General features: G+C 47.3%; 1 protein-coding gene and 1 pseudogene across 1 annotated transcript; both read left to right on the top strand.

Annotated features, from left to right (window-relative positions):
- Positions 1–14179: 14179 nt before the first annotated feature.
- On the top strand, positions 14180–15087 carry LOC138452763 (zinc finger protein 182-like; annotated as a pseudogene).
- Positions 15088–41474: 26387 nt separating this feature from the next.
- LOC138452762 (uncharacterized) lies at positions 41475–371887 on the top strand. Its single transcript, XM_069605110.1, is given in 12 exon segments — positions 41475–42309; positions 42644–42741; positions 156237–159193; positions 186284–186583; positions 187958–188525; positions 206525–206632; positions 243537–244076; positions 261291–261303; positions 262194–262437; positions 262818–262955; positions 353264–353678; positions 366191–371887. Coding segments are annotated over 10 exon segments (6438 nt in total). The 5' UTR covers positions 41475–42309; positions 42644–42741; positions 156237–156376; the 3' UTR covers positions 367486–371887.
- The last annotated feature ends 128074 nt before the right edge of the window (positions 371888–499961 follow it).

The following is a 499961-nucleotide window of genomic DNA, read 5'->3' as shown; positions in this document are numbered from 1 at the left end:
GTTTTTATCCCAGTTTTATCACAGGTGGTTATAGACTTTTATGACTGCCAAAAACAAACCTATCTTTTCCTACCGCTGGAGCGGTTTCCCTGCCTCAACCTAGGAAAACCTGGGTACAAATCAGGATGTCAGTCAACATTAAAGTAGATACATTATGCTAGTGCCTCACTACAGGCAGCATATGTGGCCTCTCCAGGAGCTCCTAGATGTCAGGTGAAAACAGGTGTCAGGTTCCTGGGACGACAAGATCACACTGAGCCCTGCGTTCTGCCAAACTCTGCATTGGTGAAATCATGGTCAACACCTCAGGCAAGGTGTTCCCTTTTGCCCGCCGGCACATCAGGCTACGGTGACAACTGTCGCCTCCCTGGAAAGTTGGGGAGCACACACAGACAATTCCAATGCCAGAGGCCCCTGACAACCGGAAAACAAGCTGCTACACATCGTGTTATAGCTTGGTGCAGTCTTCGGAGACCTCAAGTCCTTCAAGTCCCAGCTACAAGGCAAGGTGGTTCGCGTCTTCACAGACAACAGGTCCACCTTGTTCTATATCAGGAAGCAAAGGGGGAGCCACGCTCCCGTACTATTCAGGGAAGCGCAAGAGCTGTGGCACTGGGTAATGGCTCACACGTTTCTCATCCCTCTTCACCTGTCAGGAATTCACAATACGATAGCGGATTCCCTCCGCAGAGAGCTGCGACCCTGCCATGAATGGGAGCTTCAGCAGGGCCAAGTTCTTTGTCTCTTTGCAAAGTGGGTTCACCGTCAAATCGGCTTACTCACCACAGTGGCCAATGCAAAGTGTCCCCAGTTGCCAACCACTACCAGCAAGCAAGAAGCCTGTGAGACACCTTCTGGGTTCCCTGGGAAGGCCTGTTTCTGTATGCATTTCCCCCAATTCTGCTGCAACTGATAAATGCACTTAAATTGAATCATTGCAGGATGATGTTCGTTGCTCCAGCTTGGCCTTGGCAGATCTGGTACTCAGATCTTCACCACTTGTCAGTGGCCCCTTACATCAAGCTACCTCTTCCAGACCTGCTCTCCAGAGGAGGAGGGTCGGTCCTACAACACGACCCAGTATCCCTGAAGTAGGCTGCTTGGCTCCTGCAGCACTAGAATTTGGACATTTCACTTTCCCTTTAGACTGCAGGGATATTCTGGCAAAGGCTGGAGTCCCCCCTCCACCCTCCCCAGTCTACCTTATTTTGCTACAAACACAAGTAGAAGCGTTCTACTGTGTGGGGTGTAAGAGTGCACACCAGTATGAGTCTGACACCATGGTGGCATGCTGGTTGGCAAAGACTTTTATTTATAGAGAAAGTAAAAGAAAAACCTTTCTGGCCCTATTACTAAGAGGGGGTTCCCTGCCTCAGCTAAAGATTCTACGGAGTCTGTCAGATGTCTTTAAAAAAAAGAATCCACAATCCTGTGTCAGAAAACTGTTCTCTTCCCTTACACTAAATACTAAGCAAAAGTAGTGGTGAGTCTCTAAGAGTTCACAGGAGCGGCTCGATCTTGAGGAGATGCCTCTCTTCCCCAGGTTGCACTCCTCCTTTGAGGAAAACACAAATGTTCCATGGGTTATAGTTCTCACAACAGAGTTCAAAGAAATATCAGCTTTTCTTGTTACCCATAGTTGTTTTGCCTTCCAGTTAGAAAGATCTCCCTTCTGTTGAACCTCCAATGCACCACGTAAAAGGGATGTCTTCCACCCCTAACCTTTCTCGGGTTCAGACAATTCAACAGTTGAAGTGGGAATGTCTTCATTCCCCTGGCCTTTCTTAGGCTTGTGGACAGCCCTGGTTCACTATCCTGCCGGTGTCTGTCTTTCTGCTTCATGGTTCACTTTTCTCGGTATGGGTCCCAGACCCTTCTTTCTTTTACTTCCCTGGTTCTCAATATTTGTAATGTAATGTAATAATGTCACGAGTAAAAAGGCTAGCAGGTTATTTTTATTGGTTTGGAGTGCCAGACCCTTGTTTTGTTAGGCTTCCGTTCTTCGGGATCCCACCAACCGTTCCCGGCTACCTGCAGCTCTATCGGGTGCTTACTGGCATTCTCTGGTTGTCCGTGGGTCTCTCCGACCTCCTACTTGGGCTGTTTTTGGCTTCTCCATGGGCTGTGTCACCTCTGCAGCTTTCCGCTGCTTTATGACTGCACGTCTCGGGTCGTCGGCGCTTACCAACATCATGGATCGGCCGGATGACCCCTGGTTAACTTCCGTCTGCCGGTCCATCCACGGCAGACCTTCCTGAGACGCCTCTGCCTGCGGGTAAGTGTCTCGGTATGTGCTCACTGTGCCTCCCTTGACTTCTCGCATTCGAACCTCTTAGTTCCTCAAGGGCAGGCCTCTCTGTTAGTGTTGTCTGTCGTTCCTTTTTAAGATGGGACTATCGCGGCCCTTCCTTGAACAACTAGACCACTCGGTGTACTTGTGTCCCATAGTGATCTTCCTGGCTCCGCATTTCTCCCTCGTCTCAGTACTTCGCAAGTAGGATGTTGTGCGCTCTACCTGTGCTGCACAGATGGAAGTGTGGGGCATGGAAGGGGGTGGTGTGAGGCGAGAGGTTGAGCTAGGGGCTGATGGAATATGGCAGTACCACTTTCTCCCTATAGTTGTCCCTGGTTCCATAGGGGGATTTCCTCCCCATGAGATCCACCTGCTGAGTACCACCCCAGGGGAATACCGGCTAGCGCCCTCACCTCCCTGGCCTCATTGGAAGCGGCTTCCCCTAGGGAAGCAAGGACGATATCCTGGGATTCGTCACAGGTGCCATTCATAGATGCTCAATCCCCTCACCTCTCCCGTGGAGAGGATGTTGCACTTGCTGGATGTTGCACATGCTTTAAAGGTTTATATTGCATGCACAAAGGAGTTTCGCAAGACTTCACAGCTTTTTGTGACATTTGGACCTGTTGGACAAGGGAAGGCCCTGTCAAAGGCTTCCATTTCCAGGTGGCTCTCTGGCTGGATCTCGCATTGTCATCGGCTTGCGAACAGCCCTCTGCCAGGGAGACCAAGGGCGCATTCCACCCGACCCGTGGCCTCTACTATGGCGTTCCTGACTGGTGTTCCCCTGCTTGACATCTACAGGGATGCTACGTGGTGGTCTACCCACACCTTCACGAGATTCTACTACGTCGACAGGGATTCCAGAGAGGAGTCCCGTTTTGGTCAGGCAGTGCTTCGCAACCTGTTTGCTTAGGGTGAGGGTTCCAGTGGTGAGTTGTCATTGCTTCTGTAGAGCTGTACCACCTCCCATGGTTGTGTATATGTACTGCTGTATAATTATATTCATGAGCATGTGAATCCATGCAAGACCCGATGCTGGAGAAGGAACAAGCTACTTACCTCTAACTCCTGTTCTCCAGCATTGGTATTTTACATGAATTCACATTGGACCCTCTCTCCTACCCCGCTATGGGTCTTCTTGGCTCCTACTGCCACTTTGCCTGCACTGTCAAATCTGAAGATGGCCACCAGGGGTGGAGCTAAGGAGGACGAATGTCATTGGTTGGGGCAGTATGACCCAAAGAGACAGAAATGCGCTGTCAGTGACAAGCAGTTTTAAGCTTTAAAGCAAAACTGCTTTACTATTACCAAGGATTCCCAGCCTCACAATAAGGGAATATTCATGAGCATGTCAATCCATGTAAGATACCAATGCTGGAGAACAGAAGTTACAGGTAAGTAACTTGTTCCTTGTATCTCCAGACTCTGAGTTATTCTGTGTGTCTTGAGTGACTCAGATAAGATCTTTGGTACAACAGGGTCAACAAGCTGATCTTGAAACGGACCCAAGTGTTCTAAAGCTGGAACAGAGGAACAATGGAACAGGTAAGGTGCTGTGTGGGGTGCAAGAAGAAGTGATCGGGACTCGCCACCCCCAACGGTCTTGCCCCACCACCAAGGCCGAAGAAGAGGAAAGGAAAAGAGATGCCAGGTGTTTGGCAATTTACACCTAGGCAGCAGTGTCTGCCTCGGCTGGTGTTAAATCCCAAAAGTCCTAGGGGGTATATGAGACGTAGAAGGGTGCCAGCTATCAGTTAAAATGGTTGGTTTTGGCAATTGAGGATGCAGGAGACGGCCAGGGCAGAAGGCTGTGCTGAGGCACCAGATGGGGCACAGCTCATATGACTGAACTTGCTGCCTGAAGGGAGGGCAGTCTGAGCGCTCGCCCTGGCCCCACGGCATTGTGCATGGGTTGAGGATGGTGCCCATAAGAGGTATCACAGGTGGTCCCTGCAACTAGGCGGTGTGCATGCTGACGATGTGAACAAGGGGTGGATTGGTTGCTCTTCAACCTACCGGAGCACCTGGAGGTGTTGGTGCGACGGAGCCGTTGTGGCCATTGGCTGACAGGAGCTTTGTGGCACTCCATGGTCTCACAGCTACTTCATCGGGTCGGCAATAGAGTATGGTGAGTGCTGGAACACTGGTAAACATTTGGATCCGTGAAGACGAGGAACTGAAGCGGATGAAGATGCCCAGCAAAACATGAAGAATAAAGGACCTGTCAACATGCGGCCAGCCAGATGATTACACACGTGCCCGTGACAGTACATCACAGGGAAGGAGTGCTGTGAGGAGCCGGAGCCTCTCATGCGGTTATGACCCGAGGGACAGCACATCATGAATTGGTGCTGTTTGTGGGAGTTGTCACTGCGCTAACTGGCGGAAGTTCTCTCGTCAGTTATTGGTTTATGTGGATGTAGTGACGTTTAAGTGTGCTAACATGGGCATCTGTTAGACGGAAAAAGCCACTAGTACAGCATCGCCATGCCTCTGTCTGGTCCGCTCTGGTTGTAAGACTGTGGTGTGCGGAATGGCTGGAAGGTAATGGCAACTGAGTATTTATATGCCAGCCTTCGTGGAGCAAGATTTATCTTGTGTTCTCAGTAGGGAAAACATTCATCAGTATGGCAATGTTGAACTAGGTAGCTCAACCGACATGGGTTTCTATAATCCCCCAAGGGCGCACCATAATAGTAAGATCATGGAGAGCATAGCAGGGGGCAGAACAAATAATGTAACATAAGAAAGTACTCAGGCCGGAATTAGGTCAAAGTGAAAGGGGGGCTACAAAATAAGGATCACCCATGCGCTGGGTCAGGATATTCGCTTTGCCTTAATAGATTGTAATTTGTTTTAATCTTTGGAGAAACTCTGAATTTTAGGGGCTGCGGTGTCGGCGGATATAGAGAGAGTTGAATTCTCCGACAAGGGTGACACAAATTGTTGTATAATGCTCTTTATAATTCAAGGATTGTGTATGAACTTGTCTTGGCAGAGAGCCAGAATCTGTACAAACTAGGCTTTAATATTACCCCAATCGCTAAGGTAGCGGAAAGAAGGGTGGTCCGTGTGGGGAGCAAGGGGAACATGTTCTTACAGGGCTCTGGAATCAATTAATTTGCCAAGAAGGTCTTAAAAAAAATATTGGTCTGCTGTTATCTCTGCATTGTGGCAAGAATCGGGTGGCTGATAACAAGGAGGATGGAGTGGTGGCCCATCTGTGTTCTGGGGGCCTACCTAATAATGTAGAAATCTAACAGTGTACTATTGCAACATGGAATAACAGGGGTTTTGCTAAGTTGACAAAGGACGAGGTTATGATATGATATGGCATTTATAACGCGCCTATACACAAGTGTTTCAAGGCGCGGCAAGGAAAGGGGTACAGAGGGAGGACAAAGACAACGATCTTACTAGGCCGAGTGACATTGAGATTGCGCAAGTGCAGGGGAGGGGTGAGGGGAAAAGGGAGGGTGCAGTGCGGTACATGGGATCAAAACAACAAGAAGAAGTGCAGCCAGCAGTTGGCAGATGCAAGGGTATGTACAGACAGCAGGTGTCCAAATGTGCAGGTAGGGGGACTGTAGGGTTACAGATACAGACCCAAGTGCAAGGGTTGCCGGGAGGCAGTGTGGGTGTGCAAATGGGCGGGCAGGGACCTGGCCCCGAAATCAGATGGTAGCCCGGTGACAAGTGCAGTATCAGACAGGAAATTAGCAGGGGAGATGAAGAGAGAAGGCAGAAGCAAAGAGGAAGATCTTGAGGTGCTTCCGGAAATGGAGATGGTTCTCCCCAAGTTTCAGAGAGGCAGGGAGGCTGTTCCAGAGGGAGGCCCCAGCCAAAGAAAGAGATCTATCACCAACGTGCGTTTTGCTTGGAAAAAAGCCACTGACCCTGAGGGAGTTGGAGGTGGAGGAGCAAAGAGCGTGAGTAGGAAGGTATTTACGAAGAGAGAGTTGGAAGTATTGAGCACCCAGTCCCCAGAAGGCCGTGTGGACAATGCAGAGGGTCTTGAACTTAATCCTTGCAGCCACTGGGAGCCAATGCAGATATTTCAGTGCTGGAGAGATACGATCCCTGAGCTTGAGGCCAAGGACAAGTCTTGTAGTCCTGTTCTGGATGAGTTCCAGAGGGCGTAGAGTAGATGCAGGCGGATTTAGAAAGAGGCTGTTGCAGTAGTCCAGCCTGGAGAGAACCAGAGCTCTAGAGACAGTGAGCTTCTGGGGACAGAGAGGAAATGAAGAATACCTCTGATGAGGTGCAGTTGGCAGTCTGACTTCTTAGATACGTCAGAGATGTGAGGAGAAAAGGAGAATGTGGAGTCGAAGATTACCCTGAGGTTCTTGGCCTCATAGGTGGGAGCAGGAAGAGGGCCAAGGGAGGCTGGCCAGAGAGTGACAGGAAAGGAGGGTGCAGGTGTGCCGATGAGAAGAATCTCTGTCCTACTGGCATTAAGGCAGAGATCGTTGATGGCACACCACTCCTGGATAGCAGACAGACAGTCGGAGCTCAGAGAAGGAGAAGAGGTGGCAGAGGGGAGGCTGAAAATGAGCTGAGTGTCATCCGCATAGCACTGAAAGTGGGAGCAGAGAGCGGCAATGCAGTGGGGGAGAGATGCCAAATATTGGTGGAACGGCCAGGGAGAGAGGTTAGAGAGTGAGATAGAGGAAAGGAAGGACCCAAGTTGGACCTGGGAGGGTTGATCAGAGAGGAAGGAGGTCAGCCAGGCAAGGGCCTGATTGGTGATACCCAGGTTATCACAGAGAAGATTGAGCAGGATAGCCTGGTTGACCCTGTCAAAGGCAGAAGAGAGATCGAGTAAGATGAGGACAGAGGGAAGATTAGAATCATTAGAGAGCAGGTCTTCACAGATGTTCAGGAGAGCGGTTTTCATGCTTCTGACTGCTCTGGAGCCAGATTGATGGTCATGGAGACAACCAACAGATTCAGTGTGAAGATTAAGCTGGGAGAAAGCCAGCTTTTCCAGGGGTTTACCCAGGAAAGGAGTGATGGAGATCGGGCAATAGTTAGCTGGGCAGGAGGGGTTTGCTTGAGAAGAAGGGCGCACAAGAGAGTTCTTCAGGGGGGAGGGGAAGGCTCCAGTGGCAAAGGAGTGGTTGCAGAAGTCAGCCAGGGCAGGAGCAAGGGTGTCAATGTGGTCCTTGATGGTTTTGGAAGAACAGGGAAGAACTTATTTTAACAAGACTTTCATAAATCGGCCTTGTCTAGAAACCTTGTCAGGGGAGAACAGAGGAAAGGAAGAGCTAGAGGTCACAGGGGGGCCGGAGATAGAGGAGAGAATAGAGGGAGGAAGAGAGGACGAGAGGGTGAACAGGTTGTCCTGGGTTTTAGTGATGAAATGAGAAGCCAGGGCTGTGCAGAGGGCCTGGGAGGGGACAGGAGAGGTAGAGACTGCAGCAGGATTGGCCAGCTCCTTGCAGATTTTAAAGAGTTCGGCCGAGTTGTCAGATGCAGCAGAGACACAGGCTTGGATGTGGACTCTCTTCTTGGTGCGGACAGAGAACCGGTATTGCCTTTGGAGCAGGCGGCAGGCCAGTTTGTCAGAGGATGTGCAAGAAGCTAACCATTTCTCAGCCACACTTCACTTACGTTTAAGGGTGACAAGGTCAGAGTCATACCAGGAGTTGCACTTGGCTTTGGGCTTCAAGAGGATCTTCATGACAGGGGCAAGAACATCAGGAGTATCAGAGATAGAAGAGTGGAGCATGGAAAGGGGGCTGTGTCAGGATGTGAGTCATCCAGAGAAGGAAGAGGAGGAGGAGATAAAGTGGCGGCGAAAGCCTCGACTGATACACGCTTCATGGGTCGGATGACCGAGAAGCTAGGTGGCAGTGCTGGAGTTGGCTAGGCCTGAGGGGTAGAGAGGGAGAGATGGGAGGAAAGGAGAAAGTGATCACTCCAGGAGAGGAGTGGTGAGGGGGATAGAGAAGGGGAGGTCTGAGGAGATCGGAACATCCAGAGTGTGCCCTGCAGAGTGAGTCGGGCCAGTGGGGAGAATAGAAAGAAAGAGCGAGCGAGTCGCAGAGGTGTGACAGGAAGCATCCAGGTGGATGTTAAACTCTCGAAGAAGGAGTTGAGTAGTCGAGGCCAGGAGGGAGGATGAGAGGCCCGCCCACTCAAAGAGGAAAGAGGTGATCTGACCAGGTGGCCAATAGATAGTAGCCTCGGTAAGAGAGTGGCCAGGAGAGAGCGAGAGCCTGCAGACAAGGCATTCGAAAGAGGAGTATGCCTGCATAGGAACGACAGAGGCAGGAATTCACTCTGGGAAGAACAAGGCTACACCCCCTCCAGAACAGTTGAATCTGGGCGTGGAGATGATCTTGTAGCCATCAGGGAGGAGAGTGTCAAAGCTCGTGACAGAGCTGGGCGTGAAACATGTCTCAGTGAGACCGAGGACATCGAGATCAAGTTCTTCCAGGAGGCGGCAGATGTCAGAGGAGTGTTTGACAGCTGAGCGAGAGTTGAGAGTGGCAATATGGAGAAAGTTGCCAACCTTGAAAGACTTTCAGGGTGTGGTACAAATCAGAGGTATGCCCTGCAGAGGCGTAGAAGGAGCCAGAGGGGGGGCAGACGAGGAAGAAGGCAAGGGCAAGATAGCCAAGGCAAGCAGGAGGCAGAGGGGGGAGGCAAAGAAGCCGAAGAAGGGAGAGAAGGGACAGCAGGAGAAGCAAGGAAATTGATGAGGCACAGGAAGCGTCTATCAAAGGGAAGAAGGTTGGCCTGGGAGCCTTGGATCAAGACAGTGCCATTCAGGTAAACATTAATGATGACCTTAGAGAAGCGGAAGGAGGCCAAGAAGACCTCCCACCGGGTGCCACCATTATTGGGAGAAGAAGAGAAAGGAGAGAGCACAGAGACCATATGAATAGGTCTGGCAAGGGAACGACAAAGAGAATGTCTGTGAGGGTCTGGCTGGAGGTGTCCACTAAAGGGAGACCTGGGTTGGAAACCAGGATATCCTTTTTGAACTTCTTGCTACCAGACTTAGTGAGGAGAGCAGGATAGTTGATAGAGAAGCAATTTGAAAAGGTAGGAGAAACAGAGAGCGCCATAGAGTAGGTGAGGGAAGAGGAGAGAGGAGGAAGGGTGGAGGGGAAAGGTGGTGGGGAGACACTAGGAGAGGACATGAGGGGTGCAAGCAGATGAGACCGAAAGGGACTAGACAATAGTGGACGATTGACTAAGTAGACAAGAGCTCAGATGGAAGAGCAGGCAGACAACAGGGCAGTATGGTAAGGAAATCAGGTTACCAGGGCATCAGGAACAGAGCAGTCATTAAATAACCTAGAGGAGGGTGGAGCGCAGCAGAACACTATACAAAAGAACAAAGCAGTCGACAACTGTAAACCTAGAAGAGGGAAGAATGCAGCAGAACACAAAGCAATACAATGCAAAACAGGGCAGTCAATGAGGAAGAGCAAAGGGGACGTGTTGTGACGGAAACCCTGAAGGACTACTACATAGTGTGCCTTCAAGAAACTGACAACCTCGCCTGCGAGGGTCATGTGATTTTTCAACAGCCCGCACTTAGAGCTAAAGGTGGGCACCCGTCGGGTGAGTTGTGTACTATGATTAAACATGGACAAGGTCTAATTGGGAGTCTGTACTCGAAAGAGCACATAGGAATTTTGGGGATGAACCTAGAACTGCAATTGATGAAGGTACAGACAAATATTCTTCTGTTTATTGTGTGTGTTGGCATCCATCTAATTGTGAACTGGTGTATATGTTGGGGGTACTATCCAAGCTGCTCAAACTATAAAGATGCCTTTCCAGTCTCGGAAATTGTAACGGTAGGGGATTTTAATTCCCACTGTTTGCCTCTTTGCATAGATCTGGGGAAAGATTTAGACGTTACACATCCTCATACTCTACTTTTGTGGAATATGGGGTGCAGTGGCGGGAGTTCTGAGAGGACTGGGGCTTAATAGTGGTAAATGGTCAGCTACCGGGAGATTTTCCGGTTCTATATGAATAGACTTCCTTTTAAAGGTCTCAAGATAAAAATATCAATTTACATTGACAGATTTTCTTTTGATCACAATAAGCAAGTACCTGTGCATGTGTAGTTCCTGATAAAAGTATAACTTTGATATGTTTGTTAAGACAGGCCCTCTACAGTAAGAGACTGTTATTGGGAAAGAGGCTTTGGCAGAAGGCGCTGATACCTTTGTGTTGAACTGTCTCCTCTTGGCCAAAAAGCCAGAGTGTGTGTGAAGCTCCAACGTGCCGCTTTGTCCCGTGCTGAAAACGTGGGGAAGGGACGCCGACTGCTCGACTGTCCTGACATATCATTGCTTGAACACAGTGCTCCAGATAAGATTTAGGGGTGGGAGTATTTTAATCCCTATTTTTAAACTTTGAGAGTAAATGTGATTTTAAGAGAATAAAAATGATTTTTCTCCTTTGCAAGAGAGTAAAATGTATGTGTCATCTAGCCGACGTGTGCAAAAACTGTATGGAAATCATTACTATGCAGATGCTTTCTGCATTGTGATAGAAAATAACCTTTAATTATTTCTCTATGGTATGGCCATTCTATCTCTCAGTATATATTTAAATGTTGAAAACACAAAAGCCTAGCCAATTACATAGTAAAGCAAGCATGAATTGTATTGTGTGTTTGGAGGTTCGATAGCAGAATTGTCTTTTGATGTTTAATGAAAGTCTGCATTTCCTGGAGCTATTACTACCTAGTGGTATGCCAATGTTATGATACAACAGTACAGAGAGGCAAACGCTCTATGCTAAATTCTATATCTAATCTCAAGGCCAAATGGTTATATATATAGCATTTTTGGCAAAGCGCTGTACATAGTACATATTTATCACAATTATCACCAAACCGATGTCGGTACTCCTTTATCGACCTTGAAAGGATGAAAGGCTGAGTTAGCCTTTCCGGGATTCGAACCTGAAACCTACAGATCACGCACAGATCGCAGCAACGAATGCTCAACCGGCTGAGCTATCTAATTGGCTAACATCCTTCAGAGGTCGGTTAACTGAGTATCGACTGAGGTATAATAATCACAGTGCCTAGATTTAGGAGGAAGCATGTATGAAGCGCTACATAAAGTTAAATACCTATCTGAATTATCACAGGGACAGGTTTTGCTGAGTTTCTATTTCAATACAAATGTAACTTTCATTTGTTTTGTTTTTGAACAGCGCTTGCACCTTCGTGGAGAGTCAGGTTTGGGATGTTTTAATTGTAGTCTTGAAGATTTGAGAGGCTAGAACACCTGTGATTGGGGTAATAACAATCACTCGCCCTTGAACAAAGACTCTGCTGCCACTGACCATTTCTAGTAATGTACCCATTTGACTGCAAGGTTGAATGTGTGTAAACTAGACCGTGCATAGTCATCATTTTATACACTGTTTTTATAATAAGAGTGTAAATTAAATTATAAGTGTAAAAATGATTTGCCTCCGAATGATTATGCACATAGTACAGGAACGCTGAAAAATACAATTGTACAATACTGGTTTGATTTCACTGGAAAAGGCATAATTTGTTACAAACTATTAATTCTCAATTGCAACTTAGTTTTCCATCTTATGAATTTTACAATCCTAAAATGCTAGGAAAATAAATATGCATAGTGTTTCTGTTTGCTCCTTGAGCAGCAACACAGCAGAAGCTGAATGGAAATAAACCATTATTTTTATCACAGTGTGCAGTTTCTTTTTTTGAAAGGCTTCAGAGAAATACATTCTGTTTCAGAGGCTTTTATTCATGGCCTGCAATTACATCCATGTAGGTAAAAATCAAAAGAAGCCTTCTGGTTTCTTTCAAGTAACCTGACCTTTGCACTGCCCTATGCTCTAAACTTGTGTGTAAATGTACACAGGAAAATAATAAAGCTGTCATTTTTACAAGATTTTCATGCGTAAAAAGGCCTGGTATGCACCTTATCTGGAGGCCTGCTTGAACACTTTCCTTTGTGCACACACAATTGTCCCACACCCTTTTATAAGTAGAAGTAAGGATTGGCAATAGGTTTATTAGTATAGCTCCTTTTTATTTGACAGAGACACGACTAGGACTACGTTATTATTATTTGATAGTCGTAGCTTGCTCCCATCCTTAGATTTACGTTTAGATAGGCGATCAACCAATCCATTGAAGTTCAATGAACACCCTTGAACTTTGATCCCTTGTGTCTGTCTTCACTGTTTGATACTGTGACTTTCCTTATAGTATGTATGTGTGTGGTTTACTTGTAGTACACCCAGAAAGTGTGTCTTGCTACTAGGCTGTTGGAGCACGACTAATAAAAGCTAAGAAAAGGTGGATGTTCGAGCCAGAGCAAATAACAGAAAAAGGTCAGGAAATTGTTAATGGATTGCAACAAAGGGGGAAGCGAGTTCCACAGACTGTGGGCCAGAAATGAGATGGATCTCTCATCCGTTGATGCAGTAGAAACAGGGTGAACTGAGCACATTGTAGAGAGAGATTGATAAGAGAAGAGAAAGATGGGTCCTATTGCTCGAAACAGTGATGAATCTGCTAAAGGAATTTAAACTGGATATGTTGCCTGATGGGTAGTCACCTAAATGAAATTAGAGCCATGATTTGTCAGTGATGGTTTGATTTGGTAATTAAGCCTGCTGCTGTCCACAGTATGGCAGACCCAGGTAAACTGAGTTGACATAGTCTAGGCACAAATGAACAATGGCAGTAGTTGTGAATACTTGAAGGCATTGGACAACAAAAGGAACACTCTGCCAACCCGGAGACTGTGGTGTTGATGTGTCAGTCTCTACTCTCCATTCCTCTCTATCTTCCACCGCTGATGGCAACATTTCCCTTATAGTGAAGTTCCTCGGGCTCTCCGACTATCGCTCTGTTTCTCACCTTACTCCAACCTTTCCCTGATGCCTATTATCTTCTCTTCCACTCTCCTCCTACCTCACTCAACTTGCTCCCCTCTGTTTAAGTATTTACAAATGTCTACCAAGCTCCCTCGCCATGGGGTGCTCTGAGCCTTCTCTTATACTGAAGGGGAAAATGCAGGGGAATACTAATTCAGGTCAATGATTCCCTGGACTGGTTGTACCCATTTGATGACTAGCGGACCACCCCATAGTTAGGGATTTCAGGTGTGTCTCATTACACCCTATTAGCATGCTCTCATTTGCATAAACTGCTGCAGCTTCACATCCGGGGCCACCTCCATGGAGAAGATGGTGGTTCCCGCACCCCAGAGTGTCATGCACCCTCTCCCCTGCCCACTCACATGTGGCTGTGTCACAGTGGTCTTGCAAACTTCTCACGTTTTGGATGTGGCAGGAGGAGATGTTGGGAACCTCTCCAGAGGACAGGATATTGATGTCTACTAGCGAGAAGCTGAAATTGCCTACAATGAGCAGGTTATTGAATGTTAGGAACACCTGGGACAGGAGCATGAAGGAGGATGGAATTTTACATTGATACTTTTAAGAGCCTTAGGGTGCAGTAACACAATACAATTGTGTAGCGGGTGTACATGTTCATTTTTTTTGTCATTAGGATTTATACCAAACTCCATTACTTATTTGCTTGTTGTTCTGGAGTATCTGAAAGTGAGGTGAGTGGGTTAGGTTGGTGTGGAGAAATGGAAACGTGATGCTGTGTTGATGTATGCAGACTGGATGTACTCTGTGCTCTGTATGCAAGTCACATCCTAGGTGTTCTGTGCCAAGAGCATAGTGACATGTGTATCTGAAGAGGAGCCTTGTGTGGCCATGAAGCAATGATGCATTGGCCTTGGCTTATTTTCATTGTTTTTAAAGGTGCAGTGTTCTTATGTTGTGTATTCAGACAGGTGTCAATTGTGTGGGTGGCTTAGCTGCTATGCATATTTTGGAGAAATGAGCCCCCCCAAAAAAAACCATCAGTTCACTAAATGTAAACAAAGATGCAGTTGCAAAACTCTGCTAGATCTGCATGAGAGAACACACACAGGAGAAAACCCTCATCCGTGCACTGAATGCCAGAAAAGCTTCAGTCAGAAACCCTATCTAACTCAACATGAGTGAACCCACACAGGAGAGAAACCTTACCAGTGCACTGAATGTCAGAAAAGCTTCAGTGATAAAAGCAATCTAAATCTACATGAGAAAATCCACACAGGAGAAAAACCTTATCAATGCACAGTATGTCACAAAAGCTTCAGTGATAAAAGCAATCTAAATCTACATGAGAGAATCCACACAGGAGAAAATCCTTATCAGTGCACAGAATGTCACAAAAGCTTCACTCACAAACTCACTTTATTTCTACATAAGAGAATCCACACAGGAGAAAAACCTTATCAGTGCACTGAATGTCACAAAAGCTTCAGTGATAAAAGCAATCTAAATCGACATGAGAAAATCCACACAGGAGAAAAACCTTATCAGTGCACTGAATGTAAGAAATGTTTCCGTTACAAACACCATCTAGCTCGACACGAGAGAACCCACACAGGAGGAAAAACCATAGCAGTGCACAGAATTTCAGAAAAGCTTCAGTCAGAAATGTAGTCTAACTCAACATGAGAGAACTAAAATGGGAGAAAAGCCTTAATTAAAAAAATGCCAGAACAGCTTCAATGAGAAAAAAAGACATAATTCAGCATTAAAGTGAAAATCCTTATCAATGCATAGACTGTCAGAAAAGCTTCACTCACAAAATCACTTTAATTCAAAACAAGACAACCCATAATGGAGAAGAAACCTTATCAGTGCTAAAAACCCAGACAGGAGAAAAGCCCTACCTGTGCCTCGAATGTCAGTAAAGGTTCAGTTACAAAATGAATCGAGCTCAACATGAAAGAACTCAAAGAGGAGAAAAACCATATGCATGTACAGCATGTCAGAAAAACTCAGTTTACTTCCATATGCAACAACCCACATGGGACAAAAAACGTTATTAATGTGTCCAATGCAGGACACATTCAGTAATATAAGGTTCGTCTGTATATGAGAATCCACTCGGATTAGTGCAATGAATGTCAGACTGCTTTTCTAAATGAATATTTTTCTTGCTCCATTATAGGACCCACAGAGGAGAAATGGCTTCCAAAGACAGACAACTGTAATCATAAAACGGTTATCTCTCCAGGAGAGAATCCACATGGGAGAGTAATCCTGTCAGTATTTCAATGCCTAAAAAACTTAATTCATAGAACAGATTTAATTCTGCACCTGACAACCCGCACAGGCTCTGAATGTCCAATAATCTTCAGCCAGAAATGTCATCTAACTTGACGTGAGCGAGCCCAGACTAGATATTCATGCGAGAACAATGCACGAAGAGACACGCAATCATACATGATCAAGCAATGCATAGCTAGCACAGTCGGAATGCAGAACATGCTTGGGAGGAAATGGCATCTCTGACATCCAGCGCCTCCCCGACCGCTCAACAGCTGGGCAGTAATCAATGGTAATCTGCAACATGTTCAGTTTGCTACCACAGGCGGATTTCTGATGCAGATAATCCATTTTCATGTTAAAAGGTCCAAAGGAAGCTCAGCCTGCAGTTCATCCAGTTGCATTTTTAAACTCAGATGTCTTTGAACAGTAACAGCATACTCTAGATGAGATCTGTGTGGAAACCGCTACCATAAAAGCTTATACAAATAAGAAGCATGTAATTAAAAACATTTGTAACAGTCTAGATGTCAGAAGCATAAGCTGTGACGAAAAGGTCTAAAATGCAGCTAGAAAGCATTTAATGAGGCTAATATGGATATATGGATATGGAATTGGATATGAATATGGATATATTCAAACCTCTGTAAAAAAGACCTGCTTCTGGAATACTTGACTACATCAAACAGCCTGAAGCTGAGAGCAGCGGTAGAAAATAAGGAAAATAATTCACGGATGCTTACAAATGCTTCACTCTTCTTTACTGTTGCAATGCCAAAACAAACTCAAAAACAAGATGGCGATTAAAACATTTACAGTGGGATGCTGAAACTGCACTTGAACTTCCGAAGACGGATTTAAGTTATTTATTTGAGATAATCAGAACTATGAAGTCCTGTTTAAATCTATAAGTTGTGAGGTTGTCCGCTTGCATAGACCTTATGTGAATTTCTATCAGGAATGTCCAGATGAAAAGTAGGTTTGGGTCATTTTGTCAAGTGTCTAAATTGCAGGGCGGCGACCGGCAAAAGGTGAAATATGGTGAACTGCAGCCCACGCCATAAAACCTTTCGTGATTTGAACCTCCAAGTTCAACAAATGTATTGTACAACCTAGTGGGAGGTATTCACAATGGTTTAATATGGAATTCTCCAGGCTTTGTAAAGTGCTAACAGCTATACAGTTTCCATAGGAATCCAATGTTTTAATCCCCTGTATTAAAATCCCATCCTGTTAAAGAATTTGGTCTCAGCAGCCAGAGCAAGATGGTGAGTGAGAAATGACGATCTTGTTCTCTGCACCCATTCTTCCTGCCAAAACTAGGAAAACTCACTGCACTGCAAAAAGAGGTGTTAAACCCGATATAAAATATTTACGCATAGTTTTACCACCTCTTTTAGCACTCTGGGTACTTCAAACAAGAGCCCTTTAGTGATGCAAGATAATGTGCCATTGACAGGCAGTTCTAAACATTTTCCTCCGAAGTCATTTTAAATGGTCTTCTGCAGATGGGAGTAAAGAAAGATCATTCAGTAGAGTAGGCTCTTATTGGGCGTGCTTACATCAAGTCGCTATTTGCTCTACGCTATTGCCTGTTGCTTGTATTAATCACTTACATAGTCATGTTAGAATTGTATCTTACCTGCAAGAGTGCTGTGAGGCTTGGTATTGCTGATGCTGGAAGTGAGGCACTCATGAAGTCGTGGTTGCTTAATAGCTCAAGTCTGCTCTTGTCTCGAGTGGCATTTACAGAGTGTGCGTGTGTATGTCTTTTTTGGTGTGCACGTGTACACACACACAAACTGAAAACACTTAGGGCCTCATCACGAGTTGGGTGGTAATGCCGGCGCTATTACCGCCGGTGCTATTAGCCCTACCGCCAAACCCCCCCGCGTTATTAGCACCGGATCACGGGTTTGGCGGAAAGGTTAGTGCCCATTCCCCATTGGACCCATTCGGGAATTCCTCATTCCCCATTGGGCCCAAAGGGGAAAATTTGTGCCATTGCCGCCGGCGGATTTCCCGCCGGCGGTAATAGCGCCGAAAATCGGCAAATTTGCCGCAGATTTCCCCCATCTCATAGCTGGGGGAAATCCGCCAAGGCCATGATCTGGCGGACCCTTAAATGCGGCGGTAATAGCGCTACTGCCGCATTTAAGGGTTACCGCCAGACTCATGATGAGGCCCTTAATGTGAAGTGACATGGTTATAATGCAAAACATAAAAGCCATTGAAATTCAGTAGTTGGTGTAAGGGAGGCATGGTATCACAACTATGACACTGACCAAAAAGGTATAATTTGTAAAACTTGAATTCAATTCTCGGGATTTGGAAAAACTCCTACTCTGCCCAATAGCTAAAATGGGAGTACTCCCAAATAATAAAGAAAACACAGTCATAGTCGGTCTTTGTCAAATCGAAATGGCCTATTCTAACAAAACCTAATGCCTGCCCCTATCTCTTATACAAAAAGTGTGTAAAGGGGAATATGTATGCAAAGGGAAATCAGTGTTAGAATATAAAGAATCAAAGTGGCTGAGTCAGCTCTCCTCCCCACGTTGGACAGCACGGAGTAAGGCGGTCCCCGTAGACAGGATGACACTCTCTGACTAAGGTTTTCAAAACAAAGCAGTTCAAAATGTGGATCGAGGCCCGCCTGGCCTTCCACGTTAAAGTCACTTTTCCAGTGTTTCACAGTTCAACAAAAAGGTTCACCATTCAACCAAAAGTTCACATAGGTCTCCCTCGATTGGGCTCGGACCTCTCAAAGCAAAAGTTAATGCCGGTCTCCCTCAGTCGGGCTCAGAATCACAGCACTTGCAGGGGTTCCCTTCCCCAAGCTTTATTCACATTTGTTAGGGGTTCCCTTCCTCTAACTTATCACACTTCCGGTCTCCCTCAGTTGGGCTCAGTCCTTTTCCTGATGTCGAAGAATTTCAAATGTGCAAGGCTTTTACTATAGACCTCCGCAGAACCACTTCGACTTTCCTTTCAGCTCGCACTCTTGTTTTATTTGCCCCAGTATTTCTTTGTCTATATAGTTCAATATTCACTTTCCACTTCCCTTCTGCTGGGGCCAATCTTGATCACCAAGCTTTTAAAGTTCATCCGCTTCGTTGCTTTACAACCAAAAACATTTCCCCTTTCGCAGAGACTTTTGAGTGGGCTACTTCCATTCGCCAGACCACTCTGCTACTCGGTATCACTGGCTTCATAGTTATCAGTAATTTAAAATTTCACCCCATGTCTGCCTTTCTTCGCATCTCATCCACACACATGCAGCCTGCAATTGTTAGGTATATAGTTGCCAAAACACACCAGTCTTTCATTTCGCTAGCCAACTCACTGGCTGTGTGCATTCCTTTCTTGTCTTTGTCGTTTCTCGAGTCAAGGTTAATAACACAGGCTTGGCCTCACCTCCCCAACTCTGTCGTTCACCCAGTAGGGTTGCTGGCACCTTTGAAACACAATGCAGTCTTGTCTGGGATTTGGCCTTCTCCATGTATCTCTTGTGATTCTTTGGAGGCAGAAACCTCCTGTTGGGAACTCCTGAATTTCTCTACTCTTTACTCTCATCCCTCTATCTGCCGCTCTGCTGCTTCTCGTTTTCCACCTTGCTCAGCGTGTGTCTCTATGTTCCGCCTTTAATCCGTGTGGGGAGAGCTAATGGGTATCAAATGTATGTGATTAAAGTCAAGTGCCTGACTTTGTCTGGCCCAATTAGCGGGACATCTCCAATGAAATATGTAAGGGTTAGCCTCGTTACTCTCAAGCACCCTCTTCCTCGGTCCAGTGTTTGTGTAAAAAAGGGAGGGCAGGGACATCGGAGAATCCTATAAAATAGGAGGGGTCATGGGTACGAGAAAGGGGGAATACTGCATCTCACCATCGGTCGAATCATCCCCACTCCCTGAAGACCCCCTTACCCAGGTGATCATCCTGCACTGGTCCACCCCCAGGGTCTAGATCCAAAGGTGATGGCCGTGCCCTGGCCACCTGAGAGAGAGATCCCCAGGGACTAGTAGGTGAGACACCCTTTGGTTTCTCACATTAGCTAGCAGTACACCATAATTCACTTCCTGGGCCCACAACATGCACCGCTCATGACCTTGCATATGATGCCAAGAGGACATCACGACTGACTTCAGTGACATTGCCGACGATCTAACAGATGACATTATAAATGACATTACTGACAGAATGTTATTGCGCCCTACGTAGATGATGGATTCTTTGTAGATTACATTCTCACCTTGTGTATCTGTAATGTTATATTCACATCACATTGCCTTTGCTGAAATTTCCTATCACGGATAATCTTTTGATCATTGATTTTACATGCAGTGCCAACTGTGATCTAAACTATGGGCCTCATTACGAGTCTGGCGGTAACCGTGCCTGAAATTCTGGCAGGTTACCACCGGACTCGTATTACCATGCCGCCTCCGTGATTCCCGGAATTACCGGGGCATTACGACCCCGGTGACCCGGGAATTCCGGAGGCGGAATTTGGTAAATCCCCATTGAGTCCTATAGGACTCAATGAGAATGGGGAAGTGGAAACACCGGCACCATCTCGTGGTGATGCCGGTGTTTCCACGTCCGCCTGCAGGCGGGTGGTGTTAAACCCGCCAGGTCAGACCTGGCGGGAAGGACACCTCCGCCTGCAGGACTCGAGATCACCCGGTATGGAAACAACGGTGGTGGCGGATTTATGGCCACCGTTATTTCCATACCGCGTGACTCATAATGAGGCCCTATGTGTGGGTGTTCACCTGCATCGTAGACAAATGGGGAATAATCATAATGAAAACTGCAGGCGTGGTGTCTCACGAATCAAATACTTAAAATAATGTCTTTAGCTGAAAGGGCTTGGACATTGGTTGAGAAATCAGGACAGAGAAATTCTGCAAAAATAGCATATTTTATTGTTATATAAACATCATAATTTAACAATGCCTATGTAGTAAAATACAAAATAGAAAAAATACTAGTGACTGGAAAAGCTTTTTTTCACACTTATTCAGCATAGTGTCATGCCTGCACCATGGGCGCATACATTGGCTATCAATATGGATTTTATTTCCTATTTGCGAGACTTTGGTGCTTTTCTATTTTTTCCAACAAACTACACTTACCACAATGCACTTGGCTATAACCATCTATTCCTGGCTATTCCTATTGGTCATCATCGGAACTACAATTCCCAGAAGCCCTAGGGATCAGCTCTGCTCCCACCAACTCAGGAACAGAGAGGGAGGAGGCAGATTGTATGCAGGTGCACTGATCCAGGTGCGACCAATTAGCCTGCCTCTGTGCTGGGCAGGGCGGTATAAAAGCCGCTGCCTGCAGGGGCTCAGTCTCTTGCATTAAGAGTCCTTCCAGCACCTTTTTGCTTCGAGCTACGGATCTTTGTATGCGGTTCCTCTTTACTCCTGCTTTTGATCCAGTGCCCTGCTGGGCTCTCTGCATAGCAGCCGATCACGCTCCGCTGCTACCTTCCGTCCTTGCCTTCCAGGATCCAGCCTTGCAGCCGATCACGCTTCGCTGCTACCTTCCGTCCTTGCCTTCCAGGCTCCAGCCTTGCAGCCGATCACGCTCCGCTGCTACCTTCCGTCCTTGCCTTCCAGGCTTCAGCCTTGCAGCCGATCACGCTCCGCTGCTACCTTCCGCCATTGCCTTTCAGGCTCCTGCCTTGCAGCCGGTCACGCTCCACTGCTACCTTCCGCCCTTGCCTTCCAGGCTCCTGTCTTGCAGCCGATCACACTCCGCTGCTACCTTCCGCCCTTGCCTTCCAGGCTCCTGCCTTGCAGCCGATCAAGCTCCGCTGCCTTCAACCTACAGTCTTCGTCCGCTGGGCTTCCAGTCTAGCAGCCTTCTACAGTCCTCCTGCAGCCTTCTACAGTCAGCGGCCCTACTCCTCTGGGCTCACTCCTTGCTGCCCGGCCCTTCTGGGCTCCTTGCTGTGCAGCCTGCTTCACTCCGCTGCCCTAAACCCTTTCCCTCTGGGCTTCCTTCCTTTCAGCCCTGCTCCTTTTGGGCTTGCTCATTGCTTCCCTGCTTTTCTGAGCCGTCAACCTTGTACCCTACCGTCCTCTGCTATCCACATCAGTTTACCTACATTATTTACTTTCAGTTATTGCAGTCCCCCTATTTCCTGACTACTGCTCCCTTGCTTTCTATCTTGTTTTCAACCCTCAGTTCTTTCTCCCTATCCAATCATGTTATACAGCTTTCCCTTCATTTCCTTCTGCTAGTTTGCTTATCGACTTCCTTTTCCCTGTATTTGTCTGTTAGTGTCTTCTCTTGTACTGTTTGTAGACCCCTTGTACAGAGCTTGTCTGTTGGTTTCCGTCAGGCAACCTTTGCCCCTTCCCTTGTCTCGTTTCTGCGTTACAGACACCCATAGCTGTTGTTCCAAGCCATGAGCAAACAGCGTGGGCCTCTGTTATAGCAAACTGTGCAGAGGGCTAGAGTTTTCCTAAGGTCCGTGGAATACTCTTTTCCTATATCTTCATACACCCCAAGAGGGAATCCATTCTGTACCTTATTTCTTTGCTACACTTGCCTACTCTTCGTTCTCTTTTCTTTCAGCTGTGTGTGTACTTATCTGTCCACCTTACTTTGGCACAACCACCCAAACCCTTCCTGGGTGTCCTGTGCCACTCTTAATAGAGTGCCATCCTTGACATATAGGGCAAGGGCATGTATCGCAGTATAAAGTGCAATTCAATTAAATAATGGAGTAGATATCCAATGAATGTGACATTAACAGCTTGTGCTGCATATGGATTTTACTGACCAGCAACTACTCACTGTGACACTCACAGCCTTGCGCTGTACTTGTACCCAACCTACTTGCAACGTCCCACTGTGACCCTGGTAGCCTTGTGCCAAACCTATACTTTTCTCATATGACGTTTAACTAACTATGATAAGGTTGCAACCAAGAATCTGCTATTTATCTGAAGCATCATATGTAATGTCTGTAACCTGCACAACCACTGTAACCAAACTCTTAAGTAATCAGCGCCTAGATGCCTCTGGGGTTTGTGCGCTTTATAAATGACAAAATAAAATTAAAATAAATACATTTTAAGCACAAATCTCTATCTATAAATGGCCCATCTTAGAAAATGCCGAAAAGTGTTTGGAAATTCATACACTGCTTAACCATAGAAATACACAACAAAACTTAATTTAGTCTCCAATCATTTGTCACATAGTTCATACAATACAGTCTTATGTCGACTAAAGGTAGTTCACAGATACATTTATCTTCCCTAGTTTTTACAAAGAACTTCCCTTATCCTAGTTTCGACCAGGCAGCATCTGCTCAGTGGGTAATTAACTAACTTCGAGTGGTGTCAGTATATGTATGTTGTCAAGTAGAGGTAAATCAAACACGTCTACCTGCCATCTCGATTTGTCTCTTTGAAAATGGCAGGTTTAGGCATTGTATCATTTAGTGATGCACAACTAGCAGAAGCAATTAATGTCCCATCATTTTTTGACAATCTCCCCAATGGTTTAGAGCCTGGAGGATCAGCCAATATTACTAGTGATTCTATCCTCAAATTGGGTCAAAAGAAATGTAGAACCCAAATGCACGGTCATTTGCTAACGGAATATCTTAAAATAAAATCATACCAGTGGGCCTGCAGGTCCACAATGGACCGTGCCTTTTTGTAGATGATGAAGAGTATAAAAACATACTTTGCAGGAGTAGCTACAAAATGCAGTAGAGACTGGATGCTACTGACCATTAATACTGCACAAAGTACCGATAATTACTGTTTGGTGTTCTTGCTGGAGGAAATCACCCTGAGACTCCCGTTGAGCCTGCTGCTGTTAAGTGCACACGCGGAGCAAATCGTCCAGGAGGACATCATTGTGTGTAGCACCTGGCGTGCCTGTCTTCCTAAAAACAAGGCATTTCCTGGAGGGAGGCTCCGCCCCCATTGACCTCGTGACGCACAGCCTGCCTTTCCTTTTTTTTTTTTTTAATACCATCATCTTGGCGCACCGCGCCGCGCACTAAGTACCGATAAGTACTGTTTGCTGTTCGCGTGGCGGGGGTTGCCAAGCTTCTAGTCCATAGTTGGCTGACTCTGTCTGGTAGAAAAACTGTGCACGTCCTTGGAATAAAAGGGTAGGAAGCCATTATTATTGCTATTTATCTTAGTTATTATGTGTTATTGTTATTTTTACATTGTTTAATGTGCTAAAGTCAACGGCCAGATTACTGATTGACCTGCTGAGCACATATTTGGAATTTATTTAATGTTTGTATACACAAAATTAAACGTATTTGTGAATTGAGCGAGTTGAGTGAAGCAACATACTCTCGCTCTCTAGTGAAAGAGACTAACTGAAGTGGTATCCGTCTGTGATACAAATGGATAAAGTCCCGTACACGCTGAAATCCGGCATGCCGGCAGTAAATGTTGCATTGTTTAAGGAGGGAACTGTTCTGAATCCAAAAAATACGGCTGCAACACCGCTCACACCAAATATCCAACACCCAAAAAAAAAGTTGCACCCTGCTTAGGAGAGAAGAGAGTGGGAATTAAAAACAGGAACCACTTAATGTCACAGGTTCCTGATATTTGCTCATATTATAACTTAAATATGGAGATGGGGGATGATTCTCGCCAAATACAACAGGTCAAAAACAAACATCCGAAAAAAGATAAGCTCCTTGAATTGAATACTCGACTTGAAATCGAAGTGGCTGCTATTAAAACAAATGCTCCAGTGATGCCTAGTGCAGGGGACACTACAATGGAGCATGAAAGCAAACGGTGTGAGAAGGATAGAGCGCATATACCTAATGTACTTGAAAGAATTACTGAGAGTCCTCCAAAACTGCTCAGTTGAGGCCCAACAGAGACTGAGAGAAGCCTACCAAAACATACAAATTACAGGACAAGTAGATGAGGAAGCGCTCAATTTTATGAACTTGAGCTCTGCCTCCACAAATGAAGAGGAAGTCGTATTTGTACATTCAAATACAGGTGACCTAATGCAAGTGGACAACTTGTCCCCAATCCCAAAGCAACGCTCTTGCAACACCAACATGCTGAGGGTTGAGGAGGAAAATTTAATGCGTACTTCAGTAAATCAAAAAACAAAAAACTCGTTAGATATGTCGGAATGTTCGGAAGAAGAAGCTTTTGTGAATTCACTCTCATTTGTTCCTCCAACTCCCAGGCAGCCCATGAGAGGGAAAAAAAACATTTTGGTGAAAAGCCTTATATTTTAAGGCTTGCTGAAACCCATGCAGAAGAGGACCTAGGGCAGGCAGAGAGTAATACAACGCTGTTGGCGATGAATACAGCTTTACTATCATTAGCCAAATTATAGGAAGCCATGGACCAGATGTTAAATTATCAGACTATATTGTTGAACAAATTAACAAATCAGAATAATAACTGCCAGGCAATGGGTGAACTGAGAGAGTGCGTTCAACAATATGAAATATTCAGACACTGTGAAACAAAACATTCTGAAACTCAGACCGAATCCCCTCCTAATGAAAAGACTAAGATAGCCTTGCAACTTAAACGATTTAACTTTGGTGGGGCGACTACTATTGATAGATTTGGGGAAGTGCCAAAGCCACAGTCTCAGAACAGTGCAAAATGTGACACTGGTAAACTGCCTATAAATAGAATGCCCCCAGTAGCAACCGGGGAGGACACTGCCCATGAGAAAACACGACATGAGGATTTTAGTGTCCCACAAAAACTGGATGCAAAATAAACAAAATAAACAAAATAAAGATGGTCAATCTCTGACAAACAAGACAAAAAGGGCAGTGACTGCTGCAAAGACAGGTAAAGGCAGAGCTAAAAACAGACGAATTCTAAAGATAATAAGTGTTGCAAAAGAAACCATTGAAAAACCAAAAGTCAGCAAGGAAAACAGTGATCATACAGGCATCTTGCCTGTAAGTGACACAAACAAAATCACCCCAAGCTTATTTTACAAATCATTAAGCTATCTGGTGGTGGTAGAAGCAGCCATGAGAGAAAATGAAAAAGCCCCATCCCAGATACCCAGCAATATCGAAGTGACAGACTCAAGGTTGAGTGGATTAACTGAGGCTCAAATGAGAGAGGAAATAAGTGGAACGGTTAAAAAATACATGGCCAATAGGGTAAAGGAAACCACGGAAATTGGTCCAAATAGAAAGGAACAAAATAGCATGCCACAAGGTTTGCTGGTGAGAGGCTTTGATGCGAACATGACAGCTACAAACAGAGAGCCAATGGAAACTGCCAGCACGAGGAAAACCGTGCAATGGCAAAAGAACATGAGTACGACTAAAGAACAAACATTCAAGTCGAGAGCAGTGACTCAAAAGAACAGCCATTGCATTGTACTGGAATGCAGAGATCACCCATTCCAGCAATTTGATTTGAATCGGTCAAGCGTCATAAACATCTGCAGGGAGTTATCCCAACTAAAAAACATAACATCTGATATCGATAGAGTTGAATTCCTGGATGACCAAAACCTGTCACGATCTCGAATATCCGTCCATTCAACCATTCTTGCAGACATAATGTGGCAGGCAAGGGACGCACTCTTCCATATGGGCTTCAATTTATATCAAGATGACCCTCAGACAAATGAAGAAAGCATACCAAACTCCAAGAAATGGAGTCCACGTATCTATGGCTCCAATCCTACTGGATTAAACGAGGGAAGACGCAATCCGTTGGTCCACTCGTAACAACCCACAATAAAAGAAACATTCAGACTTATATGTTGGAACACTCGTGGGTTCACGCACTTTACGAACACTATAAATACAGAACTTCATGAATTTGACATAGTGGTCTTGCAGGAAACCTGGATGGTGGAAGCCCCCATCTGGGATGGTTATGAAATATTTTTGCAGCCAGCCATATGTCTCCCCCGAGGTAGACCAATGGCAGGTATTTTGATAGCAGTAAAGAGATCAAGGGGTTTTAAAACATCAATGTATGATTCCAATACCCCGTTCATTCAAACCATCAAGTTGAGTAGTAACTCACACCTGCTTCTAATTGTCAACATCTATTGGGGAAAATCACATTTGACACCTGATTGCTTTTTTGAATCACTCCAGGAGGTCTTTGATAAGATTGCCAAGGAGAAAAATGTGGATTATATAATGGTTATGGGTGATCTTAATCTACATCTGTTGAATAAGGGCAAAAGGGGAGCAGGTGCAAGTGGATATTGGTCACCTGGCCTAAGCCCCGCCCACCTGGTGCCTTCCTGCCTGCCGCTCTTTTTCACCACTTAGCAAGCCCCGCCCAACTGGTGCCTTCCTGCTTGCCGCTCTTTTTCACCACTTAGCAAGCCCCACCCACTTGGTGCCTTCCTACTTCCCGCTCTTTTTCACCACTTACCAAGCCACGGCCACCTGGTGCCTTCCTGCTTGACGCTCTGTTTCCCTACTTAAGGAGCCCTCCAGCTTTTCCTTTACAGATGGGGAGCAGGTGCAATTGGATCTAGGTCTCCTGGCCTAAGCCCCGCCCGCCTGGTACCTTCCTGCCTGCTGTTCTTTTTCACCACTTAGCAAGCCCCGCCCACCTGGTGCCTTCCTTCACCATCACTGTCTTGTGGCCAATGCTGGATTTGACTTTTATGGACTTCATTCATTCACGGTGCGTCACTCTTTCTCAACTCTCATGCTGGACTTCCTTTGCATCTTGTACTCATGGTGGCCCTGAATCATGCTGTTCCCATCTTCATCCTGTATCCTGGCTTGCAACATTATGTATTACTACTGACTTCTGCAATTGTATTCGCTCTCCACTCTTGCTTCTCCACTCTTTTTGACTGCTTACTCTCTTTTCTCTCCTCCTTTCCCTTCTCCCTTTTCCTATCTCCTCCCCTTACTTTCTTCTATGCACTTACTCTATCAGAATTGTCTCTGGACTTAATATGATAGCAACCTCGTCTGTTTCCTCCACCTTCCCATTACTGTTTTTTTCCTCCCCACCACCCCTCCAGCACTATCTGAAATGTCGTCAGGCCTAGTATGATAGTCGCTTGTTTTGTTCCTCCCCTCCCTTTCTGCACCCCTCTCCCTCACCTTTTGTTTTTCTCCGGCTCTACCAGAAATGTCGTCAGGCCAAGTTCGGTAGTCGCCTGTCTGTTTCCATTTCCTTCCCACTCTCCCCCTCCCTTCCTTATCTATGTCTTAGCTCTTGCACTATCTGAAATGTCGTCAGGCCGAGTACGATAGTTAATTTGACATCCTTATTGTTCATGGCCTGTAAGAATGTGGTTGTATTTTCCCTTGTTCCCTCCCTTGCCTTGAAGCGCTTTGAAACACATTGTGTATAGGCGCTATATAAATAAACGATCATATCATATATCATAAAGGGCACCAACAGCCGAAGAGAGAAGATGGTCCACAGTCATGGAAAATATACAGTTGTTCATGCTAAATGGGTCAGTGGAGGGGGACACGCAGGCTGCCAGTAGTTGGCGCAATGGCCCATTTAAAGCAATAATAGACTACATATTTGTAAATACAACAATGCTGAATGCAATTCAATCCATGAACATAAAACCAAAAAGGGAAAGTGATCACAGTCAACTTTGTCTCACTTGGGAACAGGAGGAAAATCAGTGCAAAAGCGACTGTCGCACCTACAAAGGTGCCATAACCGCAAGTAACAGGAGGAATAGAATCAAATGGTCTAATGCCTCTCTACAGGACTTTGACAAACATTTATCTATATGTCCGGGGTCGGATTATGTTACAACAATGCAAAAATATGCATATGTAAAAAACAGCTCTCAAGGACATGGTTACAAACAGACACATGTATTCGATAATGATGTCAAAGTCAAAAAAGCTGACATGAGGAAGCAGATACGATCAATAAACTGCTTAACATTGGAAGAGAAATTGTCACAAATAAAACATATATGGACAGTCTATAAAAATTGGATAAGAGAAAGAAAGGCCCTATGCTATCAAAGGGACAGCGAGGACATGTTAAAAAAAATTGCAGCGAAATCCACTGCTGATATATGGAAGGTCTTGAATAAAGCTACCTATAAAAACCAGACTTCTGTGCAAGTTAATTCCATTTCTGCGGAAACCTGGTGGGCTTATTTTTTGAAAATATACCTGACCCCAATATCGACCAATCATATGCCCCTTATGGGTGCAAATTGGGACCATAATATAGAATTTGATCAAAATGATATCATACATTACATCTCCAAATTGAGCTCCTCAAGGGCGCCGGGCCCGGATGGGCTTGACAATAAAATGATCAAAGAAGAGGCAGAAGTCTGGTCTCTAATCCTAATGAAAATATATGCAGAAGTGATGCATTCCGGGAAATTACCAGCGTCGTGGAAAAAATCTATATTAATCCCGCTGTTTAAAAAGGGAAATAGACTTGACCCTGGTTCTTACAGGCCAATAGCCCTCCTCGATTGTCCGGGGAAAATATTTGCCCGCCTGCTCCTCCGTGAATTTAACAGCTGGCTAGACAGAGAGAACTTGAGGGACCCGTGGCAGACAGGTTTTCTCAAGGGCCTTGGCACAGGCATTAACCTATTAACGATAAATGCCATTATTACAAATCATTCAAGCAAGAATTTACCACTATATGTTGCATTTGTCGATTTTAAAACTGCATTTGATTCCATCCTAAGAGAGCTACTCTTTATGAAGCTGATGAGAAACAATTGCCCCTGGAACATCCTGAAGTGGATCATTGAGCTTCATCAAGATACCTCACTCCAGATAAGGTTAAACAGTGATGGACTGCTGACAGACCCCATTAAAACATTGAGAGGTCTTAAGCAAGGTTGCATACTTGCTTCAGCAATCTTTAACTTCTTCATTCTTGACATGGGCAAAGAATTTCTCAATATTACAACTGACTCCCCGAAGCTAGGCCAATATGAGATCAAATGGCTTTTATATGCAGATGACCTGCTCTTCATATCTAAGACACCGATGGGGTTACGCAATATTCTCCACGCATTGGAGAAATACGCCAGAACCAATGGAATGACCATAAATAATAAAAAAACTAAGGTGATCCAGTTTGGAAATTCCCAACAAAGAAATAAAAAATATAAGTGGATGTTAGACAAACAACTGCTTGAAACAGTGTGTGAATATACTTATTTGGGAGTGAACATCAATAACAACCCAAAAGATGTTCCTTGTGAAACCACTGTATTGTTGAAATGGAATAGTCTAACCTCCCAATCCAGAATCATCAGTGGTAAGTACTGTAAATTCACCATTGCACCTCTGCTAACATACTACAAGCAAAAGGCCCTCCCAATACTGCTATATGGAGCCGAAACAAGAGCAAATAAACCATGCAACTATTGGGATAAGAAAGAGGAGGTCTAATGGAGAAATCTTCTAAAGCTTCCTAGATCTACACCTATAGCCCTCATAAGACAGGAACTAGGGCTCATATCAATACAAGCCACCTATAAATGGAAAATATGCATGTTATACAGGAAATGTGCTCTGGAAAAGCATAACAACGGGCTAGTAAAGCAGTTAGCAAATTATGTGAGAGAGTCAGAGGATAGATTTCCTAAACAATGGACAGCACAAGTGCAGGGATTCATGCGAGTGGCAGACATAAGGGATGAGCTCCTGCTACAAAATCCCGATAAAGCAAAACGAAAAATGTGGGAAACGGATTGGATCAGGACTAGGGAACTTTGTCAAGCATATAAATGCTTCAATCAAAATCCATTTGCCCTGAAACCCTTTGGCTCCCCTGAAGAGTACCTTCTAAAATCTCCCAGTGTCATGCACCGAGCAGGATTCCTGCTCTTGAAGCTACACCAATGGAAAACTAAAGAGGTTACATCTAAATGGTGTGTCACTGTTGAAGGAAGCAACTTATGTCGATTTTGTAATATGCATGAGGAGTCCTTGGAACATATGACCACTGTGTGTGTAGAATTGACATGTCTGAGAACAAAAGATTTTAAAAACCTCTTTAAACACATATTACACGTGAACTCAAAAGACCCGTGGAAATATATATTTCATGTGTATTCAAGATCAGTAGGTTATGCAACCATAAACTTCCTGAATGAACAACCTCGAAGATGAGAATGTCCAAAATGGCAAAAGCAAAAAGTGAAATGTTTAAGCCTTGTGTTGAATTATCTGTCATGTCAAGTTTGGAACATCCCTCTGTTGGACAACTGTTGATTGTTTATTCTAGAGTATGCTGCTCTTCTCTCGGTTCTTCCCTTTTTCTTTTTTTTTCTCCTTTTTTAATTTTATTGGTTGTTTGACTCCAACGTCTACTTCAGTATTTGCTGCACACATTTTTACTTTCTTTGAGGATTTGAATGAATGTATATGTAGATGTGATTGATCTATATTCTGATAATTGAAATTCATGTGTTCTAAATATTTGTAAATATTTTAAGTATGTGAGTAAAAATAGAAATGAAGTGAATGTATTTTGTATTGAAAGGTTCAATTTTTCAGCCAAATCAAATAAATAAAACATTTTTAAAAAAAAGGTAAGTGATGAATTAGAAAAGGCAGAATTGGCCTTCTCGACCAATTATACTATACAAAATGCTAAGGATAAATTAGAAGTGATGGAAAAACAGGTCAAAGAATTCATTGAAAACCCTACCATCAAGAAAATGGATAAACTAAGGAAGGACATTCAGAATTTTTCGAGAGGTACAGTATACCCATACCTCAATGCAGATTACACAGGACCTCTATTTTGGAATGCCTCGAATAATCAGAGAATACAATCAGGGCACAATTTCCAAAGAAAAAGAGTGACTTTTTCTGATACCTCTTCAGATGAAGGGGATAATTGTACCCCAGAGGGGTTATCGCCAGAACAGTAGACCATGGGGTAGGAACAATGTCCGAGGTAGAAGTAGTGACTATTCCCAACAAAACGAACAATATTAAAACTACCCTCCTGCATATCCTCCACAGGTATATCAACCTCAGGACCTCCCTTTTCCTCTCCCAGACCAAGGGGCTCCACCAATACCAAATTTCTTCAAAACGCTGAAGAGGGCCTACAGACGGTAGAAACACAGTGTTTAACATTTCTGAAAAAGTATTGTCTGAGAAAGACTTCAACGTCTTAGAAAAAGGGGTTTCTTTTATTCCTATGAGAAACCCCCAAAATATGGATGCTGAAATTGAATTCTTCAGAAAGATAAGATTGAAGGATTTCTTCGGCATGGAAGAAACTAACAATACATCAGCGACAGGACGCAGCAATCCTTTTAGACCTAAGTCCACATTCATGCCCTCTACCTCTATGATTTCCAAAGAAACAGCTACATTTTGAGAGAGTTGAACATGATCTATGAAAAATGGACAATAAACATAACTCTAGTTTCAACTTTAGCAAGGTAGAACGGGATCACTTGCTAACATTATGCAACGACGCAACCACTCAAATTAAAAAAGCCGACAAAGGTGGAGGAATCGTAGTGTGGGATGTGATTAAATATGATACTGAGGTTTTGAGACAACTGAACAGTAGCAAATGTTATTCCAAATTGAGAGGTGACCCCACGGAAATTATTTGAAAAGAAATTGGCTTAATCTCCAAGAGAGGTTTGGATGCGGTCTGGCTTTATAAAAGAGTCTGAATTTTTTTAATCCTACGGACGCCAAGACTCTGTTATTTCATATACTCCCATAAATTCACAAAGATTCTCTAAATCCCCCTGGGAGACCAATAGTTTCCCTCTATGTCTCTATTTTAGAACCCATCGGATAGTATGTTGACTTTTTCCTGAAACCACAGGCAGCTAGTTCAGATACTTATTTGGCAGATACCACCGATGTTATTAATAAAATAGAGGGTACCCTTATTGACAAAGTGAGGAGGCCCTCATTACTCTAGATGTAGAAACTTTGTACTCTAACATCTCTAAGGGAGAATCGCTGAGTACCATGAAAGGGAAGGACACATACAGTTCCAAGTGAATTTCTGGTTGAGCTTTCAAAACATCATACTATATGCAGATCAAGGGGACCGCTATGGGGGCGGCCTTTGCTCCAAACATTTCCACGCTATTCATGTGGAGGTTCAAGCAACTCTGCATCCTAACAGGCACTAACCCCTTTAGAAACGCATTAGAAAGGTATAAAAGCTATATAGATGATGTTATTATCATCTGGGACACTAAGGAGGGTGACAATAATCTGTTCCTTAAATGGATTAACAAATAGAATGTTAATTTAAAATTTACTATGCACCATTGCACTAATGAAATAGCATTCTTGGACTTACTAATTAGGGAGGAAAATGGTTGCCTCAAAGTGGGCCTGTGCCGGAAAGAGACAGACAGAAACGCCATATTGAGGTACGACAGCTTTCATGCACAGGCACTTAGAGATAACATGCCATACAGCCAATTTTTGAGAGCGAGGAGAAATTGCACGAGATTACAAGATTTCTCGGTTCAATCCAACTTGATATCAGAACGTCTCTCTAAAAGAGGTTATACCTCTAGCTTATTGAGACAATTAAAGAAAAGAGCCAAAAACCAACCAAGAGAAAACCTTTTGAATAAGGATAATAGAGAAAAGAAAAAGATGGATAGGCTTGTATGTGCTATGACATACAATACATTTCATAATGAAATCAGAAAGACAATTGTCAAACATTTGCCTTTCATACAACTCAACAATCCTGGCATATTGCGTTGCATGTTTGCTTTTAAAAAGGGTAGTAGTCTTAAAGACTGGCTATCCAAAGCAGATGGGGTCAGTAAATCAAAACCACACACACACACACTTCCATGTGGGGTATGGCACCTGTGTTGGCCCATTCTCTCTGTGGCGGATGCAACAACTGTGGGTTGACTTCAGCTTGTAGTTCTATCAGAATTAATGGAAGAACTTGGTTATTGAGAAGCCAAACTACATGCAATAGCAATAATGTCATTTATGCTATTACCTGCCCTTGTAACAAGACATATATAGGCAAAACCTCTAGACCAGTGAAAATTAGAATTACAGAGCACAAATCCCGGATTAGGACATCCAGTGTTAATTCACATATAGTGACACATTTTCTGACTGAAAAACATGGCCCAGAAGATCTTAAACGGTGATCATTAGAAAACGTCTATGGCACCGACAGTCGTAACACAGCCATTAAATGATGCCAAAGAGAACAATGGTGGATGTACCAAACACAGAGTTATGTTAATGGACTGAATAACCAGGAGGAATTAATCCATTTTATATAGTGGTTCTCTTCTCACCCTCCCCCCAACTGTACCTAATTTCTAACTAGGATACATTTTTATTTTGAATCGGTTGCACCAGCGGAGATAGCACATAGATACAAAGCATATATCTTGTAATAACACAGTAGCTATTTTAGGACTGAGTAGTCACTAACCAGTTCCCCCTTGCCCCCCATCCCACACCCGTCCCACTCTGCCAATTCATGTATCCCCCTGGCCCAACAGGTCAGGGTCATTTGTTGCTAGTTCGGCGCTGTGTTGTAGGGCCAATCGGGCAGCCTTAGGTTTATAGGTCTGTGCCGGGAACTTCCAGTCGTATTCTATAAGCAGGTCCCAAATGTTTGTAAACCGGTGTATGAGGCATGCTTTGGCTGTCTTGACTTTTTCCGCCACCAAGATGTTCCAGAGTTTGGTCCACGACAGAGCCATTGAGGGGCCCTCGGTGGTTTTCCAGGTGCGGGCAATCGTGATCCTCCCCGCTAATAGCATTTGCGTAAGAAGATTGGCAGTCCTCCCGGTCCTTGGGAAGGACCCTGGGACTGGTGCGCCCATTAAGATAATTTCCAGTTCCCTGGGGATCTTCACTCGAGTGCACTGGTTCAAAAAGGTTTGCATGGCGTGCAGGTCCACCACATATGTTGGTATGACCCGGGCTGTCCGCATTTGCGCCAGCATTGGGGGCTAAGATATCGATTGAATTGGTGAGCGCGTATTGGGGAGTAGTACCAGTGAAGGAGCGGCCCATTCTCGGTTAGTAATGTAGGAAGAGGATAAATGGGCTCTAGTCCATATGTCCACCCAGGTTTGGTCGTCCAGTGAGTGCCCCAGATCTGTTTCCCACTGTGCAATATATGGGGGCCTAAGGGAAAGTAGATCTTCTTGGAATAGTTTGGAGAGACTGGAGTTCCTACCCCTCGCCGGCATCCCCTGCAAGGTAAGTTCGAGAGGGCTGAGATTTCGTGTGGCTTCCTGTCGGACCAACGAGTACACCAGTGCTGAAGCTGTGCATAAGAGAGTATGTCTGTTTCGGCTAAGTGAAAAGACAGTTTACAGTTCTCAAAGGTGCAGGGTGGGCTATTTTCAAAAAGTTGCCCCAGGGATTTTAGCCCCCCTGCAATCCAGTTTCTAAACTTCGAGGGGTGAGACCCAGGAGAGAAGGCCAGGTTGTAGAAGATCGGGGAGTTTAGGCCTAGACCACGTGTGATTCCCTTGGATTTTAGTGCCCAGTCCCATATACTGAGGGTGTTTTTGGTGGAGGCTAGGTTCCCTGCCCAAGTCCTCCGCAGCAGGGTTGAAACATGTGGAAGAACCCGAATGGGAAGCGAGAGTCGGGACTGCTCCAGCTCGACCCATTTTGGGGGCCTATCCATCATGCACCAGGCCTGGAAGCACACCAACTGTGACGCCACTTGGTATTTACGTAAATTAGGGACCCCCAGACTTCCCAGTCGAGAGCTGCTGATCATCACTTTCTGGGATATTCTTGCCTTCTTACCTCCCCAAATAAACCGGAGCATCTTCCTCTGCATACGCAGAAGGGGGCAGGGGGCCAGAGGGACAGTGGGACTGTGGTGGATAGAGAGAAGCAGGCATAAAGGACTCGCGGGAGAAGATTCATCTTGCAGGCCGTAATCTGCCCGATGAGAGATATCGCCTGTGAGGACCATCGTTCAAGGTCGTTTTCCAATTCTTTAAAGAGAGGAGGGAAGTTTAATAGGTATACGTCATTTGGATGTTGCGGGATCTGAACCCCAAGGTAAGGTATAGATTTCCCGTTCCATTGGATAGGGCATAGGTGTTTGAGGGCCTACAATTCCCCAGGTTTCAGGCCCACCCCAGATTTCCCAAAGTTAATGGCAAACCGTGCAACCTCTCCAAACCTGCGAAGCTCTTGGACAGAGGATATCAGAGAGGGACGGATATCTGTTATCGACAGCAGCACGTCATCAGCGTAGAGCGAGATCTTATGCTGGGAGGCGCTGATTGGCAGTCCTTTAATATTAGGGTCCTATCGAATCTGCTGGGTGAAGGGCTCCATTATCAGGGCAAACAGAAGAGGGGTCATGGGACAGTCTGATTCCACAGGTCAGGGGAATAGGCTCTGATAGATTATGGTTAACCCAGAGCAAGGTTTTCGGAGATTGTTAGTTGGCCAGCACCATGGCTGCCAGGCGGTTCACCAACACTTTCCAATAAATGTTGGCGTCAATATTTAATAAAGAGAGCGGTCTATATGAGCTCTTTTCCCTGGGGTCTTGACCGTGTTTAAGCAGGAGGATGGTTACAGACTCTTGCATAGATGAAGTAATGGAGCCTGATGAGCTAAATGAGTTAAAAGGACTGTTATTGGGGCTATCAGTTGAGGGCGGAACACTTTGTAAAACCACTTGTGAACCCATCCGGGCCTCGGGTTCTAGGCTTTAGAGACTTAATGGCCACCTCCACCTCCTCACCCGTAATCGGGGCGTCTAATCCCTCCCTGTCAGGCTCTTCGAGTTGTGGAAGGGTGCCACCCTGCAGGTAGCTCATCTGTTCAGCTTTGTCTCGGGGAGATGCCGACAACGTATCTGAAGGTGGGCTGCTGCCAGCTGTAGCTTAACGTGTTTGGCATAGTGGACATTGCACTGTAGATCACGCAGGCTTATTATGGTATTCCTTCTCTTCGCCTTAGCCAGTTTATCCACCAGGAGTCTATTCGCCTTGTTGTTTTTGGCATAATAGCCTTGTTTGGATTTGGCCAACATATGAGCCGTTTCCTCTGCATAGTGGGCCTCCAATTTCTTCCAGGCTGTTTGTAGAGCATGATGGATCCTAGGCATCCATCCTTTTTTTGTGATGATCCTCGGCTCTTTGGATGTCTTCTTCCAGCTCGATGCGGGTCCGTTGTTTTCGGTATGCCGCCCCGTGGGCGATCAGTTCTCCGTTAACTACAGCGTCCCAGGGATTAGCTGGGGATGTGTCCTCTACTGGGTTCTCCTGAAAATAGTTCTGGATCACTTTGGCTATGGCGTCTCTCAGTGGCATGTCATTCAGGATTGGGTCGTACAGACTCCAGCGGCATCGGGGAGGCGGTTCAGGGTTGTGTGCTCGAAGAGTTAACTTGATTGGAGCATGATTCAAAGGACCTTCGTCCCTATGGTTACTTCATCCACAAAGGTAAGAATCTGTGGGGAGGTCAGCAGGAGATCTATCCGGGAGGATGTCCGGTGTACATGCGAGGAAAAGGAAAAGTCCTTCACGCCTTGATCTAGCACCCTCCAGGAGTCCACCACCCCCAGCGTTCGGAACAATTGGAGGAGTCCAGTGGCGAACTTGAAGTCTCTGGGGGAAGGAGGATGCTATCTGTCCCACAAGGGGTCTGGGACCCCATTGAAGTCCCCTCCAATAATTATTTGGCATTCAACAAAGGGAAGGAGTTTGCTTCCCAGTGCCTCGTAGTATGCCTCCTGTCCTTCGTTGGGGGCATAGACTGAAATGAGAGGGTAAAGCTCCATATATGAAGACTTTTATTGCTGTATATCCTCCATCTGGACAGCATAGTGTCTCAAGTGCCCTAAACTGAACTCCCCCGACTAGGAGTATGGCTGTCCCCCCTTTCTTGGTAGAGCTAGAGGCCATGTATTGGAGAGGTGACTGCCTATTTCGGAGGCGTATGAAGTCTGGCGGCAGCAAGTGTATATCTTGCAGGAAGAGCTCTGAGCCCTCCATATCCTGGAGACGTTGTAATGTCGATTTCTGTTTGGGGGGAGAGTTCAGGCCTTTCACATTCAGCAAGCTAAAGTTCCGTTTCTGATGTGGCGGGGGTTCCTCTAGGACACTTGCATTCTGTGGGTGAGGGGGAGGGGCCGGGTGTAATTCAGTCGCATTCATGTCTTCTGTTTTCATGGTTCTATAGTGCAACCAGGGTTTTAACTTAAGCTTCCAACTTGAAGCTGTAACAGCAAACTTACAGGATACCGACCATTTCCTGTCAGTAATTTCCTTAACAAACTGAAACAAAAATGCCTGCAATTCACTCCAAGGGCTTCCAGGTGACATCCACCTCGGCGTCGGGCATGGGCCGTGTGTAGCCTGCTGTAAGTATCGAGATACCTTGTGTTCCTTATGACTTTAGCACCCATTGGACTGGCTGTCCGGGACCACTAGCCTAGCGTGGCGCAGATTGCCGCACCGTTGGCCGTTTCATGCACCCGGACTGCCGGGCCACGGGGATCGGTCACTTTGCCTTCCCACCCTTCTGAACCTTCAGCAAAGCCGTCCGTCTCGGCTTCGGAGGGAGTTCTTCATCACTGCCACCAGGAGAGTTAGGGGAGGCGTTGTCCCTGTTTTCAGGTGGTGTAGGGTGTAGGATCATCTTTGTGTCTTCCAGATGTCCAATCGTTCGGGAGACCCCTTTGTAGGAGAGTTGAACTGCAGTTGGAAAAAGCCAGCGGTATCTAATGTTTTGATCACAAAGGAATAAAGCCAAAGCTCTCAAGGCCCTCCGCTTCTCTATTGTTGCCACAGCCAGGTCCTGGAAAATTTGCAGGGGGACCCCTGAAACGACAGCTCATCTCGGGAGCGACCTATTGCCATGATTATTATCATTATTATTATTATTGCCTCCTTGGTCGTGTAAAAATGGACCTGGGTGATCACATCTGGGGGGGGAGAATCCGTATCTATTCCTCGGCGAGGGCGCAGTCTGTGGGTGCGATCCAGTATAGGTTTGGACTTTTCAAGATGTGGCAGAAGGGATTGGAATAGGTCACCCACATATTCCACTAGGTTTTGGTCCGGGATCGAGGAGGGCACCCCCCGTATTTGCAGGTTGCTTCATTGGGCCCTGTTTTCCTTCTGTTTATATTCTAGGATCTCATTCCTGTCAGTCAGGGCCTGGATTTTGCATTGCATCTCAAAAAACGTCACTGAGTGTTCTTGGGTTAGGTCCGCCATCTCCCCCACTCTCTGTTCCACCTCCAGCACCCTCTCGTCGGTCTGCTCAAGTTTGGTGGTGAGCTCTGACATGCAGGATCAGAATTCTTATTTGATGTCCAACATAAAAGTCTGGATGTCACCTTTAGTAGCCAGTTGGCCAGCTCCCTCTGGGGAAGCTGCAGGCACAGATTTAGGTGTTTCTGGTTTCTTTCCCTTTTCTGCCGGGAGTAACATAGTGAAAATATGGGTGCTTTTGTGAGTATTAAGATGTTTCGACATATTGGCGGGATCCTGGTATGCCTTTATGGACTCTCCCTGGGATGTAGAGGGTAGCAGCTGCAGGAGGCTTCGCCAGGATGGCAGGGGTGTCTGTCCCAGCCCGCCTCTATCACTCTTGTCTCTTGATTGTGTTGCCATAGTGTGGTAAGTGTTGTTGCGGGCTCCATCCCGAGTTACCTGCATTTGAGGGCTGTCTTGTCTCTCCGGTGGGACCAGGGTCCAAGACACAGGGGGGAAGGGGGAGAGATTCTCCACCCCTCCTTCAGCTCAATACAGAGTAGGGTCCCACTGGACTTTGCATACCACTTCCTCAGGGTAATGAAGGGAGTGGGAGGCTAAGTAGGATGTTCTGTTTTTCTGGTTCCCCGGTTCATTCCATATGGGTTGAGCTGTGACTTCCATTGTTTGGAGCTAGGGCCGCTTCATAGTACTTTCGCGTTTATAATCGCGTTGTGCTGCTTTTAGACCCGCTGCTGCGGGTGCCTTTGAAGTGAGTACATTGGCTCCCGTTGGTTTGTTCCATTCGGGTTGAATCCCATGTCAGGCTGCTCCCCCCTGCCTGGAGGGGTCAGCCGCTTAATGGGGCACCAGGCCTCCGAGCTGCTAGAGAGATGGTTGCCCCTGCTTCGTGTCACATCTGGGAGCAGGGGTTCGTACCACTGTGCAGCGCGGGGTCGTCAGGCGATGCTCTGATAGCGTTACGGCTGCTGAGGGTCACCAGCTCTGGAGTCCTTGCTGCTCGCTGGGACCAGAGAGCACCAGCATCAGGTCACTGGCTGGGACTTCACCAGTACGGATCAGCTGCGTCCTGTTCGGGTGCGCCTCCTCTTCTCCTCACCGCGAGATCCGCCCGCCATCTTTGCTAACAAACACTGACGGGCGCTGTGGTCAATGGCTGCGGTCAAGCAAAGGAATGTCCGTTAGTGACTCATATTCTAGCTAGTGGTGCACGAGCCATTCCGGTCACTCTGGATGGCTTCATGTACCTGTTCCATGTAAGGAAACTGTGTCGTTTTCGTTGCGAAAGCGGACTTCATACGGAAGCCATTAAAGAAGCAGCTTCATCGATGGCGCTCCAGACCACAACCCCCAGGATACATTTCTGAAGCACTAGATGTAATACTAGAGGGGGCTATGCTATGATCGTGATATGTTTCACAAATTGTAGATCTTTCCTTTTATACTGAACTAGTCCCCACTAGTATTTATCAGCTGTATAACACATTTGAACAACTATCTTCAATAATAGATAGATTGTAAATATTATTCGTCTGCTTTTACAGTGTCAATTTTTTGAAAATATATATATTGGGTTGAACAAGTCTATTCGCTCTTACTCTGCCTTTAGGGTGGTGTGGGCGGGTTAACTTGGATATATACGGTGCAGTAAACTTGGAGGGGTAGTCCTTCTTTTATCGCTATGCTGTTTTGGCTTTAAATACAGAGATAGAGATAGGACTACGGAGGGCGGGGCGCACGCAGTTCGTGGCGCTTCGAGGCCTTGAGTTTCGGAGGCGGCAGACGGAGTGCGGGCCCCCGGGGGTTTGGGGTTTGAACGTTGGAGTGCGGTCAGCGTGTTTCGGGTCGGTGGTCGGGCTGTTGAGGGGTGTTGCGCGGGTGGCGGATGCGATTAGTAGTGGTGGGAGTAGCGGAGCTGGGGTCGGGGAGTGAGTTGGTGGGGGGCGTTTGTTTGTGGTGGGGTGGCTGTTGGTGTGGATTGGCTGGGTGTGGTTTGTGGTAGGGTGGCTGGTGGTGCATGTGGTAGTGTGGGTGTCGCTTGGGTTAGTCGCGGTGGGTTGGCGGCAGCGCGCGGTGCCTCGCCTGAAGCGCATGTGTAGGCATACGGGCTGGGGTCTCGCGGGTCTGCGTGCCGGTCTCTGGGCTCCCTGGGTGGTGTGAGTTTGGGGTGTAGTGTCTGTTGGTGTGGATTGGTGGGGTGTGGTTGTTTGCGGTGGGATTGCGGGTGGCTGGTGTTGGATTGGTGGGGTGTGGTAGTTTGCGGTGGGGTTGCAGGTGGCAGGTGTTGTTTTGGGGTAGTAGTTGTTTGTGGCTGGAGGTTCGTGTGTGGGTGTCGCTTGGGTTAGTCGCGGTGGGTTGGCGGCAGCGCGCGGTGCCTCGCCTGAAGCGCATGTGTAGGCGTACGGGCTGGGGTCTCGCGGGTCTGCGCGCCGGTCTCCGGGCTCCCTGGGTGGTGTGAGTTTGGGGTGTAGTGTCTGTTGGTGTGGATTGGTGGGGTGTGGTTGTTTGCGGTGGGATTGCGGGTGGCTGGTGTTGGATTGGTGGGGTGTGGTAGTTTGCGGTAGGGTTGCAGGTGGCAGGTGTTGTTTTGAGGTAGTAGTTGTTTGTGGCTGGAGGTTCGTGTGTGGGTGTCGCTTGGGTTAGTCGCGGTGGGTTGGCGGCAGCGCGCGGTGCCTCGCCTGAAGCGCATGTGTAGGCGTACGGGCTGGGGTCTCGCGGGTCTGCGCGCCGGTCTCCGGGCTCCCTGGGTGGTGTGAGTTTGGGGTGTAGTGTCTGTTGGTGTGGATTGGTGGGGTGTGGTTGTTTGCGGTGGGATTGCGGGTGGCTGGTGTTGGATTGGTGGGGTGTGGTAGTTTGCGGTGGGGTTGCAGGTGGCAGGTGTTGTTTTGGGGTAGTAGTTGTTTGTGGCTGGAGGTTCGTGTGTGGGTGTCGCTTGGGTTAGTCGCGGTGGGTTGGCGGCAGCGCGCGGTGCCTCGCCTGAAGCGCATGTGTAGGCGTACGGGCTGGGGTCTCGCGGGTCTGCGCGCCGGTCTCCGGGCTCCCTGGGTGGTGTGAGTTTGGGGTGTAGTGTCTGTTGGTGTGGATTGGTGGGGTGTGGTTGTTTGCAGTGGGATTGCGGGTGGCTGGTGTTGGATTGGTGGGGTGTGGTAGTTTGCGGTAGGGTTGCAGGTGGCAGGTGTTGTTTTGGGGTAGTAGTTGTTTGTGGCTGGAGGTTCGTGTGTTGGTGTCGCTTAGGTTAGTCACGGTGGGTTGGCGGCAGCGCGCGGTGCCTCGCCTGAAGCGCATGTGTAGGCGTACGGGCTGGGGTCTCGCGGGTCTGCGCGCCGGTCTCCGGGCTCCCTGGGTGGTGTGAGTTTGGGGTTTAGTGTCTGTTGGTGTGGATTGGTGGGGTGTGGTTGTTTGCGGTGGGATTGCGGGTGGCTGGTGTTGGATTGGTGGGGTGTGGTTGTTTGCGGTGGGGTTGCGGGTGGTTTGTGTGGAAGTGTGGCCTGTGTGTTGATTGGTGTAGGTGGTGCACATCATCCTTTAGGATGGGGAAGCGCCTGCGTGGGTCCGCCCACGCGTTCGTTAATTAAGAAGAAGAAGAAGAGATAGGACTTCCGACAAGGCTCCGCTTTTAAAATCAACGAGCGCGGTGCACGGATGCGCCGTGAATATGCTCCATACAGGTAAGGAAACCTGCGCTACCATGTTCACTAAGATTCGTTTTTTACGAATGATGGATAAATAACGGGATATTTTGACTTTGAAACACCAAGATTATGCCTAGCCTGCCTTAGAAAAAAAATAAGTTATTATTTACGCTATGCCTAGGCCTGTTACGGCTACGAGACATGCATATGACGTCTGGCTTCCGGAAACAGAGTTATCCACTCGATGCAACCCACCATATAGGGTCCAAGACTAGAGTTTGCAGGGCAGAGTAGTTAGGGAAATTTTAGTTTGTGTTGTACCCTCCAGGATATCTAAACTCAGAACCTTTGCCTATTTTCTCTATTGTAGATGAAGGCTTTTGAATCACCCCACACACCTGTGAAGACACTGGTATTTGGAGACATGCAGGGACATATTTGAAGTTGCCCACTGATAAGATTTGAGAGGTATGCTCTTTGTCTTGCTGATATTTGACACTACTATATGACACCACATTTGCCAATTTTTAAGGAGGTATACATTGGTTTACCTTCTCAGTATTATTTGGTTTTGTTTGCAGAATTGATGAGCTGCACTGACCCAAAATAAGGGTGGAGGTTGACCCTGATTGGGCTTCCAACAGATGATCTAATGGTATGGTGTTTGTTGTATACATCTTTTTATACATGAGCTATTGACAGAAGCTTATAATTTATGGACAGTTGGGTTTTGCTCATTTTTTTAATTGATTTTATGTATTTTTTTAGATTGTGTGGTCTTTGAAGATTTTAATCCTTTTTTGGTCAATGACAGTCCAGTCCTGAGGAAGACTGGCATCAGTGCTATCACAGCCCTAGATGCAGCCCCCAGATGCTGCCTGGTCGAAACTAAGATAAGGGAAGTTCTTTGTAAAAACTAGGGAAGATAAATGTATCTGTGAACTACCTTTAGTCGACAAAAGACTCTATTGTATGAACTCTTTGACAAATGATTGGAGACTAAATGACGATTTGTTAAGTATTGCTATGGTTAAGCATTGTATGAATTTCCAAACGCTTTTCGGCATTTGCTAAAATGGGATGTGTTTAGATAGGGATCTGTGCATTACAATGGATATCTACTCTATTATTTAATTGAATTGCACTTTATAGTGCAATACATGCCCTTTCGCTATATGCCGAATAAGTATGAAAAAAAGCTTTTCCAGTCACCAGTATCTTTCAATTTTGTATGTACTATATAGGTATTATATGTATTATTAAATTATGTTTATATAACAATAAAATATGCTATTTTCGCAGAATTACTCTGTCCTGATTGCTCAACCAATGTCCAAGCCCTTTCAGCTAACAAAATGATTTTAAGTATTTGATTCGCCTGCAGTTTTCATTATGATTATTCCCCAGGTGTCTACGGAGGTTTGGCTAATAGCGCTGGTGGTAATAGCGCCCAACTCATGATGAGGCTCATAGTTTAGATCACATTTGGCACTGCATGTAAAATCAATGATCACAGATTATTAGTGATAGGAAATTTCAGCAAAGGCAATGTGATGTGAATTTATTTTAACATTGCAGATATACAAGGTGAGAATGTAATGTACAAAGAATCCATTTAACATTACAGATACACAATCTTAGAATGTAATCTACAAAGAATCCATCATCTACATAGGGTGCAATAACTTTCTGTCAGTAATGTCATTTATAATGTTATCAGTTAGATCGTCTGCAATGTCACTGAAGTCACTCGTGAAGTCCTCTTGGCATCATATGCAAGGTCATGAGCGGTGCATGTTGTGAGCACAGGAGGTGAATTATGGTGTATTGCTAGCTAATGTGAGAAACCAAAGGGTGTCTCACCTACTAGTCTCCGGGGATCTCTCTCTAAGGTGGCCAGGGCACAGTCATCGGCGTTGGATCGAGACCCTGGGGGTGGACCAGTGCGGAATATATGATATGATATGATATGGCATTCATAACGCGCCTATACACAAGTGTTTCAGGGATGATCACCTGGGTGAGGAGTCTTCGGGGCGTGGGGGTGAGTCTGCCGATGGTGAGATGCAGTATTCCCCCTTTCCCATACCTGTCATGATTTCTGCCCCTCATGTCCCCAGCCCTCCAAGATGTCAGGCTGGAGCCAGGCCACAATCACCTACATGGCCCTCAAGGGCCTCACCATCCCTCCAAAGACCCACTTGGAGTCAGACTTGGCACTTGTGGCACCAGACTCACTCACGCCCATAGGATAACATTGGGGATTGGACTTATAGTGCATTGATGGGGACAAGATGGATGCCCCCACATATTTCGGTTCCCAGACTGCATCTTTCTTCTGCGCTCAGCTCCTGCAAGAACAAGAACACCGTTAGGAACAGCCTTACCTTGCAGCGCTTCTGCCCATCAGTCATCGCTCGTTCTGTTCTGCGGGCATCTTCGGTGGTGTCATTCCCATCCCGGCACGCCGCTTCCTAAGGAAAAGGGAAAAGAACAGAAAAAAGGCATTAGTAAGCATTCTGCAAATCTTCGCTTATTTTTAAATACTGTACGAGCTTCAAACACTTACTTGAATCCCAGCCACTCTGGGAAATCTGTCTCTGGAACTTCTCATCCATCTGCAAGAGGGAAAAGACACTCCAGGTTAGCGTGGAAACATCTAGAGGCGCTGCATACGGCGCTTACCCACCGCATTTGTTCTTCATAACCGGCATCCACGCTGAAAACGTCGCGGCACCTAAAAGACACCGAATAATAACTCAGTTCAATGCAAATACGAAAGGGGTGCATCGCGCATCGCGCTCTCACTCACCTTCAGCGCTATTCATCTCAGCAGCACGCCGCCATCCCAGGAGGCCGGCCATTATCTAAGGAAGGAAAGGAAAGAAGTTAGAGAACTGTGCAAAAGACTCATTATATTTACCTATTGGACTCTTGCCAGTGAAGTAACTAGGCAGCAACAAGCCCGCATCAATCAACGTGCCCCTGTGCTGAAGGCAGGCGCACACTATCCAAGAAAACAAGATGAGCTGTGGATCAAAGGGAAGGGTTGGACCCCGGGGAAGAAGGGGTTCAAGCACACAGAGACAATAGGGAGTTAAGCTCTACCAATCCTGTGTTTCAGGCCCAGTTTCCAGTCGAATAGCTTCCAGGGAAGGGTTCGAGGTCGTAAGAGGTCAGAACAGGCTGAGTGATGTCCCCGTGGATACCAGGTGAGCGTTACAATACCCGTGACCCCTCCTATTTCGTAGGATTCGCCAATATCCCGCCACCCCCTTTTTTACACAAACACTGGGTCGAGGAAGAGGGCACTTGAGAGTAACAAGGCTAACCCTTACATATTTCATTGGAGATGTCCCGCTAATCGGGCCAGACAAAGTCAGACAAAGTCAGGCACTTGACTTTAATCACATACATCTGATGCCCATTAGTTCTCCCACATGGATTAAAGGCGGAACATAGAGACACACTCTGAGCAAGGTGGAAAACGAGAAGCAGCAGAACCTCCAGCGCGAAGTGAAACCTACTGGAGCAGAGAGACGGACAGAGGGACAAGAGTTAAGAGTAGAGAAATTCAGGAGTTCCCAACAGGAGGTCTTTGCCTCCAAAGTATTGCAAGAGATACGTGGTGAAGGCCAAATCCCATTGTGTTTCAAAGGTGCCAGTGGCCCTTACCGGGTGAACGACAGAATTGGGGAGGCGAGGCCAAGCCTGTGATATTAACCTTGACTCCAGAAACCACGCCTGCAGTTGTCATCATGCCAACTGTGACAACATCACAAATGACAGAATTCATGATCTCAGTGACATCATTGACAATTTCACTGATAAACCCATATGCAAGGTCATCTTTTGCATCTTGTGTGGTCATGATCTCTGCATGCTGGGGGCCATGTGGTAACTCCTCGACCCTTGGACTCATTAGAGTGTTACTGGCAGTGGATTCCACTGCACGCTGACAGACAGTCCGGAGAAGTGGCCACCCGCTTGGATGCAGCCAGCACCGCATCACGCGTTGCCTGGGAGTGTCCAGTTGCTCCTGGGCTATCTGCTGCATTGCCCCCTTGCGCTGCTCGATCTGTGTGAGCCTCTCCCAGATGGCATTTAGGGTGTGTTCCTGCACTGGCATTGTCGCTCACCCACAAATCCCTTAACAATGCTGCCCCTATCTATCTGGCTGAGGGATTCCATGAACAAACCTCTCTGAGACCACCTAGATAAGCTAACAGAGATCGCCTCCCTGTACCCAGCTTCCCTGTGTAAGCAGCCAAACTGTGGAACTCCTTGCCTCCCACTCTGAGAATAGACCAAACCTACCAAAACTCAAGATCTAACATCATTACGTGGCTGAAATCGAATGACCAGCAATGATAACTCATGCTCAGTAAGTAGCCACTCATTCACCTACACAGTACCACACGACTGACTTGCTTCCCTTGATAAGTACTACTGCCTTCACTGCCAGCATATTTGTACGTATCTTAGCCCACCCGGCTATAGCTACTAATATTTCAAACCTGATATATACTACGTCCTTAAGATGCCTGTCTTTTTGTACATAAATATTGCCTTTTTAAAAATGTCTGTATCACTTGCATCTTGTAAATAGATATCATCTGTATATTTGTAATTAATTGACCTGTATGTAGATTATATTCCTTTTCTCTGTACCGAAGCTTTGCATATTCTTGTAACTGCTGCGCTCTGTTACCCCCGGGTATGATGCGCATTATAAATAATAAAACAAACAAACAAACAAACAAACAAAAGAAAAGAAAAATGACCTAGTGTCCAAACGGTATCAGACCCTTACACTAATACACACAATAAAATTATACATGGAATATTTGGCAATGTTTAGTTCCACAAACTAAGATAACAATTCAAACTCAAAGATTTCAAAAAGCACTCCTTGTGACAAGGGTTGGCCTCCTTTCCCCTGGATCAATTCAGGAATATCTGGAGTAAAGTTTGGATTCAACACATTTCTGTGCAATAACAAAGTTCTGTCCAACAAAGCACAACAAGTATTTTCCATTCACTGCATCCTGCCACAAAACATATGTTATTTTCTACAGCCTTCAGCTTCATAAAGTAAACCTTGATTCCTCAAACACAAGTTCATAAATCAAAACACTTCTTTTCAAAAGGCCAAGTAATCATTACCACATCATACTTCTTCTTCAAAGCAAACACTGTTGTCAGGATAGCACAGCAATTACTTTTAGTATTTCAACAGTTCACCAAAGGAATTGAAATCAACAGGTTCTTTCAAACAAGTCTTGTTACCACAACCACAGTGCTTTAAACCATCTTCTTCTTTCCTGGTACACTCACCTGCCAGGACTAACTACTATTGGTCCCTTTCCTGGTATACTCGCCTGCCAGGATAAAAACTACTACTACAATTGTGTTCAGTGGTAATGCTTGTTCAGTATCGTATGTGAGGAGGCTTGAGCAATATCTGCTTCTCTTTATAGTCTCTTGACAAGGTAGGTTACAGATCACCTCAAGTTGGTTTTCCATAAGAGAGAAGTTGCGCCCTTGTGGTCTTTGTATTATTCTTCTATAGTCTTTTGGCTGTTGGCAATGCAGTTTATAGGTTCCTCCCCATAGAGATTTCATATAAGGAGAGTTGTGTTCCTGTGGCCTTTGTATTACTCTTATGCAGCCTCTCGGCTGCTGGCAAAGTCGGTTACAAATATCCTCCAATTGTCATCCCTTATAAGGAGTATTGGCCCCTGGCTGCCTTTACTATTCTGTTGCCTTTTGGCAATATGGGTTTCAAATATCCCTCAATTGGCATCCCTTATAAGGAGTATTGGCCCCTGGCTGCGTTTACTATTCTGTTGCCTTTTGGCAATGTGGGTTACAAATATCCCCCAATTAGTATCCCTTAACAGGAGTATTGTGCCCAGGCTTCCTTCGTATTGTTTCAATTGTTCTCTATTCAAAAGCATTAGTCCAATTTAAAGGTCTGACTTGTAGAGCCCCCGAGTGGCCTGGTGGTTCAGCACAACTCACTGGTATTCTTTTCCATCTCTGGTTCACTCTTGGTTACTACAGAGGTTTGCCTCGGGTCTGCCTGTACTCCTGCCAGTTCCGGTATGGCTGCCGCAGCAAGAGCAGTACTACAAAGAAGCTTTGACAGCTCTTTCGCGAACTCTGGTCCTGCTTCTTTCCTGAAGCTGTTCACGGCACGTTGAGAGCTTTTCTCACACACAGCACTGCTTTCCCCAGCGTCGCTTCCAGCTGCGCCTCTTCTGCACGGCCACGCTGCTTCTCTTGCGTTGGCCTCAGCTGTTGCTGCTTCTGCTTTTCCGGCATCTACTTCTACTGCCGCTTCTACCACTTCATCGGCGTCTCCTCCGTTCACCTGAAACTCAGACCTAAATTTAAATGGCCCGCTCAGGTGCTTCTTGTTAAAACTATTAGACTGTTCATTATGTTTCATGACACTTTTAATCTTCATCATTTCTGAGCCCCTCTTCCTCGTCCCAGTACCACACGCATTATGGGTTCTGTAGTCCATAATGTTTTTGGTCTTTTTATCCTTAGTTAACTCTAACTGATTTGTGAACTGAGAGTTGTCACTTCTATGGGAGGTTGTAAAAGGAATTTGTGATTTGTCCTTGCGTTTGGACCCTTAACATAAGGTGGAATCATAACAATTAGAGGTTGTGACTGTCATACCTCTGCCTAGCAGGGCATACTCACCTTTCAGTACATCCTCCCATGGTGTGACTTTACAATGGAATCAAAATGCTTTTAGAACAGCCGTAAAACCGTTCTACACAAGGTGGAGACTTTTTGATGCTCTCTCGGGAAGGCAGCGTTACTTGCATAAACATTACTAAATGTTACGTGGTGACGTTGAGTTACGTGACTACATTGCAGTATTTAGGTGCATTCGTCTAACAGATCGCTGCTTCTGATTGATGTATTTATCATGTTCCTGAAGCTGCAGTGATTGTGCGATCTGTTCTTTCCACGTTAACGGCATTTCTTGTCTAGCAACCATTTCCTCATCTCCTTAGTGGTTGCTGTTTCTTGTCACGTCTCGAGACCGAGGGTTATCATTATAACTTTCGTGTACTTTTCCGACTCAGCTCGCGAGTCGGAATTCAGCCGATTCGTCGTCCGGCTGTCTCCTACTACTTACTGTGTCACGCCCATCCGAGGAATGCGAGCTTCAGGTCTCCTCAGCGTTCCATTGGACACAAGTGAAACGGAACGTGAGCTTCGGGTCTCCCCAGCGTTCCATGGAAAACAAATGACACGGAGCAGCCGCTGCTACTCTCCATGCACTGGTAGAAGGGAGTTGCTCAATTCCGGACATTCACAGGTATCTAACTCCAGCCAGTAATACACACTTCCTTAATTGTTGTTAAGACTATCCAAGGGCATTTTTGTACTATTTTCAAGGGAGGATTTACTTTTGGTCTACAGTGTGAACTGTTAATTTCCAACTGGTTTTTTGGAATAATTCAAGAGGAGATTCAATTTGGATTCTATTTCTTTTGGTTTTGTGCACTGAACTTGTGGACGCTTTCCTGGGTGCACCAACCCGGCTCTAGTTCGACCCTCGTTCCGTGCGGGATTAGTTTCCTACTAACATTCCTCTCCCTTGTTTCCATTTGTGGATATTCTACACTGGACCTCTTCTATGTTCAAGCCTCTCAAGCCTCCCAATAAGGTTAGTGGAGAGATAGTGAAAGGTATATTCAAGAACCATTAGCATACATATACTGATATTGTTGTTTCTCTCACAACAGCTTGGAGAGTGTTTTCATTTCATGTCCTTTCAATTGATTCCTCGCTCTGACTGTGGTTATCTATCAGGCAGAGGGTATCAATAGAAAGGTTTCTACCACGTTACTTAACCCTGTGTATATGGTGAAGGAATACCTCTGCAAGTTCCAAACTACAGACTACCTGTATCCTTTTATGGTTGAAAACAACTTGTATCCTTTTTTGGTCTAGTTGCATGTTCTGTTGGCATTTGATTTAGTGGGTGTTCCATGACAGTGACATTCACTTTCCAGACCCCCAATATACCATCTGTGTTGTTTAGTAGATTTTGCATATTCTTTGCTTTGGTTAATTCCAGGAGAAGGGTTGGTAAATTGACAGCATGGCATTAGGTATTTGAGTATTAGGGGAATTTCATCCCCAAAAGAAGATGAATACTGCATCTCACCTAGCAAAGTCACCACTTCCTCTTGACAGCTGTCTCCTCCCGTGTGATCTTCGCTCATATTTCCACCCCCAGGGTTAGGATCAAGTAGCGGCTGCCTTGCCCTGGTCACATGGGAGGAGACTTTAGGTTGGAGATCAGTGATGATTCCGCAGGAGACATCACACTCCCTACAATTATGCTGCTGCATCACAGGTTGTTGCTACAGAATGCCATCCAGTATGAAGCACCTTAGCCAATGTTGGCACTCATCCTGCAACATAAACATTACAACATATTTCTGAATATGTAGACGCTTATTTTCGGTATAGCACAGTTTGCCTCACAACACTAGTTTAGCGACAGCAACTTAGTTCTCCTGCTACCGCACTAACCAGCCCACTTCCTTCTCTTATTGGTCCCAAAATGCAATGACATCAATGGTAGACGGCATGCAATTGTAAAGGTGTAGAAGAAGGAGACTGACCAAGACATGTCATGTTTGTTATCAGATAATTTTATTTTCTTTAATATTAACCTGTTTATACCTACTTCTATGAGGGGTTTCCCTGCCTCAAACTAAAACTAAAGGAACAGCCAGAATGTCCGTCAGAATCAACTTACACCATCCTCTATCAAAACCTAATTCTATTCCAACCACAGGAACTAAAGAGTACTAACTATAACGTGCAGTTCTTCCACCAGGAGAATGGTTCCCTTGCCCTGGTGTTTGTATTCAGTTCCAAAAAGGTCTTTAGTCAAAAATAGCCAGGGGGAATGACTGCGTTCCCCAGGCGTGTGTCCTACAACAGTCTTGAATCCTGTATCTTTTCCTGCCAGGAAAATGACTCCCATCTCCTGGTTTGTTCTTCAGTACAGTTCTCCACAAGACCAGGGGGGAATGACTCCTTTCCCCTGGCATCTCAAGAGTTAACTTTAAAAGTTTTTGTTTTCTTACCAGGAGAATGATATTCATGGGTGGTTCCTAACGTTCTTCAAAGTGGTACCAGGGGGAATGACTCCCTTCCCCTGGCTTCTGGTATGAAGATTATAAACAGACTTTCACAAAAGTTTGGTATATCACCTGTTCTATTCCTCCAGTTATTCATAAAGTCCCAGACCCTTCTCTGCTGATCAATGGGTCTATTTTTGTCACTGATGTGAGGAAAACTTTCTTGTGTACTTATTTCTCTTTTGTTGGAGTCCCAGGCCTCTAGTGGTCAGTGGTCCTATTGCCGCCACTGGAGTGAGGACAGCTTCCTTGTGTGCTTATTTCTCTTTAATTGCGGCCCCCGAGCCTTCTCTGGTGATCAGTGGTCTTATTGCCGCCACTGGAGTGAGGACAACTTCCTTGTGCGCTTATTTCTCTTTCATTGCGGCCCCCGAACCTTCTCTGGTGATCAGTGGTCTTATTACCATCACTGGAGTGAGGACAACTTCCTCCTGTGCTTATTTCTCTCTCATTGGGATCCCAGACCCTTCTCTGGTGGGCAGTGGTGTGAAAAACCCAGGGGGTTTTCCCTCACAACTCCCCGGGGATCCTCTATTCAGGTGACCAGGGAAGGGGCATCGCGCTTGGATCCCGACCCTTGGGGCGGACTAGCGAGGGAGGATCACCTGGGTGGAGGGTCCTCTGGTATTGGGGAGGGAATACCCTAAGGTGAGACATGGTATCCCCCTTTACCAACGGCCCCCCTACCCGACACCCCATCTGTCTTGATAGCCTATTCCAACACACCTGACACTCACTTTCCCCATTGCTTTGACATAACCAATGGGAAGAAGAAGATACATGCAGAGGCACGCCATTATGCTCATAGAAAATATCCCGTTAACAAGACCAGGCAAACTCAGGCACTGGGACCTAACTGAAACCACCTGCAGCCTGTTAATGCTCCACAGGTGTATAAAAGGAGTAACCAAACACAGCAAGGGGAACGAGAGTGAGATCGAGTCGGAAAGCAAGCAGGAAGGCGAGCTGAGGAGAGAACAGATGCCAGTTCAACCCGAGACCATCTACTGGGGAACAGAGCGCTGAGACGCTAAGGGCCCGTGGGTCAGAAGACCTAGAGAAAGTATGGCGAGGGAGCCAGAAGGGTGTACCGAAAGGAATTGCGTGGTGTGCTGATCCCTGATGAAAAGTTCTTGAGAGGATGCTCGTTCCCCTGGGCTTGTGAGACAGCCCAGGAGTGTAGGAGGGGCAGTGGAAGAGACTCTGACCTCGACACGAAGAAACTGCAAAAGCTGCGCAGAGATAAAGCACAACCAATGGGTTCAAAGCAGAAACCCCCAGGTTTTTCAACTAGCACTGCTGGGTCAGATACCATCCATGAAGGGAAACTTCTCTTTTATATTTTGTTATAAAAAGAATTATGAATAAAATACTTGGTACAAATGGATATGGAGAAAGGAATATGTCTTTACTTTTGATGATTGAACATTATTCCCAAATAGTGTAGCTTTAATATATCTAAAGTCTTTGAATCAACAGTTACATTGACGCATTCAAAACCTTTTGGCGATTAGCCCAAGACAGTGTGCAGGGAACGGGAGTTTCTTGAGCCATCATTATTAAGTTAGTAAAAGCTTACTTTCTCTAGGGTGTGCTAGGTGCTACAATATAAGCACTGATACCATCCATATCCCAGCAAGTACCTCATTCCCAGTAGAGTCCTCAAACTCCAGAAGACCAGATAAGATGACTGCCGTGGAGGGCAACGCTTAGCTGATGCACCCTCAGTGCCCAGGAGGGACTGCGACCAACCTGCATCCCGATTGGCTGCAGGGTGCTACACAGGAAGGCCCCGCTATAAGGCCCCTCAAACCTGTCTTTTCCGGTCTTTCCAGACTTGCCAGCCCTCACACAGAAAATGCCTTGGTTGTAACGCTACGGAGCTACTGCCACCCGATTCCGCCATGTAAGAACCACCCAGGCATGGGCACATTACAAGCAGGTAGGAGGTGCTGTGTCCCCGCCTGTGCACACCTCTTGATTCCAGTTCTGCCTACCTCCACGTTACTCCTTAAGTTCACAACCCCTCTCTTGCCTACTCCCGACCTAATGGACTCACTAGCATAAGTGGCGCACGCTGAGACCACTCCACATGGTCATCTGCATTAGATGCCCCCCCCCCTCGTGTCCCCCTCAGGATTTCTTCCAGCACTGCACTGGATTTCCACCCAAAAAGGCACCCCATGTCACACATCCAACCTATACCCTCCCTCATCCGACGCACAACCCCTATTGCAGCCACCAACACATGGTCTGTCCCACACATCCACTGAAGTGATGCCCTGGGCCTCCACATCGAGCCAAGTGACCCACACAAATCATCTACAAAGACTATCACTAACTTCGGCTCCCTCGTCTGAAGTTGCTTTTCGCATCATGCAACAACCAGGACTTTGCCCATCTCCGACAATCGCACCCGCCCTCCAAACGAACCACACTCACTAATGTACGACAGTATCCCTCTGTGATGTCTATTGCTCCCCACCTACCTGCATCAGTTACTGCATTACCAAACCACCCATATGTCAAGTGGCACGTTCTAATTATGATTCTGAATCTGCTTTGTTGCCCACTGTATCACAATGGTCCACAGCAACTTCTGACTTGACCAACTGCATGCCTATGTATCTTGTGTGAGAAACCCAAAGGTGTCTCACCCGCTAGTTCCTGTGGATCTGTCATCCAGGTGGCCAGGACATGGTCATCGCTTTTGGATACAGTTCCTGAGGGTGGACCAGTGCGGGAGGATCACCCGAATGAGGGGTCTTCTGGGAGTGAAAGTGGGGCACCGGTATGGTGAGACGTGGTATCCCCTTCCCTGTTACACCTTTTCCCCATCCTACCAGATAGGATACCTAGGAACCCAACCCCGCACTCCTTTCCCGACACAAACACTTTCTCACGGACAGTTCACCGTGAGCGACAACGGACTAACACCAGAGCCATATATCTGACATGTCCCGATACTTCCCCACACGGATAAAAGGCAGAGCACGAAAGTACACTCCGGGCGAGGAAAAGCACACAAGGAAACAGCAGTTCCAAGATGGCAGTTTAATACAAGGAGAAAGACGGCGAGACCAGAGCGGGTTGCAAGGAAGGAAGTGCCCTTGACCTTTAAAGACTGTTACTTTTGCGACCCTTGGAAAGTAAGAAGCCTAAGACCTTGAACTAAAGCTGTACAAACCCACACTGTGCATCGAAGGAGGTACTGTCCTTGGCTTCTACAAAAAATCAGCGCCAGTAAAGACCGCTTGTGTTTGAACCAAGGTTGCAAGTGGGAACATTGTATGAAGAAATTCAAAGAGTCCAGTCTGTGAAAAGCAAGTGATGAGCAACGTGTATATAATTGGAAATCAAAGGAGTAAATGAACTCTGGGAGGCCAAGTGAGATACTGTATACAGAGTGGTCCGGCACCACGTGGGTGCTCATTCGAAGGTCTCTTGTTAGGTATCCAACTGAATGGCAACCGTGCTGTGAAATGGAAGTTTGTATCGAAGGGGTCCTGCAACGGGTCAAGCCAAATTCCATGCACATTCGAAAGCCTTGGATAAACCAAGGTGAAATACAAATTGGTCCGAGCCCGGCTGAGGGAGACTAATTGAAAAGGGGAAGGATCTAAGCCTGGCTGCGGGGCATCCGGGGTGAACCATGAGTCACTGGAGAAAACAAATGTTCTCTGTACTTTTTAATAACAGGGATCTGAGCCCGGAAGAGGGGGATCCACAGTAAAAATCGTGAAATAACAGGGTTCTGAGCCCAGCTCAGGTGGATCCAGTGTGAAGCACCCAGGTTCAATACTTGTGAGAAGAAAAGAACTGTGAATCTTATTTTTTATACATCAGGCCCTCTGAATCAAGAGATTTTGATGAGAAAAGAGACTTGGGCACAGAAGGCCCTGTTTCTGGAAATAGAACTGTATCCTCGTGTTGAAGAAGCCAGAGTGTCTGCTTTGCTCGGGTGAACAGCCTTACCCCATGCTGAAAACATGGGGAAGGTGAGGCCAATGGCCCAAATATCCTGACATATCATTTTGTGAACACTTCTTTGTTTTTCATGAACATTACCCCACACTGTTTGTAAATTAGCGGTAAGGATTGGCAATGGTGTTTTTTTTAGTACAGGCCCTTTTATATTGACAAGACTCCACTAGGACTTCATTATTATTATTTGATGGTCGTAGCTTGCTCCCATCTGTAGATGTAGGTTTATATAGGCGTTTATCACACCCTTGTGGAAGTTCAATAAACACCCATGAACTGTGGTCACTTGGGTCTGTCTTACTGTTGATACCATGCCTTCCTTACACTAGCGCCACAGTTTTATCACAACACTTCATCTGCTCCTCTGCCTATTCTATATATTCCCTATATATCAAGCGGCACACCGCCACAATGATGTCTCACCTGCCTTAGTGTTTATTGAACCCCAACTTCCCACAGCAGCCTCTTCTTCGCCAAATTGTGTGCACATACATCAAGTTGGAATAGCGACTTCTCAACTATTCCACGACCTATCACAGCCCAAACTCCTGCACCTGCTCTCCCTAACTATATGCATGTATGATAAGCAGCACGATATGACAGGGTCTCCACCACCTTCCTGCTCACTGCCTCCCAAAATCCACCAACACCTTCTGCACTTTGTAATCATAATAAGGAACACCCTAAGTTTCCTAACTCCCTCAGTACCCGTAGCCCCCTCCCACTTCCCTTCACACCTTTGCCCATACTTAAATGAATTGGTAACGCACCCCACCATAAATCCCCTCTTGAACTGCCTAGGGGTCCCCCACCTGCCTATACCATGTCCAGCCTGGGTACCTCCCGCCCCCAGTCCCCTATAAGTCTTCAAAATCCACCACATAGTCCTTCCCGCACCCAGGACCATGCAAACACCCCGCCAAGCGTATAGGCCTCCCAACGCCAGCCACCCTCTGCTAGGATCCTTGTCTCGGGCCATGCTGCCCCATGCTTAGGCATCCATCGCCACCATCAACTTCGGTCCAGAACCTATCCCCATAATCCAACTTTGCCTCCATCGCCACTAAGAGCTCCTAAGATCTCCTCTTCCGAGATTGTACTCACCCCTAAGTCACAGTTGATGACACCCCACGCTCACAGGAGCCCCGAGATGACACTATCTTCAGATTGCCTCCACTGCACCCTCATCAATGCTAGATCCCTAGGGGCACACACTGTGGAAATCCATGACCTCATCCTGGATTTGCAGCTAGACTTCCTAGCAATCACAGAGTCCTGGCTCCATGAGGCATCTGGACCACTCCTGTCCATGGCCAAACCGCCGGATTACATCGAGCAGAATGAACTGATGTGCAAGCAGGTGGGGTGGCCCTCATAGTTAAAACCTCTCTTCAATTCAGAACCTGCCCCCACAACAGGCTATGAAATGCTACTTTTGAAACTGACTTCGGATCAACAAACAACCTACAATTTTTATCGACAACCTAATTGACTCAGCGCCCTTGACCTGGATATCCCTCACCTGATCACTCCCCTTCTGAAACCCGCAACCAAATGTATTTTTTATGTGGGGACATCAACTTTGGCTTTAACAATGCCACTGATAGCAAAGCTACAGCACTATCAGTTGCCCTTAGCAACGTGCTTTACCCAGCTATTTCCACACCCACTCATGACAAAGGTCAAATCATCGACTGGATTCTCATGGCCAATGTCCATTTGAATATATTGGCCATTGACTCGGTTCCCTGGTCTGATCACTTACTCTTGCAATTCACCATCTCCCTCGCCAAGCTATACAAAACCCTGCCTGAGCCTCATAACCCCATTTTGGTCTGCAACACATTGAAGCTGACTCATGAAGAGCTTAAACCAACCCTCCTCACAGCACTCGACTCCAATACACCAGATCCCAACTACTACCCATGATCTGGCTACCCTTTATCACAACTGTCTGCTCCAAAACCTAGATAGACACACAATTTCCACATCATAAAAAACGTTGGTCAAAACATGAAATACATAAAAGGATAAATAAAACATACATATCAGCGTTTTTGTCCAATTGAAGCATATTGGCAATCCGTGTTATATTTGCATAAACATCTATTGGATATCAACGATCACAACAGTTCCAGATGTGGTTAGTAACCTTAGTGAGTGCCAAATCCTCTGTGATAGCTTTAAAGGGCCCTTTGCCCTCACACTTTCGTGTCAACCATTACTTTGACCTAATCTATTTTAAAATGCTTGTTCGAGGTCGTCTTCGGGACACTTAGAATGCTTTTGTTGTACGTATATGACTCGTCTTTTCATGTCCACGTGATCATGTATGTAGCAGAATCTAAAAACAAACAGTTAAAGGATAGTTCCGGGACTTTTTTTTTATTGTTCCTATGGTTCGGCCATGTGTTTTTAAGCATAAATCGGTAGATCGTAGAAAACTTTCCTATGGACCTTACCCGACTTTTCGTCCATTAACGCACTCGAAAACATCCGCCATTTTATGATAATCCTATCATTTCCTCCCATCGCCCTGGCTCACCTGCTTTTGCGCCACTAAATCAAATCCCCCGCCCCTGAAACAGACTTGATCAAAACATTCATATTCCCCGCCTCTATCCGTGACGTGACTGAGCTGCGTAGGCAAACGCGCCCAGGCGTCTTCTACGCGACTCCACACAGAACCAGGAAATCAACACAGATGAGCTCACACAACACAGCGCGCCACAATTGGGAATATGAAACTGTACTTTTAAATTAAACCGCAAGATTGTAAATTTGGTAAAGTACATTTATTTGACATCAAATGTTTTGAGAATATTCAGCGATTTGCATTTTTATTTGCTCACGTTCCGAAAAGTTCGTTTCGAGGCACACGATGTTCCTTTGCTGTACACAGGGTCTTAGATCATCTCACAATACAGCGCCACAATTCGGAATATGAAACTGTGGTTTAAAAGCAAACGGCAAGATTGTACATTTGGCAAAGTACATTTATTTGACATCAAATGTTTTGAGAATATTCAGCGATTTGCATTTTTATTTGCTCACGTTCCGAAAAGTTCGTTTCGAGGCACACGATGTTCCTTTGCTGTACACAGGGTCTTAGATCAATGAATTTTTATTTGCTCTCGATCCAAAATATTTCGTCTTGAGGCAAGCGATGTTCGTGTACAGTAGACAGGGTGTTGGTTTACGATAAAATAAGCTCTTCGGTCGCACTGATAATCGCATGGCTGTTCCAACAACGAGGCACTAGGGCACCACAACGGTCTGTATGTTGCATCTAGCCGTTAGTACCGCTTAAGGGCATACTTGTACTTGGCAATCGTCCCACAAAATGGTCAGGGTGCTAACGTTGTTCACGCGGAGAAGCAATTGGCGATTATAGAAGCCATCCGCCGGTGTCTGGTACTCGTGACACAGACAATAATGGACGATGTATCTATTTGAAAAACATAAAAAAAGGAAATTAGTCTCACCATCAGATCTTTATTAAAATTATTCATTTTATATATTAGGTCTGGAAATTATTTCATAGCTAGGACAGTGCAACTGGGTTTTATACGTCAAGGGGGGGCTGTAGGATACTGAGACAGTCCCCCAGTGCAGGGGTTGACAGGGAGTGCAGGTGGAGAGTGGAAGGGCCCAGGACCGAGGTCGCAGACAGTGGACCAGTTGTAGCAGGGGAGAGGAGACGGTTCTCCCCACGATAGTGCGCGGTACAAAACAATATGCCACATAGAATGAACAAGTACAACTTAACCCGTCTTTAAAGCTACTGTATAGTAATTAAATTGCGGTATAAACTCATCTAAAGAGTTACTTACATTATATTTGCATTTTCCATTGTGTCTGTGCGTAGGGCAGCCCCGAAATACCACTCCTTCTATGCCGACGTTTTATTTCTTCTAATGAACGAACATGAAATGGCTTTCGTTTCTGAAATTATATTCATTATCGTTTCTTACGTGGTCCCGGCCTGTCAAGGTCAAATAACAATAGAACCTTATACTGAGTCGTGGGCCATTCTGGCACCCGAGAAAAAAATCAAAGCAGCTGACCTTCACTTTGAACGAACACACATTCCTAGTTAGCTACATTCAGTGTAAGGCCGTCTTACAGGACTTGAAATTTACACTCCATCTTTGCATTTTGTCTGCGTGCTTTGCAGCTCCACAGAACCATAAATACGGAGACATTCTATATTTTTTGAAAAATCATTTATATTACTGTTTGGTTTAATTTAATGCGCAAATGAACAAGGTTGGATAGATAAACATATTCAATGGGCCTGCGACATGAGGAGACTCGAGAGAACAGACAATCAAATTACAATCATTTAAACCGTGATGTGTATTTCTCAATGAGCTCTTCTTTAGGTGGACATGGAACAGAGGCAATGTTGGGTGGCAATGCAGTTGTCACCTGCACAGGTTCGTTCACAACTCCATTTATGTGCCTATCTAGGACGTCAACAATAAGTCTCTCAATAAACTCATATTGCATATCCTCAAACACTGGTTTGATCACCCATTGTTTACTTCTTTTAGTGAAGGCCTTATTGTAGCGAAGCGTCCCTAAAGTTCCGGTCGTCCTACTTTGTTGACGGCCGACATTATGGTTATGTGCCAAGACCGCTAAAAGAGTCCGATTTATCATGCCCTCCATGCCAAAATGCAATCGTTTTGGCCTGTACTTTAGGCACATATTGTGGAACACCTCCAAATCTCCTGTGTGGCAGAATTCCGTGAGTCCCCTCAAAGCTTTTGTTATAGTTTTATCAAATACAATCTTTTCAATGGCTTTGTGAGTGGGTGATGAAGGAATCAACCACTTCTTCTTCCGTGCCTCCTCTGTGGACAAATGGCCATGTTCACAATTGTGGAAATGTTGGTTCGTGTTCCAGCTGTGCACGTTTGTACAGTGTAGCATTACTGACCGCCATTTTTCCAGTAGAATTTCCAACGACCCTCCACATGTTTTTGAGCTCCACCAAAGATGGTTGCTGATTGACTTGGACCACTGTGAAATACCTTGCATATCTTTTTTTTTACCTGCAGCCGACAATTTTTTATTGATTGTTTTTGCAAGATGCCAAACGTCAAATTGGTGATTTATATTTTGATCCGACCCATTTAGCCTTAGAATTGTTACCCGTGGCTCTTTTTTTCTGAATAACCCAAACTTTCTTTTCGCTATGCAAAGCGCCTTAAGTTGTCCTAACTAAAGTGACACTTGATTTACCTACAAGATGATCAATTCACCTTCTCAGGATTTGGAATAGTAATTTATTTTCCCAGCTACCTGATTAGCTCGTAGATGTTGTGACCTGTCATTAACTGCTGTCTACACTTATTCTGTCTTATACCATCTTTTTGATACCACATCTTAATCAGGCAGCATTTCTTTATGATCAGAGTCTGTCATTTGTACCTGTATATGCAGATTTGTTGAATGGCAGGGGCGTTACCGGGGGGGGGTATAGGGGGGAACCACAGGTGAATGATTGATCGCAATCCTTTTTGGATGTATTTTGGACCTTTTCCACTAGAATGACAAAATATGAGCACATATTTTTTTCATGAGGCGTATATCGTTCTATTTACTGAATATTAGTGCACCGATCACGTGTTCTTATTATTGTATTATAGATCTTGTTTGTTGTTTATTGAATATTAGTCAAATAATGTACCTCTTTTTTCTTTCTTTAAATTAGTGCGTTTTTATTCAAGTGGTGTACTTTCTTTTTTCTCTAAAGTTTCCTCGGATGCTTCTTTTTTCAATCTTCTATCCCGGGTTACCCAGATGTTGCTGTTCACTCTGAAAATGTAAGGTGTAAACCCCTTGAAACATTATATCTTGGTAATTCAAATTATGTTCAGGGTTAGCTATCCAATTCAGAATAGCAAACATACTTTCCACCCGTTTATATTATTGTCAAAATCCCTAGCGTTATTAGACGGGAATAAGATTGTTATTATTGTACCTTTATAGTGATTTTGATCAGTACAATGCAGTAAAAGTCAGGTCGGCGGAAAGGGTTTATTTTCTTCAATCGCTCTTCATGTAACGCTTCCGTCTGTTTTACGTCTCAGCCCATGGTGTCGTGGCCCTTTCTGCTGAGTGCGCGGCCTACGGTTATGAGTACAATGCAAATAAATGCTGCCTTCTAGCATGATTTATCCAAAGGACGTAATCTCGTGGTGTACGGGAGTCTCACTTGTTTGAGCGTGTACCAGCAGGTGCAGATCACTGCTGTGTATTATTCTTGTGACACAATCACATGGTCGGCAAACGGGCGTCTAGCCCGCTCTTGTGTATGTTGAGCCTTCAGCAAAGGTGTCTGCCATTTTGAGAGTGGTGAAACTGCTGCTTTTACTTAGATTCTCTATTGATTACATTGTGCCTATTAGGATCATATTTGGTTTTCAAATACATGCTTGTTTTTCTAACCCCAGGCAAGGCACATATATATCTTATGTGTGCAATAACAAAATAGAACGGCACATTGATTAAATATTATCATAGTGTGTTAATGAAGCCGTAATTTTATTCCAGCCTGTGGAATCAGTATTGACCTTTATATCTCTAAATACACAGGTATAATATAGTGTTTTTGTTATGCAAAAATATCGATACCTCTTAATGCAGAATGTCCTGCACAGGTTTTGGGGTTCATTACCGGTGGATGAAGAAATTCCACTCTATACATATGTTCAGCCCATGTTTAACTGAATCAAGGGAGTAGATCAATTTTTGTTCCAATTTTCGTAGAATTCGATATCTGTCGCCACCTCGTGGAACCATCAAATAATAACACAGTCCTCGTGGTGTCTTTGTCAAAATAAAAGGGCCTATACTAATAAACCTATTACCAATCTTTACTTCTAAATACAAATTGTGTGCGACAACAATGTATACAAAAAGAAAAGTGTTCAAGGAATGATATGTCAGGATAGTTGAGCAGTTGGCTTCCTTCCCCACATTTTCAGCATGGGACAAGGCAGAACACTAGAGCTTCGCACACACTCTGTCTTCTCTGCCACAAGGATAGAGTTCAAAGCATAGGTATCAGGACCTTCTGTGCCAAAGTCTCTTTCCCAATAAAAGTCTCTTATTGCAGAGGGCCTGACATAACAAACCAGCACCACAGTTCCTTTCTCATCAGAATTTTCACACGTTTTCGTGTCCACTGTTCACCATGGGTCTCCCTCCTTCGGCTTTATGGTAATTTTCCACAAAACAAAATGCACATTACTGCCAAGTATCAGTATGAAGCCAAAGTGGTCCACATAACAATGGCACCCAACATATTTCCCCCCAATGAATAAACCCCCTCCCCCCAACTCTTGCTGTCACAACCACCTAACTCCAGTAAGTGTCCCCCGAGTACGGTCCACCCGAATCGTTCCCCCTTCCAGTCCAACATTTCATTATTGTCTCGTGTCTTTCAACCATCCCAACTCCTGCACATTTATAAAGGTACAACCTCGCACCGCCTCCGCCCCTCCTACCATCCCCCTCACCAGCCCTTTCACCTCCAGCTCAGGTTTTCGGTTGGCATATATCTGTTCCTGAATTCCCCCATTCCATTTTGGCCCCTACACCCCTGCCATGTATAGCTGTCGTAATTCTCTCCATCACGTATATAATTTTCACGACATTTACGCATTCCTTCTTCTCTGGTAGCAGTAACCTCTTCCAGTACCTTGCTAAACACGCCCTGCCCGCTAATAATAGAAAGTGGGTAACCGTGGGAGGCTGCTGTATTCCCCTTCGCCGTCTTCAAGCCTAAATAATACCAATAGTGGTGTCTTCCTTCGGGGGACTCCCTCCAATTCCTTAATCCATCCCAGCACCTCATCCCAGTATATTTGAACCCTCTCACAGCCCCACTACATGTGCCAGTAGTTGTCAAGTTCCCCACATTCATGCCAACATAGAGGACTTGCCTCCAGGATTATCTTCGAGAGCCGCACTGGGTCATATTGCCATGTATGGAGTAGTTTGATCATGTGAAGTTTATATTGACATGCAATCGAACCCATGTACACTCTTCGACACATCTGGCCCCACAAGTGGTCATCTAATTCCACTGTCAAATCTCCTTGCCGTTTCCTACAAAGCTTCTCCATGCTTCCCCTGCTCACTTTCAGTAGAGCCAGATATAAGGACGAGATTAAGCCTCTCATTTCCCTTTTCGAGTCCAGGACCTTCTCCAGGGGGGTGAGCTCCCTCTGTGTCAGATCCTTCCAGGGCTCTGCCGTGATCACCCACTTCAGATGAAGGTATGAGAGCACTGAGAGTTTCCCTATTCCAAGTGCTCCCTCCAAGTCTACCAGCGAGATGAAACAGCCATTCTTCCACAACTGGCCAATCCCCACTCGCGCTCCTTTTAACACAATGTTCACAATTGGCCTCCCTCATTCAGGCTCGGACCATGTGATCTCACTTTCTAAGCTTTCCTCTCTGTATCAAAAATCTAAGACTTTTCGATTGTGTGATGGCTTTTGCTTAAACTAGACTATTGCAATATTCTACTGCTAGGTACTTGAAAAAAAAACCTAACCAAACTACAACTCCTGCAAAATAAAGCGCTTAGAGCAGCATTAGGTATTAACAGAAGAGAACACATCTCCCAACATAGAAGAGATGCCCATTGGCTACCAGTACAAGCGAGAATCATCCACAAAACACTCACTATCGCCCACAAATGCATCTCCAACACAGCCCCAATCTACCTCAATCACAGCATTTCCCGCAAAAATACAACTAGAATCCTCAGATCCAGCGACAAAAGACACCTCCACATACCACACATCACCACCTCGAGAGCAGGCAATACCAGCTTCCCTATAGCAGCGCCACGCATCTGGAACTCACTCCCCAACCACCTCACCAACAAAAGCTCCTTCCAGAAGTTTAAGAAACAACTAAAAACCTGGCTAATCATAAAATACTAGTCACCCAAGCCAATGCCAACCATTCGATTGTACTATGTAACATAATCACTCAGCCTGTAACTTAAGTTCAAGATTTATGAATAAGATGTAAGATGACCATGCTTATATGTAACCAAATATCGCATGACTAAGCAACCCTAAATGTATGCATAAGATGTTTGTACGCCGTGATACCTAAGGGTTTGGCCGTGTAATTAAATGCAAAAAATAAACTGTTGCAGGACCACTACGATTCACTTAATTTCTCCTTCTCATCTTTTACTTTCACTTCTGCCACATCTTGGCTGGATATGATATGGTATTGAAAACACGCCTGCACACAGGTGTTTCTAGGCGCGACAAGACAAGGAGGGGGAAACAAAGGGAGGACAAAATAACGATCTTGCTATGCCTTGTGTCATTCAGATCATGCAAGTGCGGGGAAGAGGGAAAGGGGGACGTGCCAGGGGGATACCTCACAGAGACCTTTGATTGAGAACACTCACAGTGCCAGTCCACTCAGTCACTGGTATTTTATCTTTCTCTGTTAAAGTTCAAACATCCATCCCCAATTAAGCTTTCCTCACATCTTTCATCGCACGCGTTACCAATCTTTGCTGCTTGCAACCTTGACTTCAACAGAGACCGGTCTTGCATCGGTCTCTCCAACTCACCGGCTGTCTTGATCTCTCTGGCTCTGCTTTGATCCTGGAGCCAAGGATGGTACCACAGCGGCTGCTGCTCCTCCCCGACTCGGTCAGCCATGCAGGAGTGCCCCGGGTATCTCCGATGCACAATTCAGTATTCTTCAGTCTGGTTTGCTGGCCTTACACTTTTTAATCTGAAGGATTCTGGAAAGTAATGGTTTCTCTGCGTGAAGCTAAGGTTATCTACCTCTCTGCTGTCTGGAAAATGCTGTTCCTTTGTGTGCTTTTCTTCGCTCAGAGTGTGCTCTCGTGCCCCGCCTTTTAACCATGTCGGGAAGCTTAATGGAAGCCAGTAATTGCCTGACCATAGTAGTGGGAAATGTCAGGTACAAAGCTCGGGTGTGAGTCTGTTTTCTCCCAAAGGCGGGCTATCTCTGTGAAAGTGTTTGTGAAGGGAGAGGGGTGGGGTAAAGTCCCCAAATATCATACCGGGTAGGATGGGGTAAAGGTGTTATAGGGAGGGGGATACCGTGTCTTGCCATCAGGTGTCCCACTCCCACAAGACCCCCCCATCCAGTTGATCCTCCCAAACTAGTATGCCCCCAGCGTCTGGATCCAAAAGAGATGGATGCGCCCTGGCCACCTGAGAGAGTGACCCCCAAAGACTAGCGGGTGAGATAGCTTCGAGTTTCTCACAAGAGGTAGCCCAAAGAAGAAGAGCTGCAAGAAGAGCAGTGTACGTTTGCCTGCGGCAGGTTGGCAGCATTCTAAACCGGAGAAAAGAGACTCCAGTAGACAGGTGGATGAAGCGCAGAGCGGTCGGGGGAGACGAGGCCCTGTAGAGCCACCCAGGTTCTGGCGGAGAAGGAAGCAAACGCTGACACTGGAACCAAACAAACCACTGTTCAGAAATAGAAGACGCAGCGACAGCACAATATGCCGGTGAGTTAGCCTGAGAGTGAGATGGGCCCGGTACGTGCGAAAACATAAAAGAATATTTGGGGGATATATTTGAATATCGACCGAAGCTAATTAAAAAGAGCCAAACATTGTACAATTTTATAGACATGAGATGTGAGTTGGGGGAAACCTGGAACCAGCTTTGTCATAAGCCAAAATACATTGTGAGAAAGATAAGGAAACAAATGTCGTGCAGTTCTCCTGACATGAGATGTCAGTTGGGGAAAAACAGGAACAAGCATTGCCAAGAGCCAAGAGAGATTGAAAGAAAGGTTGACAGGCAGGGCTTGAACAACCCCTCATATATGAAATGTCTGCATGGGGGAAATTGGTGCAAGTAGCCAGCTATATCAGTTGCATGTGCAACTACAGATCTTGCGTTAATTAGTGCTCCTTTGATGAGCGTAGGATTTGTCTGAGTAAGAGTCTGAGGTGATTTAGGTTGGGATAATAAGGTTGGTTGTTTGTCTCGCTTAGGTTTCATTTTTTAAATAGGGCACTGATATTTTGGCATAATAATCTCTGTGTGGAGCTGAGAGTAGTGTCAAGGGGCTTCTCCTGGTAAATGTTGACTATTGGTGTGCAATGGTGAACCTAGCAGCTAGTCTTTCATTTCTGTGGATACCACAAGGTTAATTTGGAGTCGGCTTGGTCGTGAACCTTTCGATCCATTGCAATGGTGTGAGTGTGGAGCAGCTGTTTAGGCTATTTAGTTTAGTTTGGCTGTTTTCCCCGGTTAGGGTTAATTGAGGTAGGAATGGGGTAGGTTTAATGGAGTCCGATAACAAGGATACTTGTAGGGGAGGGAGGAAAGGTGCCGTTTTGGCCTTGTAATAGTTCATGTTTTTAGTGAGTAGAGGGGTGGGCAACATTATGGGTAAGTGTTGTCCCAGAGTGGGGAAACACAGTATTACATCAATGATTAACTTGAGTAGAATCATAATGGAGTTCCTCGCTACTTTACTTGAATGCAGATTATTAGTTACCAAAGGGTAGCCCCAGGTGGAAGCAAGTTTGGCGTAACATGAATCTGATTTTAGGTCAGCGGCAGTAAAGGTTAAGCATAGGAACAATTGTCTAAGCAAGTATGGTGCGAGTGGTCAGCATATTAGGTAAAGACCCATGTAAACATCTCGCTAAAGTATAATACACATGGTGACCATAGTAAGTAAAGTAGACACGCTCAGATGCATTTGTTAGCGGGACTAGTCACAGCAGATGGGCATACTAATCATTTGCAGTACTAAACTTCTAATGTTAAGATAGGCTAGTCTGGCACTTATTGTTAGCGCTATAGGAATGCTAGTTTTAACAAATAGCGATGGTCAGCTGGTAGGTCGGCACATTACAATAGCAGGTAGGTTATTACAAAATCTTTCATGTATGTGCTAGTTAGAGATGGGCGCTGGTCGGGGGCTCGCCTACCTATTGATGATTTAAGAAGGCAATTTCACAATCTCACCTGCACATTGGAATTACTGATGGATTATTGATGGGCTGTTACGAATGTCAGTATGCAGTGTGTAGGGTACAATATACATTTAAGGGAATCATGACTAGTCACGGTATTTGAATGTACTAATAAGGGTCTAGACATGGCTAGCAATCATTCACAATATGGTAGGTAGGTAAGTCTCAGATAAATGTGTACAACTAGTATGTCGTAGCATGCACACAACATTACAGGTGGTCTGTTAATATCTTGCCAACGTATTACGATAACAAATAGACGCGGTCGGGGACTCACCAACGTGTTAGAGAATTGAGTAGACTGCTTCAGAATCTCACATGCACGTTGGAAATACGAGTGATAACTTTTCAAGTGTCACGGATAGGAAAAAGGTTTGGACAATCATGCACCACTTAGTGTTGCAGACTTATATGCTCAATGGATAAAAAGTATTGTGGAAATCTCACCTTAAGTTTGTTTGTATGACGGGCGAAGAAGCACGTGCTCGATATGGATACAATTGACTTTCTTGGGAGTCAGATAAGAAGAGGAGTTAGAGAAATAAGTCAGACATTTCATGCAGAAAACTGTTAGGTGGGGCCGTTTGTATCGCGCTCACCACACTCGGTCAGCTCAGTCAGTCTTATTTGCAGCCTTTGTCGATGGCCGCCTGTCGGTGGCGCGTGATTGGCTATGAGGCCGAGGGCTGGCCAATCACAGATCTGTAGAAACTTGCGTAGTCGGTTGGCCTGACTATAATGAAGCGGCCATCTTTAAAATGATAGTCTCGTGGTGTGTAAGCGAAAAGCCACAGAAAGCCTTCAACAGTGGCTAAAACTATATTGCTCCAGAAAGGGTAAGCAGGGTGTACCCATATAAGGATAGCAATTTAGAAATATGAACCTGCAGGGTCGATGTTCGTCATGAGGCCGCAGCTGAATATGCCATCTGGTGCCCCATTTGCAGCGGCGGCTGATGCTCGACGTTGGGAGCCGGGACGCTGCTCCTGCAGCTCCAGGATAGGAAGTAGCTCCAGCTCCTGGGCAGCAAGATCTCAACTTCCTAGCAGTATCTGAGACTTTACTCCATGCTGCGGCAGGTCCATCTCTCATGCTAGCTATTCCAGACTCCTACACCGTCACCCGAGTAGACAGAGAAAATGCCAAGGGCGGAGGAGTTGCCTTCATAGCTCGGACTAACCTGGCACTCAGACCCTCGACTACCTTCGCATCCAAATCATGTGAACTGCACACAGTCAAAATAACAACCTCTCACTCAAGTACCCTTACTGTCCATCTCATATACAGGCCCCTTGGCCCCTTAGGGGACTTTAAAGAGGACATTATTACTCTGCTGTCCGACAATACTAAACCAATATCACAAATCTTAATACTTGGCGACTTCAACCTTGGCCTATCAGACCTGAACGACCAGGCTGCTAAATCCTTGGAACAATCTCTGAATGAACTGAACTTCACACAGAGAATCAACCAACCTACCCACTTGAAAGGACGAACATTGGATTGACTGGCAGACCATAACTGCCCTACTGTAATCACTGCCATTGAACCACAATCCTGGACAGACCACTCCTTCATCGCCTTCACTATCAATGCTAACCACCCAGCCCCCAAAACGAAGTAGATTGCCCCGCCTCTACTGGCTAGAAATAAACGTAACATCACAGCCGAAAAGCTAGCCCCTCTATTGATCCCTATACTAAACGCTAATAATTCGGATAACCCTGAGGAACTAATAGATCTCTTCAATAACACTATGACTACAGCCCTTGATACCATTGCCCCTTTAAAATTACGCAAAAGTAAACCAAAAGACCACCTCAATACGTGGTATACACCACAACTGAAAGCCTTGAGGGCCGAAAAAAGAAAATGCGAGACCACATGGAAAAATGTACCCACAAAGGAGAATAAAAACATAGTCACTGAAATCTCTGCACACTACAAAGCAGAGATCATCAAAACGAAACAGGAAACATACAATTACAGAATCCAAAATGCCAGTTCCAGTATTAAAGAACTATTTGGAATCCTTAGGCAATTAGAATCACCTATAGCTCCGTATGACTCTCACCCAAAAGACAAAGTCTGGTGCACTGGAATCCAAAACGCCCTGACCAACAAAATCACTACTCTCCAGAATAGAATAGCTTCTAAGAGACTTAACATCAATGGTATTGACACAGAACAGAACCTAGACACCATTACCTTTCCTATGACCTTACCTGCTTTCAAATTTGCGCAAGTTACTACATTAGAGGTCGCAAAAATCATTAACTCCCTGAAACCTTCACGATGCCAATGCGACATTTGCCCTGCCCAAATTATAACAGACACAGTGAGAGATCTCACTCCTTTTATCACTAGGTTAATAAACGCCTCCTTCAATTCATGGCAAGTTCCTTCTAACCTAAAAGACGCTTGGGTACTACTTCTGCTCAAAAAAAGCTTTGCTTGACCCTACCATCCCAACTAATTATAGGCCAATAACCACCGCCCCCTTCCATCTCAAAATCATCGACAAAGCAGCCTACTTGCAAATCCAGTCCTACCTAGAAATCAACAACCTTCTAGGACTTAGACAATCCGGGTTCAGACCACTTCATGGGACAGAAACGGCCCTTCTAGACCTAAAAACACAAATAGACCTAATAAAAAACAACAGACAATGTGCTCTACTTCTACTCCCAGACCTCTCTGTGGCCTTCGACCTGGTCGACTACAACATACTCTGCGGACATCTATCATTGGCAGCAAACTTCTCTCTGGAGGCCACAACATGGATGAAATCCTTCCTAACTAAAAGAATGATGAGAGTATTCTCTCCTACAGATGCAGCCGACCCTAGACCGATTACCTGCGGTGTGCCACAAGGATCCTGCGTCTCCCCTACATTATATTGGGCCTCATTACGAGAAGCGTGGTAGGTAAAAACCGAGTCATTACAGGCATGGAGGAAATAGCGGGTCCGTGCTCGTATGACGCTGTTATTAGCGGGTGATTACGAGAGCGCGAGCATGCGCAAACCCCCATGCCGGTAATGGCCATACCGCCATGGTGCTAAAGGCCCTCCAACCCTCCGATAGCGCCATCACGGGACCTGCCGATACCGCCTCCGCCTAGGAGGTTCCCCTTAATACCGACCCGGTAATAACATCATGCTAATACCGGGCTTGTAATACCGGACCCGGAAGTAACGTCATCGGGTCGGAATGGAAAATGCACCGGCGGCCATCTTTAAAAACGGTTGCCAGTCATTTGGTCGAAAACAATTGGTCGACTGGACAACTGGTCGAATCAATTTGGTCGAAAACCAAATGGTCGAATTTTTTATTTTTTTTATTTTTACCCCTTTTTTTTTTTGGGGGGTCCCCCCCCCAACCCCCTTTTTTTCTTTCTTTTTTTTTTTAAACACGAAAACCCACAAAACACATATATAAATTAAAAAAAAATATTCGACCAGTTTGTAGTCGACCAAATGACTGGACACCTTTAAAAACACAATCCATTGCAATCCTCACAAACCACCACTGCTTCAGAGGAGAGACCTATCTATTGAAAATGTCCAAGGCTACCAGAAAATCAAACCACCGCCTGCGCAAAAAGCGTTTTTCAGACGACAAACTCAACATGCTGGCGGACTCCCTTGCCTCCCATGCAGAGGAGATCAACCAGCAGAACCTGAAAAGGGAGGTGCAACAGCGAAAAAAGGAGATCTGGGAGGAGGTAGCCCGCAAGGTCTCGGCAGTCGGCACCCCCCCAGGGACAGTCAAAGACTGTAAAAAAAGGTGGGATGACCTCCGCCTCAGAGTACAGAACATCCTGGCCAGCAATAGGAGGGAGGCCATGGTCACAGGCGGGGGTCCCCACTCACCCGCAAAACTTTCACGCTGGGAGGAGACATGCAGAACCTTCATACAGATGAGTCCATCGAGGGCTTCGGGGAGATGGAGACAGGTGCTGCAACATCTGCAGATGGAGGTGAGTGACCCTGCAGTTCCCAGTAGGGGAAACCATGACGTAGCACAAGTGATGTGGAAGAGAGTCTAGGCAAGGCAATGCATGTCCCAACACACACAAACAGATGGAGGCTCAAACCCTGCCACACTGAAATGCATGCTGAGTGCCAATCCCATTACCAACACACAGCCAACACACACGGACCGTGCCCATGTAATACACCACACAAACCCCAATACAATGGCATGCCACCTGCCATGCAGCATCCCTGCATTGAGACGTCACGGCGAATGCCAAAATGCCCCCTTCATACTACCCTGTGTGACACACCTGTAAGATATGAACGCATGATAAATGAAATTCTCCACAGCATCATATAATGCATCTTGCATGTAACACCATCACTGATGCCCTGCATCTTTTCTACCCCCCAGGCACTGATGGAGAGGATGCCAGTGAGGAAACAGCCACAAGGGCTTCCACGTACCGGTACAAGATAGCTGCCACAGGCAAGACCACCTCCGGGGCAGCCTCGCAGGCCACACCGAAACCCAGGGGGAGTGCCCAGGCCATGGGCGCACATGAGAGTCCCACATCAACGCTTGACACCGGGACCACAGAGCTGACAACACCAGTGGAAGGCAAGGCCAGTGGCACACTTTCGGCAGCAACAAGTTCAGTAGGCGAGGCAGCAGCTACTGCCCCACTGAGTGACATAGAAACTGCAGTGGAGGAGTATGTGGACGAGGATGGACTAACCCATGTGGCATGTCCACACTCCCCAAGCCCGGTACCCACCCCCCCAACCCCACACTCAGGACACACCCATCAGCAGCATTGCGGATCCTTTACTCCATGATTCGGACCTCAGCAACCCCCCCCCCCCACGACAGCACTGCCACTGCACGCCCGGTCGCAGCACCCCCAACAACTGCTGGTCGCAGCACCCCAACAACTGCTGCTCCCACCACCAACCTTGAGGCACGCCTAGCAAGGGTGGAGGCTAGACAGGACTCAATGTTGGACCTTGTCCGACAATATGTTGCGGAGGGGGAGGACACGAGGCGTGAGATTGCACATGCAATAGCGGCAAACACAGCCACCGTTAATGCATCTGCGTTGATGATGCGAGAAAGTCTGGGAGCCGTCACGCAGGTCCTCACCTCTATCCTGCTACACATGCAGCAGCCACAACCCGCACCAGCCGTGCAAATCACCACGGCTTCCACCACACCCCCATCCTCCACAACCACTTCCTCTGCACCCTCCAACCCTGTGCGTCCAACAAGAAGGAGTGCGAGGCACTCAGAGATGCTGCCCCCGGACAACAAGAAATCAAGGAAATAGTGTGGGACAACAATGGGAGTGGGTCAGATGGTGTCGGTGGTGTATGGGTGTATTGGGTGGATTTCATTGGGGGGTTTTGGGAGTTCATTTAGGGGTATGGGGAGTTTGGGTGTTGTGGGGGGAGGTAACACATTTCTGTAGTTGATATTAATACACCCATTGTATGAAAAATCATTCAATGCCTGGACATTGTTCATTTCATGTGTATACATTTAATTCATGACCGTGCACAGTGCCCAACTCCCCACATTCCCTGTGTGCATGTCCACATGGACCCAGTGTACAATGTGTTACCAACACATATCTATCGACGTCCCTGTGGGTCAGAAGTATTCGTCAATCAGTGATTGGCATACTGCACAGCCATCTTGTGCATCACGTACTGGCAGGCGTGCTGCTTCTCCTCGGTCTACATTCTCATCCGGCGCATGCATGTCAATGTCAGGTGGCAGTGGTACATTTCTCCGGACGCATATGTTGTGCAGCATGACACAGGCCATGGTGATCTTTGCCACCTTCTCAGGCCTATAAAGGAGTGCTCCACCAGACCTGCTTAGGCAGCGGAACCGCGCCTTCAACAGGCCAAAAGTCTGCTCAATCACAACACAGTGTAACGCTCACCTGGTTCCCACGGAGGCACAGCGTCGAAGGCGCAGAACTCTGAAGATGGACAGGAAGGGCCCCTCTATTCTGGCTTCCCTGGCTCGTTGGATACCCTCCTGTGCGTGAAAAGGGAGTATTACCAACTGTGGAACAATGCTCAAGCCTCCCACTCCCTTCCAACCCTCCACGATACCTCCTCTACGATTCCCCGTGAAGCCTCACCTTAGGGTTTGGAAGGATGAGCTCTCCATCCTGCTTCTGATGCAGGGGCGCGTTGAAACCCAGTTACTTCACTGGATTGAGGATTGATGGGAGTTCAGGTAAGCTTGACTGTTCAGGTAAGGCGCTGTAAAAGTTCTGTTCAAAAGTTCAAGCTTAATAATAATGTTCGTTGTCTAATTGCAGCAAGCGCTAATGCTTATGTCTTTTTCCCCTTAGGGGCCGGGGTTCGGAGTGCCGGAGATATGGCGCCGACCCGAAGTGAAACAGTTCTGGATGAGCGCTCAGGTAATGTCTTTGCATTCGCTCATTCAATGTCTTTGTCTTTTTTCCCCATAGGGGCCGGGGTCCGGAGATGCCAGGAAGCGGCAGGACCCGAAATGCAGTGGGAATAATCCAACAGGTAAGACTTAAAAGGAAACTGAGCTTTCCTTATTCCTTTTCTCCCTCTCACCTTTGTTCTTGTCTTTTTTCCTCTAGGCGCCGGGGCGTAGCTGAATCCGGAAGATCGCTGCTGAAGATGGAAGCGCCTTGCAAAGGTGAGTAAAATGCAGCGCTGCAGCGATCGAAACAAAATGCCTTTAAAATGAAGTCTTCCTTTTTAGGGCCGTTGGAGAAATGACTCCGGGATGCAGATTTAGCAGGTAAGGGCTTTTCTTCTCCTATTCTCTTCCTTTCTCCCCTTGCAGGTGTTCCAGGGTGCTGGCAGGCGTGGCTGAAGTCAGGATGCAGGAGCTGACACGGTGAGCGTCCAGCTGCTAGGTGCAGAACAACGCGAAGCATGTGTGGCTGTTCGGGTGGGGTTTAAATAGCCTTGGAAGAAGTTCCTGGTATGTATCCTTCCACCAATCAGGTATGTATCCTTCCCTGACCACACCCGGGTGGTGAAGCAGTCCTACAGGTTAAGTAGTCCCATTCAGGCCTCAAGAGGGCCTGGATGAAGCAGCAAGGTCTGCATCAGGTAAGTGTGCACCCAAGCACTTAAACACATATCCTCTTCTATGAGCCTGGCGCCTAAGGCGCCAGGACTGGGGTCCGCTATGAGCCTGGCGCCTAAGGCGCCAGGACTGAGTCCAAAGGGCCCCGACTTGGGCCCGCTGAGACTTCCCTGGGGAAAATGATGTCTGCCTCTGGGGTTGCTGGGCCCGGCCTGGCTCCTTAGAGGTAGGCATCATGACACACAGGTACAGGTTTGAACACTAGTGTACTCCTCTTCATGGCTGTTCCGCAGGTTCCACACAGGGATAAGTAGCCACAGCTTCAAGGGATATCCTCTGTCACCTGCAAGCGAATACAAATAGGTCTATGTGAGTCACTCTGAGCTGCCACCTTTAGGATTCACAGCCATGGCTGCAGCTATTTGCTGTTAACATGCACATGTCCCTGTACGTATGCACAAATATTATTTAGATGCATTGTATACTGCAAATGGTGTGGTAGTCTGGATGGCGTTGTACAGATGATGCAGGGTGAATTCTTGCATGCTGATGCGGATGTACTGTGGATGCAGGACAATGTTTTGCCTCCCATTTTTGCTGTGTATACTACACTGAGCATGGTCACACTAGCCACATTGGCACAGTTGCAATCATATTTAGTCATGCATTGCTTGACATACCCATGGTGGCCAGGTTGTGCGTCGTACATGTTGTCATTGATATACGGCATTGGTCCAATGTGTGCCAGTGATGTGTCATGTTCGGGTTGGGAGGTTCAGGTCAGGAGTGTTTAGCTCTGTGTGCATTCTCCACTCACTGCCCATTCCCACCCTGGTGGAGTATGCATCCCCCCACCTCACAACCCCAATGCACTGCCATGGCCCAGTCAGGCAACTCACCAAGCAGCCAGGCACATCGTCCAGCATGTCGCTCCATGTGACAGGGTAGCGTGGAGTTACGCAGCACCATGGCATCATGTGTCGATCCGGGATATCGGGCGCAACAATTTGTGATGATCTTGCTGGAGTCACATACGATCTGCACATTGATAGAGTGGTATTGCTTGCGATTGCGGTGGACCACCTCTACGGCATGGGGGACTACCAATTCTACATGGGTGCAGTCGAGGGCGCCAACACAATTGGGCATGCCTGCTAGTGCATGGAAGCCTACTTTGGTGTCGGCTATCTCCTGGGCAGTCCATGGTAGTGATATGTGAGTGCTAGCATGCTTCAGGAGGGCATCCAGCACTTGGGTCAGTATGCGTGAAAATAGTGGTTGTGAAATGCCATGCAGCTGGCCCACTGTGTGCTGGTAGGTGCCTGTGGCCAGGAAGTGGAGCACAGACACCACCTTTAGTAGCGGGGGGATGGCAGTGCGTATTTCTATGAGGCTGACGATGTCGTTGTGTATCATGTCCACTATGGTGGTGATGGTGTCCTGGCCCAACCGCTACAGGGTGTGGATCTGCTCAGGGGTTAGATTGAATGGACTGGGTCTGATGCGAGGGATTGGTGGCTGCCTACAAGGTACTACTGGCTGCACTGGTGGTAATTGCTGGCCCTGTCTCAACCTCCTTCTCCTCCTGCGTCTCCTCTGTGCTGTCTGTTGCTGTGGCTGTAGTTGTTGTTGTTGCTGTTGCTGTAGTTGTAGGAGCATCGGCATGTCCTCCAGCCCCATGATTGCAACAGCTAGTGGTATCATTTTGGTGTAGGAAGGGGTGTGGTGTGTGGGTGTACTCCTTTTATAATGGGACATGCTCCATTGACTCCACCTGTGGTCATTGTGTGCACCTGTGGCAGTTGTCTTGACTGTAGATTGCTGTTTATGGGTGGTTCGCGATGCCTGTATGGCCGCCATCATGCAGGCCCTAATTACCGCCTTTGGGATGCCGGTAATTGCATACCCGCGTGAGTTGTGATGTCCTCCAAATTACCGGCATCCCGGTATTTACTCTGCAAAGGCGCACATGCCGGTATGAAGGTGCACGGTACGGCCGGATGGTGCTATTGGCGGGTTGTCGGTCGTAATGCCTCGGACCCGTTAACGATGCTGGTATTCACATTCCTCCTTCCTTTTTTCATTACCTCCATTCTCGTAATGAGGCCCATAATCTGTTTAGCAAACCATTAATCGATATCCTTGCCTGGTTGGGTGTCATCTACACCAACTATGCAGATGACAGCCAGATAATGATCCCACTTTCTGGCAACTACGACTTAGACAACGACCGTCTAAATAAAATCTACCTTGTCATTCAAGCATGGATGGCCTCCCACAGCCTATGCTTGAATGACGATAAGACTGAAATTCTTATACTAGGCGCCCCTATTTACCTACAAAAGCCCAACCCAAAATACACTTTGTTTAACATAGACGGTAATTTGATTACTACAGTGAAGGAAACAAAAACCTTAGGCTTTAATCTTGATGCTGCCTTGAACCTTAGGAAACAAGCTAAAGCAACTGCATCAGCTACCGCTTACACATGCAAGTTGATCCATGCTTGTAAAAACAACCTCTCCACTAATAGCTGCATGATCTTGGCACGAGCATTAATCATGTCCAAACTCGATTACTGCAATGTTCTCTATGCAGGAGCTAACAAACGCGTACCAAATAACTCCAAACTTTGCAAAATAATGCATTACAAACTGCCCTGAGTATGCCAAGAAAGGACCACATGTCTGAAACAAGAAGAAGCCACAAATGGCTCTCTATCCAGGATAGAATCTTCTTTAAACATGTCTCGACTACTCACAAATGTCTTCAGAATGCGGCCCCCATGTATCTGATCGACAAAATCATTCCCAAAACCTCAACTAGACTTCTGAGATCAGCCAACTCTCACTGTATTATCTCACCTAGCTACAACCTAAAATGAGCTGGAGGTACCAGTTTCCCAGTCCAAGCAGCTCTGGCGTGGAATGCCCTCCCACTTAACTTACATATTGACCAGAACTTCCATAGTTTCAGGACCAACACCAAAAAATGGCTCCTCACTAAGGACACTGCAGGCACTGTTTAACTCTACTACTCAGCTTCCACTTGACTTACCATTATGTACCGCCTTCTATTCAACAAATGTATATATATGTATACCTAGCATGCGTTAACTACTGTTGCTGCCGACTACTTCGTGCCTGATTCTCTGTCAAATGCACATTTAGACTCTGTTAACTACTGCCGATTGTTGATTGCTACCTATCAGATTTATTGTTATTATGTCTATGTGCATCAAGCAGCCTACTCACATGTATGTATGTATACTAAGCTGTCTTGAAACGTGCCCAGATACCTCAGGGTGTGGCGCGCTGTACAAATAATAAACAAACAAACAAACAAACAAAGTCAACAAGTGTGTTATTGAAGAAATATGATTGTGTAATAATTAAAGTGGAAGGAGTTTATACAAATACCTAATAAGAGTTTAAGGTAAGGACCCTTTTGGAAAAGAGATATTCCTGTCTGGAGAGCATACCTGGAGATCTTTATGAGTCAAAAAGGAGATATTCATGGCAGGAGAGTAAACCAGGATACCAAGGATTAAGTTGAGAAATGTGTTCTATGAAATAGACATTTGGTTTGCCACACTGAGAAAAGTGTTCCATGAGACATTTGGTTTTGGCGTCTTAAGAAAAATGTTCAGTGGAAACAACAGGAGTTTTGCTATTCTGACAACAGTAGTCTATGGATGAGACACGTTTTCTTCACTAATCCAAGGAAGACTTTTTTGTGGAAAAGTTATTTTCACTTATTTGGAATAGAACATTGTTGGAACAGCATATCTCCAATATACTTCCTAAATTGGTTCAGGGGAAGGGAGCCAACTCCTGAATATAAGATTGCTTTGTTGGAATTACTTATTTGGCCTTTCACACTTTTTATTTTGGAACCAAAGATATTTACCCTACACATATTTTGTATATGTTAGTGTGAGGGTCAGATATAATTTGGACACAAGGTCAACTTGCTTTAGTTTTAGTTTCATAGGTAGGGACATTCTCATTAGGATGGGTACATATAGGCCTTTTATCCCACCCCTTTTTGTTTTAATAAACATGGAAAATGTTAAAAATACTACAATTTTGTGTCCGTCTCTCATTTCTGAGCCTCACATGTGTCTTAAATGGGAAATATTAAACCTGATGCTTTGGGTTAAAATCAGCGCGATCAAAATTACTCTGCTCCCCAAATTGTTATATGGCTTTAGCATGCTCCCTCTCCCGCTTTTGGGTAAATTGGTACAGGAAATAAGCAAACTGCTTAATATGATTTTATGGGGGGGGCGCGAAGATTCCAAAAGATGTCCTTAGGAGACCAGTACACTAAGAAGGTTTTAGTTTTCCTAATATAAGGCCGCATCATGCTGCTTTCATGCTGCAAACCCTACAACACTGGTTCATGTTGAACAAGGATGGCTGTCTGAACTGGGTCTCTATTGAAAAGGAATCGGTCTATCCAACCCCACTTGATTGTTTACTTTACATAGAAGAAAGACTTCCGGTTAGCGTGACCCTGCCATGTGTCAAATATGTCATAAAAGAATGGAAAAAGTGTAATGAGGTCCAGGGTGAGATGTTCCTGCTTAGTGTGGACTCCTCTCTATGCAAAAATGTGTCTTAAGAACATGAAATTATTTCTCAGAACTCTGAACCTGTTTAAAATCAGTTAATCAGATTCCACCTAGAGCTTTAAGGGTGAAAGTTCATGACATTTAGACTCCATCTTTTGGAGAAACTGATTGAAGATTCATGGAGTGGATAGGTTATACAAGTAGTATAAAAGGAACACTGTACAGAGACTGTGAGACAGGTATTTATTAGCTTATAATACATGGCATAATACATGGCAGTCTGCTATATCTGCATAAAAGCCTGCATATTATTTTCTTTTTTGCACCTGGGGAAGGCTGCTCAGCCAATCAGGTAGCCTCGCCTGGCTCTGCAGCCACCCGAGGCCTTCCCCAGATGCCGTCATCTTGATTGTGGGGAGGCAACAGAGAAATCCCCTCCCTTATTCCTCCCCTCCCTCGCTCCCCACTAACCTGGTGGACTGGAGCTTTGTGCTCCGGTCACAACATTCCGTCCCACCCAAGACTGCCATAGAAATGTCCGTTTTCTATTTACTATGGCAGCAGCCATGTTGGGGTTTTGTGTTACAGAGATTGGGTTTGTGCAATAAACGTGGAGCACATCTCTGGTAAAAAAAAAAAAGAATTGCACCCTGGATGAAACCCAAGGTGCGAACAGCAATCACCCGTGCTTAGGTGGCATACATGGCCGGCTACCTAGGCTTAGGCTGACTGGCTGTTACCGACCCTGTACACCTCCCCTGAATAGGAAGGGATTGTTGCATTACAAGCTAGTTAGGACATCACAACCAACCTGTAAAAGAAAATGACATTACCTCCATGTTCACTCTTCCTCATCAAAGTACTTACCTCAAGAGGCCGATGCCTCCGACCAAGGACCTTCTTCTATTTCTTTTACTCTCTATAACTCCTCCCGTTAACCCACGACACTCGGTTTAAATTTTTCCTGGCTCTGGCAGGATAGACTGTTCCCGGTGCGTGCCACCAGGGAGCGACGATTGCTGGCCCCCTGATGGGGCTGTGTGGCGGGGCATCGGTTTCCCTCCAGGTGCGACATGCTCCCGGGCTCCCTGCAGGGCTTGGGTCCCGGTTGAGTGGGAAGCCTCGCCCAGTTTATTGCCAGGCTCTAGGCCGGCATGGAGGCATCGCGGCCCGGGTTCTGCAGTGTCGGAGGGTATGGTAAGGAGGGGGGGGGCTCGGTGTGTACTGCTATGCCGATCTCCTGCCGGTGTGGCTGTTTTTAACGTTCCGTTGTGGAACGGGCTACCTGCTCCTTGATGTGATTTCCAGGGGTGAAGGGATTCCCTCTCCGGAGGGGAGGAGGTCAATCTATGCCTAACGGCCCGTTCCCAAGGAGACAGATTGTTGGTTCTCCCCCATTGGTGCCTGGGCAGATCAGTCCTATTGTCAGGAATAAGGGCAGGCACAGAAGGGTAGTGCTAATATTTCTCTACTGAGGCCAGGGAGCGCTGGGAGGACCTGGAACTACATTACCCAGCATCCTCAGTGTGCCTGGTAGTTCTGCATGCGCGTGCGTTGCTAGCTGTCTTTAATTGGAAACAGCTTATTAGCAGGCAACGGTGTGTGGCAGGTGTGGCTTATTCTGATTCCAGGGAGCGGTTACGTCGGGCGGAAAGAGAAGGCTTGCTGTTGTTCATGGCTCGGTAATTACTGATCGCATCAAGGACCTTGCCGCACGGAGAGCTATGATGTCAGCAGACTGATTTACTGCACTACGTTCTTCGTCTGGGAAGTCCCGAGGTGCTCCCAGACTTCAGATAAGTACTGGGGGAAGGGTGGTAAATCTATGTGGGTTACGATGCTGCCGGGTTGATTACTGCAGTGTGCTCTATGTCTGGGAAGTCCTGAGGTGCTCCCAGACCTCAAATAAGTACTTGGGAAACGCTTAGTGAATTTATGGACAATGCATTGTGTTGCATGCTAATAATGTGTCAGTAACGCTTTCCCACATAAAACGCTAGAAGGCAGATGAATACTGAACATTGTTCCCCGCATGAAGCAGCAAACTACTACTGTCTCGGTGTAGGAAATTAAGTTCTCCTAGTGCTGCAAACTAGGGAATGCACTGTTTGTTTCTTGTGTGTTGTTGCTTCTGCCAGCCCAAGGGGCCAAGTGTAATTGTCTATCATCTTGGGAAGACTCCATTTGTTTGTTCCCATTATGTTGCTGGCTACATGTTTCCTTATGTGTCATCATGATTTAGCACACATATCAAGGTGTGCTTCTCAGGTGTAGGGCAGAGAACAAGAGGATATGGTGTACTGTTGAATCTTCTGTGCATGTATTGTCATTTTTTGGTACCGTTATTCTGGTGTGTTATATGTCTAGACAGGTTAGGGTTTTTTCCCTGTGCTTCCCCTTTCAACGTAGGAGTTCCCTACCCTCTTCCCGGTGTTCCTAATTCCCCACCCTATCCACAACCTCTTCCTAACTCCTCTTCCCCCCATTGGCTGCCACGTGGTGACCTGTTAACTATATCAGGTGCCTGTGCCAACCACGGTGGGAGGGTCGAATTCATTCGGCTTCTGTGGTTCGGGGGAGAGTGTCGATCTCTCTTCCCCTCCATTAAGTTACACCTATAGTTTAAATGTAACTCAGCAGGTGGAGGTTCTGGTTATTGTTTATGCTAGCCATGGGTAAACACACTGCAAAACACAGGCACCTTGTCCTGTCTTCATCCTCATCCTCATCTTCCTCTTCACCTGAACATTACAAAAGGAAGAAGAAGAAATCAAGGCATTTTTCCTTGTCCAGGAAAGATTTAAAGAAGCTGCAAAAGTGTCATGCTGGAGGGAGTCGCAGCCATACACATGGGCACACGCGCTGACGTTTGTCTTTCTCATCATCCTCATCTTCCAGCACTAAGTCCTCCTCTGCCGCTTCTGGTTCCTCGTCAGCTGATGCAAAAGGGAAATATCTTAACAGAGAAGAGGTGCACGGAGTCCTTGTACAAGGAGTTGGGACTGCATGGGGTTTTCCGAGTCCCTGGTAGCGGTGGAGGGGGCTGACCTTACTATTCGCCAGTACAGGCATACCCCAAGGATGGTGTTGCCTTTGGTGTCTGATATCCGGGAAAAGATCCTTCGGGAATGGCGTGACCCGGAGAAGATTGCATTGCCCTGCTTTATGACCAAACTCTACCCACTAAAAGGGGGTGAGACGTTGCTGTCGGATTCGATTGAGGTGGATGATATCCTGGCCAGTCTGGTGGGTCGCTCCTCTATGTCTGCTGAGTAGGCAGCTGTCCGCGACCCGGTGGACCGTAGGGTTAATTCCAGAAGGTTCATGCTGGTGCGCATCTGGCCCTCAGGGCTAATATCTGCGGTTCCTACACAGCAGAAACTGTGTTAAGTGGTTCCAGGAAATTGAAAAAGGCTGTGGATGGGGGTTCTGACTGTGCCCCTCTGCTGATGGAAATGCAGAGGCAGGTTGAATTTTTGTCCGCTCTGGAGTTTAATGGAGTGCCTGGATCGGCCATGGCCATGGGTCCTGGTGTTTTGCCCCGGAGGCATCTGCATCTGCAGGATTGGAAAACAGAAGGTTCTCAGAAGGCGGCTGCCCTTAAACTTCCTTTTGAAGACTCCAAACGTTTTGGTGATTCACTTGAGGATAAAGTGCATAAAGTGTTTTGGGCTGACAAACATACTGACAAGTTATGGTGCAAGTGTACCTCGACAGCCAAGAAGTCTTCCTCTGGTGCAGGTGCGGGGACCGGAAGTTTTTTCTCTGACACCTCCTCTCACTTTTTTCAGAGAACAAGGGCGAGGGGTGTAGTCCTCCACGATCTTCTCGTCCGGTTCCAGTACAGAAATCCCGACGGTTTGGACCGGCTGGTGGGCGGACGACTCCGGCTGTTATTTCCGGTATGGGACAGGTGGTGCTCGGATTCCTGGGTTCTGGACACCATTCGGAGGGGTTATCAAGTGAACTTCCTGTCTCCACCTGTCCATGTTTGCATGGTTCGGACCATTGTTCCCAGATCACAGATCAAGAGGTTGGCTATTGTAACTGCTCTCTCCGAGTTGTTGCTGAAGGAGGCTCTCATGCCTGTTTCTTTCCCTCTTTCGAGTCAGGGTTTCTACTCAAGAGTGTTCCTGGTCCCCAAACATTCAAGGAAGTATCGCCTGATTTTGGACCTCAAGGCTCTGAACTGCTTCGTCTCGAAGTAACGCTTCAAAATGGAGACTTTACAGAACATTCTCCCGATGTTGTACAGGGGGGACTGAATGGCATCTCTGGATCTCCAGGATGCATATTACCACGTGGCTCTCTGGCCCTGTCAAATGCAGTTCTTCCGTTTTGCAGTGGGATTCTGGCATTTTCAGTTCTGAGTGCTCCCGTTCGGTTTGCACTCAGCCCCTAGGGTGTTCACCAAGCTGGCGGTTCCCCTGGTGGCACATCTGCACCTAAGGAGCATTCAGATTTTTCCATACCTGGACGACTGGTTGGTCAAGACGGCTCTCCGACGGACTGTCCTGGCTCATCTCCAGCTGGTCTGCCAGGCATTACGGGGTTTTCTGGTGAACTGGCAGAAGTTTCATTTGGAGACCTCTCTGGATCTGGTTTTCATGTGGTTCAGATTTGCACCAGGATGGGGAGAGTTTTCTGTCCCAGGAGAGGGTCAATCGCCTGCTGGCTGTTCTGGGCAGGGTTCTCAAGAAGCAGGATGTCTCGGCTCACCTATTGCTCAGGCTGCAGGGGTACATGGCATCTTTCATGTTTCTGGTTCCTTGGGCTCGTCTTCATTGACGTCGTCTGGTGTCTTATCTACTCTCCCACTGGCTCACAACCTCTCAAGTTTATGAAGCTATGATCCTGGTGTCTCCAGCTCTGAGGGTCTCCATGCTTTGGTGGTTGGGGGTTCCGAATCGCCGGGCAGGGGTGTCCCTGGTCCGTCCTCCTCTGACCATTCTTACTACAGACGCCAGCGGAAGGGGCTGGGGGGGCAACATTGGGCGTCCTCTTGGCCCAGGGATGGGCACCGGAGGAAGGCTATCGGTCATCCAATTGGTGAGAGTTGTGTGCCATTCTCCGGGCTCTGGTGTACTTCTGGTGTACTTTCTGGAAGGCTGGACAGTTTTGGTCCAGACTAACAATACAACAGCCTTGGCATATGTCAACCGCAAGGGGGGGGTCCGGCCGCTCCTTGAATGCTCTGGCTGCTCAGATAGGTTCTTGGGGGGGGGGGGGTCGCATCTGGTGTCCCTGGTGACCTCGCCTGTCAGGGGGTGGACAATGTTCGAGTGGATCTTCTCAGCCGTCGGTTCTATCGGACAGTGTCTTTGCGGAGATCTGTATCAGATTTGGGACCCCTGTTCTAGATCTCTTTGCCTCTCCAGTCTCTGTGAAGGTTCCCCTTTTCTTCTCCCAGTTTCAGGCCAAGTGGGTTTAGGGGGTGGACACCCTCACTGTGCAGTGGCCTCTGGGTCTCCTTTATGCATTGCCTCCTCTTTCCCTTCTTCCCCGGGTGGTTCAGTGCATCAGAGAGTCTGGGTCGACTATGTTGTTGGTTGCTCCGTTCTGGCCCCGCCGGAGCCGCTTCCCCTCTCTGTTGGAGCTTCAGTCCCAGGAACCCTGGCTGGTTCTGAAGTGGCCTTGTCCCCTGCAGGGGAGTCTGGGGTTTGGGGTCCAACAGATTCAATGGGCGGTGTGGCTATTGCATGGTCTCGGTTGATGTCTCAGGGGTTTTCAGGTCCTGTGGTCGAGTCCATCACGAATGCTCATAGACCTTCTACTCTGAAGGCCTGAGTTCTGGTCTGCACGCTATTCTCCAATTCCTCCAGGAGGGTTTTGGCAAAGGCCTAGCGATCTCCATGCTTCGCTCTGAATGGGCCTCCATACAATTCCTCTTGAGGGACTCTGATGGCCACCTGGATGGGGAGGTGTTGGTGGGGAAGTTGCTCTGGGGTCTTTCTTCTTCCCGTCCTTGTGCTTATAAAGCCCCCCCCCCGGATCTCCCTCTTGTCTTATGGTTCCTTCAGGGTCCTCATTTTGAACCAATTTCTGCGATTGACATCAAACACCTTACACAGAAGACTGCCTTTCTTATCGCTATTAATTCTGCCCGTAGGTTGGGGAGATTGGGGCTCTATTGTGTCACCCCCTTTCTTGAGAGTACTGCCGGACTCGGTAGTGTTATGGTGTGATCTGAAGTTCCTACCTAAGGTTGTGTCTCGGTTTCACACCTCTCAAGATCTGGTTCTCCATGCCTTTTTTCAGGATCCGCAAATGCCGAAGGAGGTGGCTTGGCATGCCAATGATGTGCGGCAGGCGATTTTCGAGTATTTGGCTAGGACTGCACCTTTCCGATAGTCTGATAGTCTAATGATTAATTTTGGTCATGCTGGTGCGGGTCGCAATGCCTCAGTGGTTTCCATTAGCCGATGGATCCGTGTTGTTGTCTCCATGGCCTATGTGGCTTCTGGTCTGCCTGTACCTGCGCATATTCCGGGGCGTTTCACCAAGAGTTTGGCAGCTTCCTGGGCTGATGCAAGGAGGGGTTTCTCTGCAGGAGATTTGTAGGGCAGCCACCTGGGCAGATCAGAGCACTTACATCAACCACTATCGGTTGAATGTCTCCCACTTGGGAGATGGTTTGTTTGGGGTTGGGGCTTTGTCAGAGGGGATGTGATGTTGGAGTTATTAAAGCATACATTCCAACCCTCCCGATTTGGGCGGGAGACTCCCGATTTTTCAGTGAAAAATATTATTTTTCATGTTCTCCCGCCGAAAATACATCTTTGCCCAATGCATTCCTATGCCACAAATGTTGTCTCCCGATTTTACGGAGGAAATCTCCCTAGCAGGTGGGTCGGAATGTTGGCATGTATGTTAAAGGTGTGTGTTTTTGTTCTTCACTTTTTTGGCTGTGTCTCATTGGGACCTTTTCCCCTTTGCTGCTTTGCTATGCCTCATGAGGTAAGCACTGGGACGAGGAAAAGTGGACTTGGAGGTAATGCTCTCATTACTTACCGGTAATCTTCCTTACTCCTAGTCCTACTCTTCCTCACTGCAGGAAAGGTCCCATGCTCCGGGTTGGTTATGTAAACTGGGTGTCATGGGTTATGGGGAGGAGTTATAGGGAGTAAAAGAAATAGAAGAAGGTCCTGGGTCAGAGGCAGGGGCCTCATAAGGTAGGTACTGTCACGAGGAAGAGTAGGACTAGGAGTAATGAAGATCACCGGTAAGTAATCAGAGCATCACTCCTGCTCTGTAATCAGTTATTACGCTTCAGTTTAGATGTAATAATGTTTGCTGCTTGAGCCAGCACGAGCAGAACTGCATCTGCCACTGCAGTAGCAGTAATTAATAAAATCCTGACAAGCTTTTCAAATTCCTTGCTTGTAAAATATATTTCTGTGACACTTTACAGACATTAATTGACAAGAAACTGTTTGTGGTAAAATGTTTAGATTGTGCATGCTGGAATTTAACACGTATAGGAATCTGTATGGTGTCCTTTTCTTTAAAGCACAAAATGAACACTTTTTTACTGCCTTTTATTAACTGCTTAAACAGTTTTTCTGGAAGACATTAGAGGATGCATATATTTTTTTTTATCCAGAATCTATGTAGATTATGTAGATCAGCAAATGAAACATCCCTTACATTAGATCAAGCAAGAGGGTAGATATTGAAGGGGATGGCAATGTGTGGCCATATATCATAAGGAATACAACACCCCCTAGGGTACTCATAAAGGTTATTGCAAGACAGCTCTGATTTCATGACTTTATAAAGGAACTCAGCCAGGGAACGCCTCAGTTCTTCCAGTATCTTAATAACATATGCCAAGGGGTTCTTTATTCCCTATATAAACCTCTGCCAAATCTGCCCGTGCTTTATCGATGCATTTGTTAAAAAACATCAGCAAACTGGATTGTGAATCATTGGGGCTATTAAAACACACACTGTGTCAGGATTAAAACATTGTATAAAAGAAGCTTTGAACACATTGGCTCATCACAAATGCTTTGCACATATACACAACCCATACATCGGTAGCACAGACTTCGCCTGCTCTCGAGTCCAGAACGTCATTCTTACCGGTTACCGGAAATGTACCTTTGCGCATGTGCGTAATCTGAGACACTACCGTTCTATTATACCGGAAACGCAGATGTGCGCATGCGCAGAAGAAGAAACACGGGCACGTGGTGATACCAGCTCGGTAAAGAGTCCCTCATGTCCTCCTCAACAGAGGAAAAAACCCCGGCGAACACGCACAGGTAAACACGTAATGTTTAAAGCAGGACACTATACACTGCTGCAGACCTTGTGTGGTGTCAGTGAGGCATTGTGTGGGTGTGTGCACAAGCCTGGCAGGTTAGGTTAGTCCAGGGTCTGCCCCTGGTCTAGTGCGGAGGGGGTGTAGGGGGGCATCTACCTGCAGACATGCGCAGTGCCGCTCTGTAGGTGCTCCTCTAAGCCTGCATTTCTTCTTTGCATTCTGGGATTTATATTCCTGAATTTACAATAGGAAAACCACAACTTCCAGTACCAATTTGAAAAGAAAGAACTATAATGGATGAACTCTCTCTCCCCCTAAATACTTTCCAACTCAAGCTCTTTGCTCCAATGCCTCAAACTCCTTCAGGGTCAGTCGCTTCTCCAAGGAACGAGTAGGTGGTTGATCTCTTTCTTCGGCTGGGGCCTCCCTCTGGAACAGCCTCCCTGAAACTTGAGGAGAATCATCTCAGGTTTCGGAAGCACCTCAAAACCTTTCTCTTTGCTTCTGCTTTTTCTCCTCCTCTCCCCTGCTGACTTCCTGGCTGAAACTGCACTGGTTACCTGGCCACCCTCTGATCTCTGGTCCAGGTCCCCACCCATGCCTGTCGCACACCTGAACTGCCTTCCTGGCAACCCCTGAACTTGGGGACTGTTTTCTGTATGCCTACAGTCCCACTACCAGCACTTGACACCTGATGTCTGCACTTACACTTGCACTTGCCACCTGCTGGCCGTACTTGGAGCATTGCAAAACGGGATGTTTGCTTGTGTATTATTAATCTGTTAAATCAGATTTCTTTTATCCTGTAGAGGGAATGGATGGGAGACGACGGAAGTGGTGAATGGGAAAATAAACGCTCTGTAGTGATGCGTCGCTCTTGATTGATGTTTGATGGTGGGGAGGGACCCTCCAAGGACATTGGGTACTTCCCTTTGTAAATACAACAAAACAAATGCAACAGCAGAGTGTTCTTATAAGGGGCACATACTTTAATACTTTATTGGCACTGGCTTGTCTCGTGGTAGTTTTCTTATCAGTCTATGATTTTGTGCAAGACATTTAAAGCAGGACTATCGCTGGATTTATTCAGGCACCCTACTACATTTTTGGTGCTGTCCTAGTGGTGACACCAGCAGGAGATGTGAAAACATCAACACCACCAAACACCAGTTCAATAGTGGATTCGGAAACAACTGTATGTATCGCTATGGTAGTGCTGAAGGTGACCAAAACAATCCATGGAACCAAAGGCATCCAGTAAAACCATACATGCCCAATTGGCTAGTATTTGCACCAAGTTAAAATGAGGACCAGTTTCTCCAATGAAGGTGTACTTTAGAGCCATTTGGATGTCACAATCGGGTACCAAGCATGTCCCCAGTGCCCTCAGTGTCTAAGCAGTGCAATGCGCTCTTGCCAACCTTACACAGCAGCCTTGCTTATAGAGGACATACCCTCCTTTTCCACTGTGAGGAGCCAGGAATGAGAGGCGGACACAGAGGGTTCAAGGTTTTGGTCAAAGACTTTTATTAAAATAAAGGGGGTTGGGAAATTCCCATCTGTCCCTGCTCTAAGAGGTGTTTCCCTACCTAAAACCAAAACTAAGGGTCTGTCAATTGTCAGAGTGTCCAAAGCAAAATGTCATGTGTCCAAAGTACTATTCTGGCCCCCGCATTCTAAAAATCAACTATAAGGTGAGAAGGGAAAATGTCTTTTGGTCTTTAGCAGTGTACAAATGGTCAAAAAGGAAAAACGTAACTCCAACACAAAAGTTACAGAAGGCTAGAGTTCCTTGTTGCATAGGGTGGTTCCCTGCCCCTGAATTTCTCTCCACTCTTTGTATAACTTTTAAGAATATCAGTTCCTTTTAAGTTTCTCTTGATCAACACCACAACTTGTACACAAAACAATTTCGTTTTAGTCTGTATCTTGTTATGAAACCTGGTGTACTCTCCTACCAGGTTTTCTCTCCTCTTTGATGTTTCCACAGCCTATTGCTAGTATTGATGTATTCTTGTCAGGACTTCCTTAGGTATATTACACTCTGGTCCACTTGACCATGCCTGGCATGCATTCCTGCCAGTGCTTTCTCACATGAACACACTTGCAACTTGCATCTTCCTGGTATACTCTACTGCCAGGGCTTTCCCTTATATGAACACACTTGTAACTTGCATCTGCCTGGTATCGCTCCTGCCAGGGCTTTTCACATATGAACACTGCACACTTACAAACTTGATAGTCTATTATATTTGTTCTGTCTTGGCGCCTCCTGGTATACTATCCTGCCATGGCTTCTCTTAGAGGCATACTACATACATTCACAAACTTGACAGTCTCTTGTACTTATTCAATTCTGCCCCTTTAGAAACATTTCACCTGCTTGTTCTTTCTCATAAACATTGTTCACGTTTATTCGGTTTTGACAGGGTTGTCAATACGCCCCGGTGTCCCTGCTTCCCTTGGGTGGAGTCACCAGCTTTTGCTGGCGTAGGTCTGTTCTCCTGATGCAAAGCCTGTGGGGTCCTTCCAGTTTTCCGTTCTCTCTCGCCTTCTCTGCTTCTTGCGGCTCCCTCGTCTTTCCGTGCTTCGGTGGAGTGGAGGCTGCCTTGCAGTAGCAACAAACGCCCAGAACATTTCCGTCTGCTTCTGGCGTCCTTGTGCGTGCCACCTGGCCTCCTATTCCTTGTCGGTGAGCCGGTTGGCTCCATGGGCCTTGTACCAGCCCCATGGTCCCTGGTCAACACAGAGAGCAGGAGCGTTCTCCAGCCACCGTTTGTCTGTCAGCCGGTCTGTTGGTTTAAATCTCCTGTCATCAGGTATGCGACTTGTGCTCTTGGCCTTCATTGATCTTCTTTACTCGGCACATCTTCCTGGTCACCGTATTTTTGTTTTTATGGGTATGGCTGTCTGGTTTTGCTAACTTGTATGTAAAGTCTGTGAAAAGGGTTTTCAGGAGTCTTGAAAGGCAAGTCAGGTTTTGTTGAGTTGTATACATGTCATGTGAGAGTGTTTTTCAATAGAGAGAGCTTTTTAATACTTAGCATCAGTTTGATACCTAACAGAGACTTTCGAATGAGCACCCACGTGACACCAGACCACTCCGTCTACGGTATCTTTCTTGGCCTCCCAAAGTTCAGTCACTACCTTGGTTTCCAATTATATTTGCGTCACTCGTCTGTCCTCTTTGGATTTCTTCATACAATGTTGCCACCTGCAACCTTGGTTCAAACGCATGCTGGTTTGGTATCAGTCGCTCCGACTCACCAGCTGTACTGTCTTTACTGACTCTGCTTTATTGTAGGGCCCAAGTACAGTACCATGGCGGCAAACGCTCCTCCCCACCTTGGTTATCGACGCGGGAGAGCCCCGGTTACTTCCGACACACTAGGCAGGTTTCTTAAGCTTTAATTCAAGGTCTTAGGTTTCTTATTTTCCAAGGTTCATGAAAGTAATGGCCTGAATGAATCATGGGCACTTCCCTCCTTGCAACCCGCCCTGATGTCACTGTCTTTCTCCTTGTATTAAACTGCCATCCTGGAACTGCTGCTTCTTGGTATGCTTTGCCTTGCTCTGAGTGTGCTTTGGTGCTCCGCCTTTTATCCATGTGGGGAAGTCTGATGGAAGACAGGCGTGTGTAATGATCAGGAATTACCTGACCCTGCCTGACTATTGTATTGGGACATGTCAGGTATACAGCTCTGGTGTTAGTCTGTTTTCGTTCATGGTGAGCTGTCCGTGAGAAAGTGTTTACCTGGAAGGATGGAGAAAAGGTGTTACAGGGAAGGGGATACCACGTCTCACCATCCAGTGTCCCACTTCCACTCCCCAAAGGCCCCCCATCCAGTTGATCCTCGCGCAATGGTCCACCCCCAGGAACTGGACCAAAAGTGATGGCTGTGTCCTGACCACCTGGATGACAGATCTCCAGTGACTAGTGGGTGAGACACCTTCAGGTGTCTCACAGGTGATATTAGCTCAATCGAGTATACATATTTTCCAAAGGCAATGTAGTACAATAGATGGACTAAAACATGAAAAATGGAATTGCCTCATTTTAGAAGGCGGAATGTCAAATGCAAGGAAGGAAACGCGCTGTGAGTTATGATTTGAGAAGGTGACCAACTTGATGAAACCAAATGTATTTCCACAGAATTGGTGGTTCAGTACTGTGACATTTGTAAAGAAAAGGAGACCACTCATTTAAAAATGTGGTCCAAAGGTACATACCTGCAGACGGCTTTTGACACTTGCAACAGCACTCCATAGTCCCCACAGTCTGTTTACGGACTGAGTGAGGCCTGGCCCTACGGCCCTTCCAGAACAAAGGAATGGGAGGCAGCAGGAGGGGATAACATACTTCCAGATCCAGACACCCTGTCAGATTAGGCTTTCTCGGTGGAGTCCTATGGCCAAGACCACCAAGACTCAAGGGGAACAATGATCACATCACACTGCAAGGCCTCATTTATAGCACAGTCCAGGAGCAAATTGCCAAACACCTTCCCCCAATTACTACTCTGGGTCAGAGCCACTATTGGTTCTACATGATGTACTTGAGATGTTCATGCTTTCATTCATCTCTCCTCTGGGACCCTGCTTTCTGTCTCCCAGGCTACGGTCACTTCTCCCATCATCACTTCTGCTTCCTTGGATTCTTTTGAGTTCTCACTTTGCTTTGCACATAACATTTCCTGGATTACTGGAGTCTTCCCTCATGCATAGAGGGCTACAGCTTCTGTGTTGCCTGTCCTACCATCCTCAAGGTGACGTAGTCCTTTCCCACCTTTGTCACAGGAAGATGTGGCCCATACTTGAGCATTGTCTTTTTGTCTTTCCCAAGTGGTTTGCTCCTCACTAGATCATCTGGTTGTGCCGACAGGGGTTTTGCATTGTGTTGTTTCTCTTCTTGTCTTCCTACATTTTTCTCTTTTTGTATAGCATGTCTTGAATGTTTATCTTGCTTGCTTGCAACTTGTGACATTGGTACCCAAGATAGGAGTAGGCTGGAGCATTCTCATTAGTCTCACACCATTTGGAACTGGCTATGCACCGTAAGTGAATTTGGGAGAGCCTATGGGCTGCTATGGGTGAAAGCATGATCCCGATCCCTTGCCCTTCCTTTTCTTATACTGCAGATTATTGCAAGTTTTCTTTAACCCGTTTGCCAATTGACCAGGGATGCAATAGGGAGGCTCTGCTATGTTTGATGTTACGGCAGTTCCGGAATTTGGTCATCTTGTGCAGCTTAAGCTGTACATCCTTGTTAGCTAAGGTTCCACAAAAATAATAACTATCAACTGTTGTCAGTTATTATTTCTTTGGGGCATCCATCTATTCTGAAAATGTCTTCCAGGTTGTCAGAGTGCCCTTGGTAGTGCTCTCCTGCAGCTCTGTCCACTTGGATAAATCATTTACCATCATTATGCCATATTGTTTTCAGATCGCTCTTGTTCTATAAGTCAGATAAAGTGCAGGCTAATTCACCCCAGTGGATTATGGGAGATCCTTTTTATTTTATTAACATAACTTTTAATTTGCATTTTTCAACACGACATTTCAATATTAACTGAACCCTCCCTTCCTGGTGCGGCGGTGTTCCATGGGCATGATCTCTAGTCCTATACCTCGCTCTTCCGCGCTGCGTTCCCTTCCTGGTCGCTCCCTATTCTTTCTCCCACACTTTTCAAGATGGTGGAGGCAATCATACCAGTCTGGCGCATTCTCCTCGGACACCAGGCCCCCCCTTGCGCCTGCTTGTAAGAAGTCCAAAACCCTCGACCAGTCTGTGCGGTAGGTTCGATGCTCTCCCTGGAGGGAGTATGTTAGCCACTCGAAGTTCCATATTTTCCATACCCAATTTCCATTTTTGTGCTAATGCCAGTTCCCCCGCCATTATCAGGATGGCGTCTACTTTGCGGTGTCCTCTCGAGGTTAGATCTTCCAGTGCCCTGTCTAGGCTCATTAGAGCCAGGCCTCTGTTACCCCTGCTCTTCACCCCCAAGGTTTGTTCTACAGCATCTTGTATAACTCCCCAGTATTCCTGTATTTTGGGACAGTCCCACCATATGTGGCTCCAGGTTCCCTCCATCCCACATTCCCTACAGCAGTACTTAGATTCCGCCGGATACATTTTGTGGACTTTTGCTGGGGTTAGGTGCCACTGTAGGAGCAGTTTCATCCATATTTCTTGAATCTCGTGAGTTTGGAAATATTTGTCCTTAACTTTGCCTAATCAGTCTCCTCTATCGTATTACCCGTGGTCAGTTCCCATTTTTTCATGTAGCTCCTTTCAGCCGGGTCTTCGCCCATTTTTATGTATGCTTATATTGATGCTATCACCCGCGTCGTGCATTTGCCAAAGTGAGATAAGGAGATTAGGGACAACGCTGTGTGTCCCAGTGTGGATAAAGCCATATTTAACATGATTGCAGACTTTTGTAATGTGAGTCACATGACAAGTAGCAGGTTTTGGGTCCTTGTCGTGCTGATTTAAGGACATTTCAGCACTTTCCTATAGGTGGTGTAAATGAACAAAGAGAACAGTCCTCTTTAAGTTTCGGGTAGTGTGACAAATAGCAAATGTGGGGTCTAGTGGATTATACAACAAGTAGCTGTGTGGGACCTTGTTGTCAGTGAGCAATGCAACAAGTAGCATACGGTGGGATCTTATTGTCAGTGTGTTTTTGAGATATGCTTGCTAGTGGATTACAACATTTGGCGAAAATGTTGTGTAATTAGCCTGTTAAGGAATTGTGGAATTCGTCATTATGCAGAATGTAGGATTTTTGCTGGAACTGGCAACGTTTTGCGTAAGTATTGTGCAATTTGTTTGTATGGGCGAAATGTTGAGAGTTTGCTCACGTTAACGGATTGTATATCTTGTAGTTTCAATGTACATCTTGTGGAGTTAAATTGTGGTAATGAGGTGTTTTTGAGCTGTGACGTGGTTCTCTTTGGGTTTGATTTGAAGATTTCATGTGTCATCAGGATGTCATGCAGAAGGTAATATAAGTCATGGTGTTAAAGTATGGCAATTGACAAAAGGTGTGAGAGGATTTGCTGTTTGAGACACTGTGAGAGCCCTGGCCAAGAATTTTGTTTTTGTTCTTTACAACCATTACCCCACTGAGCAGCACTGCAGTTGTATGATAGGCCCAGTATTGTGGGAACATTGATGGTAGGCTTATTTGTCATTCTGATGGTTGGTGTTGTTGTGGGCCTTTCTACCATGGAGAGAAGATGTACGTCTTTGAAGGTGTTTGCTGAGGTAACATCCTTGCAGTTCGGTTGGTGTACCCACTTTTTTAGATACAGTGTTTCGATAAATTGATTACATAGTATGGGGTCTGGATATGTGTTGCTCAGTTGAGTTTGACCCTGTGGTTTCTAGCTTATCTGGCCAACAGGTTAGGAATAATTTGAAGCTCTGTCATTCTCCTTTTTGGAGCATTAGGTGGTGATCATTTTGTGTGGTGCTTTGTCACTTGTATGTTATATGGGTGAGCCCCGTCTCTAGTTGCACCTTCATGGGCGTATTGCAAGAGGGGAGGTGAGTTGTCTGGTTAATAGTATGTGTGATGTGTACATGTGTCAACTGTTGTCTGTGTTGAAAGAGGGTAGGTGTGTTATATAGTCCTTTTCAGGATGCATGGAATGTATGAGGTCAGAGTGAGAATGACTGGAATGTTTACGCATGAGTTTGGTTCCAGCCCAGGCAGTTGCAGACATGTAAGCATGGGTGGTGGAAGCCAAGGTGCTCCTGTAGTGTTCCCATCCATCTAATGGGGTTAACATGAAGTAAATAAAGGAACTTGTGAACAACCTACCTGATGTCCCAAGGAGCATCCTTTATAACAAAATGCTTCTACCTCCTGCAACTAATTAGAGGGATGCTCCCGTATGTCGTCTTCCCACACAGAACCCTCGCAATCATCACCTTAGTACTATCACGAATCAACTACGTGAACAGCCTCTACCTCAGAATGCCACAACGGCTCACAAAAAAACTCCCAAAGCATCGAAAATACTGCAGTAACGATACTCCTGAGACTAAACAGAAGAGACCACATCACACCAGCTCTAAGAAGCCTACGCCGGCTCCCAGTAAAAAAAAAGGATTTCATTTTGCATCGCCCACAAATCACTACATGGACAAGGTGCAGAATTCCTCCAAGCCAAAATCGACCGCTACCAACTAGGAACAAACCTAAGATCAAACGCCGCCCTCCAAATTGAAACGAAACGCTATAAAAAAAGAAAATTTGGAGGAACCGCATTCTCACGTCTAATAGCCAATCTATGGAATGACAGAAACCACATCAGATTCAGAAAACGACTGAAGACCTGGCTATTGAAATCACTGTTATTAGCTCAAAATGGGCACCTCCCACAATATCACTGAGGACCATAGACAGTCAAGTGACAGTACGGACCCTGGAATCAATAACAAAACAACAGCACTGCACTAACCATCCCTGCTCCTCTCCAGAATACCCTATACATAACTCACACAAATTAATGAGCCAGCCCCACCTCAAACAAACACATGACTCGCACATCTTCCCTAAGAAATAACTGCCACAAACAAACACCTGAATCACTGGACGTTGCCCATCCGGACACAATAACCCCAGTGCGCACAATCGAAGCACACTTGGAAGCCGTCACGCACAGACGCCAGTTTCTCCTGGCTCTTCAAACACCAACCAAAGAGCACAACCGCGTACTCCTACGTCCCGTCCCCTTTCCTCCATACTTATGGGACATCTCTCCGTCCTGTGGGACGGGACCGCAGCACTTTGTAAAAAGCATCCAAAAATGTTTTCCAAAAATGTGTCCTTCCTCTCTTTCTTGCACGGGGCCCGGCACGTGGCCGTAACCCCGCCCACCTTGGCTCGCCCCGCGCATCGCCCATCAGTCCTTTTCTCCGCTCGTTCGGGACTGGACGCGCTTGCATCCACGGGAAGATTTTCTTCCCTTTTTCCTCTCTGGCTCTTGCTTGCGATCGTGTTCTAGTCTGTCTATGTCATTTAAACTAGACTTTCCAGATTGTTCATCGTGTCACCGACGCTTTGCGAGGGCGAATCCCCATCCTCTTTGTTTAGAGTGTTTGGGTCTGGATCACCGTTGGGACTTCTGTTTTTACTGCAATTCCCTTTCGGTCCGGGCACTTTAACGTTGGTTGGAGCGGTGAGAGGAGGTGTTCCGACGAACTCCTCCTTCGCATTTTCAGGCGTTCATCGACGAAAAGAAGAAACGCCCGGTAAGTTCTTTACTTTTCAGAGCTCCCCGGCCGGGGGATACCTTTCCGGGTTCTCCCGGGCCAGGAGGAGCATTGATCGCTCTGTCACCGGGGATTGCGCTGAGGTGCCCGTTGGGCCTAATAATTGTACCAGAGTTTTCTCTGAGGGTCTCCCTAAGGGGCCTGTGGATACCGGAGCATGCTCCGTGGCCCCTCCTGTGGGGGCTGCTTGTAGGCCCAGTTCTACTGAGTCGTGGGGTACCGTAGCTTGCTCTGAGGCCTCTTTATTGGCTTCCCTCAAAAATAAGACCGGGGTGCGCCCCGAGGCCTTGGTGGGGCTTGGTGTTATGGAACGGATGTTCGAGGCCCGCGCGAATAAGGCTGTTTCCGAACCTCGGTCCGAGGTCCCTCGTACAGAGGCTAAAACTACCAACATTTCTGAGGGGCCTGGCAAGGCCTGATCGGTGAAGGTTGTTTCTCACCGTTCCCGCTCTTGCGGCGACACCAGATCTGTTGAGGGGGCAAAGAAGGAAAGTTCTTCTTTTACCAGCAGGGCCGAGGTCCTTCCTGGGAAGGCTAATTTGGCGGTTCGTATGTCGCAGAAACTTTCCAGGCCTCATAGTACCGGCTCTGCTGAGGTTCCTTATGTTAAAGCTAAAGTTAAGACCTCTGATCTATCGATGGGGACCCCTGCCTCACTTCCTCACATGCCACAGTTCCCCTCAGGTGATGACAAAATGGCGCCCGTTCCCGCCACGACCTCGGCGGCCATTTTGGGTGCTACCCCTACAATTATGCCATCGGCCTCAGGTGTAGGGCTTGGTTCCGTGGGTGAACATAGTGTGCATCCTTATCGGCCAGTTTGTGATTTGAACGCCCGGATGCCCCTTCCGCACAATGTTTCGTTGCCTGCAGGGTCGTCACCTTTGATTTATGTGGATACGTCGGTGGATGGGCGGTTTTGGCACATTTCCCCGTTACGTCTCTGGAATTATCCTCCTCATGAGAGGCCTCCTCTGGTTCCAAAACAGTCCCCGGAGGACACCTTTTTCGGCAAATTTCAAACGCTCATGCGTACCGACCCCATGAGGGAATATTTCAAATGGCTTTTTAGGGAGATATGTCCGCCCGTGGCTCCGGCACCACCCGTTCCTTCGGTGGTTCCGCCGGCGCCTCCCTTGCCTACGGTGCCTTCCCCGACTCTTCCGCCTTTGCCCCCATTGTCCCCCGTGGACAAGGCAGCGCCCGACACAGCTCAGCAGGATCCTGACCTGTCAGATGACGCGCAAGGCGATTAGGACAACGAGGACCTGCCCCACTCTATTAGAGCTTTTGATGACCGGCTACTGGAAATTATGTGCTTCTTGGATGTTCCAGTGCCCGAAGCACCCGCTCCGCAGGAGGTCGTGCTTTCTGGGACGTTCACCCTGTCTCCTTTGGAGCGTACCGGCCTGTTCTTGCAGAAGGACGTTCTGGCCAAGGTCCGCAGGGGTCTGGGAAAAGCCACACACTGTACTTTTCGTCAATAAGAAAACTTGACACGCAATACAGTCTGCGTTCTTCAGAAGAGGTGGCCCTGTAGTCTTGTCCGCCCCCCTCCTCCACAGTGGTGGCTGTGGCCACTTTGCAGTCCAGCCCTCCTCCACAGTGGTGGCTGTGGCCACTTTGCAGTCCAGGCCTGCAGCATCCTCTTCCACGACGGCTACTCAGGTTCTGGGAAAGGAGGATAAGCTCCTTGACTCCCTTGGGAGAAGATTTTCACCAACTCGGCCTTGCAGCTCAGGCAGGCCAATGCCGAACTGGTGTTAGCAGGGGCTAATATGCGGACGTGGAAAGGTCTGTCGGAGTTTGAGGAGTTCATCCCGGTCGAGAAGCTGGAAGACTTTAAAGCGGGATTATCCGATGCCAGGGTCTTGGCCCAGGATCTCCTGCGGGCTGCGGCTCATCACGTAGACACCTCGGCTCTGGGGGGGCCTTATGCTGGGGGTTGATACCTCATGAGAGGCGTGGCTGCATTCTCAAAAGAAGTGCAGGACAAGGTGTTGAACCTTCCGTTTGATGGTAAGGAGCTCTTTCATTCTACAATAGATGTATAGCTCACCAAGACGAAGGTTTGGAATCAGACAGCCAAGTCCTTGTCGGTCCTTGTTAGGGCCCCTTTCAAAACCCAGAGACCGTTGTCATGAAGCCGACCCTCCTCGGGCTTTAGGGGCTTCCTTGACCGGAAATCTCGCAGAGTGGATACCCCTTTGGGGAATAACCGCCATAGGCAACAACGGACTCGGTTTTTCTCCCGCTCCTCAGCCTCCTCCTCAGGTTCAGGTGGCAACTCCACCGAAAAACCTACAAAATGAGGGTTCTCTGCACTCGCACGAGACCCCGGTGGGAGGACGCATTGCGTCTCATTGGGAGGCGTGGCAGACCATCACCGAAGACAGATGAGTCTTGTCAGTCGTTCGGGCGGGCTTCCGCTTACCCCTACCCCACCCTTCAACCCTCCTTTTCAGCTGTCGGGCTCGCCTGCCCTCAAAGTCGAGATTCAGAAACTTCTGGACCTCAGAGCTGTGGAACCCATTCCCCTCGGGGAACGAGGGGAGGGCTTCTACTCCTGGCTGTTTACGGTGCCCAAACCCAACGAGGCTGGCCTGCGCACCATCCTAGACCTTTCCCAGTTCAATCTTTTCCTACCCCAAGAGAAACTTAAGATGATCAAGCCCAGCCAGATACGGTCCTCCTTGCAGAGGGGCGATTGGCTCAGCGTGGTGGATCTTCAGGATGCGTACATGCATATTCTGATTTGGAATCCACACAGGAGATATCTCCGTTTCTCTTTGGGAGAGGAGCACTTCCACTTTCGAGTGCTTCCTTTCGGCCTCAGCTCTGCGCCGCGTGTCTTCACAAAGATGATGTCGGTGATTGCGGCCTATCTTCGTCTGCATGGTATCCATGTGTATCCGTATTTGGACGACTGGCTCTTACGCAGTCCTTGCCCGTTGTAAGCAGCGGGCAATCTTAAGTCTCTCCTTCAGCTCCTGTTCCATCTTGGGCTGTCGGTGAACTGGCGGAAATCTTCCATGACGGTCTCGCAGGTCTTGATTTTCCTGGGTTTTCGCTGGAACACAATCGACTGCACAGTGTACCTAACTGGGGACAGAATGGCGGATCTGTTAGCCAAGTGTCAGATTTTTGCGCAGTCGGAGAGCATGTCGGCCTCGTGGTTCCAGAGGCTTCTGGGCCTCATGGCCTCGTGCGTGTTGGCTCTTCCTCGCCTCAAGATGAGGCGGACTCAGATGGTTTCTTTGGAGGTCTTGGCATCAGGCTGTGGACCCGGACTCCAAGCTGATAATGATTCCGGCTTCCATGAGAGTGGACCTGGAATGGTGGTCATCTCTCAGTAACCTGTCGGTGGGTGCAGGGTTTCAGGACCCAGCCCCTACGGTGACGATCACGACGGACTCCTCCCTCCTGGGGTGGGGTGCGACGTTAGATCCTGTTCAGGTCTCGGATCTCTGGTCGCCGAAGGACAGGCTCCTCCACATAAATCATTTAGAGCTTCTGGCGATCTTCCTAGCGCTCAGGGCGTTCAGACCGATGATAGCCAACAAGGTGGTCCGCATACGCACGGACAATGTGGTGTCGATGTATTACATCAACAAGCAAGGGGGAACCAAGTCTCCCCCTCCCGTGGATCTGTCCATCCAGATTTGGGAGTGGGCTGTGCTTCATGGAGTTTGGCTGCTTGCAGTGCACATCCCGGGCCAGCTGAATGTCACAGCGGATGCCCTCAGCAGGCTGACAGTGGTCAGTTATGAGTGGGAGTTGAAGGCGGAGGTCCTCTCATGGATTTTCTTGTGTTGGGGCACACCGGAGGTGGACCTCTTCGCTACGGCGGTAAACAAGAAGCTTCGTCAGTATGCCTCCAGAGGGGGGCTGGGAGCCTCCACTCTGAGGGATGCTCTCGAGATCCCATGGCACAACATGAAAGCTTACGCCTTCCCGCCTCTGCCTCTAGTTCACCGAGCAATTTGCAAGCTGAAAAGCTCGGTGAACTGTTCCCTTCTACTCATAGCCCCGTGGTGGCCGGCCAGGTTTTGGTTCTCAGAACTTCAACACCTGTCAGTGTTTCCACCGATCAGGTTGCCAGTGACTCTCGATCTTCTTCACCAGGGGGAACAGCAGCTGTGGCACCCCTCCCCACAATCGCTCAGCTTGGCGGCATGGTGCCTGAGTTCAACTCTTTAGAACATCTTAACTTGTCTGCGGATAACATGCATATTATTCAGGCAGCCAGGAAACCCTTGACTAGATCCCAATACAGAAGTAAATGGCTCAGGTTCTGTCATTGGTGTTTGGAAAAACAGTTGGACCCAAGAGAGGCTACGATTGACAGGAGGCTGTCCTTTGTATCTTTCTTAGCAGAGTCGGGTGTTCATGTTCTGTCATAGAATTTAGCTTTCAGCGGTCTCCGCTTACCTTTCTACAGACCAATGCTCTTACTCTCTGTATAATACAGTGGTTAAGAGGCATTTTGCAGGCTTGACACGCCTCTACCCTCCAATTCGTAGTCCGCACCCACCGTGGGATCTAAATGTAGTCCTGACAGCGTTGTGCCATAAATCTTTTGAACCAATGGCCACGGTGGACCTCAAGTACCTATCCTGGAAAGTGTCCTTTTTGGTCGCCGTTACGTCAGCGAGGCGGGTGAGTGAGCTCCAGGCCTTGTCGGTGGAGCACCCCTTTTTGTTCTTTCACAAGGATAAAGTAGTCCTAGGGACAAATCCTGCTTTCCTGCTGAAGGTGGTATCTGAGTTCCATCTGAATCAGTCGATCCCCCTGACGGTCTTTATTCCGAACCCTGCCTCAGAGGCAGAAAGGGTTCTGCATTGTCTCGATGTCAGGAGGGCTCTTAAGTTCTATCTGGACAGAACATCCAAGCTTAGGAGTTCTTCTCAACTATTTGTGACTTTTGGTAACCCTCAGGGTAAGCAGGCATCTAAGGCGACTATTTCCCAGTGGATCGCCACCTGCATTCGGAGTTTTTCACCATCCAAGGGCGGAAGCCTCCTAGGGGTATTCATGCACACCTGGTGCGGGGCAAGGCAGCCGTGGTTGCTTTTCAGAAATATGTCCCCTGGGAGTCCATCGCTAGGGTAGTTACTTGGGCCTCCCCATCTGCTTTTTGTAAGCATTATTGTCTTGACATGAGCTCAAGAGCTGATGCTCAGTTTGGTCAGGCTGTGCTGAAAAACCTTTTTCAGTAAGGGGTATTTCCATCCACCCGTAGTTCCTGTTAGGAGTGCTTGGGAATCTCCCATATGTATGGAGGAAAGGGGACGGGACGTAGGAGTATAACCAGGTTACTCACCGTAGTGACCACCTTACTCCTAGTCCACGGTCCACTTTCATCCATACGCCCGTCCGCTGTCTCCTCTAATAAGGTTCCTCTGTTATTGCTAATAGGTCTCTGACCTAGCGATAGAAAAGGACTGATGGGCGATGCGCGGGGTGGAGCCAAGGTGGGCGGGGTTACGGCTGTGTGCCAGGCCCCGCGCAAGAAAGAGAGGAAGGACACATTTTTGGAAAACATTTTTGGATGCTTTTTACAAAGTGCTCCGGTCCTGTCCCACAGGACGGAGAGATGTCCCATAAGTTTGGAGGAAAGGGGACTATGGACTAGGAGTAAGGTGGTCACTAGGGTGAGTAACCTGGTTAATTCTATCCCCTCTTCCTTCACTAAACTATCCAGCTCACTTTCTTACAGAGCCACGTGAGCGTCTGGAGACCGTGCTAATGTTAACAGTGCACAGAATAAATCAACTTAACATAAACGAAGTGGATTCTTCATGATATCTGCCTGGTTCCCAGTCAATTGGTCGAAAACATTTGGTCGACAGGACAACTGGTCGACACCATTTGGTCGAATGCCAAATGGTCGAATTTTTTTTTTTTTTACCCCTTTTTTGGTTTTTTTTGGGGGGGGTCCCCCCCAACCCCCTTTTTTTTCTTTTTTTTTTCCCCACACGAAAACCCACAAAACACATATATATATATATATATATATATATATATATATATATATATATATATATATATATATATATAAAAAAGAAAGAAATTCGACCATTTGGCATTCGACCAAATGGTGTCGACCAAATTGCAGTCGACCAGTTTGCTGTCGACCAATTGACTGGACACCTATCTGCCTGTGTCTCTCCTGGTTTTGTAGCTTGATAGCCCTCTGATTTTGTTGATGATACTCCGTATCACTGCCAAGTCTCTCCATGAAGCAGCTCGAGGGTGTCCTATTTGGCCCTGCCATTGGTGTTCAACACTTGGTAGGCCACCTGGAGCTCCCCTGTGAGCAATGGCACAGTGTACTCTGACCAGCTGATCTTCTGCCAATGGGCAGCCTCTAATCCTATACATTGAAGAAACGTCTTGAGGTTCTCTCCCTCCCCATAATTCTGCAGCAGGGATTCTGTTTGCGCTGGTGTCCAAGTCTACAAGTGCCTCGGGAGGACTAGCTGTCTTGTCACCAGTTCGTCAGAGAGGTGAGTTTTGGGGTTTCTCCTTCAGCCGTAGCTCCTCTTGGCAATGAGACTCCTGCACCGACTTCCATCTTGGTGGGTTTCGGGTAGCGCTGCTCATAAAGATTGGCAACATGGGCAGACACAAACTCACCTTGCTCTGTCATGAATCCAGAGGGGTCGTCACTGGATACCTGACAGTACCCTCCTCTCATGTGGCCGTGGGACGGCCGTCTCAACCTGATCCTGAGGATCACAAGGGAGGGGATAGCCATCGGGAAGGAGAGATGATTGCATTGGAGGAGGTGAGGTATTCCTCCCCTCTTTCCCCTGTAGAGGACTCCAAAGTACCCAAACTACTCATGCTATACTGTCACTCCATATATACTTTCAATATTCACAATACATAGAAAACATCTTTTGTTTCTGACATTTCTACCTGTGACATTTTTGAATAACATTATGTTGGAAATCCAATTTCCAGAGAGTCCAAAGACCAACGTGCAGACTAGTTCTATTCATCTTGGATTGTCCTGGATATTTAATAATGGCTCGCGAACGAGAGAAGAAGTGCTGCCATCTTACCTGAAGGACCCCAGAGCCCCGAGAATTGTGGCAGAGCTCCTCGATGTACGGTCAAGCCGGGAGGCGGTGTTCTAAGGTCCTGGATGCAGAGAGAGACCGGCGAGGAGCAGCAGAGCCACAAGGAACGCTGTGGAGATGCCCGCACTACCTGGGAAACCAATCCAGGGAGGAAGCTTCGCTGCAAAGGCACGCTGTGAGTTGAGGATGCCACGTAACGGTGAGTTGACCCAGAGCAATTGGGGACCCAGGGGACCAACAAAACAAAAACCAATTGTATGAAGTATGTAAAATTGGCATTTTGGACAATACTCAAAACCGATTCAAGCAGAGGAAAAATCTAATGGTAGATCGAGGTTTAAGAAAAAGAAGATTTGAATACCAACATGAAAAAGTACAACAAGGAAATCTGACTGATTACATGTGTGAAATGTCAATGTAGTTGAGAGCTGAAGCGATTGTTGTCCCAAGCAAATACATTGGACAAAACAAAAGCAGATGTTATTATAACGTATTGAAAGAAACAGCAAAGTTTAAAGAGAAGTCCTGGTAAAGAGAAGATACCAGGCAGTTGACATCTGCGGTAACAATACCTGGCAGGATAGTATACCAGGGGATCAGCATTACCTCCAGTGAAAAGACTGTGATATTTGTGGCAAGGATTCCTGGCAGGGGAGTACTTGTATTTATTTATTTCATTTATATAGCGCACAAACAGCCCAAAGGCATTGAGTCGCTGTTACAGCTACATGGAATTTGCGTTATGAATGACATAAAGACTTTTCAATCACAGCAGCAGACACAGGATGTTACAGTTTAGGAGAACAGCTGCATTTTTAGTGCTTTTCGGCAAACCCATTAAGACGTTTCTGCTCTAAGTGCTGGGGGGAAGTATACCAGGAAATCTATTGAAGTTGAGAAGGGCTTGAACATTGTAGCAGGATACCTGACAGGGGGTATACCAGGCTATCCATTGAAGTTGAGAAGGGCTTGAACATTGTAGCAGGATACCTGGCAGGGGGGCATACCAGGGTATCCATTGAAGGTGAGAAGGGATTGAACATTGTAGCAGGATACCTGACAGAGGAGTATACCAGGGTATCCATTGAAGTTGTGACAACCAAACATTTAAGTTTACAGAATGAGAGCGTGAATTTAATATAAAGACATTTCATTTGTTTAAGAAAGACACTTTCTGCTACAAAGGCATTTACGGACGTTTTGAAAGATATTGTGTGAACTTTCTGAATCCAAGCTCAAACCATTAAGGAACTGTTGTTTAAAAGAGACACTTTTGCGATCCTACTACAAATCCACGGGAAGGGAATTATCATCTGGTTTTCAAGGATTTCTCCTTGGAAAATACTTTGGTTTTATTCTTTGTCTTAATTATGAACACTTTTCACTAAAAATGTCAGACATTTCCATGCACCTTTTTAGATGTTTTGTTTCTAGTGTGAGGGCCAGTTTAGAAGGTTTGTGGACACAAGGTACTTACCTGTAACTGTTGTTCTCCAGCATGGGTCTGGCATGGATTCATATGCTTGTGAATATTCCCCGTCGTCCGGCTGGGAATCCTCAGTAAAAAAGAGAAAGCAGTCGTGCTTTAAAAGCTTGAAATATGCCTTTCCCCCCTTACCAATCACTAGAGACTGGGTCATACTGTACCGATCCAATGACGGCCGTCTCCCTAAGCCCCACCCCCGGCGTCCATCTTCAGTTTTGAAAGCATGTAAGGTGACAGTATGAACCCTGAAGAGCCACAGCGGGGGAAGGAGGGAGGGTTTGCATGTGAATCCATTTCCAGACTCATGTTGGAGAACAACAGTTACAAGTAAATAACTTGTACCTTCTCCAGCATGGGGTCTGGCATGGATACACATACACATGCACATGAATACGATTATACAGCAGTACACATACACCACCACGGGAGGTGGCAAAGCTCAACAGAAGTACAATCACTTTCAACAGAAGTAAAATCACCTACCCCTGAAACAGATTCACCTCAAACAAACAGGTGGTTGCGTAGCACATCCTGGCTGACTCTGGACTCCCTGTCGATGCCGTAGAATTTCGTGAAGGTGTGCGTAGACCTCCATGTAGCAGCCCTGCATATATCTGGCAGGGGAACACCAGAGAGAAATGCTGTCGTAACTACAATGGCTCTGGCGGAATGGGCTCTGGGCCGGCCTGGAAGAGGTCTGTTGGCCAGACGATGACAGTGCATGATGCAGCCGGAGAGTCACCTGGAAATGGAAGCCTTTGACAGGGCCTTCCAGTGATTTACAGGCCCAAAGTTAACAGAGTTGTGACGTCTTCCAAAAATCCTTTGTGCAGGCCACATAGAACTTCAGGGCACAAGCAAAGTGCAGTGTATGCAGTGACCTTTCCGCGGCCAAATAAGGATTCAGGAGAAGACTGGAAGCACCAATGGTTTGTTTAGGTGAAATTTAGACGGCACCTTAGGCATAAAGGTGGGGTCAGTCCCAAGTGCCAACTTTGCAGCATGAAAAGACAAGTGTGGGCGCTTGCAAGAAAGCGCCTTAATCTCCCCGACCTGCCTAGCCAAGATGATGGCTACCTGGAAAGCCGTCTTCCAGGAGTGAAATTTCAGCAGAGCCTGATGCAATGGTTTCGAAAGGAGGACCCATAGATTCAGTAAGAATGACATTGAGTTTCCTAGCCGGGGGAGGAGCCTTTACCGGCAGAAAGGTCCTGAAGAAGCCTTTTATAAACATCTTGACAAGCCTGTGAGACCACAGTGATGGCCTGCCGGCGACCGTGTGTATCAGGAAATGGCCGCCAGATGCACCTTGATGGTGGTGTGGGCCAATCCGGCCTTGCCTAAGGACAAAAGGTATGACAGTAGTTGCGGGGCTGTGACGCGCAGAGGAGTAATCTTTTGCGCTTTGTACCCCAAAGTGAAGCGTTTTCATTTGTGGCCGTAACACGATAGTGTAGAGGATACTCTAGCCTTGGCCAGAACCTTTCTGCATTGTAGAGGAATATCATAATGTCTGAACTCGGCCTCATTACACGGATGGCGGTAGGGATTTAACGTTACCGGTAATGTATTACCGGTAACGTTAAATCCCCATGTGGATCACGACCCGGCACACCGCTATTAGTGGCACCGCTAATTACGGTGCCACTAATAGCGGGCAGGCCGCATGCGCGCGACCCTCCATCCCGTTAATTACGCCATGCCGCTATTAGCACAGCATCACAAGGCCAGTGCACATGCTAATAGCGGCATGGTAAATCCCCCCAAACCCCTTACCGCCATGGCGCAAATACCGGCATCGCGGACCACCCGTTAAGGGAAATGAGCAGTGTTCCCACCTGCCACAGGTGCACCAAATCAGCACAGGTGAAGGCAATGGAGACTGTGGCAGCTCAAAAGGAGCACACCACACCCCTTCCCACACCCCTCCCCACACCAAGATGGTTCCAATACTGGCAGCATTACATGGCCTGGAGGACCTCATTGCAGCGCAGCTGCTACAACAGCAGGCAGCACAAAGGAGACGCAGGAGGAGGAGGAGGAGGGCAAGACAGGCACAGCAGGCACCACAACGCCACCTAATCATACCACAGAGGCACCCACCAATACCCAGGATCAGAGCCAGTCCATTCAACCTGACCCCTGAGCAGATACACACCTTGTACCGTCTGGACAGGGCTACCATCACCAGCATCGTGGACATGATCCACGACGACATTGTGAGCCTCATAGACATCAGAACTGCCATCCCCCCGCTACTGAAGGTGGTGAGTGTGCTCCACTTCCTGGCCACAGGCACCTATCAGCATACAGTGGGACAGATGCATGGCATCTCACAACCAGTATTCTCACGCACGCTGAACCAGGTACTCGATGCACTCCTGAAGCATGCACCTGAACACATATCCATGCCACAGACTGCCCAGGAGATTGCAAACACAAAAGTTGGCTTCTATTCACTGGCAGGCATTCCAAGTTGCATCGGGGCCATCGACTGTACCCATGTGGAATTGGTGGTCCCACATCACAATGAAGTAGTCTACCGAAACAGGAAGCAATTCCACTCTATCAATGTCCAAATGGTATGTGACGCCAACAAGATAATCACACATTGCTGTGCCAGATTCCCAGGATCAACACATGATTCCATGGTTCTGCGGAACTCAACTATCCCACGCTACATGGAGCGACACACCGGACAACGTTCGTGGCTACTTGGTGAGTAGCAGGGCAAGCACATGGCTGCGTGATTTGGGGGGGGGAGAGATACATACCCCAACTGGGTGTGAAGTGGGGGGGGAGAGATACATACCCCAACTGGGTGTGAAGGGGGGGGGAGAGATACATACTCCAACTGGGTGTGAAGGGGGGGAGAGAGATACATACTCCAACTGGGTGTGAATGGGGTGAATGGGGGGGGGGAGATACATACTCCAACTGGGTGTAGACTGGCGTCCGTAGGGGAAATGGACATACAGATGTACGCCAATGTCCTTCAGGGAAGGCCACAATGTACTTGAGAGGAACCCACATGCAATTCGAAGGTGCAGAACATTGAGAACAATGCAGGTTGCAAAATATCACACATCCATCCACATTGCACATCATGCCACGCCACATATTACACAAACCTGCAACATGGTGTCAAGACCGTAATACAGAATCAGTGCAGCACAACATCAATCCAGCAACGCGCCCTTGAATGCATGCAAAGGGATCACCCCTAGACATAGCACTGAACCACACACCTATGGCACCACTGAAGTGATGCTTCACAGCATGGCAACATCGGTGTCAGGATGTCAGTACACTAGCAGTGTGTTACCTAATTTGTATGGGCCAGGGACACCTAAGACCTGGCCTCACCCAGGACATGTCAATTACTGTTGGAGGCATGAATGTGGCATTTCTACTTGCAGGGTCGACCTCCCCCTTGCACTTTGCTGTCACACAGACCATCTGCATGAATGCTGTCAATTTAGTACTTGAATCACAATGCAATGTCAATTTGTGTGATGTGAACAGGCCGATCTTGAGGTGAACAGTAACAGGACCCCGTTCATTCCCCCATACAGGTGATGCGGGCTATCCCCTGAAGCCCTGGCTCCTCACACCTGTACGGAACCCACAGAACAGGCACGAGGAGGAATACAATCGTGCACATACCTGTACCCGCATCGTGATCGAGCAGACTTTTGGACTATTGAAGTCACGTTTCAGGTGCATTAGCAGGTCTGGTGGTGCTCTCCTGTATGGACATGAGAAGGTGTCCAAGATCACCATGGCATGTGTCATGCTGCACAATATGTGTATCAGACGGAATGTGCCACTGCCCCCTGACGTAGAAATAGAAGCACCTGATGAGGATGATGATGGTGATGAGGACGGAGGTGAAGGGGATGCAGGTGTTGCAAGAGGGGATGGCCAGGAGGGACGTGCTGTGAGACGGCATCTGATCCACCAAATATTCTGAGGAACATGTTTCCGTACTGTCACATGGGGATATGGGGGGTAATGCACTGGTGTATGTTCTGAAGCACGCAATGGACCCTGTTGCCAATAAAGTACACACACACAATGAAGATGTCCAAGCCTGTGTTTTGTTCAGAAACCAGTGTATTGAGTGACATGAAGGTGTAGTAGTGCAAGCCCAAAATCATCCCACCACCCTTCCCCCCCCCAACAGACCCATAACACCCTTCCCACCCCCCCCACAACATCCCAACACCCTTCCCCCCCAACAGACCCATAACACCCTCCCCCCCAACAGACCCATAACACCCCCCCCCAACAGACCCATAACACCCTTCCCACCACCCCCCACAACAGTCCCTCATGTCTCTGCCATTTCTGCCATGGCCAATGCACACCGGGGTATCCCCATTAGCCCCCTAATTGCAATTGTCCTTGGAAGGGTCTTGAGGGTTGCCAGACGTGCGCCTGGTGGTTCTCATCGAGCGCCTGAGGGGGCTTGTTTGAGTCGACCCGGAAGTCGAGGATGGGGCAGACTGGCCTTGTGGGTGAAAGTGGCGGTCCATTGTGTCTGCCATGCGGACAAGCACCTCCCTAAGACTTGCAATTTCATTGCATATCCTGTCCGTGTTGGCGTCCATGCGCTCAGTGGAGTGCCTCGCCGTCTGGACTATCTTCTCGGTGAGATTTGCAGCCTCAGCGACATGCTGCCCAACCAGCACGGTCAGCTCCTGTTGGCGCTGCAGGATGGCGGTGAATTGCTGATCAGTGCCGGGTGACCGTGCATTGGATGCCGTGCCCACAGATGGCTCCAATGCAACTGGTGATGGTAGCATGGGTGACATTATTGCAGGGTTGGTGTCCTCGTAAGTCCCATCAGAACCAGGGGTCTGGGATGCCATGGGCTCTGGGCTTCCTGGGGGGCTTGGGGTGTGCATCTCCATTTGCTGGAGTAGGGTGTCCTCTGGATCGGACTGGGGGCTAGTGGCGGCTGCCTCACCAGCAGAGCTTGCCGCAGCTGATGGTGGGCCCTGGGTGTCTGGCATTGTTGCCAGTGGGTTTGCCTCCAGTGGTGGGCCCACAGTTGGTGGTGCAGCTACTGCTGCCCTGGCAGTGGCACTGTGACGTAGGCTGCCACTCTTCAGGTGTGGCCTTCCACCCTTGCCCCTGAATGTTGCAGGGGTTTCCTCCGGCTCCTGTGCCCTTGGCCTCTTTGATGTAGGTGGTGCCTTTGATAATCAGCAGCATCCTCCCCATCTGTATGTGAGCCTGTCAGGGACGAGAAGGGGGATGGCATTGGTTGCGTTTCAATATACTCAATGTAAATTACAGGGTTCATGCAGTTGTGGACATTGGGACTTAGCAGTTGTGGATGCAGGTGATGTGCCAGTTCAGTGCCTCATCCATGCATGGTTGAGTTTGGGACTTGTCTCTGGTGATGTGTGCATGTGTGTGTGTTTGGATCTGACACTGACATGGTGATGGATGGGTGCATGTGTGGATGTGTGTCCATGCATGAGTGGGGTCTGGGCTCACATATGGGGGTGACTGTGCATTCACACCGCATCCTGTCATGTGTACACTCACCTGCATCAGAAGTGGTAGCCACGCCGACCTCCATGCTGCCCACTCCCTCAATGCTCTCGGTGGCAGTCATGTTGGCGCATGTCTCCTCCCATTCCTTCAGGCGTATTGGGGAGCCATCTCCGCCAGCAGTGGCAATGCGGTGGTTCTCCGCCAGGATGCCCCTCACCCGCAGCCTGAGGTCGTCCCACCTCTTCCTGCATTCGCGCACAGTGCGCGTGCTGGTGCCCACGGCACTGACTTTGACCGCCACCTCCTCCCAGGTGGCTTTCTTCTTGAGCAAGGTGGCACGGCGCATATCATTTGCAAAGACGACATCTGCATGCTCTGCAAGGGTCTGCGTCAACATGACCAGTTCCTCGTTGGTGTACTTTTCCTTCCGCTGCCTGTCACATGTTTTCTTCAGGGCCTTGGGCATGATGCAGGTGTCACGGTCGATTTCACACAGCTCACTACTCCAATATGGTCCAGGGGGCAGAGGATGGCAATGGATTGTGTTTTTAAAGATGGCCGCCGTGCTCTTTCCCGTTCCGGTGCGATGACGCTATTTCCGCTTCCGCTATTTAACGGTCGATGCAAATAGCGGTCACCGCTAATAGCGGTCATCGCTAATAGCGGTCATCGCTAATAGCGGTGACCGCAAATAGCATGTACAGTGAGGGCGGAGGTGCTATCAGCACTTTGGGCGGGCACGGTAAGGTGCTTTTGCGCCATGGCGGTAGGGTCATTTACCGGCATGGCCCTATGCGGGTGTCCGCTTACTCGTAATGGTGCGCTATTGGCGGTCTCCTGTGAGGGCGGACACGCTAATAGCGCCATGCCGGTAAATCCCGTTTTTTAGCGCCTACCGTGTAATGAGGCCCGGCTGCAAGAGCCAAGCCGTGAGGTTCAGCGATGATGGGTCATGGTGCAGTATCTTTCCTTCTTCTCTGGAGATGAGGTCGAGAAGAGGTGGCAGCGGGATGGCCGGTGCAACCGCCATGCGGAGCAGTTCTGGGTACCAGATTTGTCACTGCCATGCCGGGGCGCTTAGTATCATTTTGCAGTGACAGCGTCTGAGAGTGTTGATCACCCAAAGCAGCAGCGGTATTGGAGGGAAAGTGTACAGGAAAAGGCCCTCCTATCTGAATGAAAACACATCCCACAGGCTCACCGGTTGGGGAAGCCTGCTGGCCAAAGCGCGGCGCTTCGAGTTCACTCGCATCGTAAAAGGGTTGATCTGGGGTCGGCCCCACATGCTGAAGAGACATGATGTCTGTGTCCGCTGGAGCTCCCACTCATGGCAGGATCGCAGCTCCTTGCTGAGGGCATCCGTGATGGTGTTTTTGATGCCCGCCAGATGAAATGGGACGAAAAACATGTCCTGAAGAATGGCCTAGTGCCACAGGGCCTGCGCCTACAGGGTGAGATTGGAGGGGAGGGTCCTGCCCTGTTTCTGTATGTATAACATGGTGGTTGCGTTGTACGTGAAGATCCTTACCACCGTCCAGGCAGACGCGGTAGAAAAGACTTGAGGGCCCAAAGCACGACCCGCAGCTCCAGAACATTGATGTGCAGATCCTTCTCCTCCGGGAGCCAGAGGCCTCTGGCGTGGAGCTATCTGGTGTGTTTGCCCTATCCGTCCAGAGGGGCGTCTGTGGTGACCGTGGCCTGGAATGGGGGAGCCTGAAACAGAGCCCCTTGCGTAAGATGCTGACACACCCCCACCACCGAACTGCCTGCCTGAAGTCTTGGTCGAGGGCAATCCTGTCCATCCACGCGCCCGTGACCTGAAGCCACCTGGCATCCAGAAACTCCTGTAGAGGTCTCATCTGTAGCCTGCAGAACGAGATCAGGTGAATGCACAACGACATCAGGTCTAGCAGTGACTGAGCCGAAGCTAGGCGATGCACCTTCCCCGACATAGCCACCACCCTCTCCTCCGAGGGGAATGCCAAAGATGCAACTTTTAAGGCGAGCGCCCAGGAACATAGCCTTCTGCAATGGCACTACACAGGACTTCGGAAAGTTAATGGAGAATCTGAGTTCTGCCAGAAGGAGTATGGTCTCCCTGGTGTGCTGCACCGCCAGGGTTTGAGAGGGAGAACGGATGAGCCAGTAGTCCAAGTACGGATAGATGTGTATGCTCTTGACACTCAGAGGCGCAGCCACCAGGGCCAGGCACTTTGTGAACACCGTTGGCACTGATTTGAGGCCAAACAGCATAGCTTTTAACTGAAAGTGACGTCCCAGTACCACAAAGCGCAAGACCTTTTGATGCATTGGATGTATGGGGACGTGGAAATAGGCGTCCTCTAGGTTCAGCATCACCAGGAAATCCTGTTCTTCCAGCTGGTTAAATGCTTGCTGCAATGTGACCATCCTGAATTTTGGGACTTCAGGTATTTGATGAGGCGCCGCAAGTCCAGCATGGGACGCCACCCGCCTAATTTCTTTGCAACCAGGCTGGGGCGTTTTGCTTCGCAAGCATTGCATAGCTTATTGGAAATGATGTCTGGGGCACTGCATGTCTGTATGTGTGAGGGGGAGCTCCTGCGCCTCCTCGCACATACGGACAGAGCAGCCTGGAGCAGGGTGTTTCAGCACCCACACGCATGCCAATGCAGAAAGTACGTGTATGTTCACTTTTTTAAATTTAAACATGTGTCTGGATGCGTGTATGCTTGTGTTATGAGTGAGTGTATGGTGATGGATGATCGTGTGAATGAAAGAGTGATTGCTGTATGAATGTGTGTGTGTGTGTGTTAGTTTGTTTTGGTCCGTTGAGCTGATTTTGGCAAGTGGTGGATAGAGGGGGGAAGGAGGGCTGTACAACAAAGGCATTTTAAAAATGCCTAAATGCCCTTGTTGCACAATCCCCCTACCCACCTGCCAAAATCAGCTCTCCTCCTGAGTCGCTGTGGAGCCCAGGGGACAGGGATGGTATCTTTTTTTTACTGGATTTCTATCATAGATGTCCAGCCAAAAATACCATGCTTTTCCCCCTTGGCACATAATCATGTTGATGTGTTAGGCTCAGTTGGGCCCAGGGGACAGGGATGGTATCTTTTTACTGGACATCTATCATAGTCCAGTAAAAAATGTCATGCCTTCCCCCCGGTTTCCCAGCACTAATTGCAAACTGTTTGGCTATTTACCAATTAATTTTTTAAGAATGCTCTATAATGCAACATTTTAGCCCATTATTCTAAAGAAAATTCACGGGGGAAACCCCCCAAACTCCCCTTGATTGGTTCAGGCTCCCTCACTGCGCTTGGTCGCTATGGCATTTTTGGGGCAAATAGTTATGCCCCTCCAATTAAAATATTCACCAGCCGCCACTGACCTTCGGACTGTGATGGGAATGGGATGGGAGAGCCCAGTGACTGTGGTGGGAGCAGGATGGGCGGGAACCATGGGATAGTGGTGGGAGCAGGGTCGGGAGAGCCCGGGGTGTGTGATGGGGTGGGGAGAGCCCAGGGACTGGGTAGGAGTGGGATGAGGGAGCCCAGGGACTTTGATGGGTGCAGGTGGGGGAGCCCAGGGACTATACTGGGAGCAGGGTGCAGTGACGGCACGCAATACATACTGTCCATTTGGCATTTTTGGGGGGGCCCATCCTGCCCACATTTTTCTCAGGAGGGGCCCAGGCCAAAATAGTTTGAAGACCACTGCCTCAGATGATCTGCCAAACTTTCCTTCAGAGCATCGAAAGGATGAAGACTGTCGCCGCTGCAAGGTCCCCAGCGATCTTGCAGTCTCAGTGTCATTCTTTATTGCCTGCAGTGTTTCATCCAATATTTTTCTGAAGAGATTATCCCTATCGAAGAGCATATCCAAGACCTTGGCTTGGACCTCAGCTTGAAAATTAGTGGCCTTTAGCCAACCCTGGTGTCTGAGAGGCACACCGTTTCCCATTTGGAAAAACCAGAGTCTGCGCCATCCATCACCACTGTGATGGCGTGGTCCGAGGCCACCTCGCTTACCTGAAACAGGGCTAAAGCCTCTGTCTTTTTGTCATCCGGCAAGAACTCCAGGATCGGGCCCAGCTTGAACCACAACTCCCTATCATTACAGGTCAGGATGGCTACACTATTGGCGGCCTTCACTGTCGATGCAGCGGTATAAATAATTTGCTTGCCCATTGCGTCCAGCTTTTTCTCCTCCTGGTCAGTGGGAACCATGGATTTGGAAGCTGAGTTTGCTGAGTGCTTATTAGCTGCGGCTGAAACTACAGAGTCTAGGGATGGCTACGATATGAGGCATTTAAGGGCAGTGTCAGGCACCCTATATTTTTTCCCAAGCCTGTCCCTCTTAGGTGGTGTAGAGCTCGGGGTCTTCATCAGTGCTAGGCCCTCATCCCAAACTTCGTCCAACAGCGGAATGGACGTCACTGTATTCCTGGCCTATGTGCCTCTCTTGTAAAGAAAACCCTCCTTCTTTTCTTCTGGGACTATGTTGATGACCTGGAAAGCATGGAGTAGAAGGAGCCCACCTAATTGGGAGGAGATGCCCTGGGGGGATCATCGGCACCCAGCGGTTCTTCATCTACTGGCGCAGTCTTCAAACTCATCTTTATCCGTGGTTCCTGTGTCTGTCCCAGTATCCGTATGGGTTGAATCCACTACTGGTACAGCTGGAGAGGGAGATGGTGGAGGGCTAGTGCGCCTTGCCGGGATTGATGGCTGATCCTGTACCACAGGGGGACTCTGTCTACCCTGTTCTACGCCGTCACCTTCTTGTAAGGACTCCACATCAGACCTTGTGTAGATTGCCATGACAGGATCTCTAGTCATCTCCCTTAGACCCAACCCAGGCCTGGGGAGAAAATCTATCAGTGGCAACAGCTCCCTTGATCTTTCTCACTCTTTTGGGAAAGAAGAAACCATTGGGGCCTTCCCAAACTGAGTAGTGGTGGTCGATGCGGTCCCATTCGGGTCGGAGCGGCTGCAGTTGATTTTGCAGTTGTCAACGGGGTCGTTGACTTTGAAGGTGACAGAGCTCCAGCAACGGTTGTCGACTGGACCTGGTAGTCCTAGGCGGAGGTTTCGCCGTTTGTGCGGCACTAACAATGACGCTACTGGCGAAACCGTTGACGTGGGCGTGCCTTTCTTACAGGAATGCGTCCCCTTTAAAGAATGGCCATGCTTGGTGGAGAGGGACTGCTTCTCCGAAGATCACCGGCAGGCTCAGCGTAGACTGGGAAGGTGAAGGAGAGCGCGCGTTCTCTGAACTGGGCCCCGCGCTCGCAACGCCTCATGTCGGATCTGCAGCGTGGCGCTTGGCTGTCGGGCGTCCTCGAAGGAGTATCCTTGGCCGATCTTGACCTCTTCCCCTAGGGAGAACACTCCAAAGGTCGTCTGGACCAGAAAGAGGCGGGGGTGCGCCCGGAGGCCCCCTTTCTTCCTTCAGCCAAGCCACCAACCTGCAGTAACGGTCCTGTTTCATCTTAGTGGTGAAATCTCGGCAGATGTTGCATCGATCTTCGTCGTGGTCGGGATGCAGACATTAGAGGCACCTCATGTGCTGATCATCTACATAGATATTCCTCAAGCCACATCTGGAGTAGAGTCTAAACAGACTCCTCTTGCTTTCTTCCGAAGTAGGCTTCAAGTAGGCCTTTGGAACTGGAACAAATCAAAGATCCGACAATATAATGGTGTCATGAACTTCAGATCACGCCCCTTTTGGACCTCCTGGTCCTTGTCTCAACGGGGCTTACATTCCATACTACTTCCAACATGGCCGTCCAGAGCTGAAGCCCTTGCTCGCTCCATGCGCTGAATGCGGCGTGATCTATTTATAGACCACGCCTTCCGCGGCTCCGCGCGTCTCAATGCTATTGCACAGTAGCCCAGGCGTGTGTTCGTACCTCGCGGTATTGTTTCGTTTGTCCCAGTGCTGTTACCCACTCCTGTCCCTTTCCCCCTTCCTGGTTCCGAGCATTTCTAGCCTTTCCCAGACTCCCGGATTCCTGGACTCCGCGATCCCAGAACTAAACGCAACCTGGAACCAGACGAGACTCGAGCAGCGCTGTTCAAGACCAGGAGCGTTCGCAAGAAGGCAGCGATCGAAGACACCGGCAAACACCGGATCCAGGTGAGAAGGGGGGGACCTCCTTGACAGTTTGAGACGCCACCCGATCGAACCTAAAAACGAGATGGAAGCCGCCTTGCAGGACTTAATGCGACGCATGCAAGAATTATCAACCAAGGTTCAAAATCTTAAGGCGGAAAACGCTGCGCTCAAACAATTGGTCTTATCCCGGGATTCTGCTACAAAGGAGGGTGCCCTGTTGGGCGGTATTGTTGACAAGTATGATGGTTCGGCAAAAACACTTCGCGGATTCCTGGATTCATGCCTGGTCCACCTTACCTTTAAGCCCTATTATTTCTCGACTCCTAGGGCTAAGGTGGGTTTCATCATATCCCACCTTTCCAGCAATGCCTTAACTTGGGCAACACCCCTCGTTAACTCCGGCGATGCCCTCCTAGACGACTACGATGGGTTCATACATGCCCTTAAAGGCATGTTTGCCCGTCCAGGGCAGGTCTATACTGCCCACGAACGCTTGCTGGACTTTCAACAATGCTCCCAAGTTATGCTCACTTATGTGACCAGATTTAAACAATTGGCTAAGGAAGCAGACTGGTCCTCTGAGGCTAGTTTTACCCTGTTCAGGAGAGGCCTAAACGATGAGATCAAGGATGAACTGGCCAGGGTGACCAGACCAAATTCATTCCAAGCACTAATGGACCTGGCCTTGCAAATAGACTTTTGCATCCAGGAAAGGAAGGCTGAAAGGAAGAAATCCAAGGGAAACCCCGCAAGACGTCCTTTGAGAGCACGCCAGAACGGACGCAAACCCAAGTCCAGCCCCAGAACCTGAACCCATGCAAATTGGAGCCTTTCGTGGACCCATATCACCTCAAGAAAGATTGAGAAGGATCCATATGGGTTTGTGTATGTATTGTGCTTCAGACAAACATTTGGTCAGGGAATGTCCTCTGGCACCTCCTCGGCGTTCGCGAAACGCCAGCTCCCGATCTTAAATGGAGCAGAGATTCGGGAGAGAAATGTTTGCTCCACATCAATTCCATCCTTGAACTCTCCTGGACAAAACAATTTGGTGATACTACAGGCCTTCCTCTCGCCCTCCAAAGACAAGACCTATCCCATTCTGGCCTTGGTGGACTGCGGAGCTATGGGAATTTTCATTGATCAAGACTGGGTTGTTAGTCATCATATTCCGTTCGAGACACGAAACACCATGCAGCCGGTGGAAGCAATTGACAGAAGACCCCTCTCTTCAGGACCCATAAGCCTGCAGACTAAAGAGATCCAACTTTCCATAAACCATCATCCGGAGCGGATTACATTCGACATCATTAAGTCGGCCCTTTACCCCATGGTTTTGGGTATGCCCTGGTTACAAAAGCACAATCCGTATATCAATTGGACAGCAGGATCATTATTCCTGGGCTCATAGTTCTGTATGTCCCACTGTCTATCCCTGGATCCCTCCTCGGTAACTCCTAAAGAACCACCAAGAGACCAAGAAACACCACTCATGGTTTACAATATCATACAAGTTCCAGAGGCCTATCAGGGATATGCTGATGTATTTTCTACTGCCATAGTCCAGGCCTTACCCCCTCACAGGCCCGAAGACTGTGCCATAGAGAACGGATCCCTCAGCTGTAATTCCCTTCGGCAGAATGTTCATTCTTTCTGAACCCGAGAAAAAGGCCCTTCGGGAATACCTAGACACTAATCTTGAAAACGGCACCATAAGACCCTCAATCTCTAGCGGGTGCTTCATTGTTCTTCGTTCCCAAGAAGGATACCAAGGAACTCGGACCTTGCCTCGACTAAAGAGGCTTACATCAATGCACCCTCAAGGATCGGTACCCACTGCCCCTGATCTCGGATATCCTGGAAGCTGTGAGGGGAGCCGTAATATTCACCAAATTGGATCTCAGGGGTGCCTACCATTTGATCCGTATCCGGGAAGGAGACGAGTGGAAGACCGCCTTTAGAACACCCTTTGGCCACTACGAGTAACTAGTCATGCCCTTTGGACTAGCCAATGCCCCAGCAGTATTCCAACGTTTTATGGATAGGGTGTTCTCTGATATGCTGTTTCTCTTCGTCATTGTCTATCTGGACGACATATTGATTTTTTCCAAGGATCCTCTGAAGCATGAAGGACATGTTAAGGCAGTTCTACAAAGACTCCGGGAACATCACCTCTTAGCCAAGCCTGTAAAATGTTTGTTTCACGTTACCTCTGTGCACTATCTGGGATTTATCCTTAGTCCAGAGGGGATTGGCATGGACCCTTCAAAAGTAAAGGCCATTCTCGCCTGGCTTACTCCCACGTCCGTGAAACAAATCCAATCCTTCCTAGGACTAGCCAATTTCTACCGGAAGTTCATAGCCACCGGTGACCGAGTGTGGTTGTCATCAAAACTACTTCCCCGACACTTGCGACCAAACAAGCTGGCTCCCCGCTACTATGGTCCATTTCCCATCAAGGAGATTATCAATCCTGTCTCATATCGAATCAAGCTACCTCACTCCTGGAAAATAATTCATCCAGTTTTTCACACATCCCTATTGAAGCCCTACATCCAATCCTCTCGAAAATCCAGTAGACCACCTCCTCTCCTGGTTGACAACCAACTGGAATATGAGGTGTCCCGGATTTGTGACTCTAGGTATAAGCAGGGCCATCTTCAATACCTAGTGGAGTGGAAAGGATATCCTCCTAGCGAAAGGACCTGGGAACCTATTTCAAATATCAAGGCGCCTCGGTTGCTCAGAAGATTTCACCTAATACACCCGGGCAAACCTGGAGGGAAAAGCCTTCGGAGGAGGCATGCTGTCATGAACTTCAGATCACGCCCCTTTTGGACCTCCTGGTCCTTGTCTCAACGGGGCTTACATTCCGTACTACTTCCAACATGGCCGTCCAGAGCTGAAGCCCTTGCTCGCTCCATGCGCTGAACGCGGCGTGATCTATTTATAGACCACGCCTTCCGCGGCTCCGCGCGTCTCAATGCTATTGCAGAGTAGCCCAGACGTGTGTTCGTAGCTCGCGGTATTGTTTCCTTTGTCCCAGTGCTATTACCCACTCCTATCCCTTTCCCCCTTCCTGGTTCCGAGCATTTCTAGCCTTTCCCAGACTCCCGGATTCCTGGACTCCGCGATCCCGGAACTAAACGCAACCTGGAACCAGACTAGACTCGAGCAGCGCTGTTCAAGACGAGGAGCGTTTGTAAGAAGGCAGCGATCGAAGACACCGGCAAACACCGGACCCAGGTGAGAAGGGGGGAACTCCTTGACAAATGGTGGATCTTCACCGGAGCGAGCCCCACTGCTGGCCCTGACCAATGTGTTTGGACGAGTACCAAACAATTTCTTGTCGAAAAAGTCCAAAATACGAGAAATAGCTTGAAGAGCAACTTAAGAGGACTCCCTGCACCGAAACGTGCAGTACAAATCTGAAGATGGCCGCATGGGGTGGGGCTCAGGCAGACGATGGTCATTGGATGGGTACAGTATGACCCAGTCACCAGTGATTGGTTAAGGGGAGAAAGGCAGTTTTCAAGCTTTTAAAGCAAGATTGCTTTCTCTTTTTTATAGAGGATTCCCAGCCTGACGACAGGGAATATTCATATGCATGTGAATCCATGCCTGACCCCAAGGATGGTTTCTAAATTACTGACTAATTGACACAGACTGTTTATTAGTTTTAGTTTCTTGGGTAGGGAATCTCCTTTTGGGTATAGGGCTAGAAAGGTGTTTTTCCAACCCATTTCCTTTAAATAAAAATGTCTGACAATGAGAATACTACCCGTTTGTGTTGTAAGGAAGGCATGGTATCAAACAGTAAGACAGACACAAGTGACCACAGTTCAGAGGGGTTTATTGAACTTCAATCGGGTTTGAAAATCACCTATCTAATCCTAAATCTAAAGATGGGAGCAGGCTATAGCCATCAAATAATAACAACGCAGTCCTGGTGGTTTCTTGTCAAAGTAAAAGGGCCTATACTAAAAAACCTATTGCCAAAATAGTGTGGGAAACAATGTTATGTAAAAGAAAAGTGTTCAAGAAATCGTACGTCAGGATATTCAAGCCGTAGGCTTCCCTTCCCCCACGTTTTCAGCATGGGACAAGGTGGCACACTCGAGCTCAACACAGTCTCTGACTTCTCTAGCTCGAGGGTGCAGTTCAAAGCTTCAACATCATGTCCTTCTATGCCAAAGTCTCTTTGCCATTCAAAGTTTCTTCTTTCAGAAAGCCTGATTCAACAAACAAACAAAGTTCCTTTCTTTTCATGTATCCAATTTCTCGGGTGCGTCACTGTTCACCCTGGATCCCCCTCTGCTGGGCTTGGATCCAATTTGACACAAAATCTTTAATCAGTCTCACTCCACCAGGCTCGGGCCAATTTATCTACTGGAACACAAACTTGCTTTATTGTATTCACATCGAAGACTTTCGATTGTGCACAGGATTTTGATTTTCCTGTCGCAGGACCACTTTGATTCACAATTCTTAGCCTCTCTTTCACTTTTGTCACCTCTCAGCTGGATACCTTACAGAGACCTTCAAATGAGCACACATGCAGTGCTGGACCACTCTGTCAAAGGTATCGTATCTTGGTTTCAAAGTTCAGTCACTCATCTGCAGATCAACTTTACTCTTGTTGGTTATCACACGCGTTTCAAACAGTGTTCATTCGAGCGCTCGCCATACAATGTTGCCACTAGCAACCTTGGCTTCAACGCAGACCGGTCTTGTGTCAGTTTCCCCAACTCACTGGCTGTGTTGATTTCACTGTGGCATTGCTTTGTTCATGTTTGACACTATTGACTGCTGGGCCACCCAGCACTCCTGTATCCGAGGCCCAGGTGACAGCCCGAAGCCACCGAGTGTGTGTGGGGTTCCTGGGACGAAGCCAGAGCAATGGAATACAATGGGCCTCATTACGACTCAGGCAGTAAGGGGTTTACGCCGGCGTAAACAGCGCCGACCCTTACCGCCTGAGTACGAGGTCCCTTAGCGCCATGGCGGATTTAACACCTGCTTTTAGCAGGTGTTAAAATCCATGGCGCTAAGGGACCATGGAGTTAATTACGCCACCGTAATTTACGGTGGCGTAATTAACGCCTTCCCCACTCCCATTATGCCCTATGGGGCAAAAATGGGAATGGGGAAGGGTAAATGGGGATTGGGGACTTACCGCCCCGCCAAGGTCGGAATGGGGCGGTAAGTCCGCCAACCACCATGACGTAAACGTAGTTTACGCCATGGTGGTAAAGTCACGGCCCAGGCGGTAACTTACCGCCTGGGTCGTAATGAGGCCCAATGAGTTGCCAGCATCATGCATAGGCCAGCCAATTTCCTGGAGTCGCGCCCAAGCCCGGGGAATTTGTGGAAGAGACAGGTCAATGGAGATGGGGTGATAGTGAAGTCTAGTATTACAGACATGGTAGTACATACTTCTACCAAAACAGGGAAAGGCGTGGACAGGACTATATCATATGTGTGTAGCCTGCGTCATCCGAACTGCATCTTGGACATGTGGGGAGATGATGCTTTGACATATGATGTAGTGGAATCTATGGAGTACCTTAAATTGGATCAATTTAAAACGAAAGTTAAATAAAACTTCTTGGATACGGGCACACATGTGGTTCCAGCGTTGGGCTCTCATTTCAATACCCAGATCCTCCCCCCTAGGTGTCTCTAAGTTTAACAAAAGGGGAGGCGGCCTTAGTCTGAAGAAGGGTGTACAATCTGGAGACCTTTCTTCTGAATGTTGTGGTGTTCAAGATTTTGGCTATTATCGGATCGTCTGAAGGGATTGCAGGAAAGTCTGGGCACCTGTTTTTGATAGAGCGGTGGAGGCCCGCATATTGTAGCCAATGGGAGGGCTTACCACGTAGGGGCCCTGGTAAGTCTGACCATTTCAGGAAGGCACCCTGGTCAATGACATCCTGGACAGTACCGAGACCCGCATTAGCCCAGAGACGTGTTGTCGTGGGGTCTACACGAGGAGATTCCAAAGTGGGAAGTCACCATGAAAGGGATGTGAGGTATTTGCCTGTTTCCACAGACTATTCAAGGCTAGTGCCGTGGAGGCAGCGGGGTCGAGGTGTTCAAATTTGACACAGTGAGAGGGGAGAACTAAAGAGTGGATATTGCGACCCTCCACAGCCAGGCGTTCGAGTTTAGCATGCAGTGGGGGATCCGTGGATATAAACCAGTGGGAAGCGTAGTGTGCTTTAGCAGCTATCCAATACCTCTGAAAGTTAGGGGTGCCGAAGCTGTCCCTCGACATTGGGGTGGACAGTGTTTCCAGCTTCAGGCAGACTGCACTAGAGTGCCATAGAAAGGTGTTAATGGTACGGGTCAGAGCCTTAAAGAATTCACGGCCTGGCCATAGAGGGACATAGAGGAACCTGTTCAAGAGTTTGGGCAGTACAATCATCTTTAGAATGCTCATCTTGCCTGCTACGGAGATCAGTAAATTAGCCCAGCCTGAGCATTTTCAGGCAAGGGTGATCAGGTATTTCCCAAAGTTGGCCTCATATAAGGGATTCTGTTGGCCTGTGACCACTACTCCAAGATAGGTGATCTCGGATTGCGACCAGTCGAACCCCAGAGGGTCTGAGGGGGGTGGGGGGTGTTGACATCGGTTAACGGAAATAATATAGATTTAGAGGAGTTCGCTCTAAGGCCCAATTTCTCTCCAAAGCGAATGACATCTTCTAAAACGGGGGCTAGGTTTTGTTCAGGAGAGAAAATAAAGAGGACAGCATCGTCCGCATATAGGGAGATAATCTCAGGGGAACTAGACAGTCTCAAGCCTCTATGTGCATCCATTTGGCGTATTCTGTCGGCCAGGGGCTCGATGGCTATAGCAAATATTAGCGGCGAGAAGGGGCACCCCTGTCTCGTGGCTCTGGCTATTTGGATTAGGGCCGAACACTGGTCCTCAGTGCGGATACTGGCCACGGGGGAAGAGTACAAGAGTTCAACCCAGGACCAGAAACTGGGTCCAAAGTTACTCCTCTCAAGGACCCTCCAGAGATAGCTCCAAGACACAGAGTCGAATGCTTTTTGCATGTCGAGAGTAGCCGCGACCGCCTGCATGCTTGGGTCGACCCGTGCAAGAATGTTGAACAGGTGATGTAAATTAAGAGCAGTGGAGCGTCCCGGAATAAATCCCGACTGGTCCGGGTGTATAATGTATCACATATACGGAGACAGTCTCAGCACCAGCACCTTGGCGTAGATCTTGACATCGCAATTGATAAGGGAGAGGGGGCGGTTTGAGCCACATTGTGTGGGAGGTTTCCCAGATTTGAGTAATACTGAGATTATGGCCTCTCGAAGTGAGGGGGGCGAAGGATTCCTCCCACAGGACCAACAACTGGTGAACATGGTAGGCTTTGTAGCGCTTGTAGAATTTGACGGGGAGTCCGTCGGATCAAGGAGGATTTCCAGAGGCCAGGACGTCAATAGCCTTAGATATTTCATCAGATGTAATCGGGTTGTCTAGGGTGTCCCTGGTCTTGGCCAAGTGTATGGAGAGCGGGAGGTCATCCAAAAATGCCTCGATGTCAGCCATGGGAACACTGTCCACGTTGGAATAGAGTGTTTTGTAAAAAGAACAAAATTCTGCATTAAAATCATGCGATGACAGAGCCAGGGTACCATCAGCTCTCTCAATAGCCGGAATATGGGGTGAACCAGCCTCCTGGCAGAGCAGTCTAGCTAGGACACGACCAGGGCGCTTACCCTCCCCGTATCTACGAGAAGATTGTGGATCGTCTAGGAACTTCCGTTCCCTCTCCGCATGAGTGCGGAATGCATCCAGCTCCATGCCTATATCAGAAAGGGTGCCGGGGGATTGTGAGGATGCATACTGCGAGTCAGGATTCGCTCTCCGCAATGTTCCTCCGGGTCACCCTGAGAATCCCGGCCTCTTGAAAAATTGCAATGCCCCTGATGTAAACTTTGAATTACTCCTAGAGGGTAGCTTGTGTTTTGACTGAACCTGTATTTAGTGTGAAAAGGTCCTCAATGGCAGTCCCCAGCTCTGTTTTGAAAGCAATATCTAGTAGAGAATGTGGTTTTAACCTCCATGAGCGTGCCCCTGGGTTCCATCTCAGAGAAATTGTCACCGGGGAGTGGTCAGAGAAGGTTCTGGGAAGGATAGCCCTAATATATCCGAGATAAGCCATCTATCAATGCGTGAGTGTAAATCATGCACTGAGGAGTAAAAGAAGTAAGATCGAGTATTAGGGTGAATCATCCTCCATGTATCAGACACTACTAGCTGGGCCTGCACTTCTGTGAGGGCCTTGGCTGCCCTGGAAAGCTGGCAGGGTCTGGAGCCTGATCTGTTGAGGTCCACGTCTGAAATGGTATTGAAGTCCCCGCCCCTGAAGATGGGGACAAGAGGGAACCCAGATAGCAAGGAGGAGATATGTGTATAAAAATCAGGATCATCCATATTGGGGACGTATACGTTAAGTAGTATGACCTCTCTGCCCAGCAGGACCCCGAACAGTAAAGCAAACCGTCCCAGGGAATCAATATGCGTTACTTTATGCTGAAACTTAAGGCTTTTTTGTATCAAGATCAAGACCCCACGGTTTTGGTTGGAGTAGTTGGTGTAATAACGTTGGGAGCCCCATGCTCTAGCGAACCTCTCGCATCCGCCAGCACGGGCATGTGTTTCTTGCAGAAAAAGCAGTTTAACCCTGTGCCTTTCAATATATAACTGTAATTTACACATTTTGGAATGGTTACCCAGCCCCCTGACATTCCAGCTCATGCAAACAATGCCATCCTCAGCCATTGAGGTAGAAAACTAGCATCAATGAACAGTAGCCTAAACCAGAAAACGGACTGCAGGGACCAGGCCAGTCGCTTAGACGTCCCGATCTAATGGTGCTAATCTGACTACATCTGGGCACTTGGATTCTCTGTCGCATGTCGAGCACTTTTTTAACAAAATATCCCTCTCAGGCCACCCCCGCTCCTGCCCCAATCAGAGAGGTGAAACCCCAAACTTCATACTTAACCACAAGCAGTGGCAGCATCGCCTGGGGGCCCTTGTGCTGGCCATGAGCGGCAAGCTTCCGGAGTGAGGAATTGACTAGGTATTATGTGGTGCGTAGTGTAAGAACAATACATAAGGAACTAAGGAGTCAAACTTGCGAGTCAGAACTTGATTTCGGTTAATCTGGTATAACCAGTGGACTGCAGACGTTTCAATTGACAAGGTCTAGCCCTGCACCTGGTGGTGTTGCACGATCATCAGGGGGCAAATCAACACGTCCATAGTATTGGAGTCATGTTTGATTAGCCTGGGAAATGTTGATCAATAAATTTAGAGGCCTCATCCGGGATGGTGAAGAAGACGACTTGGTTTGAGCGTTCAATCCTGAGTTTAGAAGGGTAAAGCATTGAGTATTTAACTCCTAGGTCTCGGAGCCTCTTCTTGGTGGCCAGAAAAGTCTTTCACTCTTGCTGAACAGTCACATCTGGGTAGAGGTGGATTCTAGCAGAGCCGAGGAAGAGGTCCCCCTTGGCTCTCGCTGCTCGAAGAAGGGAATCCCTGTCCCAGATGTTTAGCACTCTCACTATGATGGGGCGAGGAGGAGCACCCGGCTTGGGTTTCGTTGTTAGAGCACAGTGGGCTCTCTCTATTGCGAACTGCGGGGAGAGTTTCGGGGAATCCCGAAGTGAAGTAGGATGCGCTCAATGTAGTCCTCCATGGGGCCATCCATCTTATCCTCAGGAACCCTGATGATGCAGAGGTTGATGCGACTGGAGCGCAATTCAAGGTCTTCATTCTTCTTGCTAACATCTAGGACCTGCTTGGTTAAGGTGGACACCTCTGCCCGAAGGGCGACGATATCGTCCTCAGCCACCCCGACCCTGGTCTCCACCTCCATCACCCGAGTGTCCGTTTTCTCCATGTGGGCTTTGATCGAACATATGGTCCCACTCATATCGTCTAATTTCGTATGTAGAGCGGTAATCCCCCTCTCGCATGTATTCCAGGGGGTGTTGACATGGAGGCCTCCGGTTCGGACAGGGACTCTCCCTGCTTCAGCACCGCTTTTGCAAACATGTTGATAGAGATCTGTTTTTTGTTAGCTCCCTTGGCCATCATCTCACCTGCCCGCAAGGGAGGCAGATTGTACAGCGCACAGGGATCAGTGAGGACCGATCCGGGTCCAGAAGATCAGCTCAGCGAGTTGTGACGGACGGTAAGGAAGCCCATTGTAGTCTTCAGTGGAGTAGTAGGGGACAGCAGCACATATCTCTGAGCATTACAAATTAAGGTGGGCTAACTTAGAGGCGCGGCTGCGTTAAAGCACCGCAGCCATAGAATTATGAACAAAGGACTCAACAGTCCAGGCCGAGATGGGACAAACCTTTCGGGGAGACACCAGGAGGAAGACCAGGTGTGCGCGTAGTATTTTATCAGAGCAGTGGGGGCTGCTTGAGCTGTTATAGCTGGATGGGCGTATCCAGGAGGCCTTGGGCACAGTGCATTGTGTCAATGGCCGGACCGTCGATGCAATCCCAGATGCAGCGGGATGAACCCGAGGGTGTCAGCCCGTGGAATAAAGCTGTGACTCTCGTCCGATACCAGAGTAAGCAATGCTGCATCCACAATATCCTAGTTATTTAGAGATTAGGTAGACCAGCCCTGATCCCTATCCCTCTCCCTCCCAGGGCAGAGCTGGGTGCTTTGGATCCATGAGTAAGGATGATTGTGGTCAATAGGGCCGACCAGCCCAACGCCGAGTGGGCAGCTGCCTCCCACGCATATTTGAGCAATGGGCAACGATGTAGGTGGTTGGTGCGGCCAGCCGATCAATTGAACGTGGGTGGTAGTCTCCAATCAAGTGAGCGTCGAAAGCCTCGCCGTTGGCGGATGGTGTATTCAGTAATAGTCCGATGACAGGCAGTAGGGGGGGGGTCTTGCAGCGGGAGACTCCGGGCAGGGATGGTGTCTTAGGCCTATACAGTGTTGGTCGGAGTGATGCTCACCTGCAAGGTTCCCGGTCAAGCACGCCCAATCAGCGGTTGTCGGATCTGATGCGCGGGGGCCCACAAGTGAAAGGCCTATGCGGGTCGCAGCGACCAGCGGGGCAGCCCTTTGGAGGTGTCCCGGGAGTCTGAGCGAAGCGGGGCACAGCAAGGCCCAGCCAGTGCCCTTCTATTGGATGGGACACCCGTCACGCCTCCCGTGTCCTCGGGGCGGGGGACTGTCGCCCCCGTAGCAGGATGAAGGAGGTGAATGCGCCAGTCCGTCGTGCCGTATTATATGCCGGGGGCCGGTACCTTAAGGGCTGCTGGAGGTTTGATGTTGCAGCTCTCCGGGTCAACCCGTCAGGAGCAGTAGGGTCACCGTCCAAGGATGTGGTCAACAGCACTAACAGCAGAGGGAAGGTCCTGCCGGATTCGTAGAACCTCCAAGGTGCTACCAGTGTAGAGCAGACAGGGCTGGAGCAGCGCGGGCTGGGTGTCCGCTGGTTCTGGGGCTTCACCCCGGAGCAACATGTTGTCAGCAGGAAGCCAGTAGAGGCCAGCAGCCAGGGAGGTATCTTTGTAAAATGTGCAAGCGATTATCCACGCCACAGGAGGGGGGGCAAGAGATCCGCCACTCGGCTACTGCCGCCAGGAACAGCACCAGCAAGGTGCACGGCTCAGAGCGTTAGGCACCCCTCCCCCTTCCGGGCCCTGAAGCCCCACTGCTCGAATCTATGGGAGTCCGCTCCTTATGGAGGCGTTGTTTTTTTAAGTTAATTTCCAAATCATGTTCTGTACAGATTTGCACAGGCCATTGAGCAATCTCTTAAGACCCATGGCTGTATGGTCCAGCAGGAAAGTGTCATCTGCGAGGGCCAGCCATCTTACATTTGCATCCATGATCTTGTGAGGAAAGAGTTCTGCTATATAGAGGCAAAAATGGAAAAGGGGCTAGGAGGCACCCCTGCTTCAGTCCCCAGTTTGTGCCGATCTTCCTAGTAACATGTTCCATATTATCTAGTCTTACACTAACCTTAGTGTCAGTGTAAAGTTGCATCAGCATGTTTGGTTGACCCTTGGGAATGCCCCAACTGTCCAGATTAAGCCACAGTGATGTTCTGTTGACTGAATCGAAGGCTGCTGTACAGACTACTAAGGCAGCATATAGAGGAGGACCCCCACACTTGCCTTCCATGAGAAAACTTAATACTATATTTTGGGTGGTTCTGTTATCCTTTTTTTCTTCTAAACCCTGCTTGGAAATGGTCTAATAATTGCTTCCTTTCAGCCCATTTAGTGAGTTCTCTTAATAAGATATCACTTTTTCCGGTACATCTAGTAATGCCAGCAGTCTGCAGTTGGCTGGATCTGTCCGGTGCTTGTTCTTATATATGGGCACTATGCAAGATTCCTTCCATGGGTCCAGGATCTTAAAGCCGGCAATGGCATCTGCTGTATACCAGCATATATCCAGGGGAGCATTCGCTATTGGAGGCAGAGGTTTGATTTTTCTATTAGGAAGTGAACTAATATGTCTGCACCACGCTTCTTCATACACTGCGGTATTAGGAGGATTTACCAGGGGTTCATTGGATTGGTTAATCAGATTCCACCGTTTTTTAGAGTCCCCACTAGCCAACGTACAAAGCATTACCTGCCATTGCACCGTTCGTTCTGTCTGTCGGTATCTACTTAGCCAATTCCTATACCTATTCTTCAGGAGCTTTGTTATCCTCGCTTTCTTCACAGCATGGATTGCTAATTTAGCACGTATTACTGAATATCTTTCCTCAAGTTCCGTTTCTGGATTGCTATCATTGCATCATATGGTGCCCAACCTTTTGGATTTTTGAATTTCTTATGGCAGCAGTATTGACCAAAATCAGCGGTCAATCCCCGAATCCAACCTGAAAATTCCTCCACTGTACCATGTTCTAGCCAGGTTAATGTATCTCTACTCAATCGTTTGATCAAGCAATATTGAGACTGATCCAGCCCACTCTATTCCCTTTAGAGTTGGCCTTTATTTCTCATAATTTCCCCCCATTCCGGTGATTTAGGGGGTCAATATGAGTATCCTGGAATCCTGCCGCTAGTTCCAGTGGGATACCGGGAAATGGACCTACCATTACCAGTGCCTGATATCCTATTACCGGGATATTCCAGGTGCCTACAACAGCAGTCATTCCCCATTGCATGTGGTCCCAGAGGACTCCATGGAGGGGATTGCCGGTATTATCTGCACCAGTAATTCCGGTACTGATAATACCAACGCCCTGGCTATCGTAGCCCGTTACGATAGGGAGTTGTGGTTCAAAATGGCCCCTCTGTTAGACTTCCTTCCGGACGCCAAAAGGGCTGAGGCCCTTGAAATCCTACAGGAGGGGGAGATTGCTTCGGACCACGCCATCACGGTGGCAACGGACATCGTCGACACCGGTTTCCGTCAGTTCAGCAACGGCGTTTGCTTGAGACGACGAGGATGGCTCAAGGCCATGGATTTCCAGCAGTACGTACAAACCAAGGTTTTGGACATGCCCTTCGACGGGAACAAGCTGTTTGGGAAGGCGGTTGATGAGTCCCTTCAGGCCATCAAGACAGACACAGAGACGGCCGGGCACTGGGAGTGCTCCAACAACGACGGCCGTCCTTTCGGAGCTCCGGAGGCAGACAAGGTGCCTCCAAGGGATCCGGCAGTGGCTCCTCCACTCACCGCCAAGCGGCAAGATCTTCGTCCCAGGAAGCCTACAGGGGACGCGGCAAGTCAGGTGGTGCCCTTCGTCGACAAGGAGGTCAAGGAGGCAAGGCGGCCTCCAAACAAGATTGAACCGACCGTGGGGTCGGGCCCCCGCCGAAGCACCCCGGTGGGAGGCCGGCTGGCGAGGTTCGTCAGCGTGTGGGAGTCCATCTCCACCGACCGTTGGGTGTTGGACGCCCTGGCCCAAGGGCACGCCCTCGAGTTTCAGAAGAAGTGCCCTCGCGTTCCACCTGTGGCCAGGAAGGAATATCACGTCCCTCAACTACTGTTGGAAGTAAGGGCGATGCTCAAGAAGGGTGCCATTGAGCTCGTCCCAAAGAGGCTTCGGGGCGCCAGAGTTTACTCAAGGTACTTTCTCGTAAAAAAGAAGACAGGAGGATGGCGCCCCATCCTGGACCTACGACGACTGAACAAGTACATCAAGGCACAGAAGTTCCGTATGGTCACCCTCCAGCATGTGCTGGGACAGCTGGAGGAGGGCGATTTCCTTTCGTTGTTGGACTTGGAGGATGCGTACTTCCACATCCCCATTCTAAAAAGACACCGAAAGTTCCTCGGGTTCGTGGTCGAAGGGCGGCACTACCAGTTCAAGGCCCTCCCGTTCGGATTGAAGTCGGCACCCAGGGTGTTCACCAAGTGCCTCGCACCGGTGGCGGCGCGGCTGCGCCTACAGGGGATCCACGTCTACCCCTACCTGGACGACTGGCTCATCCGGGCAAGGACAAGGGAGCTCGTCGTGGAGCACACTGCGAAGACCGTCCAGCTGCTCACAGACCTGGGATTCTCCATCAACTTTCCAAAATCCCACCTGGTTCCGTCACAAGTCGCCCTGTTTCTGGGAGCCAAGCTTGACACAGTGGCGCGGCTGGCCTCGCCGTCGGAGGAAAGGACCAGGACCATTCTGGGCAAGGTGCAGCGTCTGCTGGCCACGGACATGGCCAGGGTACGATCTATCAAATCCCTCCTCGGGATGATGTCCTCCTGCATTTATCTGGTGCGCCTTTGCAGGCTTTGGATGAGACCCTTACAGGAGTTCCTCAACGCCCGCTGGATCCAGTCGACGGGCAGCTTCGAGGACAGGATTCCTCTCAACGAGACGTTCCGTCAGGCGATCCGGTGGTGGGGTACCCGCTCCCATCTGTCAGCGGGCACAGACTTTCAGACCCCAGCTCACCAGGTGACAGTGATGACGGACGCCTCCCTGGAAGGTTGGGGAGCACACTCCGGAGATCTTCACGCGAGAGGCCTTTGGCTCCCGGAGGAGAAGTCTCTCTACATCAACATCTTGGAGCTCCGCGCGGTGTTCTGGGCCCTCAGGTCCTTTCTTCCGTCCCTCAAGGGAGAGGTGGTGAGGATCTTCACCGACAACACCACCACAATGTTCTACATCCGGAAGCAGGGCGGAACCAGGTCCCCGGCTCTATCCAAGGAAGCCCAGGATCTGTGGCATTGGGCCGTCGCCCAAGGGATGTTTCTGGTGCCTCTTCATCTGGCAGGAATAAAAAACACGATCGCCGACTCACTCAGCAGGGAGCTGCGCTCGTGCCACGAGTGGGAACTACGCCAGGATCAAGAGGATTGACTCTTCCGACGATGGGGCGAACCCCAAATCGATCTCTTTGTGACAGCGACAAATTCCAAGTGCCGGAGGTTCGCCAGCAGGTTCCCCCAGCCGAGGAGCATGGGCGATGCTTTCTCGTTCCCCTGGGACGGCCTATTTCTTTATGCGTTCCCTCCGCTGCCGTTGCTGCTCCGGCTCATCAACCAGCTCAAGAGGTCCCGGTGCAGGATGATCCTCGTCGCACCGGCGTGGCCGAGGCAGATCTGGTTCCTGGACCTTCTGGACTTGTCAACGTCCCCACCAGTGAAGCTGCCGATGGACGCAGACCTTCTCTCCAGAGAAGGAGGCGCCATTCTTCACCACGACCCGGAGTCGCTGAACTTGCAGGCCTGGCTCCTGCAGCACTAGAGTTTGGAGGGTACGACATCCGGGCCGACTGCAGAGAGATTCTTGCAAAGGCCAGGGCGTCTTCAACTCTCAAGTGCTACGGACATAAATGGAAGAGGTTCTCTGTCTGGTGCCGTGCACAGAAGATTAACCCTCTGCGGATTACGGCCCCTCAAGTACTGCCGTACCTACTGTCGCTGGCCAAAGCTGGACTGGCTCACGCCTCCATCAAAATTCAACTGGCTGCAATCTCCCGATATACCAGGACGACGGGACGGGCGTCCTTGTGGTCTCATCGCCTGGTGAAAGAATTCATGAAGGGACTATTCCGATCATTCCCGCCGGTGAAGGCTCCTGCCCCGGCGTGGGAGCTTAATGTGGTGCTGACCCCATTCGAGCCTATGCATTCGGCGCCTTTGAAGTTCCTGTCATGGAAGACAGCTTTCCTCGTGGCCATCACCTCCGCACGACGAGTGGGAGAGATCCAGGCCCTATCTTGCAAGCCTCCATACTTGACTTTTCATGACACGAGGGTCGTGCTGAGGACACACCCATTCTTTATGCCCAAGGTGCCGTCGGACTTCCACCTCAACGAGCCCTTGGTGTTGCCAGTTTTCTTCCCGTCACCTTCGTCGCCAGCTAAAAGGACTTTAAACTCGCTGGATGTAGCTATAGCGCTGAAGTTCTACGTGGACCGCACGAAGAGTTTTCGGAAGACGTCACAACTGTTTGTGAACTTTGGGACTGTGAATCAAGGGAAGGCTCTCTCAAAGACTTCCATTTCCAGATGGCTCTCCGGCTGCATCGTGCACTGTCACCGGTTGGCAAACCGACAGCTGCCCGGCCGTCCGAGAGCCCATTCGACCAGAGCAATCGCTGCTACCACGGCGTTCCTGTCTGGTGTGCCCCTGCTGGACATCTGCAGGGCTGCGACGTGGAGGTCGACGCACACCTTCACAAGATTCTACTGCGTCGATCAGGACTCCAGGGAGGAGTCCAGGTTCGGCCAAGCAGTGCTGCGCAACCTGTTCGCCTAAGGTGAGCCTGGTGTGGAGGTAAGAGTTGCTTAATGTTGAGTTGTTCTATTGCTTAATGTTGAGCCTGTTGCCACCTCCCGTGGTTGTGCATGTGTGTACTGCTATTATTCATGAGCATGTGAATCCATGCCAGACCCCATGCTGGAGAAGGAACAAGTTACTTACCTGTAACTGTTGTTCTCCAGCATGGGTCTGGCATGGATTCACATGCGAACCCTCCCGCTTACCCCTCTGCGGCTCTTCACTTGGTCATACTGCCACTTTACGTGCTACCAAATCTGAGGATGGCTGCCAGAGGCGGGGCTTAGGGAGAGGGCAGTCATTGGCTGGGGGCAGTATGACCCAGATACCAGTGATTGGTTACTACTAAGAAAGACAGATCAGAAACGAAACTGATACTGATTTTTTTCTATACCGAGGATTCCCGGCCTGACGACGGGGAATATTCATGAGCATGTGAATCCATGCCAGACCCATGCTGGAGAACAACAGTTACAGGTAAGTAACTTGTTCCTTCCGGAATGCTTACGGATATATATTTGTTCCCCAGTTGGATGGTTCTAATGGCCCTACAATGTCCATTCCTATTCTAGAGAACGGTAGCTCTAGTATAGGGAAAGGGTGTAATGGGGCAGAGATTCCTGGCCAGTAGAACCTGTTGATGATTTGGCCCTGTGTATTGGCCATTCCAAGATGCCCTGAAGTCAGGTGGGCATGAGCTATCTCCAGGACAACCCTCCAAGGATTCTTGGCACTACAATCTGGGTTAATCACCCATTTTGGTGTGATGTCTCCCCTATAGAGTAGACCTTGTTTTGGAAAAAAGAATGGGCCATCTTTAGACCTTCCCTCCTCTTCAGTTATTGCTTTTAGGAAGGCCTCTTTGTTTAGACAGCACCTTTTTTATTTCTGTGTTCAGACAGCACCTTTAAAATCTTTTGCATTTCTGTGTTCAGATAAGCATTTCTAACATCTTGTGCATTTGTGTGTTTTGCCCACCCCAGTGAGAAAAAGCACTCGCAGTTAGGTTTGTTAGGCTTGTTTGGGAAATCCTAACAGCTATTTTCTACAAGGGAACTGCAGTTCCCAGGTGCCCTATCACGCTATTTCCAGAAATGTCAGGTGCTTCAACACCGGCGCTTCAGGAGCCAAGCCGGTCCTCGCCATGACTCGGCTGCAAGGCCTTTCAGCTTCTTAGACCTCCACTACAGATCATTGCAGTAGGCAAAACAAAATGGGCTACATTAAACAGGAACCATTGTCGTTGATGACGCTGTGGATAAATCGCCTGGCGCTCATTAAACGCCTGAAAAGGACAATATAAGACAACATAATGATACCTCAGTTGAAAAGGGGGACGCAAGTAGACGACCACCTCCAATCATGCCCCACGTGGAGCTTACACCCATATAAAACAGGATTGAAAGGGACTCCTCCGTACAAGTTGAAAAAGCTAGGAATACTACACCAGCTTCTAGCAAAGATACCCTGGACAATAACGTGTCTTCAGTGTTCGACAAAACAGCACAACATGACAATAGTGCCATTCAGACCCAGGGAGAAGCAATTGCAAACTCATGCAAAATTGCCCTCATTAATAGACGATCTTTGGTAAAAGACACGCAAGAGATTCACGACTACATTGAGCATAGCAAAATTGACATTTTATGTGTGACTGAGACTTGGCTCCAAGAGACAGTCGGCCCTACATCTCCATGGCCGCACCCCAAGGCTATACTATTTATAGTGCTGATCATAAAGAGGGATGGGGTGGAGGAGTGGCTTTTATAGCTAGATCTAAACTAGGTCTTTTTCCAGCAACAATAGCTTGCACCGACTGCAGAATTTTGCATCTCAAAATTACCCCACCAATCACCATTATGTGAATTTAGTATTGGTTTATCGCCCTCCCCACAACATGCCAGATTTCAATGATGAAATATTAGGAATAATTAACAACCTTAGTTGTCCAAATTCATCCACTCTCCTCCTGGGTGATTTCAATCAATGGAGGGGAGACATTGATGATAAGGAGGCAATACTACTAGAGTGAGCTCTGGTAGACTGTGGCCATGAAATTACAATAATGACCCCACAATAGGGGGTTCACATATCCTTGACTGGGTAATTACCAGAAACCTTAAAACTAAAGATCTTGACACCATACCATGCATTTGGTCAGACCATTCTATGGTCAATTTCTCTTTGCAACTCCCGAACCAATCATTAGAATTATAAATGCAATGAAAATCGTCAAGGGCTGCAACTTCAAAAAAGTGAGTACTTTGGATATTCAGTGTGGAATTGAAGCGGTTATGCCTAATTCAAAAGACACTGACCATGTGGACCACCTGCTGAATACTTTAAATAAAACATTCACAGAAATACTTGATAAAATTGCCCCAATACAAAGAAAAACAATTAGAGAGAACACTAGGCATCAAAACTGGTTCTCACCAGAATTGGACAAGATGAAAAAAGAAAAAGGGCGTTAGAACTCATCTGGATTAAACACCCCCCTGACACCACTAGACTGGAATGGAAGATACGGGACAAAGCATACAGAGCCTTAGTTATAGAAACCAAGAAAAACTTATATAACACACAGATTGAACAAACGTCCAACTCCACGGGACAACTCTTTAGCATATTAAAGTTCCTGGAAAAGCCTAAAATCGCAGAACTCCCCATCTTAATTACTGATCACAATTGCACTTGCATAGCGCAAGCCTTTGAAGGTAAAATCTCAAAGGCGAGGGACAAAATACTGGCAAATTTGAGTCCAGATATGGCACTAGGAGACATTAACAACCAGATAGAAAGTACAACATCCAACTTAGGTTTTGCTTTCTCCCCTATATCGTTGGAAGAGACCACCTCGCTATTGTCTTCCATGAACCCCACCTCTTGGCCTTTAAATCTTTTACCTGCCAAACTTATACTGGATAATGCCAAACTATTTACGCCATTATTATTTATTTTTTTAAACACATTTTATTGTTTTGACATGTATAACATTTACAACCTCAAAGCATCAACATCAAACTTAGGCCGAAGTGACCTTTAACATATTGTCACTCACACTTTTAAATTGGGTCTCGGAAGTTCTTCCATCGTTCATAGAGAGAATCCTTCAGGTGTGTCCTATACTTTCCAGTTTGTGTGGCACACATACGGCTGCTCTGTTCATTGCATATCTTCCCATTTTTGCTATATTTGTTCAGCTTTTTTGGGCAGCCTCTGGCTGTGTATACCCTGCGTTCCATCATAATGCACATATTCACATCCTCAATCCAATGTTCATACTGTGGGTTCGTTGCTGAGCCCCATAGCTTCGCAATGTTCCTTTTGATTAATGCTGTGGTTGTTGACAGAAACGGTTTTTCATATCTGGAGAAGTGCTCCTCCTCCTCCACCCCAAGTAGCAACAATTTCAGATCTCTACGGATCTCTTTACCAAGTACTTGTGTGAGTTTGTCGCAGCATTGTTGCCAATACTGTTGGATTCTGTCACATCCCCATTGTATGTGAAAGAAGGCGCCCTCCTCCCTTTTACAGCGTAGGCAGAGCGGGTCAGTGATGTTTCACCATCTGTAAAGTGCGATCCTGGGATAGCAGAGATTGCTATCTCACGTGGGTACATTAGAGTCGTCACCCAGTCTTCCGGTTGTATGATTCCGACATCCCTTTCCCATTTCGTTTTCAGGCTCAGTAATTCAATGGTGGCAAAGGAGGTTATGACAGTGTACATTGTGGATGTAATTTTGGTGTCAATTTTTGCCTGGACTATGTTTCTCTCAAGGAGAGTGCTTTCTGGCATATCTGCTAAGTCTGGGAGGTGGGATCTTAATGCGTGTCGCAGTTGTGTATAATGGTAGCATTCAGTGAGTGGAAGGTGGAAGCGGGATGTTAAGGATTCAAAGGGCACTAGCTGTCAAGTATTGGCGGAAAGCATCGGTGTTAGGACGCCATAATTATCCGGCTTCCACGGCTTCCACGAGACCTAACACTCATGTATCTCGTATTTGCCGACGAACAGAGGTAACGGCCCCTTTAAGACCTTGTCTGCCGGGAGCCTGGAAGTTGGCATGGAAACGATGGCGTCCTCTCACGGCACGCTGAAGGACGTATTGTGCTCATGTGATTCCTATTTAAGCCACGCCTCTACGCTTTGCCGGCGCTTCTGAATCTTGTATTCCAGCGCCTTGCATTTCCCTCGTATTCCTGGTTCTTGTCCATTTGGCCTTGTTTTACCCCGTGCTTTTCGACCTCGGACCGCCAACGGACCTGCATTGCTTATTCCTTGTAATTCTGCTGCCAGCCCTGCTCTTCGACCTCGGACCGCCAACCGACCTGCCTTGCCTACTCCTTTGTACTTTTGCTGCCAGCCCTGCTCTTCGACCTCGGACCGCCAACCGACCTGCCTTGCCTACTCCTTTGTACTTTTGCTGCCAGCCCTGCTCTTCGACCTCGGACCACCACTGGACTTGCTAAAACCTTGCCGGCCAGCCTTTTGAACTGTTTCCCGCTTACGTTTTCCACTCCTGCATTGGAACTTTGCATCACTGGTACACGGACTAGAGACTGCCTTAATTGTACCTTTAGGCGTCCGCGTGCCGTCGGGTTAGGTTTTGTTCTTTGGACCTCTGCTCGGATTACACCTCCTGTTTCCTGTTTTGCCCTCTCATCGTTTTTTGGGGTTTCCACGAATTCCTTCTCCTCCTTCCGGGGGATTCTAACTTTCTGCAGAACTGCACAGGTTAGTGGTTGGTTTCTCTTTTGTTGTCTGCATTTTGGCATAGAATCGCACCATTGTGTTTGTTGCTATCATAGCAGTTGTCTGGGGGTCTTGCCAGTACACCTAGAGAAGACGTCTCGTTCCAGTATCCTGCTCCATGCGGTTTTGGATTCTTCGTTGGCTTTTCCATCTTTCCGCCAATCGATTGTTCTGGTTGTTCATTGTACCAACTAGTTCGGTAGATTGGCGAGAAGAATTCATCGGCTACACCACGAGGGCAAGAGCGCTACTGACATATTCAGAAGCCTCTCATATAAATGGATGCCAATGAGTCTTTGACAACCATCATGCAACTGGTGGCGGATTTACGCAATGAAATGGCTAATGCCCATGCTGCCACCGAAAGACGCATTGATGAGCTGCAGGCTGGTTTTCAGCCCACCGGTGCCGGGGCGCCTTCGCCCGCTGTGGCATCGGGTTCCGGGCTACTTCCTGCCCGTTCTGACACTGGGCCAGTGTACATGACTGCTCAGTTTCCCCTGGCTCCGCCAGAGCGGTTTTTAGGTGACCCTAAGGCCTATCGAACCTTCCTTAACCAATGTAGGTTACACTTTCTATGTAGGCCAGCCTCGTTTCCGGATTCCACCACAAAAGCGGCCTTTTTGTTATCACACTTGGGTGGTACGGTGGCGGCATGGGCCAATCCACTTCTGGAACAGGGTAGTCACCTCTTGTACAATTGTGACGCCTTGATTGAGGCTATGAGTCGCGTTTTCGATACGCGGTATGCCACGCAAGCCACCGACTTACAATTATTGGCCTTACAGCAGGGGACTTCTACATGTTTGGCTTACTTAGCCACGTTTAACCAATTGGTTGCCGAAACTAATTGGCCAGAGGAGAAGAAGGCATCCCTATTTTATAAGGGGTTGTCTGATTCCCTTAAAGATACTCTATCCACAGTACCTGTGATTCCTACCGCTTTCCCTGAGTTGATTGACTTGGTACTGCAGATTGACTCTAGACAAGCAGAGAGAAGAGGGGAACGGAGACCGCTTCCTCCTCTTACGACCACCACTTCTAATCCTACCCCCGGGTCCTCGGAACCAATGCAAATCGGAGCATTGCAGGGACCTTTGTCAGCAGAAACCAGGGAACACAGAAAAAAGAATGGCCTTTGTTTCTATTGTGGGTCATCAGATCATTTACTACGATCTTGCACTAAGAAACCTGTTAAGAAACAGGGAAACGCGAAAGCCCGGCAATAGAAGGGGTTCAGTTGCCGGGTGGTTCTTGCAGTGACCCCCTCATGTCTACACCCTACTGTCTATCCGTTACTCTTGCTTCCACCTCCCTCGGTAGGCGGGTGGTTCCAGTTGTTTTGGACTCGGGTGCCACGGGTAACTATATTGACAGTACTTATGCTCGAGAGCTGGGTATACAGATTGTTTCCAAAGACTGCCCCGAGGTTGTGAATGCGGTTGATGGCTCATCCCTGGTTTCTGGTCCTGTGACTGAGCGTACTGCTACTTTGGTAATGAGGACGGAATGTGGGCACACTGAAGAAATCTCTTTTGACCTGATTGCCGCCCCACAGCTTAAACTTATCCTGGGGCTTCCTTGGTTGAAACTACACAACCCCGTGGTGGACTGGCAGTCGGGGGAAGTGAGCTTCCTTTCAGAACACTGTGACCAGTTCTGTTTGACATCAGCTCAGAAAACATCTAGCCCAAGCCATGCTCTCATGGATTCTGCCTCCACGATAGGGGCTGTTATCAACACCCAATTACCCCCAGAGTATCGAGAATATCTGGATGTCTTTGACGCAAGTGGGGCAGAAATCCTCCCTCCCCACAGGCCTTTTGATTGTCCTATAGAGTTGGTTCCAGGGGCCAAGATACCATCCGGTCGGATTTATTCATTGACACCCAAGGAAGATGTCATCCTTAAAGAATACATCGACAAATCCTTAAAATCTGGCTTTATTCGGCCTTCGCGTTCTCTGGCAGCTTCCCCTCTGTTTTTTGTTCCGAAGAAGGAGGGAGATCTTCGCCCTTGCATTGATTATCGGGCCCTGAATGCTGTTACGGTCAGAACCAATACCCGATTCCCCTGATATCAGTCTTGCTCGATCAGCTCGGATCGGCCAAGGTCTTTTCTAAGCTAGACTTACGTGGGGCGTACAACCTTGTACGCATACGTGAAGGGGACGAATGGAAGACCGCTTTTAAAACTAAATACGGTCTATACGAATATACTGTAATGCCCTTTGGTCTAAGTAACGCCCCGGCCACTTTCCAGTTCTTCATCAATGAAGTCTTTCATGACATGTTGGATCAATATGTGATTGTTTATCTAGATGACATCCTGATCTACTCCCCCAACCATGAAACCCATGTTGTTCATGTCAGCGGAGTCTTACGACGTCTGTGGGACAATCATCTGTATGCTAAACTAGAAAAGTGTCTCTTCCACGTACATGAGGTTGAATTCCTTGGCTATAACATCACCAACAAAGGGGTTAAGATGAGCGGAACCAAGGTCTCTGCCATTCTGGATTGGCCGGTTCCCAACAATCTGAAGGCGTTACAATCCTTTTTAGGTTTTGCGAACTTCTACAGACGTTTTGTTCAAGACTTTTCAGCCATTGTTTGTCCCCTTACGGCCCTGACTAGCTCTAAGAGGTCTTTTCATTGGAATGGGGAAGCTCAACAGGCTTTTGATTCCCTGAAGTCCGCCTTCACCTCAGCACCTGTGCTCCAGCATCCGGACCCAACCCAACCGTTCATAGTCGAGGCTGATGCTTCGGATATCGCTTTGGGTGCTATCCTGTCTCAACATTGTCCAGATGATGCAGGTTTACATCCAGTAGCCTTTCATTCGAGGAAATTAACGCCTTATGAAAGGAATTACACTATCACGGAGCGCGAATTGTTGGCTATCAGGGACGCCTTCATGGTTTGGAGGCACCATTTGTTGGGTTCTCGAGTGCCTGTCCAGGTGTTCACGGATCATAGGAATCTCTTGGCTCTTCACTCAGTGAAGTGCACTACTGCACGACATGCTCGTTGGCATGAGTCCTTTTCGATGTTTGATTTCACTATTTCCTATCGTCCTGGTTCTCAGAATTCCAAAGCGGATGCTCTCTCTCGTCTACATGGACCCGCCAAATCCTCTCACGCCACTGGTGCACCTTTGTTACCCACTCAGGTGGTGTGTGGTTGCTCCTTACGTCCGTCACTGAAGTCCTTTATACAGGAATGGCTTCGTAACGATCCACCAGAAGTAGCCAAGTACAGACTGGAGATCGTAAATTCATTACCCTATAACCAGGGTAAAATATTCCTGCCTACTCCGGGGACGCGACGTACTGCTATACAATGGTGTCACGATTCATCTCTGGCTGCTCATCCAGGTATTAGGAAGACGGTCGATCTACTAAAAAGGTGGTGTTGGTGGCCGTCTTTGTTGCAGGACGTCACTGATTACATAAATACTTGTTCGGTTTGTGCTCAGTGTAAGACACCTCATGGCAAACCCGTGGGTTTGCTACAACCTATGCCTCTTCCAGATCGCCCTTGGTCCTCCATTTCCATGGATTTCGTTGTGGAACTACCTGTGGTGGAGGGTTTGACACTATTTGGGTGGTCATCGACTATTTTACTAAAATGGCACTGTTTGTACCTTGTCAGGGGATCCCTACTGCTCCTACACTGGCGGATCTCTTTCTGCGGAACGTTTTTCGTTTGTTTGGTCTTCCTTCTATGATCATCTCCGACCGCGGTCCTCCGTTTACCTCACGTTTTTGGAGAGCCTTGTCAGCTGCTCTAGGTATTGAAACTCGGTTTTCGAGTGCCTACCATCCGCAGACGGATGGGCAGACTGAACGTCTGAATGCCACTATGGAACAGTATTTAAGATGTCTTATCTTTCAGCGCCAGGACGATTGGCTTTCTGTACTGTCAATGGCCAAATTTGCTTATAATAATTCGCTCCACACTGCTACACAGGTTTCTCCTTTCTTTGCCCTTTATGGACAACATCCACGTTCCTTGCCTCTTGCCCCTGAACTGCCTACTCATAACCCTGCTGCTCTTGCCTGTGTTAGGGACATTTCCGGCACCCATGTCCAGGTCAAGAGACAGTTGGTGGAGGCTCAGAACAGAACCAAGCTTTATGCAGACCGGCATCGCACTCCCGCTCCGGTATATCTCCCGGGCATGAGCGTGTGGTTATCAACTCGCAATTTACGCCTGCCTGGTCAGAGGAAGTTACTCCCACGTTTTGTCGGTCCATATGCTATATCGCATGTCGAAACCCGGCAGTGGTGCGTTTGGTTCTTCCACATTCATGGAAACTTCACCCAGTATTCCACGTGCCTTTGATTAAACCGTGCCGTCAGGATACCCGTCTCCCCTCTCGTCCTCCACCTGTTAGGGTTCAGGGTGCTGTGGAGTACGAGGTTTCAGCGATCTTGGACACCAAGGTTCGGAAAGGTAAAAGACTCTACTATGTTGACTGGAAGGGTTATGGTCCGGAGGATCGCACCTGGGAACCATATGAGAACATACACGCCCCGGTTTTGTTGTCCCGTTTTTGGAAATCTCGGGATGTGGGGGCCTCTTTGGGGAAGGAAACTGTCAAGTATTGGCGGAAAGCATCGGTGTTAGGACGCCGTAATTATCCGGCTTCCACGGCTGCCACGAGACCTAACACTCATGTATCTCGTATTTGCCGACGAACAGAGGTAACAGCCCCTTTAAGACCTTGTCTGCCGGGAGCCTGGAAGTTGGCATGGAAACGATGGCGTCCTCTCACGGCACGCTGAAGGACGTATTGTGCTCATGTGATTCCTATTTAAGCCACGCCTCTACGCTTTGCCGGCGCTTCTGAATCTTGTATTCCAGCGCCTTGCATTTCCCTCGTATTCCTGGTTCTTGTCCATTTGGCCTTGTTTTACCCCGTGCTTTTCGACCTCGGACCGCCAACGGACCTGCATTGCTTATTCCTTGTAATTCTGCTGCCAGCCCTGCTCTTCGACCTCGGACCGCCAACCGACCTGCCTTGCCTACTCCTTTGTACTTTTGCTGCCAGCCCTGCTCTTCGACCTCGGACCGCCAACCGACCTGCCTTGCCTACTCCTTTGTACTTTTGCTGCCAGCCCTGCTCTTCGACCTCGGACCGCCACTGGACTTGCTAAAATCTTGCCGGACAGCCTTTTGAACTGTTTCCCGCTTACGTTTTCCACTCCTGCATTGGAACTTTGCATCACTGGTACACGGACTAGAGACTGCCTTAATTGTACCTTTAGGCGTCCGCGTGCCGTCGGGTTAGGTTTTGTTCTTTGGACATCTGCTCGGATTACACCTCCTGTTTCCTGCTTTGCCTTCTCATCGTTTTTTGGGGTTTCCACGAATTCCTTCTCCTCCTTCCGGGGGATTCTAACTTTCTGCAGAACTGCACAGGTTAGTGGTTGGTTTCTCTTTTGTTGTCTGCATTTTGGCATAGAATCGCACCATTGTGTTTGTTGCTATCATAGCAGTTGTCTGGGGGTCTTGCCAGTACACCTAGAGAAGACGTCTCGTTCCAGTATCCTGCTCCATGCGGTTTTGGATTCTTCGTTGGCTTTTCTATCTTTCCGCCAATCGATTGTTCTGGTTGTTCATTGTACCAACTAGTTCGGTAGATTGGCGAGAAGAATTCCTCGGCTACACTACGAGGGCAAGAGCGCTACTGACACTAGCCTACCATCGGCAATGACATCTCCAACTGTGTTGATTCCCCGGTTCACCCAACAGTGCCATCTCGGGAGTTTACTCAACTCGAGAAGGTTCTCGTTTCTCCACAATGGTTGTAATGGAGTGATTTTCACGTCCCAGCCTATGTGTTTGTGTGCCGCCTTCCAAACCCATGAAATATGGGAGAGCATGGTCTGGGGGGTTCCAGGGCTTGTTGTTCTATAAAGGTGCTCAAGTTGAGTTCTACCTTGTCCCTCTATATTTGCTACCTTGTTGTGTGGCAGTGATGTATCTCCGTGCAGCATATCATTAACCATGGCCATTTTACTGGCCCAGTAGTAGGACTGTAGGCGTGGGAGACCGACCCCTCCCCACATAGAACGTTGAAGGGTACCCAGTGCAATGCAAGGGTGTCCACTGCACCACAACAGTGCCCTAAGTACGTGGTTGATTTTATTTTTTTATTCTTCCTGTGGGATATGTAACGGAGCGTTTTGTAATATGTATAGAAAGCGGGGGAGGGCCATCATTTTGAAGAGCACGGCTCTACCTAATAGGGTTAACGGCAGGGAGACCCAGTGGCGGACATCTTCTGTGAATCTTTCCATAATTGGGTAGAGGTTTTTCTCCACATAGGGCGTCTGATGGAGTTTTCTCCCAATGCTTTTCTGCAAGGCGATTTTGAACTTGGACTGTGTCTGGACCTCTTTTGGATTTTCCTTGGGATTTGTTGCTTTGGTGTAAACTGGATTGCAATTTTGGGGTTTTCTTTCAAGATATCTCTTTCTGGTAAGCCTATGTGGATGGGAATTATGGGTGGGCAAAGTCTAGGAAGCTTTTCTGATTCTTACCTTTTCTTGCAGCTCCCTGGTGAGAGGTTCATTTTCTGGTTGCTCTCCATCAACCTTTTGGGCACTCTTTTGAAACTCCAGTGGATATTCTATGGGGGCAATTGGGTGGTCAAGAAGTTCTGTTGGCCGACTGAGTGTGCGTCTTACCCTGAGGGTGAGCATTGACTGCTTGAGGCGCCATCTTAACTCTGGGGTGACATGGAAGAATCAGCAGATCCATTGTCTCATATCTTGCAAGCCATTGCTGCCCTTTGGCTTCATATGACCACGGCACATGCTAATTTGAATCGATGCATTGATGTCATTCAGTGTGTTCAACATCATTGCATCCTGTTGGGGAAATCAGTGACACTCCTGTAGCAGACCCTACGCCACAACTACTCAGGATTCCAGCCCTCTCTGGAACCCATCTGGTGGCCCAGGCTGCTGCTTTGAAGGGTTACCATTTGACTCTGGCTTATCCGTTCCCTTTCCGCAGCTTTTTGAAGCCGTGTAAACTACACTTCCTTACTAGACCTGCTGCTTTTCCCGATGATGCTTCACAAGCTGTTTCTGTGCTGTCTCATGTAGGAGGGGTTGCTGCTGCTGCATGGGAAAACCCTCATCTGGAAGCTAATGATCCTGTGTTATACGATTTTGACCTATTGGTTAGTCAGATGACAAAGGTGTTTGACACCAAATGCAAGGCTTAAGTATCTGACCTTGAGTTTCTCGAGTTACATCAAGGCCCTCGCACCCTACTGGAATACTTCACATCGTTTAATCAGTTGGCGACTGAAACACAGTGTCCTGAAAATAAAAAAGCTGCTGTCTTTTACCAGGACCTAAGTAACCCTCTTAAGGATGCTTTGTCCAAGGTTCCTGTTGTTCTAAATACTTATCCCGAGCTTTTGGAACTGTTCCTTCAGTTAGATACATGCCCGTGTTTGTTTGTTTGTTTGTTTGTTTTATTTGTAATGCGCGCCAGACCCAAGGGTAACCGAGCGCAGTGAGGAGAATATGCAAAGCTTACAATGTTACATAGAATTACAGTGTTACATAAAATTACAATGTTACAAAATTTACAGTAGTAGAGGGATAGGTATGTACAGACTTAACAGGAGGTAGATCTGATCAAGAGGTTGAGGAATTGCCAAACAGTGAGGCAGTCGGTTATATACAGTGTTACTATGATTATTTACATATGTAGTATATCTTTAATAATGCATGTATACCTTCAGATGAAGTAACGTAATACAAGTGTCTAGCAGTACATTACATATTTTTGTCATTGAGGTGTTTAATAAGATTCGATCTGAAGTGTGAGAAAGAAGGTTGGTCTATTCTCAGATTATGTGGCAGGGCATTCCACCATTTAGCAGCTAATACGGGAAAACTGGTGCCGCCAATTTTAACAAGTTTAAATCTAGGGGTTACCAAGCAGTTGGAGTTAGGGGTTCGTGTAGGCCTACTAGAGATTTTTCTTTTTATTTTGTCCATCAGATAACTGGGAGCAGCATTATTGAGGGCTTTGTACGTCATGGAGATCATTTTTAGATGGATTTTATTGTCGGTGGAGAGCCATTTGTATTGCTGTCTGAAAGAGGAAATATGTTCCCTTTTATTTATGCCTAAGGCAGCTCTTAAGGCATTATTTTGTAAGATTTGTAGCCTTTTGGTGATAGTTTTGTTGGCACCACTATAAAGGGCATTACAGTAATCAAGTCAGGATAATATTAAGGCTCTCGCTAAGATCATGCAACTATCGTTGGATAAGAAGGGTTTACCTGCTCTTATTAATTTGCAGGTATAAGCTGTGGTGGAAGCTAAGGAGTTGACTTGTTTGGTGAAAGACATAGTGGAATCAAGATAGAAACCTAGTGTTTTTACTTCACTTGAGACCTTAATGCTGTTGCCATCTATGTTGAACATATAGTAGTCCTTACCTAACTTGTTGATGTTGGCCTGCATACCTAAAATAATCAATTCGGTCTTATCGTTCAGGCAGAGGCCGTGGGAAGCCATCCATGCCTGAATAATGAGGTACACCCTATTCACCAACTCCCTATCCCTGCTGTGATCCCCAGAAAGCGGGAGGAGAATCTGTGTATCATCTGCATAATTAGTGTAGGTGACACCTAGAAGGTCCAGATCATCGAAGAGGGGTTTAGTGAATATGTTGTATAAGGTCGGTGAAACACAAGAGCCTTGAGGGACTCCATATGTGATAGTTGTAGGGTCGGCTGCTGCAGAGGGGGAGAAGACTCTCATTGTTCTTTCGCTCAAAAAGGATTCAATCCATTTAATGGCATGGGTGGAGAAGTGTGCAGCAGTGTCTAAGTGTTTGCAAAAGACCTTGTGGTCCACTAGATCGTAAGTAGCTGAGAGATCAAGTAGAAGGAGGAGTGCTGTCTTTAAATCAATGAGGGCAGTTTCAGTTCCATGGAGTGGGCGGAAACCAGATTGTCTAGCTCCCAATAAATTATGTAATTCAAGGTGTCTTTGAATTTGTGTGTAGGCAACTTTGTCTAGTATTTTCAGTAAGAAAGGTACCGTAGTGATAGGCCGGTAGTTGGTGGGGATGAGGGGGTCTAGAGTCTGCTTCTTGAGAAGCGGTAGCACCCAAGATTGTTTTAGATTAGCCGGGATGTTACCTGTGGCAAAGGAGGCGTTTATCAATTTGGAAATGAATGGTGAGAGGTCTCTGGCAGCATCTTTTATTAGTTGCGCTGGGCAGATGTCACCTTTGCAGTTCGAGGGTTTGAGGGAGAGGATAATTTTGGAGGTTTAAGGATTCTTTTTTTAGTTGGATTTTGTTTTGCAGCGTGGTAATTTTGTTTGCTAAGGCAGTTTGGATATCTGTACACCATGTCTGGTCCTTATTACAGGTGTCTGGTGTAGAAATGGGAGACTCAAATTCTTTCAAGATGGAGAAGAGTTCCTTCATGCTTGAGTTAGAGTTTGCAATGCGATTATTATAGGAATTACGCTTTGCTAGGCAGATTTCATTTTTATAGTGCCGAGTGATGTTGGTTAGATTAATTTTGTTCTCCTTGGTTGGATAAAGTTTCCAGTCTAATTCGCATTTTCTTTTGGTCAGTTGCAAGGCTTTGAGTTCTGCCGTGAACCATTTGTTTAGGCGTGCCTTAGGTTTACTTGTTCGCATTTTGAGTGGGGCGACTTTGTCCATAGTGGTACGCATGATATTATTGTATTCGTTGACCAATACACTAGGGTCAAGGTTGTCTGGCAATGCATTTAAGGTTGGAAGGATCAGGGGAATAATATTGCGCACTGTAATATTCTTTTTGTTTCTAGTGGGGCAGGCTGGAGCCGCCTGTGGGGCTAGAATGAGTGGTTTAGTGGTGAGAAGGTTGAAGGACACCAGGGAGTGGTCGGTCCAGGATAAGGGCGTAGTAGATGAGACTATGGCTGAGCAGTTGGAATCAGCGATCCAGTCAAGTGTTCTGCCCTTCACATGGGTAGGGTTGTTGACTTTTTGGGTTAGTCCTAAGGTGGTGAGGGTATTGGCAATAGTTGATGCGTGAACATCTGCTTGGTCATTGAAACCAAGGTTAAAGTCCCCTAGTACTAGCAATTGTGAAGTAGTTTTGGCATTGTTAGACAGAAGGCTGTGCAACTCCTCCTCAAAGGTTCCAAGTGGACCCGGTGGTCTGTAAATTAGGTGAATGGATAGAGTTTGGGTATTGTTTATGGGGATTTTTGCAGTGAGAGTTTCGCAAGATTGCATGGTTGTGGCAGGGGCTAGGCGTAATGCTAGGTTTATTTTAGATATAATGGCGATACCACCTCCACAGGAGCCTTCTCGGTCCTGCCTGCATATGGTGTAGCCATCAGGAAGTGTTAACTTAAGGGGGAGTGTAGCTTATCTGCCTTTGAGACAGGACCCTCTTCAGGTAGCATGGTGCAGACTGTATTGGAACCCACGCAGATTGGTGGCATACGTCCACCACTTACTTGTGAGGAACGAGAGTGACATAGGAATGCTAATCTCTGCTTATATTGTGGAAAGGCTGGCCATTTCATTTGTGAATGTCAAAAATGTCCAAAAAGGAAGCAGGAAAACTACTTGGCTCGCTTCTAGAAGGGCTTCTCAAGCAAGCCTACTCTCAAAGCGGCCTATCAGTGCTCTCTCTTCCTCTTCTTTGTATGTTGAAGTACAAGTGAACCCTGCTTTCCCTGGGCAGGAATCTATTCACACTACTGCAATGGTGGCTTCTGGATATCTCATTTGCCAAAAGATACCACATTGCTACCTTTAACAAGACGGTAGCAGAGCCTTTGCGGGCAGTAGATGGTTCAGCTCTGGTTTCCAGGTTGGTCAGGGAACAGACTGAAAATCTGCTTAGGACTTGCCTGGATGGACACTACGAACAGACTACGTTCGAACTCAATGCTGTCCCACATTTCGGTCTTATTCTGAGCATTCCTTAGCTTTGCATCCACAACCCCCTCATCGACTGGATAAAGAGGGAGTTTGTGTATTTGAGCATTTTATTTTTTGTTTGTTTGGTTCATTGCTTTTCCACCCTTACCTTGAATAATCCTGCTTTGGCCACCAGTTTCACATGGTGGGGGCAGTGGAAACTGTCATACCACCCCAATACAAGGGGTATGTTCATGTGTTCTATAAGGGGAAGGCTGATATACTTCCTCTGCATCGACCTTACGATTGCCTGATTGATAGTGCCTTATTTTCTGCTTCATTTGAACCTTCCTTGGATTAGTAGTCCCTTGACCTCGGCTGCCTGGACTACTCTTTGGATTTTGCTTGCTTGGATTTTGAATAGTTTTTTGGACTTTGGACTGTTTAATGGACTCCTTTGGATTATCCTTGGATTCGTCGACCTGGATGACAAAGTGATTTTGAACTTGGACTGCGCATGGACCTCTTTTGGATTTGTTGCTTTGGTGTAAACTGGATTGTGACTTTGGAATTTTCTTTCCTTACCTCCCTTTGACCCACCGGTACCAGTTATTGGTATTCCCGGTATGGTCTACCCAATACCTCTCTTTCTGGTAAGCCTATATTTGAATAGGAATTCTGGATGGGCAGAAAACCTGGGAACACCTTCTGATTATCTTGCCTTTTCTTGCAGTTTCCTGGTGAGAGGTTCTTTTTCTGGTGTCTCTCCATCGATCTTTCAGGGCACCCTTTTGAAACCCCAGTGGATATTCTCCGAGGCAATTGGGTGTTCAGGAAGGTCTGTTGTCGGCTGAGTGTGTGTCTCACCCTGCAGGTGAGCCTTGACAATAACTGAGAATAAGGAATGGGGCATTTATTGGAGCAGGCTTTGATTATTGCTGCAAGATAAGAACATCAGTGGACATGTCTTATTGAGAAGGGGGTGCTTGCTTGACTTGTTGCAACATGTGCTCTCCTTTATGAGGCTAAGAGCTGAATTTGTGGCTTAAGGAGGACATGCAGAGAAACCAGAGTTGCAAAGGGATTTAGAATTGAGTACAAAGTAGGTGGCTCTTGAGCCAAGCTCTGAATTGCATGGTGGCCTGGGCAGTTCTTCCTTCCAATGGCAATTTATTACAGCCCTGAGGGCCAATAATAGAGAGACATTTGTTGCCATCACCAGCTGAGAGGATGAGGTCATCCTAGATGTTAACCAGGGAAGAGTTGGTGCCGTGGACGGGTGAAAGAGTGACTGCAATTGGTCAAGGACCTTGTGTGTTCAGTTGGGGATGTGAGGCAGCTATGGTAGGCTAACAATGCGGCAGCTACTGCCTGGCAGCTACTGCCTGGCTCCTTACTCTAGGTTGATTTTCTTTAATAGGAGGTGCTCTCTGGAGGGCATTTGGCACTGTGCTTTTTATCAGTATGCTGTTGGTGAACGTAGAGATGGGATGGGCACGGGTCTCTGAGTGAGCAGTGTCTGCAGCTGCTAGATAAGCAGCACCTGCATTTCTGACTGGTGGTCAATCAGGAGTGAATTTTGATTATCTACCATCACCTCTTATTTCCTCAAGAAGGATTTCTTTGAGTCACAGAGCTCATGGCTATGTGGAATGGATGCAGCTGTGTTTCCTCAAGAAGGATGTCTCCGAGTCTCAAAGCTCTTGGCTATGTGGAATGGCTGCAGCTTTGTTTCCTCAAGAAGGATGTCTGAGTCGCAAAGCTCTTGGCTATGTGGAAAGGCTGCAGCTGTGTTTCCTCAAGAAGGATGTCTCTGAGGTGCAAAGCTCTTGGCTGTGTGGAATGGCTGCAGCTGTGTTTCCTCAAGAAGGATGTCTCTGAGTCGCAAATCTCTTGGCTGTGTGGAATGGCTGCAGCTGTGTTGCCTCAAGAAGGATGTCTCTGAGTCGCAAAGCTCTTGGCTGTGTGGAATGGCTGCAGCTGTGCAGTTATAGGAGATGGATCAAATGAGTTAAAAACATTTATGGGATTGGTTGATGGTTGCTCAGGGTCTGTTTGATTGTGAAAATAGCTTTGCAAAATTTTGGCTTGAATTATTTTTAATTCTTACTGTGACAAGATGTCTTTTTTTTCCTGTTTGTCTCCTCAGTATAGCAGGCTTATTTTACATGGGCTAGCAGTAGGAGCATCAACTGTTGATTCCAAGCCTTAAAATGTATTTTGCAGGGGGGCCTCAGTATTAACTAGCTGTGATATGGTATAGTTAAGTATCTGCAAAATATGTGAAAGTGGTGGAAATGCTGTGCTGAATCATGGGGGTCAAGGAATATTTTTTATTTTTAGGCTTTTTGTGTGGGTCTAGACTGTTGCTCCTATGGGCATTGTGAGAAACCAGAAGGTGTCTCACTCGCTAGTCCTCGGGGATCTGTCATCCAGGTGGCAGGACACAGCCATCACTTTTGGATCCAGTTCCTGGGGATGGACCAGTGCAGGAGGATCACCTGGATGAGGGGTCTTCGGGGAGTGGGACACAAGATGGCGAGATGCGGTATCCATCCCCCTTTAACACCTTTACCCCATCCTACCAGGTAGGATACGTGGGAACTTTACTCCCCCTAACCCCCGTTTCCCTTCACAAACACTTCCACGCGGAGAGCCTGCTCTGGGAGAAAACAGACTCACACTCGAGCAGTATACCTGACATGTCCCGCTACTACGGTCAGGCAAAGTCAGTCAATCAATGACAATCACTCATACCTGACTTCCATTAAACTTCCCCACATGGATAAAAGACAAAGCACAAGCGCTCTGAACGAGGCAAAACACACAAAGGAACAGTAGTTTTGAGTCGGCAGCTGAACGAGGGAAGTAAGACGGCATACCACAAAGGGTTTGCAAGGAGGGAAATGCCCTTGACCTTTTCGGCAAGAAAGTGTTACTTTCAATAAACCTTTGAGACAAAAAAGCAGAAGGCCTGGAAACCTGACTAAAGAATCCTACAGTGTGTGTCAGAGATACCAGAGGCTCTCCCTCATAATTGGCCAAGGCGGGGTGGAGCAGCAGCCACCATGGTATCTTCCTTGCCATCCAGAACAAAGAAGCTCCAGAGAGATCAACACAGCCCGTGAGTTGGGGAGACTGATGCTAGACCGGTCTGTGTTGAAGTAAAGGTTGCAAGCCGCAACACTGTAGAACGAGCGCTGGAGCGAACATTGTTAAACCCGTGTGATGAAAGACGCAAGTAAAGCTAAACTACAGATGAATGTTTGAACTTGAGAAGGAAAGATACGATACCATTGATCAAGAGGTCCGGCACCATGAATGTGCTCAATCGAAGATCTCTGTAAGGTATCCCACCAAGAAGTGGCAGAAACAAAAGTAGAAGATTGATCAAACCATTGTGTGAAGTGAATCAAAGTGGTCCTGCGACGATTTGAGCAAAACCCAATGCACATTCGAAAGTCTTCAATTTTGATATCAAGAGGAAACTGTAGAAAATTGTACATGGTCCGAGCCTGAACGAGGGAGACCAAATGTGAATATTGTGCTAAAGGGATCTGGGCCTGAACGAGGGGGAGCCATGATCCGAGCCCGAACGAGGGAGATCCATGGTCCGAGCCCGAACAAGTGAAACTAACAGTAAACATTGTGGTAAAAGGAGGTCCAAGTCTGAGAGAGAGAGAGAGAGAGACCCATGATGAATACTAGAAGTGAGAACTTGTGCAGGTGAAGATCCTGATAAAAGTGAAACTTATGTTTGTTATGACAGGCCCTCTGCAGTAAGAGACTGTTATTGGAAAGTAGACTTTGGCAGAAGGCGCTGATACCTTTGCGTTGAACTGTCTCCTCGTGGCCAAGAAGCCAGAGTATGTGTGACGCTCCACGTGCCGCCTTGTCCCGTGCTGAAAATGCAGGGAAGGGACGCCAACTGCTCAACCGTCTTCACATAGTATTGCTTGAACACCTTTCTTTGTGCATACACAATTGTGCCACACCCTTTTATAAGTAGAAGTAAAGATTGGCAATAGGTTATTAGTATAGACCCTTTTTATTTGACAGAGACTCGACTAGAACTGTGTTATTATTATTTGATGGTCATAGCTTGCTCCCATCCTTAGATTTAGGTTTATATAGGCGTTCAACCAACCCATTGAGGTTCAATAAACACACTTGAACTGTGATCCCTTGTGTCTGTCTTCACTGTTTGATACCATGCCTTCCTTACATTATGTATGTGTGTGGTTTACTTGTGGTGCCCCCAGAAAGTGCGTCTTGCCACTAGGCTGTTGGAGCACGACTAATAAAAGCAAAGAGAAAGGCGGAGGTTAGAGCCAGACCAAATAACACTGAAAGGTCAGGAAATTGTTAATGGATTGCAACAAAGGGGGAAGAGAGTTTCACAGACTGTGGGCCAGAACTGGGAATGATCTCTCATCTGTTGACCCTGTAGAAACAGGGTGAACTGAGCATATAGTAAAGAGCGATTGATAATAGGAGCGTAAAATGGGTCCTATTGCTCGAAACAGTGATGAACCTGCCAGAAGAATTTAAACTGGATATGTTGCCCGATGGGGAGCCACCTAAATGAAATAAGAGGCATGATTTATCAGTGATGGTTTGTTTTGGTAATTAAGCCTGCTGCTGTCTATAGTCTGGCAGACCCAAGTAAACTGAGTTATCATAGTCCAGGCACAACTGAACACTGGCAGTGGTTGTGAAAACTCGAAGACATTGGAATAAAAAAGGAACACTCTGCCAACCCAGGAGTGTGTGGTGTTGATCAGGCTCTTTTTGGACCTTTCCTTCCACATGTGTCAGTGTTTACTCTCCCTTCTTCTCGCTATCTTCCATGTCCCTTGTAGCGAAATTCCTCGGGTTCTCCGACTGTTTCTCACCTTCCTCCAACACTTCTTCTTTTTTTTCCTTATCTTTAGATCTGTTCCCCCTTCCAACTCCAAACTTTCCCTGATGTGTTGCCTATTATCTTCTCTTCCACTATCCTCCTCCTTCCTCACTCAACTTGCTCCCCTCTGTCTGAGTATACATGTCTACCAAACTCCCTTACCATGGGGTGCTCTGAGCTTTCTCTTATATTGAAGGGGAATACTAATTCTGGTCAATGACTTCCCTGGACTGGATGCACCCATTTGATGTTTTGAAGTACTTGCATGATTGGCCCTTCTTTCCAAAGCCTGTCTGCTCACTAGCTGACCACCCCTAAATTAGGGATTTCATGTGTGTCTCATTACACCCTATTACTAGGCTCTCATTTACATAAACCTGTGCAGCTTCACATCCGTGGCCACCATCATGGAGAAGATGGTGGTTCCCGCACCCCAAGACCCTCATGCACACTGCTCACTCAAATGTGGCTATATCACAGGGGTCTTGCGAACTTCTCACATTTTGGATGTAGCAGGAGGAGGTGTTGGGAACCTCTCCAGAGGACATGCTATTGATGTCTTCTAGCGAGAATGTTAGGAACATCTGGGACAGGAGCGTGACGAGGAAGGAGTTGTACATGAATACTTTTAAGAGCCTTAGGGTGCAGTGGTACAATACAATTGTGTAGCTGGTGGAAATGTTCATTTGTTTATGTCATTAGGATTCATACCAAACGCCATTACTATTTGCTTGGTGTTCTGGAGTATCTGAAAGTGAGATGAGAGGGTTAGGTTAGTGTGGAGAAATGGGAAAGTGATGTTGTGTTGATGTATGCTGTGCTCTGCATGCAGGTCAGATCCTAGGTGTTCTGTGCCAAGAGCATAGTGACACGTGTATCCGAAGAGGAGTCTTGTGTGGCCATGAAGCAATGATGCATAGGCCTTGGCTTATTTTCATGTTTCTTAAAGGTGTAGTGTTCTTATGTTGTGTGTTCAGACAGCTATCAATTGCCATGTGTGGGTGGCTTAGTTGCTATGCAAGTTATGTGTTGGACCAGAATTTGAATGAGTGGTGTTCTCTCTCTCTCTCTCTCCTCTCTATCCCCTTGCTCTCTCTCTCTCTCTCTCTCTCTCCTCTCTCTCTCTCTCTCTCTCTCTCTCTCCCACCTCTCATTCAGGGTCTCCAGTATGTCCAAGTAAGGAGGATAGCAGTGCTGCATAAAGCTTGACTCTTTGTGGGTAAATATTGTTGCAGAGCTGTGGCCCTTGCTGTATCCACTCTGTGTAAGGAAAGCATGCTCTGCTAGGGTCCTAATACTGCTGATGAAACCTCTGGAACTAGATACCATGCTCCAAATGAGGCCTTCAAATGGGGCCACCAGAACTGGGTACAGTGCCCCAGATGTGGTATTGAATGGCAATTAATTTACCGTTGGGGATTTTACAAAGATAGTGCTTGATAGTTGGAGACATGATTTGTGCACTATTGTCTCTCCTGCCCGTTTGCCTTTTGGCATGCTGCAGTGCCTAGACAGGAGAATGAGCAGGGCATTTAAGGATGCAGGTGACTCAAGAACTCAGCTTTTAGTGATCTTTGGGAAATGCAGGTTGTTATCTAATACCAAATAGGTTGAGCTGCACGAATATTGACAGATCTAATGTTGCGGCATGGTGAGGTGGAAAGGATAGATTGAGGAGGTTGAGTTTTATAGGTGTCTTCTGCTGTTCAGGGGGACATGTAGTGCTGATCACTCTTTAAGTGCGTCTGGAAGATGTAATTAGTTGAGATGTGGTGCTTTGCCCCTTGTTGGTACAGCTGAGGCAAGAATGGGGACATTAGTGGTGTGGTTTGATTGTGGTGTAGAGTAGGTGAGACATCTTTGTCTACTCTTCAGGAGTCAAGTTCTAAGAAATGATCAGCCTTTTCCCACTTGCCTCAAACCAATCTACACGAAAATCAACTCGGAATCTGAGTCTCTGTATCACTTCTCAAAATGTCATACAAGTCAAAATACACATGCCATGTTACATTTAAAAAGCTAACTTGTCCTTTTGCTTTTACAGCTGACTAGATCATACACAAAGAAGCAAAATGGCGGCCCGTTAATGTGCCTCAAAACACCAACAAAATGAAAAGGTTTACCAGGAAAGAAAACTAAGATGTCCAAGAGCTCCGACAATGGCATGTTGTACAGAAGCCCAGGATGCCCAAGAACCTTAAGAACAAGGAGTGGGGGAAACTACTGCATAAGGGGTTTTCTGTTGTTACATCTCGACAATCCTATGTCGAGAGTCAGGTGAATCAAGCTAAAGAATGGCTTCCCAAAGTAAACAAAGTACAGGGGTCAACAGTATACATGATGCATGAGAAAACCCATACTGGCGAAAAACCTTACCAGTGCACTGAATGTCAGAAAAGCTTCAGTCAGAAACATCATCTAATTCAACATGAGAAAACCCACACAGGAGAGAAACCTTACCAGTGCACTGAATGTCAGAAAAGCTTCAGTAATAAAAGCAATCTAACTCCACATGAGAGAACCCACACAGGAGCAAAACCTTATCAGTGCACTGAATGTCAGAAATGTTTTAGTCAAAAAGCCAGTCTAATTCAACATGAGAGAACCCACAAAGGAGAAAAACCTTACCAGTGCACTGAATGTCAGAAAAGCTTCAGTCAGAAACATCATCTAATTCAACATGAGAAAACCCATACAGGAGAAAAACCTTACCAGTGCACTGAATGTCAGAAATGTTTCAGTCGGAAACCCGATCTAATTCGTCATGAGAAAACCCACACAGGAGAAAAACCTTACCAGTGCACCGAATGTCAGAAAGGTTTCAGTCAGAAAGGCAATCTACATCTACATGAGAGAACCCACACAGGAGAAAAACCTTACCAGTGCACTGAATGTCAGAAAAGCTTCAATTTCAAAAGCAAATTAACTCTTCATGAGAGAACCCACACAGGAGAAAAACCTTACCAGTGCACCGAATGTCAGAAAGGTTTCAGTCAGAACCCCAATCTAATTAAACATGAGAGAACCCACACAGGAGAAAAACCTTATCAGTGCACCGCATGTCAGAAAAGCTTCAGTGGAAAAAGCAGTCTAACTCTACATGAGAGAACCCACACAGGAGAAAAACCTTATCGGTGCACTGAATGTCAGAAAAGCTTCAGTGATAAAAGCAGTCTAAATCTACATGAGAGAATCCACACAGGGGAAAAACCTTATCAATGCACAGAATGTCACAAAAGCTTCACTCACAAACTCACTTTAATTCTGCATGAGAGAATCCACACAGGAGAAAAACCTTATCAGTGCACTGAATGTAAGAAATGTTTTTGTAACAAACACAATCTAATTCGACATGAGAGAACCCACACAGGAGAAAAACCTTAGCAGTGCACTAAATGCCAGAATATTTTCTTTTACAAAAGTCTGCTAGATCAGCATGAGAGAACCCACACAGGAGAAAAACCTTACTACTCTAATCTTCTCCACTCTCAAGCCTCCCACCCTCGTCGTATCTTCCAAACTCTCTCTCGTCTTCTCTCTCCTCCCACTCCTGATCCCTCATCCAATTCCACACTTTCTCCTTCTGACTTTGCTAACTTCTTCTCCTCCAAAATCCTCACCCTTCGGCAAAAAATCAACTCCCTCTCTGATTCCCCTTCTCCTCCTCCCACCTCACCTTCCTCATCCTTCATGTCCATCTTCTCACCCGTTTCCCCTTCCGAAGTTTCCTCCTTTCTATCCAAAGCTCACCCCACATCTGCCCCATCTGACCCTCTCCCTTCCCTTCTTATCCCTAAGATCTACACTCTTCATATCCCCTACCTTACCTCTTTCTTCAACATCTGCCTCTCCTCATCAACATTTCCCTCTGCGTTCAAGCATGCTACGATTATTCCTATTCTGAAGAAACCCTTGGCTGATCCACTTCTCACTGCTAACTATCGACCTATCTCTCTTCTACCGTTCCTCTCCAAGCTTCTTGAGCGCCTTGCCTATACTCAGCTTTCATCCTTTGTCAATACTTCCTCTCTCCTTCCTCCCTTCCAATCTGGATTCCGTCCCAGACATTCCACAGAAACAGCTCTCACTTCTATCCTTAATTCCCTCCTATCTGCCCGCCATGCCAAGCAATCCTCTATTCTTATTCTCCCTGATCTCTCGGCAGCCATTGACACTGTTGATCATCCTCTCCTTCTCCACACTCTTTCCTCCTTTGGGTTTCAAGGCCCTGTTCTCAAATGGCTATCCTCTTATCTCTCTTCCCGTTCCTTTGCTGTGTCATGGGGTGGCCAGACCTCTCCTTCCTTTCCTCTTGAATACAGTGTTCCCCAAGGTTCCGTACTTGGTCCTTTCCTATTTTCTCTTTACACCTCCCTCATTGCCCCTGTTATCTCCTCGTTTGGCATCTCCCACCATTTCTATGCCGACAACACCCAACTCTTTCTCTCTTTCTCCTCCTTCTCAACTGACCTTCACCTAAAACTCTCTTCCTGCCTGACTGCTATTAAGAACTGGATGTCTTCCCGCTTTCTGTCTCTTAACACTGATAAAACTGAAGTCCTTTTCTTCCCCTCCAACTCTCTTCCCCCTTCCTCTCCTCCCCCTTTCATTCATTTTCGTCCCTCCAATCTCCCCATCTCTTCCCAAGCTTGTAACTTAGGCGTTCTCTTTGACTCCTCTCTTTCCCTTTCCCAGCACATTTCACTCACCTCTCGCACTTGTCGATACCACCTCTACAATATTCGCAAAATCCGTCCCTCTCTCACTTGCCACGCTACCAAACTCCTAATCTCCTCTCTCATCTTTTCTCGCCTCTTCTATTGCTCCTCTCTTCTCTTCGGACTACCAGCATCTCATCTTGCCCCCCTTAAATCCATCTACCACTCTGCTGTTCGCACCCTTTGTCTCCTCACCTCCCGTGACTCCATCTCTACTTCGCTCTTACCTTGGCTGGCTACCATTTCACTCACAGCTAAAATTTTACTTTCTCTGCCTTGTCTTTAAATCCCTCCATGGTCTTGCTCCTCCTTATCTCTCTTACCTTCTCTCCTTCTACTCCCCCTCCCGTTCCCTTCGCTCTGCTGACCACTTCCTTCTCACCGTACCTCCATCCCCCTGTGCTTCCTCCCGTTTCCGCTCCTTCCAACTCCTTGCACCCCTACACTGGAACTCACTCCCTCTCACTATCCGCTCCTCTACGTCCTTCCCCCTCTTTCCGCACTTCCCTTAAATCCCTCCTCCATTTTCCTCCTTGAAACCTCCCTCTCTACCCTCTCTGCTTCCCCCTCCCCCTCTCTTTCTTCCCCTTGATTTTCCTCTCCCCTCTCCTACCCTCCTCTCTCTCCCTTCAATTTCCCTCTTCTAACTCTCCACCACGCCATCCCCCACCCACCTAATCCCACTCCCTATTCCCCCTCCCCTTCAGTCAGTTGCTCTTGTCACTGTTTTATCGAATGATTCATGATATAATTTTGCTTCATCTTTTACATTGTTGATGTTGTTATGTATAATGTTGTTCCAATGTACAGCGCCTTGGTGTAAAGCGCTCTATAAATCAATAAATCAAATCAAAATCAAATTATCAGTGCACTAAATGTCAGAAATGTTTGTCAAATACCCCATCTAACTCAACATGAGAAAACCCACACAGGAGAAAAACCTTATCATTGTACAGAATTTCAGAAAAGCTTCAGTCAGAAATGCAGTCTAACTCAACATGAGAGAACTCACATGGGAGAAATGCCTTAATGCACAGAATGCCAGAACAGCTTCAGTATGAAAAAAGACATAATTCAGCATTAAAGAGCCCATGCAGGTGAAAATCCTTATCAATGCACAGAATGTCAGAAAAGCTTCACTAACAAACTCACTTTAATTCAAAACAAGACAACCCATAATGGAGAAGAAACCTTATCAGTGCTAAAAACCCAGACAGGAGAAAAGCCCTACCTGTGCCTGGAATGTCAGTAAAGGTTCAGTTACAAAATGAATCGAGTTCAACATGAAAGAACTCACAGAGGAGAAAAACCATATGCATGTACAGCATGTCAGAAAAACTCAGTTTACTTCCATATGCAAGAACGCACATGGGACAAAAAACTTTATTAATGTGTCCAATGCAGGACACATTCAGTAATATAAGGTTCGTCTGTATATGAGAATCCACTCGGGAGAAAACTTCATTATTTTTTATTTTTTATTTTTTTTATTGGTTTATTCAACCTTTAAAAAGAGACAAACAAAACAAGAAAGGAATACATCACGTATGAAATTTTTTTTGTTTTGTTTCCCTCCATCCATCCCTCCCTCCACCATTGACATCTTAACATCTCTATTGGTACGTCCATCATGGCGTATTAAGAGGTAGGTCCGATGACGACTGGTATAGATTTCATGTCTTTGATTACACCCAGTTTTACTTTTTGGTCGTCCAGACGTCCCTTTACTACGCGCAGAAAGTTTGTTAATGCAAATAGGACTGCTCTGTTGAACCCCTCAAATAGAGCTGTCCACCAGTCGTCCGCCGTCATACATTGGTGTTCGTTAATCAGGGCTCCAAAGTTGGTTTCTCTTTGTTGTTGAAGAGTTTGACAAAACAATATTAGGTGTTTTAAGGTCTCCTTATTCTTCCTGCAGAATCTACACATTAGATCAGTGTCAGCACACTTCACCCAACTGCTCACTCGCTCTTTTGTTGCCATCATGTTTAGCCTGAAGCGCATGTATAAGGATCTTGCATGTTGGTCCAGAAGTAGGGTTAGATAAGTGTGCCTCTGACCATAAGCATTAGCTTCACCTGGGACCTCTTGCATTAGTTTCGATTTAGCTCTTAGTTCGCAAGTTTTAATCCAATCCGCTCTCCAAATTTTGGTTTTTGCCAACTCGGGATTCTCAGTTAACGTTATAATGGAAATGTCAAACTCCTTTAAAAGTGCTTGGCAGAGGAGATTCCATTGAAAAAGAACCGTGTAGTCTTTGGCAATGTCCGGCTTATGTAAAATTTCGAATTGGATTGCTGGGTTTTTTATCATTGTTTTCCTAAACAGACACAGTAGGTTCCAGCTAACTCTTGCGTTTATCGAGATAAGGCCCAGTTCGTATCGGAGACAGACCGTCGAGGTACCTTTGGGAAGCTGTAGCACTCGCTTCCAGAATATATTTTCTAGTGAATTCCACAGTTCGCCTGTGCAACCAAATGCGTTTTCACCACCATAGATCAGGGCGGGTACCACTTTTTGTTGGAAAAATTCAATTGTTGGTTTTAAGAAAAATTTTCCAAATTTTTTATTGATTAACAACGCTTGGCAAGCCATCTGTCGACATTTGCTTTTCACCACTTCAACCCATGGCGCATCATTTCTGCTAGCGCTGATCTTCATACCCAGGTATGTGGTGTGTTTTACGATCTGAAGTTGCTCGTTAGCAAGACACCATCTGTACTTCTTTCCTCGGGAGAAACAGCCTTGTAGTTTCTCAAAAATTAGAATTTCACATTTTTGTTTGTTGATTTGAAGACCATTGGCTGTGTTATAGATGTCAAGACAGTCTAGTTTACGCTGAAGACCTATGGGAGTCAGGTCGAGCAAAATAAGATCATCAGCGTAGGCCAGGTAGTTGATGGGCGAGCCATGAAATTTCCGAGGAAACATTGTTGTACCAATGAATGCTGCGTTCACATCAGATATAAAAAGATTGAAGATGATGGCTGCCAATGGGCAACCTTGTTTCACTCCTTTATGTGTGCTGATGGGGGCAGATAACGTTCCTTTAGTGTCCAGACGGATCCTGATCGAAGTGTCCGTGTGTAATTCACGAATTGCTTCCACTAAGCTGGGAGGACAGTTCCATCTGATGAGTTTGTCCCAGAACAACTCTCTGTCTATGCTGTCGAACGCATAGGACAGGTCTATCAGAGCCAAGTAGATCTTTTGATTGGTTCTGATTGCTTCCATCTTTATGAGGTTCAGTACCAACAGGTTTAGACAACATCCAACCCCTTTCACAAACCCCACTTGTCTGGGGTCTACGTGATTATTGTCATTAGCCCACCTTGCCAGTTTTTGTTGCAAAAGGGTGGCGTAAATCTTCCCCAACACATCGAGAAGCGCTATGGGCCTATAGTTTTTTGGGTTTGAGCGGTCTCCTTTTTTAAAAATAGGGACCACCACAGCGCTTTTCCAAGACTTTGGGATTGATCGGCTCATAATGACTCGGTCAAACAGAATAACGCAAAAGTCTGCCCATAAATCTGTTTTTTTTTTTAGCGTATAGTTTGTTAGGCCATCGGGGCCGGGCGCTCTGGAGTCATGCACATTCTTAATTGCTTCCAAGATGTCACTTCTTTCAAACGCCAGGTCCCACTTGTTTGACGTCATAGGTACCCAGAGTGGTACCGGTTTGTCTCTGCAAAAGAGGTTTGTGTAGAACTTCGACCAGTCATCTTCGGTGACTGCAATGGCCTGGAGCGCGTATTGTGGAGCCATGGTGTTATTTATCAATTTCCAATAGCCCGCTGAGTTTTTCCCAGCCATTTTTTGCAGCATATCTTCTGAGTCGTTTTGTAGCATGATCGCTGCATGGGATTTAAGCCAGTTTCGATATTTAGCCTTGATCGCTCTTTTGCACTCTCTCAAAGTAGCGGTGTATGGTCCTTTGAGTTTTCTTAGTTCTTGTCTCATCGCTCTTTTTCGTTGAAGAATGGACACGTCGAATTTGTGTTTTGGACAAAACTCAACGTGTTTTAAGTTGCGTTTACGTTCCTCGAAACTGGACAAAACATGTTGATATTCTGAAGATTTTGTAGTGTGTTGGAAGGCGTTAGAGATGGCCGCTACTTCTGTGTCCGCAAGATTTAGTCGGATCCTGCCGGTCCCAGTGCACACCACAAACGGCCAGCAGGTCTGACCACCTGAACAGGGGTGGTAGATTGACAGTTTTACCATGTCATGGTCGCTGTGTTTCATTTTAATGACTTCAAGTTTTTACGTTCTCTTATGGATATTTTCAGTCACAAATATGTAGTCAATGACCGATTTTTGCTCAGCTCTTCTCCACGTAGGGCAGGCCGGGATGTCGCCTACCGTTTGTCCGTTAAGCATGTGCAAGCCTCTGAGATCCAGTTCCAGACACCATTGGGACGCAGCTTGTTCGCGTTTGCTATCGCCTCTGTTTTCACCGTTTGGAACCACATCTGGGATACAGACAATGTTCAGATCTCCACATACAATTAAGTCTAGCGGTTTCTCCTTTGTGAGTAAATCATCGATCAGAGTTGTAACGTGGTCGATAAAGGGGAGCTCTTCATTGTGTCTATGGTTCCAGTATAAGTTGATAATATACACGCGAGCTTCCTTGTTGGTGTCTTTCTGGTGGACACCAACGGTGGAGACCTGAATTAGTGGTGATGGATTATAAGAGTTCACGATCCGAAGTCCAGCACCTTTCCTCACAGCCAAAAGAAGGCCAGCCATCGGCCTGCCCTTTGTTTGTTTTATAGCAGGATTAATGGCTACTTCGAATCCTTCCAACAATGGACTTTGTGTGAACCATGTTTCTTGTAAACACAGAATGTCTAGATTTGAGGCCCATGTTGTTTCAAACAGGTGCATGAAGCCTCTAGTGTTCCATGAGCCTATAGTACATATATAGGTACTTCCCAGTACCTGGCATTATTTAATCGATTCTGTGTTTAAAGTTTTGGCCAACCAGGACCAATCGTCGCATTTGTCTGTTGTGGTGACAGGAGTCCTCACGATGTCTCGTGTAGTAGATGGACTTACCATTCCGTTAACTGTTATTCTTATCAGATCACCCCCATTGGGAAAGTCCGCTAACTCCCAGTTTCTGGGAGGGCTGGACACATGACTTTCCTTTGGATCTATATCTGTGCTGTTCTCGTGATCTTCAGAAGGTCTTTGGTTCACTGTGTTCGTCGATCTGCTACGTGACCTCTCTTTAGGGTAGACAAGCCGAGATCCTCCTTCGGCTGTAGTTATGTCAAATCTTAGGGACATCAACACTGGTCCAGCATCCAGTAGTGCGTCAGCTATGATCTTAGAGTGTAAGTGTAGAATCACAGCGTCAGTTTTCATTTCGTTCAAAAATTCCACTGTTTTGAGGTCTTCAGAAGTTATCGCACGTAGACTGGGAATCAGCTGACACAGCCGAAGCACGTTGTGTCGATTTAATATCAGATCGTCGGAAGATTCTATGCGTTCCAATATCAGACGATGAGCTGCTTGCCGCGTCGATATTTGTTGTGTTCTCTCCTTTGCTGTTATTTTTTGAGGCTGTTTATTTGAGCGGTTCACCCGCTCTGTTTGGTTTTTGGTTTTATCTGTAATTAACAGTGGTTTATTCCCAGTTTTGCTCTTCGTGTGGGCACCGATAGTTGCAGCCTGTATCACACGTTTTGGAGCTTGCCACTCAGTGGGCACAGGCGATGATTCAATCACGACCTGGGGACCTTATGGAGGGTTCTTTATGCGGGTCTTGGCAGCGAGCATCCGTCTTTTGTCCTCCAAAGTCACGAAACGGGGAGTCTGCAAACCATCGTCTATGTTCAACAGCGACGGTGGTTTGATCAGTTGACAGATTCTAGAAACTCCCTTAGGCAAGTTCACAATAGTAGACTCCTGTAGACTGGACTTCAAGGGTGAAATAAGGGGGCTCTTAACGTCTTCCTATGTTAGATTGTCAGGCACATCTGAAACAGTCTGGGCTGGCACAACAGAGCAAGACTTGGATCCGCCTGGCAGAGGTGCCACTGACAAGTCTCGGACGATGAGTTCATCATCATCATACACAGATACGTTTTTAGGTCGTCGGAACCGTCGATAATACAGTTTAATGTCTCCTTGGTTTCTGATGGTACTGATTTTGCTGTGCTTTCATCCAGCTTTTTTTCAAGGATGTTATCCTTAGTGATGGAGCCGCTGACAGTTACATTGACTGTTTTGATGTTACGTAAGAATTTTCGAGAGTCGATACCTCTTCTAGCTTTCCTTGCAGGTTGATTATTAGATTTCTTGGGTAAGCCACCTTTTATTTGCTGTTTTGCTGAAGGGATCTTTTGTGCAGCAATAGTCTCCTCGAAGATGTCATATATGGGAGGCGAAGGATTTGTCCTCGCAGGTGTGGATCTCGATTGTGAATGGGGACAGGGCGGTTCTTGATTAGGGATCGACTTTGAAGTTGATGCCAGTTGGGGATTTTGTAGTGCCAAGTTCGTAACAGCCTGACTCTCTTTTAAAACGGCTTCAAACGGAGTGCTAAGCTGACATTCGTCAACCAACATGGTGACACCATACGGTTGTGTGGAGGATCTTCTAACTTTCTCCTTAGACCCAGGTGTCAAAGTAAGGTCAATCGGGTTTGTGGTAGCAAGGTGGGGAACAATGGGCTCTAGGGTTCCCGTGTTACTTGATGCTGGATCTTTTTGCACATGGGCAGGTTCACTTGTTGTGTTAAAAGCAGCAATGATGTTACTGCTGCTGAAATCATTCTCTGGTGGATTAGTTGAAGCCCACCTCCCAGGACCGGTTGAAGAAGCTAGTATGACATGTGGCCGTGATGCCTGGGATGTAACATTGGGGGTAACCGCCCCTTGATGGACATGTTCCTTTTTTTGTTGTTTAAAGATGTCCAGCGCTTCTTTAGCTACCTCAGCTAGAAGTTTTTTGTCTAGATTTGCGTTTTTAACATGTTCTGACAGTGTTTCAAGCGCCCAATCTGTTTTTTTGTGTAACTCTTGAAGGACTTCCTTACAGTGGAAGTTTTTGTTTTCAATGCTCTCCAGTTTGTTGTTCATGGCGATCACCACCGAGGACAGCTCTTTTATGTTGTCGTTAAGGTTCTCATACATTTTGATAAAAGGTGCAGTGGAAATGGCCATGGATGAGATAATAATTGCTTGTAGATCTTTGGTATACTGAACTGTTCTTGGAACTTCCGGGTTTTTAGGGTCGAGTGGAGGCACTCTCCTACCACGGTGTGTCAGGCGTCGGATCTTAGGGTAGGGGCGTTCCATTATGGACGAGTCCGTTGAAGCTTGATCAGAAGAGGAATCCGTTATACAAGAGGTAGCTTCAGTGGCTTGCCTTGGAAATGAGGAGGTGGCTAGCGTACCCATGTGGTTGCTGGGCTCTATAGTGCTCATTTTTTGTTTTTTATTCTGAGAACAGCTCAGGCTGGGAGATATGCTCCCATCGATCATCCTGCGTTTGTATAGGGAGCTTGACCTTAAGGTGATCACTGGGGGCTGCGTTGTAGAAGGGCAAACGTCCGAGCCAGAATGGTCGTTTACATGAGCATGCAGAGCCGAATCTCCATTTGGTATGTTTTTAACAGCTCTTTCTTTGTTAAGACGAGTGAGGTCAAGTAACAATTTATTGGCCACCTCAAGTGAATTTCTTCTCTCAGACCCTGATGTGAGTTTGTGAATAGAAGAGTTCAGTATCAGATGGGGCGAAGCGCCACCCAGACCACCGTCCAAACGTGGGTCAGCACCCCTCTCTTCACTTTGTCGTGGTGCATGGCACACGGGCACCTTAATACCACACGTAGGACTGCTGGAGAGTACAGCTGGATCTTCATAGGGACACGCCTCTTTCTGGCTGCGCGCTGATGAAGTGTCAGGATTACCCGGTGAGGCCAAGGCACTATAAAATCTGAATCGGGGTGACTCCGGGTTTGTAGTTGTGTGTCCATTAATAGCTGTGCTGATGTGTCCTGAGAGTCTTGAGGGTTTGGCAAGACGTGGCTGCGAACCGCTTGTGTTAAACACAGCGCCCACGTCGCAACGACCGCCCGGCTCACAGAGGGCTCCGCACGCGCAGGACTGCTGCGCGGCAGGCGGTCTCCACCCCTCGGCCCGCCCAGCAGAATCGCCGCCACACAGCGAGATTTCCACAGCCCCAGACGACCCGGGGCGGCCAGTGAGGACAAGAACATCCAAAGCAGCGAGGGCGCCGCCACAGCCCACGCCGCCGCCACCTACAACACAAGCGCACACAGCGGGCCTGCCTGACCCGCCAGTCTCCCCAACACTCGGCCAAGCAGCGATGGCAGACAAAGGCACACAGGTAACGGAGCTTGAAAATGCCTCGTTGCAGTTGCCAAAACAGTTCTTGTGTATATCACAGTATTTACGTCGGGAGGCACTCACCTGAGGGGTAGGTGATTCACTTGCCGGTGAGGATGAAGTAAAGGGTGGTGGGGGTGGTGAGGCTGATGCCGCACAAGCCACACTAGTGCAGTTGTTTAAACTTTGAGCGACGGAAGATGGAGCATGCAAAGCAGTTACGCATGCGACAGGGACAGGATCTCGATGTTTGTCGCGATGTGGGTCGCCAGATATGGTCCTTGCTGGAGAAACCAGCTTGCATTGAGCGCGGGTTTCGCGCATTGTCATGTAAAGCTGTGGCCACAGGACAGATGTCGAACCAGGGGGCCGCACGCCTCCACTCCTCCGATCCTCGGACTCCTCAGACTCTGCCCTGACTCCGTGCCCGCTCCGCGGGGGGAATGAGTCTTTGTAGATTAGGTGTAGGCAGACACACCCACAACAGGAAGTGGACAGAGTAAACAGACTTTCCGCTCCAGCAGCTCCTCAGACTCTGCCCTGACTCCGCTTCATTATTGCAATGAATGTCGGACTGCTTTTCTAAATGAATATTTTTCTTACCCCATCATAGAACCCACAGAGGAGAAAATGCTTCCTATGACAGAAAACTGTAAGCCATAAAATGACTAACTCTACATGAGAGATTCGACACAGGAAATAAATCTTCTGAGTGCAATGAATGCCGTAAGAGCATCACAACAAAAAGCACCAGACTCTCCAGGAGAGAATCCTCACAGGAGAGTAATCCCGTCAGTGTTTGCAATGCCTAAAAAGTTTCATTCATAGAACAGATTTAATTCTGTACCTGAAAACCTGCACATTGGAGAAACCTATCCAGGCTCTGAATGTCCAATAATCTTCAGACAGAAATGTCATCTAACTTGACGTGAGCGAGCCCAGACTAGATATTCATGAGAGAACAATGCACGAAGAGACGCGCAATCATACATGATCAAGCAATGCTTAGCTAGCACAGTCGGAATGCAGAACATGCTTGGGAGGAAATGGCAGCTCTGACATCCAGCACCTCCCCAAAGGCTCAACAGCTGGGCAGTAATCAATGGTAATCTGCAACATGTTCAACTTACTACCACAGGGGTGAATTATGAGGCAGATAATTAATTTTCATGTTAAAAAGTGTACAAATTGGGGCATCCTTACTCCAAAGGAAGCTCAGCCTGCATTTCATCCTGTTGAACTTTTAAACTCAGATGTCTTTGAGCAGTAACAGCATACTGTAGATGAGAACTGTGTGGAAACCGCTTCCATATAAGTTTATATATGTAAGGCACATGTAATTAAAAACAACATTTCGAACAGTCTAGATGTCAGGCACATCAGCTGCGATGAAAAAGGTCTAAAATGCAGCTAGCAAGCATTTAATGAGGCTAATATGGATATATTCAAACCTCTGTAAAAAGAAAGACATGCTTCTGCAATACAAGACTAGATCAAACAGCCTCAAGCTGAGAACAGCGGCAGAAAATAATGAACAATAATTCTGGGACCCTTACAAAGGCCTCCCTCTTCATGACAAATGTAATGCCAAAACAAACTCGAGAAGAAGATGGTGATTGAAACATTTACAGTGGGATGCTGAAACTGGACTTGAACTTCAGAAGACAGATTTAAGTTATTTATTTGAGATAATCAGAACTATGAAGTCCTGTTTAAATCTATTAGTTGTGAGGTAATCCGCTGGTATAGACCTTAAGTGAATTATTATCAGGAATATCCAGATGAAAAGTAGGTTGGGGTCATTTTGTCAAGTGTCTAAATTGCAGGGAGGGTACCAGCAACATGTGAAATATGGCGAACTGCAGCCCACGCCATAAAACCTTTCGTGATTTTAACCTCCAAGTGCAACAAATGCATTCACAATGATTTAATATGGAATCCTTAAGGTTTTGTAAAGTGCTAACAGCTATGCAGATTCCATAGGAATCCAATGGTTTAATCCCATGTATGAAATTCCCATCCTGTTAAAAAAATCGGTCTTAGCATAGAGAGCAAGATGGTGAGTCACAAGTGATGAGCTTGATCTCTACACCCACTCTGCCTCCCAAAACAACTCCTTGCTCTGCAAAAAGAGGTGTTAAACCAGATATAGCACTTTTACGCATAGTTTTACCACCTCTTTTAACATTCTGGGCACTTCAAACAAGAGCCCTTTAGTGACACACAATATTGTGCCATTGACAAGCAATTCTAAACATTTTTTGCCAAAGTCATTTTAAATGGGCGTCTGCAGATGGGAGTAAAGCAAGATCATTCAGTAGAGTAGGCTCTTATTGGGCGTGCTTACATCAAGTCACTGTTTGTTCTACGTTATTACCTGTTGCTTGTATTAATCACGTACATAGTCTTCTTAGAATTATATCTTACCTGCAAGAGTGCTGTGAGGCTTGGTATGGCTGATGCTAGAGGTGAGGCACTCATGAAGTCGAGGTTGCTTCATAGCTCAAGTCTGCTCTTGTCTCGAGTGGCATTTACAGAGTGTGCGTGTGTGTGTATGTGTTTATGGTGTGCATGTGTACACACACACACACACACACACACACACACACACACACACTGAAAACATTTAATGTGAAGTGACATGGTTATAATGCAAAACATAAAAACCACTGAAATTCAGTAGCTAGGGTAACAGAGGCATGGTATCACAAGTATGACACTGACCCAAAAGGTACAATTTGTAAAACCTTTATTCAATTCTCGGGGTTTGGAAAAAACTCCTCCTACTTTGCCCTATAGCTAAAATGGGAGTAGTCTAGAAAACACAGTCCTAGTCCGTCTTTGTCAAATCAAAATGGCCTATGCTAACAAAACCTGCCCTATCTCTTATACACAAAGGGTGTAAAGGGGAATATGTATGCAAAGGAAAATCAGTGTTAGAATATAAAGAATCAAATTGGCTGAGTCAGCTCTCCTCCCCACATTGGACAGCACGGAGTAAGGCGGTCCCCGTAGACAGGATGACATACTCTGGCTCAGGTTCTCAAAACAAAGCCATTCAAAACGTGGATCGAGGCCTGCCCGGCCTTCCACATTAAAGTCACTTTTCCAGTGTTTCAAAGTTCTTTCACAGTTCAATAAAAAGGTTCACCATTCAACCAAAAGTTCATGTAGGTCTACCTCAATCGGGCTCTGACCTCTCTAAGCAAAACCTCATGCCGGTCTCCCACAGTCGAGCTCACAATTACAGCACTTGCAGGGGTTCCCTCCCCCAAGCTTTATTCACATTCATTAGGGGTTCCCTTCCCCTAACTTATAACACTTCCGGTATCCCTCAGTTGGGCCAGACCTTTTCATGATGTCGAAGAATTTCAAATGTGCAAGGCTTTTACTATAGACCTTTGCAGCACCACTTCGACTTTCCTTTCAGCTCGCACTCTTGTTTTATTTGCCCCAGTATTTCTTTGTATATGTAGCTAAATATTCACTGTCCACTTCCCTTCGGTTGCGGTCAATCTTTATCACCAGGCTTTTAAAGTTCCTAAACTTTGTTGCTTTACAACCAAAAACATTTCACCTCTCACGGAGACCTTCGAGTGGGCTACTTTCGCTGGACCACTCGGCTACTCTGTATCACTGGCTTCATAGTCATCAGTAATTTTAAAATTCACCACAGGTCTGCCTTTCTTTGCGTTGAATCCACACACGTGCAGCCTTCAATTGTTAGATATATTGTTGCCACTTCAATCTTTTCTTAAAACACACCAATCTTTCATCTCGCTAGCCAACTCACCCGCTGTGTGCATTCCTTTCTTGTCTTTGTCATTTCTCAAGTCAAGGTTAATACCACAGGCTTGGCCTCGCCTCCCCAACTCTGTCGTTCACCCAGTAGGGTCGCTTACACCTTTGAAACACAATGCAGTGTTCTTATCTGGGATTTGGCCTTCTCCACGTATCTCTTGAGATTTTTTGGAGGCAACGACCTCCTGTTAGATACTCCTGAATTTCTCTACTCTTGACTCTCGCCCCTCTATCCGTCGCTGTGCTCCAGTAGGTTCGCCTTCTCCCCGGAGGTTCTGCTGCTTCTTGTTTTCCACCTTGCTCATGTTCCGCCTTTAATCTGTGTGGGGAGAGCTAATGGGTATCAGATGTATGTGATTAAAGTCAAGTGCCTAACTTTTTCTGGCCCGATTAGCGGGCCATATCCAATGAAATATGTAAGGGTTAGCCTCGTTCCTCTCAAGCGCCCTCTTCCTCGGCCCAGTGTTTGTGTAAAAAAGGGGGGTTGGGACATCGGACAATCCTATGAAATAGGAGGGATCATTAGGTACGGGAAAGGGGGGAATACTGCGTCTCACCATCGGTCAACTCACCCCCACTTCCCGAAGACCCCTCACACAGGTGATTCTCCCGCACTGGTCCACCCCCAGGGTCTCGATCCAAAGGCGATGGCCGTGTCCTGGCCACCTGAGAGCGAGACCCCCCGGGGCCTAGTAGGTGAGACACCCTTTGGTTTCTCACATTAGCTAGCAATACACCATAATTCACCTCCTGGGCCCACAACATGCACCGCTCATGACCTTGCATATGATGCCAAGAGGACATCACAAGTGACTTCAGTGACATTGCTGACGATCTAACAGATGACATTACTGACAGAATGCTATTGCGCCCTACGTAGACAATGGATTCTTTGTAGATTACATACTCACCTTGTGTATCTGTAATGTTACATTCACATCACATTGCCTTTAGTGAAATTTCCTATCACTAATAATCTTTTGATCATTGATTTTACTTGCAGTGCCAACTGTGATCTAAACTATGTGTGGGTGTTCACCTGCATCGTAGACACCTGGGGAATAATCAAAATGAAAACTGCAGGTGTGGTGTCTCACGAATCAAACACTTAAAATAATGTCTTTAGCTGAAAGGGCTTGGACATTGGTTGAGAAATCAGGACAGAGAAATTCTGCGAAAATAGCATATTTTATTGTTTTTGAAACATAATAATTTAACAATACCTATGTAGTAAAATACAAAATAGAAAAATACTGGTGACCAGAAAAGCTTTTGTTCACACTTATTCGGCATATAGGGTAACGGCATGTATCAAACTGCAATTCAATTAAATAATACAGTAGATATCCATTGTAATGCACAAATACCTATCTATAAACGTCCCATCTTAGAAGATGCTTAACAATAGAAATACGTAACAAATCGTCATTTAGTCTCCAATCATTTGTCACAGAGTTCATACAATACAGTCTTTTGTCGACTAAAGGTAGTTCACAGATACATTTATCTTCCCTAGTTTTTACAAAGAACTTCCCTTATCCTAGTTTCGACCAGGCAGCATCTGCTGAGTGGATAATTAACTAACTTAGAGTGGTGTCAGTATATGTATGTTGTCAAGTAGAGGTGAATCAAACACGTCTACCTGCCATCTCGATTTGACTCTTTGAAAATGGCAGGTTTAGACTTTGTATCATTTAGTGATGACCAACTAGCAGAAGCAATTAATGACCCATAATGTCCTATTATTAATAGTGATTCTATCCTCAAATTGGGTCAAACGAAATGTAGAACCCAAATGCACTGTCATTTCCTAACGGAATATCTAAAATAAAATCATACCAGTAGGCCTGTAGGTCCTCTTTGTAGATTATGAAGAGTATAAAACAGACTTTGCAGGAGTAGCTACAAAATACAGTAGAGGCTGGATGCTACTGACCATTTATACTGCACAAAGGATGAGTACACACCTTAGTGATGAATTAGAAAAGGCAGAATTAGCCTCCTCGACCAATTCCACTTTACAAAATGCTAAGGATAAATTAGAAGTGATAGAAAAACAGGTCAAAGAATTCATTAAAAACACTACGATGAAATAAATTGATAAACTAAGGGTCATTCAGAATGTTTTGAGACATACGGTATACTCGTACCTCAGTGCGGATTACACGGGACCACTATATTGGAATGACTTGAATAATCAGAGAATACAATCGGGGCAGAAATTATCACCAGAACAGAAGACCATGGGGTAGGAACAATGTCTGAGGTAGAAGAAGTGGCTATTATCAACAAAATGATCAATATCAAAACTACCCTCCTGCGTACCCTCCACAGGTATATCAACCTTAGGACCTCACTTTTCCTCCCTCAGACCAGGGGGCTCCACTGATATCGAATTTCTTCGAAACGTAGAACAGGGCATACAGACAGTAGAAACACCAAAAGCGGTGTTTAACATTTTGAAAGAGTATTGTCTGAGAAATACCTCTACGTCTTAGGAAAAGGTTTTTCTATTATTCCTATGAGAAACCTCCAAAAAATGGATGCCGAAATTGAACTTCGACAATTCTTCAGAAAGATAAGATTGAAGGATTTCTTCAGCATGGAAGAAACTAATGATACATCAGCGACAGGACGCAGCACTCCATTTAGACCTAAGTCCGCATTCATGCCCTCTACCTCTATGATTTCCAAAGAAACAGCTACATTTGAGAGAGTAGTTCTCAAAGAATTCAACATGATCTATGATAAAATGGACAATAAACAGAACTCTAGTTTCAACTTTAGCTAGGTAGAATGGGATCACTTGCTAACATTACGCAATGATGAATCCATTCAAATTAAATAGCTGACAAAGGTGGAGGTATCGTAGTGTGGGATACGATTAAATATGATACTGAGGTTTTGAGATAACTGAACAGTGGCACATTTTATTCCAAATTGAGAGGTGACCCCACAGAAATGATTCAAAAAGAAATTGACTTAATCTCCAAGGGAGGTTTGGATGCAGGCTGGCTTAATAAAAAAAGAGTCTGAATTTTTTAATCCTGCGGACGTCAGGACTTAATTATTTTATATGCTCCCAAAAATTCACAAATATTCTCTTAATCCCCCGGGTAGACCCATAGTTTCCCTCTATGGCTCTATTTTAGAACCCATCGGACAGTATGCTGACTTTTTTCTGAAACCCCTGGCAGTTAGATCAGATACTTATTTGGCAGATACCACTGATGTTATTAATAAAATAGAGGGTACCCCCTTTGACCAAAGTAGGGATGCCCTCATTACTCTAGATGTAGAATCTTTGTACTCTAACATCCCTCAGGGAGAATCACTGAGTATTATGAAAGGGAAGGCCACATTACAATTCCAAGTGACTTTCTGGTTGAGCTTTTGGAGGTGGCATTGACTAGGAAACTTCATACTATATGCAGATCAAGGTGACGGCTATGGGGGCGACCTTTGCTCTGTACTTTGCCACGCTATTCATGTGGAGGTTCGAGCAACTCTGCATCCTAACTGACACTAACCCCTTTAGAAAAGCATTAAAACTGTACAAACGCTATTTAGATGATGTTATTATCATATGGGACACTAAGGAGGGTGACTATAATTTCTTCCTTAAATGGATTAACAAACAGAATGTTAATTTAAAATGTACAATGCACCATAGCACCAATGAAATCGCATTCTTGGGCTTACTTATTGGGGAGGAAAATGGTCGCCTCATAGTGGACCTGTACCGGAAAGAGACAAACAGAAACACCAAATTAGGATACAACAGCTTTCATGCACAGGCACTTGGAGATAGCATTCCATCCACCCAATTTTTGAGAGCGAGGAGAAATTGCACGAGATTAGAAGATTTCTCGGTTCAAGCCAACTTGATATCAGAACATCTCTCTAAAAGAGGTTATCCATCTAGATTATTGAGACAAAGAAAAGAGCCAAACACCAACCAATAGAACACCTTTTGAATAAAGATAATAGAATAAAAAGATGGATAGGCTTGTATGTGCTATTACATACAATACATTTCATAATGAAATCAGAAAGTCGATTGTCAGACATTGGCCTTTACTACAACTCAACAACCCTGGCCTATTGCGTCACATGTTTACTTTTAAAAAGGGTAGGAACTTAAAGACTGGCTATCCAAAGCAGATATGGTCAGTAAATCAAAACCACACACTCTCACTTCCATGTGGGGTATGGCACCTGTGTTGGGCCATTCCCCCTGTGGCGGATGTAACAACTGCGGGTTGACTTCAGCTTGTAGTTTGAGAATTAATGGAAGAATTTAGTTATTGAGAAGCCAAACTACATGCAATAGCAATAATGTCATTTATGCTATTACCTGCCTTTGTAACAAGACATATATAGGCAAAACCTCTAGACCAGTGAAAATTAGTATTACAGAGCATGAATCCCGGATTAGGACATTCAGTGTTAATGCACCTTTAGTGACACATTTTCTAAATGGTGGGCATTAGAAAAAGTATATGGCACGGATGGTCGTAACACAGCCATTAAATTATCCCAAAGAGAACAATGGTGGATGTACCAAACACTGAGTTATGTTAACGGACTGAATAACCAGGAGGAATTGAGCCATCTTATATAATGGTTCTCCCCCACCCCCAACTGTACCTAATTTCTAACTAGGATACATTTCTGAAGTACAAAATGAAATACTAGATGGGGGCTATGCTGTGATCGTGATATGTTTCACAAATTGTAGATCTTCCCTTTTATACTGCAATAGTCCCCACTAGTATTTATCAGCTGTATGACAAATTTGAACTTTCTTCGATAATACATTGTTTGTAATATTATTCGTCTGCTTTTACACAGATTTACAAAAGTGTCAATTTTAAAAAAATATATATATTATATATATTATATTTATCAGGTTGAGCGAGTATATTCATCCTTATTCTGCCTTTAGGGTGGTGTCGGCGGGTTAACTTAGATATATACGGTGCAGTGAACTTGGAGGGGTAGTCCTTTTAGCTCTATGACATTTCGGCTTCAAATACAGAGATAGAGATAGGACTACCGACAAGGCTCCGCTTTTAAAATCAACTTACACGGTGCACGGATGCGTCGTGAATATGCTCCATACAGGTAAGCAAACCTGTGCTACCACGTTCACTAAGATTTGTTTTTTACAAATGATGGATAAATAAGGGGATGTTTTGACTTCGAGACACCAAGATTATGCCTAGCCTGCCTTAGAAGAGGAAGTTATTGTTATAGAGTTATCCGCTCTATGCAACCCACCATATTGGGCCCAAGACTAGAGAGCGAGGCAGAGTAGTTAGGGAAATTTTAGCTTCTGTGTTATACCCTCCAGGTTATTTAAACTCAGGACCTTTGCCTATTTTCTCTATTGTAGATGAAGGCTTTTGAACAACCCCACACCTGTGAAGAAGACACTGGTATTTGAAGACATGCAGGGACATATTTGAAGTTGCCTAATGATAAGATTTGAGAGCTATGTTGTTTTACACTACTATATGACCACATATGCCCGGAGGGGTACATTTGTTTACTCCCTCTGTATTATTTGGTTTTGTTTGCAGAATTGATGAGGTGCACTGACCCAAAAAAGGGTGGACGTTGACACGATTGGGCTTCCAACAGATGAACTAACGGTATGTTGTTTGCTCTATACATCTTTTTATACAGGAGTTATTCACAGAAGTTGATTATTTATGGACAGTTGGGTTTTGCACATTTTTTTAATTGGTTTTATGTATGTTTTTTAGATTGTGGTAAAGACTACAAGTGAAGGTGGTTTTTGAAGATTTTTATCCTTTTTTGGTCAATGACAGTCCAGTCCTGAGGAAGACGGCATCAGTGCTACGCAGCCCTAGATGCTGTTACGTTCACCTGTTCTCTGCGGAGGCATTGGGGCATTGTTGCAGCCCTCCCTGAACTTGAATCACCCCCTTCAGGCCTCTCCCTCAGTAGAAAAGCTGTGAGCGGAGGTGCGTGGTGATACTGGTCCTGTGAATTATGGAAGATAAGCTCTCCGTCCTGCTACTTCTGGCAGGGGCGCGCCAAATGGGATCTAGTTCCGTCACTGATCCCTGATAAGGATTAGTCCAGTCCAGGTGCGACTATGCTTCTCATTATGATTGGTAAGTCTTTTTTGAGCTCTTGTGATGCTGTTTGTTCTGTTTAGTGTCTTTATATGTTGCTCCTATTTATGCCTGCGATAATGTCTCTCTTCTGTTTTCTTCCCTTAGATGGAAATGCGGCCTCAATGCAGCTGTGAGACGCGAGAGACGGATGGAAGATGGATGCTACCGCAATGTTTGACAGCAGGTAAGTGATGGTTTATGTAAAGCGCGAATTATGGCGAAGCGCAACCTTAAACTGACTGTTTTCAATGTCTAACCTTGTCTTCTGTTTTTCCTTGCAGGCGCTGCTGTCGACGATGGAGCGTGTCATGCTGCGGTGCCAAGATGAAGATATCGGCGTTCCGGAAAGTGTAAAGATGAATACTTGGTTCACCGAAGAGATGTACAGGTAAGAACAGCTTCCCCCAGTTGGTAAGTATGCTGGCATGAGGCAGGATGTCCAGGAAGCAGGATCTTCAAAGGTAAGTCTGACCTCAGGCGACGGTGAGCGCTACGCTGCTTGCAAGTGCAGAATAATGCGAAGCATCTGTCTTGAGGATCGGGTCAGCTTATATAGCTGAGATCGTGGTAACGCCCATTAGGGCCGGCTTACCAGCCACACCCTGCCACTCCTAGAGAGTGAGCATGTGCGAAGGCAATCCATTAGCAGCCACACCCAAGAATACACTTGGGGCTGCTTAATGGATGGAATGTTCAAGGTTAATACATACTGCTTAATGGATGGAATGTTGAAGGTTAATGCATATGAAGTGCTATGTCCGTAATAAAAGCTTTTTGGTGTTAAATGGATGTTCTTGTTTACTTTTGTTCATGAGCCTGATGCCAAAGGCGCCAGGACAGTGTCCACCCAGGTCTTCTGTGCATGCAACCCCTGCATGCCTGTGCCCCTGACATCATGACCATGACAGATGCTGCCTGGTCGAAACTAGGATAAGGGAAGTTCTTTGTTAAAACTAAGCAAGATAATGTATCTGTGAACTACCTTTAGTCGACAAAAGACTGTATTGTATGATCTCTGTGACAAATGATGGAGACTAAATGACGATTTGTTACGTATTTCTATGGTTCCAGACACTTATCGCCATTTTCTAAGATGAGACGTTTATAGATAGGGATTTGTGCATTACAATGGATATCTACTGTATTATTTAATTAGATCGCACTTTGATATATGCCGAATAAGTGTGGAAAAAAATCTTTTCCAGTCACCAGTATTTTTCTATTTTGTATTTTACTACATAGGTATTGTTAAATTATGATATTTATATAACAATAAAATATATTTTTGCAGAATTTCTCTGTCCTGATTTCTCAACCAATGCCGAAGCCCTTTCAGCTAAAGAAATTATTTTAAGTATTTGATTTGTGAGACACCACGCCTGAGGTTTTCTTTGTGCCAACTGTGATAAACTCACAAATAACAGAATTCAGGATATCAGTGGCATCATTGACAATTTCAATGATAACCCCCAATTGCAAGGTCATCTTTTGCTTCTTGTGAGGTCATGATCTCTGCATGCTATGGGGCCATGTGGTAACTCCCGTGCTCTTTGACTCATTAGAGTGTTGCTGGCAGTGGATTCTGCTGCACGCCGACACAGACTATCCAGAGAAGTGGCCACCCTCCTGGATGCACCAAGCACTGCATCACGCATTGCCTGGGAGTGTCCCAGTTACTCCTGAGCTATCTGCTGCATTGCCTCCTGGCACTGCTCGATCAGTGTGAGTCTCTCCCAGATGGCATTTAGGGTGTGTTCCGGCACTGGCCCGGGAGACTGATGGGGACGCCTTTCCTCAGTGCCAGATGCCGACCAGCTTGTTCCTTGTCATCCTGACTTTGGGAATCCGCGTCCTCGACACAGTAATAATGGAGGGCATGGCAAGATGACAAGGGGAGGACCACATGGGTGATGCGCTGGGCAGGGGGGATGGATCTGAGGACATCTGCCTCACAGGGGAAGCTGCAGAGGTTGAGGCAGTGGTGGCAGACTCCGGTGCCGCAGTGTCAGCGGGGGCAGTGGCCTGGTCCCTTGCCTGCATCTTTTTGGCACTTGGGTGGATTGGTCCTCAGACTTCCAAGCAGTGGTGAGAGGTGGTTCAGTGGTGGGAGGTCCTGCAGACTCAGTCATGGCCGGAGTTGGTGGCACGATTGTGGCAGGTGTGCCTGTGCCCTCAGAGGTGGTATCAACAATCCCCTTAGATAGGGGTGTTTATGGGTTCTTGTGGGAATTCCCCTTCCTGGGTGCAGCATGTCCTGTGCCCTTCTCGCCACTTCCTGGTGCAGGTGTGCCGGAGATGATGCTGCCTTCAATGGGGTCCGGGATGTCTTGTGTTCCTGTTAGGGGACAGCAAATAGTGCATCAATACCTTGATTGACTTTAGTAGGGTGTGCTTTCCCCTCTCCACCAACATACAATATAATGTTCCTATACCCCACAATCAATTTGGCCTAGCTGCATACATACCTACTCACTGACACGTACACCTAAACAGTCTATAAAATGCAGCTATACCCCACAAAATATATCGGCCTAGCTGCACACATAATATTATACACAAGCACCATTGCCACAAGAATGCAGACCCGAGGTCAACGGTCTTGCTGAGATCAAACAGAGAGAGATTTTAAGGGACAACAACCACAAGCAAACCCTTAAACTAAAGGGATTAAAACAAGGCTTGTGGTTTGAAAAATGCTACCTTGTCTAAGTGGATTCCATTATCTTGCTATTTTCACTAATAGTACTTCAAAGAACATTTGCGTTTAAACCGAATTATCAAAAAATATACATATTTTATTTGTCAAATACAAAAAGTTAAATATAAAAAGTTAAAACTCACAATGTTGAAATACCTGTGTGGTTTTCTACCACAATGTTTTTTTGAGGAAAACTCGTGTGTTATTGTCTCTGCATGTGTTGACCCCCTTAGAGCGGTAAGTATATTAGTTAAAATACTTAGCCGTTAAAGTGTCTTGTGCTGTGCTGCTAATTGCACTCGGCCATACCTCATTACTCATTACTCACAAATCACTCAAACTCATTCCATTCATTCTACAATTTCATTCCACAATCAGTCTTGCTGCACACATTCTACTGACCTCACACAGCTACCGCACCATGCTTACCGTTAGAATTAAGCTACACACAGCACTGACTGTACACATATTGTGTGCGCCTAAGCACTATATACTACCCTACTCTTTCCACTACACCGAGGGTATTGAACCCACAGTGCTTTGAGATCATACCAATGGTATAGTAGGCACTATACAAATGCACAATAACATAACATGTAATGTATGTACTATGGGATCATGCAGTGCTGCGGTCCCATGGGGGCCTCCTTCATGTGGCAGACAGTATGTTTACTGGCTTGATGGTTGTGTGCACATATGGACAGCCGGGAATGTGTTCATTGCTTGGATTGTGGTGTCATGTGCTTTACAGTTGTGCCCATTTAGGGCAGGTACAATGTTGCTTGCATTTCCTGTTGTACTGTCAGCTGAGGGGTGCCCTGCTAGCTATGACGGTGTGATTGCGACATTAGATGGGACACACACTTCATGTAGGCCTTGCAGACACTGGTCTGTTTCACTACTTGTAAGTTTGATCCACACTTCTAGTGGTGTTGATTAATTGCCTTATGTCCGTGTGTGCCAGATGTTTGGCTGACGTGCCTGTACTTGCTGTTCCATGGTAGTTGTATGTGTCCTACATCATGGCCTCTTAGTTCCACATTGTGAGTAAAGGTATATTTTTCTCAAATGTTGCCATTTTTATTAGTAAGATAAATGCCTATCTTCCCCTAACATAACAAGGATGGCCTTGCCTGGCAAAATAAAATAAAAATGACCTAGTGTACAAACGGTATCTGCCCCTTACACAAATACACACAATAAAATTATACATGGAATGTTTGGCAATGTTTAGTTCCACAAAATAACATAACAGTTCAAACTCAAAGTTTTCAGAAAGCACTCCTTGTGATCAGGGTTGGCCGCCCCCTCCCTCGATCTATTCAGGAATACCTTGAATAAAGTTTGGATTCAACACATGTCTGTGCAATCACAAAGTTCTGTTCAACATAGCACAAACAGTATTTTCCATTCACTGTATCCTTCCACTTGGCAAATAAAATGTCTCCTTCACAAATGCTTGGTTGCAAATCAATAAAAATGTCTACACTCTCCAGCTTGACAAAGTAAACCTTTCTTCCTCAAACACAAGTTCATAAATCAAAAAACTTCTTCTTTTCAAAAGGCCAAGTAATCATTATGACATCATACTTCTTCAAAGGAAACACTTTTGTCAGGATAGAACAGCAATTACTTTTAGAATTTTAACAGGTCACCAAAGGAATTGAAATCAACAAGTTCTTTACAACACGTCTTGTTACCACAACCACAGTGCTTTAAATCATCTTCTTCTTTCCTGGTACATTCCCTGCCAGGACTAACTACTATGGGTCCCTTTCCTGGTATACTCGCCTGCCAGGATAAAAACTACTACTACAATTGTGTTCAGTGGTAATGCTTCTTCCAAGATTCTCCACACCAGTATCCTATGTAAGGAGGCTTGAGCAACATCTGCTTCTCTTTTTAGTCTCTTGACATGGTGGGTTACCAATCGCCTCAAGTTGGTTTTCCATAAAAGTGAAGTTGCGCCCTTGTGGTCTTTGGATTATTCTTCTATAGTCTTTTAGCTGTTGGCAATGCAGGTTATAGGTTTCTCCCTATAGAGGTTTCATATAAGGAGAGTTGTGTTTCTGTGGCCTTTGTATTACTCTTATGGAGCCTCTTGGCTGCTGGCAAAGCGGGTTACAAATATCCCCCAATTGGCATCCCTTATCAGTAGTATTGCCCCCTGGCTGCCTTTACTCTTCTGTTGGCTTTGGGCAATGTGGGTTATGTGGGTTACAAATATCCCCCAATTGGTATCCCTTAACAGGAGTATTGCGCCCTGGCTGCCTTCGTATTATTTCAATTGTTCGATATTCAAAAGCATTAGTCCCTTTTTAAAGGTCTGACTCGTAGAGCCCCGGAGTGGCCTGGTGGTTGAGTATATCTCGCCAGTATTCCTTTGAGTCTCCAGTTCACTAGTGGCTACTGCAAAGTCTTTGAATCAACAGTTAAATTGACACACTCAAAACCTTTTGGCGATTAGCCCAAGACAGTGTGCAGGGGACGGGAGTTCCCTGTCTAGGGAACTCATTTGATTTCATGTATATTGGCCGTCTGTGTGCCAGGGCAGTCCATTCTCCTCTGCACCTTGATTATTCACAAAATAGCCAAGACTTGAGCCATCATTGTTAAGTTATTAAAAGCTTACTTACTCTAGGGTATGCTAGGGGTTACAGTATAAGCACTGCTACCATCCATGTCCCAGCAAGTGCCTCATCATTCCCATTAGAGTCCTACGACTCTGGAAGACCAGATAAGATGGCCGCTGTGAAGCATGATGCTAATCTGATGCACAGTCAGTGCCCAGGAGGCCTGCAGCCAACCTGCATCCCGATTGGCTGCAGGGTGATACACAGGAAGGCCTGCTATAAGGCCCCCCTCAGTCCTGTCTTTCCAGACTTGCCTGCCCTCACACAGACAATGCCTTGATGGTAACACTACAGAGCTACTGCCACCCGATCCTGCCATGTAAGAACCACCCATGCACCAGCACATTACAATGAGGTAAGAGGTGCTTTTGCCCCGCTGGTGCACACCCCTTAATTCCAGTCTTGCCTACCTCCACATTACTCCTTATGTTCCCGAACCCCTCCCGCCCTATTCCCCGCCTAATGGACTCACCGGCGAAAAGTGAAGCACGCTGGGACCGTTCCACATGGTCATCTGCATTAGGTTTCCCGCCTCCCTCAGGATTTCTTCCAGCACTGCACTGGATTGCCGCCCAGAAGGGCACCCCCATGTCACACATCCAACGTATACCCCCCTCACCTCATCTGACGCACAACCCTTACTGCAGCTTCCAACACATGGTCTGTCCCACGCATCCACTGAAGTGATGCCCTGGGCCTCCACATCGAGTCAGGTGACCAGCACAAATCATCTACAAGAACTATCGCTAACTTCAGCCCCCTCGTCTGAAGTTGCTTTTTGCATCATGCAACAACCAGGACTTTGCCCATCTCAGACAATCACACCCGCTCCTCCAAACGAACTACACTCGCCCAAGCAGGCTAATGTACTACATTATCCCTCTGTGATGTCTATTGCTCCCCACCTACCATCATCAGTTACTGCATTACCAAACTGTCCATATATCAAGCGGCACATTCTAATTATGATTCTGAATCTGCTTTATTGCCCACTGTATCGCAATGGCCCACAGCAACCTCTGCCTTGACCAATTCCATGCCTATTTATCTAGTGTGAGAAACCCGAAGGTGTCTCACCTGCTAGTCCCCGCAGATCTGTCATCCAGGTGGCCAGGACACGGCCATCTCTTTTGGATCCAGTTCCTAGGGATGGCCCAGTGCTGGACGATCACCAGTGTGAGGGGTCTTCGGGGAGTGGAAGTGGGGCACCGGATGGGGAGACACAGTATCCCCTTCCCTGTAACACCTTTTTGCCCATCCTACCAGATAGGACACCTAGGAAATCAAACCCCGAACCCCCTTTCCCGACACAAACACTTTCTCACGGACAGTTCACTGTGAGCGGCAACGGACTAACACCAGAGCGTATACTTGACATGTCCCGATATTATGGTCAGGCAAGGTCAGGAAATTACTGATCATTAAACACACCTAAATTTCCTCACACTTCCCCACATGGCTAAAAGGCGGAGCACGAAAGCACACTCCGGGTGAGGAAAAGCGTGCGAGGAAAAGCACACGAGGGAACAGCAGTTCCAAGATGGCAGTTTAACACAAGGAGAAAGGCGGCGAGACCAGAGAGGGTTGCAAGGAGGGAAGTGCCCTTGACCTTTTAAAGACTGTTACTTTCACGAACCTTGGAAAGTAAGATGCCTAAGACCAAGAACTAAAGCTGAACAAACCTACACTGTGCATCGAAGGCTCTGCCACGTCGATAACCAAGGCAAGGAGGAGCGATTGTGGCTGTGGTACTGTCCTTGGCTCCTACAACAAATCAGCACCAGTAAAGACCGCACAGCCGGTGAGTCAGAGAGACTGATGCCAAACCAGCTTGTGTTTGAACCAAGGTTGCAAGCGGCAACATTGTATAAAGAAATTCAAAGAGGACAGTCTGTGAAAAGCATGTGATGAGCGACGAGAATATAATTGGAAACCAAAGGAGTGAAAGAATCTGGGAGGCCAAGTGTGATACTGTATACAGAGTAGTCCGGCACCACGTGGGTGCTCATTCGAAGGTCTCTGTTAGGTATCCAACATGAATGGCAAATGTGCTGTGAAACAGAGATTTGTATCGAAGTGGTACTGCAACGGGTCAAGCCAAATCCCATGCACATTTGAAAGCCTTCGATAAACCAAGGTGAAATACAAATTGGTCCGAGCCCAGCTGAGGGAGACTAATTGAAAAGAGGAAAGATCTAAGCCCGGCTGAGGGGGATCCGGGGTGAACTGTGAGTCACCTGAGAAATCGAACATTCTCTGAACTTTGTAATAACAGAGATCTGAGCCCAGAAAAGGGGGATCTGCAGTAACAATCGTAAAATAAGAGTGATCTGAGCCCGGCTGAGGTGGATCCAGGGTGAAGCACCCGAGTTGAATACTTGTGAGAAGAAAAGAACGGTGAATCTTATTTTTTGTACATCAGGCCGTGTGAATCAAGAGACTTTGATGAGAAAAGAGACTTGGGCACAGAAGGCCCTGTTGCTGGAAATAGAACTGTATCCTTGTGTTGAAGAAGCCAGAGTGTGTGCTTTGCTCGAGTGATCCACCTTACCCCATGTTGAAAACGTGGGGAAGGAGGCTAATGGCCCGAACATCCTGACATATCATTTTGTGAACACTTCTTTCTTTTTCATGAATATTACCCCACACTATTTGTAAATTAGCAATAAGGATTGGCAATCGTTTTTTTTAGTATAGGCCCTTTTATTTTGACAAGACTCCACTAGGACTGCATTATTATTATTTGATGGTTGTAACTTGCTCCCATCTATAGATTCAGGTTTAATCACACCCTTGTCGAAGTTCAAGAAACACTCTTGAACTGTGGTCACTTGTGTCCTACTGCTGATACCATGCCCTCCTTACACTAGTGCCACAGTTTTATCACACTTCATCTGCTCCGCTGCCTATTCTACCCCAACTGCATGTGGCAGCCCCGGCCCTGACCAACTGTATGCACAAAAAACATGCTGCATATTGTAATTGCGAGCTCTCACTTGTTTCTCAGCCTATTGCTCCCCACCTGCCCACAGTAGTTCCTGCCTCAACCAATCGTGTCCTGTTGCGTCAGACGGCACACCACCACAATGTCTCACCTGCTTTAGTGTTTATTGCACTCCAACTGCCCACAGCAGCCTCTTCTTTGCCAAATTGTGTGCACATGCATCACATTGGAATAGCGACTTTTCAACTACTCCACGACCTATCGCAGCCCAAACTCCTGCACCTGCTTTGCCTAACTATATGCATGTATCTCAAGCAGCACGCTGCTGTGACAGGGTCCCCACCACCTCCCTGCTCACTGCCTACCACAACCCACCAACACCTTCTGCCCTTTGTAATCATAATAAGAAACACCCTGAGTTTCCTAGCTCCCTCAGTACCTGTATCCCCCCGACCCCTTCACACCTTTGCCCATACTTAAATGGATTGGTAGCGCACCCCACCATAAAACCCCTTTTGAACTGCCTAGGGGTCCTCCACCTGCCTATACCATGCCCAGCCTGGCTACCTCCCACTCCCCTGTATGTCTTCAAATTCCACCACATAGTCCCTCCCACTCTCAGGACCAGGCAAACACCCCTCCAAGTGTATAGGCCTCCCAACAACAGCCACCCACTCTTAGGATCCTGGTCTCTGGCCATGCTGCCCCATGCTTAGGCATCCATCGCCACCATCGACTTCGGTCCAGAACCTATCCCCATAAACCCACCTTTTCCCCCATCGCAGCTAAGAACTACTCATATCTCCTCTCCCGAGATTGTACTCACCCCTAAGTCACAGTTGGCGACAACCCACGCTCACAGGAGCCCCGACATTATTCTATCTTCAGATTCCCTCCACTGCGCCCTCATCAATACTCGATCCCTAGGGGCACACACTGTGGAAATCCATGACCTCATCCTGGAGTTTCAGCTACACTTCCTAGCAATCACAGAGTCCTGGCTCCATGAGGCATCTGGACCACTCTTGTCCCTGGCCACACTGCCGGATTTCACCATCTACAGAGCTGACCGAACTGATGCGCAAGTAGGTGGGATTGCCCTCATAGCTAAAACCTCTCTTCCATTCAGAACCTGCCCCCTGGCCCTCTGCCCCCCACCACAGACTACAAAATGCTACTTTTGAAACTGACTACCGATCCACAAACAACCTACAATTTGCTCTTAATAGATCGACAACCTAATGGATCCAGCGCCCCTGACCTGGATATCCTCTCCTGATCACTCCCCATATGAAATCCGCAACCAAATGTATTATACTTGGGGACATCAACCTTGGCTTCAATGATACCACTAATAGCAGAAGGTACTGCATTATCAGTTGCCCTTAGCAATGTGCTTTACCCAGCTTATTTCCACACCCACTCATGACAAAGATCAAATCCTCGACTGGATCTTCACAGCCAATGTCCATTTGAAAATCTCAGCCATTGACCCGGTTCCCTGGTCTAATCACTTCCTCATGCAATTCACCATCTCCCTCACCAAGCTCCACAAAACCCTGCCTGAGCTCCAGCACCCTATTTTAGTCCGCGACACATGGAAGCTGACACATGACAACCTTAAACCAGCCCTCCTCACAGCACTCAACTCTTATACACCAGATCCCAACTATGCTACCCACGATCTGGCTACCCTATATCACAACTGTCTGCTCTAAACCCTTGACATTCACGCCCCACTCAAATCCAAAGTACCTAAACCTCACAAACCTAACAACTTTTTACACAGAGAAAAAAGATCTCTCCAACACCTCTGCAGATGGAACCCTTCACCTAAGAAATGTCGCTACCTTAGCCACCAAATATGAAAAAGCTGTACTCTAATGTAAATCAAACAGCTATAATGACAGAATTGCCAATGCTAGTTCGAATGGCAAAGAACTTTTCACAATTTTCCGAGAACTTCAAATTCCTATCCTTCCCATAGTCCGCATACAAACCGATAAAGATTGGTGTCCACCTATACAAAGTGCCCTTACCTAAAAAAATATTTTCACTACTTAGATTAATGCCAAAAAAGCCCAAGGGAGCGACCTGAATATCCCCCCTCGCATTGACTGCATCTCAAACACTCCCCTGTTCGCATTCAGCCAAGTCTCACCTGAACTAATAGCAGCCACCATTAGTAGTCTGAAACCCTCCAACTGTAAAGGAGACTCCTGCCACATTGTGTAACTCTGTGCCCCCACACTAGTCCCCATCATCACTGACTCTGCCAACGCATTGTTTGCAACTAGCACAGTTCCCTCCTCGATTAAATCTGCATGGGTCACTCCTCTCTTAAAAGAAACTTCCCTGGACCCTGCTAGTCCAACTCACTACTGCCCCATCACGACTGTCCCTTTCCTCCTAAGAAATCTTGGACTGCCTAGCCTATCTACATGTTCAACTATTTCTAGAAAGCAACCATCCTACTTGGTAAAAGACAATCTGGCTTCCGCCCGAGGCATAGCACAGAAGCTGCCCTTCTTAATCTCAAAATACAAATGGACTCCCTCAGAGACTCTGGCAATCTAGCAATCTTCCTCCTTCTCATTCTCTCTGCTGCCTTTGATTTGGTCGACCATAATATTCTCTGCCAGCACCTCAACCAACATTTCCCCTTCCTCAGCGGTCGGACCACTGGGGTATTTATAGGGGACTCCGCTGCTGATGCTATCCCAGCACCTCTGGGTGTCTCTCATACTAAGCCCCTCTTTGACCTCCTTGATACCAGCAGCATCATTTACACCAACTTCACGGATGATACTCAGATCCTCATCCTGATCTCTGGTAACTATGACAGCGATTCCCTTAAAATTATCAAAGTCTTTAGCACCATCCAAAACTGGATGGCCTCTCATAACCTATGTCTGAATGATGAGAACACTGATCTCCTTGTCATTGGATCCCCTCACAGAATCAGACATCTTGACTCCTCCTTCTCTTCATTCTGCATTGACGACACTCACATTCCAGTGTCAAAACGTATAAAAACCTTAGGGGTTCACCTCGAAGCCAATCTAAATATGAACAGACAGATCAATCCCCTTGCTTCCTCCATTGCCAACACAGCCAGAATAATTTCCCTGTGCAGGCAGTTCCTCTCCCTGAGCAATTACATCACGCTAGCCTGTTCGTTAATCCTCTCTAAACTCGATTACTGCAATGTCTTGCTTATGGACACTTCCAAAGTCAACACGCCTACAACTGCTCCAGAATGAAACCATGCACGCTGCCCTCAGCCTGAAATGCTCAGACCATAACTCTTCAGTCAGTCGCAAGGGCCACTGGCTCCCCATCAAAGCCCAGGGAGAATTCAAAACACTTTCTATATCACTCACCATTTTGTGCACATAAATGCCCCAGAACCTGATGAACTTTATTACTATTGTACCCCAACACGCGTGCTTAGATCTAACTCCAGTATCTCACCTCATGCTTTGAAAGAAAAAGAGCCGGAGGAGCTAGCTTCACGGTCACTGCACCCACCCTCTGGAACACTCTACCTGCTCATGTCCGCAATGAACAATCCTTCTCTACTTTTAAAAGACTAACAAAAACTTGGCTGTTTGACAAATATTAATGCAATTGCCTACTGTATACATGTTTACTGTAGGACGTTTTCAGCACTATGTTGTACTAACGCCATGATACCCACGGGTCTGGGCATTTTCATAAATGTAAAAATAAGAAATATAATTATAAAATAAGGAAGCCCAGATTATGAAAGGCACGAGTGAAATACAGTGTTGCAAGACAAGGACACGTGTATGGTGAAAGACGTGATGAAGAGAAATCTTCAATTGTCCATTGTTCAATGTTGTGATTTGATAAAGCAGGAATCAAAGTAATGAAGTGGCCGCGTGTATGTAAACACATTATTGAAAGACTTTGTGAAATGAAGACAGCTTTCTAAAGTGAATGGGAGCTGTGCGAAGCTCGAAGTGAGAGAGAAAAATAGAGAATGAAAAGGGGAGCTGCGTGAGAAAGGAAAGCGAGCCAAGACCCCCAAGAGAATCGTGTGTAGAGTGAATAGTGACTCAAATTGTAAAAGAAAGTGGAATTTGCAGAGTGCTTGGGGCAAGGCTACAGAGTGCTAGGGACACCACCAAGTGAAACCCAGAGAAAGCCCAGAGTGGTCCCGCACAGGGCTGAGTGAAATACTGTGTGTTCTCGAAAGTGTCTGATATGAAGAGTTGTTGAACAAGTCGATAAACTGTTGGGGAAGGGGAACCCATTTGAAATGAAGAGTAAGAGAGACTTGCATCAATCTGTATCTAGAAATCTTGTGACGTGTGAACTTTGGAGTAATTGAAAAGACGTTGGTGAAAAGGGCTTTTTAGTCTGAGGAGCAAGAAAGCTCAGCGAAGTGAAAAGGACGTGTTGTGTGAACTGTACAAACTTTTGGGAAGCTGTTGAACCCAAGTGGCTTGAACTTGAAGGAAGCTGTGGGACGGCTCCAGACCCCTGTGACATTTTCTTGATGAACTTTCTGAAAGGCGTGCCAGACAGCTCCGTTGCCATCCTGATATTACTTTAAAACACCTTTTACTTTTATCCAAATCCCTACACATTATTATCTTCGAAAGTGAGGGCAAGCATAGGTTTGACACTGACATTCTTTTGATTTTTACTGACAGACTTTTGACTATTATTCCTTCTCTTTTATCGTCGAGACTACTCCCATATAGCATATGGCCGAGCAGGCATTCTCCAAACCCTAATTCCTTAAATAAAGGTTTTTGAAACGTGTACCTTTGTGTCTGTGTCTCTTGATACCATGTCTGCCTCACAGTGGTCTTATTGCCATCACACTGAAGTTTATTTCTTCTGCCGGGGAAGATTCCCGTGGATGCACCACTGGCCCTTCACAGGCCCAACAGCGTTATCGTTGCTACTGGGTTGAGAGAAAACCAACTCTCGCTCACGCCTATATCCCCTGTGGGTCTCTCGTACCTCCCCCCTTACCTTCCTGGGGGCACTGGTACATCACTGGGGCTTTCTGTGACTGGGGTCTTTGTCTTCTGCTCTGCAGGCTTCTCTCTCCTGCTTCCACAGCAATAATGCATGTCCTCGCTCGGCTACCCTGCTCAGGTACCTTACTGGTCTCTAGCCTGGGTCTGTTGCAGCAGGCCCTCAGAGAACCCTCTCGGCACTTCACCAGCGTTTTCCGTTTTTCCCTTCCAGCGGTCTGCAGCCTGAGTTTGAAACTCCCTCTTTGGCTGACTTTCACACTCGCTGCTTCTCCCCGCTTGGCTCGACCCAGCTTGGCTTGACAGTTTGTTTAGTCCATTGTCTCTTCTTATACTTTGCTTCCAGTCCCTCCCTGGTGGAGAGTCCTTTGTTTCTTTTGACACTTGAATATGTATGCCCCTTGGGGCTTGCCTGCCCAATAATCTTCATGTGCCCTCTGATCTTCCTCATTCTAGTACTTTCTACCTGGACTGTACTCAAGGCATTACAATAGTACATCAGTTTATTGTCAATGAAGGGGCTTGGACTGGAAGATGGGGTCCAAAGAATGTTAAGATGTGATGTCAATTGAGGGCCCGTACCCAAGGTGGTTGTACTTGTCCCTAGGTGTGGAGTCCCTGCCCATGAGATCCTCTCGCATTAAACCTCCCCTAGGGGGACTATTGGGTAGCAGCCTATCCTCTTGGGAAGGGGTTTCCCCCCAAGGCAGAAGTGACGATACCTGGGGAATCTTCGCACTATATAAGACACAATTACAAAATCTGTGCTTCGGTTAGGGGAACAAGGGTAGGTGGATGAGTGGAGCTGCAGGGATGCTGCAAGTCAGAAAAGAGATGATTAGAATGTACAAGGCATGGGAGGCCAAATGGTGGGGCAATAATGTATGGAGCAATGAAGTTAAAGTTGGTTTAATGCAGTTTCATACGGATTATGGAACACACAAGAGTAGTATAGCATCTCCCAGGACATTAGTGCAGAGGGAAAGGTCCCTGGTGTAATCAAGAAGCAGCAAAAACAATTGGAAGAAAGGGCGGAGCCTTGATGCAATCGACTAATCAGATGTCATTTAAGCTTTGCTCAGCATCACTAAGATAACCCCCAATAGTTTGAAGAGGGGGCTTGTTCTATGGGGTGATTTAAATGGAGCATGTAAAGTGAGAGACTGAGAAGGAGAGATGTATAAGGGGACATAATGAGACAGGCCTTTGGAGTGAAGGCAACAGCAAGATTGGAGGAATAGAGGGAAAGAGACAGAAATGAAACTGAGAGCAAATGGGCTGAGGAAAGTGTGAGCTAGTTAAAGGTAGAGAAGGATGGAAAGGCAAAGCAAATTGAGATATGGAGCGTGGCTGGTTACTGATGAAACAAATGCCCAATTGTGTACATACAAGGTATTGGGTAATTAATACCAGTCTCCTGCACTAAAGTCACTTCCTGCCACCATCTTGAGTTGGCCCAATCACCAGCTAAAGGCCACAAGAGACTCTCCTAGGAACACCAATCAGGAAGACAACACTTCATCTCAGCAAATCCAGGGACAAAATCAGAGCAACCAACCACTGATTGACTGGGTGATCAGGTGATTGGTGTTGGGGAGAATTCTCCAGAATGGCTAATTTCCCTTACCTTTTGAGTCCCTCAGCAGCTTTGCTGGATTTCTAGGGTTTGATTTTTTTACCTGGTAAGAGTGTGAGCCTTTTTTCCCACTCTTTCATGTATTTTGCTGTGTGTTTGACTTTTTGTGTTCATGGATATGGAGTCTCACCAACTCCATAGCATCATCTTTTTAATGTGTGTCACACAGCACCTTTAGTGCAGAGACACAGGGTTGTCTTTTTACAGACTTCCCACGTTAAACTCCATTTTCTGGGACTGACTACTGTCTCCCAGCACATGTAAAGTTGCAATTGACTTTATTGGTCTTTTTAAATTCACAGACCCAGCACACACCATCTTACAATAGAGTGCTGGAGGGGTTAATACTTATCCCCTTTTGTCTGATTCTCATGTAACATTTTTATGTTACCCTTTCTCTAAGATTTGGCTGGTGGCAGTGGTATTTTATTCTACCGCAGACTATGAAAATAGTCTTTGGTACCATTAGAGGCTATGGTGGTAGCCTCGTAAACCCGGCAATCCACTTTTATTTTATCTTGGTTCCGTTTGGGTTTTTCGCCATTTATTTTTGTAAAGGTCCTTCTCGTGTTTTTCTCTGCGTGCCAAACCAGGTTTGGTCCCTTTGTTCGCTGTCCTTTGGCAGGCTTCTGCACAGAAGCCCTCCTTAGGCGCCTGTGTGTCTGGGGGGACAGGATGTGAGGGAGGAGTTTGAGACTCCCTGCACAGGGTCTCCTTGGAGACCCATGTCGCACTCTGTGTGATTGGCAGTGGTGACTGTACCACCAGGACAGCCACCCTGCTGAGTGATTGACAGCTAGGCTGGTGTGAATGGGGGTAAACTACTTCAAAGGCAGGCCTCTGGGACTGGAAGGCAGAGTCGCCACTGGAACGAGAGAACCGAAGGAAGCTGAAGGAAGAAGACTGCTGCAACAACTGGAAACCCCGGTGAAGCCCTGCTGCCGGTCGGAAGTGCCTGAAACTTCAACAACAGAGAAGACCTTCTAGGAGACTTCTCCCCTTGAGCCTGGTGGGACCAACCAGCTCACAAAGCCCCTGGACCTCCTCTCCAGACTGGTTGAATTTGCTGTGCTGCAGGAAACCGGATAGCCAGTGGGAGAGAGTCAATTTTTTGCTTTTAAGGCGCGCACCTTTTATTTGTCACTTTGCTCTGCTGTTGGCCTCTTCCCTGGGCAGGGCAGGAACCTCCCGACGTACTCCTTCGTGTCACCTCGACTGAAGCACCCGGAACAGCGAGACTGCAGGAACTGCCAGGAACAACTGCCTCAGCTAGAGCCTTCTTCATCTTTAAGGTACCGTGCGAAATTCGGCCGTTCATTCCGTCCAGCCACAGTGAAAGTGTTTGAAATCTTTCGCCTCTGCGAAGGCTTGTCCTTCTCTTCCTTTTCATATACCTTTTCTTCCGACCAACTTTGTTTTGAACTCTTTGCAAAGACTTAACCGCGAACTACATTGAACTGTGTGATTCTCTGCAAAGACTCTGAACCATTGACATTGGCCCAGGCCTATTGACTTGAATCCTAGTTGTAGTAGCCTTTATAGAGTGCCCTGTCTATAACTTGTTGGTGCTATTGATTTTTGATAACCTTGTCTTTCATCCCCTTTTAAATTGCTGGAGTGCCATTTTGCTCACTCTTCATTTTGAGCTTAACTTGTCCAGAATTGATTGGGTGGTGTTGTAGTGTATTAAGATTGTGATTTTCTGCTGCTTTATAATAGTGAACTTTTTTATAACTGACTGAGTAAATAAATCTATATTCTTTTTCCAAGAAACCTTGAGTTAGTGTTTGTTTGAATCACTGTAATTGTTGCCCCTTGTGTAACTCTTTATACTGCTCACTTTACTCTTGAGATAAGTCTGGCTGCTCAGCCATCGCTACCACTTTACTGTGTAGTACAGGCTTGTACCAAAAGTGAAATTGTACTTGCACTTGTAATCTTAATTGTGTGTGGTGTTCCCAAAGGGTACTGCACAGGGTTCTGCCTAACAACGGGACATGTGATGTCACATCTGAACTCTGTTGTGGCATCCAGCCCATGGTGTCCAAGTTAAGAAGGAACAGTAAAGGGCGAAGACCATCCGTTGACCAGCCTCTTTCTTACCTTTTCATCTATGAGCCTTTGCTTTTGCCTTCCTCCCTGCTGCACATATGAGTAACCCAAGCTTGCTAATTACTGTGCTGCCTCTTCACACTGCAGTACTCACCTATAATGCATTCGCTCCTGCTGGTCCTCCTATCCGCCGCTCCCTACACTTTCTCCAAGCATGCTACAGCGTTCTCCTTTCCTATCCCTATCATAAAACTAATGTCTCGAAACTTCCACTGCATCTCTGCCAAGCAAATCATACCTCACCTAACACATTTCCACCTCGCCTCTCTTTCTCTGAGACGACAATACTCTAAGCTTCCTTACCGCATCAACCGAACATTGCACTCTGGAATGCTCAGTCTATATGCAATAAAACTTCCTTTACCCCCAACTACTGAAATTTGGATTTCTCCATCTGACACTGCCAGCACTGCATGACTACAAACTTATCCTTCATTCACTCCACTTGTCTGACTGGTAGATTGGAGCCATCGGACACCTCCTCTCCTCCCTTCGCAACTCCTCACAAATCTCCAATGCCACGTCCTCTCCCATCTCTTTTGAATTTGCCATCTTTACTATTGCTCTGCCTTACTCTGTTCATATCATCTCGATCTATTGTCCTCTTGGTCGCACTGGAAAGTTATTTGATGAACTTGGGCAAGTCCTTGATACTCTTACCATTGAACATCATCTCATTCTCTTGGGTGACTTAAACCTTCCCTTTCCAACCACTTCTCAGAAATCTGAACTTCAGTCTGTTCTTAATGACCACGCCCTCCACTCTATCCATAACCTACCAATCCACATCGACGATAACTATGGATCTCTTATTCATCTCTACCTCTCTTTCAGCCATTAATTCTATTGGCACACCATCCCTAGCAGATCACCCCAATGTTTCCACTATCATGTCCCTTCCACCCCCTGACCTCTCCTCACCAATTTTGTCACCTATAACTAAAAAAACCTAAGTCTCTTTGTCCTCAACCATGGATCACACCATTCATACGCTCTCTCCGCACAGACATGCTTCGGCTGCTGTGAAAATGGAGGCGTACCCTATCGCATGAGGACCTAAAACTCTACGTCTCTGCCCTGTCCTCTCGTGATAGAGTGCAAAGGGAATTCTACCTCACCCTCATTGACTCTCACTCCAACCATCCTCTACGGCTACTGAGCACCCTCCACTCGCTCCTCCTAACCTATGACTATCAACTCCACTGTCAGAGCTAATAAACTAACTGAATACTTTGCTGCAAGAATTTCCTAAATTAGAGACACTATCCTGGCGTTCCTCACATTCCCTCCTACATTCTACAGTCCACCTACTCTACCATCATTCTTATATTCCAGACCAGTATACATATCACGCTTAAGGTGTGGCTCAACAGATCTTCATATATGTCACAAATTGTCTCAAGATCTTACCAACGCCAACAGTCGGTTTAAGGGTTTTTATTAAGGTTTCTGATAGGGGCTCACTAAGGGTGTCACTCTCTTTTGCCTCCCGTGGGCTTTTCCCTTCCCAGCCTAGGCATCCCTAAATCTAAAGGCTGTCCCTAGAGATCAGTAACCCCTATTACCTGTAATCTGACTGGCTGGTCGTGATGGCCTAAAGGAAAATGCCTTATATCTGGGAATTACTAGGTGGATACTATTGAGGGGTCCCACAAAAACAAAAACAAAAAAGATCTTATGACTGGGCAAAGTGCCTTCCAGTTACCCAGGCTCCTCTTACCCTTTTCTCTCATGCCCTCATTCGCCACATCTTGAGCTTTCCTCTGTCTCCTTTCCCTACCCCCTACTCTCCTCCCACAGTCTCTCCCCTCACACTTGCGCTTCTGTCGCTCTTTTGTTCCTCACTTTCTCTACTCCTTACCTCCCCCTCAGATCATATTATTTCCTGCTCTCCTTTCTTACTACACTCTCCTCTATCCTCCACTACATCCTCCACACACTGCACTCCACTCATTACTCTCCATTCCTCCCACTCTACTACCACTACACTATACTCTCCTCCCACTACACTACACTGATTCCACGGTCACCTTCCTTTTAGTCTCTGTTACCACTCTCGATCACACACTCTACACTCTCCCATAGACTCACTCACTCACCTTGCATGCACTCTCACACCCAGGTACCACTTTTTCTCAGCAATTAATACCTCGCCTTGCCTATGTAATTCTCCTCCAGGCTCCGCTGCACCGTCCTTCCTCCACCTGTTTTTTTCCTTCCTTGACCCCACCCAAACAGCCCTCAATATCCTGGTTACATCCCCTTTTTATCCTCTACTTGTCCTTTCTAGTGGCTCCCCTGTCATCTGGTTTATCTGGCCAACCGCTGGCTTCCTTTTCCACAAGGGCCGGGTTTCACTTGCAGAAAGACATAACGGGCCTTAAGCCACGCCTCCTTTGCACACACTGGTTTGCTGTCTTTTGGCAATGGTGGTGGGCTGCAAACAGTCATTTCTGCAGGTCGTGTCCGGTTTATTTGGAGCCTCTGTACTGCCAGTGAAGCATACTTCTGCATCTCTGCTTGCCACAGCGCCTCTCTCTGGTGAGCGGCTGACTGGGTTCTCTGTACCAGAAACCCTGGTAAGGGTGGTCCTATAAGAGAAGAGCAATACCACTGAAGAGCATGGTGTGCAACAGGTATGGATCAAGAAGTGGTGTTTGACATATTCAGGCAGGCACATGTAGAAGGGACAGAGACTCGGGCCCTCCGAACTCCTCCACCCCATCCTCTGGGGAAATACCCCATGTTTGGCCTCCTTCCCCATGTTGAGTGACCCCCATCCCCTCTTGACAGGGTCAGGCCTCTGATACTGTCACGTTTAGTGGCAGATTAGGAGTTAGTGTGGACAAATGCCTAAGGGAACTAGGGAAAACTAAAACTAAAGAGGGACCCCTATATAAAACAGTGTTCAGATCGGCTATGGAAATAACTGCTCCTCCGGTTTCGGAATCTCCTGATGTATCAAGTAATCCCTAATCCTGCCCCTCCTGGGACGTAGAAAAGAAAAAGTTTAAATGATGTGGGCAACAGAAAGTCTTCAAACCTAGTCTTAAAAGTATACTACTAAGAAAATGTTCCACGTTTTGGCCAACAGAAGTGTTCAATAATCCTATGCTATACGTTTGCAGCTATGAGGGCGTCAAAGGAGGAGACTAACCAGGCGGGGACATTTTAGCTGATGAGCTTTTATTTATGTCACTAAATAAACCTAGCTGTCACTACTTCTATGGGAGGTTTCCTTTCCTCAACCTAATAAAACGTGGGGTTTGTCAGAAAATCTGTCCAAAGGAATATGTTGTCTGTCCTCCATCAGAATCCTAGCAATCTCGCCCTAACACTTAAACAAAAGAATCTCGACGTAATATAAAGTTCTTGCACTAGGAGAATGGCTCCCTTCTCCTGGTGGCTGGACACAGTCTTATGACAAGAATATAACTACTTTACATGTCCTGTCAAGACAAGGCCAGGGGATTGCCTCCCTTCCCCAGGCTGGTTTTTCCCAGTTCTCCCATTTGTCCTTTCTGGTTTTTAAGCAGGTTTTGTTACAGTTATTTCAGTTCTTTCCAAGATATGGCAACATTCCTAACCTTGTTTACAGTGGACCTTGGATAACCACTCATGACTCCAGATGTCCTCAGTCTCTTCTTTAGCAGCGGTAACTGCTTGATCACTGTGCCGAGGGAGAGGACTCCTGTTGCACTCTCTAGCACCTGCTTTGGCAGTGGTATGTTGGTTCCCACTGCACTAAGTGAGATGACTCCCGATGCACTCTCTAGTGCCTTCTATCTCGGTTGGGATTCCTTCCGGACCCCACCCGGCATTCCCGCTGTTTCCGTTGCCTCCAATTGCGTGGGGACACGGCTCCGGGTTTCATGGGTCATGGATGCCCCAGGCTTTCCTTCGATCCTCTTAGGCTGCTATTCATTTTGCTGGTGGTGTGGGCGTCTTCTCTGGGCCCTTCTTTGATCCTGCCACCAGCAATGGAGTCTGCTCCCTGTCAACTCCCTTGATGGCTCAATAGCATCCATCTTTTGGTGGCATCCTCCTAGAGAAATGCTGCGGTTCCTCTCATTCGAACTTCGCGGGTTCGGTTTGCATACTTCTGGATTCCACCATGACACCTAGTCCATTCTCTCTTTTGATTTTATATTCTTGACCCCGCCTTTGCGTAGCATCAATGATATGGTTATCAGTCTCTTTGGTATTCGTCATGCCTCCTATGGGCAACCTTGTCTCAGTACTTGCCCAAATACTTGAGAATGACTCTAGTTGTTTATCCACATTCTTCTTGTGCTCTTCCTCGTCTCAGTATTCGACATAGAGTTGGAAGTAACCTTTACATCCCTTCGTGGCTACCTCTTCACAGTACCTTGAAATAGTCATGGTGAGTGGTCCTGTTTATCTATCACCCGTATTTGGCTACCTTTCCCTGGGGTACCGGTAGGAGTATCACAACACATATTAGTGCTCTCCTTCCAAGTCAATGTGTCAAATCTAGACCTTGAAGTTTTAAGGGTATGAAGGGTAGGGAGTTTTAGTATGGACCAGGAGTCCTCACCCCCATGAGGGGATTCTCTTCCTGTAAGGTTTGCCCGCACTTTACCGCCCCTACGGGGGAGTATCGGTTAGCGGTCTGACCTCGCTGGCCTCACAAAGATGGCCTCCCATGTGGGAAGAAGTGACATCATCCCACAATTCGTCACAAGCACCCTATGCCAATCAAAAACAAAACAAGCAGTCATTCCTGGGAGAGCGCCTTCAAGAATCTAGTGGTTCCTTTACCCTCCTTGCTTTCACGGCCTGTCCTAGTACTTCTCCCAGGTTTTCTGTAACGCAGCTTTCTCTTCTTAAAACTTTATTTGGGTTATGCAATAGTCCATCCTGCCAGAATCCTTGGACCAGTGAATCAATAAAGGGAAAAACAAAATGAACCCCTAACATTCACTATCTCTACCTTTAGGGGGTATAAAAATATACTTAGACAAAGAGATAGGACAAAGAAATAATAAAATCTATGCGTAATACTGAGACCCTACACGTATTCCTAACTGGAAGACGCGTACTAATATCTTGAAAAATAGATAAAGTACAACAAATACAAAAATATATACGTTTATTATACATAAAAAAGGTGAAAAATTAGAAAAGAAGACCCACAATATAGCACAATAACTGATCGTAAAAAGTACAGTGAAGTTACTCAATTCACATAAAAACCATTATACATAAAACATTTACACCACATACATGAACACAATCGTAGCAGCAAATCACAATATCATAAAACAAATGTGTTTCAGACAATGCATATATTCGCGACATGTTTCAGTTCTTGGAGCCACAAATGGCTGAACTCTCTTCAGGGGAAACAAACACTTCTTTTCTGTAGTTTTAAAATTCTTCCAATATTGTGCAGTAGGGGCCCTAGGCACATCTACCAACAGATGTAGTCAAAACCAGCTGAAAGTAATACAGCACTGTTCAATATTCACAATCCAACACGATGGTCACGTGGGTAACGAACTGTAGTTAACAGTACCGATGGGCATCAATACAATGCAAATTCACTGAAGCCATAAATCCAAAGGTGTTTATAAATTTGCAAAACACCTTAGCCCAATGTCGCAGAGAAACGCTCTCATCTCAGACCCGCCAGCAAGACTCAGCCAACATACTTCCGTGTTGTCAGAAAAGTGAAACCGGACTGCCATCCTCCACATCTTTTCACTGTCATATTTGGAGGCACTTGCAAGTTATAGGGTGCTAATTAACACCGGCCTGGAGGTGAAAGTTCTGGTAGGTCTTGTATGGCCCTGTGACAAACGCGTAACCATACCCAGAAAGGATAATATTATTTGCTGCCGTTGGGGCAGATGGATTAATTGGGAGCTAGACCTGGTGAAATACAATCTGAGGAAATGACCAGTCACGATGCAAAGAGGGGAGGTGATTGTTTTCTTTCATGCACAGACAAGACGCCTGAGAACAGAAGCCCCAATGCTGATAACTGTTGATCCCATCAACAAACAGTGAGAAAACCAGAAGGCAGACTGGGGAAATGGAACCAGGACACCTACAAAGACTGATGCCAGGGCAAAGTCTGATGCCCAGCAGATAATAGTGATAGCAGAAAGATCCTAAAGAGACCAATGGAAGGTATGTCACAACCAGTCCAATTGTCGGAAAGGACTAGTTATCAAGTTCCAGCCGGATTCTGATCTGCGAACTACACCAAAAACAAGTCAAGGGAGACTGCACTCCAAAGATCAGGTTGCAGCCTCAGACGGGAGAAAGATCGGAAACTAGTTGAATACAAAATGAACTGTAGTATTCATTTGTAATAACTAATGAAATGCTGTGTGTGTTTGCTAGATGGAGAACCTCAATGTTCCACGTGACAGATAGGACTTCTACATGGGAACCTGAACTAGAAGGATGTATTCCCTTTTCCTCCTACTTAACCTTCTTCTGTAACAAGAAGAAATGAAGCATACATTTGCTTTTGTACTTAGAGTCTACGTGTGGTTCCTGCCTGTTGTCTCCTGTGCTTGCATACTTCATGAACCCAAAGAGGAGCTACCCACAGACAAATGTGGAAAGACGAAACCACAATGGAACCAGACAAGACATTCGAGACCTGGAAGCACTGGCAACCCATTCCCACTAAAACACCAGAGGATATGCCACCCGAGGTCCAGGAAGAAGACCGGGGAGAACTGCTCACGATATTACAGCCCATATACCCATGGAATACTACGCAAGAAGCCAGCAAGTCGGAAACAAGAAGTGGGTAAATGTGAGAGGACCTCAAGGCTCCTAAACCTAAATGAGACTCAAGCACTGGAGAAGGTGCCAAAATAGACCTTATCTTCCCTAAAAAGGTAATGGGGAAGAACTCAGTTCAGGGAGAATTTGAATGGGAGTCCTGCATCTAGTGAGAATCTCAAGAAATCACTATTGCCAAACCTACATTCTCTCAATGGAAGATGTGACAAACCGAGGGAATTAGTCCCTTCGCCCCAAGGAGGAGCCCTTTCCTGTGAGGCTGGGGAGGTGAGCCCGCTCCGCAATACCCTCCCTAGGCGTTGAGGAACTCCCTCAGGCTAGCTTTACCATGGCCTACTTGGGATGTTTTACAACACAGGAAAATATGAGTTATCAAAACTGGGACGAAGAAACTCCTAAGGGATATAATTTTCTTGAGAGAGAAGGTTGTTTCCCATTAAATCAAAACGTCCACTGTACTGGGGTGAATATGTGAAAGGACGTGCTTCTTACGAGGGAGGAGAGAGAAGCAGGAGAAGAGAGAGAGGACTGTAGTTGCAGTCTGAGGGAGGCCCCAAGCTGCACTACACCAGATGAGAGTGGAAGACAAGAAACCCATATGTTTCGAACGCACTTGCAGCTGTGGTCCGCAGACGGAAACATAAGCAGGCGAACAAAGGCCAGCTTGTGTTGCAGCAGATGTCAGTGGTACATGAGACCCTCCTCCACTGATAGCCAAGCCATTGAAAGACGCTGGTCTCTGTGGTACTAACCTTGACTCAAAGGAGAAGAAAGCCAAGTGGTTCATCACAGCCGGTGAGTCGAGGGGAGAGTCGATAAGAAACTGGGCTGTGTTGAACGAAAAGGCGCAAACAGCTAATTTGAACATAGGAAAGATTAAAGTGACTATTGAGAAAGTAGGGGAAAGCCTGCAACAGAGGCGTCCGGCACCACATGGGTGCTCATGCAGAAAACTCTCTGGGATATCCCGAAGGTAGAGACTACCATAACCACAACGCCTTGGTAACGAAAGGTCAAAGTGGTCATACACGGGTCTTGTAAAATTCTCTGTACCTTTGAAAGTCTTTGACCGACAGATGATTGTGAAAGAAGGGAAATTAATCCGGCATGGTGAAATCAGTAATGAACAGTGTTTCGTAAAGTTGGTAAGAGTGAACCCGGCAGAGGGATGCTAACAAGAAGGGGCGAAGTCTAAAGTCCCATAGTGAACTGCCATCACCCAGGGTATACATGAAGCGGCACTTTGTGTTTGTTTGTTGGATACATCAGGCCTCGAAGGCAAGAGGCTTTTTAATTGAAAAGTGACTTAACCATCGAAGAACCTGATAGCTGGAATGGAACTGTCGGCTCGTGCTAGGAAAGCTCAAGTGTGTGCTGTGTTCAGGAGACCCACCTTGTCCCGTGCAAAAAACGTGGAGAAGGCAGAACCCTGGCAATCACATCCTGATTATTTGTGAACACTTCTTTCTTTATTGAAACCCTATCCTACACTTTTTCTGTAATTAGTTGTAAGGAATTGGCAATAGGTTTTTATAGTTTAGGCCTTTTTATTTGGACACAATGCCACACGGATTGCCTTATTTTTCATTTGATGGTCGACGCTTGCTCCCATCTTAGATTTAGGTTTAGCTTAGGCGTTTTTTCCACCCTGCATTTACAGTTTAATAAACACCCTTGAACTGTGATCACCTTTGTCTGTCTCTACTGTTCCCACCATGAGTTCCTTACTGTGCCCTCTGTGCAAAAGGGCGAATGAGAATCTTCAGCATTTTTTCATGCTGTGTCCGGCCACAATATCGCTAAGGAAGCGCTACCTAAGGCCACTCCTGCGCCTTCATGGTTGCAGGAGTGCGCCTTCGTGGTTACAGGACGGTGGCAGATGCATTGGTAATCTGCTCAACCTCTGTCAATATTCCACTGTTTTTGCAACTTGCAGGTATTTGAGATGGAGTTGGAGTTTTAGAACTAAGAAAATGCTGCTGTGAATTCCACATGATCTAGATGTTGATGGTATTGGTGGCTTATTTTTCAAACTTTGACATAGTGAGTGTATTTGTGACTGCTGATCACTACCCTAAATTGTATTGAGTTACAGGAATGGGGCCCGAAAAATACCATAGGACTGTACCTGCCGCAATCGATTTAATGAATTATTGTGGCCTAATGATTAGATCAATGGAAGATTAGTCACAAACAACCATGGAGGCTGCAAGATTTGTTCTCCTCCAACTTAGTGTCTGATCTTCCTTTTAACTTGTTCTCCTAATATGAGGAAGCTACAGGTTTTGTTTACCTTCTTGAATGCTGTATATAATCTTTTGTGTCTATATTTTACTTGGAACAGCTTTTATAGAATGCATAACCTTTGTAATTGTTTGTCCTTTTTTGCTCCATCACACTGTATTTTGTAAGAATGCATTTTATTTTACTTTTTATATGTATTGTATGGGTTTTATGCCTTATTGGTCGAAGTAAAGCAGAACGAAAATGAGAATTAACTTCACAAACCAATAGACATGAATGTTGCGAATCAAGATAAAAGGTTCATGAAAAACAGAATAATAAGAGACTGAACCAGTGGGACAGAATATCCTGGGAAAAGAGGAAAACAAAGCCCCATCCTGCATATTAAAGTGAGAGACACGGCTCTGAGCCTAAACCAAAAGGAATAAAAGGAGAAGAGAAAAAGGCTTTATTATTAATTAGGTCCAAATTGATTGCAAATCAGTTGAGAATGTCACTTCCCAGATAAAAAGCGGAAGGGACATGGCTCACCACCCAACAATTATGCTCTATACTTTTGTTGCCATTGGAAATCTTTAGCATACACCTGCTAGGCAGGAAATGTTTGGAATTTGGGGTTTACAGACCTACTTCCCATTTGTTAATCAATTTAAATGTGGGAACGGTCTGATCTTTTGTGAGTTTCCTGAATAATTCTTTGCTGATCCTTCCACTACCTTGAATCCCCTGTCCAGGTCAACACCATCAAAAGAGATCTCTCCACCCAACTGGAGGATACCGCTGAAATTGCCAAGCCTGAGGTCAGATGGTCGAGGAAAAGATCAATCTGGCTGATGCCTGTGAGACCGAGGAGCAAAGACAAAAGCTAAAACAGGTCTTCCTGGAATTCCAAGAACACTTTTCAGTGGACTCATATTACTGTGGACGCACATCATTCATTCAACCACCATTCCCACGGACCCCGAGATGGCTCTCGTATTTGTGAAACAATACTGGTTACCTCTCGCATTCATGGAGTCACTCACAGAGATTATTAAGAATTTACAATCCTGTGGGATAATTTGTTTGATCCACAGTACCTTCAACAACCTGGTACTGGGGATCCTCAAATCCAACGGCCAATGGAGACTATGTGCAGACCTGAGGGAGTTGAACAAACGGGTCCACATGTCAAGATGGCCCCTTCCCTACATCGATCAGGGACTGGACCAGATCCAAAGGTCAAAGGTGTACACCACCACTGACCTGACCAACGGTTACTGGACAGTACCCCTTGAGTAGGGAAGACCAGTACAAGCTTGCCTTTACCTTTGGCGGGCAGCAGTACACGTGGACCCGGACCCCATTTGGACCTTTGAATACATTAATTCCGGCAATGTTGATGTTTTGATCAAGAGCTAGACTGTGGAGGAACATATAGCAGAAATCTGCTCTGTTCTTACCCAGTTGCAGAAGGCTGGAGCAAACCGGTCGTTTCAGAAGGCACAGTGGTGTAAGACCCGAGTGAACTTCTTGGGGCACGAGATCACACCTTAGGGTCTTCATCCCCAGGCGAAGAAGGTAGAAGCCTTATTCAAATTAAAAAACCCTACCACTCTGCGAGAATTAAGAAGCCTTCTTGGGCTTACTAATTATAGTCCAAAGTTCATCGAAGACTATACAGAGGTCACTCAACCCTTGGTCCATTTATTAAAGACCGGAGTCAAGTTGGAGTGGGGTCCAGAACAATCTTAGGCAGTTAAACAACTGACAAGAAACCTTTCCCAGGCTCCTTGTTTGGCTTACCCTATAAAGAACAGGGAGTTCTTCTTGGAGACAGGGTTTCCCAGATACTTGCCTAACATGACAAGGTCAACAAAGTCATCTCATACGCGAGCAAGACTTTGTCCTCTGTGGAGGAAACATTCAATGACTGCGAGAAGACACTCCTGGCAACAGTGTGGGCACTGAAAAATTACTGCCCATTCATACAGGGGGAGCACATCATTGGCGAGACTCCCCACCAACCCTTGCTTGCAGTATCTACAAAGTGACAGAATCCAGGCGGGGAGCATTAGTAATTTCAGAATTACTTCCTGGATTCTGTCCATGCAAGGCTTTCCTGTGGAGGTCAGATATGGCCAAAATAAGAAGAGTCCCCTAGCGCAGGGGTTGGCGGACTTGCATGATTGTCCTCAAGAAAACTTTTTCGAGGACGAGTCTAATGACCAACAACAACATGGAGACATACTTAACTTTCCCAAACAAAGTCTATGAAGAAGGCACATGTCAGGGGATACCCACAGTTTATGTGGATGGGTGCTCCTAACATGTCGAGAACAGTGGGGAAAAAAGAACTGGTGGCTGGCATTGGGACTGCCTGGATGAGTGATACCCCGGAACCTTCTGCTGGTTATAAAATAGGACCCAGAAGTAGTCGGGTTGCAGAGTTGATGGCTGTATATCAAGACACCCTCACCGCAGTACACTACCAACTCAATGAACTGGTCATAATCACTGACTCTGATTATGTCCGGAATGGGGTTGTTGAGCACCTGATTAACTGGAATAATCGAGGCATGCTTTGTGCCAACAACAAACCCCTAAAGCATGCCAAACTGACCCAGTCAATCGATGATCTGGTGACCTCCAGAGATTATAATCTATTCGAAGAGGATAAGAGGTCATTCCAAGATAGAGGGGCAAGATAAGACTGGGAATTACCTGGCTGACCAGCTGGCTAAAACCAGAGCTCTGCAGGGGGATTTAATAGAAACAGAATTCCTGCTTTCACCACTCACATATAATTGTTCAGATCTCACCCTAGGAGAGAGCACCTATGGATGGCTACCTTCATACGTATGGAATCAATCGATCCTTGACTATAGAGCCAACACTAGTGAATGTCCAATAATCACATCATACGGGATTAGCCTTTCTTCGTATTCAGATACATCTGACATCATGGAGTCAGAACCATTATCATTGACAAAGGGATGAAAATGCCTGATTTACCACTATTTGCCTTGGAGCACGATCATTTATAATTTTTGACAAAAATTCAGTACATTTCAAAATATACATACAATCCGCTTATAAGTAACAACGTACCAAATTATGCGTTGTCAATGGACGAAAATATGAACATTCGTCTGTTTTTGGGTGTCTGGCAAAGGCTCGATTGACCTATTAGGAATCTAATTAGGTGTGTTGGGATCTATATAATTTTAAACCGTACATATCCTATTTTTGAGCCCTAAACATGGCGGCTGTATTCGACCCAGACGTGGACAGCAAAGAAGGACTTGGCTCCATTGTCATGGTTACACCTGCTAACACTAACTCAGCACTCGACTTTGCAGGTAAGCCCTTGGGATCCTGGGCACTATCATTTCTCGTGTTGAAATATTTTGACGCTCGTTCAACCTTGCTGAACAGCGAATGGAGTATGGGCTAAGCTAGGTAATTTCTTGCCTGGGTTTTTGCAATACCACGCTACTTATAGTAAAACGATAACACGCGCATGACAATGTGCGCGGGATGTTCGTAATTATTTGTATTATCTTATTTCACATCAATGGATTTATGTGTATCAAGACGCACACACATAGAACAAATGCCCCATCAGTGTACATACGGCTAGTGAATGCGACTATCCGAATTACAGCTATTACTTGGTTATGAAACACACTGCTCACAGCCATGCCCCACCATGTTCAAATGCGTAATTACAGCTATTGCTGGGAAACCCAAAAATTATTTGTGCAAGAACTTGGCAAATAATAATTAGTGTATGTTTCAAATGATAATTTAAACTTATCGTGGTGACTAACACTGTTGAAGCAAAATGTAGGCTCAAACCCAGGAAGTACTAAACATGAGTATACTCTGGGACATTTCGCAAATTGTTCACAAATAACATACTTTACAGGTGAGATTCAAACCCAGGGATTCAAGCAAGTGACCATTATTTCTCACATCCATGCATTTGGAACGCCTAAGTGATGGTAAGAGTTCAATCAACATATCTAAAAGTGGAATGCACTTGGCAACAGAGTATAAATATGTTCTTTTCGTATATTAGGGGATGACAGCACAAATTAAAATGTCTTAGTAGTTGGTCATTGATATAGCCACAAACATCACATATACCATCAAACACTGTACATGAAATGTTGTCCTTAACATCAGCATGTGAGATTCAACATGTAAGTAACATAAGTCTTATTTTCATTTTCTCTTTTATTATCTCTCATTTCCATGTAATCCTACCCCAGGCGATACCACCCCCCCCTAGGGCGCGTATCCCGACGTGGAGGCTTAGAGCTGAGGCCCTACAGGACTCAGGATTCCGAGAAGACCTAAGGGAGGCCATCACGGAATACTTCTACATTAATACTGGTAGTGTGCAATCAGTGGGAACTGTATGGGAGGCATTCAAAGTGGTGGTGCGAGGGGTTGGCATATCTAAATCCAGGGGGCTCCAAGGGGGTATAGAACGGGAGTTACAGGATACGGAAAGGGAACTACAGGATTTGATACGTAAGGGGGGGACCACCCGGGAAGACGGGGTACAGATAAGGGAGCTGCAGGGTGCTAGCGGAGAGCTCTGGGACAGGCTATGCAAGTTGAATTATAAGAAATACGTGGAAAGGCAACATGCGGGCGGGGACAAGTCGGGCAGATTGCTGTCCTGGTTATATAAAAATGAGACACCCCGATCAGTAATCAGGGGGGAAGATGACCAGATTTATGATACCCAGGACGGTGTGAATGAAGAGTTCCTCAGGTATTATAAACGCCTGTACGAGGATACAGGCGGAGACATGGGCCAAGAAATTTCGGAAACACTAGAGGATATGGGCCTGCCCACCCTAGACGACCTGGAACGAGCGGGCCTAGAGGCCCCAATCACCGCAGACGAACTGGACGCAGTGATTCAGCATCTGCCCACGAGTAAGGCGCCTGGGTCAGATGGACTACCCAGCACATTTTACAAAGCGTACAGGCAGGAGTTGCTCCAGCCACTGCTGGCCATGTTCAACAAGGCCTATGAACGGGAGGAGTGCCAGAGACCCTGCGAGAAGCAGTGATCATCCTGCTCTTGAAACCAGGCAAGCCGGAAGCAAACTGTGGGTCGTATAGGCCCTTATTGATGCTCAACCAGGATAGCAAAATACTCACAGCGGTGCTCGTCAGTAGGCTCAAGCGAGTAATTGGCAAACTGATACACCCAGACAAAACAAGTTACGTCCCCAGCAGGAACATCACTGACAATCATAGGAGGCTACATCATATTATTGACCAAACTGAGAGTGACCCTGGCAAACTGGCCATTCTGTCATTGGACGCGGTCAAGGCCTTCGATTCAGTTAGGTGGCCATGGTTGATGGCGACCCTGAGAGGGTTTGGGATGGGGCCGGGGTACATGAAACCGGTCAAGATGTTATACAGCTCCCCGATCGCTAGGGTTAAAACAGGCACCACGATCTCAGACAAATGGCAACTCAGTAGAGGGACCAGACAGGGATGCCCATGGTCGCCCATGTTATATATTCTTGTGCTGGAGCCATTGGCAGTCTGCCTTAGGCAACAATACGGGGAGGTGGGGATCCAAACGGTAGGAGGTACACATTTGATATCGTTGTATGCCGATGACATGCTCCTCTATCTATTCTAAGAGAATCTGCAATATGTCCTGGAGGTGATGGATCGCTACGCCACCCTCTCGGGCATATCGGTAAACCCAGGGAAGTCCAGCGTGTTCCCCTTAGGGAGATACAGGGTCATTCCACCAGATAAGTTGCCCATTTTGCAGATACCCTGGCAGACCGAGACGTTCCGATACCTAGGCATAAATGTATACCACAGTATAGAGGCAGAGCATAAATACAACACGGCGAAGGCATTTGAAGGCATCAGAAACAGTATGGCGTTCTGGTCTAGACTGCCCCTGGCCATGATGGGAAGAGCAGCTTTGCTTAAGATGGTTGTGTTGCCCAGACTGCTACACTTTTTTGTGGATGTCCCGTATTTGATTCCCAAATGCTTTTTTGTCAAACTTCATTGCATGTGCAGGGGCTTCATATGGCACAACTCCAGGAACAGGGTGGCCCTTTGGAAATTACAATACTCGTGTGAAAAGAGGGGTATTAACTTGCCAAACTTTGAATTATATTACCTGGCGGGACAGCTATTCAGTCGGCAGAAGCCAGGCTTTTGCGGGGAGACCTGGCCCCGTATTTTCTTAGAGAGACAGTGTGGTTGCCCAAGGCGAAAGTGGCAGGGAGGGGAAGGCTGCTGGGAGGTCTGGCGCAGAGCGTGGCGAACTGTGGGTGACCCGGACCCGCTCTCTCAACAGGTCCCGTTGGTGGTGCTATGTGGGGGAGACTCCCAGCGGATAAAAGGGGTTCGCAGATACTGGGAACCAGTGGGCCTGGCCACCCTGGGTGATATATGGCAGGAGGGGGAGGCAATACGATTCCAGAGATTGAAGGAAGAGACCGGGGTGCATAAAGGCCAACATATAACGTACTCTAGAATTATGAAACGGGTGAGGGAAAGGTGGCCCGAAACAGTACTTGCAGAACAACCTGACGCCACTATAGAAATGATGTACGATGTCTCGTAGGGCGGTCGCGAAATATCCCGGATATATGAGTTACTGAGTATGAAGGCGGGAAGGGAGCTGCTCCAGCTGAGGCACGATTGGGAGGAGGAGGTGGGGGAACCCTTGACAGACGGCCAATGGGACAGAACCCAAAGGTACCATAAGTAGGTGTCCGGAATGCGAGACTTCAGCAGATCCAGCTATACGTCACCCATAGGGCATACTTGACCCCGGCAGAATAGCTAGGTTTGGGGGCTCGGGTGCACAGAAATGCCCCAGGTGCGGGGAGAAGGCTGGGCTGCTGCATATGTTCTGGGCCTGCCCTGAAGTGAACAGATTCTGGATAGAATTGAAAACAAGACTGGCTAGCAGTGGGGTGGTGCTTGACGTTGGATCTGCTTGGGCATGCATGCTCGGGAGCTCTCCCAGACCTCGTAACCTAAAGCATATTAGCAAGATGAAGGATCTGGCTTACATTTTGGCCAAGCGCAGAATTGCAATGGGCTGGAAGGCAGCCCACCGGCCCAGACTGGAGATGTTGTGGGTGGATCTCCTGAAATGGGCGGAGTCAGAATCGGTGGCCTGGTATGAAGCAGTCACTAGAGGGGGGAGGAGGAGGTAGGTCCCCTGACAGCCTGGAGAAAACTGGTGGCTTTAATGGTAAACCCCAACCAGTCCGAGGGCGAAGCAGAGGACATGGATGAGATGATGTCAGAGATACATGAAGAGGCTCAGGTGGATGACACCGATGGAACGGCTCAAGTTAATGGGGGGAGAGGGTGGGACAGTAAAGTGTATTTAATAATGGAACGCTTTAATATGGATTGTGAATGTCCTAAACGGTTGTAATGTTTGGAGTGTTGTTTGATAAAAATAAAAAAGTGTTAAAAAAAAAATCCTACCCCAGACCTCTCCCTAATCTCTGTCCACATATGCATTGTTTTTACATTGTGTGATTAACAGTGATGCAATGACTATGAGATATGCCCTGTTTTGAAAAAGGCTCAGTATAAGCCGAAACACGTGTCATTAAAAAGGGCTCTCCCACTTGAGATTTGTGATTTAAATTTGGTTTATTTTTTCAAAAATTGAATATTAATATCTCATAACAAGTGTGGTGCAGTCACAGTGTGAAAACCCCAGAAAAGTCTTTTAAAACTACGGAGCTGGGGTAGTGGTTCCTCCGAAACTATTTTCACACCGACGCAACACCTGCAAATTGCAATATTTAAAAGGGTACAAGGCCTAAGAGGTTGACTCCCAACAACTACCCAATTACATATCACAGATAGACCTTAAGAAAATTATTGAACAGCTCAAAGCAACCGACTGTAGAGGGGATGCATGTTCTTCTATGATAGTTATAACTTGCACTCCCTGTCTATTAAAAGCAGTCTGTACATTCATCAACACCTCTCTGAAAGAGGGCAAGGTCCCGGATCACCTGAAACAAACAATAGTCTCTCCCATACTCAGGAAATCACTCCCATATTCAAGAAACCAGGGCTACCTAGGGACAACCCCATGAATTACTGCTCTATATCCAACACTTCATTCTTACTGACAATTTTGGATAGGGTTGCCTATAGTCAGATTGTGGAGCATCTTGATCAGTTTCCCATCTTAAACTCACATCAATCTGGATTCAGAAAATAATTTGGAACAGAGGCATCCCTCCTTGAGTTCAAGTCAAGACTACTCGATCAGGTGGACAAGGGCGCTCTCTCCCTATTAATTTCTTTGGATCAATCTGCTCCGTTCGACCTGATTGAACTCTCTATTTTGACTGCTAGATTGAAGGAGGTTGCCAATTTCTCGGCTAGGGCCATTGCCTGGATCGCCTCTTTCTTGGAGCACAGATGTAGCAGAGTCTGTTCGGACGCTGCTGAGGCCTCTCCCATTCCTGTGCTTTTTGGTGTACCACATGGGGGCTAGTACATCCCCTTGTTTGTACAACTTATTCATGGCTCCTTTTTTATGTTAGAAGAGGAGGGAGTTATGTTTTCAAACTATGCGGATGACGCACAATGTGTCCCCCTTTCTGGTTGCCACTTGCAGAATGAACAGGAAACAAATAGAATATTTAGCCTCACAGAGAAGTGGATGCTTGACCACTATCTAGCTCTAAATGGGGGTAAGACGGAATTCTTGATAGTGGGCAGCCGAGCCTCTTTGCGAAAGCTGAACCAGACTTACAGCTCGTCCAAGCTAGGAGATAACATCATTACCCCTGTGTCTAAAACTAAAATGTTGGGTGTTACCCTCGATCAGACTCTTTCTAGGAGAACTCAAGTAACCAGTGTAGTATCCGCATCGGTCTACTACGTCAAGTTACTCTCGCACTTTAGGCCCCTTATTACTCAGGCAAGCGCTGAAACCATTATCAGAGCTATAATGGGGGCCAAGATAGATCATTGCTGTAGCTTTTTGTCAGACATCAGCAAGCAGTATGTACCCAAGCTCTAGACAGTGCAGAATTGGGCAGTCAGAGTCGTGTTAGGTCTATCCCGCCGTGATCATGTGTCAGCGGCTAGGCGCTCCCTCCATTGGTTACCAATAGAGGCCAGGGTCAAATTCAGGGTACTTGTCATAACTTTTAATTGCAGACAACGACAGATGCCATCTTATTTGCAGACATATATTAATGACAAAGTTAATGGCAGGGCGCTGAGGTCCTGTACCCAGAATTACCTACCTCTACCCAGGTGCAGAACATCTAATGCCGAGAATGGCGCTTTTTTCCTGATCGTGCCAAAACTCTGGAAACAGTTACCTGGTATAATGAGAAGTCAAACCTCTCTACAAGTCTTTAAGAGTGACTTGAATACGCTGTTATTCACTTGATCTGGGGGTTTGTTTCCCATCCTTGGGGTCTCAGCTTCTGGCTGCCAGGCTCAGTAGACGCACTTCTTTTATGTTTTCATTGTTGTTAGACCAAACTGTCTGCGCCTTTATGCCTAAGGGTCCATGATGCGCATTACAAATGTTTAAAAAAAAAACAACAATTCACCATATGCAGGGGAATGGTCTGTTCTCGGATAGGCCCTGAAGAGAGGGGGCTGCCATCCATGCTCTCCACAGGGATGGAGAAGTCTTTAATAGTGTGGGTAATACCCCTTCTGACCCACTGGTCGTCTATAAAGTTGCCAGCGGCACCACAATCGACGAGTGCCAGAACCATATGCAGTTCTTGATCTCCTAAATACATTTTCATTAGCAACACAACCATAGGGGTATCGGTTGTATCTGTGTTATGGAACAGAAGACTCGATCCCGGGGAACCCTGGGTGTCATCCCGAAACGTGATTCCCCCTACAACAGGGTTTTTGCATTTCCCTGACTCCTGGGGGGTGTCACCGGCCATTCCTGTACCAGGTGGTCTTTAGAACCGCAGTACATACATAAGCCCAGGGTTCTTCATCTGTTTTGCTCTTCAGCAGATAGGGGTCTCCTGGCTAACCCAAACTGCGTAGGTTCTTCCACTATCAAGGGTCGGATGATGCCACTGAGAAGTCAGGATGGCTTCTGGCCGATCTGCTCCTCCGTCTCTCACCAAGTCTTTCCTGGAGATGATAGTCCAGCTGCATAGTCAGCGTGACCATATCCGCCAGATTGACTGGTCGGAGAACCCTGGAGACCTCATCTTTTAAATCTTCTCCTAAAGAGGGTGATCAAAGCGTCATCTGGCCATGCTGTATCAGCCAACATATGCTTGAATCGAATTACATACGTTAAAAGGTCTTGAGAGCCCTGTTTGAAGTCCAGCAATCTCTCTTGTGAAGAGACTGTGATTTCTTGACCACTAAACATAGCTTTCAAACTGTTAATGAATGACGGATGGGAATCAAGAATGGTATTGTTTGTGGTTACAAAGGGAGTGGCCCAGGCTGAAGCTGCCCCTGTAAGGTGAGAGATCATTGGCCTACTTTGTCTCTGTCTGTAGGGAAGAATGATGCCTTGAGGGCCAACTGAACGGGGCAAGCTTCGAGAAATTCTTTAAGCTTGTGAGGGTTACTGTCATATTTCCCTCTGGGTAAGGGACCCGGGGGAATCTCTGGCCTGTCGGGCGCACAGGCTACCTGTGGTCGGAGGTAAGCATTCTCTTGCTTTAACCCCTGTACCTCGAGAGTTAAAGACTACACTGCTGTCATCAGTTGCTGCATCTGATCCATGCTGACATCCTCGTCTGTAAGGGCGTCGCCATCTATCATGGGTTTGCATGCACAGACAAGTCAGACTGATAATAATAGGCTGACGCTAACCTGGACCATCTGTCGCAACTGAAGACTATGAGAGATCCCCCTGACCGCCTCATCCCTCCTGCTCCTAAAAAAGATAGCCGGGAGAAACGGAGTGTCCAGGAAAACTCTCTGGGGTGGAAAACCCTGATGACTGACGGCTGGGTCCTGTGATGCTGTCTGTCACTTCTAGGCGTAGCTGCTCCAATACATCAGGGCTGTGTTAGACACGTCCTTGGGGAAGTGCTAACCTCCCAAGGTGAGGGCTCATCACATTTTGCAGATGGTGGACAAGTTTCAATATGCCCGGAGTCTCCCGGCTTTCGAATTCTTAAGGTTGCTCGGCCTCATGGCTTCCTGCATTTTTCTGGTGCCAGAGGCCAGGCTGAGGATAAGATCCCTGAAATGGGTCCTCAAGATGCAGTGGTTGCAATTCTCAGGCAAGGTGTTGGATCCCGTTCAGATTCCACTCTCGGTCCAGTCTCCCAGCATCTTCTGAGGTGGGCCAACGAAGGCAATCTGATGAAGGGGGAGCTGTTTTGGCAGCCATGGCCGGAGGTGACTGTAGTGATGGATGCTTCCCTCACAGGATGGGGTGCTCATGCCGACAACTTGACTGCCAGCGGTCGTTGGTTTCCGTCAGAGTCGAAACTCCACACCAACCTGTTAGAGCTGAGGGCCAACAGGCTAGCCCTGAAGGCTTGTCTGCCATCTGTGCGGGGAAAGAGTGTCCTGATAATGACGGACAACACAGTGGCCATGTATTACCTCAACAAAAAAGGAGGGGTAGGGTCACTCCCGTTGTGCAGAGAGGCAATGCAGCTCTGGTTCTGGGCCATCCAGCAGGGAATTTTGATCTCGGCAGTTCATCTGGCCGGAGACGAAAATGCGGCGGCGGATGCTCTGAGCACGCAGAGCACGGTCTCTCACGAGTGGGAGTTGGCTCAGGAAGTCCTTCAGGAGATCTTTGCCCTTTGGGGAACACCGCGAGTGGATCTTTTCGCCACCAGTGCCAACCGGAAGTGCGAGAGATTCTGCTCAAGGGAATTTCCTCTGAGAGGAGCCTCAGGAGACGCGTTTGTAATGCATTGGTCATTCCCACTGCTGTACTCGTTTCCTCCAGTCGCTGTCATTCCTCAAGTGTTGCAGAGGTTAAAGAGGTTCTGGTCCCACATGATCCTTATTGCTCCGGATTGGGCAAGGAGAGCATGGTACCCGGACCTCCTAGAGATGTCCATCTGCCCTCCATGCTGTCTTCCCTACCGAGAGGATCTGCTATTGCGCAAGGAATGTCAGTTTCTCCATCCAGAGGTCAAGACTCTCAACCTTCACGCTTGGTATCTGAAAGGTTGAGATATAAGGATTGGGACCTCCCGGATGACGTGATGGAGGTGTTGCTTTCGGCCAGGAGACCAGCAACATTTCTGTACCGTTACCGTTGGCGTAAGTTCTGCGACTGGTGCAGAAGACACAATGTTGATCCTTTTCAGTGCTCCATTCCTATGCTTTTGTCTTTCTCACTTTCTTTGGCCCACAGGGGCCTTCAAGTTGGTACCATTAAGGGTTACCTGGCGCGCTGTCTATCTTTATGCGCTCATCAGAGGAATGTTCTTACTTTAAGATTCCTTTGATTTCTTAAAGGACTGACTAATGTATTCCCGCCGTCCCCTTTCCAGGTGCCCGTTTGGGATTTGAATTTGCTTTTGAAATTTGTCATGGGTGCTATGTTTGAATCTTTGCACTCTTGTCCTTTGAGATTATTGTCCTTCAAGACAGTGTTCTTGGTTGCGGTTACTTCCGCTCGCAGAGTGAGTGAATTGCAGGCACTTTCCTCTAAGCCACCCTTTACTGTGTTCCACACGGACATGGTTGTACTTATGGTACGTCCGTCCTTTCTACCTAAGGTAGTTTATGAATTTCATTTGAGTCAGAAGGTGGTTCTACCTTCAATCTATCCTCCTCCTTATCCTGGTAAGGAAGAGGAGCGACTCCATAGGTTGGATCCTAGGAGAGTTTTGAGCTTTTACATTTCCAGGATGTCCAGGGTCAGAGTGGACGATCAACTCTTTGTAAGATATGCTGGACACCGATTGGGACAGGCTGTTACCAAACAGACCTTGTCCAGGTGGATTATCCTCACCATTATGGAGTGTTACCGATTGGCGGGTAAAGACCCTCCTGCAGGGTTGCAAGCTCATTCCACTAGGGGCGTGGCTACTTCCACCACCCTCCAACAGGGAGTTCCTATTAGGAATATTTGTGAGGCTGCTACATGGGCTTCGCTCCACACCTTTGTTAAACTTTACTCCCTGGATACGATCCATGGTCTGGAAAAGGCCTTTGTGAAGGCGGTTCTTTATTCTGCAATCTGATTGGGTACTCTTCTTTTCCCTCATCCATTTACTGGTACTGCTTTGGGAGTCTGTCAAAGATGTGGAATACGTTGGAGGACACAATCCATTTGAAGAACAAGGTACTTACCAACTGGTAGCGTTCTTTCGACTGGATGTTCCTCCAACATATTCCACATCGCCCTCCCAGCCTGCCACTCTGGAGAATTTCCTATGCGATTGCAGCTTACGTTTCCGCAAGGCTATGTGCAGTCAAGCTGGCTTGAGACTGATGCCACACGTTCTGAGGGTAAAACTTAAACTGAGGCTACGGGCACCGTGCATCCCATTTATAACATCCAGTGATGTCGCCCTCGAAGGAGGCCTTCGAGGGTCATCGACCCAACGTCATTGACGCAGGACGCCCTCTGCTGAAAAAGTTTCCGAAGTGTACAGCTGTGGAAATTACATGTCAAAGATGTGGAATACGTTGGAGGAACATCCAGTCGAAAGAATGTTACCAGTTGGTAAGTAACTTGTTCTTCTGCCACATCTTGGCTGGATATGATATGATGTGGCATTGAAAACACGCCTATACACAGGTGGTTCTAGGCGCAACAATACAAGCATGGAGAAACAAAGGGAGGACAAAATAACGATCTTACTAGGCCTTGTGTCATTCAGATCGCGCAAGTGCAGGGAAGGGGGGGAAGTGCCAGGGGGATGCCTCACAGAGACCTTCGATTGAGCACACTCGCGGTGCCGGACCACTCTGTCACTGGTATTTTATCTTTTTCTGTTAAAGTTCAAACATCCATCCGCAATTAAGCTTTCCTCACATCTTTCATCACACGCGTTACCAATCTTTGTTCTTGTGTGCTTGCGCTCTTTATACAATGTTGCTGCTTGCAACCTTGACTTCAACAGAGACCGGTCTTGCATCGGTCTCTCCAACTCACCGGCTGTGTTGATCTCTCTGGCTCTGCTTTGATCCAGGAGCTAAGGACGGACCCATAGCGGCTGCTGCTCCTCCCTGACTCAGTCAGCCATGCAGGAGGGCCACGGGTATCTCCGACACACAATGCAGGATTCTTCAGTCTGGTTTCCTGGCCTTACACTTTTTAATCTGTAGGATTCTGGAAAGTAATGGTTTCTCTGCACAAGCTCAATGGTATCTACTATCTATCTATTCTGGTTTTTATATAGCGCCCTATCGCCCATAGGCCTCAGAGCACTCACAACAGAGACAGAAACAACGTAAAACACAAGAATACAAAGAGAACAAGATGGAGATTCTATTAGTCTTCTCCTTCGTCCAACAGATATGTCTTAAGTAGTTTCTTAAAGATGGTAAGAGACGTGCTGTTTTTTATGGGAGATGGCATAGCATTCCAAATTATCGGAGCCCAGTGAGTAAAGTTTGTGCCACCAACTCTTTCCAAGGTTTTCCCTGGTTGTTGAAGATTATTATTTTCATTAGATCGTAGAGTTCTTTGAGCCGGGGCCTTAATTAGTCTCTTAGTGAGATAATTAGGAGCGATGCCTATCTGACATTTGAAGGTCATAACTGAGCATTTGAATTTTTTTTTCGCTGTTGAACTGGTAGCCAGTGAAGTTTTTTCCTGGCGACTGATGTTTTCTCCCGCCGGCTCAAGCCTCCTTGCGCACCGTTCTTGGTTTGCTGTCTTTCTTCCCTCTTTCAGCTGCCGTCCGGAAAATGCTGTTCCTTTGTGTGCTTTTCTTCGCTCAGAGTGTCCTCTCGTGCCCCGCCTTTATGTCGGGGAGCTTAATGGAAGCCAGTAAGTGTCTGACCATAGTAGTGGGAAATGTCAGGTACAGTGCTCGGGTGTGAGTCTGTTTTCTCCCATAGTGGGCTATCCGTGTGAACATGTTCGTCAAGGGAAAGGGGTGGGGTTAAAGTCCCCAAATATCATACCGGGTAGGATGGGGTAAAGGTGTTATAGGGAGGGGGATACCGTGTCTTGCTATCAGGTGTCCCACTCCCACAAGATCCCTCACCCAGTTGATCCTCCCGCACTAGTACACCCCCAGGGTCTGGATCCAAAAGAGATGGATGTGCCCTGGCCACCTGAGAGAGTGACCTTCGGAGACTAGCGGGTGAGACACCTTCTGGTTTCTCACAAGAGGCAGCCCAAAGAAGAAGAGCCGCAAGGGGAGCAGTGTACGTTTGCCTGCGGCAGGTTGGCAGCCTTCAAAACCGGAGAAAAGAGACTCCAGTAGAGAGGTGGACGAAGCGCAGCACGGCCAGGGGAGACGAGGCCCTGCAGAGCCGCCGGGGTTCTGGCAGCGAAGGAAGCAAACGCTGACACGGGAACCAAACAAAGCGCTGCTCAGAAGTTGAAGATGCAGCGACAGCACAATATGCTGGTGAGTCAGCCTGAGAGTGAGAGGGGCCCTGGTACGTGCGAAAACATAAAAGAATATTTGGGGAATATTTTTGAATATCGACCGAAGCTAATTAAAAAGAGCCAAATATGGTTCAATTTTCCAGCCATGAGATGTGAGTTGGGGGAAACCTGGAACCAGCATTGTCATAAGCCAAATGACATTGTGAGAAAGATAAGGAAACAGAAATTGTGCAGTTCTCTTGACCTGAGATGTCCGTTGTGGAAAAACTGGAACAAGCATTGCCAAGAGAGATTGAAAGAAAGGTTGACAGGCAGGGCTTGAACAACCCCTCATATATGAAATGTCTGAATGGGGGAAAATGGTGCTAGTAGCCACTAAAGTCAACAAGTGTGTTATTGAAGAAATATGATTGTGTAATAATTAAAGTAGAAGGAGTTTATAAAAAGACCTGATAAGAGTATCAGTTAAGGACCCTTTTTTGGAAAAGATATATTCCTTTCGGGAGAGTATACCTGGATATCTGTGTGAGTCAAAAAGGAGATATTCATGGCAGGAGAGTAAACCAGGATATCAAGGTTTTTGTTTAGTTAAAGAGATATTCATGGCGACTGATGTTTTCTCCCGCCGGCTCAAGCCTCCTTGCGCACCGTTCTTGGTTTGCTGTCTTTCTTCCCTCTTTCAGCTGCCGTCTGGAAAATGCTGTTCCTTTGTGTGCTTTTCTTCGCTCAGAGTGTCCTCTCGTGCCCCGCCTTTAATCCGTGTCGGGGAGCTTAATGGAAGCCAGTAAGTGTCTGGCCATAGTAGTGGGAAATGTCAGGTACAGTGCTTGGGTGTGAGTCTGTTTTCTCCCATAGTGGGCTATCCGTGTGAACATGTTCGTCAAGGGAAAGGGGTGGGGTTAAAGTCCCCAAATATCATACCGGGTAGGATGGGGTAAAGGTGTTATAGGGAGGGGGATACCGTGTCTTGCCATCAGGTGTCCCACTCCCACAAGATCCCTCACCCAGTTGATCCTCCCGCACTAGTACACCCCCAGGGTCTGGATCCAAAAGAGATGGATGTGCCCTGGCTACCTGAGAGAGTGACCTTCGGAGACTAGCGGGTGAGACACCTTCTGGTTTCTCACAAGAGGCAGCCCAAAGAAGAAGAGCCGCAAGGGGAGCAGTGTACGTTTGCCTGCAGCAGGTTGGCAGCCTTCAAAACCGGAGAAAAGAGACTCCAGTAGAGAGGTGGACGAAGCGCAGCACGGTCAGGGGAGACGAGGCCCTGCAGAGCCGCCGAGGTTCTGGCAGCGAAGGAAGCAAAGTCTGACACGGGAACCAAACAAAGCTCTGCTCAGAAGTTGAAGATGCAGCGACAGCACAATATGCTGGTGAGTCAGCCTGAGAGTGAGAGGGGCCCTGGTACGTGCGAAAACATAAAAGAATATTTGGGGAATATTTTTGAATATCGACCGAAGCTAATTAAAAAGAGCCAAACATGGTACAATTTTCCAGCCATGAGATGTGAGTTGGGGGAACCCTGGAACCAGCATTGTTATAAGCCAAAAGACATTGTGAGAAAGATAAGGAAACAGAAATTGTGCAGTTCTCTTGACCTGAGATGTCCGTTGTGGAAAAACTGCAACAAGCATTGCCAAGAGAGATTGAAAGAAAGGTTGACAGGCAGGGCTTGAACAACCCCTCATATATGAAATGTCTGCATGGGGGAAATTGGTGCAAGCAGCCACTAAAGTCAACAAGTGTGTTATTGAAGAAATATGATTGTGTAATAATTAAAGTAGAAGGAGTTTATAAAAAGACCTGATAAGAGTATCAGTTAAGGACCCTTTTTTGGAAAAGATATATTCCTTTCGGGAGAGTATACCTGGATATCTGTGTGAGTCAAAAAGGAGATATTCATGGCAGGAGAGTAAACCAGGATATCAAGGTTTTTGTTCAGTTAAAGAGATATTCATGGCAGGAGAGTAAACCGGGATACCAAAGGATTAAGTTGAGAACAGTGTTCTATGAAATAGACATTTGGTTTTGCCATACTGAGAAAAGTGTGCCATGAGTCATTTGGTTTTGGTTTCCCAAAAAAAATGTTCAGTGGAAACAGGGGTTTTGCTATTCTGACAACTTTAGTCTATGGATGAGACATGTTTTCTTTACTAATCTAAGAATGACTTTTTTTGTGGCAAAGTTATTTGCACTTATTTGGGATAGAACATTGTTGGAACAGCATATCTCCAATGGACTTCCTGAATTAGTGCAGGGGAAGGGAGCCAACTCCTGAATATAAGGTTTGCTTTGTTGGAATTACCTATTTGACCTTTCACACTTTTCATTTTTGAACCAAAGACATTTACAGTACATGTTAGTGTGAGGGTCAGATATAATTTGGACACAAGGTCAACTTGCTTTAGTTTTATTTTCATAGGTAGGGACATTCTTATTAGGATGTGTACATATAGGCCTTGTATCCCATCCCTTTATGTTTTAATAAACGCAGAAAATTTTGAAAATACTACAACTTTGTGTCCGTCTCTCATTTCCGAGCCTCACATATGTCTTAAATGGGAAAGATTAAACCTGATGCCTTGGGGTAAAAACAGCACGATCAAAATTACTCTGCTCCCCAAATTGTTATATGGCTTTAGCATGCTCCCTCTCCCGCTTTTGGGTAAATTGGTACAGGAAATAAGCAAGCTATTTAATACGTTTTTATGGGGGGGGGGGGTGGGAAAGCAAAGATTCCGAAAGATGTCCTTAGGAGACTAGTACACTTAGGAGGTTTTAGTTTTCCTAATATAAGACAGCATCATGCTGCTTTCATGCTGCAATCCCTACATCACTGGCACATGTTGAACAAGGCTGGCTGTCTGAACTGGGTCTCTATTGAAAGGAAACCTGTCTATCCAACCCCCCTTGATTGTTTACTTTAATAATAATAATAATATTTATTGTGATTTAGTTTAAATTGAAACTTTACACAAACATTTGTGATAGAAAAATTATTAGCATGTAAAAACATATAATACATATTTAAATCAAAATCTACAATAAAACTAGAATTTCATAGACAAACAATAATACTATCAGCTTACAATTAAGCATTTCGGTACTCTCACCTTCAGAGCTATACAGCCTACCACATATAGACTATGGATATGGACTACTACTCGGGGTACACATCAAGTTCTTTAAATAAAGGAACATTAATAGCTTGCAGTAGTGTCTCATTCACCTTATATGGCAATATTCCCAAATCGAAGGTTCACTATGATTCCAACAGATTAAGTTCAGCTTATTGTCTTTATCAACTCCATATATTGTTATGCCTAGGCTGACTTCAACCTTCAGCCAGATGTTGTACAATGCCATCAGTAGGCTCATGCTATTAGAGTTGATACAATGGAGCCAGAATAGTTCCTCCTTAATATATTCATAACTATGTACATGTTTACCCAGAAGGAGGTTGATAACACTCGTCATTTTATGGCATTCTGTCAACTAATGTTTAGCTGTCTCCAACTGATCTTGCTCTTTACATAGGCGACATAGCCGTAGTTCTGTTGCATTCTTATCCCTTCTCCCAGTGACCATTAATGAGGGTAATTGTTCTAGACTTAGTAATAGTATAAAGTGTCTGAGTCTTGCTGCTGGGCACAAGTTCAGATAGCTCTGTTTTTTTAAAAAAGTTGTATAGTCTATGCTAGACAAACTGGGAGCTTTTTAGCTCTCAGATGATCGTAGTTCTCCAGCCAGTCCCAGAGCTCGATACGTTTTCCCAATGCCCTCTGTGCCTCATCTGGGTCACTTCCCACCCTTATTTGCCACCCGATATCGGCAAATAATTTAGTCATCTGTTTCTTGGCTGTGCACAGAGAATTTGACTTTGACATCTCTTGATGGGCTGCTATTAATAACCCATTCCTTGTGTTACTAATCATTTTCAGATATAGTGCAGCACGCTTGTTTAATGCTATCGCTTTTAATGAAATCAGCCCGAGTTCCAGCCTTATTATCGCCATAGGTATGCCAGGTGGTAGGCCCAGGATGGAACACCAGAATTTCCCTTCAATCACCTGTAACCATTTCAGATCTATGTCAAGGAGAGCTTCCAAACCATAAGTTATCATCGGGGACAGAACATTCATATGAAGTTGTCATGTGCCCCAAATGGTAAAACCTCCCTGATTGATGGTAAATCTATGAAACAGGGCAGTCAATTGTGCTGCCCTAATAGCACGTGTCTGTTTGCATGTTCTATAGTCACCTGCGATCTCAAATTCTACGGCCAGGTATCAATATTGTGGAGTCTTAGCAATATTTTCTATGCCTACCCTGAGCTGTATGCGGAAAGTATTCCTCTTGGTATACCTCATGACCTTTGTTTTTTCCAGATTAATCTTGAGGCCATTCTCCTCAGCGTATTCCCAAAGGGCAGTGGACGACCTTCGTAACCCACTGATAGTATGATCAAAAATTACTAAGTTGTCCGCATAGGCTAATACAGGGTAGAGGGATTCACCTATTTTAGGGGGACAATTTGTCGCGGCACTTATGGCCGCAGGAATGTCATGGACATATAGGTCGTATATTAAAGGTGCAGTAACACAACCTTATTTGACCCCCTATTTTGGTAGATACTTCTTGTAGTATGACCTTCCTGATCTAGTTTTAGTTTAAATGAGGTATCCTGGTGAAGCAGTCTGAGATAGTATATCAGGCCTTCAGGGCAGCCCATTAATTTTAATTTCTGCCACAGACGGCCTCTAGGAATAGAATCGAATGTTGCTGAGAAATCTATATAGAGGGAATATAGGGGAGGCTACCCCCCTGACCTTGCTTGGGACCGTAAAAGGTCCATTACCATAGAATATCCCTGTCTGAACCCGCTTTGGAATTTGCATAAGATGTTTGATTGCGCCACCCAGAGCGGTAATTCTTTTTTAAAAAGTGAGCCGAATATCTTCCCTGTGGAGTCTAACATTGAAAGCAGCCTATAATTACTAGGGTCTGAGCGATTCCCCTTTTTGAAGATGGGAATAAGGACCACTGTTTGCCACGATCGTGGTATTTTCCCTTCTTTTAGGATCTTATTAAATAGGATGACTGATAAGGTAGCCCAGAATTCAGGGTGAGATTTTAGAACAATATTTGCCAATCCCTTCAGGCCTGGAGCTCGGGAGGATTTCAGTTCTTTAATCTTATTCACCACCATTTCATATGATGAATTAATGGGTGGAATTAATGGGGGACTGCCCAATGATCTAAATTCCTCCTTATCTACCTGGGCATTACGATTTTCCAAAAATGTTGTCCATTTTGCAGCCCCAGTTGGGTTAACTAATGGACTTTTTGCAGCTCCCTGTGCTTCAACCACGTCTTTCCTATGCAGATTGTCTTTACTAGTCTTTGCCAGGACTGGATCTTGTCTGCCTTTCTTTTCGCTTTAATAATAGCTCTATATCTATTTTTAATACACCTTACGTTAGTATGATATATATTCAGGGCGAAAGCTTGTTTCTTGGCATATCGGAGCTCTGCTCCAAGTTCTCTTTTAGCATCTCTAATCATCTTATCATAGGGAGGTTTTTTGCCCCAATGCTTATCATAGTCCCTATAGGGAGCACAGCATGCTTGCCAACGAAGGTATGTGTCAGGACTTGCTTCTCCTTGGCGCAGAGGCAGCACAAACGCAGCACAAACGCCTCTCTCCCCGTTAGGTCTTGGCACCTGGAGGTGGTTAACACAGGCCACCTTGACCCTTCGGGGAAAGAGGGTTAGGGTCCGTCGGATGGATGGGTAGAGGGTGATTAAGAAGACTGGGAAGAGGGTAAGGTAGAAGTTGTGGATAGGTATGGGGAAGATCAGGTTAACATGCTCCTCAGCTCCGGCTCCAGAATCTGGAGTTCTCCGCCCTCACGCTCCTGCACTCACTTGCTTTCACACTATATGCCAGAAAGGAACGGGCCTTTGTACTGGAGCCCTTTACCACTCTTGTGTACCTTTTACATTCAGTCATGTAAACACAATCCCCACACTACATCATGTAGGAAACAACACCTGCATTACCCCATGCAGAAAAGAAGGAGCTTTTACACTTTTCCACTATACTGTATGTGCCCCGTTCACATGTAAATTATAATTGCACTTAGCTTTGTGCTGCTGGATAAGTCTTCTGGCCTTTTCTTGTTGTTTGGCCACTACGGCATTCACAACCTCATAAGCACTGCAAGAAGCAAGGAAAATGTCAGTACTGGAGTGCATACACACGCAGAATTACTGTCTAGGGTTAATACTTCCGTTTTTCCTACTCCGCTTAACGGATTCACAGTTTAGGATGCATGCGGGTTTCACGCTTCGTATAGGAACACAATCGCGTGTTAATGGGTGTGTCTCATGCTGGGTTAATGGAGCGCCATGCGTTCCCTAAGCGCTTCGTTCGCGGTTCCTGAAAGCCTTGGAGTTCAAAACATGACTTTGTTAAAGTTGCACCTTCGGTTACAAAGAGCGGCTGGAGCGCGTACTATGGAAAGGCACATATCTTATTGGTCACGCGGGGTCTGGGGTGAGTCTTGCAGGCGGCGGGCGTGCCCCACAAAGGCTTGCCGACAGGAGCTCTGGATCTGCACGTCCTTCCTCTCTGCTGGCCGGAATTGCAAGCGTGGGTTTCGGGCGCGGTCCGCGCATGCACGTTAGCGCGGGCGTGGCTGACTTCACCCCAGCAGGCCTGTGCCGCGCACGGCCTGCTGGAAATTGTAGTACTCTAGCTGTTCTTCGTCCCTGAGCCAAGAATCTATAAAAGGGATGAAGAACACGCCTGGAGTACTGTGTGGGAAGAATCCTGCACCTAATAAGGGCGCCTACCACCCTTTCAGTGTCCTTACCAGCCCTAGCCCTGACAGTACTCCCACTCCCACCTGCAGGCCCAGGCTTAGATGGGTTTTTTAGATGGAATTGGCGGAGGAGCCGAGGAGCATGGATGTTTTCTGCGGGTTCCCAGGACCTGTCCTCTGGGCCATACCCTTTCCAATCTACTAGCTAATACAGTTTTCTTTGCCTAAAACGTGAATCAAGGATGGTTTGGACCTCAAACTCGGGATGTCCATCAATCAAAATGGGAGGAGGCTTTTTGGTTCTGGAAGAGGCAGGGGCTGGCTTGAGCAAAGCGATATGGAACACCGGGTGGACTTTCATGTGCGTAGGTAAAGTCAATTTTACAGCCACTGGACCAATTAAAGCCTGTATTGGGAATGGGCCTATAAAACGGGGTATGAATTTTCGTGATCCCTGTAGGCGGAGATGTCGTGTAGAAAGCCACACCTTGTCCCCAACTTGGTATTGCAGACCTGGCCCCCTTTTTTATCGGCTTGATGCGTGTAAGCACTTTTAGCTGCATCTAAATGATCCTGAAATGATCGCCATATTTCTTCTAGGTGCTTTTTCTTTTCTGCCGCTGCCTGTACCTTCGGTATGTTTCCGGGGAGAACTGGTGGAAAACGACGATGATATCCGTAATTACTGTAGAAGGGCGTCATTTTGGTTGATGTATGTACTGTGTTATTATATGCTAGTTCAGGAAGCCAAATAATGTCAGCCCAGCTTTCTTCTTTACCTAGCGTAAGGCACCTGAGGTATTGTTCGAGAGTTTGATTCAGTCTCTCCGTTTGGCCGTCGGTTTCTGGATGATAACTGGTGGAGAGCCGTATGTCCATACCTATGGATTTACAGAATGCTTGCCAAAACCCTGACGTGAACTGTGGTCCTCGATCGGAAATGACATTGTAAGGCAAACCATGCAGGCCGATAACATGCTGCAAGAACAGGTCCGACAGTGTACTAGCTGATGGCATCCCAGTTCAAGGTATAAAATGAGCCATTTTTGTAAGGCTATCTACCACAACGAAAATAGTAGTAAACCCCCGACTCAAAGGTAGTTCCATGATTAAGTCCATTGACACAGAGTGCCAAGGAGTAGGTGGTGTTGGTAAGGGCTGTAACGATCCCAGTGGCCTTTGATGATCAGATTTGTTTCAGAGGCATGTCTCACACTTGGTAGTATACGACTGGACATCTTTATGCAGGGTTGGCCACCAGAAGTGGCGTTTGACTAACTCAGTGGTCTTTACCTTCCCAGGATGACCCACGAAAGGAGAGTCATGACACCATTTGATGGCTTGTTGGTGCAGGGATGTTGTGGGCAAGTACAAGGCTGATTTGTAAAAGGGTAATCCTTCCTTTATGGTCTGGTCCTTATTTTGGTGTACCCATTAGACCAATTGCTGTGCCGACATTGCTTTTCTAATGTTGTTCAAGACAGCATCCACTGCCATGCTTCCGATGACACGACTGAGGTCTACCATTGGCTTGGGTTCTTCAACTCCTACTGCGGGTTGGTCGGTGTCTGGCTCCGGATACCTTGACAGTATGTCTGCTTTTCGATTTTCAGCACCTGGGTGATAGGTCACAACAAAATCATATCCCGAGAACTGTGTTGCCCATCTTAACTGCCTGGGGCTGAGAGCTTTAGCCGACTTTAAGAACTGCAGATTCCGATGATCTGTATAAATGGTTACTGTATGTTGAGCTCCCATAAGGTAGTGTCACCATTCATCAAATGCAGTCTTTATGGCTAATAGTTCTTTGTCTGCTATGGCGTAGTTCTGTTCTGCAGGTAATAGCATTCGGGAGTAATAGGTGACTGGATGTAGCTGCCCGTTTTCCCTTCTTTGAGAAAGAACGGCCCCCACGGCGTAACTTGAAGTGTCAGTCTCGACAATATATGGTCTGGTTGGGTCGGGATGTAGTAGCACCGGAGCGGTAACGAATGCCCTTTTCAGAGCCTGGGAGCCTGCCTCTGCAGCCTCGTCCCAAGAAAAAGGTACTCCCTTCCGTAACAGTCTAGTCATAGGCTGCACTTTTTTAGCAAATCTGTCTATGAAGCGACGATAAAAATTGGCAAAGCCGAGAACGGATTGAATATCCTTCACAGACTTCGGCGAAGGCCAATCTAAAATGGACTACACCTTCTTCTTGTCCATGGTGACTCCTTGAGGCGATAAAATGAACCCAGGAAACTCTACTGTAGACTGATGGAACTCACACTTTTCGATTTTGGCGAACAGGTGGTGTTCTCGTAGCCTTTGTAGGACTGCCCGGACGTGTTTTTGGTGGTCCTCCAGATTCTGGGAGTAAATCAAGATGTCATCGATATAGACCACCGCGAACACGTCCAGGTACCCATGGAGTACTTTGTCAAGGAAGTGTTGGAACGCTGCTGGGGCATTGCAAAGCCCGAACGGCATGACCTGATATTCGTACAGGCCAAACTTGGTCCAGAATGCTGTTTTCCATTCGTCCCTGTTGCGTACTCTCACCAGATGGTAGGCCCCTCAAAGGTCCAGCTTCGTATATATTGTTGACCCTCGGACCTGGTCCAACAACACTGGGATCAAGGGCAGAGGATAGTGATTTTTGATGGTTATTTTGTTAATTGCCCTGTAGTCGATACACGTTCTCAGGTCTCCTGTCTTTTTCAGAACGAAGAACAAGGGGGAGGAGCCTGGGGACGTGGAGTGCCGAATGAACCCGTTTGCCAAGTTGGTTTCTATGTAGTTTTTCAAATACTTGTTCTCTGCTTCTGTGAGGGCATATATTCGACTGCAGGGAAGCACTGCACCTGCTTCCAGATCAATCCAGCAGTCAAATGGTTGGTGCGGGGGTAGGGTTTCGGCTGCTGCTTTGCTGAAAACATCCCGATATTCTCTATACTCATTGGGCAATTCCATGAGTGCGCTTCCTCCCACGTAATGTGAACTAGGCTATGATACGGACACTAAACAGTGTTTTTGACAAAAGTCGGAACAAAATGTAATTGAACCGGTGTTCCAGTCCACCATTGGATTGTGAAGTTTCAGCCAGGTCAATCCCAGGATGAACCCGAATTGAGGGGCTGCTATCATGTCAAAGTTGATGACTTCTTGGTGTGTGGTACCAATCTTCAAATGTAACGGTTCGGTTTGCTGAGTCACTGGTCCAGAGACCAATGGAGACCCGTCCACGGACTTCACTTCCCGAGGGAGTGCTTTAGAACTCAACGGAAGTCCCAACTTCAGGGCCAACTGTGTGTCCACGAAATTACCTGTGGTGCCAGAATCCATCATTAGAGTGACTGGTACCTGTTTTTCCTGCCAACCTAAATAACCGGTTACGGTAATGTGGGCTGCTAGGGTAGTATACACATTTGCCAATATCTGTGGGGTGTTTTTTGCTCCGCTCGCTCCTGCCACCCTCACGGGCGAGTTTTCTCGTTTCCCGAAGGCCCTCCTTTGGCCGGCTTATTGGGACATTCACGCACAAAGTGCCCTGCTTTTTCGCAATAAAGACACAATTTGTCTCTTCGCCTCTTTTCTTTCTCCTCTTTGGTCAGAGGTCCTCGAACCGTACCAATTTGCATTGGTTCCTCCGTCCCTTTCTCCGCCACTCTGGTTGACTTTTGTTGATCCAGTCTCACGTTCGGCTTGTTTTCCCATCTTCGCTTGTCCGGCCGCTGCTCGCTCTGCCTTTGATCCAGCCTAAGGGCTAGATCAATCATCGTGGAACAATCTTCTGGTTGGGGATCTACCTGAGCCACAAGATCCTTTAAGTCCTCCCTTAAACCTTGATAAAACAAGGCCATTCTTTTTTCTTGTTGCCAGTCTGTTTCCATGGCCAGCCGGTTGAATGCTGTTACATAAGAAACCAGATCTCTACTCCCCTGCCTTAGAGTTAATAGTTCTTTGTCTTTGAGTAAGGTTGCCACCCTTCTATTGAAAATCTAGCTGAATTCCTCAAGAAAAGTGTCCCAGCTGTATAGCAGGGCATAGTCTTTACGGACTAGCGGTGTGGCCCATGAAGCTGCATCCCCACTTAAGTAGGAGATCACAAATGCAGTGCGGGCCTGTGCAGTACGGAACACAACTGGCTTGGTCGGGAAATGCAACTGGCATTGCATAATGAATTGGTTGAAGTTCTTGGGATCACCATGATATCTCTCGGGTGCTGCTAAGTGTAACAGAGGCTCAGTGGCCACCTGTACCTGAACCGGGATTGGCGGAGGTGGCCTAGGCAATGGGGTTGCTTGGGCATGGTTTTGGATCGTAAGGGTATGCACCTGACCCGCCAGGGTCTGGTAATCCTGCCTAGTTGCTGCCAACTCGGCCTTTAGCTCTTGGAGAAGGATTACGTCTGCCATGGTTGTGCTGCCCAGGCGCCCAATAAATACTTGGGCTTGCAATTCTGTCATGACTTGCTTCTCCTTGGCGCAGAGGCAGCACAAACGCAGCACAAATGCCTCCCCCCCCGTCAGGTCTTGGCACCTGGAGGCGGTTAACACAGGCCACCTTGACCCTTCGGGGAAAGAGGGTTAGGGTCCGTCGGATGGATGGGTAGAGGGTGATTAGGAAGACCGGGAAGAGGGTGAGGTCGAAGTTGTGGATAAGTATGGGGAAGATCAGGTTAACATGTTCCTCAGCTCTGGCTCCAGAATCCGGAGTTCTCCGCCTTCACGCTCCTGCACTCACTTGTTTTCACACTATATGCCAGAAAGGAACGGGCCTTTGTACTGGAGCCCTAAACCAGTCTTGTGTACCTTTTACATTCAGTGATGTAAACACAATCCCCACATTACATCATGTAGGAAACAACACCTGCATTACCCCATGCAGAAAAGAATGAGCTTTTACACTTTTCCCTTATACTGTACGCGCCCCTTTCACAAGTAAATTATAATTGCGCTTAGCTTCGTGCTGCTGGATAAGTCTTCTGGCCTTTTCATGTTGTTTGGCCACTATGGCATTCACAACCTCATAAGCACTGCAAGAAACAAGGAAAATGTCAGTACTGGAGTGCATACACACGCAGAATTACTGTCTAGGGTTAATTCTTCCGTTTTGACTACTCTGCTTAACGGATTCACAGTTTAGGATGCATGCTGGTTACACACTTCGTATAGGTACACAATCGCGTGTTAATGGGTGTGTCTCATGCTGGGTTAATGGAGCGCCATGCGTTCCCTAAGCGCTTTGTTTACGGTTCCTGAAAGCCTTGGAGTTCAAAACGTGACTTTGTTAAAGTTGCACCTTCGGTTACAAAGAGCGGCTGGAGCGCGTACTATGGAAAGGCACTTATCTTTTTGGTCACGCAGGGCCTGGGGTGAGACTTGCAGGTGGCGGGCGTGCCCCGCAAAGGCTTGCCGACAGGAGCTCTGGATCTGCACGTCCTTCCTCTCTGCTGGCCGGAATTGCAAGCGTGGGTTTCGGGTGTGGTCCGCGCATGCACGTTAGCGCGGGCGTGGCTGACTTCACCCCAGCAGGTCTGTGCAGCGCACGGCCTGCTGGGAATTGTAGTACTCGGGCTGTTGTTCGTCCCTGAGCCAAGAATCTATATAAGGGATGAAGAACACGCCTGGAGTACTGTGTGGGAAGAATCCTGCACCTAATAAGGGTGCCTACCACCCTTTCATTGTCCTTACCAGCCCTAGCCCTGACAGTATGGATCCAGTCCTCAATGGAATTAATCGTCATCTCCCTAAAATTTGGTAGGAGATGTGATCTATCTATAGCCAATGCTTCCAGGGCCTGTGCAACATTTTGACCAGCTGATCCTTGTGCCTGCTTTGTTTAGCTTTATATTACCCATTTTACTCATAGGAATATACCTCTCCACAATGTTAAGTTCACATACCAATACAACATGATCAATCCACTCATTGGGCATAACTCGCATATCTTCCACCTTCAAGTACATCCTAAGGCAAACAAATATCTAGTGTAGTGTACTGCAGGAGTTTCCATTTGACCATGTATGGCAGCCTGGGTGATCACTAGTGGTTCTGCCATTGATAATTTCTATGTCCCAGGACTCAAATAGATGTTCCTGCCCTTGCCCTTAAGGATCCTTTTTGGTGTGTTGCATGGAATGTTTTGCTCTCACCTTAGGATTGTGAGACTTCCCCCGCCCCCCACTCCCGGCCATATGGCAGTTGAAATCACCAACCACTATTACCCCAGTATTCCCAGATTTTATTAGCCAGGTTGCCAATAGGTCATGGAGAGCCTCCTGCAGTTGTTATCTTAATATTGCTCCTGGCGGGGGGGGGGTTTATAGACTTACTAGTAGGAATTTTTCCTTTACTCCCCTATTGTCATAGGTCACTTCTACAGCAATCATATTACTTACTAGTTGGGACTCAATTTGTCTCGAACCAAGTGCATTAACCACCCCCGTTATTAGTGCTCCACATGGTCTACCCTTTTCACCTTTCTTTGCCACAGATTGGTAAGTAACAAATCCATCCAATATCAGCGGGTCCATTGCCCATGTTTCTTAGAGGCAAATACAGCTATGCTTATCTAGCACTTTATTTGAACCCTCTGCTGATAGTAGATGTGCAAAACCACAGCAATACCATGTAAAAATTGTAAGATCTCATTGTTTTGAGAGTACCTCAGGTAGTGAATCCGCCAACCATTTTAATACTTGTTGAACATCCGATACTTCCACCTTCTTCCCTTTTGGCAGTTTTGGACAGTCTGTGACATCCGCGGGCATGTCTGCCTCTCTGGCCAAGCAACTTAGATCAATTTCATTCAGATCAGCATCCACCTCTACATCTACTGCTTTCAATTCGTCCTTGTAATTTCTTATTAGTTGCGCTGTTGACAAAAACTTACAATGAAGCACTGAAACCTGAGGATAAGGGCCTTTCAGAGGCTCCACAAATTGAAAATCGTCAGATTTGAGGACCCGCAATTGTGGCACACAGTTCAGTCTAGTTAGCAGTTCTGAGCGCGATACCCATTTCAGTTCTCCACTCAGATATAAATTCTTTATCGAGCAGATGCAATTTCCTTCAGTCACTCCTTTGACTTCGGCCGATATCAATACTTTAGCTGTTGGGACTGTCTGCTCCGGTAGTATGATGGGCGTCTCATCCTCGATTATCACATCTTCTTCACTCACATTATCCTCCTCCAACTCGTCTGCCTCATCTTCCAGTTCATTCATCTTTACTTGTTCAGGTATCAGCCAACTATTCAGGAGGCCGTCTCCAGTAATCTTCCTTTTCTTAGCTTTTGCTGCTCCCTTCTTGGCTTTCTTGGAATGGAGCCCAACGGGTCCCGCTTCGGACCTACGAAAGACCATAACATTAGGTCTTGTATTCTTTTCAGCCCTCCTAGCCATTCTTCGCTGCTTACGTGAGAAGAATGGTTCAGCACTATCCTGGTTTGCATCTGCCTCCTGGTTTTGCTGTTCTTCGATCTGCTGTTCTTCAATCTCTTCAGCAAACTGTATAGCTTCCGAGGGGTTAGATTCAGCTGTTTCGCAGGCTTTCTCTACCGTGATCTTGTCCATTGTTAGAGCGTTAGTATTGTCCAATATCCGCCCAGACATCTGTTGTAAAATCTTGAGAGCAAATTGCAAGGATGCTACTGATGACTGAATCTCTGCAATATTGACTGCCCCGGGATAGAGACTGTCCAAGCAGTCCATTTCCACATCAGGGGCATCCTCTGTAGAGGCCATGGCCAAATCTGGTGAGACTGACAGTCTACCCATTACCTCCATGGGGGTGGGCGTCCCATTCAGAATATTCATCTACTTGTTTTCTTGGGTTCCATTATTATTAATTGGCATTACACCTGATAGGGGAGTCCTATTTCTTTGGATGTTCAAACATCAATAATGAGTTATTGTCTAGAACATCATAATTTGAGGTGCTCAATGAGCCAATATTGCATGCGGCTGGTGCACTTATTTCCTCAATAGTGGTCGAATTTATTTCCGGGGGTGGGTTTTGTGGAAGGATCTCAGTAATCATACCCTGATCCACCGGGATAGCATTTTTAGCTGCCTTTTTAGGTTTCGCCCGCTTGCCTTCCTCACTTGGTGAGTTCCTGGCTTTCGCCATTCCCTTAGTTCTTCTTAGGTTGTACTTGGGCTGTGCGGGTCTTTTCCCAGAAGGCATTTAGGCTGCAGACGGTGCCCCTCCTGGGGTTAAAGGACCAGTTCAAAAATCCCTCCATCACCCTATGGGGCACTGTCTACTAAGAGTTATCACGGTGGCTTAGTACCTCTAGGATATCACTGGGGCTTTTTCCCCTCAACAGGATCAAAGGCTTGCGGCCCACAGCCTCCTGTTGTTATCATACAACTGGCAATCCCACCAGTCCAAATTGGGCCCCTTATAGGAGGGCACTCCACAACTTCAGTATGGTTTCCCCTTACAACCAGAAGATGGTACAATGGCCTCTTTATGATCGCATGAACGATCCACAGTGTACCCAATCTCTGTATGATTAGGTATGAACTTCCCACCAGTAAAAGGGGCACCAATGGGCTCTACTCATTAATGCCACCCGGATTTTGTTAACCACTCCTCCTGATCTTAATCAGTGAGTGCCAATGATGGGAAGCTTGTGCCTATAGGGCGGCAAACACCCCAAGTCAAACGCAGTAGACTTCTAATCGCCTATCCAACAGAGCGCAGGACTTGGGATGCTAGGCAGTCTCAGCTCTCTTACCCGTCACTCCTGGCGAGCTCCCCTGGGGCTCAGGACTGTTGGAAGATCCTCCTACACGTGTCAGGCAAGCAGCTCAGTTCCACACTGCTCTTTTTTGCCACTGCCGTCACCCTGAGGGGACTTCTGCAATAGAGCCGCAGTGGAGCCGCGGAGCCCAGGCGCCTAGGCGCAGTGTTCTGCGTCCCGCGATCGGCAAGCCAAGCTGCCGCTGTACTAATTCGGGGAAAGGACCTTGCAGCCTCGCTACAGCGCTGTACGCTGATGCACACTTCCAGTCGTAGAGCCCGCTTCCGACTCTCAGTGAAGTTTATGTTTTGTTTACTTTACATAGAAGAAAGACTTCCGGTTAGCTTGACCCCGCCATGTGTCAAATATGTCATAAAAGAATGGAAAAAGTGTAATGAGGTCCGGGGTGAGATGTTCCTGCTTAGTGTGGACTCCTCTCTATGCAAAAATTCTTTTTAAGAACGTACATTTATTTCTCAGAACCCTGAACCTGTTGAAAATCAGTTGATCAGATTCCACCTAGAGCTTTAAGGGTGAAAGTTCATGACATTTAGACTCCATAGAAATGTCCCTTTTCTATTTACTATTTTACTATTGCAGCAGCCATGTTGGTTTTTTTTTGTTATAGAGATTGGGTTTCTGCAATACACGTGGAGCCCATCTCTGATTTAAAAAAAAAAACAATTTGCACCCTTGGTGAAACCCAAGGTGCGAACAGCAATCACCCGTGCTTAGGTGGCATACAGGGCCAGCTAACTAGGCTCATGCTGACTGGCTGTTACCGACCCTGTACACCCCCCTGAATCGGAAGTGATTGCTGCATAACAAGCTAGTTAGGACATCATCACCGACCTGTAAAAGAAAATGACTACCTCCGTGTTCACTCTTCCTCATCACAGTACTTAGCTCTTGAGGCCCCTACCTCTGACCCAGGACCTTCTTCTATTTCTTTTACTCTCTATAACTCCTCCCTTATACCACGACACTCAGTTTACATTTTTCCTGGCTCTGGCAGGATGGACTGTTCCCGGTGCAGGGCACCAGGGAGCGATGATTGCTGGCCCCCTGGTGGGGCTGTGTGGTGGGGCCTCGGCTTCCCTCCAGGTGCAGCATGCTCCCGGGCCCCCGTGGGGCTTGGGTCCCGGTTGAGCGGGAAGCCTCACCCGGTTTGTTGCCAGGCTCTAGGCCGGCGTGGAGGCATTGCAGCCTGGGTTCTGCAGAGCCCAGGTGTATGGTAAGGAGGGGGGGGGGCACAGTGTGTACTGCTATGCCTTTCTCCTACCGGTGTGGCTGTTTTTTAACGTTCTGTTGTGGAATGGCATACCTGCTCCTTGATGTGCTTTCCGGGGGTTGGTGGACTCTGCCTTCGAAGGGGAGGAGGTCAATCTATGCCTAATGGCCCATTCCCAAGGTGACAGGTTGTTGGTTCTCCCCCATTGGTGCCTGGGCAGATCAGGCCTATAGTTTAAATGTAACTCAGCAAGTGGAGGTCCTGGTTGTTCTTTATGCTAGCCATGGGTAAGCACACTGCAAAATACAGGCACCTTGTCCTGTCTTCATCCTCATCTTCCTCTTCACCTGAACATTACAAAAGGAAGAAGAAGAAATCAAGGCATTTTTCCTTGTCCAGGAAAGATTTAAAGAAGCTGCAAAAGTGTCATGCTGGAGGAAGTCGCAGCCATACACATGGGCACACGCGCTGACGTTTGTCTTTCTCATCATCCTCATCTTCCAGCACTAAGTCCTCCTCTGCCGCTTCTGGTTCCTCGTCAGCTGATGCAAAAGGGAAATATCTTAACAGAGAAGAGGTGCACGGAGTCCTTGTACAAGGAGTTGGGACTGCATGGGGTTTTCCGAGTCCCTGGTAGCGGTGGAGGGGGCTGACCTTACTATTCGCCAGTACAGGCATACCCCAAGGATGGTGTTGCCTTTGGTGTCTGATATCCGGGAAAAGATCCTTCGGGAATGGTGTGACCCGGAGAAGATTGCATTGCCCTGCTTTATGACCAAACTCTACCCACTAAAAGGGGGTGAGACGTTGCTGTCGGATTCGATTGAGGTGGATGATATCCTGGCCAGTCTGGTGGGTCGCTCCTCTATGTCTGCTGAGTAGGCAGCTGTCCGCGACCCGGTGGACCGTAGGGTTAATTCCAGAAGGTTCATGCTGGTGCGCATCTGGCCCTCAGGGCTAATATCTGCGGTTCCTACACAGCAGAAACTGTGTTAAGTGGTTCCAGGAAATTGAAAAAGGCTGTGGATGGGGGTTCTGACTGTGCCCCTCTGCTGATGGAAATGCAGAGGCAGGTTGAATTTTTGTCCGCTCTGGAGTTTAATGGAGTGCCTGGATCGGCCATGGCCATGGGTCCTGGTGTTTTGGCCCGGAGGCATCTGCATCTGCAGGATTGGAAAACAGAAGGTTCTCAGAAGGCGGCTGCCCTTAAACTTCCTTTTGATGACTCCAAACGTTTTGGTGATTCACTTGAGGATAAAGTGCATAAAGTGTTTTGGGCTGACAAACATACTGACAAGTTATGGTGCAAGTGTACCTCGACAGCCAAGAAGTCTTCCTCTGGTGCAGGTGCGGGGACCGGAAGTTTTTTCTCTGACACCTCCTCTCACTTTTTTCAGAGAACAAGGGCGAGGGGTGTAGTCCTCCACGATCTTCTCGTCCGGTTCCAGTACAGAAATCCCGACGGTTTGGACCGGCTGGTGGGCGGACGACTCCGGCTGTTATTTCCGGTATGGGACAGGTGGTGCTCGGATTCCTGGGTTCTGGACACCATTCGGAGGGGTTATCAAGTGAACTTCCTGTCTCCACCTGTCCATGTTTGCATGGTTCGGACCATTGTTCCCAGATCACAGATCAAGAGGTTGGCTATTGTAACTGCTCTCTCCGAGTTGTTGCTGAAGGAGGCTCTCGTGCCTGTTTCTTTCCCTCTTTCGAGTCAGGGTTTCTACTCAAGAGTGTTCCTGGTCCCCAAACATTCAAGGAAGTATCGCCTGATTTTGGACCTCAAGGCTCTGAACTGCTTCGTCTCGAAGTAACGCTTCAAAATGGAGACTTTACAGAACATTCTCCCGATGTTGTATAGGGGGGACTGAATGGCATCTCTGGATCTCCAGGATGCATATTACCACGTGGCTCTCTGGCCCTGTCAAATGCAGTTCTTCCGTTTTGCAGTGGGATTCTGGCATTTTCAGTTCTGAGTGCTCCCGTTCGGTTTGCACTCAGCCCCTAGGGTGTTCACCAAGTTGGCGGTTCCCCTGGTGGCACATCTGCACCTAAGGAGCATTCAGATTTTTTCATACCTGGACGACTGGTTGGTCAAGACGGCTCTCCGACGGACTGTCCTGGCTCATCTCCAGCTGGTCTGCCAGGCATTACGGGGTTTTCTGGTGAACTGGCAGAAGTTTCATTTGGAGACCTCTCTGGATCTGGTTTTCATGTGGTTCAGATTTGCACCAGGATGGGGAGAGTTTTCTGTCCCAGGAGAGGGTCAATCGCCTGCTGGCTGTTCTGGGCAGGGTTCTCAAGAAGCAGGATGTCTCGGCTCACCTATTGCTCAGGCTGCAGGGGTACATGGCATCTTTCATGTTTATGGTTCCTTGGGCTCGTCTTCATTGACGTCCTCTGGTGTCTTATCTACTCTCCCACTGGCTCACAACCTCTCAAGTTTATGAAGCTATGATCCTGGTGTCTCCAGCTCTGAGGGTCTCCATGCTTTGGTGGTTGGGGGTTCCGAATCGCCGGGCAGGGGTGTCCCTGGTCCGTCCTCCTCTGACCATTCTTACTACAGACGCCAGCGGAAGGGGCTGGGGGGGCAACATTGGGCGTCCTCTTGGCCCAGGGATGGGCACCGGAGGAAGGCTATCGGTCATCCAATTGGTGAGAGTTGTGTGCCATTCTCCGGGCTCTGGTGTACTTCTGGTGTACTTTCTGGAAGGCTGGACAGTTTTGGTCCAGACTAACAATACAACAGCCTTGGCATATGTCAACCGCAAGGGGGGGGTCCGGCCACTCCTTGAATGCTCTGGCTGCTCAGATAGGTTCTTGGGGGGGGGGGTCGCATCTGGTGTCCCTGGTGACCTCGCCTGTCAGGGGGTGGACAATGTTCGAGTGGATCTTCTCAGCCGTCGGTTCTATCGGACAGTGTCTTTGCGGAGATCTGTATCAGATTTGGGACCCCTGTTCTAGATCTCTTTGCCTCTCCAGTCTCTGTGAAGGTTCCCCTTTTCTTCTCCCAGTTTCAGGCCAAGTGGGTTTAGGGGGTGGACGCCCTCACTGTGCAGTGGCCTCTGGGTCTCCTTTATGCATTGCCTCCTCTTTCCCTTCTTCCCCGGGTGGTTCAGTGCATCAGAGAGTCTGGGTCGACTATGTTGTTGGTTGCTCCGTTCTGGCCCCGCCGGAGCCGCTTCCCCTCTCTGTTGGAGCTTCAGTCCCAGGAACCCTGGCTGGTTCTGAAGTGGCCTTGTCCCCTGCAGGGGAGTCTGGGGTTTGGGGTCCAACAGATTCAATGGGCGGTGTGGCTATTGCATGGTCTCGGTTGATGTCTCAGGGGTTTTCAGGTCCTGTGGTCGAGTCCATCACGAATGCTCATAGACCTTCTACTCTGAAGGCCTGAGTTCTGGTCTGCACGCTTTTCTCCAATTCCTCCAGGAGGGTTTTGGCAAAGGCCTAGCGATCTCCATGCTTCGCTCTGAATGGGCCTCCATACAATTCCTCTTGAGGGACTCTGATGGCCACCTGGATGGGGAGGTGTTGGTGGGGAAGTTGCTCTGGGGTCTTTCTTCTTCCCGTCCTTGTGCTTATAAAGCCCCCCCCCGGATCTCCCTCTTGTCTTATGGTTCCTTCAGGGTCCTCATTTTGAACCCATTTCTGCGATTGACATCAAACACCTTACACAGAAGACTGCCTTTCTTATCGCTATTAATTCTGCCCGTAGGTTGGGGAGATTGGGGCTCTATTGTGTCACCCCCTTTCTTGAGAGTACTGCCGGACTCGGTAGTGTTATGGTGTGATCTGAAGTTCCTACCTAAGGTTGTGTCTCGGTTTCACACCTCTCAAGATCTGGTTCTCCATGCCTTTTTTCAGGATCCGCAAATGCCGGAGGAGGTGGCTTGGCATGCCAATGATGTGCGGCAGGCGATTTTCGAGTATTTGGCTAGGACTGCACCTTTCCGATAGTCTGATAGTCTAATGATTAATTTTGGTCATGCTGGTGCGGGTCGCAAGGCCTCAGTGGTTTCCATTAGCCGATGGATCCGTGTTGTTGTCTCCATGGCCTATGTGGCTTCTGGTCTGCCTGTACCTGCGCACATTCTGGGGCGTTTCACCAAGAGTTTGGCAGCTTCCTGGGCTGATGCAAGGAGGGGTTTCTCTGCAGGAGATTTGTAGGGCAGCCACCTGGGCAGATCAGAGCACTTACATCAACCACTATCGGTTGAATGTCTCCCACTTGGGAGATGGTTTGTTTGGGGTTGGGGCTTTGTCAGAGGGGATGTGATGTTGTAGTTATTAAAGCATACATTCCAACCCTCCCGATTTGGGCGGGAGACTCCCGATTTTTCAGTGAAAAATATTATTTTTCATGTTCTCCCGCCGAAAATACATCTTTGCCCAATGCATTCCTATGCCACAAATGTTGTCTCCCGATTTTACGGAGGAAATCTCCCTAGCAGGTGGGTCGGAATGTTGGCATGTATGTTAAAGGTGTGTGTTTTTGTTCTTCACTTTTTTGGCTGTGTCTCATTGGGACCTTTTCCCCTTTGCTGCTTTGCTATGCCTCATGAGGTAAGCACTGGGACGAGGAAAAGTGGACTTGGAGGTAATGCTCTCATTACTTACCGGTAATCTTCCTTACTCCTAGTCCTACTCTTCCTCACTGCAGGAAAGGTCCCATGCTCCGGGTTGGTTATGTAAACTGGGTGTCATGGGTTATGGGGAGGAGTTATAGGGAGTAAAAGAAATAGAAGAAGGTCCTGGGTCAGAGGCAGGGGCCTCATAAGGTAGGTACTGTCACGAGGAAGAGTAGGACTAGGAGTAATAAAGATCACCGGTAAGTAATCAGAGCATCACTCCTGCTCTGTAATCAGTTATTACGCTTCAGTTTAGATGTAATAATGTTTGCTGCTTGAGCCAGCACGAGCAGAACTGCATCTGCCACTGCAGTAGCAGTAATTAATAAAAGCCTGACAAGCTTTTCAAATTCCTTGCTTGTAAAATATATTTCTGTGACACTTTACAGACATTAATTGACAAGAAACTGTTTGTGGTAAAATGTTTAGATTGTGCATGCTGGAATTTAACACGTATAGGAATCTGTATGGTGTCCTTTTCTTTAAAGCACAAAAGGAACACTTTTTTACTGCCTTTTATTAACTGCTTAAACAGTTTTTCTGGAAGACATTAGAGGATGCATATATTTTTTTTTATCCAGAATCTATGTGGATTATGTAGATCAGCAAATGAAACATCCCTTACATTAGATCAAGCAAGAGGGTAGATATTGAAGGGGATGGCAATGTGTGACCATATATCATAAGGAATACAACACCCCCTAGGGTACTCATAAAGGTTATTGCAAGACAGCTCTGATTTCATGACTTTATAAAGGAACTCGGCCAGGGAACGCCTCAGTTCTTCCAGTATCTTAATAACATATGCCAAGGGGTTCTTTATTCCCTATATAAACCTCTGCCAAATCTGCCCGTGCTTTATCGATGCATTTGTTAAAAAACATCAGCAAACTGGATTGTGAATCATTGGGAGAGAATTATATGTAATAATTAAAGCGGTAAAACACACCCGGACAGGATTAATACATTATATAAGACAAGCTTTGAACACATTGGTTCATCACAAATGCTTTGCGCATCATACATCGGTAGCCCAGGCTGCAGGCTACTCTCCAGTGGAGAACCCTATTCTTAGCCGTTACCGGAAACGTACATGTGCGCATGCTTGAAACGGAGACACTACAGGTCTATTACCGGAAACGCAGATGTGCGCATGTGCGTAACCGAAGACACTGAAGTTCTACCAACGGACCCGAAGATATACGCATGCTCTGAAGAAGAAACACGACAGTTCTATTACTGGGAACGCAGATGTGCGCATGCGCAGTAGTACAAAAACGGTCGAAAGTTGATAACAGCTCGGTAAAGAGTCCCGCATGTCCTCCTCAACAGAGGAAAACACACCGGCGAACACGGGCAGGTAAACACGTAATGCTTAAAGCAGGACACTATACACTGCTGCAGACCTTGTGTGGTCAGTGAGGCATTGTGTGGGCGTGTGCATAAGCCTGGCCTTAGTACAGGGTCTACCCCTGGTCTAGTGCGGGGGCGGGGGGAGGAGGCATCTACCTGCAGACATGCGCAGTGCCGCTCTGTAGGTGCTCCTCCAAGCCTGCATTTCTTCTTTGCATTCTGGGACTTGTGTTCCTGAATTTACAATAGGAAAACCACAACTTCCAGTACCAATTTGAAAAGAAAGAACTATAATGGATGAACTCTCTCCTCCTAAATATCTTCCTTCTCTCTTCGCTCTTCCATCTCCAACTCCCTCATGGTCACTCGCTTCTCCAAGCAACGAGTTGGTGGTAGATCTCTTTCTTCAGCTGGGGCCTCCTTCCAGAACTGCCTCCCTGAAACTTGAGGAGAATCATCTCAGGTTTCGGAAGCACTTCAAGACCTTCCTCTTTGCTTCTGCTTTTTCTCCTCCTCTCCCCTGCTGACTTCCTGGCTGAAATTGAAACTGCACTGGTTACCTGGCCACCCTCTAATCTCGGGCCCAGGTCTCTCTCCCGACCTCCGCCCCACCCCTCCTGCCAGTCACACACCTGCACTGCCTTCCTGGCAATCCCTGCACTTGGGGACTGTTTTCTGTATGCCTACAGTCCCACTACCAGCACTTGACACCTGATGTCTTCACTTGCCACCTGCTGGCCGTACTTTTACCTATTTATTTTGTTATCCCATGTACTGCACTGTCCTCTCCCCCTTCCCCCCTCCGCACTTCCCCTTCCCATGCACTTGCGCAATCTGAATGACACTGGCCTAGTAGGATTGTTCTCCCTTGCCTCTTCGCGCCTTGAAACACTTGTGTATAGGCGCGTTATAAATGCCATATATCATAACGTGATATCTGCTGATTCCCACTTATAAGGGGGCATTGCAAAATGGGATGTTTGCTTGTGTATTATTAATCTGTTAAATCAGATTTATTTTATCCTGTAGAGGGAATGGATGGGAAACGACGGAAGTGGTGAATGGGAAAGAACGCTCTGTAGTGATGCATCGCTCTTGATTGATGGTTGATGGTGGGGAGGGACCCTCCAAGGACGTTGGGTACTTCCCTTTGTAAATACAACAAAACAAATGCAACAGCAGAGTGTTCTTATAAGGGGCACATACTTTAATACTTTATTGGCACTGGCTTGTCTCGTGGTAATTTTCTTATCAGTCTATGATTTTGTGCAAGACATTTAAAGCAGGACTATCGCAGGATTTATTCAGGTACCCTACTACATTTTTGGTGCTGTCCTAGTGGTGACACCAGCAGGAGATGTGAAAACATCAACACCACCAAACACTGGTTCAATGGTGGATTCGGAAACAACTGTATGTATCGCTATGGTAGTGCTGAAGGTGACCAAAACAATCCATTGCACCAGAGGCATCCAGTAAAACCATACATGCCCACTTGGCTAGTATTTGCACCAAGTTAAAATGAGGACCAGTTTCTCCAATGAAGGTGTACTTTAGAGCCATTTGGATGTCACAATTGGGTACCAAGCATGTCCCCAGTGCCCTCAGTGTCTAAGCAGTGCCATGCGCTCTTGCCAACCTTACACAGCAGCCTTGCTTATAGAGGACATACCCTCCTTTTTTCCACTGTGAGGAACCAGGAATGAGAGGCGCACACAGAGGGTTCAAGGTTTTGGTCAAAGACTTTTATTAAAATAAAGGGGGTTGGGAAATTCCCATCTGTCCCTGCTCCAAGAGGTGTTCCCTACCTAAAACCAAAACTAAGGGTCTGTCAATTGTCAGAATGTCCAAAGCAGAGAGTTCTAGAACTGCAAACTCAGGAGATGGCAGCATAGTAGCTGTGCTCCTGTACCCTGCTGAATATCTGTTTACTCCCTTGAAATATGTCAGATACAATTCTAGCAGAGACTTCTCAGCCAGCAAAGCGTCAGAAAGGAGGAGAGGAAGATATGGAAGCAAGAGATGACAAATTGTTGGACCTTCTTACTAACGTTACAATGGACATCTCAGAAATAAAAGCCAGGATGATTAAAGCAGAGGAAAGGTTCTTAACACTCACATGTAAAGTCTCTGAGATTGAAGATCACCTGACTGCTACAGATGAAAAGACTTTAAAATTACATGACAGCATCAATGAATTGGAGGTGCAAAATGGAAAGCTGTTGAAGAAACTGTCAGAGCAAGAACATTTCTCAAGGAGAAATAATGTTCGGGTGGCTGGATTTCTGGAAGATGTTGAACGTGGAAACCCTATACAGTTTTTAGAGAAGGCTTTAACCTCAATATTGAAATTGGACTCATCTGTTTCCTTGGAAATGGAAAGGGCACACAGGTCCTTAGGCAGAAAGCCAGCAATGGGACAAAGACCAAGACACTTTGTGGTGAAGTTCCTCAGATACCCCACCAGTGAATTGATTTTGAAAAAGTCACGTGAGTTGGGTGACTTAGCTTGGGGGGGCAATAAGATTATAATATTTAGTGATTTTAGTAAAGATGTGTTGGACAAAAGAAAGCTTTTTAAAATAGCAAAGGAGAAAGCGAGGAACAGGAAACTGCAGTATTATATGGTTTACCCGGCAATTCTAAAGGTGATTTTAGATGGCCAGATTCATTCCTTTGCAGATCATATCAGTGCTGAAACTTTTTTGACACAGTTGGAGTCTTCAAGTATGGAAATCACTCTGTTTGAACGTTTCTATGACTATTATCTTTCATATTTTCTTGTTTATTTACTTGGTTTATAAAAATATTTAGTATTGAACTTTTTCTGTTGAATCAATTGGACTTCCGAAACGAACTTAGAATGTAATGCAAGTTCAAATATACACGAGTGAGTAATGCGGGGCAGTGTGGCTTGAGGAACGGACCTGGTCACTTTGTATTCATTCACGTGGCGCACGCACGCACGCACCTAAGGCCTTGCATCCAGGAAATGAGTGTCAGACCATCTGCATATGTGAAGCAGTTAAGGTTTGTGCGTAGGAATGACTCGGATGCCAGGCGAGAGTCACTGTGCAATGTTTTCTGCTTCGGAGACAGTGGCTCAAAGGATAACATTGTGAAAGTAAGTACAAGCCTCCTTCAGCATTTCTGGTCATCTCCCTAGAGCTTTTCTTTGCAAGATGCGTCCAAAACCAAACAGTGAGCAGGCCCTGTAACCTGATATTCTTTGGGTTTGAAGTATGCGCGATTCCAAAGGGGGCTGTGTGTTTATACAGCAGCGGGGTTACAGCTGCTGATTGATATCACCCTCTGGGCTCCGAGGGTTGAAAAGGTCGTCATCTGGAGTGCTACAAGTGGGGTTTGAATGAGCTTATAGCCGCAAGCTGGCATGCAGTGTTCCTTTCACTGTACATATCTCACCAGTCATTCTTTGAAACCTTTGTGGAAGTGCACAGTAAACGTTTATTTATGGCTTCTTAATGGGCATGACTGCCAAACACCACCACCTTCTGCGCATTGCATCATGCTGTGAATGTTAAGCCAAGAACAGAATTCGCCAGAGAAGGGCGCATTCTGCACGAAGTGTGGAAGGTCTGAGGTTGCTCCCAGCACTGGCCACACCGGATCTGAAGGCTCGGAGAGCAGTACTGGCCACGAATATATAAATGTTTTCTTGCAAGCAGGCAGAGATACGAGTTAAACATTTTGCAATTACCCAGTAGAGTCGTCTGGCTCTAATAGCTTCATTCAGTGCTTCAGGGAATGTATTCTTGTCAAAAACGGTCTACAGATGAAATAATAAAGTAAGGGAAGTCTTGACATTCCTGTAATGGAACATTCATGCACCCCTGCATTGTGGTGAGAGAGGAATGCATCCTCAGACGGACAGGATTTTAAAATGTAATTGAAGCACGGTCATGTATATTTTAGCTCTGTTCTGCCTCGCAGTGTGTTGTTGGGAACACATGCTCGTATGGAAGCCAGAACATCGACATAAGAGAGTATGGCCTTCTCTTTCACAGGAGATCAGTTAGTGGAGAAGCTTCACAGCAGTGCCTCTGTGTTTAAATCTTTCGTTTGCCTCGGTCAGTCTCACTCTATAAACTGATAATTTTTGACCTGCAGTCAAATGTGTGGCTACCTGTCAGGTGTCCTGTTGTGATGCAGGAGTACTCGAATCTAGCGCACTTTTAGCTTGGGTGATTGGTTGCTGGACAAGACAACAATTAATATTTCTGCTATTACTACATATCCAAGTACACTGTGCTGCAATTTGTGTGTTAATGTTCATTTAATAACTTCAAATGTAAATGCATAGAGCACATGCTGGATCTCAAATGCCCAATCCCATTTGGTTTTGGTGTGTGCAAGGAAAGGCTATGAAACTATCGGTGCTGAAGGCAAGCGTCCCCAACCAGCACGATCCTCCCCGCAATGAGAGACAATGATGGACTCTCCCAGAATGGGAATAAGGCCAAGACAAGTGCGGGTGAGCGTAAATGGGAGTTTATCAATCAGAATAGGGCATGCAAAGAACTCTGCAAACTCCGAGAGCGCTCTGTCTGACAATAGCAAAGACAGGCGTATATATTTACAAAAAACGTCATCAAAACCTACACACTATAGGGGGCACAAGTTCAATGGGATTGGGTGGCGACGACTAGCTATAGGTGCTGCTGTGATGTGGTTGGTCTTGGCTGGAGGACGTCACTGGTCAGCCTCGTGGGTTGGGCTGGGCCTTGCGGGTCAGCTGGGTCCATCTGGACGGTGTTGTCGTGCCATTGTGGCCAGTGTCAGAGATGAATGTCTTTTCCTGACTTCTTTGCCCTAGGCCATGCACACCGCAGTCATTCAGTCATTTCCAATATTATTCTCTTTAGTAAATCTCCCAATAGGTTATGCTACAGGTTAATGCAACACAGGAGGAATGCACCTTGAGAGGGGTTTAATGGCGATTCATCATTACATGGTTACCAGTGTCCTGTTGACCGGGTACCATAGGTCGTGGGGCTGGGTCTCAGGGCATGGGACAGACGGTACATGTCCTCCTGTCTTGTTAGAAGTCGTTATGAATGTGTTGCTGTAATGTTGCCATAATATTGGGGGTCCTAATTTTACAGGGGCCATTAACCTAAGGTGATCCGGTGGGTTGTGGGGTTTAAGAGAGGGCGCCTCTGGATTTGTGTATTCAGGCGGAGGTTTACTGCTGGGCTGTAAATAATGCAGGTGGCGGGCCGTGGCCTTGGGTGCTGCAGAGGGAACTACAAATCTTTGAAGCGGCTCCAGCCTAGTTGGGGGAGGTGGAGCAGCGCGGCGCGGCCCTTTGCTCTCTCGTCTGGCAGGCTTCGCAGGGAGGGAGGGGGAATGGCCTTGCACACATTCACAAAAGGTATCTTCCTCGTGTGTTGCCGATTTTAGGTGAAAGCATCATAAACATTCGAATACTATACAATACTCATTGAATCATTCCAAAGCGTACATTTTAACTTTGCTAAATGCCTCTCAAATATAGCCGGTCCGAGCACATTATTTGTACACTATGTTTTAACAACTACAACGTTTTGTTATATGCATATACATTTGCAGTAAGTGAGGTAGTAGTGAGGTTGGTGGAGCACATAGAAAACGACTCGCCACCGTACGTGACGGTAGTGGCCCATAAGGGGCTTGGACATACACACATGAAGGGTGCATTCCCGCGCGTCCTTCACATGAGCCCTCAGTATGGTTGCATTTGTCTTTCTTTGCACTCTAGCAGCATTAGTTCGGTTATGGCGCGGGACCGTGGGGTGTAAACTTTTCAATGATACGCATAACAAATAACCCCCCGGGACGCTTCTACTATTTGTACATAACTGTAGTGGTGTGGGTGGTTCATTGCTAATGCCATGTAAACATGCATTCTACCATATTTATACATTTTACAGGTTGTCTTAACCAAAGAGGTTTGTGGAGAAAATGCGCCTATCGCAGGTAGTTTTGGCATTAGTATTTGGGAACTTTTGCTTTTCTCCGAGGGCCATTTTACAGTTCTTTTTTCCACCCAGGCTCTGCTGGCCGGGTCATGTTGGGAGCAGTGATACACTGCGGAAGGTGAAATGCTACAGTGTTGGTATCTTACACTAGCTCATGTCCGTCCTGCTCGTGGGAACGGGCTCACAGTGGATCTGCCAGGGAGCTGTGACCACAGGGATAATTGAAACTCTCCAAAGGTGGGGGCCGCGCTGTAGTGCGCCGAGCTCACACCATCTTTATTAGACAAAATGGTTTCTGAGGCCTAGCTAAATTCAATATGTTTGGGCAATGTCTTCAACAGGTGAGCCATCCACCACCTGGGCGCTGGTAGTAAGGAGGGGACGCCTGATGAGCCATGGCTCTCACCGGGGGAGGGGATGTAGGCAAGGGGGGGTCTTTTGGACCAATCCTCCCCTACATTTCCCCCCTTTCGTTACTTAAGTAACAAATTCTTTAGATCCTCCAATCTCCTGCCCTCTTCCTCGTCAATTATTGCGTCATCCCATGCAGGTGTGCCTTTTATGGGCATCCATGCTCTGCACACCCCCCTTAAGCTCTCACCTCTCCTAGCATATTCATCTGGGGTACAAGTCAGGTATATACATCCGCCCTCTCCTTCCAAGTCTACCCATACCTCCTTGTACCATTCTAGTATACGGGGCTCTCTAATGGTAGTATGCCACAATTTATCTACTATATCCTTGTCGTGATACCTAGGCACTAGCTGATATCTTGGTGTGTCATCTGTTCCTGTTTGTACTTGCACTTCCTGCATAGCTTGTATTGTACCACGGGTGTTGCCCATTGTCACCATCATCATTGCACCATTCGGTACTGCGTTAGCACAACATCGAAGACCCACCTGGCACAGGCAAAAAATAAAGAGGAGGAACACCACAGCCGGCATCAAAAATTTCACAGTCATTCCCAGCCATGATGGAACCCAGGAGAAAATATTGTCGAACCAAGTGCTTTCTTCCGCACCACCTTCCATTCTCATTCTTTCTCCTAGGTTATGTACTGCTTCGATCACATGGGACAGGGAGCCGTTGTCTGCGTCTTCAGAAGGTACGAAAGTGCAGCAGGCACTTCCGATTTTTCGGCAAATACCTCCATCCATCGCTGTCAACAGGTCCACGACATACCTGTTTTGCATGGTCATCAGGCGTAATGCTCTTAGTTCCACTTTTATTACGTTGAACCCTTCTTCAGTGTCATTTGCCAGCTGGATCAGCTCCCAACGTGTTATTTGGGGCCATTTTGCATTTGCTCGCGCCTGGATACTTGGGATGAGTGAGGCGAAGAATGTTTCTGCAGAGCTGAATAATCGATACCTGTCTGGGATCTGTGCTAGCAATTCTGACGATGCTTTTGATATGTAGTTCGATGATCTTCTGTTTCGGGACAGCACCTCTTCCTTGTTCCCAGAAGACAGGACATAGACTTGTGACTCTGCAGTTGGCTGGGCCGCACTCTGTTGGGTGTTTTTTCGCGTCATTTTGCTCCCATCAATGTGGCTTTCTGGGATTACCATTAGTGCTGAGTGCAGAGTGGCCATTGAGCAGCTGCCACTCCATGATTGTGGGAGGTGCAGGTATGCCTGGTTGCCACATACCCAATATGTGTCCATGAAGGCCGCTGTCCCTTTTCTTAAATCTGGGATGGTGAGGGTCTTGTTACAGTTCTTGTTTATCCCCATGGAGGCTTTCCCCTCTCCTTTAAAACACAGTTCATAGTCTATTTCTTTCTGCAGCTTGAAGGGTTTTTCAATGGCTGTTACCCAAGTTAGTTTTGAAATGTGTTCCTTCCATACTGGTGTGCACGTTTCTTCTATCCATTGCAATTTCTCTGGTGCCACACCCCTCAGTGCTTCCGCCTTACACATTACTTCTTCGTCCTTCCATTTGTTGTCTGAAAAAAGTGTCCCTTGTATTATAAAAAATGGTTCTTCCAGACATACCACTCCTACTGTCTTTGGATAGCAAGTTTTCTCGTACTGCAGCATCCTAAAAGTAATCTCATGTGCCTGGAAGGTGTTCTTAATTCTGCACAACGTGAGATGAAGCAGACATTGGGCATCTACAATAGGCAACTCTTTGGGTAACAATACTTTGGGCGTGCCTGAAGCATGGGGAATGAGGGAGCAGACATAACAGCTTTCATTTGTTGTTTGTTTAGCTGTTGCACTCATGTCCGCATACCATTTATTTGTCTGGTGGGGGTGTCGCGGGTCTTCCATTTTGTCTAGTCCTAACCCATAATACTCATCATACTTCCTCCTTCCCGCCTCCCTTTTTCGTCTGTTATTTTTGTTCCTAATGTACCTCCCAGCTTCATGGGCGATGGACAAGGTGGGCCCCCCTTTCTCCTTCCCGCCCCCCCTTAGCCCAATCATCATATAATATTTCATGTCTTGCTGTCATTATTTCATTTACTTCCTTCATGTTATCTGACAGTGTGTTTTTGGCTATGGGGGCAGGCTGGCTGGTGGGGGTGTTATACAACCAGGATATGGCGGAGGGGTTTCGGTCATTTAAACTGCGGGCATTGTAATTAGATATTTTTGGCGGAGCCACTGTGTTGTTTTGCATTTCCCCCTGTAGCCCTTCATTTTTCGAGATGACAGCATTGGATGGTGTGGTATAGAATCCCCATACAAGTTTAGTTCCGTCCCATACCAAAAAATCACCTTCTTTAGTATTTACACTTGCTGTTGCATTGGTCACAGTAGTACTGTTAATCCCTCCCCCCTCGTTCATCTCGATAGAGATGAACGCTTTGAACCAATATGTAACCAGGCCAAACATGATTGTAAAAAACAATGTGATGCACACAGACAATCCACACTCATACGAGTATCTGCATCTCTCAGCTAACAATTCTCTATATCTAATGAATCTATCCGTTGCAGGCTGCCCGTTAGATGCCATGGTAGCTCCTGTTTGAGATATAAAAGTGCATTAAGTGCATGAATGTAAACATTTTGTTGGCACTACCAGTGCCAGTATATATTGAAAGGGAATGGAAGCGGGTAGGGCAGTAAGGTTGGGGATGCACAGACAAGGGAGTAGACACTACGTATTTTTATCACATCATTATTTACATATAAGTTCATAACACATATTTATTTATATATATATATATATATATATTTTTTTTTAAACACCCTTAAAAGTGATTCTACTTGTCAGCAACTTTCTCATTCAGGTTCATTTCTGTCACACACAAGTTCATATTCACACATTCTTTTCATTTGCATTGTTTGCTGTTGTCTGTGCCCCCTCATCCACCTCTTCCTGCACATTATTGTATGCTCTTCGTACATCCGTCAAATGTATCCAATACTTGAGGCCCTTTACTTTTACCGCCGTAGGGGTGCAAAACACCACTTCGTATGGGCCATGGAACCGTGGTGTATTCCACCGGCGCACAAAGCTCCGGACATAAATGAATTCACCCGGCGTCAGTTATACCTGGGCTTCAGGGTCTGTAACTGACTCTGTTGTGTTCCCCTCTTCTCTCGTGAACGGTGGTGAAAGCTGCTTTGATATTGCGCGCGCTGCCCTTGTTAATTTTTTCAAGTAGTCCGCGAACTCATCTCCCAGTATCGCAGCGCTTCTGTGTGCATCTGAGTGTTCGCGCAGTGGGGAGTGTGCTGTGTGCATTCGTCTCCCGGTCACGATATCGTGCGGGGACAAATGGTGGTCCTTGCTTGGCTGATTTCTCAGCTCAAACAGTGCAAGGGGTAAACAGTAAACCCAGTTCTTTTTTAGTGAAAAGCATAGTTTCGATAATCTTCCTTTTAACAGGCCGTTCATCTTTTCTACCACGCCATTACTTTGAGGATGATAAATAGAGCACAATTTATGCTTTATTCCCAATAGCGTTGTTACTTCCTTGAAGATTTCGTTTACAAAGTGAGTGCCGTTGTCTGAGCGAATCACGTCACAAATTCCCCAGCGCGGAAATACTTCTCTCACTAGGAATTTTGCAGCGCTTTTAGCATCAGGTCGTGCACATGGGCCTGCTTCCACCCATCTCGAAAATGGGCACACAATCACAATCATGTAACGTGCCCCATTACACCTCCCTCCCATGTCCGCGTAGTCAATATGTAGCTCTCTGAATGGCCCAATTGGTTTTGGAATTGTTCCCCTTAGTGTGCGTAATGTCATTCCTGAACTGTATATCTGGCATGTTGTGCACTCCAATGTCAATCTAGACAAGTGCTCCTGAAGACAGGGCACAAACCACTCTTCCTGTATCTCTGCTGCAATGTGTTGTTTCGTGTTGTGTGCTGGGAAGTGTAGTTGTTGAAAGGCTATTTCTACTAATTTTACTGGCATTACCACTTTTCCTGAGTTATTTTGTCGCCACAGTAAGTCTGTTGCTGATTGACTGCACCCTCGTTTTACCCACATCGCCTTTTCATCTGTACTTGCTCCTCCCTGCAACTCTAGTATTTTTGATATAGGCATTGTATTGTACCCTTCTGGAAGCTCCCCGTTTGTCTTCTGCTGTAGCATGTACTCACCTGCTGCACATTTCTCAAAGTATGAGGCTTCTTTGGCAGCCGCGTCCGCTGCTGCGTTTCCCAAAGACACAACGTCTGTGTTGGACGTATGTGCTTGGCACTTCACTATTGCTACCATGGTGGGATCTCGTAGGGCTTCAATTAACTCCTTCAGTAATTCTGCATGTTGCACTGGAGTCCCATCTGCTCGTCGAAACCCCCTTCGCCCCCATCTGGCCAGACCTCCATGTACTGTTGTCGTCATATAAGCTGAATCTGTGTAAATTGTCACCTCGCACCCTTTAGCTGCATGCAATGCTTCTATTAGGGCAATGAGTTCTGCTGCTTGTGCTGAGAAATGTGATGGAAGGCGGTACTGGACTAGTGTCTCATACTCACCGTCTTCTAATCTCACCACTGCCATACCCACATGTTTTTCTCCTGTGTCCACGTCAATTGATGCTGATCCGTCTACAAAGTACACTTCCCCCTCGGTCAGGGCATTTTCACACACCACTGTGTCCTCCCCTCTTTCTCCTGTGTACGTTGCACAATCGTGTTCCTGCATGTCCTCTAATGTGCATGCTTCTGTAATGAATGTCGCCGGATTCACTGTCCTGCATCGCACCACATGGATATTGGCGCTGGACAATATTATTCCATAGGCGGTTGCCCGCTGTGTGGTCAGTGTACTCTTTGACCTTTCCAGTATTGCAAATAATGAATGCTCCACAAACAACGTCACAGGGCATCCCATTACTATTGTGGCACATTTCTCAATTGCGAACGCGGCTGCTGCGAGCGATTGCTCGCACGCGAAATGTCCTTGCATCACAGCATCCAAAGTGCCACTATAGTAAGCCAAAGGTTTGTGTCCTAGGGACGTCTTTTGTGTCAGTACAGCTGTCATGAGTGTCCCCTTGCAGTGTGAGAACAGGTAAAATTCGCGCCCATAGTCAGGATTTGCGAGCACTGGAGCGCTTGAAATCAACTCTTTTAATGAGTTGAAGGAGGCGCTCATTTCTTCTGACCATTCTATTTTCTTGTTCTCCTGTTGGGCCTCCTTGAGCGCTTGCAGTAAGGGTCTGGTGTATGCTGCATAATCTAATATCCATGCTCGGCAATAGTTGCACATTCCCAAGAATTTCTGCATCTCCTTCACTGTTGTGGGTTCTCCTACTGATCTTATTGCTTCTACCCTGTCAGGGATTATTCTTTTTCCATCTTTTGATATTAGCTGTCCCAAGTATAGAACTTCTGTCAGACAATATTGTAGGTTTTCCTTGTCTACTTTGTACCCCTTATTGGCCAACAGGGTCAGGAGTGTTATTGAATCTTTTCGGCATGCTTCTTCATCCTGTGCACAGACGAGTAAATCGTCTACGTACTGAATATTTGTGCTCTCAACTGATAAGTTTCCTAAGTCTTCATGTAGTATGCGGTTGAATTTGCTCGGGCTCTCACAGTATCCCTGTGGTAATCTGCAATGTTCATATCTCTTCCCCCCCCTAGTGTAAATGTTGTCAGGTATCTGCTCTCTTCAGCCAGGGGGGTGGAGAAAAATGCGTTTTTCAAATCGACCACCTTGAAATGTGATGCCGTTTTTGGGATGTTGCATAATATTGATGCAGGGTTCGGGACCAAGGGGAACTCTTTCTGTATTACATCATTTATGGGGCGTAAATCCTGGATCATCCTCCAAGACCCTCCCTTTGCTTTTTTAATTGGGTAAATGCATGTGTTACATGGGGAGTTTGAAGGCACTATTATCCCTTGTGCCAGTAGTGCATTTATTGTCTCTTTTATCCCTTCTTCAGCTTCACGGGACAATGGATACTATTTCACTTGGGGTAGAATTGCTCCTTGTTTGAGCTTTTATCACTGGTTGTACTCCATGCAACAACCCTACGTTATGGGGGCCTGTTGTCCACAAAGTATTTGGTACTAGCCTCATGTCATCATCGAAGAATGACGGTGGTGCTCCCACCACTGCCATCAGCTGGACAGGGATTTCTCTAGCTTGAATCAAAATGTCACAGGGCATTGCTATTTCCATTACTATTTCACCATCCCCTTCCGAATCTGGAAAGAGATCCTCATCAGTTAAGTCTCTCAGGGCAATATTGGCATTGGTACACAGTACTGTACGCCACTCACATCCTTCTATATCCATTCCAATCACAGAGATCCTTTTCGCAGATACCTGTACAGCGTGCAAGTCTAATGATACCACTGATCCTGGTGCTGTGTCAGGGTACACTATTGGGCGGAAGAGGAACTCCGCCGGAATTCTCCAATCCATTCTTCTTAACTCAGGAATTATGAGGGCCAGTGTCTTTAGTCCTTCAATAAACATTCCCTCGTCCACTGGCAAACCACGTATTTCTGGTGTGGTTGTGTGAGCCTGTACTACCAGCATTACACGTAATGGGCATATTCCTGGTGTTGAACACACTATACCTCTCTCAGTGAATGATATCGTCATATTGAGTTTGCTAAGAAGATCCCTCCCTAGTAAATTTATTGGTGAATGTTCATAATACAGTAAGGGTGTTTTTACAGTTTTACCCCCTACCGTCACATCCAATGCTTCTGTGTAAGGAACTTCAATTACAGCCCCAGAGAACCCCTGCGTCTCTAACTTCCGGTTAGATAACGGGAACCGGCCCACCCTAATACATGATTTCTCCGCTCCCGAATCCACCATGAATATGAACTGCTTGTCTCCTATCTGCGCCCCTACCAATGGTTCCTCTGCTGCATCGTAGGTGGTAGATAGAACTGGACACGCAAGTGTTCTCTGTGGGCTGTCCTATGCGGGGTGTCTCATTGCCCCCCCTGGTTGAACACGCTCCCTGAAACCACTGACACGCCACTATAGGGGGCTGGTGCTGGGGCTCTGTTTGCTGTTGTCGCAAAAGGGTTGCCTGGCGTGTGGTGCATAGTGTCATTGTTTTGTGGGTGATTCTGTGTTCTGTATTGGTGTCCCTGTTGTTGCTCATTGTACCCCTGGCCTGGGTTTCTTTGTTGTTGTCCCATTGGGAGACCATATGGGCTCCCCGGATGGGGATGGCCATAATGTTCTGCCTCTGGAAATCCGTTGCTTGGTCTGCTCCTGCACTCCCTAGAGTAATGTCCCCACCTCCCGCAGTTCCAACAACTCCCTTGCGCACCTCTGGGACCCTGCCATCCATTTCCTCCCATTCCCCCGTACCCCGGTCCACCTCGTCCCCCTCTAGGGGCCCACTCTTGCCACTGCGGACCTCCGCCCTGCTCCTGCTCGTTCCACTGCCGCTGTCCTGCTCCTGCCCAATTAGTTGCCATCCTTCCCTGTATTGCTACCAGCCCCTCCTCTCCCTCCCTGCTGTGTGGGAGTGCGGCTACTGCTGCTGCGACCTTCACCAGCTTTGTTTGCACTAGTTTCGCTTCGTCTGCCAATCTTTTCTGCGCCATCTCCTTCTCCCTTTCTTTTATTCGCTTGCAGTGGTGCACTATTATGCTCTGAATCTCAGGCCATCCTTTCGCTTCAATACCTGCTATCTTGTCGAGCGCCTTTTGCACCTCTTTTGGGAGCCCCCTCTTTATAATGAAGTAAAATAACAATGTCGATTGATACCAGGGCGTGCCCGTTTCTGCTCTCCACATCTCTTGGACCCGAAAAATGTAATCCATAGCATCTTCCCCGTCATTCATTGTACACTGCATTACTGACTGTAAGTCTGGTGTATCCGGAAACGTTTCCCGCAAAGCATCCCACACCCTTGCACGCACTGTGTCAAAGGAGGCCCCATCATGGCGATCGCAGTCTAATGTTACTCCTGGGAAACCAGCCTTGACCCATACTCTGTCGGCCTGATCCCCCACTGCTGATACAAGCAAGCTCTTCACATCCCCTATTGCTAGGGGTACCCTAGCAGTGTGTTTCTCAAAGGCGTATATCCACTTGCTCGCCCCTCCGGATAACGGGGGCAATAACTTTAGTAAGTTGGCCTTATCCATCTGAGCCCAGGGTATGTAATTCGGCTTCCCTCCTCCCCTATGTATTAGCGGGAGCTGCAACTTTCCCTTCGTTGTCGTATCTGTACCCGTCTTCACTCCTGATTTTCCCAATGATGCCATTTTCCCCACCCGGTTCCTTAATCGCCCCGTCCACTCATCATCCAGTGTTCTCATTGAGCATGCACCATCCAACCCTTCACTTCCCCCTCCCATTGCCATACTCAACCTGTCGCTTTCTTCCAAATCATCCCTTATATCACATAGTAGCTCCTCCCTGTCCCCTATAGGCCTCTCTTCATTGTCAGTACATCCCTCTCTTGTCTCTAGTTCAATTATTCGGGTTGGTTCTTCCTGGATTCTGAACAGTATCTCGCCTTTTTTCCACCCTTCTTCAAATGTTCTACCCTCGCTCTGCGCTCTAGACGCGTGCTCTGATCTGGCTGCATTAAGTGCGGTCCGCTCACATATGCTTTTTATCCTTGAGAGCTCGTCTTTCGCTATGGAGAGCCTTGATTCTAGATCCTTTGTTAGTTTTTCTATGTCCACCCTTGGTGTACTCACCTGGGCTCGCTCCCTATGACTCTCATATGGAGGGGGTGCTGTTGGCCCTTGCGTTGTGATAGTTGTCTGTGGGGGCACATAAGTCGGGTCACTGTATCCCTCCGTGGGCACTGGCTTGTTTAGTATTGGGTACAACCTGGTTACTTCTATCAGTGGCTCTTCCTCTGGCAATACCTTATCATCTTTTTGTATCATTAACGGATTGTCAGTGGTAGATGGTAGGTCAGGATCTAATTCCCTTACCTTAGGCAGCGGTATTTCTTCAAATAGTCTCCAGGGGTCCAATATTTCTCTCCTATTATGCAACTGCTTCCCCTTGTATTTCAAACAAATGCATGTGGCTACCATGTCTAGGACACTCTTGTCAAATGAACCCCCTTCGGGCCATATCTGAGGCAACCCCTCTCCCTTCAACTCTGTGATCCATTGGTCATGATATTTCTTAATCCGTTCCGCGTACCCAGGTAGGTTCTTGCAAATATGTGATAAGGGTGTTTCTGCCCCCATACCTTGTGCCCACCTGGTACTTGTGTATCTCTATGTATCTCGATATCTCAATACAAACGTATCACCATGTGAGTTTGTGTATTTTATGTCTTACTGAATCGTGGGGACCTTCGTGTTCCTCCCTCCGCCTGCACACCATAAGATTGGCTGCGCACAGTATCTATTCTGTTCTCTTTGGGGAGCACGTACAAGAGCAAACCGTCAGTAATCTCAACAATGTTAACCCAAAAAAACCCCAGAAAGGTACACACTCACTTCACCACATTACTCTTGTCTTTATGATATTTTGTCTGGTCACACTTACCATGACCACTCAATGGCTATACATTTCTGACCATTTTTACACGCCCATTACACCAGATTATCTCCTGACACATACGATGTTCACACACCCCTCTGTAACACTCTATTCACAGTTCAATTTGTCCTCCCTTTCCTCCCTGGCCGGCTGTCCCTGTCCGTCTTATTCAGATATATGTATATGTATATATATGTATATATATATCTGTCTCTTTACTCTATCTCTTTGGATTTGTACTGACCACTTTTATTTTTCCCGTAACCCTAAAGAAAAGAATAGAGAGAATAGCAGTCATTAATATATTTTCCGTGTATCCCTTTGCCAGGCACTTTTATCTTGTTTTCCACTTCTTCATATATTCCCAGTACTAGTCAAGATAGCACTATGCGGCACCGCCTTCCACCCCCTCTCGGAGCTAGGTTCCCGTCACTTTTTATCTCTTAATCACCTCTTAATCCTAATGGCCATATGCATAGAAAAAGCAAAGAAAGTTTAAGATGGTCCTTAGTAGACCCAACGTGCCCCTTTTTACCCCGCCTCGTTCCCTGTCCTAAATTTCCTCCTCTACTCCCTTTATGATCGCTCGCACGCAATACTCACGTGCCCGTCTTGAACCGAGAGTCTCCGAAACTGGGTCCGTCCAGGCAGTAATGCCGTACGCTCAACAGTCAGCCCCGGCTCCGGCGAGCGGTACTCGAAGGGGATTTTTCAACCGGGATCCCGTACCCTCTCTCTGTTGAGTGTGCACTTCTGAGCGTACCGGTCGCCGTTGGCGGGCAGCCTCCCGGAGCCGGCACACCGTGCGTATCCCTTTTCGACCGGAGATTTTTGTGCCAAAGGGGACGGTAGGGATATGTTGGGAGAAAATAATAATCACGCTTTCGGGGTCACCACTGAAGGCAAGCGTCCCCAACCAGCACGATCCTCCCCGCAATGAGAGACAATGATGGACTCTCCCAGAATGGGAATAAGGCCAAGACAAGTGCGGGTGAGCGTAAATGGGAGTTTATCAATCAGAATAGGGCATGCAAAGAACTCTGCAAACTCCGAGAGCGCTCTGTCTGACAATAGCAAAGACAGGCGTATATATTTACAAAAAACGTCATCAAAACCTACACACTATAGGGGGCACAAGTTCAATGGGATTGGGTGGCGACGACTAGCTATAGGTGCTGCTGTGATGTGGTTGGTCTTGGCTGGAGGACGTCACTGGTCAGCCTCGTGGGTTGGGCTGGGCCTTGCGGGTCAGCTGGGTCCATCTGGACGGTGTTGTCGTGCCATTGTGGCCAGTGTCAGAGATGAATGTCTTTTCCTGACTTCTTTGCCCTAGGCCATGCACACCGCAGTCATTCAGTCATTTCCAATATTATTCTCTTTAGTAAATCTCCCAATAGGTTATGCTACAGGTTAATGCAACACAGGAGGAATGCACCTTGAGAGGGGTTTAATGGCGATTCATCATTACATGGTTACCAGTGTCCTGTTGACCGGGTACCATAGGTCGTGGGGCTGGGTCTCAGGGCATGGGACAGACGGTACATGTCCTCCTGTCTTGTTAGAAGTCGTTATGAATGTGTTGCTGTAATGTTGCCATAATATTGGGTGTCCTAATTTTACAGGGGCCATTAACCTAAGGTGATCCGGTGGGTTGTGGGGTTTAAGAGAGGGCGCCTCTGGATTTGTGTATTCAGGCGGAGGTTTACTGCTGGGCTGTAAATAATGCAGGTGGCGGGCCGTGGCCTTGGGTGCTGCGGGAGAATGTGAATGCTTGAAGCAGCTCCAGCCGAAATGGGGGAGGTGGAGCAGCGCGGCACGGCCCTTTGCTCTCTCGTCTGGCAGGCTTCGCAGGGAGGGAGGGGGAATGGCCTTGCACACATTCACAAAAGGTATCTTCCTCGTGTGTTGCCGATTTTAGGTGAAAGCATCATAAACATTCGAATACTATACAATACTCATTGAATCATTCCAAAGCGTACATTTTAACTTTGCTAAATGCCTCTCAAATATAGCCGGTCCGAGCACATTATTTGTACACTATGTTTTAACAACTACAACGTTTTGTTATATGCATATACATTTGCAGTAAGTGAGGTATAAGTGAGGTTGGTGGAGCACATAGAAAACGACTCGCCACCGTACGTGACGGTAGTGGCACATAAGGGGCTTGGACATACACACATGAAGGGTGCATTCCCGCGCGCCCTTCACATGAGCCCTCAGTATGGTTGCATTTGTCTTTCTTTGCACTCTAGCAGCATTAGTTCGGTTATGGCGCGGGACCGTGGGGTGTAAACTTTTCAATGATACGCATAACAAATAACCCCCCGGGACGCTTCTACTATTTGTACATAACTGTAGTGGTGTGGGTGCTTCATTGCTAATGCCATGTAAACATGCATTCTACCATATTTATACATTTTACAGGTTGTCTTAACCAAAGAGGTTTGTGGAGAAAATGCGCCTATCGCAGGTAGTTTTGGCATTAGTATTTGGGAACTTTTGCTTTTCTCCGAGGGCCATTTTACAGTTCTTTTTTCCACCCAGGCTCTGCTGGCCAGGTCATGTTGGGAGCAGTGATACACTGCGGAAGGTGAAATGCTACAGTGTTGGTATCTTACACTAGCTCATGTCCGTCTTGCTCGTGGGAACGGGCTCACAGCGGATCTGCCAGGGAGCTGTGACCACAGGGATAATTGAAACTCTCCAAAGGTGGGGGCCGCGCTGTAGTGCGCCGAGCTCACACCATCTTTATTAGACAAAATGGTTTCTGAGGCCTAGCTAAATTCAATATGTTTGGGCAATGTCTTCAACAGGTGAGCCATCCACCACCTGGGCCCTGGTGGTAAGGAGGGGACGCCTGATGAGCCATGGCTCTCACCGGGGGAGGGGATGTAGGCAAGTGGGGGGTCTTTTGGACCAATCCTCCCCTACAGTGCCTAATGTGCAATAGGGAACATGTAGCTTTGAATACTTGAATGTCAAGGCTCTTGATCTTGCTGCAGATATTTTGAACTGATTTCGAATTTTAGTACAGGGGTTTGCAAGATGATGTTGGTGTGAATCATTCACAATATACATGGACGGTTCTTATGTACTGCAGCTATTCCATTTGGGATGGGATTGGCTGTTCATAGGTTTGCAGGTTTCTGCTCACTTCTATAGTAGATGATGTTATAATTGTATAAAAAATGGGGATTGCTTAGATGGTTTCTCACTTCTATAGTAGATGATGTTATAATTGTATAAGAAATGGAGATTGTTTAGACCTTGTGGGCAATTTGTCCTGAATAGTACTTTTGGTTGGATACTATTGAGGAAAGGGAATATGTTGTGGTCTTGATAGTACTAATATGGATTTTCGTAGTGTGGGGTCTCAGGCTTGGTTGTTGTTTTAGATGTAGAATGGGGAAGGTTGATTGTGGAATTGTATTATTTCCTAAATGTGTTGGTGTGTTTTGACTTCTGAGTAAATTCTTTAGATGGATGATAGGTGTTTAGTTCTGTGTTATATAGGAGGTTGGGGAATGCAAAAGCAAAAATTAAAAAAAGAAATAAAGAAAAAAGAGGAAAGAAAAATAAAAATAAAAAAAAGAAATAATGAATAGGATTTCCAATTGGTTGTGTTTGAAGATCGCTTGGGTGGGAGGTGTTCATACTACTTAATTACGACTTGGAGTGGATATATGCATGATTTGGGTCATAGTATTGTTAGGAGATGGTTGATGGGATACGTAGCGAGTTCTGTTAGATGTTTTATGGATAGGGTTTTGTTTGTTTTTCTCTTTATTGCTGTCTTTTTTCAAAGGGAGTATTGTAAGGTAATGATTATATATAGAGTGGGCATAAGTTCTGGGGGTTGTAGTCTAGCGATGTTTTTTTTTCTCTCTTTTGTCTTTATTAGTCTGTCTGGATTACAGTCAGTTTTCAAGATGATTTGGTTGATGTTTTTTGTTGTGTGTGTGTGTGTTTGTGTGTCGGTTGGGTGGGGGACTATTTTCTCTACTCTGCATCATCTTGCCAGGGTTATAGACATGATTTTGCTTTGTGTATTCGGACCACTGTATGTTTGCAATTTCTATTTATATGAACTATTGAATTGCTGATGGCGGGCACATTAAGTTTTGTTACATGGAATGTTAAGGGGATGAATTGTCCTAAGAAGGGGAAAAATATAATGTCAAAGTTGAGAAGAGAAAAGCGGATGTAATTTTTTTCCGGGAAACTCATTTGACTTAACAAACGGGAAACTTTTATGGGGCTTCAAAATATATGAAGGTCCTGTTGAACTGTTATTCGAACAGGTCAAGGGGAGTAGGTTTGTTAGTTCGAAAATCCTTGGGTATGAAAGTTGACAATGTTTTTATGGATGATGAAGGACGATTTATTTTGGTAGATGTAATATATGAAGGGAAACTTTTGACGTTGGGATCAGTGTATAGCCCTTGTACTAATGGTATTACTTTCTTTAAAACGCTAACGGATAGTTTGAAATCGATGAGGGGCGATAAAATAGTTTTAGGTGCGACTTTAATTGTGTATTAGATGCTTCTTTGGATAGGCTATCAAAGTGCAGGTTTTGGGGTTCAACGCTGAGTGGTGTTTTTAGTGATTTCCTTGAAACATTTGATTTAGTGGATAGTTGGAGGTTACTGCATCCTGTTGATAAGGAATTTTCATTCTATTCTCCTGTTCATGAATCTTACTCAAGATTGGATTATTTGTTGGTGACTGATGTGATGGTTGATGATATTGCGAGTGTAGACATTGGAAAAAGATGTCTACCGGATCACGCATTGGTGAAGTTGAGACTTGAACGGGGAATAGTTAAGTCGGGTATGGATAAGTGGAGATTGAAAATGTTCATTCTAAAGGATGAGAAAGTTTGTGACGACATAAGTAGTTTTATTGATAATTCTTTTGTGGATAATTTGGGTTCCGCGGATAATCTAATGGTATGGGATGCTTTCAAAGCTGCAGTTCGGGGAATGTTGATTAATTGAACATCCAGAAAAAGAAAAGAGGGGGGAAAAACGGATCGGTGATCTTGAATTGAAAGTGAAGTATATACAACAAAAAATATGCATTGTCTGGAAATAAGGTGGATAGGTTAAAAATGGATGAGACTAGGGGCGAACTGAAAAAGACTTTGGATGAACAAATTAAAAAAGGCATGTATTGTATGCGACAGAAGTTTTGGGAGGAAGGGGATACGAGTGGTCATTTATTGGATAATTAACTGAAGAGTTTAGCGGAGAGGTCGTTTATTCGTAGGATTTTAGATGACACTGGAAATATAAAGGTTAAGCGTAGGGATATTTGTGATTGCTTTCAGGCTTTTAATGCATCCTTGTATTCGGACAACTCACAATCTGATGAAATGGTGTTGAATGAATTTTTTGCAAAAATAGAAATGCCTGTTTTATCTGTAGAGGGGAGAACGGCTCTTGATGCTCCAGTTAGTGAAAATGAGGTAATTGGGGCTATTTGTCAACTTAAAATGGGTAGGTCTCCTGGTCTAGATGGGTTACCGATTGAGTTTTATAAAACCTTTAGTTCAGCCTTGGTTCCAAAGTGATGTATACTTTATAATCTATCCTTTTCGGAAGGAAAACTACGTCCCTCTATGCGGGAAGCGGTTATTACGCTAATTCCAAAGGAAGGAAAAGATTCTGCTAAATGCAGTAATTATAGACCTATTTCTCTCTTAAATGTTGATATGAACATTTTTACAAAGATTATGGCTATTAGGCTACAGAAGTATATAGGGGAATTGATAGATTATTCACAGGTCGGTTTTATGGAAAATAGGTATGGATATGATAATATTAGAACCTTATTGAATATAATTGGTTTATCGAATACAGAAGTCGTTGAGATTTTGATTGTTTTTTTTAATGCTGAAAAAGCATTTGTTAATTGGTCTTTTTTAAATTACACGTTAATTAGAATGGGGTTTGGTCCACATTTTCTGAACATGATTGGGGCCTTACAATATGATATCTCGGCTAGAATATGGGTTAATGAGGTGATGTCCAAGTCCTTTAAGCTGTTTAGGGGAACTAGACATGGTTGTCCGCTTTCTCCCTTTTTGTTTAACTTAGCGCTTGAACCATTGTTTTCATATATTAGACAAGAGTGGGATATTTATGGATGGAAATTGAAGGATGGTGAGATAAAGGTACTAGCATACGCTGATGATTTAACAGTGGTGTTGTCGAATCCAATTGAAGGAGGGACACTGCTTCGGAATATGTTACGAGAGGTCGGAAAGTTGTCAGGTTATAAGGTAAATTGGGGAAAACAGTGGTCTTTCCGTTGAAAATGGATCGGATTAATAGAAGGGTTATTGGATTGGAATTGTCAATGGGTGGAAGTATCAGTTAAATATTTAGGTGTACATCTGGTTTGGTATATAAGAAGGACAGTGGACTTTAATGTAGACAAATTAAAAGATACTTTATTGAAAGATATACATAGGTGGAATAGATTGACTTTGAGTCTTATGAGCTAAAATAAATGCAGTTAAAATGGTGCAGCTTCCGAAAGTGTTGCATTACATTCATTCTCTTCCTCTGAAGTTTACTAAAAAGGTGTTAAAACGTATTGATAGGATTTTTATGGATTTTTTATGGGGGCTAGGTAAACAGCCAAAGATCCCAAGGTATATTTTGGTGCGTAGTGTTAGAGATGGGGGCTTCGGTTACCCATTATTTGAAAATTACTACAAGGGGTTTCTTATAAAGAAAGCTTCCCATTATTTTAGAGATGTTGGGTGTCCTGATCCATTTTGGCTTCGGATGGAGAAAGAGAAGTTGAACACATTTCCTAACGATTGTTTATATTCATATGGGAAGCTTCCGAAACCCAGATTGAAATTGGAGGCATTGGAAGCTTCGAGAGCTGCTTTGGTTTCGTTTATTCAGGGATGTGATCAAACATTATTTTTTTACAAGAATGCCTCAATTTGGTTAAATCCGGGTTTACAGATGGTTAAATACGGGTTTACAGATAGAGAACAACATGTTGTATTGGAGGGTTTGTGCTAACAAAGGAATCCTGAAAATTGAGGATGTGTGGAGTAGTGATCAGATGGTGGCTTTTGAAGATTTAATAAGACAGTATGGGTTATAATGAGATTAATAGGTATTTGTCCCTGAGGCGATTATTGTCAGAAAGGTTTCTGATGCTAAGTGAACCATTGAGGGATTGTCCAAAGTTTGTGGGTTGTATGGTGCTACTGCAAATGTAGTCTCTGTGTTTACTAAATTGTTGCCTGTTCAAGAATGTATGCGGGTCTCCTTGGAGACCTTACGCATGAAGTGGATAACGGAGTTGGATCAGGATTTGTTGGGAAAGGAATCGGATAATGCTTGGAGGACAACGGTGAGAGAGAAAATGGATTTGAAATTGAGATACATTCTACAAAGAATCTTGGGACGGATTAATTGGACTCTAGTGAGAATGAAGGAGAGAGGTTTGATGGATTCAGATTTGTGTTGGGGTTGTACTCTTTCAAAAGGTACTTTTAAAAAAAATATATTTATTATTTTCATAACAAACGATAACAAGAAAGAAAAACAGGGATCAATGGTAATGGATGAGGATATCAGAAGATAAATCCCCAACTCCCCCCCCCCCCCACCCCCTCCCTCCCTTCCCCCTCCAAGACCACGGTAAGTTCTATGTTCATCATGTGTCCATGCCCGGGCCTGGGTCGCCTTCCCCGGTTATCTCACCCTCCTGTGATTCTGGATATAGCAGGGGTACTGTTAAGGCCACCCAATGGTGTAGCTCTTCGCTAGAATCAAGTCTCTGCACTTGGATCGCCGTCTCCCATGCTGCAGTTTCCGCTGTGATCCACTTTGTGAGATCTTCCCACCATAGGGGCATAGGCGGGCCTCTGGGGCTCTTCCACCCCATGGCTATACGCCTCTTGGCCGTTATATAAATAAGGTCTCTGAGCCTGTTGAGGGGTTTGTTCTCCCTGCTGCGCCCATACCTCCCCAGGATGCATGCCGAGGGTTCGTCCACTTCAATGTCAATATCTGCACCAGCCACCCTTTCCCTCACTTGAGTCCAGAATTCTCTGATCACTGGGCATACCCAGAACATGTGGGTCATGCCAACCTTGGGCTCACTGCATTTGGGGCATGATTGGGTGGTCGCACTGGTAAACCTGGATATGGCTTCCGGGGTGAGGTACGCTCTGTTCGTAACATACAGTTGGATGAGTTGTAAGCAGGTGTTTTGGGAGACTTTTTTGTGGTTTTGGGTTATATCGCCCCAGGCTTTGTCTTCAAAAACCAAGTTCAATTCGGTTCCCCATTTGTCCCGGCATTTGAGGTCATCTTTGGTGGAGCCCCATAGTAGGGCCTCGTAAATACGTGAGGTTTCGTGGCTCCCCTCGGCGGCATTAAGTATCGTTTCGATACATTTGTTTTCATCATTCAGGTCGATAGCGACAGGCCATCTGCTAGTCAGGGCCTGTATGATCGCTCTGTGCAGTAGGAATTGCCCAGCCGGGAGGCCCGTGGCGTCGCAAAGGTCCGGGAAGGCCAAAACCGTCTGTTCTTGGATTAGGTCCCCAAGCGTGGCCACCCCAAAGGGCTCCCATTGTGTACGGTCTCAAGTTGCCCCCAGGAATGTTTGGACATGAGTGCTGCAATGGGGATCTGTGGGGAGTACGGGTCCTCGGACCCGACCAGTTTGCAGGCCCTTTTCCAGAGTCGGAGTCCCAGCTTAACGAGGTAAGGGCAGTGTTCGATGGCACTCTTCTTGGTCCACAGCAAATCCCTAAATAATAGCTGGGGGAGGGCTGGCTGGAGGAGGCGGGTGTCAGTTGTGCTTTCGTCGGCCATCCACCGCACAATGTGTCTCAACTGGCTGGCTAGGAAATAGAGTTCGAAATTGAGGATCTTCAGCCCACCCCTCTCGTATAGTCTCTGGAGGGTCTCCAATGCCACCCTATGCCTGCCTCCCTGCCAGAGGAAGCCCCTACAGAGCTTGTTGAGGTCTTTAAAGAACGCGGGGGAGATATAGAAGGGAATGTTGGTGAAGTTAAGCAATAGGCGGGGCAGGGCGACCATCTTAAGGAGGCCCGCCCTCCCGGTCACTGAGAGCGGGAGCCGCCCCCAAAACTCCATGGACTTCAAGAGAGTTTTTGGCCTTTACGGTGTTAAGTATATGTTCCGTGCCAGGGTTTCGATGTATGGTTATCCCCAAATATTTAAACAATGTCGCCTCCCATTCAAGATCTAGGGGAGGGAGGGACCCATAATAATCACTGTGTAGTGCGGCTAGGGGGTAGAGGCAAGATTTACTCTTATTAATCTGGATCCTGGTGTGCTTGTGAAAGCTGTCCAGGGTTTCAAGAATGTAGGGTAGGAGGTGTTCAGGGTCCTGTAAATATAAGAGGTTGTCGTCCGCGTGCATAGAGACGAGATGAGTTGTCCCATCTATAGTGATGCCCCCATCTCCATATTCCTGTCTCAGGTAGGCTGCTACAGGCTCAGCGGCAATGATGTACAGCATGGGGGATAGGGGGCAACCTTGACGGGTGCCTCTGTGTAGGGACCATTTCGCGGAAAAGGTTCTATTGGTTCGTACCCTAGCAGTGGGGTTGGCGTAAACCAACTGGGTCCATTTCAGAAATACGGGGCCTATTCCCATCTTTGCCATAGTGGCATATAGCCATTCCCACCACACGGAATCAAAAGCTTTGGTGGCATCCAGTGACGCCACCGCGAGTTTCTGTGGTCTTCCCTCGGTACTATAAATAACGTCCGGGGAGTTATCCAGTTTGGTCTTGGTGGATCAACAGTGGGATCTGCGTAGTCTGTTGGCGAGCAATGCGGTGAGGATCTTGCAGTCTACATTTAGCATGGAGAGGGGTCTGTATGAGGCACAATTTGCCCCGTCCTTCCCAGGTTTGAGTAGGGGTATGATCACGGCCTCGCTCAGGGAATCCGGGAGGGTGCCACGCTCAAAGGCCTCATTATAGACCTGGGCTAATATAGGGGCGAGTGTTTCTTCGTAGGTTTTATAGAACTCCCCTGGGAGGCCATCCGAGCCCGGGGTCTTCCCAGCTGGTAGTGTTCTAATTACCACCTTGACCTCGTCGGGGGTGATGGGCTCGCCGAGGCTCTCGGCCATATGCGAGTCTAGTTTTGGCAAGTCGATGACGTCAAGGGCGTCCTCGATCCCCGTATCAGTGGGGGGGGTCTCAGAGTACAAGTTATGGTAGTAGCTAGAGAAAACTGACTTAATTTCCTGTTGGGTATGCACGGTAGTGCCGTCCGGTGCGAGTATGTGGCATATGGGTGGCCTGGGGGTTTCCCTTTTTTAGAGCCAAGCTAAGAGTTTTCCGGGTTTGTCCCCCAGGGTGTTGGACTCTCTCCATGTGTTTGGCGTAGCTTAGTTTACCTAGGGCTTCCCAGTGCTTTAGGCAGGTTTGTCTGAGTTCGGAAATTTTAAGTAAATGGTCGGGAGATGAGTCAGCCCTGCCCTCAAGGGCGTGCAGGTCTCCCTCGGCTTGTTCCAACAGGGTTGTGATGGATCTCTGGGCACCCCCAACTGCTGCGATCATCTCACCCGCATGACCACCTTATATGCCTCCCAGGCGGTGCATATGTATTTAACTCTATGTAGGTTGTTCTCCCAATATTCTTCGGTCTCGTCTCTTATGTGCTCTCTGAACGCTGTATTAAGTACGGCTTCGGCTCTCAATCTCCACGTGGGTATGGGGGGTCTAGGCGGGAACACCTCCCAGGTGACCAACAGGGGAGAGTGATTGGACAGCACCCTCGGCAAATTGTGCGCATCAACAAACACAGACTGCTGTGCCTGGCTGAGAAAAATATAATCTAACCTGGTATGCACGGCATGTGGTGGGGAGTAGAAGGAGTACTCGCGTTGCCCCAGGTGCTGGTCCCTCCAAATATCACTGAGTTGCAACTGGTGGACTAGTTTAGAAAGTATTTTGGCCGGAGGGGAGGGGCGGTCGTGTTTGTCGTCGGATCTGTCCAGCAAAGGGTCAAGGGTGCAGTTATGGTCGCCTCCCCATATCATAATTCTGTCCATATATGGGGTGAGCCGTGTATAGAGGGAGTGGAAGAAGGTAGTTGCGTCGTGGTTGGGTGCGTAAGTGCTGACTAGGCATAGCTCTTTGCCTTCAATAGAACCACAAACCACAACCATTCTCCCCTTGTCTGATTTAGTGCTAGTAAGCCTGAAGGGGACCGTTGGGGCAATCCAGATCAGGACCCCTCTAGCATAGGAGGAGTATGCGGAACCCACAAGGGTGCCACGCCAGGTTTTGGCCAGGGCGTCTAGCTTTTTGGCAGATAGGTGAGTCTTGGAGCATGGCGATTCTGACCTTGCATCTCTTTAAGTAGGATTGGACGCGTCGTTGTTTGACGAAGCTGTTCAGGCCTCTGACGTTCCAAGTAACGATCTTTACTGTGTCAGCCATAGGTGTTACGTAGACGGACGTGTGGGGCCAGCAGGACTCTTGAGCCTTATTAGTGCAGAAATGCATGATGAGTGCTTCCGTGGTCTTGGTAATTCCCGTTTGTAGTTCCCAACTGTAGCAGTAACTCCCGGTTTCCCACCCCCCCCATTAACTGTAAACAACCCGAACATAGAACTAGCCCAGCGAGGTCACCCTCGTTATGACAATCCCGTTTCCGCTCCGTAGGACCGTGCATAGGTCAGCAGGTGCCCTATGAGTGGGTATGTACACCCAAAAAAAGGAAAGAAATTTTCCAGGGGGTGGAGTGAACCTTGACTCCAGTGTCTCCATGTCAGGATCCAATCAGCTGTGTGGGGGCTCAATTCGCCCGCCGGCGGTAGGTGAAGGCGGCATGATTCCTATCGAGATGGCGGGAGAAACGTTATCCAGGTTTCCGTTTTCTTTCCTCTACATCAGGTATTTGCTGCCCGTCCATCCAGTCTCTGGCCTGTGTCGGAGTGTCAAATAGGTGTGCCCTGTTGTTGTGCAGCACTTTAAGTCTTGAAGGGTACAGGAGCATGTAACGCAACCCAGCTGCCTTCAGTCTGGCCTTTGTGTGTATAAACTGGGCTCTGATCATTTGAACCTTGAAGGTGTAGTCAGGGCAATTGTGGCAGAGTCCCGTTTGATTTGGCCACCTGCTCAGGAAAAGGCTAGGATTACCTCTCGGTCTCTGTAGTTAAGGACTTTTGCTATCACCGGCCTGGGTGGAGCGCCCGGTAGAGGTTTTTTAGCGAAGGATCTGTGGGCCCTTTCAATGGAGAAACCTTGGGAGAGTTTGCCAGCTCCCACCTCCTGCAGCAGGAGGTTCTCAACATAGTTAGTGGGGTCGGAGCCCTCAATACCCTCCGGCAGCCCAAGGAGACGAATATTGTTGCGACGGGCTCTCCCCTCCGCTTCTCTGCCTTGTCTTCCAAGTTCTTGACCCTTTGTTGGAGCTCGTCTACGTCTCGGAAGAGGTGCGTTTTGGATTCGGTATTTTCTTTGACCTGTGTTTCGAGCGCCTCAGTCCTGCCGGCCAAAGAGCGGACGTCTTGGCGCAGAAGGCCCAGGTCGATGGCAACGGCATCGATTTTATGCTCCATCGTTGTCTGGAGAAGTCTGATGGCTTCGAGGAGCTGGGTGTTACTGGGTTCGGGTATCGTCGTTGCCATAGGGTCTGGTTGAAGATCTGTTGGCACACAATTCGTGCTCTCAGGGTTTGGAGATTCGCTGGCTGCGTAAGTGTCCATGGTGGTCTGTCGTTGCTTGGGCCTGCCATTTTTACCAGCCATCTTGTGAGCACACAGTCCACTCACGCCCAGGGTGCTGGGGGCGCAGGTGGTAGGTCGCTAGTCAGAGGCACGGAGGGGTGCTTTGCACTGTTGCTGCAGGGCCTGGGGCCGAAGTGAAGGTGTGAGGGGGGAGAGGCTTCAGCCAAGCAAGGCGGGAGACAGTGCCCGCTTCAGGAGTCAAGGAAGGGGGTAATGCTCCGATCCCTCACCGTGTTGCAGCGGCTGGCACCCCCTTTCCGTGGTGAGTGAGCAGTGGGGCCTTTGGGCGGTGATATCTGGGCACCAAGGTGGGGCTCTGTACATCCGAGGAGGCAGGCGACAGGCCCGGGGAGTTCCGCAGTGCCCGCACCCCGTCCTGTGGGTGTAGTCCGTGTGGGGGGCGGGTAAGCTATGGCTGCCCGTGGGCTCACCAGTTCTTGTGGATGTACAGTGCGTCGGGCCTGGGCCGCCCTCGGTGTTGGCTGAAGGGCGCAAGGTGGTGGGGTCAGCTTCGGCGACACTCCCAGGCGTAGATACTCGTTGGCGGGGGGGTGGGGTGGATCGAGGTCCCAGCAATATGCGGTCGCAGGTCCTCTATCGCTCCGCTCCCGAAGCGAGAGCCAGGGCTGGTTACCCCCCGCCCTGCTTACCTTCGCGGCTCCGGCCGGCCGCAGGTCTTGTCAGGGCTCCGCTGGGCTCCGCGGTCACGGGCAGGACGCTGCTGGATGGAGGCCCAGGGGGTGGCTAGCTCTGTCTACGAGCACAGTTGCTCCGCTCCTCTCTCCCCCCGACCCTGGTGCGGGCCGGCTGGCTGCTCCGGCTCCCCTGCGGGCTCTGATGGACGACGTCCTCCGCGGTGCAGGCGCGCTCCGGTCCCTCGAAACTCAGGACGCGGGAGCCGCCATTTTAGTTCTCGGCTCCGGGACTTCTCACTCGACGTATGTCGGCGTTGGTTGTCTCCAACCGTCTGAAAGACAGATCAAAGGACTGCTGATGGGATCCGGCGACGAATGGTGCAAGTTGCAGCTTTTAAAAGTTAGCAGAAATACATGAAAAACAGCTTATGATGGCACATCGGCGCAGAGCTCACAGGAGACACGTCCGCTCTACATGACAGTTAGCCACGCCCCCCGCTGTTCAAAAGGTACTTATTTACATATGTTATGGGAATGTGAATGGGTGCTTACCTTTTGGAAAGATGTTTTTGAGCGGGTAGATTTGGTGTTGGGTAGTCCATTGCCTCAGACTTTTCTGTATGCGGTTTTCATCTTGCATGGAAATGGGGATTTTGAAGACTGTGGTGGTACTGTTTGGGTTAATAGGGCATTGATGATGGCAGTAAAACATATTATGAAAGTATGGAAATCACGGAAAAAGCCACATATTGAAGGTTGGTTGGTAGATCTGCGCTTGTTGTCAAGATATGAAAAATCTCGTGCTTATAGGTTCCATCCTTGAGACTGAATATTGTGAGAGTTGGGATTATTTAATGATTTATTTGGCTAGGGTGTAGAGAATTTGGATTTGATCATTGTGGGATTGGGGTGGGGGGTTGATGTAATGTTTTTGTTTGTTTGTGGTTGTAGTTTGTGGAGTTTAGTGTCAAAATTGGGACAGGGGGTGGTATTTTTGGAATATGTTGGTTTCCATTAGGATTATTAATATTTGTATATTTCAGATTTTGCTTGAAATTGTCTGTTTTATGATTCTCACTGTCGATTTGTGATATGTTGATTAAAATTAAATGAAGATGAGAAAAAAAGAATGTCCAAAGCAAAATGTCCTGTGTCCAAGTACTATTCTGGCCCTTGCATTCTAAAAATCAACTATAAGGTGAGAAGGGGAAAATGTCTCTGGTCTTTAGCAGTGTACAAATGTTCAAAAAGGAAATGTGTAACTCCAACACAAAAGTTACAGAAGGCTAGAGTTCCTTGTTGCAGAGGGTGGTTCCCTTCCCCTGAATTTCTCTCCACTCTTTGTATAACTTTCAAGAATATCAGTTCCTTTAAGTTTCTCTTGATCAACAACACAACTGGTACACAAAACAATTTCGTTTTAGTCTGTATCTTGTTATGCTACCTGGTGTACTCTCCTATCAGGTTTTCTCTCCTCTTTGATATGTTTCCACAGCCTGTTGCTAGTCCTGCTATATCCTTTTCAGGACTTCCTTAGGTATATTACACTCTGGTCCACTTGACCATGCCTGGCATGCATTCTTGCCAGTGCTTTCTCACATGAACACACTTGCATCAGCCTGGTATATGCTCCTGCCAGGGCTTTTCACATGTGAACACTGCACACTTACAAACGTGATAGTCTGTTATATTTGTTATGTCTTGACGCCTCCTGGTATACTATCCTGCCATGGCTTCTCCTATAGGCATACTACATACACTCACAAACTTGACAGTCTCTTGTACTAATTCCATTCTGCCCCTTTAGAAAAAAATCACTTGCTTGTTTCTCATAAACTTCGTTCACATTTATTCGGTTTTGAAAGCGTTGCCAATACGCCCTGGTGTCCCTTGGGTGGAGTCACCAGCTTTTGCTGGCATATGTCGTTCTCCTGATGCAAGCCTGTTGCGCCTTTCCGGCTTTCTGTTCTCTCTAGCCTTCTTTGCTTCTTGTGGCTCCCCCTTCTTTCTGTGCTTTGGTGGAGTGGAGGCTGCTTTGCAGTAGCATCGAAAGCGGAGAACCTTTCCGTCTGCTTCTGGCATCCTCGTGCCTGCTACCTGGCCTCCTCTTCATTGTCCGTGAGCCGGTTGGCTCCATGGACCTTGTACGAGCCCCATGGTCCCTGGTCAACACAGAGAGAAGTAGCGTTCTCCTGCCACCGTTCGTCTGTCAGCTGGTCTGCTGGCTTAAATCTCCTGTCATCGGGTATGTTCCTGTAATAACTAGAGCGCAACTTGTGCTCTTGGCCTTCATTGATCTTCTTTACTTAGCTCATCTTCTTGGTCACAGTGTCTTTGGTTTTATGGGAATGGCAGTCCGGTTTTGCTAACTTGTATGTAAAGTATGGGAAAGGGTTTACAGGAGTCTTGAAAGGCAAGTCAGGTTGAGTTGTATACAGGTCATTTTAGAGTGTTTTCATTACCCTTCCTAGGTGGGTGAGGGGAGGTATGACAATATGCCATTAAGGCATAGGGAGTGGATGGGGTATCTTCAAAAGAATGAGTGAGATACCATGTCTTGTCTGGTGGTACCATGACACCTCCCTGAGGGCTGCCTCCCTCATGTAGCCGCCCCCATGGTCAGGATCAGGTAGTGGCTGCCGTCCCCTGGCCACACGGGGAGAGGTTACCGCCGCTAAAGAAGTGATGACACCATCAGGTTTATCACACCACATAAGTAGCCATTTTCTAGGAATCCTCCCTTATTTTGCACATTACAATTACATGGTAATTAACACTAGTTATTTATAATCTAGGAACAGCAAAGCATTTTATTGTGGTAACTAATTTAAGGATATCACAATATTTGTGGTCCTCGTGTAATTAACAGAGTGTGAAAGCTGTGTTACAAAAAAAGTAAATGTTGTGATGCGATATAAAATAAGTGCATCCATTTGTGTTGCTTACCCACTTGTCAAATGAGCTGTATATCAGTAACTGCATCCTGTAGAAGCCAGTTGATATACCCCCAGCATTGCTTTAAATCGATTCTGTAGTCGCATGCTTTTCACCTGAAATCGGGGTGTGCCGGTTTAAATTCCAGTTAACTATTTACATTGATTTCTAATGGATCCAGTTTCTGTATATATCCTGAATTGCTATCAAGAAAATGTCCCAACACTGATTTTATTTGATCCATTATTAAATCTTGTATGCTTTAACTGGATCGAGTAGAAAAAATTTTGAAGTTGTCAATTGGAAGTTTACTAGCACATGCTACTCGCAGCAGACATGGAAATCTTGCAACATTCAACCCCTGCTCGAACGAGCCTCCGGTGTCTCAGGAATTCTACTTTGATGGAGTGTGTCTTGCTGAACATTACACTTGCCTATTTCCACATAGTTTCTACTTGATCCATTTGCTGGCATATGGGTTATTGTACATCTCTTGAACTGCTCTGAACAGTCTAGTGATATACCTGCAGACAGCGCCATGCAAGCCCCACTCTTTCCCAAGCTACTCACTACGGTTCTTTCTCTCAATTCCCTTCCTTCCCTTGCCATATACATGCAGACAGCGCCATGCAAGCTTCGCTCTTTCCCAAGATTTTGCCTGTCCTACCATCCTCAAGGTGATGTAGTCCTTTCCCACCTTTGTCACAGGAACATGTGGCCCATACTTAAGCATTGTCTTTTTGTCTTTCCCGAGAAGTTTGCTCTTCACTAGATCATCTGGTTGTGCAGACAGGGCTTTTGCATTGTGTTGCTTCTCTTCTTGCCCTTTTTTGTCTTCTTAAAGTTTTCTCACTTTGAACAGCATGTCTTGAATGTTTAAATTGCTTACTTGCAACTTGTGACGTTGGTAGCCAAGATAGGAGTAGGCTGGAGCATGCTCATTAGTCCCGCACCATTTGGAACTGGCTATGCACCGTAAGTGAAATCTGGAGCGCCTATTGGCTGCTATGGTTGAACGCGTGATCTCTTCCTCTTATTTTTCTTATACTGGAGATTATTGCAAGCTTTCTTTAACCCGCTTGCCAATTGGCCAGGGATGCAGTAGGGTGGCTCTGCTATGTTTGATGCTAGGGCAGTTCCAGAATGTGGTCATCTTGTACAGCTTGAGCTGTACATCCTTTTTAGTTATTATTTCTGTTCAACGTTAGCTATTAACTGTTGTCAGTTATTATTTCTTTAGGGCATCCATTTATTCTGAAAATGTCCTCCAGGTTGTCAGAGTGCCCTTGGTAGTGCTCTCCTGCAGCTCTGTCCACTTGGATAAATCATTTACCATCATTATGCCATATTGTTTTCAGATCGCTCTTTGTTCTATAAGTCAGATATAGTTCAGGCTAATATGCACCAGTGGATTATGGGAGATAATGTCTTTTTTTTTACATAACATTTTATTTGCATTTTTAAACATAACATTTCAATATTAACTGACCTTCCCTTCTCCCCTGCACCCTTCCCAGTGCAGCTGTGTTCCATAGGCATGATCTCTAGTCCTATACCTCGCTCTTCCGCGTTGTCGAGGGGCATATACGCTGCATTCCCTTCCTGGTCGCTCCCTATTCTTTCTTCTACGCTTTTCAAGATGGTGGAGACAATCATACCAGTCTGGCGCATTCTCCTTGTACACCAGGCCCCCCTTGCGCCTGCTTGTAAGAAGTCCAAAACCCTCGACCAGTCTGTGCTGTAGGTTCGATGCTCTCCCTGGAGGGAGTATGTTAGCCACTCGAAGTTCCATATTTTCCATACCCAATTTCCATTTTTGTGCTAATGCCAGTTCGCCCGCCATTATCAGGATGGCGTCTACTTTGCGGTGTCCTCTCGAGCTTAGATCTTCCAGTGCCCTGTCTAGGCCCATTAGAGCCAGGCCTCTGTTACCCCTGCTCTTCACCCCAAGGTTTGTTCTACAGCCTCTTGTATAACTCCCTAGTATTCTTGTATTTTGGGACAGTCCCACCATATGTGGCTCCAGGTTCCCTCCATCCCACATTCCCTCCAACAGTACTTAGATTCCGCCTGATACATTATGTGGAGTTTCCCTGGGGTTAGGTGCCACTGTAGGAGCAGTTTCATCCATATTTCTTGAATCTTGTTTAGTTTGGGAATATTTGTCCATAATTTTGCCCAATCAGTCTCCTCTATCATATTACCCGTGGTAAGTTTCAATTTTTTCATGTTGCTCCTTTGAGCAGGGTCCACGCCCATTTCTATGTGTGCCTATATTGATGCTACCACCCACCTGTCCCCGGGGTCTGTAGTTAGGTATTTCTGAAAGGGGGTTAATTGGCTGTTCGCTGATTCTTTCATAAGTGGGTGCTGAAGTCAATGCCTTATTTGCGTATATCGGAATCACTCCTTCTCCCACTCTGAAGTCTACTTTACATTGGGTGAAGGATTTCACCTGTACCCCTTCGAACATGTCCCAGTTCTTTTGGCAACCTCCCTTCTGCCACTAGATAAAGGTGGTGGTCCTCCAGGTCGGGGTAAACTGGGGGTTGCCAAATATCGGGTTAAGCGGGGATGAGAAGGAGGTGATATAGACTCGTTTGATAGTTTCGTCCCATGAGTCTCCCACTAGAGATAGTATTTTGCTGCTATACATGTCTGCCCTGGGCTTCCAGAGTACACCTCCCAGGTTTTCCTCAGTTACTGACCTGTCCATTGGTGTCCAAATCTTGTCTCGATCATCCTTCTGCCAGTCCCTTATCACTCTAATTTGGGTTGCCAAATAGTAGGCTTTGATATCTGGTTCTCCCAACCCCCTCTGTTCCTGGGCATGTTCATTACAAGACAATGCTGGGAAAGGATCGTGCTCTGATGCGCGCTATAATGTTTTTGAGGATTTGCAGGATTAGTTCTGTTGCCAGCAGCATGGATTTATAGGATATCATCAAGATGTTAGTGCATGATTATACTATGTTGAATGTGAGCGATGCTGAGAAGGGAAGTGAAGTAATCTACCATTTCGCAAGCATTGCAGAATTAGAGCTGCCAGCCACAGCATGGACTTTAGGGGCATTTGCACATGATTTGGGTTTAATTTCGTTTGATTCTGCGTCATGTGCATTTGGCAAAGTGAAATAAGGAGATTAGGGACATCGCTGTGTGTCCCAGTGCGCATAAAGCCGCATTTCACCTGATTGCGGACTTTTAGAATGTGAGTCATATGACAAGTAGCAGGTTTTGGGTCCTTGTCATTGTGCTGATTTAAGGACATTTCAGCACTTCCCTATAGGTGGTGTAAATGAACAAAAGAGAACAGTCCTCTTTAAGTTTTGGGTAGTATGACAAATAGCAAATGTGGGGTCTAGTGGATTATACAACAAGGAGCTGTGTGGGACCTTGTTGTCAGATAGCAATGCAACAAGTAGCATACAGTGGGATCTTGTTGTCAGTGTGTTTTTGAGATATGCTTGCTAGTGGATTACAACATTTGGTGAAAATGTTGTGTAATTAGCCTGTTACGGAATTGTGGAATTGGCCTTTGTGCGGAATGTAGGATTTTTGGGAGGACTGGCAATGTTTTGCATATGTGTTGCGCAATTTGTTTGTATGGGCGAAATGTTGAGAGTTTGCTCACGTTAACGGATTGTATATCCTGTAGTTTCAATGTACATCTTGTGGAGTTAAGTTGTGGTAATGAGGTGTTTTTGAGCTGTGACGTGGCTCTCTTTGGGTTTGATTTGAATGATTCATGTGTCATCAAGATGTCATGCAGAAGGTAATATAAGTCATGCTGTTCAAGTATGGCAATTGACAAAATGTGTGAGAGGATTTGCTGTTTGAGACACTGTGAGAGCCCTGGCCAAGAATCTTGTTGTTCTTTACAACCTTTACTCCACTGAGCAGCACTGCAGTTGTATGATAGTCCCGATATTGTGGGAACATTGATGGTAGGTCTATTTGTCGTTCTGATGATTGGTGTTGTTGTGGGCCTTTCTTCCATGGACAGAAGGTGTACATCTTTGAAGGTGTTTGCTGAGGTAACATACTTGCAGTTCGGTTGGTGTGCCCACTTTTTTTAGATACAGCTTTTCGATATATTGATTACATAGTATGATGTCCGGATATTGTTTGTTTGTTTGTTTATTTTATTTCTATAGCGCTCCGGACCCGAGAGTAAAAGGGCGCTTAGTACAGGTTACAAGGCACAGTACATGGTAACAACAATAACAGTAGGGCAGCAGATATATACAGAATATACAGACAGTAGAGGTAATAGCAACCAGATAAAGACAAAATGAGACATGTGCAATATGTACAGTTTATAGCTTAGTCTAACTTAACGGTTGACTTTTTGACTTTTTGTCAGAAGCCACCCAATGGCAAGTTTCCTGAACGACTGGAAGGATTTGGAAGACTTAATATTCAGTGGCAGGGAGTTCCAGAGTTGGGAGGCGAGGACAGTGAAGCTCGAGCCTCCGGCTCTTTTAGAGGTAAATCTAGGTACTGTGAGACATAAGGTATTGGACGATCTTGTGGTTCTGATGGAAGATTTTATGGTGAATTTATCTGTAAGGTGGGAGAGGGGCTAGATGGTTGAGAGCTTTGTAAGTAAGGCAGAGGGTTTTGAGATCAATTTTATGTTGGATGGTAAGCCATTTGCATGTAGTTCTAGTGGCAGAGATGTGCTCGCGCCTAGGAATGTTTAGCGTTGCCCGTAACGCATTATTTTGGAGGACTTGGAGTTTACTTTGGCACCTAAGTAGAGGCTGTTGCAGTAGTCTAACTTAGATTGTATAAGAGCTCTAGCTAGCGTGAGGCAACTGTTAGAGGAAAGAAATGGTCTACAAGCTCTAATTAGTTTACATGTATAGGTGGTGGCTGAAGCAGTTGAGTTGACTTGTTTAATGAGGTTAATATTGGCATCGAGATAGAAGCCAAGTGTTTTCACATTTTTGGCGACCGGGATGGTATTGCCATCAATTATGATGTTGGAGTAGTTGGGACTTAGTTTTTGTAAGTTGTTCGGAGAACCAACAATGAGCAGTTCGGTCTTCTCGTCATTCAGGCAGAGGCCATGTCTGGCCATCCATGCCTGAATGACAGATTTCATTGATCCTGGCTACATCAGTATTGTAATTGCCCGAGATGGTGAGGAATATCTGGGTGTCATCCGCATAGTTTGTGTAGGTGACACCCAGACGGTCCAGTTTATCAAAGAGGGGCTTTGTAAAGATATTGTATAGGGTCGGTGAAACACAAGTGCCTTGTGGGACACCGCAAGTGATAGGGATGGGGTCTGCTGCAGCCACCGGAGAGAAGACTCTCATGGTTCTATTGGCCAGGAAGGACTGTATCCACGAGACAGCAGAGTGGGAAAAGTGGGCGGCAAAGGAGAGGTGGTTGCAGAGTATCTCATGGTCAACCAGGTCGAAGGCTGCTGAAAGGTCCAAGAGGAGTAGGATGGCAGCCTTGCCCTTATCTTTAATTTCGTCAATCTGACTTTTAAGATCAACAAGGGCAGTTTCTGTTCCATGTTGAGATCGGAAGCCAGACTGACGCAATGCGAGTAATTGGTTGGCCTCTAGGTAATGCTGAATCTGCAAGTAAGCAACTCTGTCAAGGATTTTTAACAGGAAGGGAACGGTAGTGATAGGCCTGTAATTAGTAGGGATGGCTGGGCCCAGGGTCTGTTTTTTCAGTAGCGGGAGGACCCATGACTCTTTCAGATTATTGGGTACCGAATTGGTAGAGAATGACACATTTATGAGTTTAGAAATGAAGGGGGCGAGGCCTCTTGCTGCATCTTTTATAATCTGTGCAGGGCAACTGTCCTCTTTGCAGTTTGACGGTTTGAGTGAAGTTATGATTTTTTGCACTTCTAGTACGGTTACTTTTTTGAAGGTGAAGCCATAGTTAGTGTTAGAGGTGGTGGGTGGGCTAGGGATAGGGGGGCTAGAGGTGGGGCTACTATTGGAAAGTTGTAGTCTTTTATTTTCAATTTTTGTTGGTAGGCCAGTGATTTTGTTCGCAAGGGCATCTTGGATACTAGTGCACCAGTGTTGATCTTTCACGGACAAGTCCGTAGGTGGACCAGGGTTTTCTAACTCCTTCAAGATGGTGAATAATGCTTTGGTATTGGAACTAGCATTACTTATTCTTGTCTTATAGGCATCCTTTTTTGTGCAAATTATTTCTTTTTTATATAGATGCGATGCAATAGTGAGATTGATTTTATGTTCCTCTGATGGGTTCATTTTCCAAAGGGTTTCCTTTTTGATCTTTTTATTTCTTAGACTTTTAAGTTCTGGTGTGTACCATGAGTTAAGATGTGCTTTAGGTTTACCTTTACGACCATATTTAGAGTGGGTAGAACCAGTGGGATGAAGGCCTCAGCGGTGATGTTCCGCTTATTTCTCGTCGGACATGCTGGTGCTGGTGGGCACTGTCTAAAGTGTGGGTTATTAGTGCTGATGTCAAATGACAGTAGGAAGTGGTCGGTCCATATAAGTGGTTGTGGGTCCTTGCAAATAATGTTACAGTTGTAGGCAGCGAGCCATTCTAAAGTTCTACCTTTCTGATGTGTGGGTAGGATGTTAAATTGAGTGTAGTTCTGTTCGCGAAGTGTATTAGCAAGGGAGGATGCTGGAACGTCATGAGGATCGTTGTATCCCAAGTTAAAGTCACCTAGAATAATGTTCTGTGATAAAGGTTTAGATTTTTCAGCTATGAGGGAGGTTATGTCTTCCTCAAAGGAACCTATGGGACCAGGAGGTCTGTATATTAGTTCTAGGGTGATACTATTCTTAGGGGTGGTTTGAATTTTAATGGATAGGTGTTCACAGGAATTTAGAGGAAGGGAGGTCACAGATCTAATGTCAAGCGAGGATTTGAATATAAGTGCTACACCTCCTCCACGGGCATTAGGTCTGTCGGCCCTGAGGATAGATTAGTTGTCTGGAACCACGAGGGGTTAGAGAAGGACCTGCTGCAGCATGAAGCCAGGTTTCTGTGGTGGCGAGGAAATCCAGGTTTGCTGAACAGATGATGTCGGCAATTTACGTGGGGTGGACCACGAGGGATCTAACATTGAGTAGGGCTCCTTTGAGTGGCATAGTATTTGCAATGATGTTTTTATTAGTGACTTTGGATGTAGGATTATTGGTCATTTTTTTAATTAAAGTGGGGAGTCTACAGCCTAGTCTGTCGTTACGGGTCACGAGGTTAGGGTGGGCTGTAGGGCGATGTATTAGCATATTACTTGAATTCTGGATATTGTCAGAATGGTCATCTGTGACAAGGTTAGGTGGAGGGTTACCTAAAGTAACACTGATTTTAGTACTGTGATCTGTAGGTGCCCTGTGGGGGAAAGGAGGCCAGGAGGGCAGGAAGGGTGTGGGGCAGGGAACGGGGTGTTGTCTAGGACAGCCAAGCTTGGCGAATCCATTACTGAATGGGATCAAACTATTTCTGCTACATGGTGTGCAATCGGGCATAGTGCAGAAAGGGAGCATGATGAGTACTAGCCAGGCTGGCATAATTTAGATATGGATTCGGGGCGGGATACTGAAGGGATGGTGGATGTTGTTGGCTACGCTAATGCTTGTGCGCCCTGGGGCAGACAGGCTAGTTAGAGGTAGCGCTAGAATCGGAATTGAAGCACACTTGCAAAGTGGCTTGTAATGGCATGACTAACAGGTAAGTTTAGGTAGCAGCTAGCTAGCGACCATAGGGCACAACACAATCAAGTGTAGTCTGTTAGCAACCATGAGACACACAAAATTTGGGCTCTACAGGTACACTAGCGCTTTCATCAAATATGGGCGGAGCAGGTAAGGAACAAGGCAGCGTGGATAGGGTGAGACAAGGCAGTCTAAGTATTGCACTGTGCACATTAGCAGGCAAAGGCAGAGTAACATGCGGTGGGTCACTAGAACACCTAAATGCAAAAATCACAATGAGGCATTAAAACACCTAAATTCGAGAATCGCAGTGGGGCACTAGAACAACTAAATTCGAGAATCACAGTGGGGCATTAAGACATCTGAATTCGAGAATCACAGTGGGGCACTAGAACATCAAATTCAAAAATCCCATTGGTGCATTAAGACACCTAAATTCGAAAATCACATTGGGGTGCAGTACAATTAGACAATCAGCACATGTGGAGGGTTAGCGGCTCAGAACAGTGTTTGTTAAGTTGGCACAATATGCAAGATCTTGAGGAATTGTATAAGGAGATGCAAGTCTATGATACCAGAGGTTGTTGGCAGGGTAGCGTTAGGTGTGGGAAGGCAGAGGGCGGATCACCCGTTCGCGATGAGCGCAGGTAGGCCTTACAGAGTTGCACGAGACATGGTATGTAACGTGGTCAGCTGGTGCTGGGACTTACCCTGTGGGAACAAGCAGTCTGTATTGAGTCGTGCTACGTTTGTGTCTTCTGGCTCCTTCGGCTCAGACAGGGTTGCCTTGTGGGTAGTGCCTTAGGGGGAGGGCCGGCTACTTCGCCTGCCGGGGAATGGGTGTTGATTAAGGCCACACCATTGGCCAATGGGAGAAGGGCAGGCCTTAGAATGCCGTTACCAAGGTAGCGCATGGCAGCCAAGGTGCAGATCGAACCTGGAGGCCATTTTGGAATGGCAGTTATCCTCATGTCCTGTAATGGAGATATGTCTTGCTCAGTTGAGTTTGACCCTGTGGTTTCTAGCTTATCTGGCCAACAGGTTAGGAATAATTTGAAGCTCTGTCCTTCTCCTTTTTGGAGCATTAAGTGGTGATCCTTTTGTGTGGTGCTTTGCCACTTGTATGTTTGATGGGTGAGCCCCGTCTCTAGTTGCACCTTCATGGGCGTATTGCGAGAGGGGAGGTGAGTTGTCTGGTTAATGGTATGCGTGATGTGTACATGTGTCTACTGTTGTGTGTGTTGAAAGAGGGTAGGTGTGTTATATAGTCCTTTTCAGGATGCATGGAATGTATGAGGTCAGAGTGAGAATGACTGGAATGTTTACGCATGAGTTTGGTTCCAGCCCAGGCAGTTGCAGACATGTAAGCCTTGGTGGCGGAAGCCAGTGGGCTCCTGTAGTGTTCCCATACATCTAATGGAGTTAAGATGAAGTAAATAAAGAAACTTGTGAACAACCTACCTCATGTCCCAAGGAGCATCCTTTATAACAAAATCTTCTACCTCCTGCAACTAATTAGTGGGATCCTCCCGTATGTCTTCTTCACACACAGAACCCTCACAATCATCGCCTTAGTAGTATGACAAATCGACTATGTGAACAGCCTCTACCTCGGAATGCCACAACGGCTCACAAAAAAACTCCCAACGCAACCAAAATACTGCAGTAAGGATACTCCTGAGACTAAACGGAAGAGACAACATCACACCAGCTCTGAGAAGATAACGGCGGCTGCCAGTACAAAAAAAAAAAGGATTAAATACTGCATCGCCCACAAATCACTACATGGACAAGGAGCAGAATTCCTGCAAGGTCAAATCGACCGCTACCAACCAGGAACAATCCTAAGATCAAGCGCTGCCCTCCAAATTGAAACGAAACGCTATAAAAAGAAATTTCGGAGAAACCACATTCTCACGTCTAATAGCCAATCTATGGAATGACAGAAACCACATCAGCTTCAGAAAACGACTGAAGACCTGGCTATTGAAATCACTGTTATTAGCTTGAAATGGGCACCTACCACAATATCACTGAGGACCCGAGACAGTCAAGTGACAGTACGGATCCTGGAATCAATAACAAAACAGCACAGTGCTAACCATCCCTGCTCCTCTCCAGCATACCCTATACATAACTCACACAAATTAATGACCCAGCCCCACCTCACACAAACACATAACTCGCACATCTTCCATAAGAAATAACTGCCGCAAACAAACACCCAATCACTGGACGTTGCCCATCCGGACACAATAACCCCAGTGCGCACAATCGAAGCACACTCAGAAAGCCCACACGCACAGAGGCCAGTTTCTCCTGGTTCTTCAGACACCAACAGAAGAGCACAACCGATATCCTATCCCTTCTTCCCCTCACTAACTTATCCAGCCCACTTTCTTACAGAGCCACATGAGCGCCTGGAGACCGTGCTAATGTTAACAGTGCACAGAATAAATCAACTTAACATAACCTGAAAGTGGATTCTTCATGATATCTGCCTGTGTCTCTCCTGGTTTTGTAGCTTGATAGCCCTCGGATTTTGTTGATGATACTCTGTATCACTGCCAAGTCTCTCCATGAAGCAGCTCGAGGGTGTCCTATTTGGTCCTGCCATTGGTGTTCAACACTTGGTAGGCCGACTGGAGCGCCCCTGTGAGCAAAAGCACAGTGTAATGTGGCCAGCTGATCTTCCGCCATTGGGCAGCCTCTAATCTGATACATTGAAGAAACGTCTTGAGGTTCTCTCCCTCCCCATAATTCTGCAGCAGGGATTCTGTTTGCGCTGGTGTCCAAGTCTCCAAGTGCCTCAGGAGGACTAGCTGTCTTGTCGCCAGTTTTTCAGAGAGGTGAGTTTTGGGGTTTCTCTTTCAGCCGTGGCTCCTCTTGGTAATGAGACTCCAGCACCGACTTCCATCTTGGTGGGGCTCAGTTAGCACTGCTCATAAAGATTGGCAAAATGGGCAGACACAAACTCACCTTGCTCTGTGATAGATCCAGAGGAGTCGACATTGATTACCTGACAGTACCCTCCTCTCATGTGGCCAGGGGCAGCCCTCTCAACCTGATCCTGACCCTGGGGGTCGTTATGAGGGAGGATCACAAGGGAGGGGATAGCCATTGGGAAGGAGTGATGATTCCATTGGAGGAGACGACATACTCCTCCCCCCTTTCCCGTGTAGAGGACTCCAAGGTACCCAGACTACTCATGGTATACTGTCACTCCATATATATACTTTCAATTTTCGAGCAACATTATGTTGGCAATCCATTTGCATATATGGAAGAGGAGGGAAGAGTTAATGCAGTTCAAGCGAGTCCAAAGACCAACGTGCAGACTAGTTGTTCTATTCATCTTGGATTGCCCGGGACATTTAAAAATGGCTCGCGAACAAGAGAATAAGTGCTGCCAGCTTACCTGAAGGACCGTGGGAGCCTGAGAATTGTGGCAGAGCTCCAGGTGGTACGGTCAAGTCAGGAGACAGCGTTCGCTGGTCCTGGATGGATGCAGAGAGAGACCCGCGTAGCCGCAGGGAACGCTGTAGAGACGCCCGCACTGCTTGGGAAACCAATCCAGGGAGGAAGCTTCGCCGCACACTGTGAGTTGAGGACGCCACAAAACAGTGAGTTGGCCCAGAGCCATTGGGGAACCCGGGGTGTACAAACACAACAAAACCCAATTGAATGAAGCATGTAAGATTGGCATTTTGGACAATACTCAAAACGGATTCAAACACAGGAAAAACCTAATGTTAGATCGAGGTTTAAGAACCAGAAGATTTGAAAACCAACAAGAAAAAGTACAGCAAGCAAATCTGAATGATTACATGTGTGAAATGTCAATGTAGTGGAAATACAATGGAAATACAAAGCAAATGCATTGGACAAAGCAAAAGCAGATGTTAATATAACGTATTGAAAGAAACAGCAAAGTTTAAAGAGAAGTCCTGGTAAAAAGAAGATACCAGGCAGTTGACATCTGCGGTAACAATACCTGGCAGGATAGTATACCAGGGGATCAGCATTACCTCCAGTGAAAAGACTGTGATATTTGTGGCAAGGATTCCTGGCAGGGGAGTACTTATGTATTTATTTATTTCATTTATATAGCGCACAAACAGCCCAAAGGCATTGAGGCGCTGTTAGAGGTGCATGTAATTTGCATTATGAATGACATAAAGACTTTTCAATCACAGCAGCAGACACAAGAGATGTTAGTTTAGGAGAACAGCTGCATTTCTAGTGCTTTTCAGAAAACCCAGTAAGATTTTTCTCCTCTACTACGTGCTGGGGGTGCGGGGGAGTATACCAGCAAATCCATTGAAGTTGAGAAGGGATTGAACATTGTAGCAGGATACCTGACAGGGGGTATACCAGGCTATCCATTGAAGTTGTGACAACCAAACATTTAAGTTTACAGAACGAGAGCTTTGTGAATTTAATATAAAGACATTTCTTTTTGTTTCAGAAGACACTTGCTGCTACAAAGGCATTTATGGACATTTTGAAAGATAGTGTGTGAACTTTCTGAATCCAAGATAAAAGCATTAAGGAACTGTTGTTCAAAAGAGACACTTTCGCCATCCTACTACAAATCCACAGGAAGGGAACTATCCTCTGGTTTTCAAGGATTTCTCCTTGAAAAATACTTTGGATTTATTCTTTGTTTGAATTACGAACACTTTTCACTAAAAATGTCAGACATTTCCATGCACCTTTTTAGATGTTTTGTTTCTAGTGTGAGGGCCAGTTTAGAAGGTTTTTGGACACAAGGTAATTTACCTGTAACTGTTGTTCTCCAGCATGGATACACATGCACGTTAATACAATTATACAGCAGTACACATACACAACCATGGGATGTGGCAAAGCTCAACAGAAGTACAATCACTTACCCCTGAAACAGACTCACCTCAAACAAACAGGTTGCGTAGCACTGCCTGGCTGACTCTGGACTCTCTGTCGATGCAGTAGCGTCTGGGTTGGACTGGGACAAGAAAAGGGCCCGGGAACCCAAAAAAAAGTGGCCCACCCCTCACCTCATGACCCTTGACCTCTGATGACATCACCGGAAGTGATGTCATTTGACCCCACCCCAAAGTGACATCCGGGGAAGCCATGAAACACGACCTTTCACCCCTTGACAAACCAGGAAGTGGCATCAAATAGCATTGTTCCTAAGTACACTAAATTACTGTGAATCCAAGCAGACGTCCAAGGCCAGCTGATAATGTTACTGTATAGCACTTACGCTTAAGCTCTTTTTTATAGAACAAATATGCATAAAATATCACCCAACCTGTGGTGGTACTCATTTATCGACCTAAGAAGGATGAAAGGCTTTTAGAAAAAATAAAATTATGAAACAATTAATTTTTCTAAAACATTTTTTTCTCCAAACCGGCCCAGCCATGGCCAGAAACCGGCCCCCACTCTTCAGGGACAATTTCGGCCCGGCCATGGGCCGAAAGGCCGAGGGGCCAATCCCACCCTGAGTAGCGCCTGAATCTCCGCAACCTGCCTTCCCAAGATGATGGCTACCTGGAAAGCCGTCTTCCAGGAGTGAAATTTCAGCAGAACCTGATGCAATGGTTCGAAAGGAGGCCCCATAGATTCAGTACGAATGACATTGAGTTTCCTAGCCGGGGGAGGAGCCTTTACCAGCGGAAAAGTCCTGAAGAGGCCTTTCATAAACATCTTGACGAGCCTGTGAGACCACAGCGATGGCCTGCCGGCGACGGTGTGTATCAGGAAATGGCCACCAGATGCACCTTAATGGTGGCGTGGGCCAATCCAGCCTTGCCTAAGGACAGCAGGTACGACAGTAGTTGCGGAGCTGTGATGCGCAGAGGAGTAATCTTTTGCGCTTTGTACCACAACGTGAAGCGTTTTCATTTGTGGCCGTAACACGATAGTGTAGAGGATGCTCTAGCCTTGGCCAGAACCTTTCTGCTTTCTAGAGGAATGTCATAATGTCTGAATTCTAAGGCTGCAGGAGACAAGCCGTGAGGTTCAGTGACGATGGATCATGGTGCAGCATCTTTCCTTCTTCTCTGGAGACAAGTTTGGGAAGAGGAGGCAGCGGGATGGCCGGTGCCACCACCAAACAGAGCAGTGCTGGGTACCAGATTTGTCGCAGCCATGCCGGAGCGATTAGAATAATTTTACAGTGACAGTGTTTGAGAGTGTTGATCACCCAAAGCAGCAGCGGTATTGAAGGGAAAGTGTACAGGAAAAAGCCCTCCTATGTGAATGAAAATGCATCCCAGAGGCTCACCAGTTGGGGAAACCTGCTGGCCAAAGCCCGGCACTAAAAGGCTTGATCTGGGGTCGGCCCCACATGCTGAAGAGACATGACGTCTGTGCCTGCTGGAGCTCCCACTCGTGGCAGGATCGCAGCTCCCTGCTGAGGGAATCCGCAGTGGTGTTCTTGATGCCCGCCAGATGAAGCGGGAAGAGAAACATGTCCTGAAGAATGGCCTAGTGCCACAGGGCCTGCACCTCCAGGGAGAGATTTGGGGGGCGGGTCCTGCCCTGTTTCTGTATGTATAACATGGTGGTTGTGTTGTACGTGAAGATCCTTACCACCGTCCACACAGAAGAGGTAGAAAAGACTTGAGGGCCCAAAGCACGGCCTGCAGCTCCAGAACATTGATGTGCAGATCCTTCTCCAGAAGCCGGAGACCTCTGGCGTGGAGCTGTCTGGTGTGTGTGTCCTATCCGTCCAGAGGGGCGTCCGTGGTGACCGTGGCCTGTAATGGGGGAGCCTGAAACAGAGCCCCTTGCGTAAGATGCTGACACACCCCCACCACCGAACTGCCTGCCTGAAGTCTTGGTCGAGGGCAATCCTGTCCATCCACGCGGCCGTGACCTGAAGCCACCTGGCATCCAGAAACTCCTGTAGAGGTCTCATCTGTAGCCTGCAGAACGGGATCAGGTGAATGCACAACATCAGGACTAGCAGTGACTTGATGGCAGGCACCATCGTGAACTGAGCCGAAGGTAGGCGATGCACCTTCCCTGACGTAGCCACCACCCTCTCCTCCGAGGTGAAGGCCAAAGATGCCACTGTTAAGGCGAGTGCCCAGGAACATAGCCTTCTGCGATGGCACTACACAGGACTTCGAAAAGTTGATGGAGAATCTGAGTTCCGTCAGGAGGAGTATGGTCTCCCTGGTGTGCTGCTCCGCCAGGGTTTGAGAAGGAGACCGGATGAGCCAGTAGTCCAAGTACGGGTAGATGTGTATGCCCTTGACGCGCAGAGGCGCAGCCACCAGGGCCAGGCACTGATTTGAGGCCAAAGGGCATAGCCTTTAACTGAAAGTGACATCCCAGTACCACACCGCACAAGTCTTTTCAATGCATTGGATTTATGGGGACGTGGAAATAGGTGTCCTCTAGGTCCAGCGTCACCAGGAAATCCCGTTCTTCCAGTTGGTCAAATGCTTACTGCAATGTGACCATCCTGAATTTTTGGGACTTCAGGTATTTGATGAGGCTCCGCAGGTCCAGGATGGGACACCACGCGCCCAATTTCCTTCCAACCAGAAAGGCTGGGGCGTAGCTTATTGGAAATGCAGTCTGGGGCACAGAATGTCTGTATGTGCGAGGGGGAGCTCCTGCACCTCCTCGCACATACGGACAGAGCAGCCTGGAGCAGGGTGTTTCAGCACCCACACGCAGGCTAATGCAGAAAATATGTTCATGTTCACTTTTTTTAATTTAAACATGTGTATGGATGTGTGTATGCTTGTGATATGAGTGAGTGTATGGTGATGGAGTGGTGTGTGTGTGTTTGTTTTGGTCCGTTGAGCTGATTTTGGCAAGTGGTGGATAGAGGGGGGAAGGAGCGCTGTACAACAAAGGCATTTTAAAAATGCCCAAATGCCCTCGTTGCACAATCCCCCTACCCACCTGCCAAAATCAGCTCTCCTCGTGAGTCGCTGTGGAGCCCAGGGGACAGGGATGGTATTCTTTTTTTTTTTTACTGGATTTCCATCATAGATGTCCAGTCAAAAATACCATGCTTTCCCCCTTTGCACCCCTGCGCCTTGCATACACACATAATCATGTTGATGTGTTAGGCTCAGGTGGGCCCTGGGGACAAGGATTGTATCTTTTTACTGGACATCTATCATAGAAGTCCAGTAAAAAATGTCATGCCTGTCCCCTGGCCCTCAGCACTAATTGCAAACTGTTTGGCTATTTACCCATTTATTTTTAAAGAATGCTCTACAATGCAACAGTTTAACCCATTATTTCAAAGAAAATTCACGAGGGAAAACCCCCCAAACCCTCCTTGATTGGTTCAGGCTCCCTTACTGTGCCCGGTCGCTATGGCATTTTTGGGGGAAATAGTTATGTCCCTCCACTTAAAAAATTCACCAGCTGCCATTGGCCCTCGGACTGTGTTGGGAACGGGATGGGGGGAGCCCAGGGACTGTGGTGGGGGCGGGAACCATGGGATAGTGGTGGGAGCAGGGTCGGGAGAGCCCAGGGTGTGTGATAGGGTGGGGAGAGCCCAGGGACTAGGTAGGAGTGGGATGAGGGAGCCCAGCGACTTTGATGGGTGCAGGTGGGGGAGTCCAGGGACTATACTGGGAGCAGGGTGTGGTGACAGCACCCAATACATTCTGTCTATTTGGCCTTTTTGGGGGGGCCCAGCCTGTCCACATTTTGCTCAGGACGGGCCCAGGCCAAAAAAGTGTGAAGACCACTGCCTTAGAAGATCTGCCAAACTTTCCTCTAGAGCATCGAAAGGATGAAGACTGTCGCTGCTGCAAGGTCCTCAGCGATCTTGCCGTCTCAGTGTCATTCTTTATCGCCTGCAGTGTTGCAGCCAATATTTTTCTGAAGATATTATCCCTATCGAAGGGCATATCCAACACCTTGGCTTAGACCTCCGCTTGAAAATTAGTGGCCTTTAGCAAACCCTGGTGTCTGAGAGGCACTCTGTTTCCTATTTGGCAAAAACCTGAGTCTGCGCCATCCATCGCCACTGTGATGGCGTGGTCTGAGGCCTCCTCGCTTACCTGAAACAGGGCTAAAGCCTCTGCCTTTTTGTCATCCGGGCAGAACTCCAGGTTCTGGCCCAGCTTGAACCACAGCTCCCTATCATTACAGGCCAGGATGGCTACAGCGTTGGCGGCCTTCACATCAAGCAGCGGTATAAATAATTAGCTTGCCCATTGCGTCTAGCTTTTTCTCCTCCTGGTCAGTGGGAACCATAGATTTGGAGGCCGGATTTGCTGAGTGCTTATTGGCTGCGGCTGAAACTACAGAGTATAGGGATGGCTACAATATGAGGCATTTAAGGGCCGAGTCAGGCACCCTATATTTTTCCCAAGCCTGTCCCGCTTAGGTGGTGTAGAGCTTGGGGTCTTCATCAGTGCTAGGCCCTGATCCCAAACTTCGTCCAACAGCGGAATGGACGTCACTGTATTCCTGGCCGATGTGCCCCTCTTGTAAAGAAAACCCTCCTTATTTTCTTCTGGCACTATGTTGAAGAGGGTAGATGACCTGGAAAGCATGGAGTGGAAGGATCCCACCTCATCAGGAGGAGATGCCCTGGGGGGGGGATCATCGGCACCCAGCGGTTCTCCATCTGCTGGCACAGTCTTCAAACTCATTTTTATCTGTTTCTGTCCCAGTATCCGTATGGGTTGAATCCACTACTGGTACAGCTGGAGAGGGAGGTGGCAGAGGGCTAGTGCACCTTGCCGGGATTGATGGCTGATCCTGTACAACAGGGGGGAGTCTGTCTACCCTGTTCTACACGTCACCTTCTTGTAAGGATTCCTCGTCAGAGCTTGTGTAGATAGCCTTACAGGATCTCTGGTCATCTCCCTTAGACCCAACCCAGGCCTGGGGAGAACATCTATTGGTGGCAACAGCTCCCTTGATCTTCCTCACTCCTTTGGGAAAGAAGAAACCATTGGGGCCTTCCCAAACTGAGTAGTGGTGGTCGATGCGGTCCCAGTCGAGTCGGAGCAGCTGTAGTCGCGAGCAGGGGAGGAAGTGTAACCCTTGACTATTTTGCTGTCGATTTTTTCAGTGGTCATCAACGGGGTCGTTGACTGTGAAGGTGACAGAGCTCCAGCAACGGTTGTCGACTGGATCTGGTAGTCCTAGACTGAGTTTTTGTTGTTTGTGAGGTGCTGACAATGATACTACTGGCGAAACCGTTGATGTGGGCGTCCCTTTCTTACTGGAATGCGTCCCCTTTAACAAATGGGCGTGCTTGGTGGAGAGGGACAGCTTCTCCAAAGATACTCCACTCACCAGCATGCTCACCGTAGACTGGGAAGGTGAAGGAGAGCTCACGTGCTCTGAACTGAGCCCTGCGCTCGCGGTGCCTCATGTCGGATCTGCAGCGTGGCGCTTGGCCGTCGGGGCATCCGTGAAGGAACATCCTTGGCCGATCTTGACCTCTTCCCAGAGGGAGAACACTCCAAAGGTCATCCGGACCTGGCGGGGGCACGCCCAGAGGCCCCTTTCTACCTTCAGCCAAGCCGCCAACCTGCAGTAATGGTCCTGCTTCATCTTAGTGGGGTAATCTCGGCAGATGTTGCATCGATCCTCATCATGGTCGGGATGCAGACAATAGAGGCACCTCATATGCTGATCCTCCACGTAGATATTTCTCAAGCCACATCTGGAGTACAGTCTGAGCAGACTCTTCTTGCTTTCTTCAGACATGGCAAGGTGCGAAGTAGGCCTTCGGAACTGGAACAATTCAAAGATCCGACGATATAATGGTGGATCTTCACCGGCAGCAAGCCCCACTGCCAGCCCTGACCAATGTGTTTTGGACAAGTACCAAACAATTTCTCATTGAAAAAGTCAAACATAGGAGAAATAGCTTGAAGAGCAACTCGAGAGGACTCCCTGCACCGAAACGTGCAGTACAAATCTGATGATGGCCGCCTGGGCTGGGGCTTAGGCAGACGATGGTCATTGGATGGGTACAGTATGACCCAGTCACCAGTGATTGGTTAAGGGGAGAAAGGCAGTTTTCAAGTTTTAAAGCAAGACTGCTTTCTCTTTTCTATAGAGGATTCCCAGCCTGATGACAGGGAATATTCATGTGAATGTGAATCCATGCCTGACCCCAAGGACGGTGTCTAAGTTACTGACTAATTGACACAGACTGTTTATTAGTTTTAGTTTCTTAAGTAGGCAATCTCCTTTTGGTGATAGGGCTACAAAGGTGTTTTTCCAACCCATTTCCTTTAAATAAAAATGTCTGACAATGAGAATACTACCAGTTTGTGTTGTAAAGAAGGCATGGTATCAAACAGAAAGACAGACAAAAGTGACCACAGTTCAGAGGTGTTTATTGAACTTCAATCCTAGTGGTGTCTTGTCAAAGTAAAAGGGCCTATACTAAAAAAAACATATTGCCAATCCTTACCTCTAAATACAAATAGTGTGGGAAACAATGTTATGTAAAACAAAAGTGTTAAAGAAATCATACGTCAGGATATTCAAGCCGTAGGCTTCCCTTCCCCCACGTTTTCAGCACGAGACAAGGCGGCACACTCGAGCTCAGCACAGTCTCTGGCTTCTCTAGCACGAGTGTGCACTTCAAAGCTACAACATCATGGCCTTCTATGCCAAAGTCTCTTTGCCATTTAAGGTTTCTTCTTTCAGAGAGCCTGTTGCAACAAACCAACGAAGTTCCTTTCCTTTCAGTATTTCACATGTACACACATTTTTTAGGATTTTCATGTATCCAATTTCTCGGGTGGGTCACTGTTCACCCTGGATCCCCCTCCACTGGGCTCAGATCCAATTTGACTCAAAATCTTGAATCGGTCTCCCTCCGCCAGGCTCGGGCCAATTTATCTACTTGAACACAAACTTGCTTTATTGTATTCACATCGAAGACTTTAGATTGTGCACAGGATTTTGCTTTTCCTGTCGCATGACCACTTTGATTCACAGTTCTTAGCCTCTCTTTCACTTTTGTCACCTCTCAGCTGGATACCTTACAAAGACCTTCAAATGAGCATGAATGCAGTGCTGGACCACGTTGTCAAAGGTATCGTATCTTGGTTTCAAAGTTCAGTCACTCATCTGCAGATCAACTTTACTCTTGTTGGTTATCACAGGCATTTCAAACAGTGTTCATTCGAGCACTCACCATACAATGTTGCCACTTGCAACCTTGGCTTCAACGCAGACCAGTCTTATGTCGGTCTCCCCAACTCACTGGCTGTGTTGATTTCACTGTGGCATTGCTTTGTTCATGGAGCCAAGGACAGTACCACGGCCCCTGGTGAGTCTCTCCGTCTTGATTATCGACGCAGGAGGGACCCATGTACCTCCAACACACAATGCAGGATTCTTCAGCCTGGTTTCCTGGTGTTGCACTTTCTATTCTCGAGGTTTCACAAAAGTGACGGCTCATTGTTGAAAAGGTCAAGGGCACTTCTCTCCTTGCAGCCCCTTTCTGTCTTGCCGTCTTTCTTCTCTCGTTAAACTGCCATCTTGAAACTTCTGTTTCCTCGTGTGCTTTGCCTCACTCAGTGTGTGCTCCCATGCTCCACCTTTTATCCGTGTGGGGAAGTGTAATCGAAGTCAGGTGTGTGTGATGGTCCATAATTGCCTGACCTCGCCTGACCATTGTATTGGGACATGTCTGGTATATGGCTCGGGTGTAAGTCTGCTTTCCCTTATCGTGGGCTGTCCATGAGAAAGTGTTTGTGTTGTAAAAGGGGGTGAGTTAAGTTCCTAAATATCCTTACTGGTAGGATGGGGTAAAGGTGTTACAAGGAAGGGGATACTACATCTCACCATTTGGTGTCCCACTCCCTGAAGACCCCTCACCCAGGTAATCCTCTCACAGTGGTCTACCCCCAGGACGTGGATCCACAATCGATTACTGTATTGTGGCCACCTGGATGACAGATCCCTGGGGACTAGTGGGTGAGACACCTTCTGGTTTCTCACAGTGTCCACCTCTCATTTCTGACCCCACACAGCTCTTTCTGGTCTCCCTCCACATTGGGACTGTTAAGAACACTAGGCCGGTTAAACTGACACTGAATTTGCAGCACAGCCTACTTCGCTGAAACTTTCCCATGGGAGTTGTGTGGTCAATCGCTTTCTCTTGCTGACCCAACAGTTCTCATTATAGGACTCTGCCTGAATTCTCTGAGCCCCAGGGGTCTACAGTCTTCCTTGTCTATGAATTGGTTAGCAAAGGCATACTGCACATTGGATCTAAAGGAAGCTACGGAAAAACCATGGCATAGTGGATGGGTTGAGTAAAGCCATCACTATCTAGGGTGTTGGTTTCTGGGCTTGGCATCAACTTGGGCTGGTCCCCTTCAAGTCTTACCTTACCCTACTTTGAGTGGTGAATTCTAGGGTCTTGAGTTGGGTTGCATACCTGAGAATCGAGGAGGGAAAAATGCAGGGGAAAATCCTGCAGGGCAGAGAGCGGTTAGGGCCCTTTCTTTATGTTGTGGTCTTGGCATTGGCACCCTGTTTCAGGTTACCCGCATGAACCTTCTTGATCCCACTACTGACACCACGTGACCGTATGACCATATGTCGAAGTTACAAATCCTTTATTAGGGAAATAATTAAAAAAGAGGCAAAACCTAAAGTAGAAATGTGTATCTTCCCAAAATCTAATTGCAATTCTCCAGGGTTCCAAGACTCACTATGGTCTGTACTTTTGCCATCAGATGTGTCATTAGGAGTAACCAGCAGGGTGAGCAGGAGAGGTGACTTTTGAGATGTGCCTTAACTGAGGGCCATTTTTCATTTTTTTGCCTCTCTGATGTTAACATAGTTTTCCTGGTGTACTCTCATTGCGTCTCTGGCCTGTGGACGTCCTGGGCTGCCGTAAGCTTCCTGTTGTCTGATACTGGACTGCTCTTCTCATCCCTCAAGGTCTCAGCTTACTCATCTGCCATTCCCACCTCCTTTTCGTCTGTACCACCTTGTAAGGAACACATGGTGACGACAGTAAAGACAGACACAAGTGATCACAGTTGAAGGGTGTTTATTAAACTAAGTGCAGGGTTGAAAAACGCCTAACCTAAATCTAAGATGGGAGCAAGCATCGACCATCAAATGAAAAATAAGGCAGTCCTTGTGGCGTCTTGTCAAAGTAAAAAGCCTATACTAAGAAAAACTTTTTGCCAATTACTTACAACTAATTACAGTGTGTCAGATACCTCTTCAAGGTCCTCAACTGAGTCTTCTGATGAGGTGTGTGATGACGAGTCAGACTGGACAGACTTCTTATTCTTCTATTTTCTTGACGTCTTTCTCTCCTCGCAGAGTTAAGGCCTGCCACAGGGAGTAGCCACTATGCCTGCCTGATATCAGCCTCGGCAAGCAGCTAGCTCCCGGGAACACACAAATAGGGGAAAAAGCCAAAGGCACCAAAAATCCCCAGAGGTCTCTGCACAGCAGTGGCCCTTGTATGAGGATAGAGAGTCCAGGTAGCACAAAAAGATCCACAGGAGGCGATGGAGTTCAAGGGCAGCATGAACAGAAAGCAATGAGACGGAATAGCAACAGAGCGTTGCAAGTGAAGCAGCAAGCAAAATGGTTCAAGGGAGAGAGCGAGGCAAGGAAGGCGGGTGGAGTGAGAATTCAGCAGCACGGAAGGCGGAAGTCTATAAAGAAGGAAAATGGAGCGTCTTATCCAAAGGGGAGGAGAGACGAGTTGACACGCACCAAAGCGGCGTTCCGGAATCCAGTAAATACTTTAGGCGACGGCCATCTTGAAAAACAACTAGCGCGGGCATAACGCTACTAAGAATGTGTGACAGCACGCTATTGGTGGCCCGTTCTGCATCTCCACCTAAGACAGAACGGAGCAGCCGGGACAGAGTGTGGGATAGGGTATTCAAAATAAAGAAGAAAGTATTCACAAATAATAAGTCAGGATGTGATTCCCTCGCGGTCTCCTTCCCCACGTTTTTAGCACAGTACAAGGTGGAACTTTGGAGCACAGCACACACTCAAACCTTCCCAGCACGAGCTAAGAGTTCTGTATCAGCTATCATGTTCTTCAATGGTTAAGTGTCTTTATAATGAAATGTCTCTTGCCATTGAGGCCTGATACTCGCAACCAACAAACACGAAGTTCTATTCTACAAGCACTTAGGGTGATGGCTTCACCCTTGGGTCCCCGTCTTCTGGGTGCTGACCCCCCAGCCGTATGAACTTGTTTCCTTTCTCAGCAAACTTTGGGTGGGAACTTTCCACCCCTGGATCTCTTTCGGCCGGGTTCGGACCCCAGAAGAGAAGGGGGGCACTTCCCTTCCCCATGTCTTACAATGCTCATGCTTTCACAAATCTTAATTTCCTTTTAAACAGGTTTTCGGCCTTTGCCCCTGGTTGTCGGCTCCCCTCTGCCAGGTTCACTCTCGCCGACTTTTGGTTGTCGGCTTCCCTCTACCAGGTTCACTCTCATCGACTTTTGTAACACACTGTTCATGTACATCCCTTTGTCAGGTTCACTTAGTTTCACACATTATTTTGGATCGTTGGCTTCCCTCTGCTGGATTCACTGTTGCCAGCCTTTACCAACAATACCTCATGGGACTTTTAGACTCCGCCCCTTGTTATAAGCATCACTAGTCCGGGTTCACTCTTGCTAATTTTCACGAAACACAGTTCATGAGGTCATTTTTAAAATGCGGGACCAGTTCCCTTAGCTTTCACAGCTTTCTATCGGTCAAAGACTTCCAACGTTACAGAGGATTTTATGAGTATCTGTGTATGACCACTTGGACCGTTCTTCGCCTATTCCCAAGGCATTCTGGGTATGGTAGTCTTTACCTTTGGGTAATCGACCAGAGTTTCCTGAGTGAGCACCCACATGGTGCTGGACTCCTCTGTATCTGTTTTCCCCCTCTTTCATTAATAGTATTCTTTTGCTTTTCAATGGCAAGCGTTGAGGAAACTATACCTTTGTGTCCATCTCGCATTTCTGACCCCTCACACAGTTCATAACGATCTACATTATCTGAGCAAAAAGACTTCATTTTTAATTGGCATATTACATTTTCTACAGTTTTTGACCAATCCACCTGCCATTCTATAATCATCAGAAAGTCCTGTACTGTATTTTTTAAATGGTGTTTAGCCAAAGAGTTAGATAATATTCTACAGGGGGTTTAGCCAAAGAGTACCTGCATTACTAGCCGTGTGCATTAAAGCCGCATTTTATGGTCAATGTTTTTTTTGTGCATTTTTATATAAGTCGAAACTTCCCTAATCATGGCAAATACGTTCATGGAACTCCAGTCGAATTATCGAGATTGGCACCACATTGGCTAGTCCTAATAACTTGGTATTTATTTATTTCTTCCTTCATTTGTAACACGTCATGGGCCCATAGGCATTGAAACACACATAAAAAGAGACAAGAACAAACAGACATGAACAAAAACTGGAGAAACACACCAGAGCCGAAAGCAAATACATAAACTAAAATCCCAAACTGGCAAACCGAGGTAGTCTCGGACAGGCCATTGAAGTGGTATTAACAATACCATATCATACCTTCTAATGTGTTGAACCGCTTGCATCACATAAAGGACAGTAGGCACCAGGCTCGATTGATATACCTGAATTGTGCCCATTAAACTAAAACCTCCATATTGTCTAGCCAAATGGCTAAGGACGCCCAGCTTTTCTACTACCTTACTTTTTTTTTTAACTTTATTTATTATTCTTGACATTACAACAGGAAAACAAGCGTTATACAGGTAAGTACACAGTAAGAATACACAGACTGGCAGGAGATTGTACAAGGCAGAGATGGGCCAGCTGATGGCACAGCAATAGGAGATACACACGTCATAGTGACAGTTAAAGCAGATAAAGTAAACAACACTGCCATCATCTTCAGTGTCGGCAGACAAGGAAGAGATATAAGAACGAAATGGGGTCCAGATGTTCCTGGATCTATCCACTATTGGCTGCTGGGCCGCCCAGCATTCCTATGTATCTGAGGCTCAGGTGACCGCCGAAGCCACCGAGTGTGTGTGTGGGTCCTGGGATGAAGCCAGAGCAATAGAATACAACAAGTTGCCAGCATCATACATAGCCCAGCCAATTTCATGGAGTCGCGCCCAAGCCGGGAGAATTTGTGGAAGAGACAGGTCAATGGAGTGATAGTGCAGTCTAGTATTACGGACATGGTAGTACATACTTCCTCCCAAAACAGGGAAAGGCGTGGACAGGACTATATCATATGTGTGTAGCCTGCGTCATCCGAACTGCATCTTGGACATGTGGGGAGATGATCCTTTGACATATGATGTAATCTGATCGGGGTGTAGTGGAATCTATGGAGTACCTTATATTGGATCAATTTAAAATGAGAATTAAATGAAACTTCTTGAATACGGGCATACATGCGTTCCCAGCTTGGTCTCATTTCAATACCCAGATCCCCCCACCCAGGTGTCTCTAAGTTTAACAAAAGGGGAGGCGGCCTTAGTCTGAAGAAGGGTGTACAATCTGGAGACACTTCCTCTGAATGTCGTGGTGTTCAGGATATTGGCTATTATCGGATCATCTGAAGGGATTGCAGGAAAGTCTGGGCACCTGTTTTTGAGAGAGCGGCGGAGGGCCGCATATTGTAGCCAATGGGAGGGCTTACCACGTAGGAGCTCCGGTAAGTCCGACCATTCGAGGAAGGCACCCTGGTCAAAGACATCCTGGACAGTACCAAGACCTGCATTAGTCCAGAGATGTGTTCTTCTTCTTCTTCTTCTTAATTATCGGGTGCGTGGGCGGACCCACGCAGGCGCTTCCCCATCCTAAAGGATGATGTGCACCAGACCCACCAATCAATACTTGTCTCACATAAACTCACAACTCCTCCCACCACCCCGTCTGCCTCACAAAATCCAACATCACACTGTTCCTCCTCCTCCTGCCTCTCACCCCGTCACCTCCCAGCAAAGCCTTCCAGAGACGTGTTGTTGTGGGGTCTACACAAGGAGATTCCGGAAGGAAGTTCCAAAGTGGGAAGTCGCCATGAAAGGGATGTGAGGTATTTTCCTGTTTCCACAGCTTATTCAAGGCTAGTGCCATGGAGGCAGCGGGGTCGAGGTGTTCAAATTTGACACAGTGAGAGGGGAGAACTAAAGAGCGGATATTGCGACCCTCCACAGCCAGGCATTCGAGCTTAGCATGCAGTGGGGGATCTGTGGATTTAAACCAGTGGGAAGCGTAGTGTGCTTTAGCAGCTATCCAATACCTCTGAAAGTTAGGGGCGCCGAAAGCCGCCCCTCGACATTGGGGTGGACAGTGTTTCCAGCTTCAGGCGGACTGCACCAGAGTGTCAAAGAAAGGTGTTAATGGTACGGGTCAGAGCCTTAAAGAATTCATGGCCTGGCCATAGAGGGACATTGAGGAACCTGTTCAAGAGTTGGGGCAGTACAATCATCTTAAGAATGCTGATCTTGCCTGCTAGGGAGATCAGTAAATTAGCCCAGCCTGAGCATTTTCAGGCAAGGGTGATCAGGTATTTCCCAAAGTTGGCCTCATATAAGGGATTCTGTTGGTGTGTGACCACTACTTAGAGATAGGTGATCACCGGATTGCGACCATGCAAACTCCAGCGGGTCTGAGGGGGGTGGTGGTGACATCGGTTAACGGAAATAATATAGATTTAGAGCAGTTCGCTCTAAGGCCCGATATCTCTCCAAAGCGAATGACATCTTCTAAAACGGCTTGGTTTTGTTCAGGAGAGCGAATAAAGAGGACAGCATTGTCCTCATATAGGGAGATAATCTCAGGGGAACCGGACAGTCTCAAGCCTCTATGTGCATGCATTTGGCTATTATGTCAGCCAGGTCCTCGATGTCTCGTGCCTCTGGCTATTTGGATTAGGGCCAAACACCAGTCCTCAGTGCGGATCATGGCGACGGGGGAAGTGTACAAGAGTTCAACCCAGGACCAGAAACTGGGTCCGAAGTTACTCCTCTCAAGGATTCTCCAGGGATAGCTCCAGGAGACAGTCAAATGCTTTTTGCATGTCGAGAGTAGCCGCAACTGCCTGCGTGCTTAGGTCGACCCGTGCAAGAATTGTTGAACAGGCGATGTAAATTAAGAGTAGTGGAGCGTCCCGGAATAAACCCTGACTGGTCCCGGTGTATAATGTATGACCTTTACTGAGCCAGTCTCAGGGCCAGCACCTTGGCGTAGAACTTGACGTCACAATTGATAAGGGAGAGGGGGCGGTATGAGCCACATTGTGTGGGAGGTTTGCCAGATTTGAGTAATACTGAGATTATGGCCTCTCGAAGGGAGGGGGGAGAATGCCAGACTCACAGGATTCCTCCCACAGGACCAACAACCAGGTAGGCTTTGTAGCACTTGTGGAATTCGACGGGGCGTCCGTCGGATCCAGGAGTCTTTCCAGAGGCCAGGGCGTCAATAGCCTTAGATATTTCCTCAGATGTAATCGGGTTGTCTAGGGTGTCCCTGGTCTCGGCAGAGAGGGTGGAGAGCGGGGGGGCATCCAAAAATGGCTCAATGTGTCCACGTTGGAATAGAGTGTTTCGTAAAAAGAATGGAATTCCGCATTAATATCGTGCGATGACAGAGCCAGGGTACCATCAGTTCTCTCAATAGCCGGAATATGGGGTGAGCCAGCCTCCTGGTGGAGCAGTCTAGCTAAGACACGACCAGGGCGCTTGCCCTGCCCGTATCTGCGAGCAGATTGGGGATCGTCTAGGAACTTCCGTTCCCGCTCCGCATGGCTGCGGAATGCATCCAGCTCCATGCCTATATCGGAAAGGGTGCCGGGGGATTGTGCGGATGCGTACTGGGTCTCGAGGAGAGCGAATCGGGATTCGCTCTCCGCAATGTTCCTCCGGGTCACCCTGAGAATCTGGGCCCCTTTAGAAATTGCAATGCCCCTGATGTAAACTTTGAATGACTCCCAGAGGGTAGCTTGTCTTTTGACTGAACCTGTATTTAGTTTGAAAAAGTCCTCAATTGCAGCCCCCAGCTCTGTTTTGAGAGCAATATCTAGAAGAGAATCTGGTTTTAACCTCCATGAGCGTGCCCCTGGGTTCCATCTCAGAGACGTTGTCACCGGGGAGTGGTCAGAGAATGTTCTGGGAAGGATAGCCCTAATATATCCGAGATAAGCCATCTATCAATGCGTGAGTGTGAATCATTCACTGAGGATTAAAAGGAGTAAGATCGAGTATTAGGGTGAATCATCCGTCAAGCGTCAGACACTACTAGCTGGGCCTGCACTTCTGTGATGGCCTTGGCTGCCCTGGAAAGCTAGCAGGGTCTGGAGCCTGATCTGTTGAGGTCTACGTCTAAAATGGTGTTGAAGTCCCTGCCCCTGAGGATAGGGACAAGAGGGAACCCAGATAGCAAGGAGGAGAGATGTGTATAAAAATCAGGATCATCCATATTGGGTACATATACGTTAAGTAGTACGACCTCTCTGCCCAGCAGGACCCCAAACAGTAAAGCAAACCGTCCCAGGGAATCAATATGCGTTACTTTATGCTGAAACTTAAGGCTTTTGTGTATCAAGATCAAGACCCCACGGTTTTGGTTGGAGTAGTTGGTGTAATAACGTTGGGAGCCCCATGCTCTAGCGAACCTCTCGCATCCGCCAGCACTGGCATGTGTTTCTTGCAGAAAAAGCATTTTAACCTTGTGCCGTTCAATATATAACTGCAATTTACGCATTTTGGAATGGTTACCCTGTCCCCTGACTTTCCAGCTCATGCAAACAATGCCATCCTCAGCCATTGAGGTAGAAAACTAGCATCAATGAACAGTAGCCTAAACCAGAAAACAGACTGCAGGGACCAGGCCAGTCGCGTAGGCATCCCGATCTAATGGTGCCAATCTGACTGCATCTGGGCACTTGGATTCCCCGTCGCATGTCGAGCACTTTTTTAACAAAACAACCCTCTCAAGCCACCCCCAACCCTGCCCCAATCAGAGAGGTGAAACCCCAAAGAACTTCACACTTAACCACAAGCAGCAGCATCGCCTGGGGGCCCTTGTGCTGGCCATGAACGGCAAGCTTCCGGAGTGAGGAATTGACTAGTTACTATGTGGTGCACAGTGTAAGAACAATACATAAGAAACTAAGGAGTCAAACTTGCGAGTCAGAACTTGATTTCCGGTTGATCTGGTATAACCAGTGGACGCCAGATGTTTCAATTGACACGGTCTAGCCCCGCACCTGGTGTTGTTGCACGATCATCAGGGGGCAAATCAACGCGTCCATAGTATCGGAGTCATGTTTGATTAGCCTGGGAAATGTTGATCAATAAATGTAGAGGCCTCCTCCGGGATGGTGAAGAAGACTTGAATCGAGTGTTCAATCCTGGGTTTAGCGGGGTGAAGCATTGAGTATTTTACTCCTAGGTCTCAGAGCCTCTTCTTGGTGGCCAGAAAAGTATTTCGCACTTGCTCAACAGTCACAGAAAAATCTGAGTAGAGGTGGATTCTAGCAGAGCCGAGAAAGAGGTCCCCCTTGGCTCTCGCTGCTCGAAGAAGGGAATCCCTGTCCCAGATGTTTAGCACTCTTACTATGATGGGGCAAGGAGGGGCACCCGGCCTGGGTTTCACTGTTGGAGCACGGTGGGCTCCCTCTATTACGAACTGCGGGGAGAGTTTCGAGGAATCCAGAAGTGAAAGTAGGATGCGCTCAACGTTGTCCTCTATGGGGCCATCGATCTTATCCTCAGGTACCCCGATTATGCGGAGGTTGATGCAACTGGAGCGCAATTCAAGGTCTTCATTCTTCTTGCTAACATCTAGGACCTGCTTGGATAAGGCGGACACCTCTGCCCGAAGGGCGACGATATCATCCTCAGCCACCCCAACCCTGGTCTCCACCTCCCTCACCCGAGTGTCGGTTTTCTCCATATGAGCTTTGATCGAACATATGGTCCCACTCCTATCGTCTAGTTTCATATGTAGAGCGGTAATCCCCTCTCGCATGTATTCCGAGGGGTGTTGACATGGAGGCCTCCGGTTCTGATAGGGACTCTCCCGGCTTCAGCACCGCTTTTGCAAACATGTTGATAGAGCTCTGTTTTTTGTTAGCTCCCTTGGTCATCATCCCACCAGCCCGCAAGGGAGGCAGATTGTACAGCACACAGGGATCAGTGGGGACCGATCCGGGTCCAGAAGATCAGCTCAGCGAGTAGTGACGGACGGTAAGGAAGCCCAATGTAGTCTTCAGTGGAGTAGTAGGGGACACCAGCACATATCTCTGAGCATTACAAAGTAAGGGGGGCTAACTTGGAGGCGCGGCTGCGGTAGAGCACCGCAGCCATAGAATTATGAAGAAGGGACTCAACAATCCAGGGCGCGATGGGACAAACCTTTCGGGGGGACACCAGGAGGAAGACCAGGTGGGAGCGTTGTCCATTTATCAGAGCTGAGCCGGGTCACCAGGATCAACAGTACAAACAGTTATGAGCAGTAGGGTCATCCCAAGCCTTTTCCGAATGGATTGTGACCACCCGCGTACAGCAGAGTTGACGGGTGATGATGAGAGCAGTCGAGATAGCCTCTGGATGGTTGAACGTGGACTCTGTCCTGAACCCTGTAGGCAATTATAGCACTGCCTCAGTTGTGTTTTGAGGCTTCAGAACGATGTAATGCCCGTGAGTGAGCACGAGGAAAGGTGTGGCTTGTGGCCACCAGACAGAGGTGGTATTTAGAGTACCCTCAGTATCAGCGGGTCAAGTGGTGGAGCACCCGCCTGAGGGCCGCTTGTGCAGGAGTATCTGAGATGTCTGGTGTAAGCCCGGCACAGGGAGAATAAGACCGTGGATATTGGGCTGGCAGGGGCCGCAGTGGCCAGAAGGTGTGCCGTTTGTATCAGGGGCCGAGTTGGTTAGTTGAAGCGCAATGGAGCGGGATCAGTGGAGTGCTGCCCCATAGCGAGGGAGACATGACCGAGCCCCCGCAGTCCCTCCGCGTCATCAGTAGGATCAGATGATGGGTGCGTTGAGACTATTAGATGCAGTGTGAGCTGGGGGTTCTTGTACCTTGTATTGCAGTGAGGGGGGTCGGCGCAGCACCCCTGTGTGGCTCCACCGGGAAACAGTAGGGCCGCCGCTGTGCTGCAGTCCACAGGGCGATAGTGGACCCTGCCAGGGGAGGACACGGTTCGGATTGTGGGGGTTCCAGAGGTCAGCCCAAGCTCCCCGGCAGCAGATGGGCAATCAGCACCACGCACAAATGTAGGAATCCTGGTTGAGCTTAATGCAAAGTGCTGGCTGGGGCGTCAAATGGGGGTATGTTTGTGGGCAGTGGGGGCTGCTTGAGCTGTTATAGCTGGATGGGCGTATCCAAGAGGCCTCGGTGTCAGTGTGTCAATGGCCGGACAGTCGATGCAATCCCAGATGCAGCGGGATGAAGCCGAGGGTGTCGGCCCGTGGAATAAAGCTGTGACTCTCGTCCGATACCAGAGTAAGCAATGCTGCATCCACAATATCCTAGTTATTTAGAGATTAGGTCGACTAGGCCTGATCCCTGTCCCTCTCCCCCCACAGGGAAGAGCTGGGTGCTTTGGATCCACCAGTAAGGATGATTGCAGTCAATAGGTCCGACCATTTCACCGCCGAGTGGGCAGCTACTTCACACGCATATTTGAACAATAGGCTACGATGTAGGTGGTCGGTGCACCCAGCCGATCAAGTGAACGTGGGTGGTAGTCTCCAATCTAGTGAGCGTCGGAAGCCTCGCCGTTGGCGGATGGTGTATACAGTAATAGTCCGATGACAGGCAGTAAGGGGGGGGGGGCGTGCAGCGCGAGGACTCCGGGCAGTGGTGGTGTCTAAGGCCTATACAGTATTTATGAGTTGGTCGGAGTGATGCTCACCTGCAAGGTGCCTGGTCAAGCACACCCAAGCAGCGGTTGTCGGATCTGATGTGCGGGGGCCCACAAGTGAAAGGCCTATGCGGGTTGCAGCGACCAGCAGGGCAGCCCTATGGTGGTGTCCTAGCAGTCTGAGCGAAGCGGGGCACAGCAAGGCCCATCCATTGCCCTTCTATCGGATGGGACACCTGTCACGCCTCCAGTGTCCTCAGGGGGACTGTCGCCCAGTAGCGGGATGAAGGAGGTGAATGCGCCAGTCCGTCGTGCTGTATTGTATGCTGAGGGCCAGTACCTTAAGGGCTGTTGGAGGGTTGATGTTGCAGCTCTCCTGGTCAACCAGTCAGGAGCAGTATGGTCACCGTCCAAGGATGTGGTCAACCGCACCAACAGCCGAAGGAAGGTCCTGCCGGATTCAGAGAATGTCCAAGGTGCTCCCAGTGAAGAGCCGAAAGGGCTGGAGCAGCGCGAGCTGGGTGTCAGATGGTTCTGGGACTCCACCCCAGAGCAACGTGTTATCAGCAGGAAGCCAGTAGAGGCCAGCGGCCGGAGAGGTATCTTTGTAAAACGTGCAAGCGATTATCCATGCCACAGGAGGGGGGCAAGGGATCCGCCACTCAGCTACTGCCGCCAGCAACAGCACCAGCAAGGTGCACGGCTCAGAGCGGTAGGCACCCCTCCACCTTCCGGGCCCTGAAGCCCTGCCGCTCGAGTCTGTGGGAGTCCGCTCCTTATGGAGGCGTGGTGCGGGATGCAGCGGAGAAGCTAGGCGGCCCACTTTAAACAGTGATTTCTCTGTGGCGGTCCCCTCTCAGGGCAGGTAGTCAGCGGTACCTGCAGGAGTCTGTTGGGAATCCGCCAATGGGTTTTCTGAAATAAATGCGGCGTAATTGAGAAATAGGATCTTACTCAGTGGGGAGCTACACGCTCAGGCGGCCATACTACACGAACGCTACAGCACACCCCCACTACCTTTTAATATTCCTACATTTAACCCTTTCATTATGGTTATGTTTGAATAAGGTGCCCAGGTAGGTATAGCTGTCTACGCATTCTAAGTGGGAATTGCCCAGTGGCGATATTTGGACAGAGGCAGTTTTCTTTCTACCAAAGTTAATTTCCAAATCATGTTCTGTGGAAATTTGCCACAGGGCATTGAGAAATCTTTTAAGAATCATGGCTGTATGGTCCAGCAGGACAATGTCATCCGTGAGGGCCAGCCATCTTACATGTGCATCCATGATCTTGGGAGGAAAGAGTTCTGCTATATAGAGGTCAAAAGGAAAAGGGGATAGGAAGCACCCCTGCTTCAGTCCCCAGTTTGTGCCGATCTTCCTAGTAACATGTTTCAAATCATCTAGTCTTACACTAACCTTCATGTCAGTGTAAAGTTGCATCAACATTTTTAGTTGGCCCTTGGGAATGCCCCATCTGTCCAATTTAAGTCACAGTGATGTTTTGTTGACTGAATCGAAGGCTGCTGTATAGTCTACTAAGGCAGCATATAGAGGAGGACCCCGACACTTGCCTTCCATGAGAAAACTCTTTATAATAGTATATTTTGGGTGGCTCTGTTATCCTTTTTTTCTTCTAAACCCTGCTTGGAAATGGTCTAATAATTGCTTCCCTTCAGCCCATTTAGTGAATTCTCTTAATAAGATATCACTTTTCCTGCTACATCTAGTAATGCCAGCAGTCTGCAGTTGGCCGGATCTGTCCGTTGCTTGTTCTTATATATGGGCACTATGCAAGATTCCTTCCCTGGGTCCAGGATCTTAAAGCCAGCAATGGCATCTGCTGTATACCAGCATATATCCAGGGGAGCATTCGCTATAGGAGGCAGAGGTTTGATTTCTCTATTAGGAAGTGAACTAATATGTCTGCACCACGCTTCTTCATACACTGCGGTATTAGGAGGACTTACCAGGGGTTCATTTGATTGGTTAATCAGATTCCACCGTCTCCTATTTGTTTCCCAGTATGTCTCCCCAAATTTCTATTCCTTTCCCCATTAAGTTATTCTTTACAGACTTGTTACAATAATCCATGATCAATTGATACTTCTTCCAGCTTCTATTCTTGTTCAAATATGTATATTTATTCAATTCAATTAATGATTGTTTTGGGTATAGATGAAGTTCTTGCTTGTAAATTTCTGTTAATCTTTTATTGTTACCTGTTCCGCTCAAAGTCTGTAACTTGCTAACATATGTATTATTATTAGTATCTTAAACAATAAAAATTATTTAAATCAACAAAAAAAAGCATTACCTGATATTGCACCATTCGTTCTGTCTGTCGGTATCTACTTAGCCAATTCCTATACCTTTTCTTCAGGAGCTTTGTTATCCTCGCTTTCTTCACAGCAGGGAATGCTAATTTAACACGTATTAGCGAATATCTTTCCTCAAGTTCCGTTTCTGTGTTGCTATCATTGCATCATATGGTGCCCAGCCTTTTGGATTTTTGAATTTCTTATGGCAGCAGTATTGACCAAAATCAGCGTCCCCAAATCCAACCTGAAAATTCCTCCACTGTACTGTGCTCTAGCCAGGTTAATGTATCTTTACTCAATCCTTTGATCAATCAATATTGAGACTGATCCAGCCCACTCTATTCCCTTTAGAGTTGGCCTTTATTTGTCCTATTTTCCCCCATTCCGGTGACTTAGGGGGTCAATATGAGTATCCTGGAACCCTGCTGCTAGTTACAGTGGGGTACCGTGAAATGGACCTACCATTACCAGTGCCTGATATCCTATAACCGGGATATTCCAGGTGCCTACAACAGCAGTCATTCCCCATTGCATGGGGTCCCAGAGGACTCCATGGAGGGGATTGCCGGTATTATCAGCACCATTAATTCCGGTGCTGAGAATACCAGCTGTTTTTTGCCAGTGGGGCCTGATTTACCTCCAACACTCCCACCGGCAAACTTGTAGTTTGGCAGTGCAGGAAAAGTGGCGATCACGGAATTACTGCTACTTTTACTGGCACTTTTCATGCACCGCCAAACTTATGAGGTCCTTAGTGTCTAGTGTTATCATAAGGGTCAAGTGGGCATGGTCACTCACCTTGTTGTGGGTAATCTTCAATCGTTCTACCAATGGAAAATCCTTTCTCATGATAAATAATCTAACGTAGACTTCTTGGGCCCCATACCCCCGGTATCTGCTCCCAGTATATACCCAGCATGCAACAGTTTAACATCCACAAATTATTTTTTCTAGCCCATTCCAACAGTCCTTGTTTATGTGACTTATTGTTGAATGATATTACTGCTGGCACCATCGCTTCAAGGGGCCCAGGTCACATATTTCATCCGGCGATTCACAGCAGCGCGCATTAAAGTTCACTGCCACCAGAAACATGACATTTTTAATACGTAGATATTTCTTCTCTATTTCCTCCAGAATGTCAATATTGATCTCTGTCCACTGACCCCTTGGGGGGTCGTAGATGCTACTAATCACCAGAGATAGCCCAGCAACCATAATGATTTCCACTGAGAGTAAATAGGGGGAGAACTCAGTTGTAATCACTTCCTTACATTCAAAACGACTCGGAGTTTATATTAGCAAACCACCCATCGGGCGTCCTCGAACACCCTTCATCGCTTGCCTACTAAAGGCTCTATAACGATCTCCCACCACCTCAGAGAGAAGCCAACTCTCCTGCGCAAGGAACATGTCATTGGCTAATAAACATTGACCTCTGTAAGGGTGTAGAAGAAGGAGATTGAAGTGGCATGGTTTTGGTTAAAGACTTTTATTTTTGATAATGAAAACCTAACTATTCCTTTCTCTAAGAAGGGTTTTCCTGCCCCAGTCTAAAACTAAAGAAAACTGTCAGACTATCTGTCTGATTAGGCACCACCGTTCTGTATCAAAACCCTTACTCTATCCCTTACACTAGAACTAAACCCAAAAGACAGTTCCTCCACCAGGAGAATGGCTCCCTTCTCCTGGTATGTGATGTCTGTTCCAAAACAGTCTCTTGAAACAAAAGGATCCGGCAGAACGACTGACTCCCTTCCCCTGGCATCAGGCTTTGTACACTCCTGGGATAGTTCAATGTTCTGTATCAGGAGAATGTCTCCCTTCTCCTGAAGTTGATATTGATTCCCAATGTCTCACAAAACAAACCCAGGGGGAATGACTCCCTTTTCCTGGCGTCTCAGAAAAAAACAAGTCCCGTTTGACCTGGAGAATGAATCCCTTCTCCTGGTGTCTTGGTCTTACCAAAGTTCAGAATATAACTTTGCCTTTCTCTCCAGGTCTCAGCAAAGCTTCTACCCTTTTCTACTTTGCAACAGAGTTCCTTCCTACCAGTGCATTGTAGGAACTCTCATTTCACTCTCTTGTTCTCTCTGGATGGGGTCCCAGACCCTTCTCTGGCGGTCAGTGGTCTGCCCGTGGCCATTGATAGGAGTAAGATTCCCTCTACTGCTTTCAATACTCGTGATTGGGTCCCAGACCCTTCTCTGGCGGTCAGTGGTCTGCCCGTGGCCATTGATAGGAGTAAGATTCCCTCTACTGATTTCAATACTTGTGATTGGGTCTTAGACCCTTCTCTGATGGTCAGTGATTCTCTCTTTACAACTGCGCTGAGGGAGATTTCCTCTAATATTCTCAGTTTCTGTGCTCGGGTCCCAGACTTTTCTCTAGTGGTCCGCATTCTCGTCCTTTACTACTGCGATGAGGAAGATTTCATCTGATGCTTTCAGTATTTCTCTTTGGGTCCCAGACCTTTATTTGGTAATACCCCAAAGCTAGCTTCTCACTACTGGGGTGAAGGAGAGCCTCAGGAACCAGTTTCCCCTTTACCCTTGTGTCCCCTCTGGGTCTCTCGTACCTCCCGTAACCTTGATTGGGATCCCAGTAAGTCACCAGAGCATCCAGTGATGGCAGGTCTCTTCTCCAGCTTCGCTGGTTCCCCACCGTTACTAACTCAGCTACATGATACCTCTCCGGTCTCTCCCATGGCTCAGCTCTCTTGCTTGCTCTTTCACAAGGCCTCACTCCAGCGCAACCCATGAAGGATTTCCACAGCACCTCCCCGGCATCCTCTTCCCTCCAGTTTCCTGGTAGCACTTGGACCTCTCACGCTGGTTCAACTCCACAACTGCTGCAACTCCCGCCAGGGGTTTACACGGACATGCTTGACACGGCTATGTTTGACACAGGTGCTAGTCCACTGTTACCTTTTATACCTTGTAGCCAGTACTTCCCTGGCGGATCATGTAAGTCCTTTGTTGATTTTGGCAGATGGATCTGGGCCACCTCATATCAGTACTTTGACAATCAGTGATCTTGATACTGCTAATTATCTTCTTTGTCCTGGTACTTTTCGGGTGGATTCAAGGTGTTTCTATCCTTAAGAAAAGTATTAGGGCTGGAAGGAGGGGGTAGGTAGGGTTGGTGTATGACATGGTTGAAGGGCCTGTACCCTAGGTGGTCGTCCTTGTCCCCAGGTGGGGAGTTCCTCCTCATGAGTTCCTTCTGCATTTCACCACCCGTAGGGTTACTATTGGTTAGCGGCCCCACCTCCCTTGCCTCATGGGAAAGTGCAACCCTCAGGGTAGATGTGATGATACCTGGTGATTGATCACATACCCTTCCCCTAATGCTGCTGGATTCCCCATCTCCCTCTACTGGAAATTGGGAGAGGAAATCAACATTTCCCTGTTCTTTCCCTTTTCTGAGTTCTACACTGAAGTAGAAAGGTTGAACATTGAGGAACCAGTGCCTTATTCTCGGGTTGGTATCCTGCCTCAGGCTGAGCCAGGTGAGGTGAGGGCCAGGTGAGAGGAAGGTGGTCTGTGATCAACTGGAATGTCCTAACTGTTGGAGAGTACTTCAAGTGGCTCACTGCCCATTTAATAGCTAATGCCTCCTGCTCGATAGTTGGTTAGCTCTTTTCCCACAGGAAGATCTTCCTACTAATTTATATAACTGGATGCTCTACCCCATCATTTTGCTGAGACGGTAGGGATCCTTTCCCCACTTAGATGCGTCAGTTTGAAGGATGAACTCTTTGTTAAAATTGAGAAAATGTTGTACTTGTTTGCTGCATAGGATATGCTTCAGGGTATCGAAACTGGCCTGATCGTCCTTCTGCCATCTGAGTTTCTGTGGTTCAGCATTGTTTAGCTTATCAGTGAGGCAAGATATTATTGGTGAGTAATAGGTGTTGAATCTCCTATAATACCATGCAAGCCCCCCAAAATGCTATCAGGTCCCTTTTGATCTTCTGGGGAGGCGTTTCCTGTACTGCCTGAGCTTTTCTATTTCAGGTTGTACTAAAGCATTGCCTAGAAAAAAAACAGCTATTTCACTGCTGATTGAGCCAGGTGACACTTTTTGGGATTGGCAGTTAAACCGGCTCGTCTAAGGGCACGGGTGAACTCATACAAGTGGAACCTGCTCCACTCAGGTTTTACTCTGGATCATGTCATCCAGATACGCGCCACAGAAGTGAGAAAAGTGTCGCAGTATCTGATGCATCAGTCTTTGGATGGATGCAGGAGCCCAATGAAGTCCGAAGGGAAGGATGTTGAACTGGAACAGTCCTCTGAGGGTGGAGAAAGCTGTCTTTTCCCCTACCCGATGTTCAGTGGCGCCTGCCAATAGCCCTTCGTCAAATCAGTCGTGGAGCTTCTGCCCGATGGAAAAGGACAGAGATAAAGCCTTTTTGTCATAGTTGGCCTTCTGGGTCTCCTGGGCCTGTCCTAGATGTTTTTGGACCAAGTCCTGCACAATGGCCATGTGCTTCTTGAGGTGTTGTGCTGTCTGAGGCACAGGTAGTATTGACTCTTCCCAAGTCTCCCAGAGCATGTCTAAAACATCTCGAGGGTCGCGTCCATAAGGGAGCTCTAGAGGGGAGAATCCTAAGGAGTCCTGGGGGGACTTTCTGATGACAAAAAGTTCCCAAGGGATCATTGTGTCCCAGTTGCTACCGTCTGCTTCCACCAATTTCTTTAGAATATGCTTAAGGGTTTTATTAAAGCATTGTACCAGACCATCTGTCTGAGGATGTAGACAGATGTGCGTAGGGTCTTGATCTATAAGATCTCTTTGAGCACAGCCATTCATTTCGACATAAAAGTACTCCCTTGGTTAGTCAATATCTTTCGGAAAAAAGCAGTTGTGACATAAAAGGAATGAGATGTTTAAGAATTTTTTGTGAGGTTATTCTTCATCCAGAATGCTTACTGATATCGAGTTGCATAATCCAAAATCACCAATATATATTTGTTCCCCAGTTTGGATGGTTCTAATAGCCCTAAAATGTCCATTCCTATTCTAAAGAACGGTAGCTCCATTATAGGGAGAGGGTGTAATGGGGCTGGTGGAGGTGAAGGTGGGGTGGTTTTATGGCACGGGGGCAGGTGGCAACAAAGTTCTTAATATCAGCATAGATTCCTGGCCAGTAGAACCTGTTAATGATTTGCCCCTGTGTATTGGCCATTCCAAGATGCCCTGAAGTCAGGTGGGGATGAGCTATCTCCAGGAAAAGCCTCCTATGGCTTCTTGGCACTGCAATCTGGGTTAGTCACCCATTCTGGTGTGAGGTCTCCCCTATAGAGTAGACATTGTTTTAGAAAAAAGAATGGGCCATCTTTAGACCTTCCCTCCTCTTCAGTTATTGCTTTCAGGAAGGCCTCTGATGGGATATGGCCATTTTGTTGAGCAAAAGATAGGTTTGGGAAGATTTTGTAACGCTCACCTGATTCCCGCAGAGGCGCCGGTCTTGACTGGGTGAATGCCGTATCTTCAAAGGTGATGTGTAACACACGGTTGGCTCTTTGGGCTGGACCTCTGTGCACTGTATGTCTGACTCGATGAGTAAGATGTCTGCAGATAGAAAATATGGGATTAATGAACTGGGGTTATTGGGTGCCTCTCTCCTCTTCCCTTTCTCTTCTCCTGTAGAACCCCAAAGGTTAACGCCCTCACCTTAGGTAAGTGAACGCCGAGCTCTCCATCTGCCTCGGGGCAGGGTGCCGTAACCAGTTTCTTCACTGGATAAGGGTGCAGGCCTCTTGACCTCAGAGGACTGCTGTCCGTCGTTAACTGCACGAACGGTAAGTTCTGGGCACTTCAAATGTCTTAAAAGTCTTTTGTAATGATATCTCTTGTTTTGCAGGGTTCCGGCGATGGCGGATGGCGGGCTGATGAGAGTTGAGGATCGAACCCGTGTGAGGAATAGAAGCGCCTGGAAGCACGTATGTAAGCGCTTGTAGCCTGCTTCACGATGCGCACTAACTGTCCCTTTTATCTTGCAGGTACAAGTTCGGAGCTTTAGAGAAGCTGAAGGTTGCTGGAATACCCACTGGATTCGGCGTGGGAAGGAGTAATGGCACGTGAGTAATAAAGTTGCCCAATGTCTTTAAACGCACCTTCTTTTGTCTTTCAGATGCGGGAGGCAGCGCCGAAGGCCTCCGGAGCGTGCGAAGAGCTGGTAAGCTTTTGTCTTTCAGATGCCGGAATGCAGTGCGAAGACTTCCGGAGCATGCGAAGAGTAGGTAAGCCTTTGTCTTTCAGATGCCGGAATGCAGCTCGAGGCGTTGGTGACAGCGATGGACCAGGTAAGAGATGCGCTGCCACTGAAGACCGTAGTGCTAACCTGTTCTTTCTTTGTCTTTACAGGTGCTGCTGAAGACTGGATTCCAGGATGGTAAGCCTTTGTTCCCTTAGGCCCAGGATCAGAAGCAGAAGACACGATGAGCGTTCTGCTGCAGAGAATGCAGAATAACGCAAAGCAAGATTCATCCATCGGGTGTGGTTTAAATAGCCTCCTGTAGTGTTTAGGTGTCTCCTTCCACAGCCATGCCTAGGTAAGAAAAGAGTTCCTGCTTTCCAGAAGAGTTCCAGTGTTCTGAACCTAGGGAGTGGCTCCTGCCCCACCCAACAGGAAAAGTAGTCCCAAACAGAAGAGGATCAGGGGTTCAACTGGCAGGTAAGTAAGCAGCATGGTCTGCTGCAGGTAAGTCCACCCAAGCATTATGAGCCCGGCGCTTCCAGCGCTGGGACTGGGCATCTTTATGAGCCTGGTGCCACTGGCGCCAGGACAGGGTCCAAAAGGTCCCAATTGGGACTGGCTGGCACTCGGAACCGGGGTTATGGGTCTGCTTCCAAGGGAGTCGGGCAAGTCCTGATCTTTTGGAAGCAGAGATCATGACAGATTTCTATCTGGTCTATAATTGTCTTGGGAGTTAGGGGAATCACTACTGATTGGGTTGGGGGAGATCTGTCCGCTTCTCCAAACCCCTTGGTACCTCTTTCCATGAATTCCTGTTCTTGAACTTCCATGGCTTTTGGAAAGAGGGCTCCTTCTAGGATTCCCTAGGTGATATTCTCCTCAGTCTTTACATGGTAGGTTTTATTCCCATTATTTAGAATTTTTTTTTTTTTTTTTAGAATTGATGTCCGTCTCACCCCTAAAGTCTGCGTCTATCACACCGGCCATTACTTCCAGGACATGTCTCTAGACTAGGCTGGACTTAGATACTAGGAGGATATAGGTGCCCTTGGGAGGTGACAAGATTAATCCTGTATGAACTAATTGGCATTCTCCTTCTCTATCGAGACGTCTCGGCTGCCATGTAGGTCAAAGCCTATAGATAATCCTAGAACCAACAGTAGGAGTATTTCATTTGTGATATGTTCATTTTAGCATCTGCAAACAACACCTTTTAAAATCTCGTGCATTTCTGTGTTTAGACAGCACCTTTTGTATTTCTGTGTTTAGACAGCACCTTTAAAATCTCTTGCATTTCTGTGTTCAGATAAGCATTTATAACATCTTGTGAATTTCTGTGTTTAGCCCACCCCATCCCATCACCATTGTGTGAATTTAGTATTGGTTTATCACCTTCCCTGCAACATGCCAGATTTCAATAATGAAATATTAGGAATAATTAACAACCTTAGTAGTCCAAATTCATCCACTCTCCTCCTGGGTGATTTCAATCGATGGAGGGGAGACATTGGTGATAAGGAGGCAATACTACTAGAGTCAGCTCTGCTAGACTGTGGCCATGACATTACAATAATGACCCCACAATAGGGAGTTCACATATCCGTGACTGGGGGATTACCAGAAACCATAAAACTAAAGATCTTGACACCATACCATGCATTTACTGAGACCGTTCTATGGCCGCAACTTTAAAAAAGTGAGTATTTTGGATATTCAGCGGGGAAATGAAGCGGTTATGGCAAATTCTAAAGACACTGACCATGTGGAACACCTGCTGAATACTTTCAATAAAACATTCACATAAATACTTGATAAAATTGCCCCAATACAAAGAAAAACAATTAGAGAGAACTCTAGGCATCAAAACTGGTTCTCACCAGAATTAGACAAGATGAAAAAAGAAAAAAGGGCATTAGAACTCATCTGGATTAAACACCCCTCCGAGACCACTAGACTGGAATGGAAGATGCAGGACAAAGCATACACAGCCTTAGTTATAGAAACCAAGAAAAAATCCTATAACACACAGATTGAACAAACGTCCAACTCCACAAGACAACTATTTAGCATATTAAAGTTCCTGGAAAAGCCTAAAATCGAAGAACTTCCCAACTTAATTACTGATCACGATTGCACTTGCATAGCGCAAGCCTTTGAAGGTAAAATCTAAAAGGCTAGGGACAAAATACTGGCAAATTTGAGTCCAGATATGGCACCAGGAGACATTAACAACCAGATAGAAGGTACAACATCCAATTTAGGTTTTGCTTTCTCCCCTATATCGTTGGAAGAGACCACCTCACTATTGTCTTCCATGAACCCCACCTCTTGCCCTTTAAAATATTTTACCCGCCAAACTTATACTGGATAATGCCAAATTATTTACGCCATTCTTGACACAGTTTGTAAATGGCTCATTCAGAGACCAACAGGTTCCGACAGATATCAAGAAAGTCTGCGTTACGCCTATTCCTTAGAAATTTAACCTGGATCATATCTAATAGCCAATTTCTATTAAAGCATTAGATAAGGCTGCCACCTTACAACTACAAGCCTTTATAGAGAACAATAACAATCTACACAGCAGGCAGTCGGGTTTCCGTCCTACTTCTAGCACAGAGACAGCATTAGCTGTCCTTCAAACCCATATGCTTGAAATTGTTAACGGTGTAAAAGCGAGGATGCTGATTCTGTTGTATCTGTCAGCGGCATTCGATCTTGTTGATCACAAATGCCTCCCAGAACAGCTACAAAAGCAGGGAAACTCCTCGGATAAGGTAGTCCTTTTTATCTAATCCTGAATCTCACATACAATGGGGGCTCCGCCACATCATCAGCTTTTTCTATCAAATGTGGTGTCCCTCAAGGAGCCTCTATATTGCCATTACTCTTTAATTTGTATATGCGCTCACTTTGCACCCTACTGGAAAAACTAGGGATCCTCCAACTATGCCGATGACATGCAGCTGGTCATCGACCTTAGCAGAGATTACCAACAAGTTTCTTCAACATTAAAGATTATATCCAATGCCATTGAAAGCAGGATATATCATTAAATTGGCTCTGCTTAAATGGTAATAAAACTGAGCTCATGATATTTGGCTCACCCGAAGCCTGCGCCAAACTGGACCGTGAATATTCCTATTTCACGTTGCAAGTGAACAGGATTCCGATCCAACTGAAAGTAAAGACCTTAGGGGTCGTACTAGAGGCCTCCCTGAATTCAGACGCACAGGTACAATATCTCTGTAAAACCTGCAATTATCATATGAGGCCCATACAACCCTTTATCAATAAAAATAATTATGCGACAATCGGCCGAGCAACAATTATGTCAAGGTTAGACTACTGTAACGTATTGCTGTGCAGAGCATCTATGTCTAATCTCAGGACATGTCAAACAATCCAAAATGACGCTGTCCGCATCGCCATATCCATCCCCAGGAGAGCGCATATCGCCAACGCAAGGAGAGAGCGGCATTGGTTACCTGTGAAGCAACGCATTGAGTTCAAAATGGGTCTAACAATTCACTGTTCCCGTTATCGAAAATCTCATGATTACCTTAAAAAAATGATCATGCCAGCCAGATAACTTTGCTCTTCCAATCTATCATTATTACAGGGAATAAGAATTAACAGAACAAGAGGCTTAGATAGATCATTCCGGGCATTGGCCCCATCCTTTTGGAATTCCCTGCCAACAGCCATCAGAGAGACTTCTAGTTTGAGTCTCTTCAGGAAAGCATTGAAGACACACCTTTTTAGTTAAGTGATCAGGTTGCTCTAGGATACACCCACTCATCAGATAGGGTAAATTAGCATTGCCCTTATTCTGACTTGTTTTTATGTTTTTTTTCCCCGGTGTCTGTGTAAGCGCATCGATGCCTGCGGGCTGTAGGCACTATAGAAATAAAAAAGATGAGTGGCTATTCAGTTTGGAATATTTTGGGGTCCCTCAACTTTTATCAGTTAGTCAGTTCCTACTCCTGATACCATATGTAAGGGTGTAGAAGACTGACCAGGAGGTGGCATGGTTTTGGTTATAGACTTTTATTTTGGATACAGCCTAACTTTCTCTAAGAGGGGTTTTCTTGCCTCAGTCTAAGTCTAAAACTAATGAAACCTGTCAGAATGTCTGTCAAATTGGTCTCCACCGTCCGGTGTCAAAACCTCACTGTATCCCTTACACTAGAACAAAAGAAAATGATAATCCAAAAGAAAGTTCCTCCACCCTTAGAATGTTTCCCTTCTCCTGGTATGCGATGTGCGTTTCAAAACAGTCTCTTGAAACAAAAGGGCCAGAGGGAATTACTCCCTTCCCCAGGCATCCGGCTTTGTACACTCCTGTGATAGTTCACCTTTCTGTATCAGGAGAATGTCTCCCTTGTACAGAAGTTGGTATTGATTCCCAATGTCTCACAAAACAAAGCCTTGGTATTTTCTTCTGTACCAAAGTTCAGAATATAACTTTGCCTCTCTCTCCAGGTCCACTCTTTTCTACTTTGCAACATATTTCCTTCCTACCAGTGCTTTGTAGGAACTTTTTCACTCTCTTGTTCTCTCTGTATGGTGTCTGTGAGAAACCGGAAGGTGTCTCCCTAGCTAGTCCCTGGGGATCTGTCATCCAGGTGGCCAGGACATGGCCATCGTTGTTGGATCCAGTTCCTGAGGGTGGTAGACCAGTGCGGTAGAATCACCTGGATGGGGGGGGGTCCTGTGGGAGTGGGACACCAACGGGTGAGACGCGGTATCCCCCTTCTTTCAATACCCTTTCCCCATCCTACTACATAGGAAATTCGAAAACACTGCCCCCTCCTTTTCCTACATGAACACTTTCGCAAAACACGAAAGACAATGGACTAACACCAAAGCTATTTCCCTGACATGTCTCAATACAAGGGTCAGGCAAAGTCAGGCTATTAACCAGAATCACACACACCTGACTGCCCTTTCCGTTCCGCACCCTTCCCTTCCTTTCCCATCCTCTGGAGCCGGTGAGTGCAACCGCTTGTTGGGTGTAATTTTCCACCCCTTCCTGGTGGCTTCCGTGGTCCCCCAGGCCCCTCGGTAACCCCTTTGTCTCCCACTCCCTCCCCGCACCCATTTCCTGGTTCCCCTGCCCTCCCGCCTCCTGTTCCCGCCCACCCCCTTCCATTGGTGCATCCAGTGTGGTGCTGTGAGTGTACTGACTCGCATGCCCGCTCCAGCTCTTTCCATCCTCTGGAGCCGGTGAGTGCAGCCGCTTGTTGGGTGTAATTTTCCACCCCTTCCTGGTGGCATCCGTGGTCCCCCAGGCCCCTCGGTAACCCCTTTGTCTCCCACTCCCTCCCCGCACCCATTTCCTGGTTCCCCTGCCCTCCCACCTCCCGTTCCCGCCCACCCCCTCCCATTGGTGCATCCAGCGTGGTGCTGCGAGTGTACTGACTCGCGTCCCCACTCCAGCTCTTTCCATCCTCTGGAGCCGGTGAGTGCTGCTGCCTGTTGGGTGTAATTTTCCACCCCTTCCTGGTGTCATCCGTGGTCCCCCAGGCCCTTCTGTAACCTGTTTGTCTCCCACTCCCTCCCCGCCCCCATTTCCTGGTTCCCCTGCCCTCCCGCCTCCCGTTCCCGCCAACCCCCTCCCATTGGTCCGGTCAAGTGGACTCCCATTCATAGCCAATCCCCCCAGGGAAGCCCTCTGCCCGACAGCCCATTGGCTAAGGACCCGAGACAAAGGACGGCTCCCACAGAGACGGCTTCAGGCTGTATCTGCAGGTATCGGCAGGAGAAGCAAGAAGCCAACAATAAGTAAGTGTGGTAAGGGCATCGACTGAAGCAATTACTTCACACCATACTACCCTACCACTCATCCGCCTAAAGCTCAAGCGCTATGATCTCTTCCATCTGTAGTTTAATCGAATATAGAATTGTGCCTAATATCCTCTCTGTGTAAAGTTGAATTTAGAAGTGTGCCTAATAGCGTGCCCTGGTTGAACTTAGAAGTGTACCTAACAGAGTGCCCTGGTTGAATTTAGAAGTGTGCCTAATATCCTCTCTGTGTAAAGTTGAATTTAGAAGTGTGCCTAATAGCGTGCCCTGGTAGAATTTAGAAGTGTACCTAACAGCGTGCCCTGGTTGAATTTAGAAGTGTGCCTAATATCCTCTCTGTGTAAAGCTGAGTTTAGAAGTGTACCTAACAGCGTACCCTGGTTGAATTTAGAAGTGTGCCTAATAGCGTGCCCTGGTTGAATTTAGAAGTGTGCCTAATATCCTCTCTGTGTAAAGTTGAATTTAGAAGTGTGCCTAATAGCGTGCCCTGGTAGAATTTAGAAGTGTACCTAACAGCGTGCCCTGGTTGAATTTAGAAGTGTGCCTAATATCCTCTCTGTGTAAAGTTGAATTTAGAAGTGTACCTAACAGCGTACCCTGGTTGAATTTAGAAGTGTACCTAACAGCGTGCCCTGGTTGAATTTAGAAGTGTGCCTAATATCCTCTCTGTGTAAAGTTGAATTTAGAAGTGTACCTAACAGCGTACCCTGGTTGAATTTAGAAGTGTGCCTAATAGCGTGCCCTGGTTGAATTTAGAAGTGTGCCTAATATCCTCTCTGTATAAAGTTGAATTTAGAAGTGTGCCTAATAGCGTGCCCTAGTTGAATTTAGAAGTGTACCTAACAGCGTGCCCTGGTTGAATTTAGAAGTGTACCTAACAGCGTTCCATGGTTGAATTTAGAAGTGGGCCTAATATCCTCTCTGTGTAAAGTTGAATTTAGAAGTGTGCCTAATAGCGTGCCCTGGCTGAATTTAGAAGTGTACCTAACAGCGTTCCGTGGTTGAATTTAGAAGTGTGCCTAATATCCTCTGTGTAAAGTTGAATTTAGAAGTGTGCCTAATAGCGTGCCCTGGTTGAATTTAGAAGTGTACCTAACAGCGTGCCCTGGTTGAATTTAGAAGTGTGCCTAATAGCGTGCCCTGGTTGAATTTAGAAGTTTGCCTAATAGTGTGCCCTGGTTGAATTTAGAAGTGTGCCTAACAGCGTGCCCTGGTTGAATTTAGAAGTGTACCTAACAGCGTGCCCTGGTTGAATTTAGAAGTGTGCCTAATAGCGTGCCCTGGTTGAATTTAGAAGTGTGCCTAATAGCGTGCCCTGGTTGAATTTAGAAGTGTACCTAACAGCGTGCCCTGGTTGAATTTAGAAATGTGCCTAACAGCGTGCATTGGTTGAATTTGAGAAGTGTGCCTAATATCCTCTGTGTAAAGTTGAATTTAGAAGTGTGCCTAATAGCGTGCCCTGGTGGAATTTAGAAGTGTGCCTAATAGCGTGCCCTGGTTGAATTTAGAAATGTGCCTAAAGGCGTGCACTTTTTGAATTTGAGAAGTGTGCCTAATAGCGTGCCCTAGTTGAATTTACAAGTGTACCTAACAGCGTGCCCTGGTTGAATTTAGAAGTGTGCCTAATAGCGTGCCCTGGTTGAATTTAGAAATGTGCCTAAAGGCGTGCACTTTTTGAATTTAGAAGTGTGCCTAATACCGTGCCCTAGTTGAATTTACAAGTGTGCCTAATAGCGTGCCCTGGTTGAATTTAGAAGTGTGCCTAATAGCGTGCCCTGGTTGAATTTAGAAATGTGCCTAAAGGCGTGCCCTGGTGGAATTTAGAAGTGTGCCTAATAGCGTGCCCTGGTTGAATTTAGAAATGTGCCTAAAGGCGTGCACTTTTTGAATTTGAGAAGTGTGCCTAATAGCGTGCCCTGGTTGAATTTAGAAGTGTGCCTAATAGCGTGCCCTGTTTGAATTTAGATGTGTGCCTAACAGCGTGCCCTGGTTGAATTTAGAAGTGTACCTAACAGCGTGCCCGGGTTGAATTTAGAAGTGTACCTAACAGCGTTCCATGGTTGAATTTAGAAGTGTGCCTAATAGCGTGCCCTGGCTGAATTCAGAAGTGTACCTAACAGCGTTCCATGGTTGAATTTAGAAGTGTGCATAATATCCTCTCTGTGTAAAGTTGAATTTAGAAGTGTGCCTAATAGCGTGCCCTGGTTGAATTTAGAAGTGTACCTAACAGCGTGCCCTGGTTGAATTTAGAAGTGTGCCTAATAGTGTGCCCTGGTTGAATTTAGAAGTGTGCCTAATAGCGTGCCCTGGTTGAATTTAGAAGTGTGCCTAATAGCGTGCCCTGGTTGAATTTAGAAGTGTGCCTAATAGCGTGCCCTGGTTGAATTTAGAAGTGTGCCTAATAGCGTGCCCTGGTTGAATTTAGAAGTGTACCTAACAGCGTGCCCTGGTTGAATTTAGAAGTGTGCCTAATATCTGCTCTGTGTAAAGCTGAATTTAGAATTGTACCTAATATCCTCTCTGTGTAAAGCTGAATTTAGAAGTGTGCCTAATATCCTCTCTGTGTAAAGTTGAATTTAGAAGTGTGCCTAATAACGTGCCCTGGTTGAATTTAGAAGTGTACCTAACAATGTGCCCTGGTTGAATTTAGAAGTGTGCCTAATATCTGCTCTGTGTAAAGCTGAATTTAGAATTGTTCCTAATATCCTCTCTGTGTAAAGTTGAATTTAGAAGTGTGCCTAATAACGTGCCCTGGTTGAATTTAGAAGTGTACCTAACAGCGTGCCCTGGTTGAATTTAGAAGTGTGCCTAATAGCGTGCCCTGGTTGAATTTAGAAATGTGCCTAAAGGCGTGCACTTTTTGAATTTAGAAGTGTGCCTAATAGCGTGCCCTGGTTGAATTTACAAGTGTGCCTAATAGCGTGCCCTGGTTGAATTTAGAAGTGTACCTAACAGCGTGCCCTGGTTGAATTTAGAAATGTGCCTAATAGCGTGCCCTGGTTGAATTTAGAAGTGTGCCTAATAGCGTGCCCTGGTTGAATTTAGATGTGTGCCTAACAGCGTGCCCTGGTTGAATTTAGAAGTGTACCTAACAGCGTGCCCGGGTTGAATTTAGAAGTGTACCTAACAGCGTTCCATGGTTGAATTTAGAAGTGTGCATAATATCCTCTCTGTGTAAAGTTGAATTTAGAAGTGTGCCTAATAGCGTGCCCTGGTTGAATTTAGAAGTGTACCTAACAGCGTGCCCTGGTTGAATTTAGAAGTGTGCCTAATAGTGTGCCCTGGTTGAATTTAGAAGTGTGCCTAATAGTGTGCCCTGGTTGAATTTAGAAGTATGCCTAACAGTGTGCCCTGGTTGAATTTAGAAGTGTGCCTAATAGCGTGCCCTGGTTGAATTTAGAAGTGTGCCTAATAGCGTGCCCTGGTTGAATTTAGAAGTGTGCCTAATAGCGTGCCCTGGTTGAATTTAGAAGTGTACCTAACAGCGTGCCCTGGTTGAATTTAGAAGTGTGCCTAATATCTGCTCTGTGTAAAGCTGAATTTAGAAGTGTGCCTAATATCCTCTCTGTGTAAAGTTGAATTTAGAAGTGTGCCTAATAACGTGCCCTGGTTGAATTTAGAAGTGTACCTAACAATGTGCCCTGGTTGAATTTAGAAGTGTGCCTAATATCTGCTCTGTGTAAAGCTGAATTTAGAATTGTACCTAATATCCTCTCTGTGTAAAGCTGAATTTAGAAGTGTTCCTAATATCCTCTCTGTGTAAAGTTGAATTTAGAAGTGTGCCTAATAACGTGCCCTGGTTGAATTTAGAAGTGTACCTAACAACGTGCCCTGGTTGAATTTAGAAGTGTGCCTAATATCCACTCTGTGTAAAGTTGAATTTAGAATTAAATTTAGAATTATGCCTATAGCGTGCCCTGGTTCAACTGACTAGTGTCCCTAATAGCTTCTCTGTGCAAAGTTGAAGTTAGAAGTGTGCCTAATATCCGTTCTGTGTAAAGCTGAATTTAGAATTGTGCCTAACAGCGTGCCCTGGTTGAATTTAGAAGTGTGCGTAATAACCTCTCTGTGCAAAGTTGAATTTAGAAGTGTGCCTAATAGCGTTTCCTAGTTGAATTTTGAAGTGTGCCTAATATCATTCCCTGATGAATTTTGAATTGTGCCTAATATCCTCTCCGTGCAAAGTCAAATTTAGAATTATGCCTAATAGGGTGCCCTGGTTGAACTGACTAGTGTCCCTAATAGCCTCTCGGTGCATAGTTGAAGTTAGAAGTGTGCCTAAATAGCGTGCCCTAGTTCAACTGTCTAGTATTCCCTAATAGCCTCTCTGTGCAAAGTTGCCCTAGTTCGAATAACTAGTATTCCCTAATAGCCTCTCTGTGCAAAGTTGAATTTAGATGTCTGCCTAATAGCCTGTCCTAGTTGAATTTAATAGTGTGCCTAATAGCGGTTCATATTTGAATTTAGAAGTGTGCCTAATAGCGTCCCCTGGTGAATTTTGTATTGTGCCTAATATCCTCCCTTGCAAAGTTGAAGTTAGAAGTGTGCCTAATAGCGTGCGCTAGTTCAACTGACTAATATTCCCTAATAGCCTCTCTGTGCAAAGTTAAATTTAGAAGTGTGCCTAATAGTGTGTCCTAGTTGAATTTAGAAGTGTGCCTTATAGCGTATCCTAGTTGAATTTAGAAGTGTGCCTAATAGCGTTCCCGGGTGAATTTTGAATTGTACCTAATATCCTCCCTTGCAAAGTTGAAGTTAGAAGTGTGCCTAATAGTGTGCGCTAGTTCAACTGACTAATATTCCCTAATAGCCTCTCTGTGCAAAGTTACATTTAGAAATGTGCCCAACAGCGTGTCCTAGCTGAATTCAGAAGTGTGCCTAAATACCCCCTCTGTCCAAAGTTGAATTAGAAGTGTCCCTGATATCATCTCTGTGCAAAGCTAAATTTAGAAGTAGACCTAATAGCGCAACTTGCCCGAATTGAGAAGTGTGCCTATGACCGTGCCCTAGTTGAATTCTGGAGTGTCTCTAATACCTAATACCCTCTCTGTGCAAATTGAACTTGGAAGTGTACCTAATATCTTCTCTGTGTACATAATACCCGCTTGCTCGAATCTAGATGCGTGCCTAATAGCGCCCCCAATTGAATATAGAACTACAGTGAGAAAATTCTCCTAAATTGCACTTAAAAGTCCACCTAAAAGCATACCTGTGGCATTGCTACATGCAATTTCTGCCTAATGGCTCACCTGTATTCCAGCTTGCTAGAAAAAAGTCTGCCCAACAGCGAATCTGTGCTGTAGTTGCAACTAAATAGGCCGCCTAATAGCATATCCTAAGGTGTAGCTACACCTCAAAACGGCATAATATCTGCAGCCTAGTTACAATTAGTACACTAAAGCCTAGAATAAGTAAATATCACCCTGCTTAGTAGAACCCAGAAACCAAGACTAGTCTCACCCAGTGATATAGCCGAAGTCCAACATGAAGTGTACGTTGCACCTGAAACTACACCTAATAGTACGTACTAACCATGAGTGCACCCAATCCACGAGGGTCGGCTGGAAACGACCACCGTGGACCGCCTCCACTCTCCAGTCAGCCTTGCCTCCCGTCACCCCTTTCCCAAATCATCCCACCCTCCTTCACATCCCCTACCCATCCCCTTTCCAAACACCAAGCCAGAGGGGCACGATAGCGAGCCAACCACCCTAAGACCACTGCGCCCCTGAACCCCACCACCGACCAGTCTACATTGATCAGGCCCGCTCCCCTCACTATCATACCGGGCACACCCTGCCCTGCAATCATGCACCCCCCTCTTTTTCCACTAACCCCCAACATCATCCCCCCGAAAACACCCCTTCCCCTCCCAAAAAACTGCACGCCTAGCACTAGCAAGAACAGAAGCCTCATCCCTCTCCCCCTTTGACCCCCCTACCCTCTCGCACACACCAATCGCAACAAAGACAACACAGACACTAAAGCGGAAACGTACCTGGTCCCCCCTCAATCTCTCAGCACTCATTGCCTCCCCTGTCTCGACCCACCACCTCATTACCCCAATCACCACCAACCCCCCTTGCTTCACCCTTCCTGAAACCCGTCTCCCGTGATTTTTCACCGACCACAGCTGAAACTCCTAACCGCCCACACCCCACCTTCAAATCCCCTGTGGCAAACCCAATCACCCAAACACACGCATCCATCCACTCCCACCCGAACCTTTCTGCTCGCCCACTTTTCCCATCGATCATCAGCCATCCCACCCTTCTCCCTCTCCAGTTTCCACCCTCTCCACCCGACACCCCTCCCCTGCAGCTCCAACACCAACCTCACCTACCAAAGTGAATTGCATCCTATTTAATGCCCGATCCGTAGCAAAAAACAGACAGCATCTTTGACCTCCTTACCTCTGACAAACCAGAGCTGGTTTTCATCACCGAAACTTGGTTCTCTGACGACTTTGCCCCAATCGCCAATGAAGCCTTCCCCCCTGACTACTCCCTCATCTCACTGAACCGACCCTTAAGAGGAGGAGGAATAGTATTCGTCTTCAAGTCTCACTTCCATGCCTCAATCATCGACAATCAACCTCCCATTCCTGCCTGCGAATCACTCCTTGTTAAACTATCCCTCTCCCCGTCGTTCTCACACAGCTTCCTAATAATCTACAGACCCCCTGGCTATGATAGACAATTCTCAAACAACCTCTGTGACTCTATTGACACCCTTCAACTAAACCATCCCAACCTCACCCTTCTTGGAGATTTCAACATACGGCTGGACATCCCCACCAACCCTATGACACACTCTCTGGTTGACGGTCTAGACGCGATTAACCTCCAACCCCACATAAACGGCCTGACTCGCTATAAAGGAAACACTCTTGATGCCATCTTTAGCTCCCACAACTGGATACATCTAAATCCCCCCACCCCTATCATCTGGTCTGATCACTTCATTGTTTCTTTCGCCATTCGCTCACCCGACCCGCACACCCGAACCTGAACCTCTGAATCTACGCAAATGCTGGAAAAAACTAATAATCATCCCTGACCTAGCCGACGCACTCCTCCAGTCTCCTCCACCTACCTGCCAACTCAATAAACAACTAACCACCGACGCCTTTGACTCATGGCTCAACACCTCACTAATGCGGCTCACTTCCTCTTGCAAACCATCAGGCTGTCGTGGCCTGTTCCCTAGATGGTTCACACCTGATCTGAAGACCACTGAACAACTATATAAATACTTAGAACGCAAATGGCAGAAAGACAAAATCCAAGAGAGCAGAGCCACCTTGGCCCAACACCTGCATCAGTACAAGGCCGAAATACGGAAAGCAAAAAAATCCCACTACAACTCCCGAATCCTAAACTCCAAAAACCCCAGCAAAGAACTTCACAAAATCATCACCAAATTCACCAAACCGGCATGCACTACCACCATCCCGACCCCCTCACAATCACTGTGCGACTCACTCTCTCTCCACTTTTACGCCACGGCTCTCGAAAGAACAAATGCACTAACCACCAAACTGGCTCTCTTACAACCACCAGGCAAACCTCCCCCCATTCCGGCTAACCCACCGCCTGCAACCACTGCACAACCAACGTTCGACTCCTTTAGTCCAAAATCACCCGACCAATTGCTCAAACTTCTCTCTGCCCGCAAACCATCCGGCTCTCTACTAGACCCTTGCCCGGCCACAACACTCAAGGAAATTTTCGCTTATACCCGCGTCTTCACCTAAAACCAACCGTACGCAAACTAACCCAAACTGAATAACAGCATCTCAATGACACCGACCCAACAAGCTACTAGATCTTGAATAACAATAAGACAAATAACAATACAACATCAAGATCCATGCGAGAAATCGACAACTAATAACCACTAATGTAAACTAAAAGGACAAACAGAATAGAACGAGCAAAGTAGATCAAAGCAGTGAAGTGGATAGAAAGGAATAAATCGTACGAAAACAGTAATGAGGTTTAAATTAAAGAAATGGATGTAATGAGTGCAATGGACAAAATAAGCTAAATGAATAAAGAGAAGAGGATAGAAAGATGAATACAAGAGACTGATGAGTACACAGACAGATGACACCGACTGTATGAGTGCATGGCATAAATGGAAAGTACAGAATAGACGATTCAAGTACAGGAGACGGGTGTAGTGCATGAAACAGATAGAGAGCACGGAACGGATCCAGTGCGTATGACAAGTGACATGGCCTGAATCGATAATGCATGATGAATGAATGATGTGAATGGAGCGGATGAAATCGTTAGAATGGTTGAAACGCATGGAACGATTGATTGCGCTGAGCAGATGAATGCTTTGAGAGCAGCCCTCAATATTCCAAAGAGGGAACACATCTCCCTAGCAAGACAAAATGCCCACTGGCTCCCAGTTAAGGAGCACATCCAGTTCAAGACTCTCATCATTACACATAGATGCATATCCCAATCTGCCCCTAGCTACCTCAATGAACGGATACAACCAGTCCAATCACTCAGACCCAAAAGGGACCTATATGCCAACCAACTCGCAATCCCCAACTTCACTAGAGTCAAAGCTGGCGGTTCGAGTTTCGAAGTCCTAGCGCCAAAAGCCTGGAACTCCTTACTGCCCAAACTAAGAGCTGAAACATCCCTCATAGCTTTCAGAAAAGCTCTGAAAAACACCCTATTTAAGTGAATCCCACTTATAATTCTATTGCATGCAACAATGTCTGTAAATTACAACTGTACCATGATCACGGTTCCCATGTAACCTTGGAACCATAGCCATGCCTGTAACCAAGTCACCATGTCAAGTAAACTTTCTTGTAACAGCGCCACGATGCCCGAGGGTAGCTGCTGCGCTTTAAAAATGCAAATAAATAAAATAAATAAAATGCGTTGAGCAGATGAGTGTGTAGATTGGATGAGTCTATAGAATGAATGAAATGCGTGGAACGGATGATTGCACTGAGCGGATGAATGCGTTGAGCAGATGAGTGTGTAGATCGGGTGAGTGTATAGAATGAATGAAATGCGTGGAACGGATGATTGCACTGAGCGGATGAATGCGTTGAGCAGATGAGTGTGTAGATCGGGTGAGTGTATAGAAGGGGTGAGTGTGTAGAGCGGATGAGTGTAAGAACGCAGGAGTGTATAGAGCGGATGAGTGTGTAAGAGTGTATATACACTAGCTTTAACCAAAGGGTACTCTCAAGTTACAGTATATGGGCCAGATAAGGAAAAGACAGCATTTTCAATGCCCCTAGGATTATTCCAATTTAAAGTCCTCCCTTTCGGCCTACACCGTGCACCAGACACTTTCCAACACCTATTGGATTAAATCCTATAACCCTATTCTGGTTTCTGTGGCGCTTATATTGACAATATCATCATTTATAGTAAGACTTGGGAAGATCATCTCCTCCATCATTATACTATCATGAAAGTCCTCAAACGGTGGCATAACTGCTAATCCAGCTATGTGCAGACTAGCCCAATCAGCCATAAAATATGTTGGATTCTTCGTAGTGAACGGGAATGTACAGCCCCAACATTAGAAGGTAAAAGCCGTCTTAGATACACCAACTCCCAAGACCAGAAGAGATCTTAGAGCTTTTATCGGGTTAATAGGACACTACCGTAGATTTATCCACAACTTTTTTGAACAAAACAGCCCGGCTGACAGAAACGTAAGAATGCTAAACCCCAGAAACTTCAGTAGAATGAAGAGGATGAGTTGGGTTATAACACCTTGAAGCAGAAGCTGTGTCGGAACCCAATCCTGCAGGTAGTCGACTATTCTAAGGAGTTTGTCCTACAGACAGATGCCTCCCTTACAGGGTTAAGAGCTGCCCTGTCCCAGGTTTGCAATGGATTGGAACATCCATATTATTCACCAGCCGCAAGCTGTTCTGACGTGAAAATAATTACTGTGTTGGAGCTGGAGGCTCTAGCCATCAAGTGGGCCATTATCCATCTTAGGTACTACCTATTGGGATGGAAGTTCACACTTGTTACAGACCACTCACCCCTAGTTTAGATTAGCCAACACAAAGACTCCAACCCTTGGGTCATGCGATCGTTTCTAGACCTACAACCCTATTGTTTTACTGTGAAATACCAAAAAGGAAAAGACCAGAGAAATGTAGTTTTTCTTTCCCGGTTCCCCTGTGAAACAAATGTGGCTACATTGCATGGAGGAAGGGTATGTGAGAAACCTGAAGGTATCTCACTAGTTAGTCCCTGGGGATCTGTCATCCACGTGGCCAGAACACGGCCATCGCTATTGGATCCAGTTCCTGGGGGTAGACCAGTGCGGGAGGATCACCTGGATGGGGTGTCCTTGGGCAGTGGGTCCTCTGGGAGTGTGACACTGATGGGTAAGATGCATAACATGCAGTATCCCCTTTCTTTCAATACCTATTCCCCATCCTATCACGTAGGACATTAGAAAACACTGCCCCCCCTTTTCCAACATGAACACTTTCACACAACACGAAAGACAACAGACTAATGCCAGAGCCGTTTACCTGACATGTCCCAATACAAGTGTCAGGCAATCAAACAGAATCACACACACCTGACGGCCCTTTCCCTTCTCCACTGGGATAAAAGGTGGATCACGAGAGCACAGGACGAGCAAGGCAGACCACACAATGTGAAAGCTAACTCAGAACAACAGTTCAAAATGAGGAGAAAGACGGTGCACACCGAGAGGGTGACGAGGAGAGAAGTGACCTTGCCCTTTCCGATAACGACCCGTGAAAACTCAAGAGAAGGAATCGTAAGACTGCGAAAAATAGCCAGTGTGTGTTGCAGTATATGTCAACGTTACATGAGACACTCCTCCGCTGATAACCAAACCGGCAGAGATGCCTGTCTCTGTGGTATCAACCTTGACTCCAAAGAGAAGGAAAGCCAAGTTGTTCATCACAGCCGGTGAGTCGAAGGGAGAATCAATAAGAAACCGAGCTGTGTTGAACAAAAAGTAGCAAGTGGCTAATTGAACTGTGAAAGCATAAAGAGCTATTGATGCTAGAAAGGGGGAAAACCAGAAACCAAGCAGTCTGGCACCACATGGGTGCTTACTCAGGAAACTCTGGGCGATTACCCGATTGTTTGAAACAGCCATAACCAGAAGGCCAAGGAAAAAGGCAAAAAGGGGGTCAAAGTGGTCACACATGGGTCTTGTAAAATCTTCTGTACAGTCAAATGTCTTTGACTGACAGATGATTGTGAAGTTAAGGGAAGGGAATCCTGCATCCTAAGAATTGAATGAGAAAGGCATGATTGATGAATTTGGCAAGGTTAAAACCGGCACAGGGATGCTGACAAAAAGGGGCAAAGCCTGAAGCCCCTATGAACAGTGTGTTGACAGGAGTGAACCTGACCTAGGGGTGTCCACAGTGAACTGTTTGAAAAGACAGGGGTACTAGTGGACTGATGGGAGGAGGAAGGGTCTTCCCTACCTCCCCACAGACAACGGGAACATGGTGCCACAGGAGAGCCAAATGAGGACTGGGGGGATATACTGCTGAATAGAATTATTGTGTTTCCGCTGAGACCCGGATATTATAGAATGTACCCATAAGGACAGGACTTCATGACCCGGAGTGATCTACGATGTGATTGCCCTGGAGCCTCCTGAGAACAGTTGGGATTAGGGTGGGGGGGCGGGTTTGAACATTTTTTCTTTTTTGGGAATGGAAGAAAATGCAGGAAAATCGTTTGGTGTTATATGATGTGGTAAGGTTAGCAGGAAAATCTGCGTTGAGTTGTAATTGCATATGAACCAATAAAAATTGAATTTGAAAAACAAAGTCATGAATACAAGAAAAGCCACAATGAACCCGAAAGAGGGAGGCTGACGTCCGAGAGAGGTCCGAGCACAAAGGAGGTAGATCCAGGGGTGGAAAGTAATCACCAAAAGCCCGTTGGAAAGATACTTTTTTGTTTTTGTTTTGTTGAATATCAGGCCCTAGAAGGCAAGAGACTTTTGTTGAAAAGAGACTTAACCATCGAAGAACCTGATAGCTGGTACGGAACTGTCTGCTCGTGCTGGGAAGGCTCAAGTGTGTGCTGTGCTTGGGAGATCCACTTTGGCCCATGCTTTAAACGTGGGGAAGGGAGACCCCTGGCAATCACATCCTGACTTATTATTTGTGAACACTTCTTTCTTTATTGAAACCCCTATCCCACACTCTTTCTGTAATTAGTTGTAAGCATTTGGCAATAGTTTCTTTTTTAGTATAGGTCTTTTATTTTGACAAGACTTCACAAGGACTACCTTATTTTTCATTTGATGGTCGAAGCTTGAACCCATCTTATTTAGTTTAGGTTAGGTGTTTTTCCACCTTGCATTTGTGATCACTTGTGTCTGTCTTTACTGTTGCCACATGATTTCCTTACAGGTCCCATGCGCTTTTCAGGTGGTCAGCGGTTCTGACCCTCTCTTTGACTTTGCTAGCGTCCCAGGCCCTTACGTGGCAGTCAGTGGTCTGCCTGTGGCCACTTCTACGTGGAAGATTTCCTTTGCTGCTTTCAATACTCGTGATTGGGTCCCAGACCTTTCTCTGGTTGTCAGTGGTTCTTGCTTTACCACTACGACGAGGAAGATTTCCTCTAATATTCTCAGTCTTTGTGCTCGGGTCTCAGACCTTTCTCTGGTGGTCAGCGGTCTCCTCTTTACCACTACAACGAGGACGATTTTGTCTGATGCTCTCAGTATTTCTGTTTGGGTCCCAGGCCCTTCTCTGGTATTAACCCTTAGCTAGATTCTCACTACTGGGGTGAAGGAGAGCCTCTGGAACCAGCTTCCCGTTTACCCTCGTGTCCCTTCTGGGTCTCCTGTATCTCTAGTTACCTCGATTGGGATCTCGGTACGTCACCAGCGCTTCCTGGGACTGTGGGTCCCTTCTCTGACTTTGCTGGTTACTTGCTGTTACCGCTTTAGCTGCTCAACACCTCTCCGGTCTCTCCCACGGCTCTACTCTCCTGTCTATTCCTTCACCGGGCTCTCTCCAGCAAAACCTGTGAAGGACTCTCATGGCACCTCGCAGGTATCCTCTTCCCCTCCGGCCCCTCAGCAGCACTTGGACCTCCAGCATTGGCTTGGTTTGACTCCACACCTTCTGCATCCCCCGGCAGGTATTGACACAGCTGATAGTACATTGTTACGTTTTATGCCTTGTAGCCAGTACCTCCTTAGCGGTCCTTTGTTGATTTTGACAGCATGATCACACTGCCTCCTCGGGACCACCTCATATCAGTACCTGGTCAATCATTTTTCTACTTACTGACAATGATCTTCTTCAACCTGGTACTTTTAGCTCGATTCAAAGTGTTACCGTAATGCATCACTTTATCCTCAAGAAAAGGATTAGAGCTTGAAGGAGAGGCTAGGTAGGGCTGGGGTGTGACGTGGATGAAGGGCCTGTACCGAAGGTGGCGTCCTTGTCCTCAGGTGGAAGTCCCTCCCCATGAGTTTGTCCCGCATTTCACCACCCCTAGCGGGACTATTGGGTAGCAGCCTCACCTCACTAGCCTCATGGGAAAGGGCTCCCCCTAGGGAGAAGTGACGATACATGGTGATTTGTCAAACCTCTCTCCCCAACATTGATGAACTCTAGGAAGGAGGCGATCCAGGACGTAGCTTCATAGTGAGAAGAATGCTGAGTCAGTATGATGATAGGAGAGAATTTTATGGTCCACTAGATCAAAGGCAGTGGACAGATCTAGAAGGAGCAGCAGGGCAGGTCGTCTTTCATTCCTGATCTCATCAATCTGGTTTGTGAGGTCTAGGATTGCTGACTCCATGCCATGGCTTGGACGGAAGCCAGACTGGCCAACTCCCAGAATCTGGCTTGTTTCCAGCTTCTGCGGCATCTGAAGATCTGCTCTGTCCAGACTTTTAAGTTGGAAGGGGACCGTGGTAATAGGCCGGTAATTGTTAGGGAGGGTGGGGTCGAGGAAGGTTCTTTTTAAAAGCAGGAGAACCCAGGCGTCTTTAAGGCGGAAGGCACTGTGCCTGCTACGAAAGAGGCATTAATAATGCAGGCATTGAAGAAGGATGTTAATGCTTTAGAACAATCTTTAATGAGAGAGGCTGGGCATATTACATCTCAAGGGTTTCATGCTCTTCAGGATGTGTAAGGTTTCTGGTTCAGAGACATTATGGTAGCAAAACAGTGGGACGCATTGGCCGTTGGCCATAGGAGGGGTAGTGTCTACAGTGGCCAGTCGAGTGGGTTTCAGAGAGGATCATTTTTTTGTGTAGCGTGTCAATTTTAGCTAGCATGGCATTCTGTATATTAATGCACCAAGCTTTGTCTTTAGTAAATGTAGGTTGTGGGGTGAAGGGGGCTTCCAATATCCTGAGAATGGAGAATAATGATTTGGTGTTGGATTTGGCATTAGCTATTCTGCCATTGAAAGAGGTACATTTAGCGTGAATGATAGCTTGTTTGTACAGCCTGGAGGCCCTTGTGAACACCAGCCTTAGGGCGTCTGATGGAGTTTTCTTCCAATCCTTTTCTACAAGGTGATTTTGAACTTGGACTGTGTCTGGACCTCTTTTGGATTTTCCTTGGGATTTGTTGCTTTGGTGTAAACTGGATTGCGACTTTGGGGTTTTCTTTCAAGATATCTCTTTCTGGTAAGCCTATTCGGATGGGAATTATGGGTGGGCAAAGTCTAGGAAGCTTTTCTGATTCTTACCTTTTCTTGCAGCTCCCTGGTGAGAGGTTCATTTTCTGGTTGCTCTCCATCAACCTTTTGGGCACTCTTTTGAAACTCCAGTGGATATTCTATGGGGGCAATTGGGTGGTCAAGAAGTTCTGTTGGCCGACTGAGTGTGCGTCTTACCCTGAGGGTGAGCATTGACTGCTTGAGGCGCCATCTTAACTCTGGGGTGACATGGAAGAATCAGCAGATCCATTGTCTCATATCTTGCAAGCCATTGCTGCCCTTTGGCTTCATATGACCACGGCACATGCTAATTTGAATCGATGCATTGATGTCATTCAGTGTGTTCAACATCCATTGTCTCCTGATGGGGAATTCGTTGACGCTCCTGTAGCAGGCCCTACACCACAACCACTTGGGATTCCAGCCCCCTCTGGAACCCATCCCGTGGCCCGGGCTGCTCCTTTGAAGGGTTTCCATTTGACTTTGGCTTATCTGTTCCCTTTTGCCCCCCGAACGATTTCTGGGAGATCTGAAGGCTTTCCACAGCTTTTTAAATCTGTGTAAACTATACTTCCTTACTAGACACACTACTTTTCCCGATGCTACTACACGAGCTGCGTCTGTGCTGTCTCATTTAGGAGGGGTTGCTGCTGCATGGGCAACCCCTCATCTGGAAGCTACTGATCGTGTGTTATACGATTTTGACCTATTGGTTAGTCAGATGACAAGTGTGTTTGACACCAAATGCAAGGCTCAGGCATCTGATCTTGAGTTTCTCGAGTTACATCAAGGCTCTTGCACCCTGCTGGAACACGTCACACGGTTTAATCAGTTAGCTGCTGAAACAGTGTCCTGAAAATAAAAAAGCTGCAGTCTTTTACCATGACTTAAGTAACCCTCTCAAGGATGCTTTGTCCAAGGTTCCTGTTGTTCCAAAGAGTTATCCCGAGCCCTTGGAACTGTTCCTTCGGTTAGATGCATGCCAGTATGAACTTAAGGGGGAGTGTAGCTTATCTGCTTTTGAGACAGGACCCTCTTCAGGTAGCATGGTGCAGACTGTATTGGAACCCACGCATTTGGTGGCATACGTCCACCACTTAAGCGCGAGGAACGAGAGTGACGTAGGAATGCTTATTTTGTGTAAGGGCTGGCCATTTCATTTGTGAATGTCAAAAAGTTCCAAAAAAGAAGCAGGACAACTCCTTGGCGCGCTCCTAGAAGGGCCTCCCAAGCAAGCCTACTCTCAAAGCGGCCTATCAGAGCTCTCTCTTCCTCTTTGTATGTTGAAGTAAAACTCACCCTTGCTTTCCCTGGGCGGGAATCTATTCACACTACTGCAATGGTGGATTGTGGGTATCTCATTTGCCAAAAGATACCACATTCCTACCTTTAACAAGACTGTAGCAGAGCCTTTGCGGGCAGTAGATGGTTCAGCTTTGGTTTCTAGGTTGGTCAGGGAACAGACTGAGAGTCTGCTTAGGACGTGCCTGGATGGACACTCCAAACACATCACATTTGAAGTGAATGCTGCCCTGCATTTCGGTCTTATCCTGGGCATTCCTTAGCTTTGCATCCACAACCCCCTCATCGACTGGATTAAGAGGGAGTTTGTGTTTTTTTTCTTTAGTGTTTTCTTTTTTAGAATTGTTTGGTTCATTGCTTCTCCACCCTTACTTTGAATCATCCTGCTTTGGCCACCATTTTTCACATGGTGGGGGCAGTGGAAACTGTCATACCGGGTATGTGCATGTGTTTGACAGGGGGAAGGCTGATGTACTTCCTCTGCACCAACCTTACGATTGCCCGATTGACGGTACCTTGTTTTCTGCTTCATTTGAACCTTCCTTGGATTACTAGTCCCTTGACCTCGGCTGCCTGGACTTCTCTTTGGGTTTTCCTTTGGCTTGGATTTAGAATTTTTTTTGGGACTTTGGACTGTTTAATGTACTCCTTTGGATTATCTTTGGATTCGTCGACCTGGATGAAGAAGGGATTTTAAACTTGGACTGCGTATGGACCTCTATTGCATTTGCTGCTTTGGTGTAAACTGGATTGTGACTTTGGAATTTTCTTTCCTTACCTCCCTTAATCCCTCAGGTACCAGTTATTGGTATTCCTGGTATGGTCTTCGCAAGACCTCTCTCTCTCGCCTGTATTTGAATGGGCAGACATCTGGAAACCCTTTCTGATTGTCTTGCCTTTTCTTGCAGATTCCTGCTGAGAGGTTCTTTTTCTGGTGCCTCTCCATCGATCTTTCTGGGCACCCTTTTGAAACCCCAGTGGATATTCTCTGAGGCAATCGGGTGGTCAGGAAGGTCTGTTGTTGGCTGAGTGTGTGTCTCACCCTGCAGGTGAGCCTTGGCAATAACTGAGAATAAGGAATGGGGCATTTATTGGAGCAGACTTTGATTATTGCTGCAAGATAAGAACATCAGCGGACATGTCTTGTTGAGAAGGGGGTGCTTGCTTGGCTTGTTGCAACATGTGCTCTCCTTTATGAGGCTAAGAGCTGATTTTGTGACTTAAGAAGGAGGACATGCAGAGAAACCAGAGTCGAAATGTGATTTAGAATTGAGTACAAGTAGGTGACTCTTGAGCCGAGCTCTTAATTGCATAATGGCCTGGGCAGTTCTTCTTCCAATGGCAATTTATTACAGCCCTGAGGGCCAATAACTGAGAGACATTTGTTGCCATCACCAGCTGAGAGGATGAGGTCATCTTGGAGGTTAACTGTCACGGCTCCAAAGTCCAGGTGCAGGAGTGGCGCGAACCAACTACCCCCACTGCGGTCTGAGCACCTGCAAGACGAGCCTGCACAGGCCGCCGAGACCCCAGCAGGGAAAGAGGGTTAGGATCTCGTTGGTTGGATGGGTCTCGAACAGAGGGTAACCGGAGTGAGGGTTAGGAGAGGGCAAGTGGACAGGCAAGGGGACATATAGGAAAAAACAACAGTAATATATGCACTATGACACCAACACACACACACAGTGTTTTACAATAACTTTTGATGCAAAAGGCACTTAGCTCTGTGGTTGAGTGCTGGCCTGCCTCCTGCCTGCGCACTCTCAGGTCCGGAGTTTCGGAGCAGTTCCAATGCTGCAAGAGAGTTTTAGTATTAGTGACCTGTGTTAACTCGCATAGGCATAATACGTTCCACACACATACAGTGCTGGCACATGCACATTACACGCTCTCAAAGCTTTTAGTTCCCAACAACAGCGTGTGTCTCAGAACATGTGGCTCAAGTTTGCCGCACGTGGCTTAAAAGGAGCTAGATCCATCGTGCCGCCAAAGTTTTGCCGCACGTGGCCTATATCAAGCACTACGTGCTGCCAAAGTTTGCCGCACGTGGCTGTGGTCAGAAATGCTCTCCGTGCTGCCAAAGTTAGCCGCACGTGGCCGAAAACACGTTAATAACAAACGCTGCATGCGTTAATGGTAATGGGTCTTGGTAGCCAAAAGTCAGGCTGGTTATATGCGGGGGAGCGCTGCTTAGCACTTAGCTTTTGTCCCTTGCAGGGGATGTAATATGGCTGGGCTGTGCCCCCTGCGCGAGCCCCTCAGCGAACTGGATGTCCCAATGCTCCTCTGCTTGTTTTGCGCTCTCCCCCCGCTGCTGCGCTTCCGATTCCCATGTAGGGAGTAGCCGCTCGTTCGCAATGGTTTGGCCGCACTTGTGAGCGAGGGGCCGGAATGCTGGTTCCTTGGGGCGTGGCCCCTCGTGTAATCCCCGTCAGCAGGAGCTCTGCTGGATGCGTCCGTTCCGGTCGGGAGCTTAAGCACAAGCCCCGTGCTTTCGTTCTGCGCGCATGCGCGAGCCCCTCCCAACCTGGGAGTGGAAAAGTAGTTCCTGGCCCGGAGGCTGCTGGGAGTTGTGGTCCGGCGAGCCTTCTGCCTGCAGAAGGGACAGAGAAGCCTCCTGTAAGGCTGGAGGCTGTTCCTTTGGGCTTGTTTTGTTTTGTGTCTGGTTCCTCTGTGCCCTGGGCCTCTCACTAAGCTCTGACTCCCCCTTACAACTCCCTGTACCCTGACAAACCAGAGAAGAGTTAGTGCCGTGGACGGGTGAAAGGCAGGTTGCAATTGGTCAAGGACCTTGTGTGTTCAGTTGGGGTGTGAGGCAGCTATGGTAGATTAACAATGTGACAGCTACTGCCTGGCTCCTTATTCTAGGTTGATTTTCTTTAATAGGAGGTGATCTCTGGAGGGCATTAGGCACTGTGCTTTTTATCAGTATGCTGTTGGTGAAGGTAGTGATGGGATGGGCAAGGGTCTCTGTGAGCAGTGTCTGCAGCTACTAGATAAGCAGCACCTACTTTTTTGACTGGTTGTCCATCAGAAGTGAATTTTGATTCTTTACAATCACATCTTATTTCCTCAAGAAGGATGTCTGAGTCGCAAATCTCTTGGCTATGTGGAATAGCTGCATCTGTGTTTCCTCAAGAAGGATGTCTGAGTCGCAAAGCTCTTGGCTATATGGAATGGCTGCAGCTGTGCTTCCTCAAGAAGGATGGCTCTGAGTCGCAAAGCTCTTGGCTATATGGAATGGCTGCAGCTGTGCTTCCTCAAGAAGGATGGCTCTGAGTCGCAAAGCTCTTGGCTATATGGAATGGCTGCAGCTGTGCTTCCTCAAGAAGGATGGCTCTGAGTCGCAAAGCTCTTGGCTATATGGAATGGCTGCAGCTGTGCTTCCTCAAGAAGGATGGCTCTGAGTCGCAAAGCTCTTGGCTATGTGGAATGGCTGCAGTTCTAGGAGATGGATCAAATGAGTTTAGAAGTTTATGGGGTTGGTTGATGGCTTGTACAGGGTCTGTTTGATTGTGAAATAGCTTTGCAAAATTTTGGGTTAATTACTTTGAATTCTTACTGTGATAAGATGCCTTTTTGTTCCTGTTTTTCTCCATAGTATAGCAGGCATATTTTACATGCGAGCAGTACGAGCCAAGTCTTAAAGTGTATTTTGCAGGGGAACCTAGGTGTTAACTAGCTGCGATATGGCATGATTAAGTGTCTGGAAAATGGGTGAAAGTGGTGGAAATGCTGCGTTGAATCACGGAGGTCAAGGGATACATTGTGGGTCTAGACTGTTGCTCATATGGGCATTAAACCAGAAGGTGTCTTACCCAATAGCCCCCGAGAATCTGTCATCCAGGTGGCAGGACACAGCCATCGGTTCTGGATACAGTTCCTGGGGGTGGACCAGTGCGGGAGGATCACATGGGTGAGGGGTCTTGTTGGAGTGGGAAACCGGATGGCGAGATGCAGTATGCATCCCCCTTTAACACCTTTACCCCATCCTACCAGGTAGGATACGTGGGAACTTTACCCCCCACCTTTCCCTTCACAAACACTTCCCAGCAGAGAGCCTGCTCTGGGAGAAAACAGACTCACACCCAAGCAGTATACCTGAGATGTCCCGCTACTATGGTCAGGGGACGTCAGGGAATTAAAGACGATCACGCACACCTGACTTCCATTAAATTTCCCCACATGGATAAAAGGCGGAGCACGAGTGCTCCGAGCGAGGCAAAACACACGAGGAAACAGTAGTTTCTTGTATGCAGCTGAACCAGGGAAGAAAGATGGCAAACCACGAAGGGTTGACAAGGAGGGAAATACCGTTGACCTTTTCGGCAAGAAACCGTTACTTTCGAGTCAAAAAGCTTAAGGCCTGGAAACCTGACTAATGAATTCTACAGTGTGTGTCAGAGATACCCACGGTGGGGTGGAGCAGCAGCCGAGCCGCTGTGGTATCATCCTTGGCATCCAGAACAAAGAAGCACCAGAGAGATCAACACAGCCCATGAGTTGGGGAGACCGATACAAGACCGGTCTGTGTTGAATTCAAGATTCCAAGTGGCAACATTGTAGAACAAGCGCTGGAACGAACATTGTTAAACGCGTGTGATGAAAGACGCAAGTAAAGTTAAACTGCTGATGAATGTTTGAACAATACAATACTGTTGACAGAGTGGTCCAGCACCGGGAATGTGCAAAATCGAAGGTCTCTGTAAGTTGTCACGCCAAGAAGTGGCAAAAACAAAAGTAGAAGATTGATCAAACCATTGTGTCAAGTGAATCAAAGTGGTCCTTCAACTGTTTAAGCAAATCCCAATGTTCATTCAAAAGTCTTCAATTTTGATATCGACAGTGTACATGCTCTGAGCCTGAACGAGGGAGACCAAATGTGAATATTGTGCTAAAGGGATCCGAGCCCAAACTAGGGAGAGCCATGATCCGAGCCCGAACGAAGGAGAGCAATGATCCAAGCCTGAACGGGGGAGATCCATGGTCCGAGCCGAACGAGGGAGATCACGAGTAAACATTGTGGTAAAAGGAGGTCCAAGTCTGAGAGAGTATTGTGGGATTAACCAGGTAATGAGCGCTATGGTAATGGATATATAGAGGAGAATAGAGAGGGGTTTGTGAAACCCAGTCTGCTGCACCTCCATACAATTGCAGGAATATCCCACCCTGCAAATGACACAGTTTGAAGAGGAAAAAAAATTTGCATAGGGTGTGCGCTGACTTGCAGTCAATTCCAATAGACCTATATAGATCAATAAGTCCGTACTGAATATTAGAAAGCCTACAACAATATGTATAATTAAAAAAACACATAGAAGTCCATTTTGAGCCCCCATTGAGCTAGTTATTTAATACAACATAAATTAGTCATGTGTGCAGCTCTCCTGGTAGCCAACACATGTTTCGACCCACTTGGGTCTTTTCAAGGCTGGAGAATACAATTCAATTTTAGGTGCGGGGGAGGAATTAAGGTCCTGGCACAAGACCTCTATATATAACAAAACAAAAGAAGGAGAAGGCTCAGACTTTGAACCCTTGCGTCCCCTGCACACTATAGTATGTTGGAAAAACCAACTACTGAAAACTCAAGACAGTTAATTCAATTTGTAAATAATAAAAAGTCAAAAGCAAATTTTGTAGAACACAACAATGTGTACATTTTGTATGAGGTTCCAAACAACCAATATCTCTTTTCAAAGGAAACACAAGTGAAAATAATCACAATCTTCTTGCAGAAAAACAACAATATGATGAAATGTTATTAGTAGTCTGCTTTTCAGTTGGCGACGCGTTTCGAGGATAAGAGCCTCTTCTTCTCAGGCCTAAACAGACTATAAAACAAGTGTGTAAAAATAAGTATACAAATGGTATACAGACACATTATATTTGCACATGCATGTTCAAGGATTAGTAATTTACAAGTTTATAAGAAACAATAGTTCGTATCTGACATTATTTCCAGACCATAGATACTTAATCATGCATTGGTATTTAACGTTCACTATGACTGGTATTGCATACATTCCCAATGACTACGATACAACTTAAAGTGGTTTATATCCTATATATCATAGTTAGCCAGTGATGGCCCTAAAGACGGGCTTAAGCACTGTGTGGGTGGAGGTCTCAAAGTCGCCCCCAATCGTCCAACCCCAATGGTGACATTAAGATAAGGAAAAAAGTAGAAATGAAAATATGATTTACCTGATAGTTTAAAGAGAGTGATGAAGAAAATACAATGACAGCCACTCCAAAAACGGAGGGGCTGTAGGTGCGTGCATCGAGATACGGGTGACTGCTACACATCAGTCTCGGTGTTGATTGACCAAGTCAATAGTTCCTAATAGCTCAATCTGAAACAATAGCAAATGTAGTATAAAGCGGCTGAGAGGCCATACTCGCGTACACCCTTAAGTAACATCTTAAAAGATATATTCTAGTTTACATAAGTCACTCCCCCAGGAGCTGAAAGACTAGCCATAATGTCTGGTCAAAAAACAAATTCTAAAAAAACAAATTATGAAGACAGAAATGGCAACTTGGTCTTATACATGTTAAAGTAAACGTGAAGAGCATGAAATCGTAGGAAGCTAATTAGAATGCTAAATAGAATACTAGATAAAATACAAACCTAGAAAGTTAAGCCAAAATAAGTCCGGTATAGATAGGTCAAGAACCGGGCTGTGAGCCAGAAAAACCATATTATGGATACAGAGAACAGGAACTCTCTGTAAATAGACTCGGACAACGAGCAGTGCAATGGTCTCCACACTGTAGGAGGAAAGTGTAGAATAAACTAAAGAGGTATTCTAAATCTGCGCGTCCAGAAAATTTGAAGAATAACGTCTCCATATGGGGATCTCTATCTATCATAGAAGCGATAACTCTTACCTGAAGCCGTGCGGTCAGGAAAGTGAAGCTGACTTTGCATCAAGTCATCAGCGGATATTACCATGGTAACGTGCTGGGCCTTAATGAACAACCAGCACGTCGTGTACATGCAACTGTTTGTCCAATCACGGAGCTTAGGGTGGTAGAAACCAATGTATGGACAGCAACTTCCAGAATGGAAAGCCTGTCCGCCATATTTAAATGTCTGAAAACACGTTAATGTTAAGGTCAGGGTCCTATTAGGTAAACGCGAATTACCCCGAATAACCCAGATGGTGATTAAAAAGGCTAGCAACAAGCATTACCAAAGCGAAAAAAGGCAAGAATATGTAATAAGATCATCCAGGGGCAACTAAAAAATCAGGTGAAAGGTAAATCTAAAAATGAATGAAACGCAGAGAACCGTGAAGACAGTCTTAATTTGGGTTTAAACGGCTGAAGGGGTCCATAGGGCCACCACCACACAAACTAACATACTCAATTTCAAATTAAACTCACATTAATCCGTATGGATGGAAAGACATTTTTAAAGATTAGTGTACTAATAAAATATCTAAAAATGTAAATAGATTAGATAGCAAGGTACATAGCTCATTAGTCCGCTAGCACAGAATGCAAATAAGTCTTATAGATGCTGGGGAATATATAACATTTTGAAATGGATAATTATTTTGCAAATAGAGAACTACAATTTGTACAGGCAATTTAACAAAAACATCCTAATCAGTACCCTGTGTGACAAGAACCTAATATAGAATTAGACACAAAAACAATTTAAAATCAATGTAATGTGCATCATTTTTGTCAAAAACGGGTAATACCCTATAAAAAGCAATTAAGTGAATGTTCTTCATTCAAACCCTTGGGGTATACAGTGTCCAAGTAATTAATCAAAAAAAGTTCTCTCCTGAGGAGCATGGAGTGATAATCACCCCCTCTTTGTTTTTTTTTTTTTTTACAACTTCAATGATTTGGAATGTGATTTGAGCAATGGTGTGATGCTCAAAATTAAAATGTCTAGCCACTGGAGATCGTAAGCTATTGCTGCATCTTATGTTAGACTTATGCTCCGACCAACGTTCCTTGGCTGGTCTAGCAGTTTGGCCTACATACAGTTTACCGCAGGGGCATTTGATGGTATAGATGACACCTGGAGTCATGCAAGTTGAGTAGTCATGAATCTTGATTTTCTTTCCTGTTTGTGGATGGGAAAGCAAGTTCCCCTTGGTGATGTTATTACAATGTGTGCAGTTAAGACATGGGTATGTGCTTTTTTTCCGAGTGGCCAGAAACTGTTGGTTTTCTTTCAATGGTCTCTCCGTTTTGATAAGCTTATCCCTCAGATGTATTCCCCTTTTAAAACGCATCAACGGCGCTTTAGGGAACAATCTCAACAGTGATGAGTCATTGTGTAGAATTGACCAATGTTTATTGATACTTTTACCAATTTGGAAACTTTGGCGAGAAAATTGGGATATAGCCAATAAGGGAATATCCTTGTTGCGTGATTTAGGTTGTAATAGGTCCGTTCTTGTCACGTTTAATGATCTGGTCTTTGCCTCATTGAGTACTGTATCTGGGTAGCCTCTTTGTTTGAATTTTTCAATTAGTTTGGAACACTCGGTGTCCAATCCATCTGGTTCTGAAATAATTATTTTGAGCCTGAGAATCTGGCTGTATGGGAGGCTTTGGAGCATGGCTTTTGGGTGAAAACTTGAAAAATGTAATAGAGTATTGGCGTCAGTGGGTTTATGGTAAATATTGGTTGTAATATTGCCATTTTCAATCTTCAAGTTAACATCCAAAAAATGGAGGCATGGATCACCAATCTCCATTGTGAATTTGATTCTCGAGTGGACTGAGCTAAGGTAACTAAAAAATGACTGTAATTCTTCATGAGTACCACACCATATCCCAAATATGTTGTAAATGAAACGTTTCCAAATTAATATGTATGTCGACCATTTTGGATGTTCTAGTATGAAGTCGCTCTCAAATTTAAACATAAATGTATTGGGGCGTGGCTTGGAGCGCCATCGATGTGGTCACTCCTCTGAGGCCGCCCGTGGGATGCCCGCCGCCACCATCAATTCCCGGTGGTTCTAAGCGGGTTACCGTGTCGCCAATGCCATCTAAGGCGACCTGAACCGACATGGCACAACCTGCCCAAACATAGGCCTCGACCGAGGAGGCGTTCTACCAGAATTCAGCGGCCGAACTTCCCCCCCGTCTCCAGCCGAAGAAACCAAGATGGCCGCCAAGCCGGAACCCAGCAACACACTCCGCACCTGGTGGTAACGGGGCTTTAGAGCGCCGGGGAGTTGGAGGAGGGGAGCGGACTCCTGCACAGAGCCATCCGATTCATACCAAGGTTGCCTGGAACGCACTTGCGTGCATCCTCGGCTGCTGGGGCCTGAGTACCCGTCGCACACTCCGAGGGACCGGGAGAGGGGGCTTCCGCCCCTCCCCCACTACGTCAGAACCTCCTCTCAGCGACGGCCGACATCATTACAGAACCGCACACAGGAGGTTCACAGAGGGATCTGGGACCTCCATCAGCGAAGGACCACCGATGGAGATTTGAGGAGGGGCGGGGAAGCAGCGAGATAACCGCCTTCATCCAGAGAGGCCTTGACCCCCCACACCAACGCTTCCTGGGGTGCCCCTGCCCACTCGCCCAGATCTGGACCACAGAGGGGGTTGAGAGCGATACACGCCCCGAGTGCAGCCGCCCACTGCCCTGGGCAATCAAGACCGCCCAATACGAGCAGCATGTCTAGGCAAACGTAGGTGAGCAAGGGCGCAGATATCTCCGCCATGTTTACTGCACCGGAGAAACCCAAGAAACAAGACCCTCCTAAACTGACCCCACAAAAGCCACAAGAAGACAGGGGCGCCCTTGCTACCAAAGGAGACCTGATAGCCTTCATGGCGGATATTAAATTGGAGTTCCGCGCCTGCCTTGGCTATATGGAATGGCTGCAGCTGTGCTTCCTCAAGAAGGATGTCTCTGAGTCGCAAAGCTCTTGGCTATATGGAATGGCTGCAGCTGTGCTTCCTCAAGAAGGATGGCTCTGAGTCGCAAAGCTCTTGGCTATGTGGAATGGCTGCAGCGCTGCAGTTCTAGGAGATGGATCAAATGAGTTTAGAAGTTTATGGGGTTGGTTGATGGCTTGTACAGGGTCTGTTTAGTTGTGAAATAGCTTTGCAAAATTTTGGGTTAATTATTTTGAATTCTTACTGTGATAAGATGCCTTTTTGTTCCTGTTTTTCTCCATAGTATAGCAGGCATATTTTACATGCGAGCAGTACGAGCCAAGTCTTAAAGTGTATTTTGCAGGGAAACCTAGGTGTTAACTAGCTGTGATATGGCATGATTAAGTGTCTGGAAAATGGGTGAAAGTGGTGGAAATGCTGTGTTGAATCACGGAGGTCAAGGGATACATTGTGGGTCTAGACTGTTGCTCATATGGGCATTAAACCAGAAGGTGTTTTACCCAATAGCCCCCGAGAATCTGTCATCCAGGTGGCAGGACACAGCCATCGGTTCTGGATACAGTTCCTGGGGGTGGACCAGTGCGGGAGGATCACCTGGGTGAGGGGTCTTGCTGGAGTGGGAAACCGGATGGCGAGATGCAGTATGCATCCCCCTTTAACACCTTTACCCCATCCTACCAGGTAGGATACGTGGGAACTTTACCCCCACCTTTCCCTTCACAAACACTTCCCAGCAGAGAGCCTGCTCTGGGAGAAAACAGACTCACACCCAAGCAGTATACCTGAGATGTCCCGCTACTATGGTCAGGGGACGTCAGGGAATTAAAGACGATCACTCACACCTGACTTCCATTAAATTTCCCCACATGGATAAAAGGCGGAGCACGAGTGCTCCGAGCGAGGCAAAACACACGAGGAAACAGTAGTTTCTTGTATGCAGCTGAACCAGGGAAGAAAGATGGCAAACCACGAAGGGTTGACAAGGAGGGAAATACCCTTGACCTTTTCGGCAAGAAACCGTTACTTTCGAGTCAAAAAGCTTAAGGCCTGGAAACCTGACTAATGAATTCTACAGTGTGTGTCAGAGATACCCACGGTGGGGTGGAGCAGCAGCCGAGCCGCTGTGGTATCATCCTTGGCATCCAGAACAAAGAAGCACCAGAGAGATCAACACAGCCCATGAGTTGGGGAGACCGATACAAGACCGGTCTGTGTTGAATTCAAGATTCCAAGTGGCAACATTGTAGAACAAGCGCTGGAACGAACATTGTTAAACGCGTGTGATGAAAGACGCAAGTAAAGTTAAACTGCTGATGAATGTTTGAACAATACAATACTGTTGACAGAGTGGTCCAGCACCGGGAATGTGCAAAATCGAAGGTCTCTGTAAGTTGTCACGCCAAGAAGTGGCAAAAACAAAAGTAGAAGATTGATCAAACCATTGTGTCAAGTGAATCAAAGTGGTCCTTCGACTGTTTAAGCAAATCCCAATGTTCATTCAAAAGTCTTCAATTTTGATATCGACAGTGTACATGGTCTGAGCCTGAACGAGGGAGACCAAATGTGAATATTGTGCTAAAGGGATCCGAGCCCAAACTAGGGAGAGCCATGATCCGAGCCCGAACGAAGGAGAGCAATGATCCAAGCCTGAACGGGGGAGATCCATGGTCCGAGCCGAACGAGGGAGATCACGAGTAAACATTGTGGTAAAAGGAGGTCCAAGTCTGAGAGAGTATTGTGGGATTAACCAGGTAATGAGCGCTATGGTAATGGATATATAGAGGAGAATAGAGAGGGGTTTGTGAAACCCAGCCTGCTGCACCTCCATACAATTGCAGGAATATCCCACCCTGCAAATGACACAGTTTGAAGAGGAAGAAAAATTTGCATCGGGTGTGCGCTGACTTGCAGTCAATTCCAATAGACCTATATAGATCAATAATACAAATGGTATACAGACACATTATATTTGCACATGCATGTTCAAGGATTAGTAATTTACAAGTTTCTAAGAAACAATAGTTCGTATCTGACATTATTTCCAGACCATGGATACTTAATCATGCACTGGTATTTAACGTTCACTATGACTGGTATTGCATACATTCCCAATGACTACGATACAACTTAAAGTGGTTTATATCCTATATATCATAGTTAGCCAGTGATGGCCCTAAAGACGGGCTTAAGCACTGTGTGGGTGGAGGTCTCAAAGTCGCCCCCAATCGTCCAACCCCAATGGTGACATTAAGATAAGGAAAAAAGTAGAAATAAAAATATGATTTACCTGATAGTTTAAAGAGAGTGATGAAGAAAATACAATGACAGCCACTCCAAAAACGGAGGGGCTGTAGGTGCGTGCGTCGAGATGCGGGTGACTGCTACACATCAGTCTCGGTGTTGATTGACCAAGTCAATAGTTCCTAATAGCTCAATCTGAAACAATAGCAAATGTAGTATAAAGCGGCTGAGAGGCCATACTCGCGTACACCCTTAAGTAACATCTCAAAAGATATATTCTAGTTTACATAAGTCACTCCCCCAGGAGCTGAAAGACTAGCCATAATGTCTGGTCAAAAAACAAATTCTAAAAAAACAAATTATGAAGACAGAAATGGCAACTTGGTCTTATACATGTTAAAGTAAACGTGAAGAGCATGAAATCGTAGGAAGCTAATTAGAATGCTAAATAGAATACTAGATAAAATACAAACCTAGAAAGTTAAGCCAAAATAAGTACGGTATAGATAGGTCAAGAACCGGGCTGTGAGCCAGAAAAACCATATTATGGATACAGAGAACAGGAACTCTCTGTAAATAGACTCGGACAACGAGCAGTGCAATGGTCTCCACACTGTAGGAGGAAAGTGTAGAATAAAGTAAAGAGGTATTCTAAATCTGCGCGTCCAGAAAATTTGAAGAATAACGTCTCCATATGGGGATCTCTATCTATCGTAGAAGCGATAGCTCTTACCTGAAGCCGTGCGGTCAGGAAAGTGAAGCTGACTTCGCATCAAGGCATCGGCGGATGTTACCATGGTAACGTGCTGGGCCTTAATGAACAACCAGCACGTCGTGTACATGCAACTGGTTGTCCAATCACGGAGCTTAGGGTGGTAGAAACCAATGTATGGACAGCAACTTCCAGAATGGAAAGCCTGTCCGCCATATTTAAATGTCTGAAAACACGTTAATGTTAAGGTCAGGGTCCTATTAGGTAAACGCGAATAACCCAGGTGGTGATTAAAAAGGCTAGCAACAAGCATTACCAAAGCGAAAAAAGGCAAGAATATGTAATAAGATCATCCAGGGGCAACTAAAAAATCAGGTGAAAAGTAAATCTGAAAATGAATGAAACGCAGAGAACCGTAAAGACACAGTCTTAATTTGGGTTTAAACGGCTGACGGGGTCCATGGGGCCACCACCACACAAACTAACATACTCAATTTCAAATTAAACTCGCATTAATCCGTATGGATGGAAAGACATTTTTAAAGATTAGTGTACTAATAAAATATCTAAAAATGTAAATAGATAGGATAGCAAGGTACATAGCTCATTAGTCCGCTAGCACAGAATGCAAATAAGTCTTATAGATGCTGGGGAATATATAACATTTTGAAATGGATAATTATTTTGCAAATAGAGAACTACAATTTGTACAGGCAATTTAACAAAAACATCCTAATCAGTACCCTGTGTGACAAGAACCTAATATAGAATTAGACACAAAAACAATTTAAAATCAATGTAATGTGCATCATTTTTGTCAAAAACGGGTAATACCCTATAAAAAGCAATTAAGTGAATGTTCTTCATTCAAACCCTTGGGGTATACAGTGTCCAAGTAATTAATCAAAAAAAGTTCTCTCCTGAGGAGCATGGAGTGATAATCACCCCCTCTTTGTTTTTTTTTTTTTTTTACAACTTCAATGATTTGGAATCTGATTTGAGCAATGGTGTGATGCTCAAAATTAAAATGTCTAGCCACTGGAGATCGTAAGCTATTGCTGCATCTTATGTTAGACTTATGCTCCGACCAACGTTCCTTGGCTGGTCTAGCAGTTTGGCCTACATACAGTTTACCGCAGGGGCATTTGATGGTATAGATGACACCTGGAGTCATGCAAGTTGAGTAGTCATGAATCTTGATTTTCTTTCCTGTTTGTGGATGGGAAAGCAAGTTCCCCTTGGTGATGTTATTACAATGTGTGCAGTTAAGACATGGGTATGTGCTTTTTTTCCGAGTGGCCAGAAACTGTTGGTTTTCTTTCAATGGTCTCTCCGCTTTGATAAGTTTATCCCTCAGATGTATTCCCCTTTTAAAACACATCAACGGCGCTTTAGGGAACAATCTCAACAGTGATGAGTCATTGTGTAGAATTGACCAATGTTTATTGATACTTTTACCAATTTGGAAACTTTGGCGAGAAAATTTGGATATAGCCAATAAGGGAATATCCTTGTTGCGTGATTTAGGTTGTAATAGGTCCGTTCTTGTCACGTTTAATGATCTGGTCTTTGCCTCATTGAGTACTGTATCTGGGTAGCCTCTTTGTTTGAATTTTTCAATTAGTTTGGAACACTCGGTGTCCAATCCATCTGGTTCTGAAATAATTATTTTGAGCCTGAGAATCTGGCTGTATGGGAGGCTTTGGAGCATGGCTTTTGGGTGAAAACTTGAAAAATGTAATAGATTATTGGCGTCAGTGGGTTTATGGTAAATATTGGTTGTAATATTGCCATTTTCAATCTTCAAGTTAACATCCAAAAAATTGAGGCATGGATCACCAATCTCCATTGTGAATTTGATTCTCGAGTGGACTGAGCTAAGGTAACTAAAAAATGACTGTAATTCTTCATGAGTACCACACCATATCCCAAATATGTTGTCAATGAAACGTTTCCAAATTAATATGTATGTCGACCATTTTGGATGGTCTAGTATGAAGTCGCTCTCAAATTTAAACATAAATGTATTGGGGCGTGGCTTGGAGCGCCATCGATGTGGTCACTCCTCTGAGGCCGCCCGTGGGATGCCCGCCGCCACCATCAATTCCCGGTGGTTCTAAGCGGGTTACCGTGTCGCCAATGCCATCTAAGGCGACCGGAACCGACATGGCACAACCTGCCCAAACATAGGCCTCGACCGAGGAGGCGTTCTACCAGAATTCAGCGGCCTAACTTCCCCCCGTCTCCAGCCGAAGAAACCAAGATGGCCGCCAAGCCGGAACCCAGCAACACACTCCGCACCTGGTGGTAACAGGGCCTTAGAGCGCCGGGGAGTTGGAGGAGGGGAGCGGACTCCTGCACAGAGCCATCCGATTCATACCAAGGTTGCCTGGAACGCACTTGCGTGCATCCTCGGCTGCTGGGGCCTGAGTACCCGACGCACACTCCGAGGGACCGGGAGAGTGGGCTTCCGCCCCTCCCCCACTACTTCAGAACCTCCTCTCAGCGACGGCCGACATCATTACAGAACCGCACACAGGAGGTTCACAGAGGGATCTGGGACCTCCATCAGCGAAGGACCACCGATGGAGATTTGAGGAGGGGCGGGGAAGCAGCGAGATAACCGCCTTCATCCAGAGAGGCCTTGACCCCCCACACCAACGCTTCCTGGGGTGCCCCTGCCCACTCGCCCAGATCAGGACCACAGAGCCGGTTGAGAGCGATACACGCCCCGAGTGCAGCCGCCCACTGCCCTGGGCAATCAAGACCGCCCAATACGAGCAGCATGTCTAGGCAAACGTAGGTGAGCAAGGGCGCAGATATCTCCGCCATGTTTACTGCACCGGAGAAACCCAAGAAACAAGACCCTCCTAAACTGACCCCACAAAAGCCACAAGAAGACAGGGGCACCCTCGCTACCAAAGGAGACCTGATAGCCTTCATGGCGGATATTAAATTGGAGTTCCGCGCCTGCCTCTCGGAACTCACCGCTAAAGTTGAACAGACGGACCAAAGGGTCGCAGAGATCGAACAGAGGCTCGGAGACATCGAGGACCATTCTCAGGACCACACTACCAACTACCACGCTGGGGGAAATGCAAAGATCCATCGATTCCCTGCATCATAAATGCGAGATCCTGGAGTTCAAACATGAAGACCTTGAAAATAGGGCACGTCGCAACAACCTCCGCATTCGGGGCGTCCCAACCTCTGTCCCCGACAGCAAGTTAGCAGACTACGTGGGAAGCTTCTTCGAGGCAATACTCCCGGATCTGGACAAATCTCAGCTCCTACTGGACCGGACCCACAGACTCTGCTCGCGCCGAGGGACAGATTCGGACCCCCCCAGATGTTATTACCAGGGTCCACTTCTTTACAACCAAAGAGGCAATATCAGCGATCAGTCGCCAAGGAGAAGAGATTACTTTTCAGAGCACTCCACTTCAAATATACCAGGACCTCTCACCACTTACTCTTCAGAAAAGAAGAGCACTCCGACCTCTGGCAGCGTTCCTTCAGGAGCAACAGATCCGTTACAGGTGGCTGTTTCTGACAGCTCTCCAGTTTACATATAAAGGCACCTTATGCCGAATCAGCCACCTGGAAGACGCAGAGAGAATCTTACATCCAGCATCGCCCTGAGACCCTTCCACGCCAAACCCGGAGAGGACCGAAGACTCTGGACCGCCTCCCTCCCCAAAGCCCAAACGCACGTCATGGTAGTTAACCCAGCGGAGCAACAGAAAGAGATGAACGAGGACGCTTCCTCGGTCCCAGGTTCTGTCAGCAACTTACCCTGGACGCAAGTGCCCTTACCTAAATTAAGACCCGCCACCTTGGTCTCGAACTAAGGAACCTTGAAGGCGGTGGCGCCGGGCCATCCCATGGTTCATACCCACTCCAAGGATACTTTCCAACCTTTGTTCCTTGGAAACCCACAGTACACAATACGTGATGGGACAGTTGGCCCTGTTGGCCGAGGGTACGCCCGTACTTACAAGGTCGGTCTACCCTCCAGTTAAAGTTGCGGTCCCCCGTTGGGGTTCTGTGTTAAAACCTCAAGTGCAGGATGATATTAAGGGATTCCCCAACAGATATGGCAGTTGAATCACCGCCCCATGACCCCCCCTAACCCAAGGAAAGGAGAGTGAGACTCCAGCGGACCTCCAAACGCTTTGGATCCTCTCCCTGAATGTTAATGGCCTGAACTCCCCTAACAAGCGAAAGGCAATTCTACTGAAACTCTGGGACGAAGACGCAGCGATAGCCATGCTCCAAGAGACTCACTTGCTGCCGGTAGACGTGACCCGGCTTCACTCCTGGTTATTCCCGCTCCAATTCTTTGCCTCTGGCACAAACAAAAAAGGAGGTACGGCGATCCTCTTCAGGAAAGACTTGAACCCACAGATCCTGGAAACGAAAACCTGCCCAGAAGGCCGATTTACAGCGGTCAAATGCATCCTAATGGGAGACCTATATACTCTCGTCTCGGTGTACGCCCCCAACACTGGACAATCACACTTCTATGACTCCTTGGGCGCATCTCCCGCTAACTTTGTGGAGGGCCAAACAATAGTCGGTGGGGACTACAATGGGGTTCCCGACCCCACCAAAGACCGGTCACACCCCCCGACTCCAAGCGACTTCGCCCAAGCCCTTAGCCTCCTCCGACTCTTCAGATCCCTGGAGATAATAGACTCATGGCGGGTGTTCCACCCTGACGAAAAAGACTTCTCTTTTTACTCATTCGTCCATCGCACCTTTTCAAGGATCGACCTGTCCTGATCTCCCCGCAAACTTTCCCTTCAGTCAAAGAAGTCTCCATCGGCACAAGAGCGATATCCGACAACACCCCAGTGCTCTTGGAACTCCGGGTTCAGAATCCCAACCTCAATAACCCGCGTAAATGGACGTTGTACGACCCGATCCTTAACGATATGGCTACCAGAGACAAGATCACAACAGGAATAAGAAATTTCTTTAATGAAAATCCAGCCTCGGACACCTCGCTAGCGAACAACTGGGACACCATGAAGGCAGTAATCAGGGGCTCCCTAATTGCCCAAGGTGCGGCCTACCACCGAGACAGGCGTCAGACCCGGATGGCTCTAGAGAACGAACTAAAAGAGGCCGAGGCACTCCACAAGGAGAAAGGCTGGTCCCCCAAAACGCAACGGATCATTCGTACAGCAAGGAAAAAACTGGAAGCCCACTATGCGGAACAAACCGCCCAACTAATGGCGAAGGCCAAACGGTCATACTACGCGAAGGGTAACAAGGCGAACAAGTTCCTGGTGGCCAAGCTAGCCAGGCGGAGACGCATCAACACAATCACTGGTCTGAGTGATCCCAACGGGGTCACACTATACTCAGAGCCCGAAAAGCAACGACTCGCAATAGATTATTTGACCCAAATCATGAAGGCAACCCCACGAAACTTAGCACAACAGAAGGAATACCTGCAGCAGGCAGCAGTGCCCCCTCTCTCCAACACAGCGAGAGACGAACTGGAGGAGCTCATTACAGGGGAGGAAGTCGAGGAAGCCATCAAATCACTTAAAACACGGGCCCCCCAGACGGCTTTTCAACCAGGTTTTACAAACTATTCAGCGCACAACTGACCCCCCACCTGGTTACCCTATTCAACTCCTTCAGGGAAACGGGAGCAGTGACCCCATCGATGCAGGAATCAACCACCATCCTCCTGCCCAAACCTGGAAAAGATCCAAGAAGCTTAACGTCCTACAGACCGATCGCACTCTTAAACATCGATGCAAACATATACTCAAAAATGTTAGCAACCCGATTAAATCGCATCCTGCCGAAGATCATTCACCCCGACCATGCAGGTTTCATCCTACACCGGACATCAGGTGACAACATCCGGAGAACCCTGAACCTGGTGGACCTTGCCTCCCGGAACTCCCGAAAACTAGTCTTAGTGGCTCTCGACGCAGCTAAGGCATTTTATAGGGTGGTATGGACATTCATGAGACATACCCTAGGGGCCTTTGGCTTCGGGTCAACTTTCCAAACGATGGTTCTAGCCAACTATAACAGCCCTAAAACTAGCCTGAGAATCAACAGACACAGCTCGGCTCCAATCCCCCTATCATGCGGAACCCGGCAAGGCTGTCCACGGTCACCCTTGCTTTTTGCACTCACCATGGAGCCCTTTGCACAAAAGATCAGGCGAAACGACCAAATCAGGGGCATACAAAGTGGCCCCACGCATCTCAAAATCGCCCTATACGCGGACGACATTCTACTCACGATCTCGGAGGCCCACTCATCTCTAAAACACGCGATATGAGAAATTGCCAGCTACGAGGAGCTCTCAGGCGTCACCATAAACTTCGATAAATCATCCGCCCTGGGCATCGGCCTCATCCCAGCAGAACGGGAACCACTGACCAAGATGTGCCCGATAACATGGGAAAAAAGTGCCATCTCCTACCTAGGGGTCCACATCCCGGCTGACCCAAGAGACACATACAAAGCCAATTTCCCCCGACTCTTTAAAGAATTGGAAGGCGACTTGAAACTCTGGGAGACCCAAGAAATCTCACTGCTTGGGCACTTCACTGCCTGCAAGATGAACCTCCTTCCGAGATTCCTATACGCCTGTGCCTCCCTACCAGTAGCGATCCCCACACCAACTTAGCACAACAGAAGGAATACCTGCAGCAGGCAGCAGTGCCCCCTCTCTCCGACACAGCGAGAGACGAACTGGAGGAGCTCATTACAGGGGAGGAAGTCGAGGAAGCCATCAAATCACTTAAAACACGGGCCCCCCAGACGGCTTTTCAACCAGGTTTTACAAACTATTCAGCGCACAACTGACCCCCCACCTGGTTACCCTATTCAACTCCTTCAGGGAAACGGGAGCAGTGACCCCATCGATGCAGGAATCAACCACCATCCTCCTGCCCAAACCTGGAAAAGATCCAAGAAGCTTAACGTCCTACAGACCGATCGCACTGTTAAACATCGATGCAAACATATACTCAAAAATGTTAGCAACCCGATTAAATCGCATCCTGCCGAAGATCATTCACCCCGACCATGCAGGTTTCATCCTACACCGGACATCAGGTGACAACATCCGGAGAACCCTGAACCTGGTGGACCTTGCCTCCCGGAACTCCCGAAAACTAGTCTTAGTGGCTCTCGACGCAGCTAAGGCATTTTATAGGGTGGATTGGACATTCATGAGACATACCCTAGGGGCCTTTGGCTTCGGGTCAACTTTCCAAACGATGGTTCTAGCCAACTATAACAGCCCTAAAACTAGCCTGAGAATCAACAGACACAGCTCGGCTCCAATCCCCCTATCATGCGGAACCCGGCAAGGCTGTCCACGGTCACCCTTGCTTTTTGCACTCACCATGGAGCCCTTTGCACAAAAGATCAGGCGAAACGACCAAATCAGGGGCATACAAAGTGGCCCCACGCATCTCAAAATCGCCCTATACGCGGACGACATTCTACTCACGATCTCGGAGGCCCACTCATCTCTAAAACACGCGATATGAGAAATTGCCAGCTACGAGGAGCTCTCAGGCCTCACCATAAACTTCGATAAATCATCCGCCCTGGGCATCGGCCTCATCCCAGCAGAACGGGAACCACTGACCAAGATGTGCCCGATAACATGGGAAAAAAGTGCCATCTCCTACCTAGGGGTCCACATCCTGGCTGACCCAAGAGACACATACAAAGCCAATTTCCCCCGACTCTTTAAAGAATTGGAAGGCGACTTGAAACTCTGGGAGACCCAAGAAATCTCACTGCTTGGGCGCTTCACTGCATGCAAGATGAACCTCCTTCCGAGATTCCTATACGCCTGTGCCTCCCTACCAGTAGCGATCCCCACACCAACTCTTTGAGGGATCCAGAGAAAAATGCTGAACTTTATCTGGAAAGGTAAGAAAGCGAGAATCCCTCTCAGAACTATGCTGGGGAGTTCCAAACTGGGAGGATTGGGGGTCCCAGACTTGCAGGCCTACAGAGTGGCAGCTCAATTGGCACAGGTCCAGGCATGGCAAAATACGACAAACCGCCCTAGATGGGTAGAGTTGGAACAATCACAAGTGCCCCTACCTTTACGATTTCTACCACACATCCCGCCCCCCCCTTAGGACTCAATGGGGAGATCTCCTGCTATCAACCAAACACACCCTTAGTTCCTGGGACTGGGCGCTAAAACGAAAGGGAGTGCCAAGAGGACTGAGCCCACGCTCCCGGTCTTCCATAATCCAACGTTCACACCGGGAATGAATCCTCACAATTTTCGTAACTGGATTAAGGGCGGGCTGGAGACCATAGACCAGTTGTATATGGGGGGGGAGACCTCTCACATTCGCCCATTGCAAGGAGAAATTCCAACTCCAGGAAAGAGACAGATTCACCTACATTCAATTACGCCACTGGTGCTCACACCCCCAAACTTTGCAAGCAGCGACACGCCCTCCTACTGCCCTAGAACTCACTCTGGGAGACCTTCCAACCCGCGGCAGAGTGTCCACCCTATACAGGCGCTTCCTAAGTGACTTCCTGACCACAAAGACCCGCTGCATGGCCCAATGGGAGGCGGACCTGGGTCACCCAATAGAGGACCAAACCTGGGTGGACATATGGACCAGAACACACCTCGTCCACCTGCATTACCAATAGGGAATGTGCGTACAAGATCACGCTGCGGTGGTACTACCCACCCCTCCGACTTCATCATATGAACCCCCAGGTGGATCATATTTGCTGGAGAGGATGCGGCCACCAAGGCTCCTTCTTCCACATGTGGTGGGCTTGCCCAAAGGTCCAACAATTCTGGAAATCATGCCTGGGGTCCATTACACAAATTACCGGAACAACGATCCCCCTGGAACCAGAACCAGTCTTGCTGGGAGCTCCAATCCCCGAGATCTACCCGCGCTCCGGGACCAGATCGAAACTACTAACTCACTGCCTACTAGCAGGGAAAACGGTGGTGGCCCGAGCCTGGAAAACCCCGGAAGGCCCTCACATAGACCAATGGTGGACCAAACTTTGGGACATTCTGGTAGCGGAGAAGGTGACGGCAGCACAAGCGGGAACTCCATCGTTTCCAGAATATTTGGGCCCCAGTGCTGGAATTCGACCAGCGCTTCCCCGCCCTGACGTATAAACCTATCAGGGCCCGCTGGATCCTGAAAAATCAAGAGATACCTGAGGAAGATACGTAGACGCTGAGGCGCAAACTGGACAGCCCAGGAGGGAAGATTCCGCCTACAAGGCCTAAGGGACAGAGGGACAAAAGGGAGGAGGGAGGGAGAAAACTCAGGGGGGGATAAAGAACTGGGGATCAACATGCCTAAAAAAACCACTGCTTATAATGTTTGTAAATGTCATCCTGCCTTGATTTAAAATAAACAAAGTTAAATAAAAAACATAAAGGTATTGGCATAAATTGGTGCCATGGACAATCCCATGGAGATTCCTGAGGTTTGCAAATAGTATTTCCCTAAAAAACGGAAATAACTATTATACAGTATGATGTTGAGTAATTCTATTATGAATTCAGCCTCACCTCTGAGGTTTGTTGTATTGAGGAGGAGCCATTATACTGCTTCAATGCCCTCTGCATGTGGTATAGATGTATTCAGGCTACAGACATCTAGGCTGAAAAGAATACAGTCTGTGCTGATAGCCGTGATTTCCTTCAAACAATTAAGGAAGTCTGTCATATCTTTCAGATAAGTAGGTGTAGCTTGGACAAGGGGTTGGAGTAACATGTCAACATATACAGCAAGGGGGTCAAATATACTCTCGGTGCCCGCCACAATAGGTCTTAATGGTGGATTTGCACGGTCCTTATGGATTTTAGGCAATCCATAGAAGACTGGAGTAATGGGAAATTTATTGATTAGATATTCAGATGTTTTACCACTAATCCACTGATTTTCTTTTGCTTTCTCTAAAGTTCTAATAATAAGAGATTTAATATTCATAATAGGGTTATTGTCCAATTTCATATAGGTGTCTTCATCACTCAGTAAGGCCAAGCAATTTTTTATTGTAGAATGAGGTATCCATCACCACGATGGCTCCTCCCTTGTCTGCAGGTTTAATGGTAAGGGATTCATCCTTAGCCAGACTCTCAATATGATCCAACTGACAGTTTTTAATATTCAGTGGAGAATATTTTCTGTAGTTAATTTTGTTCAAGTCATGGAGGACATTCTTCTCAAAAAGATTTAACACTGAATTTTGTATCTGGGGATCAGAGGAACTTTTCAGACGCATTTCCAATGGATCATCAATAGAATGATGTGATTCCATAGGTGGTTGTGTGTCAAAAAAGATTTTTAGTCTGATTTTCCTTAAGAGGCGATGGAGGCAGACTTTCTCCTCAAACAAGGTAGTGTTGCAGGTCGGGACAAAGGATACACCTTTGTTCAATATGTTCAATTGTCCACTGGATAATATTTTACTCGAGATGTTCACTACTAAATTCACTGAGTTCTTTTTTCTTGGTTGTTTTTTTGCTACCTCTCCTGGTTTTTCTCTTGTGCCTAAAAAAAAAAACCTGAATTTGAGGGTTCCTCAGTGGCTTGTGGTGAGTTATTAATTGGAGTGGTATCTTGGGTGTTTGGAGTGAACCTTGGTTGTTGTGGAGCTCTAGTTTCAATTGGTTCACCAATACTGCTGTCACTGCTGTTGCCTGAGTTTGGTGAACCGTCCTGTCTTGGTCTCGACCGATTAGCGTTCCTCTGACGGTAAATTTCCTGCCAGTTATTAACTATATCATTCAGGTAATCGAATGTGTCACGCTTGAATTTTCGTAATTTTCTTTGTTCTATTTCTGATTTGTAGTTTGCCAATTTTGAGTTGATGTCATCTAATAAGTCGGATAATTCTTGAGAGTTTAGAGAGTTGGTCTTTCAAAGTTATGATGTCCGTGTCAATAGTGGTAAGTGATTTAGATAGCTCTTCTATGGTAAGAAGGATCAAGTCAACAGAGCACTTGTTAAGGATTTGGTCCCATCTGGTTACAAAAGCTTTGTTGTCACTGCAGAGAGTAGGTCTCAAATAGACCCTAAGGCCCCTTGGTATTTTTTGAGATTTATAGTATTCAACCAGGGTACTGGCATGAAGTTTTTGAGAACTTTCGCGTCTAATTATTTTCTCTAGTTTAAAGATCAATTTTCCTGGGTTACTCTTATCTTGTAAAGTATTGCCTGTGTCTTTAATGAGTGAAAGAGTCCGATTAGCTTCCTCTGAGCTAAAGGCTAGGGTGGTTGCCTTCTTATCTGTTAGCTCATTGATCTTCGAGAATGACATCCCTATAGGATGTAGATTTAGAGAAAATGGGTGCACCCAATTGATTGGGCCACACTAGGAGACTAGTGAAACATAAACAAGAGAATACAAACATTAGTGCACTCCTAATCTGATTAATAATTAACAACAATGAATCAAGGACAAATGTCAATTCAATTTTAGGTGCGGGGGAGGAACTAAGGTCCTGGCACAAGACCTCTATATATAACAAAACAAAAGAAGGAGAAGGCTCAGACTTTGAACCCTCCCGTCGCCTGCACACTATAGTGTGTTGGAAAAACCAACTACTGAAAACTCTAGACAGTTAATTCAATTTGTAAATAATCAAAAGTCAAAAGCAAATTTTGTAGAACACAACAATGTGTATATTTTGTATGAGGTTCCAAACAACCAATATCTCTTTTCAAAGGAAACACAACAAGTGAAAATAATCACAATCTTCTTGCAAAAAAACAACAATATGATGAAATGTTCTTAGTAGTCTGCTTTTCAGTTGGCGACGCGTTTCGAGGATAAGAGCCTCTTCTTCTCAGGCCTAAACAGACTATAAAACAAGTGTGTAAAAATAAGTATACAAATGGTATACAGACACATTATATTTGCACATGCATTTTCAAGGCTAGGCCTATTTAGCAAATACAGCCAAGTCTGTTACTAGAAAACTTAAGGTGATCAAGTCATGTAAAAGGGGGAATCCCATAAATTCACAAAAAAGGTTAATTTCCCACATCAAAAAGAAACCCATAGGTTCACAGAAAGGTTAGATCCCCACATCGAAGGAGGAAATCAGAGGGAAAAAGCAGACATTATTCAAACATCACATTTTGTAGTCGCCAGTTGTATGTTCCTATAATTATTGTACACATAAAACAAGATTTCCATAACAATTGTACAACAGTAATGAACATGAATTAAAATGATATCATAAAAAAGTAATTGTTCCCACACAATGCAATCAATGGTGGCATCTGCACAATACAAAATGTAATTAGAGACCACATAAGAGAAACAGAAAAGAACAGCATAAACAAAAAGAAAGAGAAAGGAAAAAATAAAACAAAATCATTATAGAGCATTCTTCATATTCGTAATGATATATAGACCATATAGCACCATGAAAACAAAGAGTTATATATTGCCAATATCCTCGATATGTTATTACATTCTGACAGTACCCAAGACGTACTTCAGTCCACCTGGTGCCTGATACTCACTTTTGGGTGGATGCCAAACTCCTGTGCAGTGCTTATGCATATATGCCACATTGTACTGTTTCTATTAGTGCAGTTCAGCTAGTTGTTCCATGTGAGCACCATTAGTAGAGTACTATTTAGATCGTGCTTCGTACTTTTATTCCATCAATGCCACAATGTGTAACTGAATAGATACAATAAGGTAACGTGTGTAAACAACAAAGTCTTATGTATTTCAACTCTGTTACATTGTGCAATTACCTAAGAAAGTCCAATTAAATTGAGTCAAGATCTGAACAAAAGAACCCATTCCTCGCCCTAGAAATTGTGCACCATTCCACTTAAGAGCATAAGAGCATACCATGAAGTAGGCCACTGATGTTGCTTCTGTGAGGGTGTGTCCCCTAGCATTCAAATCTGCCAAGCGTGGCATAAGAAATCAAGTCCAATAAGTAGAACGGAACTTAAACCATATCTGTTCATGGAGAATAAAAACATAACACGAAAAAATAAGGCCAACTTAAGTAAATATACTGTTATAGCAGTCCAAGCGCTATCTCAAATAACCGTTAAATAAGTTGGTAATTACCCACATTCTGTAAATCAATCCGATGTACGTATTAACTTCAAAGCTGCATTTATTTGGCAGCACGTTAGCAAAAAGCAATTCTTCAGACAAACTCTGATCGTTCCGGTCGCACAGAAGCAGATTATGGCTTCCCCTGAAAAATATATTACATACTCAGTGTGCATCTAGCGCATGGTTTCTATTAGCAATGTATACGTATAAGGCTTGATTCTAAAAGATATATAGAAAGTTGTAACATTCACTTACTGAATGGAGATTCTTCCGAGTCCATGGCATGAATGCTGTGTTACCTGGCTAGCATTTCACGCGGCCAATGCAGCTTGTAAATAGATCCTGTATGCGTTCGTATAGCGACCCATATCATGTGATCTCAAGTCTAAAGTACGATCATGTGACCGCGTGCGTGTCGTCACATGGCTACTCGCATTACACAACATTATGTAAATAATGGAAAGAGAAAGTCCATCTCATGTTAGAAGCAATAATCATTGCTCAATGTCATAATGCTTCACAAATTGGTAACAGAATGTGCTGTATAATCTCCAATTCATAAGTCAAAAAACTCCAATATGCTAACCTTATAATATGGGCAAATTGGCAGCAAAACGTAATATGTGATTTTAATATCATATGAAAAAATTCCCAATAAAATAATCTTATAATATTCCAAATCACATTGTTCGATAGCAAATTTAATTAGTAAAATATAAAGAAAAATATATTTTCTTAATAACAGCAAATTGTATACCTAGAGATCGTTCATTTGCTGCACTCTGTGCTAGTCATCCAGACATGTTGCTAAGTTGTCATGACACACAACTTGTATTACGACAGCTTGAAGCACGTATGATCTGCAAATTCAGGTGCACTACGCTGGGGCTAAATCAGGATAATGAACTGAGTGTTTTTCTATGAATAATTGGTTTTGTCTCCATTTGTTACCAGGCATTTGGGAGACGCTAGTAACGTCTGAACGTTGCTAATATTTGTTTTCTCTTACATAGAGGGTTTCATTTTTGTTTCGCACAATGGAGCATGAATAGTTGATCTTTTTAGACTATGGCGTTAGGTAACAAGTAGGATGAATGCACAGCCCTTATGCAGTACATCATTTTCATATTTTTATGATTATTAAATCATTTTTTAATGGCAGTTCACCTACATGTTCAAAATTAGCAGCAACATGTATTATGGAGCAGGGTTAGTACAAAGGCACAGATGTGGGTTTCAGGCATCCCCAGGCATTATCTCACATTAAACATCACTTAACAAGTATGTCATGACAATTTACCAACACGTTTGGATGACTAGCACGGAGTGCAGCAAATGAACGATCTCTAGGTATACAATTTGCTGTTGAATATATATCTTTGTATACCTTTGTGTTCAACTGTCTCCTCGTAGCCAAGAAGCCAGAGTGTGTGTGAAGCTCCAACGTGCCGCCTTGTCCTGTGCTGAAAACGCGGGGAAGGGAAGCCAACTGCTCAACCGTCTTCACATAGTATTACTTGAACACTTTTCTTTGTGCATACACAATTGTCCCACACCCTTTTATAAGTAGAAGTAAGGAATGGCAATAGGTTAATTAGTGTAGGCCCTGTTTATTTGACAGAGACATGACTAGGACTACATTATTATTATTTGTTGGTCGTAACTTGCTCCCATCTTTAGATTTAGGATTAGATAGGTGTTCAACCAACCCATTGACATTCAATAAACACCCTTGAACTATGATCCCTTGTGTGTGTCCTCACTGTTTGATACCATGCCTTCCTTACAGGATGTATGTGTTTGGTTTACCTGTGGTGCACATGTGGGCCCAGAAAGTGCGTATTGCTATTAGGCTGTTGGAGCATGACTAATAAAAGCTAAGAAAAAGGTGGAGGTTAGAGCCAGAGCAAATAGCAGCGAAAGGTCCGGAAATTGTATATGGATTGCAACAAAGGGGGAAGCGAGTTCCACAGACTGTGGGCCAGAACTGAGAATGATGTCTCATCCGTTGATTCAGTAGAAACAGGGTGGACTGAGCACATTGTAGAGAGAGATTGATAAGAGGAGAGAAAGATGGGTCCTATTCCCCGAAACAGTGAGGAATTTAAGCTGGATATGTTGCCTGATGGGTAGTCACCTAATTGAAATAAGAGGCATGATTTGTCAGTGATGGTTTCATTTGGTAATTAAGCCTGCTGCTGTCTATAGTCTGGCAGACCCAGGTAAACTGATTTGCCATAGTCCAGGCACAACTGCACAATGGCAGAGGTCGGGCTCTCCGACTTTCGCTCTGTTTCTCACCTTCCTCCAACTTTTCTCAGAGGTTCTGCCTTTCGCCTTATTTCCTCTTCTTATTTTTTCCCTTTTCTTTAGATCTCTTCCCCCTTCCAACTCCAACCTTTCCGTGATGTTCTGCCTATTATCTTCTCTTCTACTCTCCTCCTCCTTCCTCACTCAACTTGCTCCCCTCTGTCTGAGTATTTATAAATGTCTACCAAACTCCCTCACCATCGGGTGCTCTGAGCCTTCTCTTATATTGAAGGGGAATACTAATTCAGGTCAGTGACTCCCTGGACTGGTTGCACCCATTTGAAGTCTTGACGTACTTGCAGGATTGGCCCTTCTTTCCAAAGCTGACCACCCCTAAGTTAGGGATTTCAGGTGTGTCTCATAACATCCTGTTGGTAAACTCTCATTTGCATAAACTGCTGCAGCCTCACATCTGTGGCCACCATCATGGAGGAGATGGTGGTTCCCGCACCCCAAGAGTCTCATGCACCCTCTCCCCTGCCCACTCACATATGGCTGTGTCACAGGGGTCTTGTGAACTTCTCATGTTTTGGATGTAGCAGGAGGAGGTGTTGGGAACCCCTCCAGAGGACAGGCTATTGATGTCTTCTAGCGAGAAAGTTAGGAACTTCTGGGACAGGAACGTGACGAGGAAGGAGTTTTACATGAATACCTTTAAGAGCCTTAGGGTGCAGTGGCACAATCCAATTATGTAGCAGGTGGAAATGTTCATTTGTTTGTTATTAGGATTTATACCAAACTCCATGAATATTTGCTTGGTGTTCTGGAGTACCTGAAAGCGAGGTGAGTGGGTTAGGTTATTGTGGAGAAATGGGAAAGTGATGATGTGTTGATGTGTGCAGGCTGGATGTACTCTGTACTCTGCATGTAAGTAAGATCCTAGGTGTTCTGTGCCAAGAGCACAGTGACACGTGTATCTGAAGAGGGAGCCTTGTGTGGCCTTGTAGCAACGATGCATTGGCCTCAGCTTATTTCCATTGTTTTAAGGGTGTAGAGTTCTTATGGTGTGTGTTCAGACAGGTGTCATGTGTGGGTGGCTTAGTTACTATGCATATTGTGTGTTGAAACAGAATTGGAGTGAGTGTGTTATTGAGGGGAAAAGGTAAGAAAACCTTGATGGGTCTCTCTCTCTCTCTCTCTCTCGCTCTCTTTCGCTCTCTCTCTCTCTCTCTTTCGCTCTCTCTATCTTTCGCTCTCTCTCTCTTTCGCTCTCTCTCACTTCTCTCACTTCTCACTTCTCTCGTTGCAGAGCTGTGGCCCTTGCTGTAGCCACTCTGTGTAAGGAAAGCTTGCTCTGCTAGGGTCCTATACTGCTGTTGAAACCTCTGGAACTAGATACCATGCTCCAAATGAGGCCTTCAGATGGGGCCACCTGAACTGGCTACGGTGCCCCAGATGTGGTATTGAATGGCAATTAATTTACCACTGGGGATGTTACGAAGATCAGTGCTTAATAGTTGGATACATGATTTACACAATATTGTCTCTCATGCCCTGCTGATCACTCTTTAAGTGCACCTGGAAGATGTCATTAATTGCTGTGTGGTGCTTGGCCGCTTGTTGGTACAGCTGAGGCAAAGATGGGGGCATTAGTGGTTTGATTGTTGTGTAGAGTAGGTGCGACATCTTTGTCTACTCTTTCAGAAAATATTTGACTTTTTTCCACTTGCCTCAAACCAATCTACACGAAAATCAACTCAGAATCTGAGTCCCTGTATCACTTCTCAAATGATCATATAAGTCAAAATGCACAGGCCATGAAGCTAACGTGTCCTTTTGCTTTTACAGCTGACTAAATCATACACAACGAAGCAAGATGGCGGCCAGTTAATGTGCCTCACAACACCAACAAAATGAAAAGTTTTATTAGGAAAGAAAACTAAGATGTCCAGGAGCTCCAACAATTGTATGGTTTACAGTATCCCAGGATGCCCAACACCCTCAAGAACAAGGAGTGGGGAAAACTACTGCTAAAGGGGATTTGTTGCATCTCGATAATCATATGCAGAGAGTCAGGTGATGAGGCTTAACAATGGCTTCTCAACAGTATTCATGATGCAAATCGTAAAGCATTAATTTATAACGCAAAAGCTATTTGCAAAAGGATATAAATGAAGAATACATGTACTATCACTGCTTTCTACAAAACATCTCTTCCCTAATTTGGATACAGTGACCATGAGACAAAATCATTGGAAAGTGCTTGTTGCGAGAAAAACCTGGACCATAAAATTAATCTGATTCAGCGTGAAAGAAACAAGATTAGGTTTGCAATGAGAGTAACAACATTTAAATTGGAGAAATGAGCCCCCCCAAAAAAACATATCAGTGCACTGAATGTCAGAAAAGTTTCAATTTCAAAAGCAATTTAACTCTGCATGAGAGAACCCACACAGTAGAAAAACCTTACCAGTGCTCTGAATGTCAGAAAAGCTTCAGTAATAAAAGCAATCTAACTCCACATGAGAGAACCCACACAGGAGAAAAACCATATCAGTGCACTGAGTGTAAGAAATGTTTCCGTAACAAACACCATCAAATTCGACATGAGAGAACCCACACAGGAGAAAAACCTTATCAGTGCACTGAATGTCAGAAAACCTTCAGTTACAAAAGTCTGCTAGATCAGCATGAGAGATCCCACACAGGCGAACATCTTTACCAGTGCACTGAATGTCCGAAAAGCTTCACTAACAAAAGCAGTCTAATTCAACATGAGAGTACTCACACAGGAGAAAAACCTTATCAATGCAAAAAATGTCACAAAAACTTCAGGAATAAAAGCAATCTAACTCTACATGAGAGAACACACACAGGAGAAAAACCTTATCAGTGCACTAGATGTCAGAAATGTTTCAGTCAAAAACCCCATCTATTTAAACATGAGAAAACCCACACAGGAGAAAAACCATATCAATGCACAGAATGTCACAAAAGCTTCAGTAATAAAAGCAATCTAAATTTACATGAGAGAATTCACACAGGAGAATCACCTTATCAATGCACAGAATGTCACAAAAGCTTCTCTAAGAAAAGCAATCTAATTCAACATGAAAGAACCCACACAGGAGAAAAACCGTATCAATGCACAGAATGTCACAAAAGCTTCAGGGATAAAAGCAATCTAAATCTACATGAGAGAATTCACACAGGAGAAACACCTTATCAATGCACAGAATGTCCGAAAAGCTTCTCTAGGAAAATCATTCTAATGCGTCATGAGAGAACCCACACAGGAGAAAAACCTTATCAGTGCACTAAATGTCAGAAGTGTTTCAGTCAAAAACCCTATCTAATTCAACATGAGAAAACCCACACAGGAGAAAAACCTTATCAATGCACAGAATGTCACAAAAGCTTCAGTAATAAAAGCAATCTAAATCTACATGAGAGATTCCATACAGGGGAAAAACCTTACCAATGCACAGAATGTCACAAAAGCTTCAGTAATAAAAGCAATCTAAATCTACATGAGAGAACCCACACAGGAGAAAAACCTTATCGGTGCAGTGAATGTCAGAAATGTTTTAGTAACAAACACCATCTAATTCGACATGAGAGAACCCACACAGGAGAAAAACCATAGCAGTGCATTAAATGTCAGAAATGTTTCAGTCAAAACCCCCATCTAACTCAACATGAGAAAACCCACACAGGAGAAAAACCTTATCAATGCACAGAATTTCAGAAAAGCTTCAGTCAGAAATGTAGTCTAACTCAACATGAGAGAACTAAAATGGGAGAAAAGCCTTAATTCAAAAAATGCCAGAACAGCTTCAATGAGAAAAAAATACATAATTCAGCATTAAAGAGCCCATGCAGGTGAAAATCCTTATCAATGCATAGACTGTCAGAAAAGCTTCACTCACAAAATCACTTTAATTCAAAACGAGAGAATCCATAATGGAGAAGAAATCTTATCAGTGCTAAAAACCCACACAGGAGAAACACCTTACCTGTGCCGCGAATGTCAGTAAAGGTTCAGTTACAAAATGAATCGAGCTCAACATGAAAGAACTCACAGAGAAGAAAAACCGTATGCATGTACAGCATGTCAGAAAAACTCAGTTTACTTCCATATGCGAGAACACACATGGGACAAAAAAACGTTATTAATGTGTCCAATGCAGGACACATTCAGTAATATAAAGTTTGTCTGTACATGAGAATCCACGCAGGAGAAAACTTTATTAGTGCAATGAATGTAAGAGTGCTTTACTAAATGAATAGTTTTCTTACTCCATCATAAAACCCACAGAGGAGAAAATGCTTCCAATGACAGAAAACTGTAAGCCATAAAATGACTAACTCTACATGAGAGAATCGACACAGGAAAAAAACCTTATGAGTGCAGTGAATGCCAGAAGAGCATCACAACAAAAAGCACCTGACTCTCCAGGAGAGAATCCTCATGTGAGAGGATTCCCGTCATTGTTTCAACGTCTGAAAATCTTCATTCATAGAACAAATTTAATTCTGCACCTTACAACCCACACATTGGAGAAACCTGTCCAGGCTCTGAATGTCCAATAATCTTCAGCCAGAAATGTCATCTAACTTGACGTGAGCGAGCCCAGACTAGATATTCATGCGAGAACAATGCACGAAGAGACACCCAATCATACATGATCAAGCGATGCTCAGCTAGCACAGTCGGAATGCAGAACATGCTTGGGAGGAAATGGCATCCCTGACATCCAGCACCTCCCCAAAGGCTCAACAGCTGGGCAGTAATCAATGGTAATCTGCAACATGTTCAACTTACTACCACAGGGGTGAATTCTGAGGCAGATAATATATTATCGTGTTGAAAGTGTATACATTGGGTCATCCTTACTCCAAAGGAAGCTGAGCCTGCATTTCATCCAGTTGAACCTTTAAACTCAGATGTCTTTGAGCAGCAACAGCATACTCTAGATGGGATCTGTGTGGAAACCGCTTCATATAAGTTTATACACGTAAGGCACATGTAATTAAAAACAACATTTCTAACAGTCTAAATGTAAGACGCATCAGCTGTGAAGCATTTAATGTGGCTAATATGGATATATTCAAACCTCTGTAAAAGAAAAACATGCTTCTGAAATACATTAGATTTAACAGCCTCAAGCTGAGAGCAGTGGCAGAAAATAATGAAAAATAATTCTGGGACCGTTACAAATGCCTCCCTCTTCCTTACAAATGTAATGCCAAAACAAACTCAAAAAGAAGATGGTGATTAAAACATTTACAGTGGGAAGCTAAAACTGCACTTGAATTTAAGAAGACGGATTTAAGTTATTTATTTGAGATAATCAGAACTATGAAGTCCTGCTTAAATCTATAAGTTGTGAGGTTGTCTGCTGGCATTGTCCTTAAGTGAATCTTTATCAGGAATGTCCAGATGAAAGTAGGTTGGGGGTCATTTTGTTAAGTGTCTAAATTGCAGGGAGGGGACCGGCAAAAGGTGAAATATGGTCAACTGCAGTCTACTCTATAAAACCTTTGTTTTTACCCTCCCAAGTGCAACAAATGTATTATAAACCCTAGTGGGATGTATTCACAATGGTTTAATATGGAATCCTCCAGCTTCTAGGAAGTGCTAAAAGCTATGCAGATTCCATTGAAATCCAATGGTTTAATCCCCTGTATGAAGATACCATCCTGTTAAAAGAATTTGATTTTAGCAGGCAGAGCAAGATGGTGGGTCAAGGATGAAAACTCCTTGCGCTGTAAAAGAGGTATTCATAGTTTTGCCACTTCTTTTAAGAGCTGGTAAGATAGCTCAGCAGGTTGAGTGCTCGCTGCTGCAATCTGAGTGTGATCTGCAGGTCGCAGGTTCGAAACCAGCAAGGCCAACTCCACCTTTCATCCTTCCGAGGTCGATAAATGAGTACCAATTTCGGGTTGGGTGATATTGTATGTAAATATGTGCTCTGGAAAGCGCTTCGGATAAAGGCGCTATATAAATAACACATCATTATCATTTTAGCACTCTGGGTACTTCAAACAAGAGCCCTTTAGTGACGCAAGATAATGTGCCATTGCCAGGCTGTTCTAAACATTTTCCTCCAAAGTTATTTTAAACGGGCATTTGCAGATGTGAGTAAATCAAGATAATTCAATAGAGTAGGCTCTTATTGGGCGTGCTTACATAAGTCACTGTTTGCTCATCGTTCTTGCCTGTTGCTTGTATTAATCACTTATATAGTCATGTTAGAATTGTATCTTACCTGCAAGAGTGGTGTGAGGCTTGGTATGGCACTCATGAAGTCGAAGTTGCTTCATAGCTCAAGTCTGCTCTTGTCTCAAGTGGCATTTACAGAGTGTGCATGTGTGTGTATGTGTTTATGGCGTGCATGTGTACACACACATGAAAACACTTTATGTGAAGTGACATGGTTATAATGCAAATCATAAAAACCACTCCAGTTCAGTATTTAGTGTAAGGGAGTCATGGTATCACAAGTATGACACTGACAAAAAAGGTGCAGTTTGTAAAACCTTTATTGAATTCTTGTGGTTATGAAAAACTCCTACTTTGCCCTATAGCTAAAATGGGAGTAGTCTCTACCATCAAATAATAAAGAAAACACAGCCCTAGTCAGTCTTTGTCAAATCAAAATGGCCTATACTAACAAAACCTAATGCCTGCCCTATCTCTTATACAAAAAGTGTGTAAAGGGGAATATGTATGCAAAGGAAAATCAGTGTTAGAATATAAAGAATCAAAGTGGCTTAGTCAGCTCTCCTCCCCACGTTGGACAGCACAGAGTAAGGTGGTCCCCGTAGACGGGATGACACACTGGCTCGGGTTCTCAAAACAAAGCAGTTCAACACGTGGATCAAGGCCCGCCTGGCCTTCCACGTTAAAGTCACTTTTCCAGTGTTGCAAAGTTCTTTCACAGTTCAACAAAAAGTTTCACCATTCAACCAAAAATTCACATAGGTCTTCCTCAATTCGGCTTTGACCTCTCAAAGTAAGAATTCATGCAGGTCTCCCTCAGTCGGGCTCGGACCTTTCAATCACAGCACTTGCAGGGGTTCCCTTCCCCAAGCTTTATTCACATTCGTTAGGGATTCCCTTCCCCTAACTTATCGAACTTCTGGTCTCCCTCAGTTGGGGCTGCTGTGTGTTCGAAGCAACAACAGGAGAGTTCCCCGATTTGCGTAATTGAGTGCGGACCTAATCTGCATAAGCAGTTTTTCTCGAAGTGACCTTAGCCTGAACCACCAGATGAGAAGCCTCTGGGCGCGAACAGCATCTACAGAAGCAATTTCATTCTTCTGTATCAAGGAAATTATTTCTGAAATGTGTAACTTTTGATGCATTCCCAATTTGGAGACCTGTCCTTGTTTGGTTCATCTAATCAGATTACGATATTTGGGGTTAGCAGATTAACACCAGTACAAAAAATTATTTTCTGTCCTGACGAAGGCCTGTTTCAACATCAAGGGAAGACCACCGCATGGATGTGGACTATCTCATTTTCTAAGGCCGAAACGCAGTGCATCAACACCACTTTTTGTTTATCCATTGGTTCACCTTTAGTGAACATTAGGGTGATAACCAACAAGCACCCTACGGGGATGGTGCGAGGTACCTAAAGATAAGACTTTGAAGGAACACAGAGACAGCATAAAACTCTCAGAAAACATAACAAACACAAATGAGATGTGTGACTATTGTAAATAATCTGAGTCTAGTTTATTCCAGGCAACAACAATGTATGTGATTCCGTCTTTTGTTCTTTATGTACATTGCAGCAAGACACCGCTCCAAAAGTGAGGTTCATATATCTACCGGACCTCCCATAAAAAGAGATATTAGGGTATGAAAAACGTTATGGCACAGCAACATAGGCCAAACATGAACTAACCCAGACTGAATGTCAATGTGTACTATGTAGAAATGTTATATTTATGTATGAATCCGTATGTATAGGCAACCAGAGTCTTCACCTATATGTACACTTTTTTGAATAAATATATTTGTTTTGAATAAGAAACAGGGTTGTTTCTTATATGAAGTGGTGTGATATTAGCTAGCAACTCTTCATGGTTGTGTTTATTGAGACTTGACTATTACTAGTCATAAGAGCAACAGGAGCAGGAGGAAGCTTGTGGTCCACCCCCCTTTTTTCACTCCCTCAGTTGGGTTCAGACCTTTTCCTGATGCCGAAGAATTTCGAATGTTCAAGGCTTTTACTATAGACCTCCACAGGACCACTTCGACTTTCCCTTCAGCTTGCACTCTTGTTTTATTTGCCCCACTGTTTCTTTGTCTATGTAGTTCAATATCATAAGCACAAAGTTCAATATTCACTTTTCACTTATCTTCTGCCGGGGTCATTCTTGATCACCGCGCTTTTAAAGTTCTTTCACTTCGTTGCTTTACAACCAAAAACATTTCACCTTTAGCAGAGACTTTCGAGTGGGCTACTTCTTTCGCCAGACCAGTCTGCTACTCTTTATCACTGGCTTCATAGTTATCTGTGATTTTAAAGTTCACCACAGGTCTGCCTTTCTTCACGTCTCATCCTCACGTGTGCAGCCTTCAATTGTTAGATATATGGTTGCCACTTCAATCTTTTCTTAACATACACCGGCCTTTCATCTCCCTTGAAAACTCACCGGCTGTGTGCATTCCTTTCTTGTCTTGGCGGTAGGGTTGCTGGCCCCTTTGAAACACAATGCAGTCTTCTTGTCTGGGATTTGGCCTTCTCCACTTATCTCTTGCGATTGTTTGGAGGCAACAACCTCCTGTTGGGAACTCCTGAATTTCTCTACTCTTGATTCTCGTCCCACTATCCGTCTCTCTTCACCAGTAGGTTCGCCTTCACCCCGGAAGCTCTGCTGCTTCTCGTTTTCCACCTTGCTCAGAGCCTTTTATCCGTATGGGGAGAGCTAATGGGTAATGGATATCAGATGTATGTGATTAAAATCAAGTGTCTGACTTTGCTTGTCCCGATTAGTGGGACCTCTCCAATTAAATATGTAAGGGTTAGCCTTGGAACTCTCAATCGCCCTCTTTCTCAACCTATTGTTGGCGTAAAAAGGGGGTGGGGTTGGGACATCAGAGAATCCTATGAAATAGTAGGGGTCATGGGTACGGCAAAGGGGGAATTCAGCATCTCCCCATCAGTCGACTCACCCCCACTCCCCGAAGCCCCCTCACCAAGGTGAACCTCCCGCACCAGTCCACCCCCATGGTCTGGATACAAAGGCAATAGCTGTGCCCCAGCCACGTGAAGTGAGTGATCCCCGGGGACTTGTAGGTGAGATACCCTTTGGTTTCTCACATTAGCTAGCTATACACCATAATTCACCTCCTGTGCTCACAACATGCACCGATCATGACCTTGCATATGATGCCATGAGGACATCACATGTGACTTGAGTGACATTGCTGATGATCTAACAGATGAGATTATAAATTATATTACTACTGGCCACCAGGGGGCGCACGGATGAACACTGACTTCGCGTGAGCTCCAGCACCCATGGTCCCCGAGGCGACCTGAGCCCCCGTCTCGCGACCCCCCCACCAGTTGAGAAGTGCTGAGGAGCTGTATGAGCCCCCCCTCACCTGGCAGCAAACGCGGTCAAAATCGGACTGGTAGAAGTGGAAATATCACTGTGTGAACATCTAAGCCCGGAGGCGGCCCAGCAGCGACAGTGAAACTGCGCCCTCGCGTTGCGGCAATCCGGCGGAAGACTTCCTGTACCCGCGAGTCGTGTGTGCTGCGCATTGGAGGTGAATTTCTCTGCCCCCGCTGAATGTGGATGGGCTTTGCCCCTCGGGTACGGAACGTAGCAATTAAGGAGAGTCCAGCCACTTTTGCGCACACGTTCTTCAGGAACACCGCGCCGCCAGAATCCTGAGCGGAAAGCCCGATTTTTGCCAGCCATAGACTGTGGCTCTAATCCTAACATCAGGCTACATTGTGAGGATCCGAGACAGTTGTTGGCGCCCTGCCCAGCCACCCAGAATGACAGCCTTGTTTCAGTGTATGAGCGCCCCCGGAACTTACTCGCCTGTGCTACTCTGGAGAGGGTAATGCCCCCGACTCAGGGACGTGTGCCTCCTCTCACCCGGGATCCACTCCCGTATCGGTAAGTCTGAAAATCTACGGCACTTCACTGCCATCGTGCCTTAGACCCCCGAACCCGGAGACTACTAGACTCCGCATCGAATACGCGCTCAGAGCACCCTTACGCTTGAGTCAACGGCCTTAAACTGAGGAAGAGGGACCGCGGCCTTGTGATACGCAGAACCCAGCCCCAGGCAGGCAGGCCGGAACAGCCTCGGCGCTCACGACTTGCTGCCCCTCGGCTCTTTGGAATCCCCACTGAAGACCTCACCGATATCACCAGCAAAGCACTCGAGTTTGTCCTGTTCTTAGGACCCCACGCGACTCCGCAGAGGGTAAGGCCCCCGATCCATGGGCGTGTGCCTCTTCTGACTTTGGGCCCATTTTATGAACGTGCGACATAGACTTTCCAGATTCGCATACACCCCATCTTCTCTGACTGCTCGACACATCTCCACCATGTCGCTGGAGGCCTCAGAGGCGGGAGCCGCGGCCACTAGGGGGGACATTGCGGCACTACTAAGTGAGATTAAAAGCATGGGCTCCAACCTTGGTGGCAAAATTGATAAGATCACCCAGAGAATGGACAGCTTCAAAGAGAGATTGGAGGGTGTCGAAAACAACCAGGTGTCGATCGACACACTTGAGATACAAATGGACATGAGGATACGGAACATTGAGAAAAAGGAAGAGGAGATGTGCCTTAAAATGGATGATTTAGAAAATAGGGAAAGAAGGAATAACCTTTGCTTTTTTGGAATCCCGGAACGTGAAGGGGAAACCGAAAAGGACCTCAAGGACACGATCCACGATATTATAAAAATTCTAACGGCCGATGAAGAAATCGATGAGCCCAAAATCGAAAGAATACACCGAGCTGGTGCACCCCCCGATGGTCCCCGCTCGGTCCTGGCCAAATTCTATAGATACCAGGACAGGACTAGGATTCTTGAGAAGGCCAGATCCGGAGGCCCACTCACGATGGGAGGAGCTCAAATTATGATCTTTCAGGACCTATCTGCGCTTACGTTAGCGCTTAGACGCCTTTGCAGTCCCCTGACAAAATGGCTCAAGGAACAGGGTATACGATACAGATGGGGTTACCCGTTCTCACTCACCTTTGAACTTGGAAGCAGGAAAATCGTCCTTAGATCAGAGGATGACATAAAAGAATGCATTGCTGACCTTCTGAGTACAGGCCCAAAAGACAATGAAAATGGGGATAACGGACGAGATGGAATGCAATGGGAACAACAGGGACCTAGGCGCAAAAGAATAAAAGGATCCAGAAAATACAGACGCCCCAATAACACACCCGATAATGGAAAATGAGGATGTTCACCCTGAATGCCATGACCAGAAGCACTGGTACCCATGGTTGAAGCACGGAACTCCGGTCATATGGAGACCGAGAGCTTGGAAGTCAAGTGCTCGGGGGACGACGGAAGTGGAACACCCCTCTGAATTAAGAGGGGATAGGAACCCGAGTGAGACGACCCCGGGAATGCACGTAATGTTATATTGTTACATTTTTGTATGATTATTGTTGTTACCACTGTTGTATTACATGAAGTGAGGGAGGGGAAGTGGGACGGGGGCTCACCCTTATGTTGAGATGGAAAATTTGACTGGGACCGTAAGGTAACGGTCCCCATTGATGGTCCGACAATGGACGGAACACTGTCACCAAGTCCGTTTCGGACGCCGTCAAAAGCTGCTAATGCAGCACCCTCAGTTCCAGGGCTTCCTTGAGCCTCAGCAACTGTTGAGGGAAAGAGGTGTGGGAATAATGAAAGCACCATTTGAATTTGTTTGCAACACCAATGTTGATATGGGCCTTGAGAAGCAAGCAATTGTCTGGCCGACAGTCTTGAAAGACACTCCAAAGACATTCGAAGATGACATCTCTTGATAACCCAAAAAAGAAAGACTCACTCAGAGTGGCGTCCATCAATGTAAAAGGGCTGAACTCTCTGACTGAGAGGTCATAGTAGCAAGGGAATTCTGCAGATCCAACATTGACATAATGCTCGTGCAAGAGACCAAGTTTGCCAAAGGGGAAGAAAGAAGCATCATCGGGAAGCGGGGGGGACTGGAGTTCTGGGGCTCAGGCCCGCTGAGAAAAGGTGGGGTCGGTATCCTGCTCAAGAGGGGCATCCAATTCGAGGTAGAAAAGACATGGTCCGATGTGGCAGGTCGGGCCCTCCTGATCACAGGGAAAATAGCCAGAGTAAAAGTGACTATTGCCACACTATATGCACCAAACATTGGTCAGACTGCATTCCTCCAGAGAGTAATCCCAAAAGTAATGATGGAGGCAACGGGGCACGTAATCCTGGGGGGTGACTTCAACCAATGGGCAGATCCAGGTATTGATTGGAAAACGGGGAATCCAGAGACAAGGATTAAAGAGGGACGTACCGAACTTGTTGAGATAATGGATCTGTACAACATGAGTGACATATGGAGAATAATGCATCCCGGTGTAGCTGGCTACACCTTCTATTCAAATCCCCACCACACTTTTACGCGCATTGACTATATATACATGTCGAACGACCTCATACCAACTACACAACACTCAGACATTATTCCAATAACCTGGTCGGACCACGACATGGTTCTGGCTGACATTTCTTGGGCGGACCTACCCACCATGGGAGGGAAATGGCAGTGCAACGAAACCCTCTGGAAGGACCCGGTTTTCAAGACGACTATTGAGACCGAAATCGAAGAGTACTTTAGAATTAATGACGATGGGGAAGTTTCCAAACAAGTGGTTTGGGAGGCAGGGAAGGCCACATGACGAAGGACCCTAATACGGGAGGGGGCCGCAAAGAAAAGGGAACAGAAAATTATAGAGCAAAGGTTGAGGGCCGATATAGGTCAATTAGAAGCGGAGATGAAAAAAGAACATAGAGTTGACCCCGATAAAGTGAAAACTGCGCAGCTGAAAAGGGAAGAATTGCGGCTCTTGGAACACGATCAAGTGGTGCGTAAATTGCAATTTTTAAAACAGAAATTTTATGAGAAAGGAGATAAGGCCGACGCCTTATTGGCGGCCAGACGTAAGGAACAAAGAGCTGACCGTAGAGTGAACGAAATCATCGAGGATCCTGTCCCTCCTTCCCACACCCCCTGCAATATCTCAGAATCCTTTGCCAAATTTTATGAGAAACACTATACCTCTGAGATAATTCCCGGCCAACCTGACCCATCAGCCTACCTATCATCAATCCCTATGCCCACGATAACGAACGCAGAAACCGAGTTTCTGGATTCCCCGATTAATGGACAGGAAGTGCATGAGGCGATCAAAAGGCTAACACTGGGTAAATCCCCAGGAGAAGACGGCTATATTGCCAAACAAATAGCCCCCTTCCTCTCGGTTCTATTTAATGAAATATTAGAGACAGGACAGGCCCCGAAGTCCTTTACAAAAAGCCTTGATAACGGTGATTCCCAAAGAGGGTAGGGACCCCAAAAGCTGCGGATCTTATCGCCCTATTTCCCTTCTCAACCTTGATGCCAAAATTTACTCCAGTGTTTTGGCGGCTAGATTAGAAACGCTGGTGCCCCGCCTGGTCCATTCAGATCAAGTTGGGTTCATACTCGGGAGACAGGGAGCTGACTCCATGCGCAAAACATTGCACCTCATTCATGTGGCCCGCGACCTCCCTGGGTACCCCGTCCTGCTATCAATCGATGCCGAAAAGGCCTTTGATAGAGTCGAGTGGGATTTTCTGGGAGCCATCCTGCAGAAGGTTGGAATAGGCCCCAAAACTAGGAGGGGCATACAGGCAATATATACATCTCCTACAGCATTGATATCCGTAAATTCCCATTGGTTTGAATTACGAGGGACTAGACAGGGATGTCCCCTCTCCCCGATCCTCTTCGCCCTTTCATTAGAACCCCTCGCACAAAGGATAAGAGCCGACCCTGCGATAGAAGGGATCCGATTAGGCCCAGTGGAATATAAAATAGCGCTATATGTGGATGACATTCTCTTACACATGACCAATTCCACAGAGTCAATTCCCCAAGTCCTTAGACTAATGGACGAATATGGCCAATTCTCCGGCTTTAGAGTAAACAAGGCAAAATCCATTCTATTCCCCCTTCAGGGAACTAGGACAGAAAATGATCTTAAGCTTCTTCCACTAGGCCTTAAGCTGGAACACCTCACACTACAATACCTGGGTATACAGATTACTAGAAACCTGAATGACTTATTCAAAGCTAACTTCCCTCCACTCCTCCAGCGGTTTACTGTGGACCTTAAGAAATGGAGTAAACTTACGATCTTTTGGCTTGGCCGCATCAACGCGGTTAAGATGACATGCCTCCCACGCTTCCTGTACCCATTCCAAATGCTGTCAATCGAAATACCCAAAGGGTTCTTCAGTGAAGCTAAAAAGATCTTGATGAGATTTATATGGCAGGGTAAGAAACCTAGAATTGCATACACCACGTTGATACTCCCCAAGGACAGAGGAGGGGTTGGGCTCCCCGACTTGAGATCATATTACATGGCCTCCCAATTACGAGTCATGATTCCCCACCTCGGAGAACATCATGACCTTCAATGGGTCCAAATGGACAACCATTATTTTGCCCCGGCCACAGAATCGGAATGGCTATGGACCCCGCACAAAAGGGTACTACGGAAAATCAAGGGCCACCCTATACTGAGCATGATTTGGAGTGTATGGCGTGCGAATCGGGAGATGCGCGGGATCACCACCTGGCCATCCCCGCTCAGCCATCTATGGTCTCCTGGCATGAACGATCGCATACCAGAGGTGGGCAGATACCAATCCTGGTATGAGGCTGGCTTGGAGAGAGTGGGCCAGCTCCAGAGGAAGGACTCCTATAGCACTCTTCCGGAACTGACGGAAGCATTGGGCATAGGCACACTATCCACATTTCAGTACATCCAACTGAAAGGGGTCCTGACAAACGCAGAATGGAAGGACAAACTGAGCAGAGAATTGACCCCATTCGAGAAGATATTGGACTCTAGAGTGGAGAGGAAAGGTCTCATATCAATAATGTACCAGGAACTAATAGCAGCGGGAGACGGTTCCACGGAGCCCTTGAGGTCTAGGTGGGAATAGGACTTTGGGGAAGAAATAGACCCCGAGCAATGGAACCTAATGTGCAGGGCCGCCTCTAGAACATTGCTATCGTGTCAGTACAAATTGCATGCCATCAAACTCCTGCACAGGTGGCAATACGACCTCCTCAGACTATCCAAAATGTCTCAGTCAATGAGCCTGACATGCTGGAGGAAATGTGGTCAAACGGCTAACTACTGGCATATGTGATGGGGTTGCCCGCGCATCAAAGAATTCTGAAACAAAGTACTGGGTTGGATCAAGGAAATTGATGGTATCCAGAGAGATGCTGATCCCTATCTGGTGCTCTTTGCCTTAGAGAGAGACACGGACGAATGGAACAGAGTGAAAGGCCTGACCCCCTATCTACTCCTTGCCGCCAGGCCCCTCCTGGCGATCAAATGGAAATCCGGTACAGTCCCTAGGAAGAATGAATGGATTGCCCTAGCCACGAACATCTATCTGGTGGAAACCATAACGGCCGCTCTGCACGGAAGGGCAGCCCAATGTGAAACCCTATGGATGGGCTTTAAAAGTCACCACCTAACGCCAGATAATGAGTCCCTATCGTACGAACCTGAGGAGACCTAATGGAAATCCAATGCTCAGGTATAGGTGATTGGGGAAAAAAATAAAATAAAAGAAAAATCTCTTGATACAAGCGAGCACTGTGTGATCAGACTGAGTCAGGAACATTGCCCTATCAACGTTTCGGCTCTCTAATTGCGAAAAACGGATTGGTGCTAAATTAAGGGAGGGGGGGAAGGGGAGTGGTTTTTCCTTTTTCTTTTTGAGGATCAGGAAATGCACCTTAATTGAGAACTGAGATAACTGTATGACACTGAGAGCTGACATTAAGCTTTTGGTTTTTTGTTTTGTAACTAAATGTGACAACCGGTGCATTATTTGGTATTATCTTGATTTTTCTTTATTGTTCTTTCTTGTTTCTTTTCTTTGTTGTATATGATAAAACCAAAAAAAGCAAATTTAAAAAAATATATACATTACTGACAGAATGTTATTCTGTCCTAAGTAGATAATGGATTCTTTGTAGATTACATTCTCAGCTTGTGTATCTGTAATGTTAGTCACATCACATTGCCTTTGCTGAAATGTCCTATCACTAATAATCTTTTGATCTTTGATTTTACATGCACTCCCAACTGTGATAACATCACAAATGACAGAATTCATGATATCAGTGACCGACAATTTCACTGATAAACCCATATACACAGTCATCGTTTGCATGTTATGTTATGAAAATTTCTTGAGCACACGGTCACCCTAAGGTATCTTGGCGCTAGAGAGTCAGACATACATCCACAACAAAAAAAGCCAGAAAATAACGGCCAGAACAAACCGCCTAAGGGAGTAGAGTCTTTACCGCCTTTCTGAAGGTTAAATGGTTAGAGAGTTGATTTATGGGAAATGGCAGTTCGTTCCATAATCGAGCAGTTGCTATGGGTAAAGACCGGCCTCCTAATCTCGTGCGCCAGTAGGTAGGCACGGTGAGCAGATCCGCCGATGCAGAGCGCTACCGGCGGTTAGGGTGGTATCGAACAAACTTAGTCCTGAGAAACTCTGGCCCCTGATCATGTAGAGTCCGATGTACTATTCATAAGGCCTTAAACCTGATGCGATGGGTCACAGGTAGCCATTGTAGAGATTGAAGTACCAGGGATATATGAACCCCATAAAGGGTGCCAGTCACCACCCGAGCTGCCATATTTTGCAGTCGTTGAATGAGCCCCTTTGGTTGGGCCAAATAAAGAGAGTTGCAATAATCCAACCGGGTTTGCATAAGAGCCGCCACCACCGGTGGACGAAGAGGCACAGGGATCGTAGGTATCACTTTCTTCAGTACTCTCAACTGAAAGTGTCCCTCTTGACAGACAGCTGTAACTTGGCTATCCCTAGATAAAGAGGCCGACAGCATTACACCTACATTTTTCACTTTGCCTGTCGGGGCGGGGAGGCAACCCAAAGAATAAGGCCAGAAAGAGGAAACCCAGAGTGAAGGATCAGGTGGACACCGAACCACCAAGACCTCTGTCTTGTCTCCGTTCAGCTTGAGCCAAATGTGGTTCACCCATTCCCCCACAGCAGCCAGGCACCTCCGCAGGCACAACGACATCTCAGCCTGATCAAGATCTAAACGGATCAGGATCCGAGTGTCATCGGCGTAGGAGCAGCACCTGCCGCCGTAGGAGTGGATGAGACACACAATTGCCCAAATATAGATTTTGAATAGAATCAGAGACCAGGAAGATCCCTGCGGAACTCCACAGCTAAGATGGCAAGGGGCGGATAGAAAAGGCGGCATGGAGAGAGTCGGAGTACAATCTGCCAGGAACGAGGTGAACCAGACTCGTACCTGACCAGATATACCCATCTGGGCAAGACGGGACAACAGGATGGGGTGATCGACACTGATAGATAGAATGATAGATCTAATAAAGTCAGGGCACCCACCCCACCTGAGTCCACCCGCCTGGCCATATCGTCCTAGGCAGAGACCAGCACACTCTCTGTGCCTCTGCCAGGTCTAAAGCCGGATTGCTCAGGGTCTAGGAGGTGAGGAGTATTCAAGAAAAGAAGCGAGTAATGGTTACACCAAAGATTCGAGCACTTTTGCGAGGAAGGGGAGAAGAGAGCTAGTACGGTAATTAGCCAGGACAGTAGGCTTGCATCTTGTGAGTGCATGATCTCTGCATGCTGGGGGCCATGTGGTAACTCCTGTACCCTTTGACTCATTTGGGTGTTGCTGGCAGTGGATTCTGCTGCACGCCGACACAGACAGTCCAGAGAAGTGGCCATCCACCTGGATGCGCCCAGCACCGCATCACGCATTGCCTGATAGTGTCCCAGTTGCTTCTGGGCTATCTGCTGCATTGCCTCCTCTCGCTGCTCGATCTGTGTGAGCCATTCCCAGATGGCATTTAGGGTGTGTTCCTGCACTGGCCCGGGAGACTGATGGTGGGGGGGGGGGGGCGGCGCCTTTCCTCAATCCCAGATGCCCGACCAACTTTTTCCTTGTCATCCTGACTTTGTGAATCCGTGTCGTCGACACAGTGATGACGGAGGGCACAGCAAGATGACAAGGGAGAGGACAACATGGGTGATGCGATGCGTTCGGCAGGGGGGATTGATCTGAGGACATTTGCCTCGGGGGAAGCTGCAGAGGTTGAGGCAGTGGTGGCAGACTCTTGTGCTGCAGTGTCAGCATGTGCAGGGGCCTGGTCCTATGCCTGCATCTTTTTTGGCACTTGGGTGGGTGGATTGGTCGTCAGACTTCCAAGCAGTGGCGGGAGGTTGCTCAGTGGTGGGAGGTCCTGCAATCTCTGTTGTGGCTGGAGTTGGTGGCACGATTGTGGCAGGTGTGTCTGTGCCTTCAGAGGTGGTAGTGGTCTTGTGGGCATTCCCCTTCCTGGGTGTAGCATGTCCTGTGCCCTTCTCACCACTTCCTGGTGCAGGTGTGCCGTAGATGATGCTGCCTTCAATGGGGTCCTGGGTGTATTATGTGCCTGTTAAGAGACAGGAAATAGTGCATCAATACCTTCATTGACTTTAGTATTAGTAGAGTGTGCTTTCTCCTCTCCACCAACATACAATAGAATATACATATACCCAGCGATCAATTCGGCCTAACTGCACATAGACCTACTCACCTATACGTATACCTCAACAGTCATTAGTACGCAGCTATACCCCACAAAAAAATGGGCCTAGCTGCACACATAAAATGGTACACAAGCACCACTGCCACCAGAATGCAGACCACAGGTCAACGGCCATGCTGCACACATTCTACTGACCTCACACAGCCACTGCACCACCCTTACGATTAGAATGCAGCTACGCACAGCACTGGCTGCACACATACTGAGTGCACCTAAGTACTATATTCTACCCACTCTTTCCAATGACCTGGATAAAGGTCCCCGAGGGCGTTCAACCCACAGCGCTTTCAGATTATACCAATGGTATATTAGGCGCTATACAAATGCACAATAACATAACATGTAATGTATGTACTATGGGTTCACACAGTGCTACGGCCCCATGGGTGCCTCCTTCATGTGGCAGACAGTATTTGTACTGGCTTGACGGTTGTGTGTGCATAGGGACAGTCGGGAATGTGTGCCTTGCTTGGAGTTGTGCAAGGTCACATGTGCCCGTTTAGGGCAGGTCCAATGTTGCTTGCGTATCCTGTTGTACTGTCAGCTGAGTGGTGCCCTTCTAGCTCTGGCACTGTGATTGCAACATTAGGTGGGATACACACGTCATGTAGGCCTTGCAGCTACTGGTCTGTTTCACTAGTTCTAAGTCTGAGCCACATTTCTGGAGTAGTTGTTTAATTGCCATATGTCCGTGTGTGCCAGATGTTTGGCTGATGTGTCTGTACTTGCAGTTCCATGGTAGTTGTATGTGTCCAACATCATGGCCTCTTAGTTCCACATTGTGTGTAAAGGTATATTTTTCTCAAAAGGTTGCCATTTTTATTAAATAAAACGAGGTAAGATAAACACCTTTTTGTCCCTAACCTAACAAGGAAAAAGAAAATAAAAGAAAAATGACCTAGTGTCCAAACGGTATCTGACCCTTACACAAATACACACATTAAAATTATACATGGACTGTTTGGCAATGTTTAGTTCCACAAAATAACATAACAATTCAAACTCAAAGGTTTCAGAAAGCACTCCTTGTGACCAATTACACTTAGACAGGATGGATACAAATACAGTTGTTTATTAATTGCCACATGATGCCATCCATTACCAGTTCCAGGACTGGCTGGTATCTCTGGACCTTCAGGACGCTTATTTCCATGTGCCTATCCATCTCAAACACAGGAAATACCTGAGGTTCGCAATTGGCAACTCTCACTATCAATTTCGAGTGCTGCCATTTGGGCTGACCTCCGTCCCGAGGGTCTTCACCAGGTTAATGTCGGTAGTGGCTGCAAGTCTAAGGAGGGAAGGTATTCTCGTCTACCCCTACCTGGACGATTGGTTGATCAGGGCTGTTTCTTCGGAACAAGCTAAGATCCACCTAAATCACGTGTGCCACTTCCTTCACAGACTGGGCTTCTCCCTCAATTTAAAGACTGGGCTTCTCCCTCAATTTAAAGAAGTCACAAATGATACCATGGCAGAGACTCCAGTTCATAGGAGCGATCCCTGGGAAAAGCCTCGCCACCAGAGGTGAGGGCTCAAGATATTCTACAGATGGTCACCAAGTTCCAACATGCCCAACGTCTCCCAGCCTTCGACTTTTTGAGGTTGCTAGGCCTCATGGCTTCCTGCATTTTCCTAGTGCCAGAGGCTCGCTTGAGAATGAGATCCCTCCAGTGGGCACTGAGGACTCAGTGGTCACAATTCTCAGGGAGAATGACAGATCTTCTTCAAGTTCCCGACAGAGTAGCTTGAGACCTTCAGTGGTGGGCCTGTCAGGAGAACATTCTGAAAGGAGAACAGTTTTGGCAACCCTGGCCGGAGATAACAGTAGTCACGGATGCCTCACTCACGGGGTGGGGAGCCCATGACAACGACTTGACCATCAGCGGTCGTTGGTCTCCATCGGAGTCCAGACTACATATCAACCTGTTAGAGCTGAGAGCCATCAGACTTGCGCTGAAGGCGTTCCTGCCAGCTGTACAAGGGAAGAACGTCCTGATAATGACGGACAACACGGTGGCCATGCATTACCTCAACAAAAGAGGAGGCGTAGGATCACTACCCCTGTGCAGAGAGGCGATGCAGCTCTGTTTTTTGGGCAATCCAAGAAGGAATCTCTCTATCGGCAGTTCACCTAGCCGGAGAGAAGAACTTGACAGCGGACGCTCTGAGCAGGCAGGGCACAGTCTCCCACGATTGGGAACTAGCTCAGGAAGTCCTTCAAGAGATCTTCGCCCTTTGGGGAACCCCTCAGGTAGATCTGTTCGCCACCAGCCTAAACAGGAAATGCGACCTGTTCTGCTCAAGGGAATTTCCCCCGAGAGGAGCTCTGGGAGACGCGTTCATAGTGGACTGGGAGTTTCCGCTTCTGTACGCGTTCCCACCGGTCCCTGTCATTCCTCAAATGATCAGGAGGTTGAGAAGATTCCAGAGAACCATGATCCTAATTGCCCCGGATTGGGCCAGGAGAACGTGGTACCCGGACCTTCTAGACTTGTCCATCTGCCCTCCAATTCGACTTCCACTCAAAGAGAACCTACTCTCACAGAAGGGAGGTCAGGTTCTCCATCCAGACATCAAAACCCTCAACCTTCACGCTTGGCTTCTGAAAGGCTGAGTTACAAGGATTGGGACCTCCCTGATGATGTTATGGAGGTGTTGCTTTCGGCAAGGAGGCCAGCAACAAAGTCTTTTTACCGCTGCCGTTGGAACAGATTTTGAAGCTGGTGTAGAGAACAGAATATCGACCCTTTTTCATGTGGTACACCAATGGTTTTGTCCTTCCTACTATATTTGGCAAATTCAGGCCTTCAAGTTGGCACCATTAAGGGCTATCTCGCAGCGCTATCCATCTTTAAGCGTACTGCGGAAGAACCATCCTATTTCAAATTACCCTTGGTAATACAGTTTCTAAAGGGGTTAACCAATGTTTATCCCCCAAGACCATTCCAAGTTCCCCTATGGGATTTAAACTTAGTACTAACTTTCCTGATGGGCACACCTTTCGAACCTCTCCATTCTTGTTCGTTAAGATTCCTTACCCTTACAACTGTTTTATTAATAGCACTTACATCTGCTAGAAGGGTGAGCAAATTACAAGCTCTTTCTTGTAAACCCCCTCACACAATATTTCACAAAGACAAAGTTGTCCTGCAAGTGAAGCCTAATTTCCTCCCAAAGGTGGTTTCTGAATTCCATATCACTCAGAAGATTACCCTACCATCTTTCTATCCTCCTCCTCACCCGGGGAAAGAGGAAGAGAGGTTACACAGGCTAGACCCTAGGAGGGCTTTAAGTTTTTACATCAGTAGACTAGCCAGGATAAGACAGGCAGACCAGCTGTTTTGTAGGTTACGCAGGTCACAAGCTGGGGTTACCAATAACTAAGCAGACCATTTCCAGATGGATCATTCTAGCCATTCTGGAATGTTATAAACTGGCAGGGAAAGAGCCCCCTCAAAACCTTAGGGCTCATTCCACCAGAGGTATTGCAGCTTCTTCGGCCCTCAAAAGAGGCGTGCCGGTTAAAGACATCTGTGCGGCCGCTACATGGTCGTCTGTCCATACCTTTACACGTTTTTACAATTTGGATTCCTCCTCCAGTCAAGAGACTAGGTTTGGAAGGGCTGTACTGCATTCTATTCATCAATAGAAGACAGCGTGAAGTCAGTACTCCCTCCTCCAATAATAGAATACTGCTATGGGAGCCTATCTAAGATGAGGAATACGTCGGAGGACACAATCCCTTCGAAGAACAAGTTACTTCTTACCTTGTAACGTTCTTTCGACGGGATGTTCCTCCGACGTATTCCTCATCGACCCTCCCATCCATCCCCGCAGTTCTACTTCCCTTGTTGTTGCAGCTTACGCTCCTTCAGGGTGATTAGTTTAGTCCAGAAAGTATTATTGTGGGCTACAAAACGGAACTGAGCAACGGACGCTGCGCGCGGCCTTTATAGGCAGGATGACGTCGACACGGCGGCTGTCGAGGGACATCGACTCGGAGGACGTCGACGCGCAGCGCCCTCTAGAGAGAGAAACATTTTTCCGAGGCCAGCAGAGCTGGAAGGAGATATATCTAAGATGAGGAATACGTCGGAGGAACATCCCGTCAAAAGAACGTTACAAGGTAAGAAGTAACTTGTTCTTCTCTAGGGTGTGTTAGGTGCTACAGTATAAGCACTGATACCATCCATGTCCCAGCAAGTGCCTCATTCCCAGTAGAGTCCTCAGACTCCAGAAGACCAGATAAGATGGCTGCCATGGAGTGCAAAGCTTAGCTGATGCACCCTCAGTGCGCAGTAGGGCCTGTGACCAACCTGCATCCCGATTGGCTGCAGGGCGATACACACGAAGCAGCCTGATTGAGCTGGGAGGGGAAGCCGACCCAGCTCCAAGGACCGGCTATAGGGCCCCTCAATCCTGTCTTTTCCTGTCACTCTTCAACTAGTACTGCTGGGACTGGATACCATCCATGTCCCACCAAGTGCCTCATCATTCCCATTAGAGTCCTCTGAATCTGGAAGTCCAGATAAGATCTCCGATGTGGAGCACAACGCTAAGCTGATGCACCCTCAGTGCCCAGGAGGGCCTCCGACCAACCTGCATCCCCATTGGCTGCAGGGTGATACACAGTAAGGCCCAGCTATAAGGCCCCTCAATCCTGGCTTTCCGGACTTGCCGGCCCTCACACAGAAAATGCCTTGATGGTAACGCTTTGGAGCTACTGCCAACCGATCCCACCGTGTAATATCCACCCATGCACCGGCACATTACAATCAGGTAAGTGGTGCTGTGGCCCCCCCTGCGCACCCCTTGATTCCAGTCCTGCCTACCTCAACATTACTCCTTATGTTCCCGACCCCCCCCCCCCTCCCGCCTACTCTCTGGCGAAAGTGGAGCACGCTGAGACCACTCCACATGGTCATCTGCTTTAGGTTTCACCCTCCCGCCCCCCACAATATTTCTTCCAGCACTGCACTGGATTGCCGCCCAGAGATGTACCCCCATGTCACACATTCACCTATACCCTCCCTCACCTCATCCGACGCACAACCCCTACTGCAGCCTACAACACATGGTCTGTCCCACACATCCACTGAAGTGATGCCCTGGGCCTCCACATCGAGCCAAGTGACCCACGCAAATCATCTACTAGGACTATCACTAACTTCGGCTCCCTCGTCTGAAGTTGCTTTTCGCATCGTGCAACAACCAGGACTTTGCCCATCTCGGACAATCGCACCCGCTCCTCCAAATGAACCACACTCGCTCAAGCAGGCTAATATACTACAGTATCCCTCTGTGTTGTCTACTGCTCCCCACCTACCTGCATCAGTTATTGCATTACCAAACTGTTTGTCCATATATCAAGTGGCACATTCTAATTATGATTTTGCATCTGCTTTGTTGCCCACTGTATCACAATGGCCCACAGCAACCTCTGCCCTGACAAATTACATGCCTATGTATCAAGCAGCACGTTATAATTATGATTCTGCATCTGCTTTATTGCCCACTGTATCACAATGGCCCACAGCAACCTCTGCCTTGACCAGTTGCATGCCTATGTATCTAGTGTGAGACACCTAAAGGTGTCTCACCACCTAGTCCCCAGGGATCTGTCATACAGGTGGCCAGGACACGGCCATCGTTTTTGGATCCAGTTCCTGGGGATGGACCACTGCAGGAGGATCACCTGGATTAGGGGTCTTCGGGGAGTAGAAGTGGGGCACCGGATTGTGAGACGCGGTACTCCCTTCCCCTTAACACCTTTTCCCCATCCTACCAGATAGGATACCTAGGAACTGAACCCTTTCCCGACACAAACACTTTCTCACGGACAGTTCACTGTGAGTGCCAACGTACTAACACCAGAGCCATATACCTGACATGTCCCGATGCCATGGTCCGGCAATTACTGATCATTACACACATGTGACATCCCCACACGGATAAAAGGCGGAGCACGAAAGCACACTTCGGGCGAGGGAAAGCACACAAGGAAACAGCAGTTCCAAGATGGCAGTTTAATACAAGGAGAAAGACGGCTCGATCAAAGTGGGTTGTAAGGAGGGAAGTACCCTTTATCTTTAAAGACTGTTACTTTCGCAAACCTTGGAAAGTAAGAAGCCTAAGACCGGGAACTAAAGTTGAACAAACCTACATTGTGCATCAAAGGTACCCGGGGCACTCCCGTGTCAATAACCAAGGCGGTGAGGAGCGCTTGTTTGTGTGGTACTGTCCGTGGCTCCTACAACAATGCAGCGCCAGTAAAGACCGCACTGCCGGTTTCGTCGGAGAGACTGATACCAAACCAGCTTGTGTTTGAACCAAGGTTGCAAGCAGCAACATTGTAGGAAGAAATTCAAAGAGGACAGTGTGTGATAACGCTTATGATGAGCAACGCAACTATAATTTGAAACCAACGGAGTGAATGAACTCTGAGAGGCCAAGTGAGATACTGTATACAGAGTGGTCCGGCGCAACATGGGTGCTCATTGGAAGGTCTCTGTTCGGTGTCCAACTGAATGGCAACTGTATTGTGAAACAGAAGTTTGTATAGAAGTGATCCTGCCACGGGTCAAGCCAAATCATGTGCACATTAGAAAGCCTTCGATAAACCAAGGTAAAATAAAAATTGGTCTGAGCCCGATTGAGAGAGACTAATTGAAAAGGGGAAGGATCTAAGCCCGGTCTTAGGGGGATCCAGGGTTAACCGTGAGTCATCCGAGAAAACAAATATTTTCTGAACTTTGTAAAAACAGGGATCTGACCCCGGAAGAGGGGGATCTGCAGTAACAATCATAAAATAACAGGGATCTGAGCCCAGCTGAGGGGGATGCAGGGTGAAGCACCCGAATTGAATACTTGTCAGAAGAAAAGAACTGTGAATCTTGTTTTTGTACATCAGGCCCTATGAATCAAGAAACTTTGATAAAAGAGATTTGAGCACAGAAAACCTGTTGCTGGTAATAGAACTGTATCCTAGTGTTGAAGAAGCCACAGTGTGTGCTTTGCTCAAGTGAACGTTGGGAATAGAGGCCAATGGCACGAACATCTTGACATATCATTTTGTGAACACTTTTCTTTTTCATAAACTTTATCCCACACTATTTGTAGATTAGTGGTAAGGATTGGCAATATTCTTTTTTTTTTTAGTATAGGCACTTTTATTTTGATAAGACTACAATAGGACTGCATTATTATTTTTTGATGGTCGTAGCTTGCTCCCATATATAGATTTAGGTTTGGATAAGCATTTATCACACCCTTGTGAAAGTTCAATAACACCCTTGAACTGTGGTCACTTGTCTGCCTTACGGTTGATCCCATGCCTTCCTTACACTAGCGCCACAGTTTTATCATGACACTTCGTCTGCTCCACTGCCTATTCTACCTCAACTGCATGCAACAGCCCCGGTCCTGACCAACTGTATGCACAAACATCATGCAGCATATTGTAAAAGCAAGCTCTCACTTGCTTCTCAGCCTATTGCTCCCCAAATGCCCACAGTAGTTCCTGCCTTGACCAATCACTTTCTTATGGGTCTCGGCGGCACACTGTCACATTGATGTCTCACCTTCCTTAAGTGTTCATTGCACCCCAACAGTCCGCAGCAGCCTACGCTTCGCCAAATTGTGTGCACATGCATCATGCAGCACGTTGCAATAGCTACTTCTCAACTACTCCACGACCTATCGCAGCCTAAACTCCTGCACCTGCTTTGCCTAACTATATGCATGTATGTCATGCAGCACAATATGACATGGTCCCCACCACCTCCCTGCTCGCTGCCTGCCAAAAACCCCCAACACCTCTGCCCTTTGTAATCATTAGGAACACCCTGAGTTTCCTAGCTCCCTCTGTACCAGTAGGCCCCTCCAACTCTCCTTCACACCTTTGCCCATACTTAAATGGATTTGTGGCGCACCCCACCATAAAACCCCACAACCATGCAAACAGCCATCCAAGCTTATACGCCTACCAACGCCAGCCACCCTCTCCTAGGATCCTGGTCTCGGGCCATGATGCCCCATGCTTAGGAATCCATCGCCACCATCGACTTCGGTCCAGAACCTATCCCCATAACCCAACTTTGCCCCCATCCTGGAATGGATCCTCACGTCCAATGTACATTCGAATATCTTGGCCATTGACCAGGTTCCCTGGTCTGATCACTTCCTCATACAATTCACCATCTCCTCGCCAAGCTCCACAAAATCCTGCCTGATCCCCAGAGCCCCATTTTGGTCCGCAACACATGGGAGCTGACACATGACAACCTTAAACCAACCCTCCTCTCAGCACTCAACTCCTATACACCAGATCCCAACTACTACCCATGATCTGGCTACCCTTTATCTCAACTGCCTGCTCCAAACCCTTGACATTCACGCCCCATTCAAATCCAAAGTACCTAAACCTTACCTAACAACTCTGGTTCTCTAAGGAACTTGTCGAATTACGCAGAGAACAAAGATCCCTCAAACACCTGAAAAAAATATCTTTACTTAAGAAATGTCAGACCCTCGCTACCTTGGCAACCAAATCTAAAAAAGCTGTCCTCTCATGTAAGTCAAACAGCTATAATGACAGAATTGCCAATACCAGTATGAATGGCAAAGAACTTTTCGCAATCCTCTGAGAAATTGAAATTGCCATCCTTCCCATAGTCAGGATACGAACTGATAAAGATTGGTGTACCCCTATATAAAATGCCCTTACCTACAAAATCGATTCACTACTAAGATTAATGCCAAAAAAGCCCAAGGGAGCGACCTGAACATCCTCCATCACATTGACTGCATCTAAAACGCTCCCCCGTTCGCATTCAGCCAAGTCTCACCTGAACAAGTAGCAGCCACCATTAGCACTCTCAATCCCTCCAACTGTAAAGGAGACTCATGCCCTGCACACATTGTTAATCTCTGTGCCCCCACACTCGTGCCCATCATCATGAACTTTCCCAAAGCATCTTTCGCAACTAGCACAGTTCCCTCCTCGATTAAATCTGCATGGGTCACCCCCCTCTTAAAACAAACATCCCTGGACCCTGCTAGTCCAACTAATTACTGCCTCATCACGACTGTCCCTTTCCTCCTAAAAATCTTGGACCGCCTAGCCTACCTACACGTCCAACAATTTCTAGAAAGCAACCACCTACTTCGTAAAAACAATCTGGCTTCTGCCCGAGGCATAGCACAGAAGCTGCCTTTCTCGATCTCAAAATACAAATGGACTTCATCAGAGACTCTGGCAATCGAGCAATCCTCCTCCTTCTCGATCTCTCTGCAGCCTTTGATTTGGTCGACCACAATATTCTCTGTCAGCACCACAAACAACATTTCCACTTCCTCAGCGGTCGGACCACTCAGGTAATTATGGGGGACTCAGCTTCTGATGCTATCGTAGCACCTCTTGGTGTCCCTCAAGACTCCTGCCTCTCACCCACACTGTATAATACTAAGCCCCTCTTTGACCTCTTTGATACCAGCAGCATCATATACACCAACTTCACGGATGATACTCAGATCCTCATCCCGGTCCCTGGTAACTATGACAGTGATTCCCTTAAAATTAACAAAGTCTATAGCACCATCCAAAACTGGATGGACTCTCATAACCTATGTCTGAATGATGAGAAAACGGAGCTCCTTGTCATTGGATCACATCATAGGATCAGGCACCTTGACCCCACGTTCTCTTCATTCTGCAATGACGGCACTCCCATTCCAGTGTCCAAACATATAAAAATCTTAGGGGTTCACCTCAAAGCAGATCTAAATATGAATCGACAGATCAATGCCCTTGCTTCCTCCACTGCCTACACAGCCAGACTCATTTCCTTATGCAGGCAGTTCCTCTCCTCGAGCAACTACATCATGCTAGCATGTGCATTAATCCTCTCCAAACTCGATTGCTGTAATTTCTTACTTATGGACACTTCCAAAGCCAACATGCCTCCAGAATAGAGCGGTGCGCGCTGCCCTCGGCCTCAACCGGCCGGACCATATCTCTGTGGTCAAATGCAAGGGCCACTGGCTCCCCATTAAAACCTGGGTAGAATTCAAAACACTTTCTATCGCTCACCAATGTGTGCACAAAGATGCCCCCTAACTCCAGCATCTCACTGTTCACCCCACGCTTTAAAAGAAAAAGAGCCAGCAGAGCTAGTTTCACAGTCACTGCACCCACCCTCCGGAACACTCTACCTGCTCATATCATCAATGAATAATCCTACTCTACCTTTAAACACTAACGAAAACTTGGCTGTTTGCCAAATATGAATAAAATTGCCTACTGTATACATGTTTACTGTACCACGTTTGCAGCACTATTTTGTAATAGCGATGTGATACCCATGGGTCTGAGCATTTTCATAAATGTTAAAATAATAATGAAATAATGAAACCCAGTTTATGAAAGGTGTGAGTGAAATACAGTTTTGCAAGACAAGGCCACGCGTAGGGTGAAAGACGTGATGAAGAGAAATCTTCAATTGTCCATTGTTCAATGTTGTGATATGATAAAGCAGGAATCAAAGTAATGAAGTGGCGGCGTGTATGTTAACACATTATTGAAAGACTTTGTGAAATGAAGACAGCTTTCTAAAATGAATGGGAGCTGTGCGAAGCTCGAAGTGAGAGCGAAAAATAGGGAATGAAAAGGGGCGCTGCGTGAGAAAGGAAAGCGAGCCAAGACCCCAAGAGAATCGTGTGTAAAGTGAACTGTGAATCAAATTGTGAAAGTGGAACTTACAGAGTGCCAGGGACACCACCAAGTGAACGCCAGAGAAGTCCCAGAGTGGTCCCCCACATGGCTTAGTAAAATACTGAGTTTTCTTGAAAGTGTCCCATATGAAGAATTGTTGAACACATTGATAAACTGTTGGGGACGTGGAACCCCTTCGTAATCAAGAGCAAGAGAGACTTGCGTCAATCTGGATGAAGTGAACTTTGTAGAAATCTTGTGACGTGTGAACTTTGGAGTCACTGAAAAGACGTCGATAAAAAGGGCTTTTGAGTCTGAGGAGAAGGAAAGCTCGGAGAAGTTAAAAGGAAGTTTTGTGTGAACTGTACAAACTCTTCGAAAGCTGTTGAAGCCAAGAGGCTTGATCTTGGGGAAGGAATCTTGGGGATGGCTCCAAGACCACAGTGACATTTTCTTGATGAACTTGCTGAAAGGAGTTGCCAGACAGCACTGTTGCCATTGGGATATTACTTTTTTTTTTTTGTTAGTTTATTACAAACTTTTAAAAAACATACACAGTGAGCAGAATCATAGCAAAAGCATCATATTTAGCAAGACTATTATCATACTTTTTCATCCATTTATCAATTAATCCCGATAGCGTACACCCTTTGTTATTCTCGGCTTTTCTCGCCTGTTACCTGCCTCTTATTCTTACATTCTCTCCACCCTTTTTTTCTCTAAATGTCTTGCTATCTCCTCTAAAAATGCTGTCAATGCAAAAGTTCATTTATTCCTTTCTCCTAGATGCATGTTATTCCACCATTCGTCTACAGAATATGTGGAACATTCATTTAATAGCTTCCCCAGGTGTCTTATTCTCTTGTCTTGCAAGCTGGGGCATAAAAGTACCAGGTGTTTCGTCGTTTCTTCTTCAGAGTTACAGAGACAACATAAGGGCTCCTCGTGCGGCCTCTCTCCCCTTTGATACAACGTCTCCTTAGTTTCTCATTCATTGAGTCTGAAATTCATAAAGATTCTTCTCCTTTTTTTACACGGGAATTGTACCATGTATTTCGGGAGCTCATTTAGTTTCTTTGCTTCAAAGGGAGCATTTTTCATTCTTTGGTGTTGTCTTCTATTTTCTTGTGTTTCAATCCAGTCCTGTGTTAGCAGTTTTTTTTTTATTGCATCAGGCTTTTGTATCAAGGTTTGTGTATTGGAGTTTAGCTGGTTTAAGATGTTTTCGCAAGATTCTTTCCATATTCTGAATATTCCATCCCTCTCTTGAACTTTCTTTTGTTTGAGTATGTCGAATTGCAGGATGTTATCCTCATTCACAATTTTTCTGTAAAGATTTAAAGCATCCCATGTGGTAGTTGTTCTCATTGATGATAGGCTTAGTTCGTATCTCGTACAGCTCGTCGGGAATTCTTTTGGTAATTTGAGGAGCCTTCGCCAGATGACGTGTTCGCATCTTGTCCAGAATTCACAATTGATTCCAAACATGGTTTCCGCTCCGTATGTTGAGTCGGTATGATTTTATTTCTGTAGAAACGTACCACTGGCACCATTGAGAACTTACCATATTTTGCATTGATTTTTGCTGCTTGAGCAGCGAGCTGGATACATTTGGCCACTAGCTTTTTCACCATGGGTTCATCGCGTATGCTTGCACTTAAGGTTATTCCCAAGTATTTGGTTTCTGAGACGACTCTAAGTACATCATTGCCCATCTTCCATCGAAATTTACGGGCCTCTTTTTGGCTGCCAGAGCCTTGAAGGTTTTTTAGCACTAGGATATCTGTTTTAATGGTGTTGATCTCCATCTTATTGACTTCCATGTAGGTCTTTAAGACTGTTAGTTTTCTCTGGAGACCGATTGGCGTACAATCCAATATTGCGATATCATCGGTGTATAAGATCATGTTTATATGCTCTTTGTTGATTTTTGGGGGAAAAGACTTTACAGTGCATAACGAGGCCCCAACGTCGGATATAAAGAAGTTAAAGAGAGTTGCTCCTAGGGGGCAGCCCTGTTTAGCACCACGATTAGTTGGTATAGGTGCTGTCATGTGTCCTCTTTGATCTAATCGTAGTTGGGCCGATGTTTCGGAGTAGAGGGCCTTTATAGCTGCCATTAAGCCTGTCGGACATCCTTTTTGGTTCATCTTTTCCCACAGCATGTCTCTGTCCACGCCGTCAAACGCGTGGGCAAGGTCAATGAATGCAATGTATATTGATGTTTTTTGTTTTATGGCCTCCATTTTTATTAAATTTAAGATGAATAGGTTTAAGCTACAGCCAACACCTCTAACGAAGCCAGTTTGTCTTAAATCAGCTACTTTAGCATTGTAGATCCATGTGTTTAGTTGTTTTAGCAATTGGCTAGCAAAAAGTTTCCCTACTACATCTAGTAGTGTAATGGGTCGGTAGTTGCTTGGTTCCAACCTAGAACCCTTTTTGAATATTGGCACTATTATTGCAGTTTTCCATGTTTTTGGCACCCGTCCTAGACCAGCTACCATCTTGAACGATTTGTGACAAAAGTCTGCCCATTCTTCTGGATTTGCCTTTAGCATGTAATTTGTTAGGCCGTCGGGTCCAGGCGCCCGCGACATGCACAATTTCTTGATGTTACTCAGAATGTCATCTCGCTCAAATTCTAGTTCCCACGTTTCATTTGTTTGCTCTTTTGGTGAATTATCTCCTTCATCGTTCTGGAAGAGTGCAGTATAGTGTGTGGTCCATTGCAATTCTGTTACCACATTACTCAAACTGGCAGCCTGTGGCATCTGTACTTCATTTATTGCTGCCCAAAAGTATCTAGAGTTTCTTTGGGCAAGGCGTTGCATCATGTTTTCTGCGTCATTTTGTTCCATTTTCGCCTTGTGCCATTTTAACCAGTTTTTATATTGCATTTTTTTTTCTTTTTCTCTTTGTCTTCTTCCTCTCTTGTTTTGCTTTGAGCTTCTATAGTTCGTAGTTGTTTTCTCGAGGCTCTTTTCTTGGCGACCACCTCTGTATCATGTACATGTTTCCTCAAGATTTGTTTTTTGTTTTTTCCCTTTTGGGATTTATATACTTGAAAAAGTGTTTCGTATTCAATCTGTTTCCTCTCGTTCTCATTGCCCCATTTATGCAGTGGGTTTGTAAGATCTTTTATTTTTGCACTATTTATATGTAGCCGATTATGGCCTGGTTCTACTTCAATTTCTTGGTCCCTTTTTTTTTATTTGCTATTTTACAGCTTCCATGTTATATGAAATTGTTATTAAGTTATGGTCACTTAGGTCTGTCTTGATGACTTTCATATTTTTTATCTTTTGAGTTATGCTTTTGGAAGTTATAAAGTAATCTATGATGGAGGTTTGGGACTCTTTTCCATGTTGATTTAGGCGGGATGTCTCCTGGGACATTTCCATTAAGGATGTCCATGCTTCTGGCATCCAACTCTTCCCATATCATTTGCCTCAAGTTATACAGACGTGTTACTTTATTTCTTCCTTCATAGTTTGCTAATAGATCCATGTTAAAGTCTCCACAGATTATAATGTCAACGTTGTCTTCGAGTTCTGTGATCTGGTCAAGTATATCACATACTTGATCCACAAATGTGCATTCAGCCATCACCTTATGTTGCCAGTATATGTTGATAATATACACCTTTTTTAGTTGGTTCACGTCCCAGTCACTATCCACTATTGTGGTTATTTGTATATATGCAGATATATTTTCAGAGTTAAGTATTCTCAGTCCACTTTCTCTTTTTACTAGGGTTATCATGCCTGACATTGGACGACCCTTAGCTTGGTGTATCGCCGGATTGAAGGCAACATCATATCCATCTGCTAAAGGAGGATCAAACAACCATATTTCTTGGCAGCAGATGATATCAATAGGTTTGAGAAGATCATTTGTATTCATTAATAGGTGGGCAAAACCTTGTGTATTCCAGGAGCCCACAATCCTTAGGTGTCTCTTATCGTTATCCTTATGTTAACTGTCACTTTTTGTGTGCAGGGCTTCAGCGACCCAATTCCAGTTTTCTTCAATATCTCCCCTTAGCTTTAATTCCTCTTTCTGTTGAGGGTCTTTTCTACGATTTCTCGTTTCGATGGTCACTCTAAAGGGTTTTTTGTTTTCATCAAATAGTGGAGTAGTTCTTCATCTCCACTAATGTCGTCTTCTGCTTCCGAGTGACCTCTTTCTTTCTCTTGTGTCAAACTTAGGCTTTTTGTAGCTCCTTGAGTGTTTAGGTTTTCTACCTTTCTTTTACTTTGTTCCACTGGCTGCTTTTTCTCCGTCTCATTTGTTGACTTAATCTCCTTTAATGCAAACCTTGGATGGTATATTTCTTCTGCGTTCCTCAAGATCAGTTCGTAGACAATCTTTGAGTGTATGTGTATCACGACACAATCAAGGGCTGAATCTCCTATGAATTCCACTCTTTTCATGTCATTAGACAAGATTGACTTCATATTTGGTAGATGAGTTAGAAGCTGCATAACGTTGAAGCGAGCGATTTAAAATCAAGCCATCTTCTTTGGGTTCAATGCGCTCCAATAGGAGTCTGAAATCCGGTCCTTTTAGGGCCGTTTTCAGGTTTGCAGATTTATTTGTTGGATTGGGTCTATTATCGACTCTCCAGGATTCGTCTGCGATTTTGTCAAATACCTTGTTTTGATCGGTCAACCATCTTCTTCGTTCCTAGCGATTGTTCTTTTATCGCTTACAGATGACGTCAGTGGTTTTTGGGTCTCAGTTTTATTATTATATTCCTTTTCCATTAACTTTGTCTTTAGGAGCGTCTTCTCCCTGCGTTCTTTCATCGTAAGGAGTTCTTGGAAAACAACTGCTTTCTCTCTCTTTTCATCATGATTAACTTTCTTTGGTCTTTCTGGTGTTCGTTTGGCCACTGTTCTCTTCCATGTGATCACTTTTTCATATACTGAGTCGTTTTCCGAACAGATGCTCTTGTTTGTTACTGATTGAATGGAATAATTAAGCGCCCCAACGTCGTCTTCCGATAGACTTCCATTCTCCTCTTCTTCATCACTCGAGTCGTATATTGATACATTCAGGAGGTCCTCTATGGTTTGCTCCTCCATTCTGATCTCACTATTTTGTTGCATGTCTTTAAGAACAGTTACTGTTTTTTCAGGCATTTGTTTTTTAGACTCCAGTGATTTCTTTGTTTCTTTCTGAGGTGCGCTATTATTTGTCGTCTGTATTGTTACATTCAGCGCCTTTAGATTTCTCAAGAACTTACATGAATTTTGCGTATTAGGATTCTTTCCTTTTATCATGTTCTTTGTTTTTTTCTTTGACTTTGGTTCCTCCTTTTTTTTATTATCTGTGTTCTTGGATTTTTCTGATATTTTCATGTCTTTTTCAAAGATAGCAAAGCTTTCTTTTAGTGGTGCTACCCCAACGTTTTCATTTATGGTTGACTCTGAAGATTGGTTGGGAGAGGAAGCGCCCACCTTTATGTTTGTTTTTGCCACCTGCAATCTCTCCTCTATAATCATTTGATTTAACTCCTTGGCTGCCAGCTTATCTTTCTCGCTTAGATTGTCAAACGGCAAGCCATCTGCATTTTGGGATGTTGAGGGAGTCGCATTCGAAGTTAAGATGATGTTCGTGGAGGGCACACTTGGTTCTGCTGTATGTTTAGACACGGGCAAAGCCAGTATGTTGTTCTCTTGATTCTGTCCATTAGGTCCTGATTCCTTTGTCCTTTCTGTATTATCACAGACAGGTTCGTCTGTGTTTGTCAGAGCTGTTTGTAGCGCCATGGGTTTCATTCTTACTTCTTGGCATGTTATGTTAGACGTTCCTTTATTCAAATCAGCTAAGCTCTGATTTTTGTTTGCTTCGTTTTGTCGTTCAACACTTTCAGTTCCTGCACTATGATATTTGGATAGAATAGATAGCACTTCTTTTGCGACTTTTGCAAGTGACTTTTTATCATCTCTGGAGTTTTTTAAGGCCTCCTTTAATATGTTTGCTGTCAATTCGTCTTTGTGCTTGTCTTTTTGGGCTTGTATTTTTAGTTCTTGCAATTTCATCTCTAGGTTAACCATTTTAGTGTTCACGAGGGCGATCAATGTGTTATGGTCTCTGTAATTTTCGTTAAATTGTTCATAGATTTTGGCTAGTGGTGTAATTGCAATGGCCATGGAGGACAGTAGATTTGGCCTTAATTCGTTAATTACATTTTCCGTTATTTCGTTGATGAGTTTCTTTTGTATCAGTTCGTTAGCTCTTTGACGAGATTTAAAGTTAGTCTGGTTTCTCATATTTTTATAAGGTCCTTGCTGTGGTCCTGGTTCTGTTGATATTTCCTCCGTGGAAGAGTCATCAGTTGAGGACGTGATCATTTCTCTCCTCTTTAGATGGCTCTTGCTTTTCGCGGCCAGATGATCTTCTTCCTTGTTCATGCCTTTCATTATTTTCACATTTCTTTTTTATGAACAACAGAGATCTTCCATGGAACTAGAGTCAACTCTTCTTCTTTTGCTTCTCCTCTCGTCTGATCTCAGAGTGGGGTGTTGACTTTTTTTAGTCATTTTTCGTCGTATAGGGCTTCTGTTGTAATTGTTATAATTGTTAGTTCCATTATTTCCAGTATTAGACTCATTATCAAGACCTAAGATGTTGGCTGTATTCTGGTTTTCATTCAGAGGTTTGAAGTCTTGTTCGCTTTTTCTTTGTCTGCGTTAACTTTTTCTGTTAAAGCCATAATATCCTTAATTATTTGATCAGCAACTATTAAGGAGTTTTGCCATTCATTAGGCTTCTCTGTCTCACTTTCCAATTTGTCTTCACAAGTGTCTAGTCCTTGGGGTATTTTGCCATCTTCTGTGGCATCTCCGACATCATCCCCGACATCATCATCGGCGCGGTTTTTCATTTGCATGTTCGCCTCATCATTCGATCGCGGTTGCGGTTGTGATTGCACTGATATTTTGAAGTCGGTTGAGTCCCAATCAGATTTTAGCCAAATACATGGTTCTGTTTTGTTCATACTTTTGTTCAACATGCCAACAACTGGCTGCTCGAATACGCGCAGAAAAGCGGGTTGCATTGCATGCTCGTCAGCCGGCTGTTCTTTGTGGAGTATTTATCAGTTCAGTGCAGCGTTTTTCACTCACTGCCTCTATATCAGTCTCAACCACACCCTCCACAGCCTTGCACGCATGTCTTAATTTGGAAATGGTAGTTAGATTTTCAGACTCAATTAGAGTTTCAGACTCAGATTTGCTGACACACACATCTCCACACTCACAGGTATTTGATCCACAAATACTTGGCATTCAGAGTCCGTAATGTCATATGGAAACTCATGTGTGTCTTTCACCAATAATGATGCAGTATCTTTAACTTTACTTACTTGAAATTGAAGCTGTGTCTGCAGCAGCGGCGGCGGTTGTTTTCGTTTCTGTTGCCGCTCCGGAACACGTGCAGGCGCGGATTCACATTATTATCTTCGAAAGTGAGGGCAAGCATAGGTTTGACACAGACATTCTTTTGATTTTGACTGACAGACTTTTGACTATTATTCCTTCTCTTTTATGGTCGAGACTACTCTCATATAGCATTGGGCAGAGCAGGCATTCTCCAAACCCTAATACCTTAAATAAAGGTTTTTGAAACGTATATCTTTGTGTCTGTGTCTCCTGATACCATGCCTGCCTCACAGTGGTCTTATTGCCTTTATTGAAGTGAGGACAACTTCTTTGTGATCTTATTTCTTCTACCGAGAAAGATTCTCCTGGATGCCCCACTGGCCCTTCACAGGCCCAATAGCGTTATCGTTACTACTGGGTTGAGGGAGAACCAACTGTCGCTCACACGACCTTCGCCTAAGGAGCAGGAGCTTCCAACAACACTGCCTGAGCAGTGCACCCTTTGAGAAGGCGAAGCTGGAGCTTCTCTTCTTCAAGGTAAGCACCCGGACCCTGCAGCGAGTGTTTTATCTCCGCCGCTTTTATTTTTATCTAAGTGTGGCTTAATGCGCACCAACGTACGACACCGCTCTTGCCTGCTAAAATAATCACAGCCAGGCTTTCCAACAGCAGCAAATACCCATATTCTGATGTGCACCCTTATCGCGCTGCACGTGGGCACCCACTTCAAGATGGATGCCTAGCTGCTCCAGGCTCCATTTCCTGCCTCTCCCCCACCTGGCCCCACCGGCTACAACCATTGGCCATCACCGCCTACAAGCTAGCCAATCGGAGGAGGCGCGAGCCGGCCACCCTCACGAAGGCCACGAACAAAGGCAATCACCTGTCTCAGCCTGTCTTTGCCTGACCCTGCCTCCTGCCAGGAACCCTGCATCCTAAAAATCAGCCATCACCGGATGACGCAAATATAAGGTACTGTGACCTGAGTCCGAGACCCTACCCCCACCCCGTTCTATCACTACCCACTTGCTAAAAATCTCCTCACTGGACGGCCCTGCACCTATGCTAAAGATAGACACTTCATGTTCCTGCAAATCTCTGTATACCCTATGATTGACTTTACAATGCAAATTAGATGCTCCCTTGAACTGATACTAGTACATGCCTTGCAATTATGGTTCGCTATATATATCTGCCTGTTAATTACCATGCTGTCACTCACTGGAGACTTGCGGCTTAGTACCTATACTGTTTTGAACTTACCCGCTATCACGCTATAACGCTTAAATCTAGCCTACTCTTTGCACAACCTCTATTACTGCATTCAGCAACCACCTATCTTTCATATTTGAATGTGCTTCATACTATATCCACCCTACTATCTAAAGGTGGTATTCAGCTTACATCTGGTACACTAATTGATCACTGCATTTAGCCCATACTTGCCTCGCTAACCCAGTATTGTACTTGCATATACTAGCTCCGCTACTTGAACGTGGACTTGGCCCACACTTGCCTTTTATTAGATGGATGCATTTAGCACATGCCCGCCTTTGCCTTCTTGAATGTTGAATTGGCCCATATTTGCCTTTTAATCTGTTTGCTGCATTTAGCATATCCCTACCTTGCCATTTGAATGTTGAATTGGCCCACATTTGCCTTATATCTGTTTGCTGCATTTAGCATATGCCTACCCTGCCATTGAATGTTGAATTTGCCCATATTTGCCTTTTATCTGTTTGCTGCATTTAGCATATGCCTACCCTGCCATTTGAATGCTACATTAGACTATAACTACCTGATCTTTGAACACTGTAACTAGCCCATACTTGTCTAACAGCTGAGATTTGCGCTTAGCCTATGCCCTATTATGCAATAGCCCAAACCTGCAACCACCCATAAACTGCTTCTCCCGGCCTATGATCATGTGGAAAACCACAAGAATTCAGATAATCCACCTTATATTAGGCCACCTTGAATAATGGCCTCCCTCTCCCTTGCCTCATGCCCACCTAAGGACAGAAATATGAGATTGAGAGCAAGACTATCCCGCATCCATGAACCTCTAACCAATCATACTATTAGAGGCCTCTCATGTAAGGTTGCCCAACCTACTGGATTAGCTAATAAACGCACACAACAATACATCCATTGTCCTATGTCATCTCTACCTCCACCCAAACTATCTTCCAAAAAGTTAACCAAATCAAAACTAAACAACCTTCAACTACTACACTTACAAGTACCCTACTACCATCTGGGTCGCTTATCAATGCCAGATCCATGGTGGCTCATGCTGCCGATATTGCAGACACCCTAACTAACGAGAGTTTAGATTTGCTGGTCATAACAGAGACCAGGCTCCACGAGGCCACAGGCCCGGCCATAATGTTAGCTGTTCCAGAGAGCTATCAACTACTAAGAGCTGACAGACCAAACGCCAGAGGCGGTGGTCTAGCTATTATCCATAAATCTAGCCTACCTATTAGACTGACTACTACCCCATCGTTCCAGTCCTGTGAGACTCTCACAGCTAAACTTCACCTCTCCAGCAACTGCATCCTTACTATTTATGTGATCTATAGACCACCTGGACCATTAGGATCCTTTGATTTAAATAGCATCCTGACCAATAATACGAAGGACCACGCGCAAATTCTGCTATTGGGAGATATTAATCTCGGTTTCAATGACAGTAACGATAAACATGCCCTATCTGTGGCCTCACTATTGAAGAACTACGGGCTGACACAGAGTCTCTACCCCTACACATGCTAAAGGAAGGACCCTAGATTGCATTGCTGACCTGAATTGCAACATTAGTATTACTAATACTATACCTCAACTGTGGACCGACCACCACTTACTTACCTTCACCGCCTCACTTGACCTTATTCGCCCTAAAACGATAGTTGTGCTGCCACCGCTTCCTACCAGGAGGAAAAAAGACATAACTGCGGAAAAACTACTACCACATCTACTCCCTACTCTTGATAACACAGTTAACAGTACAGACCCTACCCTACTAGTTGAAATCTTCAATAGTGCCATGTTAAAAGCACTTGACACCATTGCCCCGGTTAAAAGTCGCAAAGCAAGACAGACATCTCATCTGAACAACTGGTTCACACCTCAATTGAAAGAATTGAGGATCCAAAAAAGAAAGTTGCAAGCAATCTGGCACCACTCGCCTACTGTGGAAAATAAAATAAAGCTAACTAATCATTCCAAACTGTATAAAACGGAAATCATCAGTACAAAAAAGAACACATTTAACGATAAAATATCCAAAGCAAAATCAGACACCAAGGAATTATTCTCTATCCTTTGTGAATTGGAATCACCTATACCTCAGGTAGACAACACCCCTAAAGACAAGCCTTGGTGTACCAATATACAAAATGCTCTCTCTGATTAAATTAGCTCCCTCCAAATTAAAATTGCCAAAAAGATAGCTTCTGTCATGAACCGTCGCTTGCGTCCCTTTTGGACCTCCTGGTCCCTGACCCATAGAGCTCTAAATGCAGTAACCCTCCCAACATGGCCGTCGTATACGAACCGTAGCTTGCCAGCCTGCCAGCCTTTACGTTCCGCGCTTCACACACTATTAAACAGACACACCCCTGCGGCGCTGCGCGTCTCAACGCTGCTGTTTGTCGTAGCTGGACGTGTGCTGCCAGAAGTTTGCTCGGAGCTATCCTCCTGAATTTCCCAGTTCCTTGATTCCTCCTCCTTTCCTTACATCCTCTAAACGTACCCAACTTCCTGGATTTTCTGCTCGAGTCATGGCTTCTGTGCCTCTGTGCGCGGACATTGTTCCTTCCTGGTTCCATCCCGGACAGTCTGAACGAAGCACGCTGGAAACCGAAGACCCGCACACAGCTCTATACATATCCCGGACTGTGCGGAAGAAGTCACGAAAGAAGGTTGCAAGCCTACAGGAAAAACAGGTGAAAAGGGGAGAGACTTGCGACAGCTTCCCTGCTCCTACCAGCTGAGCCCCTACCTCAGCAGCAACCGCCTCCAAACTTAAATAATAACACCCCCTCACCATTTAGCTTTAAGAAAATACCCATTCTCGAGACAGAAAAATTATACTCTCACTCAAACCCCCTAATTGCAAAGGAGACAACTGTCCAGCCCAAGTCATAAAGGACGCAGCTAGAGACCTAGCCCCTTTCATCTCAAAGCTCAGCAATGCCTCCTTTAAGACGTATCTTGTGCCTAACAATCTTAAACAGTCCTGAGCGTTACCACTGCTCGAAAAACAAACCTTAAACCATACCTACTAACTACAGACCCATAACCACAGTCCCCTTCTTACTTAAAATTATCGACAGAGTAGCCTACTTACAAATTCAGGACTATCTAGAAACAACCAACCTACTAGGCTCACGCCAGTCTGGCTTCCGCCCCCTTCATGGCACAGAAACTGCCTTGATTGACCTTCAGACCCAAATTGACGAGTTGAAGGACAATGGTTAATCAGCTATGCTACTCCTCCTTGACCTATCGGCAGCCTTCGACCTGGTGGATCATGCAGTCTTATGCGATCATCTGAGTTCAGCTGCCCACTTCTCAAGTGATGCCATATCTTGGGTGCAATCCTTCCTTGCAAACCGTACAATGAGAGTCTTCTCCCCTTTAGCAGCCGCTGACCCCATACAAGTCTCCTACGGTGTCCTTCAAGGATCATGTGTATCTCCCACTATGTACAATATTTTTACTAAGCCCTTGTTTGACAAGTTGGACAGATTGGGTGTCACCTACACTAATTACGCAGATGACACTCAGATCCTCATCCCCCTTTCGGGCAACATTCTGGAAGACACAGCCTTAGTAAATAGGATATACCTCCTCATCCAGGCATGGATGGCATCCCATGGCCTCTGCCTGAATGACGATAAAACGGAGCTACTGATCCTAGGCTCGGAGACGGCCATTGGCTTAAAATTAAGGAAAGGATTTCCCTTAAAACCCTCTCTCTAACGTCCAAATGTCCTAACAATATATAGCGCCTCCCTACCTTGTAGAAAGAGTAAACAAAAGAACTTCTGACCGACCCTCGAGAATGCCCAATGCCTACACCCTAGAGGTCCCTAGATACAAACGTATCACGGCAGGTGGCTCTAGCTTTCCGGTCATAGCTGCTTAATCTTGGAACAGACTCCCCCTAGATCTTAGAACTGACCAACCCTACTCAAGATTCAGACAGAAAGTCCTCACTTGGCTAAGGACCAATGACGCCTAACCTGACCACTTCCCAACCTCGCCCCACCCACTCTTGAATGCCCTCTCAAAGAATTGCTATGCCTGACCTTCGTTAACTGTATACTCTGTGGCACCTCTTGTCTGTACCTTGGCTATCGCTAACCTATGATGCTATCTATGGCAACATTGCTTATAGTTATGTTTATTACTCATTGTATGTCACCTTTTATAACTATGTTTTACTCATTGTATGTACTCACCCACTTCTGTAACTAAGTCTCTTAAATTTCCTTGAAATGCTTTGTAACTAAGCTTTTTAAGTATCCGTGTAATGTTCGCGGCCAGCTACCTGAGGGTCCTGGTTTGCGCTATATTAAATAAACAAACAAACAAACAAACCCATGTCTCCCCACTGGGTCTCTCGTACCTCCCCTTAACTTCCTGGGGGCTTTGGTACGTCACAGGGGCATCTGGGACGGGGGTCCTTGTTTTCGGCTATGCAGGCTTCTCCTGCTTCCACAGCAATAATGCTTGGGTACCTTCCTGGTCTCTTGCCTTGGTCTGTTGCAGCGGGGCCTCAGAGAACCCTCTCGGCACTTTGCCAGCATTCTTCGTTCTCTTCCAGTGGTCTACAGCCTGAGTTTGAAACTCCCTCTTTGGGCGACTTCCACACTTGCTGCTTCTCCCCACTCGGCTCGACCCGGCTGTGCTTGACCGTTTGTTTAGCCCTTTGTCTCTTCTTATACTTTATTGCCAGTCCCTCCCTGGCGGAGAGTCTTTTGGTTCTTTTGACACAAATTTGTATGCCCCTTTGGGGCCACTTTGTACCAATATATATTTTACTTTGTTGATATTCCGCACAATTGAAGCAGCGATTTTACTCATTTTAGATTGTGTATTGGTTTACTCTGCATGCACTGTATGCATCACAATCTACATTACCCAGAAGAGGTCTAGTTCCTGGTACGTATTTCCCCTCAAACCCGGCAAGAAAGCGACAAGCTAGTCTGTATCTGGACGTGTGGTCTGAGGGGCTGACTGCTGCCTTAGGATATGGGTGTGGTAGTGGTCCCGGCTGTAATAGCATCAGCTAAAACGAACTTAACCTATAAACCTTTTGAAATAAGACGCCCCGAGACAGCTAATGCCCCATGGGGGGAGGCAATTCAGTCACGTAGAATTGGAAACTCGGAGGAGGACCTTGGGAGAACGCCAAGGATAGATACAACTAGGATTCCAACACTCCCAGAGGAAGTTCCTGGGGATGGTCATGTACAAATGATGCTACAAATAAGGAAAGTCAGCTAAAGTCTGGGATGCAGTGCCCCACGGAATAGGCCTCTGTGGCTCTGCTGCCTTCCGACAACATACAGCACGTACCTGAGAACGAATACCCCTTGAGATGGGAAAGAGCCAGAAATGAGATATTCGTGTCGGTAGACGACCCAAATAGAAGGGACAGTAAGGCGTGTCCTACTACGAATGAAGGGAGTTTAAGCCCTAAAGATCATAGACTCTCATGTAAAGACAATATGGTGAACCAACAGGAAATTACGAATAAGGGGGATCAAGGAACGCATCAGGGGAATACACTTTTCAGAGTCCCCAGGGAACAACAGCTGAATCTTGCACTATTCAATACAAGATCCTTAGTGAGCACTCCATAGATGTACACGACTATATATTAGAACATAAAGTCGATGTTATGTGCATAACAGAAACTTGGCTGTCAGAAGCTCACGGCCCGGTAATAGAGCAGGTAACTCCACCTGGTTATGTATTTTTTGGCAAACACAGACAGGAGAGCCACGGAGAAGGTGTTACAATAATCTGCAAAGAAGAATTAGGGATGTATGAAACGAAAATTGGCTGTGATGTACTCCATATAAAAGTTAGTCCAGACTATAATCACAGTTTATCGGGTTGATTCATGGAAATAATGTGCGCTGAAATTTTTGGCCAAAGCGTGCGAATCGCAGTGCCAGTGCGAAAATCGCAGAAAAACCCGCGCACAGCGATTCATGTAAGTCTGTGCGCGAGGAAATTCCAGGATGTGCGCCAAAATATTGCGTGGCGCACGCTGGCGCGCACGTCTTCAAACCGCGTGCGCTAAGCGCACATAGCGCGGCGCACACAACAAAAGTAGGCGTAACACGGGGCGTGACATGCGGAATGGGGAACAACACATGAAAATGAGGGCGTCATGGGAGAAGTACGCTACAACACGTATTCATGGAATCGAATAGGGCAAACCAGCGCACGGGCAAAGACGCGCACAGGCCTAAACACGTCCGCCACATGAAGGCAGGCGTTAGCGTCCCTGCGCATGAAGGAAATTTGCACCAAAATGTGCGCTAACAAAAAGGACGTATATACAGCCATGATGAATGTCCCATACTGTGGCCCGCTAGGACAAATGACGTGCAAAGGGGTACGTGATAAACACTGACACTCACTGTGTGAAAAATAGTGTGTGCGTGTATTTCGGGGGTGCGCGGGAAGTTTCACACGCGATAGGCCTTGGGCGAGCGGGGTACGTGTATTTCAGGGGTTTGCGTGAAGTTTCACACGCGATTGGCCTTGGGCGAGCGGGGTACGTGTAAATCTGGGGTGTGCAGGAAGTTTCACACGCGATTGACCTGGGTATGAGTATTTCAGGGGTGCGCTGGAAGTTTCACATGCGATTTTGCTGTCAGAGCGGGGAACGTGTATTTCGGGGGTGCACGGGGAGTCCTACACGTGAATTGGCAGTGTGGGTCGCCCCCAGGTGTCCCCTCTACCCCCTCCACGACCCCTCCAGCCAGCCCACACCACAGGGGACTACCCTGCACCCCTGGTCATGTCCCGCAGGCAGCCCATCCACCATGGGCATGCCCCCCAGCCAAGGCACATGTCACCTTGCAATATGATCAACAACTCATGTCCCCCTGCACCCCCACACCCCAGCAGTCAGGGGCCCCTGCCAGCAGGCCCCCACTCATGTCCCACTCATGTCCTCCTGCATCCACACCCCCCAGCAGTCAGGGGCACCTGCCAGCAGGCCCCCACTCATGTCCCACTCATGTCCCCCTGCACCCCCAACCCCCAGCAGTCAGGGGCACCTGCCAGCAGGCCCCCACTCATGTCCCACTCATGTCCCCCTGCACCCCCACCCCCCAGCAGTGCAGGGCACCTGCCAGCAGGCCCCCACTCATGTCCCCCAGCACCCCCACCCCCCAGCAGTGCAGGGCACCTGCCAGAAGCCCCCACCCATGTCCCCTTGCACCCCCACCCCCCAGCAGTCAGGGGCCCCTGCCAGCAGGCTGCCACTCATGTCCCCCTACACCCCCACCCCCCAGCAGTGCAGGGCACCTGCCAGCAGGGCCCCACTCATGTCCCCCAGCACCCCCAGCCCCCAGCAGTCAGGGGCACCTGCCAGCAGGCCCCCACTCATGTCCCCTTGCACCCCCACCCCCCAGAAGTCAGGGGCACCTGCCAGCAGGCCCCCACTCATGTCCCCCTGCACCCTCACCCCCCAGCAGTTTAGGGCACCTGCCAGCAGGCCCCCACTCATGTCCCCCAGCACCCCCAGCAGTCAGGGGCACCTGCCAGCAGGCCCCCACTCATGTCCCCTTGCACCCCCACCCCCAGCAGTCAGGGGCACCTGCCAGCAGGCCCCCACTCATGTCCCACTTATGTCCCCCTGCACCTCCGCCCCCCAGCAGTCAGGGGCACCTGCCAGCAGGCCCCCACTCATGTCCCCCTGCACCCCCACCCCCCAGCAGTGCAGGGCACCTGCCAGCAGGCCCCCACTCATGTCCCCCAGCACCCCCACCCCCCAGCAGTCAGGGGCACCTGCCAGCAGGCCCCCACTCATGTCCCCTTGCACCCCCACCCCCCAGGAGTCAGGGGCACCTGCCAGCAGACCCCCACTCATGTCCCCTTGCACACCCACCCCCCAGCAGTCAGGGGCACCTGCCAGCAGGCCCCCACTCATGTCCCCCTGCACCCCCCACCCCCCAGCAGTGCAGGGCACCTGCCAGCAGGCCCCCACTCATGTCCCCCTGAACCCCCACCCCCCAGCAGTCAGGGGCACCTGCCAGCAGGCCCCCACCCATGTCCCCTTGCACCCCCACCCCCCAGCAGTCAGGGGCACCTGCCAGCAGGCCCCCACTCATGTCCCACTCATGTCCTCCTGCACCCACACCCCCCAGCAGTCAGGGGCACCTGCCAGCAGGCCCCCACTCATGTCCCACTCATGTCCCCCTGCACCCCCAACCCCCAGCAGTCAGGGGCACCTGCCAGCAGGCCCCCACTCATGTCCCACTCATGTCCCCCTGCACCCCCACCCCCCAGCAGTGCAGGGCACCTGCCAGCAGGCCCCCACTCATGTCCCCCAGCACCCCCACCCCCCAGCAGTGCAGGGCACCTGCCAGAAGCCCCCACCCATGTCCCCTTGCACCCCCACCCCCCAGCAGTCAGGGGCCCCTGCCAGCAGGCCGCCACTCATGTCCCCCTGCACCCCCACCCCCCAGCAGTGCAGGGCACCTGCCAGCAGGCCCCCACTCATGTCCCCTTGCACCCCCACCCCCCAGAAGTCAGGGGCACCTGCCAGCAGGCCCCCACTCATGTCCCCCTGCACCCCCACCCCCCAGCAGTTTAGGGCACCTGCCAGCAGGCCCCCACTCATGTCCCCCTGCACCCCCCACCCCCCAGCAGTGCAGGGCACCTGCCAGCAGGCCCCCACTCATGTCCCCCTGAACCCCCACCCCCCAGCAGTCAGGGGCACCTGCCAGCAGGCCCCCACCCATGTCCCCTTGCACCCCCACCCCCCAGCAGTCAGGGGCACCTGCCAGCAGGCCCCCACTCATGTCCCACTCATGTCCTCCTGCACCCACACCCCCCAGCAGTCAGGGGCACCTGCCAGCAGGCCCCCACTCATGTCCCACTCATGTCCCCCTGCACCCCCACCCCCCAGCAGTGCAGGGCACCTGCCAGCAGGCCCCCACTCATGTCCCCCAGCACCCCCACCCCCCAGCAGTGCAGGGCACCTGCCAGAAGCCCCCACCCATGTCCCCTTGCACCCCCACCCCCCAGCAGTCAGGGGCCCCTGCCAGCAGGCCGCCACTCATGTCCCCCTGCACCCCCACCCCCCAGCAGTGCAGGGCACCTGCCAGCAGGCCCCCACTCATGTCCCCTTGCACCCCCACCCCCCAGAAGTCAGGGGCACCTGCCAGCAGGCCCCCACTCATGTCCCCCTGCACCCCCACCCCCCAGCAGTTTAGGGCACCTGCCAGCAGGCCCCCACTCATGTCCCCCAGCACCCCCAGCAGTCAGGGGCACCTGCCATCAGGCCCCCACTCATGTCCCCTTGCACCCCCACCCCCAGCAGTCAGGGGCACCTGCCAGCAGGCCCCCACTCATGTCCCCCTGCACCCCCACCCCCAGCAGTGCAGGGCACCTGCCAGCAGGCCCCCACTCATGTCCCCCATCACCCCCACCCCCCAGCAGTCAAGGGCACCTGCCAGCAAGCCCCCACTCATGTCCCCTTTCACCCCCACCCCCCAGCAGTGCAGGGCACCTGCCAGCAGGCCCCCACTCATGTCCCCCATCACCCCCACCCCCCAGCAGTCAAGGGCACCTGCCAGCAAGCCCCCACTCATGCCCCACTCATGTCCCCCTGCACCACCACCCCCCAGCAGTCAGGGGCACCTGCCAGCAGGCCCCCACTCATGTCCCCTTGCACACCCACCCCCCAGCAGTCAGGGGCACCTGCCAGCAGGCCCCCACTCATGTCCCCCTGCACCCCCCACCCCCCAGCAGTGCAGGGCACCTGCCAGCAGGCCCCCACTCATGTCCCCCTGAACCCCCACCCCCCCAGCAGTCAGGGGCACCTGCCAGCAGGCCCCCACCCATGTCCCCTTGCACCCCCACCCCCCAGCAGTCAGGGGCACCTGCCAGCAGGCCCCCACTCATGTACCACTCATGTCCCCCTGCACCCCACCCCCCCAGCAGTCAGGGGCACCTGCCAGCAGGCCCCCACTCATGTCCCACTCATGTCTCCCTGCACCCCCACCCCCACCCCCAGCAGTCGGGGGCACCAGCCAGCAGGCCACCCCTCATGTCCCACTCATGTCCCCCTGCACCCCCACCCCCCAGCAGTCAGGGGCACCTGGCAGCAGGCCCTCACTCATGTCCCACTCATGTCCCCCTGCACCCCCACCCCCCAGCAGTCAGGGGCACCTGCCAGCAGGCCCCCACTCATGTCCCCCTATACCCCCACCCCCCAGCAGTCAGGGGCACCTGCCAGCAGGCCCCCACCCATGTCCCCTTGCACCCCCAGCAGTCAGGGGCACCTGCCAGCAGGCCCCCACTCATGTCCCACTCATGTCCCCCTGCACCCCACCCCCCCAGCAGTCAGGGACACCTGCCAGCAGGCCCCCACTCATGTCCCCCTGCACCCCCACCCCCTCAGCAGTCGGGGGCACCTGCCAGCGGGCTCCCACTCATGTCCCACTCATGTCCCCCTGCACACCCACCCCCCAGCAGTGCAGGGCCCCTGGCAGTAGCCCCCACTCATGTCCCCCTGCACCCCCACCCCCCAGCAGTCAGGGGCACCTGGCAGCAGGCCCTCACTCATGTCACACTCATGTCCCCCTGCACCCCCACCCCCCAGGAGTCAGGGGCACCTACCAGCAGGCCCCCACTCATGTCCCACTCATGTCCCCCTGCACCCGCACCCCCCAGCAGTCAGGGGCACCTGCCAGCAGGCCCCCACTCATGTCCCACTCATGTCCCTCTGCACCCCCACCCCCCAGCAGTGCAGGGCCCCTGGCTGGCAGCAGGCCCCCACTCATGTCCCCCTGCACCCCCACCCCCCAGCAGTCAGGGGCACCTGGCAGCAGGCCCCCACTCATGTCCCACTCATGTCACCCTGCACCCCTACCCCCCAGCAGTCAGGGGCACCTGCCAGCAGGCCCCCACTCATGTCCCACTCCTGTCCCTCTGCACACCCACCCCCAGCAGTCAGGGGCACCTGCCAGCAGGCCCCCACTCATGTCCCCCTGCACCCCCACCCCCCAGCAGTGCAGGGCACCTGCCAGCAGGCCCCCACTCATGTCCCACTCATGTCCCCCTGCACCCCCACCCCCCAGCAGTCAGCGGCACCTGCCAGCAGGCCCCCACTCATGTCTCCCTGCACCCCCACCCCCCAGCACTGCAGGGCACCTGCCAGCAGGCCCCCACTCATGTGCCCCAGCACCCCCACCCCCCAGCAGTCAGGGGCACCTGCCAGCAGGCCCCCACTCATGTCCCCTTGCACCCCCACCCCCCAGCAGTCAGGGGCACCTGCCAGCAGGCCCCCACTCATGCCCCACTCATGTCCCCCTGCACCTCCACCCCCCAGCAGTCGGGGGCCCCTGGCAGCAGGCCCCCACTCATGTCCCCTTGCACCTCCACCCCCCAGCAGTCAGGGGCACCTGCCAGCAGGCCCCCACTCATGTCCCACTCATGTCCCCCTGCACCCCCACCCCCCAGCAGTGCAGGGCACCTGCCAGCAGGCCCCCACTCATGTCCCCCTGAATCCCCACCCCCCAGCAGACAGGGGCACCTGCCAGCAGGCCCCCACCCATGTCCCCTTGCACCCCCACCCCCCAGCAGTCAGGGGCACCTGCCAGCAGCCCCCCACTCATGTCCCACTCAGGTCCCCCTGCACCCCACCACTCCAGCAGTCAGGGGCACCTACCAGCAGGCCCCCACTCATGTCCCACTCATGTCCCCCTGCACCCCCACCGCCCCAGCAGTCAGGGGCACCTGCCAGCAGGCCCCCACTCATGTCCCACTCATGTCCCCCTGCACCCCCACCCCCCAGCAGTGCAGGGCCCCTGGCAGCAGCCCCCACTCATGTCCTCCTGCACCCCCACCCCCAGCAGTCAGGGGCACCTGGCAGCAGGCCCCCACTCATGTCCCACTCATGTCACCCTGCACCCCCACCCCCAGCAGTCAGGGGCACCTACCAGCAGGCCCCCACTCATGTCCCACTCCTGTCCCCCTGCACCCCCACCCCCAGCAGTCAGGGGCACCTGCCAGCAGGCCCCCACTCATGTCCCCCTGCACCCCCACCCCCCAGCAGTGCAGGGCACCTGCCAGCAGGCCCCCACTCATGTCCCCCAGCACCCCCACCCCCCAGCAGTCAGGGGCACCTGCCAGCAGGCCCCCATTCATGTCCCCCTGCACCCCCACCCCCCAGCAGTCGGGGGCACCTGCCAGCAGGCCCACACTCGTCCCACTCATGTCCCCCTGCACCCCGCACCCCCAGCAGTGCAGGGTACCTGCCAGCAGGCCCCCACTTATGTCCTCCAGCACCCCCACCCACCAGCAGTCAGGGGCACCTGCCAGCAGGCCCCCACTCATGTCCCCCTGCACCCCCCAGCAGTCAGGGGCCCCTGCCAGCAGGCCGCCACTCATATCCCACTCATGTCCCCCTGCACCCCCATCCCCCAGCAGTCAGGGGCACCTGCCAGCAGGCCCCCACTCATGTCCCACTCATGTCCCCTTGCACCTCCACCCCCCAGCAGTCAGGAGCACCTGCCAGCAGGCCCCCACTCATGTCCCCCAGCACCCCCACCCCCAGCAGTCAGGGGCACCTGCCAGCAGGCCCCCACTCATGTCCCCCAGCACCCCCACCCCCCAGAAGTCAGGGGCACCTGCCAGCAGGCCCCCACTCATGTCCCCTTGCACCCCCACCCCCCAGCAGTCAGGGGCACCTGCCAGCAGGCCCCCACTCATGTCCCCTTGAACCCCCAGCAGTCAGGGGCACCTGCCAGCAGGGCCCCACTCATGCCCCCTTGCGCCCCCGCCCCCCAGCAGTGAAATGGCGATTCCATGACACTGACACAAACCAAAAGTCAACTATATACATCATACCACATGAAGGCAGGCGGTAGCGTCCCTGCGCATTAAAAAATGTGCGCTATCAAAAAGCACGTATATACAGCTCTGATTAATTTTCCATACTGTGGCCCTCTAGGACAAATGACGTGCAAAGGGGTACGCGACAAACACGGACATCCGCGGTGTCAACAATAGCGTGTATTTCGTGGGTGCGCGGGAAGTTTTACACGTGATTGGGCCTGTGCGAGCGGGGTACGTGTAAATCTGGGGTGGGGGGGGAGTACAGGAGGCAAATGTGCAGAACGCCCACACGCACGCACCAAAAAAGACGCGCTAATCCGGAAACACGTACGCCAGCAGGAAGCAGGAGTACCTGGACCCACGCAGCATAAAAGTGCGCGCAAACAACAAGCAAGCTCAGACGCCAGGATGAACATACCGTTCCTAGCAGCAGTGGTCATGGGATACCGCAGGAGGAGGAGGATAGTCAGGCCCAGAATTTTCACACCCAGAACCAGCCTTTTTGGCATGCCTGCTGACCAGGTGTATGGGAGGTACAGGTTTCCACCTCACATAAAACTCGACCTGGTCAGTGAGTGGGAGGATGACCTCACATCACCCACCCTCTGCTCCCAAGCACTCAGCCACTGGAGAAGGTCCTCAATGTACTGCACTTTTTGGCCACCGGATCATTTCAGCAGACAAGTGCCATAGTGGGGCGGGGGTGTCACAGGCCACACAGTCACGCTGCTTACACCAGGTCTTGGCCATCATGACTGCACGCCCATCAGTGCGCAGACACATATACCTGCCCAGAACACCTGCAGAAAGGCAGGCTGTCGTCCAGGATTTCTACGGGGTGGCACAATTCCCCCAAAGTCCTAGGTGCCATTGATTGCACCCATGTGGCCCTACGTCCCCCCAGGGCATCAGAGCACATCTATAGAAACCGCAAGCACTGGCATTCCATCAATGTGCAGGTAGTATGTGATGCCAAGGGAATCATCACCTCAGTATATGCCAACTATCCAGGGTCCACCCACGACAGTTTCATTTACAGAATGTCAACCCTAAACCGGGACCTAGAAGCTGGGCAGCATGGCGATACATGGCTGCTTGGTGAGTATAAATGCCACAGCACATGCATGCATGCCAGATACTGAGTAATGTCACAACCCCACTAATGATACCCATCACCACCTCCCCAGGGGACAGTGCCTACCCTCTGAGCACCCACATGATGACGCCAATTCGGAACCCCACCACGCCACCCAAGGTAAGATACAACACTGCCCATATTGCAACCCGGGGCATAGTGGAGCGCACATTCGGAGTGCTCAAGTCACGCTTTCGCTCCCTTGACCGTTCTGGTGGGCAGCTGTTATATGCTCCCCCAGTAGTGTGCAGGATCATAGTGGCAGCATGTGTCCTGCACAACGTTGCAACACGCCAGGGCCTGCCGGTGGACATGGTGGTGCCCCCACATCCCCAACCACATGCACGCCCGCTGCGCATGGGAGGGGAAAGGGCACGGGGTGAGGCAGCCCGAACACAGCTGGTGGCTAATTACTTCACTTAGAATCGCACCCCTGTGGAGTGCACACAGCCCTGCCACATACCAGCTGACAATCAATGATGATGACATGAGGGACAGTCAACTGTCACAACCATACCATCCTGAGATTGGTCACCTGGAAGTGTCACAATGTGTGCATCCCTACCTACAGAAACACCACCAATGCTGTGTCATCAAAAGACACATGCTGCTAAATGCATGACCCCCTTGCAAAATACAACATGAGAACAGTGCCATGTCACCCAACCCCTCCCCAACACCGCCACCCAACACACCATGGCATGTCATGCTATGTGAGAGAAAACGAAGCAATCCCAAAAAACTGACACAAGTGTCACAAAGTACAGTGTCCCTAATGGAAACTGGCCAAACACAATATGCTCCTAGTAATGTTGAACTAACAACACACATGACCAAATACTTACCAACTAAACAATGCATCTAGACAAGTTCAAACATTTCTAAAACATGACAATACTAAGTTAAATTAGTCGTAGTCATACAACCTGAATATGCCACCACATCGCCCCTTCAAACTGTAGTCTTGCAGCCTTCAAAACTGGTCTGTGTACTGCATACAACATGAACTCCATCTCCAAAGTAGACGGCCTTGTGAAGACATGCGGAATGAACCTGCAAATTCAGAGGGATACATGGAAGCAAAATCATACATTAATACACCATGCAGTGTACAATACAACAACAATATACACAAGGAATGTCTACACAGTATTTACTACAGACTGCCCACACAGCTCACGGGAGCCCAACGTCACTGTGTACATCACTGTCACTTGGTCACACCCTTTGCAAGCCCATGGAAACGGGAAGCAGGAGGGGTGTGTGTCTCATGAACCCAAGCATCTAACCCAAACTCAGGACAAGCCTGCATGTGCCCAGCTGGAATACAGTGGATGCCCACGGGAGCCACACAAGGCAACACACTGTCAAATTATTAAAAAAAAAAATCTAAATTCCAAAATCAAAAATGGCCATGTGGAGGCCGGGGGAGGAGAGGGAGGCCACCCAGGATGTCCGAGGACAGGGTGCGCACCAACAGCCACCTGTGTGGATGTTGGGGGAAAAAAACACCTCCATTGGCTCATGGCCTGCACAGCTATGCCAATGTGGGAGAACTGCTGCCGTTGCTCTCATGACCCTCTGCTGCTGCATCAGGAGGTGGTGGTGCTATGGGAGGCAGCCCAAGCAAAGCCCTGGTATGGTCCTCCATGGCAGCAAGCATGCGGGTGTGGAAGGTCTCGTTCTGGATGATTATAGTGCAGAGATCCCCATGCAACACCTGACGTGATGCCCGGATCTCCTCCCGAATTGCCCGCATCTCAGCTGAGAGCGTACTTGTGAGGTGCTCCAGCCGCTGTTCTGCCCTAAAATTAGCAGAAGTCTCAAGCTCAAGAAGAGTCTGCCTGAGGTTATGGAGTTCTTCACTCGGGGCTTCCCTATGGGCCTGGGACTCTATTGAGATGGATTGGCGCAGAGTCTCCAGTGCCACCCGTCGGTCCCTGTTGGACGCCATCATGTCTTCCCTGTGTGATTGGCAAATGGAGTCTGTTGCCTGCTGTAGTTGCTCCATCTGCCTTTCAGGGGAGATAATGGAAGTGGCCACCCTCTCCATTGCCTGAGCCATCATTTCAACTGATGCTGACTGTTGGGTTGCCATAGCGTACATGGAGTTCTCCCATACGCTATTGCCTGGTGATGTACAGCCACCGCGTCGACGGGCACCACACCTGTTTGGGGCAAGGCGATGTGCACCTTGCTGTGCTGGCACCGCCTGAGGCTGCAGGACTGCATTCCCCCTCTGATCTGCTGGCCCAGGAACAGGATCAGATGCTGTGGAGTGTGACCCTGCATCCGTAACCACCAAAGGCGCCTCTACCAACACTGACATCCCCATAGAGAGATCTACCCCTGGTGCAGGTGGGTTGGACAGAACAGAATCCCTGCCAGAAACACTTACCTGTGACAGCACATAGGTCTCATCATCCGAATCGGCACCTGAATAGAGGTCTGGGGAGGTGCACCCAAAGACACCCCTGGAAATTATGGTCTGCAGGAGGATTGGGTTCTCGCCCACCACACCACGTCCCCCGCTGGTGCCCGGTCGTGGCTGGGATTCCTCCTGGGTCTGCACCATCTCCTCAACCTCAACAGCATCAAGTGCGTCATCCCCTGCAAAAACATGAAAGAGAAAAAATGGAAACAGGCTTTAGCACTATAGCACACAAATAGGCCTGTCAAGCTACAGAACCAGTACATGATTCACACATGTCCCACATGACTATAACCCTCCCATGCCTGCACTGTCACTGAGTAGTAAGGGGAGGCAAAAGGCAGACACTGATGACACCAATTTGGGAGAGCAACACATTTGCTGCATGCTGGGTAGCACTGCCATCGCACATTGGCCTGTGAGTGGCATTTCCAATACACGTACATGACACATGGCACCACACAGATGGCATTTAGCATAGCCATGGTACATTTGACAAGTACAGCCATATGTCAGTGATTGAGTACTGTCACCCATCCATGTGAGATGGACATGATGACATGAAAAATGCTGCATACTGTGACTAAGTACACATGTGCCACTCACTGCAACACATGCAAGGTACAAGAATACAGTAATAGTTGGCTGATCTATTTTTCGTCACATTGACATCGCAGGAAACATCTGTCATTTTCCACTTGCAAACAGGCACTCATCTAAACATTTGTGCTGGCCAATACTCCATCAGCCTGAATGGTCTCATTGTGTACATAACCAGGTAAAGCATTGCCCCAGTGTGGCCAGTAAACAATGACCGAAGCATATCACATATGTCACAATAGGGTTGATAAATGTCTAGCAAAAAAGGGCAGAGTGGAAAATATTATCCTGAAGGCACACTTACAAATTCTGACCAATGTAGTTGCAAGATGGCAGTACAAGGTCAACTGCACAATTGTGGACCTAATAGGATACTGTGGGCAGAAGGGATGCAGTCATAGCCAAATACACGGCACGTGATCCCATGTGAGGAAGGAAATGGGTGACCCATAACACTGTGGAGTACACACCCTCACCTGGCACTCAATCAGAACCCATCACCCAAAATACATACACATGCACTACACACACACACATGGGCACTCACCGGACAATGCTTCGTAATCAGGTAGTTCTCCCATACCTCGGATCTGTTCCTCTGTGACGAAGGTCCCAGCAACAGACTCATGTTCAGTGAGTTCGTTGTCCTCTTGTGGAGACCCACCGCCAGTCACCAGAGTAGCGGCATGATTTGAGGCCAGCTTGTCCTTTGCTCTGCGTTTCAGGTCGTTCCACCGTTTGTAGCAATCAGCTGAGCGCCTCACAAATCCAAGGGCACTTATGTGGTTGGTGATGGTCTGCCAGTGTGCCTTACGTTGACCAGGTGTGGTCTTGGACCATGCAGTCACCACTATTTTGTGGCTATGTTGCGACACATAGCTCACAAGTGCATTAAGCTCCGCGTCATTAAAGCAAGGCTTCCTTGACGTGCCGGAGTGTGTAGCCGTGCCTGGGGTCTCAGCCTGTTGTGCCAGAGCACCCTTCTTCCTCTTTTTAGAAGGTGGAGCGGAGCCAGAGTGGCTAACGCCGCTCTGGTCAGTAGGGGCAGAATCACCGGTGGACTGGGTTGTTGGAGTGTGCGAATGCACATTGACCATAGGACTTGGTGCAGACATTGTCTGAAGTGTGATGTTGGCAGGGGGAACATCAGTATGATGGACCAGGACCGACACTGTCCGGGCTGGGAGAGTCAGAGCTGGGGCGGATGGAGCTGCAGCTGCCCCTGCAGCCTCACCACCCTGCATACTTGGGGCAGCAGATGAAATAGCTGCCCCAGATCCACGTGCCTTGGTGACAACTTGCACAGCCACACGTGGCCTAGACTTGCTGACCTGGAAGTCAGCCAGGGAGTCATCCTGTGCCAGGTCAGGTGCCACAATGGGCTGGTCCAACAGGGGCTGAGCTGGGATGGTCTCAGCCACGTTTCCCTCAACCATGGGGGGGGGGAGCATGGGTGTCCCTGATTGGTCCTCCACACATGGGGGTCTAGGGGCACCCTGCAAATCCTGGCCACGTCCCCTACCGTGCCCACCACGTCCACCTTTTGAAGGTCGGCCACCTTTGCCTCCCTTACCGCTTGGTCGCCTCCCAACCATGGCACTGATGTTGTTGTGCGTATGGGAGGAGCAGTAAACTATTGTCCTGGGCAATTGGGGCCAAAGGGGTAGGGTACTAGATGGAATTCGTACCCTAGTGCTCTAACAAGGCTGTCTGTGAACCCTGGGGGAAGATGACGGGTCACGCAATGCACAGGCAGCCCAAAAACAAAAATAAACGTGCACGCAACCCCTCGTAGACCACGTGCGTGGAAAAATGAACCCGCACTACGCTCTGGCACCCAGAAACACAAAAATAAGCGTACGCGTAATACACGCAGCCTACAATGACCTCTGAAGGGGAGTGCGACACACTGGGCAAGCACAGTTGCTAAGTACGTGCGGAACTCACCGTCTGCCTGGAATAAGAACATGAAAAATATGCGCGTGTGCGCGTTGGCAACACCCCTGCCAAAAGAAGAATTGTACGCTGTCTGAGGAGACAGGACAAAAGGAGAAGTGAACACTGTTTGAGGAAACAGGCCCAAAAAAAGTAGAAGGGAGTACGAACTTGAAACGCTGTGAAGTAATCACGTGTGAACCGACAAGAAGTACAGAATTCACCCACTCGCTCTCCACGAAAAGCACGTACAAGAAAATGGCGTTCTACACGTACCTTTTAAACTGGCCCACACGTCACGCGTGCACGCGTCCTTTCCTCCAATTACACGTGCTGACACGTGCAGCTTTTCCACGTGTGCTTTGTCATCACGTGCTATGAGGGAAACACCTGCGCGTGTCACATCACAGACACGCTTACGCGCTAAGGGCCTTTGGTCCAATGAATTCGCGTACGTGCGCTGACGTGCTTACGCGCTAAGGGCCTTTCCTCGAATTACACGCTGACGTGCAAGATTTTCACGTGCCAAATCACTCCGTATCAAGCTGGCCACGCGGTCACACACGGAAGACCACGCTCTTGCCCAGAAGGCCGAATTATGCCCCCCAGAGCTCCGAGCACGCTCCCACCTGCCATCTGCTGCTGCCCGATTGCCTGTTGCCCACGTTCCCTGCCATTTGCTGCCTGCACGTCAGCCAGGGGTGCTGTTGCTGTGACCACCTCTGCTGGAACCGAAGACTCCCGACTGCTATTCCATCGCTCCACAGCCCAGACCCAGTTGCCCACCCACACCTGCCTCTTGGGTTGCCATGTCGGGCACTACACCATCTGACACCACTGGCAACCCCCAGCCAGAGAGGCAGAGGGCCACCAGCTTCACTGCCACCGAAGTTGGTGTCCTGGTGGAGCAAGTCCTGGGGTAGTATGATGCCCTCTTCGGAAGTTCGGCCGCCGACAAGGAAGGACGGACTCGGATCTGGACGGACATCATGACTGCCATCAACGCGAAGGGGGTGGCAGTCCGCGACTTCTAACATGTCAAGAAGTGCTGGGAGGACTTCAGGTCCAGGACCCTCAACAAGGCCCGGCGCCTCTTGAAGGCAGCGGATGCTAAGGGGCGCCGGGGTCACCTGTCGGAACATCAGATGAGGGTCCTGGAACGCATATGCCCAGCGCTCCATGTCCATGTCCTTGAGAGGCAGACCCGTCTGGAGTCGAGCGGTAAGTGTACATGCATACTGATTGGAAGCTGTGCATGTGGTGGTGTGCCAGTAGTGTGCAGGTTGTACATGTGGTTTTGTAGGGCCATGTATGGATGTGTATGTACAGGGCTGTGAGGCTGACGCATGCAAATCCTTTCATGTGTGAGACACATGGATGGTGTATGTGTGGGTAAGCATGCAGGCCAAATGCAGATGTGTGAGCACACATGTTTGGATTATTGTGTTTGTAAGTTGGCATGGTTGTGGTGTCACACACGGATGTTGGTTCCAGCTGCATGTATCTGCACCGTGTACATATGCATGTGTGTGTATTTGACATGGGTGCAACAGTGATGCAACATGGATGCATGTGAGACGGATATGTAGAAGACTGATTGCCAGATGTGACATGGATGCCAATCTCATCACTGCGACAGTGTGCAGAGGTGTACACATGCATTTAAGTGTGGTGGCGTGTGTGCATGTCTAGTGCACTCCCTGTGTTTCATGTGATGTCTGGCTCACCTTTGGCTGCTCATGCTGTTGTATGTGTATGGATGGTGCTGGCTGTTGCAATATGGCTGTGGAATAGCTTGTGTGTGAGTTGCAATGACATGTGTGTTGGGGATTGTGATGCCATGTCTGAGGTTTGACAATGCCACTCATGTACAACTGTCATGTGCGTATGAGTCCATTGTACAGTGCCCTGATGCCTGTCTCCTATCTCTCCCTGTCTGCAGCGTCATCTGATGAAGAGGGCGGAGAAGGTGCTGTGGAGCACAGCGGCAGGGATCGCACCGCCAGCCGGAGACGCAAGGCCCGGCTCCCCTCCCAGGTTGTCATCTCGTCGGGGAGTGAGGAGTCCGGTGCCGCGTCCCATGTCGCAGCTGCCGAGGGGCGGTCCAAGAGGCGGAGGTTGGAGTTGGACTCCTCGGCAGCCGAAGGGGCAGCTGAGACCCCACAGGGCCCGACGGAGGAAGATGGCACAGAGTCATCCAGGTTGGTGGGGGGTTTGGTGGAGGAGGAGGCCGTGCAAGGGACAGAGACGGGGTCTGGAGGTGGGGATTCCACTGGTGCTAGTGGTGCAGTGCAGGGGCATGGACAGGAGGCAGCACAGGCCGCCGCGGAGGTGCCTGTGTGTAATCCTGTCCCCAATCCTGTGACTGCATCATCTTGTACCAGCAGGGATACCTACGTCCAGACCCGTTCTCAGGTAGGGGATTGGCTTACACCAACTGGCCTTCCTCTCCCTGCGGATGTGGCTATCCGGCACCGGGTTGAGCCTGTCCTGGGTGGGGTGGCGTTGCGTCAACGTGCCATGCGAGCTGACCTGCAGTCTTTTCATGAGGAGACTGCATGTCTTCTCACATGGCTCGTTCACCGCGTTGACCCACTGTGACAGCTCACCAGGGCCAGATTCTTCCGTTTTCTGGACCTTGTTTCCGACCCCCTCCTCAACTGAACCCCCTATGCGCCAGTCGTCCTCCGTGCCATCTTCCCACCCATGTGTTACCTGGGTGCCTTGTGGAGCTGCCTCTGACCCTGCGGCCAGGCTGGTGGAGGACACATCCCTGCCACAGTCGGGAGTCGGACGTCCAGCAGGGGTGGCCACCTCAACAACTGCAACCCAGCTGGAGGAGGATGTGCAGGCAGCAGAAGCCAGGGCACAGGCGGCACAGCAGCAGCAGCAACAAGGTGGAAGCCATGATGGCTCAGGTCCTTCATCATCGGAGGGGCAGGCATCGGCCGGAGGGCAGGAGGACCCTGGACGGGAATTGTGTCCTGTGTGGCAGCGGTTGGGCCATGCGACAGATGCGGCGCGGCAGTGGGCGGAAGAGGCATGGCTCACGATGGTCAGGGCGGAGAACTCCATGCGTAGGGCCCTGAGGCGGGCCGAGTGCCTCGAGGCCATTCGCAGGGACCTGGAGTTCCAGATGTCATCGTCCCTGCAAACCCTCGGGGCCATGGAAGAGGACCACCTCCGGGACATCGAGCAGGAGTTCGATGATGCCCTGGCTCGGGACATCAACATGTGAGCCGTTGGACTTGCCCACTGCCCTTGTAAATAGTTAGTTAGTTAGTTAGTTAGTATTAGGTTTCCTTTAGTTTTTTTTTTATTTTGGACCGCTTGGACAATGGACCACATTTTTGTATATAGTTTTTTTTATTAGGTAGTAGTTTTTGGTAGGTTTCATTTCTTAAGTTGGGCTCATGGACCCTGGATTCTTCAATTGTACATAGTTCTACATTGGATTCATCTTTTTTAATATTTTTTTTGTGTTCACCATGGAGCAAGGTTTTTACTTTATATTTTCCCTTGGATTTGATTTTTTGAACTGTGACATTGGACAACATTTCTTTTTGGATTTCTTTTGCTTATGTTTTCTGGATTTTCATAATTTATCGGACATGGACCATTTCTTTTGTTATTCCCATTGTTGTGTGTGTAATTTGATTTACGTTCATGTTATCTTTAATATATTTTTTTTATACTTCCATTTGTGGGATCATCTCATTGGTTTCATGCATGTCATAATATGGGTTTTGACATTCACTTGCACCCATTGTGTGTGTGTGTGATGGACATGTGTTCATTTACATACTTGCCATTGGGGTTGTATCATGTAATTGGCATTTCTATGTGGGTGGATGCAATACTTGGGTGGGTCTTTGGCATGTGGAGGCTGGCCATAAGGGCCAGGGATCTAGATTGTGATGACGTGTTGGCTGGGGGATATGTGTCGGGGCCTGCTGGCAGGTGCCCCGCACTGCTGGGGGGTGGGGGTCCAAGGGGACATGAGTGGGACATGAGTGTGGGCCTGCTGGCAGGTGCCCCGCACTGCTGGGGGGTGGGTCCCCGCGCTGCTGGGGGTGGGTGTGCAAGGGGACATGAGTGGGGGCCTGCTGGCAGGTGCCCTACACTGCTGGGGGGTGGGTGTGCAAGGGGACATGAGTGGGTGCCTGCTGGCAGGTGCCCCGCACTGCTGGGGGGTGGGTGTGCAAGGGGACATGAGTGGGGGCCTGCTGGCAGGTGCCCCACACTGCTGGGGGGTGGGTGTGCAAGGGGACATGAGTGGGGGCCTGCTGGCAGGTGCCCTGCACTGCTTGGGGGGTGGGGGTGCAGGGGGACATGAGTTGGTGATCAGTGGTGCAAGCGGACAGGTGGCTTGGCTGGGGTGCATGGCCATGGTGGATGGGCTGCCTGCGGGACATGACCAGGGGTGCGGGGTAGTCCCCTGTGGTGTGGTCTGCCTGCAGGGGCCGTGGAGGCTGTAGTGGGAACACCTGGGAGGACCCACACTGCCAATTCACGTGTAGGACTCCCCGCGCACCCCCAAAATTCACGTACCCCGCTCTGACAGCTAAATTGCATGTGAAACTTCCAGCGAACCCCTGAAATACACGTACTCCACTCGCACAGGGCCTATCGTGGGTGAAACTTCCCACGAACTCCAGTAATACACGTACCCCACTCGCACATGGCCTATCGCGTGTGAAACTTCACGCGAACCCCAGGAATATTGGCCCTGTGCGAGCGAGCGGGGTACGTGTAGTTCTGGGGTACAGCGTGAAGTTTCACACGCGAAAGGGCCCTGTTGAGCAGAGTACGTGTATTCCTGGGGTTCGTGTGCAGTTTCACCCGCAATTTCAGCAGGGTACGTGTATTACGGGGTTCGCGTGAAGTTTCACACACGAAAGGGCCCTGGTCGAGGGAGTATGTGAATTTCAGGGGTGCGCGGCAAGTTTTACATGCGAAAGGGCAACGCCCGTGCACAATACGTCACAGACGCGCTTACGCGCTAAGGGCCTTTGATCCAATGATATCGCGTACGTGTGCTGATGCGCTTACGCACTAAGGGCCTTTCCTCGAATTACACGCTGACGTGCAAGATTTTCACGTGCCAAATCACTCCGTATCAAGCTGGCCATGCGTACACACACGGAAGACCACGCTCCTGCCCTGAAGGCCATTTTCCTGCCCCCCCAGAGCCTCGAGCACGCTCTCACCAGCCATCTGCTGCTGCTGCCTGTCTGCCTGCTGCCCACGTGCCCTATTTGGTGCCTGCACGTCAGCCATCTGCAGGGGTCCAGTTGCTGTGTCCACCCCTGCTGGAACAGAAGACTCCCGACTGGGATTCCATCGCTCCACAGGACCCAGTTGCCCACCCACTCCTGCCTCTGGGGTTGCCATGGTGGGCACATCTCCATCTGGCACCACTGGCAACCCCCAGCCAGAGAGGCAGAGGGCCACCAGCTTCACTGCCACCGAAGTTGGTGTCCTGATGAAGCATGTCCTGGGGCATTATGATGCCTTCTTCGGAAAAAGACGCGCCAACAAGGAAGGACAGACCAGGATCTGGACGGACATTGTGACTGCCATCAACGCGGACTGGGTGGCAGTCCGCGAATTCCATCATGTCAAGAAGCGCTGGGAGGACTTCAGGTCCAGGACCCTCAACAAGGCCCGGCGCCTCGCGGAGGGGGGCCGGGTCAGCCTGAGCAACATCCAGATGAGGGTCCTGGAATGCGTAGGCCCAGCGCTCCACGGCCAGATCCTTCGGAGGCAGACCCGTCTGGAGTTGAGCGGTAAGTGGCCAAGCATTGCTGTGTGAGACAGGGCATGTTGCAGTGTGCTGGTAGTCTGATACTTGCCTGTATGTGTGACATAGGCCATGTATGGATGTGTGTGTGTGCAGGGACATCATGGTCATGCATGTGGGACCAGTTATGTGTGAACCACATGGTAGGTGCATGTGTTTTAATCCAACATGGGGACCTCTATGCAGAATGCACACCTGAAAGCATGCCAGTCTCTGTTCCTGGACATGGAGGGGGGATGAGGAATGGGTGCTGATGTCATATACATGTATGGTGCACATGTGTGCGCCAGAGAAGTGTGTGTTTGACTTTGAAACGCCATGGATGCATGTGACTTTGAAGGCAACATCTTGGTTTACAGGGGCCCTTGTACATGGGTGTTGATGTTGATTGCAGGCACCAGGAGTGTTTCTGCATGTGTGTTGCATGCATTGACCCATGTGTTGTGGAAGGACAGGATGGAAGTGACATTTGACAGTGCCACTCATGTGTTATTGCTTCCTGTCTAGGGTATTTTGTGCTGTACCCTGATGCTTGTGTTCTGTCTCCCTCTACGCAGCGTCAAGTGAAGAAGAGGGCGGAGACGGCGCTGGGGAGCCAAGCGGCGGGGATGCCTCCAACGGGCGGCGACGCATGGCCCAGCCACCCTCCCAGGAATTACCATCATCCGGGAGCGAGGGGGCTGGTGCCGCGTCTGCCACAACGGCTGTGGCGGAAGGGCCGGGTGAGCCCCCACAGGGGCTTCCAATGGCAGAAGACGGTGTGGAGACATCCAGGTTGGTGGTCTCCACAGAGGAGGAGGAACCCGCTACTGAGCCGCACATGGGGCCTGGTGGGGGTAGTACCACTGGTGCAAGTGGTGCAGTCCAGGGTCAGGGTCAGGAGGCAGCACAGGTCACCGCGGAGGGGCCTGTGCATGTCGCTGTCCTTGACCCTGTAACTGCACCATCATGCACCAGCAGGTAGGGGAGAGTGCCATATCACCTGCCTCTCCACTACCTGCGGGCGAGGGGTCCTGTGACCGTATGGGATCCGTCCTGGTGGGTGTCGCGTTGCGCACGCGTTTCATTCGTGATGACGTTTGTTCTTCCTGGGCAGAGAACGCACGCCATCACGAAGAGCAGCGTCGTGAAATGGCACTGCTGGGAGGCGCCCTGGTCGGTGGGTTCCTATATGTGACGCGCACTCTGGCGGACCTCTCCTCCTCTGTTGAGGCTATGCGCCGGTCGTTCTCCACATCGTCTTCTGGCCCAGATTCCACCAGGGCCCCCTGTGGACCTGGCCTGACCAACACAGCCAGCTTGGTGGAGATCCTATCCCTGGCACAGTCGGGAGTTGGCGGTCCAGCAGGGGTGGACACCACAACTGGAGACCAGCAGATGGAGGATGTGCAGGCACCATCGGACAGGGCACATGGACAGCAGCAGCAGGAGCAGACTGTAGGTGGGAACAATGATGGCTCGGGCCCATCAACATCGGAGGGGCAGGCATCGGCCATAGGGACCCTGGACGGGAAGTGTCTTCCGTGTGGCAGCGGTTGGGCCATGCAATAGATGCGGAGCGACAGCGGGCGGAAGAGGCACGGCTCACGATGGTCAGGGCGGAGAACTCCATGCGTAGGGCCCTGAGGCGGGCCGAGTGCCTCGAGGCCATTCGCAGGGACCTGGAGTTCCAGATGTCATCGTCCCTGCGAACCCTCGGGGCCATGGAAGAGGACCGCCTCCGGGACATCGAGCAGGAGTTCGATGATGCCCTGGCCCGGGACATCAACATGTGAGCCGTTGGACTTGCCCGCTGCCCTTGTAAATAGTTAGTTAGTATTAGGTTTCCTTTAGTTTTTTCTTTATTTTGGACCGCTTGGACAATGGACCACATTTTTGTATATAGTTTTTTTATTAGGTAGTAGTTTTTGGTAGGTTTAATTTCTTAAGTTGGGCTCATGGACCCTGGATTCTTCAATTGTACATAGTTCTACATTGGATTAATCTTTTTTAATATTTTTTTTTGTGTTCACCATGGAGCAATGGTTTTTAATTTTTATTTTCCCTTGGATTTGATTTTTTGAACTGTGACTTTGGACAACATTTCTTTTTGGATTTATTTTGCTTATGTTTTCTGGATTTTCATAATTTATCGGACATGGACCATTTCTTTTGTTATTCCCATTGTTGTGTGTTTAATTTCATTTACGTTCATGTTATCTTTAATATATATTTTTTTATATTTCCATTTGTGGTATCAGCTCATTGGTTTCATGCATGTCATGATATGGCTTTTGACATTCACTTGCACCCATTGTGTGTGTGTGACGGACATGTGATCATTTACATACTTGCCATTGGGGTTGTATCATGTAATTGGCATTTCTATGTGGGTCGATGCTATACTTGGGTGGGTCTTTGGCATGTGGAGGCTGGCCATAAGGGCCAGGGATCTAGATTGTGATGACGTGTTGGCTGGGAGATATGTGTCGGGGCCTGCTGGCAGGTGCCCTGCACTGCCGGGGGGTGGGGGTGCAGGGGACATGTGTGGGGGCCTGCTGGCAGGTGCCCCACACTGCTGGAGGGTGGAGGTGCAGGGGACATGTGTGGGGGCCTGCTGGCAGGTGCCCCTCAGTGCTGGGGTTGGGGGTGCAAGGGGACATGAGTGGGGGCCTGCTGTCAGGTGCCCTGCACTGCTGGGGGCTGGTGGTGCAAGGGGGCATGAGTGGGGGCCTGCTGGCAGGTGCCCCTCAGTGCTGGGGGGCGGGGGTGCAAGGGGACATGAGTGGGGCCTGCTGGCAGGTGCCCTGCACTGCTTGGGGGGTGGGTGTGCAAGGGGACATGAGTGGGGGCCTGCTGGCAGGTGCCCTGCACTGGTGGGGGTGCAAGGGGACATGAGTGGGACATGAGTGGGGGGCTGCTGGCAGGTGCCCTGCACTGCTGGGGGGTGGGGGTGCAAGGGGACATGAGTGGGGGCCTGCTGGCAGGTTCCTCTCAGTGCTGGGGGTGGGGGTGCAACGGGACATGAGTGGGGGCCTGCTGGCAGGTGCCCCTGACTGGTGGGGGTGCTGGGGGACATGAGTGGGGGCCTGCAGGCAGGTGCCCTGCACTGCTGGGGGGTGGGGGTGCTGGGGGACATGAGTGGAGGCCTGCTGGCAGGTGCCCTGCACTGCTGGGGGGGTGGGGGATAAGGGGGTAATGCGTTGGTGATCACTAGTGCAAGGTGACATGTGGCTTGGCTGGGGGGGCATGTCTATGGTGGATAGGCTGCCTGTGGGACATGACCAGGGGTGCTGGGTAGTCCCCTGTGGTGTGGTCTGCCTGCAGGGGCCGTGGAGGGTGTAGAGGGAACACCTGGGAGGACCCACACTGCCAATTCACGTGTAGGACTCCCCTGCACCCCTGAAATACACGTACCCCACTCGCACAGGGCATGAGAAACTTGCCCGCACCCCAGAAATACATGTACCCTGCTGAAATCGCGTGTGGAACTTCCCGCGCACCCCAGAAATACACGTACCCTGCTGAAATCGCGTGTGGAACTTCCTGCGCACCCCTGTATTACACGTACCCTGCTGTAATCGCGTGTGGAACTTCCTGCGCACCCCAGTAATACGCGTACCCTGCTGAAATCATGTGTTAAACTTCCACGCACCCCAGAAATACACATACCCTGCTGAAATCGCGTGTGGAACCTCCCGCACACCCCTGTAATACACGTACCCTGCTGTAATTGCGTGTGGAACTTCCCGTGCACCCCAGAAATACACATACCCTGCTGTAATCGCGTGTTGAACTTCCCCGCACCCCAGAAATACAAGTACCCTGCTGAAATTGCGTGTGGGACTTCCCGTGCACCCCAGTAATACACGTACCCTGCTGAAATCGCGTGTGACACTTCCCCACACCCCAGAAATACACATACCCTGCTGAAATCGCGTGTGGAACTTCCCTGCACACCAGAAATAGACATACCCTGCTGAAATCGCGTGTGGAACTTCCCGTGCACCCCAGAAATACACGTACCCTGCTGAAATCGCGTGTGGAACTTCCCGCGCACCCCTGTAATACACGTACCTTGCTGTAATCACGTGTTGAACTTCCCCGCACCCCAGAAATACAAGTACCCTGCTGAAATTGCGTGTGGAACTTCCCGCGCACACCTGTAATACACGTACCCTGCTGTAATCGCGTGTTAAACTTCCCCGCATCCCAGAAATACACGTACCCTGCAGAAATCGCGTGTGGCACTTCCCGCGCACCCCAGTAATACACGTTCCCCGCATGGCGTTTGCTGTTTGGCAGCCTTGTATACTGGTCCAGGGTTAGCGCAGCCCTTTGCGCTGAATTGGGAATTTTGATGGCTTTTCCTTGCGCGAGGGTGTTCTTGGGGGCGCAACTGGCGCTGCTGCAGGGTCGCTGCGCCACGGCTGGTTTGGAGGCTAAAATCCAAGAATACGCTGTGCGCGGATATTGATTTTAGCACACGCGGCTGGCGCAGACATTCGCACGCGCGCTCTGTGCGCCAGCCGTGTGCGCCACTTTTTTGCAAAATTCTATGAATTACCCTGTAAATGTTATACTGCTATATAGGCCCCCGGTGAATCAACAACATTTAATGAAGATCTTATTAATCTTTTGGACACCTATGCAGACTTCAGTGGTTATGTTAGGAGACTTGAATATGTGGAGTGGGGATAACAAAGATAAAAAAGCCATTGAATTGGAAACCCTTTTGAAAAATGAATTATCATGGTGTAGAACTCGGAACCAACTCATATTAAAGGCAATATTTTAGATTGGCTCACCAGTGATAATATACCACTGACAGAGGTAAAAACTATCCAATGTGTATGGTCCAACCATGCCACCATAAGATGCCAAATTAGGCTTCCTGCTGAAATAAAACATCAGCATGAAAAATCGAGGAAGGTACTGGGTAGAAATTATAGCAAAATCACAGCAATTAAATTGGAGGAATGTATCAATACTGTGGGGTTGAAAACTAAAGACTCTGACCATCCGGACATCCTTGTTGAAATCTATAATGAAGAGATGCGCCAATTATTAGATAGATTAGTTTGGCTTGTCTTTGAAATATCAAAGACAAGCCAAACCATCATGAATGGTTTTCAACAGAGCTAGCCCAGCTAAAGGCAAAAAAGCGACAAGCTGAGCACATTTGGCAAAAAGATCAAAATCCCGCTAGTAGGACAGTGTGGAAATATAAAGAGAATGAATATAAAGAAAAAAATCACAGAAGCCAAATGTAACTATTATAATGACTTAATTAATAAAGCGGGACCCAAACAAAAGGGTTTTTAAATCCTGGAAAAATGCCAGAGCAGAGTATTAATCCCATTAAGGAGGATTGTGAACGGGCACAACAAGTATTTGCGGACAAACTCCTGTTGGCACAGGACAAGATCAGGAAAGAATTGGCCGGGAGGAAAATAGGTACGATAGGTGAATCTTCTGGAAAAGAACATCATAATAGATTAAGGGAAAGGCTTACTGCTGAGCAAGGGATATTAAACGAGGATATGCCCACTAGTAAGTTTAGTTTCAAGGAGGTGTGTGGACAGGAAATCAAAGAGATTTTCAAAAACATGCATCCTACCGATTTCCCGGGAGACCTCTTACCTTCAAAAATGATATTTGAACATTTTGATATTTTTATCCCGTTTCTCAGTAGATTCATTAACGCCTCTTTCAAGTATAGTAGTATGCAGCAATTGGTAAAAGATGTGGCACTCACGCCCTTACTCAAGCAACAAGGATTGGATCCAAGAGACACATCCAACTTGCGACCAATTACGAACACCCTTTTCCTTTTGAAAGGAGTGAATAAAGTTGCTGCTTCGCAACTCCAGATACATATGGAAACAGTTGCTATATTTCAAAGGAAGCAATCAGGTTTTAGAGGTGCTCATGGCACGAAGAGTGCTCTGGTGGACCTGCAAACACAAATGTTGGAAACCTTGGAAAGAAGTGGACTCCGACTGCTGTCCCTTTTAGATCTTTCAGCAGCCTTTGATATCTTGGACCACCAGATACTATGGGTAAGACTGAAAGAGATAGGGGGACTCTCTGATGAGGCGATAATGTGGGTGAGATTATTCTTAGAAGGGCGTCAATCCAGGGTATACTGGGGAAACAACGCATCAGAGGAAATACTGTTGACTTGTGGAGTTCCGCAGGGGGCCTGTCACTCGCCCCTGTTTAATATTTATGTTCTGCCGTTATGGTTGATGTTGGAGAGATTAGGATTTTGTTTCTCCAACTATGCTGATGATTTCGAACTCACAATGGAATTGTGTGGAAACTTCAAAGAGGACCAGGAGACGCTCGCTAACATATACCAGGAAGTTAAGGAAATGGATGTCCACAAAGTGGTTATGTTTGACCGCAACTAAAACCGAGCTAATGATTTATGGCTTGAGGCTAGCAAGGAAAAATCTGAGCCCGGTCTATGAGAGCTTTTTGATAGACGGAAATCAGATTGTAGTTGTGCCCAAGGTCGAGACCCTGGGCGTCTATGCCCAAGGTCAAGACCATTGGCGTCTACATGGAAGCAAACCTTAATATTGATTGATTGATTGTTTATTTATATAGTGCCTATACACAGTGTGTTTCCAAGTGCTTCAAAGAGGGAGAGAACATGGGAAAATACAGTTACATTCAGTAAAAGTCCTTGAAACAATACAGAATGTGAAAAAATAACTATCGTACTAAGCCTGTCGACATTTCTGATAGTGCAAGTGCATAGAACAAGTAAGGCAAGGGGTAATGGAAAAGAAGGAGAACAAAGCAAGCAGTAACATTACTATGTCTTAGGACAATTGATGTAGTGCTGGTGGTATACAAGAGGAGGGTGGGAGGGGGGGACGGGGGATATGAGTGGGGTGAAGGAGATGAACAAAGCACGCTACTAAGCAAATTTGTCAGTGACAAATTTAAAAAGCAGGGGTGGGGGAGGAGGGAGAAGAACAAGGGGGGAGGAGGGGAGAACAGACAAGCTGCCATCAAAAGTCAAGGGAACAGATGATAGGAGTAAGTGCTAGGAGGGGGAAGGCTGGGAGGAGGGAGAAATAAGTAGGATGGGGAGTAGGGAGTATGGATGCACATGTTCAATTGCTCGTTAAGAACACTACTATCTGAGAATATTAAGGCTGATTATACCAATGATCTCGAAGGAGCATTGTGCCAAGCTGGCAAGGACTACCATCCTCTCATGGTTGGACTACTGCAATTCCCTTTTAGGGGCAGCAAGTAGAAAATCTATCTACATCCTGCAGAAAATATAGAATACAGCAGTACGCATTGTTTTCCAAACATCATGAAAAGACCCAGTCTCTACAGCTAGACAAGAGTTACACTGGCTGCCGGCTGCCAGCGGCAGCAAGAGTTACCTTTAAGATACTGGCTCTTGCACATAAGTGCATTTTGGGGACTGCGCCCATATATCTCAGAAAGAGGTTGACATTATATAATCCTATGAGGAACCTGAGATCTTCAAAAGCACTCCTGTTGAAGGTCAATCGTGTGAAAAGAACCAAGGGAAGAGGTTCTTCCTTCCCAGTTCTAGCAGTCCAGGCATGGAACGAATTACCGGAATCCATGAAAAAAGAAAGTAGTCACGTTACTTTCAGAAAACTTCTGAAATCCAGGCTTTTTGAGTAAAACTTTTTGGAACGCCAGAACATTTCTCTCATTCTTTTCTTTTCTGGGGATCAGCGCCTGGACACCCTCGGACTTTGACGCCATATAAGTGACCTAACATAACATAACATTTGCCTGACAAGTAATATTCATATGCCCTGTGATCTTCCTCATTTAGTACTTTCTACATTTAGTACTTTCTACCTGGACTGTAGTCAAGGCATTACAATAGTACATTGGTTTATTGTCAATGAAGGGGCTTGGGCTGGAAGATGGGGTCCACAGAATGTTAAGGTGTGATGTCAATTGAGGGCCCGTACCCTAGGTGGTCGTATCTGTCCCGAGGTGTGGGGTCCCTACCCATGAGATCCTCTTGCATTAAACCACCCCTAGAGAGATTATTGGGTAGCGGCCTAACCTCCCTAGCCTCATGGGAAGGGGCCCTGCCACCCCCATGGGGAGAAGTGGTGACACGTGGTGAATCATCACACTATATAAGACCCAATTACAACATCTGAGCCCGGGTTAGGGGAACAAGGGCAGGTGGAAGGGTAGAGCAGAAGGAGCTGCAGGGATGCTGCCAGACAGAAAAGAGATGTTTCGAATGTACAGGGCATGGGGGGCCAAGTGGTGGGGCAATAATGTATGGAGCAATGAAGTTAAAGTTGGTGTAATGCAGTTTCATAGGGATTATGGAACACACAAGAGGAGTAGTATAGCATCTCCCAGAACATTAGTGCAGAGGGAAAGATCCCTAATGTATTTAAGAGGCAGCAAAAGCAATTGGAAGAAAGGGCGGAGCCTTGATGCAATTGACTAATCAGATGTCATTTAAGCTTTGCTCAGCATCACTAAGATAACCCTCCAATAGTTTGAAGAGGGGGCTTGTTCTATGGGGTGATTTAAATGAGCATGTAAAGTGAGAGACTGAGAAGGAGAGATGTATAAGGCTGACATAAAGAGGCAGGCCTTTGGAGTGAAGGCAACAGCAAGATTGGAGGAATAGAGGGAAAGAGACAGACATTAAACTGAGAGAAAACAGACAGATGAAAGTGAGCTAGTGAAAGGTAGAGAGGGATGGAAAGGGAAAGAACATTGAGAGATGGAGGGTGGCTGATTACGTATGCAAAAAATCCCCAGTTGTGTACATAAATGGTATTGAGTAATCAAAACCAGTCTCCTGCCCAATCACCAGCTAAAGGCCACAAGAAACTCCCACAGGAACACCAATCGAGAAGAAATCCCCTCATTGCCGTAAATTCAGGGACAAAGTCAGAGCAACCAACCACTGATTGACTGGGTGATCAGGTGACGGGACATGCAACGTCACATCTGAACTCTCTGGTGTGATCCAGCCCATGGGGTCCAAGTTAAGGAAGGGACAGTAAAGGGCAAAGACCATCCATTGTCCAGCCTCTTCCTTAACTTTTCATTTATGAGCATTTGCTTTTGCCTTCCTCCCTGTTGCACCTGTGAGTACACCTAGATTGCTAATTACTGCGCTCCCTCCACACTGCAGTACTCGCCTATAATGTATTTGCTTCTGCTGTTCCTCCTACTCGCCTCTCCCTACACTTTCTCCAATCACTCTACAACTTTCTCCTTTCCTAGCCCTATCATAAAACTCATGTCTCGAAAACTTCCACTACTACACCTCTGACAAGCAAACCATACCTCACCTAACACCTTTCCACCTCGCCTCTTTTTCACTGAGACGACAATACTCAAAGCTTCTTTAACGCATCAACTGAAGATTGCGTTCTGGAATGCTCAGTCTATATGCAACAAAACTTCCTTTACCACCAACTACTCAAATCTGGATTTCTCCATCTGACACTGCCAGACCTGCACGACTCCAACCGTATCTTTCATTCACTCCCCTTGTATGCCACGTCCTCTCCCATCTCCTTTGAATTTGCCATCTTTACTATTGCTCTGTCTTACTTGGTTCATATCATCACCATCTATTGTCCTCTTGGTCGCAATGGACAGTTCTTTAATGAACTTGGGCAAGTCCTTGATACTCTTACCACTGAACATCATCTCATTCTCTTAGGTGACTTTAACGATCCCTCGCCAACCACTTCTCAGAAATCTGCACTTCAGTTTGTTGTTAATGACCACACCCTCAAACTCTATCAATTACCTACAAACCCACATCGGAGTAACTCTGTGGATCTCTTATTCAACCTCTCGCTCAGCCACTAATACTATTTCCACGCCATCTTTATCTGGTCACTCCATTGTTTCTACCACCATTTCCGTTCCACCCTCTGACCCCTCTCTACCACTTGCCCCACCTATTACTAAAGAACCTAAGTCTCAGTGCCCTCAGCCATGGGTCACACCATTCATACGCTCTCTCTGTCCAGACATGCTGCGGCTGCTGTGCAAATGGAGGTATACCCACTCGCAGGAGGGTCTGAAACTCTACCTCTCGGCCCTGAACTCTTTCAAGTCCTCTCTTGATAGAGTGCAAAGGGAATTCACCTCACTCTTATTGACTCTCACTCCAACCATCCGCTCTGGCTACTGGGCACCTTAAACTCACTCCTCCTAAACATATGACTATCAACTGCACTCTCAGAGCTAATAACCTAGCTGAATACTTTGCTGCAAGAATGTCCTAAATTAGAGACACTCTCCTGACGTTCCTCTCATTCCCTCCTACAATCCGCCTACTCTACCATCATCCTTATATTCCAGACCAGTATACATATCACGCTTAAGGTGTGGCTCAACAGATCTTCATCCATGTCACAGATTGTGTTGTTAGGCAGAATCCTGTGCAGTTCCCTTGGGGAACACTGCAAAAAGATTAAGACTACAGGAGTAAGCAGTAAACCCAATTGGTAGCAGTCTGTACCACCCAGATTTACCTGGTAGCTGTGGCTGAGCAGTCAGACTTCTCTCAAGATGAGTAGGGCAGTATACAGAGGATACACAATAGGGCCAAAAAAACACAGTGGAGCAAACAAACACTGACCAGAGCTTGGTATCAAAAGTATATAATTATTTATTTAAAACACACTTTAGGAAATACACTAAGCACTATAGAGCAAAGCAAGTTCAAACGCAATCAGCAAAAGTATACACATCTCCCTTAATAATTATTTAGACAAGTCTAAGTCAAAACGCCTCTATTTGTAAAAACAGATGCGAGCGCTTAACCCAGATGGCACTCCAAAAATTAAGTTAAAGGGAGAGAAAAAGACAGGTCATGAAAATAAAACAGTTCCCAAAACTTTTCTAAGGCCAGAGCAAGCTAGTGAAGGCAGAGTCTACTGTAGAGCCAAAGTTCATAGGTCAGGGCCACTTTAAATGGAGCAAGGCGAAATGTGCCCAAGATCACACAGTTTAAAAATGCACTCAAGTCTTTGCAAAAATGTTCAGAAGAGGTTGGTTTGATGCGAAAAATAAAGTTAGAAGGTCTGGGGGCCAACCCAGTTGGAAAGCCAAGGATTTAAGGGTCACCTTTAGCGATCCGAAGAAAGAGAGGCCAGGCGGAACACAGTACCTTTTAAAAGTGAGGAAGCTCCAGCGGTGGCAGTTGTTCCTGGCAGCGGGTGCAGTTTTTGGTTTCGACCAGGGGAAGAGAAGATCTCTTCGAGGAGGAAACTTGGAGTCGTTGCACTGCCCAGGGATGAAACCAGCCACGGAGTTCGTTCGGTTAAAAGGTGCGCTCCTTTTATTCTGGGTCCCAGTGAACTGAAGCTTGGCTATCCGGCCGCCAGGGTGGTGATTCGACCAAGGGGTGTCCTGGAAGGCGAATGTCGAACTGGTTGTCCCCACCAGCTCAGAGGGAGAAGACTCTTGCAGCAGAAGATTTTCTCTTGTCGTTGGGGATGTGGTGAGGTCGTTGCAGCAGGGCTCCACCGGTGGTGTTGTCGTTGCAGATGGCTCAGCTTCTCCCCTCTTCGGATTTCTTAGGTCCTGTGGCTACTTCTGAAGTTCCAGTCCCAAAAGCCCTGCTTTTATGCAGAAAAACCCCCATTCAACAGCCTAGCTGTCACTCATACATGCGAAGTGGTGCGGCTCACCACTGGGCCAATCAAGACAGAGTGTGACTTGGGTTGCTAAGGCAACGCAGTCCAGGGTGCCAATTCCCCCACCCACACATCCTGTGAATCCCAGACAGAGTGGCATCAGTTGGAGGGCTTCTGTAGAGAAGCCCGCCAAAAAGTGGAATAAAGGGGCCCGACCTTGGTTGGAGTTACAGAGACGGACACGTATGCCATTTTGCGAAAGAGTTCTGGCAAAAAGACCCAACCGGTGATTTTATATTAATTAAATAAACCGGCGGTATCTTTACAATGCACCAAAAAAGTGATGCGTTTAAAATTAATGGGAAAATCCCATAGGATAACCACTGCCACCAGCCAGAAACTCGACAAGGGGGGACTGGACAGTGCCCCCTTGGAAACAGACCCAGGGGTAATCTAATTAACCCCTTCCAGTACTTCCACAATATGATGGTTTGTACTGGTTTTGTTCACAAATTTGGACTAATAAAGCCAATGGTGACTTTACATGCCCTGGGAGACAGTAGTCAGTCCCAGGGTATGGAGTCTATGTTTGGGGGTCACTATGACACCCCTGTGTTACTGCACTGAGGGTGCTGTGTAACACATATACCAAAACAGATGATACCCTATGGAGCAAAAGACCCCATAGCCCATAAGCACATACCAAGTCAAAGACATATCTCAAATCATGCCTAAGAGTGGGAGAAAAAGAGTCTCACTCTTAGCAGGAGAAAGAAACAAACCCCAAAAATCGAGCAAAGCTGCTGGGGGAAAATTAGCCTCATAAGAGAATTCTCCCTAACGTGTCAAGATCAAACCAACTCCAATACATGGTTTAAGGGTTTTAATTTAGGTTTGTGTATAGGGGCTCACTAAGGGCGCCCCTCTCTTATGCCTCCCGTGGGCTTTCCCTTCCCAGCCTAGGCATCCCTAAATCTAAAGGCTGTCCCTAGAGAACAGTAACCCCTATTACCTGTAATCTGATTGGCTGGTTGTGATGGCCTTTATTTCTAACTCCCTCTGGGAATTACTAGGTGGATGCTATCGAAGGGTGCCACAGAAACAAACATTATCTTCTGACTACGCATAGTGCCTTCCAATTACCCAGGCTCCTCTTTGCCTTTACACTCATGCCCTTATACCCCCCACCCTGAACTTTCCCCTGTCTCCTTTCCCTACCTCCTACTTTCCTCTCACAGTCTCTCCCCCCTCACACTCACTCTTCTGTCACCCTGTTCTTCACTTTCTCTGCTTCTTGCCTCCACTCTCACATCGTATTCTTTCCTGCTCTTTCTCACTACACTCTCCTCTATCCTCCACTACAGCCTCCACACACTGCACTCCACTAACTACTCTCCATTCCTCCACTCTACTACCAGTAGACTCCACTCTCCTCCCACTACACTGCTCCCACGGCCACCTTCCTTTTAGTCTCTGTTACCGCTCTCAATCACACACTATACACTCTCTCGTAGACTCACTCACTCACCTTGCATGCACTCTCACACCCAGGTATCACTTTCAGCAATTAATACCTCACCTTGCCCAAGCTCTCTGTAATTCTCCTATAAGAGAAGAGAAAGAACACGGACGAGCATGGTGTGCAACAGGTATGGATCAAGAAGAAGTGATGTTTGGCATATTCAGGCAGGCACATGTAGACGGGACAGAGACTGGGGCCCTCCAAACTCCTCCACCCCACCATTGGGGCAATATCCCATGTTGAGTGACCCCCATCCCCTCTTGACAGGTTCAGGCATTTGACATGGTCACATTTGGCGGCAGGTTAATCAGTGTGGACAAATGCCCAAGACAAATGCCCAAGTGATCTAGGGAAATGACTGCTTCTCCGGTTCAGAATCTCCTAATGTATCAAGCAATCCCTAATCCTGCCCCTCCTCGTACCCCTTATGCTGCATAGAAAAAGTGTAAATAATGTGGTCAACAGAAAGTCTTCAAACCTAGTCTTAAAAGCCTCTACTAATAAATAAATGTTCCCCGTTTTGGCCAACGGAAGAGTTCAATAATCCTAGACTATAGCTATGCAGCTGTGAGGGCGTCAAAGGAGGAGACTAACAAGGAGGGGACATTTTAGCTGATAATCATTTATTTATGTCACAAAATAAACCTACTTGTCTTCTATGAGAGGGTGTCCTTACCTCAACCTAATAAAACTTGGTTTGTCAGAAGGTCCGTCCAAAAGAATATGGTGTCCGTCTTCTGTCAGAATCCTAGCAATCTCGCCCTAACACTTAGCAAAAGAATCTAGACATAAAATAAAGTTCTTTCTTTCACTACGAGAATGGCTTCCTTCTCCAAGAACATAACTTCTTTCCATGTCCTGCCAAGACAAGGCCAAGGGATTGGCTCCCTTCCCAGGGCCGGTTTTTCACAGTTCTCCCAGTTGTCCTTTCGGGTTTTTAAGCACGTTTTGTTACAGTTCTTTCAGTTCTTTCCAAGAGATGGCAAAGTTCCTAACCTTGTTTACAGTGGACCTTGGTTAACCAACGTGCAGAGGCAGATGACTCCCAATGCCCTCAGTCTCTTCTTTAGCAGCGGTATCTGCTTGAACACTGTGCCGAGGGAGGTGACTCCCGTTGCACTCTCTAGCACCTTCTGCTTTGGCAGTCGTATGTTGGTTCCTACTGCACCGAGGGAGATGATTCCTGATGCACTCTCTAGTGCCTTCCTTCTTGGTTGGGCTTCCTCCTGGACCCCACCCAGCTTTCCCACTGTTTCCGTCGCCTCCAATTGCGTGGGGACACGGCTCCGGTTCTTCATGGGTCATGGATGCCTTAGGCTTTCCTTCGATCCTCTTATGCTGCTCTGCATTGTGCTGGTGGTGTGGGCATCTTCTCCAGGCCCTTCTTTGGTCATGCCACCAGCAATGGAGTCTGCTCCCTGTAAACTCCCCGGATGGCTCAATAGCGTCCTGCTTTTGGTGGTGTCCTCCTAGAGGAATGCAGCGGTTCCTCTCATTTGAACTTCCCGGGTTCAGTTTGTGTACTTCTGGGTTCCGCAATGAGACACCTAGTCCATTCTCACTTTCAATTTTAGATTCTTGACCCCGCCTTTGCGTAGCATCAATGATATGGTATTCAGTCTCTTTGGTATTCTTCATGCCTGCTATGGGCCATCTCGTCCCAGTACTTTGCCCAAATACTTGAGAATAACTCTAGTTGTTTATCCACATTCTTTGTGTGCTCTTCCACCTCTCAGTATTTAACATAGAGTTGGAAGTAAACTTTACATCCCTTTGTGGCGTCCTCTTCACCGTACCCTAATATAGTGATGGTGAGTTGTCCTGTTTATCCATCACCCAGATTTGGCTACCTTTCCCTGGGGTACTGGTATGAACATCACAACACATGATATTAGTGCTGTATTTCCAAGTCCTGGTGCAAAATCTAGACCTTGAAGTTTTAAGAGTATGAAAGTTAGGGAGATTTAGTATGGACCAGGAGTCCTCAACCCCATGAGGGGATTCTCTTGCTGTGAGGTTCGCCCATACTTTGCCGCCGCTACGGCAGAGTATCGTGCCTCACAAAGAAGGGCTCCCATCTGAGAAGAAGTGTCATCATCCCATAATTCATCGCGAGCCCTATGCCAATCATAAACAAAACAGTCAAGCCTGGTAGGGATTGCACTCTCCTTGCTTTCGCCGCCTGTCCTAGTACTTCTCCCAGGTTTTCTGTTACACAGCCTTCTCTTCTTAAAACTCAATTTGGGCTATGCAATAGTCCATCCTGCCAGAATCCATGGACTGCCATCCTCCACATCTTTTCACTGTCATATTTGGAGGCACTTGCAAGTTATAGGATGCTAATTAACACCGGCCTGGAGGTGAAAGTTCTGATAGGTTTTGTATGGCCCTGTGACAAACGCTTAGCCATACCAACGCCCAGAAAGGATACAATTAATCGCTGCATTGGGGCAGATGGACCATTTGGGAGCTGGACCTGGTGAAATACAATCTGAGGAAGTGACCAGTCACGATACAAAGAGGGGAGGTAATTGTTTTCTTTCCGCCCAAGAGCAGAAGCCCCAACGCTGATACCTGTTGATCCCATCAACAAACAGTGAGAAAACCAGAAGGCAGACTGGGGAAATGGAACCAGGACACCTACAAAGTGTGATGCCAGGGCTAGGTCTGGTGCCAGAAAGCGATGGCAGAAAGATCCCAGAGAGACCAATGGGAGGTATGTCCCAACCAGTCCAATGGTCGGAAAGGACCAGTTATCAAGCTCCATACAGATTCTGATCGTCAAACTACTCCAGCAACATGTCAAGGGAGACTGCACTTTGAAGATCACGCTGGAGGCTCGGACTGGAGAAAGATCGGAAGTAAGTGGAATACAAAATGAACTGTAGTATTCATATGTAATAACTAATGGAATGCTGTGTTTGATTGATACATGGAGAACCCTTGTGGCGTCATCAATGCTCCAAATGTGACAGACAGTACTTCTACATGGGAACCTGAACTAAAAGGATGTATTCCCTTTTCCTCCTACTTAGCCTTCTGCTGTAACAAGAAGAAATGAAGCATACGTTTCCTTTTGTACCTAAGGTCTACGTGTGGTTCCTGCCTGTTGTCTCCTGTGCGTGCATACTTCATGAAACCAAAGAGGAGCTACCCACAGACAAATGTGGAAAGACGAAACCACAATGGAACCAGACAAGACATTGGAGACCTGGAAGCGCTGGCAACCCATTCCCACTAAAACGCCAGAGGATATGCCACCCGAGGTCCAGGAAGAAGACCGTGGAGAACTGCTCACGATATTACAGCCCATATACCCATGGAATACTACGCAGGAAGCCAGCAAGTCGGAAACCAGAAGTGGGTAAATGTGAGAGGACCTCAAGGCTCCTAAACCTAAATGAGACTCAAGCACTGGAGAAGGTGCCAAAATAGACCTTATCTTCCCTAAAAAAGAGTAATGGGGAAGAACTCAGTTCAGGGAGAATTTGAATGGGAGTCCTGCATCTAGGGAGAATCTCAAGAACTCACTATCAGCAATCCTATATTCTCCCAATGGGAGATGTGACGAACCGAGGGAATCCGTTCCTTCGCTCCAAGGAGGAGCCCTCTTCCTGTGAGGCTGGAGGGGGGCAGGGGGAGCCCGCTCTGCAATACCCTCCCTAGGCGTAGAGGAACTCCCTCAGGCTGGCTTTACCATGGCCTGCATGGGATGTTTTACAACGCAGGGAAATATGAGTTATCAAAACTCGGATGAAGAAACTCCTAAGGGATATTGTTATCTTGAGAGAGAAGGTTGTTTCCCTTTAAATCAAAGCGTCCACTGTACTGGGGTGAGTATGTTAAAGGATGTGCTTCTTAAGAGGGAGGATAGAGAAGGAAGAGAAGAGAAAGAGGACCCTAATTGCAGTCTGTGGGAGGCCCCAAACGGCACTATACCGAATGAGGGTGGAAGACAAGAATCCAATATGTTTTGAACTCACTTGCAGCTGTGGTCGGGGCAATCCTGGGATCCGAGAAACTGTGAGGGGTGAGAGCACAAACCCAAGCAGAGATGGTGACAAGACCACATAAACGAGTCTGTGGTGGATGGAGTGTCCAAAGAACATCGCAGAGACCACCAATATTCAAGGAGAACTGTGTGTCCGTGAATGCAACCAAGCACGCGGCACCTCGAGAAAGAGAGAGAGCGACGACGAAAAAGCTGGAGAAAAGTTAGCGTCCACGATACCCAGCAATGAGAGACCCCAAGGCTGCAATCTTCCGACAATGTTCCCCGCCACGAGAGAAGGTAACCAGGTCAATGGGAGGTACGGGCGACTCCGGAGAATCAATACGTTATGCAGCCTACGCGTCACAGTAGAAGATATGAAAGAGAATTGTCCGGTTTTCTGGGGATGCCCCTGCTGTACCTTCTTAAATAAATAGGGGAGCAGTATAATTGACTACATTCTAGTGAACCAAGAGGTCTGGGATTGTTTAAAAACTTTCCAGGTCATTAAGGGGAGTGAGTGTGATCACCATCCTCTGGCTATGGTAATGAGCGAACATCTATGGGGGATGCAGGCCAGTAACCCCATGACTGGAGCTGTCCATTTAGAAATACATGGTCAAGCAAGACGGAACCCTAAGGTGGGGGAAGTTGGATCTGGAACAGCTCCTGCCACAGGTATATCGCTACATTGTTTCCCTTCTGGTAAAGGTGGCATTGATGAATCCTATTGATCCCACTGCATTGATACATTTGCATGAAAACATAGTGGCTCGTGATGGATCTAGGCTGTCAAAGCTGTGCAGAGTTATTCACAAGCAAACTGAGTCCTCCACCCCTTGTTACGACAAAGAGAGCAGGCTGGCCAAAGGGCATCCGATTATAGAAGCATGACGTGAGGAAGGGACCAAAAGCCTGGAGTTAAGGACAGCAAGGACCATCTATTGCAGGCTATTGAGGGTGAAAGAGGGACTAGAATGAGGGCCCCTGGGGCACACTACTCTGTGCGATTAAAAAGGGGGATTGAAGACGTTTCTTGGGCCTTATCCGGACAGGGCTAAATGCAGGCAGAAACACCGTGCAGTGCTGTATTCCGGAGCAAGAATGGGTGGATTACTATGGTTGCCTCTACAAAGATGGAGGAGCGCATGGTAGTGAGGATCTCACTCTGAGTGGAACTGGCCAGAGTCGGGACCTTTGACACTGACCCATGAGGAGGTTAGTAGAGCATTAGCCTCCCAAAAATTAGGGAAGGAACCAGGCCCTGATAAGGTTACCATAGATTTCTATGTGAATGAACCCGATGTGTGGGTACCATATTTGACAAATGTTTTTAATGCAGCCGGGAGTCTGAATGAGGTCCCCAATTCATGGACAAAAGCGGAGCTGGTACCCATCCATAAATAAAGTCCTAGAGACCAACCCGGCAACTACTGGCTGATTTCTCTATTAGATTCTGGGGCTAAAACATTTGCTAGGGCCTTGGGTAACTAATAATTAGATAATTGTCCACCAGCAAGCCGGGTTCTGTGAGGGCTTGAGTACAGTGGACCAGAGCATGCGTCTGCGATTGATCATTGACAAGTATGCAGTGCCCAGGAATATGCACGTTTATGTTGATTTGCGAACTGTGCTCGATACAGTGCCCAGGCAGCGCCTCTGGGAGGACCTCCGGGGGTTTGGAATTCCAGACGCCCTTCTGAGAGCCATCCAGAGTCTGTATACAGGCAATGTGGCCGCAGTGCGTTAGGGGACTGATGGTAGGACCTCAAGTTGGATAAATGTGGAAAAGGGTGTCCGCCATGGGTGTGTCTTGGCCCCTAAGTTATTTTGCATTTTTATAAATGGCGTCATAAAATATCAAAGAGATGTTGGTCTCTCAGTTGGATGCACCAGTCTTAGTGGGAGACCGATCTTGATGTTTGCGGATGACGCAGTGTTGCTTTCTGTTATAATGTGTCTTGGGTGGAATGCCACCATGTCATATAGAGTTTACTCTTATAGAAGTTCTAACGTTGTCAGAGTGTTCTTGTTATCTTTTGTTGGATTCCAGGTTTTGCCAGTTGGAAAATTGCAGAGCTCGAAAACATGTAGACTATGCCCAGAGACTCAAGAGGTGGAAACTGTAAAGCACTTGCTTCTAAAATGCACAAACACAGCATATCTACGAGAAGCTTTCCTCCTACCTTTAATGTGCGATGTGGCACTCAGAGAGGAAGACATATGGTGGTGTCGCCTGGTTGGAGGCGAAAAAACAAAATGGTCAACTGTGGCGGTAAAGATGCTGGACGCTGCACTTAAACTAGCAATAGAGAGCGATAGCTCACTCAGTACCACCTAACAAACTTTTTCATATCTGGTTCGAGATCTTTTCTTATGTACCACTGTGTTTATTCTGATTTTTACTTTATCTTCGTGTAACGGTTCTTCTTCTCCTCTACCATGTGAGATTTTTATTTGATTACAGACAAGTAAATAAAAAAAATAAAACAATTGCAGAGCTGCTTGTGACTGCGCTGGCTAGCTTGGGGGTCCTCTTATCATATTAACTTAAAATAAAGCTGACAACCAAAGATCGTGTGTCTCCCAGTTTCCAACATAACATTGGCGACGAGGATTTGTAACGGTCCCCCGGCAGCGTGACATTGCCGCTCCGCCGTGTGCGTAGCAGCGGCCAACGAGGGCGAAGTTGTCAGTGCCTGGTGCTTCACAACACACGGACATTCGCATTCAGGCTGTCACAGTCTTGCAGTGCGCCGGCGCTTACCGCATAAGACAGTATAGCCGTGCACGGCAATAGCAAGATTACCGCGGCAGGGAAATAGCTCAACCCCTCTTTGGGAAGGAGAAGAAAGGGGGAGCGAGGCGCGCAAATAAAAAGGGCGAGGGGGCAAAATACATTTTTTTTTAAAAAGGAAGAGAGAGAAGAGAAGGCGTCGAGTGAAGTTAAGGGGAGCACAAGTTAAAGAGGAGTGTCTCTACTGATGTAACCAGCCAGCAGGAAATGTCAAATGTCACTGCGCACACATGTTTTTGTTTTCCTGCCTGCTAAAGACTCAGAGTAATTGAATAAAGCAAGGGCAGTAGCAAAGGGAGCTGCGAGCGTGAGCAGTGAAGGCTGAGGCACAGTGCACAAACAGTGCAGAAGCAGCACAAGAAGCAATTAAGAGATGTGGTGAAGCCAATGTGAACAGTGAAAGCTGTGGAAAATTGCACACGTAATAGAAGTTATTAGCAAGGGTACTACAGAGCAGAAGCAGCAGAAGGAACAAGCGCAAAAGCAGTGGAAGTAAGAATATAGTGCAGAAAGCAAAGTTAAGAGTTCTTTCAGTCTACAGAAGTTGCGGAAACAAGGGAGACAGATATCAAGCGTGGTGCACAATTCTGTGTGAAGAGTGAGCGAAGATGGCTATGCCAGGCATAGCTGGGCCGCATGTGTTCATGCCTACTTCAGGTCCTGCAAAGATAGTGTGGGCTCAATGGCGCAAAGGATTTATGCATTACGTTAAAGTGGCTGGTGGTAACTCATACTCCAGTGAAAGAAAACTTGCTTTACTGTTGCATTTTTGAGGCTACGAAGGCCAAAGGATTTTTGAAACATTACCACAGCCACTGGGTGACAGGGAGGTGATTCAACAAATGAATTTGAAACTGCCCTCCTCAAATTAGGGTTGCATTTTAACCCTAAGACCAGCACTATTTTGGAACGTTTCAATTTCCGCACGCAAATTCAGGAACATGGTGAATCGGTGGAGGAATATGTCACTGCCTTACGCCATTTAGCTTTGTCATGTAAGTTCCAAGGGCCCTTCGACAAGCACATGAGGGACCAGTTCATGACACACTGCAGTTCGAATAAGATACGTGAGGAATTGTGGTTGAGAGATAAGCCTACACTACATGAGGTATTGGACATAGCAAGACATGTGGAACACTTGTTGGTTTGTGTGGCAAAGCTAACGAAGAAAGAAAGTATTGAGCTGAACGAAGGAAAAACTGAAGTATTGAATTTGGCGAATCTAGGAACAAGAAAAAGGGCAAAGACAGACAACCACCAAAAGGACACATAGAGGACAAATCCAGGCAAGGAAATTATCAAAAAGGGGAGAAAAGAGAGGAGAGACTATGTTTTCACTGTGCGAGTGGCAGTCATTTTGTAGCATCGGTGGCGTGCCCAGGACGGAGGGCTATGTGTGCAAAGTGCAAGAGAAGGGGGCACTTTGCAAACAGTTGCAAAAACTTCCAATTTGGTCAGTTCAATCGAAGGAAAGTATTTTACGTTAATGAAGAAGAAGATAGATCATCGGATGAAGAAGTGTCATTGCCGATACAGAATATAACCGTTAATACCATAAATGGTGTATGGAATGGCGAAAGGGAGCCGCATGTGAGCATCCGTATGCATCAATCAGGGTGAATGGATGTGAAGTGCGTATGATGGCTGACTCTGGCTCCAAAATTACATTGATTTCAAGGGATGTGTTTGAAAGGGAAGTGAAGGGAGACGTCCGAAATTTGTTAAAACCCGACATTAATCCTGGGGGATATAACCAGGGTAGAATAGAATTGTTAGGATATTGCATAGGAACATTTGAGTTTAAAGGGCGCCATTGTGAAGGAAAAATACATGTGACGAAGAAGGGACTCACACTGTTGGGATGGAGAGAGCCAAGGAATTTAAAGATAAGACTTGATCCCAATGAGGAGGATCAAGTACTACAGGTGGGATGTATGCCAGTTAAGCGACATCCTAAGGTTTTTAAGAAGGATCCTGGGAAAGTAAAAGGGATACAACATACAAAACACAATGTACTTTTCCGAGCATGCTTCTATAAGTCATTTAATGAAGCAGCAGGCTTTCTTTCGAATGAGCAAGTAAATAATGTATTACCCACTCTGTTGTCATGGTAACAATCACAATCACTTGAACTACTATAAATATTTTGCAATCATTTTCGAATCCTAGAAATGCAACATTTCCGGTATCGATCCTGTTTCTTCAATCCTGACAGAATGGTGTTCTGGGTAACATTTAACAGATGGTGGGCTGCACATAATTTTTGCCTGGAATTTTGCCTTACTGAGTTCAAGGAATGTATCTGGGTAAGCAGAGAGACACATGATTTAGACAATATGTTTCCACAATTATATAAAGCTACCAAACACACAGATGTCTGCATTAAGACCCTGTCTGCCTCTGGTACCTTTTAAATAAAAGAGGGATTTACAAATGTTTTGCCCGAGTGAAGTACAATGTGCCTTCCTGCAAAGGGCCTTATCATGGACTGTGCTCCATCTAGAGTGTTGTCCTTCCACCCTGCCGTGCATTATTCCACAACCTCACCTCTAAGTTAATTCCCACCTTGCTTTCCACTGACGGTTCCCTACATGTTCTTATGTGATGTTGCATTGGGCTCCTTTGCATTAATGTCTAATGTCCAAGCACCTTGAAGCAGCCACAAGGTGGCAGGAAGCACTTCCCAAAACACCCAAACACATTGTTAAAAAAAAGAGGAGCAGCACACAGTTTAGGAAAAGGGTGCCCTAAACACCCAAAGTGCTCCTGGAAATGTCCTCTGGTAAGCAAACCCCACGCCCCTGTTTAGACCCAAGATGTTCCTGCTGCCCTCTATTAGCAGGACAGGGTAACTGCACCCCAGCTCAAGAAGAATGTAAAGAATGTAAAGAAAATGTACTGTTGTATATAATGTTTATAGGGTGTTTTGTGACAAGTAGAATGTGAACTGTAGGAGTGGTGCCAGGGAGACTGGTGAGAGAGGTAGAGAGAAAGGAGAGGAGAGAAGAGGGAGTGTTGGCAGTTACTCAGACTGCCTGACCGTGAGCCCCCCACTCGCATACACACCAGACACATGAGACGTGATGTAGTTCGTGTGGGCTCCCCGGTGGCTCTGCGGCCGCCGGGAACGCCCCGTTTATTTATATGGCGCATGCAACAGAGTGAACGTCACCCCGTCGCGTGCGCGCCCTTAAAGGGCCAGCGCCACACTCCTCCTTTTCCATAACAACAACCTTGAAAAAAGAGGATCTAAACTACCACACAGTTAACAGCACACATTAGAAAACCCAAAGGCCCCCCGTTTATTGGCAGTCACCCTGGATCCCCTGATGGCACTTTGCCCAACGGCCTGGGCGTATCTACCGACCAGCCTTCCCATCTCAGTCTGTCACATAGTCTGTAAGGCGGGCAGGTTTCTCATGCCCTGTTCTCAGAGGGTACCTCCTGCCAGCCTCTCTGGCCGGTGTCCCTTCACCTGGACCCCCACGGGCCGGAGAGTCCACTGTGGGGGCTTGACCCCCACCTTCGTCCGGTGCCTCTTCAAGGCCCATGGCCTCCGCCCTCGGCTCACCCAGTCTCTTAAAGAAGCTGGCATTCCTAGTCACTGATGCTGTCCGATTGGATGCCGTCACCATAGATCCCTTGACCGCCACTACGTCCAATGGAGCCGGTTCATACGTGAGAGACAATTTGCCCTGTGGGTGATGATTCCTCACCAGCACTTCGTCTCCCGGAGCAATCTTTGGGGGTCTCAGACCTCTTCTGTTGTTTTCCATTTCAGTCCTTGTCCTTCTCCTCTTCCACCTGGTCATTGTCGATGACAGCCGGCTCTCGCTCCCCCACCTCAGGTATAATGTCTCTTGGGCAACGCTGGAACAGTGCCTCTGCTGGTGCCACACCCGTGGAGGAGTGAGGTGTCGTCGGGTATCCCCGTAGGAACACATACAGCGCCCTTTGTAGGCACTCGCCCTTTCCTTGAGTGATCCTAAACACTTTGTTTAGTATGCGCATCATGCGCTCTGCCTCCCCGTTGGCCCGAGGCCAGAGTGGAGTGACCTTTCTATGATGGATGCCATAGTCCTTCATGAGGTCTGCGAAGCTCTCTCCTTGGAAGGGCGCCCCATTGTCGGAGCACAGGACAGTGGGTAGGCCATGGGTGGCAAAGACCTTCTCCAGTGCTATCACCACCTTGTCAAATGCCACCGACTCCACAAACTCGACCTCGGGGTACCGAGACCACTCGTCCACCACCACTAGGAAGTGAGTGCCGCTGGTTGTGGACCCACAGTCAGCATGAACCACTTCCATGGCCTGGCCCCTCGGGGCATCGGTTCGATGGATGGTTCGGTCTGGGCCGGTGAAGCAGCCTGGCACCATACACATGATGCCACAAACTCCTCCACTCTCCTTTCCAGTTCCGGGAACCACACCTTTTGGCGGAGACAAGCCTTTGTCTTGGGGGCGCCTTGATGACCCTGGTGCGCCAGGGCGATAATTTGCTGAACCTTGGCCTGGGCGACCACAATCCTGTCTCCTCTCAGCAGAAGCCCAGAATCCGAGAATGTCAATTCTTCGCGCACCCGCCATAGTTGCTCCAGCGCCACTTTGGCCTCATTAGTTCTTCGGCCCAAAGCTACCAACACAGTCTTCCAGGCACCTTGCTCCATGGCCGTTTTCAGTATTTCAAAACACTCATCCTTCTTTAACGCGTGCTCTAGCTCCTCCACCTGCATCGAGTTTGGGGTTGTCGTTTCAATGACAAGCCGAACGTGTTCATCTGCTTCCTCTGCTGACGTGGACACCTGGGAGCCCCCTCTCGGATGTCTGGAGAGATAGTCAGCAGCGTTATTACTTCCCTCACGATAGATCAGCGAAACTCCATATTCAAGGAGCGCAAGCATCCAGCACTCTATCCTCACTGGTGGTTTCGATGAGGATCCAGCCATGATGGGCAACAAAGGCGTGTGGTCCGTAACTACAGTCACTGGTCGCCCCAAGATGTATAGGCGAAAATGTCTGCAACCCCACAGCACTGCCAGGGCCTCTCGCTCGATTTGTGAATACCGTTGCTCGGTGTCGGAGAGTGCCTTGCTGGCGTACGCTATCGGGCGGATTTCCTGATCACTCCCCGCTTGGGTGAGGACCACCCCCAGACCATAGGGGCTAGCATCTACAACAATCTCAGTCTGTAGGCTTGGATCAAAAAACGCCATGATGTCCTCGGCAGCCAGGGCGCTTTTGATGTCATCGAAAGCTGCCTGTTCAAGCGGCCCCCACTGCCACACGGTGTCCTTCTTCATCAGTGTCCTCAATGGCTCAGAGCGGGACGCCAAATTCCGGATGAAGCGGCCACAATACGCGACCATGCCCAGAAAACTCCTCACATCAGCTACATTCTCCGGTGGTCTGGCCTCCTTTATGTCCCTCACCTTGCAGGGATCAGGGGACACGCCGTCCGCCTTGAAAACAAACCCGAAAAACTCAATGATAGTTTAGAGAAACTCGCATTTGTCTCTGTGCAGAGTGAGTCCCAGTGAGCGAAGGCGCTCAAATGTCTTGGCCAGGCGTGCCAGGTGTTCCGCCTCTGACTTGGCGTACACCAGGATGTCATTGCTGATGTTAAGAACTCCATCCAGGTCTGCCAATGCCCATCTGATGATGTTCTGAAACACCTACGCCGCCAATGAGACCCAAAACTCAGCCTTTTATATCTGTACAACCCCCGATGAGTGGTGAATGTTGTTATATAGCGGGACTCGGGGTGCAGGACCACCTGATGATACACTGCTCTTAGATCCAACTTGGAGAAGAATTTCGCCCCTTGCAGTTCCGTTATAATGTCATCAATGGTGGGGGTTAAATGCCGCTCCCTCTTTATGGCCTTGTTGGCGAGGCGCATATCCACACAGATTCTCACCGCATCGGGTTGTTTGGGCTTGCAGGCACAGGGTGGGGCCTTCCACCTTTTCAATGATGCCTAAGCCGACAAGGTTGTCCAACTCCTGGTCCACCAGCTCTCTAAGGTGGAAGGGTACCCGCCGATGCTTGAGCGCCACTGGTTGAATTGACTCGTCTATATGTAGCCTTACAGGTTCACCCACCATATGTCCAATTCCTTCAAACAGGGAAGCGTGCTTGCCCAGCAATACCTGTATGTCGTCCAGGTATACCGAGTATGCAAATGTCACAATACCAAGGGCCTCTGCCGCCGCACAGCATAGCAGTGTGTTGTTGCTCACCGGTGTGACGTAGAACCTGGCTCGGACTGATGTGTTGCCGTACTTGACCCCTGGCACAAACAAGCCGTCCAGGGGAATTGGCTGGTCGCCCCCAAAAGTGAAAATATGTGCCTTTGGCGCCGCCAGAGCTGGCGGGGTTTGCATAGAGTCGTAGTGTTGTCTGGCCATCACATTAACTAATGCACCGGTGTCCACTAGCATTGGTATTGAGTCCCCATTAACCAGCACGTTGCACCTGGGCTGTCTCTTGGAGTGGTTTCGCAGGACGCCAACGCTGGACACAAAACAAAAATTTTCTTCATCCTCCTCCTCTTCGTCACCCTCCTGAGGGGCGCCATCATTACCCTGGTCCACCTGGGCGACATTAGACGACCTCTGGGGGGCGGAAGAAACAGGCCTGGATGGGTCCCCTGGGAACCACCTTCGGAGCTGTGGTCCTACACATCCTGGCGTAGTGGTCCGCACCCCCACACTGGCCACACTTCACACCCATGGCTGGGCATCTGCTGGGCGCGGGAGATCGTATTTGCATTTCAGGCATGAGTTGATCCCTGCTTGCGCTCTTGGTCCTTGGCCACTCGCCGGGCGTCTCAACCCACGGCCTCTGCCGACCGCGCAGATGTCATCCGCCTTGCTGGGGCGCACTCCGGCCTCCATTCTGGTTGCTCGCAATTCGGACACCTCATGGCATCTGCCAAGTTCTAGGATGCGGGGAAGGGTGATGCCAGGCTCTCGCAGGATTTGCGCCGCAGCTTGCCAGACACCCACCCTTGTATGAGTTGGTTGCGAATCATGGTGTCTGGGTCGTTCCATGCACACGGCACCGCCAGTCTGCGCAACCTTCCATAGAAGACATCAAGAGTCTCATCATCCTTTTGTCGCGCAGCCCCCATGAGGAAACGTTCATAATCTGCATTTGCCATCGGCAGAAAATGGTTGTGGAGCGCATCCTTCGCCGCCACAAAAGACCCATCCGCTGGTTGCAGGCATAGGAATATCTCATGTACCGCAGGGCCTGCAGAGTATAGGAGGGTGGCCAACTTACTGTCATCACTAGTCTCCATTGTGGCCCTGAAGTACATCTCAAGTCTGTCCATCCACATCTTCCACCTCGGTCCCAGGCTTAATGGCGTGCCTGAGACATCAAACTCAGGCATTGGTTGTAGGGCACCAGGTGGCTTGGGCAAAGGTCTTGGCGGCAGGATGGGTGGGGGCTGTGGTGCAGGTGCAGCCGGTTGTTGAGGGGCAGCCGCAGCCGCTGCAGCTTGGCTCATGGTGGTAAGCGCACAGGCACCCCAGGGATGTACAAGTAATGGGGCCGCAACTCACCACCCCACACGACAGTGTTCTTCTGCAGAGGGATGGTCCTTGAATGTAGCCACAGGCAGCCCATGAATATCAATGTTCCTCAGATGCAGCCAGGCATAGGCAGTTCCACGAAGTGTAGATCAGGTAACTAGGCAGATGTGGAGGATCCAAAAATTGAGCAGGGTTGGCCCCAAGGTGTGCATCCAGCAGGCCTTCCTTGGTGCTTCACCCAAGTACTCGGTGAAAAACAGTGAAAATGTCAATAACTCACTATGAAAATGACATGTGCTGCTTCTAGTGGCTATCCGCCACTGGATCGTCCAAAAATTAGGCTTGGATGGCTCACTGGCGCTTCGTTATGAAGCCGTGACCTCCCAAAGCCTGTTTAACAAAATGGCCACCGACCGCGTGTCTCACTCCCCTCTCCGCGGCATGTTTTGCAAAATGCACTCACGTTCGATCATCCGCGCATTCTGCAAATATCACCGCCTGTCCCGGGGTATGGTCCGATCGTTCGTCGCCACTGTTGGCAGTTACTCAGACTGCCTGACCGTGAGCCCCCCACTCGCATACACACCAGACACATGAGACGTGATGTAGTTCGTGTGGGTTCCCCGGTGACTCTATGGCCGCCGGGAACGCCCTGTTTATTTATACGGCGCATGCGACGGAGTGAACGTCACCCCGTCGCGTGCGCTCCCTTAAAGGGCCAGTGCAACAGGGAGTAGACCGCTGGTTTTATTTGTAATAAAGCAGTTATTCATACATCTTGGCACCAGTCGTCACTGGGGTTGACACCACAATTGGCGACAAGGTGGCCTGGACCCAGGGCGGACCTCCTTGAAGCCCCCACTGCTCGTTGGCGACATTGGTGGTTCCATGATAGCAGGCGATGAGTGCGTGAGGGCACTGAGGCGCCAATGTCTGGGGGCTCTATATCTATAGTGGGGGAGCACCGGAGCTGCAAAAATTACCTTGGCGCACACGACAAGCTGTACACAAGCTGCTGGAGCCGTGCATGAGCTGTTAGAGGAGAGCACCCTCAGATGTGTCCTCCACGTGCAAGAGCACCAAAAAAGTGTCATGGTATAAGCTGGCCGGCCACCAACTTAACCATTCACTTTTTTTCCCAATATTCCGAAATTGTGAGCTACATCAAGATACTAAGAAAATGTGCATACAGTTTTAAACATACATGATTGAATATTTGAATCGTTCCATACAACACTAATGTAATTAGAAGCAGTTTAAAGAGACAGTGAACACAATGCATGCAATAACAGTGCATCCCCCCTAGAAGGTTTTTGCCAAATCTGGGGAAACCATCAGTTCAGTGGAGTGAGTTGAAGGAGTATTGGAGGAACTACCTCAAATATGCTCCACCTCTGCCTCTTGCCTGACTGCCTGGTTCCTTTAGATTCCTACAGGGCACCATGCACCCCCCGACCTGTCTACCCCTATACTTGGTCTCCTCTGCCCCCCTGCCCCACCTCCCAACCTGCACTTCTGGGCCCTCTCCCCCTTCACTCGCCTGGCTGGGCCTGCACCCCCCTGAGCCCTTCCAGCCCCATCCCTCACACTTAGCCTGTGGACCTTCTGCCCCTGCATTCTCTTCTCCCTTGGCTCTGGCCACCCGTGACACTCGCTCAACCCTCAGGCACTTCTCCCCCTCCCCTCTCCCCTGCACTTCTGTTACTGCACTTGCACAATCCGAATGTCGCAAGGCCTGGTAGGACTGTTTTTTTGTTATTGTCATCCCTGTTACCCACCTTGTCTTGTTGCACCTTGAAACACATATTTATAGGCACATTATAAAAACCCAATAAATAAAAATAAAATAAAGTCTGTAGAGCATGCAGAAATAAGGCAATCCCTTAACTGCCTGCATTGACAGTGTCGAAAGCGGGAGACCTGGATGCACACAAGACAACAACAAAACAATTTGACAAACACTATGCTCCAGAAACAAATGTTCCATTTTTACACGAGAGCACGAAAGGAGGAAGAGTCAATAGAAGAATATGTCTCTATTTTAAAACATTTGGCGTTAACATGTCATTTTGGAGCTGGTATAACGACAGAACTAATAAGAGATCAGATAATAATTAATACCAAGGATGGTTCTGTTGTGATGATTCATGGGATGACGTCACTTCTCCCCAGGAGGAAACCCTCCCATGGGAGGCTAGGGTGGTGAGGCCGCATCCCCAATATTCCCCCTAGGGGTTGGGATAAGTGGGACCTCACAATGGGAGACTCCCCTCCTAGGCGTAAGGACACAGACCCCAGGACGGAACTCCCTGACACTAAAGACTATGGGAACATAAAGCCCCGTCATTAAGACTGACGCTGACAATACCACCTTTTACTATGGAGGAACTGGCCAATCCTGTTGCAGTCTCTACCTCTCCTGTTCCCTCCCAGGCTCTCTGTACGGCTCGGTCCTCTCCCCTCTCTGCTGAAACTCAGGACATCCTGTGCTCTATCTCCTCTTCCTCTCCCTCTTCCTCTCTTGCACCCCCTTTGGCCATCTCTTCCTCTCCTCCTACTTTCTCCTCTTTCTCTCTGACAACAACTTACAAGGTTTCTAGACAAGTCCGATCTATGAAAGTGTCGTCCAAACAAGTGCTCCCCTGCTCTTCCAGAACCATCAAGGACCATGTTGACACCCTCGCTCCTGCCTTGGCCAATTTCTGTAAACACTCTTTCGCCACTGGAACTTTCCCTTCTCCCCTTAAGCACTCCCTTTTACACCCCCTCCTCAAGAAGCCGTCTGCCGATTCTACCTGGCTGGCAAACTATCACCCAATCTCTATCACCCCTTTCCTGTGCAAACTCTTGGAAATGTTGGCCATCTCCCAGTTTACTCTCCACACTGAATCTGTTGGTTGTCTCCATGACCATCAGTCTGGCTTCAGAGCTGCCAGAGGCACGGAAACTGCTATCCTGAATACTCGTGAAGATCTGCTCTCTAACCTTGATTCCAGCATTACTTCTGTTCTCATCCTCCTTGAACATTCCTCTGCTTTCGACACGGTCAACCATGCCATCCTGATCAATCGACTCCATGAGAACCTGGGCATCACGGATCAGGCCCTGGAGTGGCTGTCCTCTTGGACCGCCCCTCCCAGGTCCAACTTGGTCCATTTCTCTCCACCACCTCTCTCCCCCCCTGTGGCGTTTGTTTGTTTGTTTATTCACTTATTACGCTCTCCAGACCCGGAGGTAACGGGGCGCAACATTATAAAGATGCAAGGCTAACAAAGTTATACAATATACAAAAATATGCAAATATGATAGTAATTACAGTAGATACAATGCATAGTCCAGAGGGCAAATTGTGGTAGCTATATAGTTACAATAATATCTAATGTACAAAATATACAAATTGCGGAAGAGTCACTCTGTGGAGCCCTCGGACTCGGGGTAGAGTAGAGACAAATAGCTTCCCGCAGTAAACAAAGTTCAAATATACAAATTACAATATGTTCCACTACCATGTAACAGTTCGACTCACAGGTGGAACAGATTCCCCATGTAATTCAAAGGTACCATACCATTAGGTGAAGATAGTAAGTGAAAGGACTAAAGGTGGGAGACTATGGGTCGGTCGAGATAATATGTTTGATAATATTTTTCCTGAAGGATGGGAAAGGTTGGTCGCTACGCAGGTCTTGAGGAATTGTATTCCATAGTTTTGCTGCCTTTACAGGGAAACTATTGCCACCAATAGTAGTGAGCCTATATCTAGGTATAGTCAGACAATTAGTATTGCTAGCTCTAGTTGGTCTAGTAGATATTCTTCTTTGGAATTTATCTGAAAGGTAACTAGGGGCAGCATTGTTGAGGGCTTTGTGGGTCAGGGACAACGTCTTGAGCTGAATTTTGTTACCTGTAGATAACTATTTATGTTGGCGTGTGAGGGATGAAATATGGGTTCTTTTATTAGTACCTAGAGCTGCTCTTAGGGCATTATTTTGTAGTATCTGGAGTTTCAGGGTGGTTGTTTTATTGGCCCCACTGTAAAGGGCATTACAATAGTCAATTCTGGAGAGTATTAAAGCTCTAGCCAGAATCAGACAGCTATCATCCGAGAGGAAAGGTTTGCCTGCTCTTATCAGCTTGCATGTGTAAGCCGTGGACGAGTTTAAGGTTTTTATCTGTTTGTCGAAAGACCGTGTGGAATCCAGATAGAAACCAAGGGTTTTTACCTCCTTTGAGACTTTAATGGGATTCCCATTGATATTGAATGAGGCGAACTCCTGTCCTAGTTTTTTGATGTTGGCCTGTGAACCCAGAATCGACAACTCAGTCTTATCATCGTTCAGGCATAAGCCATGAGTGGCCATCCATGCTTGGATGATAAGATATACCTTGTTCACCAACTCTGTGTCCTTACTATGATCCCCAGAAAGCGGGAGGAGAATCTGAGAGTCGTCTGCATAATTCGTGTAGGTGACACCCAGAAGGTCCAGATCATCAAATAAGGGCTTGGTGAAAATATTGTAGAGTGTTGGCGAGACACAAGAGCCCTGAGGAACACCACACAGAATAGGGGTCGGGTCAGCAGCTGCCGAGGGAGAGAACACTCATCGTTCTCTCGCACAGGAAGGATTCAATCCATCTAATGGCTTCCTGGGAAAAGTGGGCAGCTGAGTCAAGGTGTCTACAGAGGACCTTATGATCAACCAGATCAAATGCGGCTGAGAGATCAAGTAAGAGCAGAACTACTGTCCTCCCTTTGTCTCTCAGCTCGTCTATTTGTGATTTTAAGTCAATTAAGGCTGTTTCCGGTCCGTGTAATGGGCGGAAGCCAGATTGTCTATTGCCTAGGAGTTTGTGAAGTTCGAGGTGTTGTTGGATTTGATTATAGGCAGCTTTGTCCAATATTTTGAGTGGAAATGAAACTGTGGTGATGGGGCGGTAATTGGTCGGAATGAGGGGATCTAATGTCTGTTTATTGAGGAGGGGGAGCACCCAAGATTGGTTGAGGTTGGCCGGGATAGTGCCTGTAGCAAAAGAAGCATTGATTAGTTTGGTAATGAAAGGAGATAATTCTCTACAGGATCTTTTATTAGTTGTGCTGGACAAATGTCACCTTTGCAGTTGGAAGGCTTTAGTGACAAGATTATTTTTTCTACTTCCAGTCTGGACATTTTGGAAAAATGGAAAGTATTATTGTGTGCTGTCAGTGAAGCACTCGGCAGAGGGTTCTTTGACGAGCACTGTAAATTTAGAGCTTCTTTTTTTCTGCTGAATTTTGTTTTGGAGCATGTTAATTTTATTAGCTAGGGCCTGTTGGATGTTTGCACACCACATTTTGTCTTTGATGCAGATATCAGGTATTCTATAGGAGATATAGGAGATTCTAATTCTTTTAGAATGCAGAAGAGTTCTTTCTTATTGGAATTTGAATTAGCAATATGCTCATCGTAGGAATTACGTTTCGCTTTGCAAATTTCCTTTTTGTAATGTGTAGAGAGTGAAGATAGTTTAGCTTTATTCTCGTTGGAAGGGCAAAGTCTCCAGTTAGTTTTGCTCTTTCTCTTCACGGTGCGGTGGTCTTTGAGTTGAGGCATAAACCATTTGTTTAAGTGTGCTCTAGGTTTGCTGGCTCTTAATTTCGAAGGGGCAATTTTGTCTAAGGTAGTGAGCATAATGTTATTATATTCATGGACTAGGGTGCTAGGATCAAGATTTTCAGACGGAGCGTTAAGAGTAGGGAGGATAGCAGGAATTACTTTCTCAACTGTTATATTTTTTTTATTTCTAGTGATGCATGGTGGCGCTAGAGGGGGAGCTGGAGGAGTGGGTCTTGTAGTGGATAGGTACAAGGACACCAATGTGTGGTCTGTCCATGATAGAGGCAGAACGGATGCAATGGTAGCAGAGCAATTATAGTCTGCTATCCAGTCCAAGATTCTCCCTTTTTGGTGAGTGGGTTTATTTACTTTTTGAGATTGTCCTAGTGAACTAATAGTATTAGCTATGTCTGATGCATTTTTGTCCAATTGGTCATTGAAGCCGATGTTAAAATCCCCTAATAGGAGTAATTGTGAGGATGGTTTAAGGTTATTTACAAGTAGGTTGTGTAGATCTTCCTCAGAAGTGCCGAGAGGACCGGGAGGTCTGTAAATTAAATGGATAGTGAGAGATTGTGAATTGTTTATCTGGAATTTTGCAGAAAGGAATTCACATGATTGTGACTTGTGGGTGGAAGCCAATCTTAAGGAGAGACATGTTTTAGAAATGATGGCAATACCACCACCTCGGGCACCGTCTCTGTCTTGTCTCACTATAGTGTATCCATCCGAGGTCGCTAGCATGAGTGAGGGTCCTGCTGCATTATGAAGCCATGTCTCTGTAATCGCAAGGAAATCCAGATTGCCTTCTGTAATAATGTCAGCTATGTCAATGGCATGGGCGACAAGCGATCTTACGTTAAGAAGCGCTCCTTTGAGATAAGGGGTCTCACTAGCTTCTTTGACTGGGCTAGGGTGGGCTGTGTTGTTATCGACATGTAATTTATGCTTGTTGTTATTAGTCTGGGGGACATTTGTGTTGGAGTTAGACAATGATTGGGATCGCATAGGAAGAGTAGATTTCAGGTCTAGATAGGCCCCAGGGCTCTATCCTCTCACCGTGGTTTTTCAACCTCTACTTGGCCCCTTTGGCCCACCTGATCTCTACCTTCTCTAACTTTCAGTGTTACGCGGATGACACTCAACTTTCCTTGAGGCTCCTCTCCTCTCTCGCTCATTCCTGATTGTCTATCCACGATTCAGAACTGGTGCGCCTCCAACAATTTCTGCCTTAACACCAGTAAGACGGAGATCCTTCTCATTGGTACCACTGCCCCTGCTTTCCCTCTTTCTCTCTGGCCGCCCGCCATGGACCCTCTTCCTTCGCCTTCCTGCGAGGCAAAAATCATTGATGTTATTTTTGACTCCACTCTCTCTTTCTCTCCTCACATCTCGGGCATCGCCAAGAAGTCCCACTACCAGCTGCACCTCCTCAAAGGGACTCTTACCTTTCTTACTTTCCCCCAGAAGCTCCCTGTCCCCAGAACCCTGGTTCTCTCTAGGCTGGAATACTGCAGCAGCCTCTTTCTCAATCTGCCTTCCTCTACTCTCCGCCCTCTGTTACTAATCCAGAACAGGACTGCAAGGCTTATCCTAGGCCTCAAGCCCAGGGACGTATCTCTGCAGCCATGAAATCTCTCCACTGGCTCCCAGTGGCTGCAAAGATCAAGTTCAAGACCCTTTGCAATGTCCATAAGGCTTTCTGGGGCCGTGGCCCGCACTACATCCAACGCTCTCTTCCAAAATACCTTCATTCTCTAGCCCTTAGCCCAGCTACCTCCAACTCTCAAAGGGTTTGATGCTTCGCCAGGCAGAGTGTGGGGGTAGATCTCTCTGCTCTGCAGGTGCCTCCCTCTGGAATGGCCTCCCTGGCCCTCTGAAACTTGAGCTGGACCACCTGAAGTTCTGGAAGCAGCACTTCTATGCCTTCTCTCTCTCCCTCACCTGCTGACCTACCTGTCTTCTGTACCGGCTGGTTGCTTGGCTTCCCTCGAGTCACTCGAGTCTCACTGGGTACCAGGCTCTTTCTTGATCAGTCACCCTTGCACTGCCTCCGGGCCTACCACGCACGTAGGGGCTGTAACTTTAACCCTACAGTCCCTTGTTCTCCTTGCACTACCCAGAGCTGCGCTGCCCTGGCTGCACTTACTCAGAACATTACTGCCCAGTTTCCCCTCCCCTCTTCCTTGCACTTCCCGCCTCCCTTTGCCCTTGCACTTCTCGTTCTCGCACTCTGGTAAGATCGTCTGTCTTCCCTCCCTTGTCTTGTCGCACCTAGAAACACTTGTGTACAGGTGCATTATAACCACTTGTGGTTATTTTGTGAAATCTGACATCACCAATATTACTGATCTGGATAATACTGACTGTTATCTTGAAAGTACCATGAAGAAGAAGAGTATTCCCAGAGGCATGAAGAATACCTTGCCAGGTACTGGGAAGAGGTGGCCCCACAGAGGCATAAAGAGTGAACACTGGAAAACTACTAAGGACTATCGGAATATGCTGCAAAGGAACCACCCTCTAGAGAGTGGACTTGCGGAAAAGGGAAACAGGAGCACAGCCTGGAGAGCCTGGGAGCTTCAAACCGGGAGAAAAGACCCACAGAGGGAGGTGAACAGCGTTGCAAGGGATGCCGGCAGCAGGTTGCGAAAGTCTTTACCAGGAGAAGCTGGAGAAGGCCTGGATGCACGCTAGAGAAGAGAAGACGTGGCGTGAGCTCGTAGAGGTGGACCATGTGATCCAACAACTGCGCTGACACTGTTGAATTGCTTAGAAGCCAGCAGAACCGCAGCGTAACAAGAGAAGTCCAAGGAGACGATCCTGGTTGCTGCTACAGAGGTCCACGACCGCAGGAGAAGCCACTGACGTGCCCCGTTGCAAAGACAGGTAACGGGGAAAACAGGATACCCGATGAGGGAATGGGGCCAATACAGAGCAGCATCCAAAGTGATATCCCTTGTCTCAGTGTTATTCCCTAAAGTCAGTATATGTCCCAGATAACAGGACTGTACTGTGAATCACATCGGGAGTCATCTCCCTCTTTTCAGTAATTCCAACAAAGGTAGTATCAGTCCCAAAGAACAGGACTGTACTGTGAAGAGCTTCAGGACTGATCTCCCTCGTCTCAGTATCTCTAGTAAAAGTAATAGCTATCCTAAAGAGGACAATAACATGGCGTAGAGCCTCAGGAGGCACTTCCCTCATCTCTGTGATTACCAAGTAAAGCGAGAGGATAAAGAGAAGTGACTTCACTGGAGGTATAGACAGAGGAAGAGGGTTCCATGTGTTAAAATCGGTGCAAAAATTGCTGTAGTTACAAAATATTGTGGCAAAAATGCTGTGGTTTTGCCGACGCAATCCATGTAAAGGATGCAGGGGACACCCCCGTAACCCCCGGACCCATTATACCATTTAAGGGGAGCGGGGGACACTGCTGCAGCCCCTGCTCCCATTAAATGGTATAGCAGGGTTTACCTTTACCGGGTCAAACCACGGCATTTTTGCAGCGATTGTTTTTTTTTTTTTTTTTTTTTTTTTTTTTTTTTTTGTATAGCCGACATATTTGCCGTGATTTTATCACTGCATACCAGGAAGAGTATTAGTGGACATTGTCAAAGTGTCTATAAAGGAATCCCGAGAGAACTGCAAGAACTCTTAAAGAGAGTTACAGGAACTTGATACAGAGACATTGTACCAGGAGAAGGGGGTCATTCCCCTGGCTGGTAAATGATACTCTAAAGCAAGAGACAAAGGTGTTGAACCTGGAAGGAAGTCATGTGAGTTTGGAGCTGTCACAGTTCGTGGAATATGGTATTCTCCTGACAGAATTTGAGTTACACTTTTGCCACAAGAATATAATTGTCTTTTATCAGCACCAGGGGGAGGGAGTCATTCTCCTGGGGCATCTATGGTTTGTTATGTTATAGTGGAAGGGCTAGAGTAAAGAAGAATTCAGGACAGAGGACGGTTATTTCAGTTAGATTTTCATCCTGATGACGAGCACCCCAGTTATCTTTATTTTAGGTAGGGATTTCCCCTTTAGAGAAGGGAGCAATAGCGTTTGTTTATTGGTTTAAATAAAAGTTTATAGCCAAAATGCCACCTTTTTGTCTGACTCCTCACTCTAGTATACTGCACTTTATGGGAGTGACTGTGGATGTGCGGTAGCCCATCACTGCAAGACACAATAGCCATAGCAAGAAGGATTGAACATACACAATTATGTTCAAAAGACATCAAACTAAACAAAAAGAAGTGCAACAAAACCACACAGAGATCAACAAAGAGAATGGCACTGGGGCACAAACAAACGTCGCAGTAGCACAGAAAAGGAGAATAGAATGAACGCAGATAAGGAAGAAGGTGATGACAAAATGCCAAAATGTAGGGATCAAGAAAACAAAGATTAAAAGAAGACGGGACACTGGCCACCAGGGGGCGCACGGACGATGAGCACCGCCGTGTGAGCTCCGCACCCTCGGGTCCCAAAAGTGCTTTGAGCCCCCGCTTTTGACCCCCCCGTGGAGAAGCAACTGCTGCCCGTGTCACCCGAAATGGCCCCCCACCCATAGAGTGAAATTTGGGTGAAAAACGGACGTCCCATCTCGGAGTAAAGTCCATCTGACAGCACTGCCCCTCGCCGCCGCATACGCAGCAGCCGGAAAGCGGGACGCGACTACATGCCACATCGAGGAACCCGGCTCCCTCTACGAGCTGACTGCGAGCGGCGCAGGCCCTGCTGCGAACCCCCGGCAGCCGCAGCCCTTCCGCCTGTCCCGCTTCGCCTGCAGAGCGGACGACCATCTGGGGCAGGCGAGTGTGTCCGCACTCCCCGCGTGGCTGCCTGAGCAGCTCCGGGCTATGGGCGAAAGGAAGCTGTGGAGAGGGTAAGTGGCCCCCCCCTCGGAGCATGCAGCGGCGCTTCGCCTGGCTTGGGGCCCTCCCTCTCCCCCCCACACTCTCCTCATCAAGGGCCCGGATCCGGAGATGATCTTTGGGGCGCGGAGAGGAACCGCCCCCCACCATCACTGGGCCCCTGCGACAGGCGGCACGCGGCCTCAAGAGGGCCCCCACATCAAGGCCAGACACACAGGCCACTGAGGCGGCCCACGCATATATTGAACGCGGCCTACGCCTTTGGCCCAGCAGCTCCGAAGGACAAGCGCAGTACCCTGAAAGATTTTGACACTACAGCCAGCCACGGAAATCAGGGCAAGGGACTTGCGCGGGGCGTGTGCCCTTCTAAGAGCCACCGTCCATTAGGTGCCCGCTTCCACTGGACCTCAACACTGTTAAACGGGTGCCCCCCAATAAACTAAGGCGCAGCACACACCCTGCCCCTCTTCAACTGCCCAGACTCCTCTACCAGAGGGCACCCTCCAACCTTGAGCCATATTCAGTCGGGTGGCTGTGGAACCAGGGACAAGCCTTGATTTCCGCTCTCTGGCTGTACCCTTAGTGGGATCTCTTGCCCAAACACCGCCAAACCCAACGTATGAACGCCAAGTAGAGACTGGCGGCATACCAGTTCTCACCCTCGCAACACAGATATTGCGCACCTGGAGGCGCCACTATGTCATCACCAAGACCCGAGGCAGCCTCCACCAAAGCGGACGTCGCCGATATCCTCAACGAAATGCAGAGTATGAGAGCTGACATTGGCGGCAAAATTGATAAAATAACCCAAAGGATGGACAAAATGGAGGACAGGCTTGAAGAAGTTGAGCACAACCAGACCTCGCTGAACACCCTAGAGACTCGCCGAACTCGAAGCCAGGGAAGAGAAATTCCGCCTAAAAATCAATGACTTGGAAAACAGTGAGCGCCGCAATAACATGCGCATCTTCGGAATTCCAGAGAATGAAGGCGAGACTGAGCCAGACCTGAAAAGAACATTGCATAGCATAATGAAATCGCTTTTCAATGATGACTCAATTGACTAACCCAAAATTGATCGTGTCCACAGGGCTGTGGGAAAACCAGGAGGCCCGCTATCAGTGCTTGCCCGATTCCATTACTACGCAGACAAGGCCAGGGTCTTGGACAAGGCCAGAAACACTCTGCAAGTCACGTTGGGCCCGGTGCATGTCTCCATATATCAAGACCTATCCTCCCTCACACTAGCAATGCGGAGAAAGTGCCTTCCACTCACCAAAATGCTGAAAGAAAAAGGGGTCCGATATCGTTGGGGTTATCCCTTCTCGCTTTCCTTTGAATGGGAAAGCAATGCCATAAAACTAATCTCAGAAAGGGATATTAGGTGCTGCATATCTGACCTATTGGGTACCCAAGAGGAGGAACCATCACAGAGCGGAAACAGGCCAGAGGCAAAGGAATGGCACACCAAAGGTCCACGGAGAAAGAAGATGCAGGGCTCCAGGAAATATAGACGGATGAACGCCTCCCCGGACACCGAACATTAAACTCACCTTGTTCTTTTACTTGTTTCTCTCTTCATGGGTGCGCCTGACGACGGACATTAGGCTAACTAGAGACCTCTGAGAACGTCATATGGACACCCATTGGGTAGCAACGGGGGAGGGTGGAATTGTTGTCCTCACACCTCCCCACTTGATGCGGATGAGGTGCTCACAAAGCAGTCTGGGGTGAGGGTACACTTAGATGATGTGATTCGATGCACTTCAGTGGGCCTTAAAGAAGGTGGAGGAATCCGAGGTTTGTGTGCGGCCCGAGAAGGGGTAGCACGTAGGAGGTGGTGTGAACCGATATGAAAATGAAGGAGGGCCCTTACAAAGTTTTACTGAGGGCCGAATATCGGGCCCAAATGACCGAGATCTTATTGTTGAAATGCAGTTCAGTTCGTTAACATGTTTACATATGCAGGGGGCTCATGGTTATGTTTTATAATTGTGTGATTGGGACCGTTTGAGGTACGGTTCCCGTTGGTGGTCCGAAGACGATTGGGTGCATATAACCCAGCCGGATCGGACACCGTATGGTTTGGGGGGGATGGGGGTGGGCTAGTGCAACTCGAAGGGTCGGGTGGAACAGATCAATACGAAAATGAGAAGGAGAGAAAGGCACACTTAACATTGTTGAAGGCTGAGCGACAAGGATGTTCAGCGGCTCCCATAGGGCCACATAGGAACCGACTTACTTGTGAAGGAATAGGCATATGGCAGGCGCTTAGAGCAGAGACATTGAGGCAGGCGCACTTATTGGGCTACCTCATACATTACAATGGCAACAACACCTAGACATTACAAGCTACGCATATGCACACTCAATGTAAAAGGCTTAAATTCCCCCACTAAACGCTCGCTGGTAGCGAGAGAATTTAAGAGGTCTAACATTGATATTATGTTCTTACAAGAGACGAAATATCAGAAGGGTAGCAAGAAGGGGATCCCCAGTGGTCTAGTGGGGCACACATATTGGAGTTTGGGTGTCCTCAAAAAAGCTGGGGTGGGGATTCTGATCCGGAAGAACCTCTGCATGAAGATCCTAAATTCCTGGACTGACACGGAGGGTAGAGCCATGTTAATAGTGGGATCCATTCAAAACACAGTCGTAACCCTTGCCACAATTTATGCCCCCAACCAAGGCCAAAAAAGATTCCTCCTTAAAACGACCGAATGGCTGTTCAATAAATCGCAAGGTCATACTATTCTTGGGGGCGACTTCAACACATGGATGAGCAGTGCAATGGAAAGGCAAACCGCACACAACGTCTTCCCAACCTCCCCGGTCGCAGGAACATGCAGAAATCAAAACGATACTTGCCCTGTACGGCCTCTCGGACAGTTGGCGTCACTTACATCCAATGGACAAAGGATTCACCTTTCGATCCATCCCTCATGACACGCTCACAAGAATAGACTATCTGTTCCTCTCGGAAGACCTAATGAGAATACTCCACACCGCAGACATACATCCCATTGCATGGTCTGACCATGACATGGTTGTGGCGGAACTAGACTGGGAAGGCCTTGCCCATCGCAATACTAAATGGAGGTGCAACGAAACCTTGTGGTCGGATGTGGTTTTCAGGGAAGAATTGGAAAATGAAATCAAACAATTCTTCACGACCAATGATACAGGTGAAGTCACGAAAGTGAATGTATGGGAAGCTGCAAAGGCTACTTGGCGCGGGATCCTAATCAGGGAGGGGGCGAGGAAAAAGAGGGAACGCACCTTGCTGGAGACTAACGTTAGAAAGAAATAAGACGAAGCAGAGAGTCTAGTCCAGACATCTCCTCAACGTAGAGCTGCACACCTTGCGGAAGCCAAGGCATTACGGGAGGAGCTAAAAGCCCTGGAAATGAGCAAGGTGACCCAGACCTTACAATATCTGAAACAAAAGTACTACAAAAAAGGAGATAAAGCTGATGCCCTCCTTGCGGCAAGGCTCCGTGCGCAAAGGGCAGAAAGATGGGTAGACATGATAGAGAGGACAGATGGCACTCTCGTAGATACAACAGAATCCTCCCCGGAGGGCATACGAGAGGCATTTGCCTTTTTTTATGAAGATTTATACACCTGTGACCCTCCTCCCCCACCGGGGAGTGTAGATGCCTATCTCAAAGAGGCAGATCTCCCGGCACTCACGCGCCCAGAGGCGGAAGCTCTTGACACTCCGGTGACTGGGGAGGAGTTGGCTGATGCCATTAAACGTCTTAAGTCAGGAAAGGCACCTGGGGACGATGGCTTCAACCCCGGCTTCTACAAAACGTTCACTGCGTTCCTTACCCCCTTCTTGGTGACCCTATTCAACCACATCTTTGAAACAGGACAGGCACCCCCGTCCTTTGCTCAGGCCCTCCTAACGGTCATCCCAAAAGAAGGCAGAGACCCCAAATACTGTGGGTTATATCGCCCCATATCACTCCTTAACATAGATGCCAAGATATATGCGAGAGTGATAGCGGCCATATTAGAAATGCATTTACCGAAATTAATACACACGGATCAGGTCGGCTTTGTTATGGGGAGACAGGGAGCTGACACGATGAGGAAAACGTTACACTTGATACACGCGGCACAGGGGAGGAATGACGACCCTACCCTCCTGTCGCTTAATGCCAAAAAGGCCTTCGACAGAGTCGATTGGGAGTTCCTGGAAAGGGTTCAAGTCTGGATAGGTCTTGGCCCCAAACTACGCCGCGCCATTAAGGCAATATACTCAGCTCCCCAGACCTCTGTAGCGGTGAACGGTGGCTACTCAAGGTGGTTCCCATTAGAAAGAGGCACCAGGCAAGGCTGCCCATTATCTGCTATACTGTTTGTGTTGTCTCTCGAACCACTGGCACAGAAGCTTAGACTTGACAAAAGGGTGGGAGGAATTAATGTAGGGGATCAGGAATACAAACTAGGCCTATATGCTGACGATATCCTCCTGCATACAACGAACCCTTTGAACTCGATACCTCGGCTATGGAAATAATTGGGGAATACGGCCAATTGGCGGGCCTGAAAATCAACACAGGGTAATCGGTCCTCCTCCCGCTAGACAAGAGTAGGGACTCAGAGGTTGAGCGATTTACACCCCTAGGGATGGAGGTTAGTCTCACTACACTGCGTTATTTGGGCATCAATGTGACTCGTAACCTGGGTGACCTATTTGAAGCCAACTTCCCCCCGATACTAAGTACAATACAAAAAGACATTGAACGGTGGACAAGGCTCACCATCTCGTGTATGGGCTGACTGAACACCATTAAAATGGTAATTCTGCCAAAGTTACTTTACCTATTTCAGATGCTCCCCATCCAACTCCCCAGAGATTTCTTTGTAACCACCAAAAAAGTCCTACATACTTTCCTATGGCAAAACAAAAAACCCATGGTCCCTGCTGCCTTACTTCACCTCCCAGAAGACGATGGCGGGGTGGGTCTCCCAGACATAGAGCTGTACTATAGAGCAGCACTACTGCGAGTGCTAATCCCACACGTCAGACAACAAAAAGACCCATAATGGATAGGCTTAGACAACCACTATCTCCGTCCTTTTATCGTGGGGGAATGGTTATGGGTACCTGGGCCCCAATTACGAAATAGCATTAAAAATCACCCCATCCTCGGGACCATATGGGCCATATGGAAACCAAACAAAGGAATGAAAGGAGTCACAACATGGCCCTCTCCCCTGGCGCATCTATGGGCCCCGGGCATTCGGGAAGACATTCCTGATCCAGGCAGTTTTGAATCATGGTACGAAGCAGGGCTTGAAAGGGCAGGCCAATTACGGAGGAATAACGCTTTCATCACTATCCAAGAGCTGGAGGAAGCCCTCGGCATAGGTCAGCTCTCAGTTTTCCACTACCTAAAACTAAAAGGTGTTATGACCCGGGAAGTCTGGAGGGAGGCACTACAAAGAGATCTCACCCCGTTCGAAAAAATTCTAGACACGTACATAGGCTCCAAGGGACTCATCAGTGCAATGTATGCAGCACTAGTTGGAGTCAACACAACCCCCTCAATCACTTTGAAACATAAATGGGAAAAAGACCTTGCCTGACATCGAACCCCAGAAACATGGCTCAAGATTTGTAGAAGGACCTCGAAAACCTCTATCTCTTGTCAGTACAAATTGCATGGGATTAAGCTTTTGTATAGATGGCAGTATGACCCACTCCGGCTAGCCAGGATGTATCAGGATGCGAGTCCTTTCTGCTGGCGGGGCTGTGGCCAGAAAGCAGACTACTGGCACATGTGGTGGGGATGTAGGGCAGTCCAGGCATATTGGGATGAAGTGCTCAGTTGGGTAAAAGAGCTTGAAGGAGAGGAAAGGGAGAAGCACCCACTCTTGCTCCTATTTAGTTTGGTCGAAACAGAAGAACAAACAATCAAATTGCCCATAATGACACATGGGCTCTTGCTTGCTGCGAGGGCCTGCCTTACAACTGTGTGGAAAAGAACTAGTCTACCAACTAAAGCTGAATGGATCAACGTCTCCCGTAATATTTTCAATATGGACAAGCTAACAGCAGCCATTCACAGTGATTGCACTTCCATTGACAATGAATGGTCTGAGTTCCGAGCTAAGTATATTGCAAAAAGTTCAGTGTGCAACACGATACAGCCAAAGCGTCATTGCAATGATCTGCCTATTACCCTAATGTTAATTCCGAAATGTCTTATGCAAGTACCACTTTTCTAAAAAAATTCTTTTGCCTATGAACTCCTTCGTCGAACTGTAAAATTCACTTTAGACCAGCTGTTGCCTCAAGGGCTGCTGGGTGGGGGGAGGGAGGGAGGGGTCAAGCTCTGATTAGTCGTTAAGTATGAGCAACTATAAAGTAGTTGAGTTATTCTTTATTCTTTGTAATGAAAACTGCATTCTCTATGTTTGAAAAACAATAAAAACCAATTGTCAAAAAAAAAAGACGACGGGACGGAAGAAATTCTGCAGAGGAGAGAGAGAAGAAAAGTGCTCTAGATGTGGCAGAATTGGATACTATGCAAATCCAAGGCATTGTCCGCCGGTGGGACAAGATCAAGTGCCATGCAAAATGAGGTCATTTTGTGACAGTGTGCCGAAATAAGAAAAGAGTTTCAATAGTACAACACATTTCAGACTCGAAGATGAACAAGTAGTAGCGGTCCAAAGAGAAAAAAGGAGTGATCAAAACTTGAAGTGTCCAAGCTGTGAAGTAATTGTGGAAAATTGGGTTCTAAAGATCATGGTTAACAGTTGTTCAACATACGCGATCATCACACAGAAGAAATTGGAAGAATAGAAGGACAAGGGGCTCAGAGCCTAGTTACACGAACCAGCAATAAAAAATCCTGGAGGATATGAAAGGTCAAGAATTAATATCATAGGGTGGATGAAATGTGTGATCCAGTTCAAGAGCATAGTGTCAGAAATAGATTTATGTTGCAAAGAAAGGAGTACATTTGTTGGGATGGAAGGATCAAGCAGCTTTGAAGATACGTCTGGGTCCAAGCATACAGACGACACAGTTGACTCAGCTTCCCTGTGTGGATTTGCTGAATTCTCAGTGTCTCAAGCAGGTTTGGGTTTGCGCAAAGGGTATACTTCTATGTCCCGTCCCTATTCCTCCATATTTTTGGGACGTTCTGTCCATCGGGAACAGACCGGAGCACTTTGAAACATAAAAAAATCCTTTTTGCCCTTTTTATTTTTACGCGCATCACCTCTCTGTCCTTTTCTCTGTGCTGCAATTTTTCTTCTTTTCCCCACTTGTCCTTCATCTTCCTGGTCCGGTTCCATGGTCTTCTTCACCTCTGTCTATGCTGGAGCATCAGGGATTTGTGTCCTGTTCTTTGTGTGTACGTCGCTTCGCTAGGGCGAATCCCCATTCTCATTGCCTGGAGTGCTTGGGCGCGGAACATCGGTGGGACTCTTGTCTCTACAACGACTCACTTCCCATCCAGGCACTCCAGCGTAGGCTTGTCAGGTGGGAGGAAGTCTTCCAACGGCTACCTCCTCCTCATTTACAGCAATTTATTGACAAATAAAGGAAGCATCCAGTAAGTTCTTTCCTTTTTAGAGCACCTCAGCCAGGGGACTCCTTCCCGGGGTCCTCCTGGTCCAGGAGGGGTCCAAGTAACTCTTGTACCAGGGTTCCCCCTAAGGTGTTCAAAAAGGGATCTAACCTGGATCCCAGAGTTTCTTCTGAGGTTCCTTGTTAAGGGGATAAAACTTCCAGATTTTCTTCAGAGGTTTCCCTTCTGGGAACTAAACCTAAGCTCAAGGTTTCTGGGATTACTTCAACAAGGGTTATTCCTGGGGGTTCCAAGTCTGGGACTAAACATACTGAGCAGCCTAGTCTCGAGGCTTCCCAGAAGGTGGCTACAAATACCGGGATCACTCTGTGGATCCCCAAATAGGAGCTAGAATCAAAACCAGCAGGATTGTGGGATCCCATTCTGTGTATCTAGCTACTCAGTGTCAACTTATGCTTTTGCAGAAAGAATCTTCTGGTCGTACTGGTCCTGGTGAGGGGGCAAAGAAGGAGGGCAAAGGCCCTAAGTCTTTAAGCACCAGCCCAGACGAGTTTTATGCACGTAGCGCTAAAACTGATTCAAAAGCTCCTACAATTCCTGTGGTGACAATGGCCTCAGAAAAACCTGTGGCGCAGATCACTTCAGGCACTGACAAAACGGCGGCCTAACCCACACAGCCTGAGGCGGCTATTTTGGCAGGTTCCCCCAAATCAACTGTTCCAATGGCCGGGACTGGAGAGCCTAAGTTTGCGCCAGAGCAGCCATTTTGACCAAATCTGGATAATAGAAACCCCTTTCGCCCACCAACTGATTGGCGTGCAAGGTTTCCGCTGCCAAACACAGTCTCACTTTCTCCTACGTTTGCTCCCCTGGTTTATGTTGAACCAGCTGGGGGGACCCATCTTGGCAACCTGCCTCAATACAGTACTGTGGGTTTGCCCCTCCAGAGCGGCCTCTACTCACTCCTCTGCCTAGACCTTCGTCAGAGGACACGTTCTTTGGCAGATTTCAGGCCCTCATGCATTCAGACCCGATGAAGGCTTACTTTAATGATCTTTCCAAAGATATATATATCCCAAGCCTGTCAAGTTGCATCCTGCTCTTCCTCAGCTGGCTCCAGTAGTGCTTCCTCTACTTCCAGTGGAGCCTCCTCCTACTGTACCACCATTGCCTCCACTTTCACCCTTTCACCGGTTCTTCCGACGCCAGTGGTACAAATAGCTATGCCCAAGGTGTCTGAGATATCGCGTGTCGTGGACCGGTCTTCTGTTTCTGCCAAAACTGTTGAACATGCGGACCAAGATAGTGAAGACCCGCCCCATTTCATCACAGCTTTTCATGACCAGGGTTTGGATATGATGGCGTTGCTGGACGATCCAATCCCGAGCCACCAGCTCCACAAGAGGGAGTTCTTTCAGGACCCACTAACCCTTACATCACAGGAGCGCACAGGCCTCTTTTTTTCAAAAGGACGTCCGTGCTGAATCCCGTAAGGTCTGGGGAAAAGCTCATTCCGGGCAGCATATAAATAAAAAGACCAATGCTTACTATAAGCTCAGCACATCAGAGAACATACCCTTAGCTGCCTGCCCGCTTCCTTCAATGGTAGTGGCAGCAGCTACACTCCAGGCTAAGCCTTCTTTGATCTCTTCCACAGCTGGCTCACAGGTCCTATCCAAGGAGCACAAACTTCTAGATGGCATCCGGGAAAAAAATATTTTCTAATGCAGGTCTTCAGCTGCATCACACTAATGCTGAAGTCATATTAGCGGCTGCCAACCTCAAGCTGTGGAAAGAGCTTTTGGAGTTTCAAGGTTGTATCCCACAGGACAGGCTAGAAGATTTTAAATAGGGCCAATCTGACACCAGGGTTTTGGCTCAGGATCTGTTGGAGGCACCGGCCCATCATGTGGGCACGTCCGCTCAGGGCCTTATGGTCGGAATCGATGTCTCCCACCAGGCATGGCTTCATGCTACAAAGTACTCCAAGGAGGTTCAGGACAAGGTACTCGACCTTCCCTTTGAACGGAACAAGCTTTTCCACTCCACCACTGACGAAGAGCTTAACAAGACTAAAGCAAGCACGTTAATGACTAAATCTTTGTCAGTCCTAGAAAAGCAGCCTCCAGCTAAAGCAGCCTATACGCAGATTTCAGGAACCCAAACAAGATCCTTTTCAGGGTTTTGAGGGTTCCAAGAGCGTTGAGCATGCCGAGCAGAAGGCTTCTTAGGTGGACCTCGTCGCAAGCAGCAAAGAAAGAGTGGCCGTTTTTTCTCTCGATCCTCAGACTCCTCCTCTGTAACGGGACCTATCGCCCCTGATAAATCATCCAAATTATGTTTTCCATCGGTCACACAAGACTCCGGTGGGATGACGTATATTGTCTCATCTGGAAGCGTGGAAGACCAAAACAGAAGATAGATTGGTTTTGTCCGTCACCCGAGCGGGCTTCCGGTTCCCCCTTCCTCATACCCCACCATCTCACCCTCCTCTTCAGCAGACTGGGTCTCCCTCCCTCAGAGTAAAGGTACAAAAACTCTTGAACCTGAAGGTGTTGGAACCTGTTCCTTTGAGGGAGCAAGGGGAGGGCTATTATTCCTGTCTGTTTAGTGCCTAAACCCAACCAGGCTGGCCTGCGCACTATCCTAGACCTCTCCATCTTCAGCCTTTTCTTTTCCTAAGAGAAATTCAAGATAACGCCCAGCCAGATAAGGTTGTCTGTCCTGGAGGGCGATTGGCTCAGTGTGGTGGATCTCCAGGATGCTTATATGCACATCCTAATTTGGGCACCACATTGGAAATGCCTTCGGTTTTCCGTGAGAACGGAACATTTCCAATAATCGAGTGTTACCGTTTGATCTCAGCTCAGTGCCACATGTCTTTACGAAGATCATGGCAGTCAGTGCTGCGTTGTTCAGGCTGCAGGGGGTTCAGGTCTATGACTATTTAGACAATTGGCTCCTGCGAAGGCCTTGCCACTAAACTGCTGCAGTCAATCTTCAGTCTCTTCTTCAGCTCCTGGTCTGACTGGGGCTGTTGGTAAACTGGCAGAAATCGGCTATGACAGTGTCTCAGGACCTGAAATTCCTAGGTTTCCATTGGAATACTGTCAGTGCCAAGGTTTTCCTAACAGAATTGTGGATTTGTCAACCACGTGCCTTCTGTTTCTGAGATCCTCCCATAGAGCAGCCTGGTGGTTCCTAAGACTTCTACGCCTCATGGCCTCGAGATGTGGCACATACAGCTGGCACTTCACAACAGGACTACAGGTGTTTGGCAGTAAACCCACTTGGTAGCAGTCTGTACCACACAGATTCACTTGGTAGCTGTGGCTGAGCAGTCAGACTTCCCTCAAGAAGAGTTAGGCAGTATACAGAGTATTCACAATAGGTCAAGAAAGAGCACACAATAGAACAAGTGAACACTGACCAGGGCTTGGTGTAAAAGAGATATAATTATTTATTTAAAAACCACATCTAGAAAAACACACAGGCACTAATAGTAAGCAATTCAAAAACACGGTCACTAAAAGATATACACTCCCTTAAAAGAATATTAGACAAGTCTTAAGTAAAGCCCCACTTATTTTCAGACAGCGGTGAGCGCTTAACGTAGATGGCACTCTAATAGTTCGTTTTAAAAAGGGAGAGAAAGGCAGAGCATAAATTGAAACAGATCCCAACACTTTCAAAAGAACACAGCAAGAGAGGAAGGCAGAGTCAAACCGTGAAGTTAGAGTTCAGAAAGCCGGATCCACTTTAAGAGGATCAGAACGAAATGTGTCCAAGGTCACATGGTTGAAAAGTGCACAAAAGTCACGAAAAGGTTCAGAAAGAGTTGGACCAAAAGAAAGGGACCTGTTAGATGGTCAAGTCGGCCAGCCCAGTCCAAAAGGTTAAGGGATTATTATTACCTTGTAGCAATCTTCAGAAAGGGAGGCCTGGCGGACACGGTACCGTAAAGTGGTGAGAATACTCCAGCGGGGGCAGTTGTTCCTGGCAGCGGATGCAAGTCAGTGGTTCGTCCGGGGGAAGAGAGGACCTCGTCGGGGAGGAAAACAGGAGTCCGTTGCACTGCCAGGGAAGAAACCAGCCACGGAGTTCTCAGTTAAAAAGGAGCGGTCCTTTTATTCGCGGTCCAGTGGTAAGTGGCTATCGGTTGCCGGGGTGCTTGGCACGGGCAATTCGACCACAAGACGTCCTGGGATGCGAGGAAAAGAAGGTAAACTGGTTGTGCCCACCAGTCAGGGGAAGAAGACTCTCCAGCCGGGAGATCTTCTCTGTTGTCAGGAAGTGGTGAGTCGGTTCTGCAGGGCTCCACCGGTGGTGTCGTCGTAGCAGGTCGGCTCAGCTTCTCCCTCGTCAGATTCTCAGGTCCTGTGGTGACTTCTAAAGTTTCAGTCCCCAAAGCCCTGCTTTTATGCAGCACACCCCCATTCACTCAGCCTAGCTGTCAATCAAACATGCTACGTGGTGAGCCGGCCGGCTCACCACTTGGGCCAATCACACAAGAGTGCGACTTGAGTTAACAAGGTAACTCAGTCCAGGGTGCCTAAACCCCCTCCCACACCCCCTGTGGTACCCAGACAGAGTGGCACCACTTTTGGAGGCTTCTGTGGAGAAGCCAGCCAAAAAGTGGAACAAAGGGCTCGACTTGGGTTGGAGTCACAGAAGAGAACACAAACGCCATTTTAGAATCGAGTTCTGGCAACAAATACCAACCGGCGAATTAATATTAAATAAATAAACCGGCAGTATGTTCGAGGCTATGAGAATTAAATAATTAAAGTTGGTAGCCTCGAACAATGGGAAAATCCCATAGAGGTATATTCGCGGTCGAATATAAAAAGTAGTATCCACTGCCACAAGCCAAAACTCGTTCAGGGGGGACAGGCATGTGCCCCCTCGACTAACAGACCCCGGGGCAATCGAATTGCCCCGACCAGTACGTCCACAATATGATGGTTTGTACTGGTTTCTGTTAATAATTTGGGACTAGTAAAGCCAATGGTGACTTTACATGCCCTGGGAGACAGTAGTCAGTCCCAGGGTATGGAGTCTATGGTGGGGTGTCACTATGACACCCCTGTGTCACTGCACGGAGGGTGGTGTGTAACACACATAGTAAAAAAACATGAGACCCTATGGAGTAAAGGACCCCATAGCCCATAAAACACATTAACAGTCAAAGGAACACCACAAATCATGTCCAAGAGTGGGAGAAAAAGAGTCTCACTCTTGGCAGGAGAAAAAAACAAACTCCAGAAATCCAGCAGAGCTGCTGGGGGACTCGCTAGGTTAGGAAATTCAGCCTAAAGAGAGAATTCTCCCTAACATTGATTCATCGATCAATGTGGAAGCTCAGGAGTGCCTCCAACTCTCCTGTACATAGCTCCTTGGTGGCCAGCCAGGATCTGGTTCTCAAAGCTTCAGCACCTATCAATATGCAACCCAGTCAGGTTACTGCAGATCCCCAATCTCCTGCACCAGAGCAATCACCAGGTGTGGCACCCCTCCCCACAATCCTTCAACTTGGCGGGCTGGTGCCTCAGTTCAAGTCCTTAGAGCTCCTTAACCTTTTGGTGGATAATATGCGCATAATCGAGGTGGTACGTAAGTCTTCTACGAGAGCGCATTACAAAAGTAAATGGCTTTGTTTTTTTCATTGGTGTTTAGCTAAACACCTTGATCCACGACATGCTTCTATTCACTGTTTCTTGTCTTTATATCAGACTTTGCCGCCTCTGGCATCCCGGCCTTCTCGTGCAGAACTTATCTATCAGCCATTGCGGCTTACCATTGCGGCTTATCTTTCTACAGATAATTGTTCTTTTTCTCTAACAAACCCAGAGGCATTTTGCAGGTCTCCTTCACCTCATTCCACTAGTCGGGCCTCCTCACCCAAATGGGGTATAAACGTGGTCCTTACCGCTCTGTGTCACAAGCCATTTGAGCCACTGGCCTCTACAGAGCTCAAGTTTCTCTCCTGGAAACTGGCCTTCTTAATTGCAATAACATCTGTGAGAGGAATATGCAAGCTCCAAGCTCTCCGTCGAACACCCGTTCTTGACCTTTCACTAGGATAAAGTTGTGCTCCGTACTCATCCTTATTTCCTTCAGAAAATTGTCTGAGTTCCACATAAACCAGTCAATCTCCCTCCCAGTTTTCTTTCCAAATCCGGTCTCGAATGCAGAAAGGGTACTCCATAACCTGGATGTCCGAAGAGCTCTGAATTTTTATCTTCAAAGGACAAGCGATTTCAGAAGCTTCCCACAACTCTTTGTTACTTTCGGGGACCCAAAAGGGAAACCGGCTTCAAAAGCTTCCATTTCATGACAGCTACTGTTGCCTTCCAGAAATATGTCCCTTGGGAGTCCATCGACAAGACTGCTATGTGGACTTATCCCTCTCCTTTTTGTAGACACTATTGTCTTGACTTGAGCTCCCAGACTGAAGCCCAGTTTGGCCATGTAGTTCTTAAAAACCTGTTCCAGTAAGGGAAATTTCCATCCTCCCGTTTCTATGGTTAGTGCTTGGCAATCTCCCAAAAGTATGGAGGAAAAGGGGACGTGACATAGGAGTATAACAAAGTTACTCACCGTATTGCCTACCTTACTCTTAGTCCATAATCCCCTTTCCTCCATAATGCCGCCCTCTTAAAAGTTTCCTCTATTTGCTAATGGTCCTTCAACTTTGGCAATAGAAAAGGGCTGAAGGGTGATGCACGGGGCAAAGCTCAGGAAGGCGGGGGTTACGGCGACGGGCGGTGCCCCACGTAAAAAAATAAAAGAAGGACAAGTAATGTTTGATACCTTCCGTGTGGGTGTCTAGTAAGGATAGGAGATGTGTTGTGTAGTGACCTCCTGTGTGTGTGTCTGGTAAGGAAAGGAGATGTGTTATGTAGTAGCTGTCTGGGTAATGCTGTCTTGCTGTGAGCCTGTGATGTCACATGGAATGTCACTGTGTGGATGATGGAATGTTTATCTGAAAGTTCCATGCTGAGGCAGTTAGAGCTCCCCTGCCTGGGTGATGGGGCCAGTGCTGATATATAGTCCATACTCTCATGTATTTATCCTTCTCGTAACTGTGTCTTTAAGTCCTGTAATAAACCTAAGAAGTAACCAAGAAAGTCTGGAAGTCACATCACAACAATGGCGACGAGGATGTCTTTCATAAAGAACCTGCACACATAAGAAGAAGCTGAAGTCTGAAGGAGCCTGCTGCGGGGGGTGCAGGAGAGAGGAGGACAAAGTGGTGGTCAGCACTGCCCCCACATACAAGTAAGAGACCCATCACCCAGGGCCAAGGAGGGGAGGAGCAAGGAAGTCCCACTACAGGTGCTCTATATAATATGTGAAGCCCCATGTCCTCATGGACCAGCTGCCCATAGTTGGAGGGAAGAGCTGAGACCAGGGGCTGAGGAAGAGAGCCCCACATAGAAGGATCAAGAGCCCATGTTGGAGACAAAGCTGGGTCCAGGGGCTGGCTGAAGAGAGCCCATACAGGGGGATCAAGAGTGCATGTAGGAGACAAAGCTGGGTTCCAGGGGCTGGCTGAAAAGAGGAGCTGGGCCATCAAGGGATGCCCTAAGAAGCTTAGTCTCTAGGGTGAAGAAGTTTTATTGAAGCCCTATTGAAGCCCATATCAATCACTCAGGGAGTAGGGCATACCACCAGCAAAATAAAGCTGCTTATCTTCAAACAAGAAAATGAAGAGTAATGCTAACTTGGCACTTTGAGGCTTGTAGGTGTGCCCACAAAAGGGTGTCTTATTGTGGGAAAATGGCGATCACTCATACTGGGAGCGCCGTAGTGCGCAGGAAGATGTAAGGTTACCTTAATTGCCTCAGGGACTTGACTTGGCCAGCCACAGCGAACGTCCCGGCTGTGTGACGGTTGGCTGGAAGAGGTCCGCACTGCTCCAGGTTAGCGGTGTGACTGATGACGTCACAGAGTACGCGGCAGGAGTTGGTGGACAAAGAGCGCGTCATGCAGTGTTGCGCTGCGAACGCTGAGGGAATTTGAACTGAGTAAATGCCCGGTTCGAGTTACGACGCTCCCCGTCAGTATCGGAAGCGTTATGAGGAAATTTTCGAGTAAAGAACCTTAGAGAACGTGGTTTCAGACGTGTTAACGTCCAGATCTGCGGGTAGCGTGGTTGATTGGGTGAAAGTCGGCCGTTGTTAAGGCATACGTTCCTTGTTGTGGGGGAAGATGCGCCGGTGGCTGGAAGAAGGAGGTGGTGACCAGGCGCATATTTCCGAATGGAATAGGAGCTGTGGAAGAGGACTTATTTGTGGAAGTTGCGTTGGTTGAAGGACTCGAGCAAGGGTGCGTTTTGCTCGGTGGATGTTGCTGAAGAATTATCTCGTTCTAATGCGCGTGTTGCTAACATGGACAGACAGACAATTCGGAATGCGTCACGTCCGTGGATGAGGCCAGAGGAGGTCTAGTTCGTGCACGAGAGCGAAGAAGGAAGACCTGAATCCCTGAAACATGATTCTATCCTTTTGTGAATTTTGTTTTTGCTGGCTACAATGTCCATCTGAAACGCAATACGGCGCAGTTGTCGCTCATAAATTGTGAAGTGTGACTGCGGGTGTAGCTAGTGTGCGTGTGAAGATATATAGAAGATTAAGTGACAAGGTCATGGGTGTGGGAAAGTAGGTTTGATGTGATGTATAGAGTAATTCTTTTGAGGATTTTCAGGGTGGACATTTTGAACACTTCAAGGACGATGTAGTTTTGAAACTGTTGGCATTATAGAGTAAAAAGGAGATATCCAATTTTGAGGGTTGAAGAGCTGGATGAGAGTGCTAGATTTAACCATTTTGAGGCATTTCAGGTGTGGGCAGAGACCATGATGGACTTTTAAGTTTGTTGTGGTCCTACTTAGGGTCATAGGATGGCCATGGACTTGTAGGACTACACAAGTCAGATTAGGGTCATTTCCTGGCCATGGACTTTTAGGACTAAAAAGTTGAAACGTTTGAACATCTACAGTTCTAATTGCCATTTACATTATACCACAGTCAACAATGCATTTTATAGCTGTGTAATGCAAAATGTTGTGTGCTGGAGTTAAGGTTGACTGTAGTGATGGATGCATAAAGAAGGGCATGAAGGTAAGATGACGCAGGATGTCACTCAGAGGTAGCGCCTTTGGTGTGAGTGACGCTGTAGTTATAATGAGAGGTAGCGCCTCTGTTGACTGTGTCACCATTGGGATTGACATGAGGTAGCGCCTCTGGTTTGAGTGACATTGCAGAAGTATCTGGAGGTAGCGCCTCCGGTAGGTGGGTCACGAGTGAGAGAGGTAGCGCCTCTGGTGAGTGTGGCTCAAATTGGGTATTTGAGGGAGGTAGCGCCTCCGGTTAATGTGGAAAAATAAATGCTGAAGTGAGGTAGCGCCTCTTATGTGCGTGTCACCAGGGCGTTTGAGGGAGGTAGCGCCTCCGGTGCGTATGCGAAGAATTGTATTGAAGAGAGGTAGCGCCTCTGGTGAGCAGGGATCCTAGTGTACGCGAGGGAGGTAGCGCCCCCAGCGTGTGGAACATTCTGTTGTGCGAGAGGTAGCGCCTCTGCCAGTATGGAGTAGGGATAGAAACTTAGTAGATTAGTGTCGCGTTGGATGTTTCCACAGATATTTATAGGAGGTAGCGCCTTCGTTTTTTTGATATTTTTCCTATATTTTGCTGTGCCAAAGACTGCGTTTATCCAGACAGTCTGTTTGGCATAGTACTCTTGTAGTTCTGTTTTAGGTCATCAGTAGTCAAATGCCTGGTACGCAGATGTGCTTGGGATGTCTGGCCAGTGTCTCATGGTGATCTGTGGTATTTGGTCGTGTTGACTAATCTGGTTACACCTGATAGGCTGCGTCTATGTGGAACTCTTTATTGTTTTGCCTGTGTGTGGGTGTGTTTGGTAAGGCAAGGAGATGTGTTGTGTAATGACCTTCTGTGTGGGTGTCTGGTGAGGAAAGGAGATGTGTTGTGTAGTTACCTTCCGTGTGGGTGTCTAGTAAGGATAGGAGATGTGTTGTGTAGTGACCTCCTGTGTGTGTGTCTGGTAAGGAAAGGAGATGTGTTATGTAGTAGCTGTCTGGGTAATGCTGTCTTGCTGTGAGCCTGTGATGTCACATGGAATGTCACTGTGTGGATGGTGGAATGTTTATCTGAAAGTTCCATGCTGAGGCAGTTAGAGCTCCCCTGCCTGGGTGATGGGGCCAGTGCTGATATATAGTCCATACTCTCATGTATTTATCCTTCTCGTAACTGTGTCTTTAAGTCCTGTAATAAACCTAAGAAGTAACCAAGAAAGTCTGGAAGTCACTTCACAACAATTTAGGTTAATTAAGTAAATACTTTATTTAAGTTACATAAGATGTTATCTATGAGAGACCACCGGGCCCCATCACCCAGGCTCAACTGACAGCATTGGAACACTGGAGCGAAGCTCATAGTAAAACATTCCAGGCACACTCAGTGTTCCAAGCCATCTATTAGTTCTGCATAAAGAAACATCACAACACATCTCCCTTTCTATCGACAAATCAGAGATGAAATGTCCAACGCTGTGCTGGAGGATCAACTGAACATATCACTGTATGCATACCTCTCCTCACACAACACTTCCAGGAAGGACCCATCCCAAGGTAAACCTTCATGGACATGTCACTAAGGTGAACTATACTGATGAAACATCATCTTTTAGATATGATGCAACTCCAAACATCTGGGCGGCACCAATGTCCACATGGTATCGGTCACCCACACACATGTGGAAGGATCCTCCCTACCAACGTGATACTAACCAAAAACACTTGGGGTATATAATCACCCACCTCCATATACTTTGGCCTACTCAAAACATGGCGCTAACTCCCCACACAATGGGACGCTATCCCTTCATATAGTGGGACGCTATACCTCCTCAAAGTGGGACGCTATCCCTACATACAACGGGACGCTATCCCTACACACAACGGGACGCTATCCCTTCAAACAGTGGGACGCTATCCCTACACATGCTTCAGACTTCAAACAGTGGGACGCTATCCCTAGCCGTACCCCTAGGTAAACCCTACACATGCTTCAGACTTCAAACAGTGGGACGCTATCCCTACATATAACGGGACGCTATCCCTTCAGACAACGGGACGCTATCCCTTCTCAAACGGGACGCTATCCCTTCAAATAGTGGGACGCTATCCCTACATACAACGGGACGCTATCCCTTCTCCAACGGGACGCTATCCCTTCAAACAGTGGGACGCTATCGCTACTCTTAAATGAGACGCTATCCCTACATACAACGGGACGCTATCCCTTCAAACTTCAAACAGTGGGACGCTATCGCTACTCTTAAATGGGACGCTATCCCTAATCAAATGGGTTGCTATCCCTATTCAAATGGAAGAGTATCCATACTTGTCCGCACCACGCAACCATGGAGATCCACTCCTACTTCATGCACTCTCATAACTGTGCCATCGTACTCACATATAACTACATATACCCTTTAAGACATATTGCAGGGTAAAGTAATCCTAAAAGTCCATGCTGTTTTCCAGCCGCAAACCTAAAATGCCTCAAACGTGTTAGTACTAGTTCATATCTTCATACTACCATTCGCATAAACTCTCTTCTGCAAACTTTAGTGCACAGGAATTAACTCCTATAAGTCCATGTTGCTTTTAGTAACGTACCCTGAAATGCCTCAAACGTGTTAGTGCCTGCACATTAGGGATCTCTTTCTTGTTCTCTTTCATACAGCACCACGAGAACCTCCATCAACTCTCTACAAAGCCGATGTGATGACACAGCCGTAACATGAACGTTAACCATAAGCTCACGTTTCTAAACTTCCAAGAATATATGTCAACAGGATGCATATATGAAGATATCTTCACCGTGCGCTCACCTCTCACGCTCAAACACTCACATTTTTTTTTTTTTTTTTTTTGACGCTTCTGTTCCATCACACATGCATTAGACTAATACAGCCTTGAAAGATGTCACTACATTGCACACTCTGCCTTCGGCATCTCCAGCTCTATACACATTCGCATATTTCTGGGTTCATCTGCAATGGTTCTATTTAATACCAACAAACTTTCCCTACTACACGGAAAGCCGTACAACTGATACGAAACATTTATTTTCCATGGGTTGTACAAAAGAAACCTGTACTCTCTACCGACAATATCTTTATGCGTGGGCATTTTTACTTCTTACATCAACGGAGGCAAATTAGGTTACTTTCCCTGTCAACTGACACCTTCACTTGTACCCGTAAGTATCAGTCCCAAATGAGCGGTGCTCTTCCCGCTCAATCGGAGTATTATTTTTCTCATTACGAGCTTATTTGCTCCTACAGAAAGTACTTCGCGCTGCAGCACTGGATGACCAACATTATTACTCTAAACGCTATATTTTCTTTAGGCTCCCTATTGTTTTTACATAACTCTTCTCGACATATATAATCGGCATAGCTTCCCTTACACCGCTTATACCGGTGTACTCACTACTTCTTGCCCATCTGTATCTACGTTGTAGGTACTACGCTCTGACTGTCCTCAGTGTCATCTTGCCTGCCCCGAACTAACGTAACGGCTGGCATGAAAGCTTTCACAACTTTCTGTTCCGTCACTAACACGCCCCTCAACACAGTGACATCATAATTTTCTATCTTACTTGGGAACATGTTGTATCTCCCGATTGCCAACCGTCATTCTTCCTCAATGCTTCTTGCCACCAATAACGCCACTACCTTTAGCGCATACACATTATGGCCATTTGCTTTCTTGATAACTCGATGTCGAGACCACCTTCACTACACATACACTGTCCCTTTTTCTGAAAAGCATCACTTAAACTCAAATCTTACGTATTTTTAGTCCTGTGCCTTTTTCACATGACTATATACTATGGGACGCTATTCCTACACACAATGGGTCGCTACCCCTACAAATAATGGGTCTACAACCCCTCGCAATGGGACGCTATCCCTTATCCTCTAGCACAATTGTCCTAACACTTTGTGGCACTCACCCACACACTAGGAGTAGCTCCTTCCCTACACACTGTGGGGCTCACCCACACTCACTTGGAGACGCTATCTCCCTAACTCTTTATGGGACGCACACACTCACATTCTCTAGCTGCCTTTCAATTTGTAACCATTACATAGTCACTTTATATTCCTAAGAGTCCATTGTTGCAATTGCATCTTATCCTGAAATGCCTCAAAACGGGTTACTCCTAGCACATTTCCATACTCTTTCTACACACTAAATGTTGCTCATGCCTTTCCGACACCCACATAAATAAGAACCATATTCTTATGAATAAGTCCATTTAAGTTCATGTTCATCTGCAAATCCTGCAAAAGGTTAAACTCAAACACTTTCTACCATCCACCACACTTCTTCCATACACACACCTCTCTAGTACAATGTCCATGCTCACTTTCATCCATATACTGTTTATAGTACACACTGAAACTTCATCCTATATCATGAAACAGTAAAAGATACATGGCGAACTTCCCTTCTGAGCCACATGCTCGTGGTTCAATGCTTGAAACCTCACTTACACCACGAACGTTCAGCTCAGTTTGAAACTTGCACTGTTCCCACGTGTGAAATCAGGAGTAAACTTCATTTTCTGCTCAAACGTTGAGGCGTACTGAGCCTTTCACAAAGTCTCCAAATCCCGTTCACCTCAACATATCCAATCTGCAAATTGTTCTGTGTCAACTGCTTACCACTTTTCCAGTGCGGCTTCCGAGGTATTAAGACAAAACAAAACAAGCCGGTTCAGATGTCACTAGCTCCTGACCATATGCGGATTTGTTTCTCCCCCATCGTCCAACAGACACGGATCTTGCAGATTATTTCTCCCCCATCGTCCAACAGACACGGGTCTTGCATATTATTTCTCCCCCATCGTCCAACAGACACGGGTCTTTTGTACTTTCGCCATCGGGAGCCGGACCTATCGCCACTTTACAATCTTCCATAGTTCCTGCAATCACATGTTTTCATAACTTCCGCTTTGGCTCACTTCCGCTTCCACTATATGCTTGTCACTCGTCGTTAATCCACGCTCGGCGTTTAAGCTTTCTTTTGTATGACGACGTCTGCAGGCTCACGCGATTTAGGGGCGGTGCCCCACGTAAAAAAATAAAAGAAGGACAAGTAATGTTTGATACTTCAAAATGCTCCGGTCCCATCCTGATGGATGGAATGTCCCAAAAGTATGGAGGAATGGAGACTATGGACTAGGAGTAAGGTAGTCACTACAGTGAGTAACTTTGTCATTCTCACAGAATGATATTGAAGTCGAGTGCTGTACCGGTTATTCACAAAAGAGCTAGACTAATTCCCTTTGCTTTAGTGGATAAAGAAGCGGAGTTAGAAAGGCTGACAAATGACAAGGTGATTGAGACGATAAAGTCATCTCAATGGTTAACTGAATGGCAAATTGAGGTCTTGCGTGGATATGGGGAATTTAAACAAGAATATCCAGGTTGACAATTTTCCTCTACCCATAATTTCAGAGATTTTGAATAGCATTTAAGGAGCGGATGTATTTATGACGCTGGATCTTTCGAATGCGTACCATCAGATAGACTTAACAGATGACTGCAGAGATTTGAAAGCATTCATAACGCTGTTTGGGATTATCGCTACAGAAGGATGCTGTTTGGCCTGGGTCTGGTGGCAGCAGTGTTCCAGAGTTCTATGACATCTATTTTAAAGGGATTGAGAGGGACTTCGGTGTATCAGGATGATATCACAATTTATTGAAAAGGGAGCAAGGAGCGTGATCGTAGGTTAAGAATGGTATTGGAGGGTATAAGAAGGGTTTGAGAGTTGAAAAAAGGAAGTGGAGTTTTTGGGGCATTTGGTGGCACGTATTACAGCCTGAAAGTGGATGTCCTGGAGGCTATAAGAAATGCACCAGATCCCACAAAGATGAGTTAAGATCTTTTTGGGGTCTGGCCAAATACTATAATAAGTTTAAGGATTTCACGAGTTTGATGGAACCGATCAGAACATTGTTGAAAAAGGAGAGCAAGTTTGTTTGGAACAAAGAGTGCATGGAAGTGATGGAACTTATTATAGGAGGTATTTGTGCAGCAATAGAACTTGGAGGGATTGATGCCAGTAGTGTTGGTTTGGGGCAGTCATTTCACAGGTTGTGGATGGTGTTGAAAAAATGATGTCATGAGTCCAGAGCTGTGATGGAAATTGAGGCCAGATATTCGGTTCTGCAGAGAGTTATTGACACGTGTGTGGGGTGTAAACTATTTTTGTACTTACTTGGGGGTATGTAATGGATCGAGGGAATTCATCCCTTCTCCCCCTTGGCGCTCACCTCCCCCACTGTGGCTAGGGAGGTGAGCCTGCTGCAAAAGACCCTCCACAGGGGTTTGGGCAAGCAGGACCTCACTGGGGAGAGACTCCTTCTTTGGGGACAAGGACTCCTGTTCCTTTGAGGAACTCCCTAAGCCATTCTTCATGGTGGCATACATGGGTCTGTCTGACCTGTAGAACAATTTAAAATCTGGACAGTTGGCTAAAGGCAAAGCTAAAATATGTTGTTGCTACCAGGAAAAGGGTCCTATCTCTTTAAAAAGACAGAACTGGGACAAGTGAACTGAAAAAAGAAGACCTGCCAAGGAAAGGAAGATGGACGCATACGCAAGCAGGGGATGCCCCCTGAACACATAGCACCTGACAGAGGCAGAGTCAAGGAGAGCCGCAGAGCCTGCGACTTTCAGAAGTGTTCCGACAGCCAGAAAGGAGTGCTGGAGACCCAACATTTGCCCGCAGCAAGAGACAGAAGAGAAACAGATACCTATCCCGGTGGTTGTTTGAATACGACTACTTTGTGGTGGGCCGTATGCCTGTCCAATGATGCCGAACCATCAGGCTGAGAATCGGTGAACAAGCAGCTTGCCTGCAGTGATGATGGGATGTCGAGAGAGAGAGGTCTGCGACTGGCGAACTGGTGGAAACTAACAAATGGAGAGGCAGAATGAACAAGAAGAACCTGAGACGGTGCAGGGCGGAGAAGGTCTCCTATAAAACAAGAGGTAATGGGGAGAACAGGAGGACTGGAAGGCCCCCAGGGAATTGTTATTTAACCGGAGAAACTCGTACCAGTAAAATTAACAACGTATTGAAGGTAAAGTCGATGAAGCTGAATTTTTATAATGTGAGAAATCGAACCACAATTGAATCTGAGGAAGTGTTAATTGAGGAAAATCAAAGACTTAAATTTTCACTAACCTGGGCAGACAGAGACTTGCACTGGAGGCAACAGACAGAAATTGAGGAATCCCCCGTGGAGGTCCTGCTCTCTCTCACTCCCCGGATTGAAAATCAGAAAGGAGGGAGGCAAAATCCCCAGGGAATCTCTCCTGGGGAATAAAACCCTGAATCGAGGTGGCTCTTCGGAACGGTGAGTAGAAGCTTGGACGGTCCCTCTAGGCGAGCTGGAGTGCGAAGAGGATTGGAAACCTTTCCGGGGGAACAATATAGAACAGGTAAATGCCAGGTAGTAAGAAGTGAAAGAACAAGAGATGGATATAGAAGGGAAACGTACGTGATTTTCAGAATGTAATTCTCCATGGGATGAGGACGTTCTTGGGAGTATCCGAATGGCTGGAAGCCATAGAACTGTGGTGCTGAATGAACGGAATAGAAAGGGTATGAATGTTAGTAATGGGAAGATAGAATGACCTAAAGAGGACTCTGAGTTTAAGGGACTTACAGACACTGGCGGAACTCCTAACTGGAAATCTATGGTGGAAACTGGATACGGCCTGAGAGTAAGCCTGTATGTATGAGAGGCGGAAAGACAAGAGTAAAGATTAGATTTTAAAGGAGAATGCTAGCTAGCAATGTCGGAAGAAGGAATCCTAGTGGCGAATTTACGGAGCGTCTGTATGAACAGTGGCGACGCATATGCTACTAGCACTTCCTTCCTTATCAGGAGTCACGCGAGTAGACGCAGGAACATAAGATGTGCGTGGAACAACTAGACCGCGGTCTTCCTCACAAGGAACCGTCACTTTGGGAGCCTGCTTTATAGCGCTATGTGCTGTTCTTCCTAATCTCCTTCTTTGCCACAATGACCAACGCTGATAATGTGTAACAGGAAGAGACCAATAATATCGGCCGATCAATACCCTGACAAGAAAGGAAAGTATTCCCAAGTTTGAGAAACAGAGAATGGGACATAACAAAAAGAGAAGTCTGTGATGTTCTGTCCAGAGACACTCAGGAGTCTCTGGACAGAAAAGTTATACAAAACAAACCCCAGCAAGAAACAGGGGACATTTATTGTCAAGACAGCATACCATTTATAGGAATTAGAGGAACCTCTATGGCCTGATGGTCTAAATTAAAGGATAAAGCAAAGTGCAAATGGGGGTTCTTGGAGAACAACCCCTAAAGAGAAGGAAAAGCCCAAAGACCTGGTGAAAGAATTACAAGAACTCATACAGTTGGGGACAAGAGACTATTTAAGAATATCCTATTAGAAAAAACTCTGAAGACGGAGAACCATTGCCCTAAGAGGCAAACAGGTTAAGGGAAGCATTCTCCTGACCTTAGTTTGTTAGAATAGTGCTAGAGTCAGTTAGACTTAGTTTTTGGACAACTGATTTATTCATTTGCACATTTCCTGATGACTGACAAGCATCTTATTTACATAGGTAGGGAACACCCACATAGGTTTCTTATCGCTTCATAAAACACATTAGAAATGTCATCACCATGTCCGCGTCTTTACTTTTACATTTATACTGCGCACAGTGGACCCGGAGGCATGATGGCGCATACAAACAAAACAACACAAAAATATAAAACATGAAACATAGAGGGAAAGCAGGATACAATATGTAAGAGGAAGCACAATCGCCAAAGGACAGGCAGGTCAGATAGATAAAACCGGTCAGTTCAAAACCATATTTAGCTTAGAGTGCGGTAGAAAATGCTTCAGGTTGGTGTTTCTGTTCAGGAACAAGGGTAAGCTGCTAGAGCCACATCCCACCACAATACAGTGGGTGTTATCAGAGCTGCACCAATTATCGATCTGAGTTCTACGGAGGACCCTCAGGTCCTGAGATCTAACACACCTGTAGGTTGAGCCAGCCTAAAATGTTGTTCTTAAGTGCCTCCCTTGATTCCAACTGTCTTGGTTTCTCAACGTTGGTGATGATGAAGTTTCTGGGATCCAGGACAAAGCTCCTTAGGTTGGCATCCATGATTTTTGCCATCGTTGATTTTTTTTGTGTCGTGGGTTCTTATGAAGTGTAGGAGCTGATAAGGCAGTGGACTTGGCAGTGGACTTGGTAGGAGGTAAAATACCCTCTGATGGAACTTCAACCTAAGGACATGAAGGGGTGACTAATTTCGTCAGCAGAACCAAACCCAAATGAGAAGACTTAGTAGGGTCTGTTTGACATCCCTGATGACACCCATACTGGGCAGAGGAGGTTTAAGAGGACTTTTCCTTTCTTTTAGCTTCTGATTGTATGGACTTCTGCACACTTAGCAGAAGTAACAAATGAGTTTTTGGACCAACAGAAACCACCCAGGATAGGAATTCCTCGATGTTTAAATACGCCGCAAGGTCCCACAGCAACTGGTCCTTATAGGATGACCAGTTATCGGATGCCTTGAGGATACCCAACCTCCCATTAAAGCCTTCTGGAGTCTTATCTCCCAACTGCTCCCCTTTTGTTATTTGCTGGAATGACACAGTCTGGGCACGGATCAGGTCATGGCCTTCTAGTTAATCAAGTTCCTCATTCTCTAAGGGCACCCCTATTACCACACAAAGGTCATCAAAAGTCCCGGGTGCATAAATCTGTGTGTGCATGGGAGTAGGTGAAGGGGCACATGCAACGCTGACACCATTCTTGAAGTCGCTATTGAGGTTTTTGTTGTTGAACAGGAGTTTGGGGAAAGTAGAAGCTGTTCCTTCTGAGGCTTTTGTCTCTTTTTGGCACTTGGAGCTAAATCCTCTGAGAAACGGCTGCCACTCCCGTGGTAATCCGATGGAGGTGAGTGTGGAGAGGAATCCCCCCTACCCACAGCATCAATAAGATGACTGACAGGCACCGGGGTAGAAGCCAGATCAGCTTCAATAGTCCGGTCTGTGGCCTTATCCATTCTAAGCATGGTTTGTAACCTTGTAGCAGGCATAACAATTAGAGGCAAGGTTTCTGAATACAAAAATGGTCTGAGGCACAGACACAGATGAGAGTACAGGGAAAAGAAAACGGGTGCTTACCCCCGTGTAATACCCAGAGCCCAACGAAGCACTGAGCGGACGCTCAATAAGTGCTGCAAAGAAACCTCTTGACCCGCCACAGGGAGCAGGTTTGTGACACACACTGATCACAAGCCGTTGGAGTTATTGACAGTGAGAGGAATGTATAAAGCCACTCGCCGATCGGCCAGGTTGAGCATTGCATTGTAGGATTATATTTATGAGATCATGTTTGTGTACCAGGGGTACGAAACAGAGCAGCAGATTTTCTTTCCCAGTTGCCAGTAAGAGCAGAAGGAACTGAGAATGATGAAGAGGAAGTGGTGGTGATTGTATTAGACACTGTAATGAGAGAGAGGTGGAAGGAAGAGCTGTCTGCTGACGAAGTGTTGCAAGGTGTCATGGGGTACACTGTAGATGGATGTCCGGCAAAAGGTGAGGCAAGAGAGGAAGCATGGCCGTTTGGGAGATGAATGAGGAATGCTCTATAGAGGATAATCTGTTGGTCAGAGTAGAGAAGCTAGCACCTCCTAAGAGTGTAAGAAAGGAGTTGATAGCGAATCAAGGGCACCTAGTATAAAGGCGCTAAACGTAAGTTGAGGGATTGTTGGCTTTGTCAGAACTCGGATAAGAGTTGTCAAACAATGAAACGCAAAGTAGTACAAATGTGGCAACCAAGTAAGGCTTGGGACCAAGTAGGCCTAGATATTGTAGGACCTTACGGTGGTTCCATGTGATAATGTCCCTGCAAATATATCGCCATGCAAAAATGGCGCTGTTTTTTTGCGAAGACATTTTAGTAAGGAACATGCAGGGGACACCCCTGCAACCCCTGAATTCTTTTTTTCTTTTTTTAAAGGGAGCGGGGGCACCCCTGCAGCCCCCGCTCCCATTTAACCCATATAGTGATTATTTATATAGCGCCTATACACAATGTGTTTCAAAGCACTTCAAGGCAGGGAGGGAACAAGGGAGAATACAGTGACATTCTTACAAGTCCTGATACATTCAGAATGTGAAATTAACTATCGTAATCAGCCTGGTGACATTTCAGATAGTGCAAGAGCTTTTGTCAAAGACAAGGACGGGAGGAGGGGGTATCTGAAGGAGAATGAGACAGACAAGCGGCTACATTACTATGCCTGACGACAATTGAGGTAGTGCCGGAATTTAACAATAGGTGGGGGTGTGGGGTTGGAGTAAAGGGAGAAGGAGAAGAACAAAACAAGTGACTATCATACTAGGCCTGACAACATTTCGGATAGTGCTGGAGGGGGAGCGGGAGGAGAAAACAAATGAAGGAGAGGGTGGGGGAGGAGACAAACAAGCTGCTATCAAACGGGTCAGGAGACATTAGTGATAGAGTAAAAGCTATTGACAACGAATAAGGAGGGCAGGGTGGTGGGAAGGAAACTGAGACAGACAAGCGACTACATCACTATGCCTGACGACAATTGATGTAGTGCCAGAAATTAACAATAGGTGGGGAGGGTGTTGGAGTAAAGGTAGAAGGAGAAGACCAAAACAAGCGACTATGATACTAGGCCTGACAACATTTCAGATAGTGCTGGAGGGGGGAAAGGAGAAACAAGTAAGGGAAGGGGGGGGGAGACAAACCTGTGATGCTATCATAAGAGGTCCGGAACAATTCTGATAGAGTAAGTGAATAGAAAAAAGTAAGGGAGAGGGGAGGAGGAAAGAGCAGAGAATAAAACAGTGAAAAAGAGCAGAGAAGCAGAGGGGAGAGCAGATACAATTGCAGAGGTCAGTGAAACACATAGGGCCTCATTACGGCTTTGGTGGTAGCCAATCCGCGGCATGGCTGCCACCAAAACTGGGTCCGGGTTCCCAGAATGGGGAAGAACCAGGCCATTCCGAATTCGGAGGGCCCGGACCTTCCCTATTTCCATCTAAGCCCCCATAGGGCTCAATGGGAATGGGAGAGGGAGCTAACAACGGGCCGGTCATTGTTAGCTCCCTGGTCCCCTCGCGGGACCCGGTAAGAACGTCTGGTAAAACCAGACGTCCACATCGGGTCCCGCGAGGGAACCTCTTAATTTCGCGGAACGGGTTTAACGGGTCCGCCTCCATTAGCGGAGCCCGTTAACCCGTTCCGCGAAGGTTGTAATGTGGCCCATAATGTTGTAGGGAACAGAAAAAGTGAGCAAGGATTCAAGATGACGATGAGCACAGCATGGTTCAGGTCCACCCTGAGTGCGAGACCCAGGGAAGGTCCAGCATGAGAGTTGAGAAGGAGAAGCAACAAAAATCAAGGAGTCACAAAGTCAAATCCAAGTGGTGGCAATAGGTCGGTGATGATGAAACCATAGTGAATCAAGTCAACTCCAACGGTGGTTATGGAGAAGGGGAGGGTGGAAGAAGGGATAGGGGGAAGTGGAAGGCAGGAAAGAAGAGATCAGGCAAAGCAGGGTGGGAGGGCAGGCATGATGAGGGGCCAGAGAAGAAGGGGGGGCAAGCGGACATCACAGGGGACCAGGGAGAGGGTGAGGGGCACAGCAGACATCACAGGGGACCAGGAAAGGGGGGGGCACAGCAGACATCACGGGGGACCAGGGAGGGGGATTTGGGGCACAGCAGATATTACAGGGGGCCCGAGAGGGGATGGGGAGCACATCCGACATCACGGGGGACCAGGGAGGGGGTAGGGGCACAGCAGACATCACAGGGGACCAGGAAAGGGGTGGGGGCACAGTAGACATCACAGGGGACCAGGGAGGGGGGTGTCTCCATATATAATGTCACCTATGCCATTTCCTGGAGACTATATGTATGGCAACATTATATACTGAGGCAATTTTACCTGATACCCTTACGGCATGTTGATGTCATCGAGAGAGTTTCCAATTGTGTTGGCTGATTATTGTTCTAGGTGGGGTGAAGCTATGTTTGTGCGGAATGTGAATACCAGTGAGGTGATAACATGGAGCAGGTGTTCCATAGGGAAGGCTATCCTAAGAAAATCATCAGTGATAATGGAATGCAGTTTAGGAGTGATGGAATGAGAAGATATGCCCAGAGAGTAGATGTTGTTTGGACATTTTTGGCAAATTATCACTCCCAGACAAATGGTTTAGTAGAAAGACAATGGAACAAGCCATCAGAAATAATTTGGCAGTAGATCGCAGCAGTGGCGGAGAGGTTGTGGAGCATTAGGATATCAGTCGGGGGCGACGCTGAGGAGTCGCCGTTCAGGATTATGGGGAGCGAACCTAATACTGATACTATGAATCCGGTTTATGTAAACGAGTTTGAAAACATCTGGAAAAAGAGGAGTATGAGAAGAGAAGAATGCAAGGAAAGGAAAGGCGGTGTCAATTTCTTTCCAGGGGATTCGGGTAAGGATAAAGAAGGGAGTTGCGCCAAGGAAGGGAGGGTCTAAATTGTCGGATCCTGTTAAGATAAAACAAGTGTTCACAAATGCTGTGGGAGTCGAGGATGGTTCTATTTGGAATGAAGATTGGTTGAGCAAATGGAGGATGGAAAGTATGTGTGAAAGCGGACAGAAGAAGGAGAAGAGGTGCAAGTATTGGTTGGATTTGGAGGAAACGACGCATGGGTGTGAGCAAAGCATTGCTGGTGATCGATGTGGCTGTGTGGAGGGTGATGAGTGGTGGATGTAGGGAGCGAGGAGAAGGAGGGTGAGTGTACCACCAGTATGGTTGAAAGATTATGTGATGAGGTGAAGCTGAAACAGTGTTTTAGGTGGAGCACAGCATGCTTCATTGTGTTCACTAGGGTTTTAGTGAATATTTAGTTGTTTCAAGCTCCATATATTTTTCTCTTATGTTATATATTTTTTTATTTTGTTATCCTTTTATGTTTTCTTTTTCTAGGGCTATTGTGGGTGGGGAATGGGAGTGAGGTTTGAAGAAAAAAAAATAGGAAAAAACTTTGATGAGAGGGGTGTGTGATGTATTTAATGCGTATGGGGTGTTTTGTGATGAGTAGAATGTGAAATGTAGAAGGAGGAGCGCGAGGGAAACAGTTGGGAGAGGTAGAGAGAAAAGAGAGCAGTGACGAGGGAGACCACTGATTTTACTTGTAATAAAGCAGTTAAACATGCATCTTGGCGCCAGTCGTCACTGGGGTTGACGCCACAATTACAAATGCTGGATTGTGCAGAAGAATTCCCATAAGGGCCCAGCCTCAGCCTAAGAGAGGCCCTGTTCCACACATCACTATAGCTGCCCCCGTAGGTTCCTAGTGGGCCTTAAGAACCTTCAGGCAGCCCGGTCTGGAACACTTGCTCCCAGAGTTGTGTACAAATAGACAAGCCTAGGCGCTTTGCTATAACTGTGGTGGTGGTTTGGCACAGTATAAAACCATGCTCCAGTCCTCCCCCAGGTAACCTTCCACCATAGTCTGTGGGTTTTCTGTGGATGCTGCAGTCGAGGCTTGAATGTATATAGTCTCAAGTTGGGGAACACTGTGGGTTTGCAATCTTGCTCCCATACCTCCCTCTGTGGGAGCTCCGCAATTGCCTTTACTTTCTGGTAAACACCACAGCCCGGTGATTTTGGTCCAGTTCCTAACTGTGAGATTATCAGAGATAGCCCACTGGTATTCTGGGACTTGTAGTGCATCCAGCCTTGCTCTGCTCCAGTATTGAAAGATTGGAGGACATCCATAGAGTAGAACCCATATTTAATCTGTCCCTAGGGCTCACTATCCTCACATGTTAAGGGAGGGAGCTCAGGAAATTCAACGCAGGTAGCACTTACTTTGAGGTCATGAAGCAGTTATTTTGAAATAAAAATCATAGCACAGCAAGCAACTGAATATTTCAGATTACTATTGAATTTGTTACCTGCATTATGGCCGCCCTGAAGAAGCACTTGTGAATGAAACGCCTGCTGGTACAATTAAAATGGGTTTTCACAAGTGCCACAACTAATATTATTCATAGTTTAATAGCATTACATTATTTAAAAAAAATTCTGAATTGGATGAAGGGTTTTTCTTAACACAATGGTAAGTATATATATATATATATATATTTCTTTTTTTTTCCCCTGAGGCTTGTGGATCTCCTTAGAGCACATGCTATGTATAGGCCGACGTATAGTGGTAGTCGCAGAGTATTACATTATTTTGTTTTCGAAACTCGAAAAGGGACGTCGACAGGGCGGTCAGTAATTTTGCTCCTTGAAACACTTGTGTATGGGCACGCTATAAATAAAATAGCATATCAATGCTATCCCAAGTGTGACGTCCACTGTACCCATGGTCCTTCACGTGTTGGGGTCCCTCAGGTAGGGCCGAGGCCCGTTGAGGCCTAAGTAGGCCACAGTCGGAGCTTGTCGAGACAGTTGAAGTAGTCGTCGTCAACGAAGAATATGTCCTTGCAAGCCGAGGTACGAAGATCTTACAGGCCGCCGAAAGGATAGGAAGAAATCTAACTTTTAAAACATGTATAATCAGTGAGTTAGCCAGAGTGATGTGGATGCGACATGTGATTCGGTGACTTTCAATGATTGTTTTTCCAGGGTACTTGTATGCGTCCTGCATCATGGCCTCTTCATTTTACATTGTGAGTATTTTTTTTCATAACATTTTATTGGGTTTTACAATTATACACAACATCAGCAACATTGCAATGTTCGATAATCGTGCCAATACAATAATGCAGTTCACGCCACGGGATAGGCTATACAGTGGTTAGTGCTCTGTCTATATTTGTCCATGTCCATGCCTTTTCGCAGTGCCAGGGCGGGCCCCCGTGTTCTGGGTCATCCCCTCCTGTTGCTTTAGCTCAGTAAAGCGGGCTGCCTAGGAGCCATTGGTCAGTGGAGGTCTACTAGTGAGGGCTGGAAACTTAGCTGCGTAGTCCATAAATGGATCCCAGATATTTAGGGCTCTGTTCAGGAAGCCTGCTCGAATTGCCGTGACCTTTTCAGCGACGGCTATGTCCCAGCACTTGGACCACCATAATTCTATTGAGGGTCCATCTTCGTTTTTCCATAGCCGGGCCATTTCAATTTTTGCTGCCAGGAGTAGGTGTGTGCACAGGCGAGGGGGTAGGGCCTGAGATCGGGAACGCCCCTCCTCCTGTTTCACCCAAAAGGGTTATCCCAGAGTCCCAGGGAATGGATAGTCTGGTGATTTCCTTGATGTGGCTCATTACCTCTTTCCAATATGCCTCTGCTTTTGGGCAGGTCCAGACCATGTGGAATAGTGTGCCAAGGGTGGGACATCTGCGCCAACAGGTCGCGGGGAAGTCCGGATTAGCCTTGTTTAGCTGAGCTGCAGTGACATAATACCTATAGCAGAGTTTGTAGCCTCCTTCCCTGTTCGTGATGCACTGAGAGCTCTTGTGCAATCCAGATTTTCTCCCATTCCTCAACCTCTATTTCCCGGCCCAGGCGCTTCTCCCATTCGAGCATATATTTTTCTTTTTTGGAGGGCTCTGACCTGTCTAGCAGTAGGTAGAGAGCCGAGGTTCTCCCTCTTGTAGTTGGGGTTGTTAGAGATAGTTCCAGTGCCATTAACTCTCTGGTGCATTTTTCCCTGATTTCTCTGTGGGATAGCCAATGCCGAATTTGAGCATAGTGGAATCTTTCTCGCTCGCCCACTCCGAATTTTGTCTTGCATCTCTCGAACGGTATGGGCCTTCCCTCTTCCAGGAAGTCGCTTGTTTTTAGTAATCCTCCATCCTTCCAGGGTTCGAAGCTAAGCGGGGGATTGCTTGGTGAGAATTCGGGGTTGTTCCAGATGCGGCTTTCCAACTGCAAACAATTGTAATTGTTGCAGACATGGGACCACTATTTGCTTGGGGTTTTATGTTTGGCATGTTGGTTTCCTGGAAGCTCTGCTGGGGTGACCGGGCACCAGGCCTCCTCTAACTGTTTCCACCTCGGGAGGTCCGTCTCCTGGACCCAGGAGTATGCATGGGACAGCTGCGCCGCTAGAGCATATCTGGCAACATCGGGTACCCCCAGCTCCCCTTGCGCTTTCCCCTGCATCATGATTCTTCTTCCGATTCAGGGCCCCCCCCCCAGACAAATTCCTGTATTTTCTTTTGCAAAGATGCCAAGACGGGACCCGGGATGTGAGTCGGTAATGCTGTACAGTAGTACAGCCACCTGGGGATTATATTCTTTTTTATGGCTGTGATCCGTCCGAACCAGGAGATTTCTTGGGCCCTCCATCGCTTTAAGTCATTTTGGAGTTTGTTGATTAACTGCGGGAAGTTGTATGGGTACAAACGTGATGGGTCTTTAGTGATGTGTACCCCAAGGTATTCAATTGCTCCCTTCGGCCATGGGATCGGCATTAGGGGGCTGTTAGGCAGAAACCTGTGCAGTTCCCTCTGGGACCACTGCAAAAGATTTAAGACTACAGGTGTCTGGCAGTAAACCCACTTGGTAGCAGTCTGTACCACACAGATTCACTTGGTAGCTGTGGCTGAGCAGTCAGACGTCCCTCAAGAAGAGTTAGGCAGTATACAGAGTATTCACAATAGGTCAAAAGAACATAGTAGAACAAGTAAACACTGACCATGGCTTGGTGTAAAAGAGATATAATTATTTATTTAAAACCACATCTAGAAAAACACACAGGCACTAATAGTAAGCAATTCAAAAACACGGTCACTAAAAGATATACACTCCCTTAGAAGAATATTAGACAAGTCTTAAGTAAAGCCCCACCTATTTTCAGACAGCGGTGAGCGCTTAACGCAGATGCCACTCTAATAATTCGATTTAAAAGGGAGAGAAAAGCAGAGAATAAATTGAAACAGGTCCCAACACTTTTTCAAGAACACAACAAGAGAGGAAGGCAAAGTAAAACCGTGAGTTTAGAGTTCAGTAGGCCGGATCCACTTTAAGAGGATCAAAACGAAAGGTGTCCAAGGTCACACGGTTGCAGTGCACAAAAGTCTTGAAAAGGTTCAAAAAGAGTTGGACCAAAGAAAGGGACCAGTTAGAGGGTCAAGGCGGCCAGCCCAGTCCAGAATGTTAAGGGGTTATTATTACCTTGTAGCAATCTTTAGAAAGGGAGGCCTGGCGGACACGGTACCTTAAAGTGGTGAGAATACTCCAGCGGGGGCAGTTGTTCCTGACAGCGGATGCAAGTCGGTGCTTCGTCCAGAGGAAGAGAGGATCTCGTGGGGGAGGAAGACAGGAGTCCGTTGCACTGCCAGGGAAGAAACCAGCCGCGGAGTTCTCAGGTAAAAGGAGCGGTCCTTTTATTCGCGGTCCAGTGGTAAGTGACTATCCGGTTGCCGGGGTGCTTGGCACGGGCAATTCGACCACAAGACG

The sequence above is a fragment of the Ambystoma mexicanum genome, chromosome 4p (assembly GCF_040938575.1).
Source record: "Ambystoma mexicanum isolate Mex_15411 chromosome 4p, UKY_AmexF1_1, whole genome shotgun sequence".
Classification (NCBI taxonomy): Eukaryota; Metazoa; Chordata; class Amphibia; order Caudata; family Ambystomatidae; genus Ambystoma; species Ambystoma mexicanum.
This window is presented reverse-complemented; position numbering and strand designations above follow the sequence as displayed.